Source organism: Lepus europaeus, chromosome 19 (genome assembly GCF_033115175.1).
Source record: "Lepus europaeus isolate LE1 chromosome 19, mLepTim1.pri, whole genome shotgun sequence".
In the NCBI taxonomy this organism is placed as follows: Eukaryota; Metazoa; Chordata; class Mammalia; order Lagomorpha; family Leporidae; genus Lepus; species Lepus europaeus.
Genome location: NC_084845.1, coordinates 55,719,104 through 56,262,703, shown reverse-complemented (window position 1 = coordinate 56,262,703; position 543,600 = coordinate 55,719,104). Strand labels below are relative to the sequence as shown.

Genomic DNA, 543,600 nt, shown 5'->3' with positions numbered 1-543,600 from the left:
GGCCCTGTCTTAATTTTTTATTATCACTTTTTAGTAGAGTTTGGACAGATTCCAAGGTTAAAATCTAAGGCAAGTGTCCAGATAATTGAAGGGAAAAGTCTCAATACTCAAAGTAGATGAAACAATGTGGTTATTATCTAGGTTTGGATTTGAGGGCCTGGGTTTCAACTCCTGGTTCTGTGACTGCCTTGTACCCAGTGAAGTGGGGTGAGTCATGTAGCTCCCCCAAGTGTGCTTTCTCATGTCCACAGTGAATACACCTCTACCAGCTGTCCCTCTGCTCAAGAGACAAAGTGAAAACCAAATTAGAGCAAGGCTTCTCAGTCTGGGCACTTTGACATCTGGGGCCAGGGACTTCTTCGCTGCAATGCTGTGTATTGCAGGATGTTTAGCAGTAGGTCTGACATCATCAACCCACGAAATGCCAGTAACTCAAATGTCACACACACACACACACACCACACACAAAGCTCAGTTTTAACTGAACTGAGTATCTCCAGACATTGCCAAATGTCAGTAGGGGTGGGGGCAAGACCACATCCACACTTCACTCCCTGTCCCATTGAGAACAACTGAATTGAATGATTTAAAAGAAAGCCTTCAATAATAATATGTCAAGTATGCTACATGCCAGACACCATGGCCAAGTCAAATCAGATGTGATTCAGGCCCTCAAAGAGAACAGCCAAGGCCATCAGCATCCGCAGTGGTGGGCGTTTGGGAGCCCACAGTGGCTAGGGGGACAGAACATTTAGATATTAAAGAGGAGAAGCCGTAGGAATTGGTGACTCACTGGAGGTGGGGAATGAATAAAGGGAGGAGAGGAAGACCAATTCTTACAATGTCAACAATGGTTAATTCTTATTTGTTACCTGAACCAAAAGAATTTTCCACAAAAACAGGGACATTTCCCAAAAGAAAATCCATACCATGTAAACATTCCTAAAGTAAATATTGCCTTCACTGTGGCTGCTTTAAATCTAACCAGTTGGGAGGACACACTTAAACAAACTCCTCCATTTTATCTCCTATCCCAGAATCATCCATACCAACAGAAGTCAGTGAATTCCCACACCGTGATTGGAATGTCGAGGTGCACCTCAGTGGCGGCAGTACAGGGAGGGGCACTGGCACCACTGGCCACTGGCGTTCACTGAAGAACTCGTGATTTTCACATTGTCTTAAGTGTTTTGCTCAACATCGACTGCAAAGTCAAGTGAACTGTATCTGCACCAGGGCCAACAGAAAATAAAACCTAAACCAGGATGAGGAATTCCCTCCCTCCACCCCCACAATGCTGGCGATGTGCAGCTTTTCAGAATATTATCTGCATGTGAGGTCCTCACCCAGGCGACTCTGTCAGTTCTCCCTCGCAGGGCAAACAACTCTCCCATTATCTCCTGTTTGTGTGACACCAGGGAAGTGCAGTTTCGAGACACAGCGCAGAGTGTTCGTTAGAAGAGAGCTGGTTAAAGGCAGTTAATGGGGCCCTTTGGCGCCTGGTCCTGCGGAGGCATTTGGAGGAGGTCCACGTACCTAACCACATGGATTTCAAAGAAACTCTCTGCAAATACACGTTACCCAACACCACAAAATATATGAAAGCCTTCCTGGTTTTTGGAGCTTATAATCCCTCTGACAATGGAAATCTGTGTAGAAATCTCAAAATTCAAGTCACAAAGACAATTTTTGAGAGGATCCAAAATAGAAGCCATTATTGGAATATAAAAACATTTTAGTTACTGAGGAATCCACATTTCTAAGAAATGCAGCCTTATTAACTGACATTGGCTCAATAGGCAATTTTCCCCATTTAATTTTCATAAATAGATCGCCTTGAAATATATTCTCCCTAACAAAAACCATGCATTAACAACAAATGATATAACATCTTCAAATTTTAATTAATGTCAAGAGCTTTCTATGCTTCCAAGCTACTTACAGAAATGTGTTATTTGTATAATTTAATTTAAGGGGATAGGCATTTGTTTTCTTTTTTTTTTTTTTTAAAGGTGATTCTAGAATCCCAGCCCTGTCAACATCTTTTGAAACATTCCTGTTCCGTGTTTCCATATAATAAATTAAACCAGCATTTTAATTGTGCCCATGCTTTGTGGTTCCTAGCAGCACAAAAGGATTCTCTGTGAGTGTGGGTCTCCCCCTTAAGAAGCCCCACAGAGTGATTAATTACCAGTCTGGAAGATGTAAATACGTCTCTCAATAAAGACAGCATGGACTGCTGGAAGCTCTGGCCTTGCAGGTCTCCATGGGGTGCTTTAACTTAGCAGACATTCTCTTAATTCAAACAAGATTCTGGCTCCAGCGCTCACGGACAGCGCCACTATGATGCCCGGTCCTTTTATAGAGCAGTATATTTATTTTAATTAGCATCATCTTGTCCAAGAATGAGGCTTTCATGTATAAATACAGGGCATTTTCAAGGTATCTCTGTTCAGTAAGAAAGAAGTAAGAATGGAAAATAACCTTTGGTTTTAAAAAGAGCCATTTTTATATAAAAGTATCTTAGGTTACGCCCTGACATTACTAATGCTTCATTGAGAGTTAAAGGTTTGGCCAGGATGCCATGACTTTGTCAACAAAGGCACAAACCAAGAGGTCCATTCAGTTTGCCTGAACCTCACATGTGACCTGAGAAGACATCAAGGCTGAGAAGAGGGAGAGAAGCATCTAGAAGGGACTTATTGGCCACCTTTTCTACCCTCTATATAGTAAAACCAAGAATTGATGGAATTCCTAGGGCTGCTTCAACAAGGCCAAAATAAGGCAAGAGGACATATACTAATAATTGAAGCCAGAAACTGCCAGCAAAGTCAACTAACTTAAACTATTAATACAAGACTAGAAGTTGGCTCTTTTAACTTCAAGAATCATCATGTATAGCTTTATTAGTTAATACTTTAAGGATTATAGCATTTAATGCCAGAACTGAATACCACACCCCTTTTTATATGTTTAAAAAGGAAGAGGGGAGCAGGCATTTAAGTTAACATGCCTACATCCTATATAGGAGTACCTGGGATCAATGCAGAGCCAGATCTTGGCTCCAACTTCTCAGCAATGCAATCCCTGGAGGCAGCAATGAGAGCTCAAGTAACCGGGTTTTTGCCACGCGAATGGGAGGCCTGGATTTCAATCCTGACTTCTGGCTCTGGTTGTGGCTCAGCCTCAGCCATTTAGCAGGCATCTGGAGAGGGAACAAGCTGCTGGGAGTGGTACCATCTGTCTCTTGTCTCCTGTGTGTCCTCTTTCACTTGCTTGCTCTCTCTCTCTGCTTCTCAAATAAATATAAATGAATAAATAAGAAGTAAGACAGGGTTGGAAGAGGGATGACAAGACCATCACACATCACTCTAGCCAGCCTAGAAATCCAGACATCATATAACCAACCATCTTATTTGAAAGCAGATGAAAAGGAAGTTTCCTTAAAAAGCCAATACATATTCTGCCATGGAAAAATGTCATCTGTATTGCGACTTCTACTCTCGATTTTTATTTTTGATTGCCTTGTCAAAGATAGCTTTCTGAATATGATCACCAAACATTAGTGTAAGGATTAAATCACTCAGCCAGCATGAAGCTGAATAATTGTGCAGTGGCCTGCCAAAATGGTCATAGTATTTAAGCTCCTCCCAGCAAGAGGAAGAGTATGTTTTCCTACCCCTTGAGTCTGAGTTCGTCGTATGACTTGCTTTCACCAACAGAACTCACAAAAAAAAAAAAAAAAAAAAAGCATATGAATCCTGAGCCTAAGCCTGACAGCTTCCATTCTCAAATTCTAGGAACTCTGTGCACACCATGGGAACAAACCCAGAACCAGCCTGTGGCTAGAGATTGAGAATACAAGTGGAGAAGGACTCCAAACATCCCAGCTGTCCCAGATGTGACCATGACACACCTGTCTAAACACACTGACTGCAGGTGCACAAGCAACCCCAGACAAGGTTAGCTAAGCCTGGCCCACAAAAGAACTTCCCAACTGAGCCAAGTCAAAATTGTCAACATGCAATACTATGAGCTAAATTAAATGAGCACTTTTGGAAAATAGTTTTGGGGTAGTTTGTTATTCAGAAATAGAAAACTGGCTGGCGCCGCAGCTCACTAGGCTAATCCTCCGCCTGCGACGCTGGCACTCTGGGTTCTAGTCTCGGTTGGGGGGCCAGTTCTGTCCTGGTTTCTCCTCTTCCAGTCCAGCTCTCTGCTGTGGCCTGGGAAGGCAGTGGAGGATGGCCCAAGTGCTTGGGCCCTGCACCTGCGTGGGAGACCAGGAAGAAGCACCTGGCTCCTGGCTTCGGATTGAGTGCAGCGCGCCGGCCATAGCAGCCATTTGGGGGGTGAACGAACGGAAGGAAGACCTTTCTCTCTGTCTCTCTCTCTCTCACTGTCTAACTCTGCCTGTCAAAAAAAAAAAAAAAAAGAAATAGAAAACTGACACAGGTTCTATATCCTCATTAGTAGATCCTTGCTAGGCTTTAAGCCCCAGTTCAAATCCCCATAATGTTCCTAGGCTTCATCAGGAACCAGTGTAGATACTCTGTTGACCTAGTTCCTCTTGAAACTCATACCACTTTCTGTAACAAAATTTGAAACTTAGTGAACTAATGCCTTATATGATTTTCTAAGTTATATCAAAGTTTTCATGATTCACATGCAAATACCCTCAAGACATAGACCATGTTTTATACACTAAACAACCGTAGGTGTTCAATAAATACTTGGTTAGGTTTGAAAGTAACTGTGTTTTCTCTGGCCTCAGAATCAACCCTTAAGGCATTCAGATCTGGCTGAAAAGCCCATGAGAGTATTTCAGGCATGGAAAGCCAAGACACTGTGGCAAAAAAAAAAAAAAAACAAACCTAAATGAAAGATCTCTGTGAGTGAGATCCCAGTGGAAAGAACAGGTCATCAAAGAAGGAGGTACCTTTCTCTGAAGGGAGGAGAGAACTTCCACTTTTTCCACTTTGACTATGACCTTGTCTAAATATAATCAGAGTCGGCGAACTCAAAAGGCTTCCATAGCCTTGGCAACTCATGACAAGAGCCTAGGGTGATTACTGATGCCATAAACAAGAGTGTCAAATTATTAAGTCAACAACAGGAGTCACTGTGCACTTGCTCCTCATGTGGGATCTCTGTCCTTAATGTGCTGTACATTGTGATTTAATGCTATAACTAGTACTCAAACAGTATGTTTCACTTTGTATTTCTGTGTGGGTGCAAACTGTTGAAATCTTTACTTAATATATACTGAACTGATCTTCTGTATATAAAGAGAATTGAAAATGAATCTTGATGTGAATGGAAGGGGAGAGAGAGCGGGAGAGGGGAGGGTTGCAGGTGGGAGGGAAGTTATGGGGTGGGGGGAGCCATTGTAATCCATAAGCTGTACTTTGGAAATTTATATTCATTAAATAAAAGTTAAAAAAAAAAGTAACTGTGTTTAAAGACCTTTAAACTTTTTATGTTTAACTTTTCTTATTTTCAACACATAAATAATACTAACCTGTTTCTCCAAAAGTGAGGTTGAGTAATTTTTAAACCTTCACACTCTTTTACAAAAAAAAAATAAATTTCATAATAAGAAAGGAAAAAAATGTATAAATTTTGCTACTTCTATATACTGCAAAAGTCATTAAAAAAGAAAGACACAGGTAAAATAATAGCAATTGGGATAAAAGGGGATGCATTTAGCAAACAAAGGGGAGAGGGATGTTGCAGCGCAGTAGGTTAAACTTCCACTTGAGATGTGCTCATCCCCGCATTGCCAGGGGTCTTAGGCTGTCCCTGCGAAAGAACAAGGCGGAGGCCAAAGACCGAGCCTCAAATCAAGAACAAGGCCAAAGCTCAAATCAAGGGCACGGACAAGGGTAAGGCCCTGGCTGAAATCAAGCGTGAGGCCCAGGCCGAAACCAAGCCCCAAGCCAAGGCTCAGGCCCAGGCCACACATGCAGCACCCGTTCAGCCTCAGGCTCCTCCCAAAGGTGCCCAGCGCTCTGCATAGGCTCCCTAGTAACAGCCTTTGCCTGCCAATGCGGGGGCAGAAGGACTGGTGTGACCCCTGGGCTGTTGTCTGCATGGGGCTAGTGTTCTCCTGTGTTGTTTATACAAAGGAACCTGAGACAGGGAAAAAATGTTAGGGAAATTAGCAAGAATCACATAGCTTTAATGTTGCAAGCCCAAGGATGCCAACCCAGTTCTGTTTAATTCTTAACAGCTACATATTAACTAACATGGTGTGCTCTCTCCTGCAACAGACCCTTAAAGGCTTTGGGGTTGGCAATGCTTGACTCTATACTTACTGTATGGATTAATATAGCTAAGGATATAATAACTCATTTTTTAAAAAGGCATGGCTTAGCCATGGAGGCACAAAAAAAAGGATTTCAGAGAAGCACATGGTTATTATACCAGTTCAAATGCTTCCTGAGTAATAGGGACCCTGGTCCAAGGATCCCTTCGGTCTAAGTAGCAGGCTAAGCCGTACACTGCATGGACAAAATCAAATTTCTCAGCCTGCCAGAATGAAGTCCAGTGCTTCAGATCTGGAGTCACCAAGGTATTGTCACCTCCAGAGGCCTCTTAAAAAACAAACAGCTCCTCCGCTGGCCTCACGTGACCTTCTGCCCTAAATGCAACATCTATGGCCCTTTAGGTTTACTTCCACTATCTTTTACTATTCTAGCCTGAATGTGAATTCACACAATCTAAGCGACTGACAAGACACATTGCTGCAGAATATAGATCACGAATCTATCACAAAGCAAGGCCAGTTAGGTTCTCTGCAGAGATCCAGAGTCCGTAAGGGCAGAACTCAGGCAAATAGGGTGGGAGGAAGGAGGTGCGGGGTGGGAGGAAGGGTGCTGCCTCGATAAGACTTAGAAGGGAACTGGAACAATGCTGGTAGGAAACATGAATGCAAACTTCATGGCCACACTTAACTACTTGATTTCTTTAGCGTCTATGTGAGGCATCATGAAGAACGAGTACCGTAGCTTTCAACCAAACAGTCTGGACAGTAGGGAAGCAGGAGGAAGAGATGACTCTGCAGTGACTGTTGGAAATAATCAGAATTCTCTGGACACGGTCCCAATTGCTTAGGGAGCCACCACTGAAAGAAGCTGATCACAGTTTTGACTCTTAAGGGGACCATTGGGGAGCATGTGAACAAAACATCTCTCTCCTCTGTGTTTAAGAAGTTCAAGGTCACTGTCATTCAAGCATGGACTGTTCCGTACATTCACAAATGGAAAGGAACAGGACGAGCACTGTCTAAATGCTCCACGCTGTGAAGTTGCAGGGAGCAGTGGGCTGAATAATGTCACCCAAAGATAGGTATGACCCAGTCCCAGAACCTGCAAGCCTTACAGGGTGATGGGGACTTTGAAGAAGTGACCGGCGATCTTAAGAACAAGAACGTGGGATAAGAGAAGAAAAGGCTGAAGGGCTGTTTGGTCAGTGGGAGGGACACAGGCAGACTCCATAAGCTAGAGAGTAAGAGGGATCAGATTTTCCCTTGGAGCCTCGAGACAGAACACAGCCCTGCAGGCACCTTGAACCCCTAAACATTCATGTTGGACTCCAGCCTCCAGAACCATAAGAAAATGAGAGTGTGTTCTTTTAAGCCACTACATGAGTAGTGATTTGTTACAGCACCAAGAGAAACTATTAGATGGAGCATGGATTTCCTTCAACATCCTCAACACCCAAGCAAGTAGTCCATATTTTATCAATCCCCTCAACATCCTCTACAGGAGAAAGGAAATGGAGGAAGACAGAAACAGGGTAAGTCATCCAAGACTGAAGCAGATAAATAGCAATGCAAGGAAGAAAACACCACGTTTAATACTCAGAGCGGGGCGTGGCTCACCCAGCTAGAAGGATGTGGCTCTCTGGAGCTGTGTTTGAGTGACAAGTTCAGGTGCAGCCCATGAGGAAGCCCAGGCATTTCCCTTTCATGATATCTGTGGATCACAGCAAGAGAACATGGTGGCTCACATTTGGAGCCCTCACTGCCCACAGAATACTGCCCATGTCACAAGGTCAGCATCGGACCAACGCCACTGCCAGGAATCCACTCCCCATCCCAGAGAAAAAAGAGAGCCCATCAGCGTTAGCCACAGAGACAGAGAGACGAAATTCTCTTTCCCTTCAACACAAAGATTGTTCCAATGTCTACGAGAGAAGACGGAGGACGCACAGTCAAGAAGGGTACCTGTCTGCATCATTTACCTCCCCAAGTAGACCAACGATGAAGGGCCCCAGCGAGTGCCGAACGCTTGCCGTCATTCCCAGCACATACATGTACATGCTACCACACCTAAAACAAACACCTTTTCATTTAGGATTTTTCCCCCATTTTGATCGTGTGAAACTGGCAAATGTAACATGCAGCAGGAGATGAAGGCAACAAGGTAGACAATCTCCAGCTAAGAAATCTGAAAAAAAAAAAAAAAAAAGAAAGAAAGAAAGAAATATAGAGGGAATAGGAGAAAGAAATCAACCTTTGATGAAATAATTGCTTCTGCTGTTATTTTTTGCTATTGCTTCAGAAATGTGCTCTCTCTCTCTTCCTTTCTTGTCCCTATCGCGAGGTGTCCTGCTGTTGCACAGATGAAAGGTCCAGTCTCTTTAAAATTTCATGCAGAGCTCTTCACAACATTGAAGCTGTAAAGGCCCATGGCAAATTCAACATATTGTTACACTTGATGGAAGAAGATAAAAAATTACATGCAAAATCCACTGCAGACTCATTGTCTGGAAACACTATCAAATCACAACTTCCTATATCTCACTAACCAACATGGGCATGGATATTCTGATTTCAGTATTTAGAAACACAAAAGGGCACACATGGAGCGAGCAGTGTCGCAAAAACAAGAATGAAATTCAGATTTTATAAGACTAGATGAGAGTCCTAGGATGTGGGGATGGTTTAATTCATAGTTTTCTGGAATTGTTTTAGATAAGTGAAGCTTTTTTTAAAGACACCAAAAGATACAGGGAGGGGGAAAAAAGATTTTATCAAACTTTTATATATCAGAGGATTATTTACCCTGAAGGCATTTTTTATTTTTGTATCACAAAAGAAAAATATGAGAGTGCACAATAAAATTATTTTTAAAAAATTAAGAGATCGAACTAAAGACTCCGAGGGCATGGTGACCCGACACACAAATTGGTCAGCATTACCTTCAAGTTTAGCTGTAAAGAAGTGAGTTTTATTTTCAAGTTTATTTTACATTCAGAAATGAGATAGCATTAACTACCTGTCTATATGTTAGCTGATGCCACGACTATGCTGGTCAAAGCATCTGTGGAGTACATTTTAGTTTTTGGTTCTACAGTAGCTGGGTTTTGTTTTTGTTTTTGTTTTTGTTTTTGTTTTTGTTTTTGTGTTTTTTTTTTTTTTTTTTGACAGGCAGAGTGGATAGTGAGAGAGAGAGACAGAGAGAAAGGTCTTCCTTTCATTGGTTCACCCTCCAATGGCCACTGCGGCCGGCTCATTGCGCTGATCCAAAGGCAGGAGCCAGGTGCTTCTCCTGGTCTCCCATGCGGGTGCAGGGCCCAAGGACTTGGGCCATCCTCCACTGCACTCCCTGGCCACAGCAGAGAGCTGGCCTGGAAGAGGGGCAACCGGGACAGAATCCAGCGCCCCGACCAGGACTAGAACCCGTTGTGCCTGCGCCACAAGGCGGAGGATTAGCCCAGTGAGCCATGGCGCCAGCCTACAGTAGCTGTTTCAATATGGCACCACTTAGCCAGACTTATGCATGACCATTCATTCATCCTCCTCTTTCATTTATTCAATATCTGCTACAGGCGAGGGAGTGTACAGGTGTTAGGGAAGAAGAAATGGAAAGAAGAGGTGGCTCTCTCCTGGGAGATTCCTACAGTCCTGTACCACATACCCACACTTTAGTCAACAATGGGCAGTGCACATAAGGGTGGTCCTGTAAAGTGACAGTGGAGCTGAAAAATTCCTACTGGCTCACGCTGTCACAGCCTTCTCCACACACCACTCACACTTGGGATGATGCTGGTGTAAACCAGCCCACTGATCTGCAAGCATACAGAAGCACAGAACATGATAATACGTGGTATGGGTATATGTGTTTATATACTCTTATCATTATCTTATTATCTGTCTCTTTACTAGAAAAACATTTACTAAACACTAGCATGCTGTTTTACAGAGAGAGCAGCCTCAACCATCTCATGTTTACTGCATGCCTTCACTGCCTCATCATTGAGTCTTGTGTTGCTTCATTGAGTCTGGTGTTTTGCTCACAGTGGCCCTACGAGTGAATACAGACCATACCAGGCTGCCCAGACGTGCAGAAGGCTGCAGCGTTCCAGCTGGCTTCGGCACACTCTGTGATGCTCACACAACAGAATACCTAACCACACATTTCTCAGTGTGTCCTCAGCATTAAGCAGCACATGACTGTAGCAGGAGTTGAACTCAGGCAAGAGATTGGTCTGGGACATGACAGTGGTGCAGAGTGTGTGGTTGTTCTTTTTGGAATAAGAGAATCCAGGTGTCAGCCCTTGCCCAGGGCAGAGGCAGGCATTGTGGCACAGTGGGTTAAGCCACCACTTGGGCCACCCACAGCCCTAACAAAGGGCCAATTTGAGTCCCAGCTACTGGACTTCTAATCCAACTTTCTGGGAATGGCTCAACTGTTTCAATCCCCTCTACCCCAATGGGAGGCCCAGATGGAGTTCCAGCTTCTTGAGTTTGGCTGCTGTGCTCATTAGGGAATAAACCCTAATGGATGGGATGGTGAGTGTCTATTTGTTCTCTCTCTCTCTCTCTCTCTCTCTCTCTCTCTCTCTCTCTCTCTCTCTCTCTCTTTCTCTCTGCCTTTCAAGTAGATGCAAATAAAAGAACATGCTTTTGGAAAGAGCAACAGCAGTGACAAATGAGAGTACGTGGGCACTTTTAGGCTTCCTTCGGGATATGAGGCTGATGAGTCTTCCTAGGGGATTGGCTATGCAGGGTGAGCAAACAAAATGAAGTCAACTCCTAGGTTTTGGCTCTAGGGACTGGGTAGGCAAAGCAACTAAGAAGGGGAAGCCTCCAGGGCAGGAGTAAGGTAGGGGAGGGGAATCAAAAATTTTATCTTGAGTATGTTAGAGCTGAGACTTCTCTTAAACATCCAAGTGGAAATGTCATGCAGGCACTTGGTTATAGACTGAAACTCAGAGGAGAGGTGAGAAGTCTCGGTGTGGAAATGAGAAGTCATGGGGTGAAGGAGGTCAGTGCCAGGAGGGAGGTCCCTGAGACTCCCTTCACTTAGAGGCCAAGTAGGAAAGGAGACTAAGCTGGGGGAAAGAAACCAAGAAGCCACAGTCACAGAGGAAAATGAAACCAGTAGAGAGTGTGATGTCCCCAAAGCCAACGCAATTAGGAGTGGGAGTGGTCAGCTGGGGTAAAGCGCTTGGCAAGTCGAGGATGAGTTCACAGGAGGAGCCATTAGGTTGGAAATTACGAACTTTGGTGACCTTTAAGAGTTTCAGCGGAGTGGAGAGGACAGAAAGGGGAGGGCTGTGTTGGGGAACAAGACAGAAGAGAAACCACTGGTGTCAGCAAGTCTCAGGACTTAAAGTTCTTAGTGCAAGGAAACAGAGAGGGAGCTGCACTGTGAAAAGGGAATGTGAGGGTGAGGAGTAAGTGCCAGAGCCTGTGTTTGTGTGCAGATGCCAGGAATTCTGTGGACAGAAAAGCCTTTAAGAAACCCATAGTGGTCAGCAATGTGGCACAGTGGGTTAAGCCACCACCTGCAACACAGGCATCCCATATGAGTACAAATTTGAGTCCTAACTGTTCCACTTTTAATCCAGCTCCCTGCTAATGCACCTGGGAAAGCAGCAGGAGATGCCTCAAGTACTTAGACCCCTAAGTCCACATGGGAGACTCCAGATGGAGTTCCAGGCTCCCGGCTTCAGCCTGGCCCAGCCCTGGCCATTGTGGACACTTGGAGAGTGAACCAGTAGATGGAAGATCTCTCTTTCTCTTTCCCTCTGTGTAACTCTGCCTTTCAAATAAATGAATGAGTCCTAGGGCTTGGGGGTGGGGGGCAGTGTCTCCAGGGATTGGAGGATTCAAGCCTACCCACTTCACGTGTCTGGGCCTGGGTTCTGGCTGTTGGCCCCTTGTCCAGCAGGGCAGCCTGCACCTTGTCACACATCTCCCAGAGGTGTGGAGCTGTGGGGAGGCTGATTCACAGGCTGTTACCATGATCACCTTCTACAGACTCCTACTAAATTAGACTACCAAAGCCCCAACTTAAATTGCACAAGCTTTTGTTAACACCATAATTATCTTGTCCAAATGTAAATGCTTCTTCTCAAACTGTTTGAAAACAATCCATTTTCTTAATTTCATAGACACTTACAATTTTATGATGCTATTAATTTGCTCAATAGACTGTTAACACTACAGAAGTAAAATTCAATCTCTCCTGCTGAGTTCATCTCTGAGACCCAGATTTCTACCTCTGTCTCTCAGTAACCTAAGGGATAATAGATGAGGCTTTAGAAGAGTCTCGAAAAGTCCTCACCAACCACACAAATGCAGAGTGGTGCTGGGGTGGGATGCCGTCCACCTTCAAGTCCTGCCCTCTGGCGATGGCAGCAGTAGCACCTACAACCTCTCCCAGGTTCAATAGCTTTTCCAAGTTTGTTACCTGCTCACCCTGTCCACGCAAGTTGTCAGGCCTGCAGCAAAGGATCTTGAATAGGAAAAGGAACATAGAATCAAGACTTCTCAAACAACAATGACAGGGAGACAGGAACCACCATTCCAGCTCTTGTCCCCATTACCGCAGATTCTGAAGCAGTGCAGTCCAAAATTGCCTGAGTTTTATCGTGCATATTTATGAGACTTACTAAGTCAGTATACACACAGAATGGCACTGAACACATGATCCTCACCACAGATAATGCCGTTCACGTCAGCCTCCAAAATCAAACAGGGCAGGCATTTGGCACAGTGGTTAATACTGCTGGAGACAACCATCCCTCATTACTGGAGTGCCTGGGAGCAAGTCCTAACTCCACTCCTAATTCCAGCTTCCTGCTAGTGTGTACTCTGGGAAGCAGCTATACTGACTCCAGTAATCGGGTCCCTGTCACCCATGTGGGAGACTTTGATTGAGATCCCAGCTCCTGGCTTCAGCCTGGCCCAGTCCCAATATAATGAATGTTCAACTGCAATAAATGTAATAAATATAATAGATGCTGATTTTTGTTCAACAACTATGAACATGCAGACACAGAGCTAAAGGCTTTACAATTTTGACAGGCAAAGAGCGTGAGTTCTCATTCACTGATTCACTGCCCAAACATCTAAAACAGCCGGGCTGGGCCAAGCCTAAACCTGGAACAAGGATCTCAATCCAAGTCTCCCTCATGATGGCAGGGACTGAAAGGCCAAAGTGTAAGGGCTGCTTCCGCCTGTTGAGTGCACAACCCAGGAAATGTGCCTAGGCAATCTGTGATCTCCCCATTGTTCATGGTCCCATAGCTGCTCAGGAGCCAAGCTGAGACCTGAAGCCAAGAAGTCCTCAGATCTAGATTTTAATTTCTCTACTCCACTGCCCAGAAGTATGAAAGTTTATCAAAACTTGCCATTGATGAATGAACACTTTAAAGAACAACAATTCTTAAAATGCCCAGACTTCCCTAAGAAGAAGCCCTTGGAGAAAGCAAGACCATTTGTGTTGTTTCCGATCCTGGAACTTGTTAAACAACATTACTGTGCTTTTCCAGTTCAGACACTGGACAGTGCTAACTTGCGGGATTCTCCTTGAAATATCCTCTGGGGTCCTTCTCTGCCTAATTTTCCCCAGACCTTTCTTTGTTCTTTTTTAGTAAAACATTAACAGCTCTGCCTCATAGGACGCTAACAACAGAAAGACATCCTGTAACTGATGTAGTCTGCAAACATAATCACATGCAAATACTTGTATAAAATTATAATTTGTGGGCAGGAGTGACTAAATGGGTGTTATTTATTCAAAAGTCTCTTTTAAGCCCATCAGATGACAAAGAATACACACCAAAACATCACAGAGATAGGAAGTACCCTCGAGTCACTTCACAAGGAGAAAATAAAATCTCTCCAGGAAAGAAATCCAGGTTTATTTTATCTTAAATCAGACCAAGGGAATTTAGGCTATCTTTTTTTAATCTACTTGTGCATAATGATCTCTCTGATTAATCATACTGTTTAATAGAATATTATTATTAATTAGACATGTCAGTGCTTCAGGCAGAAAATTGCTGGGAAGTAAAAAGGTCGTATTCCAAAGGCTCCTAAGAGAAAGATTTCCACTTCTGTCACTACACATCCCTTTCAGTTCCAATTCTCAGTGGGAATATGACACATTCAGTCCTTGGAACTCTAATGTTTAGAAGCGTTTCCCATTTAAGAGACAGTGGAACTAGTGTTTGCCTCGTACAGCATTTTCCATGTTATTTGAAAGCCAATTACATTTTCTGAGGGCATATGAGCTCTGAAGGAAGCCTTCCAGAGTTGCCCAGGTCTTATCATCTCTCACAAGGGGGCTTGCACAAGACTGAGGCAGGCCAAAGAACAACAGGGTCATCATTTCCATGCGTCAGGCTTGGGACTGGGTCTCATTTTCTTCTCCACTCCCCTTCCTTTAGCTTCCTCACTCCAAATATCTAAGCCAATAGCCAAGTCCCTGCCTTAGCAATAAAAACAGAGGCCAGCAGAATCAGACGCTGAATTTCTGGCACACCTGCCAATAAATTTCCCTGGCCACGGAGAATTCACATCTTCACCGGTGTCCTGTACCTTATCTGCCCCTCCTCTCAGGAACCTCCCTGGGTCAATCATCCTTCTTACCCCTCAGCTTACGTGGCAAGTACGTGGCCATTAGTAAAATGCACGCAACACATTAACCAAAACCACAACCTCTACACTCTCACCTTCCCTCCGTGGCTAAGCTTCTGAAATCACCAGAGAGACCAAGAGTTCCTGTGAAGACCATGTGTGAAGACCCTGCGACGGAAAAGAGCTCAGCCCTTTGAGAAACACAGAGACTTGGGTGGCTGAAAAGTGGCAGGCAGAGGAAGGGCCGCATGATGCTGGTCTTGGGAACCATGAAGGATTTCAACCCACCCCACGATGTGACTTGAAGATTAAATAAAGGTGTCTACATTAAATGTGTCATGCAGATAGTAAAAGGTAGCTAAGATCATTCTAAAAGCTATGGCCCCAAACCTTTTTTTTTTAAAGATTTATTTATTTAAAATCCAAAGTTACACACAGAGAGGAGAAGGAGAGAGAGGGGAAAGGGGAGGGGGAGGGAGAAGGGGAGGGAAAGGGGAGGGGGAGCGGTGGGGAGGGGGAGGGAGAGGGAGCCTTCCATCTGCTGCTTCACTCCCCAAATTGGCCACAATGGCCAGAGCTGCATTGATCCAAAGCCAGGAGCTAGGAACTTCCTCTGGGCCTCTCACATGGGTGCAGGGGTCCAAGGATTTGGGCCATCTTCTACTGCTTTTCCAGACCATATCAGAGAGCTGGAATGGAAGTGGAGCAGCCAGGACTCGAACCAGCCCCCATATGGGATGCTGGCACTGCAGGCAACGGCTTTACCTGCTACACCACAGCACCGGACCCAACCCCAACTCTCTTCTAACTTCACCAGGGCACCCTCCAAAGCTGCAGAAGGGAGAAGAATCCTTGTGCTGCTTGGTTGGAAGTCCAACTGAGGATTCATGAGAAATATTTGACCTCTCAATATATAGAGAGGACTCACTCAGCAGTGTTGCAAACAGCATTGGATGAACTCACAGAAGCCATAGTCAGCACTATCAAAGTATGAAAAAAGCAGAAAAACTAAAGCTTGCTCAGAAGCTCCTATTCTGACAGGTAAAGGCTGGGTAAGAGATGTGCCACATGGGGCTGGAATCTGTCAATGAACGATGACTCCGTCTCACAGGACAATTACATTCAAAAGGTCATTCTAGACCGCAAAAGAAAATGCCGACAAGATCACATCTGGGAGAGACGATGAGGTCTGAGCATGCCCTGTAGATTACACAGTGATAACGCGTCTAAGCTGGGCTTCATGAATGTGGTGTGATTGTGTCAAAGGACTCTCTTGCTCTTAGAAAATGTACACAGGATGATGAAGGGACCAAAAAGCCTCAATGAGGCAGCCTATTCTGAAATGATCTGAAAATTACTGACAAATGTGGATACACAGATAGAGAGTGCAGAAGTACAAGTGTCAAATCAGTGTATCTGAGTAAAGGGTATAGGGCGATTTTCTGTGCTGTTTTTGCCACATCAGGGGTTCAAAGGCAAGACCCTGAGCTTTTCTCTGAGCTCCAACATTGCCTCTTTCCATCCAGACCACTCTGCAGTGCCACCTGCTGGCATCCTCCCCTAGCAGAGCTGGTAGTCTGTTTTCCTGGGTTTGGCGTGGCAGCACAGACACACTTGGGATGCCCACCCAAGGTTGGAGCCTTGGCTTCCACTCCCAACTGTGGCTTCCTGCTAATTCACACCCTGAAAGGTAGCTTATGATAGCTCAAAGACTGGGGTCCCTGCCACTCACATGGGAGACCTGGATTAAGTTGCTAGCTTCTGGTTTAGGCCTGACCCAACCCCAGACATTGCAGGCATTTGTGCAATCAACCAGCAGATAGGAGATCTATGTCTCTGCTTCTAAAATAAAAATGAAAATTTTAAAATCCATCTTGCATGTACTATTCATTTTCACAGTAAGTAAGACATGTAAGCCACAATGATTGCACCAAAGTCAAGCACAGAATTGTAGAGTAAGTCTGTGGGCGCTCTCCCCTCATTCTGCATCCCGCAATACTGCAATCAAGATTGAATTCCTGTATAAAATGAGTGATAAATACAGTCCAAACTGTGGATGGAAATTGTCTACTGGGTTCAACAATTATCAATGACCTAGGAAGAATTTAAAGTAGAAAAATCATAAGAACGTTAAAGAACAAATCCAGTTGTCCCATAAAAGCATCCAAATCTCCCTCAAGGAAATCAGGCCTGCAGTTTTCCATCGCTAAGATGGTCACACAGTCCCAAAAAGGCCCCAAACTGTGAGAGAAGGCAAAGCAAGAAGACACCTACTCTTTGGCTCACGTGGGTCTCTCTAGCTGGCTGGCTCCTCTTCTGATGACCACATAAAGACCAAGATTTTTTTAATGTATTTATTTATTTTTAAAGGCAGGCAGGCAGGCAGACAGACAGACATGTTCTACCTGCTGTTCTCTCCCCAGATATCCCCAACAGCCCAGGCTGAGCCAGGTAGAAGCCAGAAACTCATTCTAAGTCTCTCATATGGGTAGCAGGGACCCAAGAACTTGAGCCGTCATCACCTGTCGCCTCCCAGGGTGCACAATAGCAAGAAACTAGAAAGGGAAGCAGCGCTGTGGCTTTATCCCAGGCACTCTGATACGAGATATAGGTTACCCAAGCAGCACTGTAACCACTACATCAAATGCCCATCCCAGTACATATTTTCCTCTAAGGTCTTACATTTTTTTCTAAGCTTACAAATTTCAGACACAAAGAAAAAACTAGGAAATTTTTAAAACCTGGTTGTTAAATTTTAGGGTCTTTGATTTCCTTGAAAGAAATTTCAAAAAAATACACCCTTGCTTGTTGTTTTAAGTGTACTATTAATGTTGCTAGAAGAGCATTTATCTTCTAAATACTATAGATGCTTCCAGAAAAACAGCCTTAAAACCTCCTAGAAACTTTTAAGTGAACTTGAAATTTTCAGGGCCTGTCTTCTCATCTCTAACTTAAATGTCCAATTTTATGTAAGTATACTGAACATTTTTCTCATGAGCAAATATACAGCCTAAACAATCCTAGAAAGCAAATAAAAATTCTCCTCCCCTAGAACTAAGGCCCCAAAACAGCAGATCAGTATTCTTCAAATGCTAATTTTTTTTTCCAGAAAGAACAAATTGTGGAAGTTTTTTATTGAAAAAGAAAATTTTTCATTATATTTTTGATTGGTCAAAAACAGTTAGAATGAAATTTTCTTGGTGCTTTAACATTATAGTTTATCACAAGTCTAAAAATGCACCCTTGCATATGAAGTCTATATTTTACAAGATCATGTTTCTTAAATTGTACACAAAAGAGACACACACATGCCCTAAGATTACGAAACTTTATAAATCTACTCATATGTATTGTCTTTTTTTTATTTAATAAAATTTCCTGGTTTTATATTCATACCTGATCACAAGGTAACTTAAAACACATTTACTTTAATAACTTTTACACATTCATAAATATTTTTAAACCCCATAAATGCTTAACATTAGTATAGTATATCAAAGTCCCATTCTTTTCTCTGTAAATAAATCAATTCTAATCTAAAGACTTGGGGCATGTGGGGAAGGGGAGAGAGAACACCACAAATCCTTCTGGCCAGTGAATCAAAAGACATTCCCAGACATTAACTTTTCTTTCCAAATATGAAAAACATATTAAATCTGTATCTTACAGTAAGATGTTTTCCTCGTGTTTCCTTTGGGGAGAGTCTGCTGGACGCATTCCTCTGCACATTGTGCTGTGGAATTCTTGGTCCACTTTGTCATTTTTCCCCCTGCAAAGGGCAGTCTGCTGGATGGAGGCCAACATGGCTGTGATATCACTCATTCAACCAAGACTAACCAGGTTAAGTTCAAGCAAAAGTGAGTTCCAATGTGAAAGAATGAAAACGTATAAATTATACATAGACAGATACACACACACACACACAGCCCATTGCATTACTTCTAAAGAAAAACATAAGATTCCCACTGTCTGTGTTTTGAAAAGAAGACAGCCTATGAAAGAAGACACAAGGCACTCACAGGATGCAAATGAACTTTACAACTGGTCAGTCTCCTATGGCCTGAAATTCTTCTTCCTCAAACCCAAGTGGCCATCTGTGTCTGTAATTAGGAGTGAAAGAATAAGAGATTTTTCAAGAAAACTTTTCCTAAAGCCACAAACTGTCATAGTACTTTAAGAAGCGAGTGCCAAAGGACTTGCACACTCCCGGCCAGCCACATGGCAGCCAAGAGCATATGTGAGCGGCCATGTTGCTTCTTTGGGGAATGTTAACATCAGTTACACTCCTATCTTCCCAGCTCAGAAGTCCCTGTGTCACTCTGATGACATCTTCCTCACATTTTTTGTTGCCATGCCTATCAACGACTGTCCATACTATGTCAACTTATTATATCTGAAGCTGCCAATCAAACAACCTCTTTGAATCAGTGTCTTCCTTCTTTAAGCAGCACTACCACCACCACTGAAAAGCACGGCTCTGTAGCAATCATTTGGTTCCGTGCGCACATTTTAATTTCATGCCCTACAGGGGGGAATCACGAATAGCCTTAAACAAAAATTGAGTCTTTAATGCGTTACTGTCTTTTTTTTTTTTTCTTTGACAGGCAGAGTGTATAGTGAGAGAGAGAGACAGAGAGAAAGGTCTACCTTTTGCCGTTGGTTCACCCTCCAATGGCCGCTGCAGCTGGCGCATCGCACTGATCCGAAGCCAGGAGCCAGGTGCTTCTCCTGGTCTCCCATACAGGTGCAGGGCCCAAGGACTTGGGCCATCCTCCACTGCCTTCCCAGGCCACAGCAGAGAGCTGGCCTGGAAGAGGGGCAACCGGGATAGAATCCGGTGCCCCAACCGGGACTAGAACCCGGTGTGCCGGCACTGCAAGGCGGAGGATTAGCCTGTTAAGCCATGGTGCCAGCCTTTTTTTTTTTTTTTTTTTTTTTTTTGGACAGGCAGAGTGGATAGCGAGAGAGAGAGAGACAGAGAGAAAGGGTGTTATTGTCTTACACATTCATCTTTCACATAGTCTATTGGCTCTTAAAAAAAAATAGAAAAGAAAGAAACAGGGACAGTGCTATAGTGCCCCGGCCTGCGGAGCCGGCATTCCCTATGGGCGCCAGTTCAAATCCCAGCTGCTCTACCTTTGATCCAGCTCCCGGCTAATGTGCCTGGGAAAACAGCAGAAGATGGCCCAAGTCCTTGGAACCTTGCACCCACATGGGAGACCCAGAAGAAGCTCCTGGCTCCTGGCTTTGGATCAGCTCAGCTCCGGCTATTTGGGGAGTGAAACGGGATAGAAGACCTCTCCATCTCTGCCTCTCTCTCTCTCATGTGTGTGTGTGTCTTTACCTCTCTCTATAACTCTTCCAAATAAATAAAATAAATCTGAAAGAGAGAGAGAGAGAGAGAGAGAGAAGAGCAGAGAGAAGGGAAGGGAAGGGAAGGGAAGGGAAGGGAAGGGAGAACATTCAGTCAGCACTGGGTATTCAAGGAACATTCAACTCCTAAATCTGAATCTCACAAATATTTCACCCACTACATTCTTTTTTTTTTTTTTTTTTTTAAATTTTTGACAGGCAGAGTGGACAGTAGAGGGAGATAGAGAGAAAGGTCTTCCTTTTTGACATTGGTTCACCCTCCAATGGCCGGCGCACCGCGCTGTTCCGATGGCAGCAGCCAGGTGCTTCTCCTGGTCTCCCATGGGGTGCAGGGCCCAAGGACTTGGGCCATCTTCCACTGCACTCCCTGGCCACAGCAGAGATCTGGCCTGGAAGAGGGGCAACCGGGACAGGATTGGTGTCCCGACCGGGACTAGAACCCGGTGTGCTGGCGCCGCAAGGCGGAGGATTAGCCTGTTAAGCCACAGTGCCGGCTTCACCCACTACATTCTTATAAACACAAACTAAATCTGTCCAAGTTCCCCTTCTCCTGCTCACCTATCTTGTTTTGACCCCTACACAGTCAGACCCCCACACATTAATCCAACCATGTTGTGATCGCCAGAAAAGTATTCAGCTTCCAATATCACAGATTCCGATGGATTTTGCAGTGTGGACTGTAATTTAAATTTCATAGAACAAAAAACAAAAAAGGACAAAAGAGGTATGGGGGTGGGAGGCGAGGGGAGGCAGGGAAGAAGAAAAAACAGCGTGAGCGGGAGAATGCGTGAACGTGTCAGACGAGAAGGCCTTGCATCTGGGAGGTGACACGGGCACGCCTGCCTGTCATCGCTGCCAGGAACACCTAGGGCAACGCTCACCTCTTCCTTTCCACCTTGGGTGTATTCAGGGGCTGAAATCTTGGACTAGAGGACCAGCTGCCTTGGTCACCCACAACAGCGTTGCGGCAACACTAAGCCCAGCAACGAGCAGCTCTGGCAAGAACCTGGAGCAATGAGGGGCAATGGGCTACTGCCCAGCAAAACCACAGGAACTTCCGACTCTTCGCTTACGGAGCTCCTTCCAAAGGGGAAACATTTTTTATATTGTAAAAAGTGTATAAGGAAAGCACTTCTTCCACCAGAGACTTTTTTTTTTTTGAAAAATTGTATTTACAGCCCAGACTTTCCTGCCCTCTTGTGGAGAAAATACAGAGCTCTCTCTTCCATCTGAACAGGGTGCCTTTTTCCACCGTATTTACTGGATCCCCTGACGTTCACAGAATTTTAGTAGCTGTTAATACAATAAACGAAATATAAAATCTCAGTAACAAAGTAGTTAAGTCAGGTGTTCTACAACAATAAACCATCTCACGTGGGACCAGGGAAAATCATAATAACCAGTTTTTAATAACACTGAAATATGTGAATAAATATACTTCAAGTAACTAGGAAAAGAGAGTAAGAGAAAGAGTGAGAAGGGTTTTTAAAGTGGCTGCCAGAAACCCCAAGTCGTGTTTCCATCTTTTCACCCACAGAAGGGATCAGCATCTCCCTGCACGTGGACCGCTACGATGCACCATACTGGGCAGAATCAGCCAGAGACAGAGCACACACAGGTCCCAGCAGCATTTCTGGCAAAACCAGAGGATTCCCAGGTTGCTTTTTTAAAGACAGCTTGCGGAAGTTGGTTTGAATCGAACGAGGGGGCACAGGCTGGCGGTCCAGAGCTGTGCATGCCATCCTTAACTCCAATCCACAGCCGACTCACACCATGGGTTAGGCACCAAGCTGTCTTGGCCACCAGAAAATTGTGCTATTTTTTCATTGTATTTATCATGCACTCTGAAATTATCATGTTAAAGGTGCTACAGCAGAATTCAGGATTTTTCTTTTTTTTTTTTTTTTTCAGTTTTATAAGCGGGGAGGGGGGAGAGCAAAAGAAAACATTATCATATAGACAAAATTATCATGGAAATGTCTTACATTTCCATGATCTATTATAGACAAAGGCTCTTGGATGTTCCCTGAGCTTCCCAAGAACAATGCTGAGTGCCAAGGCAAAAAAAAAAAAAAGAAAGAAAGAAAGAAACACAGTCACGATCCCCATCTTACATCACTGGCTACTGCTCCCTGGAACTGACCATGTGCAAGGGCTCAGTCCACTTGGGGAGACCAGGCAAAGGCAACAACTGAATAGCATATCCCAAATAGGCAACACAGACCCAGTAACAATAAATGGGCAGGAGAGGAGAGGCTGGAGCATCAGGGATTTCCCGAGGAGGAGGAAGGGTGCAGTGAAAGAACGGCTTGAAGAGAGGTGGAAAGGAAAAAGCCTGTCCCCAGCAGTACAAACTCCCGGGGACGCAGATGAAATAATCAGGCTCCCTGAACTGCAGGGATCCCATTCTCTAGGCAGAAAAAAATGCCTACTGTCAAAGAAGGCCAGAGACGCTGCACAGGTAGCATGGAACCAGGTCAGCAAGAACACAGATGGCAAAGCCAGACTCTGGATTTCATCAGCGGGAAGCCTCCAGTGACATCTGGGTGAGGACCACTGAGAAAGCTTCTGCACATCCATCTGCAGAGAGGGTTTCCAGTGCCCGGGGTGAGGGTGCATGGCGGGAGACTGTCCTGGGACTTGTTACAGTCATTCGGGCTGAGCTGGCGGGGAGGCAAGGAATCCATGAGCTGCTGCTGGAGATGAATTAAGCGCCATGACTGGCTGACTGTAAGGAAGAGAAGAAAAAGTGCGCGAGGTCCAAATCCTATGGGGAAAGGAGGATATGACATTGACAGAATCAAGGAGCTGGATGAAGAGAACACGCGCGTGCTCTGAGTTCACTGCCGTCTTTCAGGTCAGACTTACATGCTTCTGTGTAACAGTTCTAACTGTTCCTCCAACACGCCCGTTTTGAATAAACTTGAAATCTTATCGTAGCTTTTTTAAGAAATAAAGCTTTTCAAACCACCATTGAAAATTTTTATTTATTTTCCTTTTATTTGAAAGGTAGAGACTGAGAGAGAGCAAGACACAGACGGAGAGAGATCTTCCATACACTGGTTTACTCCCCAAATCCTCACAACAGCCAGGGCTGGGTAGGGCAGAAATCAGGAGCTGGGAACTCAATCCAGGTCTCCCATGTGGGTGGCAGGGACCCAACTACTTGAGCCGTCACCTGCTGTCTCTCACAGTGCACATTAGTGGGAAGCTGACCAGCAGCAGAGAACCTGGGACTAGAACCCACACATCCCAAGTGGTGACTTAACCACTGTGCCAAACATCCAGCTCTCAAATCATCATTTAAAAAAGACTCAGCAAAGTTATAGCCTTCTATTTACCATTTATCTTAAGTAAATATCAACAAGATGACCTCAATAATATGCCAGCCATCACCCATTGAATACATGAATTATTAGACTGTACCCCACAAATATGCATAAGTTAAAAATAATGAAAACAATAGGCAAATACTCCATTAATACATCTTCATTTAAGCATTTATTAAAAACTTAATGTATACCTGGCACTGTACTAATTAGTACAAGGTATATTCAGAAAAATAAAATAGGGGCGGGCATTTAGCACAGCAGTTCAGACACTGCTTGGTTAAGACACCACATCCCTCACATCATCTGTTTCTGACTCCAGCTTCATACTAATGCACATTCTGGGAGGCAGCAGGTAATGGCTCAAGTAATTGAGTTCCTGCCACCCAAGTAGGGAGACCTGGATTGGGTTCCAGGCTCTGGCTTAAGGCTTGCCCAGCACTGGCTACTGAGGGCAGCTGGGCAGTGAATCAGAAGATGAAGGATCCTTTTTTTTTTTTTTTTTGGACAGGCAGAGTTAGACAGTGAGAGAGAGAGACAGAAAGAAAGGTCTTCCTTTGCCATTGGTTCACTTCCCAATGCCGGCGCACTGCGGCTGGTGCACCGCACTGATCCGAAGCCAGGAGCCAGGTACTTCTCCTGGTCCCCAATGTGGGCACAGGGCCCAAGCACTTGAGCCATCCTCCACTGCACTCCCAGGCCATAGCAGAGAGCTGGCCTGGAAGAGGAGCAACCGGGATAGAATCCGGCGCCCCGACAGGGACTAGAACCCAGGGTGCTGGCGCTCCAGGTGGAAGATTAGCCTAGTGAGCCACGGCGCCGGCCAGGGTCCATTTCTTTCTCACTTTCTCTCTCTCCCCTCTCTCCCTCTCTTTCTCTGCCTTTCAAATAAATTTTAAAAATAAAATATTTAAATAATTTAATCAGATTCAACAAACCTCACTCCCGATCCCAATTTTTACTAAGAGAAATAAAACAGGTATATCAACTTCTATTAATAAGGCAGAATGTGGACAATGATGTCTTAGAGGGAGTCTGAAACATGTACATAGAAAATCAGAGGAAAGAAGTCACTTCAGCTAGAAATCAGAGGCAGGAGTGGACGTTCTGGACCTTGAAAACCAGACAGCACGGATGTTGAAGGTCTCTCCCAAACCTTATGCTTCAAGAGTCTGCCGATAAAGGGAAAGCACATCAAGGTGGAGAAAGAAGCTTTCTAAAAAAAAAAAAAAAAAAAGATAAATAGACAGCAAAGCAGGGGCTCTATTCAGGGGACAAAGCGCTGTGGGTAAATCATCAAAGATGAAACTGGAAACAAAGGCAATGGCATCATTGCAACAGACTTCGGCCAACAGCCACCTCACAATTCCACAGGCCAGGGCAGCCACTTGAGATTTCGAAGAGGATATGACCTGTGTATAACTCCACAAATTCGATGTACATTTAATCTGGCAATGATGTTCTTGGGACAGGGGGAAGATCCAACCACAATAGGAGATCCAGGATAACAGGATCTCTCTCTCTCTCTCTCTCTCTCTGCCTTTCAAATAAACAAAATAAATCTTCTTAAAATAAATAAAGTCATCACTATCAGAGTCTTAGGACAAAGGTGATACACAAATACACTGGATAATACTGCTAGCTACATATCACAGACTCGGTTATCAGGATGAGTGAAGACAGACAGACTTTCACTAGCACTTAAATAAGCAGGCAGAGCAAGATGCCTCCAGGTTGAGGACTTTCATTGGAATTCTCAATACCCACGCTGATCGTCCAACTTAAGCTGCCAAAATAAATGGATATAACCTTTTAGCGGAGTTCAAAATTGAGCCAGTGAGGTCAATTCATGTACATGTCCGTGAACTTTCATCAATGACTACGACAACCTCAACTAGCATTCTGTTATTATAATAGCAATTCTTCTTGGAGAATATTAGCAGTGTTTATTGGCCAGAAAATTACACTTGCATGCTATCTGGCATTCTTCTCTCCACCTAGGATTAAATCCCAAAGATGAAAGTAATCTTCTTATTCTTGGTTCTCCTATGCCCAAGGCCACCCATTCAATTCTTAATTATAACCTGAATCATACCATCACCGTCATTAGACTCATGGGATAGTATCGCTGTACAAACTCGAAATTAATTTTTTAAATGTAAATGTGCTGAATTATATACAGGTAAAATCCTATCACAAAGAATTTAATTATAATAAAAATGTGGAAAAAGACTGGTGTCTCAAGAGAGGACTGCCCTGCCAGTGCAAGGATTTCCACAACTGGGGAATTATGAGTAATCCTCAACATGAAATAATCGTTCCTTTTGAAGGGATTCTATCCCCTTCTAGTAGAAGGGAGAGGAGGATTTTCTTTTGCTCCTTTATTCTTCATCAAGAAATAATTACCCTTAAAAATACACTTCTGAGATTAAGGTAGAATTTTAAAACAGTTAAAATTTAAAATAGCAGTAAGTTACTAGGTTTTCTCTAAGAAATTTGCGAATATATATTTTGATAATTATCACTGGATTTGGGGAAGATATGGCACCATGAGGTGGAACCTCCCTTCTGGAGGGTGATTTGATGGTGTGTAGCTTAAGGGCTGTAATGTACATATGCACTCACAGTAAGCAGCTCCATTTCTAGGAATTCATATTAAGAATAATAATATACACAACAACTTAGCTTGAAGGATGTACTCTGAAATGCCATTTACAACATAAAACTTTCTAAATATCAAAAATGTTGAACTGTGGGGCTGGTGTTGTGGCTCAGTGGGTTAAGGCACCACTTGCTATGCCGGCATCCCAGATTCAAGTGCCAGTTCAAGTCCCAGGTGCTGCACTTCCAATTCAGCTCCCTACTAATGTGCCTGGGAAGGCAGTGGAAGATTTTCCAAGTGCTTGGCCCCCTGCCACCCGCATGGGAAACCTGAATGGATCTTGGGTCCTGGCTTCAGCTTGGTTCCAACCTACCATTTGGGGAATAATCCAGCTGATAGGGGATCTCTCCATCTCTGTGTGTGTGTGTGTGTCTGTATGAGTCTGCCTCTCCCTCTCTCCATGTTGCTCTTTCAAATAAATAAATCTTTTCTAAAAATGTTGAAATATGGGCCAGCACTGTGGCGTAGCAGGTAAAGCTGCCGCCTGAAGTGCCAGCATCCCATATGGGTGCCAGTTCGAGTGCCAGCTGCTCCACTTCTGATCCAGCTTTCTGCTATGGCCTGGGATAGCAGTGGAGGATGGCCCAAGTCCTTGGGCCCCTGCACCCAATTGGGAGATCTGGAAGAAGCTCCTGGCTCCTGTCTTCAGATCAGCACAGCTCCAGCCATTGCGGCCAACTGGAAAGTGAACCAGTGGATGGAAGACTTCTCTCTCTGCCTTTCTTTCTCTCTCTGTGTAACTCTGACTTTCAAATAAATAAATAAATAAATTGTTTTTAAAATAAATAAATAAAATTAAAATGTTGAAATATTTAACCAAATATTATATCCATATAACAGAATACTATACAACTTATATGGCATATACAGTTAGATCCAAACAATGAACTCTTCAAATATTGACTTATATTTCTTGTTGTTATACTAATTCTTGTAACCACTTAATAATCTACTTCAACTTGTTATTGATATTTCACATGTCAATAAAATCATTAAAACTACTAAAATAGAATTGATTATACAACGGTAGTGTGACTCTGCTTTTGTAAAATGTATGTATTCAAATGTTTAACAGAACAAAATACTCAATACAATGAAAAAATTTTAAATGATAGCAGTGGCTTTCCCTGATGGTAGGTTCAGAAGTATCTTTCATTTCTCATTTTTATTTTATTTCTAAATTGTCTTCATTGGACACTGAATGCATTATAAGGGAAAAAAACAACAGATTTTTGAAAAACTGCCTTTCATCTGCCCTTTTAACGCCACTCATTTGGCCCACTCCTTCAGAAAAGCTCACCTGAACTCAGACTAACAACCAAGACACAAACACAAACCCAAAGGCATCATCGAGAAGCAAAATGCCGCGTGACTTCTCCACTGCCTCCCCTGATCCACAGCGCTGGTGAGTAGCGTTTATGCTTCTCCTCTACAGTTGTGACTTACAACCACGGCACTTCCACTGTGTGTGCTTCATAACTATCCCAAACACAACAAAAGCGGGGACTGCTCGGGCTTACTACGGCACACGTCAACCTGTGTTAGATTTGCTTGTCAACTCCGGACAGCCACAAGGTCATCGGCGAACAGACTCAACGTCAACACCTTCGCAATGTTGCTGGTGGCACGTGGGAAAAAGCAAAAAAAAAAAAAAAAAACAATGTGAGACCATGTGTTCTTCGAGCACCGGAACCCAGAAAGCTCATCCTAATGATGCCCCTGGTGGCAGGTAGCATTTAATTTTTCTCTGTGTCACTGGAGAAGAATTAGATGTAAAACTCAGGTAAGAGATTAATATTTCACACCCTGAGGCTAAATACTTCAACATGAATATTCATAAAGCCCTATTCTGAAAGAAATCTCATGCAAGCATAGATGTAAAATGCTGGAATCTTTTACACAGTTCAGAGACTGGACACGGCAGACAGAGAGGTAGGCTGTGAATTGCAGGTCTCACGATGCAACTGTGGCAAAACACATTTCACACACATACCCCAAGCCTGCAACCTTTTCCCTAAGCCCACTCCTGGCTTTCTTTTTCCTTTGCTCCTGTGGTGATTAAAATAAGTGCTGATCATCACCATGAACAGAACACCAGGGTTACTACGTGAGGTTCCAGACGCCTGGCCATGTATGTGTCCCATCCAGGGCTCCAAAGAGATTTGGGGAAAAGGGAGCTATGGTGTGAATGCATCCTCTCCAAAATGCAGGCGTCTCTGATGTGAGAGTGCTGAGAGGTGGCGCCTTTAAGAGGTGATGAGGCCTTGAAGTCTCCTCCCTTGTAAGTGGCAATAGAAGCCCTTCCTGAAGGGCCTACCAGGAGTCTGCTCTCCTTCGCCCTCCCGCTTCCTTCCACGCAAGGACACCGCACACGTGAGGACACTGCACTGAAGATGCCACACTGACACGAGAGTCCAATCCCTTCCAGACTCCAGCACTCTGGACTGCCAGCCTCTAGAATGCTAAGAATAAATTTCTGTTCTTTAGAAATTATCCAGCTTCAGGCATTCTGTTAAAACAGCTCGAAACAGACTGAGAGACGACAAGAAGGAAAGGAAATGTAGGCAGGACTATCTCAGGCCTGGTTTGCTTTGCTGCAGTGTTGGTCCCTGCACTCACGCCAGGATGACTGGAGAACACCCTCTAAGGCACAAGTCTCCAGGTGAACATCCCACTTAACCTCCCCTGTGAGAACACTGCTCTTGACACTGTAAGAAAAAGGAAAACTGGCCGGCGCCGCGGCTCACTAGGCTAATCCTCCGCCTTGTGGCGCTGGCACACCGGGTTCTAGTCCCAGTCCGGGCACCAATCCTGTCCTGGTTACCCCTCTTTCAGGCCAGCTCTCTGCTGTGGCCAGGGAGTGCAGTGGAGGATGGCTCAAGTGCTTGGGCCCTGCACCCCATGGGAGACCAGGAGGAAGCACCTGGCTCCTGCCATCGGAACAGCGCGGTGCGCTGGCCGCAGCGCGTCTACCGCAGCGGCCATTGGAGGGTGAACCAACGGCAAAAAGGAAGACCTTTCTCTCTGTGTCTCTCTCACTGTCCACTCTGCCTGTCAAAAAAAAAAAAAAAAAAGAAAGAAAGAAAAAGGAAAACTGGGGCAGGCATTTGGCCTAGTGATGAATCGCTTGGGAGTCAGCACCCCCACACTGGAGTGTTTGAGTTCAAGCACCAGCTCCACTCCTGAATCCAGCTTCCTACACTTGATCTTAGCCAAAAGGCCAAGAAGCAATAAATCCAGCTTCCTAATACACAACCTGGGAGGCGGAAGTTCCCTGGGTTCCTGCCACCCACACAGGAGACCTGGATTATGTTTCTGGGTCTTACTTCACTATAGTGAGCATTTTGAGGAGTAAAACAGGATGAGAGATCTCTATCTCTCTTTCTAAACAAAGTTAATCTGTTGAAAGAAAAGGGAAAACTAAAGAGAATCACTGAATGTTGGAGTCCCCCTCAAAACCTCCCTGCTGATCCTTAATCACCAAAATTCACCTGCCGATAGCCAATCACCAAGATGTTGGGATATGGGGCCTTCATGAGGTGGGTTGTGTCTTGAGGACAGAGGCCTAATGAAAAGGAGTGGTCCTCAGACAGATGCCTCATTCGTCTGCGCTGTGAGGACACAGCCGGAGACCCCGTCTGTGGACCAGAGAGCAGGCCGTCACCACACACAGAATCTGCCAGCATCACGCACTTCTCAGCCTCAGAAGTTTGAGTAATAAACATCTGTCACGTTGAAGGCACCCAGCTGATGGGAGTTTGTTAGAGCAGCCCAACTATGACTGCTCAAAGAACCCTCAAGTCTGGTGGAACAAAGTCTTACTTTAGATAGACGTAAGCCAAAGAGGGGAAAGGAAGAGGAGTAATGAGGGCAGAACTGAAGAGATTAAAAAACATAAAAATTAAAGCTAACAACACCTTGCCTGGCCAAACAACCACCAATGTGGCTTGGGCATCATGACGACACATTAATAGTCAATAAACGTCATCAAGAAATAAACAAGGGGCTGGGGCTCTGGCGTAGTGGGTAAAGTTGCCGCCTGCAGTGCCAGCATCCCATATGGGTGCTGCTTCAAGTCCCAGCTGCTCTACCTCTGATTCAGCTCCCTGCTAATGGCCTGGAAAAGCACTGAAAGCTAGTCTAAGTGCTTGGGCCCCTACACCCACGGGGGAGACCCAGAAGAATCTCCTGGCTCTTGGCTTCCAATCGGTGCAGCTCCAGCCATTGCGGTCATCTGGGGAGTGAACCAGCAAATGGAAGACCTCTCCTTCCCTCCCTCCCTCCCTCCTTTCTCTCTCTCTCTCTCTGCCTCTCTCTCTCTCTCTCTCTGCCTCTGTATAACTCTTTCAAATATAAGTAAATCTAAAAAAAGATAAAAACAAAATAGGAACAAAGTTTAGTATAGTATCCTAAGTGATGAAGTAAGACAATGAAACAATCAACATAAAATACAGACCACAGGTGAACCTCCCAAATGCATCTAGGATTTTGTAGAATTTTCTCCCTTTGGGTAAGGTATTCTTCCTCTACATAACAAAGCACAGCAGGACGAATCCTGCCTTCGCAGAATATATGGCTAAATAGGATCTGTATGCTGTCTGAAGGTTGTTCCCACACCCAAGATCTAAGGTGCACATTCCCTCTCTTCTCACACTGGGTACGTTAATATCCCATCATAGCTGCTCTTCCATTGGTGTCCCTACATGTCAACCTTATGGCAGACTCAATCACCATGAACATAAAGATCTAGGGAACAAAATTTTGGCCATCAATGGAGGGTCAGTCGGTAGAGTTATTTCCAGAAAGTATGCTAGACCCTTGAGTCCACTTCTGTTTCCTGTTAATTTTGACATCTACCAGGTGCACCCCATGGGGAACAAACAGCCTTGTGGTGCTGGTGCCATGTACGGACTTGATCAGGAGGAACAAGGTCAACTAGAAACAAGGCAACACGAATCAAAGTATAGGGACAGAGTGAGATGTGGGAGCAGGCCTTACGTTCACTCAGCATTTATGATGCACCTACTCTGGGCCAAACTCCAGAGATGAAAAGTAAATGTTCCTCTACCATCTGGCAAGAGAGCAAGTAGACACACAAAGAGCTTGTCAAGAAAAGGGATTGGGGCATATGCTACGCCACCTGCAATGCCAGCATCCCATATGGGTGCCAGTTCAATTCCTGGCTGCACCACTTCCAATTCAGCTCCCTGCTAATGTGCCTGGGAAAGCAGCAGAAGACAGCACAAGCGCTTGGGCTCCTGTCCTCATGTGGGAGATGTGGAAGAAGCACCTGGCTCCTGGCTTCAGTCTGGCCAGCTCCATCTGGGAGGTGAATCACCGGATGAAAGATCTCTCTCTCTCTCTCTCTCTCTCTCTCTCTCTCTCTCTCTGGTTCTCCCTCCCTGTCATTCTACCTTTCAAATAATAAATAAATTTTTAAGTAAAAAATAAAAGAAACTCTCTAACCAGATTCAAAATTCCCGCTAGATCTTATGTAAATGGATATACCTAAAATAAATATCCACAGATGGGTTAGGAATAAACGAATGACAAAAGGTATTCCAAGTAATAATGACTTGAAGAAGACAGAAGTTTATTTCAAATCACATTTTTTTTTTTTTTTGCCTGCCACAGGACTTTTACACAAGCCTTTAGATTTGCCTTGAATATTTTCACCCACAGACTGGGTTCAAACAGCACCTTCTTGTCAGTCAAGCCTTGGAAAACTGCAGAGGAAAAAGACCAGGGCTTGGTGCATACTACTGATGATGGCATGCTATAGATTTAGAGGGGTGTGTGTGTGTGTGTGCGTGTTTGTGTGTGTGTGTGTGTGTGTGTGTGTGTGTGTGTGTGTAGAAGAAGGAGGTAGGGGAAAAAGAGATAAGAATACCTGATGGGGCCAGCGCTGTGGCTCACTTGGTTAATCCTCCACCTGCAGCGCCGGCATCCCATGTGGGCACGGGGTTCTAGTCCCGGCAGCTCCTCTTCCAGTCCAGCTCTCTGCTGTGGCCCGGGAGGGCAGTGGAGGATGGCCCAAGTGCTTGGGCTACTGCACCCTCATGGCAGACCAGGAAGAAGCACCTGGCTCCTGGCTTCAGATCTGCACACAGCTGGCTGTAGCGGCCTTTTGGGGAGTGAACCAGCGGAAGGAAGACCTTTCTCTCTGTTTCTCTCTCACTGTCTGTATCTCTACCTGATAAAATGCAAGCAGTAATATACCTCTAATGGGCCAAAGGTACCAGAGTGGACACCCCTGAGATCACAGAAGTCTAACAAATACATTGGGGTGAAGCTGGATACTAAAATGATTGAAGACGCTAGTACGGGATGAAGAAAAAGCAAGATTGGTAGGTAGGATGGGCCAGGAGAGAAATGGCAAGGAAAGACAATGAGATCCGATGTTTTCATTCCGCAAACCCTACCAAGTGCCTGCCAGCTTCCCAGTATGGCAGAAAAGATCCATAAAACAAGACCCAGGAGTGACCAGGACAAGCTGGAGCCGAATGGGAAGAAGAGCGTAAAATGAAGCCGGCTGGAAGGCTGATGCGACATGAACAATGGATTTTGATGTCAAAAGGAGTAGGAAGATGACTGATCTTAGCTTGATTTCCTTTGTGTTCAGATTCCTTTTAGCTCAAAAAGATACAGCCATGTTGTCAACTGCATTCACTTCATACCTATCTCCTCGATGATGCCCATCTTGTTATTCTGATCCAATGCTAAGGAAGCTCATTGTTAGCTATTGGTATATGATTTTAGCACTGTTATATTTCAATATTGCATTGACAAACAACCCAAAAAAAACCTAAATATTCCATCTTATGAACCAGATCTTTTGTAAAAGAAAAAGCTATCACGCCTACAACTGAATTTGCTACAATACATCATGTCATGAGAGAAACACATTAGAAAGTACATGAGCATTTTATTCACCAAGAAGAGGGTTTTTTTGAAAATGCACTGACAAAGGTTGAAGTCACTTCCCTTTGTGCATGTACTGACTTCTGTCTGTTGTTCTCATTTGTCAGATTTCTTAATGTTCCTCTTAATACAGTCTTTATTTAGTTCTCCCAAAGGAATATCACCAATTTCTGGGAGCAGGAGGAAAACTTTCTGTCAATTCTGCATAATGACCACAACAGAGTGATTCAATTACTTAATTGAAGCTCCCTAGCTAGTAATGGGATGCATATTAGGCCCTGTTCATTGTGTAAAGAAAGCAGAACCAAATCATTTTCGTCTTTCTATTTATTTTTCTGAAGCTCACACAATCCACAAGGGAGTTCCTCCTCAACTGTGTAATAGTCCAACTGTGATAGGAGTGGGGGAGGGGGTGTAACTAAAGCATAAGCACATAAAAGCTTTGCATACAGATTAGTAGTCTTAGAAACCCATAACAATGGTGATCAGCTCACAAAACCGCAGCCATCCCTACCCTCACCTGTCATCGTCGCAGCAAAGCAAGGGTGAGAAAGGTGCAGCCGTGGTTACAGAGTGCGTGGTGCTCATGCAGGAGCCAGGTGTTTTAATGCGACTGACTTTGAGCATCCTAAAGCTCCAGTTCCTGGGTCTATAGGGAAGTACTTATCTGACTAACTGATGTAGAAAACATCCCAATGCAGACTAAGGGATGTGGGTCAAGACCACCAGTGTCAGTGCCTGGCACACCTACACAGCAATATCTGCTGTGAAGAAATTATTTGAAGATGCTGAGGCTGAGTGTCCTAACTCTGGATGCCTTCTACATCCCACCCTCAACCCCAAATAGGTAATTCTTCCATATTATTGAATCCACTTGAGGAAAATTAAGCCAAGGTAGGTAGTACTAGAAACTTAGGATCTTTAAGAATACCAAGTCCTTTTATCTGATTCACAGCTGGTGGTTGAAAGGCTAATATAGCTATCAAAGTATCACAGAGCACCCTATAACTATGTATGATTTTTTATAGGTGTGTTAAATTTTTTAAATTAATGGCTAACACTGTGGTGCAGCGGGTTAGGCCACCAGCTACAATGCCAGCATCCCATCTCAGAGCACCAGTTCAAGTCCCAGATGATCCACTTCCCATCCAGCTCCCTGTACTGTGTCTGGGAGGCAGTGGAAGATGGTCTAAGTACTCAGGCCCTTGGCACCCACATGGGAGACCCAAATAGAGTTCCTGCCTCCAGGCTTCAACCTGACCCCATCCCAGCCAGTATAGCCACTTGGAGAGTGAACAAGTGGATGGAATTCCACTCTCTTTCTCCGTCTCTCCCTGTCTCCAACTCTGCCTTTCAAATAAATAAAATCCATGGGGCCAGCGCTGTGGCACAGCGAGTTAAAGCCCTGGCCTGAAGCGCTGGCATCCCATATGGGCGCCGATTCTAGTCCTGGCTGCTCCACTTCCAATCCAGCTCTCTGCTATGGCCTGGGAAAGCAGTAGAAGATGGCCCAAGTCCTTGGGCCCCTGCACCCATGCGGGAGACCGGGAAGAAGCTCCAGGCTCCTGGGTTCGGATCGGCATAGCTCCGACCATTGCGGCCATCTGGGGAGTGAGCCACCGGATGGAAGACCTCTCTCTCTTTCTTTCTCTTTTTCTCTCTCCTCTCTCTGTGTAACTCTGACTTTCAAATAAATAAATAAATCTTTAAAAATAAATAAATAAAATCTTTTTTTTAAAAAAAAGTAAAATTTATTTTGGTGTAAAATTCTGAAACCTATGCACAGGTTTTTCATAATGTGCACCTTCCACAAGCTTTCTGAAGACCTCTCACATGAATTCTGCATCACTCACAATTTCATTTTCCAATGAACTGCCACTCCCAATCTTTTGTTGTAAAAGGTCTTCCTTTAAAAAAAATCATTGGAACTGTTAATTTATTAAAGACCAGATAATCAATTATATTCTTTATATTCTTCTGGTTGGTGTGTTCAGGTTTTCTGAACTAGTGTTCATTTCGAAACCAATGTTCTTCAAGATGTGATATGTTACACACAATTGGAAGCTCTATTCCAACTCAATACTAAACTAAAAGTAATGTCTATTATATTGGTGATTCTTTTTTTTTTTAAGACATATTGTATTACTTATTTGAAAGGCAGAGCGAGAGAGATAGAAACTTCTATCTTCTGATTCACTCCCCAAAGGCCATAATGGCTGGGGCTGGGCCAGGCCAAAGCCAGGAGCTGAAACTCCATCTGGGTCTCCCACATGGGTGGCAGGGGCCCAAGCACTTGAGCCATCTTCCACTGCCTTCCCAGGTGCCCCAGCAGGAAGCTGGGTCAGAAGTAGACCAGCTGGGACTCCAACAGCACTACCATATGGGACGCTGGCATCACAGGCAGCAGGTTAACCCACTGTACCACAATGCTGACCCCAGTGCTTCTTCATAATTCTGTGTTGTGTTGTTTTACCTTCATTTTTCCATAAATCAAGTCAAATCTTCACTTATATTATGCTAGAAACATTAACCCCATTGATTAGATCAGGATGCTAGATTTGTTGCTGAAAACATGACCTTTCTATACCCACCAGGGTCCCCAAAATTGGAATGTGAAGGAGACAGCTAGAAGGAACATAGCTTTTGTGCTGTATTTTTTCCACATAGTTGTTTTTTGTTTTTGTTTTTTTTTTTTAAGAAAATACAGAGTTTCGCAAAAAGCAATTCCCTTGTTTGGAGTTTATCCATGTGGTATTTTGTCAGCTACAATAAAGTGGTAGATAATTCATACTCTTCAATATCCTAGGATTGCTTGGCTGGTCAATAGCCTAAAGTGTTCCTTCTTAAGCTCCAGATGCAGGCTTCAGGCCACTGTTACGATCTTGTTTCTTTGGATCTTGATGACTAATGCACTAACTTTTGTGCCACTGTTCTTATAAGTAGCATCTTAGCCTTCAGGTCCATTTATCAACATTGCAAAAATATTCATTAATAAAACATTTTGATGAATGATTCACTCACTGGTGTATTACTAATCAACAAGTTACTCTGGATAATTTCTCTTTCTACTGCCTACTATGTGTCCTAATTTGTTTCCATCATCCAAGTTGGCTTTGCTGTGAAACGTTTACTGCCACCTGACTTTGTCTTTCAGCACAAGCCCACCAACTGGCATGTCACACTGTCTTTTTTACATGAGCTTCACCTAAGATGCCTTCTCTATGATTTATAGTTCCTTTGCTTAAAGTACAGTAAGAGGAGCCAGTGCTGTGGTGTAGCGGGTAAAGCTACCACCTGCAGTGCCGGCATCCCATGTGGGCACCAGTTTGAGTTCCAGCTGCTCCACTTCTGATCCAGCCCTCTGCTATGGCCTGAGAAAGCAGTGGAAGATGGTCTAAGTCCTTGGGCCTCTGCACCCATATGGGAGACCTAGATGAAGCTCCTGGCTCCTGGCTTCAGATCAGCGCAGTTCCGGCCATTGCAGCCATCTGGGGAGTGAACCAGTGGCTACAAGACCTCTCTCTCTGTCTCTGCCTCTGCCTCTCTATAACTCTGCCTCTCAAATAAATAAATATATCTTTTTAAAACATTTCAAAAACAAAAAAAAGCACAGTAAGAAGTGCGTGTGTTTAGCCTAGAAGTTAAGACAACAGCTGAAGAAGCCCGCATCCCACAACAGAGTGAACAGAGTGCCTGGGTTCAATTCCTGGCTCCTGCTCCTGACTCCAGCTTCCTGCTAATGCGCACTGTGCAAGGTAGTAGCAATGACTCAAGAAACTGGGTTTCTACCATCCATACAGGAGACCTGGATTGAGTTCCTGGCTCCCAGCTTCAGCATCTGGGGAATGAACCAGTATATCATACTCTCTTTCTTTCTGTTTCTCAAGTAAATAATATTTTTAAAAATTAATGAGGGGCCAGTGCTGTGGCACAGCAAGTTCAAGCCCCAGCCTGCAGCGCTGGCATCCCAAATGGGCACTGGTTCAAATCCCAAATGCTCCACTTCCAATCTAGCTCTCTGCTATGATCTGGGAAAGAGTGGAAGATGGCCCAAGTCCTTGGGCTCCTGCACCCACGTGGGAGACCCAGAAGAAGTTCCTGGCTCCTGGCTTCAAATCAGCTCAGCTCTGGCCGTTGCGGCCATTTGAGTAAACCAGCAGATGGAAGACCTCTCTCTCTTTCTCTCTCTCTACCTCTCTGTAACTCTTTCAAATAAATAAAACAAATATTAAAAAATGAAATACATCAAACATATAAACAGCAGTATAAAAACAAAACGCTTCTAGGTTTGTGATTTTTTTCTAATATTAAACATCTGACAGCATATTTAGCACTAATTTTCATAGAATCAACAACTCACGTAACACTTATATTCATCAGTTCACATAATATTTAACTAACTTGCAAAATTACAACACCAAGTAACACTGGAATAGGGACTTGGATTGTGGCACAGCTGGCTAAGCCACCACCTGCAATGACGGCATCCCACATAAGCGCCGGTCCGTGTCCCGGTTGTTTCACATTAGCTCCACATTAGCTCACTGCTAATGTGCATGAGAAAGCAGTGGAAAATGTCCCAAGTGCTTGGTTCCCTACAATCCACACGGGAGATCCGGATGAAGTTCCAGGCTCTTGGCGTTGGCCTGACCCAGTCTTTGTTGTTTTGGCCAGAGGGAGTAAACCAGCAGATGAAAGATTTTTCTGTCCGTAACTCTGCATTTCAAATAAATAAATATTTAAAATAAAAACCTGGCATGAACAGGCTCGGGAATACTGTATAATTCAAAGAACAGCACAGGTACTCAGGAATGAAGCCTGCTGACTGCACGCACTCACCATCATTACAGCAGAATCCTTATTAAAACCAATTACTCTTAGTAACTAACCTCTGCTTCCATACATGTAAACTGAGCCATGTGGCACTCGCAAGCGACACTTTGGGGTTTACGTTATGACTTAAGAGCCACTTTTTAGAGTCCAGGGTCGAAGGTACAGTATCCAGGCAAAGCTTAAAATAAATTGAACCAAGAGTGAGTGGGAAAAAAAGCAAGCTTGTGCTGCGCCTGTATTTAGGACACGACTCACAGCCGCTGCAGTTTTGGAAATAGTGCTGGAGGTGAAATGTGACTGGAGGAAAAATCTATGCTTCAGGACCAACTGTTTCAAAAACTGAAACTTTCTATGCAACAGCATACTAGTGCCCTAAATCAAGGAAATCTGCAAAGCTCCCACGTGCAGCGATAAACTCAGGATTCGCATTCCTCCAGGAACTGGAGTTGTTTTTGCATCAGAAGAAATGAGAGCACTCCACGCTGCTCGGATTGCTTCAAGTTCTCTGCCCGACAGAAGGTTAGCACAGACAGAACTCTCCCAAGTCAGGAACTCTAGTTAGCACTTCACAGGGCCTATCTCCCTTCTCCTCACTACTACTCTGCAAAGTGGGCCTTCCCAGTGAGAAGCTAGCATTTTCCCACAGGTACACCACTAGCAACAGGCTAATCCCATGGACTTGTGTTCAGGGGCCACCGTCTTCCACTTTCCAGTCCTGCCCCTCCAAAATATATTGTTAGATGGAATATTCCATAAACCAATTAAATTTTGTAGGGATCAAGCACAGAAAAACAAACAAGGCAAAACAAAGTAAACATGACAATTAAAAAAAAAAAGCTTGCAAAAAAAGTCAACTCCTAAAACCATAGCAAGTTGTGAGAACTCCAACCAACAATGTGATCAGACAGCTTTTGTAGAAAACTGGAAGACACACGAAACAACTTAAGTGGCTCAGTCATCAACCAGCCAACTGGTTATACCTTGGTGAATTGGCAACAGGGTTTCCTACAACCAACTGAAGCCCATTTGACTCCACATTGGTTTGACCTGTGGGCCCGGTTAAGGAGCCCAATCTTAAGTCAATTCCCTCTTTTTTTTTTTTTTTTTTTTTTTTTTTTTTTGACAGGCAGAGTGGACAGTGAGAGAGAGAGACAGAGAGAAAGGTCTTCCTTTTCCGTTGGTTCACCCCCCAATGGCCGCTGCCACCGGCACACCGCGCTAATCCGAAGCCAGGAGCCAGGTGACTATCCTGGTCTCCCATGCGGGTGCAGGGCCCAGGGAGCTGGGCCATCCTCCACTGCACTCCCGGGCCACAGCAGAGAGCTGGTCTGGAAGAGGGGCAGCCAGGACAGAATCCGGTGCCCCGACCAAGACTAGAACCCGGGGTGCTGGCGCCGCAGGCTGAGGATTAGCCCATTGAGCTGTGGCGCTGGCCTCAATTCCCTCTTAAAAATTCTTTAATAACTCCAACTGACTCAGAATGTCTTTCCAGCATCACCAGCAAGGAAATTTCAAACCACTGCCAATTGTCTATCAAAAATCAAAGTTATATACACTCATGATCAGATTCACTCAACTTTGGAAATGCTGAAAACTCCTGAATGAAAGAAAAGTTCAGGTGAGTAATGATGGGCACAAAGAAAAGACGAAGACTGAAATGAAACACTTGCTTTCCAAAGCAAAATGGACAAGAAATTAAGCAAAACAAAAACACATCAGGCAGAACCCTTATGGGCATTAAGAGTCCTTTTTCCAATTGCATAGAGACTGGAATTCACACTAATTCTTGTTCATTTTCTCACCTTTTTAGGCAGCAGTAAGCACTACAGTATCACCTTATGCTGCCACTTCTGCATCTGTGGAAATTCCTAGATAGATTTCTTACTTTCTGGGCCAAAAAGCAGTAATTTGGGACACTTCCAAAACATTTCAAAAGACAAAACTGAATCAAAATATCAGTGAAAACTGACAAAGCAAATGGTAACTTTACCAATGCTTTTCCACGTGAATTTTTTCCAATTAATAAGACACAGAAGGACAAGTGCTGTTGCATAGCGGGTTAAGCTGGCAACCTATATGGGCACCTGTTCGAGTCTCAGCTGCTCCACTTTTGATCCTGCTCCCTGCTAATGCACCTGGGAAAGCAGCAGAAGATGACCCAGATGCTTGGGCCCCTGCACTTGTATGGGAGTCCCAGAATAAGCTTCTGGTTCCTGGCTTCAGTCTGGTCCTGCTCTGGCTGTTGCAGCCATTTGGGGAATGAACTAGCAAATGGAAGATTCTCTCTCTCTCTCTCTCTCTCTCTCTATCTCTCTCTCTCTCCCTCTCCCTTTCAAATAAAATATTTTAAAAGAATAAAATAAAAAAATAGATACAGCAGTGGGCATTTAGAGTGGTGATTAAGACGCTGCTTAGGACACCAGCCTCCCACATCACAGTGCCTGGGATCAAGCCCTGTCTTCTGTCTCCGTTCCCAGTTCCAGCTTCCTACTGCTGTCCACCCTTGGAGACAGCAGATGATCACTCAAGTGCTGGAGTCCCGGCCTCCTATGCAGGAAACCCAGATGGAATTCCTAGCTACCAGCTTCCACCTGGCCCAGCCCTGACTGTTGCTGGCATTTGGAAAGTGAACCAGTAAATGGGACCCTCCCCCTCTCTGTGTGTCTGCCTTTCAAATACAGAAAATAAATAAAAATTAAAATATACACAAAACCACCACACTTCACAAATCAATCAACACTTACCAAGAAATTCTTTTCCTTCTTGAAAGTAAGCTCCAAGAGAAGCAGCTCTGTGTTTTAGCGGGGAAACTTCACGTGGAGGTTGCTTCCACTATTGGAGGACACTTAAAAAGAGTGTATGGCTATGGGATGCTGGCTTACAGGTCTCCCAAGGCAGGTCCTGAGAAAAGGCTGGAGGTCGTTGATTTGAGAGGTGACCCCCACACCCACTGAAATGTGCACTATAGAGTTGATTACTCTTGGACACCCAGAGCTGGGACCCTCTCAAACATCTCCACCCCAAGCCCACACTTCAGAATGATACACTGAGATCGGACAGGTGAGAGATTTTCCCATCAACTCCCCTTCCCACTGGTGGAGGGCTAAACGCAGAATCCCCTCCACCCCCTAAATCCTGATGGGCTGCACCTGTGCCCACCCCTGCTCCTCCAGGAGGCTGTAAACGTGAGCTCAGCATGCCCGGGCCTCCCATCACTGCAGGGAAATGCAGGTGGGCTGAAGGAACACCTGCCACAGCTTCTGAGTTGTTTTCCACGAGCTTCCTGACCTCAAGAATCTGTGTATCGCAGGACCCACCTAAGGCCTTACCACTAGGAAAGGATAGACATGCTCAGTAACTTTCCCACCCCATCAATTAAAAATTCTGGATATACTCATTTTAAATAAAGTTCAAATGCATAACCAAGCTGAGAAGAAAAAAAAAGAGCTTCCAGAGACCAAGAACAAAGCAAAAGCTGGAGGGTTGGCATTGTGGTGTAGCAAGTAAAGCCACCCTCCAGTGCCAGCATCCTATATGGGATGTGTGTGCATGTGTGCGAAATGTGTTGTGCTGTGTGGTATGTGTGCATGTGTGTGCATACACGTGTGTGTGTGTGTGTGTACAGCTAATTACCCTGTTTCTCTGGAAAACCCTGACTACCCTATAGTGCAAGGCTCTCAATTAGGCCTGCCAACTTGGAGCTGCATTTCCTTCAGTTTGGGGCATGTTTCTTGTGGCAATTTCCTGTTTTTCTCTGTTCACTCTTTCTGGAATTCCTATTAGCTGGATGTTAAACCTCCTGAGTGAATTCCTGAATTCTTGCTTTCTTTTTTGTTGTTGTTGTTCTATTTTCTAGAATATTTCCTTAGCGGTTTCCTCTATCTCGTCTGCTTAATTTCTTTTTCCTTGATCTTATGCTTAATTTCCAATCATTATTTCTTGTTCTCCACGTGTTTTATTTTTGAAGGAATCACACTGCACTATCTCTTCTCTCCATATTAGTAACAGTTTGGTTTTTGTTTGATTGATTTTAAGTTTTCTTCTCCTTCTGTCCCTCTTTCTATATAAAGACATAAGCTCATATATATGAGTACATGTATGTGTGTGCACGTGAAGATTCCCTGCTAAAACACAGAGCTGCTTCTCTTGGAGCTTACTTTCAAGAAGGAAAAGAATTTCTTGGTAAGTGTTGATTGATTTGTGAAGTGTGGTGGTTTTGTGTATATTTTAATTTTTATTTCTTTCTTTTTGTAGGAATTTCTCAAATGTTACCCATCCACATCTTTTTTAAAGATTTATTTATTTTACTTGAAAGGCAGTATGAGATAAAGAGAGAAGGACAGACATAAAGAGAAAGAGATCTTCCATCCTGTGATTCACTCCCCAAATGGCTGCAGTGGCCCAGGCTGGACCAGGCCAAACCCTGGAGCCTGGGACTCCATCCAGGTCTCCCATGTGGGTGGCAGGGACCCAAGCATTCTACTGCCTCCCAGGTGCATTAGCAAGGAGCTAGATTGGCTAGATTGGCTCAGCTAGGGCATGAGCCCCTACTCCAGTATGGGATACCAGCATCACAGGCAGTAGCTTAACCACTGTGCCACAACACAGGCCCCATCCACTTACATTTAGGAGTAAGGCACTGGAAAAAAAAAAAAAAAGCAACAAATCGGCCAGTGGTAAAGGCAGATGAAGCTCTGGTCACTTCCTTGAGGGGCTCTGGAGTAGCTTTGGAGCCAGCTTCCCGGAGAACCCTCCCATCTCCAAGTAAGAGCACTCAAACCGGCCCAGGGATTTCTGGAAGCTGTGGGGAGAGGCAGCGGGTGTTTCGCCCATTCGGCATTAGAATCTCATCTTCATCTCCAGCCCTGGCTCAGCACTGGCACCACCCTCAGCTGTGCCTGGAATTCCAGACGCCCAAGTTCCTCCCACTGGTTCCCTCCAGAGGAGCCTCCGCTCTTCCGCGTATGGGGGGGGGGGGGGGGGGTGGGGTTGATGTGACTGAAAGGCGGGCCGGTGCCCAGATGCCGCTTTCAGGGACCTCCAGCCCACCGTCCCGCCCTTCTCTACGGCCTGCCCTGTAGGTGCCCTTGCGGTCCCGGATACCTGCCCTGTCCAGGACCCCCAGTGATAACCGGCTAGATCCCAGCCTTCTCTGCTGGGGAGGGGGCCCTGGAGGTAAAACTCAGATTCCAGTCTTTTCCTTGGCATTCACTACCGATCGCCAACAAATCTGTCAACCCTTAGGTCCTTCAATTTCTTCACCCATCAAATGAAGGCAAAGGTCAATAAAGACCCCTTCTTAATGGAAAGACTTCATTGAAAGACACCTCAGAGGCCAAAAGCATGAAAACAAAATCCCTAAATTTCCTATTGAGACACAAGTTTGTAAGTCTCAGCTCTTCATTCCCGCTAGAATTCAATAGAGACAAGCAGGGCTAATGGAAGCATGAAGAATACAATGCCAATCAGACAGCTTCGCCCAAGGTAATTCAGAAGGAGCTCAAGGGACCTCCTTGACTAGTGATGCTCATTAACATTAATAGCAGCTGTTGAGTTCACAGCCAAGTGGGAAAGCGCCTTGTGGAGTAAAAATATGCTCATCTATTGTGTGGGCTGCTGTGTCACACGCTCAGTATTCCAGAGGAAAGACAAACTGAGACAACAGTAAGTAAATCAACATTGCTTCTTTGTTAACTGAACTTCATTTCCCTGCTTGCAACCTCTTGTATGGGGGCTGGGGGGAGGCATATCTTAATGTAAAATTTCCATTAAGTCTCTCAGTATTTGTAGGAACTTACACAGTAAAACGAGGTTTGTAGTTTTTTTGTTTTTTTTTTTTTTACAATCAAATATTTTTTCTGGAAAATAAATCCCTAAAAAGTAATTTTGTTTTACTCAAAGAAAAAAAAAAAAACTCATTCTACATTTCTGTAAAATATAATTCATCATTATTAAATTACCAGATTACATGCACAATTAAACTTATTTATTAAACAAGACATATGCCAACAACTTTGCAATAATCCTCTAAACCATAATAGCAGATTTTCAACTTTAATAACAACATCATGAAGCTAATACTCAAAGGACTAATTTTAAAAGTAAGGGCGTTTGGTAATTGAAACTGAAATTATACAATTAAGCACTTGAGTAATTTAAACATGAACATAAGTGTCCTGTGTTGCTCTTGGCTTTTAGTCAAATTCACTACTGCCAGTTAGACTTTATCACTCTAATTATTTCTGCTCTGTATCAGATCTCGCTAAATAGAAACTGAGAATTATTTGAAGTATTTTTTTATTCTTATAAATTTTCTGCTTCAAAAACACACAACTGAATTCTTCTTCTAATTAAAGCTTCACAGAGACAGTCAGAAAAAAGCCATGACTCTTATCAGGACTCCACAGATTCCAAAAACAAAAGATGTTTTATTTGTATACTTATTACCAGAATAGAGTGTAAAAGAAAGTTCTCATATAATATTTTCCAGGGACTATGTTTACCTTTTTAGTGTTTTTTATAAAGATTTTATTTATTTGAGAGGCAGAGTTATAGACAGAGAGGGGGGGGGGGTCCATCCACTGGTTCACTCCCCAAATGGCTGCAACAGCCAGAGCTGAGGCAATCCAAAGCCAGGAGCCAGCAGCCTCTTCCAGGTCTCCCACATAGGTGCAGAAACCCAAGCACTTGGGCCATCTTCCAGTGCTTTCCCAGGCCCTAAGCAGAGAGACGGATTGGAAGAGGAGCAGCTGGGACACGAACTTATGTCCGTATGGGACACCAGTGCTGCAGGCTAGAGGCTTAGCCTACTATGCCACAGTGCCAGCGTCATCTTTTCAGTGTTTTGTTTGTTTGTTTGTTTGTTTTTTGGACAGGCAGAGTGATAGTGTGAGAGAGAGACAGAGAGAAAGGTCTTCCTTTTTGCCGTTGGTTCATCCTCCAATGGCCGCTGCGGCCGGCTCATTGCGCTGATCCGAAGCCAGGAGGAGCCAGGTGCTTCTCCTGGTCTCCCATGCGGGTGCAGGGCCCAAGCACTTGGGCCATCCTCCACTGCCTTCCCAGGCCATAGCAGAGAGCTGGCCTGGAAGAGGGGCAACCGGGATAGAATCCGGCGCCCCAACCAGGACTAGAACCCGGTGTGCCGGCGCCGCAAGGTGGAGGATTAGCCTTTTGAGCCACGGTGCCAGCCTCTTTTCAGTGTTTTTAAATCAACGCCTCTTCCTTTCTATCCATTCCCCCTTCTTTCCATGTTCTCTATCAGATGCAAAGCCACATTCTAGCCTCATCATCCTACCCTTTGGAATTTTCGAGAATAAAATGGGCAGCCCCTTGACAACCAGCATGAGATGGAAAATGACTTCATATGGTAGAAACCGTCTCTGTGCTCTTGACTATCTGATGAGACTTTCGATCTTGTAAAATTACAATGAGATTTAGAAATCGTGCTAAAGGAATCATAAACATCAGTCAATGTTTAAAGGTAGCAGAAAAGAAGAATTGTGAATATCCCAAAAGAAGGCACGGCTTTGGAACAGGGTGAGAGAGCCATACTGGCTCTGGCCAAGGCAGGGACTGGCTATAGTGCAGTCAGGCAGCACAGACAGGCGGCACCACCAGCAAGACCTCATTGCCATGCCAAGTACTGAGGCACAGCACTGCGGGGAAGAACATTCAGGTTCAAGGAGTTGCACAGGTAAAGGTACATGGGATAAAAGAGCTGATAAGTTCCAGGAGGTGGCTATGTCTACTGAGGGGAGGAGCTGTAACAGCTGAGGCTAAACAATAAGACATAATCCAGGGGCTGGAGCTGTGGCGTAGAGGGTAAAGCCGCGGCCTACAGTGCCAGCATCCCATATGGGTGCTGGTTCTAGACCTGGGGCTGCCGGCAGCTCCACTTCTGATCCAGCTCTCTGCTATGGCTGGAAAGCAGTAGAAGATGGCCAAGTCCTTGGGCCCCTGCACCCGCGTGGGAGACCTGGAGGAGGCTCCTGGCTCCTGGCTTCAGATCAGCGCACTCTGGCCATTGCAGCCAACTGGGGAGTGAACCAGCAGACAGAAGTCTCTGACTCTCTGTCTTCTCTCTCTCTCTTTCTCTCTTGCTCTTGCTCTCTCTCTCTCTCTCTCTCTCTGCCTCTCCTTTTAACTCTGAATTTCAAATTAAAACAATAAATAAATCTTTAAAAAAAAAAAAGAAGAAGAAGACATAATCCAGACCACAGGAGTCTGCAGTTCTAGGCTGCAGCTCTGGGATTTTAGCCTGAGGGCAATGGGGGAGCCACTGCAGGGTTTTTTGGAACAGGAAACAGGAAGGATCAGAGATGCACTTCAGAAAGATTCTTCTGACAGCAGGAGGAACACCTCACTGAGGCACACTACGGTGGGCAGGGGTGGCCCAGGGCTACAATCCGCGCTACGACGGTATTCCAGATCCACAGAACAGCACCTTGCCATATCACACTACTCCAGTCCCCAAAGAGTGTGAATCTAAGCCATGATCACAGCAGAACACAGAAGGGACCAGAGCTGAAGACACTGAGGAAGTACAGTGCACAGGACCTGGTGTCCAGCTGGAGGTGGTGGATTGGATCAGGGCAGAACAGAGTTTCTGACATGCGGGATTCCTGGCAAGATACCCCTCCTGCAGCCTTGGGATGCTGACCCCAGCATCACCTGCCTCCCCAGGGCCCTGCCCGCCCCATCACTTCCTCCTTGTCACGCCTCCTTTTCACAGCTCAGAAGATGGATTCTCAGGGTTCTCCTGTCCCAGGAAGCAAAGATGTGTTGGGCACCAACTCTATGCCTCAGCTCTGGAAGGGGTAAGAAAAGCCGAAACAGTGTCGTTCTTCATCGGGGTTGACCAAAGAACACTGGGCCCTTGCAGAAGGAGCCGTGCCACCATTTGCATGAATCCTGTTTGGTAAAGGAAATGGCTGGTGACAGATGACATGTGCGGGATGCTCCTGGGTCATGCCACAGCGCTACGGGTCTCCACCAAAGGTGCTTTCTCTGGGAAAACCCCAGCTGCCAAGGAGTCACCTACAGGCCAGAGGGTCCCTACAATAGTCCTGCCATACGCACAGGGCTTGGCTCTCCATTTCATTCATTCAGCAAATATTTATTAAGAGCGAACATGTGACCAGCGATTTGCCAGGCTCCAGAGAAACAGCTGTGAGCAAGACGGGTGCCATTTCTGCCACTAAGGAACTTGCAGTTGTGAAAGCTGTCAGATGAACATGGAGTCGCTCAGGTCAAACCCTGACAAAATGGAGGTGGGAGGCCATGCAGGGGAGGGAGGCCCACAGGCATCCTTGCCTGATAATAAGAACTGTCACAAAAGACCCTGCCGAAGTCACGACCTTGCATAAAAAATACTTGTATGAGGATGCCTGCCCAACAAGCACCTGTTCAACTCAGGACTGATGCCACCCTTTTCTTGATCACTGCAGCCAAGGAAAATTATTTGAAAGCAACTTAAATCACCTTCCTCACTCTACCTTCAACGACCCCTGTCTTCTGGGGTAGGCATTTGGTACAGCAGTTAGCACACCGCTTGGGACGCCTGCATCCCACCTGAGTGTCTGGCTCAAGTCCTGGCTACTCTGTTTCCAATCCAGCTTCCTGCTAATGCACACCCTGAGAGACAGCAGATGATGACTTGAGTACTTGGATCCCTGCCACCGCCATGGGAGAGTCAGACTGAGTTCCAGCCTCCTGGTCTCAGCACGGTCTGGCCTTGGCTATTGCCAGGCATTTAGGGAGTGAAATAGTGAACAGAAGATCTGTCTCTCTGCTTTCCAAATAAAGTGGAAATAAATAAATCTTGAAATATGTAAAAACTCTTGTGTTCTTTTGCTTCCCTGGGTGTGCTAATAAGCAAATATCTAGTTCATGGTCCACAGTGGCACATGTGTATATCCCAAACTGCAATCCCCTGTCCTTCCCAAATGAACTCCTTGTTTTGCAGAGTGGTTCTCCTGCTGCTCATTTAGATTGGCATCGTTTACTTCCTATATCCATATTTATAGCTCACATTTCCCTGTTATAAGCAAATGCCTGCTCCCCACAGTGAGCTCCTGTGTCCCATAGTACATTAGAAGCAGGAATCTCTCAGTAGCTCATTTCATCCTAAGATCCACTCAAGCCTGATGTTGTAGCATAATGGGTCAGGCTGTCCTTAAAAGGTCGGCATCCCATGTGGGCACCGGTTCAAATCCCAGCTGCTCCACTTCCAGCTCCCTGCTAACATATCTGGGAAAGCAGCAGAGAATGGCCCAAGTACTTGGGCCCTTGCACCCACATGGGAGACCCAGATGAAGCTCCTTGCTATGGCTTGGGCCTGGTCCAGCCCTGGCCACTGCAGCCATTTGGGGAGTGATCCATCAGATAGAAGATTCATCAGACAGAAGACTTCTCTCTCCCTAACTCTTCCTTTCAAACAAATAAATACATCCTTTAAAAAAAAAATCCACTCGTTAGACAAGGGAACTCAATGACAATAACAGGCATTAGCTGTTTTATGATCTACTTTTTAGAAAAGATTTATTTATTTATTTCAAAGTCAGAGTTACAGAGAGAGGGAGAGACAGAGATCTTCTATCTGCTGGTTCACTCCCCAGATGGCTGCAACAGCCAGGGCTAGGCCAGGCCCAAGCCAGGAGCCAGGAGCTCCTTCCAAGTCTCCCACATGGGTGGCAAGGGCCCAAGGAATCGGGCCATCTTCCTCTGCTTTTCCTAGGCCATTAGCAGGGAGCTGGATTGGAAGTATAACCGCACCCATAAAGGATTCTGGCATCGCAGGCAGCTTTCCCCACTTCGTCACAACGCCAGCCCTGATCTATTTCTTATAAGCCACCAAATACATTTTAAATAAGCCTAACATCAAAGTCCAGAGAAAAGAGCAGACGGATTCTCGACTGGCTGAAAGTTTTGAAACACTGGGGACTATGAGTCAACCAAGTCCACAAAGACCAGCACAAGGCAGAACAGATGGAAAGAGACTAAGTCCCAAGCCATGTCTGGTGGCATCAGGAAGTCTGGCTAAGAGAGCAGAGAGCAGAGGGAGATGAGCACGAAACAGTAGGAACTAAAAGATATCAGAAGAAGGCAAATGATCTGAGAAAGAAGCACAAGGAATGAACTGCCAAGAAGAGAGTGTGATGCCAGTAAGAACAAAATCAGCTCACCAAACTGTGGCTGCTAGCCAAGATCTGAATTATTCCAAGAGTGGAGATGAGTCGGGGCCTTCAGGTAAACAGGGATCCCTTGTTGGAAACACAGAGGGAGAAAGAAGGGAAAATAGAGGCCGGAGCCATGGCGCAGTAGGTTTATCCTCTGCCTGTGGTGCCAGCATCCCATATGAGTGCCAGTTCTAGTCCCGGCTGCTCCTCTTCCAGTCCAGCTCTCTGCTGTGGCCTGGGAAAGCAGACCAGGTCCCTGGGCCCCTGCACCCACATGAGAGACCAGGAAAGAGGCGCCTGGCTCCTGGCTTCGGATGGGCGCAGCTCCGGCTGTTGCAGCCACCTGGGGAGTGAACCAACAGACGGAAGACTTTTCTCTTTGTCTCTCCCTCTCACTGTCCATAACTCTCTCTCAAATAAATAAATAAAATCTTAAAAAAAAAAGAAGAAGAAGAAGAAAGAAGAAGGGAAAATACCTGTTCCAAATTATGTTCCTGGACAGTCACGAGCAACCTTTCACAGGCCGGGATAATTTACAAGACCTGAGACATTTTATGGGTTACTTTTTCTTTTAAAAGTACAAAGTAAGAAATAGCTGTCTTCAGTCCTGTGGGGAGTAAGGAGCAAGTTGAATAGGAGAATGTCAAGCAGGACGGCTCTCCTTTCCAGCCACTAAATCCTAGCACATGTGCAGGTTTGAGAGGCGGAGACGCCGTGGCGTTTTCTGTGAGACTGAGACGTGCAGAGCCTCATCATAGCCCCAGCTGCTGTGCTAGGCAGTCCCCATGCATTACCTCACTTAACCCTAGCATGGTACTAACACTGCTCAAGTATCCTCTCTATGCCACAGGGTAAATCTGTGACAAGAAATGGAATACCTAACTGTCTATAAACACAAGAGTACTTGAAAATGTTCATGGAAAATGGAATTAAAAGATAAATTTACTTTGGAATGTGAAAAATGTTAAAATCCTACATAGTGCTTTTTTAAAAAAATACTTTTTCACTTTTTTTGATAGGCAGAGTGACAGAGAAAGGAAGGAAGACAGAAGGAGAGAGATCTTCCCTCTACTGGCTCAGTCCCCAAATGGCCACAACAGCTGGGAGTGGCCAGGCCGAGGCCTAGAGCCTGGAACTGCATATGGGTCTCCCATGCAGGTGACAGGGACCCAAGACTTGGGCCATCACCCCCTACTTTCCCAGGCACGTTTGCAGGAAGCAGGGCAGCCAGGACTTGAACCAGTATGGGAAGCCAGCATTGCAGGTGGCAGCTTAACCCACTGAACCACAACACCAGCTCTACACAGTTTTTTCCACAACATACTTTGCCATGAACCTTCCGCAGATCCCTTACATATGCAATTGCAAAATTTTGTGCCAAAATAAATTTATCTTGTAACTCCACTTTCCATGAAATATTTTGAAGTCTGGTTTGCCATTATTCTGCCACACAGATGAGACACTTGCTTCCTGCACATATCACAGTCTGCGTTGCCCAGCAAAGGAACAGCTGCTACAATTAGCTATTCTAAGCAACTCCCACATTCAGGGAAAAATCGTCCAATGAGGAGGGACTCCAAATCTGTTCCCCAACAAAAGCGTAGAATCAGTTTCACAGGAACATTAAGATATTTAAAGTCTTCCATGATTAAACAGCTTTTCAAAAAAAAAAAAAAATCCCTTCCAGGGCTGGTGCTGTGGCACAGTGGGTTAAGCCATGGCCTGCAGTGCCAGCATCCCCTATGGGGACCAGTTCGAGTCCCAACTGCTCCACTTTCAATCATCCTCCCTGTTAATGCACCTGAGAAAGCATCGGAGAATGGTCCAAGTGCTTGAGCCCCTGCACCCACATGGGAGACCCAGATGATGCTCCTGGCTCCTGACTATGGCCTAGCTGAGCCCTGGTCATTGTAGCCATTTGGAGAGTGGACTAGAGGGTGGAAGATATATATCTCTCTCTGTCTCTATCTCTGTAACTCTTTCAAATAAATCTTTTTTTAAATTTTTAAAAATAAAAAATTCCTTCCAGGATTAACACACTGCAATTTGTTCTATGTTACGCTATGTAAATTAAGATCTAAAGGTTGAATCCTCTCTGTATTTAGAGGGGCAAACAGAGAGTTAATTTATTTTAAAAACCTACATCAAGATCCACATAATTTGACATTCACTTCTGCCTTCAAAGGTCACTAAAATGCATACGTCAGACATTGCTGCTGTCTTTGAAGAATGCTGAATTTTAAACCAATGAGTCTAAACGCAGCTCTAAAACAATCTACAAATGACCTTACCAAGTCTTCCTACATCCTGTAAAATTATATTAATTGTATCATTTTATTTAACTTCCCAACTTGCTGTGATATATTAGCATATTAAAATTAACTCAGCAGGCTAATCAGTTCACCTTCTGAGCCAACTTACCAGGACAAATTTGATAAAATTATAGTACCCCCTTGTGGTGTTACCTTCATACCCTACTAGGACATTTCATAATACTATGTTTTTAAAAAAATCTTCCTCCACTAAGAGCAGTGGATAACCAATTAACCTTTTCTACACTTCAATAAAATCATGGGGAAAAGCAAAGGGGCCATCACCAGATCGTGAGAACCAAGGAGATACCGAGACGTTTCACTATAAAAACTAGCTGGGCCCAAGCATATCATTTTTAATGGAAGAAAAACACCTCCAGGAAACGCTTTCTGGCCCTCAGCTCTTTACTGAGGTGCCTGCCTCATCTGTCAGATGCTCCCTCTTCATTAAACTTTGCTAGCATGCTTACTACTAAATAAATAAATAATAAAAATAGTAAAAAAAATGTTTTCTGTAGAATGATCCAGATGGCCAGATTAATGGCTTCAAATCTGAAATCACTCACTGGATTTTAGTTTGCCTTGCCAGCAAATTCAAATAACTGAAATGGGGAAATGATATTTTTAAGATGGTAAGCCAATATACATTCTTCACATAGGCAGAAGGAAAAGGGAAATTGGTAAACTTTAAGTGCAATGATTTTTTTTTCATCCAACTTCCTTCTAGCAGATCCATTTTAACTGTGTTGCTGTCACTTCTTCTAAATATTCTTTATTATTATTTTTATTTTATTAAGGTTGAACAAAATGAGTAAGATTCATGGGCTCTTGTATGTGTCTCTTTTCATTTCATACTTGGATACAAGACCTTTCTTGGCTTTGTCTTAGTTTTCCTATCCTGTCCCCCACACCTGCCAAAAAATTCCCTATTCCCATTTCCTGATTTCTCACTGACTGATATTCCTCTAATTCCAGAATAGACCTTTAGCAATAAGGCAAGGAATCATAGAATTAGTAAATGAATGATATAAGATTACCCACAATATTTTGGAGATTCCTAAAATAGTTTCTCTTAGGGCCAAGGATCTCATAAGACATTCTATGATCTCATTAGAAGAAACAGGAAAAGTTCTCACCTGTGAGTTAATATACTTAGACCCACTGTCAACAAGATGACAGTTTCATAATCATGGAATATGTGAGCACCTTAGTGGATAGCTAGAGCATCAAACCAGGGTGTCTTCCAGATCAGTTCCACTTTCGGTTCAGCAGCACTGCAAGTTTATCTCTGGTTCAAGCCGGTAAGCAATTCTAACAGATTTACAATAAAAGTATCAAGATGCTTTATTTCTGTTTAGCTCAGATTCAGGTTCAAAAAATTACAGTTCTAGTTAGTTCCAGGAGTATGGAAACATATCTGCTAGTTTTTAATTCACATCCTGTTGGCTTTCTGATTATAATTTAAAATAAGCATATTGAATCCTGCATGTTTAGTTATGCACTCAATATCTGGGAAGCCCTTACTATGGTCCAGGGAGTGTCCTGGGATGCTGGAAAACAAACTAACAAGAGTAAAATTCCTGGCTGAAAAAATACTACAGCTTGGCCAGGCAAAGGTCAGGTGTAATGATATGGAGGCAAGTGCATTATCCTAACAGCTGGAGAAGAGTATCTATGAGGGAACATCAGCTGAGTCTGGAAGTGCCTTGATGAGCCCCTAGGGGTATGGGTTCACCAAAGGGCAGCCTAAAATATGACAGATGGTCTCTAGACCTCAGGTCAATGGGTTCTCTTTTCCTTCTTCTGGGTGGAGCACCACCGTGCAGTTGAAGGAGCTAGATGATTGTCGTAGAAGAGACAACAGCAATCAAAGGTCCCCAGATGCACACAGATGTGCAGGGGAGAAGACCCGGGCCGTGACACACAACTCCAGGGAGCAGCTCACACATCATGGTCCACACAAAAGGCAGCCCCTAAACTGTACCACCCTGCAGCCCCACAAAAAGCCAGAGCAACTGGATGCTGCTGAGCAGTCAAAGAATCCCCAGCGGCCAACAAGAAACTCGGAGAAGAGCAGAGCCGTCTGGAGGGGATTTCTGCCGTTATTTGCCTTAGAGTACGATGTAAATCCTTCTTCTATCTCCCTCTGAAAACCAACTTTCCTCAAGTTGCTTGTCAGTGAACTTGACTTTTTGCTACTGATCTTTGTTTCCAGGTGATCATGGTGATATCTTTTGGGGGCTTGTTGTGGTGACAAAGCAGAGCTGAAGCTGGCATCCTCAGGGGCCCAGGGCATAAACCGATGGTGATGATGCTGGACCCAAAGGACCGGGAGAAGGCTGATGTCTGAGTGACATCGAGTTATAATTCAAAAAGTAATAAACGCTGAAACAGAGGTTCTGTGAAAAGAATAGGAAAGGAAGTGCCTGCTTTGCCTTAGGGGAACAGAAACATAACATAACAGGGAAAGTGACGTTTGCCATGAGTCTTGAAGAATGAATAACAACTATTCAGAAAAAAGGAAAATGCAGACAGGCACTCAGCAGTGACAACACCCTGCACAGAGAGAGGATGTCCAGGGACAGCCCGGGAGCCGGGCGTGGCTGGGGGAGAAGGCACTCCTGTTCCTTCCCATGCCACTGGCTTCTTTCTTCCACACGGCTGCCGCTGACAACAACCACGCTGCACTGTGTGTGTGTGTGTGAGCCGTGTCCCTGCCCGGCTCCTACTCCATCTTCCTGCTTTCCTACCTTCTCCCATAGTCAGTTGTGTCCTCTGTCCTCGGACTTCCTTCCCTCTCCTCCCATTCCCCAGCTCCCTTGCAGGCAGGGTATGGCTCCACAGGCTTTGAGCTTAGCTTGGTGATGTGTCTTTTCTTTTTTAACAGGCAGAGTGGACAGTGTGAGAGAGAGAGACAGAGAGAAAGGTCTTCCTTTACCGTTGGTTCACCCTCCAATGGCCAGCACAGCCAGCGCGCTGTGGCTGGCCCACTGCGCTGATCCAAAGCCAGGAGCCAGGTGCTTCTCCTGGTCTCCCATGCGGTGCAGGGCCAAGCACTTGGGCCATCCTCCACTGCACTCCCGGGCCACAGCAGAGAGCTGGCCTGGAAGAGGGGCAACCAGGACAGAATCTGGCGGCCCAAGTGGAACTAGAACCCGGGGTGCTGGCGCCGCAGGCAGAGGATTAGCCTATTGAGCCTCGGCGCCAGCCTTGGTGATGTGTCTTGGTGATGTGGACAGAAAAGATGGCATGCTGGCTCCATGTGGAGGCCATACTGGTGCCATGTCTTTCTTCCTGTCCCTTTTGGAACCACTACCACTGACCATGAGAAGGGTATGCCCCACTCAGAAGGAGACACCATTGTTAGGGGCTGAACTCGGTCCTCCAGAATTTCTATGTCCAAGTCCTAACCCCCGCCACCTCAGCTTGCGACTGCACCTGGAAGCAGGGCCCTTGCAGAGATGACCAAGTGCAAACGAGTCCATGAGGGTGGGCCCTTTTCTATACCATCTCGTGTCTGCAAGAAGAGTCTCCTCAGGGCAGGTGCAGCAGGGGTTAAGCCACCACTTGTGATGCAGACATCCCATACTGAAGAGGCAGTTCGAGTCCTGGCTGCTCTGCTTCCCATCCAGCTCCCTGCTAATGTACCAGGGAAGGCAGCAGAAGGTGGTCCAAGTACGTGGGCCCCTGCCAGCCACGTAGGAGACCAGGCTGAATTTCCTAGCTCCTGGCTTCAGCCTGGCCCAGGCCCAGACCCAGATGTTGTAGGCAACTGGGGAATGAACCAGCAGTTGGAAGACCTCTTTCTCCCTCTGTATCTCTCCATCACTGTCTCTCTGGTATCCTGCCTTTCAAGTAAAAATAAATAAGAATTGGGGCCAGCACAGTGGGTTAAACCTCTGCCTGCAGTGCTGGCATCCCATATAGGTGCTGGTTCAAGTCCAGGCTGCTCCACTTCCAATCCAGCTCTCTGCTATGGCCTGAGAAAGCAGAGGAAGATGGCCCAAGTCCTTGCATCCCTGCACCTATGTGGGAGCCCTGAAGAAACTCCTGGCTGCTGCCTGGCCCAACCTGTGCCATTTAGGGAGTAAACCAGTAGATGGAAGATAGCTTGTTCTGTCTCTCTCTCCCTCTCCTTCTCTCTCCCTCCCTCTCTCTCTCTCTCTCCCTCTCTCTCTGTAATTTAGCCTTTCAAATAAATAAATCTTTTTAAATAAACAGATATTAAAAATACATACGTGAACTAAGGACAGTGGCACATAGATCTTTATGATCACATGCCTCTCTCTCTCTCCCTTTCTTCATCTCAGTTAAATAATATATTTTTTAATGAATACACTGTTTCAAATAGAGGACAGTAGGAAAGGAGAAAGGGAGAGTGTATCCCATGGAACTGTATCATTTGGGAATCATACCTTGAAGTTACATCCTAACATCTGGACCTTGTAGAAGGAAGGGAGTTGGTGTATCCTACACAGACCGCATGAGCATAAGCACAAAGGCAAAACAACAGAGGGTAGAGGGCCTGTTTAGAGAACAGCAAACAGTCTGCACAGCCAGAAGATGGGGTGTGGGGAGAAAACTGACAGAGGAGGAAAGATTACTGCATGTGAATTCAGAAATGTGGGCTGTGGGGCCATGACTTAAATTCCAAATGAAAAAGACATCTACAATCATAATAATGAACTCCAAAGAAACTCTTCAAGGGTACTTCAAAAAGTTCATGGAAAACGGAAACAAAAATAAGTTTCCTTGGGTGCAAAAACTCATCAAATCAGGGGCGAGTGTTATGGCACAACAGGTTAAGGCACTGCTTGGGACACCCACATTCTACACCCGAGTGCCAGTCAGAATCCAAGCTGCTCTACTTCCTATCAGCTCCCTACTACCGCATACTGGAAGGCAGCAGATGGTGGCTCAAGTGCTTTGGCTCCTGCCACCCATGTAGGAGACCAGGATGGAGTTCCACACTCCTGGCTTTGGTGCCAGATGGTGCCAGCATTTGGAGAGTGAACCAATGGATGGAAAATCAATATCTCTCTCTGCCTTTCAAGTAGATGAGAATACTTTTTAGAAATTCTGAAATTGCATACTGATACTAGTCATCAAGGTTTAAAAATGCTAATGAACTCTCAAATAAGTTTTTTTTTTTTAAAAAAAGTGCTAATGAGCCCAGCATTTAGTGTTTTTTGTTTGTGTGTTTGTTTGTTTTTGACAGGCAGAGTAGACAGTGAGAGAGAGAGAGACAGAGAGAAAGGTCTTCCTTTACCGTTGGTTCACCCCCCAATGGCCGCTGTGGCCGTCGCACCGCGCTGATCCAAAGCCAGGAGCCAGGTGCTTCTCCTGGTCTCCCATGCGGTGCAGGGCCCAAGCACTTGGGCCATGCTCCACTGCACTCCCAGGCCACAGCAGAGAGCTGGCCTGGAAGAGGGGCAACCGGGACAGAATCTGGCAGCCCGAGTGGGACTAGAACCACCGCGCCGCAGGTGGAGGATTAGCCTATTGAGCCGCGGCACCGGCCTATCATTTAGTTTTAATAACAGATTCAAGGTCAACAAGGAAGACTGCTCAAAAATCACACCCCTGCCCTCAAAAACAACACCCAAAACCCTCCAGGGAAGCTCAAGAGTGGAGCATCCCAGGAAAAGAGAACAGGTTAAGCAAAGTTTTTTTTCCCTACCAGGAGCAAGGTCTTTGCATGCTGAAAACGCCTCTCAACAACTGCACCAGCTCCACGTGTGACCTGACCCCAGAGAGCTGTCCCTCTCTTCACTCCCACGCACAAATAACAATGAAAATGTTGGCCGGTCCACCAGCACCCTCAATTCAGCGGCGCACTTAACCACTGCCTCTCATGTTCCCACCACTCCCCTGAAATTCCCCAGGACGGCTCACCGAGACGCAGCAGCAAGCGCTACTCTCACAGTGGTGCACATTAATAATCATTCAATGTGGTGTCACACGAGCCCGGAGGCTCTGGGCTGAATTTATTTGAAAAATAAAGTGTGTGTGTGTGTGTGTGTTCCTCCCCAAAGATCTTTACTTAAGTCAGCATGGAACTCTTGTAAAGATAACTACCAGTAAGTCACAAGTACCTGAGGAGCGCTCTCATTACTTTTTTAATTCGCTGCTCACCATGACAACATAATAAACACACCTTCAGAGGTTCACGCGTGCCCAAGAATTGAAAATGTCACAGGTCCTCCTTCCTGGGGCTCGCAAGCATAAACTCAACTCCTTTTCTGAAATTCTAGTAAAACATCCATTTTCAACTGCAAGAGACCACTAATAATTCTATGGTAAGTTAGCAAAGCAAGCCTTACGTTGTAACATCCTAACAATTACTGAACTTTTTATTTAAAAAGAAAAAAGTCAATATGGTTTCGACATCTGTTTTTTCTATTTGTGTTTAGAGTTCTGTTCGATGTTCCTGTATCCTTTCATAAATGACTAATAGGAAAGATACAAGACTAATAGGAAACACAGCTTTGTGTAAGTTCGGTGACGGTTGGTTTCAGTTAACAGCTGGTCTTTAAACTACCCAACATAAAAGCATACATTTTAAGGGGAAAAACTGACCCCAAAACTGCTTCATAAACCAGAGTATTTCATTTTTCAAAGCTTCAAGGGAAAGCCCAAGTGTTCTGTCGTATGCATGTTTAAAAAAGGGAAAATTTAAAAAGTCTCCACCTTTAAATATCAGAGACAAGAGATTTTTACAATACAAAAAGTGTCAGAAATAAATCGTACTCGCTTCATAGTTAAATAAAGAAGTGAGCCTCTGTAGAAATGTTTTTTCTTCCAACAGTGAAGTACCAACCTAAAATCATCGCACAAACAGCCGTGGTTCTTCTGCAGTGGTGCCGAGAAACCCAAAACTTCAGGTGCTGTGAGCTCAGCCTCAGGGCTTCCCTCTGCCACCAAGAGCTGAGACAGCACAAGAAGCAAGTGTGCTGTTCAGTTTCTCACCATCCTCCTGGCAGATGGGAGACCCTCCCCAGAATGCATGAAAGATGTGACTTCTGGATCCAAATGATGCTTCCCCTTCCCCATCCCTTATCCTCTAGCGCAACGACCATCTTTTAAAGGTGGGGGTGGGGTGGAGACTGAGAAAATGTTAAGTGACTGCAAGAATGCCTAACGGGCAGAGAGTCCTGGAGAAGCAAAACCCACCTCTCACTAGGAGCTGCTTGCTCAGGACCATCTCTGTGGAGCCTGCCAAGTCCTCGCATCCCAGGAGTGGTTTGCTCTGTCCAACAGGGATAATGGGCTTTTCAGCACTTTTGCCAAATTACTGACAGAAGGACCTATTTCCTCTTCCTGTGGAAAGAAACCGATAGTGACAGATGCAAGAGAATAACTTTAACCACTAAATTATACATTGCCAAGAAAGGATGGATGAATGAAACTCCCACACTATACCCTCCCACATTCCTTCCCAGCCAAAAGTTTGTAAGGATGGCCAATAAGTCACAAAAATATTGGCCCTGAATTTTTCTTTTAATTTTTCATGGCCTTACTATGGCTTTTTGAACTTATTATTTTTTCATTAATATACCATTTAGGGGCATAGTTAACATATCGTAGAATCGGGAAAAGCTGGCCGGCACCACGGCTCACTAGGCTAATCCTCCGCCTTGTGGCGCCGGCACACCGGGTTCTAGTCCCGGTCAGGGCACCGATCCTGTCCCAGTTGCCCCTCTTCCAGGCCAGCTCTCTGCTGTGGCCAGGGAGTGCAGTGGAGGATGGCCCAAGTACTTGGGCCCTGCACCCCATAGTAGACCAGGAGAAGCACCTGGCTCCTGCCATCGGATCAGCGTGGTGTGCCGGCCGCAGCGCGCCTACCACGGCGGCCATTGAAGGGTGAACCAACGGCAAAAGGAAGACCTTTCTCTCTGTCTCTCTCTCACTGTCCACTCTGCCTGTCAAAAAAAAAAAAAAAGAATCGGGAAAAGCCAAAAATATTTCATTTCAGCACCCTTGCATTTTTTTTTATTTGACAGATAAGAGACAGAGAGAAAGGTCTTCCTTCCATTGGTTCACCCCCTAAATGGTCGCCAGCGTGCTGCGCTGATCCGAAGCCAGGAGCCAGGTGCTTCCTCCTGGTCTCCTATGCAGGTGTAGGCGCCCAAGCACTTGGGCCATCCTCCACTGCCTTCTCGGGCCACAGTAGAGAGCTGGACTGGAAGAGGAGCAACTGGGACTAGAACCTGGTGACCATATGGGATGCCGGCACCCCAGGCAGAAGATTAACCAAGTGAGCCATGACACCGACCTGCACCCTTGCATTTTGCTGACACTCAATTAACTACACAACTTGCTCCAACAGGGATAACATTCACAAAGTAACATTTGTGTGCATTTTCCCATAAGCATAAACACTACCATTGTCTCTGGTTCTGAGTCATTGATATTTTTCCCAGTAATCTTTGTGCCCAACACATTGTCATGCACAGGTGAATGGCTAATAAATACTACTGGATGATGGATGTGCTCAATTATAGAACGTTCAAAAATCCTCCATTTTTTAAGTCTCCCAAACAGCAAAACTCTTGTAGCCTTTATGTCCAGCTGAACTCCATGCCTGATTAATTCATTTCAAAAACTCACAAATGTGTAATCAAAGCTCAGAGAGCACTTAAAACCATCTGCGTTTCACACCAGCCTGCCTAGAACACAAACGCAGAATCAAAGTTGAATGCAAGGTGCACTGAAATGCATCCTGGAGCTGGTCTTTCTCTTCACAGCATCAACATTCAGGTGCGGCATTCTTAGCCAACAAGAAAACTGAGATTTCAAAATCCAAATGGTATGATCTGCACTAACCAAAATAATCCCCACCCCCAAATCCACATTATTTAACATCCCCATCCAGGATCCTCCAAAATGAAAGACAGCACGTACACGCACACACACGCACACACACGCGCACACACACACAGCAGACTGGATTTAATACCACCAAAGTTCTGGCAGTCAACTATCGTGTGTTTTGAGCAAACGCCCAGCACCATTCACAGCCAGGTGTTCTAGGTGCATGGCCGATGTGTTCACACCAACAACTTATCATTAAGTGCAGATCAGCTGGTGCCAACCTGCCCCCAGAGAAGCGTGGTGTGCCCAGGCTCAGAGGACCGGGAACAGGGAATGTGTCTTGCTTTAGAACAAAAGAATTTGTTTTATCGCTCGCCTCTACCGCTGCAGAAAATGGCTTGTGGTGTGTGGAGCTCGTGATAAATGTGCCCCCTCGAGTTCTTTATTACCTCTGTAAATCACGGGACTGACAGCAGTTAATAAGAAAAGCTTTTGAGTGGTTTTGAAGTTTTGCTTTGTACAAATAAAGTCTCATATTAAAGATTTTGCCAGTCCTCAAGGTGTAGAAAAGGCAGCGCGAGGAGACCTTCCCTGCCTTTAACCGTTTGTCTCCTTGTTCTCCAAAACAAAAAAGAAAGACAAGAAAACCTCTCAGACACACACGAGCAAAGTGTGGAGCCTCGTGTCAACTGCGTCGCGTCCTCACGGCACTGCCCGTGCTGTTGAAATTACGATCTCTCCTGGATTTTGTAAGCTGGATATTCAGATAAATACCGGAAAAGCTATGCGGTGGAAAGAAAGGTCGTCACAGGCGATTTATTAGTAGGCTTCTTTACCTCTTTCAGCCGCAGCAAATTTTGGTTTGGCGTAAAGGGGGGAGGACTCAATCCCACCGAATCCATCAGCTGCTGGTTCCACTGCGGGTCGCGGGTTCCTGAAATTCATGGTTCAGAATATAATTGACATGAAAAGCACCAGCCAAGCTGTCTCTCTGAGCAGCCTTTTCCCCCAGGAAGCTCAAACACTGTGCCACAACAGCTTCCCAAACCCTAAGGAGCAGATCGTATGTTTGTCCTTTCTTGGGAATGAAGCTGGGACGCAAAAAGGCCAGGAGCGTCTTTTCTGATCACCGCGAAGTCCTCCACGGAGCCAGAAACAGAGTATGCTTCTCACGAGCCCACTCTTACTTTACAGCACACAACATGCAAGTTTTGAATACATTTTCCTGACAACACCTACTCAGCAGAGACAGGCCAGCGACCTAGGGTGAGTGTTTCACGGTGCCATGAAGACACCATGTCCCAAACTAGAGTGCCTGAGTTCCAGGCTCGGCTCCAGCTCCTGACTCCAGCTTCCTGCTACTGCAGACTCTGGGAGGCAGCAGTGGTGGCCCCCGAAGCTGGGCCCCTGCTACCCACATGGGAGACCTAGGGTGGGTACCCAGCTCCTGGCTGCAGCTTCAGCCGAGCTCTGGCCGTTGTAGGGGTTTGGCAAGTATTCCAGTAGATGATATAACACTCTTTCTCTCCCTCTCCCATCTCCCATCTCCCATCTTCCATCTCCCATCTCTCATCTCTATCCCTGTGTCTGCCTTTCAAATAACAAAATATAAATAACTTTTTAAAAGTCAGTCACCTGTGTAAATTGGCTGAACAACTGTTTACACACAAGAACTGACCAGTTTACAATCTGCGATTCAGCTTCACTTTATCCCAACAAAAGCAAATAAAAATCAAAATTTCAAATTATCTATTTGTGACATCTGCTTCTTGGTAGACAAAGTTAAAAGAGGCAAGGCACTAGCTAATTTTAATGTAGATTGCTGCAGCATCCTAATTAAGTACATATCTCAAAGTTTTTCGAAGTATGCATTTTATATATGTAAGACCTTGATTTTTTAAAAAGATTTACTTATTTTTATTTATTTAAAAGCAAAGAGACAGCAACACAGAGCAATCTCCCATTTGCTTGTACAAGCCCCAAATGCCTACAACAGGCAGGATTGGGCCAGGCCAAAACCAGGGAGCCAGTAACTCCATAGATTTCCCACATGGGTGACAGAGGCCCAAGTACTTGAGCCATTACCTGCTGTCTCCAAGGGTGTGCATTAGCTGGAAGCTGTGTCAGAAGCGGAGTCGGGTCTCAAACCGGGCACTCTAATATGGGATGCAGGCATCCTACATCGCAGTTTTAACCACTGCACCACCATCCCTACCCCTAGGATCCTGCTTTAGTACTAGAATTTCATTAAATGACATCTTACTGAATCATGACAAATGTTCTGGTGGCTTTCTCTCCTGTCCATGGTTGGCTTTACCCCGGTCTAACTCTGACCAGTTCTCTTCAAGGCAGATTTTCTTAACCTACCATTCCATGTACACAAAAATGAGCTACAGTTGGTCTTCCAGACCTCTCTGTTAACATTTCCAGTCTAGTCTGGGGGTTGTCTGAGGCCACCAGCATTAGCAGAGCTCCTGTAGCTCAAACTCAGTGTCAACTGTTGAACTCCTAGAGGCAAGAAACATATTTGTGGTTTCCCCCTCCACTACCCTCTGCTTGCACGCAGAGTTCATACCCCGAGGCCCAGAACTCTCCTGCTGTCATGAACGCCTATGAAGCACAGGGCATTTATTCTGGAGGGGAAACCCAGGTTCCATCTACACTATCAGGATGAATTTTCTTGCATCTCTGGATTCACTAGGAAAAAATCTGGTCAAGGTCCCTGGAAGGAAAGGACTCGTGTGGAGGATGTCAGTTCCATCCAAATGTCACACAGGTATGGTCAAGCACAGTGTCTGCTATGGTTGGATGTGGTTTGACGGAGTCCCTCAAAGGTGTGTGTGCTGGAAGCTTATTTCTCAGTGTGATGATGTTAGAGGTGCTGGGATGTTTAAGAGGTGGGACCTGGTAGGAAGGCATCAGGTCACTGGGGGTGTCCTTGTGATGCCCCACCTCTCTCTGGCTTCTTCTCTTGCCGGGTGTTCTCTCCCTCTCACATGTGCTCCTGCCATGATGACAACCACCGTGATGCGATGCAGCTACAGGAGTCCTCACCAGAATCCGTGCTGTACTCGACTCTGAACATCCAGAACTGAGAGCTAATAAACCTCTCCTCTTTATAAAGTACCTAACCCCAGGCTCCTCATCATAGTAACAGAAAATGGACTAACACAGCTCCAAGAGAGTCTCTCCCAGAGGTTGATAACACAAGAAATTGATAAGGTAAAATGGGCACTAAGCCCCATGGGCATTCACGATTTCCTGGGGTTATGTGCAGTAAGACTCACAAGCAAAGGACCAGACCCTCTGGTGACAGACAGAGCTGGGTGCAAATCCAAGCTTGGCCACTTTCTAGCTTTGTGACCTTGCAAATAATATATCTGAGACTCTACATCAATCTCATAGGATTGGTGTACATATGATAGGGCTTGTAACACAGTTAACATGCCCCCACAGTGCAGGCCCCTGGTAAGTTACTCATTAATTTATTAAACAAATATGTATCAAGAAGAGTGCTTTGGGGCCGGCATTGTGGCATAGCGGGTTAAGCTGCCGCCTGCAGTGCTGGCATCCCATATGGGCATCGGTTCAAGTCTCGGCTGCTCCACTTCCGATCCAGCTCTCTGCTATGGCCTGGGAAAGCAGTGAAAGATGGCCCAAGTCCTTGGGCCCCTATACCTGCATGAAAGACCCAGAGGAAACTCCTGGCTCCTGGCCTTGGATTGGCACAGCTCTGGCCATTGAGGCCATCTAGGAGTGAACCAGCACTCTCTCTGCCTCTGCCTCTGCCTCTCTGTAACTCTGCCTTTCAAATAAATAAATAAGAAAAAAATTTTCAAAAAAAAAAAAAAGTGCTTCACACAGATCATTTCATTTAATCCTCAATCCTCAAAGCAATTTGATGATTAACCCTTTTGTAAAAGAGGGGGATATTTTAAAAGATATCCCAATCCCCAAGGGTCTTGGCACCTCAGTAGAAAGAGGAGATGAGCCTGGGCTGTAGCCGGAGCACAGACCTGCAGCAAGTTGCCACCAGAGACCCAAGCAGCCACCAAGCCAGGAGAACATCACCAGGGAGCAGGACGGGACCTGCCGAGGAAGACTTTTCTGGCTCTTACCCTTCCTCTCTCCCCTTCAAAGCCTCTACCCTGGAGGGAGAGGGGTGGGAGGAGAAGCACAGGAGGGACAGGGGGGCGTCAACCCACCCCCACCCCAGCCTGGAGCACCACCAAGCTGAGGGAGAAGAGTGGCTGAAAGAAGGTTGGAGTATCAGTGGACTGGTCACTTTTATTACGGAAATTAGATTGTTCTTAGGACGAGAAGTGACCAAAGTGTATTTCTATTAAGTCTAAGGTGAAAAGCTAAAGGGTTTTCATCCAGAGGCGGGAGAAGGACTCACAGAGCAAGTTTCACAGGAAGGGTGAGGGCATGTCGTGTGCTGTAGAGTTGCACCCTTTCAACCCTTACTTTCAATTTAAAAAAAAAAAAAGTATCACCAGGAGCGGGCATTTAGCCTGGAGGCTAAGATGACTGTATCCGTTATCAGAGCGCCTGGGCTGAAGTCCCAGCGCCTGCCCCTGGCTCCAGGTTGTTGCCATAGCAGACCCTGGGATACAGCACAGATGTCTCAAGTAACTGGATTCCTGCCACGTCCCGAGAGACTGGGATTCAGTTCTCAACACCCAAGGGGCACTGCAGGCATCTGGGGCATAAGCCGGCAAACAGGGACACACACTCTTTCCTTTCCAAATAAAGGAAACTTTAAATATATATATACACGTGCACCTAAGAATTCTATGGTACTTGAAAATGAAAGTGGATTGGGAGAGGGAGAGCATAGTCATCAAACTGAAAAACAAATGCTGAGCCGAGCATTTGGCTGAGCACATAAGCCACAGGTTGGGATGCCTGGGTTGAAGTCCCTGGGTTCAAGTCTCAGCTCCACTCCCAATTCCACCTTCCTGCTAACACATACACCTAGGAGGTCACAGTGGTATCTTGAGTAAGCTTCCCGGCCTAGCTCAGCCTTGGCTGTTGCAGGCATTTAGGGAGTGAACCAGTGGATGTGAGCTCTCTGTAACTGTTTCTCTCTCTCTCTCTCTCTGACTCCGTCTCTGGCCCCCATGCCACTCTGATTTTTTTAAAAAGTAAAACATTAAAAAGTTTAATCTTAACCACTTGTTGCTAAACTTAAATGTTCCATAGAAATCTATATGAAGGTACTCCAAAATGCACAAATTTCCATGTACAGTATTTTCATAACAAGAATTTCCCAAGACATTTTGCACACATAATTTCAAAAATTTTTGCACCAAAATAAATTTCTCTTTTAATTCCACTTTTCCATGAACCTTTTCAAGTATCCTCATAGGCATGAAAACTGTGACTGAGCCTCCAAAGCTAAACACGTGGCTCTACCGTGTGGCTGGGATGCCATCACTCGCTCAGTCTAGATGTGCTAGTCATGAAAAGGTCTGTGCAGCTCAAAGTGAGACAGAAGCGGTATTCTGAGTAAATCAAATTTCTTCCTGATTTATTCCAATTATAACAGCTACTTAGGCTAGCTGGCATTCTTGTTCCTACCCCACCATCACCCCCTCCCAAAAAAAATAAAAAATAAAAAAGCAGCTTTCTACTTAACCTGAATTCACCAGGCAAGCATCAACTCATCCCTTCACTGCATCTTTCATGGATTCAACCAAAGATAAGAACAAAAGGGTTGTAGTTCTTGAGAGACCCGGATGTTGGTGTGCTTTGCAACAGGACATAAGAGTATCAAGTCATCTCAAAGAGTGGCAGGAAGAGGCAGCTGGACAGGAGCCCACCAGGGCTGCAGAGGTGCCGGCAACATTCTGCATCTCAGCTGGGAGGTGAACTTCATAGTTCTTACACACACACACACACACACAACAGTATTTTAAGTGTTTCAAAACTAAGATGAAAAAAGAAGCAAACAGACACAGCAAGACCTTTGTTTCTTTAAACAGCCACTCCCAATTTTTCAAAAGCAGAGGGTGCTTATGTATTGTTCGTCTACTTCTGAACACTCAACATCTTTCCAATGACACCTCGGTGAGGCCTTCCGGGGCCTCTTCTCTGCCCACTGCTCCCATCCATGGACAGTGCCTGGCTCATGTCTGTCCTCTGAAGGAAAGGAAGACTTCATCTTGCACTGTGTTTAGAACACCTACAGTAGTGTCTGGAATGCAATAATACTCAATACAGCTTAAATCCTTCCATATTATGATACATTTAGGTAACTTATAAAATACCATCAACTAATGTTGCAACCAAGTCTGGTATTCAGCCTCAAACAGATTAATCCTATCCAGATGCTTCCAGTACCACTGACATATTTGAAATGATGCTGATCAGCATTTTAACTCTCGTTTGCTTTCCTGGTCGGTGAATAATTGCCACAGCTGTAGATATGAGCTCATTTGAAGGAATGAAAAGAGCTCTCCCAAAGATCATTAAATAGACCTATGCATAATTATCAATTTCCTCTTGAAGCTAACATTTGCTAAAAGAAAAAGAAAGATTCTATTAATGATCAAAACACTTGACTTTCTGGACCTATTCCATTTAATGGGAAAAACCAAGTTCTTTGTTCTTGGGTTTCTGCCAGGAGGTCTTTTACCGGGAATCATCCTAAACTTCTAATCACAGTTCAACAACCGCCCACCAAATCATATACAGGTATTGATATTTGCCACTCTACAGTTAAATTACATCAAATGTCAATGCAATCAACTCATTAGCAGGCTTGTATCGAGCTCCCAAGCTCACTACTCACTCTTGTACCTCTTTGATTAAGCAGTATGTGGACCATATCCCTTGTCTATCAACTGATCAACTCAATAATTCAAAATCAAAATAGCAGAAGAGAGAAGTGGTTAGGAAAAAAAAAAAAAAAGCCCTGATATGTGTCTTGGTTCTTTCTTATGCAGAATGTCAATATCCCGCAATCTCCCAAGAAAAGCACGTGAAATTACAGGATCGCTCAGAGAATCATTTCAGCTGAAAGTCACAAGAGGTCATGCAAAAGCTCTGTAATGGCCCTGGATCACATTTTGCTACCCCTCTTCCACCTTCCCTGCTACCTGAGATGTTCAATCTCTCTTCCGGAGGTAAAAGCCAGAAGCAGAGCTGGAGTGCAACTGACACGGAGAGCAAGGGGTCAGCGTGGCTTACTGGCATGCTGGCCCACGGCTCCAAATCCTCTCTCTTCTGTCCCTCCGCTATTGCCTGACATGATTTAACAACTGTAATTCCTTATTTAACGATGTCAAAGGTTTTTAGGAAATTGACTGTATTTCACCAACGATATATTTCTTCTTGATTACAGAGTGGTTAAAATGATTTTAAACCAAGACAGCAAAATAAAGCAGTAATAAAATCAATAAAAGGTGCTTAAAACATTCCTTCTATTAGGTAATGGCATTTAAAATATCCGTAGCTTGTAATGGCACTTAGGATATGCCCAAAAATCAATGAGCTAAATTACTTATTGAACTAGTTAATTTGAACACTGAGTTTTTTATGTATATTGATAAAAACGGGCTACAGACTACTCCTGGCAAGTAGCGACCCTTGTTCACGGTCAGATGTCTCCCTCTGCTGGAAAAACTCAGTAATAATTTCTTCTAGTTTACAGAACAAAAAGATGAAAAATGAAAAGATATAGCCTCAAAAAAAGTCCACAGGGGCCATGGGAATAAATGAAATCATGAAAGTTAAAAAAAATGTGTATTTTTTAAACCCTTGTCATGAACCTGGAAAATGGTATTGTATAGTATCAGATAGCAGATGGGAACCAAAATCAAATGATTTCAGAACTCTCTTCCTAGGTTCCCAAACACTACCCTAGGGCTTTTGGGTCTATTAGAAACAAGGTTCTAAAAGCCTTGAATCCTTTGTCTTTGGTGGCAAAAGGAAAGAAATTGCCAATCGGTGCACAAGGAAAAGTCTACATTCCTAGTAGTTTAATCTGATCAAAATCAAGTTTGAGCTGTCTTTGTAAAGGATGGTTTTTGAGAACTTGAGGTGTGACTCCATTACCGGTGTGGGGTGGTCTAAGAGTTTCCTGTGCCTGTATTTCCAGTTTTTTCTCGAGCATCACTATGTAAAATTCTAAGTTCTTAGTTGAAAAGACTTCATTGCTTTCAATGTCTCCCCCTGCCAGTTCAGCCCTAAGCAGATGACGAGTTCTGAAGAGCTTGCCTCAGGACTGTCAGCTCTCACTACAAAGCACAGCTTCAGAAATTACAATAAAAGGTGCTAAGAGAGAGACGAAGGTGAAGAGGTTACTGACACCAGCCTAAAACTGTACGCAGAACCTTTCAAAAAAAACTACAGCTGTCTAGAACACGCCATCTTGGTTTTGAATGGTTTCATCAATAGTGAGTAGTCCACCTATTTTTTTACACTCACATTTCTGTACATTCCATTTATATTCAAAACAATATGTATCTAAAATTCCATGCACTAATGGCAGAAACGTTTAACCAAAGAGCTTTGCTCTTTCTATACAAGTTTTGTGTGGGAACCAAAACAGGAAACTACAGAGACAACTGTTATTTGTTCCATGCTGAAAGATCACCGACCTACATATTATGGATATATAGGGGGACTCCAAAAGTCTGAGGGAAATGGAATTTAAAGGCAGGTGCAAAATATTCTGAAACCCACACAATTTTTTTCATAGTGCACATTTTCTGAAGTCACATGGTACTATGTACTACGCTACCCAAACTGCACCATACAATTAGCTGATGTCCACCTCTCCTCGGTACAGGTGCTACAGCTGTGGTCCTGACCTTCACATACACCCTCGTACAGAAGATGCACATGGCAGGCCAGCATTGGAGCGTAACAGGTAGGGCCGCTACCTGCAACACCAGCATCCCATTTGGGCACCAGTTCGAGACCGGCTGCTTCCACTTCCAATCTAGCTCCTACTAATGCACCTGGGAAGGCAGTGGAAGGTGGCCCAAGTCCTTGGGCCCCTGCACCAATATGGGAGACACAGAAGAAGCTCCTGGCTTCTGGCTCCAGCCTGGCCCAGCCCCAGACATTGGAGCTGGGGAGTGAATCAGCAGATGGATGATTCTCTCTCTGTCTCTCTCTCTCTCTCCCCCTATGTGCATGTATGTGTGTGTGTGTGTGTGTAAACCTTGACTTTCAAATAAATAAATAAATTAAAAAAAAAAAAGGAAGAAGAGGCACGTGCAGAGCATCCCTGCTAAGTGAGATGCTAGAAACATGAGATTAGAAGGGAGACATTAGCGGACATGTGAGAGGAACAGAAGGGGAAAAAAAAAAAAATAGAAGTCTGAATGGAAAGGAGAGTAGCAGCCTTAGAGGCAGCCCAGCACTTACACATGCAAAGTCCTCCCCATGTGTGATAACCTTGTAGGGGGGAGTGGTCCCCAACCTCCTCCCACACCTCCACCACCACCACCCCCCCCAGCCCAGGGCTCCTGGCCCAGCTTCAAGGGAACTATTTGGTCTAATAACACTATATGATAAAGCCATGAATTTCAAGACCAGAAAGCCCCTCATTCAGCAATACCCCAGAAGAGGCTGAGGAGAAACAGTGGGAAGCAGTGCACCCCACACCCATATAGACCCCGGTCTAGTGCAGACTGTGATCCGGGGTCTTGGCTGAGTTGTCCCCATAGCCTGTCAGGTGCACTACGTCATTAAACTCTGCCAGTCTGCTCATCGCCAATCTCACATCTGAAACACCTGTCTTACAGGGGACAAGAACCTCCGTTCCAATCTGGCTCCGGTAATGGAAATAACAGAAATGCAGAAATATGCACTCAACGTTGTGGGACCCACAGCACGGAGGAGCTGACTCTGCCCCGGGGGAGGACTGTTAAGCTGCAACAAAAGAGTGCCCTCTGAATGAGCCCCTGAGAGACAGCTGGACACTGTCGAGGGTGCAAGGGGGGGCAAGCAGGGGAGCATGGGGAAAACATTTTGTATGGGTCTGCAAAGGGTAAGAGCAATAGGAAATGAGATCTCAGAGGGCTTGGCTGAGGTCAGGTCAGCAAGTCTCGGATACCTCCCTAAAGTCCAGATTGTTACCGTGTAGGCACTGGGAAGATATGGGAGGATTTTAAGGAAGTAACATCAGCACTTCACTGTAGGGGGAAAAAAATTCCAGCCATGCGGAAGGTTTGGAGATCCCGGAATGACTAGGGGTAAGCCAGGGACAGCAGCCAGGGGTTGGAACTCAACCCAGGGAGAAAGTGGGTGGTAGGAACCCAATTCCTTGAGCCAACACTGCTGCTTCCCAAGGTCTGCATTAGCAAGAAACTGGAGTCAGGAGCGAGAACCAGGAATTGAACCAGACACTACAACGTGGGACATGGGCCCCTTAACTGCTAGGCTAAAAGCCTGTCCTTGTGATAATCTTGATGGGAAGCAACATAACGCAAACAGATGACTGCTGAGACAAGGAATAAACTGTAGGTATTTCACAATTGAGAGAATGTCAGCAGGAACACAGCACAAAACATTACAAAGTTTACTGTCGGCAGGCACTGCTCTTTTCCCCCTAGCTTTATGGATGTATAAGTGAGAAATAAAAATTTTATATATTTAAGATGTAGAACATAATGTTTGGACATATGTACACACTGGGCAATGATGACCACAATCAAGCTAATTCACACACCCATGACCTTCTGTGGCTACTGCTAAGTATCTCGTGAGAACATTTAAGGTCTACTAGGAAATGTCGAGAAGATGATACAAAATTGTTCGTGTTATGCTCCAAACAGAAAGAACACAACTTCACATTGATCTGACTTGCTTTAAAATCCTTCTTGGGGGCCAGTGCCACAGTTCACTAGGCTAATCTTCCGCTTGGGCACCGGCACCCTGGGTTTTAGTTCCGGTTGGGGCGCCAGTTCTGTCCTAGTTGCTCCTCTTCCAGTCCAGCTCTCTGCTGTGGCCCGGGAAGGCAGTGGAGGATTGCCCAAGTGCCTGGCCCCTGCACCCACATGGGAGACCAGGAGGAAGCGCCTGGCTCCTGGCTTTGGATCGGCACAGCATGCCGGCCATAGCAGCCATTTGCGGAGGTGAACCAACGGAAGGAAGACCTTTTCTCTCTCTCTCTCTCTCTCTCTAACTCAGCCTGTCAAAAAAAAATCTTTTTAATTAAAAAAAAAAATCCTTCTTGGGGTCAGCATTGTGGCATAGAGGGTTAAGCAGCCACCTGCAATGCTGGCATCCCATATGGGCGCTGCTCCAAGTCCCAGTCTAGCTCCCTGCTAACGCAGCAGAGGATAGCCCAAGTGCTTGGGCCTCTGCCACCCACGTAGGAGACTCAGGATGGAGCTGTGGGCTCCCAGCTTCAGCCTGGCCCAGCCCTGACAGCTGTCACGGTTTGAGGAGTGAACCAGCAGACAGAATCTCTGTCTCTCTCTCTCTGTAACTCTGCCTTTCAAATAAATCTTTAAAAAATAATCCTTCTCAAGGGGTAGGCATTTGGCTCAGTGGTTAAGACACCCACACCTACAATGGGGAGCTGGGGTTCAAGTCCTGGCCTCTGCCTCCAACTTCCTATTACTGTGGACAACAGGAGGCAGCAGCTGATGGCCCAAGTAGTTGAGTCCCTGACACTCATGTGGGAGATCTGGGTTGAGTTCCCAGCTCCCAGTTTTGTGCTCCCCCAATCATTGTGCACAGTTGGGGTTGAGCCAGAAGTTAGGGGCTCAAATTTTATCTTTCAAACATTTTTTAAATTTGTAATCCTCTCTCTCTCTCTCTCTCTCTCTCTCTGCCTCTGCCTCTCAAATAAATATTTAAAAAATAAATAAAGAAAATTTTAATCCTTCTTGGGTGCTTCTCTAACTGCCTTAAAATGCTGCTTAGCTTCCTACTCAACTCCAACGAGATCAAGCCCGTGTGGACGCGGCCCACGTGGAAGGTTCACACAACACTAGAATGAGTTGCCATGTATGAGATTAGGGCTGTGGCTGACTTCATATTCTCCCAACTGCTGTTTTTTAATACTGTCGCCTCAGGTTCTCAAATTTAAAATAAATGCTTCTTTGATTGACCATCTTGAAGAAAATAAGGAAAGGAAAAATATCTCTGTCTTTGAAGAGATAAAGAGCTTCATCTGTTTTCAAACCTGGTAGCTGTTTGAAACGAGAGTCGTTAATCTGAAGATCTGGAAAACAGGAAAAAATGTGTTCAGCTTGCCACAGGAGTTAAGAGCGACTCTGAAAACACCAGAATGGCAACAGAAACAAGAGTTGCCACAAGACGCGGTGGAGCAGGAAAGGGACTAAATGCGGCCCTGTGTGTGTGAACTGAATGAATGCTCTGTCCTGGTGGTGGGACACAAGGAAGAGGTGATTCAAAACAAAGGTCTGCTGAGGTTCAGACCAAACCAGCTCGCAGGGCCGCTCCCGCCCTCCTGGGTTTGCTTTTTACAGCCCACGATTTTAAGTGCTCCCGTACCAATCTCACCGTGCCTTGCTTGGATCGCAGCAGCCTCTGACGCAGATCCTGAAAGAAAATTACCTCTTCGGATGGGAGGTTTCCTGCAGGACACTCACCGCAGTGTCCCTGGGCTCCAGCCAAGACGGGCCAATAGCCCCGCATCGTGACTGCCTCCCAGGCCCCTCAAGCACAATGGAAAACGATTTTCTAACATATTTGTACCATGCAAGGGTTCCTGTGGAGAGTTCTATTTCCTGGATATGAACTAGAAATTGCTGTAATTTTTTTCAAGTCTTTTTAATTTGCAGTTAAATGAAATATGACAACAGCAAGAAGAAAAACAACCATGTGAGGGATCCAAGGCCAAAACGCACAGCCGTCGTTTGTGTGAAGCACAAAACAAGGAAAATCTCGTGAGACAAAGCAAGTGCTTCTGCCACACTCGATCATTCATTGGAAAAATCAAAACGATCACAAGCGCATTTTAGAAAAAGGAATTCTAAAAAGCACAAGTTGCATAAACTAAAAATACCCAAGGCAAAAGATGAAGAAAAAGAAATACTCAGTAAACTCTTGTTCTGCTGGGTTACTTATAACACAAATGCCAGGTTCTTAAAAATACAAGACTCTTGGCCGGCGCTGCAGCTCAATAGGCTAATCCTCCACCTGCAGCACCGGCACACCGGGTTCTAGTCCTGGTCGAGGCGCCAGATTCTGTCCCGGTTGCCCCTCTTCCAGGCCAGCTCTCTGCTGTGGCCAGGAAGTGCAGTGGAGGATGGCCCAAGTGCTTGGGCCCTGCACCCCATGGGGGACCAGGAGAAGCACCTGGCTCCTGCCTTAGGATCAGCGCGATGCACTGGCCACAGCACACCAGCCGCAGCAGCCACTGGAGGGTGAACCAACAGCAAAAGGAAGACCTTTCTCTCTGTCTCTCTCTCTCTCTCTCTCTCTCTCTGTCCACTCTGCCTGTCAAAAAAAAAAAAAATACAAGACTCTTAGAACCTGTTATAAAATACAATACGGATGATAACCCTACCCTCTAGTGGTGATGGCTGTCCAACACTCGTTGAGTTCTTACTGGGTTCTGAGAGCTGTGTTAAGCTCTTTACATCACAGGATAGACTTGGGTCTGCCTGCCTGGCACTCAAGCCCTCTTCTGCTGCCAGCACCCCTCTGTTACTTCCCACTCCATGCAGTCTTGGTGAGCTAACCCATTACAGTTGTCCCAACACTACAATGCACCCAAACTGGACAGTCAGGGCATAGTGTCTGGTCCAGGGATGGCCCCTGGTCCTGGCAAAGCCAGTCAAATTTCAAAGATAAAGCTCTAGAGTTCAAGATCTCCCATCCTTTAAAGGTGTAACCCTAAGGCTTTCTGTAGCCACCTGTTTCCCTGTCACTGGTCTGAAAACAGAGCCAAAGCATTGAAGGATGCTTCGAGGGAGAGCCCCCAGGACTGACATCCATCAGCACTTAGACTTGTGTGCAACTGGAGACAGTAACTTTCCCTTTGCTGTTCAGCCAGACAGAGCAGGGTCCACCAGCAGCCGTCAAGAGCAGCTAAGCTGGTACAGGGACCTTAGCACCCTCAGCCTTCGTGTGATTAGCCCCTTGTACAGATGAAAGAAGGAAAGATGTTAGAGTGCACAGCTCAGCTTGTGGTGGAGCAGCATGAATCAGTATGTTCCACTGCCATGCTAGGAGGACAACCTATTTTCAGGGATTGCCATATAAATATGAAAAATTAGAAAACACAGAACAGGAAAAAAAGTAAAATACACCACTCATTGTTGCCACTGAAAGACTACCACTGTTAACAATTTAGAACAACTTAGAGTATTACCTCGCAGGCCTTTTCTCTGAAGCAGTACCCAACAATGCTTCATATCAACATCTGAGGATCCAGAGCGCTGTTTTAAAGCTGTTTCTTCAATGATTCTTCCATTTACCAAGAGCCCGCACATCACTGTGTAATGCAGTATGAAGCAAAACAGAGACCCCACCCTTACAGAGGTTAAATTGTAAGCAGAAAACAGCCGACGAATTGAAGACCACATGCACAAGCACTTAGGCTTCCTCGACAGCAGGAAAAGATGAAAGCGTGCAGAACCCACCGAACGGTCAGCGCCGTTTGCACAAGCTCCCGTGGCCATGCCAATGTTAATTTGCCTACATTCCAGGGAGGAGTCAAAAGGAAAATATAAGATCATCAGAAGTGGCTAAGAACATGGCTTTGAGAATTGTGCTCATTCCATAAGCATTTATGACTGAGACCTATCATGTGTCTGGCACTAGCCTGCCTTCAGACACATCTCACTCCGTGTGCTGTTGCTGACAAAATACCTGAGGCTGGGGACTTCATAAAGAAGAGAGACTTCCTCAGTGCAGTGTTGGAGGCTCGAAGTCCACAGATGGACCCAAGCTCTTAGGACATCACCCATCGCCTGGGCACGTCAGCTGCAGGCTGACTGGAAGCACAGGCGCTGGCACTCAAACCGGCACTCCACTACGGAATACGGAAGGTGGGGTCCCCAGTGTTTTCACCTGCTGCCTCACAACACCCCCTCCAGGCTTCACACAGCTGAAGGGCATTGATGATGTCAAACAAGGAGCCTGCGCAGGAACCGAGATCCAGCGGAGAGTGATGAGTAGGGACTTCGAAAGAATCTTCCCCTGCTCCGCCTTGTGGCGCTGGCACACCGGGTTCTAGTCCCGGTCGGGGCACCGATCCTGTCCCGGTTGCCCCTCTTCCAGGCCAGCTCTCTGCTGTGGCCAGGGAGTGCAGTGGAGGATGGCCCAAGTCCTTGGGCCCTGCACCTGTATGGGAGACCAGGAGAAGCACCTGGCTCCTGCCATCGGAACAGCGCGGTGCGCCGGCCGCAGCGCGCTACCGCGACGGCCATTGGAGGGTGAACCAACGGCAAAAGGAAGACCTTTCTCTCTGTCTCTCTCTCTCTCACTGTCCACTCTGCCTGTCAAAAAAAAAAAAAAGAATCTTCCGTGGTCCACTCCTTCATCTTGCCCACGAGTCACCATTTCCACCCATTTCTCTCTGAAACGTGACTCCGTATCTTCATAACCTCACACCAGATCACTTGAAGTCCCTTCTCACAGGTCTTCATGAATTCCCAGCTGTCCTCTGGGGAATCTATTTTGCATATAACTGTCAAACTTACCATCCAAAAAACAACTTTTATCCTATCGCTTTGTGGCTTACAATTAAAATCTTAAGCCTTTATAATCTGGTCCTATCCAACCATTTTAAGCTTATTTCTCATTATATATTGAGTGTCACCTATTCAAAATCCAAAACAGAAGTGTTTTGGATGGATTTTTTTCAGGTTTTAGAATATGTGCATAGACTATAATGAGATATCTTGGGGATGGGAGCCACGGCTAAAATGAAATGCATTTGTTTCCTATTGTACTTTATACATAGCTTGAAAGCAATTTTAGACTATTTTTAATAATTTTGTGCCTGAGAAGTTTCATGGTATGGAATTTTTTTTTTTTTAATTTTTGACAGGCAGAGTGGACAGTGAGAGAGAGAGACAGAGAGAAAGGTCTTCCTTTGCCGTTGGTTCACCCTCCAATGGCCGCCGCGGTAGGCGCGCTGTAGCCGGTGCATCGCGCTAATCCTAAGGCAGGAGCCAGGTGCTTCTCCTGGTCTCCCATGGGGTGCAGGGCCCAAGTACTTGGGCCATCCTCCACTGCACTCCTGGGCCATAGCAGAGAGCTGGCCTGGAAGAGGGGCAACCGGGACAGGATCGGTGCCCCGACCGGGACTAGAACCCGGTGTGCCGGCGCCGCTAGGCGGAGGATTAGCCTACTGAGCCGCGGCGCCGGCCATGGTATAGAATTTTGTGGTGTCATCAAGGAGCTCAAAAAGTTTTAGACTTCAGATCAGGAACACTCAGCCTCTGCTCAGAACACCAAGTCCTCTCTCCATCCCGGACTCCTCTCACCTGTAAGTCAGGCACTGTGACTATCCTTATATTACAAAGGAGTCAACTGAGGCTTAGTGAGATTAAGAAACGTATCTGAAGTAACACAGGCAGTTAATAGGAAAGGCAAAACTCCAGTCTAGGTCTCACAGCCCATGTTCTTGTCCATTACCTTTGTGGGAGATAAAAGGGAGAAAGCTTATAGGCAAGGGGGCCAGAGGTGTCAAGAATTTATCCTTATCAGGCCGGTGCCGTGGCTTAACAGGCTAATCCTCCGCCTTGTGGCGCCGGCACGCCGGGTTCTAGTCCCGGTTGGGGCGCCGGATTCTATCCCGGTTGCCCCTCTTCCAGGCCAGCTCTCTGCTATGGCCCGGGAAGGCAGTGGAGGATGGCCCAAGTGCTTGGGCCCTGCACCCGCATGGGAGACCAGGAGAAGCACCTGGCTCCTGGCTTCGGATCAGCGCGATGAGCCGGCCGCAGCAGCCCTGGAGGGTGAACCAACGGCAAAGGAAGACCTTTCTCTCTGTCTCTCTCTCTCTCTCTCACTATCCACTCTGTCTGTCAAAAAAAAAAAAAAATTGATCTAGCACTTTAAAAAAAAAAAAAAAGAATTTATCCTTATCAGACAGCTGCTCCAGTTTATCCCTACTCTCAAATTCATTCTTCCTGGAGTGAGATTCCAAAACATCGTCACTGCAGGAACTTCTTCAGCCTCTGAGCGCTGCACTTGAGCTGAGTAACATTCCATTACAAGCCTAATCACCAAAGTCAAGAGTGGAAGAAGCAAATGACACCAAAAGTGACAGAACTAACACTTAATGAACAGCTACCATACAGTAGGCATTGGGCAGCAGGTACCGCATTTACCAAGAACCTTGGGTTCACAGAGAATCCACAAATTGGTATTTCTGTTATCTATTGCTGCAAAGCAAACCATTAAAAACTTGAAGGCTTACAGTAGCATCCAAGCGCTGTTAGTTCAGAGGATTCTACAACCTGAATCTGGCTCAGCTGGGCAGTTCTTTTATTCCACATGGTGTCTATTGGAGCTGGAATACTCACAATGGCTTTTTCCACTAACAATTCTAGTACCTTGGTTGAAATAGCTTGGAGACTGACTGGACATTCCTCTCCTAGTCCATGTGGCCTCTCCTGCAAAGTAGCCAGACCTTTCTACAGGACGACTCAGGATTCTGAGAAGAGCCTTCCAGAAGAACAAGCAGCAGTGTGGGAGCATCACACAGCCTCTGTCTGCATCACACTTGCCAGTATCTCATTGATCAGAACAAATGTCGTATTCAAGCTCAGGGTCAACCTTGGAGGAGACTATTCCAGGGCATGAGGGCTGGAAGGGGGCCACCACGTCTGACAATGGTGAGTAATTCCTTTTAAGATTTATTTTACTGGGGCTGGCGCTGTGGCGCAGCGGGTTAATGCCCTGGCCTGAAATGCCAGCATCCCATATGGGTGCCGTTTCTAGTCCTGGCTGCTCTTCTTCCAGTCCGGCTCTCTGCTATGGCCTGGGATAGCAGCAGCAGAAGGCCAAGCCCTTGGGCACCTGCACCCACGTGGGAGACCTGGAAGAAGCTCCTGGCTCCTGGCTCTGGATCAGTGCAGCTCCAACCGTTGCAGCCATCTGGGGAGTGAACCAGCAAATAGAAGACCTCTCTCTCTGTCTCCACCTCTCTCTGTAACTCTGCCTTTCAAATAAAAAGATTTATTTTACTTATTTGAAAGGCAGAGTTACAGAGAAAGAGAAAGAGACTGAGAGAGAGGTCTTTCATCCACTGGTTCACTCCCCAGGTGGCTGCAACAGCTGGAGCTGGGCCAGGCTGAAGCCAGGAGCCAGGAGCTTCATCCAGGTCTTCCATATGGGTACAGGAGCCCAATCACTTGGGCCATCTTCTACTGCTATCCCAGGCACATTAGCTGGGAGCTGGACTGGAAGTGGAGCATCCAGGACATGCACCAGTGCCCATAAGGGATACTGGCATTGCTGGTGGTGGCTTAAGGTGCTACACCACAGCGCCAGGCCCCAACAAGCAGTTCTGACTCATAGGAAGCATACCTCCTGGCAGTAAATGGGATCGTAAATGGGATTTATATTTATCTGTTGACAGTCTGTTCCCCTGACAAAACCATAAACTCAAAAACAACCAGCTTTCATTTTTTTTAACTAGTACTTGAAACAAGGGCACATGCTTATTGAAAAATGTGAAGCTATTCTCAATATTCAAATACTAACATCATTTCCTATTAAATGAATATTGAGAAAACTTGAAAGATACTGGTTATAGAACAGTGCCAGATTTTTTTAAAAGATTTATTTATTTATTTATTTGAAAGTCAGAGTTACAGAGATGCAGAGGGAGAGAGAGAGAGAGAGAGAGAGAGAGAAGAGAAGGAGGGAGGGAGAGGGAGGTCTTCTATCCACTGGTTCACTCCTCAGATGGAGCTGAGCCAATCCAAAGCCAGGAGCCAGGAACTTCTTCCGGGTCTCCCACATGGATGTAGGGGCCCAAGGACCTGGGCCATCTTCTACTGCTTTCCCAGGCCATAGCAGAGAGCTAGACTGGAAGAGGAGCAGCCAGAACTCAAACGGTACCCATACGGGATGCAAGCACTGCGGCTAGTGGCTTTACCCGCTACACCACACCACCAGCCCTGTGTGCCAGACTTAGAGTGGTAAAAATAATCAACTTTGTGGTCAGCGTTGTGGGATAGCAGATAGAGCTGCCACCTGCAATGCCAGCACCCCCTGTGGGCACCAGTTCACGTCCCGGCTGCTCCACTTCTGATCCAGCTCATTGCTAACACTCTGGCAAATGCAGCAGAAGATGGCCTAAGTGCTTGGGCTCCTACACCCACACCAAAGACTCGGATGGAGCTCCTGGATCCTGGCTTCAACCCGACCCAGCCCTGGCCATTGTGGCCATTTGGGGAGTGAAACAGCAGATGGAGGCGCTCTCCTTCGCTCTCGCTCTCTCTGTAATTCTGACTCTCAAATACATAAATAAATACGTTTAAATATCTTTAACTTAAAATATTAGCCTGCTATAGACGTTTTAAATTTCTAGTCTTGCATGGAATTGCCTTGGCAGGGCCAAACGATTCTGTGGGCCTCATACGGCTTGCCCACTCCTGGTATAGAATCATATGTCAGTGGAAAAGTCAATGCATTCCAGAACATATCTGGGACATCTTTTCCCCTTCCAAGTTTACTGGGGCAGGGGGCACAGCTGAGCTTCTGAGCAGACGGAGGATATTATGAAGAACTCAAATCCAATCTGTGCAGCTACATGACGACAACCTAGGTTTACTGTAAAGAGGTGTTAATGATACATTGTAATCTAAATCTAAAAATAGCAAGTTTCAGAATATCATGTGCAGTTAAATTCACTTACCTGTTTTTTAAAGCTATGCTTATCGACACTGAAAGGTCCACTATAAAACACTTCCTGAAGGCGTCCCCAGAAAGTGGTAACCGGGGACTAGTTCTGAGAAGAACTAGGATTCAGATAAAGGAAATCAGGGAGATCCGAAGCTCAGTAATGGTTTCATGGGGCTTCATTACACTTTATATTCTTGCAGAGACTGGAAATTTCCCACTAATAAGGCTTTTTAAAAAGTAAGTCTAGGGCCCGGCGCTGTGGCTCACTTGGTTAATCCGTGGCGCTGGCATCCCATATGGGTGCCGGGTTCTAGTCCCGGTTGCTCCTCTTCCAGTTCAGCTCTCTACTGTGGCCCGGGAGGGCAGTGGAGGATGGGCCAAGTGCTTGGGACCTGCACCCGCATAGGAGACCAGAAGGAAGCATCTGGCTCCTGGCTTCGGATCAGCGCAGCGCTGGCTGTGGCGGCCATTTGGGGAGTGAACCAATGGAAGAATGACCTTTCTCTCTGTCTCTCTCTCACTGTCTATAACTCTACTTGCCAAATAAAATTAAAAAAAAAAAAAAAAAAAAGTAAGTCTAGCTGAAGAGTGGAGGGTGACAGGGGTCAGACCGGAAGTAGGAAGACCAGGTGGGAAGCTAACGCTAAAGTCCTTGTAAGAAGTGATAGAGCAATTTGGACCACAGTGAACATTCTCCACATGGTAGATTTCAGATGATTCCAGTGTATCTCTGTTTATCTGAATATTCTCATTTTTTGCAGTGATCACATGTAACTTGAATAGTTTTTTTTTTTCAAGATTTATTTATTTACTTAACTTACTTAAAAGGCAGACCAACAGACAATTGAGAGAGACAATGAGAAAGATCTTCCAACTGCTGGCTCACTCTCCAAATGCTCCCAACATCCAGGCCTGGGCCAGGCCAAAGCCAGGAGGCAGGAACTCCATCCAGCTCTGCCATGTGGGTGGCAGGAGCCCAAGTACCTGTGCCATCTTCCACTGCCTCCCCAGACGCATTAGCACGAAGCTATATCAGAAACAGAGCAGCCAGGGCTCAAATCAGCACTCCCACGTGCCATGTCAGTAACACGGGTGGCGACTTAACCTGGGGCACCATAACACCAGCCCCACCTGAATTGTTTTAAGTTCAAAGCCAACTGCACAGTTTCCATGAGTCAGGATTAGAGAGCTTCCCAATGAGCTTCAGAACAGCTACTCAGTGCGCACACCTGCCGTGGGAACGCCACGGGAAAGAAAACAGAATCCTAACAAACCCACACTGAGAACAGCTGATAGCAGGAGGAACGCCTTCCTGTCGGATCCACATGCGCATACAGCCAGAGCGAACAACAAAGGCAGCAGTTCCTACCTGCCTCGGCACGTTCCCAACAACTTCCTCAGAACTCACAAGAGGGTTCTTCTCGCTCTGCACGTGCCCCACGTTTTGCACAGCTCGCAAAGATGCACAGAGCCCCGTATGACAGGTTTACCTTTCATGCTGTCTTTCAGACCACAAGACTTCCGACCAAACGCTCTCTACAAAACACTGGCCCGGCACGGACACCCCCACCAACGAACTACTGCTAGCTCCAGCCCAGGGTCTCCAAGCTTTGCATCGTTACCGAAACTTCTCCCTTGTCTCCTTTAAAATGTTCCCTGCCACCTCCTTGAATACAACTATGGCTTACTGTGGCACCTGCATGTCCCGTATCAGAGCCGCCACTCCCAAAGAAGTGTCATCATCCCATGGAGACCGGGTTGTTACCTGGGCCGAGGACACAATACTGAGCAGCCAGGAGACAGGAACTGGAATCACAGAACCTGGCTCAGGCCCCAGCAGCCGTGATGCGGAAACAGGCCTCCCGGGGGCCTCACTGCTCCGTCTCCCTCGTGGAACTCATGGTCCATTCGCACAGTAACGAGTGAGCACCTCCAATCTTTCAGGCAGTTTAGAAGACACTGAAGATACAAAAACGAACCAACCAGGCGCTTACATTCGAATAAGGCAAGACAAGACCAGAAGAATTCCACAGACTATTCAAAAGCGATAAATACTGCAGGGAAAATGAAAGCAGAAACAAGCAGCAGGAGATCGGTGGAATCTGGACACAGTGCTCTGGAAAAGTCCACCAGGGGAGCAACTGTTGGTAAAACAGTGCTGTCTCCTCTGTGGAGCCATCTATGCCCCGGACGCCATCTTAGGCTCTGGCCCCTGTCGCCACCTTGCACAGTGAGCTTGGGTCCTAAGTACCTTGGCCCAACCACAGGTGTCAGCTCCACCCCCACCCTAATGGGATTCGCTGCTCCCACTTCCCTGCACCCCCGGCGAAGGTATAATGGGACCTGCTCCCAGCACACGTTCTCTCCCGATCCCCCTCTCTCTTACTTTCTCTCCCCCTCTCCCCCTGGCCTCTTGGGCTTCCCCGACCCGACAATAAACCTTTCCCTTAACTCCAAGTGTCTGGTGTGTTTTGTGGCGGCCTTACAAGCAACTTTTGAGAAATAATTTTCCTTTTCTTTAATTATAATTTTTTAAATGCATTTATCTTTTTGAGAGGCAGAGAGACGGAGTGAGCTTTCCCAGCCTCTGGTTCACTCCGCAGATGCCTGCAATGGCAGGGGCTAGATCAGGCTGACGCTGAACCCAAAACTCAGTCTGGGTCTCCCATGGGGTGGGGTTGGCCAGAATGTGAGCCAGGCCTGCTGCCTCACAGGGCGCTCACTGGCAGGAAACTGGAAGCAAGACTCCCCTCCAGTGGGCCAAACGCCCATTCCACGAGAAACACCGTTCATTTCTAAGGCAAGAACATTCCTGTTTCATCCGGTGATTAGCAGAGTCAGGGCCTCACCTGGAAGCCGCAGGGCCCCGGGGGGCCACCCCACATCGACAGAATTGGCATCTGCACTTTAACAAGGTCCCCAGGTGGCTCCTCCGCCTAGCAAAGTTGGAGAGGCACTAAGGAAAAGAACTAAAAGTTGGCGAATGCCCACTAGCCAGGTGCCCATACACTCAAGGCTCCCTAATTCTCCATCTTCCTTCCCTTAACACGACCCCCCTTGTGTCTTCCTAGCTATAGTGAATAAAGACAAGGAACGCCAACCGACGGCAAGTCATGCCGCGTGCACCCTGCCTACACGAGGCTCAGCTGACCCTGGGGGCCACATCCCCGGCTCTGCGGTGCTCACGTCCGTCCCCTCCCGCACAGCAAGGACGGCTGTGTCCCTCTGACGTCCAGACAGCAGGACTTCACCTCAAAGGGCTAGGAAGCCCAGGGGTGGGGGGGGACCGGCTGCTCCAGGCAGGACACCCAGCAGGAGCAAGCTGCCCAGGCATTTGGTTTACAGAGCCCGCCACTTCCGGGGAGGCCGTGTAGACAGGCAGGAACGTCAATGTCTTTTGCCTCCTTCTGCAAGTGCACCCAGGCCCCTCCTCCTACACTTCCTGGCAGTCTTCCTGGTTCTCTTCCTTGGCTGCATGCCAAGATGGGCCTCTTTTTTTTTTTTTTTTTTTTTTTTTCTACTTTTTCTTCAACCCCTATGCTCGTCCCGGCCTGAGAGACAACCTCTCTGGTCACGGGGAGCCTTCTCCTGCCCTGGTCACACAGCAGCCAACGCAGGTGGGGACCGGTGGGTTGCCGCCGTCCTGGTCAGCGAGGCGTCCCCAGCGGAGATGCAGGACATTCGAGTGAAAGAGACGTTTTCCACACCTCTATCAAAAGCGTGCTCACGTATGTAGAGAAAGTTCCCGTTAGAAAATTCCGGAGGACTTCAACCTGAAGAAAAGGCAAATGCTCTCTGGGAGGCAGAACTACACATTGCTACTATTTCCGTTTTTTCCGAAGGGGCCGGGTGAGCTAGGAAGTTAGTGAAAAGCCGGCTGCACGTGACCTTGCAACTCAATACCAGGTGACGCTTTATCCACCTTCCGCGTCCTGGAAAACACGCGGCACGGGAGCCCAGGCGGCCCCGCCTTCCTCCCGCCCTGTCCCGTCCTCAAGATGGCAGCCGCGGCGACAGAGTGGGCACTCCGCGCGAGGCACTCTGGGAGCGGAAGAAAGGCCGCGCGAGCGCGGGCGAAGCGGAAGGGGCGGAGCTGGGCCTGGCGGAGCGGCGGGAGTAGCAGCGACTGCCGGTGTTTGCGGGTCGCGGGGAGTCGGGCCTGCAGGCGGGTTGTGTCGCGATGCCGGAGCTGGCCGTGCAGAAGGTGGTGGTCCACCCCCTGGTGCTGCTCAGTGTGGTGGATCATTTCAACCGGTGAGCGGGACGCGCGGGGCGGGCGGGCGGGCGGCCCCGCCGCTGCTGAGTCACGGGCACGCTGGGGGCGGCGGGCGGCCGGGACTGGGTGGCCGGCCCAGACCCGCCTCGGCCCGCGGCGCCGGAGTCCCGGGGCGCGGCCTGCCTGGGCTTCGGCCGGAGTTCGCGTGATGCCGAACACGGGGGACAGATGGCGGCTGGCCCCGGCGCGCCTCGCCGGGAAGAGCCACCGTCTCTCGTGGGAAAGCCTGTGAATGCGGGCCCCGGGGTGGACCATGGTGTTGACCTGATAAGAATCTGGGGCTACCATAGCTTAAAATGTAGATGAGGTGTGTCGAGTTTTCTTTATTTAAAAAAAAAAAAATTTAAACAGCGAGAGCAGTTGGAGCTTCGGGCTTCGAGGAGTGAAGCTGACTCCCCGGGGGCCGAGCCGCTGGTCCTGCTCACCTGTTGCACACGCTGTCCCCAAGTTTCACAAGATAATGACTTGCATGGGCAGACACGAAAAGCCCGGTCGGGAGGGAGTACCTGCTGGGGTCAGGGTCGCTAAGCGCCCGCCTTCCCCGCGACTTGGCTTTGCCAGAATCCAACTCCAGGAGCTGTCAGGCCCCAGGTCGGTTCCACTGCTGTGTGGGCGCCTCAGCCAGTAAGGATGTGTGGGCTTGTCCGCCTTCCTCCCATGGGATGCTAGCCGTGCCCGGGGCGCACTTGCTGAAAACACGGTGCAGGCGACACTGCGGGCTGACGTCACGTCACGAAGGGTGGGGTTTGACAGACACACAAATGAGCGTTTTCTAAGCCAGCAGAAACATGTGTGAGTGTGGCGGTCTCCTTTGAAGAGTGGCAACTCCATGCTTGAAAGTCGTGTCCAAAAGAATCAGAACCACCAGGCACACCAGCATCTTTGTTGAAGTGCAACCCAAAATTTAGTGAGCGTTTATAGACTTGCTAAGCTGTTCACAAAAAACCCAACGTGCAGCTAACAGTTGTTAAAGAACAGATGGGGCGAAAGAAGTCCGTGCGTAGTTTTTGTGCTGTTCACTTTTCATAAACCTTGGAAGACCCTGCATATACGTGTGTGTGTGCGCGCGCCCGCGCGCAGAGAGGTTTCAGGTTTTTGCATCAAAATAAACTTTGAGGGAAACACTTGCAGCCTTTTGGAGAAAATCCCTGAGGAGGTTTGGAGTGGAGATGGGAACTCGGCCCTCTCGGGTCTGCCGCGGGCCAGTCAGGTGGCTGTGACTGGTACTCGGGCCCCGGGGGCAGGGAGGGTCCCGGGAATCACACTGAGTCCGTGGACTTTGCAGAGAATAAATCACGTCTCCCGGGGCCTATAGACATGGAGCAGGTGTTCTAGAAAGGAAGTGGCAGGCGAGAATCCAGGCCATAAAACTGGTTCTGTTCTGCTGTCTATAAGACCTGGAGATGGGAAGGATGGAGACAGGGAAGCTGCAGAGGGAAAAGTAAAGGTGGATTGGGAGCACAACTTGTGGTGGCGCCGAGACGCCAGCCGGCGCGTGAGAGCCGGCGTCCTGTACAGCTGGTTTGAGTCCTGGCTGCTCCACTTCCAGTCCAGCTCCCTGCTGATGCACCTGGGAAGGCAGCAGAGGAAGACGCCCAAATCCCTGGGGCCCTGCCACCCATGTGGGAGCCTGGATGGAGTTCCAGGCTCCTGGCTTAGGCCTGGCCCAGCATTGGCCATTGTGGCCATTTGGGGAGTGAACCAGAAGATGGAAGATCTGTGTTTCCTTTGTGGCTCTGCCTTTCAAATAAAATTTAAAAATCTTTTAAAAAAACAGCCAGATAATATTTTAAAACTCTCAACATCTGATAACTTTATTTCTTATTTATTTGAAAGGCAAAGTGATAGGGAGAGACAGAGACATCTGTCATCCATGGTTCACTCCCTAAATGCTTGCAGCCAGGAACCCCGTCCAGATCCGCTGCATGAGTGACAGGGACCCAGGTGCTTGAGAGCCATCCTCTGCAGCCTTCCCAGGCTCATTAGCAGGACTGGATAGGAAGAGAGTTAATCCAGGACCCTGTAGCAGGCACCCAAATACCACGTAAGCCACGGTGCCACCAGCAGCCCTGAGGGGCTCTTATTTGCACCATTTAAAATTTCTGTAAAGGTCAAAATGCAGCTTTATACAGGGCTACCTGTGTTACTTGGCAGTCAGCAGTAAGTAAAAACTGCCAGCATACATTAGTACAGAGTTCATGAATTACTCCCTATATTTACTAGCATTTGATATCAAAAACTGACTTAACACTGTCATTGTTTAGGAAGATGAGTTCATGGGTGAACTAAGTTGTGCCTGTGCCATTGGCATTTCCTGTTGAATGTGTCATCGTGGTTGGGTCTGGATCTGTGCCTGCCTCCCCAGACTGACGGCATCTGTTTTCCCATTCAGAATCGGCAAGGTTGGAAACCAGAAGCGCGTTGTCGGGGTGCTTTTGGGGTCATGGCAAAAGAAAGTACTTGATGTGTCCAACAGTTTTGCAGGTAAAAGATTTTATATTTTTTCCAGGAGTGTTATTTACCTTTTAAAAGTAAATTTGTTAGCATTTTTTTTTTACTATAGTACAGAGATTCTGTTTCAGAATTGCTAAAGGTTAGAAAAAGGATCTTGAGACTAGACCAGATGGTACATTTTTTTTTTAAAGATTTTTTTATTTGACAGGCAGAGTTAAAGTGAGAGACAGAGACAAAGGTCTTCCTTCTGTTGGTTCACTCCCCAAATGGCCGCAACGGCCAGAGCTACACCAAACCAAAGCCAGGAACCAGGTGCCTCTTCCTGGTCTCCCATGTGGGTGCAGGGGCCCAAGGACTTGGGCCATCTTCTACTGCTTTCCCAGGCCATTGCAGAGAGCTGGATCAAAAGAGGAGCAGCCAGGACTAGAACCTGGTGCCCATACGGGATGCCAGCACCGCAGGTGGAAGATTAACCTAGTGCACCATGGCGCTGGCCCCCAGATAGTACATACTTTAAACCTGCAGGCCAGGTGGTTTCACAGTGCACCTGCTCATCTCAGCCACTTAGTGCCTCAGCAGTGGCTGTGTGCAGTAACCCAGGCAGCCTGTGCTACACTGTGCACCCAGGGTAATGGGTAGGGCAGAGGGAGAGGTGGGGAGCTTCACCTTTTACTCGTGTGTGACTCTTAGGAGAATGTATCCATGTGCTCACAGCACTGTGTGATCAAAGCAGCAGTGACAACGAGCAGTGTAATTGCCAGCTTGCCCTGTGACCTGAGGTGACCATCTCCAGTGTCTGAAAGGACCAGCCAGTAACGTCACCGACCCAGTGGGGACTGCCAGGAAGTGAGGGGCTGCAGCACACTGCCGAGCCTGTGTCCTCTGCAAAGGCTCTGGCCACTGGCGCTGGGTCTTCCCGTTCGTTGAGAGACGCTGGAAATCTGGATTTTTATATATATTCTGGTTTTCAATGAGAACAACAAAAAATAACGTTTAATGTTGTGTCAGAGAAATCAGACACACAGAGTGACTGCAGTCTGGCCTAGGGATCCCCGACTGTGACCCGTCGTCCAGGTTTCTGTCTCGGCACCCTGAACTGCATCTTAACCGTTGTTTTTTCTTTAGTCCCTTTTGATGAAGATGACAAGGATGATTCTGTCTGGTTTTTAGACCATGATTATTTGGAAAACATGTACGGAATGTTTAAGAAGGTCAATGGTGAGTCTTCATTTTCTAAGAAGAAATTGTGGTTGTATGGTTTCAGCTTATGTGTGTGTGTGCACGTTGTTGTTTTGTTTTTTAACATCAGGGGCCCTTAGGCTTAGGTTTGTAAGCGCAGTGGTAATGGAGGAGTGAGGTGGGATGAATGGAGGCTGACGTTTCAGTGTGAGGCGAGCAGCCCCCCGGGTTTGAGCAGTGCAGAGGGCCGGCCCTCAGAGAACAGAAAGCCATGCAGGTCCGCCTGCCCCCGGAGCTGCTGCACCACTAGGCTGAACCTCTCTGTTCTCTGTCGTTTGCATTTGATTCATGGCAGCGGCCACACTGCTTTGGAAGTGTTTGTTCCCACAACACTCATAGCTGCTGGTCGTGTGACGTGAGCTTGTATTTGTTTAGATACTGCCTTGGACCTGTTCTCTAGTTGTTTGCTCGTGCCTGGTTTCCTTAAAATGGTCTGGGACAAGGATGTCTCCGGATCACACGCTGCCTATTGCTTGAGAACCATGTTTTTGAATTTTAGATTTCATATGAATGTCAATATTGAAAATAGGTTTCTGGAATGTTCACAAAGTTAGAAACGTAACGACTGAGGCTCCTGCCCTTTTTGAGCAAATATCGTAGCTCTTCATGACACAGTGAAAGCCCGCTTGTGTTTTCCTTCCCAGCCAGAGAAAGAATCGTTGGGTGGTACCACACAGGCCCTAAGCTGCACAAGAATGACATTGCCATCAATGAACTCATGAAGAGATACTGCCCGAACTCAGTACGTGCTCACCCTCGCTCCTATCACACTCTCCACCAGCTGACCCAGCTCCTGGGAGGGCCTGCCTAGCAAGCGTGTTCACTGCTTTTTCTCCAGAAGCTCCGTGTGTTCTTATAACCTGTGTAATCCACTGTGACCTAGTGCTAGTGTATTTAGTAAATAACCGTTCGTGCCAGCTAATTTTCTGGGATATGAGTTGACTTCGTCCTCTCAGTAACCATATGTCTTTACAAATGAGAAAGCTGAAGTTCAGAATGGTCAGTGGGGACCCGGATTCACATTGTGGCCCTCTTAAGAATCTCTGGTTCCTTATGTCTAATGACCAGCACACAACTTCCCAGGTTGGTCACGGGAGGGAACGAACAGCAAAACAAAGCACGTCGTTTGCAGGACAAACTTCGTGCTGAAAGTTCTGGCGCGTCTCTAATTGAATGATGGAAATCACTTTAGTAATCATCAGAAGAATGCCTGAAATTGTCCCTTTGTGTCATGTATGAGTTTGTTGCTAAGATGTGTTTCCTTGCCAGGTACTGGTCATTATCGATGTGAAGCCAAAGGACCTGGGGCTGCCCACAGAAGCATATATCTCAGTGGAAGAAGTTCATGACGTAAGTCTTACCTAGGACGTGAAGTTTGCTGCTCATCGGGTGATTGGGGTTCTTGTTTCTTTGTGTTTCCATTTTGAAGTCGACAAGTCCTTTATCTCTTTTTAACAAAGAAAAGGTAGTTGGTTTCTGTGATCCTAAGCTCTTCTCCCCTTGAGTTGTTGAATCATCAAATTTTAGAACTAGAAGATCACTAGGGATCGAAAGTCCCCTTTTCTAGGTGAAATTGAGGCCCAGGCTAGTCACACGATTGTTCATGGCACCGGAAATGCAGAGCCGGGCCAGCCTGACCTGAGTCTGCTGCAGCATCCACCGTGGGGCCTGCCGCGTGCCAGGAAGAGTCTTGGTCCTGGATCGGGCAAGCATTCAGCTCAGAGATGAGGACGCCCACATCATTTACAGGTTACCTGGGTTCAGTACTCTGCTCCACTCCCGACTGCAGCTTCCTGCCAGTGCAGACCCTGAGAGGCAGTGGTGATGGCTCACCCAATTGGGTTCCTGCCGGCTGTATGGGAAACCTGGGTTGAGTTCCTGCTTCCCAGCTTCCATCCTGCACAAGCCTGGTCGTTGCAGGCACTGGGGAAAGAACCAGCAGTTAAAAGCTTTCTCTATGCATCTGTAGCTTTCAAATTAAAAATGTGGCGGGGGGATCTTAAATAGATCACGCGTTTTCGAATAGAGCTGCCAGGAGCTAGACAGCCAGACCGCCTGTGTGCTCACTGGACTCCTCAGTGCTCAGCTGTGCGGCCCACTGCCCGCTGTGTGTGTAAAGGTGAAGGGCTGCCGACGTGCAGAAAACTGACCTCCATTTCTAGGACAGGACTTGACGTAGAAATACACACGTATGGGCAAACTTCAGAAAGGTCATGAAGTGGTTGACATACAAATTTAAAATTTTTTTGAAATATGCACATGAAATATGGGTCTTCTGAAGTAGCCTTGTGTATTTTGTTGTGGGTATAAAATATCTGTGCTTAAGGTGTCGGCAAAAGAGCTCAGTCTTAGGTCTCCAAAGCCAAAGATTGGAGGCTGGATTAAAGTCTTATCAGGAGTTCAGTATATGTGCGTATCCTTACGTTCAGTTGTAGAAGCTGGGAGAGGGTGTTCTAGGCCAGTGTCCTCTGGGTATTCCTTGCACTGAGCCCTGTCCTCAAGTGTAGGTATCCTGTGTCTTGTCCAGTTAGTTAAAAAGTTGAACTGAAACTTTCTTGAGTATCCATCCCCAGCGTGGGCTTGATAGAATGACGCTTTTCCTCAGAAAACAATTCAGTGGCCCCTAAACATAAACAAAGCAAATAGCATCCCAGGAGGCGTCAGCACTGAGCATAGCCACAGCGACAGTACCTTTAAAGTCTGAGTGATCAAAGCAAACCTCAGGTGCTCTGCCATGGGAAAGCGGTAATGCACATGGGAAATGAGCTGAAAGTGAAGACTTGAGGTGTAAAAGGCAGTGTGTGCCAGTTTGCCTGCTCTAAGTAAATAACTACAGTTAGACCTCCTCCCCCAGGACGGAACCCCAACCTCGAAGACATTTGAGCACGTGACCAGTGAAATTGGAGCAGAGGAAGCTGAGGAGGTGGGAGTGGAACACTTGCTACGGTGAGACCTCAGTCAGCCTCGGTCACTGCCCATTCGGGGGGGGCAGGTCAGGAATCGACACTGGGGACCAGCTGTAAACAGGTGGTTGAACTGAGTCCGCGGCTTTGTGGGTAGCACACCTCGTCCAGAAACTGATGTTGACAGGAACCAGTGTGTGAAGGAAACACAGCCTGCACACGTGGTGCCCTTTCCGACAGATGTAGCCCGTTTCCAGCAAAGAGTCGTTTGGGGGATGAGTTTTGTTTTAGAATCCTCCGTCTGTGTAATTGTTTGAATCAGCCAGTAGGGTTCCTGCTACTACTGATCGCAGCTTCTCAGAGCATCCTAGAATCACAGGTGCAGAAAGTGCCCTCCCTTTTTGGAGCAGGGAAGTTGAGGCTCTGCGCTGACTGACCTTGTCTTTTTTTTTTTTTTTTATGAAAATAGGTTTGTTTTAAGCTCTCTTACAGCTTTTGAAAAGTCCTGTGTAGTAAGAAAGATAAAATATGCCCCCAATTGAAAGCAGAATTAGTAGTCTATGCCCAGATCTTTCTCAGCTGGAGAAGTAGCCTTTCTGTGAGCTTGCCCCCCCCCTCGGGAAGGGGGGCGTTTGCTCAGATGACGCGGTGCCCTGATGCTTTCCTGCCCACCTTTCTGGCTTTTCACAGAGACATCAAAGACACGACGGTGGGCACGCTCTCCCAGCGGATCACAAACCAGGTCCACGGCTTGAAGGGACTGAACTCCAAGCTGCTGGACATCAGGGGCTACCTGGAGAAAGTGGCCACGGGCAAGCTGCCCATCAGCCATCAGATCATCTACCAGCTGCAGGATGTGTTCAACCTGCTGCCCGACGTGAGCCTGCAGGAGTTTGTCAAGGCCTTCTACCTGAAGACCAACGACCAGATGGTGGTGGTGTACTTGGCCTCACTCATCCGGTCCGTGGTCGCCCTGCACAACCTCATCAACAACAAGATTGCCAACCGGGATGCAGAGAAGAAAGAAGGGCAGGAAAAGGAAGAGAGCAAAAAGGATAGGAAAGATGACAAAGAGAAAGAGAAAGACAAGGAAAAGAGTGACGTAAAGAAAGAAGAGAAAAAGGAGAAAAAGTAAAAACGTGTAGCTTTTTAAATTTGTAAATTAAAAACTTACAAACTAAATCAGCGTGCCACCAGAGGGTTCTTTTTCACGTTCAGTGCTTGTTAAAAAGCCGTCCTGATGAGAGCTCTCTGCCCGCGTCATGAAGGGGAATGGGTAGAGGGACGAGCCGCACCTCAGGCCGCAGCATCGGCGTCGGCCACTGCAGGTCGGGGTGACAGCTCAGGCCTCGGGAGGCGAGGAAGTGAAGAGGCCGCCTGCACCGGGTGTGGTACTCTTCGTTCTCTGATCCGACAAGCCAGGCGCTGGTTTTCCATCTTGAATGACTCGTGGGGTCTGTTTGCGGTTTCACAGAACTGCTCATGGAACGCATAGATGCCATTCATTCTCCGCCTTGTGCAGCCCTTGAGTTCTGACCCCGCTGAAGCTGGTGAGAATACGCGCCGTGCGTGGCCCTGGCGCTGTGGCATTCTCAGGGCTTGGGACCCGTATGTTGTTTACCTTCAGACACGATTAAATGGTTTGGTTTTTAAGTCTGTTCTCGTGATTTTTACTTTGGGAGTGGCTACCTGTTGTTTTCAGAAGCAGCCAAGACAATCTAGTGGAAGGAGCGTAAAGAACTCCTTCAGCCTCTGTATCTTTATAAGAGCCCTGGCCTAGCGCCGCAGACTCCCACAGCCCACACCAGTGCCTCCGTTTAGGCAGAGCTGGCGCGTCACGGGGTGCCGCCCACGTGGGAGACTGGAGAGTTGGAGGCATCTGGCAGGTGACCCAGAGGGTGGCAGCTCTGCCACAAGGAAATTCAGAGAGGGTCTCAGTCTTTAAGTGACCTGTGTCCTGGTGTGTACCTCCAAGTCCTCCCGGGGAGGCGGCCATGTCTGAGGTCGGCAGTGAGTCTGCAGTGGCACGTCCGGTACCCCTGTGGTAGTCCTGGGAACCTCGGACGCTGAGGGCACTACTGAGACCAGAACAGTCACCCCAGAGTAAGAGTGCAGGGCTCCTAGGAGAACAAATGAGGTAACAGGCGAGTCGTGCGACACAGGTAGTCACTTTCCTCTCTTGGCAGTTAGTCCCAGTGTCTAAGGCACCACGTGGACTAGCAGTGTTCCCAGACTTGATGCAGTACAGTAACACGGCTGTCCCCCAGAAGCTGTTCCTGAGGTTTTAATGCCCCCAAGTGATCAGAGCACCCATCTATTCCACAGACCGGCCAGAGGGCTAGTTAGCAACACACAGGATGGAACAGCTGCCCCAGCTAAGTAGAACAAGGGTCACTTGGAGGCTCAAGGCCCTGAAATTAAAGGAGTTGGTGAAGGGAGACTGCAAAGAGTTGTCACCTTCAGCTGTCAAAACTCAGATGGCTGCTGGATGTGAGTCAGAAACGGAAATTCGTGGCTAAAAACGAGATGTATCCAAACGCGAGAGTTAAAGAAGTGATGGCTGGCATGTTCAGAACAGACTGACAGGTGAGGGCACCTGGACCCTAACTCCCCAGGGCGAGAGCAGGACGAGGGAGCAGGAATGCCATGTTCCTAGGCCTTGGGCAGGGGACATGTGGCAAGTTGTCCTAAGGAGAGCTTGGGGCTACTGGCCAAGGTTAAGCCACCACCTGCGACTGACATCCCATATGGACACAGGCTCAAGTCCTGGCTGTTCCACTTCCAATCTGGCTCCCTGCTGCGAGCCTGGGAAAGGAGCAGAAGGTGGCCCAAGTACTTAAGACCCCTGCGTCCACGTAGGAGACCCGGAAGAAGCTCCTGGCTCTTGGCTTGCCCAGACCTGCCTGACTGTTGCAGCCTTTTGGGGAGCGAACCAGCAGATGGAAGATCTCTTTCTCTGTCTCTCCCTCTCTGTAATTCTGCCTTTTCAAATTAAAAACAAAAAAACAGAGTCCTTTATGTAAGGGTCAGGGGCAAGTGCATACCTGAATTGAAAGCACAAAGGATTCAGTTCCTTTAATACTAAAATTAGGACTTAAAAAGCAAAAGGCTGCTTAAGGGGGCCACTGCTGTGGTGCTGTGGACAAAGCTGCGGCCTGCAGTGCCGGCATCCCATAGGGGCACTGGTTCCAGTTCTGGCTGTTCCTCTTCCAATCCAGCTCTCTGCTATGCCCTGGGAAAGCAGCAGAAGATGGCCCAAGTGGTTGGGCCCCTGCACCCGTGTGGGAGACCCAGAAGAAGCTCCTGGCTTCAGATCGGCCCAGCTCCGGCTGTTGCAGCCATTTGGGGAGCAAAGCAGCAATGGAAGACCTCTCTGTCTTTCCCTCTTTCTGCAATTTTACCTCTCAAATAAATGAATACTTCAAAAAAAAAAAAAAAGCTGTTTAAGCTTGGCCAACTGGAATGGACTGGAATGATTACTGAGCATCTTAGAACACAGGCATACCCAGGCCTCTGTGTTTAAGAGCTTGACCCTCAGAGGGGCGAGACACTTCCGCCTTCCCAGCAGGCTTTTCAGCTCACTCCGGTAAAGGACGCAGTTTAGTCACCAGGGCACGTTTTCTGAGGCAAAATCGCTGCCATCACGTACGGGAGGGCGAGCAGGACAGGCTACTGATGACGTCTCGCCGTGCAAACAGCAGCTGACTTGACCAACCGGGCAGCCTTGTGCTGGTGCAGTCTGGCGGCCTCCAGATGACGTTTCCAAACAGCTGCCATTGTCCCAGAAAGAGACTGACCCCTCAGGCTGGACCTCATCTCTGCGCTACCACACTGGCTTCCCTTCGGTTGGGGTTGGGGTTGGGGTTCCCAGCCACCAGGATAAGGACTCCCAGCACACGGTATGCACAGCATGGTCCCTAGTCCACACTGGTCTTCTGTGTGCAAACATGCAACATTCCTGCACTTACAGGTTAGCTCCCAACACAGATGGAAACACCAGGAGTGGAACAAGAGCCTTGGCCCATCCATCTTGTTCAGACCATCAGTCACTCAAGGGAGAAAAGGGAGGAACTAAGGAGTCCACAAAGTACACAGAGGGGCGGTTGGGGCTCACGGGGTTGAGCCACCGTTTGGGACAAACACATCCCACATCAAAGCTCCTGGGATGCAGTCCAGCTCCACTCGGATCTGACGTCCTGCCAGACTGCACCGTGGGACACAGCAGACGATGGCTCAAGTACTTGGGTCCCTCACACCCACGTGGGACATCTGGATGGAGTCTGGACTCTGGCCTCAACCTGGCCCAGTGCTGGCTGTCGGCAGGCATTTGAAGTGAACCACAGGATGGGAGAGCTTTCTCTGTGTGTGTCTCTCTCACTCTTGCCCTCTTACTCTCTGTTGCTTTGCTTTTCAAATTAATAAAAATACAGCTTTGTTTGTCTAAACATTTTTTGTGGAAAATGCACATTACAAAAAAAAAAAAAAAACTATGGATTTCAAAAAAATTTTGCACCAAAATGAACATGCTCTCTTTCTATTTTTTGTGACCTTTGCAAAGCACCCTCATCTCATTCCTCCAGTGTGCTAGATGCAAAGTAAAACTTTCAAGGAGGAATGAGAGACCCAGAATTTTACTCCATTTTCTAGAAGGCCCTTCAGCCAAATACTCATACAGTTTCACTTCAAATGAATGACTTAACCTCAGTTCACCATGAAAGAGTGAAATATTCCACTTAACTGGGAAACTGCACCAGTCCTTTTCTTCTGCCATTTCCCTACTAAAACACCTATGAAGAAGAAATAAATTTTGACAATGGGGGCTGGAGCTGTGGCATAGTGGCTTAAGCCACTGCCTGCAACACCAACATCCCATATGGGTGCCAGTTCTAGTCCCGGCTGCTCCACTTCTGACCCAGCTCTCTGCTGTGGCCTGGGAACACAGTGGAGGATGGCCCAAGTGCTTGGGCCCTGCACCCACGTGGGAGATTCAGAAGGAGCTCCTGCTCCTGGCTTCAGATCAGCACAGCTCCGGCCGTTGTGGCCAATTGGGGAGTGGACCACTGGAGGGAAGACCTCTCTCTCTCTCTCTGCCCTTCCTTCTCTCTCTGTGTAACTTTGACTTTCAAGTAAAATAAATAAATCTTTTAAAAAAAAAAAAAAGTGATGACAGAAGATAAAGGCAAAAAAAGAAAAACTGGGGAAATTAGCAGGCTTCCAAGGGCCCAGATCGAGAAATCTTTTTCTCATCCCTCCTCTCTGACACTAGATGGCGCCACAGACTCATCTCTGCCACTCATGCTTTGGGCTGCGACAACGCCGCCAGGATCTGGAAGGCCTGGGAAGAGTGTGTGAGTGCAGACTGGTGGGACCCAGCTGCACGCCGCCGCCCTGCTGCTGGGCACTGCGAGGGGGACACAGGAGGCTTTCCCTGTCCAGACAGCGCAAGCTTCCCATTCCCAGTGCTGCTGCCACTCCTGGTTTCTTCAGGACCACCGTGATGTGCTGGTCCACATGTAGTAAAGCTCTCCAGAAAGAGGGCGAGGGGCTGCCAAGTCACCGCCTTCGCCAGTCTCCCTGCTGTGGCTGCCATCAGCCTGGGAAGATGGTCTTCCCTCCAGGCACAGCAGACAACAGACAAACAGACACCCCAAGAGCACAGGGAAGGGGGAAAAAAGGAGACTAACAAGGATCGGACGCGCTCTGAGGATTGCATCACCTTTATAACTTTACTAAGTCTCTATAATTTTTAAATTATTTATTTTCATCTGCTTGAAAGAGTGACAGAGAGAGATCTTCCATCTGCTGGTTCAGTCCCCAAATGTCTAACAGCCAAGGCTGAGCCAGCCCAGAGCCAGGAGCCAGGAACTCCAGCCAAACCTGCCACACGGGTGGCAGGGCCCCAAGCACTGGAGCCATCACTGCTGCAGCCCAGGATGCATGGGACGAGTGGGCACTCTGACATGGGATGTAGGTGTCTGAAGCAGCAGTTTAACCTGGGGCTCCACAATGCCCACCCCCATGGTTAGCCACCAGCAGGGGCTCCGGTAAGCAAGTGATAAATCACGCCAGTGTCCAACCACTGAGATTTCAGGGCTGCTCACGATGTTGACACAACCTCGCCTACCCCGGCTAGTCCTCAAAGGTACCGGAGTGCAGCCGTCCACCACTCCCACACCTCTCCTACTGCCGGGCGCCTAGGGGGCCTGCAGCCGCGCACCAGCATGAAGCCGGCTCCGCGAGCCCACGCCGGGACCTCACAGGAGGATCTGAAAACTACCAGCTGCTAAGGTAACTCCCTGTCCTTGTCTGTAAGAAACAGAACTACCTGCTGCCTCAGGATGTAGGAAAACTCAATGAAATATCACATGGGAGGGGCTCGGAACAGAGTGTCCACCAGGACTACCTAAGTGGGACTGATACCACCACTGTGCTTCAACCCACCACCGGCATTATCTAAGCAACATTCCAGTGTTCATGTTCATGTAACTTTCTGAGAGCCACCTGAGAGCCACCTTTATTTTCCCTTCTGTGAACTGCTACTTGTATCTTTCGTTCATTTTTTTCCCGTTGAGTCTGTTTCCTTTTTCTTGCTGATGTGTAGAAATCCCATGACTATGCAAACACAGCCCCGCTTGCAGTTTTGTGTGTGAGTTACTTGACTGGCTCCTTCCTACCTTCCAGGACTTGAGGCTAAACTCCTCTTTAAAGAATACTTTTCTAAAAGCCTATAGAGAGTAGACCCTTTCTCTCCAGCCCCACATCCCTTACCCACACAAGATGTATCCAGGGGCTTCCGCACACACACCCCCCCCCAGACAGACGCCGCCCAGAGGAGGGCAAGACAGGCTGACGGTGTTCCACTCCTATAATGTGGTGGCCCGTACCCATGCTCCAAGACACCCCCCCATGGGGACCTTAAATAGACAATGTTTTTCCTGTCCACGCATGCCTAAGATAAAAGTTTAATTTACAGTTAAGTGGGCACAGTAGAATAACAAGAACTAAAAATGAAACAAATACCACAATGTACTATGATAAAAGTTACATGTTTGCGGCAACTTGAGCATACAGTTTTTTCTTTCCTTGTTAAGAGAAGTTTCACCTTTTCACTTGTAGGCACCGCGCTAACAGACTGCGCCCGGGACCCACAGCTCACCTTCTCACTGACAGGAAGCACTTCACGGCGTGTAGTGTAGTGCTCTGTGTAGGCACGTCTACATTCCCAGCATCGCCACTCCTGGGCTCTGGAGTCCAAGAAGGGCTACTTGAACAGCGCCGTGATGCTGCGACAGGCGATCTGATACCAAATAATGACTAATGGGAAGGTAGCACCTACAGTCTGGACCCACTGGACAGAGGGATGACAGGACAGAGCAGGCATGGCAAGCTACTCAGAACAGTGTGCGACTTAAAATTGATGAGTTGCTTATTTCTGGAATATTCCATTTAATATTTTTTACCACAACTGACCGTGGGTAACTACAATAGGGGAAAGTGAAAATACAGATAAGGGCGACTAGTGTATTTTAACCAATTCCAGGGAACTGCAGAACAACCATGACTATGAGATCTAAAAGTCTGGTGGGGGGAGAACGAATTTCCTCTGAAAACAAACGATGCCCCTGTACCCACAGCCCACCTGCTCCTGGGGTGAGGGGGCTGTGGCTGAGCCACCCGCTGGGGGAGCCCTGGAGCGGCAAAGGTGGTCCATCGGCTAACTCCCTACTGTCCCAGCACCACCTCCCTCGCCACCCACCCCGTAATTACACAGGAAATGGCCCCGGCATTGTCCTTGAGAGACTGGGCATGATTCTTGCCAACTGGGTTTGGCTGGAGGCCCAGCTGTGCGCTAATAACATCCCAGGGCAGGGAGCCACGGTCACAGGCTGGACCAGACCCAGGCAAATGACGTCAGCTGGGGGCTGGGGCTGGGGCTGGAAGGACGCCCACCTCCCAGGGCTCTCGATCCCCAAGCCAAGGCAGACGGGGGACTTCCTGCCTGGCTTTCTAGTGGGGAGGTTATCTCATCTACACATGATGGCCAGGCCAGGGCTCTCTCATTTACTAAAAATCACAGTCACGTTCGGGAGCCAGGAAATGGAACAGAGGCTGATCCAAGAACACTTCACCAGACCAGCACGGGCGTATCACCTCCCTATCACCATGTAACGGATTCCCACATCACGGAGCGGCCAGAGTATCTCACAGCTTCTGCGGGCCAGGGGCCCAGGCACCGCTTACCTGGGTCCTGTGCTCAGGGCGGCTCGCAGGCTGCGGCCCAGGTGTCGGCTGGACTGTGGTGTCCTCAAGAGCTCAACAAGGACCGGAGCCGGCGCTCAGGGGCTGCTGGACGGAGGGCCTCAGTTCCTTGCAGTTGACAGGAAGCTGCCCCCAGTCCCCGGCCACTAGGGCCCCTCCCGCAGGGCACTTTGCTTCATGCACAGCCAAGAAGGCGACAGGGAGAGTCAGCTGGCAGGAAGCGAGACACAGTCTTTGCAATTGCATCACAGGAGTGGAGTCCCGGCACCTTTGCCACATCCTATTGGCTAGAAAGGAGTCACCAGCCCTGCTCACACTCAAGGGGAGGAGAGGACCAGGAGGGGATCCCTGGGGGCCACCTAAGCTGTACCCCAAGGACAGCTATGTACAAGAAATCAGCAGGGTGGGGCTGGCCTTGTGGCGCATGGGTTCAGGTGCACGTAAGTGCTGCTGTGAGTCCCAGCTGCTCTTCGATCCAGCTCCCCACTGATTCACCTGGGAAGGCAGCAGACGATGGCCCAAGTGCTCAGGTCTCTGTCACTCACGTGGGAGACTCAGACAGGGGCTTTGCCTTTAAATAAATAAAACTCCAAGGAATTCCCCCACAGTAGCCAACAGTAGGTCACAGTGGGGTTTTCTTTTTAAACTTTGGTACCTAATTGATGCTTTAGAATGCGGACAGTGTTGGTGGGAGATGCAGAAAATACCCCCCTTGTTTATAAGCAAGGCTGCCTTTGCAGAACAAAGCAAACCCACTCCACCCCCACCCCACCCCCAGCATAAGGCAGGCAGGCAGAGCTCGCGAGGGGCAGTGTACAGCAGGCTCTGTCTTGGCTGAGGGGCAGACACTCAATCCTGACATGCATTTCCCTTTTCTCCCTCCCAAGCCCCTGTTAAAATGACGGTGAATGCCTACAGAAGATTTTCCACTTAGCTTCACCCAACTGGTCCACTTAGAGTACGTGAAAAGTACACAAGGGGACCCAACCAGTTTTTGGAAGCTGCCAAGCAGGAGGGCTGGCCTGGCAGAGGGAGCCCTGGCCAAAAACCCAAGTGGAAGCATCCTAGCCTCGAGGGTTCTGGCCTGCCGGCAGCAGGTGCATACATCGGCATTGTGATGAAGCACGGACGCCCCTGGGCTCTCAGTGCATGCTGCCTGCCTTTCCTTCTGCCCCCCAGGTGGATCCAACAAAGCAGAAGAAAACCAAGGTAGCAGATTAACCATCCTTTGTCCCTTGCCAGCCCAGCTAAAATGACAGTGACCTTCATAAAAACCTTAACTCGGGAGGGCAGTAAGGGTCTAAGAGGCTTTGGTGGTAGAAAATGATGTTTGAAAGTTTGGGGCTAGTTCTGTGGCACAGTGAGCTAAGTTGACACCTGCAATGCTGGCATCTCACGTGAGTGCCGGTTCAAGTCCCGGCTGCTCCACTTCCAATCCAGCTCCCTGCCCATGTGCTTGGGAAACAGTGGAAGATGGACACAAGTGCTTGGGTCCAGGCCACCCAAGTGGGTGTCCTGGATGGAGCTCTGGGCTCCTGGCTTCAGACTGGCCCAGCCCCAGCCGTTATGGTCATCTGGGGAGTGAACCAGCAGATGGAAGCACTCTCTCTCTCACACACACACACACACACACACACAAATTAAAGTTTTTAAAAAGCTTGAAAAGGTGGACACCAAGTAGGAGAGGCAACTGCCAAGCAAGCTCTCACCCAAGACACTGCAGAGGGAGATATTGGCAGAAGTGTCGCGTCCCTTGGAGCCGCGGGAGCCCCAGTAACACGAAGGAAGGAGTGAGGCGGAGACTGCCAGCTGGAGTTGCTGACGTTTCCGCACTAAAGGGCGAGACACCAGGTTCTTCCACGAGCCCCTCGAGGCCTGGCCTCTCCACCCCAGCTACAGACCAGTGGGCAAGTGCAATTCCAGCCTTGGGAACCTGAGTCCAAGTGGAAGGCTGAGGGAAGGCACAGGGTGGAAAAGCAGAAGAGAAGGTAGAGTCGGCAGCCTGGACTCCAAGCAGGTGTGCCTGGGCCAGGGACAGCCCACCCTTAGGTGGGAGAGCAGAGAACCCAGCTGTCTGGTCCATTTTGTGCAGCGATACCAAGATATCTCAGACAGGGGAACGTGTGAAGAAGTTTAGTCAGCTCGGGCTTCTGTGGCCTGCCGAGTCCAGGAGTATGGCTCCCGCATGTGGCAAGGGCCTCTGGCTGCACCAGCCCGAGGGGGGGAGCGTCCCACGGCAACACCGCCAGCTCGGGTCTCTTCCTCTTCTCACAAAGCCGTCCGGGCCATCGTGACCGCATCTAACTCCAGTCACCTCAAAACCCCACCTCCAACCATGGCTCACACATGAGCTTTTGGGAGACAGACACACCCCAGAGCTTTCCAGCTCCGGAGAAGCAGTTGAGACACCGGAACAGGGACCGGGGGCTCAGCAGAAAGGCCCGTTTTCCCCCAAATTCCTTGGGAGCAAAGACCAGGAGGCGAGAGGCCCAGTAAGCGAGTCTCCTGAATGTGGAGCCGAGCGTGGGGAGAGAGCTGGTCTTCCGCTCCCTCCCCTCCAGGGCATCCTCCTATCTCAGGGCTGTGCAGTGGCTTCCATCTGTCCTGCTGGGCGTCCACACCCATGTTTGAAACCTTCAGATGCTGGTTTGGGGCTCTGGCCTGGGGTGACCTATGAACAGCCCAGATCTGGTTCAGAACTACTGGGTGGGTTGAGCGTGGTGAGTACCAAGTCTCCTTAGGTTCTCGGAACCACGGCCAGGCACCAGGCAGCGGCAGTCTGCTTCTGTTCCCACCTGCCATCTGGCCTGCTCGCATGGTACGGGAGAGAGCAGGGAGCTGGCCCGTCCACCTTTGCTGGAGCTTGCGCAGCCCCCTCCCCCATTGGCAGCGAACCCTCAGCCACCAGTGCAGCAGGTCCTCAGCCGGACTCGTGCTAAGGCACTCTGGTCCTGCTTCTGGGCCGTGGGATCATTTATCCTGCTTCTGAACTGCCAGGCTTGTTTGGTTTTCGTTTCTAATATTTTGTGTCTTTATTGTGTTTGGAGCACAGAAGCCGATCGAATCCTAAGCTCGCTGCAGCACTCTGATGGAATTCTATATTTCAATTTTTAAAATATATTATTTTATACCACAAGAACCAGGGTTGCCAGTTGAGTAGCTGCTTCTGAGTTTTGGGCAAGAGAAGGGAATAGACTATCTCGTGTCTCATCAAAAATATCTGGGGCAGTGACACAGAGTTAACCCCAGGGCCACAGACCGGTGCAAGCATCGAAAACAACCCCAAAGGCTTAACCAGACCTTTCAGCAAAGATGGCATAAAAATGGCCAACAGAACAAGACATGAAACATCACTAATCATCAGGTAAATAACAAGTCTAGCTACGAAGAGATACCATCTCACACCCACTAGAATGGCTACTATCACCAAAAAAAAAAAAAAAAACAACCAGAAAATAGCAAACTCAGGCAAGGATACGGAAAAATGGAACTGCAAAGTACTGCTGGTGGGAAGGTAAAACAGCACAGTCACCGTGAAAACAACATAGCGAGTCCTCAAAAAATTAAAAGTAGAATGACTATATGATGCAGGAAGTCCACTTCTGAGCATATACCCCCCATAGAGAAAAGCAGGATCTCACAAGAAATACGTGTGCACGCATAGTTACAGCAGCATTATTCACAATAGCAACCCATATGTCCTCCAACAGATAAGCACAATATGGTGTATACACACGGTGTATTCTTCAGTCTTAAAAAGGAAAGAAATTCTGGCTGGCACCATGGCTCACTAGGCTAATCCTCCGCCTGCGGCACCGGCACACCGGGTTCTAGTCCTGGCTGGGGCACCGGATTCTGTCCCGGTTGCCCCTCTTTCTGTCCAGCTCTCTGCTGTGTGCAGTGGAGGATGGCCCAGGTCCTTGGGCCCTGCACCCGCATGGGAGACCAGGAAGAAGCACCTGGCTCCTGGCTTCGGATCAGTGCAGTGCGCTGGCCGCAGCGGTCATTGGAGGTGAACCAACGGAAAAAAAGGAGACCTTTCTCTCTGTCTCTCTCTCTCACTGTCCACTCTGCCTGTAAGAAAAAAAAAAAAATTCTGACATATGCTATAAGAATGACGAATTTTTTTTAAATATATATATATATATATTTATTTATTTGAAAGGCAGAGTTAGAGAGGCAGAGGCAGAGAGAGAGAGGTCTCCATCCAGTGGTTCACTCCCCAAATGGCTGCAATAGCCATAGCTGGGCCAGGATCCAGGGGCCTCCTCCGGGTCTCCCACATGGATGTAGGAGCCCAAGGACTTGGGCCATCTTCCCCTGCTTTCTCAGGCCATAGCAGAGAGCTGGATCTGAAGTGGAGCAGCCAGGACTCGAACTGGCACCCATATGGGATGCTGGCACTGCAGGTGGCACCTTTACCCACTACACCACAACGCCGGCCCCAGAAGGATGAATCTTAAGGACATAAGGCTAAGTGAAATAAGCCAATCACAGAAAGGTAAACACTGTATGATTTCCCATATGGGTTCAGAGAGGCCAAAATCAGACACAAAGCAGAATGGTGGTTACCAGCAGCTCAGAAGAGGAGCCAGTGGGATGTAATGTTTAATGGACACACAGTTTGTTTTTTTAAAAGATGGAAAGAGGAGGCCGGCACTGTGCTGTAGTGGGTCAAGTCTCTGCCTACAGTGCCAGCATTCCATATGGGTGCCAGTTCGAGTCCTGGCTGCTCCATTTCCAATCCAGCTCTCTGCTATGGCCTGGGAAAGCAGTGGAAGATGGCCCAAGTCCTTGGGTCCCTGTACCCATGTGGGAGACCTGGAAGAACCTCCTGGCTCCTGGCTTTGGATCGGCACATCTCCGGCCATTGCAGCCATCTAGTGAGTGAAACAGCGATGAATACCTCTCTCTCTGCCTCTGCCTCTCTCTAACTCTGCCTTTCAAATAAATAACTAAACCTTTAAAAAAAACAAAAAGACCTACTTGTCTTTAAAATTAAAAAAAAAAAAAAAATGCAAAGAGGGGCCAGCAACGTGGCACAGTGTTAGGCTGCTCTCTGTGACGTCAGTATCTCATATTGGAGCACCAGTTTGAATCCCCGCTGCTCTATTTCCAGTATAGCTCTCTCTGACATCCCTGGGAAAACAGTGCAAGATGACCCAAGTACTTGGAATGTGGGAGACTGGGATATAGCTCCGGATTCCTAGCTCTGGTCTGGCCCAGCCCTGGGCTGTTGCAGTCATTTGGGGAGTGAATCAGTAGATGGAAGATCTCTCGATCTCTTTCTTTCCCAGTCACTCTGCCTTTCAAATAAATGAATCTCTTAAAAAAAAAAAATGGAAAGAGTTGTGGACATGGATGTGGTGATGGGTACACACTAGGAATCACTTAATGGCACTGAACCATACACTAAAAAACACTTAACATGGTAAATATTGTGATATGTATATGTGTGTGTGTGTGTATATATATATATATACATATATCACAACATATATCACACATATATCACAACACAAAACAGGCAACAGAAAAGCAAGTCTCTGGGACCAGTGGAGTTGGAATGAGGCCCTGGGCCCAGGACGATGTTCGGAAGTTACAAAGAATGGAGTGTGCCAAAGACACATGAGTTGCTCCAGTCCCAGTCAGCTGACTGCCTCCCGACTCAGGCGTGGAGCCCTGGGGAGTGGGCTTCAGGACAACCACATGCTACAGGTACCTGGATTAAAGGGCATTTCAAACCCACAGTCTGAAGGGCAGACCGTAGGGAAATCAGTTTAGGTCACAACTTTTGAGTGCTGACTCTATTTTCTTCCCAACAAGGAGGCCGGGGCCTTGTTGACGTTGAATTTATTTTAACCGCCAGGACATTCTACCTTCTGTAAGCATTCCTTGAAATGGAAGCACACAGAACCCCACCCAGGTCTCCCACATGGGGGGCAGTGACCCAAGCACTTGGGCCACCCTCTACTGCTTTCCCAGGTGCATCAGCAGGGAGTCGGATCAGAAGTGGAGCAGCCAGGACTTAACCACTGCTCACATGGAATGCCAGCTTTGCGGACGGCAGATCAACACAGTGCGTCACTACGCCAGCTGTTCTAGGAGGGTGACAGGAGCCCCAGTATCTAGACGGGCAGCAGCCCAGCAAGCGCTGAGCGCCCAGGCCTGGGGAGGCCCTTCCTTATGTAAAGCCTAACCCGCACTTGCGTGCCAGAGGCAGTCCTACGGCACTTCCAAAATAATTCTCTATCTTTGGCTAATTTTATCTGTGTGTAGGGGTTGGGGGGTGGTTCTCCCTGCAAAGTGAGTTTTACTTGAAACACTTCAGAATGAGGGGGAAAAAACAAGGATATAATAAAAGCAAAGAGAGGTCATTAGAAACCCAGAGGGGGAGAGCTGTGTAAGAAATAATTGCGTTATGCTACTGCCTTAACCCGAGTTCCGTCATTATAGCCACGGGAGCATTTGGGGAGCTTCCTTCCTTCAGCATCCACTCGGGACAAGGCACGGACTTTGTTATGGTTCCACATCAGAGGCAAACACGCAGAAAACACCAGTCACAGCGAAGTGGACGGGCAGGAGTGCAGGGAGCCCCTGGCCGGGCCTGGAAGGTGGCAGCAGGGACTCCCAAGCAGGCATGAGGCTGGCCGAACAGGGGCTGCTGCGAGGGGCAACTTGGCAGAACCTGCTGGGGGTTTTAAAGTGTTTCTGGAAGGATCCGAAAGAAGCTGGCAACGACAGCTGCCTCCAGGAGGGGGTCAGAGAGCAGAGTGAGGGCGGCTTTTCTCTCAAGACCCTTGCTGCCCCTCAATGTCGAACTTTTTAAAATTTTTCAAGATGCATAATCAACAAAACATTCCAACAGCAGGACTGCTCCACGACTGAGGCGCAGGGCCCGCACACCCTGGCCTCCCGAGGGCCATCACCGAAGCTCCGCAGCCACCAATGAACCGCGGGACCCAACAACACCCCCGGGAAGGCGACAGGGACGTCACAGAGGCGCGTGCGGCAAGGACAGAGCCTGCGTTGACAGGTGTGGGACAGGAACCCTGACGCGCCACTAAATCAGAGATGTGCGTTGCTCGACATCCCATTCTTGGTGTAGTTTAAAACCCTGTGTATACACATAATTTGCATACTTGTACAGAGCAGTCTGGCAGGACCACGAGGTCGGGGGGGGGGGGGCCGTTTCCACCTGAATATTCACATCGTCCTTGGTCTTAGGAGACGCCTGGTAACACGTGGCCCTTTCTCGATACAGCTGTCACAGAGCAGCACCGCCCTATCAAGGCGCTGGGCCGGCGCATTCTGCCGAGGGAGCCGCTCCCCCCGCCAAATGTGTCAAGACCCACCAGTCCCATCTGGGAATATTAAAATAAAAAGTCTTCGTGTGACCTCGGGCTCGAGATGGGGGTCCCCTCCATCACGACGGAACGCGTGCACCTCAGTAGCTCACAGAGGGACGACTCCACAGAACTCTCTCCTCCTGAGCTGCTTTCTGAAGCCCACTCAACCTGGCGCCCCCGATGGGGGCCCAGAGGGGCCCTGAGGCAGCCGACTGGGACAGACCTCAGCTGGCCGTCCCACAAGCAGCGCTTCTCAAAGCCAGCCAGGTTGGAGGGCCTGTGGGGGCCCAGGGGCCTCTGGTCGCCAGAGCAACTCTGCAGACATCGAAGCCAACACCACCCGCAGCTGCTGATTGTTTATTGCACAAGAAACTGGCAATACCGAGGCAGGGGCGGGCGTTACAAAACCATCTGGCCACCGAGCCGGGGCTACCACAGGGCATTCCGCACAGACACTTCAGATATACACACTCGCGTATGCGCACACACGGACACCCAGGGACACGCCCGTGAGCCTGCCGCTGCCCCGCCTCCGCGGCAGCCCGCTCCCTGCCCACGCAGAGCGCCCGCACGGTGACCTGCGCGGGGAGTACAGCAAAGGGCACAAAGGGCTCGAGCTGCGCCCCGAGACGAGCACACACGCAGGGGCTGGGAGCCACCTGAGGTGGGGCTGTGCTCCGCTCGCCCCTGAATCCTGCAGTCCGCCGGGGCTGTTGCTCCAGCATCCCAGGGCAGCCGTGCACCTTGGAGACTTCGATCAACAGCAGCATCCCCACATCAGAGGCCGGCGGGAGCTCCAGACACCCTTCCGCCGCGCCACAGCGCCTCGCGCCTGCGCAGCACGGCCGCCCCAGAGGCCGGGCCGGCTTCCTAAGAGCCGCACCTCCGGGCTGCCTGGGGCTGCACCGCGCCCAGGAGCTCACCTCCACCAAGGATGGGGCAGGAGCCAGGGCCCAGCTCCTCGCCGAGGGCGACAGCAGCATACCAGAAACGAAACGTAAAGCCACCCCACACACAGACGCTTCAAGTTTATGTAAAAGGACAAAGGAAGCCGGAGGAGTCCGCCGCGCCCTCCTGCAGGCACCAGCAGCAAGGAGCTGTGAGGGCTGGGCCATGGCCTCCCAGGGGAACCCCAGCCGCTAACCCAAGTGCCCGACCTCCTGCTCACCCTCGCCCATCCACGCCCACCCAGGGCTGGTCCCAGGGGAGGGGAGGGGAGGGTGTTCTGGAGCGAGGCAGCCCTCCACACTTTGCAGTGGGTGCGGGGGCCAAAGGTGCCAAGGGGCTTTATTCCAGGCTGCCACAGGGCCTGCTGGGGTCAGGGTCTCCGGCCACCAGCAAGCAGGCAGGGTGGGCCTCCGGGGGCTCCCTAGGGCGGCGCGGTCAGCGGCCTCTCGGGCAGGGGCACTCGGAACTACGTGTGCTCTGGGGGCGTGGGGAGGGGCCGGCTCCGTTACTCCTGTCCGAAGCCCTCGGTCTCCTCGACGGCGTACAACAGCTTCTCCTTCAGCTGCTCGTAGCTCTTGTACGGGGGCAGATCCAGCCGGTTGAAGCTGTTGAGAGGGGAGAGCAGCAGTCGCACCCGGAGGCCTGGCCCCTCCAGCCACGTGTGCCCCAGCCTGGCTGCAGGGGAAGGGAACAGCTCACACCACCAGCGTGGCTCCCACAGAAGACGCCAGGGCCTGGGACCTTTAGGCTTTGGCTTCCTGGACCAGGGTGGGTGGGGCTTAGGGAGAACAGGGCAGCCAGGGAATTGGTAAGGGGCAGGGCAGTGGTGGCAGCAGCTCCTGGCCTACCAGGCTGGAAGTGGCTCCAAATGTCACACCTGGAAGGCCGAGTGGCCCAGGCATGTCACAACACCACTCTCCAAGCCAGCGCCCCAGGGCCCTAAGCTGCTGCACCCACTGGGCACTCCCCAGAACTCCTGTGGCCTGTGCAGCTCGGCTCCTCGCAGCCAGACCAGCGTGCTCACCAGGTGTGGCTTCTGGGCAGCCAGGTTTCCTTGCCAACCTTGTCGATGCAGAACTTCTGGGGTCCGTTGCTGCCTGCGGTCATTTGAGGAGAAAGGCACCTGCTGTCAGCTGAGGCACCTGGCTCTCTGGCCACAGCCCAGGTGCCCACAGGAGACCCCTGCTCCTCCCCACCCATGCCCACTGACTGCTTCACGAAGACTCTAGGCCCCCCTCACACCAGCTGGGACAGAGCAGGCAAAGAAAAACCTACCGATGAGCTCGGCGAATCCCCCAACAGGCAGCCGGCAGGTTCCGGTCACAAACTGTAGCAGGCGGATCCTCTTCTCATTGTCCATCTCCTTCACCACCTGCAGCTCCACACACCAAACACAGTCAGCGACCCATTCGGCCCAGGACTTTCCCCCCTGCGAAACCCCCGGGGCCAGCCAAGGCCCCTTTGGCCAGACTGGGCAGGGCATGACAGCTACCAACCCAGGACGCCACAAAGGTGCTTCCCCTAAGTGGCTGTATCGGCAGAACAAGGGACACCTTCTGGTCTTAGAGATACCTTGGGCCAGGTATTCTCTTCCTTTATTTAACAAATGTGCTGAAGGGGCAGGCACTGTGGCATGGTGACTAAGCCTCTGCCCGCGGCGCCAGCATCCCATATGGGCTCTGGTTTGAGTCCCAGCTGCTCCTCTTCTGATCCAGCTCTCTGCTATGGCCTCAGAAAGCAGCAGAAGACGGCCCAAGTTCCTGGGCCCCTGCCTCCCATGTGGGAGATCCAGAAGACACTCCCGGCTCCTGACTGCGGCCAGGCCCAGCTTCAGCCATTGTGGCATTTGGGGAGTGAACCAGCGGATGGAAGACTTCTCTCTCTCTGCCTCTCTCTGTAACCCTACCTCTCAAATAAATAAATATTAAAAAAAAAATAAAAAGAAGAACTTTTTTTTTTAAATGTGCTAAGGATGGGAGAGACTGCTTAATGGGTAAGAGTCTTTGTGGGGGGTGAAATATTAAGAGAGTGGTGGTGAAGGTACAGCATCATGAACATATTAAAGCTGCTGGGCTGTATGTCTTTAAAGATTTAAAAAGGAGACTTGCAAATCACGCGGATTTCACCCCCACAAAAAATGTACATGCGTGCACACTCCGCGATCTTTACCCTCTCGCCGGATGCTACATTTGACAATGACAACAGCAAACCCTACCCATACAGCCCCGTATCCCTGCCGCTCTGCAGCTGCGAGCCGGCCGCCCCCAGCTCACGCGGCTGAGGGAAGCCGCAGGACCAGCAGGCGCTTTTCTGCCCGCGCGCAGGCTCACGCCCGGCCAACATGCTGGCTGCCTGGGGCCCACCCACAGCTGGGCGTCTCATCTCCTTTCACAAGTTGGGAAAGAGGAGGACAGGGTCAAAGAGGAAGAATCCTTGAGTCTGAGGCCCAGTGAAGTCCCTCTTCCTTTGGGTGGCCCCTAAACATCCCCGCAAGCCCCTCGCCCCACCCACGGGAGCAGGCGGCACCCACCTGCCAGAACCACTGGACCTGCTTGCTGCTCTTGGTGTAGTGCCGGTAGACGGTGTTCTTCTGCCAGTCGCTCAGGTCTATCTCCTGCATGCCACACAGCATCAACTGCGGGAGGAGAGGCGTCAGCAGCCTGTGCCAGCACGCTGCCTGGCACAAGCAATGGCCCGGCCTCGGCCACTGGCTGCTGTACCAGGGGCTTTAGTAACTCAGACGATCCAAGCCCTTGCTTTCTCAAAACAAGTGTCGGGGTAGATGCTAAGGACCCAGGTCAGAACCGTCTGCCTGCTGCCTCCGTCCTGCTGAAGTGCGGGCTTCGCCGTGCCGGGGGGACCAAGGGTGCAAGGTGAACACATCAAGGAGCAGGCTTGGGCCTCCGACACTCACCTCCAGCTCTTTCTCATCAAAGTAGCGCAGCCATTCCAGAGGGGCTACCTCGTTGAAGCCATCCAGGAAGGCTTTGGTCTGCTCTTCCACGCCGCGGGTGAAGCGCCAGTCAGTCAGCAGCCTAGAGCCAGAGACCCAAGAGCCCTGCTCAGGTGTGGCCAGGACACGGTGGCAGCAAATCCACCCCACGTCCACTCCCGGCAGCCTGGCCCTGTCTGCGGAAGGCCCCAGAGTGCAGCCTGAGCAGCTCACAGACAGACTGCAGACAGCCACGTCCTTGGAGCCCCCGCCCACCCTCCTCTGTTCCTGCTGCCCCATCACTGCCTGAGCCCGAGACATGGGGACTGCGGGCACTGAAGACTCGCCTGAGAGGCCCAGCAGAGCCCACACAAGCCGGGATGCCCGTGGACAGACACAGAAATCCTGCGCTGGACAAAGACCAGCACCTCCATGCTTCCTGCCCCTTCAAGCCCACACGCAACACAACAGCCCTCAGCCTACAGCAACGGGCCCACGGCCAGCTCCCCAACGGCACCACTCTGGCCCTCGGCTGCTCTCAAGACAGATGTAAACTGGGGTCCCTGCCTTCTGTGTGGGCGTGGCCGCTAAGAGTGGGGAGCCCTTTCTCCGCTCCCTGCTGAGCCTCGCTCCCCTCGCCGCAGCCCGCAGCTCACATGATGTATTCCTCCTTGTTCTCCTCGGTGACGCGGATGCTCTCCCCGCCGGCCTTCAGCTCGTGCGTCGTCACCTTGCCCAGGATCTCCATGTCCTGGATGAAGTACAGCTCCAGGCCACACTCTTCCAGGTTGTTCTCTCTGGGGGCACGGACATGGACAGATGGTCTCCCCTCCACCCCGCTCTGTCGCTGACTTTTAGCGTCCGAGGGACACCACGGACCCATAGGCAGCCCAGATTCCTGGACGGTGGCCCAGGGCGCCCCTGCCCAAGGAACAGACCCAGAACTGCCCTCGTGGGGACCCAACGGCTGTTCTTTTCCACAAGCACTTCCAAAGGCAGGAGAAGCCAGGCCCTCTGTGGCACAGCAGCAAGGCCTCTCGGTGCAGGGCAGGGATCAGACTCACTTGATCCACACGATAGAGTTGTAGAACTCGGGGTCGATGGACTCCAGGTCCTTCAGGGTGGGTCTCTTGTTGAGCATCCGCTTATAGAAGGGGAGGGTGAAGCCTGTGTCGATGAACTTCCCGTGGTACAGGGCCTGGCGGGGAAGGAGGAGAGGGGTTTAGCACTCACAGGATAGCCCAAGCCAGACTCTCGAATGCTCCACGTCAAAAGCCCCCTCTCTCACTGACAGGCCCTGAGCAGCCCACTGCCCCAGGGCCACAGGGAGGGTCTGGGAAGCCACACGACCCCTGACTCTCACCACTCCTGCAGACCACAGGATGGAGCCAAGCCAGCCACCAGCAATCCCACCTCTGGCCCCCGCCTGCCCAGCTCACCTGCCCGGCCACCATCTAGCAGAGCTAGCCTCTGTGCACAGAGCAGACGTGTTCAAAAGAGCGCCAGGTGGCAGCCCTGACTCACTGGCACTCAGGGCTGGGTGGCAGAGGCGGCCAAAAATAATGCAGACACTGTGGCCGGCGAGAGCTGGCGGCCAGCGGTGAGTAATAGTCTAGGGTTTCACCGGTCTGTCCTGCCGGCTGCTGGGCCAGGCGGCCTCTGGCCCCAGGAAGAATGTGCCCACTTCCGGAGCCCAGCACCTTGGCCAAGAACTTGCATATGGTGAGGGGGGCTCTGTTTAGTCACAGACTCTGGGAGTCCTCGGGTCCCCCTAAGGGTGCAGAGTGTGGTGAGACACTCAGGAAGTCAGGGAGAAAGCAAAGGGAAACCGTCACTGAGACATCTCCAGCTACCCAGGAGGCTCCGCGGGTGCCTGCTCCTCCCTCCTGGGTCTGCGCTCTCACACAAGACGCTCAGCACGGGGCACGCGGCGGACCCTCCATGTTCACACTGTGCCTCGTTTCTGGATAAAGGCAGAGCGGGGCCCCCACGCTGTTCGCCCGTCTCTCAGGGATCCTTCCGAGGCTCACAGCAGCCGGTCCACTGGGGCTCTGTTCTGAGCTAGCGCTGACCGTCAGCTCCGTCCAGAAGTCCTGAGCAGCGGGGCTGGCCTTCCCCAACCACTCCCGCCCAGGGCTCCTGACGGACACAGGCAGCAGGCAAAGTGCGCCTCGGTCCTCGGCCCCAGTGCCCTCTGCACTGGACCTTTACGTTCACTGAAGCTCCAGTCCTACGCGATCAGCATGGGAAACCCTTCAGGACCCTGCGGGCCTCTGAGAAAGCCGGGTTTCTCCAGAACCCCCTCCAGTCATCTGCATCTTATTGTGAGGAGGTCTGTGAGGAGAGGGCTCAGGTTTGGAGAGTGGGTGCCAGGACGGGGGGCTGCTGGGAGAGCTGCACTTCCGCCCGGCACACAGGGGCCAGCCTCCTCAGGGGCCGCCCTTTCCGGATGCCTGGGGCCCCTGAGCAGGAGGAGGAAGGTGGGACCAGGGTGCCCTGCTTACCATGGCGATGAACCTGCCGATAAAGCGGAAGTAGGTAAGGTGGTCAGGGTTGATGGAGGAGGCGGGGTTGATCTGCAGGCAGTAGTTGTTCTTCCCAGCATATTCAAACAGACAATACATCGGGTTGAGCACCTCGTGGGACAGGAGGAAAAACCACTCTCTGTGAGGAAGGAGGAAATAAGAATAACACATCTGTCCTGGGCTCCTGCACAGACGTGCCGACTCTGCTGTCGTGGATCAGGAAGGCTGCAAACACGTGACCAGAGCCGGGAGAACGGACGTGAACAGCCGGGCACAAAGCTGGATGGCACAGACCTAGGTGAGCCAGTGGCGTAGAGCTATGGGAGCCAGGACGGTGAGCACTTGAGGATGATGCTCAGGAAGACCTGCCCATGGGCTTGGCGGCTCCCAGGTAATGCATGCCAGGACTTTACATCCCAACATTCGGAGCTTGTACCCTGGGCCCCCGGGCACAGTTGTGTGAGCTGTGCACTGCACAAGGGCACTATATGAGAGTATCATAGATGCCCGCATTTATTACGACAACCTTCCTGCAAAGGCGCCATATGAACAGCAGCCTCGCCGAGCAGGCAGCAGAACGCGACTGACTACGTGGTAACATGTTCCCACGTCCTGACCAGGCTGACCCTGCAACCCTGCTGCCTCCAGTCTGCAGACCCCAGCCTGGCAGCAGCACCACAGAAACCTCACCGCCCGTGCACTCTGCCCTTCCCGCACTCCAGACCCCCCACCGTTCCCTTCCCCACACCGCAGGCGCTCAGGAGACCCAACACCCACGCTTCAGCATCTATTCGTATCCTAGTACAAGCCTCAAGCCAGAGTCTGAGTCCTTCTGGGCTTGGGCTAGGCTGGCAGGGGCCATCCCAGGGGGCCGGTCCCCGGCTGCTGGGCGGGTGTGGCTGGGCAGACGAGGAGTCCTTCGACGCAGAGGGTGCCCCAGTATCCTGTCCGTGGTTCTACCCTGTGGTAGAACAGCATGACGTAACCTACCATAGGGTAAAACCACTGGCAGGACACAGAGAGAGAGACACACAGGCAGGAGCCACACCAGAAGCCCACCAAGCAGAGCCTGGAGAGAGGTCACCACAGGAGAAAGAGCAGTCTGTCCACGGGGGCCGGTGCAGAAGGCAACGCCAGCAGCGAACAGGGGCGCAGAGCCGAGGAACCCAACACCCAGCAAAGACATCCCCACGCCGGGAGAGGTCACCAGGCCGAGAGCGCACCGCCACCAGGACGCTCCTCCTCTCTGCCAGGGCCCTTCCGCCTCACTATCCGAGGCAGCCTCTGCCCAGAGGGCCTGGGGACTTTGTGGTGCACAGGCTGCGGCCAAGCTACACTGTGGCAACGTTCGGCGACTCCATGCACGTGACATGCAGCTGAGGAGCCAGCGAGGCCCTGTGAGTGCAAGTGTGACACGGCTCATCCCCCAGGCACGCCCATCAGGATGACTGACAGCATCTGCCCTGGTGCCTCAGAAGGAAGTGAAGCCCGGGGTCAGAGGGGTGACAGTCCCGTGGCCCCAGGGCTCAGCCACTGCCCACTGACACTGCTGGGCTGATGGGTAATGTATAGAAGCAAGGTCACACTGGTTCCTAAGAGAGCCACTGCCCTGAGCCCCTGCCCTGAAACCCCCAGCCTCCTCAGGACCCGATATGCAAAGTGTTAACACCCGGCCCAGCAGGGGACTCCAGGACCCAGCTTCACCCAGTGCCCATCTGGACTGGCCTTGGGGATTAGGTGCTTGTCATCCCCACACCCACCGTGGGAATGAATCTGAACGAGGGAAGCTGCCGGCTGGGAGCCAGGGTGGTGGCAACGCCTGAGCTCACCTGGCGATGCCTCCATAGTCCAGGCCCTCCTCGCCACGCATGATGATGTAGAGCCGGCGGCGCAGGTCGTAGGGCTTCATGTTCATGATCTGGGGAGACAGAGCATCGCGGCCCGCCTGCCACTCACCCTTCCACGGCAGGAAGGGGTAGGAGGGACCTCAGGCCCGCCCCCTCCACAGACACGGCCCCCCAGGCTCATGGTCATAACCTGGGCACCGTGCTGATTCTCTAACCTGCTGGAAAGAATCCTCAAAAAGGGTCTGCCTGGAGACGCTGATCTTCACGTGGCTGGGCAGGGCATTGGACTGGGAAGAGAGGAGAACGCCGCAAACTGAGGCCTCCAGGTGACCGGCCTACCTGGTGCGCACCTGCCAGGGTAGGTGGCCCCGACCCCGAGGCTGTCGCGTGAGAGCCTGGCCCCATGGGGACAACCAGCTGTGGTGGCACATGCGCAGTCCCGTGCCCACGCTGGGCTGGGGAAGGAGGCTGAAGTGACTCGATGCCCCCACCTGCCGCGGGAGTCCCGGGAGCACAACTCACGTGGCAGAGGAAGCGGAACTGGTGATACTTCCACCGGAAGCTTCGGTCGTAGGCACCAGGGGAGCCTTGCTTCGTCCTGGGAAAGGAAAGGTGTTCCGGAAGCCAGGTGAGCTCTCGAGAACTGAGCGACCTGTCTCCATTAGCCCCAGGAAAGCTGATGCCGTGTTAACTTAAAGGTGAGGAGTAAGGAATAGGAGAGAAGGGACTGCCAGTGAGGCCTCTGAAAAGCCAAAAACCAGAATCCGGAAACAGACTCCTGCTCTGACAGAAACACCAGGCAGCCAAAGGCGGGGAGAGCCCTTCCTGCCTGCGGCCTTCGGCTTGCCATGAGCACTGGCCGCTAGGGGGCAGTAAGCAGCAGAGCACGTCCACGGGTCCCCCCTCCGTCCAGCAGTGGGCCTCCCGGAGCCCGTGCTGATGGGACACTGCTGGGTGTCCTGACATCCTTACCCCGACTCAAACCCTGGCCGAGGATCCTTAAAGGTGGTGGTGCGGGTGTTGTGGTCCACGAAGTACCGCACGCCCTCACTGGTGTACTTCATCTCCCAGCCCGGCGGCAGGGCTGGCTCCTGGATCATCCTGCAAACACAGGAGGGCCGGGGTGAAGGCCAGGCCCCACGTTCCGGGCCCCAGTGCACAGGAGGCCAGGGTCTCTGCTTTCACCCAGTGCTACACAGCCCTTGGGGGTGCGAGGGGGCTTGAGGATATGCACCTGGCATGACCCAAGTCATGGGTATAAAGAAGCCATTTTCTATCCCAAGGCCAAAACTCCAGCCCTGGGTGGACGGCAGTGGCTGAGTGCCCAGGCCCTGCATGTTGGCGGTGCTGGCTGGACGTGCCCACAACCTCTGTGATCAGGTTCTCAGCAGCCAGTACCAGCGGCATACAGAGCAGCGACAACCGCCTGCAGGAAGGTCTACTTCAGGGGCCACTTTCAAGCTCTCAGACACTAGATGGGGAAATGTGTGTGGCTAAAGGTCAAATGAGCCCTGCAGGACAAATGTGGTCCAAGGCCACTTGGCCAATGCTGGAGCTGCACACAGGCCCAGCCCAGACCCCTGCATTCCCAAAACCCTTACCCCTGGGTCCGAGGGTCTTCCCACTGGGTCGTGCGTGTATTATGGTTCACGTAATACACCCGGCCATTGTCCTGTCTCTTCTCTGCCATGGGAGAAGAAAGGAGAGAACAATTAAAATCCAGCAGCTTGAGCTGGGGCCATTCCCACAGCCCCAGCTCCTGGGTGCTGCGTCTGCTTTCCTGTCCGACACCAGCCTGCTGGAGAAGTGGACCCGGCCACTGGGAGACAGCACAGAACGGTCCTTCCCCGCTTGGGGTTGGGGCAGGGGCACGGACACACACAATGCAAGGGAATGGTGCTGGTAGGGGGAAGAATCCTGCACTTCTCTGGTTGTTTGCTTTGTCGGAGGAAGGGGGGCAGTGTGGCAACATGGAGGGGGGCAGCCGGCTGAACCCAGGCATAATTGCATCCAGCTGTGGCAGCAGGGACGCCCTCAGCCCCAGGCCCTGCCCCACCCCGAGGCTGGCGCAGGCGGGTAGTCCGTCCACTCTAGTGGGAGAGAAAACGAGGGGCCGAGGCCCCAGACCCAAAGGTGGTCACCTTTCCAGGAAAGTCCTGGGCTTCAAATCTGTTTCCATCCTGAAAACAAGGGATGCGGATGGTTCTGCCCCTTTCACAGTGAACTGTGAGGGAAGAAGTCGGACAATCACCCCCAGAAGCTAAGGGGCACAAGTGGGGGACCAGCGGCCCTCACTCAAGAATCGGACTGCAACGTTCCCAGCACTAAGCCAAGGGCTGATCCCTCTCTGCCTTACCTGCTCTCTAGAACTCAACTAGAATGTCCCAAGCACAAGCATTATTTACCAATCACACTCTAATAAAGCTGGAAAAACAAGTAACATAAAAATAAAAACAGAGGCAAGGAAGCGCAGGAGGTGCGGGGAGCTGCTGCAGAGCTGCCAAGGCGGCGTGCAACTGCCCTGCAGGGGGAAGCTGCCCAAGAGGGTCCCTGCCCGCCCGGGAGCCACTGCTCTGAACTGCACGCTCTAGGGCCGCTCTGCTGAGGGCTGAAGGGGAGCCTAGCGGGGGTCTGGCCCGGCTGTGCAAGCCCTGGGCCATTTTCCTGGCACTGCACAAATGCTGCCATGACACCTCTCCTGGCCCACAGAGCTGCCTGCGGGAGCTGGGACAGTCTCCAGAGTGCCGAGCTCAACCTCGCTTTCAGGAGCAGGCGGGCCGGGGCGGATTTAGCCACGAGCGAGCAGCAGCAGACGGATCTAAACCTGAGGCATCCCAGCTCCCACGGCAGTGCCTGGGACAACCGTGGGTCCCAGGAGCTGAGTGCCGGAGGAACACCGGCAGACCGACAGCATGTTCGCCGCCATTGCCGGCTCCTTTGGCTCCGCTGCCCTTCCTGCTCGTCTTTTCCCATCCCTGGGGAGGCAGCCTCCCCCACAGTCCTGGAAAAGCAACACAGAGGAAAGCCCCCGGCCTTTGGGCAGAGAGTTCTGTTTCCCAGCTGTGCGACAGTACAGTCTTCTGGGTCTTTTCCGATCGCTGGCAAACGGCGGTGATTCGGCTTATGGCTTCCCTATTCCCATCTCAAATATTTTCCCTCTGAGCATCTGGGAGTTGTTTTCCAGACTCTTTAGCAGCTCTTACTTGGTGACCATCGTTCAGAACTGGCACCGAAATAAACTCACTTGACCGGGCTACACTGCCTGCTTCTACAGAACCAGAAACAAACTCTGGTCCCCCAGTTTTAGGTCACTGACTACCAAATGGCATAACAGATTCTTGTTTAACCCGACATGCTTTCCCCATGCCTGGTTTAGGTAGCGATCCCAAGTGTTTACCCTCTTACATTTGACTTACTACTAATCTCCAAGGTACCTACGGGCTCTCATGGGCCCGAGAAGCCAGGCAAGGCCATCTATGTGCATAGGGATTCCCTAGACAGAAGTCCAGAAGCATGTAGAAGCCTCATGGACTGATATTTTGCACTGGAAGAACAAGAAGGTCCCTTGAGCACTTTGGAATACAGTGGCAATTCACCACCTGACACCAAGCAGGTCCACGGGGGTTGACACAATGTCTTCAGTTCCTACCCGGGAGCAGCGGCTTCTGCTCCAAGATCACGTGCTTCCCCAGGCTATGCCCGTCGATCCATCCTCAGCTCACACACTTCCCCACCTCTGCTGCTCAGAGATGCTCCAGCCAGGCTCAAGCCGCCTGTGAACACCACCAAGACAACGTCTCCTGTCTTCTCCTGGCTCAACCAATAAATCAAACCCAGCACATGCTGAGTCCTTTGAAAACTGCCCTCTGGCTCCCAGGGGCTCTTGCAAGATTAAACAACAACAACAAAATCCCGGCCCGGCTCAGAGCTGCAGGCTGTGCCACATCTCACCACCTCTGATGGCCCCCGTGTACACACCGCCTCTTCTCAGGACAGCCATAAAGACCACGATCTCTCCTGAGTCATGGGTGCCCAGCCCTTCAGGCACCGTGGGCGGATGACACCTAAGCACCTAGGACTGGGACTCTAAGAGGTGGCCGCCGCGGCAAGGAGCCCCCGGCGTGGCGCCGCGACTCGCAGTGGTGCACTTTCAGAGGGCTCTACTCCCTCCTCTGCTTCCCTGTGGCCTCTTCCCTGCGTGCTACAGACAAAAAGGCTTCCGCTACTCAAAACGAGCTGCAACCCTCCGACATCTCAGCTGCAAACAAGGGCTATTAGGGTAGCTCCTGCCAACCGCACAGTCCCAGCCGAAACAAACCCATTTGGGAATCAGAGTCAAAATCTCCGAGTAACAGGACGGATTACTGAGTAGACACCTTGAAACTCAAGAGCCTGGCGCGTGGCCCCACAGCAGGTTGGGTGTGCCTGTCTTGGGGTCACTCTCCTACAGCTGTGCCAGGTAAACGCCACGGTGGCCTGGGGGAGCTCAATGTCCATCGCAACCTCCCGGGTCCACCACGGGCCGCCGCCCTGGCTGGGCATCCCTAGAGTGGGCTGCAGAGAAGCGAACAGGCAAGCGAGACACGGGAGGGAGGGAGGGAGCCATGCGGGAGAAGAGGCCAGAGTGGCGGCCAGCGTCCAGGCACTGAGCTCCGTACTTACCCCAGCCAGGAGGGAGGGGGCCCAGGGGATCATGGTCAATCGAAGCGCTCGAAGACTAAACACAAGAAACAGCAGAACACAGAGGTTAAAAAAAGCCACTGGTTAAAAATAAATGGATAAAAATAAAAACACCAACTACGCGTTTCCACGTTAGGGCTTTGTGGGGGGTGCAGCAGGCCGTAGGTGGCATCTGCTCCTCTCAAAAGTCTTGTTTAAAAAAAAAAAAAAAAAAAGGTAGAAAACCCAAATAGGAACCTGTGCACAGAGGGCCCGGACTTTAGGGAAGGGCGGAGCGAGCGGGAGAAAGAGGTCTGTGCAGGACGGTAGGCCCGGGCAGCCGAGGCAGCAGCCGGCCCAGGCATGGCGGCCGGGCTCGGGAGCAGGGCTGTGCAGCCAGCAGCTGAGGGCCTCTGCTCAGCTCCTGCTCGCGCGGCCAAGGCGACTGAAATCACCACCACCTCCAACTTTCTCCAAGAACCACACACGGGAGGGGGAAAATATCGCAGGCCTTTCCAATGAAATCATTCCCACAAGCCCGGCCCACGCCCAGAGCTTCCTGGCGGGGGCCGGGCCTCCTCCCTCCCTCCTGTGCAGCACCCACCCAGACTGAGGGCACATTCATGCCCCGGGCCCCTCACCTCCCCCAGGCCTGTTTGCCTTCCCCTGCACAAAGCACCTTTATTCTCCCCCCCTCGCCTGAACCTGAAGTCGCTCAGTGTTCTCTGTTTGCCTGTCTGGGGAGGTGGGGCTGGGGGCTGGGTGGCGAGAGAGAAGGGGAGAAGGAGAAAGAAGGGGGGAACAGGCTCCAGGACTCCAGGGTCACTGTTTACACTAGAATCCCCCTGCAGCCTAATTCTGCCGCTGGGTCCCAGGGGAAGGGCTGCAGGGGACCGAGAGCTCTCGCAGCCTGCGGGGAAGGGGCTGCTGTCAGAAACCGCCGCTTCCATAAAACAAGCATTGTTCTGCTCCTTCACTCGTTCCGGGCTGGTGGCTTTTTTTTTTTCCTGAAGCATTTTTATTTCACTTACTAAAATTTAATCGTCATATTAGGGGATCAAGTTTTAAATGCAGACTTGAGGCTGCTGGGCCGGCCCCGCCTGAGGGTGCCGGAGCCACACACGGGCAGGCCCATGAATGGAACTCAGTTTAGGCTTGAGCAAACACTGGTGGAGCCCAACTGCCAGGGACCCCCCACCCCCCCACCCCCACACAGCCTCCCTCCACCCCCAACTGGAAGGACAGAGAAACTTTCTCTCCAAGGTGGCAACACAGGCTCCTCTTCCACACCAGTGCCAACAAAGACGGTTAAGTCTTGGAACCCCAGGCTTGGTGAGGGGACAGAGCCCCCTTTCAGCCCAGCGCCTCCTGCCCACACCTAATGCAGTGGCACCAAGGTGGGAGACCCGGCCTCTAGTCAGGGTACGTTACCGTTCATCTCAAGGATGGGCTTGGTGTCTCCATCGCCAGGCAGGTCTGTCTGATTCTTCCTGGTAAAGGCCCCCCAGATTCACAGCAGTCTGTGTGCGTGTGCGTGTGTGTGTGTGTGGACAGATTCCTCTACCTTTGTTGTGTAGCTAATCTATGCCAACTATAGCTACAAAAACACTAGCACCAGAAGCAAATAAAGGGACACAAACACATGCGTATTTCAAAATAATGAAGCCAAAGAGAATGTAGTAGGTAAGGACTGAGCTACAGCAATTGACCTTGGAAAAGAGAACTGTGCACAAGGTTATTTTTTCTTAAAGACGTATTTATCTATTTGAAAGGCAGAGTTATAGAGGGAGAAAGAGAGAGACAAAGACAGACAAGAGACCTTTCCTCTACTGGTTCACTCGCCAAATGGCTGCAGCATCCAGGGCGGGGTCAGGCCAAAATTAAAAGCCTGGAACCCCATCCAGGTCTTGCATGTGGATGGCAGTGGCCCAAGTTCTTGGGTCATCATCTGCTGCTTTCCCAGGCACATTAGCAGGGAGCTAGATTGGAAGCAAAGCAGCCAGGACAAGCTCTGACTTGGGATGCCAGTGTTGCAAAAGGAATTTTTTTTTTTTTTTTTTTGACAGGCAGAGTTAGACAGTGAGAGAGAGAAACAGAGAGAAACGTATTCCTTTCCACTGGTTCATCCCCCAAATGGTCGCTATGGCCGGTGCTGCGCCGATCTGAAGCCAGGAGCCAGGTGCTTCCTCCTGGTCTCCCATGTGGGTGCAGGGGCCCAAGCACTTGGGCCATCCTCCACTGCCCTCCCAGGCCACAGCACAGAGTTGGACTGGAAGAGGAGCAACTGGGACTAGAACCTGGCGCCCATATGGGATGCCGGCGCCACAGGTGGAGCATTAACCAAGTGAGCCACAGCAACGGCCCCATCTTTCAGTCTTTTTTTCTTCTTTCTGGAATAAACAGATAATCTATCAAGCATTCAGGGCATCAGTGGGTTTACAATCGTCTTGGTCAAACTCTACAAATCAATAGACCAAAAGGTCTGTCCTGACTGCCTCCATGACCATCTTTGAACTGGGAACTAAAAACACTTATAAGCCCTATAATCCTTGAATTTTTATTTAATATTTGAAACTACACACAATGTTGGCTCTCTTTCTTCCTTTGTTTTTTTAAATATTTATTTATTTCAAAGGTAGAGTTACACAGAGAGAGAGACAGAGAGATCGTCCATCTGCTGGTTCATTCCCCAAATGGCTGCAACAGCCAGGGGCTGGGCCAGGCCAAACTGAAGGCAGGAACTCAGAACTCCATCTGGGTCTCCTGTATAGGTAGCAGGGGCCCAAGCACGTGGGCCATCTTCTGCTGATTTCCCAGGTGCATCAGCAGGGAGCTGGATCTGAAGCAGAGCAGCCAGGTATGGAGCTAGTGCCCATAGGGGATAACACACCATGGCACAACACCAGCCCCGGCTCTCTTCCATTAAATTTTTTTTTTTTTTTAATTTCCTTGGCATCCTCCAAATCTCATTCTGGCAAAACTCTGTCCCCCATCAAAATTGTAACAAGGGGAGAAAGAAGGAGGCAGATAGAAAAGGAGAGGAACCAAATATAGATGATCAAAGACAACACGTGAACCGGCGCCGTGGCTCAACAGGCTAATCCTCTGCCTAGCAGTGCCAGCACACCGGGTTCTAGTCCCGGTTGCCCCTCTTCCAGTCCAGCTCTCTGCTGTGGCCCGGGAGTGCAGTGGAGGATGGCCCAAGTGCTTGGGCCCTGCACTCGATGAGAGACCAGGAGAAGCACCTGGCTCCTGCCTTCGGATCAGCGCAGTGCGCCAGTCACAGCACGCCAGCCGCGGCGGCCATTGGAGGGTGAACCAACGGCAAAGGAAGATCTTTCTCTGTCTCTCTCTCTCTCTCTCTCTCTCACTGTCCACTCTGCCTGTCAAAAAAAAAAAAAAAAAAAAAAAGACACCACGTGAAGCACACAAAACAAGAATCGACAGACACCGACACTTGCAAGGATTTACTTCTTACCAAGGTTAAAGTGAAGCCCTTGGCTACTTTGTCCCTACATTGAAAAATAAGCAAGAAAAGAAAAGGAAAAAAAAAAAAAAAAAGCCAGAAGGAAGGAAGTGAACAGAAGCCAGGGAGAAACAAAACATAAAAGCTACACTTCGTGGCAAGAAAACCAAAAGCTCCCAACCCCGCATCCCCAGTGAGCCGACCAACCTCTCCTCTCTTCTACCACCCTTGCCCTGGATGAAATCCCTTGCCTAGGGCCTGCGTGGAGCCCCGGCACAAGGGCATCAGACGAGGGGAGAGGGAACTGTGGCCGAGAGACTCCCGGAGACAGGCAGCACAGAGACGAGGTGCACCCTCGAGGACTGGAACCGAGAGGAGTGCTGCTCAGTCACTTCCCTGGTAGCGTCCCCGGGCCGGGGAGCGGGGTGCAGGCCAGGAGCCAGCGCGCTCGTGTAGTTCAAGTCCCTCAGGGACTAAGCACAACGTTCCAGCAATATTTTAAGACACAAACTCAGAAATAAAGAATGTCTAGCAAATACAGCTGAGGGCACCAAAGGTTCTGGGAAGGGCACAGAGGGTGCAGCGCGGAAGGCGGGCGCCGTGTGTTCCAGGAGGCACCTGAAGGGCCCAGAACAAAACCCAGGTGCTTGAGGACTCGGCCCCAGGGGCTCCTGGCAGAATACGAGATGAGTGTGTGTTTCTGGGTAACTCTACATGGAGTCCCCAGGGCAGGAGCTTCAACGTGGTGTGTGGGCTTCAGTCCTGCGGCCCCGGCTACCTCCCCTAGTTAGGGGAGGAACAAAGTGGGGATGCTGGGGAGAGGTGCCACGGAATCGCAGGCCGCCAGACGGGCCCTGTCCCGATGGCACGAGCTGCAGTACTGGGCCAGGCATCTTCAGCGAACCATGGCAGGAACATGAAACAGAGGGCAAAAGGAAACAGCAAGAGTGAAGCAAACAGCCAGAAACCTGGGGGTGATCGCTAGCGACAGGCACAGCAGGGCGCAGGGGAAGCAAACCACGTCAGGGACCAGTGGAACAACTGAGAGAAACTGGAAAAGGTGTGCGGCGGCCGCCGGCAGGGAGGGGTGGCAGGAGGCTGCGCTCGGGTCCCCTGGGTTCCCGTCCCACCCTGGATTTCATGTTCTCCGCAGTGCAGACAAGAACAAGGTCTCCGTTGAACACGGTGAGAGGAGGAGGGAGCCGCTCGTAGGGTATGGGCGCTTAAGTCTTCCGAATCAAACCCTGGGCCAAAGCCAAACCCCAAAATAGCTCCATGAAAGCAACCCTTCTTACTTGTAACCAGGACATGGCACCACAGCAAACAGAGGGAAACCAAACCCGAAGCAGGGGGGGAAAATCAACAGAGTGACATTGAAGACAGACAAAAAAAAAAAAAAAAAAAAAAAAAGGTCCTACCCATTTTTCCAATTTTTTAATGTGAGTCTTGTTTCATGGAGGAATGATAAGCATCCCCTCCATGCAGAACCCCCTTAGAGAACTCACAAGGAAAACGTTTTTAGTGTTCAAGTTTGACTCCTAGGGAACTCCAAATCCAAGTTCTACCTCCGTGAGCCTGGAATGACGATGCTAACAGGAGAGAGGCCGGAGAGAAGCGCCACTGCAAAAGCCCAAAGCAGACATGGGAGCCCAAATCCACCAATCTTCCCTTTCTCACAACAAAGATCTCAGGCAGCCACAGAATCCGCTTGGTGCACAGTAGAAGAGAAAAACAGACTACTTTGGTGGATTGTTTTCTTTAAAGATTTGTTTACTATTTATTTCAGAGGCAGAGGGACAGAGAGAGAAGGGGAGACAGTGATCTTCCATCTGCTGGTTCACTCCCCAAATGCCCACAACAAAGGCTGGACCAGGCAGGAGCCAGGAGCAGGAATTCCATCCAGGTTTCCCATGTGGGTGGCAGAGACCAAAGCACTTGGCCCATCTTTCTGCTCCCTCCCAGGCACGTCAGCGATCTGGATGGGAAGCAGAGCAACCAGGACTTGAACTGGCACTCTGATAGGGGGTGTGGGCCATTCCTGGAGTTTTCTTTTCTTTTTTTTTTTTTTTAAGTTAGAGAAGTTGCATAATCAAGAAGACAACACTGTGAACTCCTAAAGTGTGTGCTCTAAGCCCAAGGACAGACAGATCAAAGAAGAAAGACACCCCAGACTTTTGCAGGTTTGCAGCCATGGCCGCCCCAGAAAACAGCAGGCACAGTCTTTGAGGCCCAGCCGGAGGATAACAATCTTTGTGACAATGACTGTATCCTGCTCACTTATGAGACATGCCAGAACAGTATGCCAGGCATGTGGGAAGGGCCTGTGGGGTGAGAAGCCTGGTGTGAGAACACACATGATGCCGCAGCGGACAAGACCACGGGGGCATGGCTGTAGACAGACATGGCAGCTGACGCTGAAGACAACTTCACGTGCTAAACACCACCACAGTTCCTGCTCATCCATTCCAAGAAACCCGGGGTCCTCCTCTACTTCCTCACTTTGTGACGAGCGGCCAGCCCCCAGAGACAGAAGATGGGATGAGCTAGCTAAGGGAGACATTACAACGGCCATGGCTGATGATGCAGCTTCTGCTTTGCATGAGTGAAGAAAAGAGCCAACAGTGAGAATGAACGCTACTCGATTAAACAGACGTAAAGATTTTCTGAGCCTGCAGCTAGGGTGGTATCCAACCTAGAAGTGGGTTTTGGGGTTAAAGTTAACTTCACGGAAACAACGTTATACAAGGTGACTAAAAATCACAGTCCAGCTCAAAACACTTCCCCAAAACACAGCCTTACCCTAACACACTTCCTCCTGTGCTGGCTGCACTGCAGGTCCCAACCTTCCTGCTCCAGGTGCTCTGGGAAAAAGCAATCAGAGCCCCAAAGGGGCCTTGCAGGGTGCTCTGCCCAGCTCCAAGGCACTGGAGGAGACTAAAACCAGAGGAATACTCCAGGAAGCGGGGTTGGCAGGGATCCTGAAGGGACACAGGATGGGAGACTGAGTGAGCTTGGGACCAGAGGTCCCTCAATTCTAGAGCACAGAGTTTAAATGTTACTCTGCAGGTAACCACCATGGGTGGTTTTAAGCCAGCAGGATGAGGCAATGACAGTTCACACCTGAAGGCTGCTGTGCTGGGAACCACAGAGCAGGTTGGAAGAAAGGGAATCGCAGCAACTGCCACAACCACTCAGGTGAGAGGGGGCAGGGCAAAGTCAAGATCAGACAGGAGGAGGCTGACTTAGACCAGGGTTAGCGTTATCTATGCAGGGTCAGACAGGACATATTTTAGCCTTTCCAGGCCGTAAGATCTCTGTTGTGAGCACTCAACTCTACTGCGGCAGCATGAAGGCACTCACAGTTAATACCTGAACTACCAGGCATGCCTGTGTCTCAAAAAACTCTACTGACAAAATTAGACAGTGGTCCACTTTGGCCCACAGGCTGTCATGTGTCAACTCCTGAGTAAGAGGCAGCTTTAGAGATCCTCCAACTCTAAGAACCTGTCAGGTAAGACAGATAAAAAATTTAAAAATAAATAAATAAATAAAAACAGTAGCAGCAATGGCAAGAGAAGATGTGGGCAACTGCACTGAATTGGAAAGGTGAGACTGAAGGGAAACATCAAAACTAACCTTCAGGTTTCAAGTCAGCGAGGATGGACTCAAGTGGAGGGGACAAAAAAGTGAGCCACTGTGGGGCTGTCGTTGTGGCACAGCAGGTAAAGCTGCCACCTGTGATGCTAACATCCTATTTGGGTGCCAATTCCTGTCCTTGGGCCCCTGCCACTCATGTGGGAGACCCAGATGAAGCTTTTGGCTCCTGGCTTCAGCCTGGCCCAGCCCTGGGCATTGCGACTGTCTGGGCAGTAAACCAGCAGACAGAAGGTATCTCCTTCTGTCTCCCCCCCACCCCCTATAACTCTTTCAAAGGAAGGAAAGATGGAAGGAAGGAAGGGAGGGAGGGAGGGAGGGAGGGAGGGAAGGAGGGAGGGAAAAGAGAAAGGAAAGAAGGCAGGCAGGCAGGCAGGCGAGCTAGTGTTGGAAGAAAGGGTGAGTTCCTTTGCCAACCCGCTGATTTCTCACACGCAGGGGCTGCACATGGAGTCACCAAGTTGCAAACACTGGAGGAATTTCACTGGGAAGAGTAAAATCTCCAGGGTCAGGGCACTGACGTCTGCAGCCACCCATCTCCCTGCTCCGCACGCCGCCTCCTTCCTGGCAGGCCCAGCGCTCACCTGGTAGAGGAATCTTTGGCTGAAGTGCTGCATGGCCCCCTGGAGCTGACTGCGCTGAGACTGCCACTGCTCGTAGCTCCGCACATACTCGGCTGTGGGGCGCTGCCACGTGGTGGTCCGTGTGTTGTGATCCACGTAGTAAAACCTGCCTCGGGGGTCTGTGCGTTTTTCCCAGCTGGAAACACAAAGTTCAGATTAATATAGTGACCTGGATGCCCACTCTGCCTCTCCCCAAATTCTAGAAAAATCTCAGGCTGGCTAATAAGGAGGGGCTGGGAGGGAGCCAAACTGTGGTGTGTGGCCAGGGACTTAGCTGCTCTGGGAGGCTCAGCCAGATACGCCCCAATCACAGAAGCTTCTGGGGCTTCCATGATTAGGGCAGACTTGTGGTTGCCTCTGCAGTAACCAAGCCTTCCCTGCTACCAGCTCCTGATTTCCATTCGTGGGACCTGTGGTTCCTGGGCAGCTGCTGCTGTTCCCAGTCCTAGAGCTGCAGGGCTCACTAACCCAGGAGTAGGCATGCAGCCGACACTGGGCCAATGAGGGCGGCCTCAGGATTCTGGCAAGGAGCTCTAGGAAAGACGAGAGAACGGAGCTTCTCATCCCTGCTGAGGGTGCTTGAGAAGGACACAGTCCTGGGGGTCGTGGCTATCACTCTGGACCCACGGGATGGCAGAGCAGAACAACAAGGGAAAAACCAGCTGCCTGGTAACACTGTCAAGCCACTGAACCCAGCTTTACTTGAAATCAGGATTCATATCTAGAATTTTCACTCACATGAGCCAATAAATTCCCTTCACTATTTAAGCCAAGTTGGGTAACAATTTTTGTTAGTTGCAACCGGAACTACCCCGATACAAAGTGCCAACAAAAACACACTGCATGGCTGTAAGAAGAGGAGTTGGTTCAGACAAAAGCAGGACTCTCCACACTGCAAACTTTCCAAAGTAGGTCCTAAAACACCCATGGGCCAGGTGGAGCAACAGAAAATAAGAAACCGCTTCTGTGCTTAGGCAAACCTTAATTCCCCACACAGAAGTGATCAAAAAAACAAAGAACTTCCTAGGGTGATGGAAGTTTTCTAATCGTGATACACACTTTTCAAAACTAAGTGGACTGAGCCCCTGTTCTGGTGCAGCAGGCGACTCTGCCGCTTGCAGCGTCAGCGTCCCATACCAGAGAACCAGGTCGAGTGCTAGCTACTTCACTTCTGATCCAGTCCCTGCTAATGCACCTGAGAAAGCAGTGGAGGATGGCCCAAGTGCACCCATGTGGGAGACCAGGACAGCTTCAGGTTCCTGGCTTCAGCCTGGACTAGCCATAGCCATTTTAGCCATTTGAGGAGTGAACCAGCAGATGGAAGATCTCTTTTGACTCTCCCTCTCTCTGTCACCCTGCCTTTCAAATAAATGAAATAAATCTTTAAATAATAATAATAATAAACAACTAAGCAGACTATCCCTGAGAAGTGTGCAGCCCAATGTGTGTAAACTATACAAGGTTAAAAATCAACTTGGATATAACCAGCCTCCATTTTCTACCAGTTTACAGGAAAGACAAGGGATAGAGGAAAGTGTGACATCACACCACAGGGTCACAATCAGCCACATTCAAAATAAAGGAAATTCTACAGGACAAATGCCTAGGTTCTTCACCAAATAAAATAAGAAAAAAAAAATAAGAAATTAAACACAAGAGGGACTCAGAAGACTTACACAGGTTCTTCGAAAAGTTCATGGAGTTAGAAGACACATTTTGATACAAAACAATTTTGAAATCCTTGTAAAGCTTTTTCTTAATCACATTGCCCAGGAACTTTCCAAAGACCCTGCTTATCAGCCAAAAGTGTTGACCTTGGATTTGAATCTGATTCAAACAAATCAGGCATAAAAACATATATTTAGGACAAATGAGGACCTTGGAATAGGGGTTGAATATGGTATGACTTAGGAAATGTTGTGTTGGGTGGGATAATAGTGTTGCTATTTTTAAATTTTTATTTTATTTATTTGAAAAGCGGAGAGAGAGATCACCGATTGGTCTTTCACACACTGGTACACCCGCCAATCGACTACCGCAGCCAGGGCTGGGCCAGATGGAAGCCAGCAGCGTACACATCAGGATGTGTGCTGGCAGGAAGCTGCAATGGACAGTGGAGTCGGGACTCAAACCAGGCCCCCTACCAGGGGGTGTGGGCATCCCAAACAGCACCTGAATGGCTGTGCCAAATGCCTGCCCCGTTTTTGTGTTTTCGTTTTTGCTTTTAATTTCACCTGTTAGATACATAGGCGATGCATTTATGGGGCAAACGATATGGGATTTGCTATGAAGTTCAGCAGCCCCTACTGAGAAGTAGGAGGACAGATGAAACACAGTGCTACTGATTGTTAGGGCCGGAGGAGAGTTCCAAGGGATTCCTTGTATCATCCTTTCAAATCTCGTATCTGTCTCAAATGTTCTACTTTGTGGTTGGCAGAAGTAAAGAAAACAAAGAACGAGACTGCAACCACAGAAGGCAGGGCTGACCCAAGCAAAGGGGGCCCAGTACGGTTACACTGTGTGCCCTCAGGTGCTGGAAGGCCTCCCCCCTACCCACGTTCATTGCCTTTGGATTCTCATCTCACTCATGTGACGGCTGTGCCTCAGCCTGGCGTCTCCCTCCATGAGCCTCCTCACCGACTTTTTTTGCTACCTCTTCAAAGGTCTGTTAAAACCTATGGCCTCCCTAAAAATGGCCTTCCCTGAAACAGTTCCCAAGCCACACTGCCAGCCTCCACACTTGTCCGGGTTCTGCCTGCCAATCTTCCCTTCACAACCTTCACTGCCAGCTCCCTTATGGGATGCAACTGCACCATCACCATCCCCATCGACGTCAGCCAGTCATATGGCCCAAGGGCTTCTTCTGTTGACCCCTTGCCCTTGACTTTCCATTTCTGTGCCCAAATCTAAAGCACTTGGCCACTGGCCTACTGCAACCAGCCCTGAAATAATCTCCCCCTCCGATCCAGCCAATAAATGGCTGCCTGGGGATGCCCTTTAGACTGAACCCACAGGTCCTGTTGCTGTGTTGTGGCTCAGGTTAAGCTGCCTCTTGGGACACCAACCTCCCATACTGGATAGCCTGGGATACCATCCTGGCTCCCCTGCTTCTAATCCAGCTTCTTGTTAATGTGCTTGGGAAGGCACCAGATGATGGCCCAAGTTTGGGTCCCTGCCACCCACATGGAAGACTTGGATGGAGTGCCAGACTCCTGGCTCTGGCTTGGCCCAGCCCAGGCTGTTGTGTGGGCATTGGGAGGTGAACCAGTGGATGGACAATGTCTGTTTTGTTTTGTTTTTTAAAGAATTTATTTATTTACTTATTTGAGTGAGTGAGCCAATGGATGGAAAATCTCTCTCTCTCTTTCCCTCTCTCTCCTTCTCTCTCCTTCCCTTCCTCCCCCCCCCCAAGCCCTGTAACTCTGCCCTTTGAATATATCAAGGTTTTAAAAATAAATAAAAAGTGAGCCATTTAAAAATTAAATTATTGAATAAATAAATAAAAGTGAGTCACAAACATGCTGATGGGAAGTGCTGTGTGCCTGGCCCGGGGCAGGGGAGGAGGGGCTGTCTGCCGCCCGCTCCCAGTGTGGAGCGACCCAGCAGACAGCTGTTTCACTGAAGGTCTCCAAATATCACAACTCTATTTCCTTTAACTGATCACTTTCCTCAGCCAAAAAAAAAAAAAAAAAAATCACCCCCAAGTCTTCAGCTGGGTCTAAGCCTTTTTTATGAGCTCATCTGTGCCTTCAGCTATGGCTTCTGTTCCAAGGCTGGTCCTCCTCCCAGGGTCAGCATCGGTTACATAACCCTGTGTGTGTGCATGTGTGCGCACATGTGTCAGAGGAATAGGGTAACAGTTGACAACCTGGGGAACTAATTATCTTCCACAAAAATGTTCACCTTCTCTTTTGCCTTTAATCTACTCCACACCCCTCTTTGGAGCCTCCCTTTGCTGAGGCTTTCCCAGGCTGCATGGGGTGCAAACTGGCCGGCTTCCTCGTGGGTACCGCATGCTGCAAGCTTGGGTTTCAGCTTCCTGAGCTCCTTCATTTATCTGTCAACAGCTGAACTGTGATCAGCATCTCTAACATGCTGCTTCTCCTCTTCCACGCCTATGGCGTTGAGGATGTCTGTTTTTCTTACTCCTTTACTGCCATTTTGGTGTTTTCAGTTAGAATACAAACATACACATGTTCACTCCACACATTTAACAACTCCTCAGCTATGGTGAATTTCCAACTTTCAAGGAGCATGACCTCACCTTTTATTTCAGATGAAACCCAATGCAGACTCACAGCATAAAACACAGACCTGCAGCTGCAGGCCCAGGCAGCTGTTGCATCTTGCCAAACCCGAGGGCGCCCCTGGGGACACTTGGAGCATCTCTGTTTGACACAGACCAACCACTCCAGCAAAACTGCCCAGTGCATCATCCCCTACACATGGCTTACGCTCCCTTACGCATGCTGGTGCCTCCAATGAACACCTGTCTTGCTGTCCGTATTTAAGTCTAGCTTTTGATGCCAGAGTGTGATCCATTCCCCAACCCCACTGCTCTACTATGACCACTCAGATCCGAGGAACGCTCAGTGACTAATGAGCAAATGACCACGTGCAACCTTAGCTATCAGGCCTAGTATTCTTTGCTCCTGAATAAAACGACAGGTCCTCAACAAGGACCCCATGGGTCTGCTAAAGGGATGGCCATCACAAAGGGAGTCCCGTGCCTCAGGCCTTGCTCCCCACTGACCAAGTCTGCTGAGACAGAGGCTCCACTACTCTCACCATGGTCAATACCTCCCTGGGTAGGACTTCTCCCAATAACTAGTGACAAGAGTCTAAGCACTCATTCTGTTCTCTCTGGGTTCCCACACACAGCAGAAGAGGCTCAATGTGCTTGGTCTAAAACTCAGGAAGAACTCCTGAGTTTTTACTCCATGTGGCATAAAAAGCAGACTCACACCCTGGGCTACAATATAACTTCTCTGGAAATGAAAAAAACATACTGTGGTATCAACCTAGGAACTCAAAGAGTAAATCCCCATCCTCCCTCACGAGACACCACTGAGGGACTGCCATGTGGTCAATCAGGTTAAGGTACCACCGGCGATGCCAGTATGCCATACGAGCACCAGTTTGAGTCCCTGCTGCTTCACCTTCAATCCAACTCCCTGCCAATGCACCTCTGAAAGCAGTAAAAGATGGTCCAAGTCCAGTGGGCTGCAGCACCCATGTGGGAGGCTTGGAGGATGCTCCAGCCTTCTGGCTCCGGCCTGGTCCAGCCCTGGCCTTTGTGGCTACTTGGGGAGCAAACGAGCGGAAGGAAGATCTTTCTCTTTCTCAAACTCTCTCTTGTCCCCCTCCCTCTGCCTTTCAAATAAACAAGTAATAAATCATTTTTAAATTAAAAATAATGAGACACTGTTGAACATTTTTACTTACATCCCACCCAAATGCTCACCAGGTCACGGACCACACAGACCAGGGAGGTTCAGGGCCAGCAGCAGCACACTTAGAGGTCCTGCCACATTTACAGTCACACATTGTAAATACACAAAGCACAAGTGTGCAACATGGACTGGTAAAGTCAAGGTGTAAACTGTGACACATTTCAAGAAATTTGAATATTGACTGGGTATATGACGGTGTGGAGGAAATACCATCGATGACATTGTGGTTTCACTTGCAATAAGCACTCTTCCCCATCCCCCCCCACCCCACCCCAGAAACACACACTGAAATGTGGATAAACGATATGATGGTTAAGACTGGCTTCAAAATGATTCAGATGAGGGTTAGGGGAAAGCAGAGGGAAGATTACAGAACAGGAACTGGCAGATTTTTTTCTATCACAGGTCACAGAGTAAAACTATTTCAGGCCTTGTGGACCATACAGTCCTCTGTTGCAATAATTCATCTGTGTCATTGAAGCACAAAAGTAGCTACAGACAATAAGTAAAGAAGCAAGTGTGGCTCCATCCCAATAAAACTTTATCTGAAAAACCAGTGGAGGGCCAGACTTTGTCCACAGAGGTTTACAGTGGTCCCAGGTATAGGTCAAACAAAACTAGTCATGGCTTGATAATTAGTGAAGCTGAGTGTGGACCCTGTGGGGGTTTGTCTGCCTGGTCCCTCTACTTTGTACACATTTGAAAATTTCCATTTCCATAATAAAATGTCTAACTTTTTAAAAAATTAAATTAAGCCAAAGTCAGTGTGACTCTGGTAAGTTCGTCTGACTTCAGGAGAAAACAGAAACACAGTGTGCACCAATGAAAACAGATTCTGAGCCTCCTTCCCAGAAGGGAAGGAAAGAGAGGGGAAGGCAGCCATTCTACTGGAAAACTGAGCTAACAGCAGCCATCTGTGGGAACTTGCAGGGCCAGGGGCTGAGGTGGGGTTTGCCTGGCACACGCCTGACAGCTGAAGCAAACCAAGCCCAGGGCTCTCCCCGCTCCCCACCTCTGCCACGCCTTCCCTCCCGAAAGCTTAGGAGGGGGAAGTGTTCATGCAGGAGCCCTCCATGGCTGCCTCACTGGGGCAGATTCTTTCCTGTGAGCGGAATACATTCCCTTTTCAAAGTTTCCATCACGAGACACCCGTGGAGAGAACTTCCTGTCCCTGGCAGACAGGAAATCAAACCCCTTCTCCATGGACTTGGACACTCTCCCCTCTGGTTTTGGAGACCTCAGCCGTGTTCTCACCAAGCTCGGCGGAATGAGATGCACTCTGCCTTGAGGAGTAGGTTGGGCACAGGGTACCATGAAACCCAACAGCACTCTTTCTCCTCATTCCCTAAAAATTCTAGTCTACCTCAGACAGGAGAGTGGCACTAAGGTAACTGGATGGGACAAGCAACCAAGTGATCCAGGATAAGTACTACTGGGCTCTGCTATCCCGAAGAAAGGAACCAGACACTTGGTCCTGTCAGGGACATCTCTGTGCACATGTATGATTGAGGGCACGGAGACGCCAAAGGCTTGGGAGGCTACCCCAGCCTTCCTTCCTCCAGGATCCATCACCTACACTAGTTCTGAGCATCACTTAACAAAGCCCATGGCCAACACAGTGCATGGGGGCGAGAGGGGAAAAAGAGAGGAGAAAAAAAAAAAAAGAGGAAGACTAAGGAAAGGAATGGGGTGGAGTGGAGTGGACTGCAGGAGAATGGAACAAGCAAGAGTGAGGCAAAAAAACAACAACAACAACAACAACAAAGATGGCAGTGGCAGGAACACCAGCCTGGGGACTTGTCAGCTCATGCCTTACCCTGGAGGAAGAGGCCGCTCCCAGGTGGTAGTCTTGGTATTGTGGTCAACATAATAGACACGCCCGTTGGGCAGCTCTCGCTGCTCCCACCTGAAAAGCAAAGTCAAGGGTAGCATGAAATACACAGGTGAAAGGCATCAGCCCCTGTCAGACAGGAAGTTCTTATCAGTGACGTGACCAATGTAGAAGAAACAGCAAAGAAGACTGCCAAGAGCCATCCAGAGGCTAGGCCACCCAGTGCTGGCGCTCCACGGAATCGACGTGCGAGAACACATCACGGCTCACTCTGAAATCCCCTAAACGATCAATGCAAATCTACGGTCCATGGATTTTTCTAAGTCATCATTCCTTGGCTGTTTCAGAATCAAAGGTCCCTTTAGGAATGTGATGGAAGCTAAAACTCACTTATTACAAAACTTTGTATGCAATTTCTGGGTTGCAAGGATTCCTCCAAAAATGTATGGACCCTCCCACTTCTGTAGCCTGCGTAGCCTGTTAAAGTCACAATGCACGTGACTGCTCCTATTCTCCTGGCATCACGTATATTTGCGGTCAAGTTCACTTCTGAAAACAGGACTCATTTTACAAGGGGTCTTTACCAGAGGTCTGAGTGAGTCAAGAAACACAGGAAGTCTTACATACTGACTGCTCTACCAGTGAGGCTCCATGTAAGTTAAGGTGGGCTCAGGGTGCTAAGAGGGGCTCAGCTGTGCTGACAGGTAGCAGGTGACTCAGAGAGAACCCAGGAGCAGGACCAGCACAAACACAGACCAGGACCACCTATCCCTCCACACCCATCATGCACACAGCACCTGACGACAGTTCCGCTTACCCAGAATATAGTAACCTATTTATAAAGGATGAAAAATGCTATTTATAGGACTTACCACTTGAAAAAAGATGAAAATGGTCTACTTCTACTTTTGGGCACTGCCTGGGGAAGGCGGCCTTTCCCGGACAGCTAGTAGAGCGGGCTCTGCCTAATGCTTGTTTGAAAGACACACATTTGTTCCATCGTGAGTGTAATGTAAAGTTCCCATCTGCATATGCAGGATTTCTCGTGAGAAACACGAGGCGACCACAGCAAACATTCCCCAGCTAAACCCGGTCGCAGAGAACTTCGCACAGGTACGAGCTGGCTCAGTTTACCATGCGTTACACACCACACCAGGCACATCTGGCGCTCAGCTCCTGTCTGCCTCCAGATAGCCCTCCTTGCACCCCCTCACAGCACGGCAACAAGCTGCAGCCTTCCTGACACCTGCTTCCACGGCCAACTTCAGCTTCCCTCAAGGGAAAATACCGTATTTCCTGTAGCGTCATTGGTTTCTTACTCATTTAACGTGCATAAAACTGTGCTCCTGTTGTTATTAAGCTTTTTTTTTTTTTTTTTAACATGTGGCTAAAAAACTTCTCAAGTGTAATGGCCTCAGCCCATTTTCCCCCATAAGCTTTGTGGCTTCTACTGCACGGTTTTGCATAGTGTAGTACTAAAAGCAGAGCTGACTGAGCACAGAAATGATGGCCTAACGTCTGTTCTGAAGCCTGGTATGTATACTCTGCTGGAAGCCTGCTGTATTCCACACCATTTCCATTTAAACTGGGGTGTCTCTGCAGCATACTGCAGGGGCCAGGCCCTTGGAAGCTCAGTCAGAAGCAGAGACACGGGAGGTTTTTAAGTAAAGGAAGGGAAAGAAGAGGCGCCATCACCTGCTGAGAATCTGCAATGAGCTAAGAGCTAATATGATATATATTTTTTAAGGTTTACTTTATTTATTTGAAAGAAGAATTACAGAGAGAGGTACAGAGAGAGAGAGAGAGAGGGAGAGAGAGAGAGGTCTTCCATCTGCTGTTTCACCCCCCCCCAAATGGCCACAGTCAGGAGCCAGGAGCTTCTTCCGGGTCTCCCACATGGGTGCAGGGGCCCAGGGACTTGGACCACCTTCTGCTGCTTTCCCAGGTGCATTAGCAGGGAACTGAATTGGAAGTGGAGCAGCCAGGATTTGAACCAGTGCCCACACAGGATGCCAGCGCTGTATCCAGGGCTTTAACCTACTGTGCCACAGCATCGGCCCAGGGCTAATAGGATCTTACCTCACACAACCCTTGCTTCTATCCTTTAGGGAGGGAAGGCCAACATCATTGAGCAACTGAGGCCCAGGGAAGCATAATAACTCTTATGTGGGATTCCAACTCCACACTGCTCCTGAAACCTAGGACTTCTAGAATGTCTTCCGGAAAGGAAGAAACAGAGGAAAAGGAAGGTGAACTGGAATTTATAGGGACCCCATTAAATGGAAAACAAGGTACAGTCCCCATCCCAACCTCACAGCCACCAGGTTTCCCTGGCACTGGCATTGATGAAGGAGCCCTGCAGGATCCAGACAGCTGCGGGTATGTGTGTGTGCATTTCTAGGCTCTACCTTAATCCCAACCCTCTGTTCAGATTCCACTTCCCAGAAGAAGCTGCCCCTCCTACACCTCGGGGAGGGCCAGCCCTGGTGGCTGCACACACAGCCCCTAAAAGGAGTTCACTGTGTTGAGAGACAAAATGCTGATGTTAAAAAGAAAAAAAATTTAGACGAATTACAGATTTGTCTAAATGATTACTTGATCAAAGGACAATTCATGAATTGGGGACAGGCTCAGAGTGCTCTGCTCAGCGGCAGGAGCAGCAGGCTCTGACAGGGCCAAACACAGGAGGCAGACAGAGAAACCACCCAAACGACGGCAATGCCCCAGCTTATCTGGGCAAGGGTGCATTAGCTGGCTACCTGTGACTGGCTGAACTCTGGCTGCCTCTTACCAAAAGACACACTAAGTTGGGCTGCAGTGGGTTCATATACTAAGTTAAGTTGCCGTTTGCTAGGTCAGGAGCGTCAAGCCGTCTCAGGCTTACAACATCCCACGTGCTTACTTAATAACCCAAATAGCACAAGACGACACCTGGGAACGTTAGCTCTCCTAGGTGTTCTTGCTCCAGTTTCTGAATGCACAGAATCCTGTGGATTGAACCCAATGCCTCGGTCTCTTCCTCCTACCACATGGCAAAAGGAAGATCTTCAAACTTCATTCCATGTCCTGTTTTTTTTTGTTTGTTTGTTTTGTTTGTTTGTTTGTTTGTTTTTTGACAGGCAGAGTGGACAGTGAGAGAGAGAGACAGAGAGAAAGGTCTTCCTTTGCCGTTGGTTCACTCTCCAATGGCTGCCGCGGCTGGCGCGCTACTGCCGGCGCACCGCGCTGATCCGAAGCCAGGAGCTAGGTGCTTCCCCTGGTCTCCCATGGGGTGCAGGGCCCAAGCACTTGGGCCATCCTCCACTGCACTCCTGGGCCACAGCAGAGAGCTGGCCTGGAAGAGGGGCAACCGGGACAGAATCCGGCGCCCCGACCGGGACTAGAACCCGGTGTGCCGGCGCCACTAGGCAGAGGATTAGCCTGTTGAGCCACGGCGCTGGCCTCCATGTCCTGTTAACAGGGTAGAATCTTCTGTATCAGAGGCCAGATCAAAATGTACAATGGGGGATTGGCGCTGTGGAATATAGGGTAAAGCCGCCGCCTGCAGTGCATCTCTTGTGGGCACCAGTTTGAGTCCTGGCTGCTCCACTTCCTATCCAGCTCTCTGCTATGGCCTGGGAAGCAGTAGAAGATGGCCCAAGTCCTTGGGCCCCTGCACTCGCATGAGAGACCCAGAAGAAGCTCCTGGCTCCTGGCTTTGGATTGGCACAGCTCCGACCATTGTGACCAACTGGGCAGTAAACCAGAGGATAGAAGACCCCTCTCTCTTTCTGTCTCTCCTCTTCTCTCTGTGTAACCATGACTTTCAAATAAATAAATAAATCTTTAAAAAAAAGAAAAGAAAAGAAAAGAAAATGTACACTGGATGAAGTTAAAGTTAAAGGTCTTCTCCCCACCCCCACCTCCTGCCATGCCTTTCTGAATTAAAGACAAAGTGGAGCGGATGCCGCCAGCTCCAGAGGCTGGCATCCCTGTGTGGCTTCTGGGCAAGGAAGGCCACTAACAGACGGTGGCTTCACGCCAGCTCTCCAGCTCCTGTGTGCTCTGCAACACAGCAGCGAATCAGATGCTCCCTTTATTCATCTGCATCTGGAAACGAGCAAGGCACTTGGCTTCACAGCGAGGACCGAAAAATGGAAGCACTTGGAAGCAACGCCGCAAACCGCTCTCTCGTGACGTTCGCTCCGAGCGTGATTTCAGCAGCTGACTACGCTCCAGCGCTCCCCAAGAGCTCAGCCAGATCCTTCCACTCCTGCAGGCCGGGGGCTCTGTGTGTAGCTGTGTAGCACACAAGTCCCCCACCCCCCAGCACTAGTCTCCTCCTTCCGAAGTCACAGTTTGGAAGACAGGTGGGCTGCTCCTATTATGAGACAAAACACCTGGTGTAGCAACTAGAAATTTAAAAAAAAACTAAAAACATTTTTTTAAATTCCAAAAACTGTTACAATTTTCATTTTATTGGCAGTCTCCACTTTGGATCTTTCATCTGAGACTAGGGGAGAACTCTGGCTTTATTCCACTTTGGCTAATATTTTCATTTGAAGACAGGATAACACTCCGAACTGCACGTAGTAAACGCCTGGCGCTGACACAGTGGTATTCCCACGGCTGCAGAGCCGAAAGCGGGGCTGAGTCCTCTTTCCTCCTTTTTGGGTTTCCAAGGCTCCTCCAAGTGCAGAGGCCCAGACACGACGCGCCCCTCCCATCTTTGATCGCAGCTGATCCTGGAAACCAAAGTCTCTCTTTCGGGGGCTGTTATTGTCTGGCCAACCTCTAGGTCCTTCTGGGAACTCTCTCAATTGGCTCAGCTAGAAGGGCTGCCGGAGGAACAAGACCTTTCTTCCATTATCTTTTTTGACATCCATGTTTTTCCTTTTAAAACTGGACTCCTGCTCGGATTCAATGTGCACACGGGTCCTCCCCGATCCCTAACCTGGCCTCCCTCCCCCACCCCCACGGCTATTCATAATTCACACAAATCTCTCCCCTTCACTCGTGTGGCACAGCTACTCAATGTGTCTCTCACTTCTCCCCAGTAACTGCTGACCCACAGGGACTAAGCCTTCTGACTGTCTTGGTTTGGTCTCCCCATGCCAAGAAGGCAATGCTGGCGTTGGCTTTTAATCAGCATGGCCCTGTCATGGGTTAGGTTCAGTCCCTTACAAGCATCTTCGTCACACTGAGATTAAAAGGCCTGACAATCAAACCACCCATGGGTCTCAGCCCCACATCTTGGTCACGTGGGTCACATCTGCTCCCATTGAAGAGCTTTCTTTGATGCTCTCAGAAACCGTGTTCAAAGCATCGAGTTTGCACCAGGTCCCTACCCAACATATTGCTCCCTGGCCTTCAATGAGTAACATTCAGCCGGGCCAGGGACTACATGGGGTCTTCGTTTTCTAAAGTACTTGAAAAGCCTTTTCCAATTTCAATCCATCTTAGTCACTTTTCTTGTTCCTGTATTATGCTCGCTCCAAAGTTTTTTTTTTTTTTAAAATAAAGACTTATTTATTGATTGACTTGAAAGGCAGGGTGACAGAGAGAGAGAGAAAGAGAGAGATAGATCGATCTTTCATCTACTGGTTAACTCTCCAAGTGCCTACAACAGCTAAGGCTAGGCTATGCCAACATCAGAAGCCAGAAGCTAGAAGCCAGAAGCCAGAAACTCCATCTGGGTCTCCGACATGGTGGCAGGAGCTCAAATACATGTACCATCATCCACTGCCTTCCTGGGAAGCTGACCACAACACTGGCTCCCCCAATGGGCTTTGACTGCCCTTTGCTTAGCTGTGTATCTTCCTCCCCTCTATGATGAATTCCCTGGCTGCTGCAGGCATTTGCGGGGTGCATCCGTGGATGGAAGAGCACTCCCTTTCTCTCTCTGTCACTCTGCCTTCCAAATAAATTTTTTAAAAAAATTTAAAGGCACAAACACTCAAATATCATATTATTCATTAATATGTTCATTGTTCATTTTTGATTGGCATGGGCACTGGGCATTGGAAAAGTTGACTCTCAACTGAAATTCACTCTCTCCAACAGAAAACAAGATCATTCCAAAACCCTCATGCAATCTAAAGAAAACATGCCCTGCTGCTTACTTAGACGAAAACTAAACTTCAACAAGAATACATTAGAAGCAGTCAAGTATTCTTAAAGCTTCCTATGCAGAAGTTCCACTCCCCACAGACAAAAAAAAAGGACATGAAAATCATATTGCTGGTATTTTATGTTCTTATAATAAATGCCTCTGAATGCAGTCCCCCTCCCCACCAAGCTCTGGCCTCTTCCGGGGTGAGCTCTAAGATTCACTTCCTCTGCAGGGACGTTTTCAGACTGTTTTATGAGTCAGAAATCGGAGTGCAATGGAACACAGCTCCTGCTCACTGTTTTTATTGCTTCAGTAGGTTCTTTGTAAACTGGGAAGGAAATGTGTTAAATTCAGTCCTTCCCCCAAGAACCCTTCCTGAAATATTGAACTAGGCTTTAAATCTAAGCACACCAAACTCCTTTTAATAACACCAACAACCCGCGCTTTGTGGCCTCTGGGCACAGCAGCAGCTACAGAGGCTCCTGAATTCAGTCTGGTTTTCTTCTCCTTCCCTCTTCAGCCATTCCATTTGCTCTGCCCTGGAAAAGTCTCCAGAGCTCTTCATGGAAGCTGGCAATACCAAAATATATGCTTTCACAGGGAGGCAAGGCAGGAAAACAACAACAACAACATGGTTTTAAAACATTTTTGCAGATAAAAGATTGGCAATGCAGGGAAATGGTCACTCTCAAAAATGGGTGGTGGGAGCGAAAATGGGTACCCTGTTTCCAAAGAACAATCTGGTAACCTGGTCAAAACCCTTACTGCAGGAACACCCCTTAGCTATAAGCAGATCTGTTAAAACAGTTACAGAAAAGCTGGAAACATAAATGCCCCCAATTGGAGGACTAATAAAATAGAGTATGTTATTCTTAACGAAAAGTCATCTGTTGAAATTAACATTGTAGGGGCCGGCGCTGGGGGGTAGCAGGTAAACCTGCCGCCTGCAGTTCTTGCATCCCATATGGGCACCGGTTCAAGTCCCGGCTGCTCCACTTCCAATCCGGCTCTGCCATGGCCTGGGAAAGCAGTAGAAGATGGGCCAAGTGCCTGGGCCCCTGCACCCGCGTGGGAGACCTGGAGGAAACTCTTGGCTCCTGGCTTCACACTGGCGCGGTTCTGGCCGTAGCAGCCAAATGGGGAGTGAACCAACAAATGGAAGACCTCTCTCTCTCTCTCTCTCTCTCTCTCTCTCTCTCTCTCTGCCTCTGCCTCTGCCTCTCTGTAACTCTGACTTTCAAATAAATAAAATAAATCTTTAAAAAAAAAAAGAAAATAATGTCATAGATGAATATTGACTTGTTCAGTTGTTTACAATATAGTGGGTAGAAAAGAAAGTTCATAAATAACATACTTAAAACCATCAAAATTTTGTTTAAAAATTATATAACTATACAGTTTTTCAAGTAAATCTAAAATTTCACTAAGGAAGCTGCCACTGTAGTACAGCAGGTTAAGCCACTGTCTGCACTGCCAGCATTCCACATGGGTGCCAGTTTAAGTCCCTGCTGCTCCACTTCTGATCTAGCTCCCTGCTAATTTGCCTGGGAAGGCAGTGGAAGATGGCCCCAAGTACTTGGGACCCTGCCACCCACGTGGGAGACCCAGATGGAGTTCCTGACTCTTGGCTTAGGCCTGGCCCAAGTCCAGTCATTGCAGTCTTTTGGGGAGTGAATCACTGGACCATTGGATAGAAGACCTCTTTCTCTCCCTCTCCTTCTCATATTATCTTTGAAATAAATACAGATTTTTTAAAAGTTTAAAAGAGGGGCCAGCAATGTGGTGCAGTGGGTTAAAGCCCCAGTCTGCAGCACCAGCATCCCATATGGGCACCAGTTCAAGTCCCAGCTGCTCCTCTTCTGATCCAGCTCTCTGCTATGGCCTGGGAAAACAGAAGTTGGCCCAAGTCCTTGTGCCCCTGCTCCCGCGTGGGAGACCTGGAAGAAGCTCCTGGCCCCTGGCTTCGGATCAGCTCAGCTCTGGCCATTGTGGTCTTTAGGGGAGTGAATCGGTGGAATGGAAGACCTCTCTCTCTCTGGCTCTACCTCTCTCTGCAACTCTTTCAAATAAATAAAATAACTCTTTAAAAAAAGTTTCACTAAGAAAGAAAAAGGCACTGCAAAATAAACTATGATAGATTCATGGTTATAAATCACATCCTTGGCCAGCGCCACGGCTCACTAGACTAATCCTCCACCTGCAGTGCCAGCACCCCGGGTTCTAGTCCCAGTTGGGGCGCCGGATTCTGTCCCGGTTGCTCCTCTTCCAGGCCAGCTCTCTGCTGTGGCCCGGGAGTGCAGTGGAGGATGGCCCAGGTCCTTGGGCCCTGCACCCGCATGGGAGACCATAGGAAGCACCTGGCTTCTGGCTTTGGATCGGTGCAGAGTGCTGGCCACAACATGCTGGCCGTAGCAGCCACTTGGGGGTGAACTAACGGAAAAGGAAGACCTTTCTCTCTGTCTCTCTCTTTCCCACTGTCTAACTCTGCCTATCCAAAAAAAAAAAATTAAAAAAAAAAAATCACATCCTGATTTTAAAGATACTGAAGTGGAATGAAATGGATATCAAAATGAAAGTGTAAGGTTGTATGCATGTGGGTACAATTATTACAGTTTCAGAGTAGGAAAAAATGTTAGATAAGACACTAAAGGCCCATGAAAAATTTGACTATTTTGAGATTTAAGCTTCTGTATAACAAAAACACATGAACAAAGTGAAAAGAAGAGCTACAGAGGAGGAGAAAATGTTTGTGAGGCCAATCACAGAGAAGCATTTTGTATCCAGCACATATCAGGGACCCTGCAGCTGAAGACGACGACTCGGGTAGCTAAGCAGGAAAACGGGCAAAAAAGGAAACCAAGGAACCAACCCAAACATTAAAAAGCGGCTCAATCACGGGGTGATCAAGGAAACTCGAATTAAAACCACCAGGCAACACCACTGCCATCTGTGGGCCTGGTCGGAATGAGAAAGCCTGGCCGATCTAACAGGGATGCAGACTCCCAGGGGGGTGCCTGGACCGCGGGCTCTGAGAAAGCAACTTGACGGCTAGTCACTAAAGCTCAAGTTCTTCATCCCCTCCAGTGGGGAAATTCCAGTTCAAGAATACATAAAGAAGCAAACAGGTGCACAAAAACGCATCCATTACAAACTTCACTGCAGCAAGGTTTATACTTGTATAGAAAGAAGAGAATCAATAGGTTTTCACCTGCTCTTACAACAGAATATCACACAGCAGTTGAAATGCGCCTCAAACTCCATGGATTTCTGTCTTCAGGGAATGGGATCAAAGAGAGGTTCACACACAGGACTTCCAACCATACCAGTCACCTCCTATTCATCCAGGGGCTAATGAGAGAGGAAGACCTCCAGCACATCAATGCCGTCTCATGAAAGCCTGAATGGCTTTCCTGTATTTGTCACCACTCACACCAGCATGCTTGCAATTTCGTGGAATCAAAATACATTTTAAAAGCACATAGAATAAGATGATCAAATTTTGGTAGAATTGAGTGTGGATTATCCTTGTAAGTGATGTCAAGCAAATTGTTTCAGGTTTCTGCATTTGCAGGATGGACATAAAAGTAGCTCCTTCACAGAGTTGTGAAACCTACATCAAAAAACCCACGTATGAAAGCCAGCAGCCCCCAACACATTGTAAACGGTTAGCACACACACAGCTATGTAGGACTGACAGGGAGAGAATACACACGGTACACGGTGCACACCAAACGCCACAGGTTAGATCTAGGTGCATGTTGTCTCTGCTGTGTTTTTCTCTACTATCCCATCAGTGGGATTTTATAGGAAGATTTACAGAACAAAGTGTCTTAAACATAAGGACTACTGAGAATGTGAGATCACGTAGCTCTCATTCAACAGACACTTCCCACTGCACGTCTCCAGAGGCCAAGTGCCGTGCTGGGGACACAGAAGCGGACACAATAATCCCAACTGTTGAATTCTCAAGAAAGTGTGTGAAAATGACAATCAGTAATTATGCATGAAGACACACACCTGGGGAGGGCGAGCATGCGCCAGGGCCCAGCCTCTGACAGCTGGAGAATCTATGGCAATAAGCTGCCTGATGAGGCGGCGGAGCCAGACACACATCCTGTTTGGCACGGCCTGAGCACCTGATAATTGTCGCAGAGCCAAGAACGAAATCAGTCTGGGGGAGGCCCCCACCCCCGCTAGAATCCCTTTAATCAGGCACTACTCAAAGCGGGGCCCATGGCCCAAAGTGCTCGTTACTGTCCCATGACTAGAAGAGTATAGAAGTTTCTCAAAAAGAGACTTGGTCCCTGTGATGTTGCTACAACATCCAGATATGTGACCAGTAGTTTCATCCCTCTGAACAAGGCATAGAACAAAAGGATCTGTAACGGATTACAAAGCTAAAAATAAAACAGCCACAACCAAGGACTGGGTCTTCACAAATCACTTGGGAAGCACTGCTTTAGAACTCCTTGGCCTAGGCTCTTTGCCTGTTGCTGAGAGTGACTTTGGAACGAACTCCGATGGCAGCAGCTGCTTTGTAACTTAGCAGAGACACTCCCAGTGCCAACGTCTCTCTACAAGGTCTCCACAAACACCACCACAGAACTCCTGCAGGGCTGCCATCATTGACAGCGTCTCTGGGACCACATAGACAAAGTCTCTCTGGGTCTCCACGACTGGGCGAAACAAGAGGGGAGGTGGCATATCCAAGAGATGCAGAAAACAGCGCCTCCTCAGTGCAGCCCCCTCCCAGGCAGGAAACGACAGGGAGCCAATGACTGAGGGAGCAAGCGCCAGTGTGGAGCGGCGGGCTGCGCTGAGCTGGCCGTCCAAACACAACGCCCTCCCTTATGTAAGAAACCACAGGGGTGTGCACTGCCAGGGCGAAATAATGTGCCTCTGTGTGTGAGGGCGGAGCAGGCTGCAGAGGCCTGGATGCACTTGCAGTTGTTCGAAGCCACACACACACAGTCTGGTAATAAGCACTCGGTCCCCCAAGCAGGCTCAGCGCTGACAAAAACCAGACGCCAGGCCAGCTGACAAAAGCAGCGTCACTTCCAGTTGTCCCCAGCCTGGACCACTGTCTCAGGAGCCTCCAGAACCCTCCAGCACCCGTCCCTTCTAGAGCAGACATTTGTAATCTGAAAACGTCACACTCTTCCGGGGGTTTCCTTCATGCTAAATGGAAAGCTACAGAAAGCAGAGAGAGAGAAAGGGACATGAAGTATTGTATTTGTAACTGTATTTGGTCCCTAAAATATGCAGATGTGTCTGGCATTCTCACCCGGGACAAACATCAGGAAGGCAGCACAGCAACCTGGGAAACATGCCTGTGGGGTTCCCAGGGGGAGCCTGCTGCCACCGCTCCTACAGGGGACGGCGGAGTTGAGAACATGAAGCTGCAAACAGTCAGCTGGGGACCTAGAAAGCAACCTAGGTCAGCCCAGAAGCATCTGCCTGTGTGCTAGGTAGTTCACAGACAGGGGAGAGCACCCTGACCCACCAGAGATGCATATTTGTGTTTTGATTTTGTTTTTGAAGTTAGAGGTTTTGTTTGTTTCATTTTGCTTTAGCTCTCCTCTTTCTCTTTTTCAAATCTGAAAGGCAGAGACAGAGGAAGAGAGAGAGATCTATCTGCTGCCCAAATGCCTGCAATAGTGGAGGCCAGGAATTTCATCCAGGTCTCCCATTCAAGTACAGGAACTCAAGTACTTGAGCCGTCACCTGCTGCCTCCTAGGGCGCATATCAGCAGGAAGCCGGAATTGGAATTGTAGCTGGAATCGAATCTGGGCACTCGGACATGGGATGCAGCCCAACCCACGCCATGTGGCTGCACCAAACACCTGCTCCAAAAGACACATACATGAACCTGAAGCCAATCAACCCAGTGAATGACAGCACAGGCCTCCACTTTCTCACCTTTGGGAAGAAAATGCAACATCCTTGTTAATAGTTGCTTTTTCTTAGAGGCAAAGAAGCACAAAACATTCATGCCAGACCGGCGCCGTGGCACAGTGGGTTAATCCTCTGCCTGTGGCGCCAGCATCTCATATGGGCACCGGTTCTAGTCCCGGCTACCCCTCTTCTGATCCAGCTCTCTGCAATGGCCTGAGAAAGCAGTAGAAGATGGCCCAAGTCCTTGGGCCCCTGCATTCATGTGGGAGACCAGGAGGAAGCTCCTGGCTCCTGGCTTCAGATTGGCGCAGCTCCAGCCGTTGTGGCCATCTGGGGAGTGAACCATCAGATGGAAGACCTTTCTTTCTGTCTCTCTTTCACTGTCTGCAACTTTACTTGTCAAATAAATAAATAAAATCTTTAAAAAAAATTCATGCATCCATATGGAAAAAAAAGATGACATTTAAATTCACTCATTTATTCATTACAAGTATGTCTTAGGGGCCTGCGTTGTATCAGACACCCTGCCATCTTGGCATTTACGGCCCAGGAGGGCAGAGAGACATGAAACAAGCATTCACCAGCACGAGGAGAGTTACACACGCACACTCAGTCCCTTAGCCTTGTCCACCGGGGACCACGGGAGTTACTGATTAAGCTGAGTCTCAAAGACATATAGGAATTCACTCACAAAGCGTTGAGGAAGGTTTCAGAAAGAGTAACTAGCTTCAGGGAGTGTCTTCAGTCCAGAGAGAGGGTGGTGCACTTGTCAAACAAACGCTGTTAAGCTACAGCTCAGAGAAGCAGACATGGCTTCCACAGAAGACTAGAGTGGCAGATGGGTTAATATCATGCGGGACTTCTATTAAGGATTTGGGAAGTTATCCCCAAGGACAAGAGGAAGCCACTGCAGCATTCTAAGTGGTGAAAGGTCACGTTCAGAGCTTTATTTTAAAAAGTTAAATAGACTGGGAGGGGGCCGGCGCTGTGGCTCAATAGGTTAATCCTCCGCCTGCGGTGCTGGCATCCCATATGGGCAGTTCTAGTCCTGGCTGCTCCTCTTCTGATCCAGTTCTCTGCTGTGGCCTGGGAAAGCAGTAGAAGATGGCCCAAGTCCTTGGGCCCCTGCATCCGCATAGGAGACCAGGAGGAAGTGGCTGGCTCCTGGCTTCGGATTGGCACAGCTCCAGCCGTTGAGGCCATTTGGGAGTGAAGCAACGGAAGGAAGATCTTTCTCTCTGTCTCTCCCTCTCACTGTCTGTAACTCTACCTCTCAAATAAATAAATAAAATCTTTAAAAAAATAGACTGGGAAAGAGCAAGTGTAATCACTAAGTGAGACATAATAGTTATTTGGTTTGAAATATGGCAGAAGGAAATACTCAAGTGGGCAGATCTGAAAATTACTTAAGAGAGAATGATTCTTTCATGTAACTACTTCCGGGAGTCCCACCGTGTGCAGGCCCTGGTTCTAGGCATGCAGTGCCAAGTAGGAAAATCACGATCCCTGCCTCCACGGCACTCACAGAACAGTAGGGGAGGGAACCACTCAACAAACCATGATTAGAACTACACCAGTGGTCTGCTGTAAGCAGGAGAAGCGTGGCGAGCTGAGACGCAGGGTCTGGAGGGCCAGGGGCAGAACTTGCAGGTGGTGGACATCAGGAAAAGTGAAAGGTGGACAACTGGGTAGTCACCCATGGGAAAGGTGGCACTGTCGTCAGGAGGGGAACCAGGTAGGTAGGATGATGAATTCTGCTTCAGATAAGTTGGGTTAAGAGACCCAGGCAGAGCTGTTCAGCCAATGGATCACAAGAGGAATGGGTTCAAAAGTCAGATACGGAAGTTGGCATCAGGTCCCAAGGAAGCTTTGGAAACGAATAAGCTGACGAGGCAGGAAGAACCTGAGTGACCAGAGCAGACACTGACAACATCAGAGCAAAAGACCACTGCTTGTTGAAGACTGCAATTTGCATTCCCCGACCTTGGACTTGATTTGTCTTAAACAGTAATGAGCATTTTTGTTAATGATAGAATGAATCATGCAAAATCTTTAATGTATAACTTGGGCACTAGTAGGTGCTTGTTGTAGAAGCTACATTTATAGATTTCCCCCAAGAGATAAGGGCATTTTATAAATCCAGAAAGATGTATTTCTCTTCTATTATTATTTTTTTAAGATTCATTTTATTTAAAAGGCATACTGACAGACAAAGAGATCTCCCATCAGCTGATACACTCTTCAAATGGCCACAAAGGCTGGGGCTGGGCCAGGCCAGAGCCAGGAGCCAGGAACTCCATCTGGGTCTCCCACGTGGGTGTCTGGGACCCAAGTACTGAGGCCATCTTTCAGTACCTTTCTAGGCATATGAGCAGGGAACTGGATCAGAAGTGGAGCAGCTGGGACTCAGAAATTGCCCCAATGTGGTATGCTGGCGTTGCAGGCGGGGGCTTACCCTCTGCGCCACACGGCATTTCTTTGTACGATGGCAGGTAAACCCCCTGGTGGCGTCCAAATGAGAATGACACATTTCATTCTCTCATTGGTCCCCTGACTCCTGAAACCAAGACACCAGGAATAATCTAATAATCTTCCTTGTCTGGGTCTGCTAACCTAATTACTAAATAGGGATGGAGGAGGTGGGGACGGCAGGTCTCTGAGAAGGAAAGGGGTCGCCCTAGAGTCCTTTTGGTTTCTCTCGCAGAAAAGCCAGCCGGAAGCTGCTGTCCTCACGACTAGAGACTGCAGTGCCCGCGGCAATCTCCTGTCGGGACGCGGGTGATCTCCAGGCCCAGGACAGCCCATAAAGCACTGAGGCCTCCTAGAACCCTTAGAGATGGGCACGAGGAAGCCCATATGGGCTGGCAAACTGGGTCTCTAACCAAGGACCATGGTCCATGTTAACATGGGCCTCGTCACGTTCCAAAGGCTCCAAGGGAAGATGCAGTTTGAGCTGTACCTGGCCAAGCACTTCAGTCTGTGGCAGGACGCGGGAGGGAATCGGCGTCCCTGGGCACCTCGAGCCGTCAGAATTAAAATAAAGAGGGTTTTCAGAGCCTTGAGTTTTTCAGCTGCCTGGAAACAGGAAGTGCTCAATCCCAGAGAACAGTAACCCTCACACATGCCCCACATAAAGACATGTTGAGCCATTAGCCCTAATTGCCTGTGACTGACACAGGAGTGAAGCCAGCCTTCCAGGCATTTGCTCAGCGGAAAGAAAACAAACAGCTCACAGGGGACCCGGGCTGCCATTTTCTCTCCTTTCTGCCAAAATGATTCTGCCCTGATCCCCCCAAATGACAGCCTGCAGATCAGAAACCGTAAACCGAACGAAGGTCCCGCTGTCTTCCTCACCACACACAAAAGAGCAGAGAACTGTGTGTAGGGTGCTGTCAGACACAGACAACTGGTAAACAGTCTTGTCAAGAAATTGGGAACGTCCCGGAAAACCCAACAGGAGCGGCCTCTCAATGCCCCCGTCCTCTCCAGGCTGGAGGGTTTGAGGATCATCTGCAACAGGTGTCGTTCGTTGGACTTCATGAGCCAGGAAGAGGGTGGCGTGCCAAGGCTAGGGATGCAGCGACGCTGCGGGAAAATCACTCAGGCCTTGCTTTCAAACACCAGGTTTTTAGAAGCGGCCCAAGAACAGTCCAGACCACCAGACATCAAGCAAGAGCCCTTACACTCTTCCTCGCTGTTCACGAACTGGAAGGGTTCACGTGACACACACCACCCCCAAGCCAGGCCACCCGTGACCAGAGCAACGTGGACATTGGCTTTTCTCCGTACCAAACTGACAACAGGCAGGAGAACAGGACCCGCCCTGAAAGCGACCAGCAGTCCGGGAGAAGACCTCGAACCCCAGGGCAGAGGCATCTCTGCCTGCACAGCTGCTCCTTCTCAACCACTTCCAAAACGTCACTCCCCAGGCACGACGCCCACCGTTCAGCGAGTGCTTCCCACCCAGCATCTACTTAAGTTCCTTCACCTCCTGTGAGATGTAGATGATGTATTATCTCCACCAATCACTGGGCCAAGGTCCCAGAGGCTGGAGGGGGATTCAAACCCAGATCTACTTGGTTTCCAGCTCCCAGCTCTTCATCTCCTCTCACCACATGGTAGAACTTGAACTTCCCTTTGGCTTATGAGGGCCATTTTCTTAAGGCCTCAGGTCTTTATCATCAGATTTAATTCTCCACTAAAAGATAGCAAGGAAAACACAGCCCACATGAAATCAGCCCGGCTATGAGTTAACAGAGGTACGGCACCTCCACCTCCACAGTGTAGGTCATACCCACCCCAGGCTACAGGCGAAATTCAAGGGTGAAAAGCTGTCTCCTAGGCAGGATTCAGGAAGGCAAAAGGAGCTCCTTGTTCCACAAAGGCCACACTGAGTCCAGCTGTTCATCTCCAGTTTTGGTAAAAGGCAACACTGATCTGCCCCTGACAATTTAGATTCTCCTCAAGATGCCTACAGAACAAGCAGTTCGTCCACACCTCCCTTGCCTCTATGCACAGCAGCCCCCCCAAAGACCCCTCGCTGGCAGCGAGCTGTACATGACCAGCATGCTTTGGCTGCAGTGAGGGAGCCTCAGCGGGGGAGGAATGCACCTTGCAGGACAGAGACCACTCACCCGGCAGGCAGAGCATCGGGGGCCTGCGCAGCTGCTGGCACCTGTGTACCCGAGGTACTGGGTTCCTCTCCTTCAGCTGGGGTGGCTGGGGCAGGCAGGGACGAGGTGTTGGGGCTTGGGGTCACACTCAGGGCTGCAGAAGGTGGGGACGTCACACCAACAACAGGTTCTTCGGGATCAGTGGCTGCGGTGGGCTCGTCATTCACTGAAAATGCACAAATCATACTTTAGAGATCAAGCAAGAACGAGAATTTTGTTTAGACTTCCTAGGTTCTTCACTTAATGTGCTAACACAGTATCTTAAAGGTTACCTACCTGCATCCAGCAACAGCACAAAGCATTACAAAACAGAACTTTAGAAATGACAGCAAGTGCACCAGCATTGTGCTGTAGCGGGTAAAACTGCAACCTGTGATGCCAGCATCCCATACGGGTCCCAGCTGCTCCACTTCCAATCCAGCTCCCTGCTAGTGTGCCCAGGACAGCACTGGAAGATGGCCCAAGTGCTTGGGCCCCTGCACACATATCAGACCTGAAGAGCTCCTGGCTCCTGGCTTCCATCTGGCACAGCCCCAGTGGTTGCAGCCATTTGGGGAGCGAACCAGCAGATGGAAGATCTCTCTCCCTCTCTCTTCCTCTCTTTCTGTAACTCTGCCTTTCAAATAAGTAAAATAAATTATAACAACAACAATAAAAAAGATAGCAAGGGGCTGGTGTTTTGGCACAGTGGTTTAAGTCATTGCCTATGACGCTGGCATCACATATGGGCGCCAGTTTGTGTCCTGGCTGCTCCACTTCCAATTCAGCTCCCTGCTAATGGCCTGGGAAAGATTGCCCAAGTGCTTCAAGTACAGGAACTCCTGGCTCCTGGTATCAGCCTGGACGTTTCACTCATTTGGGGAGTGAACCAAGAGATGGAAAATCTGTCTCTCTCTCTTTCCCTCTCTCTAACTCTGCTTTTCAAATAAAATAAATAAATCTTAAAAAAGAAGAAAAAAAAAAGATATCAAGTCAGTAACACAGGTCCAAAGGAAAGTGCGAGGGGGTAGGAGGGAGTCTGTATCTGAAATAAATTTATTAAATATTATCCCTTTAATATAATCTTGCCAGATTTTTCTATTTAAAATTTTTTAAAAGATTTATTATTTATTTAAAAGGCAGAGTTTTATGGGAGGAGAGGAGGGGGGAGGGAGAGTGAAAAGAAGAGGGAGAGAGAGAGAAAGGGAGAGAGGGAGAGAGAGAGAGAAGGAGAGAGGGAGAGAGGGAGGGAGGCAGGGAGGGAGGCAGGGAGGAGGTGAGATCGACCTTCCATCTACTGGTTGACTCCATAAATGGCCACAACGGTAAGGGCTGGGCCAGGCTGAAGCCAGGAGCCTGAAACTCCATCCAGGTCTTCCACATGCATGGCAGGGGCCCAAGCACTTGGGCCATCATCCACACACTGCAGTTACATTGACTGCAATGAAAGAGGAACAGGAAGGATGGAGCTAACAGGGCAGCATACTGCTGATAAATGCAGCACGGCCAGAGCCAGCATTACCGGGTCTGTTGTCTAACCCGCCATCTGTCTGCTAGACACAGAGCACACCTGCCTTTACAAAGGCACCAGGAAGAAGACATCCCCTTCCACGCTTGCTCTTTCAAAGATGTGGGCTGGAAGGAGGTGTTACGGGCGGGGTATAAGGCCTAAATTAATTTTCCAGGTTCTTGCCTTTTACTTAGAGAAGAATTCTAAATACAGGCCCAAACATGGCATGAAGTGTGATAAACTATTTATAAAGTGAGAAAAATACACAGGCGCATTAGGGCTTTATTAAAGAAGAATGGGACCAAAGAAAGGGAATTATCATACCCTGCTCTGTTCGTTCTGAGTCCACATGGAGGAGAGAGAGAGATTCTGTTCTTCCTAGCTTTTTACGTGCTTAGAAAAATGGAACAGGGGCCAGCGCTATGGCATAGTGGGTAAGGCTGCCACCTGCAGTGCTGGCATCCTATGCGGGTGCCAGTTTGAGTCCCGGCTGCTCCACTTCTGATGCAGCTCTCTGGCCACTGCAGCCATTTGGGGAGTGAACCAATGGATGGAAGACCTCTCTCTCTGTCTCTGTCTCTGTCTCTACCTCTCTCTGTATTTATTTATTTCAAATAAATAAAATAAATCTTTAAAAAAAAAAAAAAAAAAGAAGGGGCTCCAAAGCTCAAGGACTTGTCCCCAGGGTGACACCACACAAAGAACCAGAAGCACAGTACAGAGGTTCTGCAATGGCCTTACGTCTCCACTTCTCCACTTCTTCAAAGACCACTCGGGTTTGCAAGGCCCCTAAGGCACTGCAATATCCCCTCACTCAAGGATCACACGAGGTTTTAAAGAACCACGCTTCCTGGAAAAGGGAAAGCCACATGCAGAGCAGTCCCTGCCCAGGCGACCGTGACGACACATTTCCACGGGAAGTGCACAGGAAACTGCATCCCACAGGAAACTGTCGTCATCCCACAGCCTCATCTTCCCGACGCCGAGGTTCTCTGTGTGCTTCCCCTGCCTTTCTTCTGACCAAGGGCTCACCACAGAATCCTTCGGCTGTGGGCCACAGGGACTTGCCAGCAAGTTGCACTCCTGTTAAGCTGAATTGCACTTGCTGGCCCCAGGCCCCCACCCCACCCCACTCCCAAAGCAATTCCAAGCAAGCGTCCGGCCACTGTTTCTCATTAATGTCCTCTCCTCCCAGCAACAGGCCTGGGATTAGCGTTTCTAGGCCACACATTCATCACCAGCTGGCTGCTCTCTGCTGGACAGATGCTTCTACTGCCTCTCCTGAGAGATGACACCCGGGACGGGACACAAGAAATCAGACACCACCATAAGCACAGTCAGATGAGCCATTAAATAGAACTAGTTCACCGTGCATGACAGGACGTGCCGGCCAAGGCGCACAAGGCACAAAGTACTTGAAATTATCTCACTCGAGACTCACGGAGTTCAGCACAATTGATATTCTGAATTTTAGAGTTGAGGAAGCTCAGACTCAGTGGCTAAAAGACCTGCCAAGGGCACACAGCACCGACTGCACACCCTGTCTGCCTCCCTCACTACACTCTACCTCCTCTCTGCACATCCTTCAATGCAACTCCAAGATCGTAATGAGCCTGAGCAGTCCCACAATCCTACTGGCTAACGTGAGACCACTGGTGAGCTAAGACCATGGTTCCTTCACGTGATATGAAGCCAAGTGTGGGTCAGAGCCTGATGCTATGGATAATCTATGATTTATCCCCTTGCCCTCTCCCTGGTATACAAAACACCATCACATGGGCTAAATCAGTTGCTTAATGAAAGACCAAATGTTTTGCAGTGAATCTTAACCCAACATAAATGCAAGACTTTACACTCCATTCCTACTCCAGTTAAACTAGTAAAACACAACAGAAAGCAAGTCTTTTTTATACAAATCTGGAAATTTTACTCAATTAAAACCAAAAATACCATCACGACTTTTTTTTCAAAACTATATAAACTCCTTCTAAAACTTATAAGAAAAACTAAATATAAAAGAATGGCCATGACAATTCTCAAGAAGAATGCTGTGTATATGTGTATGTCTGAAGTACTAAAACATATTACAAAACTACATTAAAACAGTGTGGCTCTGGGGGCCACCACTGCGGGGTGGTGGGTAAAACCGCCACCTGCAGTGCTGGTATCCCATAAGGGTGCCGGTTTGAAACTTCCCATCCAGCTCTCAGCTATGGCCTGGGAAAGCAGGACCCCTGCACCCACATGGGAGACCCAGAAGAAGCTCCTGGCTAATAGCTTTCAATCAGCTCAGCTCTGGCAGTTGTGGCCATCAGGGGAGTGAACCAGCAGATGGAAGACACCTCTCTCTCTCTGTCCTCTCTCTCCTCTCTCTCTCTGCCTTTCAAATACAAATATTACCAAAAAAAGTATGGTTCTGATACATGAATAGGCAGATGTCAATTTTATAAACAAGTTTAGAAATAAGACTTAAATAACTAAATAACTAGGGGCTAGTGTTGTGGCGTAGCAGGTCAAGCCACTGCCTGCAGTACCCGCATCCCATATTGGCACCAGTTCGAGTCCTGGCTGCTCCACTTCCGACCCAGCTCTCTGCTATGGCCTGGGAAACCAGTAGAAGATGGCCAAGTCCTTGGGGCCCTGCACCCACATGTGAGATCCGGAAGAACCCCCTGGCTCCTGGCTTCGGAGCAGCGCAGCTCCGGCAGTTGGGAGTGAACCAGTGGATGGAAGACCTCTCTCTCTCTGTCTTTCCTTCTCTCACTGTGTATCTTTCAAATAAATAAATAAATAAATATTTTAAAAATATATATTTTTTGAAAAATAATAATTCATTGGAGGTTGCAAAATAGCAATATGCTAATTCTATTCTGTCTCCTTCATTTATCAACCTGGAATATGTCTTTAAACAGAATCCTCCCTGATGAACTATTTAGTGAAGGACTATTTGTGAAGGAAAGGCAGGAGAAAGACTTGATTCTTTCCCTTTATTTGTTTTCAAAATAAGGAATTCATTTCTTTGCATCATCTAAATATGAATAATGAAGGTTTTTTTGGTTTTATTCAAAAACCATTATAAGGTACTGGATTTAAACTTTTTTTTTTAAAGAGTTACAGAGAGAGAGAATCATTGTCCATCTGCTGGATCACTCCCTAGATGGCCACAACAGCCAGTGCTGGGCCAAATCAAAGCCAGAAGCCAGGAGTTTCTCCAGGTTTCAAACATGGGTACAGGGGCCCATGCACTTAGACCATCCTCTGCTGCTTTTCCCAGACTACATACAAGGAGCTATATTGGAAGTAGAGTGGCTGGGACTTGAACCAGCACCTATATGGGATGCTGGTACTGCAGGTGGCAGCTTTACCCACTAGGTCACAACACCAGCCTCTAAACATTTTTTTTAAAAATCTATTTATTTATTACTTGAAAGGCAGAGTTAGAAAGAGGAGAGATAGAGATCCTCCATCCACTGGTCCACTCCCTAAGTGGATGCACGGGTGAAGGCTGGGTGAGGCCACAGCTAGGAGCCAGGAGCTTCATCCAGGTCTCCCATGTGGGTGCAGGGGCCCATGCACTTGGGCCATCCTCCACTACTTTCCTATGTGCATTAGCAGAGAGCTGGATTTGAAGTGGAGTAGCCAGGACTCCAAAGAGTGCTAACATGGGATGCCAGCAGGTGATGGATCAACAAGTTATTCCACGATGCCCCTAAACACATTTAAAATCTCAATCTCTTGTGCTAATGTTCTTATTGATACTAAAATCACCCCTATCTTAGGGGCCAGTGTTGTGCTATAGCAGGTAAAGCTGCCGCCTGCAACGCTGGCATCCAATATGGGTGCTGGTTTGTGTCCTCCCTGCTCCACTTCCGATCCAGCTCCCTGCTAATGGCCTCGGAAAGCAGCAGCAGATGGCCCACATGCTTGGACCCCTGCCACCCATGTGGAAGACCTGGATGAAGTTCCTGGCTTTGGACTGGTTCAGCCCTGGTCGCTGCAGCCACTTGGGGAGTGAACCAGGAGATGGAAGATCTTTATCTTTCCCTTTCTCTCTGTAACTCAAATAAATAAAGTGATCTTTATAAAAAAAAAATTGTCCCCATCTTTGACTGAGGTTCGTGGGTGAAGAGATGGAAGACAAAGTTCTTCAAGTCATCTTCAAGATCCCTGGAGAAACTCTAAGATGATTAGTAACTGGGAAAGCATTAGACAGTGTGTCTGTTGTGCTATCACTTGTGTTTGTGTGTGTGTTTACAAATAATATACATACATATTCTTGCATATTCAAGAAATACCTCAGTGAAATCACAACATAAGAGATGCTGACCCTGGAGAGAGAACTGTACTGGAGGACTAAGAAGAAGATATTTTTTATATGTTCAAGTTTGTATGCTTTTGAAGTTTTAATAACATCCATACAATACTATTAAAAAATAACCAGGGTGGGGGCCCTGCACTGTGGCATAGTGGGCTAAGCATCCATCTGCAGCACTGGCATCCCATATGGGTGTCAGTTCATGTCCCAGATGATCCAATTCAGATCTAGCTCTCTGCTTATGGCCTGGGAAAGCAGTGGAGGATAGTCCAAGTGCTTGGGCTCTGGCACATGGGAGACCCAGAGGAACTTCCTAGCTCCTGGTTCAGACTGGCTCAGCTCCAGCCATTGAGGCCATTTGGGGAGTGAACCAGCAGATTCTCTCTGTTTCTCCCTCCCTCTCTCTCCCTTGCTCGCTCTCGCTCGCTCTCACTCGCTCTCTCTCGCTCTCTCTCTCTCTCTCTCTAATTCTACCTCTCAAATAAATAAATAAATCTTTAAAAACATTTTTTTAGAGGTAGAGTTACAGACAGTGAGAGGGAGAAACAGAGAGAAAGGTCTTCCGTCCATTGGTTCACTCCCCAATGGCCACAACAGTTGGAGCTGTGCCAATCTGAAGCCAAGAGCCAGGTGCTTCTTCCTGGTCTCCCACATAGGTGCAGGGACCCAAGGACTTGGGCCATCTTCTACTGCTTTCCCAGGCCACAGCAGAAAGCTGGATTGGAAGAGGAGCAGCTAGGACTAGAACCGGAGCCCACATGGGATGCCGGCACTGCAGGCGGAGGATTAACCTACTGTGCCACAGTGCCGGCCCCCTTTTCGTTTTTTAATTTTTAAAAGATTTATTTATTTACTTGAAAGTCAGAGTTACACAGAGAGAGGAGAGGCAGAGAGACAGAGAGGCAGAGGCAGAGGGAGAGGGAGGGAGGGAGGGAGGGAGGGGGGGGTCTTCCATCTGCTGGTTCACTCCCCAATTGGCTGCAATGGCCAGAGCTGCAATGATCCAAAGCCAGGGCCCAGGAGCTTCTTCCTGGTCTCCCACGCGGGTGCAGGGCCCCAAGGACTTGGGCCATCTTCTACTGCTTTTCTAGGCCATAGTAGAGAGCTGGATTGGAAGTGAAGCATCCAGGACTAGAACTGGCACCCATATGGGATACCAGTGCAGCAGGCGGAGGATTAACCTACTGTGCCACAGCGCCGGCCCCGCGGCTGCCAATCTTGATGGAAGGGCTTCCACCCAGACTGCTCTGTCCACACGCCCACCCACAAGCTTCTGACTCACCAGGGCAGCTCACTTGAGTGAGTCTTGTGCTCTCCTGGACTTCAGATTGGCAAATAGAGACATGTGGAAGTCAGGTAGCCCAGCATCAGCGAGCATCTGTGCCACACCCTACTCTTCTGGTCTCAGTGTGTGTGTATGTACACAAGCACGTGTGCTGTGTGCACAGCCATGCACCAGACGACACTGCTTCAATGATGGCCTACACACAGCACAGCAGTCCCACGGGAGGAAGTGCCTGCTGACACCACAGCTGCCTTTGTGTAGGCACACCCTGTGCCGGCCGCACAACGATGAAGCTGCCTATCAGCGTGTCCCAGACCATGTTCTCATCAGGAGGTTAAAGGCAGGCACACGGTTGAAAGCCAGGGCCAATCTCTTTTCCTTCGTTGTCCTCTGCTTCCACCCTGTCATCCTTGTTTTTGCTCAGTCTCTTTGCTCTCGTCAGCCTCTTCCCTGGGTGCCCACCCTGCTAGCTCGGCCCAGAGCCATCATTCTCTGCGGAGCCCCCAGTCCCTGTGACCCTGTCCCAGTGTGACAGCACTGGGCTTTCCTCAAAGAGACAAGAGGGCAGAGGCCTTGTCTTATACTTTTTCATATTATTCAGAGTGCTTAGCAAAATAACACTTGACATATATTTGCTCCATAAACCTAATAATCTAGCAAGAAAGATTTGAAATAAAATCACCTCACATTCGTGTTAACACTCTATTTGCAAAACAGGTTCTTTCTATTACTTTTTTTTTTTTAGATTTATTTTGTTTATTTGAAAGACAGAGTTACAGAGAGAGGTAGAGACAGAGAGAGAGAGAGAGGTCTTACATCCGCTGGTTCATTCCCCAGATGGCCACAACGGCAGGGCTTTAACCCGCAGCGCCACAGCACCAGTCTCTCTATTACTTTTTTTAAAATATTTTCTGTGGTGGCCGGCGCTGTGGTGTAGTGTGTAAGCCACAGCCTGCAGTGCCAGCATCCCATATGGGTGCCAGTTCGAGTCCTGGCTACTCCACTTCCAATCCAGCTCTCTGCTATGGCCTGGGAAAGTGGGAAAGCAGTAGAAGATGGCCCAAGTCCTTGGGCCCCTGCACCTGCATAGGAGACTCAGAAGAAGCTTCTGGCTCCAGGCTTCAGATCGACCCAGCTCCAGCCTTTGCAGCCATTTGGGAAATGAACCAGTAGATGGAAGACCTCATTCTCTCTGCCTCTGTCTGTCTGTAACTCTGCCTTTCAAATAAATAAATCTTTCAAAAATTTTTTCTATGAATTTTCTTTAATTTTGTTTATGTTCATCTACTTGAAAGGCAGAATAAGGGTGTGAGTGAGAGAGTGAGAGAGAGAGAGAAAGTAAGTTACCAATCCTCTGGTTACTCCCCCACATGTCCACAACAGCCAGGCTGGGCCAGGCAGAAGCCCCAGACTCCACTTAGGTGTCCCACACGGGTGGCAGGAGTCTGAGCGTTTGAGTCATCATCTGCTCACTCCCAGGAGGCACTTCTAGGAAGGACAGATTGGAAGCAGGGTAGCCAGGACTCAAACCCGGCATTCCAATTTGGGATCTGGGCATCCTGAGCAGTGTGGCCTAACCCATGGCACCACGACATCAATTCCCAGGCTCTCTGAAACTGCTTGCTTGTTTGTTTACTTATTTATTTGAAAAACAGAGACACAGAAATAAAGAGCTTCCATTCACTGCTTCTCTTCCCAGACACCCACAACCACAGCGGCTGGGCCAGGCCATAGCCAGAAAAAGGGAACACAAACCAGGCCCTCCAAGAGGGTGGCAGGATCCCAGTTACCAACTATTGCCTCCCAGGGTCTACACTGGAAGGAAGCTAGAGACAGAAGCCAGAGCCAGGAATGGAGTCCATTCAACCTGCTGTGGGATGCGGGCATCCTGACGGACAGCTTAACCAGTAGGCCAAACACCTGCCACTAAAAATGTATTTTTGGGGATGAATTTGAGGCACATAGAAAAGTTGAAAAGATGGTATGCCCTTTACTTAGTTTTCCCTAATGTTAATATCTTCCATAACCAGACACAGTTGTCAGGGTAAAACAATTAATTAGCACATTACTCTTAGCTCCAGGCTACACTGGGATTTCACCAGCTTTTCCACTAATGTTCTTCTGTTCCAAGATTCAATCCAGGTTCCTGCATTGCCTTTAGCCTGTACACTTTTATTAGCTCATTTATCCTCCAACGGCCTTGGGAGGAGGATACAATTATTCCCACAACAACAAAACTGAGACTCAAAGAGGGACCACTCAGAGACGCGCCAGGCGGTGCGCAGTAGCAGCACCGTCCTCACACCCAGAACACCCTTAGGTGGAGGAGGATGGCTTTCCTGGACAACCTGGGTGTGAAGGGTAAACAGGGTAAGCAGGTAAAACGGCAGCTGGGCAGCCCCCGGTTTCTGCACTGTGGGTATTTCACAAGGTACCCTCTATGCTGTTGGTTCAACATCCTAAGTTCATGAATCACATATTCATTCAGGACCAAGACATACGCTAGTCACAGTCAGCCAAAACCAAGATCAGGAATTGGAAATTCTGCTTCTTCCCCCTGGACACGCGGCCAGCTCGCCGTGTGTTCCAAGATGTTGAGGTGCGTGCAGCGGCACACAGGTTCGCGGTAGACACGGGTCCCTGCAGGCCCCACGCTCGGACACAGAGAAGGCGATCACCAACATTTCCAACACACTCTCATCTGAGGAGTGGCTCAGAGCACAGGACCCACAGAAAAAGACAAGCGCTCGGGGTCTCTGTGCCCAGAGACACGTGCACCTGCACTCCCAGTGCAGTCACTCAGCTCTTCACAGAGCAACCAAAACAGGACAACAACCTCATCACTAGCATGGCACAGGACAGGTAAGGCTCATGTAGAGAAAATAGTTAAATGACACAGGCAAAACGACAAAAACTTACAAATGGACAAAGCCACACCATGTTTAATGATTGATTAACGGAAAGGTTAAATCCTTCCCTAACTGACATATAACACAATGCTCATTTATACTCTGTGAAGTCAAAATCTGAAATGCATTTTGGGAGAATTTATCAACGATCAAAGTATCACAGAGGAAAAAGTAGTAAAGCAGAACTAGTGCTTCCAGACATTTAAAAAAAAAAAAAAAGCACCATGGGGCCAGCATTGTGGTACAGCAAGATAAGTAGGGTCGAGTCCTTGGCTACTCTGATTCCAATACAGCTCCCTGCTAATGCACCTGGGGAAACAGCAGAAGATGGCCCAAGTGCCTGGGCCCCTGCCATCCATGTAAGAGACCCAGATGGAGTTTCAAGCTCCTGGCTTTGACCCTGGTCATTTCAGCCATCTGGGGAGTGAACCAGCAAATGAAAGATTTCTCTCTATATATACTCTCTCTCCCTGTCCTCTCTCCTTTCCCTCTTTTGCTCTCTCTGTAACTCTGCCTTTCAAATAAATCCTTAATTTAAAAAATACTATAGCACATCAATAATCAAAATTCTGGCCGGCGCCATGGCTTAACAGGCTAATCCTCCGCCTTGCGGCACCGGCACACCAGGTTCTAGTCCCGGTTGGGGCGCCGGATTCTATCCTGGTTGCCCCTCTTCCAGGCCAGCTCTCTGCTATGGCCCGGGAAGGCAGTGGAGGATGGCCCAAGTCCTTGGGCCCTGCACCCGCATGGGAGACCAGGAGAAGCACCTGGCTCCTGCCTTCGGATCAGCGCAATGAGCCAGCTGCAGCGGCCATTGGAAGGTGAACCAATGGCAAAAAGGAAGACCTTTCTCTCTGTCTCTCTCTCTCACTATCCACTCTGCCTGTCCAAAAAAAAAAAAAAATTTCTATGAGGTTTGCTTTTCAAAACAAGAAACAAATAGATCCCACTGTGTATAAGAAAGTGATACATGAAAAGCACTAAAATGTCCAATATAAGAAAAAAATTAATAAAGACCTAGACCTCATTTTATATACATTCATATGAATTATAATGTACATATCATTATAAGTATAATTTGTATGTACAACACATATTGTATGAGGATACTTCAAAACCTTCATGAAAAATGGAATTTAAAGATAAGCTTATTTTGGCATAAAACATTTTAAAATCCACACATAGTTTTTGTTTTTGTTTTTTGACAGGCAGAATTAGACAGAGACAGAGGGAGAGGGAGAGGGAGAGGGAGAGGGAGAGGAGAGAGGGAGAGGGAGAGAGAGAGAGAGAGAGAGAGAGAGAGAGAAAGGTCTTCCTTTGCCGTTGGCCAATCCGAAGCCAGGAGCCAGGTGCTTCCTCCTGGTCTCCTGTGTGGGTGCAGGGCCCAAGGACTTGGGCCATCCTCCACTGCCCTCCTGGGCCACAGCAGAGAGCTGGACTGGAAGAGGAGCAACCGGGACAGAATCCGGCACCCCAACTGGGACTAGAACCCGGAGTGCCAGCGCCACAGGCAGAGGATTAGCCTAGTGAGCCGTAGCACTGGCCACACACATAGTTTTTTTTATCATATGTATTTTCTATGATCTTTTTGAAAAACCCTCATACTATTAACTCCAGTGGAATCTTATTTTTTTTTTGCTAACATCACACAGGAATAAAAGTAAAAGGAAACAGAAAAAAGTATTTCTCTCATTTATAGACGAAAGAGAATCTTCATTTTAACAAGCAAAAAGTGAAATTACATGTTTAAAAAATGCTCAGGCACAACGAATTTTAAACGTTCAAACTCCTTTTCTACAAAAGTCATAGAAATAAGATAAAAATGGCAGAGAAATAGAGGGAAACTTGTAACAGATAAAACTTTATACCCATCAGGATGGTTACTATTAAAAACACAGAAATAAGATAAAATGCTAGAGAAATACAGGGAAAACTTGTAATAGATAAAACTTTATACCCATCAGGATGGTTACTATTAAAAACACAGAAATAAGATAAAATGCTAGAGAAATACAGGGAAAACTTGTAATAGATAAAACTTTATACCCATTAGGATGGTTATTACTAAAAACACGGAAAATAAGGATATGGCAAACCAGAACCTTATGCACAGTCAGTGGGCGTAGGAAATGGAACGAGGGTTCACAGCCAATGCAATTAAAAGACAAGGTCATTTGGCATTAAAAAAAAAAAAAAAGTTTGATGCCATGCACAGTTCTCTCAGAATACACATTTCTACAACCTTTGTGATGACCCCTCCCAGGTAGTGCCTAGAAAACGCAAATTCTCAGAGACAGAGAGTACAACAGAGGTGTTACCTGGGGCTGGGGAGAAGGGGGAAATATTACTGTTTAATGAGGACAGACCTTTAGTCTGAGATGCCAGGATAGTTCTGGAAAAGCATAGTGGTGGTGAACATACTTAACTCCACTGAATTAGACACTTAAAAATACCACAAACGACAAATTTAATGTGATGTGCACTTTAATGCAATTTTTAAAAGTTGTACCTAGAATATATTAAGAACTTATATAAATCTCCTAAGTAAACTTCCAAATCTCAAAAGAACAAATAATCCTATGGGAGAAGACACAAGAAAAGAGAAACACGTAGAAACTGAGGAGACGCAATGAGTTTAAACCACGAGGTGGCACTTAACACTGCTAGCAAAAAAACAACAGACCGATATTTACATAATTACAAGGAAAAATTAACCTCCCACAGCACGTCACGTCCATTTCACACTGCTTTAGACACTGGTCAGTGCGCCTAAACCATCTGGAGACATACAGTAGGTCTTGGACTGAAAAAATCCATTTCCTTTGACTCAAGAATTTCATACCAGAAGAAACAGAGCTGGATGCAAAGGTGTTTACAGCAGCATTTTGTTTTACAAGAGGAGAATGCACAAGAATTAAGAACTCATTAAATGAAGCACAGCATGTTAACTGTGACGAACAGGTCCACTTAAAAAAAGTAAACAAAAAGACTGCATAGATACACAGGAAGAGGGAAAAAAACCACAAAGTGAGAAAAGAACATTTCCCACGTGGCACAGTTACACCTGGTTGGCTGAAGTGACAGGCACCATGCCAACCACTCTACATGTTTTATATAACATGCTATGTTTGTTATTCCTTACAGCTCATAAGGTATGCAAGGGAATTTCAAAATGTTTGTGGAAGATAGAATTAAAAGATGTTTATTTTGATTCAAAAAACTGTAAAATTCATGCATAACTTTTTCCTACTAGGCATTTTCCACGAACTTTTGGAAGACATCCTTGAGTATTCTCGCCCTAATTTTGTAAATGACCAAACTCGGGCGCTGGGAAGGGTAGGGCTGCAGGTGAGGAGCCAGCATCTGAGGCCGGCCAACCTTAACTCCCAGCCCCTGTGCATGGAAATCACATCTACAGGAGGGAGAAATGTAATTTTTTGGGTAACGTTTTCAATAAAAACTGAGAAAGTAAATCATTCCACATGAGTCCCAATGAAGTGCTATACCATTAGTCTATTTCTCTATTGCACCACTTCTAAAACTTAGAAAGACCTGCGTTAGACAGGCGGGCGGCCATTCACTCTCATTTTATAAAAACGGATACTTTATGGTTGGGACAACATGAAGAAACCACCTGGCTGGCCCCAGGCTCTGGTTTTATCCCAAATGCCTTTTTCATGCGTAACTGAAGTGCACAGCCAGAAAGCCTGCTCTTTGTAAGTCCTTGGCTGTGGAGCCTCTCCCAAGGGGCTTGGCTCGCTACCCCTCTCTCCCCACGTCCCGGCTCCAGCTTCTGTATGCCCTCACCACCGTCCCCCACCCCCCGGGGAAGGTGACACCTTGCTGTCCCGATTGCATGGACATTACAGAGCCTCCGTCGCAGCAGCAGGGCACAGGCAGCGGCCTTGGCCTTCGTAGCTAATGGACAGAAATGGCTGAAACGCAGCTCCTGCCCTTCACGGTGGGTTTCACAAACAGCCTGGGCATTCAGATGGAACGCACAAAACGTCCCAAGGCAGCTGGGGTTAGAGACACAGGACTGGCCCCTGCCTCGTCTGCGGGAACATAATGTTCCCAGAGATGAGGACAATAAGCAGGGGCACCTAAAAAGCTGGGGTCGGGAAAGAGAGATCTGTTGAAACGGGCGAGAAGATTGACTCCAAGGCCGTCACCAGATAAAGTCGATTTAGCAGAGGTTTTACAGGACAGCAGGGCCGGCTGAGGGGAACCACTACCCCAGCTATGCAGCGCCCGGGGAGAGCACAGCACCTGATGCACTGCACCCGGGAACCTGCCAGCTCCGCAAAGCCAGTGCCCTCCCATCTGTGGCCTCCTGCTCGTTCCCCCCAGAGACCCAGGCCTACCGGCGTACCGGTGTGCACAAGGCTGCGTGTGGTCTCCTATAACCCAGGCCACGGCCACCACCTCACCATGGCCTTCACGCAGACACAAGTGGTGTTCCGGCACGGGGGTACCGTGGCAGGAACAGGAGCACCAGGAGGGCTGAGACGGCAGCCGCAAAGACGCAAGCGCCACACCGCAATCATACCTCCAGACGCGGTGAGCTCAGTCCCCGGCCCCAGGGAGAAGTCAAGCAACCATGCTCACAGCGAGCCCTGCCATCTCTTGCAGGCCACAGGGCGATCTGGCAACGTGATCGGCCAGAGGAAGCCCCAGTCACTGCTGCGAGAGGACTGGGAGCTACTACAAAGCAACTCAGATAGACTGGCCCTGCTCAGTAAGTCTGTCACACATGGGGTGTGACAAGGCCATGACGAGGTCATGATAGGAAGCTGCTGCTGCAGACACGTCAGTGTCGCCGACTCGCTCAGACCTCATCCAACACCGCATCCCTCCCTGCAGTCCATCACGGCGGAGGGCCACGTGCTTCCCAACTGTCCCGAGTTCAGACCAGCCACCTAACACCCTGCCGTCACTCAGGCTGGACAATCTTCAGGCATTTAGAAACATGAATGCCTCCCCCTCAACTTCCTATTTTTCCTTTAACTTTTTAAAAAATGTGTTTATTTGAGAGTCAGAGAGAGCAAAGGTTCCCCATCTGCTAGTCTACTACCCCAATGCCTGAGGGGCTGAAGCTAGGAGCTGGGAACTCAATCCAGGTCTCCCACGTGGGTGGCAGGAACCCAGTTCCTGAACCATTGCTGCCACCTCCTCTAGCCCCTGTATTGGCAGGAAAGTGACACGTGAGAGCCGGAACCAGGCAGGAACCCCAGGCACTCTGATACAGAACACAGGCATCTGGCCGGTGTCTTAACTGCCAGGCTAAATGCCCACCCTGCCTCCTCCTTCCTTCCTGACACTCCTGACGTGAGAGAGCAAGACAAAGCACGACTTGTTTTGAAATAGGCCTTCCCTTCCCACCTACAGGGAAGCAGACACGTGCCGAAAGTTTGACGTGGACGTGAACAGAACGGCCCCTAATCCACGAGGACCTCTCTGGAACATTCCCCAGCGGTAATCAGGGCACAACAGGGCTGCCTTCCACTCCAGCTCTGCTTGGAGCAACAACATGTGGTCCTCTTTCTCTACTCTGACATCTCCCTAAATTAAGGAAATAAAAACGTGTCACACGCAAATACAATGTCCCTCCCAAATGAAGCCCAAGGTTGATAAGAAATGAGTAGAACAGTACTTTTATTTCTGTGCAAAGGAATCTCTTAGCAAAGCACGTTAATGTGCAGAACAAGTCAGAGATAAGAGAAGGTGGGCCCATGGAAAAGCTGATGGACTCAAATTCATCTCAGGACTGGAGTCTTCTCTCACAGGCCCCACGCCCGGACGCAGGGGTCCCAAGTCCATGTCAGGACAGGCAGAGCCCACTGCTTCCACGCAGGCTGCCTTCTGCGCTCACTCACCTGTGCCATTGGCCAGGCCATCGTGGCTTGGGTTCTTGACCGGTTGGCGGTGCCGGTTCCTCGTACTGGGGCTTTGCTCGCCAGGCGCTGTGGCTGTTCTGGCTGAACCACCTGAATGCCTGTGCGTCCTGGGGGTTCAAAGCACAAAGCAGACAGACATAAGTCACAGTGAAAGCGAGGAAGAAGTGGGTCCTACCTGAGTTGTCGCATGCTCACTCCCTTGCTACTTACTTACTAAAACCGAGACCTTTACCGGCCCCTCCGGGTTTTGACTCAACAGAAGCTGGCTGCAGGCAGAGACCCAGGGAAGCTTCCTTCTTGGTAAAAGCCCACAAGGCAACTTCAGGCAAACTTTTCCACTTGGAGTAAACAAACCCAGAGTGAATTGCCCCCACATCTGAAATAGCTGGCAGAGTATCCTGTGACCATCACATTATTTTTATTGGGCTCAAATGTTAGAAATAAACAACCACTGGACAGGCTACAGATGAAATATTTCTCCTATTAGGCAAAAGGAGCCCAAAACTTATCCAAATCAATCTTCTCTACAGCTACAGAGAGGACTGCCTTGGAAATAGCAGTCAAGGGGCGTTAAACAACTGTAGTCAACGCACACACTGCCTTGTTCTACCTGGAAAAGATGGCCCTGAGGCCATCCAAGTAAGCGGGCCATCAGGCAAAATGGATCTAAACCACAAAGCTAACAGCAGCATCTGGTCACAGAAAACCACACTGACACCTTCAGAGCACGCAGGGTAAGGGGCAGTGCGGGCTCATGGGTCGCTTTTGTGGCTTGCCTTCCCTCACTCGCTGCAAGCCATGTGGGCCACCTTGGTTCAGCTGCCTTGCCAAAGGATGCCAGCCTACCACTCTGTAACTACATGCCGCTTTGCCCCTGAGATGGCTTACACACCATGCCACGCCCATGTCTCTCAGGGCAGAGGAGCAGAGGCCCAGAGAACAATTTGAACAATGAAGGGAGTAACAGGGGCAGGCCGGCAGCAGGCCCAGCAGTTAACGATGTCTGCATCCCACGTGGGAGTGCCTGTGTCATCTCCTGGCTCCAGAGGTTGAGTCCAGGTTCCTGCTAAGGCCGACCCTGGGAGGCAGCCGTGATGGCGCAAGTGGTTAGGGTCCTGTCACATACATGGGAAATCCTGATGAGTTCTGGGCTCCTGGCTTCAGACAGGCCCAGCCATTCCTGTTGTAGGCATCTCGGGGAGTGAACCAGCGACAGCAATTCTCTGTCTCTCAAATATATTTTTTAAAGACTTATTTATTTATTCAAAAGGCAAAGTTGCAAAGATAGAGAGAAAAACATAGAGACAGAGGGAGAGATTTTCCATCCACAGGTTCACTCCCCAATGGCCACAACCACCAGGGCTGGGCCAGGCCGAAGCCAGGAGCCTGGAACTGCATCTGAGTCTCCCACACGGGCAGCATGGGCCTAAGCACTTCGGACATCTTCCACTGCCTTCCCAGGCACATTAGCAGGGAGGTGGAGACCTATAAGGGACGCTTGCATCACAGGCAGCAGCTTAACTCCTGTGCCACAAGCCAACCCCTACATTTTTTAAAAAGTAATAATAATTACTATCATATTTATTGAGCTATAGCATCATATTCCAGCCACCATGTGTATAGCATCTCATTTAACACAGTAACCCTAAAGTTATGCTACTATTGTCCCCAATTGCAGGCAAGAAAACAGATACCAAGGAGTTCTATAGAAAGTAACCAGCAGAACAAAGATGCAAATGCTGGCACTTGAATTTTAAGAGTCCATGCTCTTGGGCTGTAGGATGGGGGTGGGAACCTTGGACATCAGCTGGGTTCTCTAGGCTGTTCTCTGACCAGCTAGTTGGCCAATGGTGAGTCTGATACTTGTCACACAGTTCCCCCACTGGAAGGAGCTACATACCCACCATTCCCCAAATATCCCAGCTGGGATAAGTCCCCATATACTCCTGAGTAAGGGGAAAAAAAGCACACAAACTTTCTTTTTCCTTATTTGAAATGAAGAGTTAGAAAGAGAGAGTGAGAGACAGAGAGAGAGTTTCCATCTACTGGTCCACCCCCCAGAACAGCTGCAATGGCCAGGGCTAGACCAGGCTGATGCCAGGAAGCCAGAACTCCATCCAGGTCTCTCACGGGGGTGGTAGTGGGTCCAAGTACTTTGCGCCACCTCCTGCTGTTCTCTGGGTGCACCAGCAGAGAGCTGGACCAGAAATGGAACAGCTGGGCCCCACCTGGTGCCCATACAGGATGCCAGCACTGCAGGCTTCACCTGCTACACCACACCACCAGCCCAGCACACAAAATTTAAAAAAAAAAAAAAATTTTGTTAAGTTTTTCTTAGGTCCCCAAGAAGAGAAGAAAACTGTAAAATTTCCTAGTTCTTCATATTAGAGACTGTGTGCAGCCAAGAATGAGGAGAGGGTACAACCATCCCCCACTGACTGCTCTCACTAGTACAAGAAACAGATTTTTCTGACAGAGTAGACATAAACTGAAACGTTAACAGTGATTATCTTTGGATGTTGGGAATACAGAGGCTTTAGTTTTTGCCTCTTGCACTCTTAGATTTTTCTAATTTCCTTCATGGAGCTTGTGTACTTTCTGTTTTAAAAACTTTATTAAGTTGAAAGGGAAAGACAGAAACAGAGCAAGCTCCCATCCACTGGTTCACTTTCAAAAGCCACAATGACTGGCACTAGGCCAAACTCAAGCTGTGGCCAGGAACTCAATCCAGGTCTCCCACGTGGGTGGGATGAACCCAGCTATTTGAACCATCACGGATGCCCCTCACGGTCTGCATTTGCAGGGAGCCAGAGTCAGGGGCCAGAGCCCAGAACCCAACCCAGGTAGCCTGATGCGAGGCTTCTTAACTGCTAGGCCAAACACCTGGACATTTCTGAGTAAGGGCTAACACAACCTGCAAGCTTTTGACAATTATTTTTAAGTTTGTCTTGGGGGTGTGTGGTGGAGTGGGGTGGAGTGGGGTGGAGTGGGGTGGAGTGAGGTGGAGTGGGGTGGGGCGGGGCAGGGAGGAGACGGACCCTCAGAAACTCCAGGCCTCCCTATATGCAGGCTGCGTGGCAGCTAAAACCGGAGCGGCTACAACCGAACTCTGGAAAGAAAGACTCAATCTGGAGTCTCTTTTTCCATCTTATTTTTCCCTGAGCTAATTTCATAAATCAAGAGTTGTCAACCACACCTAGGTCAAAGAAAACATTTCGAAGTCCCCACTTCGCGGGAAGAAGGCTTGGTGTTAAGCGTTTTACCACACCTCCTCACCAAAAGCAGAATGGGCACAAGCTAGTTCCAAACGGCAGGGCGGTCTTCCGCAGCTGGTGAGCGTGTGCTTGCGAGAGATAAGGTTGGTTCACAGAAGGTTTACTTCAGCCAAGAACCCCCTTATAAGGACAAAAAGCTCTCCAGTCCGGGACTCACAGCCCCCCAAGAGAGGGCTGCACACCACACTGAAAACGCAGCCTCAACGCCGACAGCGGCGTGGCTTGGACAAGCCACGATTACTTCCAGCGGCCCTGTCCAGAGGGCCCTGCCTCCCAAGGGCTGCTGGTGCCCCTGGCAGACAACTGGGTGGGTCCCCTTCCTCCCCTGGCTCCTCCCTCCCTTCTCCAAAAGGGCATGTGGTCAGGGTAGAGAGGGAGCACTTTCAGCAATGTTTAACCACTAATGACAGCAGCTTAGCCTGAATGACAGGCTGGAGCAGGGCCGGGATTAGCCAGTAAACCAGAGGCAGCTGGGACCACTTTGCGTGAATTGCTGCCTGGCTGCCCGTGGCCAGCGCGGCCCACCACCCACCCCCACACACCCCTACCCTCTCCCCACACTCTCCCCCTGCCCTACACATCTGGAGTTTCCAGTTCTTTGCTCTCGTATTATCCTTAAAATAAGACACTCAGAAGAGAGGGCCTCAACAGTCGATGAAAATCTACTCAGTTTCCTCTCTTGGAGAACTCACTCAGCCTTTAAAAGACGAACTGTGCCATGATGAAAAGCTGGCCCACGTGCCGAAACCACACGCCATGGGCCAGAACAGCACCAGCACAAACGAAGGGTAATGGGGCCGGATGAGCTGGCCTCCTCCACACTGGCTTCGGCTCCGCCGGTGACTTCAACCTTGGCTTGATCCCCCTCACCGTGCTGGGGGGCAAGGGGAGTTATGCAGCCCCCGGGGGCAGTTAGAAGAGAGCTGCCCAGCCTTGCCAGTCAGGCCAAACTCCACACATGGCTTCACGTGGCCTCATTACCAAAACTCAGGTCTCCTTATAGTGTGTCCTTCCCAGAACGCTGGTGTGGCCTCAGGACCGAAGGCCCCCCGAGGAAGGCCAGTGATGGCCAGCGCTGCAGGATTCCCTCGCCATGCTCCTCAAAGCAGTTCTGATGCAGAGCGGCAGCCCAGGAGAGGGCTCTGGGCTGTCCCAGGGAGTCTCAGCTTTGACCTCTGTCCTCAGCTGCCACCTGACAATCTGAGCCACACCTTGGAACATCATGAAGGCTGCTGTTTTCTCATTGCGAGGCCCAAACAGAGTCCCTGCCCTCACAGAGTTTACACATTAATGGCAATGCTTAGAGAGGCATGTGCACCATCGCAGACAGTGCTGATGTGTGGGAGCCCCTGGGCTGGTGGGTGAGCCTAGCTGACTCCTGAACCTGTGATAAACAGCGTGTGTATGGCAATCACACAAAACAAAATCAGGTTTCTTTTAAAAAAAAAGAAGAAGAAGAAGAAGAAGACGCAGCAGCCCTGTTTCACAACATTGCAAATATACTTTTAATGCAGCTGAACTGTACACTTACAAATGACTAAGATCGGGCCATCACGGTGGCACAGCAGGTTAAGCTGCTGCTTGAGATACCGGCACCCTGTATCGGAGACCCAGTTGCTCTGCTTCTGATCCAGCTTCCTGCTAATGCACCTGGGAAACCAGTGAAGATGGCCCAAGGACTTCTGCCTGCGGCAGAAGACACAGATGGAGTTCCTGGCTCCTGGCTTTAGCATGGCTCAGCCCTGACTGTTTCACCCATTTAGGGAGTAAACCAGCAGATGGAAGACGCTCTTCTTATCTTTGTCTCTCCCTGTCTCTCTCTCTCTGTTACTCTACCTTTCAAATAAATAAATACATCTTTTTTTAAAAAATGACTGTGATGTAAATTTTATATTTTTTTTACTTTTTAAAAAAGATCTTATTTGAAAGGTAGAGTAACAGACAGAGAGAGGGAGAGACAAAGAGAAAGGTCTTCCATCTGCTGGTTCACTCCCCAAGGGCCACAACAGCTAAAGCTGGGCCAATCCAAAGCCAGGAGCCAGGAGCTTCCTCCCAGTCTCCCACACGGGTACAGGGGCCCAAGCACTTGGGCCATCTTCTCCTGCTTTTCCAGGCCATAGCAGAGAGCTGGATAGGAAGGAGCATCCGGGACTTGAACTAGAGCCTATATGGGATGCTGGTGCTGTAGGTGGAGACTTAGCCTACTATGCCACAGGGCTGCCCCTATCCTTTTTTCTTTTAAGAAAATGAAGCCAATTCCAGCATTGGTAAGGGAAAAAAAATAGATAAATAAAAAATGAGGAGTCCAAAATGGTAATGGCTCTCATGCCAGAAAACAAAATTATTTGCTAAATGAAAACCTGGAATTCAAATTTTGGCAGTGGCTCAGAATTTAAGATTTGCAAGTCAATCATACAATTTATGTTGAAAATGATTTTTTAAAGCAGTTAATTCCTATAACTCAACAATAGAAACCTAAAAGACCTGATTTTAAAATGAACAAAGGACTTCAACAGCCATTTCTCCTAAGATAGCCTACAAATGGAGAACAAGCACATGACACCACGCTAAACTCTGCTAATCATCAGAGAATGCAAATCACGACCACAGTGAGGTATGACCTCACACCCGTGAGGAGGGCTGCGACCAAAGGAGAAAAGAACAGGGGCTGCTGAGCAAGTGCAGAAACTGGAACCCTGGTCACAATGCGTGGGAATGTAACACTGTACAGCCGCTATGGAAAACAGAATGACAGCTCCTCAGAACACTAGACACAGCATTACCACAGGGTCCAGCAACCCCCAAAAGACCTGGAAGCAGGATCTCTCAGAGACATCTGCACAGCCTTGTTGATGGCCGCACTGTTCATAATAGCAAAGATGGAGAAGCAAATCATCATCGACAGATGAATGGATAAAGAAAACATAACACATCCACACAACGGAGTATTGTTCACCATTGAAAAGGAAGGAAATTCTGACACAGGCTCCAACATGAATTAACCGAGAGGACATCACGCTAGGTGAAATAAGCCAATCACAACAGGACAAACACCGCAGGATCCCACTTACATCATCTCTAGAGCAGTCAAACTCACAGAGTCAGAAAGAATGATGGTTGCAACAGGCTGAGGGAAGGGGAAAACGAGTAAGAAATTTGTAGACAAGCAAAAATATTTATAAAATACTATCAGAAAAGAATTTTCAAAAAAGATTATTTATTTTAAATGCAGAATGAGAGAAAGAGAAAGAAAAGATCTTCTACCCACTGTCCCCTCCCAAAATGCCCATAATAGCCAGGTCTGGACCATGCCACAGCCAGGAGCCAGGAACTCCATCTGCGTCTCTCATGTGGGTCTCAGAGATCCAAGTACCTGGGCCAACATCTCCTGCCTCTCAGGGTGCACATGAGCAGGAAGCTGGATGGACGCAGAGGAGGTGGGACTCAACCACAGGCACTCCAATGTGAGATGCGGATATCCCAAGCAGCAGCTTACCCCGCTCAGCTATAATGCCCGCCACAACTCCCCGCCCCCCGCCCCCAAAGCATACTAAGGCTCCATCAGAATTAAAATGCTTACTCTTCAAAAGATATTGTCAAGAAAATGAAAGGAGATTCCATAGACTGCAAATACATATCTGATCAAAGACCTACATCTATTAATGAAGCAGTTCTGTATTCTGATTATAGCGGTGGCTAACTATATTAAACACATGATAAAGTTTCATATATACCAAAAAAATAAAAAAGCTCATGTAAAAACTGAAACAAGGGCCGGCGCCGTGGCTCACTTGGTTAATCCTCTGCCTGCGGCGCCAGCATCCCATATGGGCACCAGGTTCTAATCCTGGTTGTTCCTCTTCCAGTCCAGCTCTCTGCTGTGGCCCGGGAGGGCAGTGGAGGTTGGCCCAAGCGCTTGGGTCCTACACCCGCATGAGAAACCAGGAGGAAGCACCTGGTTCCTGGCTTCAGATCAGCGCAGCGCCAGCCATAGCGGCCATTTGGGGGGTGAACCAGCGGAAGGAAGACCTTTCTCTCTGTCTCTCTCTCTCATTGTCTATATCTCTACCTGTCAAATTTAAAAAAAAAAAAAAAAAAAAAAACTGAAAAGACCTACATCTAGAATATATAAAGAACTCTCAAAACTTAGCAGTAGAAAACAATCTAATATTTTTTAAATCATCAGAAGTTTTGAATAGAGACAGGCAATTGACACAACAGTTATGACTGCTTAGGATACCCACATCCCACATCAGAGTACCTGGGTTCACGTCTTGGCTCCACTCCCACTTCCAGCTTCCTAATACCATGCACTCTGGGGAGCTCCAGTAACTGGTTCCCTGCCACCCACGTGGGAGCCCTGGGTTGAGTTCCCAGTTTCTAGGCTTTGGAGGAATGAACCAGCAGAAGAGAAGTCCCATTTTCTCTCTCCCTCTCAAATAATTTCAAAAAAAGACCAGAACAGGCACTTCACCAAAGGATCTACAGATGCCAAATAAACACAAGAAAGATACTCAGCATCTGTAATTCTTAGGGAAATGCAAGACAAAACTTCAATGGGATACCATTACACATCTATTAGAATGGACAGAATTAAAAAAAAAAAAAACATTAATGAGTGCTGGTGAGGATGCAAAGTAACTGGTTTCCTGAGAAGTCGTCCAAGGGCTCCGGCTACCGCTGCATCCGCATCAACCATCCATTGCTAGAGGGAACTCAGCATGGTTCAGTCACTCTGGAAGACAGCTTGGCAGCCTCTTTCAAAGTTAAACATGGTTTAGCACACAAACCAACAATCTTACACCCAGGTATTTACCCATGAGAAATGAAAACAAACGTTTACACAAAAACCCATCTACAAATACCCACAGTGACTATTTTCATAGCTGCACAAACTAACAACCCAGCACCCTTCAATTTGTGAATGAACTGACAAAAAGGGGCACATGCATACAGTGGAATACTCCTCAGTGAAAAAAAGGAACAAACTACTGACACGTGCAACCACACAGATAAACCACAAGTGCACAAGCAAAAGAGACTCAACAGGCTACAGAGCGCATCATTTCGTTTTCATTGAGGAAGAGAGAAAACTTCAAGGGAAGGAAAGAGATCAGTGGGGAAAAATGGAACGGTTAACAACAAAGTGGTATAAGGGAACTTTCTGGGATGATGAAACTTTCTTTTTATTTATTTTCATTTTTTTAGAAAGGGAGAGAGACAGAGAGAGAGAGAGAGAGAAGAGAGCCCTTATCCACTGGTTCACTTCCCGAATTCCCACAGTCAGGCCACAGCCCAGAACTCAGAACTCCACGCAAGTTTCCCATGTGGGTGGCAGGGACTCAGAAACGTGAGCCACCCTCTGCTGTCCTCCAGGGTGTGCATTACCAAGAAGCTGGAATCAGAAGTGGAGCCAGGACTTAATCCCAGGCAGGCCAATGCGGGCTGCACGTGTCCTAAGTGGCATCTTTTTTTTTTTTTTTTTTTTTTTTGACAGGCAGAGTGGACAGTGAGAGAGAGAGAGACAGAGAGAAAGGTCTTCCTTTACCATTGGTTCACCCTCCAATGGCCACTGCAGCCAGCGCGCCGCGGCCAGTGCACCATGCTGATCTAAAGCCGGGAACCAGGTGCTTCTCCTGGTCTCCCATGGGGTGCAGGGCCCAAGGACCTGGGCCATCCTCTACTGCCTTCCTGGGCCACAGCAAGAGAGCTGGACTGGAAGAATGGCAACCGGGACAGAACTGGCGCCCCAACCGGGACTAGAACCTGGTGTGCCAGCGCCGCAGACGGAGGATTAGCCTAGTGAGCCACGGCGCCGGCCCTAAGTGCCCTCTTAACTACCAAGTCAAACACTCACCCCTCAGTAATGAAACTGTTCACATCTTGATGATAGCAGTGGTTACCTTGACTGGATGCTTCTGTTGAACTATATACTACCGAGAGCGAATATTTCTGTTTGCAAATTATACTTGAATCAACTACTTAATGATGTAAAAAAACAATTCGCATGCTTCAGTCACTACAAAAACATCTCACCAAATGAAAAAAATAAAGTGAACAAGTTTTAGAAGGCAGGTAACCTATGGTGTGAGGACATTCTAAGAAAGAAAAAAAAAAAAAAATCCTGCAGATGTTTTTATGTTAACGAATGCAGGAGTTCCTTAAAGCCTAGGGACACATCCCACCCAAATGTCAAATGAATGCCAGGTGTCCTGCATACTCCTCTGTCCTGGTGAAAGAGGCCCAGGCTATGAAGGGGAGGGTCGCTGACCTCTGGCCCACTGGTATGCAAAAGGCAAGTTTCTGGATATACAAGGATATAACAACTGATCACCGATTGTCCTTTATCTTAAACAAAACGAGCACAGAAGTCACAGCTGCCCAATCAACTTAAAAGCTGCCTGACTTCCAACCCAAGGAAGTTACCAGAATTACCAAAACCAAGACGGCTCCTGTCCTTCACACTGTCCCTCTTAGGAGTACTCTCAACTGGTCATTGTCTTTTAATAGCAGCATGGAAAAAAGAAACCAAGCAGGGCTGGGCCAGCTTCCAGCAGTACAGAACCAGCAAGAAACAGGCACTTAAAATAGAAGCATGGAAAAAAAAAAAAAAAAAAAAAAAAAACTGGGAACGCATGATGGGAAAAGCAACGGTATCTACCACTCTACCACTCAAGGACGCATCACTAAGCAAACCTGCTCCCCCCCCCCCCCCCGCCCCCCGTACCCTTCCCATTTCTTCCTGTCCATTCAAACGTGGATTGGACAAACAAAACAGGGAAGGGGTAAAAAGGAGAAGTGAGCTGGGAAAAGGCACAATTCGAGTTAAAATGGAACCATGCTAGTCATTCCCAGGGTAATTTATGGCTGCACGCCACACCCTACCTCTAGGCTGCCAGCTTCACAAATGACAGGGAAGGTAAAAATAAAACTGCTGCCAAGTTCATTGCAAATCACAAGAAGACAAATGATTTACTTTTGCTCACCCTGGAGTACTGAGCAATCCTCTCAACAGTGGCAGCTTTATTAGATGAAATCATCCATCTTGAGAGAGTGTGCAATAAATTGCGATTTATCTAATCTAATTCCAGGTTGTATGCTCATCTTAACCGAAATGAACGCTCAAACACTCTCTCAAACTTGAAAGAGAGCTAAGGTTCAGAGGGTAAGTGTTCACCTGCTTAGTGCAACAGTGTCTGGCTTGAGGTTCCGAGGACAGACAACAGCACACGGTTTACCCTATGACCTAGAATCATCTGAACCTGAATTACAAGGCCATCAACCTCCACTAACATACAAGAGAAACCTGCATGGGAGCACCCACTTGTCTGTCCAGATGTACCCCACGGGTGTCTTGATCTTTTTATTCCTGCATTAGCACATCTTGTATGAGCCTGGCCCACCCGCAGCGTCACCATGCTACAGCTCCACACCTGAAAGACTGCCTAGCTCGGTGGAAGGACTGGGGTCTGCAGTGTGTTACAGTGCTAGTTCTGAGTGAACTTGATGTGGGTCAGGCAGGGAGCCAGTGAAGGACAAGGAGCTGAGGACTGCCAACACCTATGCCACATTCAGTACCCAAATCCTATCACTGTGGAGGCAACTCCTTTTTTCTTTTTCTAAAGATTTTATTTATTTGAAATGCAGAATTAGAGAAGGGGGAGAGAGACAGAGATCTTCCATACATTGGTTCACTCTCCAAATGACTTCAATGGCCAGGACTCGGCCAAGTCAATACCAGGAGCTTGGAATTCCATGCATGTCTCCCACATGGGTGCAGTGGTCAGAGCATGTGGCTGCCTTCTGCTTTCCCAGGTGCATTAGGAGGGAGCTAGATGGGGAGTAGAGCAGCCAAGACTCAAACTGGCACTATGGGATGCCAGCATCATAGGTGGAGGCTTAACCTGCTATACCACAACACCAGCCCCCAATTCTCTCTCATGAGGTTGCCTATACTACTATACCTTTGCCTTTTTTATTTTCAAAGATTTATTTATTTATTTGAAAGTCAGAATTACAAACAGAGAAAAGGAGAGGTAGAGACAGAGAGAGATCTTCCATCCACTAGTTCACTGCCCAATTGGCTACCAGCCCCTCCCCCCACACACACACTGCCTTTCAATAAATCCTGCTTTTCTGTTCATCTATATCTACATCTCCTGGTCATATTCCTACATGTGGGACATGAACCTGGATGAAGTCTAGCTGGGGGTTGTCTGAGCCCAGCCAGGGCTCTCAATCCCCACTACATCTTGACATGACAGATCACACGGGCAGGCATACTCTTCACCCAGCAGGCTCCTAGGTCGGCTCCTGGTCTGCAAGTCCCTTTGCCTCTCACTGCGTCCTCATCACTTCCCGCACAGCACTTCTGTTTGTAATTACATATTTCCTGTATGCCAATTTTTTATTCTTATTTCCAAAGATTTATTTATTTATTTATTTGAATGGCAGAGGTACAGAGAGAGAAGGAAAGACACAAAGTTCTTCCATCTGCTGGTTCACTTCCCAAATGGTTGCGATGACCAGGGCTGGGCCAGGCCAAAGCCAGACGCCAGGACTTCTTACAGGTCTCTCACATGGGTGGCAAGGACCCAGGGTTTGGGCCGTCTTCCTCTGCTTTCCCAAGTGCATTAGCAGGGAGCTAGGTTGGAAGTAGAATAGCCAGGACTCAAACAGGCTCCCATAAGGGATGCCAGCACTGCAGGCAGCAGTCCAATTCACTGTTCCCCAACACCAGCCCCATGCCTATTTGTGTAATGTTTGTCTTCATCAATGTCTTTGGGGCCTGTTTTCTATGTTTCTGTATACCCAGCGCTAGTCTGTGCCCACCCCCACAGTGGGCACACAACAAGTGGCTGCTGAATGAATGAAAGAACCAAGTGGGACCTGTAATCGCTGATACTTTGTATGTTCTCTCCAATCCCAGTCACTTATCACCTCCCTCACTCCATTAAAGAGTGGGAATCTACGCCTAGGGACGCCATCCACAGTCTGCCAGGAATACAGGAGGCAACAGGGCTACTGTCTACCAGACAGGCTACACCTAGGCAGCAGGTAGCATCAGTCTAGCACGTCACAGTCTAGAAATCATGTTATCCGACTCTTACTGTGACACATACATAAGCTAAAATTGCAAGACAGCTTCCAAACTAACATTTTATTTGGTAGGTTTTTGTTTTGTTTGTTCTATCTGTAATTTTTAAGCACACTCCAACTGGTAAAGACCAGGCAAGTGATTAAACAAGGGAATTGAGAGAAACACATTTGACTGTAGGCAAACTTTTTAAATTACCCCCAACCAAATGCCTAAAGCCGTGAATACGATGAGAGTCCCACCCTTGGCTGTGTTAAGTCACAGCTGACCTTAGAACCCAGCATCTCAGCAGGCCTCCTTTAACTACACCTCAAAGCAGAGCACTTACTCCAGCAGGGGGCAGGAGACAGAATGTGAGAGTGAAGCACAAGCTGGATTTTGAGTCCCCCTTCCTGACTTGAAAATGGAAGGAGTCACATAAGAGGGAATGTCGAGAGAGGCTCCGCTGACCGCTGACCGCCAGCAAGGCCCGTGGCTCCTCAGTCTCCAGGCGTACGTAACTGAATCCGCTGAAGACCTGAGTGAGCCTTGAGGCAGTTCTTCCCCAGAGTCTCGAGAGGAATGCAGCCTTGCCGATGCCTTGATCTTGGCTTTGTGAGACCCCAAAGGGAGAACCAAGCCACCCTGTGGATTTCTGATCTACACAACTGTGAACTGAAACCCTACGTTTGTGGTGGTTTGTTACATAGCAGTTTAAAATGAATACATACTCTCATTCCACCTCAGTGACAACGTGCACAGAGATATTAACTCACAGATACATGACCAGACAACAGCCTCAGCCCAACTCTCGCCATCTCCCTCTCTCTCTCTCTCTCTACCTCGCTCTAGGTGTAGTTATGACACTGCTCTGTGGAATCCAGTGCCCATCTGAAGGGGACAGCACCACGGTGATTCCAGTGTCCTTTATGAGACACTTCTGAGATTCAACAACCGCTTGGGAACGGGAACAGCGACGGACTGCGTAAGTGAGGTATGACGGTTCTCAGCGGGCAAGTGACATTCTTTATTTCGTGGAGCTTTCCGTGTTCTTTTCTCAAACAAGACTTATTTATTTGTCAACTCGTCTCTGCTTCCATGGTTAACCTTACAAGTTGCAAGGATCTGTGAAGAAAGCATTCACTACGGAGATATCAATCACGAAGAGAAAACAAGCGGGAACGACAGACTGAGCAGGCACCGGGAGCCTGCCCCACACTGGCGGTTTGGCAAAGCCTTGAGAAGCACAAGGCAGTTCTGATCAAAAGTCTCCCCTATGCCCTGTGCCCCTGAAACTATCCCATCGCAGGAGTCAAGGCGCCAGGACCCACCCCACAGTTCTGGCAAGCGAGCAGCAGGAACACAAGACTCTTTCAGCTCAACAAATATTTACTGAGCGGCTGCTACGTGCGGCACGGCACCATTCTAGGTCCTGCTAGGGACACAGAGATGAATGAGACACACATGGGCCTTGTCGTGGTGATTGGCCGAGAGCTTCAGCACCACTCTCCCTACAGACCCCTGTGCCCTGCAAAACAACAGACTACATCAAGGAGGGAGAAGCAACTCCTCCAGAGCCTTCAAGTCACCATTCTTTCCTAAATGCACCCCCAAAAAAGTAGGCTTAGATATAAAATAAAACTTCTTTTAACCAATTTTAAGGGTAAAACCTTTATGGTAAAATTTTAAGAACTAAACCAACCGGGTCCTAATCTCTCCTTTTACTCAACAAAACAGTAAACTTTTGCACCATCTCCTATGGATTTTCACTACTTTTTTTTTTAAGATTTATTTATTTATTTGAGTTACAGAGACAGAGGCAGAGAGCACAAAAGAGAGGTCTTCCATCCATTGGTTCACCCCTCAAGTGTCCACAATGGCTGGAGCTGTGCTGATCCGAAGCCAGGAGCTTCTTCTGGGTCTCCCGTGCCAGTGCAGGGGCCCAAGGACTTGGGCCATCCTCTACTGCTTTCCCAGGCCATAGCAGAGAGCTGGATTGGAAGCGGAACAGCCCGGACTGAACTGGTGCCCATATGGGATGCCAGCACTGCAGGCAGTGGCTTTACCTGCTATGCCACAGTGCCAGCCCCTTCACTACTTTCATTACAAAAAAAATGTGTCATTTTGTCATTAAAAAGTTGCATCTTCAAAGGTATTTGTAAGCACACAAATTAGACACAATGCACAGACCAGCTGTAAGCTTCAGGGGAAAGCAAACAGAAAATCCTCCACCAAGGAGCCAGTAAGAACTGACTCTTCACACTGCAAGATGCAGAATTTCACAGTCCATTATCAAATCATCCGAGAGCCACAGATAGCTTCAGCTCATCAAGACGGCTTCCAAAGGCAGGCTAAACACAGGCTTCAAGCTTAAAGTCAGTCCAAGATGGGCAACAACCAACCACGAAAATTTTTAAAAAGTCAGGAAAGACAGAAATTAACACAAGAGGATAGTAACAACTCCAGGGATACCAAGAATCATAAGTATAAATGGACTAACTGTGAGAAGTTTAAAGACAGAAGTTACCGTATTGTTCTTTTTTTTAAATCCAGCTAAATACTGTTACAAGAAACAGCACCTAAAATATAAGGAGCAAAACAGATGAAACTGAATGGATGGTGGGGGGGGGGGGGCAGTTACAAAATCTTCTTCTGGGGCCAGCGCTGTGGCACAGTAGGTTAACGCCCTGGCCTGCAGCGCTGGCATCCCATATGGGCGCCGGTACAAGTCCCAGCTGCTCCACTTCCAATCCAGCTCTCTGCTACGGCCTGGGAATGCAGGCCCCTGCACCCACCTAAGAGACCTAGAAGAAGCTCCTGGCTCCTGGCTTCAGATCGGCACAGCTTCGGCCATTGCGGCCAATTGGAGAGTGAACCATCAGATGGAAGATATCTCTCTCTGCCTCTCCTCTCTCTGTGTAACTCTGACTTTCAAATAAATAAATCTTTAAAAAAAAAAAAAATCTTCTTCAAATCTTTGCCTAAAGGCCCCCTCTCACTGATGCCTTCCCTCACCGCCCTAACAATCGCAGTCTGCTCTTAGGAAATACAGATATACATATTTTTGCATGAATCAGACTTACTTTTTAAATAATAGAGATCAATATAAAAGCATACAAAAGAGGAACACCCCAGCAGTCCATCTGATTTTAAGTCAAGGCACAGAATGTTTCTAGAAAGGATGAGTTCACGATGTTATACCTGTACAAAGTCAGGGGGTTCTGGGACTGTCACTTCGACAGAATGACAGAGGCAAATGCCAGATAAAGCAAACTAACAAGCCGATGACTAATAAACAACCAGCGAATAATGCACAAATAGGAAATGAGAAGAGGAAGCCCGAAGAACATTAAGAACATCACCCTCACTACATTTTCACTAAGTTTACATAATAATTTCATGAGACCTAGTACATGTGGATCACAAAGCAATATAAATTCTAGATTTCAGTTCTGTGACTATTTTTACCTAATACAAAATGAAAGCCTACATGCAGAACTATTCAGTATTTGAAAGGAGTCATTCTACTTAGGCTAGAGAGTAAGCCATCATAAAGACAGCCAATAAACCGATCCCAAGTCACGCCTCCCCAGACCTGAGCATGCTCAAAAGGAGCCTTCCAGTGTTAACAGAATCCTAAAGGAAAAAATCTAACCTCAGCAACCAAATCACAGCCACCAGCGCCATGGCTTAAGCAATTCTCTTTCCTTGCCACCCACCTCTTCCAAAGCATGTACAGCAGAAGAACGCTTTGTATGTCACTAGGGAGATGCAAATGGTCAGAACACTTGACAACACTGAATGCTGGTGAGGATGGAGAGCAATAGGAATTATCATCCCCTGCTAGTAAGAACACAAAACGGTACAGCCATTTTGGAACACAATCGGAGGCATCTAACAAAAGCAAGCATACACTAACAACACAATCCAGCAATCACTTTCCTTTATATCTACCCAAATGTCCACACAGAAATCTACACACAGATGTTTGTAGAAGCTTTATTCATAGTTTCCAGATTTAGGAAGCAACCAGGATATCTTAAAAGGGTAAATAAATAAATTGTTGAACTAAAAAAGGAATGTGCTATCAAGCCACAAAAAGACATAGCAGCACCTTACATGCACGTTACCAAGTTAGAAAAGCTAATCTCAAATGCCACACACCGTATAATCCCAACTATATGACTTTCGGAAAAGGCAAAACTATAGAGCCAATAAGATCAGTGGTTGCTGGGGCCAAGGCGAGGAAGGGATGAACGAGAACAGAGAAGCCTGTCAGGGCAGTGAAATCTCTCTAGAGTACATGATGGCGGACCCACGTTATCAGACATTCGTTCAAACTACAGGATATGTAGCACCAGTGCAGACTACGAACTTGGGCGATACTGCTGTGTCAAGGCAGGTTCCTCATTATAGTGCGTGCAGCACACTGGTTCAACATGACGACAGCAGAAGCTGTGTATACCTCCAGGGAGAGGCATACTGGGAATCTCTGTCCTTCCTCTCTATTTCCTTACACATCTAAAATTGCCCTTGGAAAGGAAGAGAGGGAGGGAGGGAAAGCAAGGAAGAGAACACACGGAGGGCTGGATTTGGCTTGCAACCAGAGTTTGCAATAACTATCACCCCTAATACGTAGGTATCCACACTGACAAATGACTTCTTTTCCTTGAATACATCAGGTGCTCTCATTCCCCCTTACATTTGCCAATGCTGTAGTCTCCGCCCGCGGTGGTGTCCCTGGCCCTCACTTCATTGCTTGGCAGATTCCTCCAAAATAGAGCTCATCCATGAGAAGCAGCCCCCAAACCTCAGGTACACGTGAGTGATTTCCCACAATGCTCTTCTCGCCTGTGTGCACAGCACCATGATGAGATCCACCACACCACACTAGACTGGACTTGTCCCCTACATACCCGACTCCCACTAGAGACAGTTTTTGGCGTCAGGGACACGACTTTTCATTTTCTCATCACCTAAACCCAGCTCACAGCAAGGACTGAACACTGCCTTTAGCTGTGTGCCTTCTTCCCAGGTCCTAACCAGCTTGCCAGCCCATGCGTATCTCTCCAGGCTCATAAAGGAAATGCCACGTAGACACCTAGGCCATAAACAGATCTGAACAGACAAATGCATCATGCCATGCATATCACGTGCCATTTTAGTTGATGCATAATTAATAAGGCAGTGTGTGATTCCTCTCTCTGGCTTTGAGAACCTAGACAGGCCTTCATCTGTGGTCTCCATCCTATTCCACACCTACCCACTGCTGAAGAGAGCCCCAGGAGCCCCCAGGCCGCCCAGCATCTTCATTATCACAGAACAAATCAATGCTGACACTCCTTCCTTTCTCTTCCCCAGCAACAGCAGTGTGGCCATAGCCAGGTTTTAAGCCAAAGCCATCAAGGGGGAAGCCTGAGTGGAAATGGAAAGGTGCTAAACCCAGCGGCATGCCCACAGGGTGACATCTCCAGATCAAGTAGCCTTCAGTCATCTCCACGGAAGGATGGCAGCAAGGGCCAGCAATGACTGAGAGGAGGGCCCCACGCCCGAGGGCTCAGCGCCCGTCCACCCCTCGTTCCCCGTCAGCCTTGCCTCCCAGTTCTCCCCCGGCCCTCCCAGGACTTCCTGAAGTGTTCCCAGCAGGCTCACACCCGGCTGGGTTTATTTTTCTTTCCTTTCTGGGACAGGCTGTCTGCCGGCAGAGGCTGATGAGCTATTTAGAGCTCACCAGAGACCTTGGGCTTTATAAGTCTCCGAGAGTATAGTGCTTCTAAATCTTCAGAGGTCATTAATGCCAAAGGCAGGGGAGCCAATACAGCTGATATGTTTTCATCAAAGCAGCACAACAAAGAAGGGCAAAGGAGAGAGAAGGAAAACTAGCCCAAGAGGTTCTGAAACTTCGACCTGTGAAAGAATCAGTGGCGGGGGAGGAGGGTTAGCACGCAGATTCCGACCCACACCGGCACAGCACTCCATCGCCCCCCCCCCCCACGCTCCTGCACGCTCACAGGCACTCCTGCACAAGGTAACTGAAATACGTGTGCACAGAAACAAGGACAACAAATGGCTTCAGCCGCTGCATACGGCCTCCAGAACAAGACTCCTTACGGCTTTCGGACCTACTGATGAAAAACGTGCAACCTAAAAGCAAATTAAGCGCATTCTTCCGTTTTGGGGCACCACTACGGGACAGTTTCAGGGACACCAGACTGAGGAGGCAGCAGTCAGGTCAGAGGCCGCGCTTGGGGAGCAGCATCGCTGACTGTCCTGTGGACTTGGCTTCACCTGAACTCCCCGGTTTCTCCCAACAGCTGCGGAGAGGAAACCAATCACAGGTGACTAAGGGGCTAACTTCCTTAAGTTGGTAGATACTTTTTTTAAAAAAATTATTTATTTTTATTTTTTTAACAGGCAGAGTGGACAGTGAGAGAGAGAGACAGAGAGAAAGGTCCTCCTTTTCCGTTGGTTCATCCCCCAATGGCCGCTGCAGCCGGGGTGCTACGGCCGGCACACTGCACTGATCCAAAGCCGGAAGCCAGGTGTTTCTCCTGGTCTCCCATGCGGGTGCAGGGCCCAAGCACTTGGGCCATCCTCCACTGCACTCCCGGGCCATAGCAGAGAGCTGGACTGGAAGAGGAGCGACCGGGACAGAATCCGGCGCCCCAACCGGGACTAGAACCCGGTATGCCAGCGCCACAGGCGGAGGATTAGCCTATGGAGCTACGGCGGTGCTGGCCAGATACTTTATTTTTTATCATGGACTATACCATGGGAACCATTCCATTTCCAATCCAGCTTCCTGCTAATGCACACTCGGGGAGGCAGCAGATGATGGCTCAGGAACCTGGGTCCCTGCCACCAACGTGGGAGACCAAGATGGAGTTCTAGGTTCCTGACTTCAGTCTGGCCCAGACCAGGCTGCTACATACATTTGGGGAACAAACCAGAAAATACAAGATCTCTCTCTCTCTCTCTCTCTCTCTGCCTTTCAAATAAACATATAAAATAAATTTAATTGAACAAGCAAACAAATAAGAACAATAAAATAAACACTTAGAACCTACCTCCAAAGCTAAGAAATAACATGACCAGAACCTTAGGAACCTTCTGTGCAACCTTTGCTCATTATACTTTCTCCTTTCCTCCAAAGATATCCACTCTGATCTGGGCATGGTGGCATAGTGTGTTAAAGCCCCAGCCTGCAGTGCTGGCATCCCACTTGGGCACCAGTTAGAGTTCCAGCTGCTCTACATCCGATCCAGCTCCTTGCTAACGCCTGGAAAGCAGCAGAGGATGACCCAAGAGCTTGGGCTCCTTCACACCCATATGGGAGGCCTGTGTAAAGCTCCTGGCTCCTAGCTTCAGCCTGGCCCAGCCCTGGTCATTGTGGTCATTTGGGGGTGAACCAGCAGATGGAAGATCTCTCTCCTCTGTGTCTTGCTCTCTCTCTCTCTCTCTCTCTCTCTCTCTCTGTAACTGACTTTCAAATGACTAAATAAATCTTTTTAAAAAAAAAAAAAACATTCTCCTGAATTCAGGTTAATAATTTCCATTAATTTTACAGTTTTAACAGCTATCAAGGCATTCATTTTTAAAAAGTATTGATTAGGCCGGTGCCGCAGCTCACTAGGCTAATCCTCTGCCTATGGTGCCAGCACCCTGGGTTCTAGTCCCAGTTGGAGCACTGGGTTCTGTCCCAGTTACTCCTCTTCCAGTCCAGCTCTCTGCTGTGGCCCGGGAAGGCAGTGGAGGATGTCCCAAGTGCTTGGGCCCTGCACCCGCAAGAGAGACCAGGAGGAAGCACCTGGCTCCTGGCTTCAGATCGGCGCAGTGTGCTGGCTGTAGCGGCCATTTGGGGGGTGAACCAATGGAAGAAAGACCTTTCTCTCTCTCTCTCTCTAACTCTGCCTGTCAAAAAAAAAAAAAAAAAAGTATGGCTTAGTTTTACATTTTTTAACTTTATTTAAAAGGGCCTCAGACCATGTATTTTTTTTTTAAGATTTATTTATTTGAAAGCCAGAATTATAGAGAGGCAGAGGCAGAGACACAGAGAGAGGTCTTCCATCCACTAGTTTATTCCCTAGATGGCCACAACAGCCGGCGCTGTGCCAATCCGAAGCCAGGACCCAGAAGCTTCTTCCGGTTCTCCCATGCGGGTACAGGAGCCCAAGGACTTGGGCCATCTTCTACTGCTTTCCCAGGCCATAGCAGAGAGCTGGATCGGAAGTGGAGCAGCCGGGACTAGAACCGGCACCCATGTGGGATGCCAGCACTGCAGGCAGTGGTTTTACCCACTATGCCATGGCGCCGGCCCCAGACCCTGTATTTTTTCCTGTGGCCTGCTTCCCCTGCTCCGTGTTCTAAGACTGTCCCCTGCTGACGTCGGCCCCCCTCAGCCGGTCTTGCGATGGAGCAGTATTCCATGGTTGGAGTACACAACAATCCGGTACGGACTCTGCTCAACTTAACCAGATGCCCACACACTGCCATAGTCTGTCCACCTCAGAATGACGCCACTGCTGATGGTGACCACGAGCTGCATTCCACACGGCAGACCAGACGTTCAAACAACTGGAGACACTTCACCTGATTCTTCCTGAATAGTGGGCAAGGTCTCACCAAGACATGGAGCCTGAGACTTGAGCTTAGCAATGAACAGCAGCTCTGTGGGATGAAGGCGGGTAGATGAGTCTCTAAGACAACCCCCCCCCCCCCCCAGTTCCTGTTGTACAGCTCTACAAAGCAGGAGAGAGAGGGCGGGCAAAAGGCTGCTGTGACACTGCCGTCTTCACCTTCATGGGCACATCAAAGCACCTTTGTTTGATCAGGGTGAGCAGCATCCAAATCCAAGAAAAACCTACCCTCCAGACGCCAAAAGCTAAATATTTAGTCTGAGAGGCAGGAGGCGAGAGCTCTTGATTCTCCCTGCTCTGGGAAGCAAGGACAGCAGAGAATTGCGCTTGAATCCTGAAGGTTCAATTCACCACCTGCTAACTCCAGTCCTTGATGCAAACGTGTAACACCTCACTTCCCAGATCTGGGGTGGGAAGACAGGGGTGCAACAGGAAACCGCTGCAGCACCCTCACTGAGCCCACCCAGTGTGCAGCGCCCTCAGGCAGCCCTACCACACCTCAGCCAGTTCCTGCAGTAACCTGTGAGTCAGGTGACAGACCCATTTTACACCCGGAAAAACCGAGGCTCTGACATGTTTAGCGACTAGTCCAGGATCACACAGCACGTAAAGCACAGGCCAGAACTCCATCTACACCCTCCAATGTCAAAGCTGCACACTCTTATATAGGAGATCCCCCTGCCTCCACCTGCAGTGCCAAGTCCCCGTGTGCAGTGATGGTCAGGTGTGCTTCAGCAACGGGGCAAGGGGGGTCCAAAGGATGCAGGTTCCACATGAGTGCAGAGGCCTGCGAAAACAGGCGTGTATGGTCAGAGGCTGCAGCAGCCAGGCCGACGGAGGACGCCCACATGGCTTAAGGCACCTGGTAGGCATCTGCCCGCCAACAATTACCCAGCCTCGGATGAGGGGCAAAATGCATTTGATTTCCTGCTTAAAGTCTGGCCTCTGTTTTATTAGCCAACACAAATGACAACCAACAAGATCCCAAGGCTGATCAACTAGAGAAATGTCCAGGGCAATAAACAGGTGAAGAAGTGCGCTCCCCTGGACCACCAGCCCCGAGGGGGCACCAGAAGACGACAGTCCCTGCCCGCACTCCGTCCCCAACACATACCCCCTCTTCATGGTTTCCATCCCAGATGCCCTGGAGAAGGGGAAGACCCTACCTTGTCAGGTTATCATCAGTAAAGTCTGCTGCCCCAGCCACAGATAAATAAATAAATAAAGAGGAGAGGTCCAGACCTGTTAAGAGCCAGGCTGTGCCCTCCAGCCCCACACTGAGTGAGATCAGCGCGTTTGACACAAACTTTCCAAGTCAGCTAAAGACCAAGAGGGTGGTTACTAGTGGTGAAGCTACGGAGGCATCCCTGTTGCAAGAGCGAAATGCTCGCTGCGGGCAGCTCCCCACCCCTCAACCCATTCTGTTTCCTGCCGACATGGACACCCAGCCCACCTTTGCTGACAAAAGATTCGTCAGTTCGGTTGCCAGCCTTGTCCTATGAAAGCCCACTGATTATCCCTCCTAACGCCATCCAGCAAGTCGCGGAAAACACGACTGGTGTTCAGGGTGTGAGGCAACGCCTCTGCGGAGACTTGGAGCAAAGACAGCAGGGAAATGGCACCTCTGCTTCTAATGCCACTGTGGACACAAGATCCAGACAGCCGCCCTCTCTTGCTCCTGACACCTGCCAGTTACCGCGACCACAGAAACCCACAAAACAGCCAAACCCACAGAAGCTGTAAGCTGTCCTCAGAGGGCCCTTTCAAGATGCTGTGGGTATTGGCCGAAATTATAGTCCCCTTTCCAAAGCCATTATTCCCCATGCCCTGGTTTTGTTTAGGGAGATTTTTACCAGTTATTCACCTATCTTGGCAAGTAGTAAGGATATTTTTTTCCTTTTTAAAGATTATTTGTTTGAAATGCAGAGTGACAGAGAGAGGGAAGGAGAGACAGAGAGAGAGAGATAGATCTCCCATCCACTGGTTCATTTCCCAAATGGCCACAACAGCCAGGGCGAGGCCATGCTGATGCCAGGAGCTCAGAACTCTACCTGGGTCTCCCCATGAATGGCAGGGACCCAAGCAGTTGGGCCATCTTCTGCCACCTTCCCAGGGAGCTGGGATGAGAACGGGGACAGCCAGGACTCAAACCAGCACTCTAGTGTGAGATGCTGCCACAAGCACCCAGTTGTGCCACAACAACGGCCCTGAGGTAATGAAGGCTTATGCACCACATCCATGGTTCTGTACTTTAAAATTCATGAAGATTTTGTACATTGCAATAAAAAATAACTGAGTAAAGTAAGTCCCCTCCCCCATATCTTACATTTATAAAGCTACTCTCCTGCCTAGGAATTCAGTTACCATGGAAATCAGTTCGCACCATTAACACAGGTATCAGACAAGAATGTCAGTAAACACAACATCATCCATGATGCATGCACAAGTATCAGTAAGTCAGACGCTAGGTGCAGGTCTTAACCAACATGCCAAAGGGAGCCCTGGGCCACTCCAGAGAACAGCAGCGCACCAACAGCAAACGGCACAGACAGAGAACCACTGCTCTGCACGCTGCCATGTGTCTCCCAGAAGAGTCACTGTAGCTGCACTGTAGCCCCTCGTCACAAAAGGCAGTCAGGTTCTCTGTTCACCTGTTCCTCTTACCCAAACAGCCAACTCATCAGCCCAGCCACTGTCAAGGAACCTCCAGCCCTACTAAGAATCCTGAGTGCTGGGCCCCCTCCAGAACTCCTTAACATAACCAATCAGTCCCACAGTCTCTGGAACATAAACTGCTCCTTGCCACATCCCAACGTGTTTTTGAAAGTTTGAAGCATCTTCTCACCTCATTCTCACTAAAATGGGTCTTACCGGGATCTCCCACCAAAGCAGTTTGTGCTGGGGGGCTGGTGCCGGTTGTCTGGTACTACAGCGGTCCCACTGGATTCCCTCGAAGGCGGCTGCGATCCTAGAAAGGGGATCAATCACAAGAGAAGTCAGCGGGGCTGAGAACTCTCTGTTCTATGAGACCTGGCTACCAGGAAAAGAACCCACTCTGTGTCGCAGAGTTTTCCAGCAGGGTGGCCAGCTGCAGCCAAGGCCAAGAGAAGGAAGAGAGCTGATCCACGTGACAAACAGGGGAGCTCCAACCTCTCCCGCACCCAAGAGCGCCCCAGGCACTCACATGCACACTGCCTTGCACACTCCGTGAGTGCCAGCTTCTCAAATGGGAGGCAGAACAGATTTGCCCACAATGCAAAGTGGGCAAAGCAATGAAGGGTGTTTCTCTGTAAGGCAACCAGAAAGCTTTTTAAATGTTTTAAAATGTATTTAGTTTACTTGAAGGCCAGAAGACACACAGACAGAAAGATCTTCCATCTATTGGTTTACTCCCCAGATGTCTGCAACAGCTTCGGTCAGGCAGAAGCCAAGAGTCAGGAAATCAATCTGGGTTTCCCATGGCTATGGCAGGGACCCAACTGCTTGGGTCATCACCTGTGTGCCTCTCAGAAGCAGAGACCGAACATGAACCCAGGCACTCAGATATGAAACGTGGCCATCTCAGCTGCTGTGTCAAAAACTTACTCCAAGAGAGCTTTTTAAAAGCCTAATCTGGGACTGACATTTGGCCTAGTAGCGAGGATCCTGGTTGAGAGACAATGTCCTATAACAGAGTACTTGGGTTCAATTCCTGGCTCCAGTTTCCTGTTAATGCAAACCCTGGGAGAAAAGAGTGGCAGCTCAAGTAACTGGGTCCCTGCCACCCATGTGAGAACCTGGATCAACTTCCAGCTTCAGGCTTTGGTCCAACCCAGTTCCAGTTGTTGTGGGCATTTGGGGAGTGAACCAGAGTATGGGAGCTTGCTTTCTCTCTCTATATATATATCATCTCTAACCTCTCCCTCTCTCTCCCTCCCTCCATCCCTCCCTCTCTCTCTCTCTCTCTCTGGTTCTCACATAAATAAAATTTAATTTAAATTTTTTTTCTTTTTTTTTTTTTGACAGGTAGAGTGGACAGTAGAGGGAGACAGAGAGAAAGGTCTTCCTTTTTGCCATTGGTTCACCCTCCAATGCCGCCGCGGTAGGCACGCTGCTGCCGGCGCACCAAGCTGTTCCGATGGCAGGAGCCAGGTGCTTATCCTGGTCTCCCATGGGGTGCAGGACCCAAGGACTTGGGCCATCCTCCACTGCACTCCCTAGCCACAGCAAAGAGCTGGCCTAGAATAGGGGCAACCGGGACAGGATCGGTGCCCCAACCGGGACTAGAACCCGGTGTGCCGGCGCCGCAAGGCGGAGGAATAGCCTACTGAGCCGTGGCGCCGGCTCTAATTTTTTTTTTTTCTTAAACCAAATCAGACCATGAGAGTCTTTCTACTAAAATCAATTCAAGAGATCTCTACTTCTCAGGATGGGGTTCAAATCCTTACCAAGGTCTATAAGGCTGTGTGATCCCAGATTACACCTCTCAGGCCTCACCTCCTAGACCCTCCTTCTTGCTCCCCAGGATCCCTGGCCCTGGCCACCTCTGCTCCCACCACAGGCCCTTCCCCTCTCTTCCCCACTGCCCTCCTTGGCCTGTCTAAATTATCATATTCCAGGTCTCAGCTTCCCCCCAGAAACTTTCTCAGACCCCTAGTTTAAAGGAGATCCTCCCAAAGTATAGGAACCTCACACCACACCATACTCTTCATTTATAATTTTTGACACAGTGTCACTCTAATATTTACTCATTTGATGGCTAACTTCCCTGCCCCAGCCAAGATCATAAACTTCAAGGGCAGAGACCTTGTGGATTTTGCCCACTGCCCTCTGGCCTGCACTGGGCTAAAGCCTAGTACATACCCAGTGTTTGTTTATGTATGTCTATGTTTATGAGTGTATGATGCATGTACTACACACCCTGCTGAGTCTAGTGGAGGGATTCTTTTCATTTTTATGATGTATTTATTTGAAAACAGTTACAGAGAGAGAGGGAAAGACAGAAAGAGAGAGAAAGAGAAAGAGAGAGAGAGAATATGAGAGAGAATGAAAGAGAGAGAGATCTTCCATGTGTTGGTTTACTCCACAAATGGCCAAAATGGCTGGGGCTGGGCTATGTAGAAGCCAGAAGCTAGGAGCTTCATCCAGGTCTCCCATGTGGGTGGCAAGGGCCCAGGCTCTTGGGCCATCTTCCACTGCCCTCTTGGGTACATTAGCAAGGAGCTAGATGGGAATCAGAAGGGCCTGGATGCAAACCAGTGCCCAAGTGGGAAGCTGGTGTCGCAGGTTGTGGCTTAACCCCAGCGCATCACAACCTCAGTCCCAGAGATTCTTGTTAGCAGACAAGGTTCATCCACCACCCGGATTCCACCCTAATTGCCCTTGAATTAGAACTCAAATTCCATCATCCTGAAGCTACAGAAAGCCTGTTTGGGGCCTGGAAAGTGTAGCGGCTACCTCACATCTAACAAAACATTTAATGAGAAAAATTATGGAGAAACCCAACCCACTTCAGACCTCAGACTTCATGGAATCATTTCCTGCTAGACCCAGAAGTGACTAACTTCAGAGGAGATCAAAAGAAACAAACTGGCACACTCAGGGCAGAGAGGCCCTCCAGCTGCCCCACTTCTGTCTGTGTTTTGCTGGGGTGCATCTCCAGAAGGCCACATCATCCCGTCCCTGACCAACACTGCCTCCTAACAGCACCCTCGACCTGCCGGGGAGTCCAGCAGTCCTGGGAAGAAGGAAAGTGGGTCAAATGATAAATACACTCTGTTTTCCAAAGTCCACGTGGGCTGAAAAGATGGCTTTCTCTGCCCTCAAACCCAAGGATAACACGCTTACAAGGACACGACATTTATTTTGGTCCTTGATCAGAAAGCAGTCCTTGAAAAACCATGTTGTGATTCTGATCTGGGAGGCTGAGAATAGTCAGGACAAAATGTGGGCCAGGACCAGCGAAGCAGTATCCAAAGCAAGACACCTCATCAAGAACCAAGCTCTCAGCACCTCCAGCCCTTCCCCACCCTGCCCTGCCCCGCCCCGCCCCTCCCCATCCCAGCACAGCCCTGGGGAGCAGGGCGGCACTCACCGTCAGTCACGGCACTGCCATTAGGCACGCTTCCCAGATCAACAGTCGGCCCGTCCAGGAAAATTGTCAGCTCTCCACCCGACACAACGCTGCCTTTGTTCTCCGTCTGCAGGTTCAAGGTCAGCTGCGTGTTCTCCACTGTTGGGCACAAAAGGCAACATGCATGGACTCAAGTGAACGCACCCCAAATTCCAACTCTGTATGTGAGAAGCTCCTGTTTCACCCACTGTGGCTTCCCTGGCAACACTTCTCTCCAGTTTCCAACCTGTCTCACAGCACAGCAAAGCGAGCGGGAAGGAATCCTTCTAATGGAATGAGGTCAGCTACGGCACTGCCACCTTTCTGGTTTATGTGTTAGTTTATGCCTGCAGGACCACAAGGCAGACCAGGCACACTGCAGGTGTCTGGAGGGAGGAAGGAGTTCCAAGAACGTGACAAAAAGAAGAGAAGCAGTGTGGGAGACTCAGGGAGATGTCTCAGGAGCCATCTCTCGGTGAGGGGCGTGGGAAGCATCCCTTCCCGAACTGGGTGACAAAGTGTTCTTGACATTTTCAGCCTTGAAAATTTCATCACGTTGAAATGCAGAGAGAACTTTTAAAACAAGGCAAGTTCAACACAGGAAGTCCCTCTGCAGGCCCACAGGGAGGCCAGCAGCAGCCAGCTAAACCCTGAGGTGACGCGCAGCCCAGCTACCCAGGTCCCTAGGCCTCAGGGACACTGAGTGCTGTGGGCAGAAGAGGTGGGCAGAAAAACAACAGACAGCAGGCAGAGGCCTGAGCCCCAGAGAGCCGGCAGGGCCCCCACCACTGTGCTTGGCCATGCTCAACAGCTCCAGCGGAGTTTATCCACACTGAATCCAGCGCTGCAGCTCTGTGCAGTTCAGGCCAGTCAGGAGCTGCAGTGTCCAGTTCAGGCCAGTCAGTAATTATGGGGGAACCAGCAGGGGTGAGGCCTCCCACAGGGCATCAAGCGTCACCTCTCAAAGCCGGCCACAGAAGTGTTGCAATGGCCTACTGGGACCTCCCTCCCGACCCGGTCCACTGCTTAATTTGGTTTCATAGCTGTAACTGTATTATCATAAGCCATCTTGCTTGTTCTCTAGAACAAACCAAGTCATGTACAGGGGGTCCTCTGGAAGGTGCACTATCTTTTATTCTATTTTTCCATGAACTTTTTGAAGTACCCTGTTACAAATGTCTCCATTCTCACAAAGGCAAGTCTGAGCACTTTCTAGTGATAACCTACCCCATCTCAAGAGAACCTCTAGGCTACAGGCACAACTTTTTAAGAACCCAGCAGCAGCAGGCCTGCGTCGACGCACAGCTCTGCTATCACGCGTTGAAGCCCCCTGTCCTCCGTGTTTCCAAGCCCTCCCAAGCACGTTTGCCTTGCCTCGGTCTCTCTTCCCTCTTTTTTTTTTTTTTTTTTTTTTTTTGGACAAGCAGAGTGGATAGTGAAGAGAGACAGACAGAGAGAAAGGTCTTCCTTTATGCCGTTGGTTCATCCTCCAATGGCCGCTGCGGCCGGCTCATCATGCTGATCCGAAGCCAGGAGCCAGGTGCTTCTCCTGGTCTCCCATGTGGGAGCAGGGCCCAAGGACTTGGGCCATCCTCCACTGCCTTCCCGGGCCATAGGAGAGAGCTGGCCTGGAAGAGGGGCAACCGGGATAGAATCCGGCGCCCCAACCGGGACTAGAACCCGGTGTGCCGGCGCCGCAAGGCGGAGGATTAGCCTGTTAAGCCACGGCGCCGGCCTGGTCTCTCTTCCCTCTAACAGCGCTCTCCACCTCCCGTCAAGTATGCTGATCTTTTGGTTAGTTTCACTAAGGGGCCTGGTAACCTCTAGGCATTTCTATAAAATAACATTCGTACAACTACATTTGCATGGGCAGGCATTTGGTCTACTGGTTAAGATGGCCATGTCCCATACCAGAGTACCTGAGTTAGCATCCTGGCTTTGGCTCCTGGCTCCAGCTTCCTGCTAATGTACACCCTAGGAGGCAGCAGTACTGGCTCAAGGACGTGGGTCCCTGCCACCACATGGGAGACCCAGAACGAGTTCCAAGCTCCTTGTTTCTGCCTGGCCCATGGGTCTCAGCCACAGTGGGCATCTGGTGAGTAAAACAGTGGATGGGAGCTTCGTCATTCAACCTTTCTGAGCTTCTGCCTCTCTTTATGCATCTGTCTCTCTGGCTCTCAAATGGTTTTTAAAAAAGAACATCTGTATAAAAAAAAAATAAAAGAAAAGAACATTTGGAAACCGGTTCCTTCAAAAGCCAAGGAGTATGGGAAGGAGCTGAGGCCTTTCACTCTCAGCACCGCTTGCCAGCAGTGGGAGGAAGCTACCTTGGCATTCCCCGCCCCAGGTGAGCCTTCTATCATACAGCCTGGGGAAAGATTCCAAGCCAGGCTGTCCAGTTAAGCTGCTCCTGAACCCTGACCCACCAAAACGTGGAGATAATAAAAGTTTGTTACTATTATTCAGGGACTATCTCCCTCTCCAATTTGGCTGAGATCTAGAATACAGGACATGGCCAACACTGTGGCACAGTAGGTTAATCCTCCACCTGCGGCGCCAGCATCCCATTTGGGCACTGGTTCGAGTCCTGGCTGCTCCACTTTCCATCCAGCTCTCTGCTATGGCCTGGGAAAGCAGTGGAAGATGGCCCAAGTCCTTGGGCCCCTGCACCCATGTGGGAGACTGGGAAGAAGTGCCTGGCTACTGGCTTCAGATCAGCACAGCTCCAGCCGTTGCAGCCATCTGGAGAGTGAACTAACAGAAGGAAGACCTTTTTCTCTGTCTATCCCTCTCACTGTCTATAACTCTACCTCTCAAATAAAATAAATAAAATCTTAAAAAAAAAAATACAGCACAGAATTTAAGAAGGTGGATGCAGTCAGGGACTGTGGGTTCAAATCTTTATTTAAAAAAAAAAAAAAAAAGCGAAAGACACCGCTAGGGACACTGGTATCTAAGTACCCAGGTGGTCTGAATACCAGCTCTACTCCTGATTCCAGTTTCCTGCTAGTGTGCACCGTGGGAGGCAGCAGGTAATGCCTCAGGTAGCTGAGTCCCTGCCACCCACATGGGAGACCCAGAAGGAGTTCTAGGCTGCTAGCTCTAGCCTGGCCCAGCCCTGGCTGTTGCAGGCATTTGGGGAATGAACCAGCAGGTGAAGAGTTCTCTGTCTCTGTCCCTCTGCCTTTCAAATAAAATGAAAACAAATAAATAACAAATTTTTTCAACAGCACAAGACAACCTAACACCATGTGCTTCCTGACGGGAGGGGTGCAGTGTGAGGTGCACAACATCACCGTTAAAGTGCTCTTGCTAAAAACATTGAACTCAAATTCAATCAAGCACCTAAACCTACCACCCAGTCCACAGGAAGTGAGGGGCCAGAGAAACAGATGAGATGGCTTCACGAGGGAATATCACACACATCGACGTGTGGCATCTATGCGGCCACTTGAATCTTCAGAGAGAAACTGCCATGAAATAGATGGACTTTTAAAGGGTCCAGAGGGAGATTCTTTTAAATTTAAAGAACCATAACCACCAAATGCCATGCATGAATTCTGGTGAAACCTTGGCTTGAGAAAACATCCTGGGAAAACTGGAGAAATCTGGATATGGACTGGGTATTGGATGAGGTCTGAAGTTACTGTTAATGTTCTTAGGCTCAGTAACAATTGTATAGTTTTATATGAGAATGTTCTTATTCTTGGCAGAGGCAAGAGTACATTATGATGACATCTATACTTATTTTCAAGTGGTTTCATAGGAGAAGAAGCCAACTGTGCAGGAGTGAAGCGTCATGATATCGGCAATTTACCCTCAAATGTTGCAGGAAGGGAAATATGCGCACAGCCACCCACGGATTCATCCACAGACAGAGCAAAACACGGACGTGCGCAAACGTCAACAAGCATGGGATCTGTGGAAGGGCTTTTCAGTGTTCAGTGTAACGCTCTTTCAACTGCTCCATATGTTTGCAAATTTCCTAATAAAAAGTTGAGAAAAGTTTTTTTTAATTGGCAAAGCTATTTAAAATATTAAACCACCGAGAACAGAACACCCCATTATTCTCTTTTTTAAAAAAAGAAGTCTGAGCTGGGGACTGTACAATGCATAATGGGACTCAAGGAACCATTAGCTAATTGAGTGACAGAGTGTACGGGGAGGCTGAAAGGCCTGAGTGTGGCTGGAAAACACATACTGGAATCCTAGCTATAAATAGCACCTTAGCCACCTCACCTCTGGGGCCCTCTGGTTCCACTACAGACTTGCTGACGACACTACAAAGGCCCTTTCTCTTCGTGCATGCCTTCCTATGGCCTTCTGAGGCATTGCTCAAAAAAGTAAGAAATGCACGAGAAAGTGGCTGAGATAGAGCAATTTCCCTAACTAGAATCAGACTGAGCACGGAGGCTCACCCCTACTGCCATCTCGGCAAGCCCTGCATGCAGATGCTGGATTCAGGCTATCAGGTGTGTGCACGGAGCAGCCAGTATTCTAATCACGAAGTGACAGGAGCAAGACAGACAAAAACCTGGGCTCCTGGGATGTTAACATTCTAGTTTCAAGAAATAGACCACATGCAGTTACCTTTAAAAGAAGCCAACTGCAGCCGGCGCCGCAGCTCACTAGGCTAATCCTCTGCCTGCAGCGCCGGTCCACTGGATGGAAGACTTTTCTCTCTCTCTCTCTGCCTCTCCTCACTTTGTGTAACTCTGACTTTCAAATAAATAAATAAATCTTAAAAAAAAAAAAAAGAGCCTCTAGGGGAAGTGACAATTCAGCAAAGACTTAATAAAGGAGGATATGGCAAGCAGCATAGGGATCTGGAGGAAGAATATTCTACACAAAGAGAAAAGCAAGTGGCAAGGTGAAGGTGGGAACATGCAAGCCTGTAAGGAATGGCAGGTGGCAGGAAGCAGGAGATGAGAGCAGGAGGTAACCAGAGCGAGGCCCTGGAGCCCTTGCAGGGTCTTTGGCATGGACTGTGAATGACGGGCGCCATGAGCAGGTTCTGAGCAAGGAAGTAACAGGATTCCCACTGCAGCACGGTCGCTGGGGCTGCGGGAGGAACAGGGCTGAAGCAGGTAAGACCAACAAGGAGATCAGCACAGTAGTTCAGGCCACAGCAGATGGTGGCTTGGGCCCAGACAACAGCAGTGAGTTCCAGGAACACAGTGTCTGAGAAATTCCACCCTGGCCTCCCCCTGGCATGTGCCAGGTAGGAAGGACTCACCACTCCCCACCAAGCACAGGCCTCAAAGGCCCCCAGCTGTGGGCAAATCAGAGGCAGGGGCTACAAGAAGTGCCAACTGAGAGAGCACGGTTGAGGAAGTCAGATTCAACTAGAACCAAATGGAACATATATAATGAAAATATTCTGCTGGCAAGAGACTGCAGCTCCACCAAGGAAGCCAAAGGTCTGATCTCATGCTAACTTCAGCCATCAGCAAATGTGTTTCTTCAGTTACAGGACTGTGCCCTTCTGCTCTGTTCCAAGCACCAGCTGGCTACCAATACCTTATGCTGCTACTTTACAAAGGTCAACAGACAGCAATAGGCTGCATCATAGGGTCTGGAGGGTAAGAATCCAGGAAGTCCCAAGGATGGGGCCAGAGAACTCTTGAAACGCCAGCTTACCAAGACAGAGACAGCAGAAACCAGGTGTCTCCAAAAGCAACAAAGGAACACGGATTAGATCAAGACTATCCACGAGTTTATAGGAAACATGGAGGGCCACAGTGAATCATACTCTAGGGATACAAACAGCAAAACCCCTAGTGTGGGAATCCAGGCAGAACAAACTGTCCAGCTTCTTCAACAACAAACAAAGGGGTCAAAAGAGGAAGGAGTCGGGGCCAGCGCTGTAGCACAGCAGATAGAGCCACCACCTGAGTGCTGGCATCCCATATGGGTGCCGGTTCACCTCCAATCCAGCTGCTTCACTTCCAATCCAGCTCTCTGCTATGGCCTGGGAAAGCAGTAGAAGATGGCTCAAGACCTTGGCTCCCCCCACCCTGGAGGGGCCGGCACCATGGCTCACTTGGTTAATCCTCCGCTTGCGGTGCCGGCATCCCATATGGGTGCCGGTTCTAGTCCCGGCTGCTCCTCTTCCAGTCCAGCTCTTTGCTGTGGCCCGGGGAAGGCAGTGGAGGATGGCCCATGTCCTTGGGCCTTGCATCCGCATGGGAGACCAGGAAGAAACACCTGGCTCCTGGCTTTGGATTGGTGCAGTTCCAACAGTAGCAGTCATTTGGGGAGTGAACCAACGGAAGGAAGACCTTTCTCTCTCTCTCTCTCTCTCACTGTCTATAACTCTACCTGTCAAATAAATTTTTAAAAAATTAAAAAAAAAAAAAAAAGACCTTGGGCCCCTGCACCCGCATGGGAGACCCAGAAGAAGCTCCTGCTCCTGGCTTCAGATAAGCGCAGCTCCAGCCATTGCAGCCATTTGGAAAGTGAACCAGCAGATGGAAGACCTCTTTCTCTGTCTCTTACTCTCTCTGTCTGTAACTCTGCCTGTCAAATAAATAAACAAACTTTAAAAAGGGGAGGGGAGGGGATTAATGAACATATTGATTTTGCCTGGATCCCAACTCAAACAATTTTTTTTTTCAAAAAAAAACTTTTGTAAAACAACAGGGGAAATATAAATCAGAAGACAGCTTATGAGAATAAAAAATACTGAGTTTCTGGGTGTAAAACCGGCATCATGGATGGGGCTGGCATTGCGGTGCAGTGGGTTAAGTTACCACTTGGGACACTTATATCCCTTATCTTCTTTTTTTTTTTTAATATTTTATTTATTTATTTGAGAGTAGAGTTACAGACAGTGAGAGGGAGAGACAGAGAAAGAGGTCTTCTATCCACTGGTTCACTCCCCCAGATGACTGCAACAGCCAGAGCTGTGCTGATCCGAAGCCAGGAGCCAGGAGCTTCTTCCAGGTCTCCCACATGGGTGTAGGGGCCCAAGTGCTTGGGTCATCTTCTACTGCTTTCCCAGGCCATAGCAGAGAGCTGGATCGGAAGAGGAGCAGCCGGGACTAGAACTGGCACCCATATGGGATGCCAGTGCCACAGGCAGAGGATTAACCTACTGCACCACAGCACCAGACCCATCCCTTATCTTCTGATTAGCTTCCTGCTAATGCACCTAGGAAGGTGGCAGATGATGGCTCAAGTACTTGAATTCCTGCCACCCACGTGGGATACCTACAAAGAGTTCATGCTCCCGGCACTGGCCCAGCCCAAATTCAGCCATTTGGGGAGCAAATGACACATGGCAGATCTCTCCATCCCTCTCTGTGAGTCTCTCCCTTTCTCTACCTTTCAAATAAATAAATAAATCTTTTTTAAAAAATAGGCATCATGGTTACAGTTTTTAAGAGTCTTTACCATTTAGAGATACATACTGGAATACCTGTACATGAAATACGTCTGGGATTTACATACAATTAACCCAGTAGAGTGGGATGGGAAGGTGGATGGGACAGCAGTGGCCATTCAGAGGCAGCTGCAGAGCACACGGGGGTTGCTGGCTGCTCTCTTTGCATTTGTCTGCTCTTCTAATTTTCTTTAATAGTTTCTTTCTTCCTCAATCCAGCATACATAACGCACAGACACTGACTGTAAGCCAACTAAAAAAAAACGACAAGAATTCGATATTATGTATGCGAGGACACTTCAAAAGGCCCACAGAAAATGAAATTACAAGGAGAGTTTATTTTAGTGCAAAAAAAAATTCTTGAAATCCATGCGTAGTTTTTCCACAATGTGTTTTCCATAATTATTTTTTGAAAGATAGAGAGAGACAGACAGAAAAACAGACAGAAAGAATCCCAGTCCACTGGTTATTTCCCAAATATTCACAATGGCCAGGGTTCATGCCTGGAGCTGGGAACTCAATCCAGGTTGCTCACATGGATGGCAAGAACCCAGGATCACTGCTGCCCCTCCAGGTCTACACACACTGGCAGGAAAGTGGAGTCAGGAGCTGAAATCAGGGACGGGACCCGGTTACCCCAGTGTGCAATGCAGGTATCTTACCTGGCATCTTAACTGCTAGGCTGAATGACCACCCGTGTAGGAACTCTTTAAAGACCACTTGTGTACACAGATTTCAAAATTTATATACCAAAATAAATTCACCATTTAATTTCATTTCCCATAAACCTTTTTGAAGCACCCTTGTATAGTCCACTGAAATACAAAAAGGTAGAAAATACACCAATCAAGCTGTTAGGGGACTAGTTCCTATTCTATTTTTCCTCACTTCAAAGCCTCACATTTGCAAGTGGCTTCAGATTAATAATTTCCAAATGAGAAGAGCTGGGGATGTGCAACCAAGATGAGTAATATTTTTCTAAGAGTTATCTTTTCCATTTCTTGGACTTTTTAATATGTTGTTTTCATAGAGTACTAGTAAGTATAAATAGGGCATGGGAGTTGCCTTTGTTATTCCAACAAAAGAAAAAAACTACACACACCATAACTGCAAAACCACACTACTATAATGCAGTCCCACTAGGAAATCCAGAACTCCTGCCTGGCTGGTTTCACACTAGTGTATGGAAGAACTTTCTAGTTTAGGACCTTTTATCATTTATTGCTCCTCCTCACTCCTATACCACCTAAACACACGTCTACTGACACACTTACATCTTTTCAAAGGAAAAAAAGCTTTTCTGTTTTCTGTTTCATCCTAATACAGAACTCAAATATCAGAATGAACCTGCAAATCTGAAGAAAAAAGGAACAAGACGCAAAGGCAGGATACTGTTAGGGGAGAATGAGGAAGGTGTGACTGATTCAGCCTTAACAGGCTGCTCAGGGGAACAAGCCGCCTCCTTCCTGCCTCCCTCTGCCTTCAATCCCACAGGCCCATCAAAAGGAAGTGAAAATAAGCAGGGCATTCATTAACAGGTTAGTGTTCATTCTACACATAACTGTGAAACACTGGTGCCCAGAGGAACGGAACCGGAGGAAATTCTAGGAGGGCAGAGAGTATAAATGGTCTCCTTTGGGCTGGAGTCAACCCAGCTCTAAAGAGAGTCGCCTTTCACATCCCCCTTTGCAGTCAAAGAAGCCAGAGGATTCCAGGATTTACTGCTGTGACGTCGCACGGCTTCCAACCTCAGCCAGAGCCTAACAAGAGCAAGCCTCTTCTCCTAAGCTGAAACAGGGTTGGAAACACTGGAATTCTTGTTGAAGGACCAAGGTGGACTCGGCTTCAACCCACCTCCCCCTCGGCCCCCAACACTCCCGCCGTGGAGGGTCTTCCCAGAACACAGAGTGTAAGGAAAAGTCGACTGCTACCAGGAGCCCACCCTGCACACCCTAGAGTTCTAGTCTACTGGGGCCGCACCGGCTCTTCCAGAGAAAACTGCTCCACTGTACACAGCCAGTGTGCTAACTCACTTCTCCCTCTTTTTTGTTCATTGACTCAAGAAACGTTTACTGGGTACCACTATCTGCCAGACACTACTCAAGGCTGGCTTATGATGGAGAATGGAAACGGACACGGGCCCTGCTTTGGGAACCTCGCGATTCAGCGGGAGAGACAGAAGGAACCAAATAACCTCACAAGTGTAAGAAAAGGTTTCACCCAAGAGATAAATGATCCCGTGAGCAGCTGGAGACTAGTCTGTCAGGGTACTGGGGGCTTCTCAAGGACCTGACAACCCCACCGCGCTCTGCAGTGTCAAGCAGACAGCTGGCAGGCTGTGGGTGAAGCGCAGCAAGGAGGAAGAGCACTCCAGGCAGAGGAAGTGCCACGGGCACAGTGAGCTGGATGAACCCAAGAACCCGAACAGAGGGGAATGGGACTGGGATGGCGCACAATCCAAACAGGAAAAAGCTGAGGGGTGGCTCATGGGCTGAGGTTTTCCCAACCTGAGAGCAACAGCAAAGTTTGGAAGGGTTTTTAATCAAAGTGTGGTAAGATAAGTCTGTGTTTTCAAAAACCATCCAGTCTTCAGGGTGGAAAACAAGGGAAGCAAAGGCAAAAGCCAAAAGAATCTGGAAATGGATCAGAAAAGGGGACAGACAGGAGCTGGCACTGTGGCACAGCAGGTTAGCCCTCCATCTGCAACGTCAGCATCCCATAAGGCACAGCTGCTCCACTTCCAATCCAGCTCCCTGCTATTGCACTTGCGAAGGCACCAGAGGATGGGCCCAAGTGCTTAGGCCCCTGCACCCATGTGGAAGACTCAGAAGAGGCTCCTGGCTCCTGGCTCCAGTCTAGCCTAGTTCCAGCTGTTGTGGCCACAGGGAGTGAACCAGAAAATGGTAGATTTGTGTATCCGCCTCTCTCTCTGTAAATCTACTTTTCAAATAAATAAAATAAATCTTTAGAAAAAAGAAAAGGAGGTGGACAAGAGTCTTTAGTGACTGCAGGGTCTCTAATTTAACTGCATAGGTGGAAGATCTCATACACTGACACACAGAATCCCAGAAAAACAATGAGCCTGGGGAAGAAGCGACAAGTTCACAAGGGGCCATGTCGACCAGGCCATGTGAGGAGCCTCCAACACATCCACAAGGAGTGGCAAGACGTGGGAATGGTGCTCAGAGAGGGGCCCGGGCTCAGCTCCTCACCCAGGAGGCTCGTGTACAAGGTGGTTATGCAGAGAGAGAGAGGAGACATGGTGGGGACGTTAGGAAACTCTCAAATTTAATAGTCACACAGATGAAAACAACCTTACAAAGAAAACAGAGACGACTTAGCCAGAGAGTCAGGAGGAAACTCAGGGAGGATTCCTGGGAAGGCAGGAAAGAGTGGGCTCCAAAGTATAGAGCACCAAGTAGAGAAGAGGAAGGAGGACTCCCCTTTTGCAAGAGAAAAGAGGGAGGCCAGAGGCCCCACATCCTCATTTCGGTACACAATAGACTGCTCCACTGTGACCACCCTGGTTTTTCTCTTGCCTGGGGGGCCCGCGCGGTTCCCTGTATTTTTCTTCACAGTTGCCCCCCTTTGTCCCCAGTTTCATTCTCCATGGTTTCCAGTGGCCCATGGGGAACTGTGGTTGGAAAATATTAAACGGAAAATTCCAGAAATAAACAATTCATGACTTTTAAATAACTTTTATTAGAATATACTGTTATAATTATTTCATTTTATTATTATTATTGTTACCCTGTTCCTGAGCCTAATTTATAAATTAAACATTCATAGGTCTGTATAGGCAAAAACAAAGAATAGTGTACTTCAGGGGCCGGTGCTGTGGTGTAGTGGGTAAAGCCGCTGCCTATAATGCCAGCATTCCATATGGGTGCCAGTTCGAGTCCCAGCTGCTCCTCTTCCAATCCAGCTCTCTGCTATGGCCTGGGAAAGCAGTAGAAGACGGCCCAAGTCCTTGGGCCCCTGCACCCACATGGGAGACTCGGAAGAAGCTCCTAGCGCCTGGCTTCAGATTGGCGTAGCTCCGGCCATTGCGGCCAGTTGGGGAGTGAACCAGCAGATAGAAGACCTCTCTCTCTCCCTCTCTGTCTCTGTCTCTCCTTCTCTCTCCATATAAGTTTTTTTTTAAAATACTTATTTTTATTTATTTGAAAGAGTTACAGAGAGAGGTTTTCTATCTGCTGGTTCACTTCCCAAATGGCCGCAATGGCCGGAGCTTCACCGATCCGAAGCCAGGAGCTTCTTCTGGGTCTCCCATGCGGGTGCAACGGCCCAAGGTCTTGGGCCATCTTCTACTGCTTTCCCAGGCCATAGCAGAGAGCTGGATCGGAAGAGGAGCAGCCGGGACTAGAACCGGCGCCCATATGGGATGCTGTCACTTCAGGCCAGGGCTTTAACCCGCTGCGCCACAGCACCAGCCCCTGTAACTCTGACTTTCAAATAAATAAATCTTTAAAAAAAAAAAAAAAGTATACTTCAAAAAGTTCATGAAAAATGGAATGAGAAGCTAAATTTAGGGGCCAGCACTGCAGCACAGTGAGTTAAAGCTCTGGCCTGCAGTGCCAGCATCCCATATGGATGCTGGTTCAAGTCCCAGCTGCTCCACTTCTGATCCAGTTCTCTGCTAATGTGCCTAGGAAAGCAATAGAGGACAGCCCAATCGCCTGGGCCCCTGCATCCATGAGTGAGACCTGGAGGAAGTTCCTGGCTCCTGGCTTCGGAGCAGCTCAGTTCTGGCTGCTGTGGCCATTTGAGGAGTGAACCAGAAGATGGAAGACCTCTCTCTCTCTCTCTCTCTCTACCTCTCTAACTCTCTAACTCTTTTAAATGAATAAAATAAATCTTAAAAAAAAAAAGATGTTTATTTTGGTGTGAGAAATATTGAGATCCACACATAGTTTTTCCATAAAACATGTTTTTCACAAGCTGTTTGAAGAACCTGCATACAGGGTTTGGTGTTATCCACAGTGTCAAGGGTCTACTGGGGCTCTTGGGAAGTACTCCCAGTATAAGCAGGGACCACTGCACTTGTTTGCCAAAGTGCACATGCATACTTCAGAACTGCTCACTCATCACGGCCATCGGCCAACAGGGAAGAGACAGCCGTCCCAGCAGTGACTGAGGAGCCCGTGAAACAGGACGACGCTGGCTGTCAAGTTGTGGTGTATATTAAAGTTACTAAGGCAAGGGAGGGGGATCAGCGGGAGTCCGCATCACACTGTCACCCTCAGCTCCCAGGCCAGCCGGGCTCTAACAAATCATCCATTCTCTGAGCCTCAGGAACTGCCAGCCACCCACCACCTCTCCCGGCTGCCCAGGATCAAGGCCATGTTTATAAACACAGCCGAGGCAGGCTTTCCACGAATAAACCTCCTTTTAAACTTTCTTTGCATAGCAAAATGTGGGAGTCTGCCTAGAAAATTATTTTTAAAGTTAAAATTCTGGTTTTAAAATATTCTCCTTTTAAAAACTGGTTTCTTAGAAATTATAATTTTTGATAAGTGAATTATAACCTAATTAATTAGTGATTATAAAGCATATACAACATGTAATATTATGTATACTACAATGTTAAGCTTAAAAAAGATAGTATACGGTACATGCTATTATTAAAACCATGTAAAAATAAGTAAATATAAGGGCAAAGAAATAAATGAACCATGGAAAAATGATAAGTTATGATTAAAGGGTAAGGTTATGAAATAAGTCATAATCTTACCCTTAATGCACAACTTACTTTTTTTCAACTTCCATCAATTGCACAGTGGATACATTTTTTTTCTAATTTCCATAGTAGTTAGACATGTATTCAGAAGTGTTGACAAGCGAAATAACATGATGTCTAAGGTTCCCTTTCAAATATTCCCCCAAAAGATGGAACATTTGAAAGACGAAAGATAAATGGCCCTGTGCGGGTCATAAAGTCTCAGTAATGGACACAAGAGAGTTCATTACACTGCTCTTTTTGCTTTTATTTATGCTTGACATTTCCCATAATAAAAAGCTTAAAAATTGGGAGTAGGGGCAAGTGATTGGGGTTGCAGTTAAGACACCACTTGGGACTCCAACATCCCATATCAGAATGACTGCATCCAAGTCCCAAATCCAGTTCCAATTCCATTTTCCTGCTCGTGTGTACCCTGGGAGGCAGTAGGTGATGGCTCAAGTAGTTGAGTCCCTGTCACTCATGTCAGAGACCAAGATCAAGTTCCAGGCTCCTGGGTTTGGCCTGGCTCAATCCTAACTGTTGCAGGCATTTAGGGATTAAACTAGCAGATGGTTGATCTCTCTGTGTCCATCTGTCTCTGCCTATTAAATAATTTTGTTTAATGGGGGCAAGTATCTGGTGTAGCAGTTAAGATGCCCCTTGGGATACCCACATCACATACTGGAATGCCTACATGGGTCTGAGTCCTGGCTACACTCCCAATTTCAGCTTCCTGCTAAAACATACCCTGGGAGACAGCAGGTAACAGCTCAAGTAGTTGGGTCCCTGCCACCGACATGGGAGACCTGGACTGAGTTCCCAGCTCCCGGCTATAGCCTGGCCTAGCCCCAGCTGTTGCAGACATTTGGGGACTAAACAAGCAGGTAGGAGATTTGTCTGTTTCTCTTTGTCTCTCTTTAAATAAAATTCAAACAACATGTTCATTATAAAAATTCAAATACAGAAAGGTAGAATATGACACCCACTCCACAGACACATTCCAAATCCTTTCCCCACAATGTATGATATCACTGCACATTGCAAACACAAGCAGATACACAAACTACAGAGGCAATGCTAGGGGCACCATAGACCCCAACATTAAGACATTTGAGTTTTCATTTGATGTATTCCACAGATATTTTAAAATATATACAGAAGTTTTCCCATTTATTTGCAGCTACGGTTTCTCAATGCTATGAGAAGTTACACAGATGGGATAAATAACACTGGGCCAGGGCTGGTGTTGTGGCATATCAAGTAAAGCCACTGCCAGTGATGCTGGCGTCCAATGTGAACGCCAGTTTGTGTCCTGGCTGCTCCGCTTCTGATCTAGCTACTTGCTAATGGCCTGGGAAAAACAGCAGAGGATGGCCCAAATGCTTAGGCCCCTGAACCCTCATGAGAGACCCAGAAGAAGCCCCTGGTTCCCGGCATCCCCTGGCTCAGTACTGGCTGTTGTGACCATCTGGGGAGTGAACCAGTGGAAGGTAGATCTCTCTCTCTCTCTGTAACTCTTTCAAATAAATACATGAATTTAAAAAATAACAATATTGGGCCATTGTGAACAGAGACAAGGTAACAGTATTTCTCTCATCTTACACGTCTAGACATTGTATTAAGAGAAAGGAAAAATAAACAAAAGATATACAGAAGCAATCTTTCTACCAAGAAAGGTTTGGGGAAAGGAAGGCCATGTTTAAGGTGACTTTAGCGTTGGCCAGAATGTCCACACTCCAAGAGATAAAGTCATGTCATGCATGTGTACATAAATAGTAGTCAACTCGGGGAGACAGGAGGGAAGACACGGATACCACATTCTGAAAATGTGGGCCTCACTATCTTTTACGTGATAAACAGCATCCCCAGGCCAGGCCTGGCACGGAGGTGAAATGCCCACTCTGGTCCTGAGAGCGGCACTAACTGCGCCTGGGTGACTGTGGCTCTCTTATCCTGTGCCAGGATCCTCTCCCCTCCCGTCAGTCACTCTCTCACAAGGATAAGTCTCCTCCTCTAAGAACAATACTGCATGAACCCTGCACGACTGAAGGAAAAGGGAAAATTGAGCACTCCAAAGAGACAAATGAGGTCTGATCTTAACACCATTCCAGCAACCACAGCCCCACCCCTGGAGAACCTGGGGAGACGGGGACGGACAGTCAGGCGGGAGCCACTCTCAAATGACTGGGGCAGGGCAGAGGCCCACACGTCAGACGAAGCGTCTCTGCTTTCTTCTTGGCAAGGGGAAGGAAACAGCTCGTATCCAGGCAACAGACTCACTTTCCTATCGCCAATTCGAGGCCACTGTTTCATGCCTGTAACAGTTGTGGGTTTAGGACCTGAATGCCATGTGGCTGATGAGAAACACACTGGTCCAGGCTGGAGAGGAATGGAAGAGGTTTCCAGAACTATACACACAGTATCCTGATTTAGAAGTTTCCCATGTCTTCCTTGAGTCACTCAACCTCTGGACCCACATGGTCCACTGTGGGGGCCATCCTCCCCCCCCCCCCACCTAGGGCCATGGAGCTGAGTGGCTTCTCTGAACTAGATGGGCTATGAGTGTAACAGACACGCCAGATCTCAAAGACCTGGAGCCGAAACACAACAGAAACTGTCTCGTGAATGGTTTTCTTTATTTTTATTACTTACTAAAATGATGACATTTGGGGGATGGGTATTTGGCCCTGCAGTTACGACACCTGGGGGCTGACATTGTGGTGTAACAGGTGAAGCCGCCACTTGTGACCCCAGCATCCCATATGGGCACTGGTTCGAGTCCACTTCCAATCTAGCTCCCTACTAAGGTGCCTGGGAAAGTAGTAGAGGACAGCCCAAATGCTTGGGACCCCGCACCTACATGGGAGACCCAGATGAAGCTTCTGGCTCCATAGCTTTGGCCTGGCCAAGCCCTGGCCACTGTAGCCATTTAGGGAGTGAACCAGTACATGGAGTATGATCTCTGTTTCTCTGTCTCTCCCTGTAATTCTGTCTTTCAAAGAAAATAAATCAATCTTTTGAAAAGAAAAAAAAAGAGAGAGAAAGGAACCACTCTGGCCAGTGGAATCACCCTTTGCTCAAATACGTGTTCCCATTAGGTGGACTGATTTCAAAAGCCGCGACCCTCACAGATGGCTGCAGAGGCGGCGGTCTTGCCTGGGAAGGGGCTCTGCACAGAGAGCTTTTCTTCCTCTCCTCCCAGAGAGGCTCACAGGCAGCCCCCGGCCGGCGCCACAGAGCACAGGCTTGTTTGAACATCGTGGCAGGGCCTGTGTGTTTACTTTCAGAGACTCTTGGCTAAAAGGGCCTTTTCTTTCCAACAGCTCTGGGCTGACACTGAAGCCACAAAATGGGCCGGCTGTGACTTCGAGAAGCTGGGGGCGTGGGGCCGGGGAAGGGTTGACTTTGGCTTCTTGGGGAATTCCTTGAGGTTCTGGCTTGGGCGCATCTGCCTGGGGTGCAGGCCCAGGGAAAGCTGCACACAGGGCTCTTTCAGAGGCTGCTTGCGGCTCTGAATGCTACAGCCTGGCGTCTGGTGCCAATCAAGTCGTCACTGATATCACTGCAGCCCGATCGGGAGACATGGAACACAGGCTTATATGTGGGAGCCGGGGCTGGCTGCAGCCTCCCCAGAGTGGGCACCCTGCACCACACCGGTCCCATTCTCTGCATCAGAGGTCAGCCAGACACCAGCCATGTACATGAGAGTCCCAGGGAAAGGCATCCTCTCCCTCACCAGCAGAGACAGCCCATCTCGCAATCCACGTTTTTGTGTCATAGGCACAGGGTGGCAGTGCTGCCCAGGAGTGAGCAATACTCAAAATGCCCCCTCCTCCCCACGCCCTGAGGAGCTTACCTCCGCTGTGGAGGACAGCAAATGAGAAAAAGAAGCAAAACGTATAGTATTCCGCGAGGAAACCGCCTCAAAGAAAGGCAAGCAGGGACAGGAAGTCTGGAGTGCCGGGGAAGAGCGACCGCGGCTCACACAGCTCTGCTGAGACCACCGCACGCAGGGCGATGTATGTGCTTCCATTTGTACAAAACGGCCAGGAAAGACAGGGGCTACCAGTGCTACCAGGGGCTGCACGTGAGGATAAGCACCAACTTAAATGGGCACGGGGCAGCGGACAGCAGCATGGCAAAGTTCACGGAGATGGAGATGGTGGGACGACTGGGAATCGGCATTCAGTTGTATACCCTTCCTGAAAAGCAGTGCGGTCGAGGAGGGCCTCATGGAGGGGCCAGATGAGTAGACCGGAAGGGGGCGAGGGGCAAGTCCTGGTCCTGAAACGCTCCGCATGGCTGCTTTGTGTCCTCAAAAACCGAGCAGCACTTCAGGAAGCTGAGGCCAGTGAGAGGCCATGAGGCAAGCCCGCAGCAGTGGGATAAAGCAGGCAAAGAGACCTGGGGGCAGTGGGGTCTGCAGAGGGGAGGAGAGCTGGGGGAAGGTAATGGGAATGTCAAGGGAAGACCGGGAGGCATGTGAGGCCATTAGCAGAGGGCTTCGGATTTGATTCTGGCGGCATGGGGAACCACGGGTGAGAGATGCGATTTGCTGTCGAATGTGAATTACTCTGGCTGTGGGCTCAAAACTGCTCTGTAGGGAGCAGAGGCAGAGGCAGAGAGAAGGATTAAGAGGATTCTGCAGTAACAGCCAAGAAGGGAGAGTGACATGGGTGACAGCAGCGGGCAGAGTGAGGAATGTAGACAGAGCCACTGGTGGATCTGATGGGGTGTGGCAGAAAGTGGTATCCAGGAGGACACTAAGGATGTCAACTTGTGCAACACAGAACTTGTGCCCTTGCTGAAGATGGGGAAAGAAGCAGGTAGCTCAGATTTTAACATGCTAACTGCGGGGTTTTCATTCAACATAAACAGGGTTTTTCTTGGGCTGCCAGGGGAGAGGCCCAGGCTGCAAGTCCAAGTCATAGGTGTACTGACCAAATGCAAAGCCATGAGGCTGGATGACAGCAGGGGAGAGGATGCACAACTTGGCTTGGGACAAGGCCAGCTTGGAGCATCCCAGTGTTTTAAGACTGGGGAGACGGGCCAGCGCTGTGGCATAGCAGGTGGAGCCACTGCCTGCAGTGTCAGCCTCCCATATGGGCACCGGTTCTAGTCTTGGCTGCCCCACTTCCAATCCAGCTCTCTGCTATGGCCTGGGAAAGCAGTAGAAGATGGGCCCCTGCACCCACATGTGAGACCCAGAAGAGGCTCCTGGCTTTGGATCAGCACAGCTCCAGCCATTGTAGCCAGTTGGGGAGTGAACCAGCAGATGGAAGACCTCTCTCTCTCTCTCTCTCTCTCTTTCTCTCTGTCTGGTTCTCCTTCTGTGTGTAACTCTAACTTTCAAATAAATGAATAAATCTTAAAAAAAAAAAAAAAAAGACTGGGGAAAAGGAAAACCAGGAGAGACTAGGAGAGCGGCAAGGAAGGCAGAAAACCAACCGTTTTTGCCTCAAAACCTAGAAAAAGGTATGTTAAGGGAGAAGGGGCTGATGGTTGAACCCAGCCTGCAGGTTAAGAGAGTTGACCATGACAGCAGACCTGTGGGCTGAGCAACATGGTAGCACGGGCAGCTACAGCAGGACAGCAAGGGCAAACACTGAACTGGAGGCTTCTCAAGCAGAATAGGGAAAGGAGGAAGGAAAAGAAATGAAAGCTAAAACAACACAGAGAAATCACTTTTCACCTAACAGACTGGCAGAGGCAAAAAGCCTGAGAGTCCGCAGTGGCGCTGAAGGCACAGGAAACAGGTGCACAGGCACACCCCTACCAGCGCACCCATCAGTCCAGACTCTGGCAGATGCAAGCAGCAGGTGCAAAAAATCTCAAACATGCCTGCCCTTTGACCCAGCTGACTGCTTGCCCAGGATTTACCCTGCAGTGTGAAGTTCAAAGACAGCTTGACAAGAACTTAACAAAAAACATGGCTTATATTAGTAAAACAGTAGAAATAAAAGATGGATTAAACCGTGGGTGCGTTTATACAAAATAAGAACAAAGCCATTATTGTACCTGTTAAAACTGGTCCAGGGCAAGTGCTTAGCCTAGCAGTTATGACACTCGCAACTGTGCTCAGTGCTGTGGCACAGCAGGTTAAGCCACTGCTTGTGAAGCTGGCAGCCCATATCAGAGTCCCAGTTAGAGTCCCAAGGCTCCACTTCCTACCCAGCTTCCTGCTAATGAGCCTGGAAAAGCAGCAGAAGATAATCCAAGTATTGAAGTTCCTGCCTAGACCAGATGCTGCACATTGAGGCCATCTGGGAAGCGAACAAGCAGATGGAAGAGATCTCAACCTCTCTCTCTGTCACCCCTATCCCCCAACCCCCTCTTCTGCCTACAAATACATAAATCGGAGAGGGAGAGGGAGAGGGGGAGGGGGAGGGAAGAACAGACACACCCACATCTCACAATGAGCACCTGGGGTTGATACCAAACTCTGGATCTTGACTCCAGGTTCCTGCTAACCCAGATCCAGGGAGGCAGTGGAGATGCCTCGAAGCAGCTAGGTTCTTGCCATCCTGTTGCACTGAGTTCCCTACTCCTGGCTTTTACCTCACTCAGCCACACATACTAAGGGCATCTGGGGAATGAGTCAACAGATAGGAGCTTTCTCTGTCATCTGTATGTCTTCCTGTCTCAAATAAAAATAAAAATAAACTCATCTAGTTTCACTGACACGGAAAAAAAAGCATGGAAAATGAGTAACAAAGTAATATGTATAGAGTACTCCACTTAAGAGAAGAAAAGAGGGACTACAAACACACAGCAACACAGTCATGCGAGCACTTTCCAGAAGAAAACCATAACGGATATGCAAATAATATTCATAGAACTAGACCGGAGTAACAGACTTGCAAATAGTTTTAACCTTCTCTTTTACTGGAAGATAGCAGTACTTAAGTTTTAGGCAGAGGCCCTGGAACAAAAAGGCTTGGGTTAAAATCCAAAGCTGCTGGGGCCAGCGCTTTGGCTCAGCAGGCTAAAGCTGCGGCCTGCAGTGCTAGCATCTCTTATGGATACAAGTTCAAGTCCTGGCTGCTCCACTTATGATCCACCTCCCTGCTAATGCATCTGGAAAAGCAGCAAAAGATGGCCCAAGTGTTTGGGCCTGTGTACCCATGTGGGAGACCCGGAAGAAGCTCGTAGCTCCTAGATTTGGCCTGGCCCAGTCCTGGCTGTTGCAGCCACTTGGGGAGTGAACCAGTGGATGGAAGATCTCTCTCTCTGTCTCTAACTCCGTTGTTTTTGTTTTTTTGTTTGTTTGTTTGTTTGTTTGTTTGACAGGCAGAGTTAGACAGTGAGAGAGAGACAGAGAGAAAGGTCTTCCTTTTTCCAAAAAGGTTTCCTTTTTCCTTTTTCCACAAATGGCCGCCACAGCTGGTGTGCTGCGCCGATCCAAAGCCAGGAGCCAGGTGCTTTCTCTCATGTAGGTGCAGGGCCCAAGCACTTGGGCCATCCTCACTGCCTTCCCGGGCCAAAGCAGAGAGCTGGACTGGAAGAAGAGCAACTGGGACAGAATCCAGTGCCCCAACTGGGACTAGAACCCGGGGTGCTGGCGCCGCAGGGGGAAGATTAGCCAAATGAGCCGCAGCGCCAGCTCTAACTCTGCCTTTCAAATAATTTTTTTTTAATTTTTATTTTATTCTTATTTTTATTTTTGACAGGCAGAGTGGATAGTGAGAGAGAGAGACAGAGAGAAAGGTCTTCCTTTTTGCTGTTGGTTCACCCTCCAATGGCCACTGCGGCCAGCGCATCGTACTGATCCGAAGACAGGAGCCAGGTGCTTCTCCTGGTCTCCCATGCGGGTACAGGGCCCAAGAACTTGGGCCATCCTCCACTGCCTTCCCGGGCCATAGCAGAGAGCTGGCCTGGAAGAGGGGCAACCGGGATAGAATCCGGCGCCCCAACCGGGACTAGAACCTGGTGTGCCGGCACCGCAAGGTGGAGGATTAGCCTGTTAAGCCACGGCGCCGGCCGTCAAATAATTTTTTTTTTAAAGATTTATTTATTTAACACTTCTAACTTCTATACTACAGGACATTGGGCAAGTAACAAATGCCTCTCAACCTCCATTTCCTGTACAAAGCAGCGGCAACACAACCAATCTCAAGGTATGGAGGAGATTCAATATGTCTATGTGTATCGAGAGAGAGAGAGAGAGAGAGAGAGAAACCAGAACAATGTCTCAGTATTTCTATCTTTTTTACCAATAAGCATCAAATCATAACTAGAAAAATATTAATAAATTTTAGGAGCACTTTTCTTTAAAATTTATTTATTTGAAAGGCAGAATGACAGAGAAGGAAAGGGGGAAAACAGGAAAGGGGTAGGGGGGAAGGGAGAAAAGGAGAGGGTAAGAGAGAGATCTTCTTGTCTGCTGATTTACTCCCCACATGGCTGCCAACAACCAGGACTGGGCAAAGCCAAATGCTAGGAACTCCATCCAGTTCTCCCACATGAGTGGCAGGGGCCCAAGTGTGGGCCATCTCTTCCTTTCCCAGAAGCATTAGCAGAGAGCTTTATCAGAAGTGGAACAGCCAGGGCACAAGTCAACACTGATAGGGGGTGTTGGCGTCACAGGTGGCGGCTTAACCTACTGTGCCACAACACTGGTCCCTCTTTTTTATTTTAAATGTGGTAAAATATACGACATAAAATTTCATATCACTTTTATAATCAGAAGAAAAACTCTCAGAGTCCAATATTATAGTAAGGCTTCCACGACACTGAAATACCTGGATCTCAGCAGTTTACTAGGCTCATCAAAATACCTAACGGGCTATGCAGGACTGGTTGAGCTATTTCTACCCCTCAGCCTATTCAAGGCACTGGTCTTTGTAGTTCTGCCCCAAGTGAGACCCCCTCCCTATGAGATGATAGGACTATCACATGCTGCTTTCCACTTTGCACCCTGCCTATCTCCTCCTCAACTGGATGCCACTTGTGAGCAATTTTTCAAATTTAAGTTTGAGGGGCCAGCGCTGTGGCACAGCGAGTTAAAGCCCTGGCCTGAAGCGACGGCATCCCATATGGGCACCAGTTCTAGTCCCGACTGCTCCTCTTCCAATTCAGCTCTCTGCTATGGCCTGGGAAAGCAGTAGAAGATGGCCCAAGTCCTTGGGCCCCTGCACCCACGTGGGAGACCCAGAAGAAACTCCTGGCTCCTGGCTTCAGATCAGCGCAGCTCTGGCCATTGCAGCCAATTGGGGAGTGAACCAGTGGATGGAGGACCTGTCTCTGTCTCTCTCTGTAACTCTGTCTTTCAAATAAATAAAATAAATCTTAAAAAAAAATTAAGTTTGAAACTGTTTTTAACTGAAGAGCAAGTCTTAAATTTTTTTCTCTCTTCACCAACCAAAGTACCGACAATCCAATGAAGATTTATGCTTCAGTTGAAAAACAGGGACAACACCGCACTTACTCGAAGAGAAATGCTTGTACTATGGGTCAGGCCCAGCTCCCAGAGTCCCACAGCTCATCCGCCCCGACTCCATCCGAACAGGGGAGCAAGGAAGGAGGCCCACAGCACAGGACTGGAGAGCTCTCGCAACCCTGAACTCGCAAGATTTCTAAATAGATAGGCAGCTGGTTTCCGTTTTTCCTTTCTTTTTTCAATCTGAGACACACCTGGGAAAGAAAAGAGCCATGCACAGAAAACCAGGCGCTCAGGCAGACTGCTGTCCGCAGGCCACCCCTCGTCTCCCGGCAGCTCATGGCTGCGGCAGTTCTGAAGCAAGCCAGAGACCTGAGAGGAGCAATAAAGTCACAGATGATGTCGGGGGCCGGGGTTCCCAGCAGGAACGCAAGAAGGCCAGGCAGGACCCTGTGGGGGTGAACTGGAAACAGAGGGTTCAATGTGAACTCACCATGCTCAACAGGCAGATACAGACAGACATATTTGCACGTCTGTGCATACGGAGACAGGGATCTTCAAAAACTTGGTGGAAAACTGGAACTCAACAACACGTTTATTTCGGTGTGAAATAATTTTGAAATTCCTACATGGCTTCTCTGTGGACTTTTCTGAGGACCCCGGGTATGATGTGTGTGTGTGTGCACAAACATGCATGTGTACATGTGCTGGCGTACAAGTATAAATAAAGTCAGCTCAGAGAAAATGAAGGCTGAAGAGCCAAGGAAGTCTGAGAAGAGAGATGTGCAAGCTGACACTGATGGTCCCTCCACAACGTCCAGGAAGAAGGTGAAAAACCCAGTAGGAAAGGAATACAGCTGCAGATAACACCCTATCCCACCCCACACGGATTCAAGGCTTCACTGTTAAATAACAAAACAATGAAAACCATCAAACATGCTGGTGTAGGGCAGGTACCTTCTCTCAAGCCGTTAACTTAGTGATTTTCACACGTGGGTGCACATCTGCTCCTGACACACGTGGGTACACATCTGCTCCTGGAGAGTTTGTCAAAACAGAGGCTGCCCGGCCCCACCCCCAGGGCTTGTGATTCCGCAGGTGTGGGAGAGGCCCAAGAATCTGCAGCCTTGAGCCCTCACTCTGACTGCCAGACAGTCCCAAGACCACCTGCTTGCCTTTCTTTCCCTTTCTTTTCTGATCTTCAATTTCACCTTTATCATACAGAAAATCCTATCTAAACTGGACTAGAGTTGGATCAAAATATAATGGGGAGATGCTGAAAGGATACAGGAGCGACCTGGAGGAGGCACCCCACCCCTGCCACAGCAGGGATGATTGGAGCATCAAAAAAAAAAAAAAAAAAAAAACACACTTGAGACCGGTTATACAAACCTACAAGCAAGCATATAAGAGGGAAGGCTCTTCCTCGAAATACTATGCCAACTAACAAATGCAGAAGGAATAATGAAATTGGAAGAGGAAATTTGCAATCACAACAATAAAATCACTACAGGATAAAACAAGTAGGTGATGGTGTGATAAACAACAGATTTTACCCAGTCTCAAAGTATCTCCCCATAAGTTACTTTTTAAGTATAAAGAAAATAATTTTGCAGTAGAGAAACCTGGCAGCCAGCACCTTAGCCAAATGATCAAAGTTAACATTGTGAGTACACCCAGCTGAGTCATGGGCGTCCCAGCCCCATCACTGAGAACACAGCATCACTTGTGGGGGGTGCCTGCCAGGAACACACACCGGAATCTAATCACGATAGAGCCAAACTGAAAGAGAGTACAAAATGACTGGCCTGTTCTTCAAGGACACTGCCAGGAAGACAGCCAGCCTGAGGAAGCAATCCAGGTTTGAGACAGGACAAGAGAATGCTCTGCATCATCTCAGGTGCCATCCTAGACCGAAGAGGGAATCCACGTCAAGTGCATGACTGTGACCACTGGGCAATGGTGGGTCCCTGCCACCCACACTGGAGACTCAGGCTGAGACCGTGGCTCCCGGTTTCCGCCCAGCCAGACCTAGCTGTTGTGGGCATTTGGGGAGTGAATCAGCAGACAGGATACCCCAACTCAAACAATCAATTTCTCTCTCCTTCCCCTCTCCCTGCCTTCAAATACATAAAATTTAAGAAAATCTGAATTAGGTAACATTGTAAAAACATTTTATCTCTTAACTTGGTTGGTTGTGCATACTTATATGAGACCATGCTTCTCTAGGAAACGTGTACATCACTTTAATATTTAGGTATAAAAGAAGATAGAAGGCTTGCAATTTACAATGCTTTAGAAAGTAATTATGTATGTATGTATAGACAGACAATGTGAGAGCAAATGCCTCGAAATATTAACAGTTGAATGGAAGACACAGTGGAGTTCTGAGGGAGCCGGGGACTAGAAGCATGCCAGAGTAACTCCCTCCACAGCTCCGTGCCAGCGCACACACAACAAACAGAACAGGATGCAAGTCCGTGCTAACAAATATTTGCCAACGGACAAGACTTAGGTTTTGACCAAAACAAGCTGGAAAACACTCCATTAAGACCTGTCCCTGCCTTCACAATAGCTACTGTATAACCACTGCATCTGCTCTTTGGAAATGACATGTTAAAGACATACAAATACCCCTGGGCTGCGAGACCTCAGCAGCCTGGCCTCTCCCTCCACCAGCCCTCAGTTTGCTCAGGGCTTCTCCGTCGCCGACTCAAACAAAACTTTGCTTCTTCTCCTCTCACTCTTGTGCCCAGTCTCATAAATTGTCATCGACACCAGGACACCAATCTGGACTCATCTCACCAGTTTTCCTGCAACAGTTCTTTGCTCTAATGTTGCAGCGTTTCTCTGAATTTAAAAGTATTTTAAAACACAGAAGTGTCAATAAAAATCTACTTCCAACCACAGTCCCTTCCTTCAAAAGGGAACAACACAGTCTTGCCAGGGGCTGCAGTGTTGATGAGGCCAGCAGTAGGAAAGGACAGTGACAAGAGAGAAGGGACTCTTGGGGGGCTCCCCCCTGCACAAGCTGAGAGAGAATGAAATCATCCAGTGGGGGGAATAGCTGCTGCGAACTGCTGCAGCCGCAGGTGTTTGAGAGTTCTCCTAGGCAAAAGGCTGGTGTGCTTTTTTTTTTAAGATTTATTTATTTGAAAGTCAAAGTTACACAGAGAAGGAGAGGCAGAGATAGAGAGAAAGAGAGAGAGGTCTTCCATCTGCTGGTTCACTCCCAAATTGGCCGCAACGGCCAGAGCTGTGCCGATCCAAAGGCCAGGAGCCAGGAACTTCTTCTGGGTCTCCTATATGAGTGCAGGGGCCCAAGGACTTGGGCCATCTTCTACTGCTTTCCCAGGCCACAGCAGAGACTGGATCAGGAGTGGAGCAGCTGTGACTTGAACCAGCACCCAAATGGGATGCCGGCAGTGCAGGCAAAGGCAAAAGGTTTTTAAACTCAATATGCAGGGCTGACGCTAGCATCCCATATGGGCACCAGTTTGAGTCCCAGCTGCTCCGCATCCAATCTAGATCTCTGCTATGGCCTGGGAAGGCAGTAGAAAATGGCCCAAGTCCTTGGGCCCGTGCACCTGCGTGGGAAACCCAGAAGAAGCTCCTTGGCCGGCGCCGTGGCTCAACAGGCTAATCCTCTGCCTTGCGGCGCCGGCACACCAGGTTCTAGTCCCGGTTGCCCCTCTTCCAGGCCAGCTCTCTCCTATGGCCCGGGAAGGCAGTGGAGGATGGCCCAAGTCCTTGGGCCCTGCACCCGCATGGGAGACCAGGAGAAGCACCTGGCTCCTGGCTTCGGATCAGCGAGATGCGCTGGCCGCAGCGGCTATTGGAGGGTGAACCAACGTCAAAAAGGAAGACCTTTCTCTCTGTCTCTCTCTCTGACTATCCACTCTGCTGTAAAAAAAAAAAAAAAAAAAAAAAAAAAAAGAAGCAGCAGCAGCAGCTCCTTACTCCGGCTTTGAATCAGCTCAGCTCTGGATATTGTGGTCATTTGGAGAGTCAACCAGTGGGTGAAAGACCTTTCTCTCTCTCTGGCTCTACCTCTCTCTGTAACTCTTTCAAATAAATAAAAATTTATCTTAAAAAAGAAATTGTGACTACAGAAAAGAATAATACCAGGTAGGGCACCACTGCCCATCAGTCAGGCCCCTTTCCAACAAGGCCTCTTTCCAGATAACTGGGCCACAGGAAGAAGAGCTACCCACCTCTTGGTCGCAGCCCTCTTACCCACCTGGCTATATTCAGACGTGGACACCACTCTGGACACATCTGCAGCCCAGCAGCTCCACGCTGAGAGCCAGGGCAAAACCAAGGTGCTAAACCATACAACACTGATGACAATCTCCCACCACCACAACCACAAACCCCAGGGGCTCCGCTTTGGTCCAACCTCAGTCTTCTCTTCTGGAGCAGCCTCAGGACCACCTCCCACTTAGGTGAGAAGGTCCCACAGCAACAAACGGGGTGTCTGTTGTCCATCTCAGGTTCAAACATCCCAATGCTGGGGGAGAAAGCTATCAGAGGGGACCTAAGAGCTGCGGCTGCTACTACTCACACAGTCATTACACGCATCAGGTATGGCTATGAGCTCATTTACTCTTAGAATAGCTAACAGAGAAGTGACTGTCCAGTAACACAGAGCTGGTGGAATTAGAATTCAAATCCACGTAGTCAGACCCAAGAGTCTACATGTTCTTAACCACTTCTCTGAACAACAAATTGGCAATCATCAGAAAAAGCATTGCTATAAATGGAGACACCTCAATCCCAATCGGAACATTTGGGCTTAACTCCCAGTTCTGGGTCCGATTCCACCTTCCTGCCAGTGCAGACCACGGAGGCAGTGGTGATGGCTCTGGTGACGGTTCCTGCTACCCACTTGAGAGACCTGGATTTCACTCCTGGCTCTGGTCCTGGCCCAGCCCTAGACGTCACAGGCATTTGGGGAGTGAACCAGAGGATAGGAGCTACGTCTATATAAATCCGTCTCATTCTCTGTCTCTCAAATAAATACATTTTTAAAAATTTTAAAACAAGCAGGTGAGTATTTTGGCACAACAGGTTAAGCCACCACTGGGATGCCCACATCCCATACTGGAGCACCTGATCCAGTCCTGGCTGTTCTTCTTTCAATCCAGCTCCCTGCTAGTGTACCTGGGAAATAGCAGATGACAGCTCAAGTACCAGAGTCCCTGTCACCCATGTGGAAGATGTAGATGGAGTTCCTGGCTTCAGCCTTCAGCATGCCACAGCGCCAGGTATTTTGGCTACTTGGAGAATAAACCAGTGGATGAAAGATCTTTCTTTGTTACTTTGCCTTTCAAAGAAATAACTCTTTGAAATTTTTTTTTTTTTTTTTTTGACAGGCAGAGTGGACAGTGAGAGAAAGAGACAGAGAGAAAGGTCTTCCTTTTGCCGTTGGTTCACCCTCCAATGGCCGCCGCGGCTGGCGCGCTGCGGCTGGCGCACCGCACTGATCCGATGGCAGGAGCCAGGTGCTTCTCCTGGTCTCCCATGGGGTGCAGGGCCCAAGCATTTGGGCCATCCTCCACTGCACTCCCTGGCCACAGCAGAGAGCTGGCCTGGAAGAGGGGCAACCGGGACAGAATCAGTGCCCCAACCAGGACTAGAACCTGGTGTGCCGGTGCCGCAAGGCGGAGGATTAGCCTAGTGAGCCGCGGCGCCAGCCTGAAATGTTTTAAATAAATAAATAAATAGGCTTTGAGAAGCATGGCCAAAATGTTACTTACATAGCCTATACCATGGTCAATCTAAAAGATGTGTTTTTCTAGGAACAACTGCTGCCCTATTATAATCCACATTTTCCATCAGATTCTGTCCAAAACATCCATTGCCCAACCCAGTCACACACGTAACGTGCTATGGCTAGTGCCAGCAATGGCAGCAGCAGCTGCAACCAAAACCTCAGACAACATAACCACAGGGGAACTCAGGAAACATCCTCTGCACTGACTCAGGGCTCCAAGAGAACACAGCAATACATACAGGACAGCAAACTGGTGCAACACTACTGGTGTGTGTTACAGCTACACACACACATCCTGTAAAACAAGGCCTCTAGGTACGTAAATGACCAACAGGAATGCACATACATCCTCCAGAAGAGACGTATAAGAATGCGTAGAAGGGCTGGCACTGTGGCGTAGCATAGCTGCTGCCAGCAGTGCCAGCATCCCATATGGGCGCCCAGCTGCTCCTCTTCTGATTCAGCTCCCTGCTAATGTGCCTGGGGAAACAGCAAAAGATGGCCCAAGTGCTTGGCCCCCTGCACCCAAGTGAGAAACCCAGAAAAAGCTTCTGGCTCCCGGCTCTAGATCAGCCCAGCTCCAGCCACTGCAGCCATTTGGGGAGTGAACCAGTGGATAGAAGACCTCTCTGCCTCTGCCCCTGCCCTTGCCCCTGCTCCTGCCCCTGCAAAAACCAGTTCAAGATCTAGCTGCTCCACTTCCGATCTAGCTCTCTGTTAATGCTCCTGGGAAAGCAGTGGAAGATGGCCCAAGTGCTTGGACCTCTGCCACTCATGTGGGAGATCTGGATGAAGCTCCTGGCTCCTGGATTTGGCCTGGCCCAGTCCCAGATATTGCAGCCATTTGGGGAATGAACCAGTGAATAGAAAATTCTCTCTCTCTCTCTCTCTCTCTGTGTGTGTGTATGTGTGTGCGTGTCTCCTCCTCTCTTTCAAATAAATTTTTAAAAATCTATAAATAAATAAATAAATGCACTACTCTTTTAACTTGAAAATCTAGAAATGAGTGAATAAGCAAACAGATCTAGTACAAATAGTGGGAAAAAGTTATGAGGTTAAATACAGACGTTAATATCTGCAGATGTGGTACAATGGACAAGTAAATTCAAGTTTTTCTACGAAAAGAAAATTAAAGGCCAAAACTTCTAAAAATTAAACAAAATCATATATAAATGCCAAAAGTTGTAAGCAAAAGAGTATAAACATTTTAAGAAATGACAATGTTATTTAAAATCCTTAGACTAATAAATTAAAAAATTCTCAGAAAATTATTTTCTCAGAAAAAAATGAATTAACAAAATTGACTCAAGATGAATCAGGAAAGTTGAACAAACCAATAATTATGGGGAAAATAACTGAAGAAGTCATCAAAGAATTATTTCAAAGGAAGATGCCAGACCAAGTTGGTTTCATGCTTGAGCTCCTTCCTGCACTCATGGAACAGATAATTCCCATGTTACAGAGTCTGTCCCCAAAGTTGGAAAGTGCTTCGATTTACTGTGTAAAATTAGCTTATCCCCAAATCCAGAGCTGACAAAAATAGAGCATAGCTACATACAAATCTCACCAATGACTACAGATGAAAAACTCCCCCAAAAAATGCCTAAATGATGTTAGGATTTTCAAGGAATACTCTACCTTGAGCAACTAGAAAGCCTATGGTTGTTACAATTATGAAATCAATTTAAATAAACTAAAGAAGAAAATCATATAATCACCCCAATTATTGTCTAAAAGACATCTGCTAAAAATTCACTACCACTGGGGCTGGCGTTGTGGCACAGCAAGCTAAGTGCTGCTTTTGACACCAGCGGCCCACGTTGCCTGATGACTGGAGTCTCAGTCGCCCCACTTCCCACCAGCCTCCTGATAATGCACTGTGAAGGCTGTGGAGGATGACCCAAGTGCTTGGGCTCCTGCCACTCCTGTGGGAGACCTGGATGGAGGTTTTGGCTCTTGGCTTTGGCCTGACCCAGCCCTGGCTATTGTATTCATTTGGGGAGCGAACCCATGGATGGAAGATTCTCTCTGTCTCTGTCTCTCTCTCTCTCTCTCTCTCTCTCTCTGTCTCTCTTTCTCTCTGTCCCTTCCTCTCTCTGCCACTCTGCCTTTCAAATAAATAAAGCTTTTTTTTTAAAAAAAAAATTCAATACCCTTTTTGATTTATAAAAACAGCAATAATTTCAAAGCAAAAAAGATTACTACCATGCAAACTCACACCTGGAGACGAGCTACAAGAGGCACTGCTCCACCACCAATAACACATAAAGTTGTACATAAAACTAGTAAGGAAAAAAGAAGTGGTAACTATCTCCTGGGTTAGGATTTGTGTAAGAATCCATATTATATGTCTACAAAAAAAATCCAAAAGAAACTATTGAAAACTTGCACTAAAGAATTCAGCAAGCTGACAGATTATAAAAGAAAAGGTGACTGGTCTTATGGCATAGTGACTTAAACCCCTGCTTGTGACAATGGCATCCCATAACAGAGTGCCAGTTTGAGTACCAGTTGCTCCACTTCCAATCCAGTTCCTTGCTAATGCCCCTGGGAAAGCAGCAGCAGATGGCACAAGTGCTTGGGCCCCCACCATCTACATGGGAGATCCAGATGGTCTGTCAGGCTCCTGGCTTCAGCCTGGCCCAGCCCTAGATATTGCAGCCACTTGAGGAATGAATAGCAGACGAAAGATGTCTCTGTCTGTATGTATGTCTCTCATACTCACTTGCCCCCTCTCTCTGTTACTCTGCCTTTCACACAAATAAAAATAAATCTATTAAAATTTAAAAAAAAAAAAAAGAAAGAAAACGCAGAAACCAAGAGCCATCTAGCAACAACACTGAGTTAGAAGACATAACAGGAAAAGATCCCACTGAAAATAATTTTGAAACTTGTGAAAATTAAAATTGAATCTATCTAAAGGTAACTTCAAAATCACTTGAATAAATTTAGAGACTTTAAATATCCCACGGTGGAAGTGTATAGCGTGGAAACTCTCCATTAAATTAACTTCACATATGACATGACTGCAGGAAAATCTCAAGGGATTCTTTTCCAAAGTGCAGGGGACCCTGACAAAATAAATAATGTGACGATGCCATGATGTGAAGAAAAAAGGCAAGCAATTATGAGAAAACTAAAAGCTTGAACTGCCAGGTATTAAAACAGAACATTACCAACAGCACAGTTATGACACAGGGACCTGGAAAGGCTCAACAAGGCAAAGTCCCTAAGCAACCCCATCCATGTGCTTTTAATATGTGCTGAAGGTAGCAACTCACACCACTAGGGAAAACAGATTATTCAATGAGTTGTACTCAAGCAAGTGGCTAGCTATGGGCGCCGGTTCAAGATCTGGCCACTCCACTTCTGATCCAGCCCTCTGCTATGGCCTGGGAAAGCAGTGGAAGATGGCCCAAGTCCTTGGGCCCCTGCACCTGCGTGGGAGACCTGGAAGAAGCTCCTGGCTTCAGATAGGCACAGCTCTGGCCGTTGCGGCCCCTTGGGGAGGGCACCAGTGGATGGAAGACCCCTCTCTCTCTCTCTCTCTCTCTCTCTCTCTCTCTCTCTGCCTTTCCTTCTCTCAGTGTGTAACTCCAACTTTCAAATAAATAAATAAATCCAAAGAGCGAGAGAGGGAGGGAGGGAGGGAGGGAGAAAGGAAGGAAAGAAGAGAGGGAGGGAGGGAGGGAGGGAGGGAGAAAGGAAGCGAGGGAGGGAGGGAGGGAGGGAGGAATTAGATCCCTACACATGCCAGCCACAAAATTAACTTATGTGGATGAAGAATTAAAATCCAAAGATCAGGGTCGGCAACGTGGTGCAATAAGTTAATCCCCTGCCTGCGGTGTCAGCATCCCATATGGGCACCGGTTCTAGTCCTGATTGCTCCTCTTCCAATCCAGCTCTCTGCTGTGGCCTGGGAAAGCAGTGGCAGATGGCCCAAGTCCTTGGGCCTCTGTACCCACGTAGGAGACTGGGAGGAGGCGCAGCTCCAGCCATTGCAGCCATTTGGGGAGTGAACCAACGGATGGAGGACCTTTCTTTTCTGTCTCTCCCTCTCACTGTCTGTAACTCTACCTCTCAAATAAATAAAATCTTAAAAAAAAAAAAAAAAGGCAAAAGATCAAATCTCAAAGAGCTAGGCAGACAACTGGGATGACAGCCTGATCTCAGCATGGGAACGTTTCAAAGCACACAAGAGAAGGCTGAGGGGCTGCCGCTGTGGTGCAGCGTGTTAAGCCGCCATCTGCAGTGCCGGCACACCATCTGGGCCCCACATTAAGTCCCGGCTGCTCCATTTCAGATCCATCTCCCTGCTAATGAGCCTGAGAAAAGCAGCAGAGGATGGCCCAAGTACTTTCCAGCTCCCAGTAGGAGCATGGACCAGCTCCAGCCACCAAGGGCATCTGGGGATTGAAATAGCAGATGGGAGCTCTCTCTGTGTCTGTCTCTCTCTCTCTCTTTGCCTCAAATATTTTTAAAAGAAAGAAGCAACACAAGTGTCCATTGACACACAGATGATAAACAAAACGTAAAACATCCATACCATGAAATATTATTCAGTTCTGCAAAAAAGAAGGAAATTCTGACACATGCTCTGACACTGATGAACCTGAGGACCTTAAGCTAAGTGAAATGAGTCAGTAATGAAAGTACAGATATCGGGGCCAGCACCATGGCTCACTAGGCTAATCCTCCGCCTGCGGCACCAGCACCCCAGGTTCTAGTCCCAGTAGGGGCGCCGGGTTCTAGTCACGGTTGCTCCTCTTCCAGTCCAGCTCTCTGCTGTGGCCCGGGAAGGCAGTGGAGGATGGCCCAAGTGCTTGTGTCCCTGCACCCGCATGGGAGACCAGGAGGAAGTACCTGGCTCCTGGCTTCGGATCGGCGCAGTCCCAGCCGTAGTGGCCATTAGGGGAGTGAACCAATGGAAGGAAGACCTTTCTCTCTGTCTCTCACTGTCTATAACTCTGTCTCTCTCTCTCACTGTCTAACTCTGCCTGGCAAAAAAAAAAAAAAAAGTACAGATACTAGCCAGTGCTGTGGTATAGTGGGTGAAGCTGCTGCCTGTAGTGCCAGCATCTCATATGGGCACTGGTTCAAGTCCCAGCTGCTCTACTTCCAATCCAGCTCTCTGCTATAGCCTGGAAAAGCAGTAGAATATGGCCAAGTCCTTGGGCCCCTGCACCCGCGTGGGAGACCTGGAGAAAGCTCCTGGCTCCTGGCTTCAGAGCAGCACAGCTCCAGCCATTACAGCCATTTGGGGAGTGAACCAGCAGACAGAAGACCACCCCACCCCCTCTCTCTCTATCTGCCTCTCCTCTCTCTGTGTAACTCTGACTTTCAAATAAATAAATAAATCTTTAAAAAAAAAAAAAAGAAAGAAAGTACAGACACTGTATGATTCCCATTTCCATGAGGCTCTTGGAGTAATCAGACTCAGGGAGGTGAACAGTGGCGCTGTTGGCTGGGAGGGAGGGAGAATGAGGAGTTGTTGTTTAATGGGGTACAGAGTTTCCATTGTGCCAGATGAGAAGAGTTCTGAAGAACAGGGGTGGAGATGGTTGTCCACCACTGAGAATGTGTTTAATAGCACTGAACTACCCGCATACTTTAAAAACAAGATGGGAAGGAACCTTCACCCTGTATGTATTTCTTCACAACTAAAAGCAAATACATAAAGCTGAGAGGCAGAGAAACAGAGAGTGAGAGCAAGCTCCCAACTGCTGGTTCACTCACCAAATGCCCACCACAGCCAAGGCTGGGCCAAGGCAGAAGCTGAGAGCCAGGAACTCAGTCCAGGTCTCCAACATGCACCGCAGGAACCCAATTACACGAGCCATCACTGCTTTTTCCCAGGGTCTGCGTTAGCAGGAAGCTGAAGTCAGGAGTCACGGAAAGGCATCAAACTCCAGCACTCCCAGTGTGGGACACAGGCATCCTAACCAGCATCTTAGCCACCAGGCCAAACACCTTCCCCTACTGATGTATTTTAAAGAGGAAAATGCATGTCGCAAAATAATAAATTCACATATGATCTCAATTTTGTTTCACTGGCTTCTTAAATATTAATATACATCTGTACAGAGGAGAAAAGCTCACAAGGAAATTCACCTCAAACTGTTAACAATAATTAGCTGTGCCGACCAGCAAATTTCATTTTCTTAGTGTGTTTGTGTGCTTTTCTGTAACTCCCAATTGTCCTACAATCACTTGTAATTGTATGTTGATTGGACAAACAAAGAAAGGCAAGCTGCTCGTGGTGGCCACTGCATCCAAATGGGACAATGTCCACAGGTCTATTTCCAAATAACATAATAAAAATGAGCAGAAATGTCTCTGACAATCAACTTACACAGGCAGGGTAGGGCTTGGGAAAACAAAGACCCACTCAGAGGACAAAGCATCAGGGAGCTCCCCACAAAATGAAAACAGAGGCGTGCGTGTCCCTGGCTGTACACATCCCCTACGGCTGGCAAGGGCCCCCACCGCAGCATGCCCGACAGAAAGCACGGGCCCAGAGGGGCGCACACACTTTCCAGCGGCCCCTCAGAAAGAATCACGAATCAATGTGACGCTGTCCCAGAACTCAACACCCCAGCCCCCACATGTCTCCTTACCCAAATCCCGCTTCAGAAAATATTTTCTCGACAGCAGACATCAAGAGAAGAAGGGGCCTTTCTTTCTGTGGCCTCCATTCGTCACATATGGTGCTGCTCTGAATAGAGGCTTTATGGGGAGAGTCCAAACCCCAGCCCGGCCACGCTGCGGACCACAAGCAGCAACAAACAGATGTGAAGACTGGTATGTCCATGCTCCAGACAATTAAGACAGAGCTTCCAGAACATTCCAACACCCCACACATGTTTACTGAGCACCTCCTAAGCACAGGGCACTATTTGTAATGCCATCCTCCTACCTAGACACACACACACACACACACGCACACGTGCGCCCATACACACAGCTCCTTTGTTCCACTCCAAAGCTCACACTAGAGAAGCAATGATTTAGGCTGGAGGCATTTGACAGCTGAATGCAACATATCACACATGTTATGGGTCAAAAAGAGCAGAGGCAGAGGGGACATTTCTACCCCAGGGAAGGACCCAGCAGACAGAGCACTGCACCCACTCCTACAGGTGCTGGACTCTGTGTGGAGGCAGAGAGGCTCTTGGTCTTCCTAAAACTCCAGGGACAGCAGCCCAGAGCACAGCCATGCAGTCCCTTGGCCTGGAGGAAATCTCATCCCGGGTCTCTCTGCCAAGCCCCGCCACCCCACAGATGGGTCACATGGTCACCCCCATCATACATACTTTTGCCCCCATTGTTCTTCAGGACACTGGAGAGGTTGACAGAGGCAGTGCCCAGCAGTTCATTTCTCAAGGTATGGCAGCTCCAGACCTTCAAGTCTAAATGGCTCTGAGCCGTGACATTCCTGGAAAACAAAGACTTGGTTCATCACATCCAAGCAAATCGGGCACTTGGAAAACAACACTTAGACTATGCTGCTGACATCTTGGGGGCCAGGGGACCAAACAGGAGGATGTACACACTCTGTCCCCCGCAACTGACCCTGCCACCCTCTAGCTAACAATGGACACTCTATGAGCTAATGAGGTGGAAACCCCTCAAGAGAGGCACCTTGGGTACCAAAGGCAGCAGAGCCTGAGACTACCAGAAACTGGGTCTCCCATCAGCACCCCCCAGAGCCTTCTCCCTCTGTCCTCTCCGACTGTGAGCAAAAGGAAGGGAAGTTCTCTTACAAAATGATGATCTCATTCCAGAGCAGCTCAGAGCTCCCAATGCGCTTCCCGGTCTTCTTGGTCTCCCCAGGGAGTCCGTCCACAGCCACTTCCACGTAGGAGTTAATCCGGGGCTGCCGATGATGCACCTTGGGCTTTGCTGACACCACTGCCCCGCAAAGACAGGAAAAGTCACAGGTGAGTAGCAGGGCTTCCGATGCCCCCTTGTGGTGGACACGTGGGCTCTCTTAAGTTGCTTCTCTTAACAAATCAATTTTGTTTTGTCCTGCTTCTTACACACCAATAAATGTGTGTGTGTGTATGTGTGCGTATGAGGTATAAGGAAAGAACCCTAATCTGAAACCGCCAGGATAACTAGCGTTATGAACTTAGGACTGGTAAATTGCCCTCCAGACTTTCACCTCTCATCTCCCCAATTCTCTAAAAGTTCATTTCCCCTAAAATCAGCTTTTAAATGGCTGCAAAATAAGCCCATCATGTAGATATCTTAGCTGTTCCTTCACTGTTGAAAGATGGCTTGCAGTGTTTTGCTCTGGGAAAATGAAAAAAGCACACATTCACATGCACTTCTTTTTTTTTTTTTTTTTTTTTTTTTGACAGGCAGAGTGGACAGTGAGAGAGAGAGACAAAGAGAAAGGTCTTCCTTTACCGTTGGTTCACCCTCCAATGGCTGCCGCGGCCAGTGTGCTGCGGCCGGCACACCACGCTGATCCGAAGGCAGGAGCCAGGTGCTTCTCCTGGTCTCCCATGGGGTGCAGGGCCCAAGCACTTGGGCCACCCTCCACTGCCCTCCCGGGCCACAGCAGAGAGCTGGCCTGGAAGAGGGGCAACTGGGCAGAATCCGGTGCCCCAACCGGGACTAGAACCCGGTGTGCCGGCGCCGCAAGGCAGAGGATTAGCCTAGTGAGCCGCGGCGCCAACCACTTGCACTTCTGAGCACTCCTCCCAAGGACACAAATGGTTTAAAGTCCCTAAAACTGTTCAGTTCTCTTCCAGAAGGGGAAAGTCCATGTAGACTCCATCAAGTCCACACGACATTTGTCACACCAAACATTCCCTGGGGCTGGGCTCTGTTTTCTCTCTTTGCAAACCACACAAGGTAAAAAAGTATGAAGAGCATACTGCAGATGTAATGAGCGCCTTTTACCTCTCTGCACATGTTATCCAACTGGAGCCTCAAATAAATCCGCAAAACAAGGAACACATCCATTGCCCAGGAGGACACGGGCTTGAGAAGCAAGGCCACTACCCCAGGCTACACAGCCAGGGAGCCACACAGCAAAGAACTCCCCAGCAGGCTGTGTGTCGCAGAGCTCGGCTTTCCAGTGCTGCTCTTCAACGCCCGGTGCAGCTCACTGTTTCTCCCACGTCCGCGTCAGCCAGCTGCACTTCCTCTTCTGCTCCCAGCCCTCGTGGGGCAGCACCTCTGATGCTCGCCTGGCACCAGCAAGCCACACTCGCAGCGCACTGAGCTAAGCCAGTGTTACACTGGGGGAGGACAGGCACCCTCGTGCATGGGGGAGGGCCCAGGTCACTACGATGACACACACCTTCACAGCCTGCATCCTGTGCCCCAAAGCAGGCGACAACAGAGTAGCCCAGCCTGAGCTCCTCTCCGTGAAGCAAGCAGACCTCTCCCTCCCACAGCCTCTGGAACAGTGACAGTTCTGTAGGAGTCCACGACTTGGCAAATGTCAATGCCAACTCCAGGATATTCTCTGCCAAACCATCCCCCCGACCCCAAAGGAACAACAGGGAGGAAGTCAAGAAACAATAATAATAATAATAATAATAATAATAATAATAATAATAAGCTGTGGCTAGGATTCAGAAGCAGCAAGAGGTGGCATTAAGCCTTGTGGGGCTGAGATAGGGCCCAGAGCATAAAAATGAAGTCCTCTGCCCACAGACCAAGGTTACCTGAGGACATCTAGTGGTGATGGGCAGCTCTGCATACCTTTAACTTGAAAAACAGGGACCAGCAGTTAAGAGTCCTCTAATGCTTGTGCTAGAGAATCTCTCTAAAATCAACACATTCAAAGTCTTTGTTTCAGAACTGAACCAACTAAGATTAATGGAGGTGAAATAACTTATCCAAAAATCAGTCTTTGAGGCAGGGGACGCCCACATCCCCCATTAGAGTGCCCGGTCCAAGCCCCAGCTCCTGGGCTTTCACTCCAGCCTCCAGCTAGTGGTACCACGGGAGGCTGCAGGTGGGGGCTCAAATCCATAGGTCCCTGCCGCCCGGACTAAGTTCCGGGCTCCTGAGGCTTCGGCCTGACACAGCCCTGACTGCTGCAGGCACTTTGGAGCATGAACCAGCACACGGAAGATTTCTCTGTTGCTCTGCTCCTCTGCCTTTCAAATGAAATGAAAATAGATAAATAAATAAATAAATTTTAAATCTATTTTTAAAAAATTCACGGAGCTGGTCAGAAGCAGAGCTAAGACCAGAAGCAAGGCAGTTCTTTGACCTCTGCCATAGCACTCTCCTTTTTCGTCCTCTGGCTTCTTTCCCTAGGCCTTTCTTTCCATTTCTTAAAATTGTTGACATTATTTCAGACTTACAGAAATTTTAAGAATAATACAAATAATTCTTATAGACCCTCACTCACAGTCACCAGGATGAACTCTACTTATTTGCTTTACTACTGCATTCTCTCTCTGGCCTTCTCTCTCATACACAAACACAGTTCTTCCTAAAATGCTGAGTCCGCTGTAGAAATTGTACCCCTCTACTCGTGAATACTGAGCTTCACTCAGACCTAAAGTAACAAATATTTTTTTTAAATGTATAATTATTGGGGCCAGTGCTGTGGCGTAGCGGGTAAAGCCATTGCCTGCAGTGCCAGCATCCCATATGGGCGCCAGTTCACGACCTAGCAGCTCCACTTCTAATCCAGCTCTCTGCTATGGCCTGGGAAAGCTGTAGAGGATGGCCCAGGTCCTTTGGCCCCTGTACCCATGTGGGAGACCTGGAAGAAGCTCTTGGCTCCTGGCTTTGGATCGGCACAGCTTCGGCCACTGCAGCCATCTGGGGAGTGAACCAGTGGATGGAAAACATCTCTCTCTCTCTGCCTCTCCTTCTCTCTGTGTAACTCTGCCTTTCAAATAAATAAATAAATCTTTTTTTAAAATGTAATTATTAATTTGAAAGGCAGAGTTACAAAGAGAGAAGGAGAACCAGAAAGAGCAAACAAGAAATTCCATTTTCTAGTTCACGCCACAAATGGCCACAATGGCTGGGGCTGGACCAGACCAAAACCAGAAGCCTGGAACTCCATCCTGGACTCCCCTGGGTTGCAGGGGCCCAAAGTACATTAGCAGGGAGCTGGATTGGAAGTGGAGCAGCCAGGGCTCGAACAAGCACCCATAGGGGATGTTGACATTGCAGGTAACAGTTAAACCTGCTGTACTTCAATGCTGGCCCTAGCAAAGGCATTTTCTAACAAAACCATGAAAAGCAAGAGCTTTACTATCTTGACAGTATAACTTACTCTACAGACCTTACTTGAACTTTGCCAACTGTCCCATCCATATCCACCATATCCACCATAGCAGAATAGGAAACAAATGCTTTTCAGGTCCAGGGCCCAATTAAGGATCCCATAAGAGAAGCTGACAGAATACAACAAACCAAAAATACATAATTAGGTACTCTTCACCAAATGCTCACTTCATGAGTTGGTTTTTAAGGTCAACAAATAAAGTAAAAATTCCATCTGCCAAAATCATACCCTTAAAAAGCTCTTAGGAGGCACCACAACAAAGCTGGGCTGCCTGTCAATTGCTTCGCTACGTTCTCCAGCGTTGGATTTCTGAGTGAGTCTCACGTTCCGTATCAGGTGAAACAGATGACTGACCTTTAAGGGCCTTGATGCACCTAAAAATGTACCTGGGGACCCTTGGAGAACACTGTGGAGAGGCCCAAGGGAATGGAGCAAATGGAAGGAACCATATGGTCACACCCCCCAAATTACACTACGGGTTCTGTCATCGAACACATGGAAGGAAAAACCACCCACGGTGTTCAGATTGTTCTTTCTGCTTCTCCCCCACTGATTTCCTCGACAGTACTAGCAAATCCCTGGAAGTTAATGCACATCTACTGAGATGCTCCTAGATTATCAAGTTAGTTCTTTCCACATCAGTGAGAAAATCTACCCTGAGGAAAGGCAGCAGAGAAATCTGTAGAAATTGGTGTGTGTCCCTGAAGAATACAGCCCCAAATCAGGGGCCACAAGATGTTCCCAGGTGCTACAGGAAAGCTTGTGCTTCGACCCCGGCTTGCTAATTATCAGGTAAGGCAATAAAAGCTGCAGTCTCAAGTTCAAATCCCTGTTGATTCACTCTAACCCATCTCTCAACTCAAAAGGGCTGCAGCAGCCAGAGATCCCAGGAAAAACAATTAAGATGTTTCAAGATTATCCCTCCCCAAAATCATTACCTTAATAAGAAACAATGAATATGAACAGGCAATCCACAGAAAAACACAAACTGCCCTTAAATATATAAGACGCTAAACAACATTTGTAGTTAAAGAAGTAGGAAATGCAACTGCACCAAGAAAATAGGATTTTCACAGAATGACAGGGGCCGGGGCTGTGGCATGGCGGGTAAAGCCACCACCTGCAGTGCCGGCACTCCATGTGGGCACCAGTTCGAGTCTTGGTTGTTCCACTTCCAATCCAGCTCTCAGCTATGGCCTGGGAGAGCAGTAGAAAATGGCCCAAGTCCTTGGGTCCTTGTACCAGCATAGGAGACCCAGAGGAGGCTCCTGGCTCCTGGCTCCTGGCTTCGGATTGGCCCAGCTCCGGCCATTGTGGCCATTTGGGGAGTGAATCAGTGGATGGAGGATCTCTCTCTGTGTCTCTCTTTGTAACTCTGCCTTTTCAAATAAGTAGATACATTTTATTGAAAAAAAGAAAAAAGTGACAAAAACTCAAGTCTGATGACACCTTGCATTGGTAAAGACGTATCTCAGACGTAAAGACGTATCCTTCCCAAGAAGGCCACCTGGCTCTCAGAATCACAAGGACGCATCCCCGGGATGTGCCCTGGAACAGACACACGAGAAACTGCTGCTACTGGACTCCAAGCAGGGCACTGAAGGACTGAAGGGGAGGAAAGAACTGGGAGCCACACGAATGGATTCAATCCGTGGGTAATGCTGACATTTCAATACTACGCCTGAGAGACAACCGCTGCCCCCAGACACCCAGTGGTGGAGACTGAGCTGTGACACTGAGCGCTGCTCTCCACACGGCAGCTGCTCAGTCCTGTGCTGCCTCCCAGAGCAACATCTGTCATGCAGTCAACACTGACTGAGGGCCCACCAGGTGTCAGGTACGGGTCTAACAGCCGAGCTATCAACAGTGACCAAAACAGTTGAAAATGCACGCTCTCATGGAGCTTGCAGTCTATTGACAAATTAAAGAAAATAAATAAAAATACATCATATGTTGCGTAGCAACAGAAGCCAAGAAGAAAAATCTAAAGGGCAGGGAGGGCCAGCACTGTGGCATAGTACATTAAGCCTCTGCCTGTGGCTCAGGCATCCCTTATGGGTGCCAGTTCAAGTCCTGGCTGCTCCACTTCCGATCCAGCTCTCTGCTAACGCACCTGGGAAAGCAGTAGAGGATGGCCCAAAAAGCTGGGCTCCTGAACCCACACAGGAGACCCAAAGAAGCTCCTGGCTCCTGGCTTTAGACTGGCCCAGCTCCAGCCGTTGCAGCCATTTGGAGAGTGAACCAGTGGATGGAAGAACTCTCTCTGTCTCTCCCTCTCTGTCCGTAACTCTGCCTCTCAAATAAATAAATCTCTTAAAATATGCATATATATGTATATATAAAGCAGGAAGGCAGACAGGTCTGGGGAACTCAAGGCAGAGTGTGGCTTTGATCAGGGGGTGAGGAAGTCCACTTTGAAGAGGGTGACTTTTGAAAAAGATCCAAGAAAGCAAGGAAGCAAAATAAAAGCATCTGACTCGGGGGATACAGCACGTGCAAAGGCCCAGAGATACAAGCCTGCCTGCCCAGTGTTTTGTCATGAAGAGTGAGGAAGTCTGTGTGGTCTGAGCAGAAGCAATGTGGAAAATTAACAGAAGAGAAATGGGAGTCATGGCGTAAGGGATCATGGGATTTACTAGGGGAGAAATGGAGAGCATCTGCTGGGTACGAGCAGAAAAGCGACCAGATCCAGCTTACATTTTAACAAGATCACTGCTGTAGGACCAACCCACTGAGGGCAGGCAGAGGGCAGAAGCAGGGACACAGGTCAGGAGACCGCTGCCTCAATCCAGGGTGGGGATTAGGGCCATCTGGACGAAGCTGAGATGGGAAGGGCGGTGAGTGGTGGCTGGTGTTGGGTGCATCTTGAAGAACGAGCCAACCAGACACGCTCACCAGCCAAACTCAAGATGTGGGAAGGCCAACGCTGGACATGGTGAATTTCCAGATGTTTATTCAACATTCCAGTGGAGATGATAAACTGGCTACGGGTATATACAATCTGGGGTTCAGAGGAAAGGCCCAAACTAAAGGCACACATCTGGGAGTGACTTTCTGTTGGCAGCATTAAAAGCCATGAGGCTGGATGAGACCACCTGAGGGATGAGCACAGACAGAAAAGATCCCTGGGGCAGGAAGGAATCACCAGGTTACAGAATTTTAGCCAAAACCTCTTAATTTTTCCATTTTCCAAGTTACTGCCCTTTTTTTCCAAGAATCCCAGCTACAATTAGATAATCCTCCAAGAATGAACAGCTACACTCAAACCATTTCACAAAATTTGGCTCCCCAGGCCAAGGGGCAGAGCAATCCCACCTCTTCCCCAGAGACCAGGCTGGACGTGAAAAGAGAAACCCCCGCACAGGGCACTCACCTTTCAGAGTGAGCTGCGACTTCTCGAAAGGCAGGGCCACTGCTGCCCGGCTGGAGCTGGCGGATGCCATGTCATCACCACGGAACTGCAAGACAGACAGAGCTGTGCCATTAGAGAATATCTGACAAGAAGATCCAAGAACTGAAGAACTGAGTTTGAATAGTTAAACTTAAAGGGACAGACGTCCGCCCAACTACGGCCATGCCACTTGCAGCATGGCACTGTCTGTCTGGCAACGACTACTGGATCCGGGCAGGTCTCGGAGAGTCTAGGAAAGGAGAGAGGGACGTTGTAGCCAAGTCCGGAGGAAGGAGCCTAAAACAACATCCACGAAGAGGAAGTCCCAGCTCAACAACAAAGCGACAACGAAGCCGGCTTTGTTCCTGGGCAGAAGAGCTGACTAGACTTCACAGACACCGCGAGGCATGGGAAGAGGCTTCACCTCACCAGTCCCCAGGAGTTCCCGCCTCCCCGCTCTGGCTACACACACAAGTCTACCTTGCACTCTGAATGGATCTTTCACTCCTATGGAAGCTCAGGACATCATCATTTGTCACTTGGAAAACGCTGGTTCTCCGAGTGATGTGGATATTCCAAATGTTGACATATTTCATTGTACAATATCAAAAAAGCACATTTGTGAATGTCACTACTGTTCTCATCAGACAAGTCAGCCCCGGGAAGCTGTCGAGCTCTTGGTGGTAGGCATGAGTGTTCCAAAATTTTAATTTTCACTTAAGAAATCATGGTTTGTCATTGGCAACAAATACTGTCAGTTGCTTTCCTTGAAATGTCAGGCTCGTTTCATTCATTTTGAAGAAAATGTCTGCCAAATACCCAAACCTGGTAACTTTAGCTTGTCTGTTAGTTGCTTTTTAAGTAAAAATGATATTTCACAAAAAAAGCAGCGAACTCAGCTCCCAATTCAAACACTGTACAAGAGCCTTTTCTCAATACAACCTTTATTTTTCAAAATGCAAGAGAAGTGCATTAGGCATAGTTCCCATTTTAATACACAGAATATTGAGGGGTCAGCGCTGTGCTGCAGCAGGTAAAGCTGCCGCCTGCAGTGCCGGCATCCCATATGGGAGCTGGTTTGAGTCCCGGCTGCCCCACTTCAATCCAGCTCTCTGCTATGGCCTGGGAAAGCAGTGGAAGATGGCCCAAGTCCTTGGGCCCTGCACCTGCGTGGGTGACTGGGAAGAAGCTCCTGGCTACTGGCTTCAGATTGGCCGTTTTGGCCAATGGAGGAGTGAACCAGCGGATGGAAAACCTCTCTCTCTCTCTGTGTAACTCTTCCAAATAAATAAATAAATCTTAAAAAACAATATGCAGAAGATCGAAAAGATATGCTCAAGGGTCAGAACTAAATAAAAATTTATAGATTTTACTACTTCATCAGTTTATTGATTTTGAAAGGCAGAGTTAGAGAAAGAGAGAGAGAGAAACAGACAGATGGAGAGAGAGCAAGAGACCTTCCATCCACTAGTTCACTCTCCAAATGGCTACAATGGCCAGTGCTGGGCGAGGCCAAAGCCAGGAGCCCAGAGCTTCTTCTGGGTCTCCCACGTAGCTGGCGGGGGCCCAAACACTTGGGCCATCTGCCACTGCTTTCCCGGGCACATCAGCAAGGAGCTGGACTGGAAGCGAAGCAGCTGGGCACAAACTGGCACCCATATGGGATGCCAGCATCACAGGCGGAGGCCTCAGCGGCTGTGCCCCAGCGCCGGCCTGGATGGGCCGTTCTTCAGTGAAACTGGCTTTTTCCTCTGTTGTCACTCAGGACCTGCTGTGGCGAAGGACATGATGAAGGCAACAGAGTTGGATCCCTGCCGGGCACTGACAATTCTGCTGCCTTTTGCCTCTACAGCTTCAGTACAAAAGGGATCACAGAGAAAAGGCAAACAAAGACTGTTGTTATGAAAAAGTTCTGACCCTGCAAACCCCGGAGAGCCTCAGGGGCCTCCAGCCGTCTGAGAACCACACTCAACAACTGCTCTGTAAAATACTAGAAAATCCCCGCGGATTCTGCAGCAGCGATGCCTTCTTGCATTCCATCTGTATGTGACCGCCCCTCCAGACTGTTTTTCAAAGACAAGGTCCTTAGCTCCCTGTATTACTCCAAGGAGAGAAGCCCTTCTCTCCCTGCGGGACTCTGGGGATGGACGCCCTTTGTGTGAAGGCTGAATGCACCTACAGCCACGTGGCAGTGACTTTGACATTTCGCACACCTAAAGCCAAACGATTTCGGGCTTTAAGATTTTTAGCCCAACAGTGTGTGTTATTTGTAAGTTAGCTGCAGCCTCCAGAAAGATTAAAGGGGATTCTAAGTTTTCTCTGCACTAGTCCATGAAAAGTATTTTGCTTCCAGTGGAAATCTCTGAAATGTTCCATAGAGCAAAAGGAATACAACCCGAGCCCCTCCGGTCAGAGCTGGAGAGGAGGCATCCCCACAGCCCGAGGCGAGCCTCTGTCCTCTGCTCACACACGGCCTCCAGCCACGGCCAGCACAGGGGACCTCTCCTCAGCCTTTGGCATCCAGGACCCCTCGTCCCTACCTCTCAGCTGCTATGCTGGCTCCTCCCCCTCACGGACCCAGAGACCCAAGAGGAGCCCTTACACCTCTTCTCTTGGTTATCTCGGCCTGTTTCATGTTTGTAAACAGTATCTATTTCTTGACAGTCCCAAATTGCCATGCCCAGTAAAGTCCTCAACCTTAGACCTCAGACCCTCAGATCCACCGGCCACACTGAGCTTCTGACATTCCCCTGCAACCGGCTCCCCGTTGCTCCCCATCTCAGTGGCTCAGGCCAGAACCCGGAGCTCGCTCCTTCTTCTCCCTTTCCTCTCACACCCTCTCCAACCTGTTCATACATCACCTTGGTTCTACCTTTAAAATCCTTCCAAGCCCCACCACGTCTTCCCTCCTCTACTGTCTGCTTGGTCCAAAGTGCTGGGATCTCTCCTCGGATGACTCTTTCTCCTGCTTCTGTGCTTGGCCCCCTTGGACCTGACCTCTAAATGCAGCAGGTGGTCTTTTCAGTGCACATGGGACAGCATGTCACTCTGATGTGCAAAATCAGCCAGACACTTACTGGTTAATTCAGAGCAAAAGCTCCAAGTCCCAAAAATGACCCTCGAGCCCCTTTCTGAGCCCCTTGCCCACTCCTCTTCCTCCCCACTGCCACATAGGGTGCCTTGCCGTTCCTGGAATGTGCAGGCCTGCGCCCACCTCAGGTCTGTGCACTTGCGCTCCGTGTCCAGAAGCGTTCTGCCTCAGTGGCGCACATCCAGGGAGATTCTCTCTCTGCCTTCAGGCATTTTCTCAGAGGTCCCTTTCCTAAGGGGCCTTCTTTCCCCTACCACCATGTCAACCTTACCTCCGCACACACGAGTAGCCTTCCTTCTCTGTTTGACTTCTCCTTAGCACTTGGTAGCAGCATGCTTCTCATTTTATTTATTGTATTTATGTCTGTCTCCCTGCCCCAGAACAGATGCTCCTTGAAGGCTGAGATGTTTGTCTCATCAGTTACCCTGTAGCCCTAGTGTCAGCTACAATGGTAGCTGGCTCTCAGTAGGAACTCCAAAATGTTTACTGAATGCATTAGAGTATCAATTTCCTGAAATTTAAAAAGATGTGTTAATTCTCTTAGACTAAATTTGTGTTGCAAAGCAGTAAAAAGGTCAACTCTCCTTACTACCCATCAGATTAGAAAGACATTAGGAGTCTGACAATACGTATGCATGAGAAGTCTCGTCCACAAATTGGATGCCACCTGACCAGTTCCAGTAGAATGAAAGACCCAGAAAGAGGATCCCCCAGGATTCCACTCTCAGGCATTTGTCAAGGCAAACATTCTCAACATATGCAGAAAGGGCCAAGTTCAAGGAATGTTCATCACAGTAATGCCTATAACAGCAAAGGTCTGCCCACAAATGGAGAATGGTGATGTATGCATACTTCTAAAATGGAATGCCATAAAGTACATGAAATATGAGAAGTCAATCTGCACGTGCAAATCCCACACAACATAACTAAGAGAAAGAATAAAAAGTAAGCAGTGATGTCACTGTTATACACCTGAACCTACACAAAACTATTGTATATGCTGCTGCGGACACACAAGTATAGTCACAGTATAAAAGCATGGATGGGAAGCAGCCACACCAAGTTGGAACAGAAGTTTGTGCTGGGGAGCAAAGGAGAGGGCAGGACAATTGAAGAGAGGAGGGAGACCAAGGGAACTTTAACTATCTCAGCAACATTTTATCTTTAAAAAGAAAATTCTGAAGCAAATATGGCAAAATGTTCAAATTCATTAAGTCCAGATGGTGGTTTTTATGACTGTTATCTTAGTATCTGAACCATTTTATATGTTTGATCTGTTTCATAATTTAACAATTTTAAAGGGAAAAAAGATCGTATCTTGAGAAATGAAGGAAAGATTAATGATTATAAATTAAGCCTCGGGGTTTTTAGTAACAGGGGTTAAAGCACTAAAAGCTGGAGATTCATTATCTATAGACTTCAAAAATAAAGGAATATTTTAAAAATCTTTACATCTATTGGGATCTTTCTTTCCTGAGGCAACTCAACAAACGGTACCTTTCAAATGAGTTTGTTCTCCTGGGTGTTAGCTGGTGTTAGCCTTTGTTCCTAACACTCAGCGAATGCAACTCAAAACCCGACATGGCCTGTTAAATTGGAAAAAGCCCAAACCTTGTGATCCACACTTCATGGCCCCACAACAAAATCAATTGGATCAACGCTAAAGGAGGCTCAGAAGGAGCAAAGGCACCTGGGAAGCAGGAGACACAGAGACAAGGCCGCCATGGCTTCGTCCTGCTCGTGTCCTTCGCAATGACAGCCCCTCATTTGTTAACCGTAATCCGTGTTATACCTGGGGCTTGGTCTTCAGTCCCAGAGCCAATAAGCCGACAGCACCCTGACATTAAGAGGGAGGTATTCTGAATTATAAAGGCTTTCCCATCTAACCATAACCATGGGAGGGAAGGCAAATCCCAACAACTAACAGATCCAATCTGTTAGCTTTTGTCTCGGGCTCTCATCTTAGACACAGTTCCTGACATATGCAGTCTCAGGCCCAAATGCACACCAAACACTAGAGGAGGCTTACAGAGCCTCAGGTCAGTGTTGACGCCACACCTGTCTCAGCGACAGAGAAGGCTGGACATGCACTCAGGACATGTTCTCTTACCCTAACAGGAGTGCAAAGTATGTGCATCCAAATGACTACAAAAAAAATGAGTTAGCATAAGTCTGATGCATCCTGGGGGAGGAAGGAGGGAGAATGATGTCTAAAATATAACCAGAGGTCACAGATACACAGAAGATCTCATAACGGAAGGGAGTAATGGGTTTAATGAAAGCCAAAACTTCTCCCTTCACTAAGCCTGCTAGATGTACCCAAATCTCTCAGAAAAATAATACATTGTCTTCTGAACTTGTCTTCCATAAACACTGGCATGCATTTTCTAAAATAAAAGCTTCTATGAGGAATAGCTGGGGTCTCTTCTCCACCCAGCTCAGCCAAGCAGTTGGCTCTCTGTTATGGCAAGCAGGAGACTGAACTGTCAGTCTCCCAGAAGGCACAGCTGAGGGAAGGGAAGCGGTGCCACGCAGATCCAGAGAGTTAAGGCAAAGTAGACCTCAGAACTGAGAGGTCACTGTCCCCCACCCCTCAGCTCCCCCGACTTGGGTTCCTAGATAAGCCTAATGGTGCCTCACGTTTAAATGCAACAGTTTAAGGAGATCCAGAAATCAAAACAAACAATCTTTTTTTCCAGCAACTCACCAGCGGATCCTAAAATTCATTAGGGAATGCAAGGGATGCAGAATACCCAAAACAATCTTAAAGAAGAAGAATGAAATCGGAGGACTCCACTTTCTGATTTTAAAAGTTACTACAGGGGCTGGCACTGTGGCACTGCGGGTTAACGCCCTGGCCTGAAGCACTGGCATCCCATATGGGCGCCAGCTCGAGACCTGGCTGCTCCACTTCCAATCCAGCTCTCTGCTATGGCCTGGGAAAGCAGTGGAGGATGGCCCAAGTCCTTGGGCGCCTGCACCCGTGTGGGAGACCCAGAAGAAGCTCCTGGCTGCTGGCTCCAGATCGGCGCAGTTCCGAACTTTGCAGCCAGTTGAGGAGTGAACCATCGGATGGAAGACCTCTCTCTCTGTCTCTCCTCTCTCTGTGTAACTCTGACTTTCAAATAAATAAATAAAATTTTTTTTAAAAATGTTACTACAAAGCTGTAGTAATCAAAACAGCGCGGTATTGGCATATAGGCAGACACAGAGCTATGGACTAGAACCTACAGTCCAGAAACAAGCCCATACATTTATAGTCAAAAGATTTTAGTCAAGGATGCCAAAGATAATTCAGTGGGAAAAGATCAGTCTCATCAACAAATGATGCAGCAACATCTTACTTATCAGGCAAATGGATGAAGGTGGACCCTTACCTCACACCTTATACAAAAATCAATTCAAAATGTATAAAACAGGGGCCAGAACCATGGTGTACAGGTAAAGCCAGTGCCAGCATCCCATATGGGTGCTGGTTCGGGTCCTGGCTGCTCTACTTCTGATCCAGCTCCCTGCTATGGCCTGGGAAAGCAGTGGAAGATGGCCCAAGTCCTTGGGCCTTGTACTCACGTACAAAGGAGGCATGAAGCTCCTAGCTTTGGATAGGCCCAGCTCTGGCCATTACAGTCATTTGAGGAGTGAACCAGTAGATAAAAGACCTATCTCAGGGCCAGTGCTGTAGCACAGTAGGTTAATCCTCCGCCTGTGGCACCAGCCTCCAATAAGGGCGCCAGTTCTAGTCCCAGCTGCTCCTCTTCAGATCCAGCTCTCTTCTATGGCCTGGGAAAGCAGAAGATGGCCCAAGTCCTTGGGCCCCTTCACCCACGTGGGAGACCCGGAAGAAGCTCCTGGCTCCTGACTTTGAATTATCCCAGCTCCAGTCGCTGCAGCCCTTTGGGGAGTGCATCAGCACATAGAAGATCTTTCTCCTTGTCTCTCTGTCTCTCTCTCTCTCACTCTCTCAAATAAATAAAATCTTTTTTAAAAACTTAATTTAATTTTAAAAAGTTTCACTTTAAAAAAAAAAAAGAAAGAAAGAAAGAAGACCTCTCTCTCTCTGAATCTCCACCCCCTCCACCCCCACAACAGTAATTCGGCCTTTCAAATAAATAAATCTGAAAAAAAAAAGAGGTTTTAAAAAAATGCATCACTTAAGGTATGATTCCCTTAGATATGATTCCAAAGGTATGGATCAATAAAAAACCCAGTGGGGCCAGTGCTGTGGCACAGCGGGTTAACACCCTGGCCTGAAACGCCGGCATCCCACATAGGCACTGTTTCGAGACCTGGCTGCTCCTCTTCCGATCCTGCTCTCTGCTATGGCCTGGGAAAGCAGCAGAGGATGGCCCAAGTCCTTGGGCCCCTGTGCCCACGTGGGAAACTCGGAGAAAGCTCCTGGCACCTGGTTTCAGATCAGTGCAGCTTCAGCCATTGCGGCCATCTGGGGAGTAAACCATCAGATCGAAGACACCTCTCTCTCTCTCTCTCTGCCTCTCCTCTCTCTGTGTAACTCTGACTTTCAAATAAATAAATAAATCTTTTTAAAAAAGTGAAAAGAAGAAGAGAAAATATTTGCAAATCATGACAAAAGGAGCTGGTGTTTGGCAGTTAATGTAGCCATGTCTCACATTGGAGCACCCGTGTTTGAGTCCCAGCTCTGCTCCCAATTCCAGCATCCTGCTAACAAGCCCTGAGAGGAAGTAGGGATGGCCCAAGTACATGGGTCCCTGTCACACTCTTGGGAGACCTGACTTAAGATCCCAGTTCCCAGCTTCTGCCGGGCCCAGCCTCAGCTGTTGCATGCATTTGGGGAGTGAGCCAGTGGAGAGAAATCTCTGTATGCATGTATATGTGTGTGTGTCTGTCTCTCTGCTTTTCAAATAAATTTTTAAAGATTTATGTCTGGGGGAGCAGCGCTCTGGCGTAGCAGGTAAAGCTGCCACCTGAAGTGCCAGCATCCCATATGGGTGCCAGTTCGAGTCCCAGCTGCTCCACTTCTGATCCAGCTCTCTGCTATGGCCTGGGAAAGCAGTAGAGGATGGTCCAATGCTTGGGCCCCTGCACCCACGTGGGAGACCCGGAAGAAGCTCCTGGCTGCTGTCTCCTGGCTTCGGATCCACTCAGCTCTGGCCATTGTGGCCATTTGAGGAGTGAACCAGCAGATTGAAGACCTCCATCTCTCTGTCTCTCCCTCTCTCTGTAACTCTTTCAAATATATAAATCTTAAAAAAAAAAAAAAAAAAAAGAAAAGAAAGGGGGCCGGCGCCATGGCTCCCTTGGTTAATCCTCTGCCTGCAGCACTGGCATCCCATATGGGCACTGGGTTCTAGTCCCGGTTGCTACTCTTCCAGTCCAGCTCTCTGCTGTGGCCTGGGAGACCAGGAGGAAGCACCTGGCTCCTGGCTTCGGATCGGCACAGCGCCGGCTGTGGCAGCCATCTGGGGAGTGAACCAACTGAAGGAAGACCTTTCTCTCTGTCTCTGTCTCTGTCTCTCTGTCTCTCTCTCTCTTTCTGTCTATAACTCTACCTGTCAAATAAATTAAAAAAAAAAAAAAGACAATGTCCTGAACAGACATTTCTCCAAAGACGACATCCAAAAGACCAATAACCCTATGAGAAGATGATCTGGACTTCATTAGTCAGCAGGGAAATGCAAATCATGAGGAACCACTTCTCATGCACCAGATTGGACAAAACCAAAAGACAAACAACGAGAAGTGTTGGCAAGAAGGCAGAGAAAGTGAAATCCTAATACATTACTAGCAAGAAAGGAAAATGGTGAGCAGTGTCAAAAAATAGTTGGCATTTCCTCAAAAAGCTGAACTTGGAGTCACCATAAGACCCATAAGACCCAGCATATCTGTAAATTTTATGAATATGTAGAATTTATATATAAAATATAAATATGTATCTCTGAAAGAACTGAAAACTTGTATCCACCAAAAAACCTTGCACAGCATGCTCACAGCAGGATTATTCATAATAGCCCAAAACAGGAAACGATACAATTGTTCATCCACTGATAAATGGCTAAATAAAAGTGAAATATCCATACCACAGACTATTTTTTAAAGATTTATTTATTTATTTGAAAGGCACAGTTACAGAGAGGCAAAGGCGGGGGGTGGGGAGGGTCTTCCATCCGCGAGTTCACTCCCCAAATGGCCACAACGGCCAGAGCTCAGCCGATCAGAAACCAGGAGCCAGGAGTTTCTTCCGGGTCTCCCACGCAGATGCAGGGGCCCAAGGGCTTGGGCTATCCTCTGTGGCTTTCCCAGGCCATAGCAGAGAGCTGGACTGGAAGATGAGCAGCTGGGTCTCAAACCAGCGCCCATATGGGATGCCAGCACTGCAGGCTGTGGCTTTACCCAATACACCACAGCACCGACCCCACCACAGACTACTATTCAGCCATAAAATGAGATGAAGTACCAATTCGTGTTATAACATGGATGAAACTTAGAAACATTATGCTAAGTGAAAAACCGGAAAAAAACCTAATTTATTGTATAATTCCATGTATATGAACTACCTACAGTAAGGAAATAAAACAGAAAGAAGATGCAAAACTTTTGATGCTGTTTTTCCTCTCAAAGGTTCCTGTGTTGGGAGCTTGATCCCCAGGGTGGCGACACTGGCAGACGGCGTCAAAACTTTAAGGAGGGCGGGCCTAGTGCGAGGTCCTGATGTCAACTGCAGTGGTGTCCCCAAAACGGATCAAGGTAATTTTCTCAGGGGCACCGGGATGAGGTCTTGTAAGAGGACTGCGACAGAACCCCAACACTGGGCCCCCTGCTGCACTGCGGGCTTCCTGCTCGGTGAGCTGATCGCTTTGCTCCCACGCTCGCTCCCACCACTGCCATCCACCATGAAGTGATGCAGCCAAGAGGTCCTCACCGCAGCTGAGGCTGTGCCAGCACCACGTCCCTGAACCTCAAAACAGTGAGTTACAAAAAAAAAAAAATCTCTTTTCCTTCCTAAGTAGCCTGCCTCTGGGATTTTGCTAAAACAATGAGAATTTGCTAAAACAATGAATGACACAGAATGATGAGTATCTGCAGTCGCCACAGGGCAAGAGGGTTGGGGTGAGGGGAGTAATAGTTAATGGGCCCCAGTTTCCTGATGAGGTGATAAAAATCTTCTGCGAGGCGGGTATATCTGGCGGCGGGTATATCTGGCGCAGCAGGTAAGATCCAGCTGGGAATGCTCGCATCTCATATCACAGTGCCTGGGTTTGAATCCTGCCTCTACTTCTGGTTCCAGTTTTTTACTTTTTATTTATTTTTTTAAAGATTCATTTATTTATTTGAAAGTCAGAGTTACACAGAGAGAGGAGAGGGAGAGAGAGAGATCTTCCATCCGCTGGTTCACTCCCCAACTGGCCACAATGGCCAGAGCTGCGCCCATCAAGAGCCAGGAGCTTCTTCCAGGTCTCCCACGCGGGTGCAGGGGCCCAAGGACTTGGGCCATCCTCTACTGCTTTCCCAGGCCATAGCAGAGAGCTGGATCAGAAGAGGAGCAGCCAGGACTAGAACCGGCACCCATATGGGATGCCGGCACTTCAGGCCAGGGCATTAACCCGCTGTGCCACAGCACAATCCCTGGTTCCAGATTTTTACTAATACGTATCCTGGGAGGCAGCAGGCGATGACTCCAGTAGCTGGATCCCTGCCACCCACACAGGGAGACCTGCATGGAGTCCCTGGGTCCTGACCTCCGCCTGCCCACCCCAGCTACTGTGAGCATTTGGGGAGTGAACGTGTGCGCAAGAGATCTCACAATCTGCATCTCTTTGTCTGTCACTCAGCCTTTCAAGTACATGAAAATCAAGAGAAAAGTAAATACTTTTCTAAAATAAAAGTGTTCTGCAATTAGTTTTTATGGTTACACAACTATGAAAACACTAAAAACCACTGAATTGCACACTTTAAAAGGACGATTTATAAACTCAGTTTTTGAGAGTTAAATAAAACAGAAGTCAAAGAAAAAACCCAAAACAACAAGTCAGAGCAATAAAAGAAAGTATTTTACCCATGGAACAAGAACAGAATGCCTTTTTTTTAATGAAAAGAAATATTCACAGAATAAAAATGTGGTCCTGGAAAGAGCAGCTCTGACAGCAAAAACAAAGTTGACAAATAAAGTGAAGGTGTGTACTCCACAGCAGAACTAACAGATAAAGAAGGTGGCAGGTAGGAGGGAAAAGTCTTTCTGAAATGGTGTATTAGCTTAAAACATCCAGCGCGTGAACTTGACAAAAGAGAGAAACAAATCAAGATACATGAACATAAGTTTTTCCACAAAAAAGACCTAACCATGTGCCCAAAGAAGGAACGCAGGGGCTGGCACTGTGGTGAAGTGGGTAAAGCCACCGGTGCTGCCAGCATCCCATATGGGCACCAGTTCGAGTCCAGCTCTTTGCTAATGCGTCTGGGAAAGTAGTGGAGGATAGCCCATATTGGGCCCCTGCACCCACGCAGGAGATCAGAAGAAGCTCCTGGCTCCCGGCTTCAGATCAGCCCAGCTCCAGCCATTGCAGCCATTTGGGGAATGAACCAGCAGTCAGTCAGTCAGTCTCTCTCTCTCTCTCTCTCTCTCTCTCTCTCTCTCTCTCTGTAACTTTGCCTTTCAAATAAATAAAAGTTTTTTTAAAATAAAAATAAATAAAAAGGAGGAATACAAACCAATCCTATTAAGATATAATGCAACAAAATTCCAGAACATTAATATAAATGATGTATGTGGCCCCAGTCACATTTGCAAAGCACGGGAATCAGAATGGCATGAGACATTATCAACATTATCACTGAGTGCTAGAGGACAAGGCAACACTTTCAAATTCTGAGCTAAAATTATTTCCAATCTAGAACCATACAACCAAGACCATCAGCTAAGGACAACAGGAAATCAGTGGTATTTTCAGAGGTGCAAAGTATCAAACAAGTAACTTCCAAAACTGGCTTTTTCAGAAAGCTACTGAAAAAAGGATGTCATGAAGAGTAAGTTAAGACAACAGAGGATAATGGCTATTCACAAGGGAGGAGCAAAAAGAATTCCCAGAGTAATGATACAGAGAAATCACAAGACATGACTACAGCAGACCTGGAGAGTAACCAGTCAGGCACAAGCTGGTTTCTAAGAAAGCAAATGGTCATACACAGGAGTATGAATTGTTAAATTAACAACAGGAGTCACTGTGCACTAACTTCCCATGCAGGACCTCTATCCTCAAAGAATTGTATTATGAGAGGGGCTGGCGCTGTGGCGTAGCAGGTAAAGCTGCCACCTGCAGCACCGGCATCCCATATGGGCGCTTGTTCGAGTCCTGGCTGCTCCTCTTCCAGTCCAGCTCTCTGTTATGGCCTGGGAAAGCAGAAGATGGTCCAAGTGCTTGGGCCCCTGCACCCACATGGGAGACGCGGAGGAAGCTCCTGGCTCCAGGCTTCAGTCTGGCCCAGCCCTAGTCATTGGAGCCACCTAAAGAGTGATTCAACAGATCTCTCTCTCTCCGTCCCTCCATCCCTCTCTGTGACTCTTTCAAATAAAATAAATCTTTTTTAAAAAAATTTTTAAAGGAAAGTAAATGGGAGCTGGTGTTGTGGCACAGCAGGATAAAGCCGCAGCCTGCAGTGCCGGAATGCCATATGGGCGCAGGTTTGAGTCCCAGCTGCCCCACTTCCGATCCAGCTCCCTGCTAAGGTGCCTGGAAAAGCAGCAGAAGATGGCCCAAGTGCTTGTGCTCCGGCACCCACGTGGGGACCTGAAAGGAGCTCCTGGCTCAAGACTTCGGTTTGGTCCAGCTTGGGTTACTGCAGCCATTTGGGGAGTGAACTAGCCAATGGAAGATATCTCTCTCTCTCTCCTTCTCTTTCTGTAACTCTATCTTTCAAATAGATAAATAAAATCTTAATAAGAAAAAAAAAAAAGGAGAGTGAATGGAGGAAACCGGTTATAAGATGCATGTCACCGCACTGGAAGAAGTAGTTCAGCTTTATCAGAATGCTCGAGGGAAACGCCTGACTCCTGGAAAAGCAAGCTGCAGAAAGGAAACCTGATCCTAGAGTGCTATGAGGCTCAACTGTGAACGGCGTTTGTAATCATAAGCATGTACACAAGTGTTTAACTTCTATGACATCAACACATTTTTTAAGATTTGCTTAAAAGGCAGAGTATCAAAGAGAGCGGGAGAGAGAGAGAGAAAGAGAAAATCCTCCATCTGCTGGTTTACTTCTCAAATGGCTGCAATAGCCAGGCTGGGTCAGGCTGAAGCCAGGAGCCAGGAACTCCATATCCAGGTCTCCCGCATGGGTGGCAGGGGCCCAAGCCCTTAGACCATCAGGAGATAAGGGCAGCCAAGACTCCAATCAGCACTCCAATATGGGATGTTGTCATCACAAGCAGCAGCTCAATGTGCTGCACACCAATACCAGCTCCAGCAGATACACAATTTAGCAAAAAATGGTGGTGTGGGGAGCAAGTATTTAGCCTAGCAGCTGAGACACCCACATCCTACATCATGGTGCCTGAGTTCAGTTCCCTCTCCCTGACTCCTTGACTACACGATCCTGTTCATGTAGACCCTAGGAAGCAGCAATGATGGTTCAGTAGGGTTCCTGCCTCCAATGTGCGAGACCTGGAATGAGTACCTAGCTCCAGCTTCAAACCCAGTCTGGGCCTCTCCCAGCCCCAGATGTTGCCGACATTTAGAGAGTAAACCAGCAGATGGGGAATTCTAGCAGTGTCAATTATTTTTTTAACTTTTAAATTATGATGTGGCTGTATCAGAAATCAGAAATATGCATCAGCAGAGACTATCCAGAAAAAGAGAGTTATGTTGTCTTCTTTCATGGTGCAATGATCACAGATAAAACTGGCAAACTAAGAATTAACAGTAGAGGGGGCAGCATTGTGGCATAGCAGGTAAAGCTGCCACCTGCAGTGCCGGCATCCCATATGGGACCTGGCTTGAGTCCAGGCTGCTCCACTTCCAGTCCAGCTCTCTGCTATGGCCTGGGAAAGCAGTAGAAGATGGCTCAAGTCCTTGAGCCTTTGCACCAACGTGGAAGACCCGGAAGAAGCTCCTGGCTCCTGCCTTCAGATTGGCACAGATCCTGTGGCCAACTGGGGAGTGAACCAGGAGATGGAAGACCTCTGTCTCTCTCTGCCTCTCCTTCTCTCTCTGTGTAACTCTGACTTTCAAATAAATAAATAAATCTTTAAAAAAAAAATTAACAGAAAATGGATGTCATTTTCTAATAAAGAAGTAACAGAAGACTGTTTAAAAAGTTAAGTCATTGCCACTACGGAACAAAAATCAAGAATAAAAAGGGAAAAAGCAAGCAATGCTATTGTCTTACAATGTTACTTTTTTTTTTTTTTTAAGAATTATCTTATTTATTTGAAAGGCAGAGTATAGAGAGAGAGGGAGAGACAGACACAGAGGTATTCCAGCTGCTGGTTCACTACCCAAATGGCTGCAACAGACACATCTGGGCCAGTCTGAAACCAGGAGCTTCTTCCGGGTCTCCCACACGGGCGCAGGGGACCAAGCACCTGGACCCTCTTCTGATGCACTCCCAGGTGCAATAGCATGGAAATGGATCGGAAGGGGAGCAGCCAGGACTGGAATCAGCACCCATATGAAACGCTGGCACTGCAGGCAGTGGTCAAATCCACTCTTGCACAATGCCAGCCCCATTACTTGATTTTTTTTTTTTTTACTACCAACACGCATTATTTGGGGAATACATAAAATTCGCCTTCAAAAAAGACAAGACAGGCATTTGGCACAGCAGTTAAGCTGGTGCTTGGAGCACCCACATCCCGTATCATAGTGCATGGGTTTGAGCACCAGCTCTGCTCTCAACTCCAGCTTCCTGCTTATGCGCACCCTGGGAAACAGCAGACGATGATTCAAGTTTCGGGGTCATTGTCATCAACATGGGAGACCAAGACTGAATTCCAAGTTCCTGGCTTCACCCTGGCCCAGCCTTGGCTGTTGCGGACACTTGGGGAATGAACCAGTTGAAGGAAGGTCTCCATCTAATTCACACTTACACTCTCTCTCTCTCTGCTTTTCAAATATAAATATACATATATTATATTAGCTATAAGCTACACTGCTTATCCCTGATACTAAAATTCTAGGCTCCGGGATTAAAGGTACCTCAGTCTCCAAAATTCTTTACCCAGCCTTGAATCAAGAAACCAGCAAACGGGCCGGCGCCGTGGCTCAACAGGCTAATCCTCTGCCTAGCGGCGCCGGCACACCAAGTTCTAGTCCCAGTTGTCCCTCTTCCAGGCCAGCTCTCTGCTGTGGCCCGGGAGTGCAGTGGAGGACGGCCCAAGTGCTTGGGCCCTGCACCCCATGGGAGACCAGGAGAAGCACCTGGCTCCTGCCTTGGGATCAGCGCAGTGCGCAAGCCGCAGTGCGCCGGCCGCAGCGGTCATTGGAGGGTGAACCAATGGCAAAAGGAAGACCTTTCTCTCTCTCTCTCTCTCAGTGTCCACTCTGCCTGTCAAAAATAATTTAAAAAAAGAAACCAGCAAACACTGATCTGGAGATAAAAAGACCTGTGCAGAACAATGAATCAGGGAAGAACAAAAGCTACCTCTCACCATCAAGATTTTATTCTTGATTAACCAGCTGTAGAAACAGCAGAGCTTCTTTCTAAGTACAGATCAGCCCTGCATCCGCTGTCATGGTTTTTCACTTGTTTCCAACACTAGGGTTTCTCTCTTGGCCTCTTTCCTCTGTCCAGCATTGAGTTACCCTCCATTCTCCAAAAGCCCATACTGAAAAACAATCACACACAATTGAACTCTGCCAAATGACATCTGTACAAAAATCAAGCTCATAAAAAAAAAGAGAGGGAGGGACACTGGAGGCACAGTGGAATCATAGGTTAGTAATAAAATAAAATAGAAAGCAGATCTCAAGATAAAACAAAGTAAAAGGCGTGGGCGAGTCAAGGAGTAGGACTGGGCTGAAGTCAGGACTCCCATGTCTTGATCCTTGGTTTCTTCTAGAAGCAATTACAGCACTAGACTGCAATCACTGAGTGTTTATTTCTAAACTGGGGATGGGGAGGCAGGAGCAGAGGACTACACCTTCTAAACGACGACCTGGAATTGGAAGCAAACAGCATCTTCCCTTTTGTTCCCACCTCCCAGAAATGCCAGAGTCCACAAGGGCCCTGACTAAAAAACGGCCCAAGAGCAGCTCACAGGGTAGACTCCAGTGGGGGTTTCTGTTCCTGTCTCCACTCCCCCATCTTAGGATGGAAGCACCAGGTCCAACGCCCAGCTCCTCCCTTTCCTCACCACGTGACCTCGTGTGGGTCCCTTCACCTCAGTGGGGGCACTTACTTCCAATCTTTAAAGTGGTGGGACCCACGGCAAGCAGGTGCTAGATACATGTTTGACTATTTAAACACTACAAATCCATTATCCATCCTTCCTGTCTCTTTCCCACCCTTCCTGGAGGTCTCTAAATTGGTTGCCAACCCAGAAAGCCAGGCTGATTCCAGAAACTGGCACTCAGATTGATTTCAGCAGCACTACAAAGATGCACAGTTGGAAGAGCGGCCTCCTTCAGAAAAACAAGCCCATTAGCCTGTGGTTTTCAAAAGGGTCTGTAAATGATGAGTGAAAAAGAAGAGAACACCAGGCTCCCCGAGATACACTACAGTTTCGCTGTACTTAAAACACCTACTTTATAATACTACAAACTGAGATTTATCTCAAGAGTTAATGTCTAGCAAGAAGCACTCTTCTTGAATATGTATCCACACTATTCCCTGTGTGACCTCGGCAGTCTCTTCACTCTAAATATAATAGCTCCGACAGATCTATTTCCAGCCCAAGCCTGTCTCCAGACTTCTGTATCCACTGCCCATGGTACCCTTACCTGGATATCTGCTGGGCATTTTACAGTCAATGCACACAAAACAGAGCCCCATCCCTGCTCCCAGTCTTCCTCATCTGAGTTAATGACAACTCCTTTCTTGCAGGTGCTCGGGCCAGAGACCTTGGCATCACCCAGGACTCTGCTCATCCTCCCATCGGATTCAACTCATCCACAAAGCCTATTGACTGTACTGCAAAAAGGCCCCAGGAAGCACCCTTCACCTGGGGTGTGCCACTGGCCTCCTGACTGACCTCCCTGCTCCCACACAAGGACCCTCCACTCCTCCACAGAGCAACCAGGGTGAGTCTACTAAAAGGAAGGTGGATCATGTCCACTCTACTGCTCAGAACTAGCCAGTGGCTGCAACCCACCCTGGCAAGAAACCAACATCCTTACATCGGCCTGCAAGGCCCTCCAAGGCTCAGACCTCTCTCTTCCCACACCCAACACTGCTCTGCTCACATCCTCTCCACTCCCCTCCAGCCATATGGGCATCCTCACTGCTGCCATCACCTACCAGGTGCCCTCCTGCAGGGCTGTTCTACTTGCTCTTCCCTCTGTTGGCACTACTATTCCTTCATTCAGTCACATGGCCCCTTCTCCCACCTCCCTGACATCTTTACTTAACCTTGACCTCCTAAGGGGATTTTTTCTAAAAACCTTAGACTTAAAACTGCCTCCCTGGGATACATGTTGGGCCTAGCAGTTGGGTCCCCACTTCGGACACCAGGGACCCATACAGGAGTGCCTGGTGCACGTCCTGGTTCCCTGCTTCTGATCCAGTTTCTTGTTAATGCACTAGGAGGCAACAGATGATGTCAAGTAGTTGACATGGAAGACCCAGGTTGAGCTCTGGGCTGCTGGCTTTGGCCTGACCCAGCCCTGGCTGTTGCAGGCATCTTAGAAGTGAACAAGTGGATGGGAGCTCTCTCTTTCAAATAAATGTTTTTAAAAGTTAACTGCAACTCTACCCAACACTCCACATTCTTCTTCTCTGCCATATTACAACACATATTTTGCTTAGCTGGCTTCTTTATTGTACCTTTCCCCAATAAGATTTAAGATCCACAAAGGTGGAAGACTTTGCCTTTCTTGTATACTGCTATAATCCTGATATGTATTATAGCTCTGTCCAAAAGAAATACAATGGGAGCCATACATGATTTTTTTTAACTTTCTAGGAAACACATTTTAAAAACTGAGATGAAATTAATTATATTTAACTCAATAAATCAAAAATATAATTTGATGACTTCTGTTTGCTCATTTACTATGTTATAAAAAATGCCCATGAGACATTTTACTTTTTTCCTATGCTAAGTCTTCCAGTCTGGTGTGGACTTAATGCTTACAGCATTATCTCCAGGGCTTGCCAGCACCATGAGGCTACTTGCAACTCTAGAAACTTCCTGGCATGGAACAGGTCCTTGCAATACCGGTGGGAGGAGCACTGTCCTGGGAAGAGGTAGCCATGGCAATGCTGTGGCTGAATGTGTCCCCCAAAGGTCCTGTGTCAGAAGCTTAACCCCCAATGCAGGTGATGAGAGGGAGATCCTTTAAAAGGTGGTCAGGTTATGGGGGCCGTGCCTTCACGGGTAGATTAATGTCATTACTGCAAGAACAGGTTTGTTGGAAAAGCAGTTCAGTGCTTGTGTTTCTCTCTCTCATGATCCAAATAAACTTCTCTCACTTATAAACGACCCAGTCCACAGTATAGTTGGAGCAGCACCACACAGACTAAGACACTGCAGTAGCGAGTTTTCTAGTCCTCAGTTACACTGCACATGGACAGTTTTTTCTCTAACTCGTAGTATTTTTTCTTTAAAGCATCATATTTTCGTACTTTAAAAACCTTTTTCAATGAAACTTTCTATCGCTTCTATAAACAGAAAAGGATGGGTCTGGAAACAGAAGGTGTGGGCCTGAGTGGCTGCTGCGTCATTTACGAGCTCTGGACTCCACGGCAAGGGCTTCAGCAAGCCTCAGCGGAACAGGGACAGCCTCAGCCTTCAGAAGATCTCGGAAAGGACTAAATGAGACGTGGGCGTACGCTCTTGGTAAAGGAGAAAGTACTCATTAAGCGATGAGAAGCCAATCCAAGCCTTTCTTTTATGCCTATCATGTTCACATAGACCAGCAGCACAGAAAACAGCAAGCTTGCCTACTAGAGACCCAAGACTTGGGTTCAAATCCCTTGCCCAACACCTAACAGCTGTATGACCTTAGAAATTCATTTATTACCAAACACTGACCAAGTGCCCACACCATGCCAGGCACTTGGCTAGTGGTCAAAGAAGCCAAATAAAACATGGGATCTGCCCTTGAAGATTCTTACGTCCAGCAGAAGAGAGACCAGTAAACAAGAAAGAACATTGGTTTTAAAAGTCAAGACAACTCCTGTAAGTCTGTCTGTTTCTCATGACATGGGAAAAAGACCTTTCCCCCTCTAACTGACAGGGCTGCTGCAAAAATTAACTTCTAAATGCTCATCAAACACTTCAAAAACCTGAAGTCCTCATACATTAGTAAAGTCCTTTTGTTCCCTGACTGGTAACCCTGAATGACTCTGGCTCTTGTGTGTGCACGCATGAGACTCACTTCTGCAAAAAAATTAGTGAACATTTACAGAAAGAGGAAGATGAACAGCTGTGACATGGGTATTTAATCTCAACATCAGGTGCCAGGTCATAGTTCTAAGGAACAGGACACAGACTTCTACCTAGCTACAGCTGGTCAAGATAAGCAGTCACGTGGGAAGGGAAGCTGAATAATTTAAACCACAGCCAGACCCAAAGTCGTCAGCACACAGGTACACGGTCCTCTGTCCGGTGTTCCGGCCGAGGCAGTGCTGGGCTAGGTCATGGTCAAGAGCGTAGGCTGCAGCCACAGCAGAGCGCCCACGCTTTCTGTCTTCAGCCTCGAAGACGACTTGATCAGGGAGGGAAAAGTCCCCAAGAAAGGCGATCCTGAAGGGTTAGGTTCCCAAGAAGTGGAAACCCTGCGCCCGCGGGACTAAGTGGGTGTGACGAGAGCAAGACGACCAAGATGCTGTGATCCCTCCTGAAGTTTAAAGACGGACTGAGCCCGAAATCCAAGTCTCGGGTAAACATCGCTGCCAACGCCGCAGCGGGGAAGACGCCCTCAGGTGGGGCTCAGGCGGCCTCTCCCCCCCGGGCTGCTCCCCTGCCCGGCCCGCCCCACGGCCATCTCGGGCACCCCCTTCCAGCTCCGTCCCAACTCGCCCTTCCCTGGCTCCCTCCACAAAGCTCGCGCCTGTCCATGCCGCGCCGCTCCCGGAAGCCCCGGCTCCCGGCCGGCCACCTCGGGGCGGCCCCACGCGGGCCGCGTCGCGCCCACCCCGCTCGGGCGGGAGCCGGGACACCCCTCCTCGGAGGCCGGAACCGCCGCGCCAGGCCCCTCCCACAGGAAGCCGCCGCCCCCCGGCGCCCGACCCGCGCCGCCCCCGGCCCACCCCGCGCCGCCCGCCGCCCCCGGCCCGCGCCGCGCCCCACCCCGCCCGCCCGCCCGCCGCGCCCCCCGCGCCCGCGCTCGCTACCTGCCCCGGCCCCAGAAGCGGCGCCCAACTCCTCTCCCACTTCCGCCTTCCACCGCCCGCACTCGGGCCGGGTCACGTGGCCGCGCGCGGTCACCTGACCCGGAAGAGGCTGGCCGGGCGCTCAGGTGCCGGCAACCTAGGCCTGGCGGGCGAGCGTTTGGCCTGGACGAGGCCCGGGTCCCGTGTCCGCGTGTTTAAGGCGAAACTTTTGCCGCCCATTGATTTGTTTCCCAGCAGTTGTATAAACTGAGGGCCCGCCGGGTGCCACGTGCTGGCTTTATCTGCCCAGCAGCGCTAGGGAGGCGCGGGCTATGATTTAGACCCATTTTGCAGGTGCGAGGAGATCCATTTTCAATTGAGTCAAATCACGAGTATTTGAGCTCCTTAGTGGGGTTGCCCAATAAAGTTATTAAAGTGACATCTCAGATAAATTTCAGTTTCGGGTAAACAACCGTGTCTGTCCAATATCCTACATGGGACATATTTATACTAAGATTATCTGAAAATCAAATTGGATTGCGTCGTTTGTATTTGTGTTTGATAGTCCTGGTGGCTCATTGCCTGCTATGTGCCAGGCGCGGTTCTAGACTGTAGAAGCAAAAGACCTGGGACATGAAGTAGAAAAGCTTTGAAGCCCCTGCCTGGGTGCATAAAATGCCCCCTACCACGCCCAACCAACCCCTGTTCCCTTCATCTGCAGAGTGCGCACAACTTAGCAAGAACATTTTATGTCAACATCCCTTACTAACGGCGCAGGGCCTCAGCTTTGACAAGTTGGATGAAGACTGTTTTTCACTTTTAATTACCATTGGTTAAAATTAATACTAGCAATCTAATTACCCTGTTTTTGGGGGGCCTTAGCATTTGGATGGATCCAATCATGCACACAGATGAAATTGGTTGAACTCAATCTCTCACCTTTCAATAACGTACAGTTGTCTCTTAATTCGTTAAACCTGTATTAAACCCTGCCGCAAAACTTAACGCTTCTCCGATTTCATTGTGGGGCGTTTTCCCAATTCTGCTTTACAGGAGTGAGGAAAGGCTTCCTTGTGGGGGTGGGCTTTCCGTAAATGTTCACCAACGAGCAAGAGGACTAAGTAAAAAGCATGCGGGGTGCATGAAGCAGTGAAAGCTAGAAATATAGGTGGTCACCTGCATGGTCCCCCTCCCCACAGCCCCTTCTTATTTCTCTTCTCTCACCTCCACTCTGCCCTTTGGCCACTCTGGCCTCAGGACCTTTGGACTTGCCTCTCCCAGTGCCTGAAAAGCCCTTTCCCCATATAGTGAGACAGTAACCATCACTTCCCACCCTCTCTCTCTCTCTCTCTCTCTCTCTCAGATGTTTGCTTAGCTGTTGCACAGCAAAGCCTTTCATGATCACCCTGTTTAGAATACAACTCATCTCTGCTATGGCCCAGGAGTGCAGTGGAGGATGGCCCAAGTCCTTGGGCCCTGCACCCGCATGGGAGACCAGGAGAAGCACCTGGCTCCTGCCTTCGGATCAGCGCTGTGAGCTGCACGCCGGCTGCAGCGGCCATTGGGGGGTGAACCAACGGAAAAGGAAGATCTTTCTCTCTCTCTCTCACTGTCCGCTCTGCCTGTCAAAAAAAAAAAAAAAATACAACTCCTCTCTTCCTTCTCCTCCCACCAGCCCACTTCTCGCTTTCTTGTTTTTCCACATGTCCTCAAGACTTAGCACTGTGTGACTTCTGTAAGAACAGAAAACCTTACAAATCTGTGTTTCTCATGATAAGAATTACTAAGATGGGAGCTTTGTCTCAGCTTCCAGACCGGTGCATTGTCCCCAGGGGACTTCTTTAATTTGTTGAATAGATATGTTTCACCAACATTTATTGCGCAACACACTGCTGACGGTCCTATGGTATAGAAAACTTTTTTTTTAAGACACAAAAAAATCTGAAATATGTCATCATAAATGTGCTGTGCCCCCTAAAAGTTAAAAAAAATAAATTGAAAGGCTCACTTATGGGAAAATGCCCTAAAAAACTGTCCTTGACCTCCAACCTACTCAAAGAAGTGAGACAGAAAACTGACTTTATTCCAAGGCACACATAATAACTGCTCATTAAATGGAAAAACTGGAGATTTCTTAAATGTGGTGAGGAAGAAGAATTCACATTTGTCCTTAGGAGCAAATCTGACTTGGATCATCAGAGGAGGGTGCAACTGAATTGTTGGTTGGAGACCAAGGAAGCAGCCATTGCCTGCAGAACTTGCAGGCAGAAGCAAATACAGGCAAAAACAGAAAAACAAAGTCTGGGAGACTCTCGGGAAAGTTCAGAGGAATTTTTGGGATACTACCTGATTTCTAATAGTGTTTTTTCTACATTATTTCTTTTTCTCTAGCCCACTATTTTTTTAAGAGAATTTTCCATCTTAAGAAAATGTCTATCATTTTTTATAAAGATTTATTTTATTTGAAGAGTTACAGAGAGAAGTAGAGACAGAGAGAGGGAGAAAGGTCTTCCATCCACTGCTTCACTCCCCAGATGGCCACAATGGCTAGAGCTGAGCTGAGCTGAAGCCAGGAGCTTCTTCTGGGTCTCCCATGTGGGTGCAGGGGCCAAAGGACTTGGGCTATCCTCTGCTGTTTTCCCAAGCACATTAGCAGGGAGCTAGATCAGAAGAGGAGCAGCAGGGACTCAAACCAGTACCCATATGAGATGCCGGTATTGCAAGCCTGGGCTTTAACCTGCTACGCCACAGCGCCGGCCCCTAGCCTGTTATTAAGAAGCATTGACTTTCATGGCCTCCACATTTCCCGGCCCTGAACATGAACTCAGATCGACACTGAGACACAGGGGAAAACTTTCCCTTTAATAAAGGGCCTCACACACAAAAGCTGCCATTACTGCCAAATGACTTGAGTCCTTTTACATGTTTGAAGGTGTTCATTTGTTAATGTAAACTTTTTTTAAAAGATTTATTTATTTGAAAGGCAGAAATACAGAGAGGCAGAGAAGGAGAGAGGTCCTCCATCTACTGGTTCACTCCCCAGATGGCCACAATAGTCAGAGCTGTGCCAATCCGAATCCAGGAGCCAGGAGCTTCTTCCTGGTCTCCTACTTGGTGCAGGGACCCAGGGGCATGGGCCATCCTCTACTGCTTTTCCAGGCCATTAGCAGGGAGCTGGATTGGAAGTGGAGCAGCTGGGTCTTGAACCAGCACCCACATGAGATGCCAGCATTGTAGGTGGCGGCTTTACTCACTACTCCATGGCGCTGGCCCCAATGTAAACTTTTAAATGACCACAACTTTTGTAATGGTGTTTTGCAATTTCTTTGCCTCTCTGAAAAAACACAAGCTTAGGGTGGGCATTTAAACTCCTACATTCCACAGGAGTCCTGGGTCCTCGGCTTCCCATCCAGCTCCCTGCTCATGTGCTCCCTGGGAGGCAGCAGATGGACTCAAGTACTGGGTCCCTGCCACCCATGTGAGAGACCTGGGTGGGTGGAATTATTTCTTCCTCTTCTTCGTCTTTTTCTTCTTTTATTTATTTTTTAAAGCTTTACTTGTTTATTTGAAAGGCAGAGCAACAGAGAAAGGGAGCGGGGAGAGAGAGGGAGGTTATCCATCTGCTGATTCAATCCACAAATGGCTGCAGCAAGCCAGGAGCTCCATCCAGGTCTTCCACGTGGGTGCAGGGACTCAAGTGCCTGAGCCATCTTCCACTGCTTTTCCAGATGCATTAGCAGGAAGCTGGATCAGAAGTGGAGCAGCTGGGACTCAAACCAGCACTCCAATATGGAATGCCAGTGTCTGAAACCACAGCTTAACGTGCTGTATGTACTACAGTGGTTGCCTAACTCCAGCCCTTGTATGGAGTTCATGGCTCCTGGCTCCTGGCTTTGGCCTATCCACGCTCAGCCCTGGCTACTGTAGACATTTGAAGAATGAGCCAATGGATCAAAGATCTTTATCTGCCTCTCTCTCTCTCTCTCTCTTTCTCTCTCTCTTTCTCTCTCTCTCTCCCTCCCTCTCCCTTTCAAATAAAATGAAAACAAATGTTTTAAAAACCAGCCTCTGGGCCAGCGCCGTGGCTCACTAGGCTAATCCTCCGCCTTGCGGCGCCGGCACACCAGGTTCTAGTCCCGGTCGGGGAGCCAGATCCTGTCCCGGTTGCCCCTCTTCCAGGCCAGCTCTCTGCTATGGCCCGGGAAGGCAGTGGAGGATGGCCCAAGTTCTTGGGCCCTGCACCCCATGGGAGACCAGGAGAAGCACCTGGCTCCTGCCATCGGATCAGCGCGGTGCGCCGGTCGCAGCGTGCCAGCCGCGGTGGCCATTGGAGGGTGAACCAACGGCAATGGAAGACCTTTCTCTCTGTCTCTGACTGTCCACTCTGCCTGTCAAAAAATTAAAAAAATTTAAAAAATTTAAAAAAAAAACAAAACCAGCCTCTGCCTTTCAAATAAATAAAATAAATCTTTAAAAAGCAAACAAACAAAAAGGAGCTGAAAAGATTGTCGTAGGTGCTCAGCTCACCCCTGAGAGAAGTCCCCAGAGGGCTCCTCACTGGCTCAACCCTAGAGTCCTAAACACTCTGTAAACGTTCACACATCAATACCTTTGCCCTGGTGAGCCCCCAGGACTGACCCCAGATCCATCAATGCCAAAGGTGCCCCAGACACTACACACAGCCTCACTGCCTCAGTGGGGACTCTTCTAAGGCTGGGGGTGGGGGGACTCTAAGGCTGTACAGAGACACACAGAAAAAGGAGTGAAAATGCTACCCAGGTACAAAGTGTCAAGAGACCTTTTCTATTAATAGTTATTGTCTACTAGGAAGTCAAGAGCTCAAAGCCTGATCTTTTCTTTCTTTGCCTGGTTATTCCTCTGAATCAGTGGTTCGCAAAGCGTGGCCCTCAGGTCAGCAGTATCGGCATGAGCTAGAACTTGGTGGGAGAGCCGGGGCTCTGGGCCTGCGCAAACCCCCTGAGTCAGACACAGAGACAAGGCCTGGGCATCTGGTGGCCAGAGGATCACTAGCCTAATACACTGTGCGTTCCAGGGTTCACAGAATGACCCCTGCCCGCTTCAGCGAGCCTCCTGTATCGTGGAGTCCAGTTCCCACATCTTCCCTGCCTCCCTTTTAGGTTCGCCTGGACGATCAATTGGAACAGGAGAAATGAGAGCCGGCAACTGTCGTGCAGAAGGAGTTTGACTTTCAGGGCAAGAGATAGAAACTTGATTTGAGTAATGGAAATGGATGTGGAAGGGATCCAGACACCACAAACGTCTCCGGGTGGCGTCATAAGCTTTGGCCAGGGGAGTGCTGGTTGTGAGCGAGGATGGAGATGAAGATGGCTCAGCGATTCCTCTCTCGAATGTTTTTCTTGGTAATGCCGTTCTTAAAAACTAGGGACTTTTAGGCCGGCGCCGCGGCTCACTAGGCTAATCCTCCGCCTTGCGGCGCCTGTACACCAGGTTCTAGTCCCGGTCGGGGCAACGGATTCTGTCCCGGTTGCCCCTCTTCCAGGCCAGCTCTCTGCTGTGGCCAGGGAGTGCAGTGGAGGATGGCCCAAGTGCTTGGGCCCTGCACCCCATGGGAGACCAGGATAAACACCTGGCTCCTGCCATCGGATCAGCGCGGTGCGCTGGCTGCAGCGCGCCAGCTGCGGCGGCCATTGGAGGGTGAACCAACGGCAAAAAGGAAGACCTTTCTCTCTGTCTCTCTCTCTCTCAGTGTCCACTCTGCCTGTCAAAAAAAAAAAAAAAAATATATATATATAGGGACTTTTAACAAGTGTAGAAAGCTGGAGGCAGGCAGGTAATTATCTCAATATTAACCTTCCTCCCAGGTGAAAATGCCAGAAGTTTTCAGATGGAAGTTTCCAGAAAAGGCAGGCTAGCGAATAAGACGGATTGGACATACACATCGGGGACGGGGGAGAGGGGGGTCGTTTTGCTAAAATTATTTGTTTAATTTGAGAGGCAGAAAGACATGGCTTATTGGTTGGTTCACTCCCCACTTCAGCCTGAGTCAGGTAGAAGCCAGGAGCCTGGGTCTCAGTCCTGGTCTTCCATGCCATGTGCATGGCAGGGACTCAACTACTTGAGCCATCACACGCTGTCTTGCAGGGTGCACATTTTCAGGAAGCTGGAACAGGGAGAGTCCAGGCTCAAACCCAGGCACTCAGATATGGGGTGTGGGTACCCCAAGCGCTGTGCCAAACGCCCATCCCTGGGAGGTGCTCTCATACCACAGTCACAGAGGCCTTGAGGATAGGCACTATTGCACAAGGAGAGACCTTACAGAGACAGCAGGCCAACAGGTTCTGTGGGACAGAGCATGTGTGCAAGGCAGGGAAAAGAGAGTCCCAGGATAGAGGCGGAAGAAGCCATCCAGGAGGCAGGGAGGCCAAGATGGCGAGAAGCCGAAGTCAGGCAAGGGGGTGGGGGTGGGGCTTAAACAGAGGAGACGGTTGGCAACGTCGGAACCTGCAGAGGGGCTTGCACTGTGGCGGGGCAGCTTAAGTTGCCACCTGCAACACTGGCACCCAGTACGAGTGCCAGTTCAAGTCCCCACCTGCTCCGCTTCCAACCCAGCGCCCTATCGATGTGCCTGGGAAAGCAGCAGAAGATGGTCCAAGTGCTTGTGCCCCTGCCCCTCACATGGGACTCCCAGATGGAGTTCCTGGCTCCTGTCTTTTGCCTGGACCAGCCCTAGCTGTTGCAGTTATTTAGGGAGTGAACCGGCAGGTGGAAGATCTCTCTCTCCTTTTCAAATAAATTAATCTTAAAAAAAAAAAAAAAAAAAAAAAAAAAAAAAAAAAAAAAAACCTCTGCAGAAAAACTGAGAAGGCTGAAAAATAAAAACCACAAAACTGAGACTGCCTTTCTGGCCTACCTGGAGAGGGGTCCACACGGCATTTTCTTGATTTGCAGTGTAACTTGAAGGGAAGCTGTGACAACGTCCCAAGCCCTTGATGTCCCGAAGAATGGAGGAGGAGGAGGATGTCCTCAAATTCCTTGCAGCAGGAACGCACATAGCTGCCAGCAACCTTGGCTTCCAAAAGGAACAGTACATCTACAAAAGGAAAAGTGATGGCGTCTATATCGTACATCAGGAGAGGGCCTGCGAGAAGCTTCTGTTGGTGGCTGGAGCCATTGCTGCCATTGCAGACCCTGCTGGTGTCAGTGTGACAGCCTCCCGGGACACTGGCCACAGGGCTGCGCTGCCACTGGAGCTATTCCTATTGCTGGCCACTTTACACCTGGAACCGTCGTCACTAACCGGCTCCAGGCAGCCTTGTGGGAGCCATGTCTCCTGGTGGTTACTGATCCTGGGGCTGACCACTTGCCTGTCCCAGAGGCATCTTATGTGAACCTGCCTACTGCTGCTACACAGATTCTCCTCTGTGCCATGTGGACATTGCCATCCCATGCAACAATAAGGAAGCACACTCAGCGGCTCCCCTGCGGTGGATGCTGGCCTGGGAGGTTCTGCGCATGCGTGGTACCATTTCACGCCGGATCTCTACTATAGAGATTGAAACGGAAGAGCAGGCTGAAAACGCTGTGTGATAAGGAGGAGTTTCAGGGTGAAGGGACGGCAGCTCCTGAGTTCGCCGCTGCTCAGCCTGAGGTGGCAGGCGGCTCGGCAGGCCTGCAGGTGCCCTCCATGCCTACCCAGCAGCTCCCCACTGGACACTGCTGGAGACTGGGCTGCAGCTCCCCTGCCCAGGCCCCCCGGGAAGGTGGCAGCAACCACTGAGTGGTCTTAAGCTGCTCTGCACAGTCTGAGGTAAAAATGGAAGTGAGGTAGGGGCCGGCGCTGTGGCACAGCAGGTTAAAGCCCTGGCCTGGAGCACCGGCATCCCATATGGGCGCTGGTTCTAGTCCCGGATGCTCCTCTTCCGATCCAGCTCTCTGCTGTGGTCTGGGAAAGCAGTGGAAGATGGGCCCAAGTGCTTGGACCTCTGCACCCACGTGGGAGACCCAGAAGAAGCTCCTGGCTCCTGGCTTCGGATCAGCCATTGTGGCCAATTGGGGAGTGAACCAGCGGATGGAAAACCACCCCCTCTAACTCTGACTTTCAAGTAAAATAATTAAATCTTTTAAAAAGAAATGGAAGTGAGGGTGAGGGAAAATAACACCAGTTTCTAAAGACAAGGAAAAAAAAAAAGATACTGGGAAGTAGAAAACCGGAAATGGCTGTCAGCCACGCTGTTTCAGGGCAGGTCGCACAGGGGGCTTGTGGAGGTTGGTAAGAAAGATGCGCAGGAAGGGAGGGCACTGGGTGGCTGTGAAGGGGATGCAGCAGGAGAGGGAAGTGACAGTGAGGGGTGACGCTGCAGCAAAGACCTGAAGAAGAAAGTTTGGATGGAGATGACTGAAGACCCAAGTCAACGTTCAGCCAAGTTCACCAGCGTGTAATAGGCCAGATATCATCATTACAGAATCTAGGTTTGAAAGGAACTCGTGGAAGTCACGCAACACCCCCTCATTTTGACTCAGCAAGGAACTGTATCCTCACAAATTCCTTGCTCAGGAAGGCGGAGTCAAGCTATTAAAAGACTTAAGATGGGGCTGCTGTTGTGGCAAAGCAAGTTAAACCACTGCGTGTGACAGTGGCATCCCATATCACAGCACTGATTCCAGTCTCGGCTGCTCTGCTTCTGACCCACCTGCCTGCTAAGGCACCTGGGAAGGCCGCAGAGGATGGCCCAAGTGCTTGGGCCCCTGCCACCCACATGGGAGATCCAGAGGGAGTTCTGGGCTCCTAGCTTTGGCCTGGCCCAGCCTTGACTGTTGCAGTCATTTTGGGAGTGAACCAGCAGATAGAAGATCTCTTTCCCTCTGTCTCTCCTCTTTCTCTATCATTTTGCCTTGCCAATAAATAAAATAAACATGGGGGAAAAACTAAGAGATCCTGGCCCTCTGTTATGGGTTCATAAGCAATGGTCAATATGCAGCTGAGAGCTGGTGTTGTGGTGTATTGGGTTAAACCTCCACCTGCAGTACCAGCATCCCATATGGGTACTGGTTCAAGTCCTGGCTGCTCCATTTCTGATCCAGCTCTCTGCTAATGTGCCTGGGAAAGCAGAGGAAGATGGCCCACATGGGAAACCTGGAAGAAGCTTCTGGTTCCTGGCTTTGGGCTAGCCCACCTAGGGCCATTGCAGCCATTTGGGGAGTGGACCAGCAGATAGAATATCTCTCTGTCTCTCCCTCTCTCTCTAAGTCTGCCTTATAAATGTTTTTAAAAGATTTATTTATTTATTTGAAAGATTTATATATAGAGAGATCGATTTTCCATCCTCTGGTTCACTCCTCAAATGGCTGCACCAGCCAGGACTGAGCCTGACCAAAGCCAAAAGCTTCTTCCGGATCTCCCGCATAGGTACAGGCGCCCAAGCACTTGGGCCATCCTCTGCTGCTTTCCCAGGCATATTAGCAGGGAGCTGGATTGGAAGTGAAACAGCCAGGACTCAAACTGGTGCTCATATGGGATGGCTAGTGCTGCAGCCCGGGGCTTTAACCTGCAGAGCTACAGCCGTGGCCCCAATAAATAAATCTTTTTTAAAAATGCACCTGCCCTTTGTGCCTCTGATGCAAACTTTATCAGTCTCTCTCCCTCAGCTTGCAGTTCCTCTGTCTTTTCTCTGATGATCCCAAGTCAATTCTTCGCCAAAGATTGACTCACCAAATGAAGAGACTGACACAAGGATCAGGGCCGCTCTGCAAGACCCCAAATCACATACTGAAATTCAATTAGCACCTCCACGGTTGACATCCTATCGCTACACTCTGTTCCCAGAGCTTCACAGGAACTCAAGGTCCTGATCAAACAAAGCGACAGGACGTGCACCTGCAGACCCCGACAGGCTGGCCATGACAGCGTTTACAGAGCATGCCAGTCTCCTCTCGATGACCAAAGAAAGGCCACGCGCACTGTGAACCAACCAGAGACCTCACACCTTGCTCAGCTCCCACCTTTACCTTTCTTTTTAAAGACTGATTTGTTTTTATTTGAAACGCAGAGTTACAGAGAGGCAGAAGCAGAGAGAGAGAGGGGTCTTCCATCTGCTGGTTCACTCCCCAGATGGCCACAATGGTCGGAGCTGCACCAGTCAGAAGCCAGGAGTCAGGGGCTTCTTCTGGGTCTCCCCCATGGGTGCTGGGGCCCAAGGACTTGGGCCATCTTCTACTGCTTTCCCAGGCCACAGCAGAGAGCTGGATTGGAAGAGGAGCAGCCGGGACTAGACTGGCGCCCATATGGGATGCCGGCACTGTATGCGGCAGCTTTACCTACTATGCCACAGCGCCGGCCCTGGGTTATCTGTAATGACTTACAATCGTGAGGACATGGACACATTTTACATTTTAAAAATATTTATTTATTTATTTATTATTTATTTGAAAGGCAGAGTTACCGAGAGAGGGAGAGACAGAGAAAGATCTTCCACCCGCTGATTCACTCCCTAAACAGCCAAAATGGGAGGAGCCAGGCCAAAGCCAGGAGCCTGGAACTCCATCTGGGTCTCTCATGTGGGTGACACGGGCCCAAGTTCTCAGGTCATCTTCTGCTCCCTTCTCAGGGACATTAGCAGGGATCTGGCTGGAAAGCCAAGTTGCTGGGGCTGGAACCAGCACGCCCATTTGGGCCACTGGTGTTGTCAACTGTGGCCAAAGCTGGCCCTGAACTATCACACTTAAAAGCAAAGGAGGAAAAAAAAAAAAAAAAGCAAAGGAGGAGGGGCAGGTGCTGTGGAGTAGTATGTTAAGCTTCTGCCCGCAGTGCCCACATCCCATTTGGGCACCGGTTTGGGTCCTGGCTGCTCCACTTCAGATCCAGCTCTCTGCTAATGGCCTGGGAAAGCAGCAAAAGATGGTCCAAGTGTTTAGGCCCCTGCACCCACGTGGGCGACTCAGAAGGAGCTCCTGGCTTCGGATAGGCCCAGCTCCAGCCCTTGAGGCCATTTAGGGAATAAACCAGCAGGTGGGTGGTCTCTCACTCCCTCTGTAACTCCGACTTTCAAATAAATACTTAAAAAAAAAAAAAAAAGGCAAAGAAGGGATGGGTGTTGAGGCAGAGGCACAGGGGGCTTAAGTCCCTGCTTGGGAGTCCACATCCCATCTCCCCCTGCTCAGATCAGCTCCCTGCCAATGAGCCTGGGAAGGCCCCAGTACTTGGGTTCCTGCCACCTATAGAGGTGAGACCAGGGTGCAGTTTGTGACACCTGGCTTGGGCCTGGCCGACCCTCGCTATTGCTGTATTTGAGGCGTGAACCAGTGGATGGAAGCTCTCTTTGCCTCTCACCTAAATAAAAGTAAATAAATTTTAGGAGCAAAAAAGTAAAAGTAGCCCCCAAGGCGGGGAGTGCCTCAGGTGTCCCTGTGCGCGCGGAGCCGGGAGATACGGGCGCAGCCGCCAGGTGGCGCCCTTCAACCTCCGCCGCCTTTCCCGGGTCCCAGAGGCCGGGATTGGGACGCAGCGGCGGGGCGGAAGCGTCGCGCGCATGCGTGCTACGCGCTCGCCTGCCAACATGGCGCCGGTGGAGCACGTCGTGGCGGACGCCGGGGCGTTCCTGCGGGACGCGGCTCTGCAGGTACCGGGGAGCTCGCGGGGCCTGGGCTGAGGGGGCGCGAGAAGTCGGGCGGGGAGTGCAAACGAGCCGGTCTCCGCGCAGGACATCGGGAAGAACATCTATACCGTCCGCGAGGTCGTCACGGAGATCCGGGACAAGGCCACGCGCCGGCGGCTGGCGGTGCTGCCCTACGAGCTGCGGTTCAAGGAGCCCTTCCCGGAGTCCGTGCGCCGGGGTGAGTGAGGGCGGGGAGCCGGCTGGGGCCGCTGCCCCCGCCCGCCCGCCGCCTTTCCCGGGTCCTGAGCCTGGGGCCGCCGCAGCAGACGTCTTGCTGTTCCTGTCGGAATCGTTAGGATTCACGTATTCGAAAGCCAGAGCGACAGAAAGGGACCCGAAGCCCACGGGTTCACTGCCCAGGGCTGCACGAGGCCAAAGCCGGGAGACAGGAACTTCTTCCCCGGGCCCCACCTGGTGGCCAGGGCTCAGGTGCTTGGGCCACGCACGTGAGCAGGAGGCGTGGAGTAGCTGGGACTCGAACCGGGCACTCTAATGTGGGACGTGGGCCTCCCAGGCGAGGCTCAAGCCTCTCCTGACAACAGTTTGCCAGTCAGATCCAGCCGATTGCGCTGTGTTCGCTGTGGATGTCCCCAGGGGAATCCATGTCAAGTTTTTCCATAATACACATTTTCCCATGAGCAGTTTGAAGACGCCACGTACGCACGCCTGTTTCCACGTTTTTTGCGCCGACACAGGGCTTCTCTTTGATCTTATACGAAATTTTTGAAGTACCTTTAGGATACCAAAATTTCTATAAAGAACGCGCGTCGTGTGCAGATCTTGCACTGGCTGGGTGAAGGCTGTGTTCTGTCCGTTCTCTGTACTTGACACGGTGTCACAGTGCGCCTGGCGGGCGTGGCTCTTGGTGTGAAGACAGAGTGGTCAGCTAGGAGCGGACACGGCAGGATCGCAGTGTGGAGGTTCTGTCCCCCGTGGCGACTGTACGGAATTCTTTGGACACCTTCCTTGTCGATGCCCGAAGTCACTGGGCTTGTGTCTCTAACGAATTGTAAATCTGCTTTACAGTGACTGAGTTTTCAAAGAAAACCGGAGACTACCCCAGCCTCTCTGCCACTGATATCCAGGTGCTGGCGCTCACCTACCAGCTGGAAGCAGAGTTTGTTGGGGTGTCTCACCTAAAGCAAGAACCAGAAAAGGTAAACCCGGAGGGCTGGCTCTTCAGACACTTCACGGTGGGGCTGTCAGAACAAAGTGGAGAGGCTGGTGGGGTAGCCCGCCAGTCGGCCGCTGGGGTTACCTCCTCAGGGGCTCTATTTTCATCTGTGCTGACCCCCAGCCCAAAGGATTTTGAGCTCAGTCATCATAGATTATTGCATTGATGGCTATTTCTTGGTATGTTTCTAAATATAAGACTTCTTAAAAAAAAAAAACCACAAAACCTCTATACAGATTAAGTATAATCTCTCACATCATCAAATAGCCAATGTCCACCTTTGCCACTTCATAAATGTTAATTTTTGGGATCAGGAGCCAAATAAGGTTCATACGTTACAGGTCACAGATGTGTCTCAGGGTCTTGATTTGTAGAGTTTGGGGAGAATCATTTACATTTGGAAAATACAAAAAGTGTAGAACTCGTTTAATAGACTATTTCTTGAAATCAGGAACACTAAGTGCTTGCCGCTTTCAGGGTTGTACTATCTGAGACTAACCTGGCAGTTGGAGAGACTGATGGGTTTGTGTCAGGGCCCATTGGCTGTTTCTAGTCAGAAGATTCTGGGAGCCGAATAAGTCATTTCAAATAGTAATGACAAAGAATTTTTTTAAAATTTATTTGAAAGCCAGAGAGAGATAAATACATATATTCCATCTGCTGTTCACTCCCCAAATGTCTGCAACAGCTAGGCCAGGTCAGGCCAAAGCCAGGAGCCTAAAACTCCATGCTGGTCTCCCGCGTGGACAGCAGGGGCCCAAACTCTTGAGCCATGATCTGCTGCCTCCCAGGAGCAATGGCAAGAAAGTGGATCGGAAGCAGAGCGGGGGGATGTTGGGGTCCCAGGTGGTGGCTTTGCTCACTCTACTGCCTGCCCTAACAGAGTTCTTGGTCTCTGCCCAAAGTCTCCAGGGCCACCATGGGCTCCGGTTCCGGTACGAGTCAGGACGGCCCCCGCTTGCTTTCTGCCAGGGTTCCAGTCCTCCAGAAAGTGACCCCAGAGTCCAGACTTTATCCGAAAGCTTGGGCAGGTGGTGCTGAAGGAATGGTTTTACGTGAAGTCTGTACACAGCGTCCCTGGCTGCTGGTTTTCTGTTGCATCCATCCACTCTTGACTTGTAAATATCACCCTTTCCTGCAGTGTTTTGGCAGGAGTTAGGCATTTTTATATCAAAAGCTTTAAAGTAGTATGTTCTTTCATCAGTAATTCCACGGTCTTATGTGTTTATCCTAAGTAACTAGAGATTCTTCTGGGTGTTAGAGATAATGTTCCCTCCAGTCACCTCTAATGGCACAAAACAAATATCCCAAAGCGGCTACTTAGTAGAATTGGGCTCACTGAAGATTGTCATTTTCTTGATATATATATATTTCTCAATGTTTTTAAGCAGTGGATGTCTTTTAATAGCCAGGAGAAAATACTTTTTTATTAATTACCCTATGATGTTGATTTTCCAGTGTATATTTTCTTGTTCCGTTCTGGTATTAAAAATGTTATTATCTTTTTAAGGCTAAAGTGAGCTCCTCAATTCGGCACCCAGAAACTCCTGTCAACATTTTGGGGTTCCATCTGCCTTCTAAGGTAATTCCATGTTTCTGGGGCTCCTGTCTGTCCCGTGTCCCATCCCCATCACTACTCACGGTGAACCCAGTGTTCTGGGACTGAAAGGTCATTTGCCCAGCCCTGTCCGGTCAGACTTGCATGTCATGTGATTTCATCTGTGACTTTTAATTTTGGGGTTTAAAATGATTTCCTGGGCTGGCGCCGCGGCTCACTTGGCTAAACCTCCGCCTGCGGCGCCGGCACCCCGGGTTCTAGTCCCAGTCAGGGCACCGGATTCTGTCCCGGTTGCTCCTCTTTAGTCCATCTCTCTGCTGTGGCCTGGGAAGGCAGTGGAGGATGGCCCAAGGACTTGGGCCCTGCACCTGCATGGGAGACCAGGAGGAAGCACCTGGCTCCTGGCTTCGGATTGGCGCAGCGCACTGGCCATGGTGGCCATTTGGAGGGTGAACCCATGGAAGGAAGACCTTTCTGTCTCTCTCTCTGTCTCTCACTGTCTAACTCTGCCTGTCAAAAAAAATGATTTCCTTTCATCTCAGCCCAAATGCCCACAAGACACTGTGGATCGTGGACACCAAGCCAGCGAGCCAGAGGACCTAGAATTCAGCTCCTTTGTGTTCTGGAGAAACCCACTGCCTAACATCGACCAGGAGCTCCAGGAGCTGCTGGTAAGGCCCGGCTTGTCCTCTGCTGCCGACGCAGCAGCCTCTGCGCTCTGCTGCTCTGGGCTGGAAGCCATGGGTTCTGTTGATGTTGCAGATGGACAGAGGTGAGGATGTTCCCAGCGAGGAGGAGGAAGAGGGTGGATTTGAAGAGAGCAAAGAGGACAGTGATGACGACGGGGGTGGGTGGATAACCCCCAGCAACATCAAGCAGATCCAGCAGGAACTGGAGCAGTGTGACGTCCCCAAGGACGTGCGAGTTGGCTGTGTGACCACAGACTTCGCTATGCAGGTAGGGCGGGGATGTGTGCCGTGAGACAGGATTCGTGTGCGGTGTTTGATGTTTAAAACCCATGATCTGTTTTCTCTCGGGTGCGTCGTTTCCTGAGCTCAGTTAGGAACCTGGAAACCCGTGAGGGTCTCCTGCCCAGCAAGTAGTGTATTTGCCCCGCCACGGTGAGTGTGTGCGTTCAGACGTTGCTGATGGGGGGCTCGGGCCCTGGCGTGTCCAGTTCGAGGGAGATCTGGATCCCAGCCTGACTTGTCCTTAGCCAAGGCTCACGAGCCAGCCAGGGTGTGTGTAGCTCTTCGGTGCGGTTGCAGAGTCACGTGAGAAGAACAGCGGCTCAGTTCTTCTCTCACTGTCGGCCGCAGAACGTTCTGCTGCAGATGGGGCTGCACGTGCTGGCGGTGAACGGCATGCTGATCCGCGAGGCCCGGAGCTACATCTTGCGCTGCCACGGCTGTTTCAGGTGCGTCACCGAACCCCTGGGCCTGGTGCCCCTCTGCGAACTCTGTCCTGTCCCCCTGCAGACCTCGAGGAGACCCTGCTGCACACCTGTTCCTTCATCCGTCATTTCTGTGTGGCCTAGGCTCTCCTCTGCCACAGCATGGAAGCCCCCAGGACTGAGCTGGGGCACCTCCCACCTAGGGGCCTGGGGTGAAAGAAGTGGGTTCTGGAACAGAGAACCCTCACTCCTTACTGTTCACTCATTTATTAGGAGGAGCCCCCCACATGGCCACAACAGCTGGGGCTGAACCAGGCCAAAACCAGGATCTCAATACAAGTCTTGCATATTGGTGGCAGGGAACCAAGTGCTTGGGCCATCACCTGCTCCCTCCCAGGGTTTTCGTTAGCAAGAAGCTAGATAGGAAGTGGAGCCAGAACTTGAACCCAGCTGGGAGATCAGTCACGTCAAGGGCTGAGTGTGGTGGCTGGCACATCGCGAGTGCTGTGGGGTGAGCTCAGTTCTTCCAGGTCATTTCTGACTCCTTGTGGGTCCTGGAGACCCTCTGTTGGAGGGGAAGAGGTGCCTATATCCTTTAGTTGACATGTGTGGCCCTTGGGCGGTGGCTTCCAGCCCCTCCACAGGTTCAGTCTGGTCCTGGCAGCCTCCAAATAGGTCAGCTGGTGAGGTGTGTGCTGTCCCACTGGGTGCCCAGAGCTTTTGCACTGATAGGAGAGGTGCCTGCGTGGGGTCTGTTCTCCAGGGGGCTCTCCAGTACCCAGTCCCTCATGCCACCACCCTCTGGTTTTGCCGGGGACTTAAGGAGCTTCTCCCCAAGGCTGCCTCTGTTCTCGGAAACCTTCCCGCAGCTGGTCACGCCCAGTGTTTCAGCGTACTGGGTTCGTGGCCGCTGAGCTCTTTGCTCCACGTAATCTCATCTCTCCCACTGTCTGAATGTTATGGAAGTCCTAGGTTCCCCAGTTAGCACCCATTCTTGCAAACACGTAAAATGTTCCCTGTTCTTATGAGATCAGCCCAGTGACTGCGCTCCTTGTGTGGAATAATTAGCCCTCAGCATCTGTGTGGAGGCGCTGAGCTCAGGATCGGGCGACTCAGCTGTGTGACACAGCTCTCCCCCTGCCCTCGATGGGAATCACTGTGGCTTCAGCGGACAGGAGGCAGGCGAGGCTTCAGTGGCCACATTCAGGTCTCGGGGCAGGGCCGGGCTTTTCTTTCTTATGTTTTTTAAATGTTTATTTGAAAGGCAAAGAGAGGGCGCCCTTCCATCTGCTGGTCACTCCCCAGACGCCCGCAGCCGGTGGGGCCCTGAAGCCGGGAGCCTGAGCTCCATCCAGGCTCCCACAGGGTTGGCAGAGGCCCAAGTGCCTGAGGCGCTCTAGCAGGCATCTGCGAAGGGAGGAGCCAGGACCTGGCCCAGGCACTCCGGAACCCAGGCAGCAGCAGGTCTAGTGTTTCCCGTGTCACTCGCTCGTTGTTGCTACTCCTGAGCGCACACCCTGGCTGACATCTGGGGACAGGGTAGTTAGCTGGAGTAAGGATCTAGGAAAAGCCCAGTGCTAAGAGAATTGACCCTGGAGCCAGACGGCCTCTCTGCCACTTAGAGCAAGGACCTTCACGTTCCCATCTGCGAAGTGGGGGCGTGGTGGTAGTTGAGCTTGGAGGGGGTGCTGGGCGGTACCCACCATGCTCGATGTGACAGCGCAGCTGACTTGGCCCTGGTGTCCCTGATCCTTCCCCTCAGGAGAGGAGAGGAGGTGGCTGTCAGCCTTCCCCTGCGTGTACCCTCCTGCTCCACAGCTGGGGTTCGCTGCCTGTGGTCCCACATCCCCTTTTGTGTCTCTCAGGACAACGTCCGACATGAGCCGAGTGTTCTGTGCCCATTGCGGGAACAAGACCCTGAAGAAAGTGTCCGTGACCGTCAGTGACGATGGCACCCTGCACATGCACTTCTCACGCAACCCCAAGGTGCTGAACCCCCGAGGCCTGCGGGTGAGTGGCCTGACGTCTGGGGACCTAGACAGGTGGGGAGTGTGCGGCCTCCTGCCGGTTACAGTCAACTCAGACAGGGTCGTTACCACAGGAGATGCCAGCTGCCCCGTGTGGGGTTCATTGGGATGTGCAGGAGGTTGGGTTTGTGTAGGCTTTGAAGCCACAGCAGGAGCTGCATAAGCTTTGTGGGCCAGAGGGGTGGAGTGTGGAAACTCAATACCTGGGAGAGGCTGGGCTGAGTGCACACCACCATGGGTTTGTTTCAAGAAATTGGAGAAAAATAAGAAAAAATAGGGGGAGAGGCGGCTTTTCATCCTCTCTCCATATATGGGTACTTCCAGAAGTTCATGGGAAAAATGAAATTAAAAGCTAAGTTTTTTTTTTGGTGTGCAAAAATTTGAAATCCACGCATACATGGAGTCTTCAAGCTTTTGGGAAATGTGTGTTGTGGACAAATTGCATGGGCTGGGAAAGGCCAAAGCCAGAAGCCAGGAGCTCAATAGTCATTATCTGTGGAGGAGCTTGTTTTTTCTCTCTGTAGGCTGCGATTCGCCGCCATCATGATTTTGAGGCTCGTTGTCCCTAGAGCTGGCTCCTCTGTGCTTCTGACACATCCCAGTTATTCTTTGAGCACTTTGACTTTGCTGGCACAGCAGAATGTCCCGAGACTGATTTGTTCTGCCCCCGACAGGATCAGAGGAGCTCTGGTGCTTTTATGGAAAGTGCCTTTTAGAAGCAAACATGCACTGGCTATGTTCCTCAGCCTGGCCTCATTGTCTCTGGGCCCTCAGTGGACAGAGATAGGAAACACATGTGTCCATTTGTATTTCCACGTCCACACTGAAAACCATTGGCAACAAGCATTTTGCCTTCCAGGTAGGACACAGTACCTGGGTTTAGTTCCTTGTTCCTGACTCCAGCTTCCTGCTAATGGGACCCTGGGAGGCAGTGATAATGGCTCAAGTAACTGCATTCCTGCACCCATGTGGAATTGTGTTCTTGGCTCTGAGCTTCAGCCTGGCTCAGCCCTGGCCATTAAAGGCATTTGGGGAGTGAATCTGCCTCCCAGCTAAATGTAGTCTTCCTTCCGTTGGTTCACTCCCCAAATGGCCACTGCGGCCGGCGCACCACGCTGATCCGAAGCTAGGAGCCAGGTGCTTCTCCTGGTCTCCCATGCGGGTACAGGGCCCAAGTCCTTGGGCCATCCTCCACTGCCTTCCCGGGCCACAGCACAGAGCTGGACTGGAAGAGGGCAACTGGGACAGAATCCGGCACCCCAACCGGGATTAAAACCCAGAGTGCCGGTGCCGGAGGTGGAGGATTAGCCTATTGAGCTGTGACGTCAGCCCTAAATATAATTTAAAAGATCAAAAACCCATGAGCTTAGACCTCCAGTTGCAGCCCAGCAGCACAGGGGCCTCCTAGCCCTCCCCAGTCCCCAGTCCCTAGTGCCCTTACAAAGCCAGTCCATGCCAGGTGTTCTACCCTGCACACATTCCAACAGGGATCTCCAGGTCACCACTGGTGGTATATATGCCATCAGTTGTCTATAGGTGTCCTGTAAACAGGACGATGGGTCTCAGAGGGTTAATACTTCCCTGGGTCCCTTACTAGTGCGCTCAGCCCTTTTCAGAGCTGCGCAGTACTGGCGCTGCTGTGAAACGGTACTCACGTCCCTGGCCTTGGTCAAAGTGCCGCGTTGGGTCTTTCAGCCCTGAGCTGGGGTGAGACTCCCAGGGGACGGGTATGGTAGGTGCACAGTAGGCAGTCAGGGCCGGCGCTGGCCGCCTGCCCCGGGATCTGTGAGGTGAGCTTGCCGTTAGCAGCCTGGACCGTGAATCTGACCCGTCTTCCCTCCCTTGTCCGCAGTACTCACTCCCCATGCCCAAGGGAGGCAAGTACGCCACCAACCCCCACCTGACCGAGGACCAGCGCTTCCCCCAGCTGCGACTGTCCCGCAAGGCCCGGCAGAAGACCGACGTGTTTGCGCCCGACTACGTGGCCGGGGCATCTCCCTTCGCCGAGAACGACATCTGCAGCCGCTCAGCTGCCCTGCAGCTCCGGGACAGCGCCCTGGGAGGGGGGAGGCGGCGCTTAAATCCCAACGCTTCCAGAAAGAAGTTCGTGAAGAAGCGGTGACACGCAGGGCCACCCCCCCCCCCCATGCTCACCCCTGCCGCAGGGTGAGGTGGCCTGGTGACTGCTCTCCCCGGCCATGGAACTGTCGCGTGGCCCGAGGCGTGGTGCCCGGGAAGAAGGCGCCGCCGAGGGTGGCGTCTCTCACAGGCGTGGATGCGGGTTTCTGTGCGCTGTTGTTAAATAGACCGTATTTTTGTTTCTTGGCTAATATGCAAGGTTTGTATTCAGTGATCCAATGTTTATGTTTATCTTGTCAGAAAATGTTCACATAAAACTAGGAACTGAAATTTGCCCCCCCCCTCCCTTTTTTTTTTGAGGAAGATAAAATCCATTCGGGAAAGTGCAGCCCGGAAACTCCTGTACTGCTGTGCCCTGGAGTCAGCCCCGCTTATCTGTGGGCTTTGTCTGCGTTTCCTCCACACACGGTCAACACGCACCCACGCCAAGTCTAGTCACGTGCTGCCAAAGGCATGGCCGGCCCCCACCCAGCACTGCTGGTGCCATGTGGTGGGAGGAGCCTGTCACGAGCCCCGAGTGCTGGCGAGCCGGCCAGGGGTTCCGCACCTCCTGCCCCTCCCGTTTCCCCGTTCTGTTATATCCAGCAGACAGGCCAGGAGGGGGATGAAGATTGATTTATTTTACTTGAAAGAGTTACAGAGAGGCAGAGAGAGAGGTCTTCATCCACTGGTTCATCCCCCAAATGGCCACAGTGGCCAGAGCTGGGCCAGTCCAGAGCCAGGAGCCAGGAGCTTCTTCTGTGTCTCCCATGCGTGTGCAGGGCCCCAGGGACTTGGGCCATCTTCTACTGCTTTCCCAGGCCATAGCAGGGAGCTGGATCGGAAGTAGAGCAGCCAGGATTTGAACCTGCACCCATCTGGGATGCCGGCACTGCAGGCGGCGGCTTTACCCACTATACCACAGCGCCAGCCAATTCCTGCTTTCTTAAGTTGCCCTTTGGCCATGTTTGTTTCAAAGAAAGAAACATGAAGATCCTGCCCAAAGTTTATGGGAAAGCAGAAACAAAAGACAGTGTCCATTTTTCCACAATTTTTAAAATTTTTTTAAAGCATCAGACACCAAAAATCTGGTTACAAATAAAAATCCAAAAACCCTTGGAGGAACCAGCTTGCTGGTTAAGATGCCGCGTCCCCATTCGGGGTACCTGGATCCAGATGCCGGCTAATGAGCACCCTGGGAGGCCTCAGATGGTGGCTCCCGTAGTTGGGTGCCTGCCACCCATGTGGGGGACATGAACTGAGTTCTTAGCTCCCAGTTTGGCTTGGCCCAGCCTTGGCTGTTGCAGGCACTTAGGGGATGAATCAGCGGTAGAAGATCTGTGTGCCTTTCAAATTAAAAAAAAAAAAAAGACTCCAAGGCCTGGTTTTCTAACTGCCTTGACCTGCAGCATGCAGAGCGCGTGACTCCAGCCCAGGTCACAGACGGTTTCAGGGCCGTGCCCAGCTCCCTCAGGAGGTCTGGCCTGGGCGCTGCAGCCATGCTGTGCGAAGCCTGGACTCTGTGCGTGGCAACTCTGGAAATGCCACGCACGGGGGCTGTGGCTGGTGGGCCAGCTTAGGTCAGCTGCAGCCACTCAGCAGCACCAGGTACACGAGCCCCAGCCCCCAGACTCCTAGCTGTGGCCCTGTGCATGGTGGAGTATGGATGAGCCGTCCCTACGTGTGGACCGGCAGTCTGTGCAGCTGGAACTGAAACAGGCAACAAATACCTCCAGCAGTGGTGGGAAGAAGCAGGTGGGGAGGGGAGGGATTTGGGGTTCGGGCAGCATGAAGGTGGCTAGAACGTGTAATGCGGGGAGGTGGACGCCTGTCCCCAATTCTGACCCAGCTCCCTACTGGTGCATTTGGGAAAGCAGGGGAGGATGGCTCGAGTGTTTGGGCCCCTGCACCCACGTGGAAGACCCAGAGGAAGCTCCTGGCTTCAGCCTGGCCCAGCATTGGCTGTTGAGGCCATGTGGGGAGTGAACCAGTGGATGGAAGATCTCTATCCCTTTGTTACTCTGCTTTTCAAATAAATCTTTTAAAAATATGTAAAATCTTCAAAATTTTTAAATATTAGCAAACTTTAAGATCTTCCCAAGGGTGACCACGGTACAAGGGCCTGAATCCAGGCCATTTGCCCTCACTATGCTACGCTGCCTGTTTCTGTGGCTTGAGTCCTGAACATGAGCAATGAGAAACATTAAGTGTTGGGCTAGAATTCAGCAAACCAAAAATGACAACTAATATCGAAATTTACCTTAAGTGCTTGACTGTGCTTAAAGAAAACAAAATTGATTAGAAATGGATGGAAATTTGTGGAGATGCAAGTGCTGCTGCTCACACTGCATTGTAAAATTTAGGACTTTCACAATAAAAAGCAGAGGAGGGTGGCTGGCACTGTGGCACAGTGGATTAACACCCGGGTCTGAAGTGCGAGCATCCCATATGGGCGCCAGTTCGAGACCTGGCTGCTCCACTTCCTGTCCAGCTCTCTGCTGTGGCCTGGGAAAGCAGTAGAACAAAGCCCAAGTCCTTGGGCCCTGCACCCACGTGGGAGACCTAGAAGAAACTCCTGGCTCCTGACTTTGGATCGGGGCAGCTCCGGCCTTTGTGGTCAATTTGGGAGTGAACCAGTGGATGGAAGACCTGTCTCTCTCTGTGCCTCTCCTCTCTGTGTAACTCTGGCTTTCAAATAAATAAATCTTAAAAAAAAAAAAAAAAATAGCAGAGGAGAGCCCGAGTCCTTGGGCCCCTGCTGTGCATGTGGGAGACCTGGATGGAGCTCCTGCCTCCTAGGTTGTTCTGGCCTAGCTTTGGCTGTTGTAGCCATTTGGGGAATGAACCAGGGAGGGAAGATTGATGTTGATCTATATTGACCCCTTTGGCTTTCAAATAAATGAACATATAAATAGAAATTACTTCTCAAAGGTTTATTTATTTGAGAGGCAGAGAGAGGTCTTCCATCTGCTGGTTCATTCCCCAGATGGCTGCAACTGCTGGAGCTGCACAAACCCAAAGCCAGGAACTTCTTTCAGGTCTCCTACACCCGGTGCAGGGGCCCAAGCACTCGGGCCATCTTCTACTGCTATCCCAGGCCATAGCAAAGAGCTGGATCGGAAGTGGGACAGCCAGGACCCATATGGGATGTCAGCATTTCAGGCAGTGGCTTTACCTGCTATGCCATAGCGCCAGCCCCAGAAATGACTCTTTTTTTAAAAGTGCATTTTTTTAGAGAATCATAGCAGGAAGATGCTGCTCTGCCTGCCCCGTGGCCCTGACTCAGTCACTGACACAGGAATGACCACAGAGATAAACATTGCCTGTGCAATTAAATATACGGTTCAGACCAGTCTAGAGAAAATAAGAGGCAAAAAAATGCCTTGCCCTAGCTTTTCCTGTGGTTCACTCCTAGACAGAGCCAATGGGTGCCCCATCCCAGAAGCTGCCCACACACAGCTGTCAAGCTGGCTGTGGGGATGAAGAGGACCAGGCATCGACCATGCATCCCTTGTATACTTTAATTTCTTATTTGAAAGGCAGAGAGACAGATCTTCCATCTGCTGGTTCACCCCCCAAATGGCTACAACAGCCAGGGCTGAGACAGACTGAAGTCTGAAACTAGGAACTCCATCATCTCACGAGTGCATGCCAGGGGCCCGAGTACCTGAACCATCATCTGCTCTCTGAGTGTGCAGTAGCAGGAAGCTGGAATCAGAAGCGGATCCAGGACTCAAACCCGGGCGCTCTGATAAAGGAGGTGTCTCAACGCATCTGTCTCTATCAGGAAAATCTTCACAACATAGGAACGTCGTTTCAGCGGGTAGGCGTCCCGGCACAGCAGGTTGGGCTGCCACTTGGGATGCCCACAGTCCATGCTGGAGTGCTGGTTTGAGTCTCAGCTACTCAACCAGCCTCCCTCTCCTGTGCCTGGGAAGGCAGCCGATGCAGATCAAGTACTTCCGTCCCTGCTATCCATGTGGGAGACCTGGATGAAGCTCCAGGCTCCTGGCTTTGGCCTGGTCCAGCCCCAGCTGTTGCAGGTATTTGGGTGGTGAACCAGCGGATGGCAGATCTCTCTCTGTCACTCTGCCTTTCCAAGCAGTCAAGCGTCTTAAAAACAGCAGCAACAGATGACTGTCGTTCCGGAAGTTTGCATTTACCCAGTGTCCTGAGCCCCATTCAGGCAGTGTATGACGGGAGCATTGGAGCCGCACACAGGACGTCCAAGATGCTGGTGTGTGTCCTGTGTGGTGGTGGTGGTGGTGATGAGACAGGAGGGCGAAGGCTAGGATTTAGGAAAAGAACCTTTTACCCCCAATCCCGAGGCCCAGTTTCCTCCAGGGACACCTGACCGGTAGCCACAGGAACCGGTTCCCCAGACACGGCCAGGAACGGCTCAGAGCTGCGGTGCCAAGCCCATCACCCACAGCACAGAGAAAAGCAAGGGGCTTTAGGGACTGCTCCGCACAGAAAAGCAGCCACACACGTGGATGCCGCGTGTGGCCCGGGACTAATGAGGCTGTTTGTCTCCCTTCATTAGGAGGACGGGAGACTCACGGGGATTCTCCTCCTGCTTTTTTTAAATTTCTAAATGATGAAGGCAATCAACAAAGCTTCCTACTCCCTACGGCCCTGGCCTGCACCCTGGGGACCAACGGGAGGCCTCCAGGACAGAGACACACCACGCTCGGTACCCGTGTGCTCCTGGGACAGAGGTCTGCTTCAGAAAAGCCCACGGGGACTGTTCTGCCAGCTCATTAAAGCTGCAGGAGCCTTGAAGAAACAGTGGTCTAGGCCCCCGCGTTCACAGGTGAGGCCCCAGGACTCAGAAGAGCATTAGCAGGTGACCTGGAGCAGGACTCGGGAACCCTGACTCTAACTCTGCCAGCACACAGGGTCTGGGGGCCGCCCACGGAGGCCTGCAGTCTGGGTTCAATGTCTGGACAACACCAATGACCAGCTGTATCAGCGTGAACGAGTCACGCCACATTTGCTGCCTCGGTCTCCTTTTCCGTAGAGCGGGGATTCTGTTCTCTGCCTCACATCACACACAGAAATCACCCCTGAGTAGCAAGCGGGTCCACAAGCCTAAACAGGGAAGCACAAACCAAAATGCTTAAGAAAGCATGCAGTGGCTTTAAACGGGTCAAGGAAAACTCGCATTATCTTTAAAAAATGCTTATTCATCTGACAGCGCCAGAGCGAGAGAGCCCAAGAGCTCCCGAGTCTATTGGTTCACTCCCCAGGTGCCTGCAATGGCTGGGGCTGGGCGGGGCCAAAGCCCACAGGCTGGAACAAAATCCAAGTCTCCTTTGTTGGTGGCAGGAACCCAGTTACTAGAGCCACCCCGCAGCCTCCCAGGGTTAGGAACGAATGGCAGGAAGCTGCAGTCAGGTGCTGGAACCACCGGGCTGAACACCCACTCCACACGGTATCTCACTGCGTTTTCCATGAACTTCATGATGCTCCCTTGCGGAAGTGATTTCTCGTATACTAACACCAAATACACAATAAATAAAAAAGGAAAACAAAGTTGATGTAGAACACTGGGATTAATATCTCACACACCGGGATTAAGATCTCAGGTCGCGGACAGGTGTTCAGGAAGCAGGCGAGAGATTCCTGACGACCCGAAAAACTGCAGAACAAAGACGAACGCCTTCAGATGCCACGGGACAACTTTGGACCTGGGTTCTACTCCAGCCCAACAGTAAGAAAAGTTCCTCCCCAGTAATCCCTTCCTGAGAAACTACAGGAGAATGTAACCAAGCAAAACACAAAAACTAAGCACACGGGCAGAGTGCGTGGGAGAGGAAACCAAAAAGGACCACGTGGAATCCAGCATGGGAGAGAGGCACCCAGAGGGGCGGGCATGCGGGCTGGCGGTCAGGACAGCAGCTGGGCGCCCACTTCCCAGGCAGGGATGCCTCCAGGCTCTGCTCCCAATCCCAGTTCCCTCCTACAGATGCACACCCTGGGGGGCAGCAGGTGGTGGCTCCAATACTTGGGTCCCTGCCGTCCCCATGAAAGACCCAGATGGAGTTCTGAGCTCCTGGCTTCAGCCTGGCCCAGCTCCAGCTGCTGTGGGTATTGGGGGAGCGACACAGTGAATGGGAGATTCCTGTCTCCCTTTCAAAGAAATAAAGAGACTGAGCGATCTCAGAAAGATGGCTGTGCAGCAAACCCAGAGAGCAGTCAGCACAGACTGGAACTGGAGGGAGTCTAGGAGGACAGAACTGAGAGGAAACCCACTGAGTCTGGCCAACTGAAAAACAGTGTTCACCATTGCTTGTTTTTCACAGTTCAGATGGAGGGGTTGGGGAAATTAGTGCTATTAGCATACAAAACGAAGGGAAAAAGAGGCAATTGTTAACTCTAGGAAGACAAAAAGTTGAAAGAAAATGTACAGTCATGTGCCCTTAATGGTGTTTTGGACTCTAAATAGAGCAGAGGTTCCATAAAAATGGAATGGAGTTCAGAAATGCTACCCCTTGATGACAGCATGGCCAAGGTGACGCTGGGGCACAACATGACTCATACCTTCACAGACACTGATGTAAAGAAACCTACATCACTGTCAGTCACAGAGAAGTGTAACGTGTAATTCCTACATGTAGCACCCACTACCTGATAACGAGGGGCAAGTGTTAGGCTGTGGTTAAGGTGCTGGTTAAAACCCCCGTGTGCTAGGAGCCAGTGCTGTGGCAGAGCGGGTAAAGCCGCCACCTGCAGTGCTGGCATCCCATATGGGCACCAGTTCAAGTTCCAGCTGCTCCACTTCCAATCCAACTCTCTGCTAAGGCCTGGGGAAGCAGTAGAAGATGGCCCAAGTTCTTGGGCCCCTGCACCCACGTGGGAGACCCAGAGGAAGCTCCTGGATCCTGGTTTGGGATTGGCACAGCTCTAGCCATTGCGACCATCTGGGGAGTGAACCAGTGGATGGAAGACCTTTCTCTCTCTCTGCATCTCCTTCTCTGTGTAACTCTATCAAAAAATTAAAAAAAAATACTGGACAATGATACACAGTTACTGGAATATGTATGTATTTACTATAGTTTTTCAAAAAAATATTTTTGGAAAGGCAAAGTTAGAGACAGAGAAGAATAGATACACAAAGAGAGACAGAGAGGTTTTTTGGTTTTTGGTTTTTTTTTTTTTTTTTTTTTTTTTTAAGATTTTACTTAATTGTTCAAGAGGTTGAGTTATAGAGGTCTTCCATCCGCTGGTTCACTCCCCAAATGGCCGCAATGGCCAGAGCTGGACTGATCCAAAGCCAGGAGCTTCCTGTAGAGTCTCCCACATGGGCACAGGGGCCCAAGGACTCGGGCCGTCTTCTATCGCTATCCCAGGCCATAGCAGAGAGCTGGGTCGGAAGAGGAGCATTGGGACAAGAACTGTTGTCCATATGTGATGCCGGCACCACAGGCAGAGGCTTAGCTTACTATGCCAAAGTGCTGGCCCTGAGAGAAAGGTATCTTCCATCTGCCAGGAGCTTCTTCCAGGTCTCTCACATGGGCGCAGGGGCCCAAGGACTTCAGCCATCTCCTGCTGCTTTCCCAGGTCTTTAGCTAGATGAGATGTGGAGCAGCCCAGAATTGAACCAGTCCGCACACGGGTGCCAGTGCAGCAGGCAGCGGTTTAACCTGCAGCACCACACCGCTGCCCCCTATACTTTTTACTATTCTAGAGTGTTCTCCGACGTTTTCACAGCTTACTGCCCAACAGCGTGCTGTTACACCAGCAGCAACCTCATCCGTCCTGCATCTCTCAAATGCATCGAGTGACCCCTACTTTCCCAGTGTGAGTGAGTGCACACTGTGACGTGTGAGTGATGCTATGACGTAGGTTAGTGTGCTACGAAGCATGTGTACACATGGTGGACATGTAGAAGCACATGCATGAAGTGCACACTATCGTGTGCACGTGCATACTAAGTGTGTGCTGTGTGTGTCAGTGCATGCTACGAAGCACGTGTTCATGCCTGCATGCCATGCCTAAGTGCGTGCATGATGGATGGGTGCACGTGTGCTGAGTGCGAGGGCACGCGTGATGTCTGTATGGTCTGAAACCAACAACGATGCATCCCTCAGAACGTATCCCGCATTTAGTGGTGCCTGACCGCAATTTTAATTTACTGCTTGGCCCTTTGTCATAACAGCGTAAACACTAAACACTCAACCCCCAGTTTTTATATCTCCATCTTAGGAGGACAGAGGGAGAAAAGTTCGAGTTGGGGGCAGTTCTAAAGTGCTCAGTTCTTCCTTCCTGACAGTGAGCCAACAGATAATGCATAAAAATGATAAATAAAAATAACACCCCGGGGCTGGCACCGTGGCGCAGCAGGTTAAGCCACCACTTGAGACACCGGTATCCCTTATCAACTCAAGTCCCAGCTGCTCCACTTCCAACCCAGCTCCCTGCTAATGCACCTGGGAAGGCAGCAGAGGATGGCCCAAGTCCCTGGGGCCCTGTCACCCATGTGGGAGACCTGGATGGAGTTCCAGGCTCCTGGCTTCAGCCTGGCCCAGCCCCAGCTGCTGTGGCCATTTGGGGAGTAAACCAGCAGATTGGAGATCTCGCTCCCTTTCTGTCACTTTGCAGGTCAAATAAATATTAAAAACAAACAACTGGGGCCAGCACTATGGCACAGCAGGTAAAGCTGCTCTCACAGGGCTTACACTGCCAGTTCCCCCTCGGGCTTCCCCAGCTTCTCCAGCCACACGGCCTCCTGTGCACAGCATTCACACACACCTCAGCCCATGGCTGAGCACACACCCTCCCGGGCACACGCCCTGCCAGCTCCCGCCGCCTCACTTGACACCCAAGCCTCTCAAAGAGCCATCTGCGTTCGTCTGTCCTCACCCACAGCCTCCTTAACACTGCGGTCGCTCCTCTGCCTCTGCCTGGTTTTTTTTTTTTTTTTAAAGATTTATTTTATTTATTTGAAAGACAGAGTTACAGGAGAGGTAGAGAGAAAGAGAGGTCTTCCATCCGCTGGTTCACTTCCCTGATGGCCGCAACGGCTAGAGCTGCGCCGGTCCGAAGCCAGGAGCTTCCTCCAGGTCTCCCACGTGAGTACTGGGGCCCAAGGCAGGTTCCACATGACTCATTTCCCCTTCTGTCTTGGCTTGACTGTTATGGATTTTCACACAGCATTTTTCTTATTTTTCTATCTTGACTTTTGTCCTATGCATTTTTTTTTTTTTTTGACAGGCAGAGTGGATAGTGAGAGAGAGAGAGAGAAAGGTCTTCCTTTTTGCCGTTGGTTCACCCTCCAATGGCCGCTGCGGCCGGCCCATCGTGCTGATCCGAAGCCAGGAGCCAGGTGCTTCTCCTGGTCTCCCATGCAGGTGCAGGGCCCAAGCACTTGGGCCATCCTCCACTGCACTCCCGGGCCACAGCAGAGAGCTGGCCTGGAAGAGGAGCAACCGGGACAGAATCCGGCACCCCAACCAAGACTAGAACCTGGTGTACAGGCGCCGCAAGGCGGAGGATTAGCCTAGTGAGCCGCAGCGCCGGCCCTACGCATTTATTTTGATTTTTGGAATTATGGAGTTAAAGTATTGTGATTACTGCATTTTGTTAGATTTTGCACCGGCGCAGGTGTTTGGCCTCGTTGGTAGGCGAGTTAGTACGCCCACTTCCCATGATCAGAGTGCCTGGGCTCCATGCAGGCGGCAGCTTCCTGCTAACACAGTCCCTAGGAGGCAGCAGTGATGGGCTCTTCCCATCCAGTTCGGAGACCTGGGCTGAGTTCGCAGCCCACCTTCACTGTGGGGTATGAAGGGCGGGGAACCAGTGTGTGGGAGCCCTTTCTGTCTCCTTCTTGGGCAGTTCCACTCCTTGCCCTCATTGGGAGTTCTTCTGACAGCCATCACTTTAAAGAGCCATTTCCCTTCCCTCCGCCTGCCTGCTGGTTCTGTCCCGCGTCCTGCAGGGTTTTGCTGTAACGGTCACTGCAGGCATTTAAAAGCGTTGGCGCTGCTCTGTGGCCTGGCAACCCCTGTGCGGGATCTGGTGCAGAGCAAGGAAGCTCACCATCTGCCTTTGCCCGTTCTGTGCACTTCCCCAAGCCTGCTAGCTCCCTGCCCACGACCGTAGGCCCGGACTCCGTGGCCAGGAGGAACGGCTGCCACCTGGGGATTTGCCTGGGGAAGCGCGTTCGTTCCTTGGGCCCCAAGTGCCGAATCTGAACCATACAAAGGGAAAAATAAACATTTCCACAGGAAGTTAAAAACTAAATACATTTCCTTGTTGCTCTGGGTCCCCCAAGTCCAGAGTCACCGTGACTCAGCAGAATCTGGGCGTATAGGAAATCCTCTGCACCCACTTTGGCCGGGGGCCCTGGGGCAAGCCCGTCCCCCAGCCCCTCGATCCCATCGAGACCCCCAGGCCAGCGCCCCGCCCCGCTGGCTCTCCGCATATAAAGGAGCCTGTAGTCGGCCAGCCAGCCTGGCTTAGGCTTAGCTGACGCCCCGCCCCGCTGGTGCCTCGCCAAGGCCAGGGGACAACCTGCGGCCCCGCCAGTCCGCGCCGGGTGCCGGGTCTCCTGCGTCTCCGCACGGGTGGCGCGCCGTGGGAGCCATGGCTGGTGAGTACGCAGGGCAGGACGCTGGCGTCACCCGGAGCAGGCCGTAGGGCCTCGGCTCGGAGTTCTGTTCAGACCCAGAAAGTGAAAGAGGCGAGGGGCCCGGGATGGGCCCCGGCCCAGAGTCGGGAGAGGGCCAGCGGGTGAGGGCTTCAGACAGACTTGAACTTGGAGCCAGACGTTTGCCTTCAAAACAGGAGGCGAAGTCAGCACAAGAGGCCAAGCCCAGCCCCCGGTGGACGCCTCGCTTGGCCCCAGACTACTGCAAGCACATTGGAGGCAGTTGCTAACGCTGAGAATAGGTGGCTCCACTTTAAGGTGTGGGTCCCTGCCTGGTGGGGGGACCTGCATTGCTCTTCTAGAGGGGCACACCTGGATTGAGCACCCCCCCCCCCACACACACACCCGCACACACAGCACAGCTCTGCCTCTTGGTGATTTCCGGTTTCCAGAACCGAGGTCCACCTCTGAAAATGGGCTCATGCATGCACTCGGAACCGCGGCTTGCTAAGGAGGTGGGGGAGGCCATTGCCACTGCAGCTGCTAGAGCCTCAGATGAGGCCGAGCAGGGGCTGGAGGCCCGGGAGTTGCTGGCAGAGGTGCACGGAGTGATTATTCTCGCTCACCGGGCAGGCGTGGCAGCTGCTGTTTCTGTCCACAGTGCCCCCCCCCCCCAACATTCCAAGGCCTCCACGGGATGCCTGAGCCTGCAGGTGGTACTGAATTCTGTATACACTGTCTTTTCCTATACCTACATCCCTATGATAACGTTTAATTTATAAATTAGACATACTTCAACATGAAGGTAGACAGAGAGATCTTCCATCCACTGGTTCACTCCCCAAATGCCCACAATAGCTAGGGCTGTGCCAGGCCAAAGCCAAGAGACTAGGCGCTTCATCTGGTCTCCAACATGGGTGGCAGGGGCCCAAGGACTTGGGCCATCATCTGCTGCCTTCCAGACACGTTAGCAGGAAGCTGGGTGGGAAGTGCAGACTGGAACCAAGCACTCCGTCACGGGATGTACGTGTCCTTAGGCAGCGGCTCAACCTGCTGCACCACAAGGCTCACCCCAATGTATTTTTTTAAGGTTTATTTGCAAGGCAGAGTTACAGAGAGGCAGAGGCAGAGAGAAAGGTCTCTGGCATCCACTGGTTCACTCCCCAGATGGCCACAGCAGCCGGAGCTGCACCCATCCGAAGCCAGGAGCTTCTTCTGGGTCTCCTATGAGGGTACAGGGGCCCAAGGACTTGGGCCATCTTCCAGTGCTTTCCCAGGCCATAGCAGAGCGCTGGATCGGAAGTGGAGCAGCCAGGACTTGAACTAGTGCCCATATGGGATGCCGGCACTGCAGGCAGCGGCTTTACTCACTCCACCACAGCACTGGCCCCCCCAATGTATCTTGTAATTCCATTGTCCGTGCCTTTCTGAAGCCCACCTCATTTGTGTAAATGAAACATGAAGAGGGAGTGGTAACGAGGGAAAAGGGAAGATGTGGATCTTGCAGAACGAGTTTTAGCTGTAGCCAGCCAACCTTTAAGGGAATCCGGGGCGCTTGTGTGCGGAGGCATGCAACCCTGCATGCTTGTGACCAGGCCGGGGGCAGAAAGCCCGGAAGTGATCTGAGGGCTTGCTCTTCTGTTTCTACGCAGTGTTCCTTGGTGACTTATTCTCTGCCAAAGAGCTCAGATGGATAATGTTTTACTGCTAACAGCAACAGGTACACTGTACAGTGGACAGTATCCCATAATGCCTTTCTCCATTTTTTTTTCCTGCTATTACTTGCTACTGCATTGGTCATCAGAGAAATCATGCAGCTTGGAAGAGCAGAGTTTTATCTGGAAGGTTACTAACAGTTCTGGGTTTCAGATTGGCCCAAGGGGGAAGGCAGAGAGGAGTGGAGTGTCGGAGCCATGGCAGAGGGCAGAGGTCACTCTCTAGGGAACAGAATCAGGTTCCATGAAGACCAAAGATTGGTGTGGGTTTTTTTTTTTTTTTTTTGACAGGCAGAGTGGATAGTGAGAGAGAGAGACAGAGAGAAAGGTCTTCCTTTTTGCCGTTGGTTCACCCTCCAATGGCTGCTGCGGCCAGCGCATCGCGCTGATCCGAAGCCAGGAGCCAGGTGCTTCTCCTGGTCTCCCATGCGGGTGCAGGGCCCAAGCACTTGGGCCATCCTCCACTGCCTTCCCGGGCCATAGCAGAGAGCTGGCCTGGAAGAGGGGCAACCAGGATAGAATCCGGCGCCCCAACCGGGACTAGAACCCGGTGTGCAGGCGCCGCAAGGCGGAGGATTAGCCTGTTAAGCCACGGCGCCTGCCGATTGGTGTGTTTTGTACACCGATGTATCTCAAGTGCCTGGAACAGTGCCTGGCACGTAGCAGGTGCCCAGGGAACCGTGGTGGAGAGGCTGAGCAGATGGGTTCACGGGAACATTAGCACTTCAGGGGGAGAAAGGAAAGGGGGCCAACAGGGACGTGGGGTGAGATCAAAGACAGGTGAGGGGAAACAAAGATGGACCGGGAGCCTGTTTCACAGCAATGGCCATCTGACAGCAAAGCACAGTGTGTGGAGAGACGCGCTGAGCTGTGCTTGAACTGTTCACTTGAATTAGATACACCTCCCTCATGACCCGGTGACACACTGATGTGCAAGTGCCAGTACTGGGGTGGTGTTGAGATGCTCATGTCCCATACTAGAGTACATGGATTTGATTCCTGGCTCTGGCGCCCGACCCCAACTTCCTGCCAATGCATACAGACCCTGGGAGACAGAGGTGACGGTCACCCATGTGGGGCACCTGGCCGAGTTCCCATCTCCTGGCTTCTGCACCCTGCCCGGCCCCAGCGGAGATTCGGGGAGTGACCCAGAAGGGGGCTCTGTCAGTCTCTCAGCAAAACACCCAAAAATAGAATGAGGTGCTGAGGATAATGCCATCGGTCTTCCAAGGTGCAGCAGCACTGGCGGCCCCTTCAGAAGACCCTGGCTAATGGGCCACCCTGAGGCTCACGGCTGCCACTGTGGAACTCGGTCCCTTACGTCTCGGTCACGCTGATGTCACCCAGCCCTGGAGTAGCTGTTTGAGCCTCTCGGGAGGCAAATTCTGAGCTCTGTGCTGTCCCAGAACACAGTGCTGGTTAGGGAGCAGCAAAGGGAGGCGAGCCCTCCGGGTCCAGACGAGCCCCATGAAAAATGATGTGAAATCGAGGGCCTCAGGGTTACAACTCTGCGTGGTCCATCTCCCAGGGATCCTCTTATCTCCAGCATATAAGCACTTCCCCCAGTCTTGTTCGCTGCAGAGCAGCGTTCTGTGTGTTTTTAAGTCTCTGTAGTCCCGGTGCTGGGCTTTTCTGGGTTATGTTTGAGGGAAATGCGCTATTCTTATCTGTGCCTGGTGCTTCTACACTGTCAAGGTCACGGGCATGCCTGTTGTTGGGTAGCTAGCTCATTAGGAGTAAACCGTGAGGGGCCGGGACTGTGGCCAAGCAGCCCATCAGCACCAGCATCCCATATTGGCATCAGTTCGATTCCCAGCTGCTCCACTTCCAATCCAGCTCCCTGCTAATGTGCTTGGGAAAGCAGTGGAAGGTGGCCCAAGTGCTTGGGCCCCTGAATCCACATGGGAGACCCTGAAGAAGCTCCTGGCTCCTGGTTTAGGCCTCCTAATTTAGTCTTCCTGCACTTACAAAAGTGGCTTTGTAGATTCAAGTCAAGATGCAGGCCGCTATATAGATCAGGAGGGCCCCAGGTTCAAGGCTGAGCCGCAGGGGTTTACCTGGTGGGGAGCAGAGGCCCACAGCCCTCAGTCAGTACTCAAGTCTTTTCTGTACAGGGCCACTTCTACACCCCCGTATCTTCCTCGGATCGCGGGGTGTACCCAGCAATGACAGGCGAGTTCACCCTCCCGCCACCCTCACCTTGGCCTCTTCTAAACTACCAAATGCGCCGGAATGCTCCAAGTCCCTTCCTGTCTGCACCAGATGCTGCCCCAAAGGCAAATCCCGCTCCCATCCACTCTCAGTGCTTCTCAAACAAGGCCACCCCCACCGCGGGGCCTCGCCAGAGACCTGCTGGTGATCCAAGAGATCAGCTCGCTCAGGCCGGCATGGCCCCCGCTGACTTCATCGTTTCCCGCTCAGATGTTTCCATTTTCACAGGCCTTCAGTCTCCCAACAGCTAAGCAGAGCTGCCGCGGGGCAGCCAGCAGCCACCTGCGGCTGTGTGGGGCTCGGTGCACAGCCAGGGCCCCGAGGGCCACGTGGCCACAGCATGAGCCTGGGTGTCCAGGAAAAGGGGCAGGGCAAGAGGGCATGGAAAAGTGAGTGCGGCGATTTCCAAAGAGGTTTCAGTAACAAAACTCCCAACATTTTCCTCTGTCTCCAGTAGCCTGACAACTCTAGTGCTGTTCCAACAAAGTAGCCGCTGGTTACGGAACTTCCAGGAACCCCGTGCCCTCTCCAGGCCCAGGTGCGACTGTGGGCACCTGGCTGAGCACCCCAGCCCCAGGACGGCCTGCTGGCTCAGAGGTTCGAGCCGAAGCCTCTCTGATGCCCTGGGTATCAAATCTTCTTATTTTACTCCACAGGATTCCTCCGTAGGGAAGATATTGATGAAGAAGTGGGGGGTAGGAGGGGGATAGGAGGAAGAGGAGGAGGAGGAAGATTACCCTTGACTGAGCACCTACTGTGTGCCAGGCATTATGCTAACCCGTCTAAGTAGAAGTCTCCAGTGTTCCCAACAACCTTAGGAAGCAGGTGTTCAGTGTCCTCACGCTACCAGCAATAGCAGGGCTGGTCGCTCTGATCTCAAAGTCCGTTCTACAGCTCTGTTTCTGCAGCTTTCAGAGAGCTGCCCCTCCCACGGGTGTGGGAGGCTGTGAGCAGGGTCACAGGCTCCCCAGGAGTGGATGGAGGCTGGGCTCAGCCTGCTGACTTGTGGCACAGCTAGCTCACTTTCCTTAGGTTGGTGCTCTCAGGATCTGGAGGGAGCCCAGGGGTGCCCAGGGGTGGGAAACCATCAGGCTGTGGGCAAAGCAGGAGCAGAGAGCAGTCCCGCCTGGAAAGCTCCCCCAGCTCTGCAGGGGTGAAGTGTGCAGGTGCGAGAAGCAACAGCTGGGTCCCAGGGGGCCCCGGCCTGTGCTACCTCTCCCCGAGTCAGCTCAGGCCATTGCGGCCATTTGGGGAGTGAACCAGCGGAAGGGAGGCCTCTGTCTCTCCTCTCTAACTCTACCTTTCAAATAAAATAAAATAATCTTAAGAAAGAAGAAAAGAGCAAGCGTGGACGTCCAGCCCCGCCGGTTTCCTTGTTTACTGAGTCAGGCAATCCCTGTAGCACCGCTGGGAAGTCCACCGAAGGAAGGCGGCAGTGTCCCTCAGACACAGAGAGCAACGCAAAGGACAGTGGCAACGGAGCCGCCAGGACTGCAGCCCCCGGCGTGGATGCACCGGGAGGAAGCGGGGTGTGAGTGTGGTGAAGTCAGCCTCCCCCTTTCCCAGCCTGCCACAGCGCAGTCACTTCCGCGGCATTTCAGGCATCAGCCAGCGCAAACGCCAGACTCTCAAAGAGGCTGGGACCGGGGCCCAAGCCTGTCAAACCTGCGCTTGGCCTGAGCCCGGGGGCCCCTGCGCCAGGGCGGCCAGGGATGCAAGCAGGAGGGGCCCGGGGCCCACGCGGCCGCCCGCACGATCTTAGTTACCTGGAGCTCTTCCAGCAGGACCGACCCGTCCAGGTGGCCTCCCTCCCAGGGCAGGACGTCCCAGGAGCAGTGGCTGGGTCATCCCCCTTCTCCGGTCCTTCCCCACACAGCTGCACACTGCGGCGTGCATTTGGGTCGGAGTTACCCCTGCTGCCTACTCACCGTGTGGTCACTGCTTAGCTCTCGGGCGCCGCCGGGTTCTCCCGCGTCGGGGTGGGATCCCGCATGTCCCAGCCCCGCCGAGCTGTGTCGCAGAGCGCCCACATCGAGGCCGGCAGTTTACCCGTCACAGCTCTGGAGAGCGGGAAGCTCCGGGTCAAGGCTCCCAGGGGTTCCGCGTCTGCAGAGAGGCAGGTGGGACCGGGAGCCGGCGCACACCTGCTGCAGCCGCCGCTGTGGGCGCCTTGAGCACGTTAGCGAGGAGTGAGGCTCGTGGTCTCACGGCCTTGCCAGGGCCCCTCCTCCTGACAATAAACACCTGAGCTGCAGCAGGGACGGTGCCAGCACAGGTGGTTCTGGCGCTGGGAGAAGACCACGGCCCGTGCTGTGGCTGCGCAGTGAGGCTCCGGTCCTGGCCTCCGCATCCACTCAGCTAGCCTAGAGAGAGTCCCCTCTCCTATGGTGGCTCCCTGTGTTGGCCCCTCATGCCAATCCACATACTGGAGTATGCACGTCCCTCCCTCCTGCCTTCCTTTTAAATAAAAATAGATTGACCTTTGCTTGCGTCCTGTTAATAATGTGTCGAGGAGATCCTCCTGGGTTTCTTGCTAATGGCTTATTATCCTGTCCTGTGGATGTAGCTGCAATTGATTAAAATGGTCCCCATAAACAGACCATCTCACTTTTGCCAATCAAGAGTGGTGTGGGATGCAATCCTTGCGCCCATATCCTGATGCCTTTACTCTGTAGGGCACACTCCCCCAAACTGCAACGATGGAGCAAAGCTGAATGTGCCTTGAACATTGTTTAAAAAGATTTATTCATTGGGCCAGTGCTGTGGGTAAAGCTGCCACCTGCAGCGCCAGCATCCCATGTGGCCGCCGGTTCAAGACCTGGTTGCTCCACTTTGGATCCAGTTCTATGCTATGGCCTGGGAAAGCAGTAGAAGATGGCCCAAGACCTTGGGCCCCTGTAGCTGTATGTGAGACCCTGGAGGAAGCTCCTAGCTCCTGGCTTTGGATCGGTGCAGCTCCAGCTGTTGCAGCCATTTGGGGAGTGAACCTGTGGATGGAAGACCTCTCTCTCTGCCTCTGCCTCTGCCTCTCTGTCACTCTGCCTTTCATATATATATATATAATATATATTATATATATATATAAACCCTCTGAAATCCAAAACACTTCTGGCTCCAAGTGTTTGGGATACGGGCCACTCGGCAGGTAATGGCCTTGGTCCACTTGCCTGTGTCCGTCCACAGTCAGGAAAGCACTGATCGTCCTGGCCCACGCCGAGAGGACGTCCTTCAACTATGCCATGAAGGAGGCCGCCGTGGAGGCCTTGAAGAGGACAGGCTGGGAGGTGGCCGAGTCGGACCTGTACGCCATGAACTTCAACCCCGTCCTTTCCAGGAAGGACATCACAGGTGCGAGCCCTGCCTCCCCTGCACTTCGTGGGGGCCGTCCTTGCCCGTGGGTGCCTGGGCCTCAGCCTCTCTTTGCCCTGTGTGCAGGCAAGCTGAAGGACCCCGAGAACTTCCAGTACCCTGCCGAGTCCACTCTGGCTTATAAGGAAGGCCGGCTGAGCCCGGACATCGTGGCCGAGCAGAAGAAGCTGCAGGCCGCAGACCTGGTGGTATTTCAGGTAGGGGAGGACGGGACAGCAGACGGGGTGTCGGGGACAGCGAGTTCTCCGTAGGCTCGCCCTGTCACCTGATGAGCCCTCGCCTCCTGGGAAAGTCACTCCCCACCGCCGTCTGCACACAGGGCCGGTGGCGTCGAGGCGCGGGATCCCGCAGGTTTGCAGGTATGTTGCTCCTTATGTGCACGAGAGCACCTGCAAAGGAGCACGTGGAGGCCTTGAGCTCTTTCCCCCAGGGTGCCTGACCTCCCCGTCCAGCGGGGGTTCCTGCTGGACGCTCAGGGTGTGCGCAGCTCCCGGAGAATCCTGCAGGGTTGGTGGGGCGAAGCCGGGGACGCTGGCTTCCAGGCTGGGGGACCACGGCCCTCGTCCTCCCACTCTGGAATGGTGTGCGCTCGTCAGCGTCCTGCCTCCCCGTGCTGGGCTGCAGGCAGTGCCTTTGCTGCCGCCAGCTCCACCGACCAGGGACTGTCCTGACCCTGGAAGTACACAACAGGGGGCTACAGGCTGTTCCTTCAGCTGCAGAGCGTCCTGGCCTTAAAGTCCTCTATTCTGCCTCCTCGCCCCGGGCCTGTGGCGCCCCACGGGACGCCTGCTGGATCCCCATTTTCTACAGCTTCTTACCCTGGCGTAGCCATGGCAGCAGCAGCCCTGTCCTCTTGTCAGAATCGCTGCGTTTCAGGATGGGAAAGGACCTTGGTGTTCTGCACGCGTGGCTCTGTCTGACACACGCCTGCTTCCCTGTCAGTACAGCTGTGCCGGTTGTACACCGCCAAACCGTGCCACACACAAGGGCAGTGGAGGCCCTGCAGACTGTGTGTGTCTTCTGACAGCTTCCTAGCAGGTGGCAGGAAAAGGCTTATCCTGGCAAAGTCATTGCACCATGATCGTCTTTCCACATGAAAATAAAATGTCGGCTGGCGCTGCGGCTCACTAGGCTAATCCTTCACCTGTGGCACCGGCACCCCGAGTTCTAGTCCCAGTTGGGGCACCGGTTCTGTCCCGGTTGCCTCTCTTCCAGTCCAGCTCTTTGCTGTGGGAAGGCAATGGAGGATGGCCCAAGTCCTTGGGCTCTGCACCTGCATGGGAGATCAGGAGAAGCACCTGGCTCCTGGCTTCGGATCGTCGAAGCGCACCAGCTGTAGCGGCCATTTGAGGGCTGAACCAACGGAAGGAAGACCTTTCTGTCTGTCTCTCTCTCACTGTCTAACTCTGCCTGTCAAATAAATTTTAAAAAAGAAAAGTGCAGTCCCGCGAAGCCGCCTGCTTGTGCTTCTGGGTTTTGTCCACTGTAAGTGCAAGTCAGACCGTTTTCTCTTCAGTGAGTTCGTTCCTCCTAAAGGGCTGGACAGAGGCCCAGGGAAGGGAGCGCCCCCTGCCGTGACGCCATGGGCAGCAGCCCAGCACCCTGCTCCGCCGTCTGAGCTGGGCGCCCCCGATTTGACCTCCGGGCTGTCTCTGTCCCACAGTTCCCGCTGCAGTGGTTTGGAGTCCCTGCCATTCTGAAGGGCTGGTACGAGCGAGTGCTCATCGGGGAGTTCGCCTACACGTACGCCTCCATGTATGACAAGGGGCCCTTCCGGGTAGGTGGACGACGCCGTGTTCTCCAGCAGGTGGATTCTGGGTAGATTCTGTTCGGGGCACAGCTTTGAGCACGAATAGGTACTAAAGGCGAGGCTCTGGGTCCTTTGAGAGAGAGGCGTGATCAAGGATTTTGGATGACATGATTGGCCATTTGGTCTGAAGTACCCCAGGAATAGCAAGCAGGGAGAGAGGTAGATAAAATTAGAATGGCAGGCAGTGTGGCGCGGCGGTTAAAGTTGCACCATGGGATGCCCACGTCCCATCTCAAGAGCGCCTGGTTCGAGTCCCAGCTCTTCTGCTTCCAATCCAGCTTCCTGCTAATGCACACCCCGGGAGGCAGCAGGTGATGGCCCAACTCCTTGGGTTTCTGCCACCTGTGGGAGACCCAGATTGAGTTCTGGGCTACCTGGCCCAGACCTAACTGCTGAGGGTATGGGGGGAAGTGAAGCAGAGGACGATCTCTGTGTCTGCCTTTCAAATGAAATGTTTACAAATACTAGGGTGGCAGAACACTGAGAGGTGGAGCTGGGTGATGGATGTGTCATTGCACTACTTTCTCCTCTTTATGTGTGTTTGAAACTTTCCATATTAAAAAGAAAATCTTTGGGTTTCTTTGAGCCCTAAATATTGTACATGAAAGCTTTTCAGACCTCTTATTTTATTTTTTAAAAGATTTATTTTATTTATGTGAAAGGCTGAGTGACAGAGAAAAAGGAGACAGAGAGAGAAAGAAATTCCCATCCAGCTGGTTCACTCCCCAGATGGCTGCCGCGGCCGGGGCTGGGCTGGCCCAGGAGCCAGGAGCGCCATCTAGGTGGTAAGGACTCCGGCACTTGCTAGGTCCGTTAGCAGGTACTCAGTACAGCGGGGACTACTGCATCTGGAGCTTAGACAGGGGGCGCCACTGGCAGCTTAACCTGTGCGCCGTAGTGGCCAGCGCCCCTCTTGTGCAGGTCTTACCCTCGGCCGTGTCCAGAAGCGGTGGGGAAAGGTAGAAACAAACTGCACACAGCTAATCCGGCTGAGCAGCCAGCAGCCACACTGCTGTTGGTTACTGCGCCAGCCTTGACTGACTGGCCAGAGCGGGCATGTGGAGGCCTTGGCGTGCCCGGGCTCCTGTCTGTGGACCACGTGGGCTGCTGCTTGTGCACACTCTTCCTGTGTAGCTCAGGGGAGCTCAAGCGGGAAGGGGACCAGCAGATCCAGAGGCCTGGTGCGCTGCCCTCCCTGGGCTGTCCCGTTAGCGCCCTGTCCCCCGGGGCACGCGAGTGCCGTGAATGAAGCTGCTGTTTTCTTTGCAGAAGAAGAAGGCTCTGCTTTCCATCACCACGGGAGGCAGCGGCTCCATGTACTCTCTCCAGGGTATCCACGGGGACATGAACATCATTCTCTGGCCAATTCAGGTACGTGGTTTCCAAGGCACGTTCAGCGGAGTTCATTGGGCTTTCTGTGGGGGTCTCAAGCCTCCAGACGGCGGCCCGAACACCACACCGAGGGTGCTGATGAAGGCAGGGTCACGAGGCAGAGCCACAGGGGGCTGCCTGTCTCCCCAGGCCCCCGCCATTACAGCCTACACACATGGGCGCACGTGGGCAAGGGCTCCCGCAGCTGAGCCTCGCTCTGGGCAGCCTCAGGCCCTGCTTCTCTGGACGCTGGCCTGACGTCACTCTCCAGTCTTCCAGGCCTCTCCAACTGGCCAAGACGGTCTCATGGGTCCTCTTAGGACCCAAGTCAACTTCAGAACAGTGGTCGGATCCAGCCGGTTGGTAGAGACACATAAAACCGCAGTCTGGGGTGGGCTTTCTGGTGGGCGCTCAAGATAATCTTTTCGAAGGAAGGAAGAGGCTGGCGGGAAGCATCATTTCTGAGGACTTGTTAAGGAGCCGAGAGGCGGCGAAATGCGCATCTGGAGCCTTGGCACGAGGCCCTCCCTGGGCGCTTTTGGCAGAGAATCCAGGCTGGCACAGATTCAAGGTGTTTCTCAGTTCCAGAAGCGCCCAGCTGAATAGACTCAAACAGGCGACAGCCAGGTAGAGAGGGCACAGCCGTGAGCTGACCCCGGGGAGCCGAGGCCTCCTCGCTGGAGTCTTGTTGGGAAGCCGTGCCCTTGAACTCCTGTTGCTTGTCGGCAAGCCCAGCGACATGGGGTTGGTTCTGTGACTTAGCCCTGCGCTTTGTGTCTCCCCAGAGCGGCATTCTGCATTTCTGTGGATTCCAAGTCCTGGAACCTCAGCTGACGTACAGCATCGGGCACACTCCAGAGGACGCCCGGGTCCAGATCCTGCAGCGGTGGAAGGAGCGCCTGGGGAGTATTTGGGATGAGGCTCCTCTGTATTTTCCTCCAAGCAGCCTTTTTGACCTAAACTTCCAGACAGGGTTCTTAATGAAAAAAGAGGTGCAAGAAGAGCAGAAAAACAAGGCAGTTGGCCTCTCTGTGGGCCATCACTTGGGCAAGTCCATCCCAACTGACAACCAGATCAAAGCCAGCAAATAAGATCCCTAAGCTTTGATCAGGCCTCCCTTCTTGCTTCAGTGCTTCCGATTGGGGTTTTCTTATCCCATGAGACATGAGTAGCAGGGGCTGCACTGTGGCACAGCGGGTTAAAGCTCTGGCCTGAAGCGCCGGCATCCCATGTGGGCACTGGTACAAGTCCTGGCTGCTCCACTTCAGATCCGGCCCTTTGCTATGGCCTGGGAAAGCAGTGGATGACGACCCAAGTGGATGACCCCCCACATGGGGGGCCCAGAGGAAGCTCCTGGCTCCTGGCTTCGGATTGGCTTAGCTCCGGCCGCTGCAACCATTTGGGGAAGTGAACCAGTGGATGGGAGACCTCTCTCTCTACCTCTCTATATAACTGTCTTTCAAATAAATAAATCTTTAACAAAAATGACTAGGAGAAGTAACATCCTCTATTCACATATTTTACAGCACTTTAATTTTATTGCTAAATGAAACATGATTAGGTTGTTATGACATAGAAACAAAATCTGATTAGGCTCAAGAGGCCATTTTAAGACATATGTCAGGGAAAGGCATGCAAGAACGCCAGAAGGGATTCTTTAGGGTTATCCATAAGTTTAATTTTTTTAAAATTAAACTTTATCTATCTGAGAGGCAGAATGTGAGAATGCCTATCTGCTGGGTCACTCCCCAAATGCCTACATCAGCCAGGACTGGGCTGGGCTGCAGTCCGTGCTGGGAATCAATCCAAGTCTCTCACTCAGCAGGAGGAACCCAACCCCTTGAGCAGTCCTCTCCTGCTGCCTTCTGGCACCGTGCCGGCAGGAAGCTGTGCCAGGAATTGAACCCGGGTTAGTACTCCAATAGGAGTTGCCCTGGATTCTTTGTTTTTAGGGCTAAATTTTTAGGACTAACTCTGGCTAGAGAGCATCCAATTCTCCGATGACCTATTTTAATTACCTCTCTGTGGTTTATGGCAGAAGGGAATTGCTCAAAGAAATGACTGAATCCATCAGACCTAAGGGACTTGTTTGGTCGTTAGTAATCTGACGCTTGTTTGTGATATATATTTGTTTCAATTACTACCCAGTGACTAATATTCCTGATATGAGGATTACTCTACCTTCAGCTTACCTTGTTTGTGTAGAGCTCACACAGATACCCTGAAATGAATAACTACGATCTCTACCTCACTTCAATCTTTTTAAATAAGAGATTAATTTATTTTATTTATTTGAAAGGCATTGAGAGAGGGACTCATCTTTCTGCTAGGTCACTTAGCAAATGCCTACAACAGTGGAGGCAGGTCAAGCTGAAGCCAAGAGCCAGGAACTCCACCTGGGTCTCCCATGTGGGTTGCAAGAACCCAACTACTAGCGCCATCATCTGCTGCCTCCCAGGCATGTTAGCAGGAAGCTATATCAGAAGTGCGGAGGAGCTGGGACATGAACCAGGCACTCCAAAATAGGATGTGGGCATTGCAAGTGGCGGCTTAACCCACTGAATCACAATGCCCACCCCTCAATTTTCTAATTTAATGTTTGCAGGAGTAAGCCAACATATCTACACCCTACAAGTGCTACATGAATTCAGGAAAGGCAACCTTAAATATTTAAAAGTTTTCCCCCTAAACTAACCTTATTTGTGATCTATACAAACTTCTGAAAGGCTGTTTTCTGTATTATTGCTAAACTGAAGACTTTCCTTTTAAGGCTGTATTTTGGCCTCAGAATTTTAGGATGAAATTCTAAGCCCAGAGTTTTAGTAACTTTTTTAAAAATTTTTTTAAAAAAATTTTTTGACAGGCAGAGTTAGACAGTGAGAGAGAGAGAGAGAAAGGTCTTCCTTCCGTTGGTTCACCTCCCAAGTGGCTGCTACGGCCAGCGCGCTGCGCCGATCCGAAGCCAGGAGCCAGGTGCTTCCTCTTGGTCTCTCTTGCGGGTGCAGGGCATTCTCCACTGCCTTCCCGGGCCACAGCAGAGAGCTGGACTGGAAGAGGAGCAACCGGGACAGAAGCAATGCCCCAACCAGGACTAGAACCCAGGGTGCCGGCACCATAGGCGGAGGATTAGCCTAGTGAGCCGTGGCGCCAGCCGAGTTTTAATAACTTTGAACAGTTTTGTCATAGCATTCTGATTTTTGTTTAAATTCTTGAAGTACCTCTTTTCATACTGTTGGTCTAATAATCCAAATAGAATATAAGACTGCCCTCTTGTGGTGTGTGCAAAAAAGTAAGAGAAATGTTGCTAAGCAAGGTTGCCTGCAAATGGCAAACAGCTCACAGGAGAACCACATGCACAGATGCTGGCTGCTGGCTGGCGCTGGCTTTCTTCTCTAAACAATATCCATGGTAGCAGATGGCTGGGTGTTGTCTTCTTCACGGTGATTTTGTATAAATTTCTGAAAGTTTCAAATAAAATCTAAATAAATATAGGACCATACTCATTGGTATCAGTGACACTAGTGACATCAGCATTCAGGCAAAAGCAGAATCTGCTGGAAGATGGGACCAGAGAATTATTAAATTACAGGCCACAAACCCACAGGTATATAGTTTGAGAACTTGCTCAACAGGGCTGCTTTATACTGAATGGTAATGGGACAACCTATTCAGATCCTCCCACAAACTTAAACTAGAACCAGGAAAGGGGTGGGCAGTTGGTGGGGTGCCACTTGGGTTACCCATTTCCCACACTGAAGTGCCTTGGTTTGAGTCCTGCTACACTTGGACCTCCAGCTTCCTGCTAACGCAGACCATGGGAGGTGGCAGCAATGGCTCAACATGCCTGCCACACACATAGGGAACCTGGATTGAGTTTCTGGCTCCTCGTTTGCACATTTGGGGGAGTAAATCAGAAGATGGGACATCTCTGTCTTTGCCTTGCAAATCTGAGAGCCAGAGAATAGAGCAGTGTAGAAATCAAAAATGTGGGGCCGGCACTGTGGCACAGCGGGTTAATGCCCTGGCCTGAAGCGACGGCATCCCAAATGGGTGCCGGTTCGAGTCTTGGCTACTCTACTTCCTATCCAGCTCTCTGCTATGGAAGAAGCTCCTGGCTCCTGATCGGCGCAGTTCCGGCCGTTGCAGCCAATTGAGGAGTGAACCATTGCACGAAGACTCTCTCTCTCTTTCTCTGCCTCTCCTTTCTCTGTGTAACTCTTTCAAATAAATAAAAAGAAATCTTTAAAAAAATCAATAAAAATGTAAATGTAAATGCCCTCAGGACAATACTTATGCCCTGATTTATCTAATCACTGGGCTTGGAAGTTGCACTGGGAATACAATGAACAAAGCCAAGTACCTGCCCTCATAGCACTTAGATTTTAATGTAAATGTGATAAGAGACAAGCTGACTTACTTATCTGAAAGTCCAAATTAGAGAGATGAGCTTCTATCTGCTGATTCATCCCCCAGATGGCTTCAATGGTCCAGGCTAGGCAGGCCAAAGCCTGGAGCCAGGAGCTTCTTCAGTCTTCCACAAAGCACTTGGGCCATCTTCTGCTGCTTTTCCCAGGTGAATTAGCAGGGAGCTGGATCAGAAGTGGAGCAGCTGGGACTCCAACTGGCACCAATAACGGTTGCTGGCACTGGAGGCAGCAGTTTCCCCGGTAGGTCATGCCGGCCCCTCCGTGAACTTTTTGAAGCCCCCTTATGTATGTATGTTATTTTAAGTGACTATTCATTTAGGGGTTACGCATGGGATGTCAAAAATTGCCACTGTTTCTTAGAGTCAATAGTCTGATAAGGTATAAGCATCCTATTGAAACCAGCATCTCAAGATGAGTGCTCAGCCTAGCAGCTAACACACCATTTGGGACACTCACATCACTTATCGGAATGCCTGGGTTCGAGTCCTGGCTCTGCTTCTGGTTCCAGCTTTCTGCTAATGTCTACCCTGGGAGGAAGCAGGTGATAGCCCAAGGAGTTCGGTCATTGCCACCCACATCGTAGACCTGCGTTGAGTTTCTGGCTCCTGGCTTTTGCCTAGCCTTGCCCACACTCTGTCTTTCAAATAAATAAAAAGTAACACCATACCTCTTTTTAAAAAGATTTATTTATTTGAAAGGCGGAGATACAGAGAGGCCGGGGGCGGAGAGGGAGAGAGGTCTTCTGTCTTCTGGTTGCAGATGGCTGCAATGGCCAGAGCTGCACCAATCTGAAGCCAGGAGCCGGGAGCTTCTTTCAGGTCTTGCAGGGGCCCAAGGACTTGGGCCATCTTCTACTGCTCTCCCAGGCCATAGCAGAGAGCTGGATAGGAAGTGGAGCAGCCAGGACTCAAACTGGCACCTGTATGGGATGCTGGCACTACTGGCGGCAGCTTTACCCTCTATGTCACAGCACCAGCCCTGCCACATCTCTTAAGCTTTAGTTTTATGCACATAATGATATATTCTGTATTAGTATTTATTTAATATTATACTTTAATATGACTCACTTCCCCCACATGGTCTGGTAGGGGAACACATTTTTTTCTAGTTTCACTAAAATACATATAAGTTTAAAAATGTGTAGTATGTTACCCATACAACCCCTAAAATTGCTCTGAGATTGGGAGGTTGGGAGATTTTTCATCAAAAACATCTCCATGGGTATATGTTAAACAAAGGACATTTAAACTAAGTAAAACAGTAAAACAAACTGTGTCACACTGAGTCATTTGTGTTCTGCCTGGCAAATTAGTGGGTATGAACTGACTTCAAAAATTTTTGTAGTTCATGTTTCTTTCCTAATGATTTTATAATTTCAGCCTCATAATCATGTTGCTCAAAACTAATATGCACGCACATGCATTCACTCACGGGGTTTGAGGAAAAAAGACAACTACCCACGCAAAATGAAAACTTTCAATGTTTTATTTTTGACTGCAGCTGTTTACAGAAATATAGTTGCGAGTATACAAATGTTCCAATAGAAGCAAAATATCTTTTTAATATTTAACAAGTTATCACAGATAGCTAAAAACATAGATGCAAATGAAATTCCCCCAGAGAACAAACTGGAAATCCCTGGCATCAGTGCTCTGAAATCCCAACTATGAAAGCCACAGACACACAAATGTAACCTTTCGTCATCGCAGGACAATGGAAGAAGGCAGGTCAGTGGTTGATCAGTGTGCTCAAATAAAATTAAGTGAAAAATTGTAAATTGGCAGAATGATAGCTAAACCACTTGAAACTGTTTAATGAAATATCTGTAGTATACTTAGAAGACTAAAACAAGTGAGTGGAACTTGCAAGTGTCAAAGTGGCAGCTACTTGGAGCTTATCGAAGAAGTAAGGGAACAAGGTGAACAGATACATTCATTAGATCAAAAGAAGTGAGCTCAAGTACACTGGAATCAGTCTGTAACTACTATGGTCACAATCACTTCAGTGCAGGATAGTTCGTTAATAGACAAAGAATCTGATTCCAAACCCACTCTCAAAAATGTCTGGCATCCTGTGTGTGTGTCTGTGTGTTGTCCTGAGGTTTATTAGCTAAAATAATAATAAGCAATCCTATAAAATATTTTAAACCAGGCAAATGACTTCTGGAGAGAGACAGAGACAGAGACGGGGAGGGATGGATATGAGAGCGCATATGAACACATGAGTGAGCAAGCAGGGACGGTCTGGTTACACGTGGAATTCTTAAAGGAGGTATTCCAAGTTGGAGTCGAACAGAATTATGGTAGAATGCTTTGAGTACAGGAATATATTATGAGTGAATGAGGGAAAGGGAGAGGGATTAAGGAAGGAAGAGGAATGTAATGAGTATCTCTCAACAACAGTTTGCCTGTGTATTTGCCAGCACCAAAGTTTGTGAAGTTTGTAGAGCAAGCCACATATATTTCCACTGCCAGGATTAAGGAAAGAGGACAGTGGTGATTTTAACAAAGTGACTATACATTTATTTTTATTCTTGAGTTAACTAACGATTTATAAACATTAGGAGGAAGATTAGAACAGTTAGGGAGGTACCAATTTACACAAGGAGGTAAAAGCGAATAAGTCTTTATTTTGTGGTTATCTATTTACCAGGAAAAATGCCCAAATTATATATTATCTTACCTAATATTTATTTTGGTAAATAACTCAAGTCTAAAGCGTAAGCCCTAAGGACAGCTACATCTCTACTGCCTCAGTTCTTATACAAACAAGCTACTTTTAAAGAAGTTTGACCTCTTGAAAAAAGAAAATAAGGTGTTGTGTCAACCTGGCCAGCCATCTTGCTAACTATCTCAGATACACCTATAAATACAAGGAATGACAATTTCGTTCTGAGAATTGGTCCAGGTAGAGCAAAACTGTGGTCTGCTGGCAAAGTAAGAGGCAATGAAAAGAAAGCTTGTATTGTAGAGCCCACAATATGCCCATTTTAGGGATGACAGGGAACGTTAGCACCCATCAATTATATTCACTAATTAAATGTTACAATAATTAAAAGAAACATAGAACATTGCACATATATACTTAATCAGTCACTGTAAACTTTTTAGTTAAATGGCAGGAAAATGCCAAACAAAGTTGAGTTATCAATAACTAGATTAATTGTATATCCCCTTCTTAGGCAATACTGATACTACATTGTAACTGCTAATAAATGGTTAATGACAGCTGAAAGCTGAGTGCACCAGTGGGAAGAGGGACTTTCCAGTTCCCACTAGATGAGTTCATCCCGGTGGTTCTCAGATTCAGTGTGCATCAGCGTCACCTGGAGGGCTTGCTAAAACACAGACTGCTGGGCCCCACTCCAGAGTTCCTGACCCAGAATGTCTGGGACAGGGCCCAAGAACGTGCATTTCTAACTAGTTCCCAGGTGATACTGATGCTAGCTGATGGGCTGAGGACTGCATTTTCAGAAACACTAGTTTACACAAAATCATACATAGAAAATTACATAATGTTCCTATAGACCTGACACAAAATATATAGGAAGAGAGCTGGTTTTAATGAACTCTCAAACATATACATTAGTAGATCGACTATTTCAATATTTCTAAGACTATCTGTAAAAATGTAATCATTTTCCTTGTTCAACTGCATTTCAAAGGCTTAACTCCTTTTTAGTCCTTTAAGAAAATAGTCACATAACGTTCATACTAAGTCAGCTACCTAAAATAAAGAGAGACAGTATTCTGAATGGTTAATTAAGATGTATTCATTAAGAAGATCATTACTATACTGCATTCTCAGTTTCTCTGGAATGATTAAAGTGCATAATATCAATATGGTATTAAGAATGTGGCATAAGGTGTGCAGTCTTCAGTGCCACTAACAGTCACAGAAATACTTGCGTGACTAAAGCAGCTCTCTCCCCAAGGTACTACTACCCTGGCCTCTCTTCAAGCGCCACCATGTGGTAAGGAGCTAGAGTAGAAGCAAAAGGAGCAAAAACAAGAGAAGCCTACTCAGTCTCACTGTTATCTGGTCAACTGCTAATTGTCACTTAGGTCTGGAGACTCCAAGGTAACCTCATTTCCTCTGATGCTATTTTCCTAGCGAGGCAATCAACTGAGGCTCTGATGTGACATTACCAGGCCTCATCTAAACTATGTTTTAGTAATTTCTTTTAATCCATTTAATTTTACTTTAGACCAAAAAAGATCCTTTAAATACCTCCTTCCAGAAATTTAACTACAACCATTGTGTGCAAGGAGTCTCAAAGACAATAAAATATTCCTTAGGCTCCAAATTAGACCTATTATTAGCTGGCTGAGAGGAAGATAAACTTATAGAAAGTCTAATTCTGTAACCTCTCACTTACCTGCCTTTGGGAACTTCTGGCAGTGCTTCTTTTCTGTTATTCTTCACATAAAGGAATTTCTGAAGTATTCTATGGTGACCAAGAAATGGAAAAAAGAATGGCTAAGCGGAAAAATGAATGTTCAAATGGAAAAAGTGATGGCTGAGATCTGTTAAAATGAGCTGCTTATCTTTTTAATAACAGTGAAAAATGAAATTATAAGGGGGGTACTATCATGGTAAAAAGGCACTTTTTCCAAAAACAATCTATATTTAAAATATTACTGTAAAAAATTTCCTGAAAAATCAAGTGGAGTACAGCCAGAGTTTTATTAATAAATGAGGCTAGAATGGCATGAAAATAAATAGGGATTAAGGAAATAATCAAAGCATTAGGACAATTCACAAACTTCATAAATATAATGCTGATATTTCCTCTATTATAAAGATTATCTCTACAATTTACCTGTAGTGACACAAACAGGCAGAATAGAAAAACCTCTTCTTAGTATGTTATGAGATTGTACTAATCCACATACTAGGATATATATATGCTTGAGTTCATCTTCTGTTCCGTCTGTTGACCTGCACGGTCTCCCTTGTTCACTGACATTGAACCCTTCCACATAATCAGAAGCACTCAGATGCAAGATGGCTAACTTGGTTAGGGATGAAACCTGTGGTGAGGATGTGAGTAAAGCTAATCAATCTCATGTAAATGTCAGTTTTAAAAATCTATTAGGAAACAGACATCAGAACAGAAATTTTCAATGGAAAAGTAAAAAACTTTTAGGTTACCTCTAGTAAGTATTTATAACCAGGTTGAATTTGAGACTTTAATTATCAAATCATTTTATTCTGGTCCTTATTTGATGATGGAACTAACAGATTCCACTTTTCCAAAATAACACTATTTATAATGGCTTAAAAGGTCAAAAGGAATTTTATTTTACTTCTGGAGGGGCAGACAGAGCTTCTTCCCGTTTCCTTGGATATTATTTTTTCTAGGTAGAGTAGCTGAGGTTCTGAGGGGGCAAGAAATGCACTATAATGAAATTCCGAAGTATAGCACATATGATATTATTCCCCCAAAAAAGCAAGGTGGGATGGAAAGATGGAAGAATGTATGAAAAGAAGGAAGGAAGGGAGAGAGGTAAGGAGGGAGGAAGGGAAACATGGAAGGAAAATCCCTTACTAATATTTCTATAATAAATGAAGCCCTTTAAAAACCTGTCTAGGGAGAATGAGTAAAACAGATTCATGTTAGCTAAGTAACAACATGAGACTCTGATCACAAAGATGATAAGCTCAGAAGCAACCTATAATTTCTAATTATCTTCCTCCTATGTAGATGTGGAGTATATAATGGAATGACAAAAGGAGTAACACGCACACACACACACACACAGATAAGCTCCAAGGATTTATGTGAATAAGCAAGAATTGAATGTAATATAAAGAAACAAAATGTGGTTCACAGTTTATTTAGGTCCTTCTGCCAAAAATAAATTTAATAGAAATTGTCTCCAAGGCCTTTGCTGATGCACAGTCTCTCCCATATGTAGCTATAACTTGTAACAATAACTGGGAAATTGTATTAGCACAAGTATCAACCACTGAGCTAACTCTTCAATAAGACAAATACTCTTTGTAACCAAATCATGTATTCAGAATGTTGTACTTAACATTGACCTTTAGGGGTAAGAATCATTTAACAATGTAAAAAAAATCATTTTGAATAAGAATATGGTAGTAAGCACAGCCCTTGTATAAATAACCACAAAATTTATGAGAATAAAAATTGGGTTTTCTGCCTCCATCCAATTGAATCACTATAGTTCAGGTATATGTTCTGTTCTACACTTAGATATTATAAAACAAAAAATTGGTCCCAGTGACTTGGCATTGCCAATCCACATTTTAGACTGATAAATCTCTTGCTAAACCACAGAACACAAATCAGCACACAAGCCAGCCTTCTTGCCACCACTTCCTTCCATAGTGCGGTAGCAACAAACATTCTAATTGGAACTTGGTGAATGAACAGACTTCTTGAGTCTCTTATGTAATCTCAGAAAAAAATTCAGAAGTAAATGTAGTTTTTTATTCCTGCTTTTAAAAATACCTGCTTGGTTTGCTTTCTCTGGTATTACAGTCAACCCCTTAGGGTTAGTGTTTTACATCTGAAAGCTGAAGTACTGGATTGTGTGGCTGATCCTTTTCATAACCTGAACTATAATTTTCTCCAACAGGGGCCAGGGGAGAGAAGATATATTGAGGAAAATATTTTTGGGTCAGAGAATTTATAAAGTAGCTCTGAATCTTACAAGATGGAGAAATGTTATTAAAATTACAAACATTTTTAGTGTCCTTATAAATAAAAGGCATAGAATACAGAAAGCCAATTAATAAGAACAATAAGAACAATAATAAAATATTAAATATATAGTGAGCAAAGACTGAATGGCTCATTCTTGTGAAATACCACTTGACACAACTGCCTTGATAGGTTTCCTTATTCTTTGTTTGCTGAGTGGAAGACCCAGCAACACAGCAAGCTGCCTTTGGCCCACTAATGACATCCAGGAACTGCCTGATGGAACGGCCACAGATGAACAGGTCATTTGTTTCAAAAGTTACTTAAATACTCAATAAAGACATAACAAACCCCCCCTCACTGTTATCAGACGCCACGTTGTGGTAGAACATCAGACAAACTCACAAATTTACCACAAAAATGTGTGGCAAAAAAAGAATAGTTTATATATATGTATATATATAAATTTCTATATTTATGCCAATGTACTCACTCAGTACAAATAGCAAAATAGTATACCATTTCCTAAATACAAAATATAGCTTTCCAAAAAAATGAAACACACATTAGATATAAACCATCCAAAACTTGAACGATTGAAAACTGTATTCAAAATTAAATGACCCATAGTAGGTCTCTTTCTGATAAGTTCCCTTCATATCGGCAAGAAGCCTGTACTACTGAAAACGTAATTCAATGCCTCTCAATCAGAGAGAGAAAGAAAGAAAGGGTTGGGGTGGAGGGAAGAATATATTAGAAGAGAAGAAAACAAATTAGAAGACAAGCACATTCAAAGAACAAAGGAAGACCATCACACAAAAGGGGTAAAATCTGGCTGTATAAACAAAACCAACACCACACAATTCAACACAATTCAGCTTAAATGCACAGGGCAGGGAAAATAGAAACTAACAGAAAAGTAGCCTTCATTCACAACTAACAGGCTATTTTTGTTTACTGCACTAAAAAAATAAATGAGACAGACAAGAATACCAAAACATTACATCAACACATAGAAGCCACACACATACGTTGGCCTTACACTGCACTGACAGCTTTCCACATGCCAAAAGGAAAATGGAGCGTAAGCACAGGTCCAGACACAGGTGAGAGTGACAAGCAGGCATCCCGTGGGTAGCAACACCCAAAACTGTATAACTAATGCTACAACTGCAAGTTCTGGAGTGTGTTATTTTGCTCTTTACAGATGTAACAGGAGTGTATTTTTCATTTTAAGTCAGTGATATGACCCTGTAAAGCCTAAGGCTGTGGGAACCATCAGGTAAGTGACCACTTCAAACTGTAAAGCACTGAGGTGACAAGTGAATCACACTCACTGCAGCTCAGGGAGAAGAGATGTTTCAAGAAATTTCAGTCTGCCTTTTTTAAAATTGAAATTAATGTCATTTTTTATCATAGGGAAAAATTTGAAGACTTCAGAACAGCACCGTTCATGGGAAAATAGTGCATTGTTTCTCAGGAATCAACTCCCCATAATTCCTAGAAGAGTGCTCCTTGCCCCGTGCTGCAGGACTGAGATCACCCTCAGTCAAAGTGGCCTTTTCCTTTCAGTTGCTACAGGGTCATAAAGCCAGTAGAATATTAACACTTGCCTAACATAAGTGAAAAAGAGGTGGGAAATAATTTAGATGCATATAAAAAGGGAATACCAGCCCAAGACTGGGGAAGAAAACAGACTCAAATTACTCTGTCAGTTTATACTACTGTAGGAGGATACAAGAACATAATTTACCATATATTATCCCCTTCATTTCTATAGAGAAAGATAATTATTTTTCTATGCACAGTTATGGCTAGACCTCTTAGTAGTAGATACACAGAGAACTAACAACTCTCTGAAAAATAATATCAATAGCATTCCAGCTGTTTCCAGTTTTGTGTGTCATCTGTCTTTGTGTTAAATTGAGTCCTTTTATCCGTATAGAGTTTTTAGTACAGCTTATTCATCAGAATGGTACCCCCTGTTTCACTTTGGCCACTAGCTGTGCTTTTTATATTGAAAAACATCACAGCCTTAGTTATTATTGAACTTTACTTTTTCAAAAGCCATTACTTAACTAAATAATGCAGGAAAGAAAATAACCAGGAACAAAAGTAAACATGACAAATACTATTTTCTAATAGCAATAATAACTGAGTGTGGTTGGTTGGTCCAGCCTTGAATTTACACTGTACTTTTAAAGAAATTATGCCAAGGAAAATATTAACAGTTAATTCTGTCAGCTGGCAACTCAAATAGTTTCTCAGTCATCACTGTTATTAGGAATACAAAATATGAAGATGTTAACATTGGTGGCTAGTCACTGCAACAGGCAGCATAGGTGTGCTCTTTTGCAGAGTAAAATCTATCCATTTACTCAAATACAGTTTTTCTAATTTTGTTTTTAAAGTAACAGTTCAATGATCCTCGTGGAAACACAAGATCTCAGGACATCTTGGAATCAGGACTTTCTTCATGAAATTTCTAAAAAAAAAAGAGAAAGTTTACTATAACTTACCAGGGAGGGAAATCATTTACAAAGTGCCTGTCACCTTAAATGAGCCCAAAGTATATTATACAGTACTATAAGTCAAACTATCATTTTTACTTTTTATCATAAGCAGACTTTTCTGACTCAAAATCATTTCTTAAAGAAAGGCAAAATGAGGCACAACCATCTCTCATGTACAGCACAAAGGAAACATTTTGTACATTCATCAGATTTCTGTCATTCCAAGGCAAAGAAGTTTAGAGCCAGAGGAATGCCCAGATATTAAGAATATCATCATAGGTTATCTTTTTTTAAATTTTATTATTTTTTGTTGACAGGCAGAGTGGACAGTGAGAGAGAGACAGAGAGAAAGGTCTTCCTTTACCGTTGGTTTACCCTCCAATGGCCACTGCTGCCGGCGTGCTGCGACCGGCGCACCGCACTGATCCGAAGCCAGGAGCCTGGTGCTTCTCCTGGTCTCCCATGCGGGTGCAGGGCCCAAGCACTTGGGTCATCCTCCACTGCACTCCCGGGCCACAGCAGAGAGCTGGACCGGAAGAGGGGCAACCGGGACAGAATCCGGTGCCCTGACCAGGACTAGAACCCGGGGTGCTGGCGCCACAGGCGGAGGATTAGCCTATTGAGCCGCAGCGCCGGCCCATCATAGGTTATCATTAACAGTAACTTATTCAGAACAAAAAAGTACCAACTTGTGAGCAAGCAATATTTTAAAATAAAAGAGTCAAAGTAGTGCTATTTCTTAACTCCAGTCTGTTTAGGAGAAAATGTATTGATGATTTTCAAGAAGAAGCCACAATGTAATACTTACATATCCAGTTAAAAGGAGCCAGTCAAGTTGTTCCCTTGGTTTTGCAATGAAACAAGCAAATCAATCTTTTCGATGTTCTGGTTGGTATTTAGAGAGGATGCCAGGGGAGAATTCTCTGGCATTTGCTGAGAAAGAAGTGTTGTCACAGGTGACTGGCCCTCGTTTTGTGGCTGGCCTGGCTGACTTATGGCCATCAACTGATCTGGCAATGTAGCTGGTCCAGAGGTTAAAAGCTGACTACAGTCTGCAGAGACATTGAAAATAGAAGCTATCTGATTAGTTAAGATTCTTGGGAAGATTATTTACTAGTTGCTGGGGGCAATTCATTAGTGTGTTTACCCAGTTTTTTACTAAAAGTCAGGTACCTGACAATCCAAGGAAAAGCTTTTCATAGAATAATACTGGAATTCATCTTAGGTTTGCTGTTAGTAGTATAAATATACAGCTTGCTTAGGTATCATCATAAATCTTATAAAACTTCTTTATTCCATAAACATTAAAGATGGGTATAAATCTCCTTAGAAACTAGTTACTTTAATTAGCTGAAATAATATCTTGTCATTTTTACTTCATTTTCCTTTCAAATTTATAGCTTAAACTGGCAAACACACACCCATCTATATACATTATCATATCTAATCCTTCCAATATCTTTGTCAAGTATGTAAAATTATCAACATTTTAGATGTGGAAATTCAGTCCCATAAATGTCAAATAGTTTGTCCAAGGGCTCACAGTATATAAGCAGTACAGTTCTAACTAAAATCCATGGTCAGACCACCTTATTTTGCTTCCTTCTAATAATAACAATCTGAACTTTTCAAGTAAGTCATGAGAAATCAGAAAGAGTTTCTTACTATTTTGAATGCCAAACAAGAACATTCCTGAAGTCTGCTGCGACGAACCAGGAGAATTCTGTAGTTGGTTCATTGCGCCTCCTGCAGTGTTGTGAAATAAAGAAGCCTGTGGCTGAGGTGAAGATGTGGCTCCTTGGATTCCAGGCAAGTTGTTCTGAGAGGAATAAAGAGGAGATTGTTGCATGTCCTGTTGGTTTATACTGGTTTGCAATGCAGACATGGACGCAGGAGACAGGAAGAGTGTTACTTGCTGCTCTTGAGAATTAGGTGACCCTTGGACCAACTGAATCTGAGGAGAGCTGTGGAACAAAGGGGTCTGTGATGATTCAGCCTGGCTAGGACCTGGGTTCTGAAGTGAGGAAACGGTGGGCTGATTTTGGAATTGCATTGGCTGCTGCTCTTGGTTCATTGGAGCCATGTTACTTTGTTGGTGAAAAATTGACTGGTTCTGTTGTTCCTGGCTGGCCATTGGATTTTGGTTTGGGCTGAATATCATGTTTGGTGGTGGCTGCTTTTGAGATGCCATTGCAGCCATAGTATTCTGATTACTGAACAAAATGCTCTGCTGCTGCTGCTGCTGCTGCTGCTGCTGTTGCTGCTGCTGCTGCTGCTGCTGCTGCTCCTGGGATGGAGAGTTACTCTGCATGGCAACGATTGAATGCTGTGACTGGAAAATTGTTCCTTGTTGGCTTTGGGGCATTGGATTAGGTGGAAGGGAGCCCAGAGATACTTGTGGCTGAAATAAACCTTGCTGGGAAGGTTGTGTCTGTTCCTGTGAAAGCATGGGGGTCTGGATGTGTGCTATTGGAGCCTGCTGTTGGAAAGCAGCTTGCTGGTCAGTGTTTGAGGTGGACTGAAGAGGAGAAATTGAGTTCTGTGCTGCAAAAAAGGAGATCTGTTCTTCTTGGGCTACTGCATTAGTTTGAAGATTATTCATAGAACCTTGGGAAAGAAAGATGTTGGGTGACTGCTGGTCCTGAGGAACGGAAGAGCCCTGTAACACAGTGATGGTACTCTGAGAGTGAAACATTGAAGACTGCATTGGTTCAGAAGAAGTTGTCGAAGTCTGACTATGGACAATGGGATTTGGACTGTGAAAAATAGAGCCTTGAGTTTCCTGGGAAAGGTTCTGAGGATCAGCAATCGGGTTCTGAGGATGAAAAAGCTGAGCCTGTGAATGAGAAGACTGCTGCAAAAAGTTCCCAGATTGAAGTGACATCATCTCATTACTTTGCTGAAATAAACCATTACTTTGCTGCTGGGCACCACTATTCTGAACACTCATTATACTTTTTGTAGATGAAAAAAGGTTAACTTGAGATGGATTGTCCCCACTGTGTTGCATTTGGACCATGGTCTGAAAGACACTGCTCTGAATTTGTTTTGCTTGTGCTCCAGGTTCTTCGCCATCTCCTGAACTTGATGTCTGAAACATGGAGGTGCCAGGGGCTGCAACCTGCTGTGTGGTAGTTGTAGAAGTTTCATTTCCAGAAACTGCAGGAGGAGATGAAAACAATTCACATTGCATTTGCATGTCCTCACTGGAAGACAATGCACTCATCATATGAGAAGGCTGTTGGTAAACTGGCGACTGTTGAAGGTTTCCATTTGCTGAGGCCGGCGAAGGGAATAACTCCGACTGAATTTGGGCAGCTGCTTGGCAGATACTCTGTTGCATCTCCATCACCATGGCAGCTGATGATTCCATCACTTGCTGCTGCTGTTGTTGCTGCTGTTGACTTGATAATGCATTTTCAGACTGGGAATGAACACTTTCGGCTCTTCCAGGTATTAAATTATCTGGTCTGGTATGGACTGCTGGCTCTGTTGAGGAAAACATTCCAGGGCTTACGCTATTCTGAATTTGACTGACTTGTTGAAAAATGTCTGCACTAAGCTGTTCTTGAACATTCTCATTACCATCTGGAGCAGAAAATAAAACTGAAGATAACTGTTGCTGTGCCTCTAAAACTTGCTGGACCAAGTCAACACTTCCACTGCTGCCATTAGCACTACTGCCTGTAAAATTTCCTGCTTGTAACTGCTGAATGGTATTCTGTAGCTGACTCACACTATTTGGTGATGGAAAAATATTTGATGAAATCTGCTGCTGCAAAGTCTGTGCTTGTTCTTGTAGTGGCGACTGCTGCTGTTGCTGGGACGCCTCAGTCAGCTGTGACAAACTGACCACTGTGCCGTCCGACTGTAATACTTCTCGAGACTGACTTTCTCTTGTCTGGAACTGTGTGGCCTGCTGCAGTAAAGCCTCACTGTTGGGCAGCTGACTAGAGGCAGAAACCGCTGGAAAAGTACCAGCCTGTGAGATGTCCTGTGTTTGGATAGTCGTCAGGGTCTCTGTGTTGTACGCCTTGGGCTGGATCTGCTGCTGCTTTTCATTCTCAGATGGTAAGTGGGAAGATGATGGAGACGAAAATGACCCATTTCCTGCTATATTAGAGATATTTTCTAAAGTTTGCTGAGTTGATCCAACTGTCTTTGTTGTCTAAAAAATAAAAATTCCCAAGTAATATCTATGTATGTATATATATATGTATATATTTATAAAACATTAAATAAAATCATGATACTTCAGAAATTATTACTATTCTAAAAATACATGTAGGATGAATTTCCCATCCTACATTATCATTTAGAAAACAAGTATAAGACTATAATTCTTTTTTTTTTTTTTTTTTGACAGGCAGAGTGGACAGTGAGAGAGAGACAGAGAGTAAGGTCTTCCTTTTGCCGTTGGTTCACCCTCCAATGGCCGCCGCGGTAGCGCGCTGCGGCCGGCGCACCGCGCTGTTCCGATGGCAGGAGCCAGGTGCTTCTCCTGGTCTCCCATGGGGTGCAGGACCCAAGGACTTGGGCCAGCCTCCACTGCACTCCCTAGCCACAGCAGAGAGCTGGCCTGGAAGAGGGGCAACCGGGACAGGATCGGTGCCCCGACCGGGACTAGAACCCGGTGTGCCGGCGCCGCAAGGCGGAGGATTAGCCTAGTGAGCCGCGGAGCCGGCCAAGACTATAATTCTATATAATATGATATATGATTATCATCAGGATATATAGATATAAGATTTATTTATTTATTTGAAAGGCAGACTGAGAGAAAGACAGAGACTGAGAGTCCATCCTTGTTTTATTCCCAAACACCTGCATATCCAAAGCTGAGCCAGGCCAAAGCCAGGAGCTGCAGCTCCAATCATCTACTATTTTCCAGGCAATTAGCAGGGAGCTGGACTGGAAGTAGAGGGGCTGAGACTTGAACTAGCACTCTAATTTGATATGTAGGCGTCCAAAGCAGTGGCTTAACTTACTGTGTCACAATGTCCTCTCCAGGACGTATTTTTTAAAGTGTGACACACAAAGAGAGTCAATTAAAGAAGCAGAGAAATAATTAGTTATTTATATGCTTAGGCAAATTAAGCGTAAAAAGGATACATTATTTCTAAGGTTCATGAATAACAGACATCAAAGTAACTGATTTTCCAGATCAACAGTAGCATTATTAGGAGAAAAAGGGAGGAGGAATTATGGGGAAAGACTAGGGAAGACAAAGAAACAAAAATGTTTCTATTCTGAAAATGTTAAAATTTTCATTTATATTCCATATCCTAACATACTAATTCTTCTCTTCTCAAAGTATATGTTGAAAGTTACTTTTGTAGGCAATTTTCCTTATGTAATAAAGCATTTATTCTGAAAAGTAAAATTCATTAAGAACCTAGAATATCCAAAGCCAAACAAATGTGAAATAAATAGGAAAAGTAAATACAGCAATTTTTACGTATAAGTAAAGATCTGGGATACCAGTCAATGTAACTCACCTTAAAAATAGGAGAAGATCTTTTTTCTGACGTTATTTCCATTGGAGTAACATCTTCACTCTTAATCATACTACTTGATATCAGTGGAGTGATCAGGGCATTAGGAAGAATATTTACCTTATCTAAGTTACATCCAGTTGTTTTCATTGCTGCACACACAAAAATACAAAAAAAGTTTAAAATCACAAACATAATCAACTATTTCCTCTATTAATGTATTAACTATAAGTCATGATTTGAATGTATTTTTTGATGCTATGATACGAGACACAAAACTAGTGTTAACAAAGTGTACTGGGCTTGAGGACTCCTGTAGGCTTCAGTAATTCAATTATCAAACTGGATCTTCTAAGACCTTTCCAAATACCTTGAACTACACCAACATAACATTATCAGGATCTATGAGGGTACTTCAAAAGTTTGTGGAAAATGGACTTAAAAGGTAAGCTTATTTTGGTGCAAACATTTTTGAAATCCACACACACAAGGCATTTTCCAAATTCATAGACAATGTGTGTTATGAAAAACTATGCATGGATTTCCAAGTTTTTTTTTTCCATGTAAAAATAAACTTATTTAAGTCAATTTGTCCAATAACTTTTTGAAATCTCTTTTTATAGGATACAACCTGGAAATCTCCAGGAGTTCAGAGCTACTCAATTACAACTGTTAAACTCTCCTCTTAGCAGATGGTTGCCTGGCAATATAAAGTTTCAAGATTTTATCTACTTTTCTGCTTTGATTCCTTTTCTTTCTTTTTAAAATCTACTTGAGTCTGCCACTGGCACTTAGTGAAGTCCACTGCTGTGGCTAATGACAGTTCTAAGAATTCAGCCAAATCCTGACCTAAAATTTTACCACTACTTTGAGATGCTGTGGAGAGAAATACAGATTCCCCAGAAAGCACAGCTGTTAAATCTTGTATTTGATACTCACAAATACTGGCTACAAAGAGGACTCTTTTTTTAAGATTTATTTATTTGCAAGTCAGAGTTACAGAGAAAGGGGCCCAAGCAGTTGGGTCTCCTTTTGCTACTTTCCTAGGTGCATTAGCAGGGAACTGGCTCGGAGTGGAGCAGCCAGGACTTGAACTGGTGTCCACAGGGGATACCGGCACTGCAGATGGCAGCTGAATCCACTACGTCACAGCATTAGCCCTACAGAGATGACTTTTTAAATGGCATATGGTACATGAGTTGAATGGCTACCTTTGTAGATATTTTGATATTTTTAAATCAAAATTTTAAACTTTCCAATATTACTTCAACTTGCTTCATAGCCAACTGATTATACAGAGGGAGAGAAAAGTGCTCCTTTAACTTTTACATGCTGTATTTTATTCTTTCACCTAAGTGATTTGAGAAATGGATCATTTACTCTATTTTCACCAAGACTTAACCAATACTGATACAATTCAATCCATAATCCAATTTTGACTGAGACATTCAAAAACAGTCCAGGACTATTGCACAGGACTTGGAAAGACCATCAGTGATATTTTCCAGTTGATTCTGTAAAACTCAACTGTTATTTTGCTTTTGAATTCTACTAGAATGTGAGCTCTATAAAAGCAGAGAGTTTGTTATTGCCTAGTATATAGTTAGGTACTCAACAAATACTTGTGGGATGAAGAAAAGAATGAATTAATTTTACTTTAGCTTTATCATAGTCAATTTGGTTTGTTGTGGATTGTCTGGGTATTCCCAGAGTGCCATGTTGTGTGTGTGTGTGTGCATAATCTGTATAAAATTTATTTGAAAGGCAGAGTTGAGAGATAGAGGAATAGAGAGACAGAGACAGAGAGAGGCCTCACATCTGCTGGTTTACTCCCCAAATGGTCCCAACAGACAGAGCTGGGCCAGGCTAAAGCCAAGAGTCAGGAGTTTCTTCCAGGTCTCCCACATGAGTAGCAGGGCCCAAGAACTTGAGCCATCCTCCAATGCTTTCCCAGACACATTAGAAGGGAGCTGGGCTGGAAGTGCAGCAGTAGGGCCTCGAACTGGTAGCCCAAATGGGATGCCAGTCTCTCTATATTTTTTAATAATATAGGGGGGAGGACAGGATTTTGGTGTAGCGATTAAGACATCACTCTAGGGGCCAGCGCTGTGGCATCACGGATAGGGTTGCTGCTTGCAGTGTCAGCATCCCATATGGGCGCTGGTTTGAGTCCCGGCTGCTCCATTTCTGATCCAGCTCTCTGCTGTGCCTGGAAAAGTGGTAAAGATGGCCCAAATCCTTAGGCCCCTGCACCCATGTGGGAAGACTTGGAGGAAGCTCCTGGCTCCTGGCTTCTGATTGGTGCAGCTCTGGCCGTTGCAGCCAACTGGGGAGTGAACCAGAGGATGGAAGACCTCCCTCCCCCCCCTCCCCCGCCCCGCCTCTTTCTCTCTGTGTAAATCTTTCAAATAAATAAATAAATCTTAAAAAAAAAAAAAAAAAAGACATCACTTGGTTCAAGGGCTGACTGCTTCTGATTCCAGCTTCATGCACACCCTGGGAAGCAGAGCAGGTAATGGTTCAAAGCACTTGGGTCTCTCCCAGGCACGGGGCAGATGTGGACTGAGTTCTGGGAGTGTACCTTCAGTCTCGCCTTGCCCTGGCTATTGCAGGCAGGCATCTGTGGAGTCAATCAGGGGATGGAAGATTTCTCTGTCTCTTTCTCTCTGCCTTTCAAATAGGGTGAAAAAAATAAAAATAGCAGGAGGGTACTTTAAAAAGTTTGTGGAGAAATGGAATTAAAGGAACAATTTATTTTGCCTTTAAAAATTTTTGAAATTTGGGGCCTGGCACTATGTCATAGCAGGTTAAGCTGCCACCTGCAAAGCCAGCATCCCATACGGGTGGAGTTACAGTCCTGGCTGCTCTGTTTCCAATCTGGCTCCCTGCTGATGCACCTGAGAAGACAGTAGAACATGGCTCAAACCCTTGGGCCCCTGCCACCCATGTGGGAGACCTGGATCAAACTCCTGACTTCTGGCTTTGATCTGGCCAAGCTCAACCATATATATATATATATACATATATATATATATTTTTTTTTCCCCAAAATTCAAGTACAGCTTTTTTTTTCATTTTGTGTATTTTTCTTCCCAAAACACACACTTTCCATTAAATTTTTGAAGACTCATATTTTTATTTTACTTATTTTTAAGATTTATTTGAAAGTCAGAGTTGCAGAGAGAGGGCGAGAGACAGAAAGAGAGATCTTTCATCCACTGGTTCACTTCCCAGAGAGATGCAACAGCCAGACTGGGCCAGGCAGAAGCCAGGAACCAGGAGCTTCTTCCTGGTCTTCCATGCAGGTAGCAGAGGCCAAGGCACTTGGGCAACTAAAGACTTGCATTTCTAAAGTTTTTCAATATCTAAAGATAATTTTATAGTTCTAGAAACTTCATATATCTATTGACTAATAATATATAATCTATCACTTACAGTTATTGTTTAGCAGATCTATACATATATTTTCCCAAAATGTAATTAGATACTAATGCTTATTAAAGGCTTTATATTGGGGGCCAGCACTGTGGTATAGCAGGTAAAGCTGATGCCTGCAGTGCCAGCATCCCATACAGGTGCCGGTTCAAGTCTCAGCTGCCCCACTTCCAATCCAGCTCTCTGCTATGACCTGAGAAAGCAGTAGAAGATGGCCCAAGTGCTTGGGCCCCTGTACCCCCGTGGGAGACCTGGAAGAAGCTCCTGGCTTCAGATTGGCCCAGCTCCAGTCACTGTTGCCATTTGGGGAGTGAATCAGCAGATGGAAGATCCCCTCTCTCTTCTTCTCTCTCTCTGCTTCTGCTTCTCTGTAATTCTGCCTTTCAACTAAATAAATAAATCTTTAAAAAAAAAAAAAAAGCTTTACATCGTGGGGCAGGTATTGTGGTGCAGCAGGTTACACTGATGCTTGAGACGCCAGCATCCCATACTTAAGTGCTGGTTTGAGTCCTAGATACTCCTCTTCTGATCCAGCTTCCAACTAATGCTCCTGGGAAGGCAGTAGAAGATGGCCCAAGTACTTCAGTCCTTGCCACCCACATGGGAGACCCAAATGGAATTCCAGGTTTTTTGGCTTTGGTCTGCTTAGCCCTACTGCTGCAGCCATTTTGAGAGTGAAACAGCAGACATAAGATTGATCTCTCTTTTTCTCTCTCTTTCAAATAATTTTTTATTTAGAAAGCTGTATATCAAAAATCTTTGCAAAGGGGTGGCCGTTTGGTGTAGCTATTAAGATCCCTTCCTCTCAGGGCCAGCGCTGTGGTGTAGAACATTGAGCCTCCGCCTTCCATATGGGAGATCTCTCTTTCTGTATCTCTCTCTTTCAAATAAATAAGTAAATCTTAGAAAGGGGGGGAAAAAAAAAAAGATTCCTTCATCCCATAATGGAGTACTGAATCTGAGTCCTGGTTCTGCTTTGATTCTAGATTCTTGCTAATATGCACCATGAGAGGCAGCAGGTGACAGCTCTAGTACTTGGGTCCCTGCCACCCACATGGGAAACCCAGACTGAGTTCTGGGCTCCTGGTTTTGGCCTGCAGGCAGTAGATGGAAAATCTGTCTCTCTGCTTTCCAAATACAGTGAAAACAGGTAAGTAAACATCTGCATGTATTAAAAAAAAAAACTTTATGAAAAAGTTAACAGTAGAGATCCAGTGTATCATTACCTGGTTTCCTCAGTGATTAATAATGGTTTGGTTCACAATTTGTTTTACTTACAGTTGTATATCTATTTCTTTCTTTCTCTCTTCCTCTTCTTTTCTTTCCTTCTTTCATTCATTCATTCATTCATTCATTTCCGCATGGGAGACCAGGAGGAAGCGCCTGGCTCCTGGCTTCGGATCAGCACAGCACAGGCCATGGCGGCCATTTGGGGAGTGAAACAATGGAAGGAAGACCTTTCTCTCTGTCTCTCTCTCTCACTCACTCCCCAGATAGCCACAACAGCTGGAGCTATGCCGAACCAAAGCCAGGAGCTAGGAGCTTCTTCTAGATCTCCCACGTAGGTGCAGGGGCCCAAGGACCTGGGCCATCTTCTACTGCTTTCTCAGGTCATAGCAGAGAGCTGGATCAGAAGTGGAGCAGCCGGGCCTAGACTGGTGCCCACATGGGATGCCGGCACTGCAAGCAGCAGCTTTACCTGCTATACCACAGCGCTGGCTTCTATTTTTTTCTTATTTAAGATTTATTTTGTTTGAAAGGCAGAATGACAGAGCAAGAGACACAGAGTAAGAGATCTTCCATCCACTGGTTCACTCCCCAAATGGCTGTTGTACCACACAAAAGCCAGGACTCAGGAATTCCATCTTCTGATGCTTTCCAAAGTGTACTGGCAGGGCCAGGACTTGAACTGGTGGTCCCATATAGGATGTTGGAGTGTAAGTGGTAGCTTAACCTGCTGTGCCAGGAGCCAGGTGCCTCTTCCTGGTCTCCCATGTGGGTGCAGGGGCCCAAGGATTTGGCCATCTTCTACTGCTTTCCCAGGCCGTAGCAGAGAGCTGGATCAGAAGTAGAGCAGCCAGGTCTTGAACCGGCGCCCATATGGGATGCCGGCGCTTTAGGCCAGGGTGTTAACCCGCTGTGCCACAGTGCCAGACCCCTGTTGGAGTAATTTTATGGCAGCTTCTTTAAAGTTTTGTCAGATATTTCTCACAGTTATTCATCTTAGTGATGATATCAGTTCCTTTTTTTTTTTCATTCAAATTGTGAGTGCTCTGGTTGTTATTATGGTAAGTGAATTTTTATTGTTTGTTGGCTGTTTTGAGTATTACATTAGGAGACTCTTCTTTTTTTATTTATTTTTTGACAGGCAGAGTGGATAGTGAGAGAGAGAGAGAGAGACAGAGAGAAGGGTCTTCCTTTGCCGTTGGTTCACCCTCCAATGGCCGCTGCGGCTGGCGCATCTCGCTGATCCGAAGCCAGGAGCCAGGTGCTTCTCCTGGTCTCCCATGCAGGTGCAGGGCCCAAGCACTTGAGCCATCCTCCACTGCCTTCCCGGGCCATAGCAGAGAGCTGGCCTGGAAGAGGGGCAACTGGGATATAATCTGGCGCCCCAACCGGGACTAGAAGCCGGTGTGCCGGCGCCGCAAGGATTAGCCTGTTAAGCCACGGCACTGGCCACATTAGGAGACTCTTGATTCTGTTTAAATCTATTTTAGCAGATGGCTACCCTGTTTAATCTGTGTGGGTTTTGGTCTACTTATGTATACTGTAGTTTTCAGTAACAATTTAGTTTCTTGAACCCTATTCTGGTCTGCTTCACTGTTGTGCATCTTCTTAAGCTCTAGCTGGATTCCTGCTGCTGGTGGCTTAGCTCATGGAATGTGCTTCCCTGCCCTGCCTGGTGTCATTAGGTGGGGCTGATGTACAAGACGGAAAGTATTTCTCCCTGGTATATTCTCTGGTATCCTGCTGCCAGTTAGTCTCCCATTCTATCATCGATACTCCTTGTAGGGGTATGACATAAGCCACATGGGCTGCCTTCTGCCACTGGATGGGAGGCCACGGTTTAAGTTTAGGCTGCTCCCTGCCACTGGGTAAAGGACTGGGAGACTGCAGGCCTTGTCATCTTTTGTTACTGAGTGGAAGGCTGGGAAACACCTGGCCTACCTTTCCTTTGGTTCCTGGGTAGAGCTAGGAGTTTCTAGGTCTGGGTCTCTGTCTCTTCCCCTCTCTGGAAGAAGGATAAGGAAATACTGGGTTTGCTGGCACTGCCAGTGCTGGGAGATGATCTGTTTGCTGTTAGTTGGTGTGTGCTGGCAAATGGCACAGCCCCTCTGAGTTCTGCTTCTGCCATTCCTGCAGATAGATCAACTTGATGCTTCTGGCATATGTATTGACTCTCCTGGGTTTCAATGAGGGCAAATTAAGTCTGTTGCTTCTGGCAGCTATGGGGTATGGGGTAGATTGGCTCTCCTAGGTTCTGTTGTTGTTGCTGTAGCTATGGGGAAGGGGGTGGGTTGGCCCCAAAACTCCAATGGTTAGCCAGCTGCTGCCGATAGACATGGGTCATCCCACAAGTCTCTGCTGGGCTTTTCTCTTCTGAATCTTTTAGCCAAAGACAGCAGAGTTTTATTGTTCATTTACTGATTTATGTTTTGTTTGTGTTTGTTGGCAGTTCTGGGTTACAGGTCTGTCTGGTACCCAATTTAGGATAAATGGGACTTAAAAACAACAATAGCAACAACCAGAAAACACTGTGGTTGGTGTCTTTCTTCAAGTTCTGAGGTTTCTAGCCAGCTGAATTTTTTCTCTTCATATTTAAAAGCCCTTTTATGATTTTTAAATTGTTTCCAAGATATTTAATAGCATTTTGAGGAGAGGAACAAAAGAAAAGTCTAAATTATTATGTCCCAAAAGTCACACATGTATTTTAACAGGCCTTTAAACAATATTAAATGGCTTCAGAGAAATCTCTCTTTCCTTGCTGTAACTTTGCTTTTCAAATAAAAAAAAATGAATCATAAAAAAATATTATATATTTAGGGGAATACCAGCATCTCATATAAAGTGCCACTTCACGTTCTGGTTCAGATCCAGCTCCTGCTAATGTGCCTGGGAAAGCAGCAGAAGATGGTCTGAGTACTTGAGTTCTTGCCACCCATTTGGAGACCCAGATGGTCTGGCCCAGTCCTGGCTGTTATGACCACTTTGGGAGTAAACCAATGGATGGAAGATATCTCCCTTTCTCTCCTTTTCTCCTCTCTGGCCCCTGTAATTCTGCCTTCCAAATAAATAAATAAATAAATCTTTTATTTTATTTTTTTTATTTTTGACAGGCAGAGTGGACAGTGAGAGAGAGAGAGAGACAGAGAGAAAGGTCTTCCTTTGCCGTTGGTTCACCCTCCAATGGCCGCCGTGGCTGGCGCGCTGCGGCCGGCGCACCGTGCTGATCCGAAGCCAGGAGCCAGGTGCTTCTCCTGGTCTCCCATGCGGGTAGGGCCCAAGCACTTGGGCCATCCTCCACTGTACTCCCTGGCCACAGCAGAGAGCTGGCCTGGACGAGGGGCAACCGGGACAGAATCCAGTGCCCTGACCAGGACTAGAACCCGGTGTGCCAGCGCCGCAAGGCGGAGGATTAGCCTGTTGAGCCATGGCGCCCGCCAATAAATAAATCTTTAAAAAATAAGTAGGGGCCGGCGCTGTGGCACAGTAGGTTAATCCTCTGCCTAAAGCGCCAGCATCCCACATGGGTGCTGGTTCTAGCAGCCGGGGCTGCTACTCTTCCAATCCAGCGCTCTTCTGTGGCCTGGGAAAGCAGTAGAAGATGGCCCAAGTCCTTGGGCCCCTATACCTGCATGGGAGACTGGAAAGAAGCACCTGGCTCCTGGCTTCAGATCAGTGTAGCTCTGGCTGTTGCGGCCATTTGGGGAATGAACCAACTTAAGGAAAACTTTTCTCTGTCTTTCCCTCTCACTGTCTGTAACTCTACCTCTCAATTAAATAAATATTAAAAAATAAATATATTGTTATTTAAAATGGCAAAAGAAAAGTTGAAACTAAGATAGTTTAGGATTCAATTTTGTATCTTTATAAAATTATTTTTATCATACTTTCATTTGATATTGTAATTATCAAAATAAGGTTTGAATTATGAAAAAAATTAATATGTACATGCCAGTCTGCTTCTTATCCATATTTTAGGCTAGTAAGATTTTAACCAAAGGACTAAAATTACACATACCCTTTAAACATTCAATTCAGAAACTCACATGAGAAATTTCATATTGGATTCACCAAGGGATTGTTAGAGAAAAGCAGATGAAGGCTAGATCACAAACATCCCTGACTTTCTCTAAAAATTAATTATTATATTATTCATATATTAACAATTTGAATGATTTTTGTATTTATACACTGAAGCTTTTTTTTTTTTGACAGGCAGAGTGGATAGTGAGAGAGAGAGAGACAGAGAGAAAGGTCTTCCTTTTTGCCGTTGGTTCACTCTCCAATGGCCACCGTGGCTGGCGCATCTCGCTGATCCGAAGCCAGGAGCCAGGTGCTTCTCCTGGTCTCCCATGCAGGTGCAGGGTCCAAGGACTTGGGCCATCCTCCACTGCCTTTCCGGGCCATAGCAGAGAGCTGGCCTGGAAGAGGGGCAACTGGGATATAATCTGGCGCCCCAACCGGGACTAGAACCCGGTGTGCAGGCGCCGCAAGGCAGAGGATTAGCCTGTTAAGCCACGGCGCCAGCCCACTGAAGCATTTTTTAAAATGCTTTTTTATGAACCTAGCTAAGCAACCTTGGCAAATTACTTAACCTCTCTGGAGCTTTGGCTTCCTCATCCATGAAATGAGAATCATTTAAGATACTTACCTTAGAGAATGTGGAAGATTAAATAAGAATGCCTGTAAAGAGCTTGGCATATTGCTTTGCACTTATATGCTAAATAAATATTACCTATGGCTATCCACTAACTTGTGAATTTTCCTTCAGCTGAATCTGATTATCTTGGCAGGTAATTTAGTAGTCTGTAATTTCTCACTAATCTACTCTGGAAAGTATTCATAGTCAGAAATTATAACGGCAAGTTGTACTGAATGTGTGTGTGTGTGTGTGTGTGAATGCTGCTTTTTACTACTTGGCAAAATTTTCACTGTATTTGATTAAATTTCCTAAATGGGCATTTAAGATTTTTCTTTAATTCATGAGTTTAAGGATAGAAAAATATAAGTGAAATTCAGAATTGTAGGTCCATGTCATTACACAACTGGCATCTTTATGCATAGTCACAAAAGTACCATAATGATACATCACAGTTGTATCTGGAATCTGTTAAGAGGTAGTGCTTGGTTGGTGGTTCAGATATCTGCATTCCACACCAGAGGGCCTGAGTTTGACACCCACCTACCGCTCCTGACTAGCTGTCTGCTAATGAAGAACCTGGCAGGTAGCGGTGATGGTTCAAGTCATTGGATTCCTGCCACCCATGAGGGAGACCTGGGTTCAATGCTCAGTCAACATGGGCATTTGGGGAGTAAACCAGCAGATGGGAGCTCTCTATTTCTAATCTCTTTATCAAAGAAAGAGAAAGGAAGAAGGAAGGAAGAAATGAAGGGAGGGAAGAAGGGAGAGAAGAGAAAAAAGAAAAGGAAAAGCAAAAGTAACATTTGGAGTGGGCATTTGGCACAGCAATTAGGATGCCCCATCCCATAATGGAGTGTGCCTGGATTCAAGTCCTAGTTCCTCAAGTCCCAGCTTCATGGTAATGCACACCTGGGAGGTAGCAGGAGATATCTCAAGTACTTGGGTTCATGCCACCCATACGGGAGACCTGGAATGAGTTCCAGGCTCCTGGCTTTGGCCTGGAGCTGCTGCAGGCATTTGGGGAGTGAGTCAGTAGATAGAAGATGTCTCAGTTTCTTTTTCTCTCCCTTTCAAATAAATAATACATTTTTAAAAATTTGCTAAGGAACTAATTTGCTGTACCACACTGTAACATATTGAAGATACACTTTATTTTCACTGTCTCTTGAGATTGGCAAGGGAGTAAAGACGTCAGGAAGAACAATTAAAGAACCTAGTACAACTTTTTCAGATGTGTATAGTTCATATTTCAGTATTTAGTTCATATTTCAATATCAATGTCAAATGCTAACCTTTGGGGAGAGAAGCTTTATAGATGTTATTCTACATTTTTGTACTTTATGTATACTTTTAAGAATTTTAACACTGGGGAATTAAAAAACAAAAAAACTTTTGCCATGTGTCTTTTAAAAATCAAGTTTATATGCTGACTCAAAGAAATTATCAACTTGGAAATCAAATCTCTGTATTTAGTAAAGATACACAAATATTTACTTTGCAATATGGAAGACACTCTGCTAAGTGTTCCAAATACATGAGAAAAGAAAATACTAACGCTTGCTAGAGAAAATGGATAGGGTCAAGTAACTATAATTTTTTGAAACACAGAGTTACAGAGAGGGAGAGACAGAGAGAAATCTTACATTCACTATTTCACTTTCGAAATGGCCACAATGGCCAGGGCTGGGCTAAACCAAAGTCTGGAGCCAGCAGTCAGGAGATTCCTCCAGGCCTCCCACGTGGCTGCAGGCACGCAAGGACTTGTGCCAATCTGTGCTGCTTTCCCAGGCACATTGGCAGGGAGCTGGATTGGAAGTGGAGCAGCTGGAAATTAAAGTGGCACCCATGTGGGATGCAGGCATTACAGGCAGTGGCTTTACCTGCTATGCCACAGTGCCAGCCCCTCATTATAATTTTTGAGAAGAATCAGTTTAGTACCTTTCATGGCCTCTTCAAAAGAGCAAGGTCTTGCTGGACTGGATATTTCCTTCTTCACATTTACATTCAAAGCACCAGCTGCTGCTGTGGAAAAAAACAGTGTACAAATCTATTTAAATTTATTCATCCTATCAAATTATGTACCCTAAAAGTAATTAACTGGGATATTTTCTCAAAAAAAACCATTAAATTATCTATGTAGCAGGAATTCTATGTTGAGATGAGTTTTTGTAAACAGCAGTCTACCCTCTACAATTCATCAATCTCTAAGTAGGCAGAACATATGATCACTTACCAAAATAAACCAAAACTAATTTCAAAAAAATCCTTTCAGTAACAGTACACATAAGATGAGGAGAAGACTGACACCAAAATAGCACACATTTAAAACTTATCCAACATACTTGAACCATAGTAAGAAAAAAAATTACTGTTTTCTTACATCAATTATTTATTTAAAAATACTCATTCAGGGGTAAGTTTAACCTAGCCAATTAAGACACTTATGTCTCATGTTAGAATACTTGCGTTCTGGGGCCGACACTGTGGCATAGTGGGTTAAAGCCCTGGCCTGATGCGCCAGAATCCCACATGGGCGCCGGTTCTAGTCCCGGCTGCTCCTCTTTCAATCCAGCTCTCTGCTATGGCCTGGGATAGCAATAGAAGATGGCCCAAATCCTTGGGCCCCTGCATCTGTGTGGGAGACCCGGAAGAAGCTTCTGGCTCCTGGCTTCAGATCGGCGCAGCTCTGGATGTTGGGCCATCTGGGGAGTGAACCAGCAGATGGAAGACCTCTCTCTCTGTCTCTACCTCTCTCTGTAACTCTGTCTAAAAAAGAATACTTGGGTTTAATACCTGGCTACCGACTAATGCAGACCCTGGGAAGCAAGGGTGATGACTCCAGTGACTGGGTTCCTGTAACCAATGTGGGAGGCCTGGACTGAATTCCTGGCTCCTAGCTTCAGCCTGGCAGGTGTTGTAGTCATTTGGGGAATAAGTACTCTCTATATCTCTCTTTTTCTCTACCTCTTGGATAAATAAACCAAAATAAGAATAAATGATTCAGAAGCATTAGCCAATGTTTACACTAAATTAAAGTAACTGATGAACATACTGAATCTATAATACCACGGAATATCTTGAAAAAATAATCTTTGCCAGTATTAATAGAGTACTTCTGGGCTAGCAATATCATATCTACTATGGGGGCTGGCGCTGTGGTGCAGTGGGTTAAAGCCCTGGCCTGCAGCGCTGGCATCCCATATGGGCGCAGGTTCGAGACCCAGCTGCTCCACTTCCAATCCAGCTCTCTGCTAAGGCCTGGGAAAGCAGTAGAAGATGGCCCAAAGACTTGGGCCTCTGCACCCTCATGGGAGACCTGGAAGAAGCTCCTGGTTCCCTGCTTCAGATTGGCACAGCTCTGGCCGCTGTGGCCAATTGGGGAGTGAACCAATGCACGGAAGACCTTTCTCTCTCTCTCTCTCTCTCTCTCTCTCTCTCTCTCTGCCTCTCCTTCTCTCTGTGTAACTCTTTAACATAAATAAATCTTTAAGAAAATTAAAAATGCAGATATTCAACATGTATTAGTTCTATAAATTTCTTTTCTATGATCCAAAGTTTTTTAAATAATTAGGACATCAAATTTTGTCACTGTACTATGTTTTATTTTCAGAGATTATTTAATAAAGGTATTAAAGCACTCAATTTAAAGACAAAATTAATTCTCATGCTAGAGTGGTTCATATACTATTCACCTAGAATCCTGATTGGCCCAAATCTCAAAATGAATTGTCCTGATTAAAAATATTTAAAACACTTATTCATCACCAGTCTTTGATACTTTTGATTTTATAATTTATCACTCCAGGGTTATGTCTTCCTTATATCAAAATGTACTTTATAAACCGGCCAAACTAAACTATTAGCAACTTGCTAAAGTTGTCACTTTTGCCCTTTTGTATATAAAAGAAATTCAACACATGGTCGTTTTCACTAAGGAATAACCTGTAAGAGTGCCAGAGAGTCTGACAAACAGCATTCCTGGCTTTTCTTTAATTATTTTTAGAACATAAGATAGAAATCATTTTTAGGGTTTATGTTTTCTGGGTTTTTTTAAGATTGATTTTATTATTATTTATTTGAAAGGCAGAATTACAGAGAGAGGGAAAGAGAAAGATATCCTCCATCTGCTGGTTCACTCCCTAAATGATCACAATGGCCAGGGCTGTGCCATGCCAAAGCCAGGAGCCTGGAGCTTCTTCCAGGTCTCCCACATGGGTGCAGGGAGCCAAGCACCTGGGCAATCCTGTTCTGCTTTCCTAAGCGCATTAGCAGAGAGCTGGATTGGAAGAGAAGCACCTGGGTCTAGAACTGGCATCCATATGGGATATGGGCATTGCAAACAGTAGCTTTACCTACTACACCACAATGCCAGCCCCAGAAACCATTTTCTTGATGGGGGTAAAAGCAGTATTTGGTGTCTTCTTAAGAAATAATGCTGGGGCTGGCACTGTGGCATAGAGGGTAAAGCTGCCACCTGCAGTGCCAGTATCCCATATGGGTGCTGGTTCAAGTCCTGGCTGCTCTACTTCTGATCTAGCACTCTGCTGTAGCCTGGGAAAGCAGTAGAAGATGGCCCAAATCCTTGGGCACCTGCACCCATGTGGGAGGCCTAGAGGAAGCTCCTGGCTCCTGGCTTTGGATAGGCACAGCTCCGGCTGTTGTGGATGGAAGACCGATGTCTGTCTGTCTGTCTGTCTCTCTCTCTCTCTCTCTCTCTGCCTCTGCCTTTCAAATAAATAAAAATAAATCTTAAAAAAAAAAAAAAAAGAAAGACATAATGTCATCTCTGAAAGAAGCTAGTATCAATTCATCTTAGTGAGCAACTTATTCCTTTTGGGTTAGCTGGTGTTCTTTACATTCTTTCAGAGAACTAGAGATTAATTACTGATTTTAGTTCAGAATTTTTCACTTTGACATACCTGGGTCTGGAGTGTAAGTGAATGGCTGAACATCATGAGATCTCCCAGCATTGGTCACTACATATATTCCCACAGATACAGGTAAAGTTATATGTTGGTCATGATATGGTGGTACCTTCACAATAAGATGATTCTAATTTGAAAAAAAAGCATGAGTCAGAAAAGAAGCAGCATGTAAATAAAAAATTATTTCTTAAATTTATCTTTTATCTGGAAAGTTTTAAAAGTCTGATTAGAACAAAGAAGAATGTATTTTAAGGGTCAAGTTTATAGGTATCAAGACATTAAGACTGCTTTTAAGGTAAAAACCAAAAGTTTTACAAAGGCTTATGAGGTTTTGTAACCTCATTTCTTTCCCATTCTCCCCTTGGCTCTCCACACTCTAGGCATACTGGCTTAAGTCCATTTTTTTTAACAAACCAAACTGAATTTCACTTCAGACTTTACACTTTGCTGTTCTCTCCACCTGTAATATCCTTTCTTCACTTCTTCAAATGGTTAAGATCTGATCATTTTCAGGGCTTATACAAAAGTTACCTTTCCTGATCATCCTCCCCCAAGCTGATCATATAATCTTGTAATCTTGTTTATTTTATAAGAGCATTTATCTCCACTTGAAAAATTATCAATTCTTTGCTTTTTTTTTTTTTTGGGGGGGGGGGTGGAGATCTCTCTCCAACCACAAGAATGATTTGTCTAACTCCTCTGTTAAGAACAGCCAGTGCTGTGGCTCAATAGGCTAATCTTGCGCCTTGTGGCACCGGCACACCGGGTTCTAGTCCCAGTCGGAGTGCCGGATTCTGTCCCAGTTGCCCCTCTTCCAGGCCAGCTCTCTGCTGTGGCCAGGGAGTGCAGTGGAGGATGGCCCAAGTGCTTGGGCCCTGTACCCCATGGGAGACCAGGATAAGCACCTGGCTCCTGCCTTCGGATCAGCGCAGCGCGCCGGCCGCAGCACACCAGCACGCGGCGGCCATTGTGGGGTGAACCAACGGCAAAGGAAGACCTTTCTCTCTGTCTCTCACTGTCCACTCTGCCTGTAAAAAAATAAATAAATAAATAAAGAACAATACCCAGTGGGGCCAATGTTGTGGAGTAGCAGGTAATATTGCCACCTATAACGCCAGCATCCCATGTGGGCACCAGTTCATGCTCTGGTTGCTCCACTTTTTTTTTTTTTTTTAAAGATAATTTTATTTATTTGAAAGACTGAATTAGAGAAAGGTAAAGAAAGAGAGAGGTAAAGGACTTCCACCCACTGGTTCACTCCCCAAATGGCCACAATGGCCAGAGCTGAGCCTATCTGAAGCCAGGAGCTAGGAGCTTCATCAGGGTATCCCCTGTGGGTACAGGGGCCGAAGCAATTGGGTCATCCTTTACTGCTTTCCCAGGTGCATTAGCAGAGAGCTGGATCAGAAGTGTGCAGGGGCCAGTGCTGTGGTGTAGTGGGGTAAAGCCACAGCATTGTGGCATCAGCATCCCATATGGGAACTGGTTCGAGTCCTGGCTGCTCCACTTCTGATCCAGCTCCCTGCTAAATGGGCCTGGGAAAGCAATAGAAGATGTTCTAAGTGTTGGGCCCCAGCACCCATGTGGGAGAGCTGGAAGAAGCTCTTACCCTGGCCCTGTGCTGCCTATTGTGGCCGTTTGGGGAGTGAACCAATGGAACTTATCTCTCTCCCTCTCTCTGTAACTCTGCCTTTCAAATAAATAAGTAAATCTTTAAAAAATTAACTTGGCAAACTTGTGACCAGCGCCGTGGCTCACTTGGCTGATCCTCCGCCTGCAGCGCCGGCATCCCATATGGGCACCGGGTTCTAGTCCAGGTTGCCCCTTTTCCAGGCCAGCTCTCTGCTATAGCCTGGGAGTGCAGTGGAGGATGGCCCAAGTGCTTGGGCCCTGCACCCCATGGGAGACCAGGAGAAGCACCTGGTTCCTGCCTTCAGATCAGCGCAATGCGCCAGCCGCGGCAGCCATTGGAGGGTGAGCCAACGGCAAAGGAAGACCTTTCTCTCTGTCTCTCTCTCTCTCACTGTCCACTCTGCCTGTCAAAAAATAATAAATAAATAAATAAATAAATAAAAATTTTAAAAAAATTTAAAAAATTACTATTAGAGTCAATGTATAAGCATATAACTCTAAATTCTCAGATATTTATTTAGTCTAGTGATTGGTGCTACAAATTCTGCTGAGGATCTTTTATGGCATTTCTTTCAAGAATTTTCTTTCCATTTTAATATTCCATCTTACCCAAGGCTATTCTTTCATACACATATGAAAGACATATATATATTTCTGTTATATATAATTTTCATTACAAATACACTTTTGTGAGTATATGTATTATATATACATATAAATACTTATATGTATATATGCCTATATACATATTTATATAATACATTTATATAATACATATTATATATATACATATGATACATTATATAATACATTTATATAATACATATACTCACAAAAGTGTATTTGTAATGAAAATTATATATAACTTATCTAAAGTCGTAAAGAGGCAGTGAATATAATGATGACCCACCTTCCATATTTGGTATACATGAGCATAAGACATACATTATGGTCACAATTAAAAGAACCAAATATTCAACAAAGAATTGTTTTTCCAGTCTTCATTAATTTCAATATTTATCTAATAGATAAAGTTTAATATTTAAAAAGTCAATTTTGGGGATATAACAGAATAACCATTATAATTATTCAAAGTTATCTTTACAACCAAAGATACCATTTTATGGATATTTCTAAATATTGCAGATGCTCTCTCAACTTTTCTGTGTAAGACAAAGCTTTTTTCCTTTCAACATATTTTCTTCCCTCTAAATGCTTAATTTTTGGTTTTTCTCCTTCTAATAAAATCTTTAGGATCACTTCTCTAAATCTCAGCTCTAATTCTGATATAAGAAAACATGTCCCAGAAAGCCCCTAAGGGAAAAAAATAAATAAAAGCTTTCTCTAGAAAAGTTAAGAATTAAAAATAAACAAAACCAGAGAATTCATGAAAGATCATATTATGATTTAGTTTGTTTATACAATTGCTTGCAAATATCCCAGGACCTCTAGACATAACTTCCAAATGAGGACATAATTTATTTCAATTCTACTATGTCTCTGATTATTCTTATTTAATCTATTATACCTGGCATAACTGCCCCCCCCCCCAAATAAAAGTGTTTTAAAAATAAAACTACCCTATGCTTCGGAGAGAGGGAAAGAAGGAGAAAGAGAGGTGGGGAGAGAAGAGGAGAGAGAGAAACAAAGTATGAATGGGGGGCAGAAATAATGACTTATTAAAATAAAATTCTACATGAAGCAGTAAGATGGCTTTGTTGGGGCTATTTTATTAATATTTTGCATAATCTATAAGGTAATTCTCAATCCAAAACTAGTCTCCTTATTTATAAATCTGCGTTAAAGAAATAGCAATTGGGGGCTGGCACTATCATATAACAAGTTAAGCCACTGCCTGTAATGCTATCATCCCATATGGGCAATGGTGTGAGTTCCAGTTGGTCCACTTCCAATCCAGCTCCCTGTTAATGTGCCTAGGAAAACAGTGGAAGATGGTCCAAGTGCTTGGGTCCCTGTACCCATGTGGGAGACCTGGAGGGAGCTCCTGGCTTCGGGCTCCAGCTTTGGCCAGCCCTGGCCATTGTGGCCATTTGGGGATTGAACCCAAAGATGAAAGATCTCTCTGTCTCTTCCTCTCTGTAACTCTGCCTTTCAAGTAAATAAACAAAATAAAAAATTTTTAAAAGGTAACAATTCTAACAGTTTTATAAACTGTTTTATACAACAGTTTTATAAACAAGACAGTTTTAATTAATCTAACCAATTGGTCAAAAAATAAACCATGGTCGTATAAAAGTATTACATGTAGGGGTCAGCACTGTGGTGTAGTAAGTTAGGCCACTTGCTACCTACAACTCTGACATTCCATATGGGTGCTGGTTCAAGTCCCAGCTGCTCCAGTTCTGATCCAGCTCCCTGCAAATGTGCCTGAGAAAGCAGTGCAAGATGGCCCAAGTCCTTGTGCCCTTGCACTCACACAGGAGACCCAGAGGAAACTCCTGGCTCCTGGTTCCAACCTGGCCCAGCCCTCTGTTGCGGTCATTTGGGAAGTGAACCACTGGATAGAAGATATTTTTCTCTCTGTCTCTCCTAACTCTGCCTTTCAAATAAAATACATTAATCTTTATTCTTTTTTAAAATTCATTTTTATTTATTTATTTATTGACAGGCAGAGTGGATAGTGAGAGAGAGAGACAGAGAGAAAGGTCTTCCTTTGCCGTTGGCTCACCCTCCAATGGCCGCTGTGGCCGGCACATCTCGCTGATCCGAAGCCAGGAGCCAGGTGCTTCTCCTGGTCTCCCATGCGGGTGCAGGGCCCAAGCACTTGGGCCATCCTCCACTGCCTTCCCGGGCCATAGCAGATAGCTGGCCTGGAAGAGGGGCAACCGGGATAGAATTCGGCGCCCCAACCGGGACTAGAACCCAGTGTGCCGGCACCGCAAGGCGGAGGATTAGCCTGTTAAGCCACGGCGCTGGCCTATTTTTATTTTTTGCCAGGCAGAGTTAGACAGTGAGAGAGAGAGACAGAGTGAGAGTTATAGACAGTGAGAGAGAGACAGAGACAAAGGTCTTCCTTCGGTTGGTTCACTCCCCTAATGGCCGCTACGGCTGGCACTGCGCCGATCTCAAGCCAGGTGCCGGGTACTTCCTCCTGGTCTTCCATGCGGGTGCAGGGACCCAAGCACTTGGGCCATCCTCCACTGCCCTCCTGGGCCACAGAAGAGAGCTGAACTGGAAGAGGGGCAACCAGGACTAGAACCCGGGGTGCCGGCACCGCAGGCAGAGGATTAGGCAAGTGAGCTACGGTGCCGGCCAATACATTAATTTTTTTAAAAAAAAGTATTACACAGATAAATTAAACTTTAGTTGAGATTAAAATGTAAGGTGTGTAAGAACCTGGATTAAATTAGGGTGTGACATACTTTCAGAAGTAACAAAAGGCCCTCTTTTTCTTCAAAGTAAACAAAACTGAGCACGTTTTTCATAATAGGTAACAAGGATCTACTAAGCATTTACTATTAAGTGGACCACAGAGGGGCCAGCACTGTGGCGCAGTAGGTTAATCATCCGCCTGTGGTGCCGGCATCCCTATGGGTGCCAGTTCTAGTCCCAGCTGCTCCTCTTCCAATCCAGCTCTCTGCCATGGCCTGGGAAAGCAGCAGAAGATGGCCCAAGTCCTTGGGCCACTGTACCCACATGGGAGACCTGAAAGAAGCTCTTAGCTCCTGACTTCAGATCGGCGCAGCTCTGGCCATTGCAGCCATTTGGGAAGTGAACCAGCGAAAGGAAGACCTCTCTGTCTCTCCCTCTCACTGTCTGTAACTCTCAAGCAAAAAAAAAAAAAAAAAAAAAAAAAAAAAAAGTGGACCACAGAAGGATAACAATATGTTTCCCCTATCTTCCAATCCTCCAGAGGAAATGACTGTTGGTTTATTGAGAAGATCTGGTCACCAAGTTACAGAAGAAATTATAAAGTGTCAAACAAAAGGAGCCTTCAATAATCTAATGAAAGGGCTTTACAGATTAGAAAAACAGGTACAAAGTGCCTTACTTAGATAACAGACTGCTAGTGATAAAGCAGGTACTAGAATTTCATTTAAGACTAGTACGGCAATAAACTCTAGGAGAGTGTCTGATTGTATGTATGAAAAAGGAATGTCTCTCCTTTTTAAAAAATATTTACTTATTTGAAAGGCAGAGTAACGGAGAGAGAGGGAGAGACAGCAATCTTCCATTTGCTGGTTCACTTCCCAAATGGCCTCAATGGCTGGGGCTGGGCCAGGCCAAACCAAGGAGCCAGGAACTCCATCTGGGTCTCCTATGTGGGTGGCAGGGGTCCAAACACTGGAGCCATCATCTGCTGCTTTTCTAGGCAAATATATTAGCAGGGAGCTGGATCTGAAGTGTAGTCAACACTCTGATATGGGACGCCAGTGCTGCAAGTGGTGGCTTAATCTACTTAGTCACAACACCAGTCCCACCATCTCTTTTCCATAGCATCTAGTAGCATAAAGTTACAAGAAAATTTTCCATATAGCATTTGTCTATGTATCTATAGAGAAGCTCCATTTCTTATTTTTTATTTTAATTTTTATTTTATTCTTTTGCCAGGCAGAGTGGATAGTGAGAGAGAGACAGAGAGAAAGGTCTTCCTTTTTGCCGTTGGTTCACCCTCCAATGGCCGCTGCGGCCAGAGCATCTCGCTGATCCGAAGCCAGGAGCCAGGTGCTTCATCTGGTCTCCCATGCGGGTGCAGGGCCCAAGCACCTGGGCCATCCTCCACTGCCTTCCTGGGCCATAGCAGAGAGCTGGCCTGGAAGAGGGGCAACCAGGATAGAATCCAGCGCCCCAACCGGGACTAGAACCCGGTGTGCCGGTGCCGCAAGGTGGAGGATTAGCCTGTTAAGCCACGGCGCCAGCCGAGAAGCTCCATTTCATATGGTATTATGCAGTCAAGAATTAATGTTATGCAATGAGAGATCTGATCTTTGCCCAGGACTACTAAGAAGTTAATTTTTAGGTTCTTAGGAAGTCCTGTTGGATGGAAGTATCTTTGGGGCCCTTGGCCACTGGACAGTCTGATGTGATTTATGATGGGGGATTTGAAACACATTCTATTAGTCCTGACCCCTAGTGGAACTAGGGACTGAAGATCAGCTGCACAAGCAGTATGTGAACTTCCCTGGTTGGCAATTTTCTGTGTTCTATCCCATATCAATGTGACAGGAACTAATGCAATCTGGAGGATGACAAAAGTTTGCTGACTCAGATCCTCTCAGACCTTACCACATGTGCCTCTTCTTTTTTTGTTCATTCTGATTTGTATCTTTTTGTTGTAATAAAACCATAATCATAAGTTTGGCAGATTATTAAATCTGAGGGGAGAGTGGAAAACCTGAATTTGAAGCCATCTTTACAAACAGAAGGGTAGCCTGGAGACTTCTGAACTTATGACTGGTTTCTGAAGTAAAGGTAGTCTTGGCTGTGTCCTTGGCCTTGAATTTGGCAATACGTATATTTCATATATGATTCTTTAAATTTGTATTTTTTTAGTATGTAAATAGATAAAAAAATAAATTTAAAAAACCAAAGAAATAATAAACATTTTGGATAAACTGGCTGTAGAGTCTCCAATTTTTGCCTCTTCCATTTCTCTGAGGGCTTTCATGTGCTATTTTCTATTCTCCTCGGCTCTATACAGTAAATTTTAGGCTTTGGGCATTTTACACATTAGCTTGTTTCTCTGACTCTTCTCCTCTCCCTTTCAGATTTACACCTGTATGTCCTACTCCTCTGCACATGCTTCCCAACTAATTTGCTCATTAATTTGGTCTTTTGTTAGTATCAATTTACATGAATATGATCCCATCTATCCTTTTTTACTTTGTTTTCAAGTTCTTTGTCCTTGGAAAACAATAGATAGGAAGGTATTACAATTATAGATTCTTTACTCTAAGTGTGATAAGTGCTTCTGAAGGCAAGAAGCTAACTTTGACAAACATAAAAGCACCTGACACATAGTAGGCACTTAGTAAACAACAGCTTCTCTTTGGTATAACTAGTACAGTAGATTAAGATAATCCAAATCTTTAGAGAAAGTAATCATAAAGATAGAAATGTGGCCGGCGCCGTGGCTTAACAGGCTAATCCTCTGCCTTGCGGCGCCAGCACACCGGGTTCTAGTCCCAGTTGGGGCACTGGATTCTGTCCCGGTTGCCCCTCTTCCAGGCCAGCTCTCTGCTATGGCCCAGGAAGGCAGTGGAGGATGGCCCAAGTACTTGGGCCCTGCACCCGCATGGGAGACCAGGAGAAGCACCTGGCTCCTGGCTTCGGATCAGCGAGATGCGCCAGCCGCAGTGGCCATTGGAGGGTGAACCAACGGCAAAAAGGAAGACCTTTCTCTCTGTTTCTCTCTCTCACTATCCACTCTGCCTGTCAAAAAAAAAAAAAAAAAAGATAGAAATGTTTTACTTATTAACAATGGGAACATTTGCTAATGCTCTTAACTTTTTAAATAAAAAACTGGTCATGTCTAGTATCAGTTGAATTATCTTCTATTTCATTAAGGAACTCAAGAAAGAAACATTAAATAATTTGCATCAATCCCACATGAAGAGGAAATCTAATCTGCTGATTCAGGAAAATTTCAGAACAAAACTGAATTGCTCAGAGAATAATAACCAAATTATAAAAAAGGCTTAAATTATACCTGATGAAATAATTCCATGTCAATTTCAGCTTCTGACTTCCAAGAATTTTCATCTGATTGAAATAAAAACAGTGATTTACTACTATACTTCTAAACAACTTTGTTATTCTGAAGGTATTACTACACATCTTTACAATAAAATGAAAAACAATCTCTGTAACACAAACATGTATACTTACCAGACACATTTTCCTGGAAAATAACTTTAGTTCCTTTCAGAAAATTCTTGCCGATTAAAAACACTTCTTCCTCTCCTTTCACTGAACAACTATGCAAGCTTTTCTTTAAGATTTCTGGCACTCCTGCTGGCTGAGCTGTGTGGCATACAAAAACAATCCTTAAAAAGAACCACCAACACTTATTTCTCACCTAAAATCACTTTGCAATTATGCATACAGTTCTATGAGTTGTCTTTTTTTGACCCCTGAATTTAACTGCCTTTATTTTACAGTTTTTATGCTAATTGAACAGAGAAAAAAAAATCAGAAGTCCGTATTAATTTTTAGCAACTCTTCTAAGAATTCAGAGAGATGAATAAATGCCAGAAATGAGGTTTTCATTTATTTTATGTCATATTCTTATTACACAAATCACAAAACTCTAAAAATATAAGCTTGTTTTCACATTAGAAAAACATTTTTAAGATAAGCTTGTCCTACAATCCCCATCTTAAAAAATGTCAGTTACGCTAACGCTATTACATTTGAAGACCTCTGAGGTAACTAGTGGTGCCAGGATGGAACTGAGGACATCTTTAATGATCTAGACACAGGACCCAGAGACCCTACACCAAAATAAACATAAAAACACCCTGAGGGGCCAGTGCTTCCATATAGTGATTTAAACTGCAGCCTGCAATACCAACATCCCATATGAGTGCTGGTTTGAGTCCCAGCTGCCCAGCTTCTGATCCAGCTCCTGGTTAATGCATCTCGGAAAGCAGTAAGATTAAGACAGCTCAACAAGTACTTGGGCTCCTGCAACTCAGGTGGGAGACCTGGATGGAGTTCCTGGTTCCTGGCTTCAGCCTGGCCCAGCCCTGGCTGTTGCAGCCATTTGGGGAGTGAGCCAGCAGGTGGAAGGTCTCTCTGTCACTCTGTCTTTCAAATACATAAATAAATAAACCTTTAAAAAAAATTGTACCAAAATAAACTTATTTTTAAATTCTACTTTTCTACGAACTTTTTGGAGTCCTCTTTTATATTTCCACAATGATTCTTCTGTCTAGAATGACCACATAATTTCTCCTTTTGGGGAGCGGCGCTGTGGCATAGCAGGTAAAGCTGCTGCCTGCAGTACTGGCATCCCATATGTGCATATGTGTACAGGTTCAAATTCCAGCTGCTCCACTTCTTCTTCCTCCTTTTTTTTTTTTTTTTGGACAGGCAGAGTTAGACAGTGAGAGAGAGACAGAGAGAAAGGTCTTCCTTTTTCTGTTGGTTCACCCCACAAATGGCCGCCAAGACTGGCGTGCTGCGCTAATCCAAAGCCGGGAGCCGGGTACTTCTTCCTGGTTTCCCATGTGGGTGCAGGCGCCCAAGCACTTGGGCCATCCTCCACTGCCTTTCCGGGCAACAGCAGAGAGCTGGACTGGAAGAGGAGCAACCGGGACAGAATCCAGCGCCCCAACCGGGACTAGAACCCCGGGGTGCTGGCACCGCAGGCGGAGGATTAGCTAAGTGAGCCATGGTGCCGGCCCAGCGGCTCCACTTCTAATCAAGCTCTCTGCTAATGCACCTGGGAAAGCAGTGGAGGATGACCCAAGTGCTTGGGCCCCTGCACCCACATGGGAGACCCAGAAGAAGCTCTAGGCTCCTGGTCTTGGATTGGCCCAGCCTCAGCTGATGTGGCCATTTGGGGAGTGAACCACAGGATGGAAGACCTTTCTCTCTTAAACTCTGTCTTTCAAATAAATAAGATAAAAAATTTTTTTTAGAGTTACAGAGACTTGGGCCATCTTCCACTGCTTTTCCAGGCCATAGCAGAGAGCTGGATCGAAAGAGGAGCAGCTGGGACTAGAACTGGTGCCGATATGGGATGCCAGTGCTTCAGGCCAGGGCTTTAACCCACTGTGCCACAGCGCCAGCCCATAAATAAATCTTAAAAATACAAGTTTTTACCACTCCAAGCAGTCTGAATTAAATGTGTTTCTGTTTCCAGGGCATCCTATCCACCCGCCTATTATCGATATTCAGGATAACGCATATTACCAAGTGGTTTCTCTGAATCAGGATTCAGAAGTTAAAAATAGAATACACTGTTTTTCAATTACAAGTCTAACCACTACTAAATATGAAAAGTACTGAGGAACAAGAGATAGTGAAGGAAAAAAATGAAATTAGCTTACAAACTTCCTTATGCTAGAATTTCCTTCAGCAAATTAATTAGGTATTGTTTAGAAAAACAGGTTGCAAAGTCAAATAAATCTGAGAAATATTGTTAAACAAATAAGAGGATTTCTCCAAGAATTTCATACTGTGATAAATGTAGTCAATATATAAGAGGAGGGTACAGTACAGTTTTCCCAAATTATTTAACTCCAGAAATATTTTTCCTTACATTTATTTACGTTTTTTTAAAAGATTTATTTTATTTATTTGAAAGACAGATTTATAGAGAGAGGTAGAGACAGAGAAGGAGGTAGGTCTCCCATCTGATGGTTCACTCCCCAGATGGCCGAAAAGCCAGAACTGCGCCAATCCGAAGTCAGGAGTCAGGAGCTTCTTCCGGGTCTCCCATGTGGGTGCAGGGGCCCAAGGACTTGGGCCATCTTCTACTGCTTTCCCAGGCCATAGCAGAGAGCTGGATTGAAGTGGAGCAGCCGGGACTAGAACCAGCACCCATATGGGATGCTGGTGCTTCAGGCCAGGGTGTTAACCTGCTGCGCCACAGCACCAGCTCCCCCCTTGCCCCCCTTACATATATAAGGATTGTTTTTCCACTAGAATCTTCTTTGGGATACTGGTGTTGGCAAATACATTTTAAGTACTCAAAACTTATCCCTATAGGTTAAGAATTCTGTAATAGATTACACTTTGTTGTTTCAGTAAACCATTAAAATGTAGGTACACTGCAAAGGGAAACAAATAGTGCTTGGATAACTCATCAATTTCTAAATTAATGGACTGTTCACTAAATTTAAGTTTCTCTCCTTGAACAGCTACATATTTACTTTTTTTTTTGACAGGCAGAGTGGATAGTGAGAGAGAGAAACAGAGAGAAAGGTCTTCCTTTTGCCGTTGGTTCACCCTCCAATGGCCGCCGCGGTAGGCGCGCTGCGGCCAGCGCACTGCGCTGATCCGATGGCAGGAGCCAGGTGCTTATCCTGGTCTCCCATGGGGTGCAGGGCCCAAACACTTGGGCCATCCTCCACTGCCTTCCTGGGCCACAGCAGAGAGCTGGCCTGGAAGAGGGGCAACCGGGACAGGATCGGTGCCCCAATCGGGACTAGAACCCGGTGTGCCGGCGCCGCAAGGCGGAGGATTAGCCTAGTGAGCCGTGGCGCCGGCTGAACAGCTACATATTTAATAGTTAATTCAATCTTTTTTAGAATGGCAATTGTTAGAGCTAACGCTGTGGTATAGTGGGCTAGGACCTCTGCCTGCAGCGCCAGCACTCCATATGGGTGCTAGTTCGAATCCAGGCTGCTCCACTTCTAATTCAGCTCTCTGCTATGACCTGGGAAAGCAGCAGAGGTTGGCCTAATGTGAGAAACCCAGAAGCTCCTGGCTCCTGGCTTTGGATTGGCACAGCTCTGGCCGTTGCAGCCACTTGGGGAGTGAACCAGCAGATGAGGGACCTTTCTCTCTGTCTCTCCCTCTCTGTCTGTAACTCTACTTCTCAAGTAATAAAATGTAAAAAAAAAAAAAAAAAAAAAAAGAGGGGCTGGCACTGTGGCGCAGGAGATAAAGGATAAAGCAGCCACCCGAAGTGCCAGAAGTGCCAGCATCCCATATGGGCGCTGGTTCGAGACCCGGCTGCTCCACTTCAGATCCAGCTTTCTTGTTATGGCCTGGGAAAGCAGTAGAAGATGGCCCAAGTCCTTGGGCCCCTGCACCCTTGTGGGAGACCTGGAGGAGGCTCCTGGCTCCTGGCTCCGGATCAGTGCAGCTCCAGCCATTGTGGCCAACTAGGGAGTGAAGCAACAGATGGAAGACTTCTCTCTTTCTGACCCTGCATATCCTTCTCTCTCTGTATAACTCTGCTTTTCAAATAAATAAATAAATCTGAAAAAAAAAATGCCTATTGTGTTGTCAAAATACTTATTGCCTCTATTTCCATAGGCCCTTTCTTGTGGCAAGGTATAGCCTTCTTGTCCCACATGTGACTTGCTTCAATAATGAAATATGAACTAAAGTAATATGCCAAGTCCAAGCAAAAGCTTCATGAGCTGTCTCATGATTCGATTATCTCTGTTATAAGACACTGAGTGTCTCCCCCCCCCCCCCCCCGCCCGGGGGGTGGGGAGGCTGTGGTTGTTACTGCAGTATTATTCAGCCTCCACCTACTGATATATTTAAGTAAGTATTATATCATTTAAATGACAAATGGTGTTTTCAGCAAGGTCTGGAAGCTTTTTTTTTTTTTTTTTTAAGATTTATTTATTTGTTTGAAAGGCAGAGATACAGAGACAGAATTAGAGAGGAGAGAGAGAGAGAATCTTCCATCCATTGGTTCACTCTCCAGATGGCTCAATAGCAGGGGCTAGGAATTCCATCTGAGTCTCTCATGTGGGTGGCAGAGGTCCAAGTATTTGGGCCATCTTCTACTGCTTTCCTAGGCACATTAGCAGGGAGCTGGATCCAAAATATAGCAGCAGGACTCAAATAGGTACTCATAAGTAATGCCAGCATTTGCAGGTGGCAGATCAACCTATTGTACCACAACACAAATCCCAAGATCTGGGAGTTTAAAAGAAATGTTGAATGTAAATACATATGCACTGTCTAGAACCCATGGGGATAAGGTGGTAAAGGGTTATTAGTATACATTGGTAATACATTACTCTTTTAAATGAAAAACTAAATTTATTTATTTAGATAGATACAGAGAGTTCATGTTCATTCTCCAAATGCTTGCAAGGGCTAGGGGTAGGCCAGGGCCAGATTCAGGAGCCAGGAACTCAATCTAGGTCTCTTACATGGTAGAAGTAACTCAATTACTTGAAGCTATCACAGCTGCTTCTCAGGATGTGTACTGTCAGAAAATAGGAGTCAGGAGTCAGCTTGGAATAGGACACAGGCCCTCCAAGAAGGACATGGGCATCTCAACCAATAGGATAAATGCCTGTTCCCTGAAGCAATTTTATTTAAAGGTAACTTATTGGAGTAACACTGGAACTAGAAATTTGTTTTTTAAAAACACATTCAGGAAAAACATGGTAAATATTATTTTGGATTAAAAACCAGGATTGGTCTAACAGTTCAAATGCTACATGAACATCTGCATTCTATACTGAAGTGTTGAAGTTTGAGTCCTGGCTTTGCTCTCAGTTCCAGCTTTCTGCTAATGCATATGCTGGGGGAGCAACAGGTGATGGCTCAAGTGGTTGGGTCCCTGCTGCATGCATAAGAAATCCAGAATTGGAAGGCACCGTGGCTCACTTGGCTAATCCTCCGCCTGCGGCGCTGGTACCCTGGGTTCTAGTCCTGGTTGGGGCGCTGGGTACTAGTCCCAGTTGTTCCTCTTCCAGTCCAGCTCTCTGCTGTGGCATGTGAAGGCAGTGGAGGATGGCCCAAGTGCTTGGGTCCTGCACCCGCATGGGAGACCCGTAGGAAGCACCCAGCTCCTGGCTTCAGATTGGTGCAGTACCGGACGTGGCAGCCATTTGGGGAGTGAACCAACGGAAGGAAGACCTTTCTCTCTGTCTCTCTCTCTCACTTTCTTTAACTCTCTCTGTGTCTCTCTCTCTCACTGTCTAACTCTGGCTGTCAAAAAATAAAAAAATAAAAATAAATTAAAAATAAAAAAATCCAGAATGGGTTCCAGGTTCCTGGCTAGGGGCCTAGCCCAGACCTTGCTGTTGTCATCATTTGCAGAATGAACCAGTGGATGGAAAACCTCACTGTCTTTCTGTCTCTATCAGATAAAGTTGAAGTATATTTTTAAAATTAAAATAAACTATTTTTAAATTTTTTTATTTTCTGTATTAAAGCCTGAGATAGCTAGTTGAGGCCCTGAGGTTTAAAATATATTTATCCCCATATATTTGTATTTAAATTACAGAAAGAACTAGTCTGTTCCTGTTTAAGGTAATTTAACTTTTAACTTTTGACTTTTTAAAAGGCCCTTTCTATTGAAAAGTTCAACAGTTACCTAACTGGACAAACTTCACACTAAGCAGAACTAAAGTCAGGATTATTTAAGCATTAACTATTTTATTTTTAAGTAATCTATAAGCTGATTCTTGAAAGTGATTACACTACTTAAAAATTATTACATATAACAAAGCAACCACTTTTCTGGTATTGCTTCTCAAATAGTCTTAAAAATAAAGTTGAGGCCGGCGCCATGGCTTAACAGGCTAATCCTCTGCCTTGTGGCACCGGCACACCGGGTTCTAGTCCCGGTTGGGGCGCCGGATTCTATCCCGGTTGCCCCTCTTCCAGGCCAGCTCTCTGCTATGGCCTGGGAAGGCAGTGGAGGATGGCCCAAGTGCTTGGGCCCTGCACCCGCATGGGAGACCAGGAGAAGCACCTGGCTCCTAGCTTCGGATTGGCGAGATGCGCCGGCAGCAGTGGCCACTGGAGGGTGAACGAACAGCAAAAAGGAAGACCTTTCTCTCTGTCTCTCTCTCTATCCACTCTGCCTGTCAAAAATAAAATAAATAAAATTGAAAAAAAAATTATCTGAATACTGAACAATAAGCAAATATGTCAAACTGTCAAGAAGATTAGTAAAGCCAAGTAATATCTGTTAAGTCTATAAAAGCATGTATCTGGGGTAGGCATCTGGAGTTTAGAATGCCCACATTCCATACTGGAGTACATGGGTTCAAGTCCTAGCTCTGCTTTTTTTATTTTATTTATTTATTTTTTTGACAGGCAGAGTAGACAGTGAGAGAGACAGAGAGAAAAGTCTTCCTTTTCCGTTGGTTCACCCTCCAATGGCCGCCGCGGTAGGTGCGCTGCGGCCAGCACACCGTGCTGATCCGATGGCAGGAGCCAGGTGCTTCTCCTGGTCTCCCATGGGGTGCAGGGCCCAAGCACTTGGGCCATCCTCCACTGCACTCCCGGGCCACAGCAGAGAGCTGGCCTGGAAGAGGGGCAACTGGACAGGATCGGTGCCCCAACTGGGACTAGAACCCGGTGTGCCGGCGCTGCAAGGCAGAGGATTAGCCTAGTGAGCCGCGGCGCCGGCCTAGCTCTGCTTTTGATTCTAAGCTCTTGCTAATGTATACCCTGGAAGGCAGGAGGTGATGGCTCAAATACTTGGGTTTTTAACACCCACATGGGAGAACTGGATCAAGTTTGGGCTTAGTTTAGCCTGGCCCAGCTGTAGCTGTTGCAGGCATTTTGGGAGTAATCAGATGGGAGATCTCTGACTCCATGCTTTTCAATAAAATAGAAACACATAAAAATTAAAAAGTACATATTTAATAAAAATTATGGAATAAAAAGCTTACATCTGATCAAGTAAATTGCTAATTGTACCAAAAATTTTAAAAGAAGGATACTTTATTTTAATAATATTATCTTTTCCCCAGTTAGGAGATACAGTAAAGAAATTGAAAATTGTTGGCATGGACATTTGGTGCAGCAGTTTAAGTTACCACTCTGGATGCATGCATCCCACATAAGAGTGCCTGGCTCTGCTTCCCATCCAACTTCTGCTCAGGTGTACCCTGAGAGGCAGCTAGTAATGGCTCAAGTATTTAAGTCCCTGTCACCCAGGCCTGATCGAGTCCCGGCTTTTGCAGACATTTTAGAAGTGAACTTGCAGATGGAAAATCTGTCTCTCTTCAAATAAAATGAAAATAAATAAAAAAGAAAAAGAAAATGATTAAAATCAGATTCAGATTTAATTTAATAATTATTATAAGACAAAATCTAATAGTCATCATATAGAAAAAGCTTAGACTAATCTGGTCCTATTAAAATTTATTATAGGGTTGGGCCGGCACTGCGGCACAGTAGGTTAACGCCCTCGCCTGAAGCACCAGCATCCCATTCAGGCGCCAGTTCAAGACAGGCTGCTCCACTTCCAATCCAGCTCTCTGCTATGGCCTGGGAAAGGAGTAGAAGATGGCTCAAGGCCGGCTACGCGGCTCAATAGGCTAATTCTCCGCCTGTGGCGCCGGCACACCGGGTTCTAGTCCCGGTTGGGGCGCCGGATTCTGTCCCAGTTGCTCCTCTTCCAGGCCAGCTCTCTGCTGTGGCCCGGGAAGGCAGTGGAGGATGGCTCAAGTGCTTGGGCCCTGCACCCGCATGGGAGACCAGGAGAAGCACCTGGCTCCTGGCTTCACTGGCCGCAGCGGCCATTGGGGGTTGAACCAACGGCAAAGGAAGACCTTTCTCTCTGTCTCTTTCTCTCTCACTGTCCACACTATCAAAAAAAAAAAGATGGCTCAAGTGCTTGGGCCCCTGCATCCATGTGGGAGGCCCGGAAGAAGCTCCTGGCTCCAGATTGGCGCAGCTCCAGCCGTTGCGTCCAGCTGGGAAGTGAACCATCAGGTGGAAGATCTCCCCCCGCCCCCCCACCCATGTAATCTGACTTTCAAATAAATAAACAAATAAATACACTGTCTTTGAATTTTAAGATGGAAATTCAGAGAAAAGTTAAACAGAAAACTGTCTACCATATGACTAGCAATTTCATTCCCAGTATCTACCCAAGAGGACTGGAATCATATGTCCACATCAGAACTTGTCCACTATAAGTATGTTCTTAATAGCATTAATTATAACAACCAGTAGGTAGAAAGAACCCAAATGTCCATCAACAGATTTACGGACAAACAAAACATGATATTCCCATACAATGGAACATTATTTACTCATAGAAAGAATAAAGTACATGTTTCAAAATCCATGAACCTTGAAAACATGCTAAGTGAAATAAACCAGCAGGGCAGGCATTGTGGCACCTAGGACGCCCGCATACCCTATCAGACAAAGTGTTGGTTTCAGTCCCAGCTACTCTGCTTCTGGTCTAGCTTCTTGTTTTTATGCCTGGAAGGCAGCGGATGATGGTCCAATTATGTGGGTCCTGACTGTATATAAATTTAAAATAAGCAATTAAATGTCTACATGCCAATACCTTACTATTACATTATAAGCTATATGATTTATAAAGTATCCCCATATTATGGTACAGTCAATCAAAATAAAATCCTTCCTGTATTCCATTCCATAGTAGACACCAGGTCAAAATAACAGACAAAAAAATCAGGTATCTCATCTGCCATCCCACCCACTATATAAAAAGTGAAATTAATAATTTCTATTCTATTAAAATCAGAGCTGTTATCAGGATCACATGTGACAAGATAGTATATTATTGGTGGGAAACTGCATTAGAGTGTTCCAAACTCACTAGAGAGGAAGAACTTATTTACTAGGAAACTCCAAGTAGGGTCTAGGCATGCTCAGTTCGTCCTTTTCCCCTCCTCTCTTTTATCAATCACCTTTCTGCACAAAGCATGTATTTTAGACTATTCTCTGCCAGGTGGCAAGAGATCTGCAATTGTGGACAGGAGCTCTGACGGAGTGGATTGGTCTACTTAATTCTAGATCAAAAAAGCTAGTCCTATTCTCAACAGTTTTACTAGTGGCAAAGCTAGTATTTTCATCTCCATTTCTGTTAACTTTTATTGTCTAACTGTAATTTTTTTTAAAGACTTTAATTTATTTATTTGACAGGTAGAGTTATAGACAGAGAGAGAGAGACAGAGAGAAAGGTCTTCCTTCTGTTGGTTCACTCCCCAAATGGCCTCAACAGCCAGAACTACGCTGATCAGAAGCCAGGAGGCAGATGCCTCCTCCTAGTCTCCCATGCAGGTGCAGGAGCCCAAGCACTTGGGCCACCCTCCATCACCTTCACAGGCCACAGTAGAGAGCTGGACTGGAAGAGCAACAACCAGGACTAGAACCTGGTGCCCATATGGGATGCCGGCGCCACAGGAGGAGGATTAGCCGAGTGTGCCACTGCGCTGGCCCCTGTCTAACTGTAATTCTAAGACGAACACTTATCTATTAAAATTTGAATTTATTTATTTATTTATTTTTGACAGGCAGAGTGGATAGTGAGAGAGAGACAGAGAGAAAGGTCTTCCTTTTTGCCATTGGTTCACCCTCCAATGTCTGCTGCGGCCAGCGTTTCATGCTGATCCGAAGCCAGGAGCCAGGTGCTTCTCCTGGTCTCCCATGTGGGTGCAGGGTCCAAGCACTTGGGCCATCCTCCACTGCCTTCCCGGGCCATAGCAGAGAGCTGGCCTGGAAGAGGGGCAACCGGGATAGAATCCGGCGCCCCAACTGGGACTAGAACCCAGTGTGCCAGTGCTGCAAGGCAGAGGACTAGCCTGTTAAGCCATGGCGCCGGCCGAGTTTATTTATTTTTACAATTTATTGAAAGAGAGACACATACACACACACAGAGACTGTCCATCTGCTGGTTCACTCCCCAAATGCCTGCAACAATCAGGGTTGGATCAGAATGAAGCCAGGAGCCCAGAAGTCAATGCAGATCTCCTACATAGGTGGTAGAGGCCTAGGCACTTGAGCCATCACCTGCTGCCTCCCAGCGTGAACAAACATTAGCAGGAAGCTGGAATCAGAAGCAGAGCCAGGCACTCCGATAGGGGATAAGGACATAACCACTATGCCAAATGCTTGCTTTGGAACATTATTAACCTTCCAAGACCTCAACATACACAAAAACACTTTCTAACCAGTAGGGTACTATACACAGGACAAGTAAGGTGTAACAAGGAAAAGAAATATTAAATTAATAACTGCCCTGTTCATCTGGTCTAAATTGTAAACAAAAAACAATTCAAAAACAATAAAAAAATACATAAAATCTTTCATTTTGGTCCCAGCTAAATACAGCAAATTAACCAACCAACCAACCTACTGACCTCTGACCAGTAATATTCACTGAAAATCCATACAGATCAACTAAAAATAACATCTGAATACAAAATGATGAATTTTTAAGGAATCAAATCATCAACCCATTAGGAAGAGTAAACAGATCAGGAGGTTTAGACTTGTGCCTAATTGAATTTATTTGATATTCCTAAAAAATATAATGTCTTGGCCGGCGCCGCGGCTCACTAGGCTGATCCTCCGCCTTGCGGCGCCGGCACACCGGGTTCTGGTCCCGGTCGGGGCGCCGATCCTGTCCCGGTTGCCCCTCTTCCAGGCCGGCTCTCTGCCGTGGCCAGGGAGTGCAGTGGAGGATGGCCCGGCTCCTTGGGCCCTGCACCCATGGGAGACCAGGAGAAGCGCCTGGCTCCTGCCATCGGATCAGCGTGGTGCGCCGGCCGCAACGCGCCTACCGCGGCGGCCACTGGAGGGTTGAACCAGCGGCAAAAAGGAAGACCTTTCTCTCTGTCTCTCTCTCTCACTGTCCACTCTGCCTGTCAAAAAAAAATAAATAAATAAAAAAAATAAAAAAAAATATTTGTGAGGTGCACGCACAACAAAGGATTGATATCCAGATATATCAATAACTCAGAAAACTCATCAAAAAAAATATAATGTCTTTTAAGCTAATTACACAGATATAATGCTTTAAGAATAAAAAATTTACATGAAATGCTGTGAAAATAGTAATAATATGAAAATTTTATTAAATAAATGCATTTGCAAATTAGATATTACTTTAGCATTTTCTCTTCTAAAAGAAGCATAGGAATCATCATTGTAAAGGTATTTTTTTCTTTAAAAGGAGGTACTGGTCATGTTTATCTAATCCAGTTGGCAAAATAAGCAACAAATAGTCAATTAAAGAAACAAAATATTCTGGGGCTGGCGCTGTGGTGTAGCAGGTGAAGTCACCACTTATGGCCAATTTGGGGAGTAACCCAGCAGATGGAAGAACTTTTTGTCTCTCCCTCTCTCTGTCTATAATTCTAACTCTCAAATAAATAAATCTTTAAAAAAAAAAAGTTCATTATAAAAATTGAATTATGCCGGCGCCGTGGCTTAACAGGCTAATCCTCTGCCTTGCGGCGCCGGCACACCAGGTTCTAGTCCCGGTTGGGGTGCCGGATTCTATCCCGGTTGCCCCTCTTCCAGGCCAGCTCTCTGCTTATGGCCCGGGAAGGCAGTGGAGGATGGCCCAAGTACTTGGGCCCTGCACCCGCATGGGAGACCAGGAGAATCACCTGGCTCCTGGCTTCGGATCAGCAAGATGCGCCGGCCGCAGCAGCCATTGGAGGGTGAACCAACGGCAAAAAGGAAGACCTTTCTCTCTGTCTCTCTCTCTCACTATCCACTCTGCCGGTCAAAAAATAAAAAAAAATAAAATAAATAAATTAAAAGAAATTTGTGTGTGTGTGTGTGTATATATATATATATATATATATATATGTTTTACATCTCCAGAATAAATAGCATCTACAAAAGGAAATGGAAGGGACAACACAGGTAATCAGTAAAACCTCCTAATATAAGCTGACTCTACTTTGTAAGTCACAGAAAGTCTAAATTACAGAACATAAATCTCCCAGGTAGAAGAAACAGTTTGCTAAACAATAATTTCATACTGTTATCATAGTTGTACCCACCCAGAGGCCATGGCTAGGATGAAGCAAATTGTTCAAGCTTGATTTCAATACTGCAATTTAAATGGCTGTAGTGACAAGAGAGCCTAGTGGCTAAAAGCAGATGCTTTGTTTGAATCCTGGTCTTGCCATTTACTAGCTATGTAATCTTGAATAAGTTATTTATTCTATTTAACTTTCAGTTTCATCAACTGTAGATTGAAATTTATATAAAGTGACAGTGAAAGTTAAATGACTAATGTTTTTAAAGTAGTTAATAAAATTCCAGGTATATAGAGTTCAAAACATTATAACTTTTATTACCAGCTACATTATGTTTTCCACTTATATGCTACTGATTCCTATGGTTATCACATCTACTCCAGACAGTTTCATGGAGAGATGTATTTGTCTACAATGTGGACGAATATTATAATTAATAATAATGATAAATAATAAGTGATTAAAATCACAGATGAAAAATTTCAGAAAAATCACACTTTCTTTTGTATTAAATACTATTTTTAGCTGGATATATTCATACTTTAACAAAATAAGAAAGGAAGAAACAAACAAACTAATGAAGGAAGGAACAAATGATTAAAGCTGGTAACCATTTCCCAGTCCCTGACAACACAGGATGATCTGAACTATCTATACCTCCTGGCTCTGGTTTTCAGAGTGGCTGTGGTCATGCTCAAGCCATGTAAAAGAAAAACTGCATCTGCCCCACTGGAATTCTATTCTACCAATATTCAAGGGGTACAAAGTGAATTACAGCAAATTCAGAATTGGATCACTCTAATTAGAAAAGTTTCATAACTCAATAAGCCATCTCTAGATTAATTATTCTTGTCCATCTGAATATGACAGAATGGACATAGAATTTGCAAAAACTTTAAAAGAACCTACTTATAAGTAAATATCACCTAGAAAACACTCTAAGGAAATGCTAAGGTTGAAAACAATTTTTTTTTATTATAATGAAAAATAGAGAAATCCGGCCGGCGCCGCGGCTCACTAGGCTAATCCTCCGCCTTGCGGCGCCGGCACACCGAGTTCTAGTCCCGGTCGGGGCACCGATCCTGTCCCGGTTGCCCCTCTTCCAGGCCAGCTCTCTGCTGTGGCTAGGGAGTGCAGTGGAGGATGGCCCAAGTCCTTGGTCCCTGCACCCCATGGGAGACCAGGAGAAGCACCTGGCTCCTGCCATCGGAACAGCGCGGTGCGCCGGCCGCAGCGCGCTACCGCGGCGGCCATTGGAGGGTGAACCAACGGCAAAAGGAAGACCTTTCTCTCTGTCTCTCTCTCTCACTGTCCACTCTGCCTGTCAAAAAAAAAAAAAAAAAAAAAAAAAAAAGAGAAATCCAGTTAAACTCTCCTGAAATCAAAGATATTTATAGGTATACTTTGTTTTTATGATCAGGGTGCTTACTAAGCACAAGAATAGGTATAATAATTTTTTTTTCTTTTCTTTTCTTTTCTTTCTTTTTTTTTTTTGACAGAGTGGACAGTAAGAGAGACAGACAGACAGAAAAGTCTTCCTTTTCTGTTGGTTCACCCTCCAATGGCCGCTGTGGCCGGCGCACCATGCTGATCTGAAGCCAGGAGCCAGGTGCTTCTCCTGGTCTCCCATGGGGTACAGGCGCACAAGTACTTGGGCCATCCTCCACTGCACTCCCGGGCCACAGCAGAGAGCTGGACTGGAAGAGGGGCAACCGGGACAGGATCTGGCGCCCCGACCAGGACTAGAACCCAGGGTGCCGGTGCCGCAGGCAAAGGATTAACCTATTGAGCCGCGGCGCCGGCCAAGGTATAATAATTTCTAATAAAAAATAAAATAAAGAGAAAAATACTATTTACAAAGGATGAATAATTTGACAACATTATGCAATAAATAAATAACAAAGGCTCTATAACTGTTCAAGGAATAGCATAATAACTACAGCAACCCAACAGAAACTCAAATACAACAGTTCTCTTTTGCTCTTTAGCATTCACAAATTATAAAAAAGCACTGGCAAAGAAAATAACCCATAGGGAAAATCTTTTTAAGTATATATATATATCTTTTTAAGACAGATAAAGGGTAAATTTCTTTATTTATCACTTGGTAGTAACCATGAGAGTAATGAGATTGATACAACCTGACAGAATTTAAAGAACCATATGTCATTTTCTATGAGAAGTTTAGTGATAAGAATTCCATTTCCCACTTCCAAACACTATACTACAATACTATAATTTGTAAACAGAACTTCATTGTCACAAAGTTCTACTTACCTTATCCTTATGTTCTCACACAAAACAGCAATTTACCAAACAGTGAAAATGTGCGGGTAACCCTTTGGCTTTACATTTACTACATAAACTACAAAATGCTGTATTTTGAATTTTATTACAATTACTAGGTTTAGTCTAAAAATTTGACTAAAATTCTTAAATTATTTCTAATTTTTTATAATCACCAGCTGGAGTATGTTAAACACTTAAAATTTAGATATCCAAAATATTAAAAGAAAATGAATAAAATTCCATATATTTAATATCTCCATATTTTCTTACTTACTACACAAAATTGGAGAGGAGGGTGTTTGCAGTGTCAGAGTGGAGCCATCTTTCCTCATGATATTAACTCGAAAAACCAATCTGGCACGAGTACTTTTTTTCTTGGAACCAGCAATTCCTATTCTGGCTTCAACATCAGCATTCCTCAATTTTAAAATTCCTACACAGTCCACCCTAATAGAGAAAAAAAAATTAACTGACCTTTTAATATAAACAGTGCAACATTTATTTTAAATACACTTATCTATTAATTCTTTGAATATGTAATTTGGCCATAAGATTCCAAATTCAAAAAGTATAAAAGGGTAAACATACTAAGTTTCTAATCCTGACAAGTTTTCATTTATAATAATAATGGAAGAAATAGCTTATGAGTGACTTTGTTTTTTTCTTAAAAAATTATTTTTATTTCTATATTCTTTATTTCTACAGCTAATTCAGTTATAGAAGGAATGGATTTTACCTTTTAAAAAATTAGTATATGTCCCTATAAGGATGGACTACTACAAAGCCACTGAAAAGTATGTTATAAAATAACATTTAATGATAAGAGAAAACATTCATGATATGGTAAGTGAAAATCAGGTTACAAAAAATGGATACAGTATTATGTTAATTTTATCCAAAATAGGCTAGAAACATAAACTTTAAAGTAGTAGCTTTTTCTGGGAAGTCAGATATTAAAAGTTATGTTTTTAGTTTTTATTACTCTGTTTTTAACTTTCTCATAAGGAATAATTACTATTTTCAAAATGAGTAACTCCCTTTTCTCCCTATTGTACATCTATTTTTATAATTTTCAAAAGTTAAATTAAAAAGATGAATGTTTTCTAAATATTTCTCAAAATTTCCCTTTTCTAATTAACCTTTTATCAGTCTATTCAACATGGCTTTCAAAAGGAAAACAAAAATCAAGTAGAAAGTCTTTAACAGCACCCACCAGAAATAATTAATACATGGTCTACCCCATACTAATATATTTGCTGCTGTTATGATGAAAATTACAATTTCAAGATATAATTTCTTCAAACACCAGACAATAAAAATAGGGGACTAATTCAGACCAACAATAAGCTCTTCACATCAAGATGGGACAAGGCACTTCAAAGTTTCTCTTAGTTTCTAAAGCAAACATCAAGGGTACACAGTTTAGGACAGCAAATCAAACTATAATTTTTATTTTCAATCTTAACATTATAAATTTCAGTAAAAAAGCACTCATAATTTCTCAAGAAGCCAGTGTTCCTTCCATCTGGCTCTCATTTTTCTGCATTCACCACTAGAATTCTTTAGAAAAGGGCATGAGAGTTTCATTTAACACATTATAATTCTGTAGTAATCTTCTTAAAACCTGTAATATTAATGTTTTAAATAAAATATTCAAAATCTTCATTCATACACTTGAGACTGAAAAGTTTTCCTGCCTACCACAACACTATAATGTGTAATGAAAAAATTCTTACTGAAGTACTTACGCCAGTGTCATGTTGTTGCTAGGGTCAAGGCCAACTTCTATAACAGTAGTGCCTTCAATGTCCACTTCTTTGCAGGGAGTTGTGTTTCGTCCAGTTACCCTGCAGGCCTGATAAAATCCATGTGGTTTCACTCGACCAGAGTCATTGCCTACAAAAACTTGCAACACTACTGGTTCATTATGGCCTTCCAGCTGTAACCAGACAATACATAGTAAAGAAATATTAATTAGCATTTTAAAAAAGCTAATTGTAAAATCAAATATTAAAGACAAACTCCTATATTTTTAACTTATTAAAGAATTAAATCTTCAAGAAAAAAAGTAATACATTTTCAAAAAGAAGAGTTGGCTAATTTTCTGTAGAAAACCAATTTTAATTTTATAGCAACCAAATTTTAATTAAAATTTTAGATTTCAGATGATAAATTATCATTTATAATTTATTTATACACTCAGGAGAATGAATATACAGTTCCTCCTGTGGGTTACTCAAAATCTACCTCCTATGGCTAACAGAAAAATTTACTGAACTGTGTTACTGTTATCACTTTCAACACCAAATGAAAGTATATATAGTCAATCTTCACCTTACTATAGCTAACTGATACAGAAAGGTACCTGAAGTGCACCTCTATGAATAATAAGGAAAAGAAGCTTATTTTCATAGAGTAGACTATACATTAAATATGAGTTCCTTGGCCAAAACATGGTTAGAAAAACTGCTAGTTCAAATCAGCATTACAGGTTTCCAGCAAAACTTCATAACTAAATTATAATTCATATGCTAAAGAATAAGTATTTAAAACAATATTCTAGAAGAAAAATTTCCAATACTGTCTTGGCAAGGCTTATAGTTAAACACTAAAGCTAATAAACATTGCAGAGAACACAAAGTAACTTATATAAAATATAAAAACTATTTTTAAAAATTCACACTTTTTTAAGATTTATTAAATTTTTTTTTTGACAGGCAGAGTGGACAGTGAGAGAGAGAGACAGAGAGAAAGGTCTTCCTTTGCCGTTGGTTCACCCTCCAATGGCCGCCGCGGCCAGCGCACCGTGCTGATCCGAAGGCAGGAGCCAAGTACTTCTCCTGGTCTCCCATGCGGGTGCAGGGCCTAAGCACTTGGGCCATCCTCCACTGAACTCCCGGGCCACAGCAGAGAGCTGGCCTGGAAGAGGGGCAACCGGGACAGAATCCGGCGCCCCGACCGGGACTAGAACCTGGTGTGCCGGCACCGCTAGGCAGAGGATTAGCCTATTGAGCCGCGGCGCTGGCCTAAGATTTATTTATTCAAAAGGCATAGTTACAGAGGGAGAGAGGAAAAGACAGACAGAGGGATGGATGGATGGGGGGGAGAGAAAGAGAGAGGTTTTCCATCTTCTGGTTCACTCCTCAAATGGCCTCAACAGCAGTGGCTGGGCTGGGTTGAAGCCAGGAGGAGGAGCTTCATCTGGGTCTCCCACATGGGTGAAGGGGCCCAAACACTCAGGCCATCCTCTGCTGCTTTTCCCAGGCACATTAGCAGGGAGCTGAATTGTAAGTGGAGCAGTGAGGACTTGAACCAGTGCCCACGTAGCATACCAGTGCGGCAGGCATTGCTACAACACAGGCCCCCAAAAGCTCATATATCTTTGGGCATGCACTGTGGCACAGTAGGTAAAGCTGTCATCTGAAACGCTAGATGATCACTGAGAGATGGAAGATCTCTGTCTCTTCCTCTCTCTCTGTAGCCATGCATTTCAAATAAATAAATAAATACATATTTTTTAAAGAATTATTCGGCAGAGGGGGCCGGCGCCATGTCTCACTTGGTTAATCCTCCGCCTGCAGCACCGGCATCCCATATAGGCACCGGGTTCTAGTCCCGGTTGCTCCTCTTCCAGTTCAGCTCTCTGCTGTGGCCCGGGAGGGCAGTGGAGGACAGCCCAGGTTCTTGGGCCCCTGCACCCACGTAGGAGACCAGGAGGAAGCACCTAGCTCCTGGCTTTGGATCAGCACTGTGCCGGCCATGGCAGCCATTTGGGGAGTGAACCAGCGGAAGGAAGACCTCTCTCTCTGTCTCTCTCACTGTCTATGACTCTACCTGTCAAATTAAAAAAAAAAAAAAAATTACTTGGCAGGGACCAGCATTGTGTCATAGCAGTTAAAGCCACCACTTGCGATGCCAGTATCCCATATTGGTGCCAGTTTTGTCCCAGTTGCTCCACTTCTGATCCAGTTCCCTGTTAATGGCCTAGGAAAAGCAGTGGAAGATAACCCAAGTACTTGGGCCCCTGCACCCACGTGGGAGACCTGGATGAAACTCCTCGCTTTGGCCTAACCCAGCGCTGGCTGTTGTGGCCATCTGAGGAATGAACCAGTGGATGGAAGATCTCTCTCTCTCTCTCTCTCTCTCTCTCTCTCTCTCTCTCTATCTGCCTCTATCTCTGTAACTCTTTCAAATAAATAAATAAATATATAGAAAATTTCACATATCTTTTCTATTCCAGCACAGCTGTTATATCTTGAAATGATATAAGTCAAATAAACAAACTACTCAAATTGTTAGCAACAGCTAAACAGTGCCTGGCCCATACAGGATTGTAATAGTTGTTGAATGAATGAATACACTTTTAAGATCACTCAATTTGTTCATGATCATAGTCAAGATATTAATTTAACAATACATCTAACCAGATTAGTAAGGGCAATTTGGTTAAAAATACTGACCAAACTACCAAAATGCCTGGCTAGATAAATATTTACACAAAATACAACTTAAACTTCTCTCTTGCTTGTTACTTCCCTTTAGTGTAAGGGACTGGGGATGAGCTGGGTGGGAGGTAACAATGACATTGTTAGGTTGGCCTTGGGGCATAGTAGGTAAAGTCGCCACCTGTAACACCAGTATCCCATATGAGCATCAGTTTGTGTCCTGGCTACTCCACTTCTAATCCAGCTCCCTATTAATGACCTGGGAGAGCAGCAAGAGATGGCCTAAGTGCTTGGGTCCCTGCCATCTATGTGAGAGACCTAGAAGAAGCTCCTGACTCCCAGCTTTGGCTGGCCCAGCCCCCATCATTGTGGCCATTTGGGGAGTAAATCAGTTAATGGAAGACGGGTCTGTCTCTGTCTCTCTCTCTCTCTCTGTAATTGTGACTTTCAAATAAAATAAAATAATCTCTTTTTAAAAAACATTTTTAAAAACCCAAGATAGAATGACACTGTACATGTGACTGTTAATTTTGTAAATGGTCATAAGCTAATTTCTTCATCCCAAGTTTCAACCAGAATTTCAATCAAGTATAAAATAAAACAATTAAACTATACCACAATATTGAAATACTGTTCAACACATTTACACATATTACTATATTTAATATGAATCTACCATCTGACTAGCCAAAAAAAAAAAAATTTCTCCTTTAGTATTTTACAAGTAGAGACACTTGTTAAATATCACCTACCCACATTTTTTGTCTTATCTTCAAAGGAAAATATTCTTTATAATAAGATTTGAAAAGAATGACTCGATCCTATTTCTTCTTTTTTTTTTTTTTGACAGGCAGAGTGGACAGTGAGAGAGAGAGAGACAGAGAGAAAGGTCTTCCTTTTTGCCATTGGTTCACCCTCCAATGGCCGCTGCGGCCGGTGCACTGCGCTGATCGGTAGGCAGGAGCCAGGTGCTTCTCCTGGTCTCCCATGGGCTGCAGGGCCCAAGCACTTGGGCCATCCTCCACTGCCTTCCCGGGCCATAGCAGAGAGCTGGCCTGGAAGAGGGGCAACCGGGACAGAATCCGGCACCCCGACCGGGACTAGAACCCGGTGTGCTGGCACCGCAGGCGGAGGATTAGCCTATTGAGCCACGGCACCGGCCGAGATCCTATTTCTTAAACTAAGAATTAAGTTACAATGCATTAGCCAATTCTTTTCTGAGCTGAAGAGTCCTGATTACCTTAGCCACCTCTAAAACCTTATTTTCCAACTCCCTAATAATTTCTATTACATGAGTATTTTTTAGTTCATTTTAAAATTTTTTCTTAAATTCTAATCTCAAATATAAAGAAAGGTAATTTGTGACTTGCAGATACTTTTCAGAGTATATTCTATTCTTTCATCTCGTTTAAACTCAAATTCAAACGTAATGTAACAATATCTGACTTACAGTCAACTTTCTGTTTTATATTTTGTTATAAGCTAATAATTTTACCTCTGTTTTACACAGTTTTTGATGTGGTTAAAAACAAAATAATTACTAAAACTGGGGAAAAATCCTTTATATTACTAAATATAAAATAAATACCTTTACTGTTGGAAAACCTTGCTGCGTTCTATCTTTTACTGAGCCACGGCTGCCCTCAGTCAGGTACCGAGCTCGGTGTTGGGTCTCGGGTTGTACAACTATCTTCAGCTCCTTTCCCTCACTTTTGACAGGATACTGTCCACACAACATAGGGCTTTTCTTTACTCCAGTTCCTTTTTGGTTTTCCAATGTTCTGAGAAATCAAAACACAAGATGAAGGAAATACTGAAACAAATTTTCTATAAAAATCATCTAAGATAAAGGAAGAAACATACCAGCAAACAACATTAAAAACAACTGCATGGTTTACTGACAAAATAAAATACAATCTAAAGGAAAACACATTCCAAAAGCAAAGTATCATTAAAACTTTTCTAACAAAATTGAACCATATGATGTCAAAAATAAAGCTGGACAGGAAAGAGAATGCTTATGAATGGCTGGAGGCTAGGAGGAAGACTGTGATGAATAAACTGGGAATAATGGGAAAGAATAGCTAATGCCACGCTAATCTTTCACATCACAGTTTGGTCAAAATAAAATTTTAAAATTGTATACATATATACATATAACTGTAAATTTATCTCTGATTACTTATTATTATTTTCTAATAAGACTCACAAAGCAAAAGAAACAGTAGTAAAAATAATTTTAAAAAAAGGCCTTAAGAGAAAAAACTACGTTCCTATAGATCTTTATTTAATAAATCAAACAGAAAATCATACCAAAAAATCAATAATCCAATTTTTATTGGGACATCAGCTTTACTGTAAACAATCATTCCCAGAAGTGTGTTTTTTATGAGCATCTTTATTTGTAATTTGTTAAATAATAAAAGCTTTTAAAAAATATTTTATAATCTGGGCTTAACAGCACTGACAATCTAATGTACATAAGTATTTTTACATTAACTAGTTAATTAATATATGAAAGGCAGAGATACAGGGAGAGAGGGAGAGGGAGAGAGAGACAGAGACAGAGACAGAGAGCTATCTTCTACCCAGTGGCTCACTGGTCAAATGCCAAAGATGGGCAAGGCCAAAAACCAGTCTAAAAACTCAACCCAAGTCTTCCACATGGGTGGTAGGGATTTAAACACTTAGGGCATCACCTGCTGTCTCACAGGATGCAATGCCAGGAAGACGGAATTGGAAGTGGGGCTGGGAAGCAAATGAGGCACTCTGATGTGGGATGTGGGAGACCCAAACAACATCTTAACTGTTGTACCAAATGCCTGCCCCTTAACTTATTTTTCTTTTTTTTAAAGATTTTATTTATTTGAAAGGCAGAATTACACAGAGAGAGAGGCAGAGAGAGAAAGATCTTCCATCTACTGGTTCACTCCACAAATGGCCACAATGGCCAGGGCTGGGCCAGGCTGAAGCCAGAGCCAGGAGCTTCATCTGGGTCTCCCACATGGGTTCAGTAGCCCAAGCTACTCTGCTGCTTTCTCAGGTGCACCAGCAGGGAGCTGGATCCAAAGTGGAGCAGCTGGGACTCAAACTGGCACCCACATGGGATGCTGACACTGTAAGTGGAGGCTTAATTCGCTGCACCACAGTGCTAGCCCCTAATTTAGTTTTGAAATTGTGCTTCTAATTTGTTTACAATATATTTGTTATGTGGAATATATGTTCAAAGAAAAACAATATCCCAAATGGTAGTTAGGACTTTAGGTTGGCACATTTAATCTGTAAAATAGTTGAAGCACTGAAGATATGTGATGGAAATAAGTAGGAGGCAATATTGTTGGTTATATTTTCTTTTCAGCAACATGACGTAGATTTAAAATTATACATGTACATTTTTATATAGAGTCAGGACCTATAACACTTCCTCTGTGACTGTCCCAGTCTGAAGTTTCAATTCATAAAGAGGTTCCAGGACCTAGATCTGTGAACAAAATCTTCAAAAGCAACCAGGTACCAGGAGAAAAATTAAAACTACAAATTGATGAATTAAGCAGTCTAAACCTGGCTCTAATGTTTACCCCTCCAAGTGTAATCAAGTTGCTATTTCAATCAAGAACAAAGAAAGGAAAGGCAGTACCCTCCCTCCACAGAAATGAGGACTGAGTTGAACCCTCTGGTTAGGAAAGGAGAAGAAGAATGGAGGGAAGAAGGGATGGAAATGGCACAGCAGTGCAAAGACTGACCAGATAAAATGAAAAGTTCTCAGTTCAAGGACTACATTTAATTACTTTCATATTTCTTAGATCTTGCAGAGTTCCTAACATGTAACAGAAGCTGAAGACATATCTGTTGATAAAGGCAACCAGGAAGAAGCAAAAAACAAAGAAAGGAAAACTGAACAAATATGGAGCCTCTATAATATTAGGATGATAAAGACTAGATCCTAACTGAAGAAGGAACACAATTATATAAGTTTGACATAACTAAATCAAAGATAACCTGTGTAATCTAAAAGGTCCTGGAAGAATAAATTCTATGAACAAAATAATGAAGTTTGAGCTGGAATAATGCGCAATAAACCCTGTTTTTCTTTTCATTATTCTGGGTGGAAATTAAAACATTTGTTCTGAACAGTACATAGTTCTTTACACATTAAATTAAATAGTAATACTGTTTTATACACATCTTGATTAAAAAACATCCTCATTTATTGAAACTATGGAAAACATTTTCTAAATATACATACAAAGAGACTAAAAGAAAACAAAACAAAATGTTAACAGCAGTTGTACTGAGTGACTGGATTATGGGCTATTCATTTTCTAATATTTTTTCAAGTATTTATAACTCATACTCATTAATTTTATAATAAAAAGGAAAAGCTTTTGAGATGAAATATAAAGAAAATTTGATGTATAATTATGCTCATCAAACTAATAATTTATGAGGGAAAATAAGTGATAATAAGTTTTACCATTCCAGTAGAACAAAATACTTCACTTGGGATAAAGACAACTGAGTGTACTGACAAAGTATATATATTATGGCCTAAAGAAAAATTTCATGTATAATTAAACAGTTTGTGAAATGACACTTTAAAAGTCCTTAAAATATCTTTATTGTCTACATTTAAATGTAACAACAGGATATATACATACTTAAATGTATAGGCATGTTAAAACATGAAAACATCAACTCATTCAAAAAGTAGTCATTCAAATTACAAATTTTTAAGGTATGATGGCTTAAGAAAAACCAGGAAACTATTAGTATAAGGGATTTTATATTTAAAACAGTAAGAGTTATATGGGATTTTACTTCTAATGACAACTAAAAAGGAAAATATACTATCACGGTACACTTAATTCATGTCTTAAAGGACATTCTGGGGCTGGCACTGTGGTGCAGCAGGTTAATCCTCCTCCTGAGGTTCCGGCATCCCATATGGGTGCCAGTTCTAGTTCTGGTTACTCCTCTTCTGATCCAGCTCTCTGCTATGGCCTGGGAAAACAGTGGAAGATGGTACAAGTGCTTAGGCCCCTGCACCCATGTGGGAGACCCCAAGGAGGCTCCTGGCTCCTGGCTTCTGATCGGCCTAGCTCCAGCCATTGCAACCATTTGTGGAGTGAACCAGTGGATGGAAGACCTGTCTATCTGTCTCTCCCTCTCACTATCTGTAACTCTACCTGAAAATAAATAAATACAATATTTTTTTAAAAATGACATTCTAATTTCCTTGTGCTGCACAATCCTGGTTGTCTATGTCACAAAAATACAAAATTCCTAAAATAGGTTTCATATCCACATAAGATCATATCCTCCAAGAAAATCTAGAAGGGACATGGGGCTACTGATTCTCAGAAGATTCAATCAACCAGGTTGTTTTCTTAAACACCTTAACAATTTGTTGTATAAAAATACTATTTCCATCCACAGGTTACCAAGATTCCTTTGTGGTAGCTCAAAGATCAATAAACTGCTGTATAAAACATATTTGAAAATACATGTTCTAAATAGTTAACACTTTAGAAACTGCAAATTTATGGCACAACAACTAAGGCTATCTTCACATACCTGATCTCTCATGTTTTTAACATCTTTTGCATTGTTGAAGAATATTAAGGCTTTTAGCTTGAAATGCTCTGAAAATTGTTTTCAAATCCTATTTTTCTACATATTACATATGATCTCATCTTTTTTTCAATAAAAATTCTGATAAATTAAAATTTTCAACTTTTTCATCATTTCCATATACTGGTGTCAAATATTTTTCCATTACCTAAGAAGCTGGACATTTCTTCTGCTGCTTGATGGAGTTTCTGCTCCATGAATTATTTCATGAAAGATTCTGTCTTGACCAATGTCATTATACTTTCCCTGGGTAACCTCAAATCATTTTCTAAGATATATCTATCACACAAAAGCAGAAGCAGAAAAGATGTAGGTCAAGACATCTCTTTAATAGCAACTGCAAATCATTTTGTTGACGATCTCTCAATCAAAATTTTTTTTGCTGCTGATTTGGACCTTTAACATCTATTTTGGTACAAATATGAAAATCTCCCTCTTTATAAAAGACTTTCTCTATTGAAGCCCAAATAAACATACACACATATTTAATGACATTCATGAACCTTATAATTACTAAAGTGATCTGTGGTATTATGTTTCACAGCCTTATTTTTATTTGTAGTAGTTCTGTAAGTGTTACATTCTAGAATTCTTGACTTTATTAGATGGCAGCATTTTAGAAAAAAGCTACATCTTGTTTTCTTTCAGGTAATCTATTAATCTTGACTTTTTAAAACTGAAAAGTGCTTAAATGTGCATTTTTAAAATGTTATCACCTCAGCAGAGTTTTAAACAAAAGTGTAAGACTATAGTACAGAATAAGCATTATTTAAGTGATAGATATTACTTTTAAATGTATTAAGGGAATTTTTAAAGATGTTTAATATGTAAAAGATATTCTCTATATGTAATCAGACTTTTAATTAAAAAAAAACAAAAAACAAAAAAACCAAAGTCAACACTGTGGCTCAGTGGGTTGAACTGCTGCCTGCAGCACCGGCATCCCATATGGATGTCAGTTCAAGTCCTGGCTGGTTCACTTCCAATCCAGCTCCCTGCTAATGGCCTGGGAAAAGCAGCAGAAGATTGCCCAAGTGCTTGGGTCCCTGCCACCCATGTGGGAGACCTGGAAGAAGCTCCTGGCTTTGGCCTGGCCCAGCCCTGGTCATTGTGGCCATCTGGGGAGTGAACCAGCAGATGGCTTATCTCTCTCTCTCTCTCTTCTCTTTGTTTCTTTCTTTCTCTTTGTAACTCTTTAAAATAAATAAATAAATAAATCTTTAAAAAATTGCAGATTTTGGCAAGAGATTTATGCTCCTAAATCTATATATATGAAATGTAGAAAATTTGTTCACCTTATATTAAAAATGTTTTTTAAAAATCTGACGTCATCAACCTACAGTAAACCAACCTAAAGCTTCTCAACCTCTTCTTGTGACACCTGTTATGGTAGGAGAAGCTGATGTCATCTAAACGATCATACTCTGCTCCCCAAAAAAGTAATTCTCAAAATCTAGCAAGTTATATTTTATCAGACAATGTTGAATATACTATAAGAAAATCTTAATTTTAAAAGGCTAGCAATTAAATATTACAATTGAAGTACTAAACAAATTAAAAGTAAAAAAGAAATCATACTAGTCTGCATCATAGCAATGAATGTCCCTCAACAGAGCGACTGAAATACACTTAGAGTAGTGTGAACTGAAAGAGATGGAAGAAAACTCATACACCGTGATCCTTTCTATCACCTTCCAAAAAAGTAACTCAAAATCACAGGGAAAAAAAAGTTAATGATTTTTTTAAAAAATCCTGTATTGGCACAATGTATCAAATGAAAAAAATTTTAAATATGTTAACTTAAATTGTGAAAATTAAACCAATTTAGTTTTTTCAAGGCTGGCTTGTGGTATAGCAGGTAAAGATACCACTTCTGAAACCAGCATCCCATATGGGTACCAGTTCGTGTCCTGGCTGTTCTACTTCCAAATCTAGCTCTCTGAGAAAAGCAAAATTAGGCCTAAGTGTCTGGGCCCCTGCAACCCATGTGGGAGATCCAGAAGAAGCTTACTGGCTTCAGTGTAGCCCAGCCTTGGCCACTGTGGACAATGTGAGTCAATCAATGGATGAAGACCTCTCTGTCTCTGCCTCCATCTCTGTCTCTCTCTTTGTAACTTGACTTTCAAATAAATAAATATTTTTTAAAAATGTATTTTTTTCTTGTCTCCATCTGATAAAAAGAATACTAAAGTCCAAAATCTTCTAAAAAATATTAATAGTGAACCCTGTGGGGATACAATGTGAATGAGAACACAATTCAGCTCTTAGTGAATATTTTGAATTGTTTTATGTAATCATCACATTTTTAGCTATGTCTAATCAGTAAAAATACTTTTAACTCCTTTTAAAAATAATAAATCCATTTAAAATTTAAAAGCTATTTCAAAACAGATTATTTTCATTTTGTACTACGTAACTATAAACCTACTGCTATAATCTATTGATATTTTTCTCTAGTAAAACTTGGTAATATTAAAATTTTCAAGGATTTCAATGATAAAATTAGCATTTTTATATGCAAGCTTAAGTTAAGCAATTAAGAAAAGTTGGGAGTGATTTATGTTTTTGTTTTGCATAATAGTGCTAGAACTTTAAAAAAGCATGAATACCAACCCATTTCCAGCTTTTGAGTTGCCTTTGTTGTCCGTGGTAAGCTGAGAAAGCACATAGTGCGGTGCTTTGGCACTGTCCGCATCAAATATATCCATATTAGATTCTTCACAATCTCGTCGTTTGATCCCCGGTCTCTGCTTTGGATTTCGTTTTCGTGATTTACGAGGTACCTCAGTGTTATCATTGTAGGAACTGGTGCTCATGTTACTGAAGTTGGAGGGGGAATCCTCCATCCACATACTGCAGCTCTGCTCTGATTCCAATCCACACCCCTCATCCTGGCAGGACATCCGACTGTTATCCAGCAAGTCTTCAGGTGGTGGTGAGATGTACAAGACTGTGTGTCTCTTCGGTGTTGATGGATGCTGCTGAACTGTGTTACTGGTTAACTGCTTTTCACTTACCCCTCTGTTACTTACCCCCACGGCTGAGGAGCAGCCCTCCACTTGCATAGCCTTGCTGTCGGTGACTGAGGTAGAATAAATGGTAGGGCTGGAAGAGGTGGTAAAGGAGCTGCAAGCACCGCCCATGGAGGAAGAGGAGGGAGCTGAAGAAGCATCTGCAGTGTACAATTCAAGAGTAAATACACTATACATGTTTTTACCTATGCTGGCTAGCAGTCCCATTGAATATGTGATTTGTGAACTGATTGTTTTTCCCCAAAATGAATAGTTGGAATTTGGTTAAGTTTTAGAATATAAATGCTTCAAGCAAGACAAAGCCTAAGAAAAGCAATTTTTAAATGCCCAAATAGCATTATTTTACTTGTGTTATAGTATAGATTTTTAAATTTTAATTTAATGTTTTAAGTTGTAAAGCAAGAATAAAGCTTTTATTGCCTGAGCTGGATGTTCTGTTGAATTTTAATCAGTTAAAGTAATAAAGAAAACCCCAATATGAAATAAATGCTGTGGTCCACATTCAATGCCAATTAAATAATTCATTATAGAATTTGAAAAGTGGGACTGTGCTTAGCCACAAAATATTAAAATAAGTTTCTAACCTATGAAGCAGAGAACTACAGGTCATTTTTAATGCAGACACTCCCTGCTTCAGAGGCAAATCCTGGAATAAAAATATGAGAAAATAAATGAGAAAAGAGCTGCTGATTATTCCAGATATCAATAATAAAATGAGAAATAAATAGAAAAAAAGTATATAATCAACTGAATTGGAGGCAAAATGGAACTGGTATCGTCACTATGATTGGTTGTAAATCTAGTAGAATAAAGATGGAAAAAGTTTGATTTGGAATATGCTGGGTTGTAAACAATAAACAAGTTAACCACTCAAGGTCTCCAGAAGTTGGAAGTGGCACTTAAAAACCATGAACTCTAAGATAAATCAATCTATCTCTTATGACAGAATGAAAAGCAGAGTAGGGGCTGATTACTGGATGGATTTATCTTATAGAGCACCCAAATACATGCTCAGCAAGTGGTTACCACTGTCCAGTTTTCTCTCTTTAAAAGCCTATTCAATTGCGACTGTTAAGGGAATTTCCTAAAATACAACAACAGTACATATTATTTGATGAAGTTTAATAAAAAAGTTAAACATGAAAAATCTTGAGAACATCAGAATTAATTTCCATAAAAAGGCTTTTTATAAAACAATTCATTTATTATGCCTAGTATAAAGATGTCGGAATCTCTCTTCAGAATGAATTGCAATTTGCCAAGACAGCTTATTGAAAATGTTGACTTCTCTAACCTTTTATAGCATAACTTCACAGGTACACTAATACTGCAAAGGTTGAAAGCTGTAAGTCTCAAAATTTTAGAAAAACCATTTATCTTATGCAAGATATACAGAGGTTTATTATAATCAAACACACAAAAAATAAAAATAGGTAATATGTGACAGACAACTAAAACATGTTTAAATCTAAAATTAAAATATATCTATATCCAAGTCTGCCACTGTGATAAAGTGTATAATCCAACTTAAAACTGTGACATGCAGTTATTGGAATTCCAACATTTATATAAATTTTAAGGTAAGACTGATAATGCTAACAACAGTAAGGATATAAATGCTTGGATAATCAAAAGTGGAGTGCCAAGTGTCTACTTTTTAATTGAAAATGTGTATCAAAACACTTAAATTACTTGAAAGAACTATATCTGCCAGAATTTTTCATTACTGTCAAGGCTGAAGAGCACAGTAATTAATTTAGCCATCAAGAATGTGATCTACATAATGCCACAAGAAAAGATTTTTCTCAACTACTGTTCAAGAACCTAAAGTGATTAGATGATACCAGTTCCATTTTCCAGTTTGTATCCTTGTCAAATGCAGTAGCTGAAATTAGAAAATTCAGTCACTTTAAACTGCATTCCAATTTAAAGAAAAATTTATCAATTTTGTATCATGCATTAATGCAATGTCTTCTTAGTAAATAAATATTTAAAAAGATTTGTAAAAACTACAAAATCTAGATGCTAATGTCAGTGACAGTTTAGGAGCTGATTTGTAGCCACTTTGGGTTTAAATATAAAGTTTCTTCCTTGCTTTTTGAAAAATACTACAGAATTCATTTTAGAAAAAATAGAAATAGTATTACATAAAACATTCCTCCGTCTGTTCCAACTATTGGTGAAAATGAAACTAAAGTTGTGTTGTGGATGAGCCTATTTTTTCCCATTTTCAGAGAAATACAGGCATGCAGCATGCTGTACTTGCAGTGGAACACACAAAGTGTGCAGCATGAATGCTGCAAACTTGCATTTCTATAAAGCAGCTTTCTCCCACAAACTTTTTTTGAATTTAAGTACCACACATGTGAGAATACAGAATATGAACATCTCCTAAGATCCCTGTCCATTACAGACAAAAGTACAGGTAAAAAGCAATCATGAACTCAGAAGCAAGTTGTATGGTTGTGATATTGTATCTTTTTTTGTTTGTTTGTTTTTGTTCATGGTTCCTGGCTCACAACTCTCATATCTCTTGTAATTTCCTAAGAAACTAAAGAAGCTTATTGAAGTGAAACAGACATTTTGAGATTCAATGATTGTTCACAGCCCTTGTCTCTTCTGTTGAGGAACAGTGTTTTTTCTTCATATTATTTGTTGAAATCTTTTACTTAGTAGTTTAACTATATGATCATTAAGTAAACTGAAAACAGAGCTTTGTAAAAATTAAGAGTGAGAATGTGAGAGGGAGGAGGAAGAAGAGTTGGAGCACAGACTGGGAGGGTAGGGGAGAAGTATCACTATGTTCCCAAATGTGTATATATGAAATACATGAAACATATAACTTAAATACAAGTTTAATTTTTTTTTTTTAAAAAGAAGCTTTTTTTTGCCATGGGCCACTTAGATATTTGTAAGTCATTCCTAGGCCATACAAAATTATCAACTTAAAATTTAGCCTGCCATAGATTTATTAAATTTCAAGTCCCACCTGCAGTTACATCAGAAGGGCCAGACCAAATGACCTTAACTAGCCAGTGGGCCAGACATTCCCTATCCCTGAACTAGAGCAGTAAGATTATCTTTTGTTAAAATTTTAGCCTTAGCTTGAGTGATAAATGTGAAAGATAATCTTTTGTTACTTGTAACAAGTCCCTTTCAAGTATTTATATTAATATAAAGTGATTTTTAAAAAGTTCTTAGATAACCATAGGATAGAAGGCTGGTTGCCAGGGGTACCAGTCATTTCTCAGAGAAATGGAACTCTCAACTCACACCTGATCTGCAGGGAGAGGAGCTGAAGGTTGAGTCAATCATCAAGTATGCCAATGTAATGTCACCTACACAAAAACCCAAATGGGCTGAGAGGTTCAGGGACTTCCAGGAAGGTGAACAAGAACATGTGGATGTGCTACAAGGCTGGTGATGCCAACACCACCAGGATGGAAGCTCCTGCATCAGGACCCTTCCAGACCTCACCCCGTTTATCTCTTCATCTGGCTGTTAATTTGTGTTCTTTAAAATATGCTTTATAATAAACTGTTAAACAGCAGTAAGTGTTTCTTTGAGTTTTGCAAGTTGCTCTAGTGTATGAGTTGAACCCAGGGAAGAACAGTGGGAACCCTAATTTCTATCCAGTAGGTCAGAAGTGTAGGTACAATACCTGGGAGCCTGGTACTGACAGAGGAAGTAGAACAGTCTTGTGGGACTGAGTCCTCAACCTGATGTGTAGGGGAAACCCACAACACATCTGGTGTCAGAAATGTGCTGTAAGTATATATTAGAAGAAATGGGGTTTTTGTTTGTTTGTTTTTTTAACTCAGTGGTATTTAAGAACTTAATATGCAAGATATGGCATTGCCCTTTGAGGTTAAAATATTTTTCTACCTTGCACATCTTACTCAAAGCCATCATGATCACAAAACCCAACTGATACAACAATCACATCTAAGTGTCTGTTCTGGGACGAGTATGCCAAACTATGCAGTCATATCTTACTCAAATAACAACATCATATACATTTTCCTTAGACACCCAACACATATTTACTGCATTTTTATCTACAGTTTCCTGGATAGTTATTAAGTTAAAAGGTTTACTAGCATAATACTATGAAGCTGAAAATATTAACTCTGTCAGAAGACAACAGAGTAAGAAGTATCCTTTAACTGAAAAATAATATTACTTTTTAAAGCATACCTCAGTTTGGTCCCAAATTTCAAAGATTTTACCTATTTTAAGATAACATTTTTTAAATATAAAGTTTTTCATGGTATTATTTATCATTGATGCACCAATGTGATAATAATGTCTGAGGGGGTCTTCAAAAGGTCCACAAAGAATGTGTATTATAAAAACACTGCATGGATTTAAAAATTTTTTTGCACCCAAAATAAACATTTTTAATTCTATTCTCCATGAGTCTTTTGAAGTCCTCTTGTACAATCTTTCACATGATGATGTTATGTTCTAGTTAGCAAGAGATCACCTAAATCCATGAATTATGCAAGGAGAGGTGGTGAAATGGAAGGTAAGTGTGAGCCCTGTGAGAACATAGGTGGAATCCTCATACTCCTAACACTTACTATAGTGCTTGGTGTATAGTAAAAGTCCAAATTTTTCATTAAATTGATGGAAAGTCAAAATTTCATATGTATTATACTAAAGTTAAATTGGTAAATAAATGTAAAAGATTTTTAACTATTCAAAGTGCTAGAATATATATTACCATGATAGCACTATCCAATACAGGTAAAATACTTACAATACAGAAATAACCATTCACTATTACTACAAAGAGCTCTGTAATAGCTTTCTTGAAATATTTAGAATTCAAAATAATACTTACATACTAATCCATAAATAAAAAATCCTTAATATCACTATGTTAAAATAGAAATACATAAAAATAATGATTTGAAAAACATTTTGGATTCTTAAACATTCATTTGTTGCTTCCAAGAGTTTTGAGAAAAGCACTAAAATATTCCTGGGAGTACTGCAAATGTACTTAAAATATCTATAAAGACCTTTCAGTCACTGTGTCCCTAAATAAAATATCAAGAAACAGCTTAGTTGACATTCCATAGAACTAACGTGCTAATGCAATCCTGCCCCAGGTATAAATTCTTTTTTATATCTAAGGTCCTTAAAACAAAATATGGTAAGTACTTCCCTTCTTCTTTTGGTGCTAAGTATCTATTTTTATCTGAAAAGATTTACAGATTATGTTTAAATTGCTTCATATTAAAAAGCCAATATGGAAATGTTTAAATAACTACATTTATTTCCTATTTTTATTTCCTAACTGAACAGCTATAATGAACTTCTACTTCATAACTTTATGATTTTATTTGTTACTTAAGTCTTTAATAACATTTCATAAACTTGAATGTACTTCTTAAATTTTTCTAAGATTATTCTCTTTTTCTAAGGAACATGTGGATAAATTTTTATCAACTTTTCTCCTTTATAAAATAGTATCTTTGAACTTAGTCTAATTTACAAAAATTTTATTTTTTCACAGCCTCTCCTATGACTACAGAGTACAACAAATCAAAATGGAAAATGATAGATCATTCTACAACTTATTAATGGAAATTTATCATTTCAGATCAACAAATTAATTTTAAAATCTAACAGCGAAGGGAAGCATTTCACCTATGGCATTCTATATTTAAGTTTAATAATTCCACTATTAGCAGCAGCAGCCAACTGCCAGGTCAAATACCAGTAATGATGGCAAACTTGAATTATATATATTGCTTTAAGAATTAACAGAATCACTATGATTCACTATGAATATTCATAGTTGAAGTTAAAAAATTGGCAGAGAACATCTACATGGAATAATACAAGGATATCCAGAACATAGGTAAGTTGATGAGACAGATGTGAATGGATTTTAAATAGTATCACCTATAAAAATCTGTATAGATTTTATATACATATGCTGCTTAAGCTATATTTTAAAATTTAAAACTATTATTTCTAGACTTGCTCATTAGAAATTTTTTAACTACCATAATGTTTAAGTGCTTAAAATGTCATAAAAAAGACAGTTTATATGGGAATAACTAAACTTTTAATAGAAAGCTTTAAAATCAGAAACACTGTTTAATGTCCTCAAAGGAAACAAATACCTTTCACCAGTTCAAAATCTTTGACAGACTTGATATTTAACTAAGCTTAAGATAAAAATCCAATCCCTCATATTAAAATATGCACACACATTTTATAATTTTTCAATATCTTTGCAAAATTAGTAAAATTACTAAAAGTCATTAAAACAAAAGCTGTAAAATTTTGCCAAGTGTGCTAAGTAAACCAATAGTGGAACGGAGAAGGAGTACACTATTGACTGTTTAAAATATAATCATCAAAAAAACAGAATATTTGGAAATAAATTCTGATCTAAACCATATGGTTCAACCTTAATCATTCTTTTTAAGGATTTTATTTTTCTTACTGGTAACAATGACTTCAAATCTAAGCATCTTGTCTGATAAAAGTCATCAGATACAAGAATTTCAGATAAAATATTTTCAGATCAAAGAAGAAAGAAATTCGGAGAAAAAAATTATAAGGCCAATATTCATGTTGCCAAGAGACTGAAATATCTAGAACACACAAAGTGGCTGCAAACCTGCTTTGTCAACACCTTACATGCCAACCTTCATTTTCTACTTTTCTTCGTCTTCTTCTTATAACATAATGTAAAGTTTAAAACTTTACAGAAAGATTTAGTTTCAATCAGTATCAATCCACTATTTAGAAACAAAAAAAAGGAAGGAAGAAAGAAAGAAAGAAAAAAAAAAAAAGACTTAAGAAGTCTGAAAACGAGACCGACCTATACCCTGGGTGAGATTGGATGGGTTAAGTGTCTCTGGCACTATTTGTCTTCACTATTGACACACACTGTCACACAACCCACCACACGATGCCTGTCTCTGAATGGCGAAGCTAGAATGCAAGTTAAGTGTATTAATAGAAAAAACAACTAGCATCCCAGCATATAAAATAAGCAATCCAGATTACTTTACCAAAAAAAAAAAAAGAAAAATTGTAGGGTTGATGATATAATTTACATGTTTATATATAAACAGTTTCAATTTCCCAACTGTATTCTGCCCACCCAACATAAGTTTGCATGCTACAGTAAGCAATGTTTTGAAATAAACTTTAAAAAATTAAATTATTAATATCCAAGTAAATGCATATGGGAAACTACTTTTTAAAAATGTGTTAACTCATATTCACCAAATTTGTTATCCTTTCACAAATGCAGTCTAATCCATAAGCCAGAATACTCTTCAGGTAGAACAATATACTCAGGCTGAAAAAAATACCTATCTTTTAACAGCCACAACAACAAATTTTTTTTCATTTCTTAGGACATTAATGAATCCTGCATTCTTCCTACCCTTCTCTTCAAAAAGAAAGTTACCAACTTATATTTTTAAGTAAATAAATGCTACTGTATATAAAATGTCTGATCTTAGAGGCTCTATTTTAAAAAATAATTAGCATTATTGCTGAAGTGGAAGGTTACTCATTTCTTGGTAATTATTTTTTTCTTGGCCCATGTATCAAACTGCCAATCAGGATTCTAATAGTACAAAATAATTATTCTCCAAGTTTTAATCTAAATTTCCTTGAAATGATTTACCTTGTCAGAGTGTCCTTAATAAACTCTAAAATTCTTGGGGCTGGCACTGTGGCGTAGCGAGCTAAGACACTGGCTGTGAGATGCCAGTTTGAAACCCAACTGCTCCACTTCCGCTCCAGCTCCCTGCTAATGTGCCTAGGAAAGCAGCAGAGGATGGCCCAACAGCTTGGGCTCCTGCATTCATGTAGACCTGGACGAAGATCCTCCTGGCTCCTGGCTTTAGCCTGGCTCAGGCTCCCCCCACTCCCTTATGGCTATCTGGGGAGTAAACAAGCAGATGGAAGATCTCTCTCCTTCCACAACCTGCCCCCCCCCCCCCCCCCCCGGATCCCTTACTGTGCCTTTCAAACAAGAAACCTCTTAAGCTGCTTAAAATTTAAATTTTGTCCTATTCAACCCAAAGCATCTAAGCATATATGTAGTAGGTACACATCAAAAAAACCTTTCTAATTTATTTGAGAGACTGAGAGACAGAAATAGAGCTCCCCAAATGCCTTTGGCTAGGCCAGGCTGAAGCTTGGAGCTGGGAACTCAATCCAGGTCTCCCATGTGAATAGCAGGAACCCAATTACTTGAGCCAGCAACACTGCCTCCCAGGGTCTGCGTTAGCAGTAAGCTGGGATCAGGAACTAGAGCCAGTTACTGAATGTAGTAAGCACTCTGATACAGAACATGGGCATCTTAACTGCTTGGCTAAACATCCAACACTCTAATGTGGTATTTCAATCCTTTTTAGGTTTTTTCTTGTTACAGGAAAAAGATGTTTTATATCATTCAGTGATTTCAGTACTACTGAGTAGTCCATACTGAGTTCAGAGACTGAAGCCCAGACAAAATCCTCCAACTCAAGCAATTTAAAACAAAAGGAAACAATTATACCATAGTATGATAACTACAGTTATTACACTGCCAAAGATCCAGGAAGTACAGGTTAAAAAAAAATATTGTACTACTTGAAAGATAATTTCACTTTAAGACAAAAACAGAAATTATCACTAAATAAAAATTATGGAGAAAAAACAGTAAAACAGTTCTGAAGGATTTATTCAAACAATATATCAATATTTTATCATAATATACATCTTGATATACTTCAGATTAAATAATAAAGGTATCTCTGCCATCTATATCCCAATGTCTTCATATTCCTCTTTTTAATTTTTAAAATTTATTTATTTATTTTAGAGATAGGGAGAGCTCCAACCTGCTGGTTCACTTCCCAAATGCTTGCAACACCAGGATTTCAATCCAGTTCTCCCATGTGGGTGACAGGAAGCCACTGCTGTCTCCCAGTGTCTGTATTAGCAGGAAAGCTGAATCAGGAGTAGGAGTCAACCTTCAAATCCGGGAACTTCGATGAGGGACACTAGCATCTCACCCACTAGATGAAATGCCCAACCCAAGTTCTCTTTTTAAGAGATAACAAAGAGTAAAAGGAGGGGCCGGCGCAATGGCGTAGTGGGTAAAGCCACCATCTGCAGTGCCGGCATTCCATATGGGCATCAGTTTGAGTCCCGGCTGCTCCACTTCTGATCCAGCTCTATGCGATGGCCTGGGAAAGCCCAAGTCCTTGGGCCCCTGCACCTGCATTGGAGACCCGGAGGAGGCTCCTGGGTTCTGGCTTCCAAGTGGCGCAGCTCTGGCTGTTGCGGCCAATTGGGAGTGAACCAGCGGATGGAAGACCTCTCTTTCTCTCTGCCTCTCCTCCTCTCTGTGTGTAACTCTGACTTTCAAATAAAATAAATAAATAAAGCTTTAAAACAAAACAAAATAAACAAAAGAGTAATAAGAAAAACAGAATACAGGATCATTAAAATCTTGATTTAATTAATCGATTAAAGAATGTGTGTATATATAAGTAAGCATTTGTGTATATATTCTTTGTTTATATTATTTATGTTTGTTTGTTTGTTTATCTGAGATGTAGTGAAACATAGTTCCCATTTATTGGTTCACTCCTCAAATAACTGCAATGGCCAGAACATGGCCAGGGTGAAACCAGGAACCAGGAAACCAAACAAGTTGTGGATAGAAGGGATCCAACCACTTAAGTCATCATCTGCTGCCTCCAAGGGTCTGCAGCTAGGACTTGAACCCAGGCACTATAATAGGGGATATGGATATCTCAACCTGGTATCTTAAAAAGTAGGCCAAATGCCTGCCCCTAATTCTCCAAGTTTTATACCTGGGTCTGAATTAAAGTCTACATTAGTTCCAAGTATGGACAAAATAAATTGCCTAGGAAAAAAAATGGAGATAAGCCATAAACCACTCTACCATAAATTTTCAACACTGTCCATGCAATTTTACTATTCAATTAAAAAAAAGTGGAAGAGAATTCTACGAAGAACTCTCACTGAGTCAACTTTGTAGAATTCTCATTCCTTCAGGAGCTATTTTCCTAGGATTCATCATTCTTTTTTAACGGTCCTTTTATATACAAGAGTTCCTATCAAGAGTATCAACATGAGACAGTAACAGTCAGAAAGTCAATCCCATAGCCCATGTATGTCTACATCTCAACTGACAGGCAAAACTTCAAAATAAAGAAAAAAATAGAGATGGAAAGAAAAGAATCAAAATGAAGTTTAAGAACCAATTTTATAAAGAGATTTTTTTAAAAGTTATTTATTTATTTAGAGGTCAGAGTTACAGACAGAGAGGGAGAGAGAGATATTTTCCATCCGCTGGCTCACTCTCAGGATGGTCCTGACAGACAGGGATGGGCCAGGCGGAAGCCAGGAGCCAGGAGCTTCATCCAGGCCTCCCGCATGGCTGCAGGGGTCCAAACACTTGAGCTATCTTCTACTGCTTCTCCCAGGCCATTAAGAGGGAGCCGGATCATTACAGTGATTGTACCCGCCATGCCACAACACTGGCCCCAAGAGAAGATCTATGTTTTTTTGACAGGCAGAGTGGACAGTGAGAGAGAGAGACAGAGAGAAAGGTCTTCCTTTTTGCCGTTGGTTCACCCTCCAGTGGCCGCTGCGGCCGGCGCATCTCGCTGATCCGAAGCCAGGAGCCAGGTGCTCCTCATGGTCTCCCATGCGAGTGCAGGGCCCAAGGACCTGGGCCATCCTCCACTGCCTTCCTGGGCCATAGCAGAGAGCTGGCCTGGAAGAGGGGCAAGCGGGATAGAATCTGGCGCCCCAACCGGGACTAGAACCTGGTGTGCTGGTGCCGCAAGGTGGAGGATTAGCCTGTTAAGCCACGGCGCCGGCCAAGATCTATTTTTTAAAAGCTTACTAATGAGGCAAGTTAGAAATATATGGGGAGGAAGATCAATGTTCACTGAATGATCACTAATTGCCAGGTAATGTTAGGTATTTTACATATTTACCATAAGAAAAAGTTGGTAGCAGGGCTAATATTAACTTATTTTAGGCCAGCACCGCGGCTCAATAGGCTAATCCTCCGCCTGGTTCTAGTCCTGGTTGGGGCACCGGATTCTGTCCCGGTTGCCCCTCTTCCAGGCCAGCTCTCTGCTGTGGCCCGGGAAGGCAGTGGAGGATGGCCCAAGTGCTTGGGCCCTGCACCCCATGGGAGACCAGGAGAAGCACCAGGCTCCTGCCAGATCAGCACTATGCGCCGACCACAGCGGCCATTGGAGGGTGAACCAACGGCAAAGGAAGATCTTTCTCTCTCTCTCTCTCTCACTGTCCACTTTGCCTGTTAAAAAACAAACAAACAAAAAACTTATTTTAACTTTCCAGGGATTCTGTCCATATGATAGAAATAATATGATAGCAAACATATTCAAATTCATTTTTATGATTCCAAAGACATATTAAGTTTATTCTGTCTTATATGTAAGAAACATAAATTGAAATAAGTGAAACCACATACGTCGTGGTGGTGGTGTATGAGTGTGTGTTTGATCTAGAGGGTAGCAATCCAAGGCACTTCCGCATTCATTTTCTGATTTAATTTGATAATAACTACTTTTTTTTTTTTTTTAACAGGCAGAGTGGATAGTGAGAGAGAGAGACAGAGAGAAAGGTCTTCCTTTTTGCCATTGGTTCACCCTCCAATGGCCGCTGCGGCCGGCGCATCTCGCTGATCCGAAGCCAGGAGCCAGGTGCTTCTCCTGGTCTCCCATGCGGGTGCAGGGCCCAAGGACTTGGGCCATCCTCCACTGCCTTCCCGGGCCACAGCAGAGAGCTAGCCTGGAAGAGGGGCAACCGGGATAGAATCCGGCGCCCCAACTGGGACTAGAACCCAGTGTGCCGGCACCGCAAGGTGGAGGATTAGCCTGTTAAGCCACGGTGCCGGCTAAATAATAACTACTTTCAATTACATGGTAAAAATGAGTTTTACTGCAGTGAGCTAAATAAACACTGTCAACTAACATATACATGCATTGATGGATGAATGGTGACTATGCTTTACTCATGCCAAAAATAATCAATCAAGTATCTAATATTTAATATATCCGAAATATTTATTATTTTTCTAAGAACATAGCAAAATGCATTGAGCATTTTGACTTACCATTTTAATTATCTTCCAGGTGGCATTTTTAAAAGCATGAAATAATTGAAACTAATACCTGCATACTCACTACCAACAGTTATTTTACTACACATAATTTTTTGAGAAAAAAAAATCATACAAACAATAAACTCTTTTTGACAATACAGTTTGTCAATAACACTTTTATTTGCTTATACTGTCAATTGTATTGGTCATATAGAAAGGTAAGCCATTTCTGTGCACTTATTTTAAGACAAACTGCACAGAACACATGAAAACAGAAATTCTATCTACTTTATATAAGTATTTGGCCTCTGAATGCTTGAGAATCCATAACCAGTTTCACAATGCTGTTCTACAGACTCAGGTAATATAGAAATTTTCTGTTTTATCAGAAATTAAGTAAGTCACAATATTTATAAAAGCCACTGCTAAAAACAAAGAGAATAATGAAAAAGAAAATGTCTAAGGGATACAGCAATAATAGGCCAAGTTTACTTTTTTTTTTTTCCCTGACAGGCAGAGTTAGACAGTGAGAGAGAGACAGACAGAGAGAAAGGTCTTTCTTCCGTCGGTTCACCCCCCAAATGGCCAATAAAGCTGGTGTGCTGCGCCAATCCGAAGCCAGGAGCCAGGTGCTTCTTCCTGGTCTCCCATGCAGGTGCAGGGCCCAAGCACTTGGGACATCCTCCATTGCCTTCCTAGGCCACAGCAGAGAGCTGCACTGGAAGAGGAGCAACTGGGACAGAATCTGGTGCCCCAACCGGGACTAGAACCTGGGGTGCAACAAGTGAGCCGCGGTGCCGGCCCAAGTTTACTTTCTCTTCAGTGAAATATATAATATGGTTAGCCTCAAATTATAAGTTGTTACTGAATTAATGGTTATGGCCCAAGTTTGCTTATACTTTTTATTCTGATAACACAGACTATAGCATAAATATATGTATACATGCATATAAATAATTTACTGTGTAATTTCTGTATAATAAGATAAAAGGAAGAATAGACTTTTAAATTCATCTGCAACTGTTTGTAACTAAAATTTGACTTCCTTATTGAAGTGATAAACTCATAACATTCTACAAAGGTGAATTATCTTTTCTTTAATGGGGTTCAGGTTTAATGTCATATTTAGCACACTATGTAAGTGGTAAAAATTCTGAAATATGTTAACTCCATTAGTTCAGAAGAGCAAATTTGAGAAACAAGAAATTTGAGAAACAAGAAAATTCAAATTATATAACTATAAATGTTTTCAAATATAAATAATGGAGTTATAATAATTTCAGGGGGGGCCGGCGCTGTGGCTTAACAGGCTAATCCTCCACCTTGCGGCGCCGGCACACCGGGTTCTAGTCCCGGTTGGGGCGCCGGATTCTATCCCGCTTGCCCCTCGTCCAGGCCAGCTCTCTGCTATGGCCCGGGAAGGCAGTGGAGAATGGCCCAAGTCCTTGGGCCCTGCACCCCATGGGAGACCAGGAGAAGCACCTGGCTCCTGCCATCGGATCAGCACGGTGTGCTGGCCGTAGCGCGCCTACCGCGGCGGCCATTGGAGGGTGAACCAACGGCAAAAAGGAAGACCTTTCTCTCTGTCTCTCTCTCTCACTATTCACTCTGCCTGTCAAAAAAAAAATAATAATAATAATTTCAGGGGGGTATACTGTCTATTGCTGTGAATCATTATTATTAAAAGTTAATATTCTTGGAAATGTTTATTTACTTGATGTTAATATGCCCAAGTCCCACATTTGAGTGCCTGAGTTCAATTCCTGGCCCCAGTTCCTAACTTCAGCTTCCTGCTAATGCAGATCCTGGGGGCCAATGGTGGTGGCTCAACTAACTGGGTTTCTACACCCACAAGGGAGATCAGGACTGCATTCCTGGCTCCTGTGTTTGGCTTTGGCCTGGCCCAGCCCCAGCCATACAGGCATCTGAGGCATGAACCAGAGGAGAAGAGTGCTCTTTCTCTGTCTCTACCTCTCAAATAAACAAATGAAAAATTTTAAATAATATTTAAAAACCATATTCCCATTTTGCAGATTCTGATACTTGTAGAGAAGGGTATAGACTTTTCAACTCAATATCCTACACATTTCCTAGTCCAAGACCTTTTGTCTCCTTAACCAAAGTGAGAGCACAAAATGCTTAATTTCCTAAGTACAACAGCAAAGAGTAAAGAACTCAGACCCTAGTAGGAAAGAAGACAGGTACTTTGTGGCCAGAACAATTAAGACACGATTACATGATTATACGCAAATTGTCTAGCGCAATTCCTATCATGTAGCAGGATCTCAAAAATTATTACATTTTCTTTACCTCAGTTTTTCTACAGTTGTTACTGTGATTTCGAAATCCTATGATTTTAACTTAGTTGACTTAGAGGCTTATACAGAATATTAATTTACTGGCCGGCGCCGCGGCTCAATAGGCTAATCCTCCGCCTTGCGGCGCCGGCACACCGGGTTCTAGTCCCGGTCAGGGCACCGATCCTATCCCAGTTGCCCCTCTTCCAGGCCAGCTCTCTGCTGTGGCCAGGGAGTGCAGTGGAGGATGGCCCAAGTGCTTGGGCCCTGCACCCCATGGGAGACCAGGAGAAGCACCTGGCTCCTGCCATCGGATCAGCACGGTGCGCCGGCAGCAGCGCGCCTACCGCGGCGGCCATTGGAGGGTGAACCAACGGCAAAGGAAGACCTTTCTCTCTATCTCTCTCTCTCACTGTCCACTCTGCCTGTCAAAAATTTAAAAAAAAAAAAAAAAAAAAAAAGAATATTAATTTACTTCGCTAGTGTCCTCTCCATGAGTGTACACTGAAAGCACTGTTAAATACTTTCAGTGCAGCAAGTATTTGTCACATACCTTACAGTTATTAATTACTATGGCATGGAATTCAAAGCATTACTTAGTAAGGATATTCCAAAAAAAGTATATTATATGGATCACCATGCAAAATTATGAATTTAAATTATAGCCTTCAAATCTTATATAGTGTTATAACTGGTAGAGATACTCAACAGATTACTATTGTACAAATTTCATGACTATAAATCTATACATGTTAAAAAATTTTCACAAAGTATTAGTGTACTGAAACCATATAATTTCTTTAAGTACTAATATATAGTTACCAAAAGTATCAATATTAAAAAATAAAAAGAACTACAAACTAGAGAATTATTAAAATTCTCTAGATGCAGTTATTATAAAATCCATGTTGATTAATTTATTGTTTATCCCAAGAATGAGAATAATAACTTCCAAAGAAATTTGAAATAAGCCCCTTAGGAAAATATTTTTGAAGATAAACTAATAAATATCACATATATCTTCAAATAAAGATAAACAAGCTCTAGCACATAACAAGAAAATAATTTCTTAGAATGAAGGCTAAAGTTTATTGTTTACATCTATGAAGAATTTCTTTAATAAATTAAGTAAACCTAATATAAAAAGTATAAACATATTAGTAGATTTAAAATAACACTTGATTGTATGCCATGTTTATTATATTTCAATAAAGCTGATACTAGGGAACAACTTGCCATACTGCTTTTCTTTTTTTTTTTCTTTTTATACATTTGACAGGTAGAGTTACACAGTGAGAAAGACAGAGAGAAAGGTCTTCCCTCCATTGGTTCACCCCCCAAAATGGCCGCTACGGCCTGCGCTGCGCTTATCCGAATCCAGGAGCCAGGTACTTCCTCCTGGTCTCCCATGCGGGTGCAGGCGCCCAAGCACTTGGGCCACCCTCCACTGCCTTCCCGGCCACAGCAGAGAGTTGGACTGGAAGAGGAGCAACCGGGACTAGAACCCGGTGCTCATATGGAATGCCAGTGCCGCAGGTGGAGGATTAATCTTGTGAGCCATGGCACCAGCCAACCATACTGCTTTTCAAAACTCCAAATTCTAGTGTAACTGTTTTAGTTCTTCTATGTAACAGCTACATTTAGTACTTTATAACCTATATCAAAGGACTCTTCAAAACACAAACAAAATAATCCTTTCATAATTTGCATTTCTTCTTCATCAACTCCTCATTTTGCTAAAAAAAAATCATCAATTTATTTAGATAAGTTTTTGTTTCAGGAAAATGTTCTCTGTCTTGATTACTAAGAACTTTTATAATACTGTCCAGAAAGTTTTTATTTCTAAATCTTTTCATTCATTGGCATATTAAACCTCACTCTTAACTACCTTTCCTCTAGAATGAAAACAGAATTCTTAAAAATGAGAACAAATTTCAGACTGGTGACTCTCAATTATAGATTCCAGATTCTGACCCTCAGCCCTATGCAGAGAGAATTTGTGCATAAATAAGCCCTTCTTCAACCAATCTTTTGTTGGGATTCACTGCATGTATAAAAAGCATGTATAAAAGGTTAAATAGTATAGTGGCAGAAAATGGACTCAGTGCTTTTACACTCTTCTAGCCAATATTCTGGATTGTGGATTAGCAGCATCAAATTGAATTCCTCAGTAATGCATTATGGGAGAAAAAATCTACATTGGTGAATTTGAGAAACATATTTTTAATAATTAAATAACAAAGAATTTCCATGAACACCCATATGCCCAACCTCTAAGTTTTAAAAATTTAAATTGATTTAAAACTTGTGAAGCACAAACCTTTATGGCAGAACTAGAAGTCTGTTCCCACCAGGCCCTCATACCTGAGAGCAGCCAATCCGGCTCCTTCAAAATTCTGAAGAATTAACTATATCAAGAGTCATCATTTTTATGCATTTCATATTTAAACCGCAAATGCTATATAAAAACTCACAGAAGTCTAAATTAATGTGCTTTTTGCTTGACATCTGGTCTTTCGGCCAGGAAATCATAGTGTATGCCAACTCTCTCTTTGACAGTTATATCAACAAGGATATTAATATTCCAAAATAAAAATATGACCAAAATGATTACACTATCTGATTTCCCTACAATAATTATTCTACAATTTAAACTCTTATCTGTAAGACTATACAATAAAGGATAAGACATCTGAGTCCTAGAATAAACTATATAGGTTACTAAAAGTAACTTACGTAAGAAAAAAGAAGACAAATTATTTGATTTTGGTCACAGACTATGAATATATGAAAACTGTCAAAGTTACCTCATTCTCTTCTTTTTTACAATGTCAATAATTTTAAGACAATATAAAATTATTCACAACTTCCCATGGTCTTACTTGCATGACTTTTCAACTCATTGCTTCCAATCTAATTTATCTAGACAGGATTTTCTTAACTACATTGGATGGTAGGGGAAGGATTAACATTTCATGAGTGACCCAAATTCAAGAACACTTAATATTCATATATAAGGATTTCTGAAATCGTGTTTGGTACTATTTAAAAAAGGAAGAGCTGCTTTTTTTCCAAACCCAGCTAACTTTTTTTTCAGCTTTTAAAAGGAACTGGATCTACTGACAACAGATGTTAAAAAGCACAGAAGAAACAGACTTTTAGTTTTAAACAGATTTAACATATCTTTAGAAAACAATCTCAAAAGATACAAAAGATATCAGTTAGTCAATTTCTACATGTGGATTTAAAGTGAAACATTTCATTAAAATATTTATTTTTCATATTTTACTGTCTTACACAATTTTAAACTAGTTTTAAAACTTGAAATTATAAAATAATATTTACAACCAGTTTAGAACCCAGTAGATATAACATGAACCAGGTAAACTATCAATTTTATTATGAAAAACTTCACTAATTCACAATTAAATCCACAGAAACTGTTAGAAAACATCTGGCAACACATGAACAGTGAGCAGGGCCAATAAGTTTCTTTGCCATATTTAAAGTTTTCCTAACCTCAACATGGAAGGTTTCATACTGAACTATATAGCTTGGGAAAGACTGGCACACAAATTAATTGGTACACAGTTTAATGCATAAGAGAAAAATACCTGAAATTATACTATACAGTACTAATATCCTCATATAAATCACAACCTCATGCCCACAGTTTTCTTTTAGAAACTAAATGAATTTACTGAAAGCAATGATGTGAAGGACTTTAAGTACCATTTTAAAAGATGAGAAGTTTCTTGCCTAATATGAAACTTCAGAATAAGTAATTTTTTTCCTTTTTGTTCTAAGGCAAATACACTTAGCAATCTATAAACCCAACTTTGGAGAAAAAAAAAAGAATTACAGCTGGGCAAAGTAATATGGAAAGCATTTATATTAATTTATTATTAATCAAAATTTTTTTTTAGCTTGTCTGTCAAACTCTTATTCTCATTCAAAATAAAAATTTGAGCCAAGTTTACATAAAGTGTATGATTTGAGAGCTGAATAAAACTAAACTAGGTAAATTTCAGACATTAGTTTTCTAAACATTTTTCATTGATTAGGAAATGTCTATGTAATATAAACATATAAAATGTCTGTAAAAGTATTATATGAAAGCATGAATTTAAGTACTAAGTCATTTATTTTTAAATGTAGGAAAAAGGTTACAGTAACATGCTACAAACAGAAAGGAGACTTGAGAGCTTGAGTTATTTTTCAGATCATACAAAATAATATATTTTCGTTCTTTAAATCTTTAAAACTAATTGTTAAACAGGAATTCAAATACAATTTTCTATCCATAGCTTGGTATTTAACCTTTTTATGTCCAGTCAACCAAACAGTTTTAAACTGGTTTCCATATTTGAAGACAAGATCCATTTTAGAGGATGGCACTTACAGATATGCCAATATGCAATTTTAAGAAATAATAATTATAAATTATTCTGAAAAAATTTAAGGTTAAAAGCATGTATTTTAAAACTTCCTATAACAAACCCTCAAATCACACTCTTTTTGATAAGAATTTTGCCAGCACTGTTCATGTTGGCCAGATAATACTCTAGTTCTCTTCAGTAAGGTAAAATGAAATGCATACCAGCAGCAACTACAGCTGGAGGAGGCGAGCCTGCCTCACCACCACTTGTCTGACTCATTGATGCTACAGATGTTTCTCTAGATGGAGGCAACTGTAACTCCTTTGGGAGAAGATCATAGACAGATTCTGTGGGGAGAAATGGAGAAAAAAAATTTTAAGAGAGAGTCATTCATCAACGAAATTATGTACAAATGACTTTTATCACAAGAAGAACTATCATTTTTTTTTAAAGACTTAGTTATCTATTTGAAAGTCAAAGTTACACAGAGAGAGAAGGAGAGGCAGAGAAAGAGAGAGAGACAGGTCTTCCATCTGATGGTTCACTACTCCCCAGTTGGTCACAACAGCTGGAACTGTGCCGATCCGAAGCCAGGAGTCAGGAGCTTCTCCTGGGTCTCCCAAGCAGGTGCGGGACCCAAGCACTTGGGCCATCTTCCACTGTTTTCCCAGGCCATAGCAGAGAGCTGGATAGGAAGTGAAGCAGCCAGGACTCAAACCGGCACCCATATGGGATGCAAGCACTGTAGGTGGAGGCTTTACTCGCTACATCACAGCGCCGCCCCCAAACTACCATATTATTTACAAAAATTAATCTTATAAAGTCATAGCAAATACTGTTTCTTTTATTGTGTAATTTTATTTAACTGAAGAATGAAATTTTCCATTACTTCTGCCCCCTGTTTTTTATCGGGTTTATTCCTTATGTCTGAGATAGTTTCTTTTATTTATTTATTTGAAAGTCAGAGTTATACCGAAAGAGGAGAGGGAGGGAGGGACTGAGGGAGGGAGGGAGGGAGAGAAAGAGGTCTTCCATGCGCTGATCCAAAGCCAGGAGCCAGGAGCCTCTTCCGGGTCTCCCACGCAGGTGCAGGGGCTCAAGGACTCAGGCTATCTTCTACTGCTTTCCCAGGCCATAGCAGAGAGCTGGATTGGAAGTGGGGCAGCCAGGTTTCAAACTGGTGCCCATATTGGATGCCGGTGCTTCAGGCCAGGGCGTTAACCTACTGTGCAACAGTGCTGGCCCCCTGTCTGAGATAGTTTCAAAAAAAGTTACTCAATTTTTTTTAAGTTTACCTATTATTTCTTAGATTTACTTATTTATTTGAAAGGCAGAGTCAGAGACAGAGTGAGACACAGAGAGATCTTCCATCCAGTGGTTCACTCCCCAAATGGCCACAACAACCAGAGCTGGACCGATCCAAAGCCAGGAGCCAGGAGCTTCTTCCAGGTCTCCCACATGGGTACAAGGTCCCAAGCACTTGGGCCATCTTCCTCTATTTTCCCAGATGCATTAGCAGGAGCTTGATCTGAAGTAGAGCAGCTGGGACTTGAACCAGCGCTCATATGAGAAGCCGGCATTGTAGATGGCAGCTTAACCCACCCACTATGTCACAACACCAGCCCCTCCCTGAGCTTAGATGCCTCAGGTATCACTTTTATATAGGCTTCTTTGGTAAGTCCATTAGCTTGGTCCTGTTCTTTTTACCTAAACTCTTTAAATAACACTATTTTAATTCAGTACTATCATAATTTATTTCTTTCTCCTATAAAAGCTAAAAAAGAGCTGGTCCCATGGCATGGTGAGTAAAGCTGCCACCTGTAGCGTCGGCATCCCATATGGGCACTGGTTCAAGTTCCAGCTGCTCCACTTCCAGTCTGGCTCTCTGCTGTGGCCTGGGAAACCAGTAGAGGAAGGCCCAAGTCCTTGGGCCCCTGTACCCACACTGGAGACCTGGAAGAGGATCCTGATTCCTGGCTTCAGATGGGCGCAGCTCCGGCCATTGCGGCCAACTGGGGAGTGAACCAGCAGACGGAAGACCTTTCTCTCTCTCTCTGCCTTTCCTTTCTCTGTGTAGCTCTTTTAAGTGAATAAATAATTTAAAAAAAAAAAAAAAGCTAAAAAAGGAAATACTTTTTAATGCATCTCCAACCCTGTGAAGGCAAGACATAAAATACTCTTATATTAGAAAGTATAAATACCTATATTACATTAAAATTACTTTTGTATCCTAGGTTAAAGAATTTTCTCTCTTTCAATAGTATTTCTAGGGGCCAGCACTGTGGTGCAGTAGGTGAATGCTCCATCTGTGGCACCCACATCCCATATAGGCACTAGTTCTAGTCATAGCTGCTGCTCTTCTGATTCAGCTCTCTGCGATGGCCTGGGAAAGCAGAAAATGGCCAAGCGCTTGAGCTCCTGCATCCGCGTAGGAGACCCAGAAGAAGCATCTGGCTCCTAGCTTCAGAGTGGCCCAGTTCCGGACACTGTGGCCATTTGGGAAGTGAACCAATTGATGTACGACTTTTCTCTCAGACTCCATTTCACTGTCTGTAACTTTACCTCTCAAATAAATCTTTTTTTTTTGGACAGGCAGAGTGGATAGTGAGAGACAGAGACAGAGAGAAAGGTCTTCCTTTTTGCCGTTGGTTCACTCTCCAATGGCCGCTGCGGCCGGCTCATCACGCTGATCCGAAGCCAGGAGCCAGGTGCTTCTCCTGGTCTCCCATACGGGTGCAGGGCCCAAGGACTTGGGCCATCCTCCACTGCCTTCCCAGGCCATAGTAGAGAGCTGGCCTGGAAGAGGGGCAACCAGGATAGAATCCGGCGCCCCAACCGGGACTAGAACCCGGTGTGCCGGCGCCGCAAGGCGGAGGATTAGCCTGTTAAGCCATGGTGCCGGCCAAATCTTTTTTTTAAAAAGTATTTCTAATACTTCAATTGTCCATAAAACTATTACTTTAAAAATTCCTTTGTAGCTATTATTATATGATTTTAGATAAAAATAATTCTCAAAATATCCTCCAAATGTAAGCAGCATAAATGATAAATGTTGGAAGGAACTTCAAAAGACCCATTAGAAGCATATGCCTGTTTTTGAAAGAAATGTGGTACAGAGTTTAAGGGACTAGCCTAGGGTTCCAAGAAACGTAACATCCAACAATTAAAGATTATTAATTATCTGCATGAGTGACTTAAAAGAGAAAGGCTGCACTGTAAGACATTTTATCCTTGGTAACAGACAATACTTTAACTGATTTCTGAGTTCATAAATACTTTGATCCTCTCAGTTAATCACTGAAGTTATGTATTTTAACTTTGATGTGGATAGGGAAGACGGAAGTCATAAGGAAAGCTAAAATTAGAAATTGTTTCTTAAATGATCCTCATTCAAAGTAAAGAATAAACGCAAAAGTTCCTTTTGAAAAACTATTATCACTTGAAATATTCATCTTTAAAGCATTTGGCAAATTCAGCATCCGCCTGAATGTAATATGCTCTAAAATTCTGAGCTTGTTAAAATGTTGCTAAACACCTCAAATAAATCATTTCCATCTTTCAAACAATGAGAAGAAGGAGACAGAGAGAACCTAATAAAAGCAAATGCTTTTATCATGAAATATTTATTTTACTTATTTTTCTCAATTCACATTAAAAATAGGAGTTCCTTAGATATGAGAAATACACTCAAGTCCATTTTTTTAGTCCAAACTAAAGAGAAACTTGAAAGCAAAAAAAAAAAAAAAAAGAAAAGAAAATAGAAAGGGGATCTACCAAAGTACACTAATAATTCACTAATAATTTATGTCAAAGAAAAGCTTATCCTATTAACAGCTCAACCATTTACAGTACCTCACCTGTGAGAACTGTTTCTCTACTTCTTCAATTATTAAAATCAATCAATCAAATAAAAACAAATCCTTTCTCAATAGGTTTTAAAGTTGAGTCTCTAAATAAGGTAGAAAAGTTATGGGGGGTGGGGTGGCAGTAATGTGACACAGAGGGTTAGGCTGCTACCTGCAATGCATCCCATATGGGTGCCAGTTCAAGTCACAGCTGCTCCACTTCCAATCCAGCTCCCTGCCTGGGAAAGCAGCACAGGATGGCCCAAGTCCTTGGGCCCCTGCACACATACGGAAGATCTGGAAGAAGCTTTGTCCTGTCCCAGCTCTGGCCATTGTAGCCATTTGGGGAGTAAACCAGCAGATGGAAGACTTCCCTTGCTTGCTCTGTCTCTCCTCCTCTCTCTGTAACTCTGCCTTTCAAATAAATAAAAAATAAACCTTAAAAAAATTATGAAGGGGCCAGTGTTGTGGTATAGGGGGTAAAGTCGCAGCCAGAGCAGGCATCCCATATGGGTGCCAGTTTGAGTCCTGGCTACTCCACTTCCGGTCCAACGCCCTGCTGATGGCCTGAGAAAAGCAGCGCAAGAGCAGCCAAGTACTTGGGCCCCTGCCATCCACGTGGGAGACTCAGAAGCAGCTCCTGGCTACTGGCTTCGGCCTGTCCCAGCCCCAGCCATTGTGGCCATTTGGAGATTAAACCAGAGGATGAAAGATCTCTGTCTCTCCTTCCCTTTCTGAAACTTTTAAATAAATAAATAAATCTTAAAAAAGAAAAAAAGGAATGAAAATAGAAGTATATTGGAAAATAACTAAAAGCTGAACTTGTTTCAAGTCCTCTACATAGTCTGCCCTTCAGAACAAGCAAGTAACATGGAAGGTCAAGTGGAAAGTAGAAGAGTTGTGGATTCAATCATCAAAAATGATTTCTCGGCCGGCGCCGCGGCTCAATAGGCTAATCCTCCGCCTTGCGGCGCCGGCACACCGGGTTCTAGTCCCGGTCGGGGCACCGATCCTGTCCCGGTTGCCCCTCTTCCAGGCCAGCTCTCTGCTGTGGCCCGGGAGTGCAGTGGAGGATGGCCCAAGCCTTTGGGCCCTGCACCCCATGGGAGACCAGGAGAAACACCTGGCTCCTGCCATCGGATCAGCGCGGTGCGCCGGCCGCAGCGCGCTACCGCGGCGGCCATTGGAGGGTGAACCAACGGCAAAAGGAAGACCTTTCTCTCTGTCTCTCTCTCTCACTGTCCACTCTGCCTGTCAAAAAAAAAAAAAAAAATGATTTCTCATTAATGGACTAAATGCTTGCAAATTAAAGTCAATCCTTACAGAAATTTTTTCCTTCCATACAAGAGAAGCAGCAGTTAATTTGAGAAGTCAGGGCATTTGGGCAAGCAGCTATCATGACAGAAACTGGCTCCTGAAGAGCCCTGTCAGCTCTATCAAAAGCAAGGCCACTGGAAACGGAACTGCCTTGGGTGCTGAAGGACTCCTGGGTCAGAACCGCAGGCCCTATTGGCCCCGAGCTGAAAAAAATCTTCACTCTGCCCAGCTTCCACAGTAACCACAGCCATCAGGAGGACAGCTTAGGGTCAGTAACAATACTAACCTCCTATCGCAGGCCAGCTCTCTTCCCAGGCCAGCTGGGTAATGGAAGCCAACAGAGTGCCTTCCCTAGGGAGGTTCATACCTCCCTTAAGATGTCTCATCCAGTACCACAAGCAAACAGATAGGTATGAACCTCACCTTTACCTGGCAAGGCCTTAATGCCCATCTGATTATTTTCAAACCCCTCCTGTCAATTTCTGTTTGCCTCTCGATGGGAAAATACCCTCCTAGTTTGGACAGCACCTTTTCTTCAACGGTCTGTCTCTAGTTTTAGACCCTGTATATTTAATCTGCTTGTTAGATTCGTTTGCTCCAGGCACCAAAATTCTAGATGGCCATGCACACAAAAGAGCCAGTTTCTGTGACCTAGTGTTGCAGCCCCCTCAAGAGGTCACCTGCTGGAATCTTGTCTTGATCACAGGTCCCTACTCCATCCTGCTCTGCTTGAAGAACTCAGCTTCAGTCCTCGCCCGATCCCTTAACAGCAGCCCGGGCTTCCATAAGCAGAGGGAGGAAAGGAGGGAGCCCAGGACTAGAAGCAGGCCAGACTAACTCCATCGCCTGGCTCCTTTGCCAGTACGTATACATTAAACAAAATGGGAGCGTCCTTTCCCTGTGGCAACCAGGTACATGCCTGTCTTACTGCACAGGGCTCTTGCTTTCTTATTTTCCCCTTTGCCCTCCACATTTCAGCCATCTTTTCCACCATGGGCAATGTTTCTAATTTCTCCTTTTATCCTCACAATCACAGTACTCCTATTCCTACCATGTATAATTAACATATTTCCTTACAGCAGCATATGATTGCTATATCCCAAGCCATCATGGAGGAACAACACAAGATTGCTATTCTTCAGTCAATCCAATCCTGAGTATAGACCCTTGCCTCACATCTACGCCCTGGATCAGCAGGAAGTAGCCAGAAAGAAATCAACGTCCCATCTGCTTATCTATACTCAGAGTCAGGACTGAGGGAACAAGGACCTAAGCCTCACCCATTTTAGGTTTCTTGCTGCCCCTGCCTTCTTTCAAGAGATCAGTTCAGTTTCATATCCTGTGTTGTTCCCTACCCTACCCACTGCATTCTTCCCTAGGTTTGGAAGCCAGCGGGCCAAAACATGAAGAGCCAGTATGCACAAGCTCATCTCCTCCTACTGCCCCCTCACCCAACCCCTAGCCTACCTAAGATATAAAAGGGCCCAGCCTGCTGGGGTCTGGGCCTCTGCCATATGTTGGCTCTGTGAGCATGATGGCAGTTGGTCGACCTCTGAGGATTTATTTTCTCTGAATAAATTCGGTTTGGCTGTAGATTCACATTCTGCCTCCTCTCTGTTCTGCGCTTAACAGTCGGTATATGAGCTATAATAGCACAGCCTTTTTTTTTTTTTAACAGGCAGAGTGGACAGTGAAAGAGAGAGATAGAGAGAAAGGTCTTCCTTTGCCGTTGGTTCACCCTCCAATGGCCGCCGCGGTAGGCGCGCTGCTGCCGGCGCACCGTGCTGATCCGATGGCAGGAGCCAGGTGCTTCTCCTGGTCTCCCATGGGGTGCAGGGCCCAAGCACTTGGGCCATCCTCCATTGCACTCCCTGGCCACAGCAGAGAGCTGGCCTGGAAGAGGGGCAACCGGGACAGGATCGGTGCCCCGACCGGGACTAGAACCCGGTGTGCCGGCGCCGCAAGGCGGAGGATTAGCCTAGTGAGCCGCGGCGCCGGCCAGCACAGCCTTTGATTTCAGAAAGAACTGTGCTCACTCTGCTACTTTAAACAATCTCCTGAAGACTGAAACGTGGGGCAGGTGTGTGGAGGCAGTGGTTAAGATGTTGCTTGGGATGTGTGCATTTAATATTTGAGCACCTGGTTCAAGTCCTGTTTCCTCTGCTTCCAACCCAGCTTTCCACTAATATGTACCCTTATGAGGCAACAGGTGAGGGCTGTAAAGTACTTGGGTCCCTGCTACCCACAAGGCAGACCCAGAATGATTTCCAAGCTCCTGATTTCAACCTTGCCAGACCCTGGCTGTAGAGGGCATTTGGGGAGTATATATATGAGGAGCTTACTTTGTCTCTCTGTAAGCCTTTCAAATAAAATGAAGGGGGGGGAAAAAAAAGTAGGGGCTGGTGTTGTAGTACAGTGTGTTAAGCCACTGCATGAGATGCTGGCATCCACTGAAGTGCTGGTTGGAGTCCTGGCTGTTCCACTTCTGATCCAGCTTCCTGCTAATGTGCCTATGAAAGCAGCAGAAAATGTCTGATCTAACACATAGGTCCAGAATGAAGCTCCTGGCTTCTGACCCAGCCCTCACTATTGTGGCCATTTGAGGAGTGAATCAGTAGATGAAAGATATCTCTCTGTTTCTCCCTGTCTCTATAACACTGCCTATCAAATAAATAAATAAATCTCCAAAAAAAAAAAAAAAAAAAAAAGAACAAAAACATGAAATCCTCATTTAAACTCTTCTTTTACTCCAACACATCAAAAATATTCCCTCCAAATATGTAACAAATATTCCCATCAAATATGTAACAAATATAAATTAAGTTATTAATAGTATCGTCATTCAGTCCCAAATTCATTCAATCTAAATTAAACACATTCTTCTCTAGTCAATGAAGAAACTTCTGAACTAAAGCACTGATACTTTAAATCTATGAAAATGACAGCCCAGGCCGGTGCCGCGGCTCAATAGGCTAATCCTCCGCCTGCGGTGCAGGCACACCGGGTTCTAGTCCCCGTTGGGGCACTGGATTCTGTCCCAGCTTCTCCTCTTCCAGTCCAGCTCTCTGCTGTGGCCCGGGAGTGCAGTGGAGGATGACCCAAGTCCTTGGGCCCTGCACCTGCATGGAAGACCAGGAGAAGCACCTGGCTCCTGGCTTTGGATTAGCGTGGTACGACAGCCGCAATGGCCATTGAGGGGTGAACCAATGGCAAAAGGAAGACCTTTCTCTCTCTCTCTCTCTTACTGTCCACTCTGCCTGTCAAAAAAAGAAAAAACAAAAACAAAATGACAGTCCGAAGTTAAGTCCTAGATACTTCATGTTATACAATTTCTGTTATCTTTTAAACCAGTTCAGACGGGTAAGGGAGGAATCAAACATAGAACATGAAGAAAGAATATGGGATATTCATAATGGAAAGGAAGTTTCTGAGGACAGACTTTCTTAGAAAACAAAAGTAAAATCACTTCTAGATTTTACAGAGAGAGAGAGAGAGAATAAAAGTTTCCTTTAGTGGTGATAAAAATGTTGTAAAACGTGATTATGGTGATGTTATACAAACACTGAATTGCACCCTTCAAATTGGTAAACTTACGGCATTGTATTTTTTTTTTTTTAAGATTTATTTATTCATTTGAAAGAGTTACACAGAGAGAAGAGAGGCAGAGAGAGAGAGAGAGAGAGAGAGAGAGAGAGGTCTTCCATCTTATGGTTCACTCCCCAACTGGCCACAACAGCTGGAGCTGTGCTGATCTGAAGCCAGGAGCCAAGAGCTTCTTCCAGATCTCCCAAGTGGGTGCAGGGGCCCAAGGACTTAGGCCATCTTCCATGGCTTTCCCAGGCCACAGCAGAGAGCTGGATAGGAAGTGGGGCAGCTGGGTCTTGAACCAGCACCCTCATGGGATGCCGGCGCATCAGGCCAGGTTGTTAATCTGGCCCCATGGCATTGTATTTCAATAACTTTTCTTTTTTAAAAGGAAAAGAGAAAGTGTAAGAATCACTTAAGACAAGGCAGCTAACAGTATTATTGATAAACTTCAGGAAAAAAACAGCTATTATTTGTGCAAAGTAAAATTATGAAGAAAGCCAAGCTATAAACTAATTTGTCTTTAAGGCTCTGTACTGAAGGCTAAAGAATATGTTACATGCACAGATATACTAAATGCAGTAAAACACATGATGAAAATCTTTAAAAGTTCTTATGAACAAGATGAAGTGTCAACTTAGCAAAACAGATGACATCTATGCAACAACAACCGAAAAGGAAAAAGGTGAAATTTAACAGAGAGTAATCTAACAGTTGGTAAAAACTGCTCTTGTGTACACTAATGTATTTATACACTGATTTCCTCTTTTTTTTTTTTTTATTAAATCTAGGAATGATTTTTTTTTTCCTTAAGGAATTCTTCCCTTGATCTTCCAAGATTGGGGTGATTTATCTTCTCATTACTTTTTCTATTAATGTTACTAACAATTCATGCAACAATGCTAAACTGACTTACCTATGGTTCATTATAAATTTTTTTAAAAGATTAATTTATTTGAAAGGCAGAGTTAGAGAGAGAGACAGAGACACAGACAGAGAGAGAGGAGAGGGAGAGACAGAGAGAGGCCTTCCATCAGCTGGTTTATTCCCTAAGTGGCCACAATGGCCAGGGCTTGGCTAGGATGAAGCCAAGAGCTTTATCCAGATCTCCCATGTGGGTGCAGGGGCCCAAAAACTTGAACCATCTTTCAATGCTTTCCCAGGCACATTAGCAGGGAGTTAGATCAGAAGTGGAGTAGCTAGGACTTGAACTGGAACTCATATGGGATGCCAGCATTACAGGTGGCAGTTTCACATGTTATGCCATAATGTTGGTCCCCATTATGAATTTTAGTTTGTCAAAATCCCAATATAAGTGCACTGTTTAAGTATATTGTAGTAGATGTCCACTTGGGACAAAGATGATCTAACAAATAATTCTATTATGGTAAATTAATCAGTGTATGAAAGAAGAAACAAGGTAGAAAGGGGAATAGGTTCAGAAGATCAAACATTTGTCTTATGTTGGTGCAACAGTACAGAGCTTAGGGCAACTGGAAAGAAAAAATGGAGGAATGAAATCATCATATTCAGACACTGAAAACAAATGAACACCTTCCAATGTTGGGTGGAAAGGTGAACCAAGTAAAAATGAGCTATCTGTTTCGTCTGTTTGATCACTCTGTAAATTCCAATTGATCCATTTATATCACTGAATATTTCTGGGTCAATTCAGTCTTTTATTCTTCAACAATGGCTGAGGGGGTGGAACAATTTCATTATAGTGTATCAAGTTCAAAGTGGATGGAAATCCTATCCTGAGAGCACAGGATAGCAAGAGAGAAGGGAAAAATTAGTGACTTAACAGTGCATCTTATTTTATTCCTTCTCACTTGGCACTGTGTGCCCTAACTAACTGTTGATCACTCAAATCACATTCTCTACAACTTCATTTGCTATTGCTCACTCCAGTAAGAGATGAAAAATAACAACATCAATAACACAATTAAGGGGCCGGCACTTTGGCATAGTGGGTAAAACCGCTGCCTGTAGTACTGGCATCCCAAATGGGCACTGGTTTGAGTCCTGGCTGCTCCACTTTCGACCCAGCTCTCTGCTATGGCCTGGAAAAGCAGTAGAAGATGGCCCAAGTCCTTGGGACCCTGCACCTGTGTGGGAGACCTGGAAGAAGCTCCTGGCTCCTGGCTTCAGATCGGCGCAGCTCTGGCCATTGCGGCCAGTTGAGGAGTGAACCATCAGATGGAAGACCTGTCTGTCTCTCTCTTTCTCTGCCTCTCCTCTCTCTGTGTAACTGACTTTCAAATAAATAAATAAATCACAAAAAAAAAATAAATAAATAACACAATTACAACTACCAACTATTGAGCATTTTGAGGGACCAGGCACCATGAGACACTCATAATGTACACGTTTTCAGTTAACTTCAAAATAATTCTGTATGCTTCATCAATAAAGAATGTGAGGTTCATATTACAGTAAAAAAATAAAATACATTATGTACTGAAACAAAAGATGGGAGTGATAAATATGAAGTTTAAGACAATGGTTTCCTTTGCTAGGAGACGAGGGGATAGGACAGAGGAGGAGCAGAAATAAATTTGGCTGGAGAGTGGGCTCTTTGGTGCTCAAAATAAATAAAATACAACAAAATAAATAAACTAAATAAATACAACAAAATTAAAAGCTAGGTATGATAAACACATAGCCCCACATAATTGCAATAAGGTTTAGTGGAATAATCTATTAAAAAGGACTCTGTCCATTATTATTCTCCTTTGGAATTTTAATATCCACCTCACTCTCACTGACCAGAGAGCTAACATTCAGTGTTTAAATTGCTTTGAGGTCAGTGACTAAAAACTAAAATTGTCAGAGAGCCTATCTACTTTTCTTAAGATTATCTTAGGGGCTGGCGCTGTGGCATAGCAGGCAAAGCTGTCACTTGTGATGCCAGCATTCCATATGGGCACAGGTTGGAGACCCAACTGTTGCACTTCCAATCCAGCTCTCTGTTATGGCCTGGAAAAGCAGTAGAAGATGGCCCAAGTGCCTTGGATCTCTGTACCAGTGTGGGAGACCCTGAAGAAGCTCCTGGTTCCTGGCTTCCGACTGGCCCAGCTCTGGCCATTTTGGCCATTTGGGGAGTGAACCAGCAGATGGAAGACCTTTTTCTCGGTCATTCCCTCTCCCTGTCTGTAAGTCTACCTCTCAAATAAATAAATTAAAATCTTTTTAAACAAAAAGTCAAACTGTTGTAACAAGAGAAGAGCATGTTACTATGTACTTGAGCTGGGGTGGATCTCATTACATTCATGTGAATATTAAGAAAAAATCACTTTATTTTCAGACATTAAAGCTCTACAACTAATACTACTGAGGTACATCTATACCAGGATTAAAAATAAGGAAAATTCGCTCTTATAAAATAAGATGTCTCTGTTTAATTGTCAAGCAAGCAGCTAAAGGGAAATATCTGTGGTAACAAGAATGTTGGTAATTTAAAGTGTAACAAAACAGGTATTACTCAAATAAAGAATGAATGCTCCCTGTTACCAGATGTAAACACTGTATTACTAAAAAACCCATTTATAAACATTTTCATCTTGTTTTAAATATGTAAGTTTACCTTTAAAAAACCTCTAACTATGAAGCTACCATAGACATGTGAAATATTTTTATAACTTTCCACAATTGGTTTAGGAAATAATTGCCCTTTTCTTCTATACCTACATTAACTATCTCAATAAGCTGGTGAACCCAAAAGTTGGAGTTTCACATCAGACACTAAAACAAAGTGCCTGGCACCTCCATTGTGTTCTGCATTGAAGAACCTCCAACGTTCTGCATTGAAGAGAGACAGCATTCATTTTGTTTAAAAAAACACTCCAGGCTTGACAGTCATCATACTTGGCATCTCCACTGGAAAAATGTACTGGCTTCAAGTCCACTGGGTATTTGGTTTCTAAAAGATTATGAAGTCCAAGAATAACTGGTAGGTAATGCTCTGTTTTAACAAATTTTTCTCAGTTTCTATATTTAAGCTGGCTGTCTTATATCTACTTATTCATAAGTCTCTTCCAGATTGTATTTTATTATTGTTTTCCTAAAGTAATCTAGTGTTCTAATGTACTTTTAAATATTATACAGCAGTTTAAATTATATCAGTTTACAACATGAGAAAACTAACTTGAGTCCCAAAAACATTTAATATAGCATATCATACATTTTTCCGCTATTACCTTTCCCTTAAAAACATCACCATTATTTTCCAAATAACTCCTAAACATGAAATACAGAAAATAATATACTATTGAACTAACTACTGTGATTATCTACATTTTTTATTTCCTTGTGGTATTTTCTAAAGACCTTAAGTCTTAGAAGGAACAATACTCTCAATAAAGGATTCATAATGAATGAAATGTTTATGGCTTATTAATACTTTTCAAAGTCCTTACAAGAGAACTTTCTTTCAACAGGGAGTTAAGAACTATAGGGTCAGAGTTCAAGAGGAGCTAGGAGGCCAAGAATAGGGTATCAGAAGTCTAGCAGGGTGAGGAAGTTATCTCCAGGGCATGAGGGAAGGTTTGGCAAGGTGTGAAGGGTAAAGAGGGAATAAACAAGGAGAGGGAGTAATGGAAATAGATATCTAGGCAGAGTTCAAGGACAATCTGGTTTGGTGTTAGAGCCTAAGCAGAGTGAAAATGTGCGCAGGGAGACACATCAGCTTGGGTGTGGGAGACCAAGAAAATGGAAAGAGGAGACCAGCCCCACAAGAAAGCGATGTGGATGATTGGAATCTAAACAGTGTGAGAATTTCCTTATGGATAGTTAGTCCAGCCCAGGAAGTAAAATCTTAAGTAGAATGAGGAAGATATATGTTGAGAGTGAACAGGGAACTCCCAGCAGGGGTGTCAGACCAAAGCAGGATGAGGAGAGTGTTCATACAAGGAGCACCAAAAACACAGTACCAGATCTTAAGCAGCAGCGAGGATGTTCATCTAGATGGGCTGCCTGTGGCTGCGTATCAGAGATCAACCTGCAAGTCTGAAGAGTATGCTACGCGAGGAGGGTTGGGAGGTGGTGGATTATAATCCAAGGAGGGGGAGAAAGGCATTTATGTGTGTCTCTCAAAGGTTCATGTGGTAGAGTCTTGGTCTCCACCATGGCAGTGCTGAGGTGATGGAAGTGTTCAGAGGTGAGGCTTCCGTGGAAGGATATGAGGCCTTGGAGGCATCTCTGTTGGAAGAGATTAAAACAATTCTTTCTCATGGGACTCATTAGTTCTTGTGAGAATGGGTTGTTGTAAGACAGCCTGTCACCTTTCCTAAATTCTTCACATACCATTTACAACTCTCACATGTGCTCCCACTATTATGGTGCCATCTGCATTGAAGCTCTTACCCAAACAGATGCTGGTGCCATGCTCTCAAATCTGTAGACTGTAAGGTAGATACAGCCTTTTTCTTAAAACAAACAAACAAACAAGCAAGCAAACAAAAAAACAGCCTCAGGTACTGTTACAGCAACACAAAATGGACTAACACAGACACCTTGTTTGCCATTCTCACAGACTCAGTATTTTAGGCTTTGTCATCTCTTCACTATGACCTTCAACCTGATAAACAGTGGTTAATATAAACATCCATTCAACATGTATATACACTGGACTGGATATAAACATAAAAGAAAATCACTCTTAAGACAACCACAGTCTAGAGAACACTGTACGATTCAAATTTAATGCAGTACATGTTTTAATAAAACTACGAGGCATTATGCAAATAGAAAAGAGGGAACACTTCTATTATCTGTGGAAGATCAGAGAAGGCTTCACAGAGGACATGATGCCTAAGGTCAATCTTAAACAGTGAAATGGGTATTTAGTAGCCAGATATGGGAAAAGAAAGAGGAAACTACGAAAGTAAGCCTGGACAAAAGAGTATTTCTATTTCAGTTATCTCAGTTTTTTGAGGAATTCAGTTAAATCAGAACACAGGAGTTACAAAGAGGAGTAATGTGAGATAAAGCTACTAAACACAAGAGAAGCCAGATTATGAAATGCCTTAGATACCACGCTAAACAATAAAGATTCTATCTCAACACAGGGAGCCTTTCAGCATTTTAAGCAAAGAAATGATGAACTTTAGACTATTTTAAGAAGATCATTTTATCAGTTATATGTAGAATAGACTAGATCCTAGAGATAGACATGAGTAAGAAGCTTTTTGAAATACTTGCCTAAGCATGAAATGATGATATCCTGAACCAAGGTAGTGAGAATGGTGATATGAATTTGAAGATGTTTAAGAAACAGATAAACTCAAATTGATGAAAGGCTGAAAAGGAACAGAAGAAGTTTCCCATTAATTTACAGGAATTCTGCCTTGGAAAAGCTTATGGAAGGTGATGCCACTTCCCATAACAAAATAGGAATAGAAGTAAATAGGGAAAGATGATTAATTCAGTTTTAAATGATGAATTAGAAGTGCCTATAGGGCATCCAAGTGAAGATATAAGTAGGAGAGAAGTCTAGCAACTGATGCTGCTAAGCACATAGCCTGCTTTTTAAAGAAGTAGAAAAAAAGAAATATACAGAGGGCAAGGAGGCATGGTATGGAGATAATGAATGTAGCTTTATGAAATTAAGCTAAAACTCACATAATCAGTATGAAATTTTCTGAAAAAACCCTTAGTTTTTATAGAGAAATCACATTATGAAGGAAATTAGACAGGTTTAAAGAAAGAAATTAGGCAGCCTGGGTTTAAAATGGAGTCGCTTGGCTAACTGCATATTGTTCTGCTTTTGTACAAAATAGCTGGGCTTGCAAAATGCCTTTATGTGCTAGTTGAATTTTAGTTAAATTTGTAGCATGTGATGATTGTGCTAATGCTTTTATGAGATAATTGAGCATATGATTATTATTTTAGGAGCTATGTTAAGTTTTTGGTCATGATGATCCCGTGTTTATGCTTGCTTAAGGTCTTTTGTACCCTCACCCTGGATCTTATGATGGTTTGTCATGCTGCGGTTTATCTTGTGATTCTTTGTGTCATGCTATGAAGATATGCTAATGTTGTGGTTTTCAATCTTAAATACGCTGTGCGGTTGATGATCAGTGCCTCTCTTTTTGCACAGAGATGGCCCATCTGCGCAGATGTAATAAACTTCCTCATGCACTTGCAGCGATTGGATTGGAATCGTGTTTCTGGGGTCGGTAAAAGTGTGAGACACCTGTCGGGGGTCTTACATTCTTGGAGGTCCCACCGAGATTCGAGACCCCAGACCCACGCTCCATTTTCCAATCGGAGGTAAGTTTTTGCTGTTTTAAGTGTTTTTGTGTGTTTTGTTGATTTTGTTATTATTTTATTTTCTTCCCGGGGCGCTTGACGTACCGGAGGTTTATGTTTTACTGAAATTGTGCCTGCAGGACCTGTATCTGTATTGAGCCAGTAGTAGGAAGGACAGACGTGTCAAGACCCCTGGCTCAGGCCCTTGGAGGACGCTCCATTGGCGGTATTCTGGGGGGGGCCTGGCGGGTGGCAGCCGCTTCGCTCCCATTATTAAGCTTACCAGGGGAGCGTGGCGGGTGGCAGCCGCTTCGCTCTCATCGGAAGCTCTGGTTAGGATTCAGTAGGGTTTTTTCCCCGGGAGAAGAGCTGGTGGCAGCAGCCACTCCCGTTTTGGTTTCAGTTTTGTTGCGCGCAGGTCTCGTCTCATTAGGGCGCGCAGGTCTCGTTCCAGTGTTGTGCGCAGTGTCTTTGTGAAGTCTTGTGATTTGTGAGTCTTGTGGTTGTTTTCTGTGTTTTAATATACTTCCCTTATTTGCCTTTCCCCTTCAATATGGGACAGGAATTAACTACATCTTTGAGTCTTACTTTATGAGTCTTAATTGGGAAAACTGCAACGCGAAGTTGTTTATGTTGTTTATCTGTTTTCAGTGTTTGAGTGATTACCCAATTGATTAGAAGTGTACTAATTGTTGGCCAAACTGCTTGACTCTGACAGCTTAAATTCTAAACTGAGTCTTCCAACTTTGGGCTTCCAGTCGGATCCCTGGAACTCTCAAAGGATGAGACTCTAAAATTTGTTAAAGTAACCGCTGCTTGAGTCAATTTAGATTATGTAAAATATATTAAAATGTTATAAATGGTGTCAGACCTATGCTGTCTTTTCAAAGTTGTGCCCATGTTTGCTGTTCAGGAGGAGTTATTCTTATGTTACTTAAAAGCATGGAAATGTAATTTTGACTTTTAATTCAGAACTCAGTGTCTTAAGCCATCTAGGCATTAATGCTAAGCAAAATGTAAAAAAAAAAATGTATTGTACTTTTCACATCTTAAATTCGATAGGAGAGACTGTTTGAGTTTGTTAACATGTATTTTCATAGATTGTTTATACATAACAATTTAAGACTATGTAAAAGTAACTACAGGTATAAAGTTTCAGAAAATGTAAGCAAGTCATAAAAAGTTTTAAAAGGTTTGCAACTTTGGAATTGTTTACAGAGCTTTCTTTAAGTTAAGTGCTAATGCCAAAATTACATTGACCTAAAGTTAAAGTCTGATCTTCTGTTACAACAAAATACCTAAAAATGGTTTAAGTTTTAAAATCTGTTTTTGCAAAAATTGTAATGTCTATTTTAACAGTGTCTGCTGAATCAGTTACTTTGCCATTTTTAGAGTTAGGTCCTATAAGCTCTTTTTGACTCTGTTGGGTAGTTCTAAATTATGTAAACCCTTATGTTCAAGGTTTTTATTTCTGGTTTACTTAACAACAGACATAAAATTCATGTTTTACCAAAGTGATCTATTGTGTACTCTACTGTTTCTGTTAAGTTTAAATTAATAAGAAGCATTGTTAAGTATTATGATCAAATCTGGTTTAAAAGTGTAAAAATCACCCTGACTAATAAATGGCTACTATTTCAGGATGTTAAGAAATTCTATTTTGACCAGATACTCTAAGTTCTCTTGGCACCTTTAACAGACTTTCTAAAAATCCAAGTTCTAAATTATCCGAACTTTTGACACCCCCAGAGGGCCCCTGGAGATGTCAAAAAGAGATCTCTCATCCTGATCGGCTGTTTAAATTAAAAGTGGTGCCAAGATGTAAAATGATGCTAAACTTCAGCTATAAACATGTTTCTTTCTAGCTGCTCCAGTCTCTGGCTCAGAAGCCAGATCCTTTAAAAGGGACCGATGAAGTCTCCGTCCAGCTAACGCTAAACAACCAGGCGTTGCTAGTTCAAATGTATTGCTAGTTCAAATGTGGATCAAACGGGAGGTCTAGCCAAAAGGGAAACAAATAGTTAAGATTGTACAAACCTACAAAAATGTAACAGTTAGAATGAAGCAGAGGAGGGAGGACCCCCGGCCCGTTCTAACTGGCCGTCCTCCTCCTCCATATAACTGGGAAGACAAGCCCTGACAGGACTTGCAGGGCCTGTTTTATTAACATTAATTTTACTATACTTAAATGGAATTTTGTAAAAGACTCAGTCTCTACTGCCAGACTCCCCTGAGGAGTTTAGCTGAAGGGGTTAAAGTTTTTTAGTTAAAAAAGGGGAAGTTTAAAATGGGCTAAGAAAGAGGAACTAACTAGGATCCTGACCACCACAGTTAACAGGAAGCAGAGTAAGGGAGAATCAGGGTAAGCAGGGACCCCCGGAGACTGGCAAAAGCACAGAGAAGTGCCCAAAAGGACAAGTCTGCCTAAGGTCCGACTAACAACGGGAGTCAAGTGGTGTACGACTGCCACACGAGACTGAACTGACCGAAACGACCCCTGCAAGACGACAAGAGAAAAGATGACAGCAGCGGAGTGGTGAGACTGGGCGACAGCGGCCCCTCGGCCCCTCCCTCATTGGGACACGTCTGGGTTTCCACCTTCAACCCCCCGAGGACTCTGCTCTGCAGGCAGGGCTGATCGCTATGGACCATGCACTCCGTGCAGCTAAGAAAAAGGAGCGGGTGGCAATGCACAAGAACAGCAGGTACGCTCTCGCCACTACCCACGGGGAACTCAAAATGGACAGAGGCTTTATCGACCAGGAAGAAGAATTGCGCCAATGTTTCCCTGATTTGGACTATCAAAGGTACTGGGGTCAGACACCGGGCCGGCCTTCGTCTCCAGGGTAAGTCAGACGGTGGCACAGGTGTTGGAAATAGAAAGCTACATTGTGTTTATAGGGTAAGTCAGATGGTGGTAGTGGTAGCCAAGGTACTGGGGATATAGTTAGGTAAAACGTATAATTAATGGTGGAGACTGGCACTAGAGACTGGGTCAAATTGCTGCTACACATTTTTATAATGCTACATGTCCTTTATATGCTGCTACACTTTTGCAACTTCCCTATTTTGCCAGGCTTTGCTTAAATGTCTGCCTTTTAGGGCTTTCTTTACAGGCTTCCTGAAGAAGCAGTCCTTGGCTCTGCTCTCCGAGCAGCGGAAGATGAGTGACTGCGAGTTTGCCTATGTGCATATGCTGGCTTAGGACTATTTGCTGTATATCCTGAAGACGCCGCAGCCTGGACAGGGATTGAGCAAGACGTCCAGAGTGCTGCAGAACGTCACCTTTTCCATCCAGCAAGAAGTGGAAGAGGCTCTGCTTTATATATAATTCTGGTTAAAAGATTTTTTGAAAGTTACCAAACAGATCTGTGTTAAATTGTCATTGCTAAAAAAAGAATATTACTTTTAATTATTACCCTGTATAATAAATAGGCTTCTTTAGTTTATTAAAAGTAAAATTGTTTTATCACTCACGCCTTGGTCCTGACCCAGCAGTGCCAAAGTTTAAAAATGAAGGACATAAAAGAAAAAAAGTATTGTTGGTGAAAAGGGTTTAAAAGAGAGAGAGCTTTTTATATAAGGAAAGGACATGGTTTGTCAGAATGACTTTATCCGGATGGCTAGTTTACTCTAGACTGAAATGGAAATGGTAAAATGTTTAAAGTAAGTCGAAGAGGGTGTGTGAAAGTCACAGAAAGTATTTGGGTCAATTCAGCTGAACAGGCACCAGGTATTAATCCAAATTTGTATGACTTCTTTAGGAATGTGTTTTTTGTTTTTTTTTGTCTCTGTTGTATTTTCTGTTTTTGAATTTTGATGCCTTTTTGTAACTTTGTATTCTGCGGGGCCTACTTCCCCTACCCTGCAGACTTGCTTTTGTGCTTATAAGATTGGCTGTATTGTTTTACCCCGGTGATGGGCAGCCCACATATCCCAATAAAGATCACGTGGGAGGTAATATCTGGTACCGCTGAGGTTGTGTGGCCCGCGTGGCCCCTTCTGGGATATGGTGGCCCTCCTTGCACCTGTTTTCTGATCAGACTCCCCTATGAAACAAAGGAATTGTTACCAATGTGGGACAAAATTTAAAGAAGTAATCCCTTAAATTTTAAGATTAAAATTTGACGAAAAGAAAAGGGGGGAATGAAGGAAATTAGACAGGTTTAAAGAAAGAAATTAGGCAGCCTGGGTTTAAAATGGAGTCGCTTGGCTAACTGCATATTGTTCTGCTTTTGTACAAAATAGCTGGGCTTGCAAAATGCCTTTATGTGCTAGTTGAATTTTAGTTAAATTTGTAGCATGTGATGATTGTGCTAATGCTTTTATGAGATAATTGAGCATATGATTATTATTTTAGGAGCTATGTTAAGTTTTTGGTCATGATGATCCCGTGTTTATGCTTGCTTAAGGTCTTTTGTACCCTCACCCTGGATCTTATGATGGTTTGTCATGCTGCGGTTTATCTTGTGATTCTTTGTGTCATGCTATGAAGATATGCTAATGTTGTGGTTTTCAATCTTAAATACGCTGTGCGGTTGATGATCAGTGCCTCTCTTTTTGCACAGAGATGGCCCATCTGCGCAGATGTAATAAACTTCCTCATGCACTTGCAGCGATTGGATTGGAATCGTGTTTCTGGGGTCGGTAAAAGTGTGAGACACCTGTCGGGGGTCTTACAATTACAATTAGGTTATGACTTGCTTAGTGGAGCAAGGAATGGTTAGCACTGTGTTCCAAGGGGAATAGCTGTATGAAAGATATTTTTTTCTGCCCTAGCATTTTTGTTTCTGCAATTAGAAATAAATATCATCTATTTTATTTACTATGTTATTGATTGGTACATAATGAGAATTTTAATAACAGGGTTAATGAATGAAGGAAGGAAGGAATGAAACATCTACCTAGATTGATTCTACTCAAACAATTCTAAGATGGTAATTCCTGCTTTTATACCCATAATCTTAGCAAAGAAAAATAAAAAACAAAAAAAGACATTTCCCCACAAACCTTCCTCATTTTCCTTGCTATCATTCCCAAAATGTCCTATCACCTTGAACTAAAACTATCTTTTTTTTTTTTTGACAGGCAGAGTGGATAGTGAGAGAGAGAGAGAGACAAAGAGAAAGGTCTTCCTTTGCCGTTGGTTCACCCTCCAAAGGCCACTGCGGACGGTGCATCTCGCTGATCCGAAGCCAGGAGCTTCTCCTGGTCTCCCATGAGGGTGCAGGGCCCAAGCACTTGGGCCATCCTCCACTGCCTTCCTGGGCCATAGCAGAGAGCTGGCCTGGAAGAGGGACAACCAGGATAGAATCCGGCGCCCCAACCGGGACTAGAACCTGGTGTGCCGGTGCCGCAAGGCGGAGGATTAGCCTGTTAAGCCATGGCGCCGGCCAAAACTATCATTTTTAATACAATACCACTCTATCACCAAAACAGTCCATCTTATAACTTCTACCCTATTATCATTTAAGTCACCATTTTCTGAATAATAAACAAAAATTAATTTTCACGTCTTAGGATCTTCATTTTTAATGATTTTTTAAAGCCATAAAACACCTCTAGCCGTTGCAGCCATTTGGAGAGTGAACCAGTGAATAGAAGACCTTTCTCTCTGCCTCTCCTTCTCTCTCTGTGTAACTCTGCCTTTCAAATAAATAAATCTTTAAAAAAAAAAAAAAAAGGAAAATACAAAGATACTCTGTAAATAAACAAGAGTATCCTTTACAATCTAGGATTGTACAAGGGAGTATTTAAAATAAACTGAAGGGATAAGCATTCTCAGTGGTTAAGGCACCACTTGTGATTTCTGCACTGGAAGTCCTAGGTTCAAGTCCTGGGGTCCCTGCCCCATGTAGGAAACCCAGATTCAGCTCTGGGCTGCTGGCTTCTTTTGGCTTGATGCAGACCCAAATGTTGTGGGCATTTGAGGAGTGAACCAGAGAATGAAAAAGATTTTGATTTCTCCTTCTCTGCCTTTCAAGTAAAAATGAAAATAAATATTTTTTAAAAAGAAAAATATGAAAACACAAGATGCTACTGCATTCAAAGAACTAAAAATCTGGTTAGAAATTTAGCTGGGAAGTCAGCATTTTGATGCAGATTAAGCAGGCGCCTTTGACACCAGCATCCTATATAAGCACTGGCTGGGGCCTGGCTGCTCCACTTCCCATCCAGCTTCCTGATAATGTGCCTGCGAAAGCAGCAGAATTTGGCCAAAGTGCTTGGGCCCATGCACCCACATGGGAGAACCTGGATGGAATTCCAGCTCTGGCCATTGCAGCCATTTGAGGAATAAATGAGAGGATCAAAGATCTCATTCCATCTCTCCCTCTCTGTAACTCTGCCTTTCAAATAAATAAAATCAGTGAAACAAACAAACAAACAAAAATCTAGTTGAAAAGTTCATGTAAAATGCTTATTATATATATATATATATATTTTTTTTTTTGACAGGCAGAGTGGATAGTGAGAGAGAGAAACAGAGAGAAAGGTCTTCCTTTTTGCCGTTGGTTCACCCTCCAGTGGCCGCTGCGGCCGGCGCATCTCGCCGATCCGAAGCCAGGAGCCAGGTGCTTCTCCTGGTCTCCCATGCAGGTGCAGGGCCCAAGGACTTGGGCCATCCTCCACTGCCTTCCCGGGCCATAGCAGAGAGCTGGCCTGGAAGAGGGGCAACCGGGATAAAATCCGGCGCCCCAACCAGGACTAGAACCTGGTGTGCCGGTGCCGCAAGGCGGAGGATTAGCCTGTTAAGCCACGGCGCCAGCCAAAATGCTTATTATTTTAAAAATTCAAAAATTTATACCAAAATAAACATCTTTTAAATTCCATTTTCCATGAAGTACCCTTGTATTTCTTTGCAAATGTTACCATTTTTGTCTGAAACTCTGACCTTCCAATAGCCCATCTTTGTTATTTCATCAAGCTTTTCTCTAACACTCCCATCTCCCTTCCATGTATTTCCCTTACCAGAATACTTAACACAATTTGTTCAATAATTGCTGTTTATCTGCCTGTATTTCCTATTAGACTATCATGAGGACAGTGGCTATGTCAGTCTCATTTCACCATCTCCTCAGAAATAGCAAAGTGTCTGACACAAACTGGCACTCACTGATGAATGTATGAATGAACAAGGAGATAGACTGTGAGAATATGTAAGGTTACCAACAGACCATATCAAGAAAAAAGGCAGACGTATCAAATGGAAAATCAGAGAAGCAGCCAGGACAAAAAGACTCATAAGAGAGCATGGAAAATATGTGTCAAAAACAGTCCTGGGAGAAAAATGCCAAAAGTGAAAATGTCTCATTTAGCTCAAGAAATGAAGAACTTGAAACAATGTATTTGCTTGATGTGGCAAAAAGGTATTTTTTGATGGGATTAGAAGCCAGAAGGCAGAGCTGAAATCCAAATATAAAGGAACAAGGAAATGCAGAGTTGAGTAGAAACACAGACAAGTATTCTACAAACTCCTTCCAAAGAGAGGGAAAATGATACTCAAGAAGGGAGAGCCACATAAAGGGTTTATTTTATTTTATTTAGTGGAAGAAGAAATTGTGTATTTTAACAATATAAAGAAAAGAATATATAATAAAGAAAGCTGGAAGATTCATGACAGGGAAGCTATTTAATTAAGAAAATATCACTGGGGAGCCAGCACGGTGGGTTAAGCTGCTACCTGCAGCACCAGAACCCCACACAGGTGCTGAATCAAGTCCCAGCTGCTCTACTTCTGATTCAACTCTTGCTAATGCACCTGGGAAAGCAGCAGAGGATGGCCCAAGTGCTTCGGCCCCTGCACCAAAGTGGGAGACCCAGATAAAGTTCCTGGCTCTTGGCCATTTGAGGAGTAAACCAGTGGATGGAAAACCCTCTCTCTAACTGTCTTTTAAATAAATAAAACAAATCTTCAAAAAAGTTTTCAAGTACCAGGACCCTTTTTGAAATTATATAAAATGTAAACATATTTCTACAAAAATCCTAGGTTGTTTTTTTTAAGGCTTATAAAACTTTAGAAATGGAAAGCAGTTTAACTAGTACTATGAGGAAAACACACAGGAAAGAAAAAATGAAAAATCAGAGTCAGAAAATATAAGCACGTCAAAAACACAAAAAGTACATCAGGAAATCAAAGCAGGAGATTGAAAATGCTTTAGAAAACTCACTGAGAATTTCTTCCACTTATATAAGAGACAGTACAACAGACTGAGGAGAATAAAATTTAAATTTTTTTTCTTGGGGCTGGTGCTGTGGTATAGCGGGTAAAACTGCTGCCTGCAGTGCTGGCATCCTATACGGGCACCAGTTCAAGACCCAGATACTCCATTTCTGAGTCAGCTCTCTGCTATGGCCTGGGAAAGCAGTGGAAGATGGCCCAAGTTCTTGGGCCCCTGCACCCAGGTGGAATACATAGAAGAAGCTCCAAGCTCCTGATCGACACAGCTCCATCAGTTGCAGCCACTTGGGAAGTGTATCAGCGTATGGAAGACCTCCCTCCCTCTCTCTATCCCTCTCTCACTCCCTCTCCCTAGGTCTCTCTGTTAACTCTGCCTTTCAAATAAATAAATAAATAAATCTTTTAAAAATAAATAAATAAATAAAATGCCACTTGGGATGCCCACATCCCATATCAGATTGCCTGGATTTGAGTCATGGCTTTGCTTTAAAAAAAATTTTTTTTTTCTTTTAAAGATCTACTTATTCATTTGAAAGGCAGAATGACAGAGAAAGAAAGAGACAGAAAGAAACAGAGAGAGAGAGAGAGACAGAAAGAGAGAGAGACATGTTCCATCTGTTGGTTTATTCCTCAGCATCAGCCAGGGCTGGGTAGAGCTCAAGCTAGGAACCAGCAACTCTCATCAGGGTTTCCCATATGGGAACAGGAACTCAAGTACGTGGGCCATCATTTGCTGCCTCCCAAACACACTCAGGGGAAGCTGTATCAGAAATGCAGAGTAGTCAGACTTAACCCAGGCACTCCACTATGGGAAGTAGGTGTCCCTAGAGGCAACTTAACTGTGCCACAACATCTAACCCACCTAAAAAATAAATTTTTGAGGTGAAGAGATAAAAAGCTGAGATAAGTCGGTGGATGGATTAGATCTGCTCTAGAAGAGAATGTGGTTCTACTTGCCAGTAGCTATGCTCTAGCACCAGATGCTTCTGAGGATCTGTAAGAAATCCTTCCTAACCTATTAATGTTTAAAGGGCCATTTATACCATACGAAACAATTAAGGAATTAAGATTGAGGGTATAAAAGTTTTAATACTAGAGGCTGTCAAGGGTATTAAATGAAAGCACACAAATTCTCATTTGGCTTGACCAAATAACAATGATATATTGCAGACAACTAGCAGGCATTTCAATTTTTTTTTTTTTAATTATTTGACAGGCAGAGTTACAGACAGTGAGAGAGAGACAGAGAGAAAGGTCTTCCTTCCATTGGTTCACTCCCCAAAAGGCTGCTACGGCTGGCACTGTGCCGATCCAAAACCAGGAGCCAGGAGCTTCTTCCTGGTCTCCCACATGGGTGCAGGGGCCCAAGCACTTGGGCCATCTTCTACTGCCTTCCCAGACGATAGCAGAGAGCTGGATCAGAAGTAGGGCAGCCGGGTCTTGAACTGGCATCCATATGAGATGGGCCCCTGCACCTGTGTGGGAGACCCCGAAGAAGTTCCTGGCTTCGGATTGGTGCAGTTCCGGCCTTTTTAGCTAATTGGGGAGTGAACCAGTAGATGGAAGACCTCTCTCTCTACCTCTCCTTCTCTCTGTGTATAACTCTTTCAAAGAAATAAATCTTTAAAAAAAAAAAAAAATCCCTTAGTGTAGTTTATCCATGATCTATAAGCTGCCTTCCTTTTAGCCACTTATTAGTTATCAGATAGAGGGTTATCAGATCTACTGCCATCATATTGCACTGCTTGTGTTCAAGTAACCCTTATTTTACTTAATAATGGCTCCAAAGTGCAAGAGTAGTATCACTGGGGGCTGATCCTGTGGCATAGTGGTAAAGCCACCACCTGCAGTGCCAGCATCTCATATGGGCACCAGTTCAAGTCCCGGCTGCTCCACAGCTGATTCAGTTCCCTGCCAATGCACCTGGGAAAATAGCGGAAGATGGCCCAAGTATTTGGGCTCCCACAACCCACGAGGGAGACCAGGAAGAAATTCCTGGCTCCTGGCTTTGGATCAGCCTAGCTCCAGCTGTTGGGGTCTTCTGGGGAAATAAACCAGCTGATGGAAGATCTCTCTGTCTCTCCCTCTCTCTCTCTGTCTTGGTAACTCTGCCTTTCAAATAATAAATAAATCTTGAACAATTTTATTATAGTATATTGTTATAATTGTTCTATTTTAATCAATTATTTCTGTTAATCTCTTATTATGCCTTATAAATTCAACTTTATCATATGCATACATAGTGCATCATATGCATACATACAAAACATGGTGCATACAGGATTCAGTATTACCTTTAGTTTCAGGCATCCACTGGGATGTCTTGGAATATATTCCCCTTCACTCCTTGCCAGGGAATGGGAGATTAATGTACACCAATATTATACAAGTTTAAGAGCTAGGAAACATGTCATAATGAAAACACAAAGGTAGTCAGAATTAGGTTTTCATTACAACCCTTTCACTTATTTTATTATATAATGGTGGGAAAATAACTTACCACAGGAAGCCTTTGCTATCTTATACACACAGTGGTAATACTTATCTACCTCATAGAGTTGTGAATCCAAGCAATAATGTGTACAACACACCTAAAACTATTATTGATATAATAACAAGCTATTAACATAAATGAAAGCATAATTCTTGCTCTCAAAAGGAAATACTATGAAGAAATACTATAGTTATTTCATGGGCATTATTTATTTTATTCCAAAGGCAATCAAGTCAATATCTATATACAGGAGATCCAAAAAACTCCATTAAGAGACTACTAGAACTCATAGAAGAGTTTGGTAAAGTAGCAGGATATAAAGTCAATACACAAAAATCAACAGCCTTTGTACACATAGACAATGCCACAGCTGAGAAAGAAATTCTAAGATTAATCCCATTCACAATAACTACAAAAAATCAAATATCTTGGAAAAAAATTTAACCAAGGATATCAAAGGTCTCTATGATAATTACAAAACATTAAAGAAATAGAAGATACCAAAAAAAATGGAAAAATCTTCCATGTTCATGGATTAGAAGAATCAATTTCGTCAAAATGTCCATTCTTCCAAAAGCAATTTACAGAGTTAATGTGAAACCAACCAAAATATGTCCATTTCAAGATGACTCCAATTTCACTTCAAAATATATAGTTTTTCTTTCTCCAAGTCTTGTACCTCTTGTAGTACATATCTGGATTGCCTAAGTATTCCATTTGGCCTGCACAGTGCTTTAAAACATTTTGAATCAGATCTTACATAAAATTTCTTGATAAATCACAAGATCTAGAAATACTAAAAATTTATTCCCATAAGGAAAACTGAAGTTTCCCCCTTTAGTGTGTGTCTCTCTGTAACCCTGCCTTTCAAATAAATCAATCTTTTTTTAAATACTCGTTTCTTAAAAGAACTAAAAACTGATAAACAAATACATATACACACATGTGAGCAGCAGCGCTATTCATAACAGCCAAAAGGTAGAAATAAAATGTCTTTCAATGGGTGGGTGGATTAACAAATCATATCCACACCACAGACTAGTACTGACCCATACTAAAGAACGAAGTTTTTTTTTGTTTTTTTTTTTTTTTTACAGGCAGAGTGGACAGTGAGAGAGAGACAGAGAGAAAGGTCTTCCTTTTGCCGTTGGTTCACCCTCCAATGGCCGCTGCGACCAGCGCACCGTGCTGATCAGAAGCCAGGAGCCAGGTGCTTATCCTGGTCTCCCATGGGGTGCAGAGCCCAAACACTTGGGCCATCCTCCACTGAACTCCCTGGCCACAGCAGAGAGCTGGCCTGGAAGAGGGGCTACTGGGACAGGATCGGTGCCCCGACCGGGACTAGAACCCGGTGTGCCAGCGCCGCAAGGCGGAGGATTAGCCTGTTGAGCCACAGCGCTGGCCGAAGAACGAAGTATTAATACTTACTACATGGTGGACAGCCTCAAAAACATTATTCTAGTTATAGAAGCCAGACAAAAGGTCACATACTGTATGACTTCACTTACACAAAATTTAATAGGTAAAGCCTGGAACAGGTAAATCTAGAGAGACAGAACACAGATGGTAGATTTCAGGAGCTAGAGGGACAGGATGTTAGGAGCCACAATTTTGTGAGTACAGTGTCTTATTCTTAGGAGGATGAAAATGTCTTTGAACAAGATAGAGGTGGTAATTAGGCAGTACTGAATTATTCACTTTAAAATGGTGGATTTATGTGAATTGGACCTCAATAAAGTTTTTTCAAAACAACCAATTCCTTATTTGACCACCAGGTGGAAATACATCACCTAATTCAACAGGACTGCTCTTTAGCCTAGGAAAGAAAATCCATTTGAGCACCTACTAGTACCAAGTACAGTGCTTTAAAAGTGCATTATCTCAGCAAATCTTACCCAAATAAGGAGAGAGAAATTTATATTAGTAGGGAGCAAACTGGTTCCATTAGAATCCCGGCTCTACTGGAAAAATACAGAAATAAAATCAGAAAAACTGCATTAACTGAAATAGCCCAAGAATCCACTGACCTAAGCGCTAAGAAAAAATCGATCCAGGATCCTAACAAAGAATTAAATGTTAGGAGCTGGCGCTGTGGCGCAGCAGGTTAACACCCTGGCCTGAAGAGCCGGCATCCCATATTGGTGCTGGTTCAAGACCCGGCTGTTCCACTTCCAATCCAGCTCTCTTATATAGCCTGGAAAAGCAGTAGAAGATGGCCCAAGTCCTTGGGCCCTGCACCGTGTGGGAGACCCGGAGGAAGCGCCTGGCTCCTGGCTTCGGATAGGCACAGCTCCAGCCATTGCAGCCAATTGGGGAGTGAATCGTCAGATGGAAGACCTTTCTTTCTCTCTCTGCCTTTCCTCTCTCTCTGCGCATCTCTGACTTTCAAATAAATAAATACATCTTTAATTATATGATTAGTATTATGACTAACATTTAACTCTTTTTTAAAGATTTATAAGACTGCTAACGTAATTAGTAGCAACGTTGGAAATTTGTAACTGCTTCCTATGGTAATTCTGACAAGTTCTTTCCTTTAGAATATATGCAAGGTAATGAATTTATCACAGAATCAGATCCTGATAGAGAAATAAATATGTCTTGTTTTCACTTCAGTAATGCAAACATAAATTTTAAAAAAATGCGGTAGGTTTAGTATACTGCCATAAATACAAATACTGAAAATTAAAATCTGTGAGAAAAAAAATCAAAAGACGAAATCATGAGTTTCAGTCAGTTACAACATTCTTTAAAAAAAAAAAAAAAAAAAAAAAACTACTGGAGCCAGAGCTATGGTATAGCAGGTAAATCCACCACCTGCAGTGTCAGCATCCTATATGGGTGCCAGTTCGAGTCCTGGCTGTTCTACTTCTGATCCAGCTCTCTGCTATGGCCTGGGAAAGCAGTAGAGGATGGCCCAAGTCCTTGGGCCCCAGCACTTACATGGGAGACCCGGAAGAAACTCCTGGCTCCTGGCTTTGGATCATGAAGCTCCAGCACTGCAGCCATCAAGGGAGTGAACCAGTGGATGGAAGACCTCTCTCTGCGTATCAAGTAAATAAATCTTTTGAAAATTATTTACATATTTGAAAGGCAGAGTTAGAGTTAGAGAGAATCTTCCATCCACTGGAAGACCTCTCTCAGAGAGCAAGAGAGAAGCAGATAGAGAGAGATCTTCTAGCTGCTGATTCACTCCCCAAGTGCCAGAGCTGGGCTGATCCAAAGCCAGGAGCCAGGAGCTTCTTCAGGGTCTCCCACAGGAATGCAGAGGCCCAAGGACTTAGGCCATCTTCTACTGCTTTCTCAGGCCATAGCAGAGATGACTGGAAGTAAAGCAGCCAGGACTCAAACCAGCACCCATATGGGATGCTGGCACTGCAGGCAGCAGCTTTACCTGCTATACCACAGTGCCAGCCCCAGTCTTAGAGTTGATATGTTCTCTATTTAATAGTCTAAAAGGCTGAGGTTTAGAGCCACATGACCAAAAGCAGCAACAGAGCAAGGATTTTAACCTAGATCTGTTCTAACTCCAAAACCTATTAACTACATTACAGATTATAGGATGGTTTGGGTGTGACCTAAACACGCAGCAGGTAGTATTATTTATTCATTCTATCCAAGATAAAAAATATACAAGTCCAAAGGATTCACTGTGAAATTAAACAGAAAAAATTTACAAATAAAAGACAAGTGCTTAGACTACCACCATCATATAGAAAAGGTTATATAAGTATTAGCCATTAATACAGTGAAGAGGGAGTGGTGAAAGCATGTACTATATTCACTAGTGATTTTAACAATTTAAAAATAAAATGAAATAATAGTCTATCACCTAAGGACTGGCCAATTAGGTAAATTTTATTAAATAGTACAGTACTTTTGAAGCTATTTACATTATAATAAATTTGTATTTAATAATAAGCACATAAAATTGGATGTATTATATAACCCCATTTTTGCAGAAATGTGTTACGTAAGCAAATGTGAATGAAAGAGTAACACCGACATATTCGTAGTTATAACAGGATTTCATGTGTTTTGTCCTTACTTTGTACTTCTCTCTATATATATGCATATTTGAATACATATATATACACACACTTTATACACACACACACATACACACTTTAAATTCTACTAGATTAGGTGTAAGGCAGCATTAGCAGAAAAAAGAAGTATAAAATGAGAAAGAAAAAGAGCAGTGAGGGATACCTTCAAGGAAATGATGAAACTTGAGCTCATGTTTTATTTATTTTATTTTATTATTATTATTATTTTTGACAGGCAGAGTGGACAGTGAGAGAGAGACAGAGAGAAAGGTCTTCCTTTGCCGTTGGTTCACCCTCCAATGGCCGCCGCGGTTGGCGCGCTGCGGCCAGCGCACCGTGCTGATCCGATGGCAGAAGCCAGGTGCTTCTCCTGGTCTCCCATGGGGTGCAGGGCCCAAGCACTTGGGCCATCCTCCACTGCACTCCCTGGCCACAGCAGAGAGCTGGCCTGGAAGAGGGCCAATCGGGACAGAATCTGGCGCCCCGACCGGGACTAGAACCTGGTGTGCCGCCGCCGCAAGGTGAAGGATTAGCCTACTGAGCCGCGGTGCCGGCCTATTTATTTTATTTATAAGAATTCCCTTAAGCTGCTTCAGGTTTTTTTTTTTTTTTAATCATATTCATCCCATTAATCATGCCCAATTCTGAATGATGCTGAACACCCATCTTCAACAGTCCTGAACACAAGCGCTTCTAAGACTGGCACCCTTACAAACTTTGGATTTTCAACAAAATAACTCAGAAGTCTTTTTTTTTTTTTTTTTTTAAGATTTTGTCAATTTATTTGAGAGGTAGAGTTACAGACAGTGAGAGAGAGACAGAGAGAAAGGTCTTCCTTCCATTGGTTCACTCCCCAAATGGCTGCAATGGCCAGAGCTGTGCAGATCCAAAGCCAGGAGCCAGGAGCTTCTTCCTGGTCTCCCACATGGGTGCAGGGCCCAAACACTTGGGCCATCTTCTACTGCTTTCCCAAACTATAGCAGAGAGCTGGATTGGAAAAGGAGCAGCCCAGACTAGAACCGGAGCCCATATGGGATGCTGGCACCACAGGTAGAGGGTTAACCCACTGCGACACGGTGCCCGCCCCATCTTTTTTTTTTTTTTTTAAGTATTTCTTGTCAGCTCTATCCCCTAATTCTTCACAATGATTATCTTAAAGCTACTACCCTCTTACATTATTCCCAGTAAGTACCAGCTCACTTTTCCACAGAGGAAACAAGTTATAATGCATGAGTTTCCCACACTGCCTATCTCGGATACAAAATTATCCTTCACTTTGATCTCAAGAAAGGAAGCAAGCCTGTGTACTAGATCCCCCTTTTTCTTCCCTGATACACCAAAACCTTCTTCTTTTCATTATTCCTATCCTTTATGTTCAACTACCTCATTCCACAAAAGATTCCTTTTCATATTTATCTCTTTCTGGGTCCCTCTCTTGACTCCCTGGTCTTTTCAAGCTGCCTCCACTTTTTCTATTCAAACTTCTTTCTCAGCCAACTACTACTTGGCTTTTGTTCCCAAAATATCATTAAAATTGCTCTGTCACCAATAAATTCCTAATTGACTTATTTCCAACTTCTAACTCAGATGAATACTGCTTTCAGGAAATTTCTCCAGTATCTTCCTTGGCTTCCTTGTTTCCTTCCTTGGCTTCTCTTTAGTCTACTCCTCTCTTCATGCCCTTTAAATATTTTGGGTTTTTTCCCCAAGAGAAATGAATCCTCAATGTTTTTTCTTCTTTCTCTTCTCTCCCGATCCAGAATCACACTATTTCTTACTAAGTCCCCTACTACCATCCTGATCTAGTCATCTCACCTGGACTAACTCAATTGCCTCCTATCTGACTTCTTCTTTCACAGTTTATTATCTACATTGTAGCAAGTAATCTACTTAAAATCTAATTCAAATAACATCATTCCTCAGCTCCCATCTCAGCATAAAATCCAAAGTCCCTACATGACCCAGCACCCTAATAACTCCAACTGTATCGCCTACAACTCTCCACCTTACCCGTTGTGTTCACATATACTGGCCTTCCTATTTCTTGAACATGCCAAGCACCTTCTCAATCTCAGTATGTGTGTACTCATCGTTCCTCCATCTGAATAATTCTTCCTCCAGGTATCCTCACTGCTTACTCCTTCCACTGCTTTAGGGCTATTATACAAACGAGGCACCATCAAAGCAGTATCCTTACAATCTTATACACTATGTTAACCTCCTATCATTATTTTATTATGCCTCAACCCATTTTTCCCCACTCCTTGTCATTTTTTTATTGAGATATAAGTCATACTAATAAGATGCACCCTTTTAATGTGTACAAATTCAGCAGGTTTTATATTCAAGTTTCATAGTCATCAATGAGTACTAAATCCAGAACATTTTTTATCACTTCAGAAATTCCATACTTCTTCTCCTCCCAGTAATCACTGATCTACTTTTGATCTCTACAGATTTTCCTGTTCCTATTCCCTGATACTTTATAATTATTATTTTTTGTTGGTTTACAACCACCAGAATATGAAATAGTGAGGGCAGAGACTTTGTTTTCTGTACTTATGTATCATCATAATATAGATTAGTGCTTGGTGGAAGTAAGTGCTCACTATTCCATAAGCATCTCCATTTCAACATATCCTAAATTGAATTCATTATCTTCTGCTTTATTTTTTTTTAGCATGAAACAATTATTTTAAAGCAGCAATTACAAAATTATGCTAAAATTGTGTGCCTGTCTGCTCTATTTAATATTGGTCAGTTTCTTTATCCTTCAACCAATGGTCACAAAATACACACATATTAAATACATGGTCACCATTCCAAATACATTCACGATTCAAAATTCACAGAGAAAATCTAATCAATATGTAAGTACCATTATAACAACAGATCCTAACTTTTAACTTCCATACTTACTATTCCATCATTTTCCCCTTTTTCTCTAGACAATAGAAGTTCTTAGAGTTCCAGCAAGGGACAAGCCCCCACTCTGTTATCTATTCTCAATTAACTTTAGGTCCAGAACCCACTTTTAGAATTTTTAGAGCAAATTAATATCAACACACAACAGTTGAAAAGTCAGTTAGGGCTGGCACTGTGGCATAGTGGGTAAGGCCACCACCTGCAGTAATGGCATTCCATGTGGGTACCAGTTGGAGACCCGCTGCCCAACTTCCAATCCAGCTCTCTGCTATGGCCTGGGAAAGCAGTAGAAGATGGCCCAAGTCCTTGGGCCTCTGCACCCTCATGGGAAGACCTGGGGGAAGTTCCTAGCTCCTGGCTTCGGACCAGTGCAACTCTGACCCTTGCAGTCAATTGGGGAGTGAACCAGCGAGCAAATGGAAGATCTCTCTCTCTCTCTCTGCCTCTCCTTCTCTCTGTAACTCTGACTTTCAAGTAAATAAAAGATAACCAAGGGGCCGGCACTATGGCGCAGCAGGTTAACGCACTGGCCTGAAGCACCGGCATCTCATATGGGCACCGGTTCAAGTCCTGGCTGCTCCACTTCCCTTCCAGCTCTCTCTATCTCTCTGGGATAGTAGTGGAGGATGGCCTGGATCCTTGGGCCCCTGCACCCGCATGGGAGACCTGGAAGAAGTTCCTGGCTCCTGGCTTTGGATTGGCGCAGTTCTGGCCATTGCGGCCAATTGGGGAATGAACAATCGGATGGAAGACCTCCCTCTCCCTCTCCCTCTCCCTCTCCCTCCCTCTCCCTCCCTCCCTCTCTCTCTCTCTCTCTCTGTGTGTGTGTGTGTGTTTGTGTAACTCTTTCAAGTAAAATAAGAAAATCTTAAAAAAAAAAAAAAAGATAACCAAAACTGATAACCAATTTCCAACTTTTAGGATCATATGTCCTTTTTTTTAATATACAGAAAACACAAGACATATGTAAACTCCATCACTTACTGGCAATAATATTTCTATCACATTTATTCAACTTCTCTGATACTTGTGGTCTTGTCCTCATCCCTGCTGTGACTAATTCAGGTGCTTATAACCAGCTTTCACTTACTACATCCTTCACAGTCATACCTTTTCCCTCAACTTCAACGAGTCTGTCATTCAATGTACCTCCATCTTGATCTCTACCTCTATCATCCAGCTCCATAATGCAGCCATACAGAGTTTCTCTCAATTCTCCAACACATCAAACTCTTGTTCACCTCCAAATCTTCCAACATGATATTCTCTCCTCTGCCTGCAACATATTCCTTTCAATACATTCACCTTTCTATGACTAACATTCATGATTTCAGGACTGAGTTTGGATGTCACCTTCTGTGAAAGTTCTTCCTGGTTCCCTAGCACACAGTTACATTCCTCTATGTCCACCTCATCAATCTGTACCTCCCTTTTCAGAGCACATACGATAATGTTTTTCATATTGATTAGCCGGTTTCCCTAACAAATAGGTAAGACCAGTTAGGGAAGAATCACTTATGGGGCCAGTGCTGTGGCATAGCAGGTAAAGCCACCTCCTGCAGTGCCAGCATCCCATATGGGTGCTGGTTCGAAACCCAGCTGCTCCACTTTCAATCCAGCTCTCTGCTGTAGCCTGGGAAAGCAGCAGAGGATGGCCCAAGTGCTTGGGTCCCTTGCACCCGTGTGGCAGACCCGGAGGAAGCTCCTGGATCCTGGCTCTTGGCTTCAGATCAGCCCAGCTCTGGCCACTGCAGCTATTTGGGGAGTGAACCAGCTGATCTCGATCTCAATCTCGATCTCTGCCTCTGCCTCTGATTCCCTGTAATCTGCCTTTCAATTAAATAAGTAAATCTTGAAAAAAATTAAAACTTATGTCTTTTACCATTACATCGTACCACTACTAAGTGATCTTAGTTGAGGGTAGAGGGAAAAAAAGGAAAGTTTTAAAGTTAAAAATAACTTTTCTAAAAAAAAATAATCAACTCATTCAGTAGATACATTAGAAGCAGCAGAACAGTTCTAATTCTACCCCCTTAGCAGTTTCAACTACAAGTAGTAGATTTTTGTGAACCTGTTAAAGTAGTTGAGTACTAATAGGTTAATGAACAACCAGGAAGACTGGGGTACATTCACTCCATTAATAAGTATTGCTGAAAATGGCATCTATAAAAAGAAAGGGTTTTAAAATGAAAACAGGTGAGGGAAAGCGGTAGAAGAGAGCCCAAGTCCTTGGGGCCATGCACCCACGTGGGAGACCCAGAAGAAGCTCCTGGCTCCTGGCTTCGGATCGGCACAGCTCCGGCCTTTGCGGCCATCTGGGGAGTGAACCATCGGATGGAAGACCTCTCTCTCTCTCTCTCTCTCTCTCTCTCTGCCTCTCCTCTCTGTGTTAACTCTGACTCAAATAAATAAATAAATCTTTTTTAAAAAAAATGAAAACAGGTGAAAATATAAATTCTTATATTAAGAATTTCTTTTTTTTTTTTTTTTTTTTTTTTGGACAGGCAGAGTGGACAGTGAGAGAGAGAGAGACAGAGAGAAAGGTCTTCCTTTTTGCCCTTGATTCACCCTCCAATGGCCGCTGTGGCCGGCGCATCGCTCTGATCCGAAGCCAGGAGCCAGGTGCTTCTCCTGGTCTCCCATGCAGGTGCAGGGCCCAAGCACTTGGGCCATCCTCCACTGCCTTCCCGGGCCATAGCAGAGAGCTGGCCTGGAAGAGGGGCAACCGGGATAGAATCCGGCGCCCTGACCGGGACTAGAACCCGGTGTGCCGGCACCGCAAGGTGGAGGATTAGCCTGTTAAGCCACGGCGCTGGCCATATTAAGAATTTCTGATAAGTCTATATTCTTTTGCTGTTAAAAACTGGCATATTTTCTTCCAAAAATAAACTAAAAAAATCCAATTTGCCATTTTTCCTCCCTCAATTTAACTTGCTTCCTTTTCATCTTCTCATTCTACATGCCAATCATTTTTAGCATCATTCCCCTTTTACATGCCCACAGATTCTCAAAACTACAATGTTAAAAATGTGCAATGTGGAGTACCTTTAGCCTGGTGGTTAACATGCTGTAATCCAACAGCAGAGTACTTGGGTTCGAGACCAAGCTCCAGCTCCTGACTTCAGTTTCCTAATGAGACCCTAAGAGGCATCAGGGTGATGATTCAAATTACTGGGTCTCTGCCACCCATGTGAGAGACCTGAGTTTTCTGCTCCCAGTGTTAGCCCTGGCCCAGGCCAGTCCATTGTGGGCATGAACAAGTGAACAGACTCTTTCTCTCTCAAATAAATACATGAAAATTTTTTAATGTGCAATGCTAAAAAATGACTGCTATTGTGTTGCAATTACAGAGGAAATTATTCATCTGACAAATGCCATTTCAATTTTCTCCTTAAATGTCTCACTATAAATAACATCTAGAAAGATACAGGAACTCAGTAAAAGTCACTTTTTTTAAAAAAAATGCCTAATCAAAATAAAATTCTAAGGTTTGTTGGTTAAGGCAGGCACCGCGGCCCAACAGGCTAATCCTCCACCTGCAGCGCTGGCACACCGGGTTCTAGTCCTGGTCGGGGCACCAGATTCTGTCTGGTTGCCCCTCTTCCAGGCCAGCTCTCTGCTGTGGCCCAGAAGTGCAGTGGAGGATGGCCCAAGTGCTTGGGCCCTGCACCCCATGTAAGACCAGGAGAAGCACCTGGCTCCTGGCTTCGGATCAGCGAGATGCGCCGGCCGTAGCGGCCATTGGAGGGTGAACCAACAGCAAAAGGAAAACCTTTCTCTCTCTCTCACTGTCCACTCTGCCTGTCAAAAAAAAAAAAAAAAAAAAAAGATTTGTTGGTTAATTAAGAATACATATATAAAATATTCAAAACACATCAGAAAACTAGAACTAATTTACTCATTTTTGGCACTAAATAACTAAACACACATTTTCATTATTTTCCACAAAAATAAAATTGCCACTGTGAATTTTTAAGAGTTAAATTCCTGGGGCCAGCGCTGTGGCACAGCGGGTTAACGCCCTGGCCTGAAGTGCTGGCATCCCATATGGGCGGTTTGAGACCCGGCTGCTCCACTTCCGATCCAACTCTCTGCTGTGGCCTGGGACAGCAGTGGAGGATGGTCCAAGTTCTTGGGCCCCTGCACCCACGTGGGAGACTTGGAGGGAGGCTCCTGGTTCCAGGCTTTGGGTTGGCGAGGCTCCGGCCGTTGCAGCCAATTGCGGAGTGAACCAACGGATAGAAGACCTCTCTCTCTCTCTCTCTCTCTCTCTCTTTCTCTCTCTACCTCTCCTCTACAAAAAACTAATAAAAAAATTTTTTAAAAAATACAACATTCTTACAATAAAAAAAGAGTTAAATTCCTGAATTATCAGACAGAAAATGGATGACAATCAATTCTTATTTCCATGCCTCTAACTTCAAACTCTCAAGCACAAACCTTGCTATACTCGAAAAGCAAATTATTCCATTGAAAACTTTCAGGAACTAACCTAAAAACATTTTAAAGAATCAACAACCGAACGGTTCACATACTTAGAATAGCACAGTTACTTCAGCTTTAGGTAAATTAGCTTCACTAATTCTTCACACACTACACTGGAATTATGACACATACTGAGGAGGAAAGTCAATATAATTTTACCTTAGTATGTCTCGGAAATAGCAAGCACCTTACACTGAAGCTAACAAAGAGATATTCTATCACACTGCATGAAACTGTTGACAACAAATATTCCAATAAACTCTTATATTTCAGTATCGGAAAATGTCTAGATTTTATAAGATATTGATCAAACATATCACTTCTCTCTAAAGAATATACCTATACCCCTTAGTTCTATAATAAAAAAAGTACTAATCTATGTTTTTTTTTAATGATTTATTTACTTGAAATGCAGAGGCAGAGAGAGAGAGAGAGAGAGTGAGCGAGCGAGTGAGCTTCCCTCTGCTGGTTCACTCCCCAAATGGCTGCAATGGCAGGAGCTGGGAAGATCAAAAGCCAGGAGCCTGGAGCATCTATTTTCTTTTTTTTAATTTTTTTAAGGAATACAAATTTTGTAAGTACATCTTTAGGAATACAGTTATTCTTCCAACCGTATCAGACCTTCCATCCACACTCCCACCCCTCCTCCTCCTCCCTTTCCCCTTGTCAGTCACATTCTCCATTAAGATTTATATTCAATTAACTTTATACACACTCAACAATTTGCACACACACACACAAACCTGGATCTTCTTCCGGGTCTCCCATGTGGGTGCAGGGGCCCAAGGACTTCGACCGTCTTCCTCTGCTTTCCAGGTGCATTAGCAGGGAGCTGGATCAGAAGTGGAGAGCAGCTAGGACTTAAACCAGTGACCATATGGGATGCTGGCACTGCAGACAACAGCTTTATCCACTATGCCACAATGCTGGTCACCAATATATGTTATTATTAATAACCATCTTTATCTTTCTTGTCTCAGCTGTTCTGCTTCCAATCCAGCTTCTTCCTAATGCATCCTGGGAGGCAGCAGATGATGGCCCAATAATTAGGTTCCTGCCACCTACACAGGAGATCTAGGTAGAGTTCCAGAACTTCTGGATTCAGCCTGCCTAGTCCTAGCTGTTGTAAGCATTTGGGGAATGAGGAAGCAGATGGAAGATATCTCCCTCTTTCTTTCTGACACTCTGCCTTTCAAGTAGATGAAAATAATTTTTTTTTCAAAAGATGATGTAACTACCTATTTTGTATGTATTAAAGCCTTTTAAAACTTAAGTTGTTTAACATGATGAGGAAACAAAGCAACTCCATTAAGTCTTAACTGTAAAGCACATATAAACTGCTCACAATCTGTGATCTTCAGAGTTTAAAATGGTTACAGGCATTTATAGATTCTTTAATATTATTAAAATTTTAAAATTTATTTTCAAGGTAAAATGGAAAGAGACAGATCTTCATCTGCTGGTCCACTACCCAAATGACCATGATATCTAGGGCTGGATGAGGACAAGTCAGAAGTCTGGAATTCATTCTGGGGCTCCCATGTGGGAGGCAGGGACCCAAGTATCTGAGCATATGCTGTCTCTCAGGGTATACATTTGCAGGAAGCTGGAATCAGAAGCAAAGCCAAGACTAGAGTCCAAGTACTCAATATGGGATGTGGGCATCTCAAGCAACATCTTAACTTTTGTGCCAAATGTCCACCTCTATAATTTTTTGAATAAAAAAATGACAAGTACCACATATCATGCAGAAGAAAATAATTATAGACTTCCCTTTTAGGATTACTGGTAGGAGCTGCCACTGAACCCAAGAGACAGTAAGCATCACAGAAAGAGAAAAGGAATAAAATTCAACATTTTCATAACTTTACAGAGATTTTTCTTAGGAAGGTAATATTTGGTGTTTTATGGTTTAAAATTCACTTTTTTTTTTTTTTTTTAAGTGAGCTGAAGCACTGAAAAGGTTTCTCTGGAATATATGAATAGGAACTCTTGGGATACAACTTTTTGAGAATAAAATTTGTTGAAATACCTCCTTAAACGGTATGCATGTATACTTTTGAGTAAAATAAAAACTAAAAATTTTAAATGCATCATTTTTATTCCAAAATACATCCTAGATAGATCTATAAAAATACTCATGAGTTAAAATAGACAACTACTTTACTTCAGTTACAAAGATAATGCTACACTGTAGCGAAGCGGGTTAACGCCCTGGCCTGAGGCGCCGGTTCAAGACCTGGCTGCTCCACTTCCGATCCAGCTCTCTACTGTGGCCTGGGAAGGCAATGGAAGATGGCCCAGGTCCTTGGGACCCTGCACCCATGTGGGTGACCTGGAGGAAGCTCCTGGTTCCTGGCTTCAGATTGGCGCAGCTCCAGCTGTTGCGGCCAGTAGGGGAATGAACCATCGGATGGAAGACCTGTCTCTCTCTCTGCCTCTCTCTCTGTGTAACTCTTTCAAATAAATAAAATAAATTTAAAATAAAATAAGAAGTTAAACTTTCAAAATCTTTTTAAAATACAAACATTTTTTAAAGTCTGAAAAAAGGATTGTAGTATATTGTTGACCACAGCAGGAAACTCAGTTTGACAGATTTTGGTGGTACAAAATGAGCAACTTAGAAAAAAATTTGAAAGGCAGAGACAAAACCAGAGATGTCCCATCCCCTGGTTCATTCCCCAGTGTCCTCAACAGCCAGGGCTGACTAGAACTAGATCTGGGTCTCCTAGATGGGTGGCAGAGGCTCAGTTACTTGAGCCATCATTTGCTGCCTCTCAGGTTTTGTGTTAGTGGGAACCTGGAATCAGCCATGAAACCAGGACTCCAACCAAGGGAATCCAATATGGGATGTTGGAATCTGAACGAGCAACTTAACCACTACACTAAACACTGGCCCCCAAATAAACAAGTTCCTCACTGCAAAAGATAAGGGCCAGGGGCCAGTGCTGTGGCTCACTAGGTTAATTCTCCGCCTGCGGCGCTGGCATCCCATATGGGCACCGGGTTCTAGTCCTGGTTGCTCCTCTTCCAGTCCAGCTCTCTGCTATGGCCCAGGAAGGCAGTGGAGGATGGCCCAAGTGCTTGGGCGTCTGTACCCACATGGGAGACCAGGAGGAAGCACCTGGCTCCTGGCTTCGGATTGGTGCAGCACCAGCCGTAGCGGCCATTTAGGGGGTGAACCAACGGAAGGATGACCTTTCTCTCTCTCTCTCTCACTGTCTAACTCTGTCAAATAAAAAAAAAAATATATATATATATATATATATATATATATATATATATATATAAGGGCCAGCACTGTGGCACAGTGGGCTAAGCCTCTGCCTGCAGCTCCAGAATCCCATGTGGGCACCGGTTCAAGTCCTAGCTGCTCCACTTCTGCTCCAGCTCCCTGATGATGCCCTGGGAAAGCAACAGAAGATGGCCCGAGCGCTTGGGCCCCTGCACTCATGTGGGAGACCAGGAAGAAGCTCCTGGCTCCTGGCTTTGGATAGGCCTACCTCCAGCCACTGGGGCTATCTGGGGAATGAACCAGAGGATTAAAGACCTTTGTCTCTCCCTCTCTCTGTGTCTGTAACTCTGCCTTTCAAATAAATAAATAAAATCTTTTAAAAAAATAAAATAAAGATAAACCATGAATAAAGAGAAAATGTAACACATAACAGACTCAGGTTAGAGTTATACAAAGAGCATATATAATACAGTTAAAAACAAAACAGAGAAAACAACTCAAAGAAACAAACTGAGGAAGAAAATAAACAAGCCAGTCACCAAAACAAAGATGCAAATGACCAAAAGACAAAATGAAAAGAAGCTCAAGTTTATCAACAATTAGATAAATGTATACTAAAAGAAAATACTATTTTTCACCCATAAAATCCAAAAAAGCATGACTCATTAGGGGGAAAGTGAACACTCTAATAGAAAATTTAGTGAAGAATAAAAACAAATTTTAAAAGACATTCAACTAGAATATACATATGTACATGAACAAGTATTAAATTTTGATGGCTAATTAAAATAGTAAGCATAGCATATGAAATAAAATAATTTATTTATTTATTTATTTATTTGAAAGGCAGAATCAGAGAGAGGCAGAGAGGGAGAAAGAGAGGTCTTCCATCTGCCTGTTCACTCCCCAGATGGCTGGCAGCGGCTGGAGCTGCACCAATCTGAAGCTGGGAGCCAGAAGCTTCCTCTGGGTCTCCCACGTGTGTGCAGGGGCCCAAGGACTTGGGCCATCTCCACTGCTTTCCCGGGCCACAGCAGAGAGCTGGATCGGAAGTGAAGCAGCTGGGACTTGAACTGGTGCCCATATGGGATGGTGGCACTGCAGACAGCGGCTTTACCTGCCACGCCACAGCACCGGCCCATGAAATTAAATTTTTTTAAATTTCTTTTGAGAGAAAAAGCATTCCATCCCCAGGTTCTCTCCAAATGCTGGAAACAGCCAAAACTAGGAGCAAGAAACTCATTCAAGGTCTCTCAGAGTAACAAAAGCTGAACTACTTGATCCATCACCATTGCCTCACAAGGTCTGCAACAGCAGGAAGCTGAAGTCAACAGCAGAGTAGGGCATCAAACCCTGGCAAGCTGATATAGAATGTGGATATGCCAGCTGTTGTTTTAACCACTAGGCTAAACACCCACCCTCATAATATATTTTTAGAAATTAACACTTGGGGGGACCAGCGTTGTGGAATAGGACATTAAGCTGCCACCTGCAATGCTGGCATACCATATGGGTGCTAGTTCAAGTCCAACCTGCTCCACCTACTATCCAGTTCCCTGCTAATGAGCCTGGGAAAGCAGCAAAGGATGGCTCAAGTACTTGGGCTCCTGCACTCACATGGGAGGCCCAGATGAAGCTCCTGGCTTTCTGTGTGGCCCAGCCCTAGCTGCTGCAGCAATTTGGGGAGTTAAGAAATGGATGGAAGATCTCTGTGTGTGTTTCTGCCCCTCTCTCTTTGTAACTCTGCCTTTCAAATAAATAAATTTTAAAAAGATAATACTTGGTGCTGGCAAATACTCAGGGAAATTGGCATTACAAAAGGATATAAATTGGTATTACCTTTTAGAGATAATTAGATAATAACTCAAAATCTTTCAGTATGTGTACTTTCCCCCAGTGTACTTTATACTTCTATAAATTTAGGAAAAAAAATCACAACTATACAAAGATATACATGTATACTAGGGTGTTATCTACAGCATTTTTTATAAAAGCAAAACCTTGAAGCATCCCAAATGTTATCAATAGGAGAATGAATAAACAAGTGACAGTAACAACACAGCTAGTACAATATAGTCATCAAATTAAAGACATAGTTCTATCTGGATCATATAAAACTGCTGAGTGAGGAAGCAGGCTAGGATGTAAGGTCACATATAAAAAATGACCCCATGACAGTGCGCATTTAGCACAGCAGTTAAGATACAACTTGAACCGCCTGAATCCCACATCAGAGGACCTGGGTTTGAGTGTAGGCTTCATTTCAGCTGCCTGCTAAAGTGCACTCTGGGAGGCAGCATGTGACAGCTAAATACTTAGGTCCTTGGCACTTACATGAGAGACAGGCACTGAATTCTGGACCTCTAGCTTAGGTCTAACCCAACACTGGCTGTTACAGGCTTTTGGGAGTGAATCAATGGATGGAAGACGTCATCTCTGTCTCTCTCTTTCAGATACAAAAATAATTTAATGATTCCATTTATGAAAAATAGTCTTCAAAAAGTTCACAGCAAAATTACACAGAGCATGCCAATTTTTTTTGCACCGAAATAAACTCACCCTTTAATTCTTCTATCTTTTCACAACTTTTTGAGGTGTCAGAAATGGATATATGTACAAAAATATAACTGGCTATCTTTGAGAGAATTTTGTTGATTTCTTTAGTCTTTATATTTTTCATTTGTTTGATGTTTGTATAATAAAATAAAGATAAGTTATATTTCATTTATTAACCTACAGCAGTATTCAAAATATACCAGGAGGGACCAGAGTTGTGAAGCAGCAGGTTAAGCCACCATCTGCGACACATGCATCCCATATGGGCACCAGGTAATGCCCTAGCTGCTCCACTTCTGATCCAGCTCCTTGGTATGGCCTGGGAAAAGCAGTGGAAGATGACCCAAGTGCTTGGGCCCCTGCTCCTGTGTAGGAGACCCGGAAGAAGCTCCTGAGTCCTGGCTTCGGCCTGGCCCATCCCTGCCCATTGCAGCCATTTGGGGAGTGAAGCAGCGGATAGAAGTTGTCTCTCTCACTCTCTCTCTCTGTAACTCTTTCACAAATTAATTAATTAAAAAAAAAAAAAAGAAGAAGAAGTGTAAAAAAGGGGGAGGAGCTGGTGCCACCACCTGCAGTGCAAGCATCCCATGTGGGTGCTGGACTATCCAGCTCCGTGCTAGTGTGCCTGGAAAAACAAAAGAGGATGGCCCAATTCCTTGGGCTTCTGCCACCCACGTGGGAGACCCAGAAGCAGCTTCTGACTCCTGGCTTTGGATTGGCTCAGTTCCATCCATTGCAGCCATTTGGGAAGTAAACCGGCAAATGGAAGATTTCTCTCTTACTCTCTCTTCCCCCCCATCCTTCCCTCCCTCCCTCCCTCTCAAATAACCAAACTCTTAAAAAAAAAAAAAAAGCCACTGCCTATGATGCAGAATCCCATATGGGCAGTAGTTCACGTCCTGGCTGTTCCACTTCTGATCCAGCTCCCTGCTAATGGCTTGAGAAAGCAGAAGATGGCCCCAAGTGTTTGGGCTCCTGAAACCACGTGGAGACCAAGTTGAAGTTCCTGGATCCTAGTTTGAGTCTGGCCCAGTGCTAGCCATTGCAGCCATCGGGAAAATGAATCAGCAGATGGAAGATTGCTATCTCTCTTTCTCTCTCCCTCTCTCTGTAACTCTTTCAAAGAACACATAAATCTTTAGGGAAAAAAAAAAAAAAGGTTTCTGATTTTGGAGCATTTCAGATTTCAAATTTTTGGATTAGGGAGGCTTGACCAGTAAAATTTATACAAACATTCTAAACTCTGAAATTTAAAACACTCTAGTCCCAAGCATTTCAGGTAAGCGATATTCAACCTATATAGATGAATAAGAGAACAAGACATCAAATCAAATACACACAAGTGGGATGAGAACAAACAGCAGCCACCTTTCAGGACAGCTTCCTATTTTTAGGGTTAGCAATAATCTCCCTTCTGATGCCTGCTGCCCTGAATCATTCATTCTAACTCCATCAAAAGAGTGTAGAGAGGTAACCCAGCATACACACCTAATCTTAAATATTCTTAGTAGTAAGCTGTTTTCTATTTTTAGGGGAAATATTAAGCATTAAAGACAATCAGATTATCCATCAGGAAATTATTACCTGGTGAAGGCACTAGTCATTTTACAAGAACTACTACTACCAAAATGCTTAAAATAGTTCATCTACTTGTACACAGCTAAAATAATACGCATGTTACTAGTAAACAAACAAGTATTAAGATGAAGTTAGCTTTGCTAAACAGTCATGTTCCTATTATCTTATTCACAAATAAACGTAAAACCTGAGTTGCTGCAATAATCTAAAAAACATTATCCTTTTAAATGGGAGCTGTTTCTGAGGATCATCAAAAGTGAGATCAGAAGCCAGCACAGCCTATAGTCCAAGCTGGAATGCCTGAGTGAGTCCAGCCTACAGCACTTAATTCCAGCTTTCTGCTGATACACATCCTCCTGGAAAGAAGCAGGTGATGGTTCAAGGAGTTGGGTCCCTGCCACCCACCTGGGAGATCTGAACTGAGTTTCCCACTCCTGGTTTTGGCCTAGCCAACTGCTGAGAGCATCTGGGGAATGAACCAGCAGATGGGAGCTCCCACTGTTTCTGGCTCTTTCTGCCTTTCAAGTAAAAAAAAAATTTTTTTAATAAGTGATTTTAAAAAAAAAATCAATTAAGGGGCCGATGTTGTGACACAGTAGGTCAAATTGCCACCTGTGACACCGAAATCCCACATGGGTACCAGTTCAAGACCTGGCCACTCCACTTCCAAACCAGCTCCCATTAGGCCTGGGAGAGCAACGGAAGATGGCCCAACTGCTTGGGCCCCTGGCACCCATGTGACGAGACTCTGATGAAGCTCCTGGCTCCTGGCTCCTGCATGGTTCAGCCTTGCTGTTGCAGCTATTTGGGAGGATGAACCAGCTTTGTCTGCTTCTCCCCATCTCTCTTTTAAAACAAATAAATCAAGCTTTAAAAAAAAAAAGTTCATTTAAAATAGTTCATTTTAAAAGTCAATTAAGTGCTTTAATGCTCACACAAAACAAATATTGAACTAAGAATGCCTCTCAACCAGGCCTTTTGATGAATATAATTACACCTAGATTTAATCTGGCAGTTATACAGGGTCCTCATTAACTGCTATCAATGTCTAATTAACAATTCTTAGTTTCCTTAGCCACAGTAATATACCTCATTTCATTTCTTTTCTTGGCTCTCTGTCACAATTCTGTGATACTTACTGGAAAACGAAAATCTTCTCTCTACTATTAAATATATATACCTGCTTTCCAGAAATCAACAAAATGAATCAACTATGCATATTAATAGTTAAAAAGCTTTCCAGTCTAAGTGACATTCATATGTCTATTTTTTTTTTTAGAGTAGTGTTTCTAATTCTTATGCTATCACTTCATATTGATACAAGCAAGATGGACCCACAGGAATTACTCCAACATTTAGTTATGTTAAATTATAATAGATAATGCTATTCATATATGTGTAGTCCATCATAGAAGTGTAAGATATATGTTGCTGGTGATATAGTAAAGTTCTTTTTTAAAAAGAATAAAAGGATGGGAGCATAAAGACAACATATGCTGTATTTCATACATTAGAGCTTGTTTTTAATTCTAAGAGCCAGAACTGTAGATGTATAAATAAGTGTTAGTCTTGGCTAACACTGGTGTCACCACAATCCTGTATTATTGTGATGACCTCCAATTTGTGTAGTTGGTCACAAAATATTTAAAGATTATTTTGTTTATGAGTGTGCCATGATGGAAAGTGCACTTAAAAAACTTCAACAAATGTACAATGCAATAAATTTAGAATTAAACTTATTACAATTGATGTATCTGTCCCCTCCCTGTTTTGTTCCTTCTTTCCTTCCTTCTTTTAACTTTTATTTAATAAATATAAATTTCCAAAGTACAGTTTATGGATTACAATGGCTTTTTCCACCCCATAACTTCCCTCCCACCCGCAACCCTCCCATCTCCCGCTCCCTCTCCCATTCCATTTGCATCAAGATTCATTTTCAATTCTCTTTATATACAGAAGATCAATTTAGCATATATTAAGTAAAGATTTCAACAGTTTGCACCCACACTGAAACACAAAGTGTAAAATACTGTTTGATCATATGTCTATTTCTCACAAAGTCTTCTGTAGTCTAGCCTTACTTATCAGAAGTTTAATCTTTCATGTGGCACTGTCAGTGGTGTTCAGGTCGACTGTGTTCAGGTCATTAGTTTTGTTTTATAAAGATTTATTTATAAGGCAGAGTTAGAGAGAGAAAGAGAAAGATCTTCCACCTCTGATTCATTCCTTAAGTAGCCACAGCAGCCGGGGCATGGCCAGGCCAAAGTTATGAGCCAAAAACTCCATCCACGTTGCCCACATGGGTGGTAGGAGCCCAAGTAGTTGCACCATCTTCTGCTGCTTTCCAGGAGCACAGAATGGAAACAGAGCAATCGAGACTCAACCAGCGCTTCAATATGGGATGTTGGCACCCAGATCTGTAGCCTAACCAGTTGGCAACACAATGCCAGCACCTCCCATTCCTACTTTTTTTTAAAAAGAAATTATTTTAGGCAGAGAGAGAGAAAGATAGACAGGCAGAGACAGGGGGAGAGGGAAGGATCAATCCCATTTGCTGATTAACTCCCAAAATAACAACGGCCAGGGCTGGGCCAGGCCAAAGCTAGGAGCCAAGAATTCAATCCAGGTCTCCCATGTGGGTGGCAGAAACCCAACCACTTGAGCTACCACTGCTACCTTCCAGGGTCTTCAACAAAATGAAGCTGAAATTAGGAGCTGGAACCAGGACTCAAACCCAAATACGCTGATATGGGACACAAGTGTCCTGACCAATGTCCTAACTGCCAGGTCAAATACCTGCTGTCTCCCCCACATTTACACTTTTTAAAAAAGATACTTGAAAGAGTTACACAGAGAGAGGAGGAAAGAGATCTTCTATCTGCTCGTTCACTCCCCAAATTGCTTAACAGCCAAGCTGGACCAGGCAGGAGATAGGAGCCAGGAGCTTCATCCAGGTCTCCCACATGGGTGCAGGGGCCCACATACTTGGGCCATCTTCTGCTGCTTTCTCAAGCGCATTATCAGGGAGCTGGATTGAAAGTAGAGCAGCTTGGACTCCTAGAGCCCATATGGTATGCCTGTGTTATGGGCAGCAGCTTAATCTGCTACATTGTAATGCCAGCCCACACCCTTTCACATTTAAAGATTCTGGGTCCCAAATAGAAAGTAATAAAAATTCATATTGTTTGAAAACAGAACATACAGACCATAAACGACAGACAACTAAAAACTTTCTATTGGAACCAGTATTGTGGCATAGCAGGTAAAGCCTCCACTTGAAATGCCACCATCCCTTATGGGCACCGGTTCAAGTCCCAGCTGCTCCACTTCCAATCCAACTCCCTGATTATGGCCTGAGGAAAGAAGAGGAAGATGACTCAGGTGCTTGGGCCCATGCCACCCACATGGAAGACCTGGATGAAGCTTCTAACTGCTGGCTTCAGCCTGGCCCATCCCTGGCCCCCTGGCCATTGCAGAGATTCAAGGAGTGAACTAGTGGATGGAAAATCTCTCTCTCTCTCTCTGTTTCTCCCTCCCTCTCTGTAACTCTTTCAAATAAATAAATCTTTATAAAAAATTCTGTTAAACACAAAAATGGAAAGTCCTTTTATTAAAAGATTTTATTTATTTTATTTGAAAGACAGAGATACAGATAGAAAGAGAGAGAGAGAGAGAGATTCTTCATATGTTGGTTCACTCCCCAAATGGCTGCTATGGCGGGAGCTGGGCCAGATCAAACCCAGGAGCCAGGAGTTTCTTCCATGTCTACCACGCAGGTGCAAGGCCCCAAGCACTAGAGACATTTTTTCACTGCTTTCTCATTAGCAGGGAGCTGAATGGGAAGTGGGGCAGCCAGGACTCAAACTGGCACCCGTATGGGATACCAGTGTCGCAGGCAGAGGCTTAACCCACTACACCACAACACTGGTCCAACAAGTGTCCTTTCTACATGCCACCACAAAATTACTTGTCTCACTAGCTTCATAACAAAATTATTATTTTTAGAATACATATTTTAAAGCATATTTCTTTGAAAAGCAGAGTTACAAGGAGAGAGAGAAAGATCTTCCATCTGCTGGTTTACTTCCCAAATGGCCACAATTGTCAGAGCTGGGCCACACTGAAGCCAGGAGTTTCTTCTAGGTCTCTTACAAGGGTGGCAAGAGTCTAATCACTTGAGCCATCTTCTGCTACTTTTCCCAGGTCATTAGTAGGGAGCTGGGTTGGAAGTAGAACAGCCAGGACTCAAACCAGCCACCCATATGGGATGCTGACATTGCAGGCAGTGGCTTTACAGGCTACACCACAACACTGGCCCCATGAAATATATATTTTTAATTGTGGGAAAATATACACAAAAATTAACATTTCAATTATTTTTAAGAGCACAGTTCAGTAGCACGAAGTATATCAACAATTTTAGCAACCGTCACCAGTATTTATTTCCAGAAATTTTTCATCATCCAAAGCAGAAATTTTGTGCCCAATGAACAACAGCTCCGTATTCCTGCTCTCCTCACAACCCCTGGTAAGCACTATTTTGCTATCTGTCTCTGTGTATTTGCATATTCTAGATACCTCATGTATGTAGCTACTTCATGTAAGTGGATTCACAAAGTATTTGCCCTTTTGTTCTTTTCTATCCGGTTAACTTCACTTTTCAAGGTTCATCCATGTTGTCACAATATAATGAGAATTTCATTCCTTTTTTAAGGGTGAGTAAAATTCCATTGTACATGTTTACCACAATTTGTCTATTCATCTCAATATTGATGGGCACTTGGGTTGTTTCTATGTTTTGGCTATTGTGAATAATGCAGCTAGGAATATTAGTGTATAAATATCTGAGTCCCTGCTTTCACTTCTTAAGGGTATATAGTGGCCGGAGCTGTGGCTCACTAGGCTAATCCTCTGCCTGCGGCGCTGGCACCCCGGATTCTGTCCCAGTTGCTCCTCTTCCAGTCCAGCTCTCTGCTGTGGCCCGGGAAGGCAGTGGAGGATGGCCCAAGTCCTTGGGCCTGCACCCACGTGGGAGACCAGGAGGAAACACCTGGCTCCTGGCTTCATTGTAACGGCCATTTGGGGGGTGAAAAAACAGAAGGAAGACCTTCCTCTGTCGCTCTCTCTCACTGTCTAACTGCCTGTCAAAAAAAAAAAAAACAAACTACAAGTGGAACTGCTAAATCATATGGTAATTCTATGTTTAATGCTCTTTTCCATAGTGGCTGCACTATTTAATATTCCTGGTGGAAATGCACGAAGAAAACTATTTTCATTAAACACAGCTCTATACAATAAAAAACTGAGTATACAAATTTTATTCTGTGTTGATAATGTGTTGTTTAAACTCTTCCTATACATTTATCTAACTTTGTTGAGATAATTCACATATCACATAATTTATCTATGTACACAATACTTTCAGTATAGTCACAGTTGTGTAGCAATCACCACAATAAATTTTAGAAAATTTTCAGGGCCTGTGCCGTGGCATAGTAGGTTAATCCTCCAGCAGCGGCGCCGACATCTCATATGGGTGCTGGTTCTAGTACCAGCTGCTCCTCTTCCAATCTAGCTCTCTGCTGTGGCCTGGGAAAGCAGTAGAAGACAGCCCAAGTGCTTTGAGCACCTGCACCTGATGGGAGACTGGGAATAAGCACCTGGCTCCTGGCTTCAGATCAGCGCAGCTCCGGTCATTGCAGCCATTTGGGGAGTGAACCAAAGGAAGGAAGACCTTTCTCTCTGTCTGTCCCTCTAACTGTCTGTAACTCTACCTCAAATAAATAAATAAAATCTTTAAAAATAAATAAAATAATTAAATTAAAATATGAAAAAATTTTGCCACCCTTTAAAAGACTGCTACACCCATTAACTATCATTCTCCCAACTCCTTCTCCTGGGAACCACTAATTTACTTTCTGCCTTACTAGAATTGCTTATTTTGCACATTTCATACGAATGGGATTATGCAACATGTGGTTTTTCAGGCCGGCATTGTGGTGTAGCGGGTAAAACCACCACCTGCAGTGCATGCATCCTAATTGCACACCAGTTTGAATCCCAGCTGCTCCACTTCTAATCCAGCTCTCTGCTTTGGCCTGAGAAAGCAGTAGAAGATGGTCCAAGGCCTTGGGCCCCTGCACCTGTGTGGAGAGACCAGGAAGAAGCTTCTGGCCCCTGGCTTTGGATCAGCACAGCTCCATCCACTGCAGCCATCTGGGGAGTGAACTAGCGGATAGAAGATTCTCTCTCTTTTTCTCTCTCTCTGCCTCTGCCTCTCTGTAACTCTTCCTTCAAATAAATAATCTTTAAAAATTAAGAGCAATATGTGTTCTTTTAAGCTTAATGTTTTCAAGATCCATGCATGTTATAGTGTGTTAGTACTTCGTTCTTTTTTGTGGCCAAATAATATTCCAAAGTATGGACATTCCACAATTCCATCACCCATTCATCAAGTGACAGTTAACTGAGCCGCTTCCACATTTTTGGCTATTATGAACAATGCTGCTATGAACACTGACATACAAGTTTTTGTGTTGAAATATGTTTTCATTTCTCTTGAGTACATATAAGGTGTCTAGATGAGAATTGCTGGGTCATATGGTAACTATAATTTTTTGAGGAACTTTTTCTAAAGAGGTTGTACTTTTTAAATTCTCACCAGCAATACATATATGATTTCTCCAGATGCTTGTGAATGCTTGTTATATCTTTTTTATTACAACCATCCTAGCAGGCATGAGTTAATCTCTTGTGGTTTTGATTTTATTTCCCTAATGATTAATGATGTTGAGCATATTTTCCCACATGCTTACGGCTAATTTATATATTTTTTATGTTTTTCTATTGAAATTTATGTTTAGCAATATTTATGAAAGATACTAAAATGACTATGTCCTTAAGTATGTTAAACAAGTATGTTTAATATCAGTAGTATTTTGATATTATTAAACATATAAAAATAGTTGCTTCAATCAATAAAATGATGTAGTCAGAACCTATTCCTATTGTGTTTATAGCAAGTCACCCAAATGTTTCTCTTATTTACTGGTATATTTTTATTTCACAAAGATTAATTCCTGTGCTTACACATCAGTCACAAGACTAAAAGGACAAAACAAATAAAAAAGAAACAACTCTTCTAGACTTAAGAATCTCTAAATGCAAAGACTAACTCCCAGGGGAAAAAAAAAAAGTTTGGAAGGTATTCTTAACTTTTAACAGCTATTCCGAAAGTAGTGATATTACATTAGTGAAATCAATTACAAGCATGGAGTCCTAAATCAGTATTTTTGGTGCTACTTTATTCTTGGAACCTACAGAAACTAAAAGCTAATTTCTATGTAGATTTTTTCACATTAAAGAAATATGCATTTAAATTTAAATTCATTTGAATGACACAAGAAAACAAGAGAGCCATCGAGAGAGAGCATGCACCCCCATTCAGGATCACCACTCAAATGCTTGAAATGGGCCAGGCCTGGAGCAACAAACCAGGAATTCAATCCACATCTCCCATTTACTTGAGCCATCTACTTGGGCAGGAAGCTGGAGTGAGAAGCTAGAGTGAGGAACTGAATCCAAGCACTCCCCTATGGAATGCAGAATCTTAACTACTAAGCTAAACATCTGTTCCTTTACTTATATTTTTAGTACACTAACATTGCTAAGTCATACCTCTCATTAATATATTTTAAAGGTGAAGTTTGCTTCCAGACTATGACACAGATACAATCTATGAAATTCATTTAATAGCCATGAATGTTGGGGGAAAGTTGACAGGTGTGATCCTTACACACATATACCTTTCACTTTGCTCCAGTAAAGTCCCAGGGAAAGCATGCCAAGTAAAAGATCTGATGAGGCTGGCATTGTAGCTTAGTAGGTGGGGCACCAGCATCTCATATAGACACCTGTTTAAGCCCCAGTTGCTCCACTTCCAATCTAGTTTCCTGCTAATGCCCTGGGAAAAGCAGCAGAAGATGGTCCCTGCCACTCACATGCAAGACCTGAATGGAGCTCCTGGCTTTGGCCTCACCCAGTCTCAGCCAATGTAGGCTTTTTTTTTTTCCCCCCGACAGGCAGAGTTAGTGAGAGAGACAGAGAAAGGTCTTCCTTTTCCGTTGGTTCAACCCCCAAATGGCTGCTACAGCTGGCCCGAAGCCAGGAGCCAGGTGTTTCCTCCTGGTCTCCCACGAAGGTGCAGGGCCCAACCACTTGGGCCATCCTCCACTGCCTTCCTGGGCCACAGCAGAGAGCTGGACTGGAAGAGGAGCAACTGGGACAGCATCCAGCACCCCAACCAGGACTAGAATCCAGGGTGCCGGCGCCGCAGGCAGAGGATTAGCCTAGTGAACCATGGTGCCGACCCAATGCAGCCATTTGGGGAGTGAACCAAGAGATGGAAGATATTTCTCTCTTTCTCTCTCTCTCTCTCTCTCTCTCTCTCTCTCTGTCTCTCCCTTTCTCTCTGTGGCTCTTTCAAATAAATTAATAAATCTTAAACAAACAAACAAAAAACTCAATTTCCAGTTCTACAACCAGTTCTTACTAACTGGTCATATTATGTTCTATGCAGTACAAACTTCTTTAAATAAGACCATTCCACAAAAATAATCCTCTCAAATATAGAGAAAGGATAAACTTGCTGAAAATAAACATATTTCTGATAAAGGCATCAGACAGCTATAGCATAAAACTTAGGTCACATTTTCTTTCTTTCTTTTTTAGGTCACCCATGATAGTTCACTCAATAAATATCAAGAACCTTTTGCATACAAAGCATTTGTGCCAGGTGTTATGACAACTCTAAGATACAATACATATAATCACCATGTAGTATAACTTTTTAAATCAAAATGGACTCCTGTAGAGGCTCTTTAGGGCTTAGCATAGCTTTAAGTCTATGGATAATTCTAAGATTGTACAATTATCATGATTTGAGTTTTCTTCCCTAAATACATGCATTCAGTAGTCCCTCCTTATTCAACAGGGATACAGAATAGATCCCTAGGTGGATGTTTGAAAGCACAGGTAGTACCAAACCCTATACACAAAAGGACTTAAAAAGTTTGTGGAAAAACAGGATTAAAAGATAATTTTCCTTGAACTTTCTGAAGCCCCTTTGTATGTTTTTTTCCTATACATATACATACTTAAAATAAAATTTAATTTAGGGGCTGGCACTGTGGCATGGCAGGTAAAGCCAGCACCTGTAGTGCTACCATCCCATATGGGTGTCAGTTCAAGTCCCAGCTGCTCCACTTCTGATCCAGCTCTCTGCTATGGCCTGGGATCAGAGCAGCTCTGGGTGAACCTGCAGATGGAAGACCTTTCTCTTTCCCCCTCCCCCTCTCTCTCTGCCTCTCCTCTCTGTGTAACTCTGACTTTCAAATAAATAAATAAATCTTCAAAAAATTATAAATTAGGCAGAAGAGATTAACAAAAAAGGAATAATTTTAACAATATACTGCAATAAAAGTTACATGAATGTGGTATCTCTTGATAAATATTACTCTTCACAGATCATGGTTCATTTGGGTCACTGAAACCTTGGAAAGAAAAGTCACAGATAAGAGGGCACTATTGTAACCTAGTATTTAAATATGAAAGCTGGGGCAGACACTTGGCCCAGCAGTTTAAGAAACCATTTGAGATGTCTACATCACATACTGAGTCCCCCTGGGTTTGAGCTCCAGCTCTGCTTCCAATCCAGCTTTCTGCTACAGCACACTAAGACGTAGCAGTGACCACTCAAGTACTTGGATCTTTGCCATCCAAATTGGAGAACAGTCCCAACTGTTGTACGCATCTGAGAGAGTGAAATAACGAGGGGATGGAAGATCTCTTTCTGTGCTTTACATAATAAAATTTTTAAAATAAATATGAAAGCTCTCTTAAATTTTTAGATTTTTCCTCAAATTATTCCCATTTTGCTAATTTTAAAATGACTGAGAAATACTAACAAATACATGTTTAAAGTTTTTAAAAATTAACATTTATTTGAAAGGCAGAGTTACAGTGAGAGACAGAGAGAGGAAGAGAGATGTTCCATCCCCATGTTGATTTGCTAAATGTTCCCAACATCTGTGGCTGAGCCAGGTTGAAGTCAGGAGCCAGAAACTCCACTCAGGTCTCCCACGGGCATGGCAGGAAGCCAAGTACTTGAGTCATCATCTGCTGCCTCCCATGTTCATTAGCAAGAAGCTGGATTGGAAGTGGAGCAGTCAGGACTCAAGTATAGACACTCTGATATGGGATGCAGTCATCCCAAGCAGAAGCTTAATCTGCTGTGCCATAATACCTGGCCCCAGAAGTAATTCTTTTTAGTGTTTATTTATTTTCATCTACTTGAAAGGCAGAGTAACACAGAAAGAGAATGATCTTCCATCTGCTCATATACTCCCCAAACACCTCCAACAATTAGGCCAGGCCAAAGCTAGGAGCTTGGAATTCCATCCAGGTCTCCCACATGGGTGGCAGGAACTCAAGCACTCATGTCATTATCTGCTGCAGCTGGAGGATTAACCTACCATGCCATAGCATTGGCCCTGGGATGTTCATTTTTTAAGCATTCTTTTCAATTATATGTTGCAGTTTTCAGAGAATTGTGCATCTTTGAAAATGTTTCTGAGATAGGTAAAGACACTGCTTGTGACATGTGTATCCTTTATCGGAGTGCTGGTTCAAGTCTCAGCTACTACTTCTGATTAGCTTCTTACTAATATACCTGGGCAGACAGCAGATAATGATTTCAAAACCCACAAAAATCTACAGTAATCAGGGGCAGATGTTGTGGTACAGTGGGTTAAGCCACCACTTGGGATGCCTGCATCCCATATAGGAGTGCCAGTTTCAGTTCTAGCTATCCTGCTTTCAATCCAGCTTACTGCTAATGCTCACTTTGAGAGGCAGCAGGTGATGGCACAAGTACTTGGGCCTCAGCCATTTACATGGGAAATCTGAATGGAGTTTCAGGATCCTGGCTCTGGCCTCACTCAGCCCTGATTGATGGGGACATTTGGAGTTGGAGTAAACAAGCAGATTGAGCTCCCGTGAGCTCTCTCTCTCTGCCTCTCTCTCTCTCTCTCCCACTCTGTTGTTCTACCTTTCAAATAGATGAAAATAAACTTTCTTTTTGAAAAGTTACAGTAATCAAGAAAGTATCATATTGGCATAGGATAGACATTGAATAACAGATGAATGGAACAGATCTGAAAGTCTAGAAATAAGCCCATTTATCTATGCCCAATTTATTTTTGACAAAAATGGCAAGACTGGGCCCAGCACTGTGGCATAGCAGGTAAAGCCTCTATCTGCAGTGCCAGCATCCTTGGATCCCTGCACCCATGTGGGAATCCTGGAAGAAGCTCCTGGCTCCTGGCTTAGAATCAGACCAGGTCTGGTTGTTGTGGCCATTTGAGGAGTAAACCAGTGGATGGAAGAGTCTCTCTGCCTCTGCCTCTCTGTAATTCTGCCTTTCAAATGAGTAGGTAAATCTTTTTTAAAAATGGCAAGACTATTCAAGGGGGAAAATAATCATCTTTTCAACAAGTCCCTATGAAAAAGAATGAAGTCGTTGGGCATGGTGGCGCTGTCGTGGTTACACTGCTGCCTGTGTGGCACCAGCATCCCATACAGCTGCCACTTTCGATCCAGCTCCCTGCAAATGGTCTGGGAAGAGTAGCAGAGGATGGCCCAAATGCTTATGCCCTGGAACCCATGTGAGAAACCTGGAGGAAGCTCCTGGCTCCTGTCTTCAGCCTGGTCCAGTGCTGGCTGTTGCAGTCATCTGAGGAGTGAACCAGTAGATAGAGAATGTCTATCTCTCCCTCTCTCTAACTCTGCCTTTCAAAAAAAAAATTAATCATTAAAAAAAAAATGAAGCTATAAGACTCCTCCCTAATATCAGATACAAAAATTAACACAAATAGATAAAAGAACTAAATATATGAAGGGTTTTCAAAAAGTTCATAGGAAATTTGCATTTTAGAAAAACTATACATGAATTTCAAAAAATTTCTGCAGCAAAATAAACTTGCACTAACTTGCTATAACATGTCTATAAAGGATCTAACTGAGGAGCTAAGAAGGGTGACACATCACTTTGAAAAGAGCTCCTATCACAGCAACATGAATTCTGCTAAAACTGAAGCAAGCGCAAACATCAAATTGATAGTGAAGCTTGGGTGGAAGAATGTGAAATCATTGATGCTTTATGAAAAGCTTAAGGGAACAATACCCCCAAATAAAACAGCAGTCTATAAGTAAATAACTTGATTAAAGAACAAATAGATAATTTAAGAAGTGGTGACATAAGGTTGAAGATGAAGCCTACAGTAGAAGAGCATTCACATCCATTTGAGAGTAAGAGAATTAAATCTTGTTCATGTTCTACTTAAAGAGGACTGATAATTAACAGCAAAAACAAAAGTCAACAACACAGACATCTCAACTGGTTCAGCTTACTTGATTGATAGGTGCCAAACTGTCATGTCAAGATCAGCTACAGACAAAACAGAGCTACCAATGGGCATTTTAAACAAGTATAATCAAAATCCTGAAGCATTTCTTTTAAGGACTTTAACAGGAGATGAAATATGCCTTTGCCAGTATGATCCTGAAGACAAAGCGCAATTAAACAATGGCTACCAAGAACTAGAATTGGTCCAAAGTAAAAGCAGACTGGTTAACAGCAAAGATCACAGCAACAACGTTTTGGGATTCTCAAGGAATTTTGCGTGTTGATATTCTGGAGGGCCAAAAAACAGTAACATCTACTTATTATCACAGTGTTTTAATAAAGTTAGCCAAAGCTTCAGCAGAAAAACACTCAGAAAGGCTTCACCAGAGTCCTCAACCATGACAAGTTTCTACTATCTACTTCTCATAAAATAAGGGTGATTTTGCATTGTCAATAAGAAATCATTAGGTATTCATCTTTCTTTTTTTATTTTTTATTTTAAAGTTTCATCTATTCATTTGAAAGGCAGAGTTACAGAGAGAGGACAAACAGTGACAAATCTTCCATCCACTGGTCTACTCCCCAAATGGCTGCAACGGCTGGGGTGGGGCCAGGCCAAAGCCAGGAGTGAGAAGCCTACCCCCAGGTCTCCCATGTGGGTGCAGGGGCCCAATTTTCCCTGGCCATCAGCAGGGAGCTGAATCAGAAGTGAAACAGGCAGAACTCAAACAAGTGCTTATATGGGATACCGGCACTGCAGACTGTGGCCCAACCTACAATATCACAGCGCTGATCCCTAAGTATTCATTTTTCAATCGATTTGGCTTTTTTTTTTTTTTACAGGCAGAGTTAGAGAGAGAGAGAGAGAGAGAAAGAAAAAGAGAAAAAGGTCTTCCTTTCCATTGGTTCACTCCCCAAATGGCCACTACAGCCAGCGCACTGCACCGATCCGAAGCCAGGAGCCAGGTGCTTCCTCCTGGTCTCCCACATGGGTGCAGGGCCCAAGGACTTGGGCCATCCTCCACTGCCTTCCCAGGCCACAGCAGAGAGCTGGACTGAAAGAGGAGAAACCGGGACAGAATCCGGCGCCCCAACTAGGACTAGAACCCAGGGTACCAGCGCCGCAGGCAGAGGATTAGCCAAGTGAGCCATGGCGCCGGCCAATTTGACTCTTTTTGTTTCCTGACCTTAAAAAATCTTTTTTAATGGCATCCATTTTCCTTCAGTTAATGTTAAAAAAAAAAAAAAGAACCATTCACATGGTTAAATTAGAAAGACCTTCATTCAGTTCTTTAGGGGTTGACTGAATGTGTCTTGAACTTGATGAAGCTTATCTTCAGAAATAAACTTACAACTTTTGTTTTTCCTGTTAATTCCATTTTCTGTGAAATTTTTGAAGCTAACACTATACAACTCATAGATGAAAACAGATATAAAATTTTATGAACTTGGATTAGATCAGTTTCTTAAATTTGGCAACAAAGAATGAGAAACAAAAGAAAATCAACAGGCAAATGGACTACATTAAAATTAGAACAATTTGTGTACCAAAGAACACTACCAAGAAAATCAAAGAGAACACACAGGATGGGAGAAAAATTTTTGCAAATCATGTATCTGACAAAAGACTTGTGTACAGTATATATAAAGAACTCTTACAACTCAATAATAAAAAGACAACTCAAATAAAAATTGGGCAAAATTGGAACAGCAGTCTGGCACAGTTTAAGATGTTCATGTCCGAGTCTGGCACTGTGGCATAGTGAGTAAAGTCATTGCTGGCTAAGCTAGCATCCTATATGGGTGCCAGTTCATACCCCTCCTGCTCCAGTTCTAATCCAGTTCCCTGCTAATAGCCTGGGAAAAGTTGTGGAGGATGGTCCAAGTGTTTGGGCCCCTATTACTCATGGTGGGAGACCCAGAGGAAGCCCCTGGTTCCTGGCTTCAGCCTGGCCCAGCCTTGACCATTATGGCCATCTAAGGAGTGAACCAGCAGTTATAAGATTTCTCTCTGTGTCTCCCTCTCTTTCTTCCAAATAAGTAAATAAATCTTAAAAAAAAAAAAAAAAAAGTATAAAAAGTCCATGTCCCACATCAAGTACCTGGGTTTGATTCTTGTTTGCAGCTCCTGCAGATTCTTGCCAATACCTGAGAGGCCAACAGTGATGGCTCAAGTATTTGGGTCCTTGCTATTCATGTGGGAAACCTGGATTGCAATCCTGGCTCCTGGCTTTGGTCCCAATAACTAGCCCAAGTCCTGCCCTGACTGTTGTGGGCATCTGGAGATTGAATCAGCAGATGGGGACTCTGTCTCTGCCTCTCAGGAAAAAAAAATGAGCAAAATTAATACTGCACTGTATTATTGAAAATCATTGACAGCAGATTTTAAGTGTTCTTATTATTAAAAAAAGTAATATATACATTTACTTGCTCAATTTAGCCATTCACCAATGTATACACATTTAAAATCATGTTGTATGTAATAAGTATATAATACATAATTTTTATCTGTTAAAAAATATTTACATCACAAAAAAATGGGCAAAAGTCTGGAACAAACATTTCTCCAAACAGTATATGTTAATAGCAAGTAATCATATGAAAGATGTTCAACATCTTTAGTCTTAGGGAAATAGAAATCAAAACCACAAGAAATACAACTTTATAATCACTGGAATGGCTATAATCAAAAAGACATACACTAAGTATTGGCAAGGATGTAGAAAAATCAGAACCTTCAAATGTTGTTGATGAAAATGAAAAATGGTGTAGCTATTATGAAACGCAGTTTATGGGGCCAGAACTGTGGCACAGTGGGTTAATGCCCTGGCCTGAAGCGCCAGAATCCCTTATGGGCACCGGTTCTAGTCCTGGCTGCTCCTCTTCCGATCCAGCTCTCTGCTATGGCCTGGGAAGGCAGTGGAGGATGGCCCAGGTGCTTGGGCCCCTGAACTGCATGGGAGACCGGGAAGAAGCTCCTGGCTCCCAGCTTTGGATCGGCACAGCTCCGGCCATTGCGGCCATCTGGGGAGTGAACCATCAGATGGAAGACTTCTCTCTCTGCCTCTCTCTCTGTGTAACTCTGACTTTCAAATAAATAAATAAATCTTTAAAAAAAAAAAAAGAAAGAAAGAAAGAAAGAAACACAGTTTAGTAGCTCCTCAAAAAGTAAAACACACAGTGACTATAATATCCAGCAATTCTTCCCTTAGGTATATACCTGAGAGAAATGAAAACATCTATCTACATAAAAAAAAGCACTGTTCACAATAGTCCAAATCTAAATAAATTCACATATGTATCAACTAATAAATGAACAAACAATATCCATATAATATTATTCAGTCATAAAAAGGAATGCTTTACTAAAACATACTAAAACAATGAAATTTTAAAACATTAAGGTAAAATAAAATATTTTATCATTCCTTTTATATGAACTGTCTATGATAAGCAAATCCAGAGATAGAACGTTAAGCAGTGATTACTAGCACCTCAAAGGAGAGGGAAATGAAGATGCTTAATGGGGAAGGAGTTTCCTTTGGAAGTGATAAACTGTTCTAGAATTTGACAGTGGTGATAGTTGCACAACATTTGAATATTCTAAAAAAACACACAGAATTATACCTTTTAAAATTGTTAACTTGATATTAAATGAATTTTACCTCAATATTCTTTTTTTTTTAAGATTTATTTATTTATTTCAAAGTCAGAGTTATACAGAGAGAGGACAGGCAGAGAGATAGAGAGAGAGAAGTCTTCCATGCACTGGTTCACTCCCCAATTGGCCACAATGGTCAGAGGTGTGATTATGTGAAACCAGAAGCCAGGAGCTTCTTTCATATCTCTCACGCAAGTGCAGGGGCCCAAGGATTGGGCCATCTTCTACTGCTTTCTCAGGCCATAGCAGAAAGATGGATCGGAAGTGAAGCAGCCGGGACTCTAACCAGCACCCATATGGGATGCCAGCACTGCAGGCAGCTGCTTTACCCACTATGCCACAGTGCCGGCCCCTCAATATTTTCTTAAGATAATCGAGAGCCAGGTGTTAACAATTTGAATTTCATCCTAAAGCCCATGTGCACCATTTAAAGATTTTTAAAGCAAGTGATAGGATTAGATTTGTATTTTTAGGAAGATAAATCCTGCATAACCCACTTCTTTGCATGCCTAAACCTTTTTTTTTTTTTTTTTTTTTTTTTTGACAGGCAGAGTTAGAGAGAGAGAGAGACAGAGAGAAAGGTCTTCCCTCCGTTGGCTCACTCCCCAAATGGCCGCCACAGCCGGTGTGCTGTGCTGATCTGATCCGAAGCCAGGAGCCAGGCGCCTCCCCCTCACTTGAACCATCCTCCACTGCCTTCCCGGGCCACAGCAGAGAGCCAAACCAGAAGAGGAGCAACTGGGACAGAATCCGGCACCCAACCAGGACTAGAACCCAGGGTACCAGTGCCGCAGGTGGAGGATTAGCCAAGTGAGCCACGGTGCCAGCCAGCATGCCTAAACCTTAATAAATATACTTAACATCTGATTTGGGTGTTCAGATGCTTATGCTAATAAAATCATGATTCCTTAAAACATTCTGAGTAAGTATAATTACCAAGCAATTTTCCTCCAGGTAAGTACTTCAATTTTTTTACAATAACACACATTTATACAAGGGGATTCAAAGTTCATGGAAAAGTCATATTTTTTAAGTTCCATTTTCCACAAATATTTTCTTTTTAAGTGAACTTTGAAAATTTTATACACTTATCTGAAAAGCAGAGAGACAGAGAAAGATAAAAAGAGATCTTCCACCACTAGTCCACTCCTCAAATGCCCACAACCACTAGGGCTGGACCAGGTCAGGCAAAATCATAGAGCCCAGAACTCAATCCATGTCTACTAAGTGGATGACAGGAACCTAAGCACCTGAGCCTTTACCTGCTGCCTCCCATGGTGGTATTAGAGAGAATACTGGAATCTGAATCAGAAGTGGAGCTGGGACTCAAAATCAGGTAGGTACTCCTCCAAAACAGGATGCTGGAGTCCCAAGCAGTGTCTTCAACTACTGTACCAAACACCCAATTGTCCACAAACTTAGAAGTCCTTTCAAAAGTGCTTACTATGTACCCAGTACTACTTCAAGTACTTCAAAAACATTAACTCATCTAATCCTTATAATAAGTCTGTAGAGGCCGTTGCTGTGGCATAGTGGATAAAGCTGTGCCTGCAGTGCCGGCATACCATATGGGCACCGGTTTGAGTCCCAGCTGCTCCACTTCCGATTCAGCTCTCTGTTATGGTCTAGGAAAGCAGGAGAAGATGGCCCAAGTCCTTGGACTCCTGCACCCACATGGGAGAACTGGAAGAGGCTCCTGGCTTCGGATCAGCGCAGCTCTCGTTGTTGCAGTCATCTTGGGAGTGATCCAGCGGATGGAAGACCTCTCTCTCTCTCTCAGCCTCTCTGTAACTCTGTCTTTCAAATAAATAAATAATAATAGTAATAGGTCTGTAAGTCTACAGTCCCCACTTTATAGAATAAATTAAGTCACAGAAAGACTAAGTTATTTGTCTAAAATCACACAGCTGGTTAATAATGCATGCTATTGGGGCCGGTGCTGTGGCGCAGCGGGTTAACGCCCTGACCTGAAGCACCAGCATCCCATATGGGCACCGGTGTGAGACCCGGCCTGGTTGCTCCACTTCCTGTCCAGCTCTCTGCTATGGTCTGGGAAAGCAGTAGAAGATGGCCCAACTCCTTAGGCCCCTACACCCACATGGGAGACCGGGAAGAAGCTCCTGGCTCCTGGCTTCGGATCAGCACAGCTCCGGCTGTTGCGGCCATCTGGGGAGTGAACCCGCAGATGGAAGACCTCTCTCTCTGCCTCTCCTCTCTCTGTGTAACTCTTTCAATTAAATAAATAAAACAAAACAAAAAAAAATGCATGCTATTAAGATTGGAGTTTTATCACAAGCCTGATAAAATATGAGACTTTATTATTATTATCACTATTTGTCATTTCTTCTGTGCATTTGCTCTCAATTTAGTTTGTACAAAATTTTTTTCTATGCAGAATTTACAGCACTGATTCCATCCTCTCTAGTGAAGTTTGGTTAAACAACATTCAAGGAAGTTATTTTTTAGTTTTTATTTACTGTACTTTCCACAGTAACTGTATCAGCTGTGTGTACTCTAACAGAGTGGGAGCTTAGTTGATGACTTCCAACAACTTCATTATCAGCCATTAAGTAAAAATGAGTTTTCTGGCCGGCGCTGTGGCTCACTGGCTAATCCTCTGCCTAGTGGCGGCGGCACACCACGTTCTAGTCCCAGTCAGGGCGCCGGATTCTGTCCCGGCTGCCCCTCTTCCAGGCCAGCTCTCTGCTGTGGCCCGGGAGTGCAGTGGAGGATGGCCCAAGTGCTTGGGCCCTGCACCCCATGGGAAACCAGGAGAAGTACTTGGCTCCTGCCTTCGGATCAGCGCGGTGCCCCAGCCGCAGCGTGCCAGCCGCAGCGGCCATTGGAGGGTGAACCAATGGCAAAGGAAGACCTTTCTCTCTGTCTCTCTCTCTCTCACTATCCACTCTGCCTGTCAAAAAAAAAAAAAAAAGTTTTTTAAAGTAATCAAGTAGAAACTTTACCCAAATATTCAAATATTACACATAAATCTGTATCCTGTTCTCAATATTATAGGCAAAAATAAACTAGGCTGTTGTTGTGGCACAGCAGGTTAAGCTGCTGCCTGTGAAGTCCACATCCCGTATCAATCGCTAGTTCAAGTTCCAGCTGCTCCACTTCTGAGCCATCTCCCTGCTACTGCACCTGGGAAAGCAGAGGAAGATGTGCTTAGGCCCCTGCACCCACTCGGGAGACCCAGCAGAAACTCCTGATGCCTGGCTTTGGGTCAGCACAGCTCTGGTCATTGAGGCCATTTGGGGAGTGAACCAATGGATGGAAGATCTTTCTCTGTGTAACTCACTCTCACTCTCTCTCTCTCTCTCTCTCTCTCTTCCTCTCTGTAACTCTGCCTTTCAAATAAATAAATCTTTAAAAAAAAATATGAAGAGTCAGTTGTAACCAAGTAAGATGCCACCTAAAAACTAGAGAAAAGAAACTAACAAATTCTCAATAAATTCTCTAAGATTTCTAATTATAACTATTGTGAAAGATAGCTATTTGTTACCTTAAGTCCAGGTTTGACTTATGCTCATTGACCTAAGGCACACTTAAACACAATGTGGTTTACTAACATAGCCAGATAATTGTAACAAAAACTTTAATTCAAACAAATAATTAAGAATTGTGTGATCAAGCCCCCATGAGTAAACATCTAAGTTCAGGATCAGTGCCATGCCATAGCAGGTAAAACCACCGCCTGCAGTGCCAGCATCCCATATGGGCACCAGTTCAAGTCCCGGCTGCTCATCTTTTGATCCAACTCCCTGCTAATGTGCCTGGGATAGCAATAGAAGATGGCCCAAGTCCTTGGGTCCCTGCACCCCCGTAGGAAACCTAGAAGAAGCTCCTGGCTTTGGGTCAGCTCAGCTCTGGCCATTGCAGCCATTTGGGGAGTGAACCAGTAGATGTAAGACCTTTCTCTCTGCCTCTCCCTCTCTCTCTCTGTAACTACCTTTCAAAATAAATAAATCTTAAAAAAAAAAATAAGTTTATTATAAAAATCTAATTATATAGTTAATAAAAGTACTTTACTGTCTAATTAATAATATAAAATATAGTATACAATATATAATTCTGGGAAAATTTGGGTTTTATCCAAAATTAGTCTTTATAACACAAATTTAAGCACAAGATACTACTCACTTGGATTATCCTCTTTTTACCTTTATACCTAACTATAGAAACTATCAAAGTAATAAGTACATAACCCCTACATACTCTTCAACTCCCTAACTCTAAGATACGAAGTTGTTTTAAAAATAAATTTTAATCTTCTAAACTTCAATTTATAATTATCAAGTATAGGAGCAAGCTATATGTTCTGATACAACTATGTACAAAAGTATTTCCCTATTACAAACAAAAGTCAGCCAAATGAATAACTTCATTTTCCAATCTAGAATGAACTACTAAACTCTTTAAAAACTGTTTGTTCACTGTATATTATATCCAGTCACTGCCAATAAACTATATGCAAGATACATGTAGAGTCATCTTGAGTGAATGAGTAAATAATAGCATTATGGCTTAGGAACCTAACTTGTGTAGAAACATCAAAATCAATAGGATAGTTTAGGAATGCCTATAAGAAACAAAAGTTTATTAATTTTATTCCATTTTTAAAAATACCATGTTCCCTGCTAGAAGATTATGATTGTTAAACAAAAAAGCTAATGAGTACAACCTATATAAATTTATATGAAATTCTAAAAAAGGCAAAATTAATCCATGGTAAGTAGTTGCCCCAGGGCTGCAGTGGGCAGGATTAATTGCAAAGGAGCTGGAGGTAGCTTGACATCATTAAGTGAAATGCTGTTATCTTGACTATGTTAACACAACCACCACATACACTTGCTGAAAACCTCATAGGGCATTTAAAATGGGGGTACTTCTGTACCTCTATAAAGAAAGGGTTTTTATTTATTTATTTGAAATCCAGTGCAACAAAGAGAGACAGAAATAGAGATAAATATAGATCCTCCATTTGCTGCTTCACTCCCCAAATGCAAAAGCCAGGATCCACCCACGTGGGTAGCTGGGAGCCAAGTACTTGAGCCACTACCTGCTGCCTCCCAAGGTGCACATTAGCAGGAAGCTGAATGGGAAATAGAGGCAATACCTGATTCCAGGCACTCTGATACGGGATGGAGGCATCCCAAGCAGCAGCTTAAACCCACTGCACTACAAGGTCTACCCAACAAAGTTTGTTTTTAAAAAGAAGAAAAGAGGGCCGGCGCCGTGGCTCAACAGGCTAATCCTCCGCCTTGCGGCACCGGCACACCGGGTTCTAGTCCCGGTTGGGGCACCGATCCTGTCCCGGTTGCCCCTCTTCCAGGCCAGCTCTCTGCTGTGGCTAGGGAGTGCAGTGGAGGATGGCCCAAGTCCTTGGGTCCTGCACCCCATGGGAGACCAGGAGAAGCACCTGGCTCCTGCCACTGGAACAGCGCGGTGCGCCGGCCATTGGAGGGTGAACCAACGGCAAAAGGAAGACCTTTCTCTCTGTCTCTCTCTCTCTCACTGTCCACTCTGCCTGTCAAAAAAAAAAAAAAAAAAAAAGAAAAGAGAAAGGACATAAAAAGTAAGCAGAACCACAAAATGTAAAGGGCACATCAGAAACTGGATACACATGTGAAAGGGACAGACTTTTAAAAACAGGAAAGAGAGCCAAAGTAAATTAACAGAGCCCTATGCAAACAGAACATCACTATTCATATAGTATTTTATAGTTTCCAGCACCCTCCCAGGTAAGTTCAACTGTTATTACTCTTCAGTAAGCACTGACAGAAAAAAGAGGGTGCTTGTATAATTTCTCACAGTTCTCAAAACCAAATTAGAATCAGAACCTAGATTCTCTAATTCCTAAAACAGAACCTTTAGGAAATACAGCAAAAAGACCAACCGTATTAAGACACAAAACTAACTAGTGAGGCTCCTATTTACTTTGTCTCTAAAACATACCAGCAGAAACAGGGGGCAATGACCTCCACTGCCAAATCATTCAAGAACATCACGGCACTTCTATTTCTAAAGTAATTCTCCTTGGGTGGTAGCTTCTGCTCACCCTTCTCTCCTACTTTTCTCTTTTGAGACCCAGCATCAGCCAAGACACAGGTTGTTTCCATTATCTGCTTCAGCTAAATTTTCAAGACAATCATCAAACCCAGGCATCTGTTTGTGTTGAAAGCTTCCACAAAAGAGTCATCATCATGGTCTCTACTGAATTCTGTGTGGGCTTATAGAATTTCTCTCATTACTTTATGGAAGTTGCTTAGCTAAAGAATGCTACACAAAGTACTCTGCTTTATTCCATTTCAAAGGGAATGTAATCTTATTAAGACCTAATGTGAAGACTGTCCTTAAAATGCTGGTACATGGGGCTGGCACTGTAGCCTAGCAGATTAAGCTGCCGCCTGCGACACCAGCATTTCATACAGGTGCCGGTTTGAGTGTTGACTGTTCCACTTCAGATTCAGCTCCTGCTAGTGTGCCTGAGAAAGGAGTAGGCCCCTGCACTCACATCGGAGGCCGGGAAGAAGCTCCTGGCTCCTGGCTTCCAATTGGCTCAGCTCCAGCCAGTGTAGCCACTTGAGAAGTGAACCAGCAGATGGAAGATCTCTCGATCTTTCTCTTTTTTTTTTTCTCTCCCCCTCCCCATGTAACTCTTCCTTACAAATGGATAAAATAAATCTTTAAAAAAATAAACAAAATAAAACTAAATACCAGAGCTGGAGTTGGTAGAGCGTGTTAAACCACTGTCTGCAACACCAGCACCATCTACTGAGGAACAGGTTTGAGTTTTGGCTGCTTGGCTTCTGATCCAGTTCCCAGCCAATGCGCCTGGGAAAGCAGCTAAAGATGGCCCAAACCCTTCAGTCCCTGCCACCCACAAAGTAGACCTGGATGAAGCTCCAAGCCAACTTCAGCCTGGTCCAGCCAGCCCTGACTGTGGCAGCTATTTGGGGAGTGAACCAGGGGATGGAAGGTCTCTTTCTCTCTTTTTTTTCCTCTCTGTCACACTGCCTTTCAAATAAATAAAATAAATCTTAAAGTACCAAATTTAGTAAAAGACTAATCACAGTGTTTTCTGAATGGGAAAGTACTATACATTCACAGCTGAGAAGCAATAAGGATCATCACCTATTTATCAAGCACTAAAATATGTGAAAAAATATCTATTCTTCAAAAGTTAAGAATAAAAGAACTGAAATCTCATGTAACACATTTAGTTCATATCAAATAAATATTCTTTATCACATCATTTTATTTATATTTGGAAGCTAAACTCAGCATCTGTAGTTAACCTATATAGAAATCTACCGTTTTGCAGCCAGCACTGTGGCATAGCAAGTAAAGCTGCCGCCTGCTGTGCCAGCTTCCCATATGGGTGCCGGTTTGAGACCTGGTTGCTCCACTTCCGATCTGGCTCTCTGCTATGGTCTGGGAAAGCAGAAGATGGTCCAAGTTCTTGGGCCCCTGCACCTGCATGGGATACCCAGAAGAAGCTCCTGGCTTCAGATCGGCCCAGCTCCAGCCGCTGTGGCCATCTTAGGAGTGAACCAGCAGATGGAAGACTCTCTGCCCCTCTCTCTCTCTCTCTCTCTCTCTCTGCCTCTGCCTCTCTGTAACCTCTGCCCCTCTTTCTCTCTCTGCCTCTCTGCCTTTCAAATAAATGAACTTTAAAAAAAAATCTTTTCATTCAAGTACATATTTGAAATTAATGTCTTACACCTTATTAGCTTTTTTGACCCTGTTTTTATTAACACACCAGCAAAAGAAGACACATGAAATCTTTTCTGTAATTTGAAATAGAATCTTAGCAACTGCAAGAAAAGAATCATAAAACTCAAGCAATATTTCTACTCAAGAAATTTCTTTTTTTTTGAAGAATTTCTTTTATCTACCTAAAGTTAACAGGACTCTCCTATCACTAAATAATCAAGCCCAAATGCTCTCTCAGATTAATCTGATCTTTTTTAAAATTATCTGTTAGTCTTAATAAAAAATACAACCTGGGGCTGGTACTGTGGTGTAGCGGGTAAAGCCTCCGCCTGCAGTGCCGGCATCTCTTATGGGCGCCGGTTCAAATCCCAGCTGCTCCACTTCCTATCCAGCTCTCTGCTATAGCCTGGGAAAGCAGCAGAAGATGGCCCAAGTCCTTGGGCCCCTGCATCCTCGTAGGAGACCCAGAAGAAGCTCCTGGCTCCTGGCTTCAGATCAGCGTAACTCTGGCCATTGCGGCCAACTGGAGAGTAAACCAGCGGATGGAAGACTTCTCTTCTCTGCTTCTCCTTATCTCTCTGTTTAACTCTGACTTTCAAATAAATAAATCTTAAAAAAAGAAAAACAAATACAACCTGATGAATTAACTTTTTCTAACAAGAAATTGCCATTTTTAATTTATATAATACAAATATTGCTTACCACAGGAACTTTTTCTGTACTACCACTTTCAAGTTTTAGGGGACTCCTCAAAGAATTACAGTGAAGACTGAATTAAGATCAAGTCAAGAATTGTCTGATTAATCACTTCTCAGCTTTTTGGCTAAGATCAAGTGAAGCATCACCTAATTATATCAATTTGTATCTTTTTATCATAATAAGTAATAGAACTCTAGTACTGAATGAAAATAATGAAAGAGTTTAGGAAGAGACACACAAACAGATGGTAGGAAAATCACAAGACAGAGATAGACCCTAGAGGAAACAAGCTAGAATGAACCAGGCATGATCTCTGAGATGTTGGAACTTCACTATTTCCATAATGACATTTTTACTTTACCAGGAATGGCTCCAGAGACTAACAAACACTAAACAAGAAAAGAAATTCAACAGATTTAAAAAGTATTAAAAAAAAAAAAAACCATTCCGGCCAGCGCTGCGGCTCAATAGGCTAACCCTCCGCCTGCGGCGCACGCACACCGGGTTCTAGTCCTGGTCGGGGCGCTGGATTCTGTCCCGGTTGCCCCTCTTCTAGGCCAGCTGTCTGCTATGGCCCGGGAGTGCAGTGGAGGATGGCCCAAGTATTTGGGCCCTGCACCCCATGGGAGACCAGGATAAGCACCTGGCTCTCACCTTTGGATCAGCACGGTGCGCAAGCCGCAGCGCGCCGGCCATTGGAGGGTGAACCAATGGCAAAGGAAGACGTTTCTCTCTCTCTCTCTCACTGTCCACTCTGCCTGTCCAAAAAAAAAAAAAAAAAAAATTCCAGTAAGATACCTTCACACATATCACCTTATACCTTTTTACAATGTAAGGAGGTGGTGTTTGGTACAACAGTTAAGATACTGCTTGGGAGGCCCACATCCCATATTGGAATGCGTGGATTTGAGTTCCGGTTCCACTTCCAATTCCAGCTTCTTGTTAGTATATTCTGGGAGTCAGCAGGTGATGGCTCAAATACTTGGGTTCCTTCCACCCATGTGGGAAGCCCAGATTGAGTTCCTGGCTCCTGGTTTAGGCCTGGCCCAGTGAATTAGAAACTGGGAGACATTACTCTCTCTTCTCTAACGTCTCTCTCTCTGTGTCTATGTGTGTATGTGTATGTCTTTCAAATAAATTTTAAAAATGGACACCTTATTTGATAAAGTCAATAAAACACAGCTACTATTTTTATGATTTTCACTTGTATACAATATAATTATGCATGGTACCATATCAACTTGATTAGCACCAATAAAATAAAAAAACTAGCTATTTCTTCTAATTTATTGCCTTCATATTTAAAAAAAATCTGAGTCATGCTTAATTCACAACAAGATTGCATAAGATTGGCAATTAGCTCTTAATTCGTTCTTTAATTGATCATGTAATTGCTGACCTTTACCATGTAATCTCATATTTTTAATAGCATTTAAACATTCTAATCAATTGTTTTTATTTCTCTACTTTTTTCCAATTTGCTTTTATTCTCATAGGGTCTGTTTTATCTATGACATAGGATAGTCCTCTGGTAAAAGATACTCTTAAATCATAAGTGTTTACCTATGATTTTCTACCATCTGATATTAATCTCTTATACTCAATCTAGTTGTTTACTTTCATTTAGTTTCATTGCTTAGTTTTTTGTTTGACAAACAATATATGACAAAATGAGTATTTTTCTGTACAGAATGTATAAGAAACAGCACCTTTCTCTATAGCTGAACTTTTTTTCCAGGCACTTTAAAGAACTACAGCCTTCAAATTTGAACCTTCTAACTGTAAACTATTTTTTTAATATTTACAAACCATGTTCTTTAAAGAAAGTTAAAAAAACAAAAGTAGAAAACAGAATAAAAAAGCAAAAATATATTGTGTATACTTTTGTCTACTATTTTTTGTTTTCAAAATACAAGTTAGGGAATGCAGTTTGGACTGGTGCTTGGGACACCTTCCTCCCATGTTGGAGTCTCTGATCCTGATTCTAGCTTTCTACTAACATATACTCTAGGAGACAGCAGGTGATGGATGACTCAAATGATTGGGTTCCCACCACACACATGGGAGTTCGAGATTGAGTTCCAGGCTGCCAGGGCATTGGAGAAGCAACACAGCAGATGAGAGCACATGCTCTCTGTGTTTCTGCCTCACAAATGAAAAAATAAAAAGCAAAAATAAAGCATAAACTACTAACTATATATGCGTAAAGACCTGTTCTAACTCGATTTCAATGCATCTAGTTGAAATTTTTTTTAATATAAATATTTGTAATATAATTTAGAGCAATATTTTGATTTATTGTTTTATTAAGTGTCATGACATGTTAATTATGGGTCATCAAAATCATCTAAATGGCTATATATTACTGAGCTAATTACCTAACCCTTTTCCCACTGTCAAGCAATCACCATATTAAATAAAAAGATGGTAGCAGGAAGGACAGGCATTGTTTAATAGTTAGGTTAAACACAAACCCAGTTGAATGGCAAAAACACTTCGAATCTATTTCTTTTTTTTTTTTTTTTTTTTTGACAGGCAGAGTGGACAGTGAGAGAGAGAGACAGAGAGAAAGGTCTTCCTTTTACCGTTGGTTCACCCTCCAATGGCCGCCGCGGTAGCGCGCTGCGGCCGGCGCACCGCGCTGTTCCGATGGCAGGAGCCAGGTGCTTCTCCTGGTCTCCCATGGGGTGCAGGGCCCAAGGACTTGGGCCATCCTCCACTGCACTCCCTAGCCACAGCAGAGAGCTGGCCTGGAAGAGGGGCAACCGGGACAGGATCGGTGCCCCGACCGGGACTAGAACCCGGTGTGCCGGCGCCGCAAGGCGGAGGATTAGCCTGTTGAGCCACGGCGCCGGCCTCGAATCTATTTCTATAGCTTAGGAATACCCAACTGCAGATTTTCCAACCTTGTTTTCCTTAAAGAACTTACATTTGGAAAACATACATTCTATAACAAAATTTAAAAATTTTATGATGCCAATTACTTAAATTCCTCTTACTGTGGACTGGATTTATTATTTTTAGATGAACCTCTAGACTTTTGATATAAAGCATGCATACATAAATATTACAGTATTTGATATATAACACAAGGCATCAGTACAGCATAGTAAAGAGCACAAACTCTAAGTGAGACTATTTATGAATTGGAATACAGGCTCTACCACAAACTAGCTATGTGACTCTGGGTAAGTTACTGAACCTTGAGCCTTCATTTCATCTCTAAAACTTTTAATAATTATCATAAAGCATTGTTAAAAGAATTCAGTGAGTGGGGCCGGCACCATGGCGCAGTAGGTTAAGCCTCTGCCTGAGGCACCAGCAACCCATATGGGCACCAGTTCCAGTCCTAGCTGTTCCACGTCTGACCCAGCTCCCTCCTGATGGCCTGGGAAAGCAGCAGTAGTAGTTCTTGGGTCCCTGCGACCATGTGGGAGACCCGGAAGAAGCTTCTGGCTCCTTAATTCAGATCAGCCCCACTTGGACCCGTTGTGGCCATTTGGCGAATAAACCAGTGGATGGAAGATCTCTCTGTCTCTCCCTCTAACTCTGCTTCTTAAATAAAAATATAATTTTTTTTTTTTAATGTGAAAGAGTTACACAGAGAGAGAAAGAGACGCAGAGAGAGAGGTCCTCCATCCACTGGTTCACTCCTCAATTGGCTGCAATGGCCGGAGCTGTGCTGATCCAAAGCCAGGAGCCAGGAGCTTCTTCCTGGTCTCCCACACGGGTGCAGGGGCCCAAGGACTTGGGCCATCCTCCACTGCCTTCCCAGGCCACAGCAGAAAGCTGGATAGGAAGAGGAGGAGCCGGGTCTCGAACCGGTGCCCACATGGGATGCCGGCACTGCAGGCGGAGGTCTTGCCCACCATGCCACAGCAACAGCCCCAAATAAATAAATCCTAAAAAAAAAAAAAAGAATTCAGTGAGTTTATATCTGTAAAGTTCTTGGCAAATAGTAAGCACTGTACAGGTATGAGGATACTTCAAAAAGTTCACAGAAAATGGAATTAAAAGATGTTTCTTAGGCTGGCACCGTGGCTCAATACACTAACCCTCTGCTTGCGGCGCAGGCACACCAGGTTCTAGTCCCGGTCGGGGCACCAGATTCTGTCCCGGTTGCCCCTCTTCCAGGCCAGCTCTCTGCTATGGCCCGGGAAGGCAGTGGAGGATGGCCCAAGTGCTTGGGCCCTGCACCCGCATGGGAGACCAGGAGAAGCACCTGGCTCCTGGCTTCGGATCAGCGCAGTGCGCTGGCCACAGCACACCAGCCGCGGCGGCCATTGGAGGGTAAACCAATGGCAAAGGAAGACCTTTCTCTCTGTCTCTCTCTCTCTCTGTCACTGTCCACTCTGCCTGTCAAAAAAAAAAAAAAAAGATGTTTCTTTTGGTGTGAAAAAACGTTTGAAATTCATGCATGCTTGCATCTGCTTAAAGTTTTTTTTAATTTAGCTGATATTTATCAAGTATTTACTATGCACCAGATTAAATGTTTCACACAAATTTGTCTAAAACAATCTGTATAACAACCTAGAATAAAGATACTATTATTACCCCCATTTAAAGACGAGAAAATCGGGCCGGTGCCTTTTCTCACTAGGTTAATCCTCCACCTGTGGCACCGGCATCCCATATGGGCACCGGGTTCTAGTCCTGGTTGCTCCTCTTCCAGTCCAGCTCTCTGCTGTGGCCCAGGAAGGCAGTGGAGGATGGCCCAAGTGCTTGGGTGCCTGCACCCGCATGGGAGACCAGGAGGAAGCACCTGGCTCCTGGCTTCGGATTGGCGCAGCGTGCCAGCCATAGCGGCCATTTGGGGAGTGAACCAATGGAAGGAAGACCTTTCTCTCTGTCTCTCTCTCTCACTGCCCAACTCAGCCTGTCAAATTAAAAAAATAATAATAATAATCTGGTTTGGAAGAGGGATGTGAATAAAATAAAACAGAATACAATTGATAATTGTTAAAGCCTGGTGATGGGTATATTGGGAGGGTCATTATTTTATTCTCTCTGCTTTTAAGTTCTTTAAAATGTTCATTTAAAAAGGTTTAAAACAGCAAAGGGGCAGCACAGATTAAATACTTCATTAAACACGCAAACAACTGTTTTAGCTATCCTAATCAAAAATTTCCAAAGGATGTGACATACTTGATACTTATATTTTACATTATATATATAATCTGTAAAGGAGGCTGTCTTTAAATAATTGAGTATCCTCTCAACCAAAATGAAAAATTATCAAAGTACAAAGGCAAAAACATGCAAATATATATTAAGTGACTGTATATCCATTAATTCATTAAAAATATTTGCTGAATAATTAACATTCATTTTTTTTTTCCATTTCTTTCTCCTTCCTGATGATCTCCTGGATTATGACACCCTGGTTTGCTGCCCAGGAAATTAATGGGTTTGTACAGACAAATACGATTCCATAATATGTTCCTATATTGAATAGTACAAATAAAACTAAAAATCTGCCTTCTAAGAAATCCTCCTAAAAATTCTCTCATTTCAAACTGTAGTTTTAAAAATATAAATATAACAACTAATTAGAGACTTTTATGCTCTAAATTATACTATTAAAACAACTTAGCTGATACTAAAGGAAAACAACACCATGTATTAAGCCAGACACTATACTAGGTACTTAATATTATTAAGTGTTAAAGTACCCAGACACTACAATAGGTACTTTAATACATATAAGCCCACTAAACTTAAGAGATACCTACATTTTTACAGGAAGAAAAAGTTTAGAAAAGTAAAATCATTTGTGCCAGGTCACAGGACTAATAAAGTGCTAAACCAGTATTCAAACTTAAGCTCAATTACAAAACCCACTTTCTCCCCATTATACTAAGACCACCTCTGAAGGAAGCAAAAACTAAACTCAATTCAAACTCACTTATTTGCAGCCTTCTTAAAGTGAGCCATAAAATGTTTACGTTACTGGTTACATACTCCTATATATTTCATAGTGGCAGCTTGGCTTTGGGTAAAGAACACTACCGAAAATCCCTAAAAGGGCTGTTTTTGCTGGCGTGCGACTTATTTTTCCCAAAGTCTCTTAATTTCAGCCTTATTTTCTCATCTATATAATGGGGAAATTAATAACCTAGTAGTCCAACTCCAAGATTTCAACATCCAAAGATGATATATGCGAAATCTATAAAATCAGCAGTATTTTATGTCTTAAAATGCTCAAAACAACATAAAACAAAGTGTTCTAAAGTAATCGTCAGCTGTTTAAACTAGTCCAAGATTAAATTAACACTGCCAGAACTTTCTAAAGCCCTTTTTCTCTATTCACAACTTAATCATCATCTTGATTACTTGGCTTCCCTTATCCTTAAATATAATGCAATAGTAATTACATCAATGCTTTTGTAAATAATGTATCATTCTGAAATGCTCAGCACACAAAAGTTCTAAATTTGTAATTTTCAATCTTAGTATGTGTTGGTGTCACTCTATTTTAATTATATTCATCAGCTTAATGTTTGGGCCTTTTCACATTCAGTTTGTGTATAAAAAGCTAGAATTAAGCTTTGGAATTCTAAAGTAAAACACCCAACACATAATTTGTAATGATTTTTGTAGTGTTTTTTTTGTTTGTTTTCTTAAAGTTTCTCAAAGCAGGTACAACAGCCAACAGCACACCAAACACAGCAACAAAACCCACTCAAACATTCAGCTGCCCTAAAAGAAGGATCAGGCTCTTTAGGAGAAAACATTGTGTGAGTCTGCAAAGTTTCACACTTTCCCATTTCAGAAATTCCATTTCAGAGAAAGCCTTTGCATACTAACACAATATGCTTCAAAAATGGCACTTTGCTGACCTTCCAATAGTCCAGCTCTATGAAAATTCTGTGATGGGTGTAACTTCAGAGAATCTGAAAAACACAAAAAGCATTAAGTACTTTTTATGCTGAATGAGAAAAAAATGCCAAGGATAGCATACATCTCTTAAGTAATTGTCATGTATCATTGGGAGCTAAAGCCCATATTTATGAATATATTCCCTGCAAAAGGAAGGTTGAACTGCCTCTCCATTGGTCTCTAAGCTAAACTTAGATTTTCATAAAGCACTTGTTTCATGGAAAATTATCTGATTACTGCCCAAATGGTGTTAATGTCTTGACTATTTTTAGCACCCAATTGTACCACATTAGCCCTGCTCTAAGAATCATCTCTTGATGGTCTCTCTTGTTTCTGACACTCAAAACTACAATATTTCCAAGCTATTTCAGGTAATGCTGTTCAAAAAACATACAGCAGGACAGTGGCTGCCAACTGAAGTCACTGAAGCAAGAGACAATGGCTACAGTTACTAAGTAGGACTCTGTGTACAAACTCAACCGCCAGTCTAGAAAGTCCAGTACCTTCCAGAGTAAGCCACCTCACTCCGATTCACTTAAACAACTGAAATACACTAATGTGAACCTGAAGTCCCCTTTGTTAGCTAGCAGAGGGTGGAAACTGCAGATGGATTCATCAAAGCAACATCAGGAGAAACGCCGAATTTCTCAGGAAGGGGGTTTACACCGACAGGTTCTTTGCTGACTATGGAAACATGCGCAGGTAAGAAGCCAGCTATGTCTTGTGCCCCTTTCCAGTGGTTTAAGGCCTGATGTGTGCAGCGGGAGCGTTTTGGTGTGCTGCCCCTCGTACAGGGAACCTGTTCTGACACATTCTTGTGGTGTCCAGTATAGGAATTTAACCCCAGTAGAGATCAACTCGAGTGTTAATATTTCGGATGCTGGGAAGCCCCTGCAGGCCTTGACCAGAAGAGTTTTCAAATGAGACATCTCTGCCCGGTGGCCCCTCTCCGCCACAAGCCCTGGAACAGCAGAGGAGAGAAAATTCTCAAAGGATAGCGTCTGTGTCTCAGCTGGTACTCCAGGGAGATGAGAGGAATAAAACTAATCCAGAGAGAGCACCCCTATCTGGGTAAAAGACAGGGAGAAGTAAGTAATTAGAATGCCACGGAGGTGGGGAGAGAAAAAAAGAAAATTCGGGCCCTTTCCAGCAAGCCGATGACGGGGAAAGGAAGAACGGCCTGGCGGAGGGGGGGGGGGGCGTCCCAACACCGGGAGGGAGTGGACTAGGCCGGAGCGAGAGGGGGGTAGAACGACGGCGCACAAACAAGCTCGAGGGGAGAAAATGGTGACCCTGTACCCAGAACCGGCCCCAAGCCACGCCGCCCGCCTGGGGGCAACTTTGCCCCGGAGGAGGGTCCTGGTAAGGGGAGCTGCGGCGCCCCGGGGAATCGCTGCGGCCCCAGCGCGGGGCCCAGCCCCAGTGATCCCCGAGCTGTAGAGGCCCCGGGCCGCCTGCGCCGACGGCTGCACGGAGCCATCGGTGCCGCAGAGACCCGGGGGCCGACGGAATCCGGGCCCCGAGCCGCCCGCGGCTCCGCGGGGGAGGGGCCGCCGCTCCTGCGCTCGCCCCCTCCACCTCCACCACCACCAGCACCACCACCGCCACCCCGACCCCGGCCAGGGAGGCTTCCCCCGGGCCCGGGCCTCTCCACCCGCACCCCCGGACGGGACCCTCGGGGCACCCCCGCGCCCCGGCTCCCCGCCCCCACGCCCCACCCCCCACCCCCCAGCCTGACTCACCTCGCGAGTACAGGGACTTGGGCGATTCCAGGTCTAGGTCCGCGCTGAGCAATGAGATGAAGTCCGAGGGCATCGCAGCTCGACCCAGCCCGGCCCGAGGGCAGCGGGAGGGGGGGAGCGGCGGTGGCGGCGGCACCTCCTCTCCGGGACCGCGGGCACCGAACCGGGGGCGGCCAGCGAGGGCGGCTGCTGCCTCCTCCTGCTCCTCCTCCTCCTCCTCCTCCTCCTCGAGTGACTTCCACTGGGCCGAGGAGCGGAGAAACGGCGGCGGGCTCCGCAGAAAACTCCAAAGAGACTGATTCCCGGCGAGCCAGGAGAGAGGTTCGGGGCGGGGAAGGGGTGGGGGGAGAGCCAACGGGTCCGTTTCGTGCTTCTCCTCAGCGAGAACTGACGGTCGCCGCCACCGCCGCCGCCGCTGACAGGAATCTGAGCCCCGCCCCCCCGCGGGGCACTGCGCAGGCGCGGAGGGGGGCGGCCGCGAGCCGGGAAGAGCCGGGCAGCCGCCGGGGGGCGGGGAGGCACGCCGCGGAACAGCATCAACAAGGGCCTCGCTTCCTGCCGCCGCGGCCCGGGCTGCCGTTCCCGAGCCGGCCCGGGCCCCAGCGCCGGGGAGGGAAGGGAGGGAGGCGGGGAGGGGTGCGAGCGCTGGGGCCCCGAGCAGGGAAGAGGTGGTGACGGCGAACCTGAGGCGGCCGGCCCGGCTCGGGCGCAGGGGCGACCCCCGTGATGGGTGGCTGGCGGGGGGTCTCCCAGGGGAGTGGGGTTTTCTGGCTCGGACGGACCAGCCCTGTGAGGGTCTTCGTGGACACGTCTACACTGGCCTGGCCCAAGGGCTGTCGCTCTCGTTCCTTGATGAGGAAATGGCAAACCGTATTCTGAAAATCTTGAGTTACCGGGTTTTTTGGTTTTTTTTTGTTTTTTGTTTTTCTTTTTTTTTTTTTTAAATTCAAGTTCCTTCTCCCCCTCTTCCCTCTCTTCCCCACCCGGGCCTTTGGCGGCTGAAAGGTTTAAAAGCGATCTCCCTTGTACTGGAACGTCCGGGTTTGTTCGTAGTGGGAGATGGAAGACAGTTTAAAAATTGGATCGTGTCACTCCACCTGGCTGTGGCAGAGAGGAGGGAAAAAAAAAGGAAAACCCAAACCCTGCGCTTCCAGTTTGTCACTTGTGGACTAGGCAAGGATGGGGGGAGAACACACAGAATTGAGTTTTTAGCTGTTCGTGGGGCTGAAAGTTTCCGTTGCAAACACAAAATCCTCACCTACACCACAGACTGTTTCCTGACTCTATTTAATAGACTTCTGGGAAATTTTTAATCAAGTTATCAAAATATCAATTGGAGTGCGGGGTGTGCATCCTGGGAAATAATTTTCATCTGGTGTGGATTATTGATGCCACATGGGCCAGGTTTTGAAACTATTCGAGTTGGGTTAGTTCTCGTTATTCCTCCCCCCCCACCCCCAAGATAGTTACAAGTCATAAAAATGCAGTTTGTTGTTTTCTTTTTCATATGTATATTTAAATTATAGAGCCCAGATCTGGGCGTTTCATCTGGACTTGGAGTGCTGGGTCTGGAGGAAGAATCTCAGAGCCAAGAAGGCCCCCATGCAAGTGTCTGGGGTGGGGCTCTGTACAGTTTTACCTGCAGACCTAGAATTTAAACTTGTGTTACCACAGCCTACCTATCTCTACATCTGGACAGCTGATGCAAGTTGCCCAATTATGGTCACTGAATTCTGTGTGGTAATCAATCAACCCTGAACATTTTCCTCCTGACAGAAATGAGAAAGCTTTTCAGAGCCACCCCAAGATGGCGAGCAGAACAGGAAACGACCTCTCAGATGTCCATGGCCACTGTGTGCTGTTGAAACAAGTCTCAAGGGAAGTCCCTTTCCTGACTGGTAAGACCTCCGACTCCTTGGCGAGAGGGAGAGTCAAGCCTCACGTTGCCCAACAGGCCGAGGATTATTGAAACCCCATAGGTGTTTGAATTAGGGTAAGCGCCTGATGGAGCCCTCTCCCCTCCATTAGTCACTAGGTAATGTGAGAAGAGGAAATTGCAGGGTACCAGGCAGAACCCTACTAATGGGAAAGCTGGGTGAGTCACTGAGCGTATCCCCTTTCCCCAGACCTACGTCATCACTCAGCAAACTTAAGGTAAAGGAAATCCCCAATACTGTTATGACCCTCATTAAAAAGTCAAGAGTTGGCAAGGCCTCTTCCACCTAACCTCCGTCTTCTCTGCCCTCTCTGTGACTTTTTTCCCCCACTGCTGCTTTGTTGTTGACGTTCATCAGATTTTCCCTGACTCAATGACAGCAAAATGAAGAGAGGTCCCCCATTAAATTCCCTGGGCTTAGGCCTCGCCTGATCAGGCCCTGCATTGAGCACTGATGGTATCTAAATAGATATTTGAAAATTAAATGGTCCCCTCACCATCCCGTTCCTTTCAGAATTACATCCTTTGAAAAAAGTGCTTATATTGGTTTCATGGCCATGCTATGCAGACAGCATAGAGACCTAAATTTTCATTTTGCCCTTCAAATTTCAGTGACTAAAAACACAAATTTGTTAGTAAACAGTGTTTGATGTGCTCTGAGCACAAAATACCATGTAACCTGCATGATATTCAAGGTTATAAAAACTTATCTGATCATTGTGTCGTTAATAAATCATATGCTACCTCTAGTTCCCTGTTTCCCTGGGGTCACATGTCTCAGTTCTGTTCCATTGTATTTGATATGAAGTAGTCTAGTAATACATCGTAAAAATCACCCCATCATCCTCAGACCCTTCTCATAAAAGTCCCTCTGTGTAGAATAAAAAGTAAAACTTTATAGATCTAAAAATTTGGAAATTTCCTTTCCTTGAAAATTACAATAGGATCACAGAACAAAACATACAGATTTAGTAGTTTGTAGAATTCCCTTATATTACAATCATATATCGCATTTCCTAGTCACTTGATTACAATTTCACAAGAACCCAGATTCAGCTACACGATTGTGTATATTATGCAATAGAGTGGCAGTTTTTACATTGGTGGTGTATTCTTTAACCCCTCCTGGACCTGTTTAGGCACTTTGTGAATTGTGTAGCTGGATCTGTTCTAAATGAAAGAGGTTCAAATATCAACCACTGAAAAGGAATTAAGTAAACTCATACAAAACACAGGAACGTGTTGTCACAAAACCTACAGAATCTTTGGCATTATAATACTATTAAGGCAGTTAAAATAATTTTAGTCACACATACATTGTAAGGAACCTGCTAAACAAACACAAAATCTGAAAGGAAAATTTCCAAAGCAATTCAAGTAACAAGACAGAGGAAAAAAAAAGTTTAGACTACAAATTATTTTTGCCCTACCTTGGGATCATTCATTATAATGGAGAATTGATAGTGGTGAGAAACAGCAGTGACCTCATTTGTGCTGAAATTATAATCAAATTGTGTTTCATTATGTGTCAATTTTGACCCTATGAATATGTTCTAGCAAATATTGTTGAAGGCAAAATTAGTTTCTGTACTGTTTGCCATCAGGTTTAGAACAGTTTTTCCTTACATCTTCCAAGGTACCTAAATCTTATAACCAGGAATCTAATACACTTGGCTGAAATAACTTCTGTATTTTATAAGTTGATCAGTCAGTGTTTTCATCCGAAGTCTGAGAGACCTCTCTCAAGGTCTAGGGTATTTGCCAAGTCCTGAGCTACAGTGCAGTCAGCTTAAATCTGGAGGACTCAGTGGGCAGTGAGAAAGAAGGTAAATGTCAATGAAATTCACAGGATGGATTAGGGAGGAGAAATTTTAATGAGAAAATAGAAACCCCTGAGCCCATTAAACCAAGAAAAGAAGAAAGATGAAAGATATTGTCTCTCAATCACTCCAATAATAGGCAAGTTAGGGGCCGGCGCTGTGTTGCAGCAGGTTAAAGCCTCAGTCTGCAGTGCTGGCATCCCATATGGGCGCTGGTTCAAGTCCCGGCTGCTCCACTTCCGATCCAGCTCTCTGCTATGGCCTGGGAAAGCAGTAGAAGATGGCCCAAGTCCTTGGGGCCCTGCATCCACATGGGAGACCCGGAAGAAGCTCCTGGCGCCTGGTTCCAGAGCGGCACAGCTCCAGCCATTGCAGCCATTTAGGGAGTGAAGCAGCAGATGGAAGACCTCTCTCTCTGTCTCTCTCTCTGTCTCTCTCTCTCTGTAACTCTGCCTTTCAAGTAAATAAATAAATCTTAAAAAAAAAAAATAATAGGGAAGTTGGACATATGCAAACTGTGAGCAAGTCCTTATTATACTGGCCCTGATTCCCCAAATTATATTTGCCAAGATGCTGTTTCTGCTTTAATCATACTGTTTGTTCAGTCTATTTTGTTATCCCACTGCAGCTGTGAGAGTAGTTGGAACAAAAGTATCACGTTGTCTCAATTTAGGGAGCTTTAACGGAGGACCATGGATTTGCTTCAAGGTATCTATGATCTCCCTTGCAAATTTTTGCAAGCTTGTACCTTTATGCATCTCTTTCCTAGGGATAAAGGTTAAAATTTTAGCCTTCCTAAGCTTTCTGAAAGGTCCATAACCAGAAAAGATGAAAAACACTCCTCCCTGCGAAGCAAATCTATTCTTCTCCCAGTCCATGAACAGATGCCAGCAATTATACCAAGGGTAGGCGATACAAAGATGGTACACAGATGAATCTACTAAGTGAACTCCACCTGACAGGGGATTTGCCCTGTAAACAAACACATGCTTCGTGATGGGTCTTCTATGAGAGATCTGTACAGGCATCTAGAAATAAATTCTCTTTTTGCTTTCTTAGCTGATAACAGAGGAAGAGGAAGGAATGCCATGCTATGCACCACACGCTTTCTTCTCCCACTGCCCCTTACAGTTGATACCTCTTCACTCCAATCACAATTCCCTATGGGGATTAAAAGAAGTTAGACAGTTGCTGCCAGAGTCCTGACATATGAATGTTGACCGTGTGATACATCGTGGCCATGATGTGTTGATGCAAACATTCCAAGAAATACCTGGGCTTCATTGGACTTTGTCAGTGCATAGTCAAAGAAACTGAGTATCTTCGTTTCGGCTTTGCTGAGGATTATGGCTGAATGCTTAGGTTAAGAATGCATTGATAAAATAGTTGAATTGGTCATCCATAACTAAGCCCCAGAACTGAAGGGCTAAGTTGAAGTTATTGTACAAACTACACTGGCTTTAGAAATAACATTTCCACCTGGGAAGCATTTGTTTCAGCCAAATAAGAAAATGTGGACTGGCCCAAACGTGGGAAAAGGCATACAATGGACCTGCCTACGGGTGTTAGAATCTAATTATAAAATAGAGTTCAGAGTATTCGTTTATTTATTCATTTCATTTTTCCACCTGTAAAAGTTCTACTTTGCTTCAAAATCCAGCTCAGATAGCACTTCCGTGTGAATTCATCCTGTACCCTTCCAAGCAATATTAATTATTTTCTCCCCTGGATTCCCATAGCATTTTGTTCAAATTGCTGGCATAGTGACATCACAATAAATTATAGTTCGTGAGTTTCTCTGTGATAAATTGTGAGCACTTGATTGTATAGTGTCTGGAAAGGTAAAAATTAATAAAATGCAACTCTTACCTTAAATAGCATATAATTGATTGTGAGCACATAGCTCTAAATCTCAGAATGAAACCATCATTGACATTTTAATAAGAACTTGATACTGGACACAGAGATTAATAGAATGGAAGAAGAAACTGGAAAGGTAAGAACAGAGCAGAGGCAAAAGGCCTTGAACAGTATACCAAGGATATTGTTCTTCATCCAGTAAGCACTGGGGAGCACTGAAGGTTTTTGAAGAGGGGGCATGACCACCTGGACAGAGCTATATTTTAAGAAAGTAGCAGAGGCACCAGTGTAGGGAGTAAACTGGCAACTGAGAGGCTGATAAGAGAGACCAGCCAAGAACCAGGAAGGCCCTAAATAGCGGAGCAGAAAAAAAAAAAAAATAGAAAGAATTGCATATGTTAGACATTGTGGAAGTAGAATCAAAAGAACCCAGAAATTGCTTGAATATTCAGAATGAGGGAGCAAGAAAAGTCTGGAAAAGGAGAAGGCAGGACAGAGATTTGCAATGTCCACCACTGGGCTCATCATCATTGCAGTGCAACAGGTGCACCCACCAAAAATATTAACAGAGAAGCAAACACCACTAAAAATGAGTCACCCAAGAGGTTTTCTACTTTATACTTCGTTATCTGGAAGAGCAAAGATTCTAATCAGAAAGAAGTTATCTTAGACTTACTCTTTAGCAGTCGAAAATCCAAGTAAATACAACTGGATAGAACTCAGAGTAAATCGGTAAGACACCAGTCTGCATGAGCATGCTTTCCCAAATTTCACTCCAAACATAGCTTGAGCATTAATATTTAAGACAGTAAATGTTCATTTTTACTATAACTAAATGCGCAAGAAGTTCAACAGTCCTAAGGGCCAACAATTCTGTAAAAGAAAACAGGTTTCTAAAAATAATGTCTTTAAGGAGAATCTATTTTTTTTAAATTTTTTTTATTTAATAAATGTGAATTTACAAAGTACAACTTTCATATTGTTGTGGCTTTCCCCGCGCCCCCCCCCAACCTCCCTCTCTCCCTCGGCCCTCCCCTCTTCCACTCCCTCTCCCACCCCGCCCTTCATCCAGTTTCATTTTCAATTACCTTCATATATAGAAGATCAACTTAGTATATACTAAGCAAGGGTTTCAACAGGCTGCATTCACACAACCGCACAAGGTATAGGGTATTGTTTGACTAGTAGTATTTTTAAGTTTCATAGTAAAACACATTAAGGACAGAGATCCTACATGGGGAGCATGTACCCAGTGACTCCCGTTGTTGGTTTAACAATTGGCACTCTTATTTATGACGTCAGCAATCCCCCGAGGCTCTTGCTATGAGCTGTCTAGGCTATGGAAGCCCCTCAAGTTCACCAACTCTGAACTTGTTTAGTCAAGGCAGGAGAATCTATTTTTAAACCCTTCCGTTGAGTAATAATGTACCTTAGGTTTATTCTGTAAGGTCTGGACCAAGGATCAAAGCATGTAAAAACCAGGTAGAAAATAACCTAAGGGAACTCTGAACTCAGCCCTGAGAGCCTGAAGTTGTGAGGAACAGGTAGACCTCTGCCCTTTGTAACCACTAAATAAATATCTGTCTTGGGTGAATGAGGAATCTGAGAAAGTCAGAGTCACTTCAGAAGCAAAGGAGAAGCTGTAATGTATGAGCCGGTCAACCCTAAATCCCCAATCAGACATGGACTTTAGTGTTGGGGACCATTGCTAAATATGGTGCCCACTGTGTTCTCATTTCTTCTAGATAGATGTAGTATATTTTCTGTTGTCCCCATATACTTCAGTGATCAAAAACTTCCAAAGGAACATGTCATCACTCATGTGATCCAAGATAATACCTGATCTCTCTCATGGATGTGGCATGCCCCTTATGTTAATGTATCAAAGGGGGCAGGTGTGTGGTGCAGCGGCTGATAAATCACTTAGCACACCCACACCCCATACTGGAGTCCCTGGTTGAATGCCAGCCCCCGTTAATGGGCACCTTGAGAGGCAACAGGTGATGGCTCAAATACTTGGGGCCCTGCTACCCACATGGGAGTCCTGAATTGAGTTCTGTGCTTCTGGCTTTGGCCTGGCCCAGCCCCTGCTGATGTAGGTGTTTGAGGAGTAAGCCAGAGGATGGAAGCTCACTCGCTCGCTCACTCTCAAATAAATTAAAATAATAAGTAAAATTCCTTTAAAAAGTGGGATCAGAGGCTATTTAATAAAGCAGGAAGTGAAGTGACCTGGAACTTGGAGTCCCGGGCGGGCACTCTTTGGCACCTACTGAGCAGACGTTCACACCTCTGCTTAGTGAGCCGAGTCTCCTTCAAGGAGAGCTTGTGCTTCCCCTCCGGACTTAATCTTGGGTGGGGTCGGGCCGGAGCCGCTGGCACCACCTTGCCACAAAGAGAAAAGGGCCTCTTTGCAGTGGACTGAGCACAGGGAAGCAGAGCCAAGACACGGAGAGGAAAACCAGGATCTGGGAGAAAAAAAAAAATCACTGGAGTCTCCGGAGGAAGCCACACCTGACTTCAGTTATCCGAGTTGATAAATTCTGTATTTTTGCCGAGAAGGTTTGGGATCGGCTTTTCTGTCACTTCAAAGCGAGAGTCTTAACTTGATACCGTCTTCCCAGGTTTATGAAACGTTCTTGGGCCTCTGCCTCCTCCCTGTGAAAGAAGTAGGTTAGATTATTTATCAGGCAGGGATTGTGTTTGGCTGCTAGTGACAAACACCAGTGTCTTAGAGGTTTTATTTTTCTCATGCAAGAAGCCTGGAGTTGGGCCATCCCTCCCGGCAGGCTCAGCCCTAGGATGCCAACAGGCACACAGCTTTCTAGAGGTGACCCCTCCCTTGTTCTCATAGAGACGGCCTCTGGGCAAGAAGAGGAAGAATGAAGGGCACAGCGGGAAGACTCACAGAGCACCCCACCTGAAAGGAAGGCTGAGAAATGTGTAGGGGTGTGTAATGGGTATATTGATGCTCTCGGCTAAACTGTCAATTCCAGCTTCCTGCCTATGCCCACCCTGAGGGGAGTCCGGGAGGGTTCAAGTGGTTGTGTCCTTCTGGACTTGATTCTGGGTGGGGTAAGGCTGGAGCTGCCACAGGGGAGACTTGGATTGAGTTCCTGCCTCCTGACTTTTGCCTGCCTCCTGACTTTTGTCAGCCCTGACATTTGGGGAATGAACCAACCGATGAGAGCTCTTTGTGTCTCTGTCTCCCTGTATCTCAAACAAATAAACAGGAATTTTAAAAATGTAAACTGGGTTCAATTGGCAGGGGAGCCGGGGAGAGTAGATATTGGGTAGACGATTATAGTATCTGCCAGAGTATGTTCGAGAACAGGTAACCTCCCTCTCTGAAATCCCATAATTTCAGTCTTCTTTCTAGTTTTTACATAATCCTTTCCTAATGGCAAATAGCTAGAGGTTTTGTGGGAAGGGAGCACTGTTTAAAACACAGTTTAGGAGAACTAGAGCTACATCGCCATGCATGAAATGACGGTGATGCTCCTGAGATGTCAGGTTCCAGACAAGCTTTCGCAGCTGCAGCCTCCTCTCAAACTGTCGTACCTTGCAGATTCCAGTCCTCAGAAAGCTTCCCCTTACTAAGCCCAGCTGTTCTGATCCCTTCTTCAGGCGAACTACACTTGGCTTTTCCTCCATTCAGTCCTTCTCAGTTGACTTCCAACGCTTGTGTTTCACCTCTCTGAACTGCAAACTTGTGAAGAACAGAGCCCAACACTTCGCACAATGCTGGATTTGTAGCAAGCAATCGATAATGTTTGAGCGGTGAGTGAATGAATGAATAATTGAAATCAGAGTTTCTATTTCTTTTCTCTCAGAACTCTGTCTTCAATGCATGCTTGTTAACTGCCTCTCAGAGTCATTGCCAAGGCAGTTTGTATCCTAGGCAGCCAGTTTTAGAAAGCCTTTTCTTTTCTGTCTTCAGATCCTCTCCGAGGGCCGGCGCCGTGGCTTAACAGGCTAATCCTCCGCCTTGTGGCACCAGCACACCGGGTTCTAGTCCCGGTTGGGGCGCCAGATTCTATCCCGGTTGCCCCTCTTCCAGGCCAGCTCTCTGCTGTGGCCAGGGAGTGCAGTGGAGGATGGCCCAAGTGCTTGGGCCCTGCACCTGCATGGGAGACCAGGAGAAGCACCTGGCTCCTGGCTTCGGATCAGCACGACGCGCCGGCCGCAGCAGCCATTGGAGGGTGAACCAACGGTAAAGGAAGACCTTTCTCTCTGTCTCTCTCTCTCTCACTATCCACTCTGCCTGTCAAAAAAAAAAAAAAAAAAAAAATCCTCTCTGTTCAGCCCTGCCCCACAAGTGGTCCCTGGCCACCTCCCTTCGACTAATTGTTTCACTCAGGCCCCTTCCCATTTTAACAGATTAAACATCTTACCTTCAGGAAATTCTTTTGTCTAAATTAAATTCTGAACACAGCCATTTCTCCAAACATAGCAGGTACCATGTTTATGGATGCTTTATAAAGGCAACAGTAGGGCTGTTGGCACATTGGGCTAAGCTACCACCCGCAATGCTGCCATCTTTTTTTTTTTTTTTTTTGACAGGCAGAGTGGACAGTGAGAGAGAGACAGACAGAAAGGTCTTCCTTTTGCTGTTGGTTCACCCTCCAATGGCCGCCGCAGTAGGTGCGCTGCGGCCGGCGCACCGCGCTGATCCGATGGCAGGAGCCAGGTGCTTCTCCTGGTCTCCCATGGGGTGCAGGGCCCAAGCACTTGGGCCATCCTCCACTGCACTCCCTGGCCACAGCAGAGAGCTGGCCTGGAAGAGGGGCAACCGGGACAGGATCGGTGCCCCGACCGGGACTAGAACCCAGTGTGCCGGCGCCGCAAGGCGGAGGATTAGCCTAGTGAGCCGCGGCGCCGGCGATGCTGCCATCTTATATGGGTGCCAGTTCCAGTCTCAGCTGCTCCACTTCTGCTGATGGAACTGGGAAGCAGTAGAAGATGGCCCAAGTGCTTGGGCACCTAGTTGCCGCAGGCAGAGGATTAGCCTAGTGAGCTGTGGCGCCAGCCTCAAAATATTTTTAATTGGGCAGAAAATATTCATAGTAATCCGTTTTACAATAATAAAACCAGTCTTCCTATCCTGGTTAGAAACAAACACAAGATAAATAAATAGAATAGATGAAGTAGAAAGACTATTGTAAAGAAGAGAAAATTGTTGACCATCTCAATCAATGCAGAAGAAACACTGTGAAATATTAGTCATGATTTAAAACACTGAGCAGAGTAGGAATAAAAGAGAATGTCTTTAACCTAATTAGGGTTTAATTAAGATAAGATTCACTGCAAATGACCAAAGGGGGAGGGCAAAACGAAACATCAAAACAGTGGCTCAGATTTCTTGCTCATGTGACCAGGCGCAGGCTCTGCCAAGCAGAGCAGCTGCAAGAGCCTCAAACCCCAAGTCCCTTCTCCTTCATTTTCTGACCTGGCTCCGTCCTGTGGACTGCGATGGCTTTCCTACCTCAGCCATCGAGAACAGACCGCAGCAAACTGAGAGGAGGAGAAGAGGAGAGGGGAGCGCTTTCCTGCCCCTCAAGGACAGCTCCACGTTTAATTATCGCTCGTTAGCCAGAGCTTCAGGATGGAACCAGGCTGCTGCCTGCCAGGGAGAAAGATGATGTATGTTTTGGACAGCTAGATGACCACCTAAAACCCTGAGGCTCTTTTACTGCAAGGAGAATAGAACAGATACAATGAGAGACAGCTATCTACCAAAAACCTACAGCAAACCTACAGCACGTGTCACAGTTATGAGTGAGAAACTAGGAGCCGTTCATTGCAATGGGAAACAAAAATGCTTTCCACTCTGTGTTACTGTGAAACCTTGTCCAAGACAGTCTGATCAATATAACAACAACAACAAAAAAAGTAGTAAGATCCCCTTCAAAAGCCAATTGTGAGATGACATGAGTTTATACCTAGGAATGTACCATATCTAGTTCAATTAACATGGGCATTAGTTCCCTTTTGTTTCTCCCAAAACTTGACTCACACTCACCAGTCACAAAATGAAGCCAGGCAATAATTATACCTCTATACAAAACTAAGAAATAAACACTATTAACTTAAACATTTGATCTTACACTAAGAAATTCAAACACCTCTCTGATTTTTATCTCCTGTAATTGTGATTATTTTTAAAGTGAATGATTCTAATTCCCAAATTCAGTAAACCCACTGTTGAAAGAATTAACTTCTCTCTGGATTATTGTGACTTTTGAAAGTTGACAGACTTGTAACTTTAATTATTTAATTTTTCTGTCTCTTAAATAACATAATAAAGTAAGCTGAACTCCCAAAAAAAAAAAAATCCTTCATTAATATGAGGAATAGGATTAGAAATTAGAAAAGAAAAACCTTTGTTGTCTGCCATGGAAATGATTGTCTATGTAGGAAGTCCAAGAAAAACATTAAAATAATTCAGCAAATTTCTGGTAAAGAAAACATCTCCATATCAGTAGTATTGTTAGTGATAAAAATGCAATTTTAAGGGGCCAGCACTGTCGCATAGTGGGTAGAGACACTGCCTGTAACACCGGTATCCCATATGGGCAAGGTTCAAGTCCGGGCTGCTCCTCTTCCAATCCAGCTCCCTACTAATCGTATGGGAAAAGTGGCGGAAGATGGCCCAAGTGTTTGGGCCCCTGCCACCCATGTGGGAGAGCCCAATGAGGCTCCTGGCTCCTGACTTTGGTCTGGCTCAGCCCTGGCCTTTATGGCCACTTGGAGAGTGAACCAGCAGGTGGGCAATATCTCTTTCTCAATCTCTCTCTCTCTTTCTCGCTCTCTTACTCTGTAACTCTGATTTTGAAATTAATAAAATAAATCTTTAAAAAATACAATTGCAAGAGCAACAGAAACTAAAGATGCCTATGAATAAGACAGGCAAGACTTTTAAGGAGAAAGTCACAAAAATATTATTGAAGGACATAAAGGAAGACTTAAATGGATGGAAACTACACTATATTTGTGAATCAAAGGACTCAATATTATAAAGTTAAGCCGTAAATTCATTGTAACACCAATCAGAATCCCAAGAGGTCTTTTTATGGATCTTTATAACTGATAACTGGTTCTAAATTTCATATGTAAGAATAAATAAGCCAAAAATAGCCAAGATTATTCTGAGGGAAAAATTAAGGAGGGAGGAAATTGACTTACCAGATAGGAAAACTTTATCATAAAGCCATATTTTTAAAAATAACACAATATTTGTTTAGGGATAACAACATAGATTAAAAGAGAAGATTAGGCCAGAAACAGCTTAAGTACATAACGAATAATGGCATAAAACAGAAATAGCATTGCCATCAGCAGGAAAAGATGAGAAACTCAATAGTTCTGGAACATTTAGCTACTTGTACAAAAATTTTAATTGTTTCCTTACCTTGCACTAGATTTTAAAAATTCCAAGTAAATGAACATTTTAAAGGTAAAAAACAAGTAAAAATTGTTAGAAGAAAATGAAGAGTAAATCTTTATTTAATCAGAAGAAGGAATAATTTTTTTCCTGAAGACTCAAAAGTACAAAGCATAAAGAAATATATCTGAGTATATTAAACTAAAAGTATCTGTGTATAAAAGATATGGTAGAAAATATCAAAGGAGCAGTAGGTATTTGACACAGTGGTTAAGATGTCATTTGGGGCTGGTGCAGTGGCTCACTAGGCTAATCCTCCGCCTGTGGCGCTGGCACCACGGATTTTAGTCCCAGTTGGGGCACCAGATTCTGTCCCGGTTGCTCCTCTTCCAGTCCAGCTCTCTGCTATGGCCCGGGAAGGCAGTGGAGGATGGCCCAAGTGCTTGGCCCTGCACCCACATGGGAGACCAGGAGAAGCACCTGGCTCCTGGCTTCGGATCAGCGCAGTGCGTCGGCTGCAGTGGCTACTGGAGGGTGAACCAACGGAAGGAAGACCTTTCTGTCTAACTGTCCACTCTGCTTCTCAAAAATAAAATAAAATAAAAAAGATGTCATTTGGGATACCTGCATCCTGTATTGGAGTGCCAAGTTCAAGTCCTGGCTCCTCTGCTTCTGCCAGCTTACTGCTAATGTGTACCCTGTGGGGGAAGTGATGGCTCAAGTGCTTGGTCATCTGCCACCCATGTGGGAGACCTGGAGTGAGTTCCAAGCCTGGCTGGCCCAGCCCTAGACATTGCAGGCATTTGGAGAGTAAAACAGCAAAGGAAAGATCTCTGTCTCTTTGTCTCTCTTTCAAATAAAATAAAAATATATAATTTTTTAAATCAAAGGATATTTATAGACTGAAGATATTTACAACCCATTTACCCAATAAAAGATTAATACATCAATATTCTATCAAATCACTTTTAAAAAAAAAAAACCCATAGTAATCCAATATTTAGAATAGACAAAGGTTGTGAATAAGAAACTCATCAATGAGAATCCTAGTTGGGCAATAAATATATGAAAAGATGCTCAACCTCACCAGGGGAATGAAAATTAGAATAAAGTACCATTTTACATTTATAAAAGTGGATAAAAATTTTTTTAAAGATTTATTTATTTTACTTGAAAGTCAGAGTTACACAGAGAGAGAAGCAGAGGCAGAGAGCAAGAGAGGTCTTCTAACCACTGGTTCACTCCCCAAATGACCACAACGGCCAGGGCTGTGCCGATCTGAAGCCAGGAGCTAGGAGCTTCCTCCGGGTCTCCCACATGGGTGCAGGGGCCCAAGGACTTGGGCCATCCTCCACTGCTCTCCCAGGCCACAGCAGAGAGCTGGATTAGAAGTGGAGCAGCTAGGACTCGAACTGGTGCCCATATGGGATGCCAGCACCGCAGGCGGCGGCTCTACCCACTACACCATAGCATTGGCCCCAAAAGTGCATAAAAATTAATAGACCTTATTTTTGTGAACAGTTTTAGGTTCTCAGGATTTTTTTAAAAAAAATTTTCAAGCTCCAGAATAAAGAGTGCCACTTTTTAAAAAATTTATTTATTATTTGAAAGGCCAAGCAACAGAGGAGGAGGGGGGTCTTCCAACTAGTGACTGACTTCCCAAATTCTCACAACAGCCAGGTCTGTGCCACGTTGAAGCCAGGAGCCCAGAACTCCATCCTGGTTTCCCACATGGGTGGCAGGGGACCAAGTACTTGGGCCATCTTCTGCTGTCTTCCCAGGCACATTGGTAGGAAGCAAAATTGGAAGCAGAGCAGCCAGGACTTGAACCTGAGCTCTGATACGGGATGCCAATGTTGCAAATGGCAGTTTAACCTGCTGTGCCACAATGCTGGCACTGATTTTCTTTTCTTTTTTTTTTTTTTCTTTTTACATTTTTTACTTATTTGTTTATTTGAGAGGCAGCAAAACAGAGACAAAGAACTGGTTCACTTCCCAAATGTCCACAATGCTGAGGACTGAGGCAAGCTGGCCCAAAGCCAGGAACCAGGAACTCAATCCAGGTCTCTTACATGAGTGGCAGGAACCCAGTTCCTTGAGCCATTGCTGCTGTCTCCAGGGTCTGCGTTAGCCAGAAGCTGGAGTCAGGAGCCAGAGCTTGAACCCAGGTATTCTAATATGGGATGCAGGCATCTTAACTGGTGTCTTAACTGCTAGGCCAAATGCCCTCGGAAATGTAGAGTATTCCCATTGACCTTATGGCCAGTTTCCACTATTGTTAACATCTTCCATTAGTGTAGTTAGTACATACACTGCAATAATGTACAAATATTGATTCATCATTGTTAGCTAAAGTCCATAGCTTATTCTGGTTTCTTATATCATTTAATGTCTTTTTGATACTCGTGATCCTATCCAGGTTACTACCTTTCATCATGTCTCCCTTGGGCTGCTCCTGGCTGTGAGTTTGTCAGCTTTTCCTTGTTCGTGATAACCTTAACAACTCTGAGAGGTATTGAACAGGTACCTTGTAAGATACTTCTCAACTGGAATTTATCTCATTTTTTTTTTCTTGTAATTACTAAGGCAATAGGTTTTGGGGAGGAAAACCACAAAGGAAAAGTGCCATTTTTATTACATCATATCAAGGGCACATGCCACCAACTTAATTGTGATGGTTGAAGTTGACCTTGACAAATTTTAAGATCTTAAAATTCTCAGTGTAAAAGGACAAAAGGAAAGGAAGTGAGAATTTCCTAGTGGAAGTAAAAATCAGTGAAAAACAAAAATGCTCTTTGGCTAAAATGTTGGCGATATCTAGGAAAGGTAGACATGTCTATGCTCCTGAGGTAGCAGTTCCAGGTCCGGGTTTGAGAAGCTCACACATGTGTATAAGAAGGCATGCGCAAGCCGGCGCCGTGGCTCAACAGGCTAATCCTCCACCTTGCGGCACCAGCACACCAGGTTCTAGTCCCAGTAGGGGTGCCGGATTCTGTCCTGGTTGTCCCTCTTCCAGGCCAGCTCTCTGCTGTGGCCCAGGAGTACAGTGGAGGATGGCCCAAGTGCTTGGGTCCTGCACCCCATGGGAGACCAGGAGAAGCACCTGGCTCCTAGCTTCGGATCAGCGCGGTGCGCCAGCTGCAGCGTACCGGCCGCAGCGGCCATTGGAGGGTGAACCAACAGCAAAGGAAGACCTTTCTCTCTCTCTCACTGTCCACTCTGCCTGTCAAAAATGAAAAAAAAAAAAAGAGCCCAGCGGCATGGCTTAACAGGCTAATCCTCTACCTTGCGGCGCTGGCACACCAGGTTCTAGTCCCGGTTGGGGTGCCAGATTCTGTCCCGGTTGCCCCTATTCCAGGCCAGCTCTCTGCTATGGCCCGGGAAGGCAGTGGAGGATGGCCCAAGTGCTTGGGCCCTGCACCTGCATGGGAGACCAGGAGAAGCACCTGGCTCCTGGCATCAGATCAGTGAGATGCGCCAGCCATGGTGGCCATTGGAGGGTGAACCAACGGCAAAAAGGAAGCCCTTTCTCTCTGTCTCTCTCTCTCACTATCCACTCTGCCTGTCAAAAAAAAAAAAAAAAAAAAAAAAGAAGAAGAAGAAGAAGAAGGCATGCACGTCCCAACACTATCTGTAACACAACTGGGAAAACTGGGAATTGGGTCTAACGGCTGTCATTGCTGACCCTGGAACCACTGGTGCCTGAAGCTTGACTAGCTCCCCTGCAACCCAGAACATGTTCAAATAAAATCATACATGTAGATTATTATCAAGTTACTCTGACTCACTATCTAATTTTTATAGAAAGGAAAAAGGCAACAACTACTCAGCAAAGCCTAAATGTCTAAAGTCTAGGCCCTAGAGGCTAATTAAACCAAATCACCAACATCTCTGGTGTTTACAATGAGCAAACTATTTCAGGTAAGTCTGTTGATCAAAGCACAAAATCAATGAAAGAAATGAAATAAACACCATACTTAGAATAAATTGTTTTATAAAATGATTCTTTATAAGGCTTTATATTTATATAAATAAGTTCAAGGTGAAGTTCTTTTGTTTATTTGGAACAGAAAATATTTCAAATATTTGGAAACTAGGTGCCATTTATCCACCCCCTAGATTTCACAGATATCAGCATTACCCATATTTCTTTCACACTTAAAAATATTTTTAAAATGTTTTTAAATATATTAATATTTATGAGGGGCAGGGAGAAACATGCATATATAGAGATCTCCCATCCCCTGGTTCACTCCCAGATTCCCATCACAGCTGGGACTGGATCAAACTGAAGCCAGGAGCTGGGAACGCAGACCATTTCTTCCACATGGGCAGCCGAGGCTCAGTTTCTTGAGCCTCTGCTGCTGTCTCCTCGGGTCAGCATCAGCAGGAAGCTGGAGGCAGGTAACCGGCCCCAGGTCCTCCAATACCGGACATGACTCTTACCCAACAGGCTAAACACCTGCTCCGCATGTTTTTTCAGAAAGAAAAAAAGACGTTATACATAATTCCCATTCTCTACTTCTTTCCTTTTTCATTCCCTGTGGTAACCATTATTCTGAAGTAGAGGTACATCATCCCCATCTTGTTTTTGCCACATACAGACACAAGGATATCTCATAGTTTGAATCTGCATTGTCCTATCACTAGTGAGCTTGAACGTCTTTTCTGATGTTTTCATCTTTTATTGTTTCCTTTTCTATTTCCTTTACCCATTGCTTCAACTGCTTCATTCTGGATTGTTTTATTCTTAGATTTGCTGGAGTTTTGTTTTGTTTTGTTTTTTTTTAAAGATTTATTTATTCATTTGAAAGGCATAGTAGGGACCAGCGCTGTGACACAGCGGGTTAACACCCTGGCCTGAAGCGCGGGCATCCCATATGGGCATGGGTTTGAGACCTGGCTGCTGCACTTCCGATCCAGCTCTCTGCTATGGCCTGGGAAAGCAGTGGAAGATGGCCCAAGTGCTTGGGCCCCTACACCCGCATGGGAGACCCAGAAGAAGCTCCTGGCTCCTGGCTTTGGATTGGCACAGCTCTGGCCACTGCAGTCAATTGGGGAGTGAACCAGTGGCTAGAAGACCTCTCTCTCTCTCTCTCTCTCTCTCTGCCTCTCCTCTCTCTGTGTAACTCTGACTTTAAAATAAATAAATAAATCTTTAAAAAAAAAAAAAGAAAGAAAGGCATAGTAACAGAGAGGGAGAAAGAGAGAGAGCGAGAGAGAGAGAGAGAGAGAAGGCTCTTCCACTGAGTCAATCCCCAAATACCTTCACTAGCTGGGGCTAGACCAGGCTACAGCCAGGAGCCCGGAACTCCATCCTACATGGGTAGCAGGGATTCAAGTAACTGACTTATTACCTGTTGCCTCCCAAGGTATGCATTAGCAGGAAGCTGGATTTTAAGACAAACCAGGACTCAAACTCAGGCATCCTGATACAAGATGCGGGCATCCCAAGCAGTGTCTGAATCACTGCACCACACCCCATGTCAGAGTGCCTGCATTCAAGGCCCAGCTGCTCCATTGCTGCTCCAGCTTCCTGCAAGTGTACACACTGCCCTAGGAGGCAGCAAATGATGGCTCAAGTAGTTGTGTCCCTGCCACCCATGTGGGGAGACTCAGAGTGAGTTCCAAGTTCCTGTTTTGTGTCTTAACAGCCCTCTTGAAGAACGGGAATCTTGAGCTAGATAGGAGAACAAAAACCCAGTTCCTTCACCTATAAAATGAGAATAGCACCCACTTCACAGAGTAGGTGGAATGAGGAAATGAGATTTAATGATTATGTGAATATTGATCTCACTGTGCCTTACTGCCTCTCCCTGAGAAGTTCTGGACCAAAGCCAGGAGCCATGAATTCCATCTGGGTCTCCCATGCAGATAATAGGGAGCCAATCCCGCAAGCCATCATCTACTGCCTCCCAGTATGCACTGGCAGGAAGCTTGATTAGAAACAGACTAACCAGGACTTGAACTGGCATTCCCAAATGGAATGCAGGCACCCCACACTTTGGCTTAACCAACTGCACCACAACACCCACCCCTCTATGAATGGTTCCCAAATTTTTTTCAATGAACCAGAAGAAAAATTTCCAACTTTTTGATAGGGGGTGATGGTTAGATCAGTCTTTGGCTTTATTTGCAATGTTGGGGGTGGGGAGTATTTAGAAAGAAAGCAAATAAGCAAATAAGGTCTGATGTTGTGGTACAGTGTGTTAAGCTGCCACCTAGTACACTGGCATCCCATATGGGTGCTGGTTGGAGACTCTGCTGCTCCACTTCCAATTCAGCTCCCTGCTCATGTTCCTGGAAGAGCAGCAGCAGATGATTCAAGTGCTTGGGCTCCTGTACCCACATCAGAGAACTGGAAGAAGTTCTTGGCTTCTGGCTTTAGACCAGCCCAGCTCCAGCCATTGTGACTATCTGGGGAGTGAACCAATGGATGGAAGTGCTCCCTGTCTGTCTGTCTTTCTCTCTGTGTCTTTCCTTCTCTCTGTAAAATCTGCCTTTCAAATTAATTAATTTTCTAAAAAAGGGAAACAAATAAAATGATGACTGGTAGTAAATAAATTTTTGGATGGTGAGAATTTGAGTATGGGGTTTTAAATTCTTTGTACTTTTCAAATTTCTGAAAATACAAAAGAATTTCTAAAAGAGAACCCGGAAGGAACTACACCGAAATAGTAACAGTGATCATCTCTTATTCTTCCTTCTGCTTTTCTGTAATTTCCAAAGATTTTGTAATAAGCAAATCTATGAGTGGGAAACCAAAAAATTATTTGTTTTGTTCTAAAGCTTCATTTTTAGCAAACTTAACAATATCTAGAGGTAGTTAAGGTCAGTGTTGTATCCACATTTTTATATCCATTTTTTATATACTGCTCAGCACCAAGTATGCACAATGAAATGCATGATGGAAAAGCCCTTATTGTTCTAACGAGTTTAGGATCATGTGGACCTGAGTCACAGACAAGATGCCAAGATCTAGTGTATCTTTAAGTTCCGAGGGATAGAATATATATTTCCCAGGATATGTGCGTACTCTGAACTACTGAATTGTGGTTACTGACCAAAGACAATTGACAAATTCAAAATGAGCAGAAATGAGGTATTTACTGGAATCAGATAGGTTTCCTCTTACAATTGGTTTTGCCATTCACTGTGTTGGTATTAACACTTGGGAAACAGCAGGTGTGTGTGGGTAAAATGACTCTCAACACCGTCACATGAGGGAAGTTAGAAAAACTGTGTGCAGCATGGAAACCTTTTTACTTTTGTAGCTGTCGCAGCAAGTGAGGTGTGGGTTTCCAAGTCTAGTGACAGATTTATTTTAATGTAATTGAATAATTGGAGTTTTCCACTGCCAGAAACTTTTATCCACTTCAATACTTAGAGGATTAAGAGAGAATCTGATCTGATGTTTTATGAAGCTTTCTCTTCCCAGGGACACAGAGAGGGAAGCGCTGGGAACACATGACCCTGGATATTATCTGTTTCCGCTGCACCTCACTGAGCACAGTACAGACCAGATCACTGCCAAGAGCTTCAAATCTGCCTCTCACCTCTATTGTTCCAGAGGATTGGGCTTTAATGCTGGAGAAAGAAATATTAGAAATCACTGAATCCCTCTCATTTTTATAGGTGAAAAACCTAGGACACAATTTTTATGGGAACTAATGAAATTAAACATAAATATATACTATGACCCAGCAATTCTATTTTTTTTGAAAGATGTATTCATTGGCCGGCACCATGGCTCACTAGGCTAATCCTCTGCCTTCAGCACTGGCACCCCGGGTTCTAGTCCCAGTCGGGGCACCGGATTCTGTCCCGGTTGCCCCTCTTCCAGGCCAGCTCTCTGCTGTGGCCCAGGAAGGCAGTGGAGGATGGCCCAAGTGCTTGGGCCCTGCACCCGCATGGGAGACCAGGAGAAGCACCTGGCTTCTGGCTTCGGATCAGCATGGTGCGCCGGCTGCAGTGGCCATTGGGGTGTGAACCAATGGAAAAGGAAGACCTTTCTCTCTGTCTCTCTCTCTCTCTCTCACTATCCACTCTGTCAAAAAAAGAAAAAAAAAAGAAAGAAAGAAAGGAAGGAAAAAATATGTATTTATTTATTTACTTGAAATTCAAAGTTACAGAGAGGCAGAGAGAGAGATGGGGAGAGGTCTTCTATCTGCTGTTTCACTCCCCAACTGGTCACAACTGGGCTGGAGTTGCTCCAATCCGAAGCCAGGAGTCTGGAGCTTCTTCCAGGTCTCCCACGTGGGTGCAGGGACCCAAGGACTTGGGCCATCTTCTACTGCTTCTACTGCTTTTTGTTTAAGATTTATTTTTTATTTATTTGAAAGACAGAGTTATAGAGAGAGGTAGAAAGAGAGAGAGAGAGAGAGGTCTTCCATCTACTGGTTCACTCCCCAAAGGGCCATAATGGCTAGAGCTGAGAGCTGATCTGAAGCCTGGAGCCAGGAGCTTCTTGTGGGTCTCCCACCTGAGTGCAGGGGCCCAAGGACCTGGGCCATCCTCCGCTGCTTCCCCAAGCATATTAGCAGGGAACTGGACCAGAAGTGGAGAAGCTGGGACTTGAACCAGTGCCCATATGGGATGTTGGTGCTGCAGGCCAAGGCTTTAACCCAATGTGCCACAGTGTGAGCCCCACAATTCCATTCATGAGAGCTACTAAGCAAAAGCCCAAAGAGGCATACAAAGATGTTCATTGCAGCATTGTTTATAACAGAAAAAGATGCAAACAACTAAATGTCCATCACTAGGAAAATGTCTAATAAAACATAAAATAGTCATACCATGAAGTGAGTTGAAGGAATGAGCTAGGTCTATGTGGGCAGATGTCAAAAATAGAATTAGTGAAAGAGTCAAGTTGCAGAACCAGTAAAAAACATATTTACATGAATACCTTCCCAACGATACTACTTCACATGGGTCTATTGTGGTAAGTCTTATGATGTTAAGTATAAAACATCCGCTGGGGCCGGTGCCATGGCTCACTTGGTTAATCCTCCGCCTGCAGCGCCGGCATCCCATATGGGTGCTGGGTTCTACTCCCGGCTGTTCCTCTTCCATTCCAGCTCTCTGCTGTGGCCTGAGAGGGCAGTGGAGGATGGCCCAAGTGCTTGGGCCCTGAACCCACATGGGAGACCAGGAAGAAGCACCTGGCTCCTGGCTTCAGATCTGCACAGTGCCAGCCATGGCAGCCATTAGGAGAATGAACCAACAGAAGGAAGACCTTTATTTCTGTCTCTCTCTCTCTCACTGTCTAGTTCTATCTGTCAAATAAATTTTAAAAAATCCTCTAAGAAGTATAAAACTGGGGCTGGCTCTGTGGTGTAGGGATAAAGCCGCCGCCTGAAGTGCTGACATCCCATATGGACACTGGTTCGAGACCCGGCTGCTCCACTTACGATACAGCTGTCTGCTCTGGCTTGGGAAAACAGTAGAAGATGGCCCAAGTTCTTGGGCTTCTGCACCTGGGTGGGAGACCCAGAAGAAGCTCCTGGCTCCTGGCTTCAGATTGTCCCAACTCTGGCTGTTACAGCCATCTGGGGAGTGAACCAGTGGATGGCAGCCCTTTCTCTCTCTGCCTCTGCCTCTCTGTAACTCTGCCTTTCAAAATAAACAAACAAATTTCTTTAAAAAAAAATGATGATGACAAATGTGCTGAAAAGTGTGTGATGCTTTGAAAGCAATTTCCAAGTCTGACCTAATCTTTAAAGGGTGGACATGAGGCACTTCCCTGGGGATGCAACCATATTGCCTCCTCCTTTAGCCAAACCTGGACAAACTGGCCTCCTATGGACACAATTCTGGATCAACAGGTCCATGCCACAGCCCAGGGGAAAGGAAGTAGGTCTGTTTCCTCTAGGAGAAATAAGGCAGGCCAGGTTTCCATGCATAATTATCCATTTCAGATCCTGTTATCTGAAGCTCATTCAACAGGCACAGCTTGGGCAGGCTGCCATGAACCTAAGACTAAACCAGCTAATAAAAATCTCAATCTCAGTCTGTCTGTCTGTCTGTTTCTCTCTTTCTCTCTCCAACTGTGCCTTACAAATAAATGAATAAATCTTCAAAACAAACACAGAGACCAGCTACAGATCCTGTTTCCTCACAACTATCTGGCAGTCCTAAATCATGCAACAAAATGAGAATCAGGGCTCCCCATGTTTCTCCCTTTTTAAAGAATGTGGACAAGGGGCCGGCGCCATGGCTCACTTGGTTAATCCTTTGCCTGCAGCACCGGCATCCCATATGGGCACCGGGTTCTAGTCCTGGTTGCTTCTCTTCCAGTCTAGCTCTCTGCTGTGGCCCAGGAAGGCAGTGAAGGATGGCCCAAGTGCTTGGGCATCTGTACCCACATGGGAGACCAGGAAGAAGCACCTGGCTCCTGGCTTCAGATTGGCGCAGCGCTGGCCGTGGCGGCCATTAGGGGAATGAACCAATGGAAGGAAGATCTCTCTCTGTCTATAACTCTGTCAAATAAATTAAAAAAAAAAAAAAAGAATGTGGACAAAATCTCGCTGCCACTCTTCAGGCCTTGATAACAACAACAACAACAACAACAAAAGGAATGAAGACCTGTTAGATCACCCAACACCTGCGTCCCCAGTGGCCATGGCAGGTGGGAGTCCCCAGTTGGAAGATGTGACTAGATCTTTGTTCCTCTCCTTAATGAGGCCGGAGGGACTCCTTGGAGCTATGGCATCTGTTTCGATATTTTGAGAATTTTGCTTTAAAAGAGACTTTGTGGTCTACTATGGATTCCTCCGTTTCCTCCCCTGAAAACACTGGGCCTAGACTAGCCATCACTTGCCCTATCCACTTACATAACAGAAGAGGAGACTCAGGTGCAGAGAGAGGAAGTATCTGGCTCAAAGTTGCACAGTTATATACAGCAGAGTCATTTCCAAACTTCTTGATGTCCTCTTTTCCCTATGTTTGGAAACCACATACATACATACATACATACAGAGAGAGAGAGAGAGAGACAGAGAGAGACAGAGAGAGACAGAGACAGAGACAGAGAGAGAGAGATGGAATAGCAAAAGAACATTAGGGCCGGCACTGTGGCATAGCAGGTAAAGCGGCCGCTTGAAGAGCCAGCATCCCATATAGGCGCTGGTTCAAGTACCAGCTGCTCCACTTCTGATCAACCTCCCTGCTATGGCCTGGGACAGCAGTAGAAGATGGCCCAAGTTCTTGGGCCCCTGCACCCATGTGGGAGACCTGGAAGAAGCTCCTGACTTTTGATTGGCCCAGCTCCGGCACTTGGGGAGTGAACCAGCGGATGGAAGACCTCTCTCCTCTGCCTCTGCCTATCTGTAACTCTGCCCTTCAAATAAATAATCTTTTAAAAAATCCAGTCATGGTAAATATATTTATCTCCTGAAGCATTTCACATGAAGAACAAAAAAGAAATTAATAGAAACCGAGTGAACTCATAAAGTCTGGAGCTGCTTAGTAGTAATGTGTTCTATGCTACCATTGGCTTCTCAGCTTTGAGAAACGTTCCATGTTCATGTATGATGTTAACAATGTGGGAGATCAGCTGGGTAGTATAAGGAATCTCTGCATTATTTCTGTATCTCCTCTGTAAATTTGAAATTATTCCAATATAAAAGGACTATTTTTAAAAGGTGATAAAGGCATATGAAAACAAGTTCAAACAAAACAGCAGGGTTTAAAGAAACAATAACAGAAAAGAAAAACAAACCCCAAAAGTTCCTTTCTTCCACCTTGTAATTCTGCCTTTCAATTCTAACCACTTTTAATAGCTTGATGCATCTCTTTCCAGGTATTTTCTTGTATGTTTATTCAAACTCACAGAGACACACTTCAAATATTACATCTCATGTAACCCTTCAAATAACAGCATCAGAGTGGCATTACGGCTGAAGGAGGATAAAGTGGCTCGGAGTGGCCACGTTAGGTGGCCCAAAGTAAGTCACAGTTAGCCAACATCAGGGACTACACTCAAAGTGGGGTCTTCCTAACTCCAAACTCCACTCTTTGTGTTCCCCAAGGCACATACTCAGCCAAGGACTCTGTCTGCATGGAGACGGGACCTCCTGCCCTTGGCGTGGGCGCTCCCGCAGTCTCGCACCAACCTCCCCATCTCCTTCTATCCTAGCCAAGAGGAAGGCGATGCTGGCCATGGCCATGACTAACACAGAAAACACCACGTTTTGTGGCACCAGTGTTGATGGCTGGGAAGGGGGTGTGCTCTGTCTGTCTCAGGAAACCCAGGGGTGTGGAGTTCATCGTGTGGGTCACAGCGAGCCCCTACCACAGCAGCTCGTGCTGGGTCCTCTGGCGTTCACCGAGAGCAGAGGATTCAAAGCACAAACTACACTCAGCTCCCGGGCTCCACTCGCCAGGAATGGAACTTTCACACATTGAAGGTCAAAGTGAAATTTCTGGGCGGGTTCTCAGTGAATCATAAAGCCAGTCGCCACTTGCAGGAGCTCTGAATCGGAGGAAATCAGAACAATGCGCTGAGCCTCTCAGCCCTGGCCTGTGGGCAGTGCAGGGTCCTGAGCCCAGGGTGACCCTCCTAAGAGAAAAATGGGCTGAGGAGCCAGGAGCAGAGGGGCACTGGGAGTAACGCGCTGCATCTTCGCTCTGTACCAACATACCTACAGTCAGCCCTTGCTCCTCGCACTGCCCTGTGAGGAATGCGCACTGCTCATCCCCATCTCATAGTCACGGAAACAACCCAGAGAGGAAAGGGATCACGCGCGCCTCACATTCCGTAACGGGCTGAGAAAGGGTTCCAGGGCGAATCCATGGCCTTAGACTCCAAAGCAGGTGTTTGTTCTAACTGTGGTAAAGCAACTTTGCAAACTATATATTTTAATTTCCTAAGTTAAAAAAATACCTCCCCCAAGCAAACAAACAAACAAAAACCAAATCACTTCCAGAGCATATGCCACCCCCACACTGTGATTTATAATCTGACAGGAGATGTTAAAGCAAAACCAACTGTTGGGCTGGCATTTGGCACAGCCACTGAGGCTGCTGCTCAGGGTGGCCACATCCTACATCAGGGCCTGGTCCAGGTTCCTGCTAATGCAGACCCTGGGAAGCAACTTGATTGCTCAAGTACCTGAGTCCCTGTCATTCATAGAAGAGACCTGGATGGAGATCTGGGCTCCTGGGTTCATCCTGGCCCAGCCCTGGCTGTTGTAGACATTTGAGGAATGAACCAGAAGATGGAAGATCTGTGTGTGTGTGTGTGTGTGTGTTTCTGTATCTTTCAAATAAAACAAAACAAAAACCAACAGTCCAAGGGAACAGGTGTTTAGCCTAGTGGTCAGGAGGTCTCCATTCTACATCAGAGGACTTGGAACCCATTCCTGGCTCAGGAGTCTGAGGCCAGCTTTCTGGGAAGCAGAAGTGGTAGTTCAAGTAGCTGGGTTCCTGTCACCCACATGGAGAGACCGGCATCGCATTCCCAGCTCCTTGCTTCAGCCCTGTCCCAGTCCCAGTCATTGTGGGCAATTGGGGGAGTGAACCAGCTGACGGATATCTCTGTCTCTCACTGCACCTTTCAAGTAGATGAAAATAAACGTTTTTTTTTTTAATTTTTAAAAAGATTTATTTCTTTATTTGAAAGTCAGAGTTACAGAGAAGGAGAGGCAGAGAGAGAGAGATGTCTTCCATCTGCGGGTTCACTCCCCAGAGGGCCGCAACAGCCAGAGCTGTGCCAATCCAAAGCCAGGAGCCAGGAGCTTCTTCCGGGTCTCCCACGTGGATGCAGGGGCCCAAGGACTTGGGCCATCTTCTACTGCTTTCCCAGGCCATAACAGCGAGCTGGATCAGAAGTGGAGCAACTGGGACTCGAACCAGTGCCCATATGGGATGTCAGCACTACAGGCAGCGGCCCCACCCACTATGCCACAGCGCTGGCTCCCCAAAAAATCATCTTTAAAACAAAAGGACCTGATCTTTGCTTTTTATTTTCTTAAAGATTTACCTATTTATTTGAAAGTCAGAGTTACAGAGAGGGAAAGACAGAGCCAGTGAGGTCTTCCAGTTACTGGAAGATCTTGTTTACGCCCCAGATAGCCACAACAGCCAGAGAAAGGCTGGGCTGAAGCCAGGAGCCAAGAACTTCTTCTGGGTTTCCCAAGTGGGTATAGGGGCTCAAAGTCTTGGGCCATCCTCTGCTGCTTTCCCAGGCACATTAGCAGGGAGCTGGATCAGAAGTGGAGGAACCAGGACTTGAACTGGTGCCCCGTTGTGATACCAGTGCTGCAGGCTGTGGCTTAACCTGTTGCACCACAGCACTGGCCCCAGGATCTGATCTTTAAAGGATACCATCATCTGAAACATGTTTTGTATGCACTTAGTTCCATCTTAAGAAGCCTAGGATAAGGTGCCCCCCCCCGCCCAAAATCACCTTTGTCCTTCATTGTGCACACATTTATTGAGTGCTTGCTCTATGTAGTCACTGTCTTTCTGAGCAATGCCGTCTGTGTTGGAGGAGTTGTCCCACCTGGTCTCTGGGTAGCAGGAAGTGACTGATTTAAGAAAGATTCTTTCACCTGATATTTAAAGTACTGGCTCTCAGCTAGGGACAGTGTCCCCTCCATCCTCCAACGGACATTGCGCAGTGTCTGCAAACACTTCGGAATGCCACAACGTCAGGGAGGGAGTACTGCTGGCATCTAGAGAGTAGGGGTCAAAGGGCAGAGGTCTAGAGGGTAGAGGCCAGAGAGGCTGGTCAATACCCCACCCCCAAGAGCAATAGCACGCTATCTGGCTCGGATATCAACGGGGCTGGGATTGAGAAACCCTCACTTAGGGAGGCCGTCAACATTCTTTCTTGGAAATTACAGAGACAGAAACATTTGGAAGGGGAAGAACGTTCCACAGGGAGCAGATGACAGCCCTGGGGAGAGGTGGGTGCAGGGGGAAGAGGATTTACCTGGTGATTATGGAGCTGTTTAGGCAGAACCAGGAAAGAGCTCTACTTTCCTGAGCCTCCTACGCCTTCAGCTAATTTGCCTTTGCTTCTTTGGCGTATCTTGGATCCTCTGCCTACCTCCTTCCAGAAGGAGACCAGATGGCGAAAATGGAGGGCCCTGGAGATAAAATCAGATGCTCTGGGTTGAATCCTAACTTTGCAATAATAAAAATGACTTGACTTGACTGAGCCTCAGTTTCCGCATCTGAGAAGTGGGGATGGACGTGTTATCCCTCCCACTGCTGAGGACAGCTGTTGAACGTGTCTGGCTCTGTGCAGAGGCTCACGTGTAACTCTGACATTATGACGGTTTCTACTTGCCTGTCCACAGTGTGTTACTATGTGGAAAAAGCAGCCACAAAGCCATATGTATTGTGTGCATCCAACTTTCATTCAATATGAATGTCTGTGAAGAAAAGAGTCTACAAGTAATTGTATCAAATGGCTAACACAAATTGTCCTTGAATGCACAGAAAGAAACATTAAAACACACTGAAAAACTATGTTACCTTCAGTAGTACATAGGAAATACATGTTATTGCAACTCCTAAAAGTTTACCTTTTCGAAAGATATTTTGTGGTATGAGGAAATACATAGGATGTAATTAAGCAAAAACAAGTTGTACAAACACGTGAAGGTCTGGATGGAGTTCCTGGCTCCCAGTTTCACCCTGGCCCAGCTCTGGCTGTTGCAGGCACTATGGGAGTGAACCAGCAGATGGAAGATCTCTCCCTCTCTTTCTCTGCCTCTCAAATAAGATAAAACAAATAAATAAAAGTTGTGGGGCCAGTGCTGTGGGGCAGTGGGTTAAAGCCCTGACCTACAGCGCTGGCATCCAACAGGGGCACTGGTTTGAGTCCTGGCTGCTCCACTTCAGATCCAGCTACCTGCTAAGGTGCCTAGGAAAGCAGTGAATGATGGCTCAAGTCCTTGGGCCCTTTCACCCATGGGGGAAACCCAGAAGAAGCTCCTGGCTCCTGGCTTTGGATCAGCTCAGTTCTGGCCCTTGCAGTCATTTGGAGAATTAACCAAAAGATGGAAGATTTCTCTCTCTCTCTCTCTCTCTCTCTCTCTACTTCTCTCTGTGTAACTCTGTCTTTCAAATAAATAAATATTAAAAAAAAAAAAGTTGTACAGACACACACTGTCCCATATGGTAGCCATCAGTTCCATATGGCTATTGAGCACTCGAAATGTGCTCCAAATTAAGATGTGCATGTATGTAGAACATATCACTGTAAATTTTTATATTGATTGCATGATCAAATAATAATGTTTTGGGGGTATATTAGGTTAAATGACATACAGTATTAAAAGTAATTTCCCGTTTTCATTTTTCCTTAATGATGCTACTGTAACATTTAAAATTATATATGTGGCTCACATCTGTGGTTTTCAAAATATTCCTTTTAGGGTCAGCATTGTGGCACAGTGGGTGAGGCCACCACCTGAGACACCCACACCCCATATGGGTGCCAGTTGGTGTCCTGGCTGCTCCACTTCCGATCCAGCTTCCTGCTAATGGCCTGGGAAAAGCAGAGGGAGATGGCCCAAGTTCTTGGCTCCTGCCATCAATGTGGGAGACCAGGATGAGGTTCTTGGTTTTGGCCTCAGTCCTGGCCATTGTGGCATTGTGGCCATTTGGAGAGTGAACCAGCGGATGGAAGATATCTCTTTCTCTCTCTTTGTCTGACTTTAAAATAAATAAATATTTAAAAAAAAAAAAAACTATTCCTTTGGAGTAGTACTGATATAGAAACTATGTACTTGGGGTAGGCAGTGCGGTAGGTTAAACTTGAGACACCCACATCCCATACTGGAGTGTCAGTTTGAATCCTGGCTCCTCTGTTTCCAATCCAGCTTCCTGCCAATGCACCTGGAAGGCAGCAGAAGATGGCCCAAGCACTTAGATTCCTGCCACCTAGATGGGAGACCCCAGTGAAGTTTCTGGATGCTGGCTTCAGCCTGGCCCAGCCCTGGCTATTGTGAACAACTGGGAAGTGAACCAGTGTACAAAAGATCTCCCTCGTGCTCTCTCTTGCTATCTGTCTCTCCTCTCCTCTCTGTCACCTCTCCCCCACCCCATCTCTCTGCCTTCCAAATAAATAAACCCTAAAAAAATTTATAAACTTGACCGTAAAATGGAAAAAAAAAAAAAAGAGGCAGAGAAAAAAACTGAATGGAAAAATACCAAACTCGTCACCATGCTCGAGCCTCAATGATGGGATTATGGGTGGCTTTCTCGGCCACTTGACGCTCTTCTGTGCTTTCCAAATGTTCCAGGGGGAGCAGACATCCCCGTGGAGATCTTGAGAAGGATAGAGCCATCTCAGATCTCTGCTGTACCCCAGGGCAAGCACCAGCCTCTCCTGCAAGGATGGCATCTGACGGGGACTGCGACTCGGAATGAAACGCTGATGGTCCGGCCAGCTGACTTCTCCTTAGGGCCTGAGTAGGAAGGGGAAGGATGGCCATCTACTTGCTGCTTCTGTGGGGCCGGGGGCGTCTCCCTCATGCCTTCCCTACCTGAAGGGAACCGGGGGGACAAGGAGTGTGAGAAGCAGCTTTGTGGACGCTCAGAACCTCCCTGGGCAAGGAAGTGAGTCAGCAGTGAGTCAGCCCCGCAGCCCTGCTTTCATTCTTGGTATTGTTCCATGTGGCTGCTCCTCTCTGTCACCCTCTCCCCTGAACCACATGTGCGGCCTGGAGGTGGCCCAGAAGGGCTCCCGGGTGCCGAGGACCTGCGGTGGACCGTGTGCGGCGCCTGCCCGTGGCCACCCACGTGCTCGCCTCTCACCCTTGCGTCACCCACAGGTCTGTGGTACAGATGAGCAAACTGAGACCCCGAGAGGTAAGAATTTGGCCCACAGCTCAAGGCTGGGAACAGGTCTGGACTCCCCCAGCGCTCTGTCTCCCGGGGCTGCCACGCAACAAGACACGTGCCCATTGCCCTATACTCCTGGTGACTGGGACCCCGGTGCGAACTGTTTCCTCTGTATAACACGTGGTTGTGGAAAAGAGCCGGAGAGTCCGAGCTCAGACCCTGACGGCCAGGCCTGAACCTAGGCCCATCTCTAGTCCTGCAGTAGGGACTGGCCGGTGAAGCCCCATTTCAATGGCAACGTCTGTCACTGGGAGATGGATGGGGGTGATGTCGCCAGAGGAGAGAGGGTGCGTATTCTCAATTCTGCTCCCTCCTAAACCAGACCACGAGCCACAGGGCCAGCCATTCAGTTTATTAGCAGGGTGGGTGGGACAAGTGCCAAGTGATGTCACAGCGGGGGGGGGTGTCACACCCAGGGATGCAGCATTTTCCTGTCTTTGAATCTGGCTGATTTTTGGCAAATTACTGTTCTCATAGGTAATATATTCACATGATCCAACAGCTATACACATCATGCATGCACGCATATGCAATCATTGTTGAAACATCTTTCTCCTGCTGTTTTCAGTTTCCTGTGCATCTTTTCTTGACAGCCAAAGAAGTACACACACACATACACACACATGCAGACACGCTTCCTTATATACAGAAGGCACAGGCTCCTTTGACAAAACAGAAATGCTGGAGAGAAGACTGTGCTGTGGCAGACGCTTTACTGAAAAGAAATCTGTGGGGATTTTCTCCCTTAGGGGCCCCTTTCCCTTCATTTTTGCATTTTTTTAAGAAGTCGGGTTTAATGAGGCAGAGCTTACATACAGTCAAGTTTGCCCTCTTTCGTGTTAGACTTGCAGGATTTTTAAACAATTATCTATTTTCCTTTTTATTTGAAAGGCAGAGAGATAGACAGACACAGAGAGATCATCCATTGGCTGGTTCACGCCCCAAATGCCTCAATAGCCAGGGTTGGGCCAGGCAAAAGCCAGGAGCCCTAAACTCAATTGTTTCTCCCTTGTGGGTGACAGGGACCCAAGTACTTGAGCCATCTCCTGCTGCTTCCCAGAGGGCAAATCACCAGGAAGCTGGAATCAAAAAGGGACTAAAACCCAGGCACTTGGACATGAGATGTGGGTAGTTTTGTTTTGTTTTGAAGATTTATTTGAAAGAGTTGCAGAGAAAGGGGAAAAAAGAGAGCGAGCGGCCATCCTCTGGTTTACTCCCCAGGTGGCTGCAATAGCCGGGGCTGGGCCAAGCTGAAGCCAGCAGGCGGCAGCTTCTTCAAGGTCTCTCACATGGGCAGCAGGGGCCCAAGCATCTGCACCATCCTCTGCTGCTTTCCCAGGTGCATTAGCAGGGAGCTGGATCAGAAAAGGAGCAACTGGGACATGAACTGGTGCCCCTATGGGATGCTGACATCACAGGGGGCTTACTTGCTATACCACAACACCAGCCCAGAAATAAAAGTGTCTTAACTGAAGCACCAAACACCTGCTCCCAGTCCTGCAAATTTTGACAAATGCTACAGTTGTGTAGCCACTATCACAATCCAGATGAACAACCCTCCTTACCCCTGATTCTTCACGCCACTTTGTAGTCATCCTCTACCACAGCCTCCATGTCCCTGGCACCCACTGAGATGTTCTCTGTCCTTCTAACTCTGCCTTTCCCAGAATGTTGCATGAATGGAATCAAACAACAGGCAACCTTCTGAATCTGGGGTCTTGTTCATGGAGCTTACTGCATCGGAGATTCACCCCCACTGTTGCTGGGTGTGCTGCAGGTGTCAGGGGTTCTGCCCCTGGTTACTGGAGAGTTGTCTTCTGTGACATGGATCTCCTACCGCGTCCCTGCGTTTCAGTGAGGGACATTTGGGTTGTGTGCACTTTGGGGCTAGAAACATACAGGTTTGATGTGAGCAGGCATCTTTATTTTGTTGGGGTGAACACCCAGGAGTGGGATTGCTGGGTTGTACAGAAAGAATCATCCCCATCTCTCTCTCTCTCTCTCTCTCTTTCTAAAGATCTTAATTGACTTTCTTTGAGATTCTAGGATTGGGCAATATTTCATTTCATAAAATAGAATAAGCATTCCTTCATTTCATTTTAAAATGTATTGATTTATTTTCATTTTATTTGAAAGGGAGAGATTGCCTATCCATTGATTCACTCCTCAAATGCCCATAAGAGCCAGGAGCTTGGAACTTGGATTAAGGGACATCAGGGACCCGAGTACTTGTACCTTCTGCCTCCTAGGGTGCAAATAAGCAGGAAACTGGAGCTGGACGTGGACCTGGGACTCAAACCCAGGCATTCTGGAATGGGAGGCGGGCATCCTAAGAGACGTCTAAACCACTGCACCAAACGCCCATCCCCTTCGTCTTATTTTTAACCATTTCCATAGCCCCATGGCCCACTCTCATTGGCCTCATTCCCAGAGGGCCGTGGGCAAGACAGATTCACGGGCCTGCCTCAGGCCTCGCTCCACAGATACGTGACAGAAGCGGGATTCAAACTCAGGTCTGGGTGGCAACAAACCTGCTGGGAGCTGTGATGTGATACTGTCTTCCTGCCAGTGAGACCCACCGCACAAGGGCTGACGGTGTTAATAAAACACAAAGCTCACTGTCTTTCTAACTTTGGCTCCCTTACAAGAATTCAGCCTTGTGCTGGGAGGAAACCCTGGCAAGGGCCTCTGTGAGCTGGCAGCACACTCTGCCGCCGGGAGACTACCAGCCTTCCCAAAGGGAATGGTGCCTGATGTTTATGAGTGGGTCTGGAATGCGCTCTGAGCCGTGTGTAGCTCACTTAGCATGCATCACCTCAGCAGAGAACCACCCCAGCGGGCGGACCTGCCTCTCCCTGCAGCCCACCCACACGGCCGCCAACACCTGACCAGCTGCGTGCAGGCCAAGCCTACTCGTGACCCTTCATTCACGCTGTCTGAGCTGCACGGCCCTCCCCTTGAGTAATGACAACTCGGCCATTCTTAACGCCCTCCTGGCACACCTGGATTGGCAAGGTGGTGGCCTGGAGAGGGCATGCGCCTGGGACTCCAGTCCTCCCTTTGGGAGTTCGTGGAAACTCAGGAAGGCTCTATGGGGGCCTGTGTGAGGCCTGGCACCCAGTGGGCAGGCAGCAAATGTTGGTCCCCTTCACTCTCCCTAATAGAAGGGGCAGGTGCTAAGCCAGCCATCCAGAGAGCAGAGGTCTGACGCTGTCACCAGCATGCCATGTGCTTCTCTGAAGTCACCTCCCCGCTCTGCGTCTTCAGTCTGCAGTCATAAAGTGAACCATGGCCAAGTTCACTGTATGCCATGTAATTATCAACACTGCCTTTCTTTCTGTTGAAAGTGGAGGGATTAAGGGAAAAGTTCCTTAACCTCCTGGCTAGCTGGCTCTGCCCTCCACCAGCAGACATGAGATCTTGCAGCCATGGAGAAGCTATTGGAAGTAGGAAGAGAGGCCTGAATCTTATCAATCACACAAGGCCAATTCCCCAGGGGAGTGGAGGGGGTGCTTCACTGGGGCCCAGAATAAGTAGATTCTCTGCCTCACTCTTTGTAGGAGCTTGAGTCCAGTAAAATAGAAAAAGCGATGGCTCCTACATCCATAGGCTTTGGGCCTGGGGACCTGAAGGGCACAGAGACCCTGCTGGGGTGAAAGGAGACCATATGGGTGAGCCAGAGGTCTCACGGGAGTTCCATATGGCCTACACCTAGGGTGACCAACTTGTCCTGGTTTGCAGTGAACATTCCACATCCCAGCAAATCCCTCATCCTAGGCAAACTGGAATGCTTGGTCCCTGTACCTCCAGGGTCATTTTGTAAAGTTGAACTCACAGCCAATATTCGAATTTTATAAGATTCTGCATTGAGCATTCTAAATGTCCAGAATCTCTTAAAAGACGGGAGGACCAGGGTAGGAGATCGCCTGAGCCATGAAGACATCCATGTTGCATGCTTAAATTCGAGTCCTGGCTCTGGCTCTCGACTCCAGTTTCCTACTGATGCACACCTTGGGAGGCAGCAGGGATGGCTCAAGTAGTTGGGTCCCTGCCATCCACATGGGAGACCTGGATTGGGTTCCTGGCTCCTGGCATTAACCTGGCCAAGCCCTAGCAGTTGTGGGCATCTGGGGAGTGAACTAAGGGATGGGAGCTCTATTTGTCCCCCTCTATTGCTCTACCTCTCAAACAAAGCAAAACTGGAGGACCTGGTCACTCGGTGCCTATATTTGAACCTGGCAATAAGAGGCTGGGGCTGGTGGTAGCTCCTCTGAGGTGGGTCAAGTACTCACTACTTTGCCACAGTCCCTGGCACTCCTTCTTGTCTTGTACGCACCCATGTGCCTCACTCCTGGAATTACCTGCCAGGCCCCTAGAGCATTGGAGTTTGCCACCTTCCACGTAGGGCCTTCAAACCTTCAACGGGCTTACAAATCCAGGAGATTAAACTTTAAGAAGCTGCCCTTTAGTAGCTTCAAAGCACCATTCGTTTTCTTACTGGTATTATTCATTTAAAAACTAATGTAAATGATAAGGATCTTCACTGTTTGTCATAAAACTTAAAATGCAAAAGTCAACTCAGGGGCTTTCCTCTCAAACTGACCCTCAAAGACAAATTTTAGTTGCAAGCCATGGAAAATGAATCTATAGGGGCCAGTGTTGTGGCATAGCAGATAAAGCTGCCACCTGCAGTGCTAGCACCCCATATGGACACCGGTTTGAGTCCTGGCTGCTCCACTTCTGATCCAGCTCTCTGCTATGGCCTGGGAAAGCAGTAGAAGATGGCCCAAGTCCTTGGGCCCCTGCAGCCATTTGGGAGACCTGGAAGAAACTCCTGGCTCTCGGCTTTGGATTGGCCCAGCTCTGGCCATTGCAGCCATTTGGGGAATGAACCAGTGGATGGAAGACCTCTCTCTCTCTCTTTCTCTCTCTCTCTGCTTCTGTCTCTCTGTGATTCTGCCTTTCAACTTAATAAATAAATCTTTTTAAAAAAAAAAAAAGGAAAAGAAACCTAGAGTAGTTTAAAGAAGGAGAGAGGGAGGGGAAGGGATAGAGGTGGGAGGGGCAGGGAAAGACTGATTTAATGACTTCTGCAATCAGATTGCAGACCAGTGGGAGTGGATGTCTGGATCCAGGGTCAAGTGGATTCTAAAACTCGGGGCTCTGCTCCAGCCAGAACTCAGTTCCAGCTTCTTTCTGCAGATCAGCATCATTGTCTCAAGCCGGTTTCCCCACACAGAGGAGGAAATGAGCAATGGTAGCGCTGAGCTCACACCCTTGTATTTGAAACCCCACAGTGGGGAAGGTGGTGGGGGTGGGGTGGAATGTTTTCTTTTCCACCAGTTGGAAAAAATCCTAGGGAAGAATTCTGATTGGTGCAGCTTAGTTTTGTTTCCTGTCCTAAGTCAATCAGGAGTCTGCTTTCATAAGAAAGGGAGGCTGGATATCTGGCAGGCCCAAATCACAGCCACGAACAGGCTGCTTGGTCTCTGGGGTTCTAATGATCTCCACGTTGGGAAATTCATCTCTGCAGTCTAGATTTTTCTACCTAGCATGGTACTCATAATTACCCACTCTGTGCCAGGAACTATCTTAAATGCTTTGCATATTAAATGCTTATGCAAACCATGGGCCCCCCCTTACCATGGTTCACCTTAATTTTTCATCTTTTTAAAAAATTTTTCTGGAGATTTTTACTATTTGAGAGATAGAGTTACAGAGAGAGGGAGAGACAGAGAGAAATGTCTTCCATTCACTGGTTCACTCCCCAAATGACTACAACAGCTGGAACTGGGCCTATCCAAAGCCAGGAGCCAGGAGCCAGGAGCTTCTTCCAGGTCTCCCAAATGGCGCAGGGGCCCAAGGACTTGGGCCATCTTCTACTGCTTTCCCAGGCCATAGCAGAGAGCTGGATCTGGAGCCCATATGGGATGCCGGCGCCACAGGTGGAGGCTTAGCCTACTACACCACAGTGCCAGCCCCAGTTCTTCATCTTTAAGATGATTTAGTTGCGGTATTAAATACATTTTCAGTTCACAATGTTTTTGACTTACCAGGGGTCTATTAGGCTGTAAGCCCACCCTACACTGAGGAGCATCTGTAAGTGCACATTATCTCATTGAGTCTTCTCAAGACCCCCAAACAGAGCTCACTGTTCCTGTTGTCCAAACTCAGAAAGTAAGGCGCAGTCATTAGGCAGCCGAGACACTTGCCTAAGTGGCCGATGAGGCTGTGCGCGCAGGCAGTCAGGCCGCAAATCACCGGGCCCAGTCCAGTCCATCGCAGCTGCCGACCTGAGAGCTGCACACGATGCTGCAAAGGATGGGTCCCAAACACCCACGAGCTGGCAGGGCACAGAGCTGCGGCCACCAATAGAGTGGCTTTCCATCTGGGAACGTGGGAGGGGGAAGGAGTGAGAGGTCCCCCAGATTCCTGCCACGCTTGCTGCCTGGGCTGGGGAAGCGGCTCTGGTCCGCCGAGGAGCCACCGGGCACGGCACTTTCTGTGTCTTGCCCTGCCAGGCACCGCACACCCTCCTGTGCTGCATTTTTGCTTCTCGCCACGTCTGCCTCCAGTGACCCCAGCCCTGCATCAGCAAGCAGAAGAATCGTGTTTTCTTTTCCTCTGTTTAGCGTTCCTGCTTCAGACCTGAACACGAACAGCAATGTGCTCCTTGAGCGTCTTGGGTTTTAGGGGAATTCAATTCAATTGAAAAAATCTGCAGTGAGTTTCTACTTGGAGCCTGACTATGTGGCCCGGGATCATAACAATAAATGAGAAACAGACTCTGCCCTAAAAAAATGGAGGCCATATTTAAAAAAAAAACAACAACAACAACTCTTTATCGCTAAACTGCTCTATTCTGGATTAGGCAAAGGATTTCTTGAAGGCCTGAGTTGCCTCAGTTTCTAAACTTTTCCAGTGGCTCCTACGAACCCCAGGCAGTCTCACTACTCTAGAACGCTGCTGGCATGGACAATTGCAAAGGCCCCCATCCAAGAGTAAATCAGACCTTTCAAGTGGGCCCAACAAGGCCTTCCCCTGTCCCCGCCCCCACCCGAGGGAGCTGATTTGTCCCCTGCCTCGTTCTCCTGCAGGAATTCAGCTTGTCTGTTATCACCTCTAGGCCACAGCCATCCTCTGGACTGTTCTTTACCCACAGCTGCTTCGTTTTTAAAAATTGTTAATTATTTGAAAGGCAGAGAGAGACAGATCTTCTATCACCAATTCATTCCCCAAATGCCTTTTGCACCAGCTAGGGCTGGGTTAGGCCAAAGCCAGGAGCCAGAAACTTCCATCTGAGTCTCCAAGGCAGGTGGCAACGACCCCAGTACCTGTGCTATCACCTCCTGTCTCCCAGGGTCTGCATTAGTAGGAACCAGAGCCGGGACTTGAACTCAAGCACTCAGGTATGGGACACTGGTATCCAGGTAGCACTTTTTTTTTTTTTTTTTTTTTTTTGACAGGCAGAGTTAGACAGTGAGAGAGACAGAGAGGAAGGTCTTCTTTTTTCCGTTGCTTCACCCCCCAAATGGCTGCCATGGCTGGTGCACCGCACCGATCCGAAGCCAGGAGCCAGGTGCTTCTCCTGGTCTCCCATGCGGGTGCAGGGCCCAAGCACCTGGGCCATCCTCCACTGCCTTCCCAGGCCACAGCAGAGAGCTGGACTGGAAGAGGAGCAACTGGGACAGAACCCGGCGCCCCAACCAGGACTAGAACCTGGGGTGCCAGTGCCGCAGGCGGAGGATTAGCCTAGTGAGCCTTGATGCACCAAATGCCAGTAGCCTTAGGCAGCCATGTTGTTACCACATGATTTGCCTCCTGAGCATAGCTGATTGGTTTTGAGTGATCACCTGACTCAGGGGTACCCATCCATTGGCTTCTTCCTCCTGAGAGTTCAGAGGGGGCAGTGAGGATGGTGGGCCCTCTGCCCCAGGAGGTCTTTGTGCCCCTAAGGTAGGTGTCAGGCTGGCCCCAGGAGAGAGGCTAGCCAGAGGGTGAGGGTAAGAGAGCATCCAGGAGGCACTACCTCAACTGCAAGGGAGGAAAGGAGGCGGCTCAGAGCTGGGATTGAACGCCACGACCCCACTCCTGTCCTGGGATGTCTGGTACCTTTCAGTCTACCTTGCAGTAAACTCCCAGTTCGCTGGAGCAAGTCTGACATGGTCTCATTTAGCTTCTTGCAACCAACCAGTGACTACAACCTCCAACTGTTTCACCCACACCATGGTTCTCACATCCTGCCTGTCCACAAAACGCCGCACCGTCCTTTTGGTCCCCTCTCTTTCCCCTGGACTTCCCCTGGGCCTCTGGGCCCAGCGCCGGGCCTCCCACTCCATCAAAGCTGAGAGAGGCGACGTTCACCTCCAGGCTCCTCTGCCTGGCTCCCCAGCTCTTCCCCATCGGGCCGGGCATCTAACCTCATTCCCCACTACTCCTCACTCCACACCCTCCAGTGTGGTTAAACCAGTCTCACCAAGACATCCGGCTGTGTCTCGGGGCCTTTGCTCGTGCTGGAATGCCCTCCTTCCTCTTCTGCCCCGCTTTGTCCTTCTAATACCAGCCCCTCCTTCTCATTAATTTCTCGGGCACTGAAGACCCACTATGCTCCACCCACAGTGCCCAGGCCTGGGTTACAAAACCCAGGCACCGCCACCTTGCCTGTCACCAGGACCTTCTGCGAGAACCTCTCTGGCGTTGGTCTTGCCCACCCTGCCACCTCCTGCCACCTGGATTGTCTGTATCTCGGGGGCTGGACCCCGAGTTGTACTTTTGAGAATTTAAATTTCCGTGGTGGAGCCCTGGGAACGCGCTGGGCACCTCAAAAATAACTTCGCTGCCTGCCTGCCCTGCTGACAGTGTCTCCCGCCCGGCGAAACGCAAAGACAGAGAAGCGCTTGTCTGCCTTCGCAGGCCCCGGGATAAACACTCAGCCTGGGTTTCAGCTGATCCCAGTAACCCCGGCCATAAAGCACCATCTAAATCCAGGGGGGAGATGAACAAATAGAGGTTTCGTTTGTTCTGTGTAGTCCCGGCCGGCCGCTCCGGGGGAGGCCTCCCCGGCCCGCCTCGCCACAGACCCACGCTCAACAAACAAGGTCTGCAGCCACCTCCGGGTCCCCTCCCTTGTCCCCAGCCCTCTGAAAGACACCTTTCAGTGCCGCGCCTGTCCTGGGTGGCGGCGGGCAGGCCCCGGGGGCCCCCCAATTTCATTCTCTCCCCAGAGGGTGAAGCACGGTGCCTCAGCCCGGCCAGACCTCACCACAGAATTCCCCTGCACCGAAGAAAGTGCCCTCTGGAAACACAAAGTCGCCCTTTCAACTCGGGAAGCAGAAAGAAAATCCTCCCCACCACCCAACCCCAAACCTGCGCTTGGCCCGGCGCCCGAGGTGGCTGGCAGGTTCCCAGTGAATCACTTCCCGCTGGCCTGGGATTGCATCAGCGCGGCCCAGTCAGGCCGTCGGGAGCTTCCTGGTCCCCTGAAGACGCCTCCCGCCGCCTGTGTGCCCGATTCGGCCTCCCTCTTCCCTTGTGAGCCCGGCTCTTTTAACTAACCCAGGCCAGGCCACGAACTGGGTTCAACCCAGCTGGCTGAGTCCGGAGACTGATAGTTCTGGAACGTTCTCTGGCAGTTCTGCGGCAGGAGCTGTTGTACCCATTAGGGGCTGTGCCTCTGAAATCGAAAACTGGCTCCCTCCCTCTGTCCCCCACGAAACCTTACACATGAAGTCGCCGCTTGCAACTGTCCAAAGCCGTGCCCAGTGATAACAACTGTCACTTAAAAATATTTTTTTGTTGTTGTTTATTTGTAAGGCAGAGCCACAGAGAGGGACAGAGACAGAAAGACCTTTCATCCACCAGTTCACTCTCCAAATGAAGGCAACAGTGGGGACTGGGCCAGGTAGAAGACGCAGACTCTGTGTCTCCCCCGTGGAGGCAGGTGCTATGATTAACCCCATTTCACAGATATGGCAACTGAGGCCCAAAGAAATTAGGTGGCGGCTTGCATTGTGGTGCAGTGGGTTGAGTCACTGCTTACAACACCGGCATCCCATATGAGCACTGGTTCAAGTCCCAGCTGCTCCACTTCCAATCCAGCTCCCTGCAAATGTACCAGGGAAGGCAGCAAAAGATGGCCAAGTATTTGGGCCCCTGCCATCTGCATGGGAGGCCCATATAGAGTTCCAGGGTGATGACTTTGGCGTGGCCCTACTGCAGCCATTGTGGTCATTTGGGGAGTGAAATAGCAAATGGAAAATCTCTCTGTCTCTCCTTGTCTCCCTGCAACTCTGCCTTTCAAATAAGTAAAATCTTTTGAAAAAGAAAGAACAAAGTTCGGTGGCTCGTGCAGAGCAGGTGAGTGGCTAAGCGGGGGCTCAGAAGAAGCAAGCTGATGCCTCCACACCGTCTCCCTCCTTCTCCCCTTGCTAAGGTCTCCCATCCTCTAAGGACGGAGCAAGATCCTACCCCTCCCAGATTGATCTGCAGCCCCCCAGGAGCTCTGCCCTGTCAGACTCCATTCACTCTGTCTGTTAACACCTGCCAGGCCAACCTGAAACGCTCACTCATTCACATAATGCATTAAACACCTGTGTGTGCCAGGCTCTGTGCCAGGAGATGCAAGCGTGCACACAGCAGACACAAACGCCCTTGCCTTCGTGAGCTTTGCATTCTGGGGGAGGGAGACAGACACGAAAGGATATAAATACATAGAAAGATGGATACATTCGGGCTGGGCGGTGGGCACGGCCTTAAGGCCCAGGGTTGATGCCTGCATCCCACAGCGGAGTGCACGGCTCTGGCCCCCAGCTCCGGCTCCTGACTTGAGCTTCCTGGGAATGCTCACCTGCACGGCAGCAGCAGTGACTTAATGCTTGGGTCCCTGCCACCCACGGAGGAGACTCAGATTAAGGTCTCAGATCTCGGCTTGGGCTCAGCCCCGGCTCATGCAGTTGTGGACATCTGGGGAGTGAACTAGCAGGTGGGAGTCCACGCTCTCTGTCTTAAAGAAATAAATAAAAAATTAAAAATAGATGTACGTGTATTAGGCAGCAATAAAAGCAGAACAGAGAAATGAGGCTGAGAAAAGAGACAGGGAGTGAGAAAAGACACAAAGAGAAGCCGGGGGTGGGGGTTGGGGGGGGCTCATTAGAAGGTGACGCCAGACTTCCAATATAATGCAAGTGAGAGTGAGCCATGCAGGGGGGAGGGCATTTGAAAGAAGGGAACAGCAGCTGCTAAGGCACAGAGGCAGGGCGGCAGCTGGTGAGTGCTAGGAGTGACAGGGAGGCCAGCCTGGCGAGAGCAGCAGGGAGTGAGCTGGGCAGTGAGGCGAAGCGGCCAGGCTCTGCAGCCTCCCAGGCTGTTTGTTCTGAGTAGACTGGGATGGCGGTGCAGGCTTTGGGGCATGCTGACTTTTGAGCAGCTCCACGCAGGCTGATGTGTTGAGAGCAGCACACGCTGGGGAGGCTTCTAACGACCCCAGTGAGAAGCGCTGGTGGCTCGGATGGAGGAGCGAAGGAGGGGCGGGCACTCCCATTCTGGATGTATTCTGGAGTCAATCAACAGGATTTGCCAACAGACTGGAGGTGGGAGGTGAGCAAAAGAGGGGAGCCGGGAGTGATATCCAGGTTTTTGGTCTGAGCATCTGGAAAAACATAACTGCCGTTTGCTGAGATGACTGGGGGAAGAGGTTTGAGAGGGCCATCAGGAGCTGGGTGTTGGCCGTGGGCCACGGAGATGCCCAGTAGAGGGCTCGGTGGACAATAGCCAGATCAGTGAAGAATTGTGGGGCTGGGGGAGGCGGGGGAGAGCCAACTGGAAACACAACTGTGGATGTCCTTAGGGTATGGACGCTGTTCCCCAAGCCACAAAGGTGGGTGAGATCAGAGAGTGAAAGTAGCTGAAGAAGAGAGGCCTAAGGACCATGCCCGGCCACACCAACATCCAGTCCCCAAGAGAAGGAAGCAGCAGGAGACCACGAGGAAGAGGGAGGCAGGAAGAAACCCAGCAGCGAGTCTCAAGGAAGAGAGAAACTTCAGCTGTGTTCTGAACTTCCGATCGGTCACGTAACAAGAGGACTGACATTGCACCAGCGGATGAAAATAAGAAAAGCTTCATTAAATAGTTCTCTTGGGGTGGGCTCTGAGGCCCAGAGGGTTAGGCTCCCATACTGCAGGGTGGGTTCCAGTCTCGACTGCTCCTCTTCCAATGCAGCACCCTGCTAATGCACCTGGAAGGGAGTGGATAATTGCCAAGTGCTTGGGCCTCTTCCACCCATGTGGGAGACCCGGATCGAAATTCAGGTTTCTCACTTCTTCCTGGCCCAGGGAAGAACCAATGGATGGAAGAGCATCTCTCTGTCTCTCCCTTTCTCCCCCTGTATGTCACTCTGCCTTTTAAGTTGATGAAAAAGTGAAAATGCTTAAACATTAAAATTGTTCATGGTTCTTTTGCTTAGACTTCTCAAGCAATTGCGAGCTTGGGAGACACAGGGATTGTGTTCCAAACCCTGTACCTTCCCTCTCCCCCCACCCATTCCTTACCCCCACATAGCCCAGCTTTGCTAGAGACTGAGGGTCAGCTTACCAATGAGGGATCCCTGGACTCCAGCTGAGCAGCCGAACAATCTCTTAGGCAAGTCATTGCCTCCCAGGTCCAGCGGAAGTAGTACGCGGCCAGCTCCCCCTTAAAGAGAGGATGGAAGGGACCATGTGAGGGCGGCAAGGGGAAGGTGCAGACATTTGCAGGCATCGACGATTCACGAAGATGCATCTCACTTTTTATGGTGCCTGTGGTGCTCTCAGCAAAAGAACGAGTCTTGGGGCTGCAGGGCTGCTGGTGTGGGTGGCTCGGGAGCCGTGTCTGGTGGGATCCATGCTGCCACCCACACCAGGGTGGGGGTGAGGGCAGGATTCCTCTGCTCTGGCAGGTGTCAGAGCCTGGGAACTGGGAGAAAGAGGGCTGGCAAAGAATGCCAGGGGTGCCGCTAGGCCCAGGAACCTGTTTTGGGAGCAATGACACGTGAAGTTCTTAACGTTTCAGTCGAGTGTAGAATAGGGACCAGCAAGGCGTCGGCACCGCTCACTGTGTGCTCGCCAGCTAAACGCACCAAGACTGCCTGCATTCTCCGAGCCCCTCGCGTCCCCTCCCATCCACCACTCTGCTCCAGGGCAGTCGCTGCCCTGGCTGTGAACTGCAGGGACTCGTTTTGCCTGTTTTGGTCCCTTCTGTGAATGAAGCCTGCCTTGCAGCGTCTGGCGTCTGTCGCTCAGCCTGTGAGAGCCATGCACGCTGTCACGTACAGGTGCAGCCCCTCACTTCTTGCTCCTCCACCATCCGATGATGCTACAACACACTAGTCCCTTCTACTGGCGATGGACGTGGGAGCTGCCTCCATTTGAAGACCGTCGCTAACAGTGCCGCTCCAAACACATCCAGACATGCCTACTGCTTGCTCTTTGCTCCCAACAGTTTATTTCGAAGTTTTTCAACCACATAGAAAAGATGAGGGCATTGCCCAGAGAACGTCTGGTCTGCCTTGGAGCCACTCATGTTCTAACAAATGTTTAATGTATCGGCCTCCTCAATGATCTATCCTCCACACATCCATCAACCCATCTTTTTCAAATAGATTTCAGAGTAAGTTGTACACAGCAATGGCTTTATCCCCAAATACTTCAATATCACTGATGAAAGTTCAATATTTATGAGTTTTTCTTAGAGCAAAAACTTCTCCAAAATGAAATGCATGTATGTTCACTATATAGTTTAATGAGGGGCCGGCACTGTGGCGTAGTGAGTAAAGTGGCCACCTGCAGTGCCGGCATCCCATATGGGTGCGGGTTCTAGTCCCGGTTGCTCCACTTCTGATCCAGCTCTCTGCTATGGCCTGAGAAATAAGTAGAAGATGGCCCAAGTCCTTGGGCCCCTGCATCCACGTGGGAGACCTGGAAGAAGCTCCTGGCTCCTGGCTTTGGATCGGTGCAGCTCCAGCCATCGCAGCCAATTGGGGAGTGAACCAGCAGATAGAAGACCCCCCCCCGCCCCGTAACCTCTCTCTGTAATTTTGCCTTTCAAATAAATAAATCTTTTTTTGTTTTTAAAGTAGATTGTCTCAAAAAATCATTTAATGAGTTTAAGAAATTTGGGGGTGGTATCGTGGCACAGTAGGTTAAACCACCACCTGTGACACTGGCATCCAGTATGGGTGCCAGCTGGAATGCTGGCTGCTCCACTTCTGATCCAGCTCCCTGTCTAGGAAAGCAGCAGGTGATGGCCAGAGACCTTGGGCCCTGCTACTCATGTGAGAGATCTGGACAGAGTTCTAGGCTCTGGGCTTTGACCTGGCCTAGCTCTGATCCTTGTAGTCATCTGGGGAGTGAATCAGTGGGTAGAAGATCTCTCTCTCCCTCCTTCCATCTGTCCCTCTCTCTCTCTAACCCTGCTTTTCAAAAAATAAGCCTGAAAGAAAGCGAGAGAGAGAGAGAGAGAGAGAGAGAGAGAGAGAGAGAGAGAGAGAAAACCATGATGAGGATCCACTATATATACCAGAATAGCTTCAATTAAACCCACTGTTGGCAAGGATGGTGAGCAGTACTCTCTCAGCTACATTGTTCTCATCTGGGTTTTCATTTGCATTTCCCTGACAACTAATGGAGTTGAGAATCTTTTTGAGTGCTTCTTGGCCACTCATATAGAAGCTTTTGAGTTTTAACTTTTACACTTAGGTCTACAATCCATCTCAAATTAATTTTTGTGGATAGTATAAGGTAAAGGTTGAGGGTAGGATTTTCAAATATTTGAAACCACTTGTTCCAGTACCATTTGTTGAAAATACTTTTCTTTTTACATTGGCATCTTTGTCCAACACTGAATGATCACATAAATGTATTTGTGCTCTGTGTTCTGTTCCATTAGCCGGCTTTTTGATCTTTATGATAAAACCAGACTGCCTTGATTCCCATAGCTTAACAGCCTTGCAGTCAGCAAGGGTGAGGCTCTTCACTTCTTGCAGCATTGCTTTAGACAGCCTTGGTCTTCCACATGAAGTCTAGAATCTGCTTATCATTTTTTTCTTTTTTATATTAAACCTTTTATTTATTTTTATTTATTCCAAAGGTGGAGAGACAGATAAGGATATTCCATCCATTGGTTCACTCCCCAAATGCCTGCAGGACCTGGGACCTGGCCAGGCTGAAACCAAGACCCTGAAATTCAACGTGGGTCTCCCATGTGGGTTGCAAGGACCCAACTACCTGAGTCATCACCTTCTGCCTCCCAGGATGCGGTTAGCAGGAAGCTGGATTTGGGGGCAGAGCTGGGACTCAAACCCCAGGCACTCCAGTGTGGGAGGCAGGTGCCCCCAGCACGTGCCACTGGAGGATTGTTAAAACTATGAGAGCAGACTTGTATGCTTCTCCCTTTAATCTCCTCATCCTGCCAGGTTGCGCTTCATGTATTTTGAAACTGTTATTAGGTGTAGACACACGCATGGTACTTCCCTGGTGATAGTTATGATCACAAAATTTCCCTTTTACTCTCTGGTAAGGGTTTTGTCCTGAAGTCTACTTTGATGGGCATTCACCTGGCCACTGCAGTGCTCCCATTCATACAGGTTGCATGACTTTTCCTTTCCATCTGACGTGTCCCTTGCTGCAGAGCACGGATATGCCATGCTTGTTACCCATTCTGGCAATGTATGCCTTCTAACTGCAGGGTTTCGGGCCACTACCTTTGAGGCAATTCCTGGTGTGGTTAGTGCTGAGCCCAGCATTCCACTGTTTCTTTTCTGTTTGTCCCCTGGGTTCCGCTGCTGTTCCTCTGTGGCCCCTCTCATCTGTGTTGTGGGGAACTGGATATTTTTTAGAAATCACTTTCATCTATCTGTTAGCCTTTAAAATGTGTTAAATTTACATTTCTTTGCATCTTAAGTGGTCACTGTAGAAATCATAATACCTATCAGTGATGGTTCCTAGTCCATTTAGAATTTATATTGAATACTTTAAAATATGTATCATGGGCCAGACCCGTGGCTCAACAGGCTAATCCTCCGCCTTGCGGCGCCGGCACACCGGGTTCTAGTCCCAGTTGGGGTGCCGGATTCTATCCCGGTTGCCCCTCTTCCAGGCCAGCACTCTGCTATGGCCCGGGAGTGCAGTGGAGGATGGCCCAAGTGCTTGGGCCCTGCACCCCATGGGAGACCAGGAGAAGCACCTGGCTCCTGCCTTCGGATCAGCGGGATGCACCGGCTGCAGCGGCCATTGGAGGGTGAACCAATGGCAAAAAGGAAGACCTTTCTCTCTGTCTCTCTCTCTCTCTCACTATTTACTCTGCCTGTCAAAAAAAAAAAAAAAAAAAAAAAAGAAAGAAAGAAAGAAAGAAAGAAAGAAAAAAAAATGTATCATGTATTATAGCTATATAAACTGTGAACCTCACAATGCAAGGTTAAAGTTCTTGCTTTAAACATTCATAGAATTCTAAACAAAGAAGCAAATTGCTTTTTGTATTTGCTTAGATTTTTCAATTTGAAATCCCACGTTGAGGGCTTGGGTTTGATGCCGGCTCTGGCTTCCTGCTAGTGCGGACCCTGGGAGGCAGCAGTGATGGATCAAATGGTTGGGCTCCGGCCACCCACAGCGGGGCCCGAGACTGAGTTTCAAACTCCTGGCTTCTCTTTCAAATAAATAAAAACATTTTTTTTTGAAGGGGAGAAAGCACTCTTGCCTCAAGTACAAAATTAAGGGGGTACAAGAACTCAGCAATCAAGATAAATACTATTTTAACACAATATACTTTTTAAAAACAAAGTGTAAAAAGTCAGCAGTGAACAAAATGCTAAACTTTTACATAAGACACACTGACTGCACTGTGCAACCCACACCGCCTGCCGCCCCCTCATCCCAGCCCTCTTGGATCTTGCCTTTAATTGAAATGTTGGTGTCTTCCTCATTGCAGAGGTAGTTTTGCTTTTGAAAAATATTGCATAAAAATGGCATTTATCTTGATTACGGGAGTTCTTGCCACTCCCTTATATTTTGGACTTGTATCACCCTAGTCCCAGCCAGGGGCATCAGCATAGGCCTCTGATATCTTCCCTGGGAGTGTGTTGTGCTCCAGGGGCTTAAATTGCTGCTCGGGATGTCTGCATCCCTTAGAGTTGGGATCGAGACCTGCCTCTGCTTCTGACCCAGCTCCCTGCTAATGTACCTGGGAAGCAGTAATGATGGCCCAAGTGCTTGGGTCCCTGCCACCCACAGAGACCCAGATGGAGTTCCTGGCTCCTGGCTTCATACTGGCCCAGCCCTGACTGTTACGGGCATTTGGAAAGTGAACCAGTAGATGAAGGAGATTCTCCCTCTCCCTCTCCCTCTCCCTCTCCTCCCTCTCCTGACCCCCCCCCCCCCCGACTCTGTTTTAAATATATATTTTTTTAAATCTTCTTTGCAGTGCCAGTGCTGTGGCACAGTTAAAAGTTAACTGGCCTGCAGCACTGGCCTCCCATATGGGCACTGGTTTGAGTCCTGGGTGCTCCATTTCCAACCCAGCTCCCTGCTAATGTGCCTGGGAAAGCAGCAGCAGATGGCCCAAGCGCTTGACCCCTACACCCAAGCGGGAGACCCAGAAAAAACTCCTGGCTCCTGGCTTTGGATCGGCTCAGCTCTGGCAGTTGCGACCATTTGGGGAATGAACCAGTGGAAGCAAGACCTCTCTCTTTGTCTTTCAAATAAATAAAATAGATCTTAAAAAAAAAAAAAAAAAAAAAACTTGGCTATATCACCATTCCGAACAAAAGAAATTCTGTCAGCATACTTTTTGATAACATAAAAATATATTTTTGATACATAAAAGTATAAAGCTGTCACCTTACTGGTGACAGCCAAGGGAGGGATTTGGTAAGTTCTTGGCACAGTTAATTTAGCAGTTTTATAAATAGGAACTCTAACAGACTTCTGGATCCCAAAGTCAAAATTCATTCACTAACATGGTCCCAAGTTTCCTTGTTTCAACATAAGAGACTAAGAACAAGGTTATGAAACACACACACACACAAGTACGTTTTGTTGTTTGTCACAATGCACACTGATGTATTTATTTTGTATTTAAGGCTTCAGATGGCTCCAGGGATTAAATCTCAGATCTGATCCTTTGTGGCAAAGAAAGGTCTCCCAGGGTGCATTCAAAAAATATTTAAATATGAGGCCAGCACTGTGGCACAATGCTGCCGCCTGTGATGCCAGCATCCCATATGGGTGCCGGTTCGAGTCCTGGCTGCTCCACTTCTGTTCCAACTCTCTGCTATGGCCTGGGAAAACAGTAGAGGATGGCCCAAGTCCTTGGGCTCCTGCACCCACATGGGAGACCCAGAGGAAGCTCCTTGCTCCTGGCCTTGGATAGGCCCAGCTCTGGCCATTGTAGCCATTTGGGGAGTGAACCAGGTGATAAGATCTCTCTCTCTTTGTAACCCTGTCTTCCAAATAAATAAACCCTTAAAAATACTCAAATTTTAAAGAAAAAGGTTATTGAGCAGTAAAAAAAAAAATTCAAATAAAATAAATCTTTAAAACAAAACAAAAATATTCAATCTCTTTTTTCCAATCCCACCTGCAAGTCCAAAGAGGCAACACAGAGTGACAGTGAGAACCCTAGACTGAGAATCCCAGGTTCAGGATGTGTGATCCACATCCATCGGAGCAAGTCCCCAGCCGGCGCCACAGTTTGCCTAAACACGGTGCCAGTGTCTCTCTGTCAAACTCAATGGCCCCTCCTTTACTCATGCAAAATGATTTCAGGCCATCTTACGTATCCTGTTTCTGAAATGATAAAAGTTAATTCCAAAACCAATTATTTATAAAGAACATTTTGAAAGAGACAGGAATAAGTAGAACCTGATTATATTTCTTTTTATCTTTTAAAATTTATTTATTTGAAAGGCAGAGAGACAGAGACAAAGATCTTCCATCCCCTGGTTCACTCCCCAGCCTGGGCTGGGCCAGACTGTGGCCATGAACTTGACATGAGTCTTCCAAAGGTGGCAGGGAGCCAAGAAGCCATCATCATTGTCTCCCAGGGGTGCACATTAGCAGGAAGCTGGAATTGGGAGTGGAGCTTAGACTTGAACCTAGCTACTCCTGAATGGGATACGAGCATCCCAAGGGGTGTTTTAACCACGAAACCAAATGCTTGCCTCCAGATTTTATTTTTATTTTTTATGTTTATTTATTTATTTGAAAGGCAGAGCTACAGAGGCAGAGAGAGAGAGAGAGAGAGAGGTCTTCCATCTGTTGGTTCACTCCCCAGATGGCTGCAACGGCCAGACCTGAGCCAGATGCAGGGACCCAAGCACCTGGGTCATCTTCTGCTACTTTTCCAGGCCATAGCAGGGAGCTGGTTTGGAAGAGGAGCAGCCCAGACTCAAACCTGCGCCATATGGGAAGCCAGCACCATAAGTGGAGGCCTAGCCTACTATACCACAGTGCCAGCCCCAGTTTTTATTTTTCATTTTATTAAAGACATATTTATTTATTTGAATATCAGACTTGGAGAGAGAGAGAGAGAGAGAGAGAGAGAGAGAGAGGGAAAGAGAAAGAGACACAGAGAGAGAGAGAATCTTCCATCCACTGGTTCACTCCCCAGATGGCCACAATGGTCAGAGCTGGGCCAGGTTGAAGCCAGGAATTTCATCTGGGTCTCCCACATGGATGGCAGGGACCCAAGCACCCAGACCACCTTTTGCATCTTTGCTTTTCCTAGGCCATTAGCAGGAACCTGAATTGGAAGGGGAGCAGCTGGGACTTAAACAGGTGCCAATATGAGATAGTGCCATTGCAGGCGGCTTTACCAGCTATGCCACAATGCCAGCCCCTAAAAAAAAAAACCTGTTTTTCAAAAGAGGCAGGAATCTGGGGCAGTTGTAAAGTCACCACTTGGGATGCCCACACCCCACACTGAAATGCCTGGTTCGAGTCCCAGCCACTCTCCTTTGGATCCAGCCTCCTGCTAATACACACCCTGGGAGGCAGCAGGTGATGACTTAAGAACTTGGGTCCCTGCCACCCACATGGGAGACCCAGATGGAGGTTCTGGCTCCTGGCTTTGGACTGGCCTAGCCCCAGCTGTTGAGGACATTTGAGGGAGGAAACCAACTGATGGAAGATCTCTCTCCATCTGTCTCTTTGTCTCTGTGTCTCTCTACTTCTCAAACAAAATAAAAATAAAAATTTTAAATGTATTTTTAAAGTTTGAGAACTCGAGTGTGAGAAACACTCGAGGGTCTTCTGTCAAGGCCAGGGGATGTCGCTGTTTGCGCATGCAGAGGTCAGGTGGCCTCCAGTGGTCCACACCACTCTGAGCTGCCCGAGGTGGCATCTCCTGGCCACTGCTAGGAAATGTGGCATTAACCCAGGCTTTGCAGCTACTTCTGACCCGCAGCCAGCCTCTGGAAGTGGTCTCCAGCTGTTCTCTAGTCAGGAGACATCTCCGTGGCTCCTTCGCGAGGTCCCTAGGCCAAGGCATGCCACGACCCGCCCTTGCTCCTCCAAATGAGTGCTTCCTTCTGCTGAGCTGGCCCCAGAGCCCGAGGACAGAAGCCTCTCCTCCACCCCACCCCCGTTCCTTCCAGATCAGAGTGGTCCTGGCCAGAAAGCCAGGTGCAAAATCCTCCAAGCATCCAAGAGCATTTCGCCGCTGCAGAGTTCAGCACACGCCTTGGCCTTGGCGCTGACCTGGGCAGCACGCCCCCTCGCCCCGGCCCCTCTGTGCCAAGTGTCAAGGCGCACACCTGGACCCCGTCCTCTGGGAGGGAGAAGAGGCAGGTGAGCGCTGCCCCGATCAAGGAGCAGAGAACGCCGCGGTGGAACGCTTGGCGCGTCGGCCTTCAGAACTCATTAAACAGGAACTCTGTGAACCCCTCCCGGTGCCAGCCCAGCCTGGGGAGCACCATCCAACTTGCAGTCAGCGGTGAGAGGAGGTGGAGGGGCAGCAGGCCCTGGGGCTTCAAAGAGGAGGAGCGGGTCAGGGAGGCTCAGGAAGAGAGAATCAATCACAGAGACCGCATCAAGGATGCCGCAGGTCTTTCTAGTTCCCAGGAAAGCGGCTGCTAGACTGTGCCAGGCTCGCAGCCCAGCCGGCCTCCTCCTGGGGAGCCGGACTCGTCTAGCTCCCCTGTGCTGAGCAGAGGTCAGCCTCCCACCGATCACCATTCAGAGGACAAGGTTCTGGGACTTCCCATGAACCTGAGCGCGGGCGTGGGAATCAACACAGCCCCAGCACACGCAGGCTCTCCTCTGCCAACATTTTCCTAGTATTTACCAAGTGCAGACAGCAACTCGGGGAATGCCCCATCACCCTATGTGCCCGGTCCCATTATTATCCCAGTTTGATTGACAGCGATGGCAACCACAGCACAGAGAGGTTAAGGAACACGCCCAGCGTCACTGACCTGGTAAATAATACAGCCAGGATTTGAACCCAGGCCCACCGGGCTTGAGTCTGTGCTTTGACCCGTTTCTTAAGCGAGGCCTCCCAGCTTGCTCTACCTCTGCTTCTCAACAACCCGACTTTGAGAAATCATGAACAGCCAGGGGACAGGCTGAGCAGCGGTGCTGGTCAGAGGATTGGCACGGGCACTGCCACCTGGCGCACGTACAGCCTGCACCCCATCCTTCACTCACCCTCGGCTCCAGCCTTCCCTGTGCAGAATCGGGGGCCCACTCTTTGAAAGGGGGAAACCACAGGAGCACAGTTCATGCAGTGCAGGCTGACCAGGGAGACGTGCAGACGGGGATTCAAGCTAGGCCGAGCGGTGCTGACGTCAGAAGCACGGTGGGCACAGGAAAGGATGATTCTGGCACATAGAGGGGAGAGGGCCAGAGCTCCAGGCAGCTCTCCCTGGCCACTCCCCGCACGGCAGGTCAGGGCCCTTCCGTCCTGCAGATCCAAGCCTGCACACAGCACCCCTCTTTTTAGCATTTCCCCCACGAGGCTGATGATTCTTGTTGGCTCTAATTTTTTTTTTTTTTTTTTTTGACAGGCAGAGTTAGACAGTGAGTGAGAGAGAGAGAGAAAGGTCTTCCTTCCATTGGTTCACTCCCCAAATGGCCGCCACAGCCGATGTGCTGCGCTGATCCAAAGCCAGGAGTCAGGTGCTTCCTTCTGGAATCCCATGCGATTGCAGGGCCCAAGCACTTGGGCCATCCTCCACTGCCCTCCCAGGCCACAGCAGAGAGCTGGACTGGAAGAGGAGCAACTGGGACAGAATCCGGTGCCCCAACCAGGACTAGAATCCAGTGTGCTGGTGCCGCAGGCAGCAGATTAGCCTAGTTTGCCACGGCACCAGCCATTCTGACTAATTTTTGTAACCCCAGTGCTAGGCAAAGAATCAATACAAAAGCCTCCAAGGTAAGAAGCACAGGTGTCCTGGGTGGGGAGCGAACAGGTAGGTTCACCTGGGTAGAGAGGACCAGAGCCCGGGGTTCTCACACCCCAACAAGCATCAGAATCACCTGCGGCTCTTGTGAACACCAAAGTCCTGATTGAGTAGATGTAGGCGGGGCCCGGCATTCTTATTCCAACAAGCTCACCTGTGAGGCCACTACTCCCGGTCCCCGGACCCCACTTTGAGAAGCTAGTGGCTCCCCGCCCCCTGCCCAGCACACACCACGCATGCCTCGTCCCACACCAGGACTCCCATCCTCCAGCCTCAGCCCCTCCTGACGCCGCTCCCGCAGCCTTTACCAACCCCTGCTCCCACTTTTCCTCCTCCTGTGCAGCCCCCGGTTGCAGGACAACCTACCTGACAGCTGCAGTTCCCCCACGGCGTGGTCTGTGGATCGCTGGGGTGGGGGCTTGGTGAGCAGGCTCCTGTAGTCAAGGACATCTCAGGATCACAGCCGGCATTATCTCCAAGAAGCTCCGGGCTTGTCTGCAGCTCTGAGAACTCCCGCAGAACTGTGTCTGAGCTGGGGCAGGAGGGGCAAGGGAGAGACTTAGTGCCTCTCGTCTCCATCAGCACCAGCAGCAGCTGAGGTCCAAGTCAAGGACAGGGTTTGCCCCCTCCGCTCACACAGACTGCTGCCTTCAGACTTTGGAGGTAGAGGTGGGGGCTCCTGAGCGGCCCCTCTGTAATCCAGGGAGGGGTGGTAAGAGAAGCGACACCCCTTCCCCACCCAGTGAGGCTCTTGTCTTCAGAACCTTGGTCCCCAGTGTCCTCTCCCTGTCCTTAAAGAACCTCGCCTCTTTCTGGGCAGGAAACTGCAAAAGGGAAGATGGAGCCTCCCACCCCAGAGGCCGAATGTCCCCCACTCATGTTCTCTGCCCCCAGGACCCTGGGGGACTGGGCATGACCACAGGGACATTTCACAGCCTGATGCCCCTGGGCAGGGGCTGCACCTCCCCAGCCTCCGAGCCCAGCCTGGCTCCCCTATGCCAGGGAGCCGACAGCTGCCTACCTTGCAGGGCCCTGGGCGCCTCCTTCCGCCCCCCTGTCTCACTGCAAATCCCTGCTTGCTCTTTCGCTTCTCAGGGAAACCCCCTGAGTGCACCTTCTATTAGGGCTCAGACTGATCCAAAGGTTGCTTCTTTACCAGGTACCGAGGCCCTGTTTGGCTTAAGCCAGGGATTTAAGCTTTAATCATAGACTCTGAGCTGCTGGAGAGCCTGAGCGGCAAGGCTTTCTGTAGGGGGAGGGGAGGCAGCAATCCCAGGCCCTGGGCGGGTTTCTCATTCATTCCATTCCCTCCACCACCTCCGCAGCCTCAGAAACCACCGGGTGCCAGACTCAGAGCTCAGCCCTGTGGGGACCGAAGACCATGAGGAGCAGGCCACAGCCTCCCTGGCAGGGCCTGTGGGCCTAGGGCAGGCTCAGGGCCCTGGGATGGCACTGAGTGACAGGCGCGAGATAAGGGCCTGCTGAGAATGCAGATGGAACAGCCTGAGAGCCGCAGCCTGGCCTTGCTCCAACACGGGGGACCCGGGAGGACCTTGGTGTAGGGCTGAGGTCACACAGGACCCTCAGTGCAGAAGTCAGGGCAGCCCCTCCCTCTGGCTCCTCGCTGGGACTCCTCCCTCCTGCCCATCACCTCCTATAGCCCCTAGCCCCACCCCAAGGGTCTTCCTGGCTCCGCCCTGTGCTGGGGCTTTGCTTACAGGAGCTCTGTCAGCCCTCCTAACTGGCCTTGGGCTAGGCTCATTGCTCTCATTTCATAGCTAAGTAAACCAAGGCTCAGGTCCCCGACTTGTCCCAGGTGCCATCAGCAGACACTGCAGGCATCCTACCTGCCTGCTTGCCTCCCAAAGGCACAGCCCTGCCCTTGACCTTTCATAGGAGCAGCGTTGTATACAGACCGCCAGGGAGGTGCGAGTACGGCAGCATCTCATTTAACCCTCACAGTGGCCCGGAGAGGGTGCCTGGCTGGAATGTCCCCACTTCACAGAGGAAGCAGCTGACACCACCAGGGGACCTCACTCTTTGAAGGGCTCACAGCTGAGATGTGGGGGAGCCAGAGTTTGAACCCGGGAGACCAACTGAGCTTATGCCCCTAACCCCCTAGGACCTATATTATTTTCTTTAAGTGGGCTCCTTGGTAGAACACTTGTAGGTTTATAGAAAAAATACAGTTTCCATACATCCTATGCCCAGTTTCAGGACTAGCTATATCTTTTGTTAGTCTGATAAACTTGCTACAATTCATTGAATGTGTCAATATTGATACATTGTTACTAACTGAAGTCCACAGCTCATGCCACTACCTCAGTGTACCAATGTTTTCCCTGTGTTCCAGGATCCCGTATTTCCCTGAATACCCTATCCGCTTAAGGCTCCTCTGGGCTGTGACAGTTCCTCAGAATTTTCTTATTTTTGATGACTCAACTTTTTACAAAATTGTGGTAAACTATAATATAAAATTTTCAATTCTTGCTTTTTAAAATTTATTTTATTTGCTTGAAAGGCACAGAGAGGGGGCCGGTGCTGTGGCACAGTAAGTAAAGGTGTTATCTGCAGCACCGGCATCCCATATGGGCACGGGTTTGGGTCCTGGCTGCTCCACTTCCGACCCAGCTCTCTGCTATGGCCTGGGAAAGCAGTGGAAGATGGCCCAAGTGCTTGGGCCCCTGCACCCATGTGGGAGACCTGGAGGAGGCTCCTGGCTCCTGCTCCGGATCGGCCATTGCAGCCAACTGGGGAGTGAACCAGTGGATGGAAGACCACTCTCCTCTCTCTGCCTCTGCCTCTCTGTGATTCCTTCATGTAAATAAATAAAATATCAAAAAGAAAGAAAGAAAGACACGGAGAGAGGGAGAGAGGGGGAGAGAGGGAGCGAGAGAGAGAGAGAGTGAGCGAGAGAGAGAGAGTGAGCGAGAGAGAGAGATCATCTGCTGGCTCACAAAATGCCCACAACAGCCAGGACTAAACCAGTCCAAAGCCAGAAGCCCAGAACTCAGTCTGGGCCTCCCATGTGGGTGGGAGAGACCCGACCATTTGAGCCATCAGCCTGCTGCCTCCTAGGGTCTGCACGAGCAGAAAAGTGGAATCCAGAGCAGAGTGGGGACTTGAAGCCAGGCATTTCCCACGAGCTTTGTGAAGCCCCCGTCCTGCCCCACATTTCCCCCCTTTTTTGCTGAGCAGTGTTTGCTGGGGCACATCTACCGTAACTTGATCTGTTCCCGTGCGGATGCACATGTGAGCTGTGGCCAGTTTAGGCTCCTGTGACTACAGCTGTCGCACACATGCTTGTGCACGGGTGTTGTGGGCAGATGTTCTCGTCTCTCTTAAGTAAAGAGTTTTTTGTACATTTCCATATCGACCACCACCTTGTTCACCCTCAAAAAATGTTTGCTGTGGAGGAGGGCATTTGGCACAGCGGTGAAGGTGCCACACGGGACACCCACGTCCTGTACAGGAGAGCCTGGACTTGAGTCCTGGCTCCACTCCGGAGCCCAGCTTCCCGCTACTGCACGCCTGGGAGAGCGGGTGATGGCTCAGGTACTAGGTCACTGCCACCCACGCAGGGGACCTGGATTAAGCTCTGGGTTCCTGGCTTCAGCCTGGCCCATCATTGGCTGTTGGCAGGTGTTTGAGGAGTGAACCAGTGCATAGAAGATCTCTCTCTCTCTCTCTCTCCCTTTAAAATAAAATAAAATATTTAAAAAAGACTTTGATAAAACAGAGTCACAGAACTAAGAGCTATGGAGTGGCAACACTCACCTCAAAAACCGAAGTGCTGCAGCTTCCAAAGCCGCCTGTGACCCCAACGGCAAAGGCCGAGGAAGAGAACCGACGTCCAAGGTAGACACTGCTTCAGTTAAGAGCACTGAGACAGGACGGCTTTGAACGAGAGCCAGAACGTGGGAACGGCAGGCGGCTCCTCCTGTGGGGACAGACACTTCTCTCCCACACGCTGGCTGGACAGGGAGTCCTGGCGGGCATCCCTGCTGTGTACAAACCCGGGACACTGATGGGGGGGGGGGGAGGCTGAGCGATAGCAAAGGTTATGATGCTCGTGGTTTATCAGTGGGATTTTTCATGATGTTTGGTAGGAGGGTTCTTCAAAACTGTGGAATTAAAAGAGAAATCTTTGTGCCAAAAAAAGTTGAAATCCACACTTAATTTGTGTTATACTATGTGTTTTCCATAAACTTTTTTTTTTTTTTTTTTTTTGAGAGGCAGGGAGAGAAAGCCAGACAGAGCTCCCATTTGCTGGCCCATTCCCCAGATGCCAGCAACAGCCAGAGCTGGGCCACTGCTGAACCGGGAGTCTGTAACTCAGTCCAGCTCTCCTGTGTGGATGGCAGGAGCCAGAGCCGGGATTCAAACTCAGGTACTAGGACGTGGGACGCAGGTATCCTGGCTGCTATGAAGGCAAATGCCGGCTCCATCTGAACTCCGGAGGGTTCTTACACCCTGTCTGGGAGCAGCGTTAACACCCTTTCTCTCTGCCTCCCTACTGCTACTCCTGAATTGCCGCCCTGAGGGAGGGGTGCACCCTGGCCAGGGAAAACCCGGAGCAGGAGGCGATCCAGCCTTGGTTTCCCCTGGGCTCTGGAAGATGCCTGTGTGCAGTCAGAAACCATGGGTTGTAGGGGCCGGCGCTATGGTGCAGCAGGTTAACACCCCAGCCTGAAGCACCGGCATGCCATATGGGTGCCGGTTAAAGACCCGGCTGCCCCACTTCAGATCCAGCTCTCTGCTATGGCCTGGGAAAGCAATGGAGGATGGCAAGTCCTTGGCCCCTGCACCCGCATGGGAGACCAGGAGAAGCACCTGGCTCCTGGCTTCAGATCAGCGCAGCGCTGGCCATAGCAGCCACTTTGAGGGTGAACCAACGGAAAAAAGAAGACCTTCCTCTGTGTCTCTCTCTCTCTCCCTAACTCTGCCTGTCCAAAAATAAATAAATAAATAAATAAGAAACAAACAAACAAACAAACCCTGGGGTTTTACCACAGACGTAGCTGTGTGTGCTTTTGTCTCCAAAGGTCTTTTCAGCTCTGAAATGTTATGACACAACAACGATGCCTCTTTCTTTCTTTTTTTTTTTTTTAAATTTGACAGATAGAGTTAGACAGTGAGAGAGAGACAGAGAGAAAGGTCTTCCTTCCATTGGTTCACTCCCAAATGGCTGCCACTGCCAGAACTATGCTGATCCGAAGCCAGGAGCCAGGTGCTTCCTCCTGGTCTCCCATGCAGGTGCAGGGCCCAAGCACTTGGGCCATCCTCCACTGCCCTCTCGGGCCACAGCAGAGATCTGGACTGGTAGAGGAGCAACCAGAACTAGAACCCAGCACCCATATGGGATGCCGGCACCGCAGGCGGAGGATTAACCAAGTGAGCCACAACACCGGCCCCAATGCCTCTTTCTTCAGTACTTGTTTTTTCTTCTTACAAAGGTATGTGTTCACCATAGAAAGTTAGGCGAGATCAATAACCATGCAGAAAACACAATACAAAGTCACTTACAATTTTGCAATCCAGTGCTACCTCTTGTTGACGTTCACTCATTCAACAAACATTTGAGTGCCTGCCATGGACTGAGTTTGAAACATATCATTTTAGGCTATTTCTGCTTCTATTTTAACAAGATCATTCTGCTTTGTAACCTGCCTTTCCCTTAATAGACAATTGTGAATGTATTCTCTTGGTGGTAAATATTTTTCTACCAAGCTCCACTTTTTCATGTTAATAAACACCCTCAGAGCTGCATTTTGAGCAGATTCGTAACCAGCTTTGAGGATAATTCCTGGAAGTCGGACTCCTAGGCTGATCAGCAGCACCCTTGGGAGGTTTTTGGAGGCACCGCCAAACCAGCCCACACCCCACCCTTTCTTCTTCCCGCTCACACACATACTTCAAGAAAGGTCTGGGGCTGGTATTGGGGCACAGCGGATTAAGCTGCCACTGGCATCCCACGTCGGAGCACCTGTTCAAGTCCCAGCTGCTTCTGATCCAGCTCCCTGCTAATGCACCTGGGAGAGCAGCAGAAGACAGCCCAAGTATTTGGGTCCCTGGCAGCCAGATGGAGTTCCAGGCTCCTGGCTTCAGCCTGGTCCAGCCCCAGCTATTGAAGCCATCTGGGGAGTGAACCTGCAGATAGCAGATCTCTTTCAGATCTCTTTCTCCCTCTCTCTGTGTCACTCAACCTTTCAAATAAATCTAAAAAAAAAAAAAAAAAAGTCTAGGGGCTGGCATTGTGGAGTAACGGGGAAGGCCGCCGCCTGTGATGCCGATATCCCATATGGGCACTCGTTTGGATCTCAGTTGCTACACTTCCAATCTAGCTCCCTGCCAATGTGCCTGGGAAAGCAGTGGAAGATGGCACAAGTGCTTGGGCCCCTGTACCAACATGAGAGACCGGAAGCAGCTCCTGGCTCCTGGTTTTTGCCTAGGTTTCCAGCCTGGGCCATTGTGGATCAAAGATCTCTCTCTCTCTTCTCTGTCTCCCTCTCTCTAACTCATTCAAATAAATAAATAAATAAATAAATGTTTAAAACAAAAGGTCTAGAAATGTGCTATTCATTTCAGTTCCAGCCACATGTAGTTACGTATATTTAATTTACTTATAAATGTTCTACTCTTTTGAAAGGCACCGTGATAGAGATCTTCCATCTGCTGGTTCACTCCCCAAATGCCCACACTAGCCAGGGCTGGGCCAGGCCAAAGTCAGGAGCCTGGAACTTCATCCGGGTCTCCCACATGGGTGGCAGAGGCCCAAGGACTTGAGTCATCTCCTGTTCCCTCCCAGGCACAACAGCAGGAAGCACATTATCTGAAGTGCAGAGTAGCCAGGACTCTAATAGAATACAGGCATCCCAAGCAGTGGCTTAACCCACTCTACAACAGTGCCCGTCTTTTTTTTTTTTTTTTTTTTTTTTTAATTTATTTATTTGAAAAGCAGAGTGACAGGAGAGATCTTCCATCTGCTGTTTCACTCTCCAAATGTGTACAACAGCCAGGGCTGGGCCAGGCTGAGGCCAAAAGCTGGAACTCCATCCAGTTTTCCCACGTGGGTGCAGGGACCCAACCACCTGGGCCATCTTCTGCTGCTTCCCAGGAGCATTAGCAGGAAGCTGGATCACAAGTGGAGCAGCCTGGACTCGAACCAGCATTCCAATATGGGAATGCAGGCATCTCAAACTTTGGCTTAGCTCACTGCACCACAGTGCACACCCCTTACTTTTTTTTAAGAGTGAGCCTAACTCGGGCTCTTACAACCAGCCCTACCGTGAGATCAACCCCCTGACAGCACACTCCAATGACCTCCCACTATGTGTGACGCCTGAACGCCAGCTTAGGACTCTGGGGATCAAACATCAGCATGAGTTTGGGAGACAAATCCTGTCCAAACTATAGCCGCTTCCCCAAAGGCTGTGCCTCACGCCCACCGGCCATCCCAGATAGGTTTGCTTATGGGGGTTCTTCACAGCCTTCAGTTTTGGTCATTAAAGTCTAATTTTTTTCCCTAGAGATAGCCACCAAAAGGGTAGCATTAAGAACCTTGTGGGGTGGGCATTTGGCCTAGCAGTTAAGGTGCTGCTTGGGATGCCCACACTGGAGTGCCTGGGTTCAAATCCTGGCTCTGCTTCTTATTCCAGCTCCCTGCTAATGTGCACCCGGAGAGGCAGCAGGCGATGGCTCAGGTAATTGGATCCTTGCAACCCATGTGGGAGATCTGGATTGAATTCCCAGCTCCTGGCTTCAGCCCAGCCCAGCATTTGGGAAGTAAACCAACGGATGGGAGCTCTGTCTCTGTCTTTCTCTGTCTCTGTGGTTCTCATATAAATAAACCTACACTTAGAAAAGAATCAGCATATATAAAATTTGCTTTCATATGCATGAAAGAGTTGTTGTTTTTTTTTTTTTTATTTGACAGGTAGAGTTATAGACAGTGAGAGAGAGAGACAGAGAGAAAGGTCTTCCTTCCGTTGGTTCACTCCCCTAACGGCCGCTACGGGTGGCGCGCTGTGCCGATCTGAAGCCAGGAGCCAGGTGCTTCCTCCTAGTCTCCCATGTGGGTGCAGGCGCCCAAGCACTTGGGCCATCCTCCTCAGCCCTCCCGGGCCACAGCAGAGAGCTAGACTGGAAGAGGGGCAACCGGGACAGAATCCAGCGCCCCAACCGGGACTAGAACCTGGTGTGCCGGCACCACAGGCAGAGGATTAGCCTAGTGAGCCATGGTGCCAGCCAAGAGTTCCAAAAAGACACACAGAAATGAGGAGCATTAGTTAGGCAACTTAGGCAGTGGGTATGTTGTTAGAACACGAACAAGAGGCAGCTCTGCCAATGAATATATTCCTTATTTTAAAATAGATTCAAAATAAATTTAAAAATAGACTTTAGGGGTGGGTGTTTTGTGCCGCAGTTAAGATGCCTCTTGCGACGCCCACATCCCATATCAGAGTGCCTGATATCACTTCCAATTCCAGGTTCCTGCTAATGCATACCCTGGGCAGCAGCAGGTGATGGCTCGGGTGGTTGGGCCTCTACCACCCACATAGAAGATCCAGATGGAGTTCTGGGTTCCTGGCTGTGGTCTGGCATAGCCTTAGCTGTTGCAGGTATATGGGGAATGAACCAGTAGATGGAAGATCTGTCTGTCTCTGGCTTCCAAAGAAAAAAACTTATATATAAACCCCCTGTCTAAACCCGTCTCCAGGTAACTGGGAGAGCCCACCCAGGCTGCCAGTCCCTGTCCACTAAGAGCCAGCAAGGGAGCTCCTGGGGAGGGCTTGCCTCCCACACACACACCTGGTGGGTGGGTCCTTTCCTACCCTCCCCCTTCCTCAGGTGTCTTTCTGAGGCAAGTGACGGTCCACACCTTTCTGAGTCAATGGGGATGATGTGAGGAACGCATTTTTCCAAAACCCACACCCAGCCCTAACCCTCCCCCCTAATGGACCCACTCCTAAACCTCCCTTAACTCCTTTGCATTCTGGGAGGGTTTGCCACCTTGACCTTGGGAAGCCCCTTTGTCCGCAGGTGCTGCAGGGAGCACATTCCCAGAGCTGGGTGGGCCTGGGGCTGGCATCAGAGGGACCCAAGGACGGAGGGTGTGGGTCACCTGCAGGTCTCTCAGGTGCTCTTCGAAGTCCTTAACCCATACCTGGACCAGAGAGAGAACTCCAGGCCTGGCCTTTGTTGAGGATGCTGGTTGGGCTTACCCCTCACTGAGAGGCCCAGGGACTGGTCTGGCTCCTAAGTCTTGGCCTGGGCCCCCTGGACTGGAACCAGAAAATCCATGGAGACAGGAAGAGATCAGTGGCTGGGCTGGGGATGGGGAGTGACCGTTAGAGGGTATGGACTTCCTTTTTGGAGTGATGAAAATGTGCAGGAATTAGAACAATTAGATAGTTTCTCTCTGAGTACAATAAAAGCCACTGAGTTGTACTCTAGAGAAGGGTAAGTTTTATGGAATGTGAATCATATTTCAGAAAATTGAGAGAATTGCAAATTTATTGACATACAATTTGTATGCCATAAAATACACCCATTTAAATGCAGAGTTCAATGACTTCTGACAAAATCCCCATGGCACCATGCCCCCAGTCAAAATAGGGAACCTGGGGGCTGGCGGTGTGGTATAGTAGGCTAAGCCTCTGCCTATAGCACCAGCATCCCATATAGGTGCCAGTTCACGCCATGGCTGTTCCTCTTCCGATCCAGCTCTCTGCTTATGGCCTGGGAAAACAGCAGAAGATGGCCCAAGCACTTGGGCTCCTGAACCCAAATGGGAGACCCGGAAGAAGCTCCTGGCTCCTGGCTCCTGGCTTCAGATTGTCTCAGCTCTGGCTGTTGCAGCCATTTGTGGAGTGAACCAGCAGATGGAAGATCTTTTTCTGTCTCTCCCTCTCCCTGTCTATAACTCTACCTTTCGAATAAACAAATAACATCTTAAAAAACAAATAGGGAACCTGTCCATCACCCCAAAAAGTTGCCCTGTGCCCTTTCAGCATTTTTTTTTTTTCTGACAAAGTTGACTAGGATAGAAAATACCAGCTTTCAGCACATTCAGTGAGGATTTCATTTCATAAAACTTGAGTTTCAGTTATAGTTCGAGTACACATTACACAGTACACATTACAGGAGGAGGATGTGGGTCTCTGTCCAAAAAATCTCGGAGTTGCTACTGAAACACAGGACACCATAGAAGCCACTGCTTCAGTTACAGAAATGGCCTCACTCCTTCTGATGGCTGCCATGTGCCAGCCTCTATTGCAAAGCCTCGTTGAATGACCTCATTGAATGCTTGGAGCTACTTTGTTCAAGGCGCCTCGCTACCTCCATTCTACTAATGGGGAAACCTAAGCTTTGCCCTGGATACCAGACACATCTGATCCCAAACCATTATGTGGAACACCTCGGTCTCCCTTGGGTGGGCTTAAAACTCCAGCCAAAGTGGCAAATCCTGGAGACACAGGCTGTCAGTCAATCTGAGTTAATTCATTTGATTACAGCAAAAAGAACAGTAGCAAGAGAGAAGATAATAGTAAGGGCAAAGAAAAGAATAGTGGTAAGACTTGTGCCTGCAGGCTAGCAGGGGGCGTGCATGCCCACCGGTCAGCACCGAAGCCCCTGAGAGAAGAGCCAGTGTCGTGCTCTTCTTTGTGACCCTGGGTGTGATCAGCACGCAGGTCACACCTGGAGGACTGGCTTTGTCACCGTGCAGTCACCAGCAATGTCGCCCCAGTCTTGCTCTGAGACAGTCCTGGCCACCAGACCAGGTAGAACCTGCAAAACCTCCTCCCTTTTGGACTGCGCTGCAAGGCTCGGAGGAGCCCTGGGTGTCACGTTTGGTCCTGTGGCTGCAAGAAAGACGAGTCAGGGGATTGGCCGGAAACACTGGCAGACCCCGAGCCCTCCAGGGCCCTCCTGCCAAGCAAGTGGCCACGGAACAGTGGGGGCAGGACTTTCAGCCTGGAGCTGCTTTGGTCCCCGATGGCGCCTCCCTGAGAGACAGCAGCCACCCTCAGTCTCTCATCTCAAGAGTCCAGACTGTTGGCTCAGGCTGTACTTTCCAGTTAGCCCTAACTGATGTATTGCTAGTTATTGCTAGTTAATGGGCCAGTGTATCTCAGGACTCAAACTCCCTTTTTCTCTGATAGATTCCTTGGCATTGTTAAATCTTGACCAGTGGGGAGGATCCTGAAAAGCTGCACTTGAACTTCCCTGCACATCCCCCACGGCCTGAAAAAGTCAGTGCACTCCCAAAGGAGAAGAGTTTTCATTCAAGGAGAAGCTGAAATCCCAGGCACCCTTGGGACTTTATTTGGGTCTCTTCAATGTGTTAAACTGACCCCACCAGCCAGAAATGATGTGGAAAGAATTGGAATCAGACAGACGTGGGTTTGGATCCCGCCTCTGTCATTTGTTAGCTATGTGACCTTGGGCAATTTACCTAACCTCTCTGAACTTCAGTTTCCTCATCTCGAAAACAAAAACAGAACAAACCTGGAAAACAAACGAAAAAAACCTGTGGCTAATAACTTGAGTCTCGTTGGGCGATTCTGGAGTAAGATGAGATCAAGGTGGGAGTATGCAGTTGGCACTTAATACGCATCAGTTCTCCTTCTCTCCTGCCTGCCTGCCAAGGATATTAGCATTCTGCCAAGACAGGGTCAGCCAAGCAACTTTCTCTTAGGGAGGATTCATATTTTATTTTTGTTTTCCTGGAAGGGCAGGAACAGGAAACTTTGGACTGGGAAGAACACCCTGACTTTGGCCCTTCTAGGATGTGTTAAGTGAAGGTTTCCACGGGACCTTGACTGCCTGGCATTCGTAACATGGTATGCACAGGAAGAAGGGGTTGTACCCGCTGTGTTTGCCTGGAAGACAGTTCCCATCTATCTACAGCGCCACCAAAGAGGTCCCAGGTGCCATGAGTCTACTCACTGGGATGCTGATGAGTCTCTCCTAGGCCCTCGCTCCCACTCCTGCTTTGCCAAAACACACTTCTCTCCGGGTTCTAAAAATACAAACAGTCCCCTGCTCCACTGTCATCGCTGTTTTCCCATCGCACTTGGGATAAGATCTCAACTTTTTCTGGGTGTCCAAGCCTCCTCCCCCTCCCTTTTCCTCTCTTATCACCCTGCTCCATGTTTCTGTTCCTCAAGAGGCCAGCTTGTTTCAGCCCAGGGCCTCTGCAGCAGCTGCTGCCCCTGCATGGAGTGCCCTCCTCCAAATGGCTGCTTCTTTTCCAGGACCACAGTACTTATCCACAGGGAACACAATGCAAGACCCCCAGTGGATACCTGAAGCCATATAGCATATGCTATGTTTTCCCTAAACACATATTTATCTATGATAAAGTCTGTTTGAGACAGACAGACAGAAGGAGAGTGCATGCTCCCATCCACTGGTTCACTCCCCAAATACCTGTAATGGCCTGGACGGGGCTGGGCTGAAGCTAGGAACCAGGGACACAACCCAGGTCTCCCACATGAGTGCCAACAACCCAGTCTCTGAGCCATCACTACTGCTTCCCTGTGTACCAGCAGTATCTGGATTCAGGAGCTGGAGCTGGGAATCAGACCCAGGCTCCACAAAATGCAATCCACGCACCTCCACTGGCCTCCCCACTGCTAGGCCACACAACCACCCTGAACATTTAATTTACAACTTAGACATATCAAGAGATTAACAACAATAACTGATAACTAAGTAGAACTGGCACAACAATATACTGCAATAAAAGTCATGTGAATGTGATATAGCTCTCTTTGAACATAGCTAAGAGGGATTAACAGGTGAGTAGTATATACAGCATGGATACACTGCACACAGGGACGATTCATGTCCAGGGAGGGACAGAGGGGATGGCAGGAACTTTTATCAAGCTGCTCTGAACAACATGCTATTTAAAACTGGTGAAGCATTTATTTCTGGAAGTTTCCATGTAATATTTTCAGACCATGGTTGAACACAGTAACTGAAACCAGGAAAAGCAAAACTGCAGATAAGGGGGGACTCCTTATACATATATATTATATTATATATACATTATATATAATATGTATCTACTAACCTGTAAGTTAATACATATTATATGCATATACATTAACATATAAATTAATATATTATCTTTTATTGTTCAAGAAGGACTCTGCCCTAAGTGCCACGCAGCTTTGGTGCGGGTACTTCGTCTGTCCAGACCTCAGTCTCCTGACCTGTAAAGCACGTGTGCCATGAGCGGGTCACTAAGCTCCAGGCCCGCCATCCTCAAGACCTCTCTGATCACATCCCCGCCGTTGTCACAGTCACTTCAGCCTGTTTCATGTTCATCCCTGCACTCGTCAGTGTCTAGAATTATCTGGGCTCTTGTGTCTATCACCACGCGCCCCAGTGCCCACGACACGGCCTGGCACGTGGCCGGCCCACACCACAGGTCGTTTGTTGAATAATCAGCCCCCTTTGCCTTGCATTGGCCGCGTAAATCAAGGCTCTCTGGGTCAGGTCCCTCTTCGTGTTAGAGTTTCTAATGTGTAAGTGTCTAGACAGTCCTTTTATTTTTGGCATTTTTGGCAAAGTGAATCGCTTCTGGAATTTAACAAAACCAGACAACGCCTGTCTCCCTCGAGCCTCCGCCAACGCGGTGCCACCTCTTCATGAATCTGCCGAGACTCTCGCTGCCCAGGCCCTCCGTGAAAAACAGGCGTGGACGAGACGCAGGTTCTGCAAACCCCTCTGGGATATCCTGCTGCCAGGGAAACCAGGGCACCACCTTCCACCAGAGGCAGCCCGAGGAGGCGAGGGCCCCTGCTGGTCCACAGGCTGGACACATGGGATTCGCTCAGGCAGGAGCCAGGCGAGAAACGCTGGCCCCTGGGAAGCGCTGAAGAGGAGCAATTTTAAGATCCACGCTGAAAAGAAAGCTGATGGGGGAGTGAGGGTGGGGGGTGGGAGAGGCTCAGCTTCCTCCACCCCAGGGAACTTAACCTACTAGGATAGAGATCAAATGTTGAATTTGGGGTGTTTATCCGTGCGCTTTTGGGAACAAATCCACAATTTTTATATGCAGGGTGCAGTTGGGTTTGTGCCCCCAGAAGTTAACCTCGGTTCTGGAAGGCATGCCATCCGGCCAGCGAATCATCCCCATCCTAAACACGACCTGAGCCGAAGCAGTCACGAGAAAGGAAAAGTGTTTTGTGCTCCAAAGTAAACAACAGCCACTTCCAACAGGAATTGGCTGTCACATTCTCTGCAGTTGGGAAAAAAAAAAATCAACAGAGCATCCGCCCAGCCTGCAAAGGCCCATCCCTTACGCCCAGGTCTCCAGGGAGGGCAGCAAGCCTTTGTTTTCCAGTGTGTGGGCAACCAGCTGGGCACAGAGCCAGGGGGAGAGACCTTTATGGAAGAAAACACCGCCATGCGCCCAGCTGTGCGAACAGAAGCACCCTGATGGCAGCTCTGGCTGACGCGGGCACATGATGGCCACGGCTGTAGTGGGAGCCCCCCCGTGCCAGCTGCAGACGTCCAGCTCTTTGCTGCACTATCGACTGCACTCCAGCCGGGGGGCTACGCTGTCTCTCCCTCCCGGTGCTCACGGGCCTCGCTGCTTTCTGAGTAGACTGTGGACCCCTCACCATGGGCAAGCCCGTATCTCTCCTCCTGGGACCACCCCAGCCATCAGCTCCGAGCTCCTGCTTATACAAGGCTGTGTCCCATTTGGTGTTCGGCAGAGGCTCCCTTTCCTTGGCCCTCTCGCCTTAGAAAGGGGAGGACCTGGGACGTGGCAGAAATCCCAATAAACACTGGAAGGAGCCCCAGGAGCGGGCGGGCGGGCCTGGGGCCAGCGTGCTGCGCCAGCACTTGGTGTAGCCTCCAGGGAGAGTGCAGTCCACACTCGCCCTGGCTTCCGAGAGGCAGGCCCTGGTGTCAGCCTCTCCACGGGCCCCGGGGAGCCTCACTCAGTCTTGAGTTGCTCTTTTGCTGTGTTTGCATACAGTCCCTCTCCCAGAGGAATTCTTCATTTCCTCCCCCAAATCTGTCTCTCCTCCCAGCTTCCCTTGCTGAACGAACAGCACTTTCACCACCTGAGGGCTCACTGTTTGGGTCCTAACTTCAGCAGCAGCTCCTGGGACCCAGGCCCCAGAGCCAAAGTGCCCCCCCCACCCCCCAACACCCAGGTGGCCCCTTCACGCCAGGCTGCCAACGGATCACACTCTGCAATTCCTTTGTCTCCTACTCAGCCTGTGAAGTTCAGGAGTCTGGGCACAACCAACATTCTCCATTTGCTTCTCCAAAGTCACTCCCACCCTGCTCCCCTCTAGTCCCTGCTTCAGGAGTCAACTGATGGGGACCCTGCCAGGTGCACCTGCGACTCTCCTGGCTAGCGTGCCCCTGGCATTTCACGCCTGCTGACTCCACTGCCCAAGCTCCCCCTCCTCTGGCTTGCAGTAGTGTCTCCTGTTAGGAGGCACAAGGAGACAGGAGGCTCCCTTCCTGCCATGGCGCCTGTCTGGAGCTCTCTGCCACACCTCTGCTGGGATCTATAACTGCTCTCTCCCTGTGCCCTCTCAGGCTGGGGTGGTCTGCCCTGCAATGCCTCCCCAGGGTTTCTCTCCCAGCCCCTGCTCCTCTGACGGTCCCCCCTTAGCACAATGTCCTCCACAATCCCTTTGGAATGGACCATCTGTTACCTGCCAAGACCCCAACAAGGGCTCTGACCAATTCGGGGCCATGTCTGTGTTTTTATTTACTTTTTAAAAAAAGTTGTATCATTTTATTTTTAAAAATTTTATTTATTTTATTTATTTGAAAGGCAGAGTTAGAGAGGAAGAGGTGGAGAGGGAGGTCTTCCATCCACTGGTTCACTCCCCAAATGGCTATGACAGCCTGGTTCTAGGCCAAGCCAAAACTAGGAACCAGGAGCTTCTAGGTTCCCCACAAGGGTTCAGGGATCCAATCACTTGGACCATCTTCTGCTGCTTTCCCAGGCCATTAGCAGAGAGCTGGATCAGAAGTGTAGCAGCCAGCGCTTGAACCAGCACCCATATGGGATGCAGGCATCACAGTCAGCGGTTTTACCTGCTATGCCACGGCACTGGCCCCTTATTTACTTTTTAAAAAGTTTATTTTTATTTATTTGAAAGAGAGAGACAGACCTTCTATCCAGTGATTCATTCCCTAAATGGCTACAATAGCCAGGTCTAGATCGGGTGGAACCAAGGAGTCCAGAACACCATCTGGGCCTCCCATATGGGCAGCAAGAACCCAAAGACTGGAGCCATCACCTGCTGGCCTCCAGGGTGTGCATCCACAGGAAGCTGGATTCTCTCCATCGCAGGCACGATATGGGATGGAGGCAATGCCTGCCCCAGTTTACATGTTTAAATTATCATTCATATACCATAATACTCAACAAAATTGAAAACAGATAATTCAGTGATTTTGTGTGCATTCACAGACTTGGAGACCGTCATCACTAGTCCATTGCAGGACATTTTCATCACCTCAAAGAGGAGCCCCATGGCCATCAGCAGCCACTGCCCTGTCCCTTCTGCAGGCTCCAGCAGCCACTCATGGACCTGCCAGTTCTGGACGTCTCGGAACAACGCGGTCACGTTTCAGGTGGCTTTCTGTGTTTGGCTTCTCTCACTCAGCGTCACCTTTTCAGACCCTCCGGTGCTGCAGCACACGTTGGTGTTTCATCTCTTTATGGCTGGGTAATATTCCATTAATCAGAGAGCCCATTTTGCTTATCCATTAGTTGATTTTACACTTGGGCTGTTTCTGTGTGAATGTATGTTTTCAATTTTCCTGGGGTATACACTGAGGAAAGAATTGCTAGGCCACATGGTAACTCTAAGCTTAACTTTATTAGGAAGAACACTGTATTTTAAATTTCTGTGTGTTGCTACAAGACTTCTGGCTGTGTACAAGAGTTCTGGGGCTGCCGCCTGCGACACCATCATCCCATATTGGAGCACTGAGTTGAGTCCCAGCTGCTCCACTTCCAGCTCCCTGCTGAGGTGCCTGGGAAGGCAGCAGAAGATGGCTGCCCAAATGCCTGAGTCCTTGCCACCCCTGTGGGAGATCCAGATGGAGTTTCTGGCTCCTGGCTTTGGCCTGGCTCAGCTCTGGCCATTGTGGGCATTTGGGGAGTGAGTCAGTGGGTGCAAGATCTCTCTCTCTCTCCCTCCCTCCCTCCCTCCCTCCCTCCCTCCCTCTCTCTCCCTCCCTCCCTCCCTCCCTCCCTCTCTCTCCCTCCCTCCCTCCCTCCCTCCCTCTCTCTGCCTTATGTTTCTGTGTGCCCCACAGCACTACACAGAACCTTCTTGATCCTGTGGCCTCAGGTATTGGCAACTGTGTGGAAAGGATCCCAAACTGACAAGGACATGGAGCAAGAGAAGTCTCAAACCCTGGACAATCACCCGTAGGCACCCATCTGGGAGACATCCCACACACATGTACCCAGCTACACAAACAGGAGCGCTCATAATAGTTTGTTGGCCAAAAAATGCAAATAATGCAATGTCTATGAACAGTAGTTTGGATAACTACATTGTGGTCTATACATGGAGGAAAACAAATGAACTACAGCTACACATTGAAAGAAACAAGTCCCCAAAGAACACATACAGTTTGAGTTCATCAATATAAAGTTCCCAAACAGGTAAAACGAAGCTATGTGGTTTAAGGTTGCAAATGCAGATGGGAAAAGCCGTTAACAAGTATTGTAACTAAAAGCAGCACATTGGTCACCTCTGGTGGGGAGACAAGGAGACAGATATCAGGAGGGGTGCAGGAAGGTCTTGGGGCTGCCACCAATTTTCTAGTTCTCGTCCTGCGGATGGGTACCTTGGGGATTATTTTGAATGGTGTGTAACTACACTAGTCCATTTTCCTTTACTGTAACAGAATGCTAATACAGCACTTGAAGAGAACAGAGACTAATTCAGCTCACAGATTTGGAGGCTGAGGGTCCAAGCAGCACGGTGCGGGCTCTTGCAAGAGCTTCGTGGCAGAGGACATGGTGGCAGGAGCGCGTGTGAGAGACAGATCACATGGTGAGACAGGAAGCCAGAGAGCTAGGAGGGGCCGGTTTTGCTTTTTCTAACAACCTAGGGTTCCATGAGAACTCCTAACCCCTCCTGAGGGCAGCAACCTCCACGACCTCCCCAGGGCTCCCCCTCTTAACACTGCCACACTGAGGACCAAGCTTCCAACACAACCCTTTTAGGGGACACACTCAACTCATACCCAAGTCATAGCAGGTACTTACCTCCCTGTGCTCTGTTCTGAGTTTTATTTCACAATTCAGAGGACAGAACCTGGGCCTAGGCACCAGAAAGCCTGGATTCCAGAGCTGGTATATCACTTAGGAGCTGTGTGAGACAAGGCACATTACGTAGTCTCTTTGCCTCAACATTCTCATCTCTAAAATGGGTAACAATAACTGCTGCTTATTTGGGGCTTCCATTTGGATTGGGATGACACAGGCTATCAGCGGTCATTATTTGTCTGCTGGGCACAAGAGATACATGACTGAAGCCAGTGCAGGAAAACATCCAATAAAGACAAAGAAACGGCTTCAGGGTGCAGCCAGGGAATGGGTCCCGGGGACCCCATCTCTTTCTGCTGCTTTTCTGTCTGCAGCCTCTGCCTTCTCCTCTCTTGCCATGGCTGGCTGCATCCCGATCTACGTGCGACAAAACGACCGCCCACAGCTTCCGGATTTCTATCTTCTCCATCCAAGGCGCCAGTCACACGGAGTCAGTCAACGGCGGCAGAGGGGCAGAGTCACATCAGGCACCGTGTGTGCCAGGGGTATCCACTGTGAAACTAACTGGGGAGCTTGTACGCAGCCCGCGGCACCCTGATTCCGTACAGACGTACGGTCCCTGAAGGGCACCTGCTAGGTCAGGAGGGGAAGAGAGAACAGAAAACTCACACCAACTGTGACTCAGTCTCGTCTGTGTAACGACCCAGCGAGCTGATGCTGACAGCTCCATTCTACAAAGAGGAGTCACTTCAGACCCAGGGTTTCAACATTCAGGGCTACATGTCTCTTTGTTGTGGGGGTGGCGGGAGGCGGGCTCTGGGCACTACAGGATGTTTAGCAGCAGCCTTGGCCTCCACACACTGGACATCAATGGCATTCTTGCAGTTGTGACAATCAAAAATATCTCCAGAGGTTGCCAAATATCCCCTGGGGTTGAGAACCATTGAAACAGGGTGAGTACATTGTGCAATACCACTCCATTAGTAAGCCAGAACCAAGACTCAAACCCAGGTTGCTCTGACTCTAAAGCCTGTTCTCCCAGTCATTGTCTCTTACGTGATAATATCCAACTTACCTTGCAAGGACGTAATGAGGATAGAAACGAGAGAGAACCTTGAAGAGTTAGGTGAAACAGAAACACAGATATTAGGTCTCCTTCTCAGGCAATCCTACTTCCTTAGATCCATGGCCTACTCAACAGAGCAGGGCCATCTCTAAAGAATTAGAATCGTTTGGGCCTGGCTGGCGCCGTGGCTCAATAGGTTAATCCTCCACCTTGCGGCACTGGCACACCGGGTTCTAGTCCCGGTCGGGGCACCGATCCTGTCCCGGTTGCCCCTCTTCCAGGCCAGCTCTCTGCTATGGCCCGGGAAGGCAGTGGAAGATGGCCCAAGTGCTCGGGCCCTGCACCCGCATGGGAGACCAGGAGAAGCACCTGGCTCCTGCCTTCGGATCAGCGCGGTGCGCTGGCCGCAGCGCACCGGCCGCAGCGGCCATTGGAGGGTGAACCAACGGCAAAAGGAAGCCTTTCTCTCTGTCTCTGTCTCACTGTCCACTCTGCCTGTCAAAAAAAAAAAAAAAAAAAAGAATCCTTTGGGCCCAACCAATCGTACTCCCCACTTAGTATCACAGCGTGACCCCTTCCCAGGTCCTCTCCCGCGAGAGGATGGATACCCCTGGCCCCCTTCTTCACAAGTCTGATTCCACAAGAGATGATTTATGGAAACGTCTCTCAGCTGCATTTCTTCCAGCACAGCCAGGTCTTTTCTCCAGAAACTTCGGTCCTCAAGGTCCATGTGTCCTCCTCCCACCAACGACTGACCAGCATGCCCCAGCTCTTCCCCTGTGAGCTCTCAGGACACCAGGCTGACCATGTGAGGTCATGGCAGCTTTCTTTCGGTCTCCCATAAAGAACTTCTCTCTCTGAGAATGTTGCTGGACAAAGGTCTCCAGGTACAGACTCCGCCCTGTTTATTTTTACTCTGGTTTTCAATATTAATTGTGACTAGATTCTAAAAAGAATAATGTCTGTCATTTGCAAGGCTTTGGGGCCTTTCCATGCAAACCAAAGTGGAAATCGTTTTGGCTGAGATAAGAGTGGGTTGGCCACCCACTAGTGATAGGAAAGCTGTGCCATGGGTTTCTGGGTGTTTATCAGGGAAAGCACATTTCCCAGCCTCACTTGGTTGCAGAGCGACACAACTCTGATGTGCCATCGTATCCTTCTGTTCAAGATGTAAACAATTTGTTTTGAGGTCTGGTCACAATATAATATTATTAAATAAACGTTTAAAATTGAAGTACAACTTACAGGCAGAAATGCATACAAATCATAAGCACACAGCTTGAAGAATTTATCCCAAAGTAAACACTCACTTAACTACCACGCAGATGGAGACATTACCAGCATTCCAGAAGCCCCTCTCGGCCCCTCCCAGCCACCAGCCCTACCCTCTCCCTACAGGGAACCTCTATAATTTTGATCTTATGACCTCCATATTTTTATATATCTGATGGCCCAGATAATTATCTCTGGAGGCCAGAGTTAATCAGAAGCTGGGAGGATTATTTCCCTGTGAGTCATTTCTCTTAAGCAGAGTTTATCAGTGAGGATGCTTCCAGCTGCAAGGAATAGAAATCTCAACTTGAATGGCTTAAATAATAGGAAAAATTAGGATCTCCATGTAGATGGAAATCCTGCTCTCAGCCAAGCTTCAGCATGAGTTGGGTCAGCAGCTTGGGTCAATCTCTGCACTTGGCCGTCCTTGGTGCTGGCTTCATTCTCGGGCTGGCAACAGGATGCCCACAGCAGTTCTTTCCTGTGGGTGTTTCTTTGGAGAGGAAACTTCTCCCTGAACTCCTTCCTCAGATGTCCCATCGTATCCCGTTGGTGAGAACTGGGTCACATGTGTGACCAATCAGACCAGGGGTATGGGTTGGGCCCAAATGTCTGAGACTTATCATCTGGGGTGGGTGGATGTTAAGAAGTCCACTCCAATGCTCCCCCACGGAAAGCCACATGATTCAATAGACAATGCCTGCTAAAACCAACCTCTTTATACTGCTAAATGGTAACAAGGGTTATAAACAGCCGAGGCTTCTGGCTGAGCGTACTGTTGGAGACTCAAGGTTAGAGGTAAGGAAGTAAGTCTCTGTGGGGAAAGAATAAATTGACCATGACAAAATAAACACAGCAGTTCTTGCCCTCTCTGCCTCTCTCCTGTGAACATCAAGATCCTCTCTCTCTGCACTGTTTGGGTCCTGAGTCATAAACATATTTTTCAAAGTTACTGAGATAGTGTCTGTTACTGGTTATGTTAAGCACAGAACATAATGTTTCAGTATACACTTAGCACAAAGCCTACCTCTTTGCAAATCACATGACAGCACGCAGCGCACACGGGGCATGCCACGGGAATGCTACAAGATGTGGGAGCCACAGCTTCTCAGATTCTCCAGATTCCTTAAGCCACCTCCATATAACCCACCAGCCACTCAGATCTTCTGCACATTTGAATATTGTCTTAGATTCCCCTGAAAAGAATTTTATAAATCTGAGAGCCCCACATATGTCTGTATGCTTGAACATTCACTTTCAGAAGGTGGCGGGGTACGTAACACGGACATTCCTTCTATCAAAGTGCCAGTCATGGCTATTATTAGAACTCTGGACAAACACTTGTCAGGAGAAGAATGTTACTGAAGAAGAGCTGGGGGGTCAGATAAACTCATTAGTGGAAGGCAATCAAACTAATAGCGTACAATAGTGATGTTTTTGTGTTAAGTGCACACATCCATGGGACAGGACACATAGTAAACGGATTTCAAAGGTGAGCTATCATTCTATGTATGTATATAATATTTTACACATCTATGTGCACGTATGTCAATAATTTTGTTTTGGTTAAAAAGATCTTCAAACAGTCATTCACAGTGGATTGATACACAAGTGAAACTCAGCACCAGCAAGAAAGGATGAATACAAGGGCAGTTCCAATTGGAGGGTCAAAAAGCGAGTGGATCTTCAGAAAAATATTTACCACGAAGCATTCCTGAGGACATGTTTTTCTTACAAATGTTTCCAATACTTTAATTGCACTACATATTTTAAGTTATATTTATTTATTTGAAAGAGTAGCATCCCTCCCAAGTCTGCCTTTCAAATAAATAAGTAAATCTTAAAAAAGAGGGAGGAGGAGGAGGAAGGGTGACACAGAGAGGGAAGAGACAGCTAAGACGAGGGCAACCCAAAGCCAGAAACTCCATCCAGGTCTCCTGCATGGGTAGCAGGGACCTAAGAACTTGGGCCATCATCTGCCACCTCCTAGGATGCACAACAGCAGGAATCTCGATTGGAAGTGGAGGAGCTGGGACTCTGATATGGGATATGGGTGTCCCCACCACAATGCTTGCCCTTAATTGTACTACATCGGTAAGGCAACACACCATCCCAAATAGCATATACACTATTAATAATATGCACAGCTCCAATATGAGAGAACGGCAATAACACACTTGATCTGGGTGGGCCTAAACCTCTGCACGTTTTAAGAAATGTATTCCTTTTTGCTAAAGTAAAACTACAGTATCCTAGGATCATCAGTCATTTTAGTTGCTCTTATGATACCCAGCCATCATTCACTATCCCCTGGGTGTTTGCATTGTCATTCTCATTAAAATTCCAATTTTCTCCCAAGCAGAGTCAAAGATCCTCTAGCGAAGACCGTCATAGTCTGGAAGAAGCCTCTGTGGACCTGCTCTTTAGAGGATCAAGGTCACAGAGAATTTTAGAATGGTCTTTTTGACCATACCAGCAGAGGGCACATTTTTCACTTCTGTCTACCCATTTCCTACCCCAACCAAGCAATCCAATGGCCCTGAGCACTGACTATGTATAGGGCACAGTGAAAGGACACAAATTAAGTAAACTACTCAGTTCCTGCCCTCAGACAAACTCCAGTATAGCTGGGAAGACTAACACAAGAACTATTCAGGTACAAGGAATGAAAACACAGCAGTGTGACCGGCACTCAGAACGCAGAATTGAGTTGGAGCAGATTGGAGTAGTTTGAGCTTTCATGGAGAAAGTGAGGCTTGGGCTGGACTTTGAAGTCCGGCCATGACTCAGCTAGGCACACGTGGCAAATGTGCGGCCCATCGCCTATCATAATCTTCCTGCCGCTGGCAAGCACTGCTAATAAATGCCCATGTGGCTCCACTTCCTCCTGAATCTGACCCAACACAGTGCTCCGGGCCAACCAACTGGAACCAGAACTCATGACAAAATCCATTTGGTGGTAGGGATTGGGTGGGAGTGGGTGTTGGCTATTGACTCATGTAAAAGAATTCTCAAGGGAACCAGAGGCAGGAAAGAGCAAGGTTTAAGTAGCAGAAAGGGAAGTGGCTGGCTGGGAGTAGACTGCCGGAATAAAACCCAATGGGCAGTATTCAGTCAAATCACAGACAATACCGAAAACGAGGGAGGTCTTCAGTAAAGAATCTGGGGGCCTGGCACTGTGGTGTAGTGCCTACAGCCCTGCAGCGTTGGCATTCCATATAGACACCAGTTCCAGTCCCAGATACTCTACTTCTTCTTCTTCTTCTTTATTTTTTTTTTTTTTTGACAGGCGGAGTGGACAGTGAGAGAGAGAGACAGAGAGAAAGGTCTTCCTTTGCCGTTGGTTCACCCTCCAATGGCCGCTGCAGCCGGCGCACCGCGCTGATCCGAAGCCAAGAGCCAGGTGCTTCCTCCTGGTCTCCCATGCGAGTGCAGGGCCTATGGACCTGGGCCATCCTCCACTGCCTTCCTGGGCCACAGCAGAGAGCTGGCCTGGAAGAGGAGCAACCAGGACAGAATCCAGCGCCCCGACCAGGACTAGAACCCGGTGTGCCGGCGCCGCAAGGCGGAGGATTAGCCTATTGAGCCGCAGCGCCGGCTCCCAGATGCTCTACTTCTGGTCCAGCTCTCTGCTGTGGCCTGGGAAAGCAATGGAGGATGACCCAAGTCCTTGAGCCCCCGCACCCACATGGGAGACCCAGAAGAAGCTCCTGGCTCCTGGCTTCGGATCAGCTCGGCTCCAGCCACTGCGGTCAACTGGAGAGTGAATCAGTGGATGGAAGATCTCTCTCTCTCTGTTTTAACTTCTCTCTCTGTAACTCTGTCTTTCAAATAAATAAAATACATCTTTAAAAAAAAATAAAAAAAAGAATATGTGTAATAAAGAATA

The 543,600-nt window shown here is 46.6% G+C and overlaps 5 protein-coding genes and 1 long non-coding RNA gene across 14 annotated transcripts; 4 read left to right on the top strand and 2 right to left on the bottom strand.

The window, feature by feature from the left end:
• The first annotated feature begins 84,194 nt into the window (after positions 1-84,194).
• On the top strand, positions 84,195-92,627 carry PSMD7 (proteasome 26S subunit, non-ATPase 7). Its single transcript, XM_062176291.1, has 7 exons — positions 84,195-84,356; positions 86,771-86,862; positions 87,958-88,050; positions 88,716-88,813; positions 89,341-89,421; positions 90,926-91,017; positions 91,665-92,627. Exons 1-7 carry the CDS (start codon positions 84,283-84,285, stop codon positions 92,107-92,109), a joined length of 975 nt encoding a protein of 324 aa, XP_062032275.1. The 5' UTR covers positions 84,195-84,282; the 3' UTR covers positions 92,110-92,627.
• Positions 92,628-106,931: 14,304 nt separating this feature from the next.
• Positions 106,932-257,705, bottom strand: WWP2 (WW domain containing E3 ubiquitin protein ligase 2). 2 transcript variants are annotated; one of them, XM_062176412.1, is made up of 24 exons: positions 257,635-257,705; positions 237,060-237,144; positions 230,178-230,325; positions 229,728-229,849; positions 194,136-194,273; positions 190,934-191,030; positions 167,055-167,182; positions 151,142-151,346; positions 134,506-134,595; positions 127,198-127,372; positions 119,497-119,551; positions 116,436-116,517; positions 115,807-115,935; positions 115,357-115,432; positions 115,050-115,121; positions 114,817-114,905; positions 112,967-113,126; positions 111,527-111,660; positions 111,119-111,259; positions 110,445-110,565; positions 110,061-110,165; positions 108,806-108,902; positions 108,555-108,627; positions 106,932-108,135 (listed from the first exon to the last, which is right to left on the bottom strand). In XM_062176412.1, exons 2-24 carry the CDS (start codon positions 237,127-237,129, stop codon positions 108,036-108,038), a joined length of 2,607 nt encoding a protein of 868 aa, XP_062032396.1. In that variant the 5' UTR covers positions 237,130-237,144; positions 257,635-257,705; the 3' UTR covers positions 106,932-108,035. The 2 variants fall into 2 exon arrangements, with proteins under 2 accessions (XP_062032396.1, XP_062032397.1); XM_062176413.1 differs by lacking the exons at positions 127,198-127,372; positions 134,506-134,595; positions 151,142-151,346; ... (5 more) ...; positions 237,060-237,144; positions 257,635-257,705 and adding an exon at positions 119,752-119,874.
• An 11,427-nt stretch (positions 257,706-269,132) lies between these two features.
• Positions 269,133-279,525, top strand: NOB1 (NIN1 (RPN12) binding protein 1 homolog). Its single transcript, XM_062176583.1, has 9 exons — positions 269,133-269,210; positions 269,292-269,424; positions 270,273-270,403; positions 271,931-272,002; positions 272,521-272,649; positions 272,741-272,935; positions 273,298-273,395; positions 275,237-275,381; positions 277,251-279,525. The coding sequence occupies exons 1-9, from the start codon at positions 269,148-269,150 to the stop codon at positions 277,518-277,520; spliced, it is 1,236 nt and encodes a 411-aa protein (XP_062032567.1). The 5' UTR covers positions 269,133-269,147; the 3' UTR covers positions 277,521-279,525.
• An 8,458-nt stretch (positions 279,526-287,983) lies between these two features.
• Positions 287,984-304,280, top strand: NQO1 (NAD(P)H quinone dehydrogenase 1). Its single transcript, XM_062177908.1, has 6 exons — positions 287,984-288,110; positions 295,217-295,381; positions 295,469-295,599; positions 297,066-297,179; positions 298,482-298,583; positions 299,369-304,280. Exons 1-6 carry the CDS (start codon positions 288,104-288,106, stop codon positions 299,672-299,674), a joined length of 825 nt encoding a protein of 274 aa, XP_062033892.1. The 5' UTR covers positions 287,984-288,103; the 3' UTR covers positions 299,675-304,280.
• A 192-nt stretch (positions 304,281-304,472) lies between these two features.
• On the bottom strand, positions 304,473-466,165 carry NFAT5 (nuclear factor of activated T cells 5). 8 transcript variants are annotated; one of them, XM_062177899.1, is made up of 15 exons: positions 465,809-466,165; positions 464,027-464,080; positions 387,368-387,493; positions 367,907-368,465; positions 361,251-361,443; positions 356,966-357,156; positions 355,492-355,664; positions 340,396-340,530; positions 340,217-340,269; positions 331,909-332,041; positions 328,928-329,011; positions 317,692-317,840; positions 313,862-316,364; positions 313,005-313,248; positions 304,473-312,168 (listed from the first exon to the last, which is right to left on the bottom strand). In XM_062177899.1, exons 1-14 carry the CDS (start codon positions 465,879-465,881, stop codon positions 313,013-313,015), a joined length of 4,662 nt encoding a protein of 1,553 aa, XP_062033883.1. In that variant the 5' UTR covers positions 465,882-466,165; the 3' UTR covers positions 304,473-312,168; positions 313,005-313,012. The 8 variants fall into 8 exon arrangements, with proteins under 8 accessions (XP_062033883.1, XP_062033884.1, XP_062033886.1 ...); XM_062177900.1 differs by having other exon boundaries at positions 328,928-329,008; XM_062177902.1 differs by lacking the exon at positions 464,027-464,080 and having other exon boundaries at positions 328,928-329,008.
• On the top strand, positions 466,038-472,331 carry LOC133748856 (uncharacterized). The gene is made up of 3 exons (XR_009864508.1): positions 466,038-466,129; positions 467,585-467,706; positions 470,624-472,331. It is a non-coding gene; the product is annotated as an uncharacterized LOC133748856 (long non-coding RNA).
• Positions 472,332-543,600: the final 71,269 nt, after the last annotated feature.

Bases quoted from the DNA above. Each gene is read 5' to 3' on its own strand.
- WWP2 (XM_062176412.1), bottom strand. From the start codon at position 237,129: ATGGCATCCGCCAGCTCCAGCCGGGCAGCAGTGGCCCTGCCTTTCGAG. The intron at 229,850-230,177 runs GTAAGAGAACTT...TTTGTTTTCCAG, and splicing joins TGGAATGAGATCATCATTTT to GAATGTCACGGCTCAGAGCC. The intron at 151,347-167,054 runs GTGAGTGAGCGC...GTGCATTTTCAG, and splicing joins TGGCCTGGCCAATGGCACAG to TGAATGACGAGCCCACCGCA.
- PSMD7 (XM_062176291.1), top strand. From the start codon at position 84,283: ATGCCGGAGCTGGCCGTGCAGAAGGTGGTGGTCCACCCCCTGGTGCTG. The intron at 86,863-87,957 runs GTAAAAGATTTT...TTTTTTCTTTAG, and splicing joins TGTGTCCAACAGTTTTGCAG to TCCCTTTTGATGAAGATGAC. The intron at 88,814-89,340 runs GTACGTGCTCAC...TTTCCTTGCCAG, and splicing joins AGAGATACTGCCCGAACTCA to GTACTGGTCATTATCGATGT.
- NFAT5 (XM_062177899.1), bottom strand. From the start codon at position 465,881: ATGCCCTCGGACTTCATCTCATTGCTCAGCGCGGACCTAGACCTGGAA. The intron at 340,270-340,395 runs GTAAGTATACAT...TATTTCAATCAG, and splicing joins TTTCCAGGAAAATGTGTCTG to ATGAAAATTCTTGGAAGTCA. The intron at 317,841-328,927 runs GTACTAAACTGA...TTGTGTGTGCAG, and splicing joins TTTTGAAGAGGCCATGAAAG to CAATGAAAACAACTGGATGT.
- NQO1 (XM_062177908.1), top strand. The intron at 295,382-295,468 runs GTGCGAGCCCTG...CCCTGTGTGCAG, and splicing joins TTCCAGGAAGGACATCACAG to GCAAGCTGAAGGACCCCGAG. The intron at 298,584-299,368 runs GTACGTGGTTTC...GTGTCTCCCCAG, and splicing joins TCATTCTCTGGCCAATTCAG to AGCGGCATTCTGCATTTCTG.
- NOB1 (XM_062176583.1), top strand. From the start codon at position 269,148: ATGGCGCCGGTGGAGCACGTCGTGGCGGACGCCGGGGCGTTCCTGCGG. The intron at 269,211-269,291 runs GTACCGGGGAGC...GTCTCCGCGCAG, and splicing joins TGCGGGACGCGGCTCTGCAG to GACATCGGGAAGAACATCTA. The intron at 272,003-272,520 runs GTAATTCCATGT...CTTTCATCTCAG, and splicing joins GGTTCCATCTGCCTTCTAAG to CCCAAATGCCCACAAGACAC.